The sequence below is a fragment of the Hemicordylus capensis genome, chromosome 2 (assembly GCF_027244095.1).
Source record: "Hemicordylus capensis ecotype Gifberg chromosome 2, rHemCap1.1.pri, whole genome shotgun sequence".
Classification (NCBI taxonomy): domain Eukaryota; kingdom Metazoa; phylum Chordata; class Lepidosauria; order Squamata; family Cordylidae; genus Hemicordylus; species Hemicordylus capensis.
In genome coordinates this window covers 387,419,751-387,876,348 of record NC_069658.1, presented here as the reverse complement: position 1 = coordinate 387,876,348, position 456,598 = coordinate 387,419,751, and the positions used below count along the sequence as shown (strand labels likewise).

Here is a 456,598-nt window from a genome sequence, read left to right as displayed (position 1 = left end):
TAGCTCCAGTATTTTCTAAGGGGAATTTAACCAATTTTCTGAATAAATCTGAAATGTCAAACAAGCTTCATTAAGGAGTTAAATAAAACAACAACATTAATTACCTTACTTTTATGGGTATTTAATTTATAGAAAAATCCTTGCTCCCCTAATCACATGCTTTGCCATCCCGTCACTTACCTAAACGAAATAGTTTAGTCTCACCCCTGGTCTAGGTCTAGCCAGTGCCTGCATGGGAAACCATTTAGGAACTCACATTGATTGATTGATTAGTTGCCGTCAAGTCGGTGTGTCCGAAGTATGATAGTTTGAGCCTGGTCATTTGCGCCTCGAGTGAAAATTCTGGATTGATTTGTTCTAGGATCCATGTGTTGTTGTTTTTCCTGGCTGTCCATGGTATCCTCAAAAGTCTTCTCCAGCACCAAAGTTCAAAAGCATCAATGCTTTTTCTATCTTGCTTCTTCCAAGTCCAGCTTTCTCATCCATAGAGTGTCTGGGGAAAGCCATGGTCCGAACGATTCTAATCTTTGTAGGTGTACAAAACTCACATATGCCACCTCATATTCGACATATTCATATATGTATCATATCAGTATCATATGTGACATTCAGAGCTGCCTCAGGAGTGGGCAAACCAGATGGCAATTCAAACCACCTGCCTGAAGGTGAGCATAGTGGTTTGCTGTTATCTGAGTGTAGTATCTGCAATGGGCTAAGCATTGGAGGAATGAAGTATCTTTAAACTTTTATTCAAAGTTCTACAGGTTGTTTGGGATCTAACTATAAAAATGAACTTCCATCAATTACCATTTATTTATTTATTTATTTATTTATTTAACATATTTTTATACCTCCCAAAACTTACCATTGGCGGCAGCCGGCGTGTTCACTGAAGACGCTCCTTGCCCAGGGAGCTATTTACCTTAGAGCCGGACCTGCTTGAGTTCCATGCTGGAAGAAAAACAGGATATCAATGTAATCAATAAATAAAAATGGCTGGCAGGCCCCCACTGCTCTAAATTACCTGAAGCACTAAAGCTGAAGCTGTTCTTCTAGAAGCAAAGGGGCCATCAGGGTTTAAATATAGAGTTGCAGGTGCAATGTTTAGTTGGGGCCTGAGTTAACTGCTACAAGAGTCTACTGTCAGCATCTCACACATGGAAAACCAGTCTTGGAAAACTGTTTATTATACTGCCCTTTGGGGCTCACAGATACTATTCATGAACTCATGCCAAGATGAATGACTTCTTAAAAGTGCAAGAAGCACATGGTAGTTAGTGCAGAACCCACCACAATTCAGTTTTGTATTTGTGGGCAATCACCCCATTGTATAGTGCCTATTCTGTTGTACTTGGTTACTCTGCTTTGATGCAAAGCTCATCAGTGACCAAATGAACTGCAGATCTGTGCCCATGCTAAAGGATCCCGAGTCTTTTTGTTTTTAAGATTTACACGAGAACAGCAGCAGCAATCAAAGTTGCAGTGCTGCAGTCCACAGGGTTATCTGTTATGAACTCAAATCCTTTTCTTTGTCATTGCTTTCCAGGATACAATGTATACTTCTACAGTGATCAAAAACTCCTCCTTTCTATTTAGTATATATCTGAGGTTATTCTTCTTGCTGCTGCATTCACTTCTTTCAACCAGGATGTTTAATCTCTTTCAAAACTGTTGGGACAAGCCAATTGTAAATAGTCAAATCTTGCCAGGGCATAGAAAAAGCTTCTCTGTTTCACTGGTGTGGTCACATACATCATTCAGCCCCAAAGGGAATGCAGAGTGGGAAGGTCTAATTTCCTCTTCCTCCATATTGCTGATACATTTCAAGTCTCTGTCCAGTGACATCTCAGGAGGGCATTGCTGAAGAAGAGTGCTCGGCTGTCTGCAGGTTGGCTTGGCAGCTGTCCTGCCAGTGGCCTCAATCTGTCAAGATTCCTGCAGAAATAGGCTTTCCACCTTCATGCTTGCTTCAGAGTTACCATTTTAGCAACTGTCTTCCAGATAAAGACTTCCAATGAAACAAGTCTCTTCCAGATCAGTGGCCATGAGAACAAAACTCCTGCTCTGAGTGCTGCATGATACTTTTCTGATTCCTCATTGGCTGAAAGGATTGGCAACAAAAAGCAGATGTGCTGTAAAGTTTACAGTAAATTCTCTCTGCCTTTTTTCTTTTTCTTTTTTTGCCTTCAACAGAGAAGGAAGAAGCAAAAGGAAACCCAATTCTACAAACTCTACAGGTTGGAGCAGATTTATGATCTGCTGTTCATGCTGAGATCCAGGAAAAATTCTAATTGGTAAAAGAGTCAGTGTTTGGAAGTTGAGATATTTTCAGAGAGCAGAGTGGATGCAGCCAAGATTGCTGAAGGAAATCATAAGCGAACGGGCTTGTAAGGATTGGTGACTTGCTTGAATATACAGTACAAGTTTGCCATTCTGGATTATACAGAAGACTCAGCACTCTTCTCTACCATGAAGCTGTACTCTGGGGCATGTCCTAAACTGGTCCTTACGATCGCAGTGCTGTTTCTAATAAAACAGGTAAGGAAGTATGTCATTTTAAGAGTGATCAGTTGTAAACCATGAATGCTCCTTTGGGCTATTTTACATATGCAAATAGTGTGACATTTTCACAAATAATAATTATTTAACAGTATATTGTACAATGCATAACCTGTTGACTTTATAATACTTTGCATGGTATGCAGTCCCTGATTCTTGACTTTTTCCAAGTCATTTTTTCCCTTTATAATTGCTGTAAGAAAGAGATTTAGGAACATAGGAACATAGGAAACTGCCATATACTGAGTCAGACCATTGGTCTATCTAGCTCAGTATTGTCTTCACAGACTGGCAGTGGCTTCTCCAAGGTTGCAGGCAGGAATCTCTGTCAGCCCTATCTTGGAGATGCTGCCAGGGAGGGAACTTGGAACCTCCTGCTCTTCCCAGAGCAGCTCCATCCCCTGAGGGGAATATCTTGCAGTGCTCACACATCAAATCTCCCATTCATATGCAACCAGGGCAGACCCTGCTTAGCTATGGGGACAAGTCATGCTTGCTACCACAAGACCAGCTCTCCTCTCCTAGACCAGCTCTCCTAAGACCAGCTCTCCTCTCCTAAAACCAGCTTTCAGATTTTGTATATGGGGCTAATTAGCACTTTTTAACATCTGCTTTTTAACATTATCTATTTGCACAAACCACAATGTGTTCTGTTAATTTTGTTTTCCCCCCAACACTTCTTTACATGTTTTACATACAAGGCTTCAACAATTCATTAGAAATGGCACGTACACAAGCTCACATTTGTTCATTTTGTGCTAACCACTAAAACCTTAATGGGCCTTTTCAAAGCCTGTTAAAAACCCAGCATGTTATCAAATGCATGCAGAACATTTAACCACTATTGCATTTTACTGATTAACCTGCCCACTGCCCTTCCGCAAGGCGTGTGTAGATTCAGGTTTCTGCAAAAGCTGCAAAGCTTAAACCACTTCCTTGCCAGTGGTCTCGTTCAGATAACATTTTTACTTCAATTTGTCAACTTTACAAAGTTCTTTTTGACTTTGGGAACAAATGAATTGATCATCACAGGTTGGCTTTTAAGACAGATTGCGAATCAGAGCTATGCCTAGCAAAGAGTTTTAGTTATAAGCATTTTTCATAGATCTTTTGATTCAGGCAAAGTGTTTCATTTAGACGATTTTTAAAAATGTATTCAAGTGAGGAAAAGGGTTAACACCCAGGCAGTAATATACTGTCTACAGATTAAAAGCATAATAATTGTAATGAATTAATTAATTTAAAGCACATACATATTGCTTTTCAAATAAGGATTTTCCAAGGCGGTTTATGATTAAAAATTTCAAGGCAGTTTACAGTTAATTGACTAATTTGCAGCCCAGTTTAGGAAATAACTAACATAGCAAATGAGTATCAAAATGGCTATGGTGTCAATCCAAGGCAATCTAGAGTTGCTCTAGATTGACCAAGAATATTGTTCTGGTGCAACAGAATGGTATATTAAATATACTGGTAAGAGCCAGTAATGTTGTATTGTTATAGGCGACATTATTCCATTATGTATTTTGTCTATTAAGGACAAAGGGCTTATTTCTATGTTCCTGTTGTAATACTCAGTATTTATTTATTTATTAAAACATTTTTATACCGCCCAAAACTTACATCTCTGGGCAGTTTACAAAGTATGACTGAGGTAACCCAGAGATCATTGCTATGATACAACAACTGGCTTATTACAAAGCATGAGAGCAATTAAGGCTTGGCCGACAATTTGAAGATCACTTCTCAGCCTAATAACATTTGCAAGCAGCTGGTTTTATAAAGACAGATCTTGTACAGTCTGCTGGTCAGCGATGAATGTTAGGTGGTTTCTTAATAGCCCATCATGCCAGTCTTCCAAAGTGGAAGAGACCTACATGATAGGAGTTAAAAGTGCCACCTAGTACAGCTTAAATTGGCCAGAAGCCAGGGGCTGCTCAATGTATTGTGCCTGAGGCAAGGTGCCAAATACTGGCTTGCCTCATGACCCTGAGTGGGGGTCAGCCTCCTTTCAAAACCTTGCAAGTTTTGAAAGTGGTGTGGGAGACCGAGAGGAGGGAGGGTGGCCAACAGCCTCCTCTTCCTCCCTCAAGTTTCTTGCGGACTTTGCAAGGAGTGTGAGGAGAGAGGTCCTCCGCAAACAAGCCAGATAACTCTGGCAGAGCTGCTCCAATGATGGCAACAGGGGGCGCCTTGCCACCCTACTGGCACCCAAATAATCCACGACCTGAGGTGAACCGCCGCCTGCTTGCATATTTGCTTCTCACCTGCTCAACCTGTATATTTGTAAAGAGACACACATTAAACACATCACAAGTTTCCAGTACTTGTTCTCACAAGGAAATGACAGGTGTTTAGCAGCCCTGGAACTTCTTACTGCTTAGGGAAGTGGCACAAAAATGGGCAAAAGAACTGATGAGAAATGATGTGCTAGGGATTTGGATGATGGCCCTGCAGAACATCCTAATACATGTTAGATTACTACAAAGGCAGTATATTTCCCCTTACTTCCCCACAACACTGCTATTATCATGCATCTATGGCCAATAGATGCCAGGCATGTTTCTAAGGGCCTGACCCCATGAAGGTTTATTCCCACTGAAGCAAGTCCCACTGATTGCAGGGACATATTCCCAAGTAAGTCTGCTCAGGATTACAGTGTAAGTCCTAAGCTTACATAGTGTACATGTGGACTTACACAGAAGCAAGTCCAGCTGAAATAAATTAGGCTTACTTTTCAGAAAATGCGTTCAAGGTTGTGCCGTAAGTCCAGAAGCAACGTCCACAATAGCTGTAGGTTCGATAGACCTAATGGCTGGTTTCCTGGAAGGCTACGCAGTGATATCATCTTCAGCTGCCACCAAGTGTATTTATTATTACTTATATCTATATAATCCCTTCAGAAGATGCAAACAGTCAAACTGGGTACAGTGTAAGCATGGAGGGAGAGGTCATGCCTGCTGCCCTGTCCCCAACCTCCACAAATTGATTGAAACTTCAATTTCAATGAAGAAAGAGAGGAGAGCTGGTCTTGTGGTAGCAAGCATGACTTGTCCCCATAGCTAAGCAGGGTCTTCTCTGGTTGCATATGATTGGGAGACTTGATGTGTGAGCACTGTAAGATATTCCCCTCAGGGGATGAAGCCGCTCTGGGAAGAGCAGAAGGTTTCAAGTTCCCTCCCTGGCTTCTCCAAGATAGGGCTGAGAGAGATTTCTGCCTGCAACCTTGGAGAAGCCACTGCCAGTCTGTGAAGACAATTGTGAAGACAATACTGAGCAAGACGGACCAACGGTCTGACTCAGTATATGGCAGTTTCCTATGTTCCTAAACTTCTGCACAGGGGGCCTGTACACATGGGCTTCAAATGCATGATCTGTACCATGTCAAGAATGAAGGTCACGGACCATGTGTTAATAACCTGCATATGTTGGAATTGACCCCTGCTAACTGAGCAAAGCATTAAGCAACCTCTTTCAAAGTAGTGGCTCTCTCATATTTAGCAGAGGGAGAGTAACTGCCTCAGTTCAACCCAACACAGCATCTCTACGGTGGCTGTTGCTAGTGTCTTCTTTCTGTGTATGTGTTTAGACTGTTTTGGGGGTCAGGACGCTCACTTTTGCACACTTTTTGCTATGCAAATGACTTTTGAGAACAGTTTTTGTTGGGAAAATAAAATAAAAATAAATAAATAAATATCCTACTTAGAAATGATCAGTATGTAAAGATTGAGGGCAAGGTCCCACAGTCCCTCTCCACATGTACATTAGCTCTGTGCAGACAGTCAAAATGGGATAATGTGTCTCCTGTTGCAGCTGAGAACCACCGACACAGATCTAAGTATGTTGCAGATGCAGAAGCAAATTATCAGAAGTTCTTGGGAAAATGGTTTTTTAAAAAAATGCAGTCATTTACCCCATCTCCAAAGTCCCTCCTATCCGCTGTGAATTCATTTACATGCTCACAAAAGAAACCATAGACTGAAGGGAATTAAACATTCCTGTTCCTTTTAACTTCAGGATAATTGCTAGAATACCCAAGTCAGTTTTCCAGGTGGACTTACATGCATAAAGTTCAAAAATCTCAGCAATTGTAGGATGATCTCAGCGTGTCCAAAGACAACCCTATTTCCGTAGATGTGCTCAGGTTACCTTTTATATTTTGGCGGGAAACACCAACCAGACTCCCACAACCACCTTCTGCAGCTTTACCCCTGTTTTTTCAGGAAACTTTTCTTCTTCTTCTTCATTTTAAAAATATAGTTGTAGGTGGTGCTAGAGTACACATATATTCTGAGCAAGCGGGGAGGGGTTTTGGGGGGTCAAAACTGGGAACAGGTAATCCCCTCACAGCAAGGCTATTCCATCCTACAGCAAGAGTATCCCAACCACATCCACTGCAACAGGACAGGGCAGTCCACTACTACTCTGGAAACGGCTAGTAGTAATAGCATGAACAGTATTATCTGTCACTTGGAAAGGTCCTTCAAATATTCTGAATTATAACATGAACTCATTTATTCCTCTTCACTTTGACTAAAAAAAACTGTGAAGCAAACAGACGGCAAAGAAGTGGTCACACAGGAGCCAAAGAAAACCAAGAGCAGCTTATAGGCAGGATGGCCTGTATAGCCAAAATACCTGCAAGTAAGATTCTGCAATCAGAAAACCTTGGCTTGTCATTTTATCCCTCTGGGTCAGGAAGGGTCAATTTACAAAAAAAAGAAAAAAGAAAAAAAAAAGCAGTGCTAGGTTTGTTCTGGAGCTGACCTCAAGAAATCACACCAGCATCAGCCTCCTAGCACCAAGAGCCAGCCCCAGGCAGAGGCTCAAGAGGGTTAATGGGAGTTCCAGAATCGGACCACTGTCTTGTGCCTGGAGACTGTGCTGTACGGAAAGTGGCTGATGGGTTGGGCACCTTGGATTCATGGGAACACAAACAAGAAAAGGCTAAGTAACCATTCTGTTTAGTGTTCTGATTGAATACTGTGCAATCTTTGACAATGTTTTGAAGGGTTTTTCCCCCCTTGATGTGTTTATTTTCCATTATTATGATAGGGGCTTGATAACACACCAGCACTCTTATCTTGAATCTGGCATTTCTGTCTAGGGTTGTCAGACTGGGACCTAGTGATTCCCCCTTTATTTTTAATCTGTTGCTGACTTGGGAGACAAAACAGACTCCTCCTCTCCAGACTCACCTCTGGGGCTGGTGTGTGTGTGTGTGTGTGTGTGTAGTAAGTGTTCCCTGTTGTTTGGTCCTGGGCAAACAACATTGGGCTCAACAGAGGAGCCAATAACATGTTTAGGCTTCACTTTTGATTTCTCCTTTGAAGGTTCTTCCTTATAGGCCATTAGCCCCCTCCTTATTTGAAACCCAAGTTGTCTCTGCTATGTTTAGTGAGTTTTTCAAAAAACAAACTGCGTCATCTCAATTCCTTGCCTCTTAAGCCAAGGTTCATTGACCAACAAGTCTCCTCTCATTGCTTACATCTGAGGAGGGGGAACTGGAGACGGGTGGGGGGCAAGAGTAGAAAGATCCATTTGGTTCCTGTCCCTAAAGATGAATTCCTTTCTCATGCCTCTTGTAAATAGCTTTAACTTGAATGAACAACAAGTGACTCGTCACACTCCCAGAGATGAAAGCATTCATTGATCCTCCATACTTTGTTTTCGTCTGATCAGTACTGGATTTTATAAGCTGCCAGAACTGATACAATTGGAGAGAAAGGCAGAGGGATCCAATAGGGAGGGATCCAATAGAGAAGGGATCCAATCCTTCCAATAGGGAAGTGCTGCTGAAGCTTCTGCCTGCCTCTGCTGACTCAGATGGGGTGGCTGATACCATCAAAACAATTGTAACAGTAGCAGCAAGTGTCTGGAGAGGGGCCTAAAGCCCCAACAGGGATGGATGTTTTAGTTCAGGAGAGGGGCCTAAAAGCCCTATGGACAGTTTTGGTTCAGGAAGTCTGGCTGAAGGGAGGGGAGAGTCAAAGAACCTTAGAGTCAGTTGTTATTTTAAGCACATCATTGCTCCTTAGTACATGCTTTTGAAAAAGCTAAATTGCAGCTGTAGGGAAGGGCTTTAATTCTTTCTTCCTGCCATGTCTCAATTCAGATTGGGCTCCTATTGCTGCTATTTAGCAGAGGGAAACCAAAGTATGCAAGGACCAATTGTAGTCTACACCTTAGGCAGTCACCTTGCCTTGCTTCAGAGAAAGAACAACTCTGGTTTAGAGACTACGGTGATTTGCCATCTAGTGCCAGAGAGGATTCATTTAAGAAGAACGTCCTGTATTGGTTAGGGGGTGGAGTTTCCCCTCTTGCTTGAAGCATTTGCAACATGCTTTGCTGAGCATACATGACAAATTTAAAAGGTAAGCAAAATATTAAAAATGAGGGGAAAACACCAGCTTTCCCCCTCTTATTTCCTGGCAGTCTATCAGAATATTAAAAACAGAAACAAATTGCCTCCCCCACTCCATAGGTTAACCAATCAAAGTAGGTAATCTTGTTTGCCCTCTATTCTTGATGCAGCTGGGTGAATTTCCGTTTTTAATGGGGGGGGGAGGGATTATCAGGTTGCAGACAGTTGGCCAAATAGGTTAGGAGCTCACAATGTGAAGCTCAGGGAATTCTTGGAAGGAAACCAGGAAAAGATAACTCTATTTGAATTCTGCACTAGAAGAATTTAGCAGCCAGTGTAGGAACAGAATTTTTGGCTCTCTGAAGCCAAGGCAGGCATATGTTCAGTGTTTCCCTGCCAGCACATGGACCTTTGCCAAGTTGCTAACAACTCAAGACACCACACATGTGGGAAGGGAATTAACTCAGCTAAATGACAAATGGTTTTTACCTTGGAATGCTTCTCTATATGGGCAGTCACTTTAGAGGAAACTCACAGCTTTGGCATTCATTCAAAAAGCTGACCCGACAATCTGGGAAACTGTCAAAAAGCAAGCATCTTCCATTTTTGGTTAAGGTAGTAGTGAAGGCTCCCAGGTACTTCCAGTGGTTATAAAAATGTCTTGTGTGTAATAATTAAAATGACACATGCTGTCAACACAGGCAGCACAATCTAGAACCCAGTTAAACCACAGTAGCACAATGTACGGTGCTGTAGCCTTTTTGAATTCAACAGAAAGTGTATGCCTGCCATATAAATTTGAATGTTTTAAGAGACACACAGCCCTAAGGAACGTATTTGTGGAAACAAAAACAGGCTTTTGTGGGGAGGGGAGAGAAGCAAAAAATGGTGCCTTCATCCCTCTCCTCAAACGCTGCACTGCAAGGCAAACCTTGAACTCAGCAAAAACATGTGCATGTGTACAGACACTTGTATGCATGTACAATGTAATGTCTATATAGGGCTTATGTTACAAAAACATGTCCTTTGCTTCAAAACAATTGACCACATAATCAACCTCCCAAATATTTGTAATCCTTGGGTTTACTGTGCTAGAAGGCTGACATCCTGAAACTAAGATTACTATGAGTTCTAGTGGAAACACATCATAAGTGGTATATCGCAGGAAAAAAATGTGGAGAAAGGGAAATTGATTTGCCTGAAGTCAGAGATAGTCTTCCTGGAAAGGACAGTGGAATTGCTCCTGGAGAAGAGCTTCTGTACATCTGCCACTTCTCTAGACAGTAACACCTCAGCCAGAAGATAAAACATGTCAGTGCACCAGCATTGCTTTGATTAGAAACAGAAGTTGTCAAGCATATAAAAGAAAACATTTTGTTCAAAGAAAACATCAACAGCTAGTTTGGTTTGATGCTGAAAAATAGAGGTATGTTGTGGGGTGGGGAAGAATGATTTGACACAAGAGGTCAAACACCAAGAGGACAGACATGGGACAGCAGGGCACCATGAGAAGGGAGGGTGGAGGTGAAAGAGAAAGCCTGAAGAAAAGGCAAGTGATAATACAGGAAAAAAGGACAAAAATGAAAGAGGAGTAGGTAAACAAAGTGGACCCTTTGGAGATCCTAGAAAAATGTATTTGTATTCAGGATTATTCTTATTATTTTAAATCAGCTTCTCTGCTCTTTAAAAGCACCCCAAAAGCCAACAGTCCTCTTCAGACAAACTGGAGAGCAGATAGTTTCCACATACCATACAGAAGCTCAGCTCAGCTGTGCAAGCCCCTTGGAAGGCAAAGCGGGATAAAAGGCGAAGACGTAACAACAAACCCTAACAGCAATAAAGAGGAGGAGGAATTTTTCAGAAAGAAAAAGTAAAAAGAGGGCATAGAGGTGGCACTAAGACAGTCTGCATCTTGTCTGGTTTGTTTGGCCACCAGTATTGGCAATGTGTCATCTCAAGTAGTAAGGCAGGGAAAGATGGTTATACTTGAATTGGAGCAAAATATTGCAGACACCCTTTCATTAAACTGAGCCTCTCCACTTTAGCTGTCTCAATCTGTCATACTGTAACACTTTGTTTCATGCCTGATGTCAAGAGTCAGCCATTTCACTGAGCTGCCACAGTGCCTAATGGGATACATAGGTCAGACATAAGTGAAGAATTCCACTGACAATTAACATGTTCCATTTACTTCCTTGAAGAAAATTTGCAGGAATAAATCTTTTTCACAAAGCTTGGAGAGAGAACCAAGAGTTGTGATTGTATGGGTTGGGGGGGGGGGCGGCGGGCGGGGTTGGCTACTCAGGCCATTGCCAGTTTCTGATGTGAAATACTGATTTTGTTCTCTTAAAATTTGTTTTGTAACCATGTCATGTTCAACTTGAAATGCTTAATATGAAACACTTTATTTAAATTGCAGGTCAAAGGATCTCTTGAAACAATACAAGTCAATTGGCTTAACTATAAAGCAGAATGTTTTAAAATGTTGCAGAAGTCTACAATAAAAACAGGTAAGAAGTCAGTCTTTAAATTCACCATCGCCATGTGCAAAGCCAAAGGAAAGGCACGGTGGGGAGGGGAAGAGCAGTAGCGTAGGGAGGCCTGCAGCGGCCATAGTTCAGCCTGCCGCCAGCGGTGGCAGGTGACTGACTATAAAACCAAGAATATTACCTGCAAAACTACATATTTTTAAAATAAATAAAATTGTAATAAAGTCATAGCTCTCTCTCTCTCGCTCTCTCTCTCTCTCAAGCTGCTTGGGCCTCACTCATTCGCTCACTTGCTGACATGAAATTCCCTGACCAAACCATGAAAGACAGAAGCATGCTGTATGGCAGATAGGTTCCAGACCTCACCCACACTACCAGGAAATTTTTTAACCCCTGCTAGCTTGGCAAAGAGGCACCTCTTAATGAGGTGATTCTCTTTATTTAGCAGGGGGAGAGTAACTGACCCTATTCACCCCCAGCACAGTACTTCCTGTGACTGTTGCTGGTGTCTATCTTGTGTTTCTTTTTAGATTGTGAGCCGTTTGGGGACAGGGATCCATCTTATTTATGTAGTATTTCTCTGCATAAACCGCCCTGAGCCATTTTTGGAAGGGCGGTATAGAAATAGAATAAATAAATAAAACCCGGAAAAATTCATTACTTTCCCAGAAAAATTGGGGAAAGTCTCCCATTGGAAAAGCATGGGAAATGATGCCTTCTGACAAACATTGGCAGTTTTCTCAAGTGCTTTTACAGACAAGAAGTCCGGACTCTCAAAGAATGAAGAAAGAAACAAGCCATATTGTGACAATTCACTGAATTTTTATCCATGACATATTGAATGAAACTTGAAAATTGAAAAACGTGGGAAAAGTTGCACTAGAGATCTTCGTTTGTTTATCTCATTCAGTCTCCTAGAATTCATCTTTTTAGGGGTTCTTGGCAGCAACACTATTACATTCTCAGAACAAAGCAGCTCTTTGGGTCATCAACTAACAAGGAGTGAAGGGAGAGTGCATGGCCATTTTGTGGTACAAAATGTTTGCAAACCGCAAGCTTATTTTACTAATGCACAATACAGCAACATCACTTACTTATGCATATCAGAGAGCCCACTGAAGTCAATGGCAAAGCTCCTAGTCTTTTGAATGGGCTCATGACTGTATTTATAAATGATACAACAGTTCCAATGACAACATCTATGCAAATCTGGCTCATTGCCTTAAATCAGGGGTTTGCCCCAGATATAATTAGATTACAAATTCCATGCCACAATGGCCTTCCGGCCTTTTTGGGGGTCTTGGCTTAAGTTTGAGAAACCCTGTGTTGGGCCTTCCCGCCAGTCGTGGGGTTGGGGAGGCGAGTCCTCACTTAGTCATGGGGCCAAGAAGACAGTAAAGCCAGCTGGGTCCTTAGATGGTTGTGAGGGAGAGCCAAGACACCCTGGAACCCATAGACCATGGATGGGCCAGCTGTGACAGAGGTGATAGTGGGAGCTCCTTCCATCTCCCCTCCTCCCTCCCAGATGACTGCATAACATCTGCAGTCTGTAATGGGCCTTTCTCCACATGCCTCCATTTGGGAGGGAGGAGAGGAGCTGGAAGGAGCTCTCCCTCACAGCTGTCACTGTGCATGCAGCAGCATTGCTAAATGGGGGAAATTTCCCCTCTGTCCACTATCATCGCTGCATCCGCTGTTGCCCCATCACCTGTGCGGCATTTTAAAGGTATGGGGGGGGACTTTCCCCTTACCCTCTTCCCTGCAGCCTCCACTGTGTGGTGGTTTTTAAAGAGAAAGGTGGTGGTGGGGGTTTCCCCTCGCCCCCAGAGAGGGGTGGCAAAATTTGAGGAGTGGCAAAATTTGCTGCCATAGGAAAGTGCCTACTCTGCCTCTGCTTAAATCAGCCACTGTAAAAAGCACAGCTACAGCTTGCTCCCATTTAGTCTGATATCATAGTGTTGTAGCTACCAATGAGCAATCCTGTAGCAACCAGGAGCAACCAATGATGAAGGGCAGGGGTAGGGAAACACACAGCACCATGATATCAGGACATTGGTAAGTCGTTCTAGATGTTTTGGAGTGGGGAGAGGGTGTTAAACTTGTTGTCATTTTTGGTGGCAACTACACATTTAATGTAGCATGTAATACAGGCCTCAAAGGATGGATATACCTCTCTAATGGGTATACGAGCTGGGATACGAGCCTCCCCATCTCTGGCAATTTCTAAAAAACTTCTGAAAACACATCTCTTCAACCAGGCTTTCTCAGCTTTTTAAAACTTGTTCTTAAATTGTTCTGACTATTTAATTGTTGTTTTATGATGTTTTTAATTGTTAATCATTGTTCTATGCTTTTATAATTTTTGTTTTAATTATTAACTGATTTTAATGGTGTTTTAATGTAAACCGTCCTGACCCTTTTGGAACGGCGGTATAAAAGTTTTAATAATAAATAAAATAAAAATAATAAAGAATTACTCAAAACCAGTCCCTAAAATATGAGAAAATTGCATTCCTTTAGCTTTACTTAACCTCCCTCAAATCATCCACTGACACTCAATTCGCAACTATTGCTGACTGAAGACTCTTCCAGACAGTGATACTGTCCAACTTCCATGCAAATTACAATGGTAAATAAAATGAAAAATCCACATGATATCACATCATATTCTTAGCACCATCTGCTGGCAATCTGTGAATAAGCTGTGTTTCCCCGCCCCAAGACAGAATAAAAGAAATTTGAAAAGGCACAGTTTATACACAGATGCCACCGATGGTGCTAAGAACATTACACAATATTCTTGTACATCCTGTGGATTTCTCATTTTACTTATTGTTGTGATTTGTATTGAAGTTGGGGTAATTAACTGTCTGAAAAAGCCCCAATGCCATCATATGAAAGGACCCCAAAAGACATTTTCTGGGCAAGTACAGCTCTACTATATTTTTGCCTGTTCACATCACACATTTATCTTATACTTTCAAAACACATCTACAAACTCCAATAACTCAGATAAATTCAGCTTCAATATCTTTCAACATGTCTTATTCACCAGCTAAAGCTGTCGTTACACTGGAACACGTCTGATATAAATGGCAGATCCACAGTTCCTGCTCTGTGCCATGCAGCTAAGCACTACTTGGTTACACATGAAAAATGAGTGTGATCTTGGTGTTGATGAGGTGCATCACTCTAGCAGAGTCAGTGTTAGTGCTCAGCTGCCCTGTGCTCCTACTTTGCCTTAATCATTTCAGGTGGGAGCATGACAAATTCTGACACTGTGACAGAACAGATAGAGCCTAAGGGTAGTTAACAAATGACAAAAGGTAGCATTTCTTAAATGTTCAGTTGGTTGGGTTGGTAACTTTCTCTCATGCCTAGCTTCAGCCCATCTCCATGTCCTCTGATTACTCAGTCTATTTTTTGCCCAGATCACTAATATGAATTAAAATTGTCCCACCAACCCAAAGTTCCCTTGACTGTCTATTCTCGTTCTTCCACTGCACAATCAGCCCCTCCTGTCCATGTGAGGTTTTCCCCCTATTTCTGCTTTCTCTTTGTCCCTTCCTTTCTTTGATTCTAAGCATCTTCCACTTCTCCTTTCAGACTCTGTTTTTCATTTTTTTTATACCTCTGCCTTTTTGAGGTTTCTCCAATATACATTTTTCACTTCACCCTCTTCACAGAGTTTCACTCTGTGTATCTTCCGTTCTGTTTCTCAGGCCTCTTGCTTCTATCCATATCTCAGGTTATTGTTCTATTGCTAATACTGCCATTATCTTTTAGCACCTTCCATTGGGCACCCTATTTCCTAGCCTTCTACACACGTAATATAGACTGTACTGATGACAGCTTTTTGGTTTTTTAAATTCATACAGGAGGTACACTGTTAAGTTTCTGTTGCTTACATATTCATCCTGTGAAGTAAGTAAGCTTGTGAATGTTCCATTATATCACAGAGGCTCAGCCAATGGTTGGGGATAGGATGTTATAAGCAGACAGGCAAAAAGAAACAGAGAGATTTATTGCAACTGGACACCATTTTTTGGGGTAGGGAACAGTAATGTCAGAACCAATATAGTGTTGGCTAGGAATATCAACCAGCAGCTGTTTGGTTCAAATGCAACCTTAGTCAAAAATGAACTAATGCTGCAATCCTATCTGCCCTTACCTGGGGATAAACCTCCTTGAACATAGTGAACTTGCTTCTGAGTAAATATGTATAAGATAGTGGTGTAAGGAGCCTTACTTAGGCAAGCCACTATTCTCTCAGCCTCAACCCCTTATACAGAATATGATTGTGAAAAATTGTACTTGTCTACTTTACATGGTTGTCGCAAATATTACTAAGGCAGTTTATAGGGGTATACAGTTGTCGCTCACCTATTGCGGTTTTCCCAATTGCAAATTTGAGTATCTATTTATTTATTTATTTATTTATGTAGTTGATTTTCATACCGCCCTTCCGAAATGGCTCAGGGTGGTTTACAATTAAAAACAGAAACCATTAAAACCAATAACAATTAAAACAAAATATAAATATGAACACCAATTAAAAAACATCTTAAAAACAATTAAACTATCAGAACAATTAAAACCCTGAAAACCAGTTTAGCATTAAAACAATTAAAACTAATTTAAAAACCCTGAAAGGCCAGACCAAACTGATGCTTTTAAAGGGTTCTCTTGAAGATCAGTAAGGAATTAAGATTGCGAATTTCTGCTGGGAGTGCATTCCACAGTCCGGGAGCAGCTACAGAGAAGGCCCACCTTTGAGTCACCACCAAATGAACCGGTGGTAACTGGAGACGGACCTCCTCAGATGACCTTAACATGTGATGGGGATCATGTAAAAGAAGGCACTCTCTAAGATATCTTGGACCCAAGCTGTTCAGGGCTTTAAAGGTAATAACCAGCACTTTGTATTTTGCCCGGAAACAGATCGGCAGCCAGTGTAACTGCTTCAAAACAGGCATAATATGGTCTCTCTGGGTTGCCCCAGAGACCAATCTGGCTGCCATGACTAGGAAATTGTAACCGCCCCTGCCGACCGCGACCTGAGTATCCAAGGTTTGGTGATTTTTTAAAAAAGGGGGTTTCTTTTTGTAATTTGAGGTGTCAGGGGTGATTTTTGAGGGTTTGGGGTGATTTTGGGGGGGCTGAGGCCCCATAATAATGCACCATAATAGGTTACCAAATAGGTTATCATTACCAAATAGGTCCCATAAAAATTAATAGGACAATTTACTGACTTGTCTTATTAATTTCAATGAGACTTTTGAGTAATTTAGTCAGGATTTCAGCCACTATATTGCTTGGTGAAGTGCTTGTCTAACAAGCAAAAGTTTGCCGGTTTGAATCCCCACTGATATGTTTCCCAGATTATGGGAAACACCTATATTGGGCAGCAGTGATATAGGAAGATGCTGAAAGGCATCATCTCATACTGCGCCGGAGGAGGCAATGGTAAACCCCTCCTGTATTCTACCAAAGAAAACTACAGGGCTCTGTGGATGCCAGGAGTTGAAATCGACTTGACGGCACACTTTCCCTTTCCCTTTCCCTTTATTTCTTGGTGATTAATTGCATGTAGCCTTCTGTAAAAGTTAAAAACATGATTTCTTTCTCTTTCTCTCTTAGGAATATATTGCAATGGAACTTTCGATCAAATTTTTTGCTGGCCTAATTCACCTCCAGGAAATATCTCAGTTCCATGTCCATCTTATTTACCTTGGTTAGAAAATGGTAATGCACAATTTTGTGAACATGTACAACACTGTAATACGATAATATTTTTCTTCCCACAGCACTGTGTTGAGTAGCCTTGCCGTGCAAAGGAGCTATTCACTGAGGCTCATCTGCAAGGATGACATATGGTGCTTCTTGGGAAAACATCTGACCCACATCTCTCCCGATTACTCACAGACATAATCCTGTCACACTTTGTACATACTGGGCATTATATATCAAGAACAACTGAGAATACATAACAGCAGTGATGGCAAGGTCTGGAAACTCGCCACCATCCCACATACTACAGTGCAATTCATCAAAATCTAAATACCTGAGATGACCCATCAGTTACCCAAATCTGCTTGGGTAGGATTGATCACTTTGTCAGTTAGAGACAACTAATCATCTGGAAATTGCCATTTCTATGAGTATACTGGCACAGCTATGCTTTTAAGTGTGCTGCCAATCACAGAAAGACCTTTTATACCTTCAGGCCCCCCAGTAGTAGAGCTCAGGCTTTATATGTATAAGAACTCTCTTTTTATTTCCAGTTGGGAGCACAGATAGCAGGACTGGTACAACTTCCACCCAAGTTTCTGGAAATCTTCAATCGTACTGCAAGTCACAGTTGGCCATATTGTGGCTAAATGGACTGGTCTGTTGAGTTCAAACATGCATACTTCGCACACAATCCCTGCAATATCAAGCGAAGACATACATGTGGGAAATAGCCAACAGAAATCAAGTCGAGAGAGACAAAGCTTTCGTATCACCTCAAATCTAGTACTTTTCAGTGGGAATAGTTCACATGTTCAGCTGTGTGTCATCAGATGTTGAATGGTGAGATAGATTGGCTACATGTAGGAGTAACCAGCTCTTTTTAACCATACTTCCCAGAAGATTTGTTGCCTTCTGTGATATCATCCATCAGAATCCCAGTGGGTGGCGGGGGCGGGGACTCTTGAGATTTATTAGTTTTTTTACCTCTTTCTCACATGCAAGTATGGGTCATCTGCCATGTTATCCTGCAGCCAAGGTAGGAAAATCATCCATCCAGTAGACTCCTCCACCAGTAGGGACAAGAGATTCTGGGGAGGGAGGGAAGTAAGTAAGCTTGCCTCAAAAGAGCCAATGAGATCACAGGAGTGAGAGAGGTCTGATGATGACATCCACTTAATCAGAATGCTATTTTAAAACTACAGGCCCAAATCAGTTAATATCAATTCCAACCCAAAGTCCAATTAATCTAAAGCATGGAGAAAGAATTAAATGAAATGCCATTTTATCCCTTGACTTTAAGCACATACGGCTTTTAAAACAGGGAATTAGGAGAATTTGACAGTGTTAATCCATTGATAAATATAAGGCTTTCCACAGTTACCTCCCAAATAAACAGACGTTACAAAGAACCACCTACCTTGAGCCAAGTCTCTTTTTTCTGGAAGTTTTCAGGCAAGCGATGAAAGGGTGACAGATTAAAGCATGTCTGAAAAATGAAATTTGTGGGTGACCTTTGAGCCTGTATCTGTTTACTTTTAGGAACAGCGGGAAATGCATACAGAGTCTGCTTGGATGACGGAAATTGGCAAAAGGATGAAAATTCCACCGAGGTTTGGCGCGACTATACAGAATGCGATAAGAAGAATGACATCCCGCCCAAAGTAAGAAGGGTTGCCTTTTTATGGTGTAATACACACGCTAACTGAAGCCTCTCTTGATCAGATTGTTTCCACTGATTACCTTACCTGTAGGGATGTGCGAAATGTTTCGGATACAAAATGTTTTGTTCCCAAAACAGCCTGTTTCGGGTGTTTTGTAGACAAGACAAAACACCCATTTTCCAGATCCAAAAGTTTTGTATACAAAACAAAACGTCCCTGTTTCGGCTACAAAACGTTTTGTTGTTTCGGACCTCCATTTTGTGGTGATCTCTGAGTCAGTCTCCATTTTGTGTTTGACATCTCTTTGAATTTCCCACCCTTCCAGCCTTCTGATCAGTGACCTAAATCATGGGCTGACCTGCTGACAATTCCCTCCTTGTTCCTCATTGGCTCTTTTGCTTCTTCCCACTCTTTACTGACCCCACATTGGCCAGGGGAAGGGTTGCTAACCTATGGGGTGCTGGGTTCTGCTGTTTCTGTGGTGTTCTGAGTGTAGATTCTCTGGTAGCATATGAGAGTGGATTCTTGTTTTTCACTGAAAATCTCATATGCTACCAGAGAATCTACAATGAACACCTCAGAAACAACAAAACCCAGTACCCCACAGGCTTGTGGGTGTGGGGGTGGTTGGCACCCTATGTGCACTACACAACCCCTCGCTCTGGGCAACCCCAGTGCCCCCCAAGTGGAATTATGGGGCTGCTGAAACCTCCATTATTCCTCATGGGAGAAATCTTAAAGACACGTAAACTTCAACAAATCACAAAAGATCAGCCCTTTGCCCAATTCCTTTGAAATAATTCTGGAGGTTTCCTTGCCCCCATTGGGCACTACCACCCACCACACTCTGCTCTGGATCATCCCTTTCCCCTTGATTTGAAGTAATACATTTGCTTGAATCCCCATTATTCCCTATGGGAAAATTCTTAAAGATGTGTAAACTTTAAAAAAATTCACACACAAAAAAAATCAGCCCTTTGCCTAATTCCTTTGAAATTTGGGTGGTAGCTTCCACCCATTGGACACTACCACCACCACTCACTCTTTTTGCCCTGTGACCCTTTTTTAAAATCCAAATTGATTTGGATTCGGATTAGGAAAATTTGGGTACAAAATAAAACAGGGCTGATTCGGATTCAGAAAATTTGGGTACAAAACAAAACAGGGATGTTTTGATTCAGATATAAATCCAAACAAGAAAATTCCAAAATGCACACCCCTACTTACCTGCTGGTGTGATTGTGATTCAGATGTGATGTAATCACTTATATCGCATGGAAATCTGTCATTTTTGTATTCATTTAGGAAAGAGGATTAGGTGGACTCAGGCTAGATGGTCAGGTCGAGCACAACCTCCCTGCATGTTGTTTTCCCTTTCTGCTTTTGCTGAGCTTGTTCAAAAAGAAACAGCGAGGACAAATCAAGCCAATAAAAGATGGGTCACCATGAATACACTGAGCAATGTCCTTTGTTTGCTTTTATCTTTCTTCCATGTGGTTCACATGACCTCATGGGAAACCCTGCCTATATGACTATTTTCTAAGCATGGCAATTGTCAGGGATCAGCCAACTCAGACACTGCCATCTAAGGGGTCATGGCCTTCCACTGAGGCCCTGATGAAGAAAGATGGCAGTGCCAGTTTGGCTGCCAAGAAGCACTCCGACTCTGCTACCACCAGAGTAAATGGGGCTTACCATGGCAGCTGTTCAGTGTTTGCTGGCAGCCACATTGGCAGCCTCCATCTTCCCTTATTATACTATATTACCATTGGGTCCAGTGATGCAATGACAAGGGCAAAGGCATTGCATTATTGATTTTTTTTTTTTTAAAGATGGCAGCCACCATCGCAGTTGCCCACCCACTCCATCACTGCTGAGGAGGCCTGCTAAAGTGCTTGGCTGAGGACTTTCATAAACCTGGCCCCGGCTCTGTTTTAGATAACATAACATAATCATTAAAAACCTTCCTCTGAGCTATAATAAACACTTGCAAGAGCAGCAGAGGAGTTTAATGCAAACCAATTCTCCTTCTGGCTACCAGTTGCAAATGAGTGCAAATGGAAGTTTTCAAAACACTTCCTCACAACCTCGAGTGCCTAGGGCACTTTCCCAAACAGCCCCAGAATGCAAGTGTGGCAGTCCTCTGGAAGGAGGGACTTTATTTATGAAACGAAATGGCCAAGCCAGCCACCACCACCACCACCACCACCTGCTGGTGCACAAGCAGAAAGCATGTCCATGTGTATACAGGGGAGGGGCAATATTTCCTTCTGGTGGCAGTACCTTGCGCCTCAAGAGGTACCACTCTGGAGGCTTCCATGAGTTTGGGGGATGGCCTGGGAGGATACTACTGGAGAAGGGACTTTCAAGGCTAATGTAATGTTAGGGGGAATATCTGTTGTGAGTTGTTGTGGATTTGATGTTGTTCCCTTACTGAATTGTATTGTTATTTTGACATAGGCACTTAGGGCAAAACAGGTCATCATAGTTTCACTTTCCATTATTTTTTGCTAGCAGTTGTTGTTAGTTATATCCTGGAAGGAACTGCTCTGGTTGTAAAGAATATTTGGGTGCTTGTAGAATTATTACAGCTAGTAGGGATGTGCACGGTTCAAAGGGGATATCTTTAAGGACCGGGGAGGGTGCTCTCCCTCACGGCTGCATTTCCTCCCACCGGCGCTGTGCTTTAAAACAGTCCTGTGTGGTGGCAGCATACCTCCTTGCTATGGTGCGTGGCGGACCGGAAGTACTCGGAAATGCACAGTGTGCCTGCAAACGTTGTGCTTGCATTCACGCATTTCGTGTGCGCACACCTTGTGCTCGCACATGATGTGCGCACATGCGCATGGGCACTTCTGGGTACTTCCGGTCCACCACACACTGGGGCAGCAAGGAGGTACACTGCTGTCCCGTGGGACTGTTTTAAAGCACAGCACCGGCAGGGGAAACACATATGTGTGTGTGGGGGGGCAGGTAAGAGCACCCTCCCCGGTCCTTAAAGCTATCCCCCGCTGGCCGAACTGCCAGACTTTCGAGCCTGTTTGGAGGTCCATAAAAGGGCCTCTGAAATGGTTCATGCACATCCCTAACAGCCAGCATTCTAACAACAATTGGTCAGATGCCTCTGTAGCTTATGAGCAGTGCCTGATGGAGAGAGTCCTGCCCTGTTTCTTGTCCCCAACATTAGATAATCAGATATTCCTCTGGACAAGTAGGTTCCATTCAGAAGTTATGGCTAATAACCGCTGATAAACCTCTATAAACACATCTGAATAAGTGCTGTGAAAATGCACTGTGAATCATGTACCAGAAGAATTTGCTACAGGTCTTTCTTTCCTAGTCTGTTTCCCATACTTTGAAGCAACCTAACTCCTTTCTTTCCCTGTTGTTCCTAGGTTGAAGAACATCCACTGTATACTGCCCTTCTAAAACTTTATACTGTGGGATATTCTTTTTCTCTTGCTACCCTTGTATTAGCACTGTTCATATTACTGCTGTTAAGGTCAGTGCAAACCCATATTTCACTAGCGTGTGGCGGGTCTGTAATTAAATTATTCATCTGGACATTTTCCTGTTCTCAGGATCTGGAATTTGAACTTGGGTTTGCACTCTAATCCAAAGTTCAGTAATGATTGGCATGAGATGAGGCAGAGAAGGAAGTTGTACTCTTCTCAAAGCAGTTGAAGGATGTGCCCACCCCTAGGACTGCTGAGGTTTCCCTAGTCATGCCACTTTTATTAGATCTACAAGTCTGCATTACTCTAATAGAATTGTGAATTATGGCAGGGTGGCTGGGATGGCGATTTATTAACCACAATAAAATATTATCAAATATCCCAGAAGCCAAGAATTCACTTGTATAAGAGCCAAGGTGCATGCATGAGATCTAGTATTTCCATTGCAAGGGTTGGGGGTGGGTGGGAAACCTGCTAGGGAGAATCAGTGGGCAGGACATGGCTATTTAACCCTTTCCTCCCACGAAGTGTCCTCCTCATATGCCCCCACAGGCAGATTTTCTCCAGCTGGATGCTGAACCCAGAAGTGAGCCCTATGGGGTGGAGGAGAAACAGTTTCAGGGGCACATTTGTAGGCAAGAACCAATGGACATGGTAGTTAAGCACCCTTCTCTGTTTATCCTTAACTGCAAGTGACCCTCTCTGTCTCAGCATCCCCATGACCATGGCAAATGCATTATTGGGACCACACACTTTACAAAACAGCATCTAAATTAGCTTTAAGTGCAGTCTACTTGCATTTATTTATATACTAGTAGATGAGGCCCGTTGTTGACCAGGCAAAGGCATTCTGTGTAGATTACACTTATAGGAAAGTCCAATAAATTAATATATAATTTAAAATATATATTAAACTATTTGCAAAAGGGTAGTAAAAGAACAGTTTGAAATCTATAAGATTTCAGTTTCATATAGTATCTATTTTATTGAATAATAACCCTATATGTTAAATGCAAATCATAATAAATTTAAATCTGAGGAAGATCTGCTTTTCTTGAGTATAATCTTGTTTTGGAATTATTGATCTGACTGTTGAGTATTAAAAATCTGTTGAGAACAATGACAGTTGGTGATTATATTCAGAATTTCTTTTAAAAAACAAACAAACACCCCACCTTTCCTGGAGCATATTCTGGTGTATAAGGTAGCACATTCAGCTATCAGATTTGTCCATGCAAAATCTGTTAACTATGGATAACTGGGAAGTATGATATTCAGAATTTTTTCAAAACACTACCTAAAAATTATTTAAGTTTTCCCAGAGTATATTTCAGTATAAAAAAAATTAGTGCATTCAGCTAATTTCAGTGGCAGGATTGTGTATGCAAAATTTGGTATCTGTGTGTCATAGGGAAGTATGACTTTATTTTGCACAAACAAACAAACTGTTCAAAATATATGAGAGATGTACAATATGTATATCCCACCCCTCCAGTGCATAATGCTCATATAGTGTCATCTCAAAGCAGGAGTGAGATCCCCTTGATCTCCACCCCGGCATGAGTCAGGGGCATGCACATGTGCACACATACATGAGTGCACACAAACATACACACGCATGTGCCCGCACACACGAAGAACAACCTGCCTTGCAAAGGATTGGAGATGGCTCCACAGCTTGCTGCCACTGACCTTTACTGTAGGTCTGGCTTCTAGAAACTGTCAACACTCTCACCCTGGCTAGCAACTATATGCCTGACCCTGTGGAGGCAGGACCAGCCCTGGACACAGCACCAGGCTCTGACACCAGATCAGAGGCTGAAAGAGCCTGAAGAAGGCTGCCTGTTTCCTCTTGAAAGGAGAGCTGCCTTCCTGTTCATAGAGGCTAATGGTCGCAAGGCTATGGGACAACTGGAAATGGAGAGGGCAGAAACTCTCTGGAGAGAGTTGCCATGCAGGGGGAGCCTGCTCCTAAATGAGCTGTGTGTGTTGGGCAGGGGGTGGGGTGGGCTTCTGGTCACATTTCATATGCGCAAGTCAATGCTCTTCTGCATGAACACACATTTATTCTGAAATGTTAGAATGGCTGCATTATCTTTTGAACCAATGTGGGACTGAAAGGGAAGCAGGATTGGCTTGCAGCTTTGTGCATCAGGCCCAAAAAAGACACTGGACACGCATAGGCCTCCTTGTATACAATTGTAAGGTGAAAAGCAGCCACCAGTGGGGTTTCTGTAATCAGGGCATAACTCCACAGAACCCTCACACACTTTAACTATATTCAGACATTATGCTGTACCTGTGTTCAGCTGTCTGTACACACATAGATGTTGTGAGAATGATTATACCTGCATTCATTTTATACAGATCTCTACTACTACTACTACTACTACTACTACTACTATGAACATTTATATATCACTCTTCAATCAAAGTTCCCAAAGCAGTTTACATAGAAAAATAAATAATACATAAATAAGATGCTCCCCTGTCCCCAAAGACATCAGCAACAGCCAATGGAGAGATGCTGTGCTTGGACTGGATAGGGCCAAAGGATACAAATGTATCCTCCTAAGGTGTGGAAGGACAGAAGCGGTGGGCAGCGGGGGGAGAAAAAATGCACCAGCAAATGCATAAACATAGAGGCATAGCAAAGTTGGGGTGGGCCTTGGGACAAAACTTAAGATGAGCCCCTGCCCCCTGAAGCCTTCTGTGTTTGCTCCAAAAGAACTATAGGGACATGGTGAAAAACAACATATTGTCGGCAAGCCCTTTCTTGCACTCTTATGCAAATAAAATAACATGCACATAGACACTCTCACACACACACTGGCATGTGTGCATTCCCCTGGTGCAGAAATGTTTAAATATATATACCTAGTACCTATATATATGCCCCTGGAGAGGGTCATCTTTTTTGAAGTGGAGATGAGTCCTCCAATCAGGAACCACCATCAAGCATTGGCCACATCACTTCAGATAGAAACACTCTGGTCCTTATCAGCACCAACTGCTATGCCTGTGTTTATCTGGTTAGTGAAGAAGGCACCAGGCAGAAGAACCTTGTTGTGGGGTGGGAGGGAGGAAGAAGAAGAGAAATCCACTGTCCTTTTCCTTTTCCTGCTCCACCCAGGAGAAGGAGCAGGGATGGGTGTGGTATCATGCTCTAGAAAGTCATATATGTCCAGTACTGCACTGAACAATGCTGCATAGAAGGACACGCAGTCGCTTGAAGTTTCACACTAGCAGGGCACAGCACCCTAATGCCTCTAGTGGCTAAGCTGCCAATGCCAAGAAAGGAGTCAGTCTTCAACACTATTTATGACAGGCAAAAAGATGTTGTTCTGGATAAAACCAACTCCAGTGGATTTATAATAGAAGGAATTGCCTTGGGATGTCTTATGTAAGGCAGTATAGAAATGGAACAACAAATACAATGAATGAATGAATGACTATTTCTCTTGTCCCACAGGAAACTGCATTGCACAAGAAACTACATCCATATGAATCTGTTTGCTTCATTCATCTTGCGAGCCACGGGAGTCCTCATAAAGGACGGCATAACACACAATTCTTACTTATTTATGTTAGGCCCCCAAAAGCCAAAAGTTGAAGAGGAATGGATTTCCTTCCTAAAACCAGAGGTATCATAGCAGATGTTAAATATGCAATGTTAATATTAAGTAGTATTAAGCAGCATCCATTGACACCTAGACTTTCCTCTGAACATGGAAACTTTCCCAGAAATATTATTGTTAATTCAGCTCATCCAGAGCATTACAGTTCTACACAAGGCATTATTTGGTCACCACTTTCCAAGGCCAATATATCTTCCTTTCTCTCTCTCTCTCTCTTTTTGAGAGAGTTTTTTTTAAAAAGCCAACAAATTCCACATAATAATTTACTTTTATTTATAAAATGTATAGATCGCATTTCTGTAAAATGTGGTGTACAAATTAAAAATAAGAAAGTTTAAAATATGTTTTAAAAAAACACTTAAGTAAAAAAAGAAATGGTGCGGCAACCTTCAGAACCCAGGTTCAGGAGTCTGAAATGCTGTTGTGCATTTTAAAACTGCCTCCAGTGGCAGCTGGTATGGGCAGGGCAGGGGAGGCATAAAAATTAGCTGCAGCTTATTCTCACTCCGCCTGCCATGCTCCAGCTGCCTTGCTCACTCTCTCATCACACCCTGCCACAGTGTTAGTCCGCTGGGATGGCGATTGCAGTCTCCAACTCGGTTAACAGGGCGGCGGGGCAAGACAAGAGAAAGTGCAACAGTTGGAGTAGAGCGGGAAGAATGAGAATCAGCCGCAGCTGCTGCTCATTTTTCACGCCTCCCAGCCACACCCATACCAGCCGCCACTGGATGTTGTTGTATTTGCTACTTACTAATATTTACAGCTTACTAATGCTGCTGGATAGAATCTATCTGTGTGGTTGCTAAGAGTTGACACCAACTTGACGGCACTTAATCAATCAATCAATCAATCAATGCTGTATAAGTGGCTTAGAATCTGGCTACTTGAAGAGCCACGTTCTTCTGCAAAAGTGTGCCTGAACCCTCCATTCTTCATCTGGGGCCCTTCCCTCGGTCATTCCACCATCTGATATTACATGGGTGGTGATCAGAGTGAGTCTTTTGGGTTATGGCACCTTGTATGTAAGTGAAGTGTTCGAGCCAGGAAAGCTCACCTAGTGCTGACCATGATGGCTCTGTGGCTGCTGTTCCTCTGAAACCTGCCGGCTCTTCAGATCACCTGACCCTGTTGGGCTGTAGTACACTCCCTGGCCATCTGCAGTTCAGCAGAGATCAGCCAACTCTTCTTTTGACTTAACAGCTGCCCCAGCAGTGCCTGGGCACTGCTGCCAGAGATTCCCATTCAAGGCTCCTGATGCCTTGTGTCATTCATTTCCAAAGATGCTTTCATAGAAAGGGGACTAGCCACATGTTCATTTTGATTGGTAAATACTGCATTTATAGCCTATGAAACTGAGAAATTATAGCAGTTTTAAAAAGCTTTGCATTCCACACAGTTAATTTCTCTTGGTTCCAAGTTTATCACTAATGAAAAGAAAACAGGAGTGTACAGTATTATTGTTTCTTCTAATTCTCTCATTTCTGCAGAAGTTAGCCCTTTGCAGGATTGGCCCAGTATTCATGCATTACGTCGTTGGGGCCAATTATTTCTTCTAATTCTCTCATTTCTGCAGAAGTTAGCCCTTTGCAGGATTGGCCCAGTATTCATGCATTACGTCGTTGGGGCCAATTATTTCTTCCAATTCTCTCATTTCTGCAGAAGTTGGCCGTTTGCAGGATTGGCCCAGTATTCATGCATTACGTCGTTGGGGCAAATTATTTCTGGCTTTTGGTGGAAGGAATTTACCTCCATAGGTTATTAGTGACCACGGTTTTGTCTGAGAAACACCTGCTGCAAAGATATGTCCTCATTGGATGGGGTAAATATATATATTTTTCACAGGAACTTGACTGACTTATGATTAACTGCTTCAGGGTAGCTTTATTTCAGTTTATTTCCAGTGTCATCATTACTGCTTCTACCATGAAAACCAGGGATCATCTGTTGAAGACAACAGATGAGCCAAAGGGGCCATTCACGTGACTGGGTGGGTGGGGTGGGGGAGGTTGGGTCTAACTCATCTTCCCCCCACAACCCGGACAATCACTGGAATGTTGCTGGGAGCACGGACCGCGCTCCCAGACTATCCACTATGCATGGCACAGCTTAGAACTCCGGAGGCTGGTGCAATGCGTCCTGGCCTCTAGATATCCCACAGTGCACTGCATGACATGGGGGGAATCCCTCCAGGGGACAGGTGCTCTAAGCACCCGCCTCTTTGTCTGCTGGGGCTGAACACAGCCTCCGTGAACACACAGTCCCAGAGCCCAGGTTAAGGTCTTGTTTGAGGCTTTAACCCCAATTAATAGCCGGGTTAAAAAGCTGAGCTAGGCAGCGCTGCTCTGCCAGGATCAGGTCAGATGGGCTAGGCAATTCTCACGTGCAGCCTAACCAGGCTGGGCTTCCCTAGCCTCAGTTAGGGTGCGTTTGAGAATAGCCTCAATGCCTACCTTCCATTTATCATAATGAGAGGACTTCAGTCACCAGTAGCCAAGGGAAGATCCAACACCTTTCCTCTGTTTCTCCATCAGATTTGTATGACTGCAGTCATCATACAATTCTTAAAGTTTACTGTTATTGCTATTACCTGCTCTGAGATGTTCAAGAGATAGAGGGGTGTGTGTGTGTGTGTGTGTTAACTATTCAATGAATTTTTATTTTTATTTATTTAATTAACTTATATACCGCCTTGACTCCAGGGCTCTAGGCGGTTCACAACAATAAAATGCAATAAAAACAAAATAAAACAAAAAAACAATGATTTAAAACAATTTATAACATTCAAAGATTACTAAAAGCCAGGCTAAAAAAATGCATCTTAAGGGATCTTTTAAAGGAGGATAAAGATCTTAAACCACGAATGCCTATTGGGAGTGCATTCCACAGTCCAGGAGTGACTACAGAGAAGGCCCACGCCCGAGTTGCCACCAGACGAGCTGGAGGCATCCGGAGACGGACCTCTCTCGATGACCTTCATGTGCAGTGGGGATCATTCAGAAGAAGGTGCTTTCCCAGGTAACCTGGTCCTAAGCTGTTTAGAGCTTTAAAGGTAATGATCAACACTTTGTATTTTGCCTGGAAACCTATTGGCAGACAATGCAATTGTTTTCAGACAGGCATAATATGGTCTCTCTGAGAAACCCCAGAGACCAGTCTACCTGCTGCATTTTGGACCAACTGAAGTTTCCGAATTACATACAAAAGCAGCCCCGCATAGAGCGCATTGCAGTAGTCAAGCCTAGAGGGTACCAGAGAGTGCACCACAGTTCTGAGATCAATATACCTAGTAATTTAAAAAGTCTCCTTTTGGCAAATAGAGGTCATGTCATGAGGAGAATAGACTTTCCCTTGTTCCAATTCCATCAACATCTTAAGGCTTTTAGACTGAGGCATTACATTGAATTTGACTGGCTGATTTAGTGTTTATGTTTTGATTGTCTGTTGAATCTATGTTCTCCAGTTCTGGGTTTGTGTTTTGAAAATTGTTTTAGATTGTTTTTAAATTGGTTGTTCATTTTGTTAGCTGTCTTGATCATTTGTATGAGCCAAAATATTAAATACAAATCATCTTATAAACAACCAAATATTTCCCCATCCCTTTTACCAGGTACCCTAGTATTATTTACTCTTCATGTAGAAATATACAATTTATTCATTTGTTTGTTTGTTTAACATATTTATATACTGCCCAAAACTGATGTTTCATTCAAGATGCAAGAGGATTGTTACATTTTAAGGATTGTCGTGCCTCAGTCCTCCATCTCAGTTTTTCCTTTCAGGTATTCCAGTTCTGTTTGTTGTCCCCTGGGGAATAATAAAATACCAATTGGAGAATGAAAGGTAAACTGTCTCAGAATGTCCTCCTGAACTGATTTGATTTTCTTTCTGCCTGCTCTATGTCAATATAAGGTTTTGGTGTACGTAGATATGGGCAACTGTTTGCACTATTGTGACCATTTGTAAACTTGTTGTGGAGCTAGTCAGCTATAGTATCTGGCTATGCAAGGAGAGGAATGTTGCTGCCCTCTGCCTGCCCCTGCAAATTGTCCCCCATTTCTGATCAGTTGTGGAGGCCTGTTGTGAATGGTGTGGAAGCATCCAGTGTGGTGGTATTGCAGGCGCTAAGCAGGTGTGGACCTGATCAGTAACCGGATGAGACACCACTGGGAGCCCATCACAAACTATTCTAAGCTTTCTAAGGAAGAATGGGATAAAAGTATAATAATAAATTAAACTATAATTTATTAATAATTTATAATTTATAATTTATTAACCAAGCTATAGCTGATTGGCTCCCCATGTTAAACTAACTCCTACTTAAAGAGTTATGAACCGGACATTAAGTGAGGTAATGTCCGGTTCAGACATGCCCAGTGGAACACAAATGGGTCATCATCATTTGCTTCTATATATCAGTTGCTTAAACTTCCATTAGCAGCCTCACTATACAAATAAGAAATTGCATTACAGTTTCCTGCAGCCAAGACCATTAGAGTAATAGTCTGTCGTTTGGAAAAATGCATGCCTTGGGATTACTTGCTTAGGAATGGATTGTTATCTAGGGCTGCTTTTGGAAAATATTAAGGTTGTTTACACAAAAATGGTAATGGGGCGGGGGGAGGGCTGGCAGGGAGTCAGGCTTCTACCTGCATTCCCACACACAATCAAATTGATCTCCAAGGCTCTGCCACTTGTGCGGCACACAGCCGGGCCGTAGCAAGTGGCAGAGCAGGTAGCCAGAGGTGGGAGTTCTCTGGCACCCCTAAATCCAGGAGCGCAGTGCAGTGAGTGATTCTCCCTCAGCTGGGCGCTCTTGCTTCCCGGCTCTGTGTGTGCGTGGGCTGTCTGCAGCCTACACACGCACGACAGGGTACCTTGGTCAAAGGGCACACTCGCTTCTAGGTAAAAACCTGGGGGGAAATTCCTGTGCTTCCTGGCAAAGTAGTGCTGGGATCAGCCATGATCCCACTGCTTCGCACAAGCAGCCCTACCCATGTAGGGCTGTCCACACCTGGGGAGGGCTGCTCATGTGAACAGCCTCATTATCTTGAATAACCTGATTAGATTATTCTAATCAACCACCCTGAGCCATTTTTGGAAGGGTGGTATATAAATCGAAGAAATAAATTAGTTCCTTTGACAAAAAGCCAGGACTTTCCTATCAGGCTTTGCTACTTTCCAGCAGAATGTGGTGCTGAGGGCCTGTCTGTACAGCAGGTTGTATAGTGCTGAACTAGAGCCTGAATGGGAAGAGGTCCTCCTGTAGCACCGTGGGAAAACACATGCCTTGCACTGCCAGTCTTGTTGACAATACTGAGCTGGCCGGTCGAGTGGTCGGACGGTAAAAGGAGACGCTTCATATTTTAAGAGGAGATCTCTTTCTAGAGGGAAAAAGATATATATGTTGAAAAAGCAATATTCTCCACTATATTGCTTTCTGTGGTGGAAAGCTGGTTGTGCAGGGATTGGAAAGCATTGGCTATGCTTTTGACTATTTTGGAAAATTCTATACAGATGTGCTCTAGGAGATTCCATACCTCCTCTCACTCTGCTGATCTTCTGATCAGGAGCACTCTACTACTACTTATATACGGTTTTTCAACAGAAGTTTCCAAAGCAGTGTACATAGAATGATAGATAGATAGATATGGTTCCCTGCAGGGTTGTTGTTAGGGTAGAGGGTGCCCGTGTTCATCCCTCTCCCTGGTGACCTCTCAGAGTGAGGGAGATAATGAAGAAAATAGGGAGGGGTGGAGCTGGGGGACCCACAGGAGCTGGTGGGGGGGCTGAGTTCTTTGAATCCATCCGCTCAATGATAGCTACACACCTGGTTCCCGGTCCCCAAAGGGCTCACATTCTAAAAAGAAACATAAGGTAGACACCACTGCAGCAGCCGCCACTGGAGGGATGCTGTGCTGGGGCTGAATAGGGGTAGTTGCACTCCCTCTGCTAAATATGAGAGACTCACCACTTTAAATGGTGCCTCTTTGCTCAGTTAGAAGAGGTTAGCATTCCCCCTTTATACCACAAGAACTGGGCCTGTTGTCAAGCTTCAGGGATCCAGGGCCATTTCTAAGCAACACAGTAGTCAAATCCTCTGTGAGTAAAGAATTAGTACTCTAGGACTTGTGAAAATCACTTTGTGTCGAGTGTGTTAAGATTCATTCTGTTTTGCTACGCAGGATGAGGGAGCCTAGAAAGGAAGGCCTAGATGAGGAAATTTCTATTTCTGGGATTCTTAATATTAAAAAAGGAAAGACGAAGCTCCTATGGCCACATATCAATCAAAATGTATTGGGGCCACTCCCCCTCACGACTGGGCGGGAGGGGGAGGGTGTGGACATGGGGAAGCCTGCACAAATCTTACCTTCCCCTCCTTCCAGATGATCCATTAAATGTTGCTGGGAGCATAGACCACACTCCCAGATGATCCACTGCTGCACAGAGCTCCAGAGGCCGGGATGATGCATCCCAGCCTCCAAGAATCCCACAATGTACTGCATGTCAAGCTCAGTGCATTAGGGGATTCCCCCAAGAGATGGGAGCTCTAGGCCCCTATCCTTGAATGCAGCCTGAGGAGATACATAATCCCAGAGCCTGGGTTATCAGTGTGCTGGCGCCATTAACCCAGGCTAAGAGCCAGGCTAGGCAGTGCTGCCCCGCCAGGATCAGGCCCAGTCCCGAAGGTTCTCACGTGCCTGGGTTAGGGTGCATGTGAGAATAGCCTCATTATCTTTGCCATGGGCTATTTCCCAAAAGAGAAAATTGCATGGTCAATACATGGGAACTCGATATCATAGGTCCAATTAAAAGCTTTTTTAAAAAAGTAGTTTGCCATTTGTGTTTATATGAACTGATGGAATGACCTATGACTTGCTTTCTAGATGCTGGACAACAATTCAGAACATGGCAATCTGGTGGATCATTCGAGGGCCCATTTTCTTTTCCATTGCTGTAAGGATAATTTTATCATCCCAATTAATATACTATACATTGAGATACATTGTTCTTTTATATTATTTATAAGGGAAGATATGTCCTGGTGTCACTGATTTGTATATGTGGAGATTTTTAAAAGACTGATTTGAATAGAAAATTATAATGAGTTTAACTTCCAAGAAAATGGGTTTAGTATAGCAGTATTGTTATGTATGTCTAGCTTTCTCATGGTAACCACTTTGCATGTGGCAATAATCTTGTCCTAGCTGCAGGATTTCCTATTGGCCCCACATTGATAAAGGCTCAAGCTATTTAAGGCTGTGATTCACAAATGACTTAAGCCGCCAAATTTATACTTATACAAACATAGTCCCATTGACAACGTATGTGGACCTGTGAGGTACCAATTGTACAACATAACGAAATTCAACATCTTTTTAAAATACTTTCTTAGACAACATGTCCATCTGCCTAAAAGCAGCTGCCTTTCTGCTTTGAGTGAAACATGGAGTTGTTTGCAACTGTCAGCTTCTTTTCTGGAGCACAATCACAACAGTTTGGGGGAAGCTCTTATTCCATTATATATTACACTGCATAAAAAGAGCATAGATGGCAAAGGTACAGAATTTATTTAATAATCAGCTTTACGGCATAAACTTAAAGAGCTAGGAAAGATAGCACATCACATAGACACTGTTCAACTTTCCACTGTCCAGCCATTAAGATCTGGGGCATTGGTGCTTAAAACACAGGGAAGTTCACATATGCCTGTTGTAACTCAGTATCAAATGATGACTTATCCACATGAAACAGCCATCATAATTGAACACAGAAGTTGGTTTCTCATCACCTCAGCCATGCAACTTTCATGGAGGAAGTTTGTTCATTGAGCTCCAGGTTTTCAAAGTACAAAACTCAGCTGCAAGGATGAGGCAAGACATCAACTAATATGTTGTCAGGTGATATATATACCAGTATGAATAAGTCTAAAGGCAAAACCTTTGCAGCTCACCCCTTCACTAAGCCCCTGAGCACCAGGGTGGGCACTTCTTATGCTGACAGTATACAGCTAATGGCGGAGTTACATCTTAAACACAAACACACTCAAAAAGCTGTCAACAGCTGCGGAAGGGAATGCAGAACAAAGAAATTGTGAGGAAAATGGTTACCTATGGCCTATTCTGCCAACTTCTTTACACCAACTTCCTTACTCCATAGTCCTCTTCCACACCACAGATGTCCTCTGGTGAAGTTCAACACACGTGTAAATATGCATTTGAAACCCCACTGGGTGTTGGGGTGGCAAGGAATGTTTGGAGAAAAGCAAGAAGTGAGGGAAGACTGAAGCACTTCTGTTGCTTTTCTGCTCTTCTCACTAGCAAGTGAGAGATAGATACAAGGTGGTCACATTCAGTGGTCTACTCTGTGTGTGAGAGAGCAGTACCTTCCCTATTCTGTTGGGCTGCAGAGGAAAGGCTACAAACCTTTCCCACCCACACCCACTCCCAATGCTCACTACACACACACACACACACACACACACACCACAGAATGTGACAGGGCAGTGGCAGCAAAAGTTGTCTTCCTTATGGATTTAAGAAACACACACCTTATAAAACCACTTCTGTATTCAGGGGCTAAATTGCTTCTTTAAGTGCATTGCTCATCATTGTTCCATTACTAGCACTTTCCTGTCAATAGTATTTACAGGTGGATAGGCTGAAAGACATTAATTGCATTTACTGTAACTAACCAAGCTGTGCTTTCTCTAAAGGTTAACTTCTGTATCTTCCTAAAACTTCTAAAACTGTTACTTTCAAAATTTAAAGCCTGGCAAATGAGCTTTCGTGATTACAAATTCAGGTAGGTATGAAATTCTCGGGTTTGTACTAATCTACTTAACCTTCTGCAGTAACAGTAGTTCTCTTGTAAACTGGCAACGGAATTTGATAATCATTTGCAGTCAAAACTGCAAGGAAGAAAATATTTTTTAAAAATCAAACTTGCAGAGAAGAAATTGCTTTAAAATGAATACCAGTCTTGAGGTTAAGGAAGGGACAGTATGCTCTGTTGATTGCATTCCAGTTCATTCTGAATAGCTGGTTGGAATGAGTTCTTATAACTTAGGGCTAACTCAAATGTCTGGATTTCTGCATGTAGGGAGAAACATAACAATTGTGCAATCATCACATGTGACATCATCAATTTTGCTACATGCACATACAGCATACACCCACTGGGGCCTAATGCTGAGTGAGATTATAACTCCTCTTTGGTCTGCAAGTGAGGACTTGCATATTGGACTGTTGCCCATGAAGAAACATTCTGATAAGGAACATTCCGTGAAAATAGAGACATAGAGATGGCGGAAGAAGAAGAGGAAAAGGGTAAACTGACAAGCTGGTATAGAGAAATTTTGTGGAGAAATGACTGAAGCTCAATCATTCATGCATGCTTAACCTGTGCTTTGGCTGCATTATCAGCCAAGAAGTCTGAAATGTTTAACAAAAATACAGCATTCATTAACATAAGAACAGTAATGCTGGATCAGAATCAGGGGCTATCTAATAGGGATGTGCACGGAACCGGTTACAGGCATTCCCTGGAGGATGGGGGGCAGTCACTTTAAGGGGCAGGGAAGATTCTTCCTACCATTCCCCACCACTTTTCCTTCTTTGGAGCTCGCTTAAATCATGTGGGCTTGGGACTACAGCTCCCTGCTTGCAGCCCTGTTCAGCATCACCAGCATTGCCACGCTCATGGCTGACACATGTGTGCCTGCATGCCATGTGCATGTGCATCAGCCATGAGCATGGCAACACTGAACAGGGCTGCAAGGAGGGAGCTGCAGTCCTGCGCCCACGTGGTTTAAGGAAGCACTGGGGTGGGGGGGGGAGCAGTAGGACAGGGAGGGACACGTAGGAAGAGCCTTCCCTGTCCCTTAAAGTGGCCCCCCACCTTTCGAACCAGCTTGAAAGCTGGCTGATCGGCTCAGTTCAGCACTCCAGGAAAGGAGTGCCAAAATGGTTCCATTCACAGCTCTACCATCTAGTTCAGCATCCTGTTTCAAACAGTGGCCCACCAGATGCCTCTGAGAAGCCCACAGCAGTAGGCGAGAGCATGCCCACTTACTTGCTGTTGCTCTCCTGCAACTGGTATTGAGAGGCTGTCTAAAAATCTTGTCTCTGAGGCCTATAGTCTGATAGACCTGTCCTCCATGACTTTCTATAAGCCCCTTTTAAAGCCATCCAAGCTAGTGGCTATCACCACGTCCCATGGCAGATAATTCCACAGGTTAATTATGTGCTGTGTGAAAAAGTACTTCTTTTTGTCAGTCCTAAATTTCTCGGCCTTCAGTTTCATGGGATGATTCCTGGTTCCAGTGTTGTGAGAAAGGGAGAAATTTTTCTCTCTGTCCACTCTCTCTACTCCATGCATAAGTTTTTACACCTCTAGCATTCCTCCCCGTAGTTTTTATTGTATTTATTTTATCTAGTACATTTATAAACCACTCAATACCAAAAGGTCCCTGGGCGGTTCACAGTATAAAACCAATTAAAACATTAAGATAATTTAAAAATTTAAAATACAATAAAAACTCTAAAACCAAAGCTTTAAAACTATAAACTAAAAGCCTGACTAAACGGTATGTTTTTAGGTCCTTCTTAATTGTAAGCCACTCAGAGACGCAAGTAGGGAAGAGAGCTGGTCTTGTGGTAGCAAGCATGACTTGTCCCCTTAAGCTAAGCAGGGTCTGCCCTGGTTGCATATGAAAGGGAGACTCGAAGTGTGGGCACTGTAAGATATTCCCCCTCAGGGGATGGAGCCGCAAATAAATAAATAAATAAATTTCAGAGACGGGGGAAATCTAATTTCATTAGGAAGTGCATTCCAGCAGCTTGGGGCAACTCTAGAAAAGGCCCGGCTTCGAGTTGCCACCAACTGAATTGTGGTGGCAACCGCGACCAGACCTCCCCAGATGATCTTAACAGGTGATGAAGTTGATGAAGAACAAGAAGGTGCTCTCTTAAATACCTCAGACCCAAGCTGTTTGGGGCTTTGTAGGTAATAACCAGTACTTTGTATTTCTCCCGGAAACCTATTGGCAGCCAGTGTAATTCTTTTAAAATGGGTGTAATATGATATCTTCAAGAGATAGGAGCGGAACCACTGCAGAGCTGTGCCACCCACTCCCAACCCCTTCAGGATACCATGGGTGATGGTATTGAAAGCCACCAAGAGATCCAAAAGGATCAATCAAGTCATGCTCCCACTGTCAATTCCTAATTGGAGATAATCCAACAGGGCAACCAAGGTAATCTCAGACCTATAGCCTGCCCAAAAGCCAGTTTGAAATGGGTCCAGATAATCCGCTTCCTCCAAGACAGCCTGGAGCTGAGACGCCACCACCCTCTTAATCACCTTGCCCAACCATGGGAGGTTGGAGACAGGACTATAATTGCTCAAAAGTTCCCTCTTTTTGAAACTAAAGAGCCCCAGATACTCTAGCCTTGTCTCATAATGAAGATGTTGCAGGCTCCTGATCATCCGGGTTGCCCTCTTCTACATGTCTACAATATCCTTCTTAAGATGCGATGACCCAAACTGTATGCAGTACTCCAAATATGGCTGCACCATATATTTGTGTAAGGGCATTATAATATTAGAATTTTTATTTCCAATACTCTTCCTAATTATCCCTAGCATGGAATTTGCCTTTTTCACAGTTGCCGCACACAGTGTCAACACTTTCAATGAGCTGCTCACCACGACTGCAAGAACTCTCTCCTGGTCAGTCACTGACAACTAAGATCCCATCCGTGTATATGTGAAGTTGGGTTTTTTTTGCCCCAATGTGCATCAATTAACACTTGCTTACATTGAACTGCATTTGCCATTTTGTCGCCCACTCACCCAGTTTGGAGAGATCCTTTTGGAGCTCCACACAATCTGTTTTACTGCCCAATTTTTTTTTACTATCCTAAATAATTTTACTACCCTAAATAGTTGAGTGTCATCTGCAAATTTGGCTGCTTCACTGGTTACCCCAACTTCTAGATCATTCATGAACAAGTTAAAGAGCACTGGGCCCTGGGGGACCGTACGTCTTACTTCCCTCCATTGTAAAAACTATCCATTTATTCCTAACCTCTGTTTCCTGTCCTTCAACCAGTTACCAATCCACACATGAACCTGGCCCCTTATCCCATGACTACTAAGATTACTCAAGAGCCTTTGGTGGGGAATTTTGTCAAAAGCTTTTTGGAAGTCCAAGTATACTGTGTCAACTGGATCACCTTTATCCACATGCCTGTTGACATGCCTCAAAGAACTCTAAAAGGTTAGTGAGGCAGGACTTGCTGTTGCAGAAGCCCTGCTGGTTCTTCTTCAGCAAGGTCTGTTCTTCTATCTGTTTAACAGTTTTGTCCTTAAGTATACATCCCATCAATTTGCCCAGCACAGAAGTTAAGCTAATTGGCCTGTAATTTTCCAGATTCTCCCTGGATCCCTTTTTGAAAATAGGAGTTACATTAGCTACTTTCCAGTCCTCTGGTACAGAGCCTAATTGTAGGGACAAGTTACATATTTTTTGCTAGGAGATCAGCAATTTAGCGTTGTGCATTCCTATAGAACTCTTGGGTGGTTACCATCTGGCCCTGTTAATTTGTTAATTTTTAGTTTTTCAAGACAGTTTAGAACATCTTCCCATATCACCTCAAATGGGCCCAGTTCTTCAGCCACTAAATCTTAAAAGCTCAATTCTGGAGAGGGTATAAGGCCAATTTCCTCCATTGTGAAGACAGATGCAAAGAACTCATTCAGCTTCTCTGAAATCTGCTTATCCTCCACAATAAGCACTTTCACGCCCTCATCATCTAAGGGTCCAGCAGGTTTTCTGCTTCCAATATATTTAAATAAATTTTTGTTATTCCCCTTGACACTTCTAGCTCAGTGTTCTCTCTAATTTTTTCATCTGTGTGCTGAATGAATTTTGTTCTGGGCAGCAGTATCAAAGCAGTGTGTGTGCACGTACATTCAGCGTGGTGCCTTCCTGATTAGATCCTGAGCGGAATCTAAAATTAACTGAGTGGACTTTAAAAAAAATAGCTATATGCTCCTCAGACACTCTTTTTGCATCCTTTATTGTCTGTTTTGCAAGAGTTTATGTTCCTTTCTGTTCTCCTCATTTGGGCAGGACTTCCATTTTCTGAAGGAAGACTTCCCTTTTATAGCTTCCCTGACTCTACTTGCTAGCCATGCTGGCATCCTCCTGAACTTGGTATACATTCCAACTGAACTGCTATTATTGTAGTTCTAAATAAGTTCCAGGCTTTCTGGAGTGATTCGACCATCCTGACTTTCCCTTTCAGCTTCCTTTTAACCAGAGCCCTCATTTCTGAGAAGTTTCTTCTTCTGAAGTCCAATGCATCTGTGTTGGACTTTCTTGGCAATACTTCACTCGCAAATAAATTTAATTGGATTTCAGTGACTAGGGTCACTGTTACCCAGTGGTTCTACAACTCTAACATCTCACACCAGGTCCTGGGCACCACTCAGGATTAAGTCCAAGGTCGGCTTCTCTCTGGTTGCTTCTGTGACCAACTGTTCTAAGGCACAGGCATTTAGCCATGTCTAGAAATCTGGCTTCTCTGTCAAGATCCACATGCAAATTTTCCCAGTCTATGTGAGGGTAATTGAAGTCACCTATAGTTACAGCTCTGTCTCCCTTTGATGCCTCTCTAATTTGTTTCTCCAACTCCAGGTCACTGTCAGCATTTTGATCTGGAGGGCAATAGCACGTCCTTCATAACACATTTCCTTTCAGTCTTCGTATTATCAACCATAATGATTCTGTGGAGGACTCTGGTCCTCCCAGGTTTTCTCACATGTTGGATTCTATCCCTTCTTTAATATACAGTGCTACTCTACCCCCAATCCTTCCCTACCTGTCCTTTCTGTATAATTTATATCCAGGAATAACAGGGTCCCACTGGTTCTCACCATTCCAGGTTTCCCTTATGCCCACTATATCTATGTTTTCATTAGCAACCAACCACTCCAGGTCTCCCATCTTGGCTCAGAGGCTTCTGGCATTGGCATATAAACACCTATGCCTGCAGCTCGCGCTGACACAGAGATGGGCGCCTAGACCACCTGTCCCTTGGGGGATTCACCTAGTGCATTGCACTCAGCACGCGGTGCTCTATGGGATACTCGGAGGCCAGGATAATGAGTCCTGGCCTTTGTTTACCCGTGCTGCTCCCGGCAGCTTGGGTGTGTGGGTGTGTGGCTTGGCTTGTGCCACAGGGGCTGCACACAATCATCTGGGGGAGGGTAGGTTGAACTCTGCCTTCCCCCCCGCCACGGCCGTGAGCATGGTCATGTGAACAGCCCCATTATATGTTAATAAGTTGTTTCTTTGATCAAAGAAACAACTTATTAACATATAGATAGTAAAAAGAAATAAGTAAGTTACACTGAATCTGTATGATGAATCCTAAAGAGGACGCTTAATGTTTTATGATGCTCCCATTAGCCATTTTTTAAAAAATTAACTAGAAGGGGTGAGCACTATGTACTGTAAATAATTAACAAGTGATATCATTACTAATAAAAATGCCTAAAGTTTTTAAAAAGAGTAACCAGTGCAAAGAAAAAACAAAATCATTGTAAGTAAAGACAGTTGTTATGAATATTTATATACCACTTTTCAGCAAGAACAATCCACAATGCAGTTTACATAGAAAAAGATATAAGATGGTTCTCTGTCCCAAAAGGGCACACAATCTAAAAAGAAGCACAGGGTAGACACCAGCACCAGCAGCCGGTGGATGAATGCTGTGTTTGGGCTGACTTAATTTCATGACCTAACTTGCCACAATACTTGCATTCATTATATATTTTTAGTGTATCTCAAAAATACATGGTAACGGAATCATTTTCCACAGTAATGAAATCAGCTTCCTGTGTAGCTTGAGCTTGCTCCATGCACAGTCAACAGAAAGTGGTTAGTCTTCTATATTTTCCCACCAATCACAAGACCATAGCCAGTATTCTGCATTGAACTACAGTAGGCCTATTTGTAAGTATAATTTATAGTTATTTATAGTTAGCAGTTACCCCTGCTAACTGGGCAAAGAGGCACCTTTTACCATGGTGATTCTCTTTATTTAGCAGGGGGAGAGTAACTGGCCCCATCCACCCCCAGCACAGTACTTCCAGTGACTGTTGCTGGTGTGTGTCTTATGTTTCTTTTTAGAATGTGAGCCCTTTGGGGACAGGGAGCCATCTTATTTGTTTGTTATTTCTCTGTGTAAACCGCCCTGAGCCATTTTTGGAAGGGCGGTATAGAAATCGAATTATTATTATTATTATTATTATTATTATTAGTGCGGCATAATAGCCTTGTGTTTCTAAATAGTTACACCCAGACTTCCAAATGAATTGTGCGGATTGTACAGATTAAAATTTGGGCCACAACTTTATTAATCAACTTTTTAATCATCTGCAATGTCAATTATCCTGGGTCAATTATCTATCCAGTGGGAGAAGATATCTATGACTAAGGCAGAATCTGCCTTGGCAATTGCTGCCACTCCCTTTCTTGGTCAAGTGAACAGGGCCCAAGAAGAGCAACAGTTTTCTGCCTGCTACCCACTCCTCAAGCCACAGAATTGGACATATTAAGGCAGGTTTGGGTGCTTCACCAGCCGCATGCCATATAACTCTGAGTGGGTGGGACAAGCAATCCCCAAAGGGAGATTGTTTATTCCCAGGCACTCCTGGTTAACAAAGCCCTGAGAGACTGTGCTATGAAGATCCCCTTTCACTATATCACCACCTCTGTTTGCTCATCAGTGATGATGATGTGGTGATTTTCCTGTTCCCATACTCACCTGCCTTTGTGACCATAGGCTACTCTAAAGGCATCTACAATTAAGATCACAATGCCCACAATAAACTCCTCAGCATGGAGTAGGTGAAAACAAATTCCCACCCAAGGCCAGTCACAGTGGATCTCCAACATGCCTATTCAGCCTTGATAGCAACTGGCTTTTCCACACTAACAAAGGAGGAGCCACCACCTTGGCAGCTGGATGTAATTCTGCATCCCCTTGAAGGCATTTTGGGAGCTGAGGGGAAGGAGTGGCTTTCCTGGGAGCATAAATATGAGTTTGTTAATGTAATGTAATAGTATGTATATGTATATGTGAAAACCATTATTCTTCATGGCCAGGAATAAATGAATGCAGTCGGATAAAGAGCTCTGCATAGGGTTAGCAGAAATATTATGAGGCCCGAGCAGGATAAATGTAATAACAAGGGAGGGCCACAAGAAAAGACAGCATTTGCCAGGAAGATTAATGACTGGTCCAGCTGCTTGACACCAGGGGCGTAGCTAGAGGAGAGGGGGCCTGTGTTCACCCCTCTCCCCAGAGACCCCTCAGAGTGAGGTAGTTAATGAAGAAAATAGGGAAGGGGTGGAGCTGGGGGGCCTGGGTTCTTTGAGCCCATCCACTCAGTTATAGCTGCACCCTTGCTTGACACTGGTCACATAGTTTTCATATCTAAGTCAGACATGGAAGTTTCTTTTCTTTGAAAATATGTCAGAAGTGGAATGATTTTTCCTTCACCCGTTGGAAAATCAGTGTCAGGTGGAGGAGCAGCAAGTTCAAAAATTGCAGACTTTGGCACTGATTTCAGAAACCATTACCATTTTATTTTTTTTTAATATCCATCATGTAAACTTGATCCAAACTGTGGTATAGTAATTTTCCAAATGCAGTATTCCAAGCTTTAACTAATATTTTAATGTTAAATAAATGTTAAACACTGAAGCAAATACATGTGCTTCAAAATTTACCTGCTTGTTTTTCTATTAATTATTTATCAAATGACTTCCATTACCACACACTGTGATTCCGTTACCTGTATATTTCCTTTCTTCTAATTAAGTTAAAATAAGCAGAGAAGTATGAATGAATGCAAAACTTTGAAAGGAGAGTGTAGTTTACAGGGGGGTAAATAGTCACCTGTCCTGTGGCTGTGCATGGGTTGAACTTGCATTTAATTGCATTGAATTTGTGTATAATTGTGAATAATTTTATAATTGCACAAAAGGGATGTCCAAAAATGATGATTAAATTACTTCAGTATTTTGAATGTTTCAGACACTGGCTCACAAGATGCACAGTGTTACACCTCCATGACACTGCATCCCAGGGCTGATGTGGACTCCTTAGCAGCCCCAACGCTGTTCTGAATGAGCAGTTGTGCAAGCAGTGCTATCACTGATTTCCTATTTCACAACAAAGAGAAACCAGTGGTATTGCTGTTTACACAGGCACTCATTCAGATCAACATTGGGGCTGCTCAGCTTAGTTACAGAGGCATAACAAGGTGCATCATGTGGGTCACTATCTATAATATTTAAGGTTTCTCCCCCACCCCCAATGGCCTTATAGCAGGAGATGTTTTCTTCTCTACGGTAATTGAAAAATCCTGGGTGATCCTGGGTAATGGGTGATCCTGTTATCCTTGGAACTGACTTATTCATCAAAGACTAGCATGTATGTCAGGGAGAAGGCTAGACTCAAATCCTTTTCTCCCACATGCCAGTTTTCTATGTTTGTATGAAACAGCATTTAATCATGTGATTCCCCACCTGTCCAATGCCATACAATAGTTAATCTCCATGAGGTCTGCATGCTTTTTCCATTAAGGAAGTGTTTTCTGTACAAATATGCATCCGTTCAAGCTGTGTTATGTGTAGAGGCAATGCCTACAATGCAGTTAGCAGAGATCCTCTTCTCTCCTGCCATCCCCCTCATTTTAGGCCCCTGGGACTTTAAAAACGATGTATAGACCATCAATTTAAAAATATACAAAGATTTTAGAAACGGATGTATAAATGGGAGTATGATACTTCTGAATACTAGCACCAAACATATTCCACAAGCAAGTGACCCAAAATTATAATGATTCCATTGGGTTTTAATAATGAGTTTCACCTCAGGGGTACAAGAATTACAGTTCTATTTGTTTTTTGTTTGTTTAAGATTGGCAAGATCAACCTGCTTGCTAATACTGTTGCTTGGAATTCAGGAAATTATTTTCACCTTCACCCCTGATGAACAAGTCGAAGGTCTTGCCAGGCATATAAAACAATTCATTCAGCTGCCAATCAACTCCTTTCATGTAAGTCTTCCAATGTAGAGAAAATTATGTGTTGTTTTGTCTTCCAGTATGTATCAGGGGCGTAACTATAATAGGGCAAGGGAAAACAGTTGTCTGGGGGCCCACTGCCTTGGGGGGGGAAGAGGCAAGTCACATGACTGACTCCCCCAGCCGCGCACCCGCCCGGGCTTCCGTCAGTTGTATTCATCCTCTGAAATTGATGTGAGTGTTAAGACCTGGAGCTACCAGAACAGCGTGTCTTTCTCTAGTACAATTAAATGACTTGCATCGTCCACAATTTACAAAAGCTTTTAAAAAATAATTTAGGATGATGTTCTATTGTGGCACATAGGAGAATATATATATACACACATACACACACACACACACACACACTCTCTTCAGTGATGAGGGGCCTATTTTAAAATCTTGTCTCTGGGCCCCCACTCCAACCTTTCTACGCCCCTGGTAAGTATATTATCAATTTCACAAAACACATTTGAAAAAAGGATAGAATTGTCATACCAAAACCACAGGAAAAGAAAAAACAATGGGGAAAAACCAACCTAGTATTTTCTAATAAAGAAAAGAGACTATATGGCTGAATATTATGAATATGACGAATATTTATATACCACATTTCAACCAAAATTCCTAAAGCAGTTCACAGAGTCATAAATAAAATAAAATGGCTCTCTGTCCTCAAAGGACTCACAATCTAAAAAAGAAACATAAGATATGTTATTGAATATGTTAAACATATTCAGCCACTGGAGGGATGTTGTGCTGGGAATGGATAGGGCTAGTATTAATGATAATTTAATATGATCATTAAACTTCTCATTCCATTGTTGAACAAACAGCACTCAGTGCTTCACAAAGTTATTATATATTTGGCATCCCTCATTAGTTAGTTCTAAAATAATTCGTCAATTTTGTCATTTCAACTATTTGCCAGATCTTTTCCAAACAACTTTCAACTTAGGAGCAGCAGTCTTTCCCCAATTTACTGCCAAGTTCATTCTGGCTGCATGCAAAGGATTTATAATAAATTAATGGTCACATATCTCTGCCTTTCCCTTCAAGTCACAAAGAAGAATGGTTAATGGGTCTAATGGTAATTAATAACCAGCAATGTCTTCAATGATTTGAATTATTGCCTTCCCATATATTTGTAATATTTGGCATTGCCACCAACAATGAATAAAATCCACTGAAGAGAAGCTACATCTGCAACACTTGGCTGAACCAGTCTTTAAATATATATTTGTAAATTCAGAAGGTGAAATAGAACTGGCATTTAAACATTTTGTTTACAAAAATATTTAAAGTGTATGCAAATTAATTTGGAAGGAACACTCAACCAGAAAAATTTCCACGCATTTTGTGAAATTATTATACTCAGTACTTTCTCCCATTTCCTTTGATATTCTACTACTGTTACTAATACTATGAATATTTATATAGTGCTTTTCAACAGAAGTTCCCAAAGTGATTTACATAAATATATTACATAAATAAATAAAATGGCTCCCTCTCCCCAAAGGGGTTAAAAATCTGAAAAAGAAATATAGGATAGACAGCAGCAACAGCCACTGGAGGGATGCTGTGCTGGGGATGGATAGGGCCAGTTGCTTCGCCCCTGCTAAATAAAGTGACTCTCCACTTTTAAAAGGTGCCCCTTTGCTCAGTCAGCAGGACTGAATTTCGTTTCATTTCATTCATTTTATAAATGTTCCTTATCAAATGTTTACAGTTAACCCTATACCATTAGGCTTTTTCTAATCTCTCCAAATCATTGGCTTAAAGCAGGGGTTTCCAAGCTTGGGTCCCAGATCTTTTTTGGACTACAATGCCCATAATCCTCAGATGAAGTGGCCATTATGACTAGGGGATGATGGGAGCTGTAGTCCAACAACTTCTGGGGACCCAAGATTGGGAATCCTTGCCTTAAGGTGTTTATCATATGTCAAGTTTAGAGATATTGAAAAAATAGGGGCAGTGCTCCAGCTATTCTTATCCTACTCCCTAAATTAAAACATGCCCATAATTCTACGTCTCTCAATGTTCCTAATTCAGGTGCCTCTTGGTATATTAAAATAGATTCAAGGTGAGATTAACAAAAATTACGGTTAGGAGAAAGAATAACTACCATAATGGTTAGTAGAAGTATGGTTTTCCATATGGTTAGTAGAAAGAAACTGTAGGCAGCTTCACACAACTAGCACCAAGTCAGTAAGTGATGTCATACATAGGCATGATGTCTGAACCCACTCAAGTTCCGTTTGCAGCCAGTTACTAACCTCTTAGCGACTTGTCAATTTCAGCCTGGGAATTGTAACAAAGGACTGAAGTTGGCTTGCTGACGTCGGTAGGAAGTTGGTAACTCTGGCTGCAAACAGGATGGGGTGGGTTGACATGTAACACTCAATGGGATGCAATGGACATGTGAAACTGCCCTATCTATTCTTTAAAGTGAGGTCAACACAATAAGCAATTCAAGAGAACTTTCATATGGTATTGTTTCCATTCTAAACTTTTGCTAAACCAGTCCTTCCCCATTATAATTCACCTAGAATGATAATGCAATACTAGATTTTGCAACACTGCACTGATACACCATACCTGCCAACATGCCCCTATTTTCCCATTCACCTGAATGGGATAATAGGGACATGTTGGAGGTATGCACTTACATACCATTTATTTTAGGAACATCAATTTCAAATGTGATTTCTTTCCAATCCCAATATATGGATTGGAGCATGTTGCTGCCATATCCTTAATTTAGCATTGCTAGCATCCCTTGGGAGAGTCATAAATAGAAACAAGGGCTGACACTGAGACTAAATATAAGTAGTCCCATTGAAATTAATGGGACAAGCTAACTATCCCCTGCTAACTGGGCAAAGAGGCACCTTTTAACGTGGTGATTCTCTTTATTTAGCAGGGGGAGAGTAACTGGCCCTATCGACCCCCAGCACAGTACCTCCAGTGACTATTGCTGGTGTCTATCTTGTGTGTTTGTTTGTTTTTAGAATGTGAGCCCTTTGGGGACAGGGAGCCATCTTATTTATTTATTATTTCTCTGTGTAAACCGCCCTGAGCCATTTTTGGAAGGGTGGTATAGAAATTGAATTAATAACAACAACAACAACTTGTCATTAGTTTTAGTGGGGCTACTCATGAGTAATTTAGTCTAGATGTAAATGAAGATCTTTTGGCAAAACCACCATCTTTACTGTGGATATAGTCTTCCTATGACACCTTGAGCTTTATTTTGAATGTTGGAATATAACTCTTCAAATGGCTTATTCAAGGAATCAGAAAAATATACTGTACATTTTTCTGTGGCAGAGTGGATTAGTAGTTGGGCTTATACTTATCTTGTACCCTTGGAAAAATATACTCTTAAATAATTCATTTCATTAGTTTTCCCAGGTATTCCAGTTCTTAGTGATTTAGTAATACATAAACTACATACAAGGCTTATCTAACAGAATGAGATCAGTTTATTAAGAAAATAAATAAATACCTTCCTATAAATGCAGGTAACGATATCTTGATGAGAATTCCAGTTGTAATCATCAGCTGTGCAGAAACCTTGGACCTTGGTCTTGGAAACCTGCTAAAGAGACCAGCTCCAACTCTGCTATGGCTCTTTTATGCAGGCCAGAGATACCTAGTCCACTCCCAAAAAGGACATGGGGGGAACCAAAAAGTCATAAAAAAGAGCCTCCAAACCTATGGAGGTGCTCAGGGCTTACTATCTACTGTAAGGGAAGACTGAAATGAATAAGGCGACCAAGGGCCTCCCAAATCTCCTGCAGTCTCTGTTTCTACATGCACCTGGCACTACTATGGATCTTATACTCAGGCCAGACAACCTGCCACTTTCCCAAAGCTGAGGGGGAAACAAAAACAAGAAGAGTGGAAAATGAGGAACCAAAACCAAAACTATTTTAAATATATATTTTATTAAATGTTCCAGTTCCATTTGATGAACAATTTAATGGATAAAACATATAATATACAACAAAATTAGCTAATGCTTCTATTCATATTTGCCTATAATAATATCCTTATAAGTTGTCTCTTAGGCACAGAACATACCCCAAACAGGATGAAAAACCTCTATAGTCCAAGTTTACCAGATACCATCCCATATTGTGAAATCTTTTTGAAAATGCTTGCCATTTCCCACTGACTCACATAACAAATTCCTGGCTAATGTACTAATCTAAAGCCCATATTTCATGACCTTCAGAAAACCCAGAGGGGTTTGGTAGCTGTGTGTGCTCCCAATCTTCAGTTGTGTGGAAGCAAGGTAAGAGGAAAACCTGGGTAAAGTGATTGTGTGGAAACAAGGTAGGAGATAAAACCGAGTAGCTTTCTCTCCTACTTTGCTTCCACACAATCACTGCTATCCAGGTTTTCCTCCTATCACCTTGCTTCCACAAAACCGAAAATTGGGAGCATACACAGCACCCAGGTAGAACACAGCTTTTGATTGTGTGAATGACCTCCTGGGGTATGCATCTTGGAAATATTTCATACATGTGGCACCCACATTTTTCAGCTTTTTTCACCAATCCTGAGGTCTAGTGCAAAAGTTGCAAATTATCTATGGATAACTTTTAGATATCTAGGGTCGCCCTGTCGCCCTGTCCCTGCTGCAAAACATCAAGGGTGCAGACAAAGGAAAAGGTTGAGAAGCAACCCTTCACTTAAATGTGGTGGCAGGGTTGGGGGCAGGGAATGAAAATACACTCTTGAGGGAGAGAAAAATATTTGGGTGATTGAAATGGGGGGAGAACTCTACAAATGCCTATAAGGAAAACTGCACCTCTGCCAGACATATTTGTGAGTAGGAGGCACTCTTGCGTATGTATTTCTCAAAGAGAGCTACATGGAAAAGTTTCTGGATTGTGCAAAGGTAGCAAGAATGTGCAAATAAGAACATAGGAAGCTGCCTTATACCGAGTCAGACCATTGGTCTATCTAGTTCAGTATTGTCTACACAGACTGGCAGCAGCTTCTCCAAGGTTGCAGGCAGGAGTCTCTCTCAGCCCTATTCTTGGCGATGCCAGGGAGGAAACTTGGAACCTTCTGCATGCAAGCAGGCAGATTCTATTCCTGGAGGGCCCCATCCTCTAAGGGGAATGCTTTACAGTGCTCACACATGTAGTCTCCTGTTCAAATGCAAACCAGGGTGGACCCTGCTTAGCAAAGGAGACACTTAATGCTTGCTACCACAGGACCAGCACTCCTGAATGAATGCTGGGAGATTCAGGGAACTGACGGTAGTAAGATTTGGCTGAGTTAGCAGCAATATAGGGGAAAACTCTCTGAACATTCAATATTTAGAAATTATTAACAGCCATTCCTCTCAATTTTTTTTATTCTATCTTCTGTACTAATTTGAATATACTTTAGTCAGTTGATTAACTACTGCTACAATGCAGTTTCAAATTTGCTTGGGGTGTGTTGGTCCCAAAGAACAAGTTATATGGAGTAAGCAGTAACTGACTGTATTTTTCATTGGAAACTATCAATACTTTTTAGGGACCTTGAGAGGGCTTGAGTTGAACATTCATTTGAGCCCCCACCCCTCTTCTTTTCACTTGGAGTATACTGTTTGTCAGGGACCCACAAATTTAGACTTGACTCACTTACTAGCCAGCCATTATTTGTGGTCGTCACCTCCAATCCCCTCTCTTCCCTCAGATCTTTTTTTCATAGCACACAGGCAGAGGGCTTAGGAGAAAAGCAGGTGGACTGGCATTTTCATCAGGATATGGAATAGAAGTGGTAAAATCAGGAGAGGCGAGACCCTCTCCTGTTGTTCAGAAAGTATTCCTGCTATTTCTTACTTTCTCAAAAATGGCAGTAGAAATGAGACCTCTGGTGAGGAGATCTGTGTGGGCCTGGGAGACACTTGCAACTGGTGAGCTGGCAAGTGGATTTGTAAATGCGTGCTGTTTGTCAAGGCTGATGTGGCCTCCCTCCATCTATGAGGCTTGGGGCAATGCCCTCTCCCCTTCAAAAGGGCCTGGATAATGATTCAGTCTTCCAAACTTCATGTATACATTTACATGGGAGGTCTCAGATGCACATCCCTTGGGCGGGGGGGTGGTGGTGGTGGAGTGGGGTGGAAACTTCACAGGCATTAATATACTGGCATGAATAGAATTTTGCCTTAAGCTTCAGACTACAATCTTCCTTGCGCAATCTAATGTAAAAAGTGCAGATTAGGTGAAAATGATGTATTTCATGGGACCAACTTTAGTGGTTTAAAATTGGAAGCCAGACACTTCCTCAAGCAAAATTGTCAAAGCAAAATAAAACCAGTTAATGGTACAGATACAGGTTTTATGCCTTGCCACCTGGTTGCTGTGAAACAAAGGCCATTCTGGAACAAGATAAAGTTGATTGCATTAATGTTCAATTTGACAGCATTGTGGTTTCAGATGTTTTTGTGATGGCATATGCTCAGAGTTGAATTGTACTTCAGCAAATTGCACTCAAATCTAATTTTACCTTATTTCTCTTTCAGGGTTTTTTGGTAGCATATTTATACTGTTTTTCTAATGGAGAGGTACGTTACCTTTTGATACCCTTATTGCTAATCATGTTACAAACAAAAGAACTGCACTGGCTGCTATGTTTCCGGATGAAATACAAAGTGCTGGTTATTACCTATAAAGCCCTTAACAGCTTGGGTCCAGGCTATTTGAGAGAGCACCTCCTCTGTCATAATCCCTGCCGCCTGTTATGATCTTCTGGAAAGGTCCAGTTACGGTTGCCACCAGCTCATTTGGTGGCAACTCAGGACCGGGCTTTCTCTATGGCTGCCCCAGGGCTTTGGAACGCGCTCCCTGCTGAAATAAGAGCGTCTCCTTCTCTGTTTGTTTTCAGGAAGACCCTCAAGACCCTCCTGTTCTCTCAGGATTTTAATTAGAATTAATTTTAATAATTATAAAAACTTGTTTTAATAATTTTATTATATTGTTTTTGTCATGTGTTTTAATTTGTTACTTTTAAATATTCTAAATTTTATACACCGCCCAGAGATATACATATCAGGCAGTATAAAAATATGATAAAGAAATAAATATTAATGGGGAAAACCCAGAACTTGCAGGGAAATTCCTCAAAGTAGTCATTGCTTAATTTGACATTAGACATTGCCTGATTTGACTTTTTAATTTCAATGGGACAACTTTGAGTAATTTTCCTGAATTATGTCAGCCAGTGAGCCTTAAGAATGTGTCTGACTCTGCTCCATAATATGCCCCAAGGCATTCTGGGATCAGCTAGTGCAACCTGCACTTTGTGCTGGGTGGTGTTCTGGTGGTCTGTAGAGTTTTGTTATGGGCAGGTTATTCCCCGGCTAAAGAAGTATTACATCTCCTACAACATTCCATAGGACAATTGGCAAGAGAATACTGGAACAGTATCTCCTTCAGCTTTCTGCTTGAAACAGCAAACTTCCATAGCGACTTGTGAAAAACTGGCCCGTTACTTGAAAACAGTGTGAACATTCACATCCATTCCAGTTGCAGCTGGATATTGTGTTATTTCAAATGGGTTGTGCATTTGTATGTACATCAACATCTATATCCTGCTCCAAAGAGTCATATGCAACTACACATAATTTATGCTGGATTTAGGTAAAAGTCTTATACACAGCACTAGCAGCCAGTGGAACTGCCTGTGCAAAAAGACAATGAACACTGACCCAATTGCCATTTGCCAGGATGATGGGGAGACATTCCCTCTCCCCTTCCATTCGCAGTGGGACCAGAGCAGCCCTTCTTGAGACACGTTGAGCCGGTTGTCTCAAGCAGTAGATTACTGAGGCACCAACAGAATGATGAGATGCTCCCTGCTGCCATTGCAGCAGCTCTTGGGAGTGAATCTGACCCTTGTAAGTTTACAAAGAGTGCCTCTCCTCACATTCTTTGCAAAGCTTGCAAGCAGCATGAGAGAAGAGGAAGCTGCTGGCAACTTTCCTCATCCCCTGAGCCACTTTCAAAGCTTGCAAGGATCAGTTTTTATTTATTTAGTCATCATCATATTTCTGTACCGCCAGATGTGTGTGTCTCTAGGCAGTGTACACAGTTTTGAAAGGGGCTGGCCCCCTCTAGTCTCATGAGGTAAGGCAGCATTTGGCACCTCGCCTCAGGGGCTGCAACGCTTTGGGCCACCTCTGGTGGGGGCAGTGGGAGGGCACTATGTGCCTTTGATGACACCATCACATCAACAGATCCAATATTCTACATGGTGTGATGACTTCACCATTTTCGCTACTTGACCTCTGATTGCCTGGGATCATTCATGCCCTTTAGTGGGTGAGGGGAATGGCATTGAAACAGATGCACAACTACACCAAAAATGGAGGGGAGGGGAGAGGATTGTCATGGATCCTTTCCACCCACTATAAACAGCAGCTGTTACATTGACATTCCAAACCATCAGTGAAGAGATGAACTTCTGGAAAAGGAAAGCAAATAGAAATTAGGTGCAGAAAGGAGACTTATAGGGGAGTGGGTAACCAGCAAAAATGGCAGGCAATGTACAATATGCATCTGTCACATTTCAAGTGTATTGTAGCAGATTAAAGTCTTTGTCTCAGAGCAAGCTCAAGTGAGGGAAAGAAATGCTGAATCATCCTTGCATGAGCTGCCTGGCTAGGCTCCTCCTAAAATTATCCTGTATTATTGCTAAGTTCAAAATGCTGCCGCTGCCACCACCCCTCTTAGCAACAGAGCTTGAGCCTCCCTGGACTTAGGGTGGAATCCCAGGGAAAACTCTTTATTTTGTTATTGCATAAGTACAAATATCTTCCACATGCAAGCCTACACATGGCGAGAAAACTGATAGGTGCTGAACATTTGAGGACATGTTTGCACCAGAGAAACCCCCCTTTGCCCCCTTTTTCCTGAGTTAAAACCCAACTCGGGGAAGCTTGTAAAAAGAAAAGAACTAAAACAAAGTTTTATTCAATTACTACAGATTGCTTCTATCTGAGGCTTTCTCAACATTTAAATACAGTTAAAAATACTTAGACAACAAAAATAGGTTGTCTTAACACACACTTAAATGTTTATAGAGTCCTTTGCAATGCCCTAGGTAGGATGGGTGTAAGCTAGTGTTTCTTATTTTACTTACATTACAGGTAAACAATAATAGACCAGTATCAGAAATATGCAAAAGCACACACACCAAGGAAATAGAGATTCTAATGCAAACTCTTACTAAACCACTTTCTCCTGCCCCAAACTTCCAAAGTCACTAGCCTTGGCTTCCTTTTCCCTTTAACTTAACAAGCTTGATTCTCCAGTTGAGAATCAAGCCCCTCTATGGCCACATGTCCTCCTATGCACCTCCTACCTAGCTTCTTTCTAACAAAGACCTCTCTTCTTCCTGGCAACGACTCTCTAGGTCCCACCCACCTGGTGTGCTGATTGCCTGGAGTTCACCAGCCTGTCAATCAGGATAGGGTTCACTTCCGGTTAACTCTTTAGAGGGAAGGGAGACTGGTCACTACATGTATAGATTCAGAGGCAGTTGCTTCAGGCCCTGAATATCAGTTGTGGGGAACGACATCAGGGAAGAGCTATTGTTCTCCTATTCTACTTGTGGGCTTCCCAGAGTCATCTCGTTGTGCACTGTGAGAAACAGGATGCTGGACTCAATAGACTTTGGCCTGATCAATAAACTGCAGCTGGCAATGAGGAGAGTTAACTTGTAATCCAGCAGCAGCTGGAGAGCCTCAGGCTGGCCACTTCTGTTTTATATCTAAGGTCTTTCAGATATAATTATGCATAAGTGTGTACGCTATCGAAATACCGAGTTGGGATTCTTCTTGATGCTGACTTCTGCACAGCACAATGAACTGTACAGGAATATAATATGGCAATAAGGGGGAAAGACACAGAGACAATCCACTGCAAGAAATGCCTGAAGTGTGGGCAACAATTGTGAATGTATTATGCTAAACACGTAATTGGGCAGAGACCTCCAAGACTGTGCTTCATGCCATGAACTACACAGTGCGGCATATTTCTGCTTCCCTGGCAGTCGGGACTTCTGCCTGCCTGTAGGGTAGGACAGCCCTCTAGCTGTTTTTGGATTGCAGCTCCCATCATCCTCAGCCTCTCAGTGGCCAATAGTTAGTGATGATGGAAGTTGTAGGCCAACATCCCCAGGAGGGCCAAAGTTGTGCAGTCCTGCTGTAGGGTGACCTAGCTCTTCATGGCGTGCCTGCACTTCTCCAGAGAATGTATAAGGGCACATTTCACTGGCTGCTCTGTTATGTATATACTGAATGCTGCAGCACAGTCAGTGCAGCATTTGCTTCACCTGCTGCAGTCTGTACCAAAAGCACCATTGCTCTCATTGCTTTCCTTCTTTTCCAGGTGAAAGCTGAACTGCGGAGGCAGTGGTCCCATTTTCAGCTGGCTTACCCCTTTATCTGCATACCGTGCTCTCTGGGGGAAGATCTCAAGTTTCTGGGGAGATGTCAGAAGAAGCTGCATTTGAGCAATAATTGTCTTTCCTTGGAGGTGATTCAGCCTCAGAGTGCGCAGAGAACAGACTGCAGTGTGGAGCTCAGCCCCACACAGAGGCACAATCCCCGAGTGAGCATCTCCAACAGCAGCGAAGGAGAGTTTACCACAGGGGTGACTATCGAGGAGACCTTTGAAGAAAGCGAGATTTAGGTTTGTAGCAAAACTAAAACCAGGGACACCATAATGGATCTGTGAGGGTTCATACATGACGCCTTGTGCGGAAGCCACGGAAATAAAAGATCCAGTAAAAGGGTGAAAACCATTTCCTAGCAGTCTCCTTCAGATCCAGTCTTCCCAGATATCCTGTAACGTTGTCAATGAAAAAACAGTTAAGCATAGCCTGGCGGGAAGTGCATTAAATGGTTTCTCTTTGGTCCTACAGAAGCTGAATGTGAAATCAGGACTACAAGAGAACTGACACCCCTTAACAGTTTACTGCCTTTCTTCTGGTTATCTGGAACATCCAGTATTGTACACTGCCAGAGACTAAATATTGGTGTAGCGGAACCATTGATCTTACGGGACAGCTCTTCTGCTTGCCATGAAAGACAGCAGCAGCAGCTGCTGCTTCTGCTGCTTTTGTGATGCTAGTAAATGAGAAGCTAAATTCCAGGAACAAATAAATTAAGCTGACTGATAGCTGAGTTGCACATAGCACATTTGGAAGCTTGCATGTATATATTTATAAGCACATTTTCAACTTTTCTTATAACAATTAAATTCAAGACTGCTTGTTTTTAGGACAGTTATTAGTGTATAGTCTACTTTTAAGGTGCAAAAATATTTTATTCCTACTTCTCCACCTAACAGACCAGGAAAGTCAGTCATCCTTACTTCATAGGAACTTGGTACTTACTTTAAAGGTTCTGATTTACCAGCAGAATATCTGAGAAATCAGAATCTCTGAAGGGAAAGTAAAGGGGAGAGTGAAATCAGATGAACTATTGCTGAAATGCATCTACTTGCCTGACTGCTGGACAAGGTACAGTAGCCCTATTCAGATATTACAGTATGTTGGACCTACATTCAGATATCTGTACTGTACACATGTACAGGTTTTTGTGTGAATGGCTGCACATGTGTTCACTTTAAAAATGAGCCTGGGAACAGACCTCCTAAAAGGCAGGGTAGAGACAGGAAGTATACTACTGTATGAGCATTGAATGTAGCATGTGAACATGTCCTTAAAGAACCATGCGTGTGTTGTACATGTGCTGAATGTAGCATGTGAACAGGGCTACAGTGATTTATAATTGCTAAATGTGTAAGCATTATGTGAAGGAATAAGCAAGTAAATAGGTATGCAAGTAGGTTAGGAACAAACTAGACCTTACATGCCCTAATAACCCTTACAATTCTTCCTGATCACTTACCAAACCTTGGTTAGGACTACTATTGTGTCTTCTAATGAGATTAACCTAAAATGATACCTGTATATTGTAAACATTGTGGATGCGATCCACAGAAAGATACATTCAAATTCTATTGGAATCAATGGAAATTGCTTCTGTATAACTGTGCTTATGATCACACAGGCGACATGCAAAAACATCTGTTCCTCCTCTGAGGCTAGTCTGAGCACTCAGAGTCATCTCCTTGTTGATATGCTGAAGTAATGTTTACACAAAAAGCCAGCTGGAAAACATCCAGTATGTCCCTGTTCCATATCATTATGCTGGACAGTCAACCCCTTCAACAATAAGTAAAAATGTTTTCCCTATAGTCAAGGAGTGAGTGAATGAGCGGTTTGTACACATAGCCCTTTGGCACAGAGCTTTGATAAGCCAGCTCTGAACAGGCAGGAAATCACCCAGCAGATGGGGAATGCTCTGCATGCTTGTTTGGCACAGATGAAGGAAGCAACATTATTTACCTATCAGCAGATAGACACAGAATAGGTAAATATGATGATACCTCTTGATTGCATCAACAGACACAGTCTCTGTTATCAGGCACACGTGTGTGTTGGGGGCAGGGGGTAAGAAATCCAAGCAAAAAAGTTTTTCAGAGAGTCTAATTACTAGAAATGTGCTTTTTAAAAAAATATTGAAAACTGAATGCCAAATTCCATATAATATATCACATTGCATGTTTGTATAACAGTCAGGAATATTTCCTGATAGGATTTTAGACTTTTCGCTACCTACTAGCAGTCCTGTAAGTCTTTGAAACTGTCTTTCTACTCTATTTACCCCAATAGAAAATGACTCTGAATTTAAGACAATTCCCTTAAAAAACAGAGGTTAGATACAGGTATTTATCCAAAAGATCGAGGATTTTGAATTTAAGTCGACCCCTCAATTTCTAACATCAAATAACTTGGATAAAACCTAGTATCTGGGTTCAGGTAAATATGGTAGTTCTTTCCCCTCTGTAGTTAAGCAGGATCTGGGCCTGACCTCACCTAGGTTAGGGCTCACATGACTGAATGTTCCTCTATACACAGTGATTCTCTGCTATTGGAAGCTCTCATGCCAGGAAAAGTTCTAGCCTAGCCTTCTGCCTGACTTGTTTCCTGTGCAAAGGACTGCATTTCCCCCCATGAATGAGCGCTCCAATATATGAACACCCACCTTTAGACTGAAGTGGCATGATCAAGACATAGGATTACCACCTCTGTGAGAACAAGCCCCTTGTAAATGGCATGGTTCAGGCAAAGTCAATTTAGTTTCCCCTTGTAAATATGCCCTGCCATCTATAAACCCTTGCCTTTGATAAATGCTTTATCGGGGGGGGGGGTGTCTCTCTCTACATGCATGTATAATCTCAGTAGGCAAGCATTTTTTAACAGTACCTGTAAGTACAATTAATATGTTCCTCAGTTCCTGAGCAACTAATGAGCTTGAGAAAGGGAATCCACTTGCTAGATATGCTTTTATGATGGAAGAGTAGCTATCTTCTGCTAATTTTGTTAGCTAAAACTAATGGGGGCTTTAGTAAATTGCAGGCATTACTAGCTTTTTATGTGCCATCTTGGAGACCATGGAGATGAAGGTGAAACAATGCCTTATCTCTATGATTATTATTATTTTTAAGTCTGTAAAAGGTTTAGTGCTCCAATTACAAGTTATATCACCAGATTATCATTTTGCAGAATATTGAAACATAATCCGTAGAAGGAAATAAGAACCAAAATCAGTGCCACTGACCTCAATGTCTCATTACAGGATTTTCTGTCTGGGCTCCCAAATCAATGTATAAATGTATTAGTGGGTGTGGAGCCTTTTAAAGGAAAGATAATTCTATGAAAATTAGATGTCTGATGAAGCAAGTGAAAAGGAAACCTGCACATGGTACCAGACTTGATTAAAATACAGATTATGTAAGTGCAAGAATTTGACAAAAGTCTCTCAAGGCTCCTGATTAAAATTAACAGTCAAGGGATAGAAAAGGAGGGATCCTCTTGTGGAACAGTAATTGGTTAGAGAACAGGGGTGAATTCTCACAATGCAGGGAAACAAACAAATGTGTCCCTATCTCCCAGAAGGATCTAGATTAAAATTAGGAGTGTGCATTAATTTTGTAATGAATGAACAAATGAAACAAATAGGACCCAATCAGTTAATTTTTCATCTGTTATCAAAGGAATGCCTTTCCATCCATTTTCATAAATGGAGGGGGTGGGGTTCCTACAGCGCAGCCGAGTGGCAGGCCTTCTTTCCAAAATGGCCTCTAAAGTGTACCAGGCACCACAAAACTCCCTTTAAGCCGTCACCATTGTCTTCACAAGGCCCCAGAATGACACCATGCTCATTGTGGGGGGCCGGGGTGGGAGGAATGGCAGCTGCCAGGAGGCATCCACCAAAAGCAATTCTGTTGCTCTTGTTAAACCCTACAGGTTTTTTTTTTAAAAAGGGGGAGAAGGCTACACTAGATAAGTACCCCCATCACAAAAGAGCCAGCAGAGTTCTGCTTGTTTTCTCTTCCTGTCAGTGACATAAAAAATAACCTCAGGCCACAGGTCATGGAATTGGTCATGGTGAGAGGTGCTCTTACCCCTGGACTTCAGGGCCACAGTCCAGGGCCTCCACATCCCTTGGGGGCACCCAAATCCTCTTTAGTCTGTCCTGGGTGGTGTGGTCGCCATGCTGTGCCGGGTGGCCAAGTGTGATTGTGACCTGTGCCGGGTGCTTTAGAAGCAGAGCGGGGAGTGGGGAAAGAAATATGTGGGATGGGAAGATGTTCAGTTGTGTGTTGAAATGTTTCCGCTCATGTATATTTGCATAAATATAACTGTTTTGTATTATTACATTCTTATGAGTTCAGTTGCTGTTTGTGCCCTCAAGAACACACGTTAAAAATATTTCCTGTGTCACGGGGTGTGCACACGCAGGGGGATGATGCTTAACTTGCAGTGGGTGGGGGGACCCCCAAAGCCTTTTGGTCCTGGCTCCAAAATTACCTAGGTGCACCACAGGTCATGCTTCAAGAAGCAAGAGGAGGAAACCCACAAGCTCCTTCGGCATCCAGCTTTCAAAGCGATGGAGTAATATGGAAAATGTGGAGAGATTCTGCTGAATGCCTTTTGAATAAATCTGTCAGTGGTGTGAGTCTTCTGCACTTCCACACTCCCTCGTTGCTTGCTTCCCATTGCTCCCAACTGCCGTCCCTTTTCCCTGTTCCATAAACTCAGAAACTACACCTCAGCCTTTGGCACAGGACAAATACTTGAACCAAGGAATTCCCAATCATCTCACATGCATTCTTTCCCTCAAAGTATGCAAAACAAATATACTGTATACAATTTTGACTCAACTAGGATTGTTCAGCCACCCACCTGCCCTAAATAAATGCTGCTAGTGGTATCAAAACTCTTTCAGCTTCCTTTGCAGTTGGCCAGATGAAGGAACAGTAGCCTCACTTCAAATTTTGCTTGAGGTGAAATGTTGGTGTTATTTATTCCAGTTGCAGAATTGAAGAAAAGGAAACACCAGACTCCCTGCTCCTTGCAGGCGGCTTTCCCTTTAACACTCAACTCTGCTCTTTTAGTGGGAGCAGAATGGCTGCCAGAGTGCTGGCCTGGCCCGCCACAGTCTCTGGCAAAGTGCATTTCTTCTTTCTTATGGATGCATAATCTTTCAGCCTGTTTCTGTTGGTGGGAGCAGGGAGAGAATAAACTAACCTTATATAATCAAATTCCAAGAGGCCAGGTGAAAATAATCCTTTGGGTTATTTCGATTAAATGTGGATTGTGGTAGGGGAAACATGTAACTGTATAGATCAGCAGTTCTAATCGCTGAAAGATAATACGGTTATTAATCTGTGAATCAGAGTGATGTCATTTATTTTGCCTGTAGGAGGACTACACCCATCTCAGTTATCCATCTCATTCATTTCACCCAGTTCTAAATAAAACCATACAAAAGCAACTCATTTCTTCAAAACAGATATTTCCTTGGTTCCTTTCTAGGAATCAAGGATAAGGTACAGCCTGCTTTATCTTTCTTCAACTCACAGCAGAGACTACCACAAAACTTGATTTTATTTCACACCACCTGGACACCATACAAGGAGAGTCTCCTACAGGCAGGGGCATAACTATCATAGGGCAAGGGGAGACAGTTGTCTGGGGCCCCACTGCCTTGGGGGGGGGCAGAGGCAAGTCACATGACTGACTCCCCCAGCCAGGCACCCGCCCGGGCTTCCTTCAGTTGTATTCATCCTCTGAAATTGATGTGAGTGTTAAGACCTGGAGCTACCAGAACAGCATGTCTTTCTCTAGTACCATGAAATGACTTGCATCGTCCACAATTTAATATAAATAAATAATAAATAATATAAATTTAATATAATAAATAAGTAATAAATTTACCAAACCTTTTAAAAAATAATTTAGGATGATGTTCTATTGTGGCACATAGGAGATATATAAATAGAATCTATCGAGCACATTCTATTATCCTGTAAAATACATAGGGAAGTGAGGGAGCACTTGATTTTACCTGTCTGTAAACAGACAGATCAATCTGCTGAACAACTTAAGTTTCTACTTTCTGATGAGGATGTTTCAAATTATAACTCTGTAGCTAAATTTTGTTATATTGTTTTTAAGATGTATAATGAGAATTCATAGAATTTCTTATACATTTGTTTTGCTTTTTGCATGGTCTAGGACCGTAAATAAAACTTGACTTGAAATATATAACACTATGCTTTTTGTTACCACTATTCAGCCTCATTTAAGATTTTTTTACTTCATGAGCTGAGCTTCAGTGACGGGGGGGAGTGCATTTTAAAATCTTGTCTCTGGGCCCACTCCAACCTTGCGACACCCCTGCCTACATGGCTTCTGCACAGGGAACTTCATAAATTCCGCTACACAGTATTACACATGACAAACTAAATATGGGATTCCCACAGTTCCCTTTATGAAAATAAATGTCATTTAGAACATTGGGTGTTCTATGATACAGTCCTAAGTAGGGGAGCAGCCACAGCTCAGTGGGAGTGCGCCTGCGGTACATGCAGAAGGTTTGAGGTTAAATCCCTGTCATCTCTGGGTATGTATGTAAGTATGTATTGTTAAATTTCTATGCCACCTTTCATTAAAACAATCGCAAGGTGGTTCACACACAAGTTAAAACAAAACTATTAAAAATACACAGTATACATTTTAAGCTAGCATATAAAAATACATATCTGATTTAAAAGAATTTAAAAAGAAGCACAATATAACCATAAAAAATACAAAGCATCAGCAATAGAAACAATCTTGGAAAAACCTGGGTTAAAAGCCAAGGTTTTGCACACTTTCTAAAAACTGTGTTGGAGACGAAGCAAATGCCCACCAGGAAAGCATTCCAAAGTCTGGGCGCAACAACGGAGAAAGCCCTGTCCCACATGCACAACAGCCGAGTCTCCCTCATTGTTGGCACCTGGAGCAGAGTTGCCCCAGATGACCTTGCCAAGTGGGCAGCAACCCTTGGAGCAGATGGTCCCTCAGGTATCCACGGCTCAAATTGTAGTGGGCTTTAAAGGCCAAAACCAGCACCTTGAATTGGATCCAGAAACAAATTGGCAGCCAGTGCAGCTCTTTCAAAATGGGCAGCTCCCGCTAAAATCCTAGTTGCTGCATATTGCACTAGCTGCAGTTTCCAAATATTCCTCAAGGTCAGCCCCACGTAGAGCATGTTACAGTAATCCAGCTGTGATGTGACTAAGGTGTGGGTAATTGTGGCCAGATCTTCCCACAGAGCCGAACAGTGGGTAGAGCTGAAACATTGTGACCCTAGTCCTGAGTAGCAGTATAGAGTTTGACTCTGAGGTGTGCACGTGTGTGTGTGGTGGTGGTGGGGGGGCAACCCCTGGCCCAGCCTCAAGCTCTAACATGAGACTGAAGCCTGAGCTTCCCATCTGGGATACCTTGAAACCAGAAACCCTGGAACCAGTATGCACTGAACCTGAGCTCCCACCCAGTGAATCAGTTTTTTCCATATTGCTGTACCTCCTGCTCCTCCTAGAGACTGAAGAACAAGCTGGAGCAGAATAAATGGTCTTAAAAGAGGAGTAGGGGAGTGACTGAAAGAGATATAGAGGAGGAAACAAAGGAAGGACCATTCATACTTATCACTGTGACTTTAAGCAATCATGTCTTGTCAAGAAATCATTACTTGTTCACCTGAATATTACAAGGCTGACTGCTGGAAGTGTAAGGTATGCTTCCGAAAGTCATTGCCTCATATGATCCTGCTTTAAACAGTATGAGGCGCTTCACACAATTGGTGTGAAGCGCCAGACAGGATTCGCTTGCTGCTGGGCAGCCCGATTGGGCGCCCAGATGAGTGGCTGCTCCAGTTGGGAGATCCAGGGGTTGGGGGAAGGAGAGCGCTGGTGTGTGGTGCCCCAAACCTCCAATCCCCAGGAAGGCACTGCATGAGTATGCGGTGCCTTCCTGGGGTCCCCCCTCCCCTCTCCCCCACATCTCAGTGTGTCAGCTGCGGCTGCAAGCAGCCACAGCTGACACATGATCAAATAAACAAGGTTAATGGAGCACTTGCTCCATTAACCTCGTTTAGGGTGAGGGGTAGTTAGGTGGGCTAGCCACCTTGAAACCACCGGGCTCGCCCACAAGCCCAGTGGTTCCGACGAGGACCAGAAAGGTTCCGACGAGGACCAGTTAGGCCCCCTTAGCCCACTTTCTGGTGATCATCAGAATAGCTTCATATGTATATATGTGCTGTGATGTCTAAGAGGTAGATAGAAGCAGATCCATCATAGTTCTCTGAGTGGAATGAAAAAGAGACACAGAAATGATATAATGGCATACTATGGGCCACCAAATCAGGGAGGGGGAGGGGGGAATCTGGATTTCAGACAGCAAGACTATTAAAACATGGAGATTCGGAGAATGATGCCCAGAGTTTTTTCTACCATAAATATACCAACTGAATCCATGTCAGCTATGATTCTTGCGGCAAAAAACCCCCATCGCTTGGGCTAGCACCACACCTAATAGTAACAATAATTAATATTTTAAAAATAACTTTCAAAACAAAGTGGTGTATATTAAGTAAGATTTTCACAAATTCATCATTTGGTACTAATTCAGAACTTCCCTGGGCCAATTCACTGCTCAAGAGTCCAGATATTATTTTGCAAATTATATTCCCATTTTTAAATCTTCTAGTCAGTTGCAGGAGTCAATGATAGTTTCATCTAGAGGAAGGGCTTAAAGGAATTGACTTCTGAACATGTGCCAACAGCAGCTGCTGGCTTTGAGTGCCTGATCTGATTAATGAAGACCATGCAGGAACAAAATCTGCACATACACTCGTAATAATCTCATTTTGCATTCCAAGTACAGTAAGAATTTTAGGGGAAGGAAGCTTACCTCAGAAGACATCTGGGCATGATGAGCTGGGGAAATCTGTATGCCAAAACCTCCTTTCTGAACCTTGGTAGCATCACTAACATTGACTAGAGATGTTTCCCTCTTCCCAGTTTATATATGCTTGGGTGTGCTTGTTTGAGGCACAACACAAATTATTGTGTTTAATTACATTAACTCTTTACTCTAGAGACATCTCAGAAAAGGTGTATGGGGAACTGAGCCATAGCTCAGAGGTATAGCACATGCTTTGCAAATAGAATATCAGTGGAAGTACCAGGGATTGAACTCCATACGTTCTATCACCAGGGAGTTCTTCATTCAGCAGGCTTTACTGAGGGTTTTCTGTGAGGCTTTTCGGCAAACTCAAAGTTGTCCCCAAAAATGGACACAAACAGTGGGGTATAAATCAGGCTGCACTCTAATGCAAAGTGAAAACCCCGAATTGTGTGTGGAATGCTCCCTGATAGCTTGCAGGGACTTTGGGGTAAATCTGCCAGATATGTGAATACACACCCTCCATTCTGGAGGAGATGAGAGCTAAAGGGCCTTAAAAGCCCTGTGTAAAAAACTCCCTGGGTAATTCAGTGATGAGTCTAAAGGGGCATACTTTAGTGGGCTTTTCAGTTGCAGGAGAGCAAAAGCAGGAGAGAGGGTATGCATATACCTCTTGCCTGTGGGCTTCCCAGAGGCATCTGGTGGGCCACTGTGTGAAACAGGATGCTCGACTAGATAGGCCTTGGGCCTGATCCAACAGGGCTGTTCTTATGATCCTTTTGGCACAACGAGTATATATCATTGCAGCAAGTCAATTCAGAGTTGATGTGAGGTCACCATGGAACAACAAGTAAACAAATTATGCCAGAAAGATGAGTTTAGGCTTCCTTCCACAAACATGTTCTACAAAATAAGAGACTTACTATATCTCAAAGGCCAAAAGCAATTCATGGATCTATAAACAAAGAAAGAAACAATTTATACTGAATCTTCAGAAGATGGAGGATTTGGTTTGCAGTGTTGAGAAACAGGACACAAATAGCCAAACTGAAGTTAGAAGTACATACCTTCAGTGACAGGCAAGGAAAAAAGGAAAATGATTACAAATGAAAAAAAAGGAGGCTGGACTAATTCCGCAGGAATCTGCAACTTTTAATACATGTAACAATGTATCAAATGGCCAAAGCGCCATTTGTAAAGAAATGTAAAATCTACTTAACTGTTCAAAGTAAACAGAGAAAAGTTTTCCTTTCTTTAGGGATGGGAGACAGGAGTATAATAATAATTTCTAATACCACCATATATCCATGTTGATTTGAAATGAGGAACATGAACACCCTGAGGGACAATAGCATGGCCACATTTTGTTCTTTTGTATATGGAACAACTTATGTTTTCCTCTGTAGTGCTCAAAATGGCACAAAGCGAGCCATTATTTCAAAATCCACATGTGTCAAGTACTAGAGGCTTCTGGAATTCGCTCTAAAGCAACTCTCTGCCAAGTCATCCTCAGTGTTCTCTGTTAAGCATAATGTTGATATGCTTTTCAAGTTTGTAACGATGAGTATGCCATGGAATGCTCCAGTAGGGTTTCCAGGAATAAAGTTGTCCAGGGCTGGCTCTTTCATGAGGCAAGGTGGTCACCTCACATGGCAGACTCTTGGGGCATCAAGCCGGGTAGCAAAGGGCCCCCCCCCGCCCTGTCCCCTCCAGCCACCCACCCACTCCCCACCGCTGCCAGAGCAGCTCTTTGGGACTATCTAACACTTGCAAGCCTTACAAAGAGTGCCTCTCCTCACACTCCTTGCAAAGCTTGCATGAAGCATGAGGGGAGAAGGGGAGGCCATGGCAACCTACTTCCTTCCCTTCCTTCCCACCCTCTGCACCATTTTCAAAACTCGCAGAGGTTGGTTTTAAAAGGCAGCTGGCCACACCAGGGTTATGAGACCAGGCAGTATTTGGCACCTTGCATCAAGCATCACGATACTGGGATGACCCTGAGGTAGTCCATTCAGTACGCCCTCTCTAATCTTTCTAGATCAGGGAGACAGCAAGCATAGGCTCCGATTTAACTCAATTTCATGCCATTGCACTTTTATACATTAGACATTGCACTCATATGCTAATGGGTCTCAGTTAGTGTCAATCAAAATTTGAAGTACTTATCCAAATGCAACTGTCTACCACACCCACATACTAGAGTGGACTCTCATGTATTGGTCCTGAGCAGTACAATCCTGTGCATGTTTATTCAAAAGTGAATCTCACTGAGTTTGATGGAGCTGACTTCCAAGTAAGTGTGAAAAGGAGTGCAGCCCAAGAATCTGGGAATATATTACCCTAATAGGATATTAAAACCAAGAGTTATTCTAATAGGTGTTTCTCAAATACAACTCCTTTGTCACCAGTCACTGAAGTGACCACTTCCTCATGGAGCAGAAACTAGGACAAAAGGGCCTGAACCATTGGTGCCTCGACCTGGGGTCTTCTAAAAATAAAAACCTCTTTTCCCTCTCTCTCTCTCTCTCTCTCTCTCTCTCTCTTTCTAGCCCTTTCACAGAGAATGTGGATTTTGTTTACAAAGAGAGAAAGGAGAGCGAGGGCTAGGACTTCCTATCATACAAAAAAGAAGGACTTTAATTCAGAATTCTGTGACAGACTTGGCCATTACTGAAGAGCATGGCACTGCTTCACCCTTCACAACCAAACTAGAATGGAACCTTATAGTTTTTCAGTTATTGACCTTCAGCTGTCCCTCATCTGGTCTTGCAAATTGTGGTTCTCCACCTCTCCTCACTTCCTTTCCAGCTGAGCAGTTCTTTAGCAAGTTCTGTCAGGAAACTGTGGGTGATTTCATTTGTCTTAGGGACTAGCACCCATAGAGAACCCCTCCCCCGTCTTGGCCATATAATCTGTTAGAACTCACTGCATGATACAGGGTCTTCGCAAAATGAGGTCTTCCTTCTCCACTGCTGAACACCATTTATGGGAATTGTAGTCACTACACAATGGCCCCTAAACCACCTGGTGACTTCTAATAGACAGTCTGGCCGCTGAGTAGAAAATTCACCACGAGATGCCAATTTCGAATAACATATCTTGAACAATTACTTCCAGTTTTTGAAGGGCAAAGCAATTCCTTCCTTACACTCTCCTGTCACAATCTTCCATATAACACAAGGAATCCACAGTGTCAGCAGACTATCAGTTAGTCTTAAAACTTCAACATACTTTGGTTTTGTTCAGAACTATTAGACTAGTGGCAGGGGTAGGGTGGGGGGAGAAGTGAAAAGGAGAATAAATTTAATCTTGCCTCCTCATACAGCCTTATTCTTTCACTCAATGCAGTCCCATAAGCCAATTCACTTAACTGCTTTAGAGGAATAAATCAACCATTGATGTAGAAGAAAGCTGGCCTTGTGGTAGCAAGCATGACTTGCCCCCTTATCTAAGCAAGTTCCACCCTGGTTGCATATGAATGAGAGACTAGAAGTGTGAGCACTGTAAGATATTCCCCTCTAGGGATGTGCAAAAAATTTCGGGCACAGATCAATCTGTGCCCGAAACGAGCAATTTCGGGTGATTCGGGTCCGAACCGAATCACTCCCGATGTCGCCCGATATTTTTTGGGGCCGAGCCGAATCACCCCTGATTCGTGCCTGAAAAATTCAGGTGATTCAGGATGACGTCTCTGAATTTCCCGCCTTTTTGCCTCCATTGATTTGAATGCAAAAAGGTCTGATGTGATGTCAGCTCGAATTTCGGGTCCCAGGGGCAAAATAGTGGGGTGGGGTGGTATTGCCTAATGGATGGAGGCTACCACCCAAATTTCAGGGGAATTGGGCAAAGGGCTGATTTTTGTGGAATTTTTGAAGTTTTAGTGTCTTGGGGGCAGTTCAGGGGCATAGCGTGGGATCTGGGCAAAAAGAGTGGGGTGGGGTGGTAGTGCCTAATGGGTGGAGGCTACCACCCCTATTTCAGAGTGATTGGGCAGAGGGATGATTTTTGGGGAATTTTTGAAGTTTACGCATCTTTAAGGTTTTTCCCCATAGAGAAGCATTGAGGTGTCAGCAAATGTATAGCTTCACACGGGGGGCAAAGGGGTGGCCTAGAGCAGTGTGGGGTTGGTGGTAGTGCCAGGTAGGGTCAAGGAAGCTACCTGAATTTTTTCAAAGGATTTGGGCACAGGGCTGATTTTTGGGGAATTGTTAAAGTTTACGCGTCTTTAAGGTTTTTCCTCATAGGGTATGCATGGAGCTTTCAGCAGCCCCATAAGTGCACTTGGGGGGTGCTGGGGTGGCCCAGAGCGAGTGGTAGTGTAGTGCACATAGGGTGCCAACCACCCCCATGGGTTTCTAACCCATGGGGTACAGGGTTCTGTTGTTTCAGAGGTATTCTGAGTGTGGATTCTATGATAGCAAATTAGAGTGGATTCATGGTGTTTTATTGAAAATCTCATTAGCTATGAAAAACCTTAAAGATGCAAAAACTTCAACAATTCCCCAAAAATCATCCCTCTGCCCAATCACTCTGAAATAGGGGTGGTAGCCTCCACCCATTAGGCACTACCACCCCACCCCACTCTTTTTGCCCAGATCCCACGCTATGCCCCTGAACTGCCCCCAAGACACTAAAACTTCAAAAATTCCACAAAAATCAGCCCTTTGCCCAATTTCCCTGAAATTTGGGTGGTAGCCTCCAACCATTGGGCACTACCACCCCACCCCACTATTTTGCCCCTGGGACCTGTGTTTCCTACCCGAATCGATTCAGATTCAGATTTAATCTGAACCCGATCATAATCAGGGGTGATTCGGGTAGCCCAGATTCAGGCACAGAACAGAACGGGGGTGATTCGGTTCAGGTCCCGAACCGAATCACCAAAAACCCAAATTGCACACCCCTATTCCCCTCAGGGGATGGAGCCACTCTGAGAAGAACAGAAGGTTCGAACTTCCCTCCCTGCCATCTCCAAAACAGGCCAAGAAAGATTGCTGCCTGCAACCTTGGAGAAGCTGCTGCCAGTCTGTGAAGACAAAACTGAGCTAGATAGACCAATGGTCTGACTCAGTATATGCCAGCTTTCTATGTTCCTGCCATGACTTCCCAGTACTCTCTCAGTGACTCTAGGCATATTCACAGTCCTTCACAGCTGAGATTTAAAAACAAAACAAAACAGGGTTCCTTCCTCCTCTCCTCTTGCAAAGAGGGGGGAAAAACCACAAAAGTTATTTTTCTACTCTACCATCAGCTAATGTTGCTGAGGAAAGCAGCCCACAGCTTCACCTACACAAGCAAAATGAAGAAAGCCTCTTTCCTCCCAATCTGCTCTTCTTGCTGCTGGGGTAGGAGAATTTTGCCAGAGGTCTGCTTTCCACAGCTAACAACTCCTGGTTGGGACCATGGCAGCAATAAAGCAGAAAAACCCTATTTTCCAGTTCATTTTCTTGCTCAAGACTTTTGCTGGTCACATTGCCACTAGCCCAAACAAGCCTTTAATTTTATTCACCCCTTTCTTCCACATTGTCACTGTAAGATATTCCCCTTAAGGGATGGGACTGCTCTGGGAAGAGCACCTGCATGCTTGCATGCAGAAGGTTCTAAGTTCCCTCCCTAGCATCTCCAAGATAGGGCTGAGACAAACTCCTGCCTGCAACCCTGGAGAAGCCGCTGCCAGTGTGTGTAGATGATACTGAGCTATACCGACCAATAGTCTGACTCGGCAGCAGGCAGCTTCTCCCGTAATTGCCCACATTAGTGTAAAGAAGAGCTCCACAGTCATTTCTATCCACATTTTCAAACGGATCGTAAAAACTCTAAAGTATACACAGCAGAATTATAAGAATCATTTGGAGGCTCAATACAGGACTTGAGGAAGGGCTGGATATTGTGGCACACAGAAAGCTGAGAAATTATTCTGTTCTGGGACATACTCTGAGGAGACATATAATCAACTCTCTGATTTAATGAAAACCATAACACATATCCATGTAGCTTATTTACATGGCAGCTCAAATCCACAGAAAGTTGCTTAGCCACATGTAGTCTCTGGAAGTCTGCTGATATGGTAAAGACAACTAGTGTTACCATGCTCCTGGAAGTTCACATTGGCTATAGATGTGGCAATTCTGGGCTTTCCATGTAGCTAGATGACCTCATCTCCAAATGGCCAGAGAGATGCCATGTTGTAAGTTTGACAGCCACTGCATGGTTAGCCATAAACTGTTTCCACTAATCTCTACTGCTGATATGGCTCAGGAGTGCAATGCCAATCAACCCAGCTTGTGTGTACCAAGCTTATTATGCTTTGTTAGGTGCTGTTCGGGCCCGCAGTGGATTTAGCCCAACTTCTTCCAAACATGTCTCTCTCTGATAAGAGATGGAGATGAGAAGTCACAGGTGCTGTCTGAGCAGAAGACTCAGAAGATTTTCATGAGGTGAAATCTGAGCAGAAAATTTCCATGAGGTCTGGGAATGCTGCAACCACTATGTATTAACCAAATGAGAAAAGCTGCCCTTATGCTTTGACAGTGACATGAAGATGGATTTTACTTCGAATCTCCTCTGGAATGAAGTGTGCCAGTCCACATATTAGCTGCATTTACCCCGAAGTCCCTGCAGGCTATCAGGGACCAGTACAGACATGACTGTTTCCCCCCGAAGCAAGCCTGCGCATTCTGGCTTAGCCCGAATTATGTCCAGCTTTAAAAAATCCTCTATTTCCAGTGGCTTAAAAAAACCCAACATCCCTGAGGCTTCTGTTATGCCCTGCTGCTTCTCCCTTGATGTGTGTAGTGACCATTGGCAGTAAGTTTTTCAAAACTCAATGAAGGAGAGTTTGACAGCTGTGTTTGGTATGGTCTGCTCTGAGTATTTGCAATTGCAAGCACTGGGGGCAGGGTTTTAGCAGATTGGTGAAATTCAATTCAATTCTGGAGGGAGTCCAGAAGGGGAGGGAGAAATTCCTGCATTAAACACAAGCGCAAACTGTAGGTCTTAACATAGGCTTTAGATATGCAGAATGGAGACTACAGCTTGATGTAAGCTACCTAAGACCTTTTTGTCTAAGCTGATTCACCTGGATTTTTCTTCATGACAGAGAAAGCAATGATTTCTACTTTGAACTTCCTTGCCTCTTAGATAGTCTGGGTTGGGGTGAGGGGAAACATGAGGTGATGAAGGCATTCACTCACAAAGGCAGGTTCATTATAAAAAACAGCAAAGATTTGGGTCAGATTTGGCAGGCTCGGGTTAAGCGTGGTGCTGTTTGATCCACCTGCTTGGCAACTAGTCATGCCATTCTTAGCTGTCAAACTAACAACAAAAAAGCTCACTCGCTGCTGCCTCCTCTCTGATGTGATTGGTTGAAAGAAAAACCCAGAGCAAGCCAGTGGGAACGCACAGGAAAAAGATCTGCCAGGGATTGTGGAGAGGAGCTGACCCTATGTGAACTATCCATTTAATTTCCCGAATTAAACATCTTGTGAACCTGCTAAAAAGCAGATTCAGATACCCTGTGGCATGAAGGCATGTGTGAAAAACCTCCTGAATGCAAGGGCAAAGAGATTAGGTATATATGACAGAGTAGCTCTGTCATTCTGTAGGATGCCAAGGCCATTCTCCTCCCATCGCTCAGGTAATCAGAGCACTCAGAACAAAACCCAGTTAGACTCATCTATTGAAACATAGGAAATGCTGCAGAGCAAAACTGAAAATCAGAATAGGGCAAGGAAAAAACACCTATCCACAGTTGACAAGCGGAGGGGATATCTTGAGCAGACTACTAGGGCTGAACCTCTTGAAATCTTTTTGGGGTAAGTTAGAAATTGTTTACACTGTCAGGTTCTTCCATGCAGCCATGTGAGTATATGACTGGTGAAAGGGCCATGTGAATTGGATTCTACAGCAGCCAAAGCCTTTGCATTAGAGCATACAATAAATCTAAGCCATCACAGCTGTGGGGGAAGCACAGTGGCAATTGCTGAAGTTGACTTGTGGCTGGTCTCTGAAACCAAGGAAGTGGCCAAGCAGGGAAGAGGAAGTAGGTTGTCCAATAGCTGCTCAGATTGAGAAGCCCAGGTCAGAGGCAGCACTTCAAACATGGGTACAACCCTGCATGGAAAGAGAGTAGTGTGAACTAGGAGACAGCAGTCACTTCTGAGGCACCAAGAATCTTGAACCACCAGGGACTCTTCACACCTTTGTATCACCAGAGCAGCTTAACAGAGGAAGGAGATGCTAGCTTGCTTTCTGCTGTGCTGCAGATGGCCAGGTACCAATACCTGGCCACCACTGCAGATGGCTAAGAATTACAGCTACCAAGAGATACAAGGGTCCAATAGGTTCCCACCTGGTCCTTTTTATTTATGTGTTTCCTTTCATGGACATCCGAAACTAATTTTTTTTCTACCCAGTGATGAAACCTTGTGCATGATCAAACTTCACCTTTTCCATGAACCTTTTGGCATTTGTAGCATTAACCACACTAAACTGTAACTAAGCCTAAGTTCGTTTACATGAAATAATTACTTATTCTTCCTCAGTTTATCCCCGTACCCACTTGCCTTCCTCTGTTGTCTTTCTTGTGTATTTTATTGGACAGTTTCACACAATGTGGAACCTATTTGCAAAGTTGACAACTCAGGTTCCCAAACGTCTTTTTGATACCATGACCCCCTAAAATAGTATATAGAGCTATGTGACCCACCCTCCCATGTTTAAAGCTACTGGCTGACATCCTGACTAATGATGTATAGACCAGAAACATATTGCTGGGAGTCAAGCAACCTGTTTCCAGTCTAGCGGAGGGATCCTGCAGTGCAGGCAAGCCCTGAGAAGTATCTGCACTCTTGTGCAAGAGTGGAAGAGTGTCCCTGCTTTGGGAGCACGGCAGTCCAGAACAGGGGCTAGTGCTTCATGGATGCTAAGAGCACACCCACTTTGTTAGTTAAGATGTCAGCCATTGATGGGGGTAGAGATAAATAAGGCACTTTTAAATGAGGGAGAGCTTGCTTGCTCCCTACTTAGTTTTTCAGACCTGGGTTTTATGTCTGAGACTTCCAATCCAATTTCAGGCTCCAAATTATTTTCCATAGGTATTTGCTCATTATAGCAGCAGCTACTGAAAACTCTGATTTACACAAGTAGGAATCAAGCAAAGGAAGTCAATATTTCCATGGCTTACTGACTTAATTGTACTCAGTTTGCACACAAATCCAAAATTCAGGAAGAAACAGTGTTGAGAACGTAAAGCTAAGAGCTGCTCCAGCATCTCTGAGACTTGGGGAGGTGAAAGCCACCTAGACCCTCCACTGCTCATAAAGCCAAGGATGGTGCAGCAATGGCACTTCTTTGGCCACTCACTAGATGAGCAATAGTGAGTGTCTCCTGAGAGGCAACTGAACCCTGGCCTGTGGCTCTCTGTGGCTTTGGGAGCGGCAGGGTGACTGGTCTTCTCACTCTCTGTCAAGTGCCAGGTACATGGATAGCTCAGTAAGAAAAATCAGTTAACACGAAATGTAATGGACTGTACATTTTATTTTACATGAGATGAGACAAAGCTTTTCAAGTGCATAATACAAACTCACTAAGAGAGGAAAATACAAAGTTTATGGGAATGTTTGTACATAAGACAGAAAAAAATGTATAGCAAATACCTCCAACATTTAAGGGCTAGATCTTTAGCTGGGATAAATCAGTGCAACTCCATTGACATAAACAGTTAGGAGACATACCTGAACTGACAACATGGCCCTTAAATCTTAACAAGCATTGACCTCTTCAGCCGCAGTGTTTTAGTCATATAATTGCATGGGACAAAAAAGCCATTATTAACAATTTCCACAATGAATAAGGGTTCACTGCTGTTATTCACACACAGAGCTTAACAGTATAATTAACTTTTTAAAGGTCAGCCAAAAATCCGCAGCAAAGTATTACAAAGTTCAAAGCCATTACTGTTGGCAGAAGACACATATTACTGTAAAAATTTAGAAAGTGTTTAGTAAAAGGTACAGGATAAAAAGACCAGATAGTCAATGTCATTTAAAAAGAAAAAGAAACATCTGCTTTGGAGGAGAGCTGGTGGCTGGCTAGAAATGCCATCCAAATCTATTACTTCTGCAGATTGCAGAACCCTATATCATGTGCTCTCCATTTGGCTCTCAGTTCATGAAAATGAATACAATCTGAATTCATTTACCTCTATAGGCTGAGATAAGTGTAAATGTTTGGATAAAAGGGAGTGCTGTTCTCAAAGACTTGCTCTGACATGGAAGACACACAGTGAATTCAGATTATCAGGAGAGATGGAAAACCAGGGTATGGGTATGTAGACCAATTTTGGAAAGGAACCTAAAGAACCTGTTTGTCAGATTTCAACTGCACTTAACACAGCCAGGCAAGCTTAAGGCTGCAATCCTGTCCACACTTGGATTTATTTGGGTGTAAATCCCATTGAACTCAGTGGGACAAACATGCATAGACAAGTTCCACTGATTGCAATGAGACTTATTTAACTTTGCTATGCATTAGATTGCAGCCATAGTCACTTGCTTATTCTGCAACAAATATTATTGCTACTAGACAGGCATGATGAAGGGAATTGTAACTAAGTACTCAAACACTGGAAGCAGTCTTGAATTTCTCTGCTAACAGCATCCAATGTACTTAAGATTCAGCAGATCTAAAAATACTGGCAAGGTAAAATGACTAGCATCACTCTCTGCAAATTCTAGATATCCAAAATAGTTAGGCTAATTTCCATCCAGAACATCTTTCACAGGCCTCACTTGGGAGACAAAGAACACAGAATTACTATTATTTCTGTAGAAGAGAACATGTGTTTAGATCCAATACTGAAATTTGAAAAATGTAGTTAATTATAATGAGCACCTCTCTCCATGTCAGTTTCATTATTTGTTTTAAAATATTTATATCCTGCCTCTCTTGCTGAGGTGTTTCAAAGCAGCCTACAACCAAACAGAAAGAGGTGAAAGTCCTCTGCCCCAGTCCAAAGGCAAGAGACAGACTCGACACCCTTTCCTCATGGAATGTTTGGTATTCCACTACTATTAAATCTGTTTTAATAATCCTATATGATGTTCATATAATAGATTTTGAGCTGAAAAATGCAAAATCAATAATTTGGGGAGGACTTTAATAGCTTATTTTGACACTGGTATTCCAATGGCATTGGAACGTCAATATGAAAACCTGAATGTAACTTGACTAGGCAATAGCCATATCGCAAGAGGGATTTAACCCCATTGCTAGGGTTTGCTTGCAAGAAGGGCAGAAGAAATGGAGGATAGCCCAGACTGCTTTAGGGAATGAACACAACAACAATGTTTTGCTACTTTGCATTCCTATCAGACTGTTTTTAATCTTACCCAAAGTACTTCAACTTAATATAAGTTGGGGAACATAATTTTAAAAATCTTTTTTTAAAATAGTTTCTTTATATTTTGGATTCTCTATATGTCTAAAATATACATTTTTCCAGATAATCTTTATAAGATTTTTCATTGTGCAAATGCTAGAACAAAGGTCTTTAGCGAGGCTTCCATAGCATCTGGCACTGAGAAAAGAATAAAGAGTTCTAAAGTATGCTGAAATCAATGCTACCCTCTCCATGGATTTTCTCGGTTGCACACTAAAATATATCACCTCTTGCCGAAAGGGTCACTCTAAATTAGATGCTTAAACATTTTTTCATTGTTTTGTTTTTACCAAATGGGCTTTCCCAGTGTGGACATTTGCAAGCCATGTTGCCTCAGATCTGCAAATGCCTGTCCAGATAGTGGGTTGAGAGTGTTCAGGAGGGCGGGGGTGGGTGGGACTCATTCTGGAAATTTTATGAAATCAGAATCAGGCCTTAGTGAAGTACTATGAAGCACATATAAGTGGAGAAAGAACTAATGTAATGCAGTACATTAGCTAGAGATAAAGCTTCACTATCTCAAATCAAAAACATGACACATGCACTAGGTTCCCCATGCATAGAGAAATGCCAAGCTTTTGGCTTGGGATACAGTGTGCAGTGATGGGACCAAAGAATTTCCTGTTTTTCATGTAGACTCTCAAAACACCACTTTAAAGATGTGCATAACGATTATGTTTAGAAACATTTTTTGTTGATTTGCTTAGATGAAAAGCAAAAGCAGAGTCACGGAGAAGTCAAGCAAGAAGCATCCATATAAATCCAGCATAATCCAATGTATGTGGGGACACCTGCTGGAACACAGTGTGATTGCACAATAATACATTTGAGCGAACCTTTTAAGCTTTTCCTTCCAGGTGCACCTGAATGCTATGCCTCTGAGCTTCAACATCTATCCCGAAATATCTGAGTTACTGGGTCTAGTGGATTTATATTCCCAGCAGACTGGATCCAAGGTTCTCTCTACCTTTTGGCTTCTCTCTCTTCCCTTTCAAATAAATCTTCAAAATACTTTAGCTACTAATCTACCTTTTTATATAGGAACACCCAATCCTCTTTGTGAGAATTTTACTCCCATAGCTTACACAGTGCTGCTCTTTGACCAAGCACCAGTCAGTTCTGAGTTCATGCCAGAAGAGTTGAACTGGAAGAGATTCACTTATTTACACTATTCACATATCTTTATCCACACTATATACATCTACTGATACTTTTAAAATCAAGTTCATATCTACATGATAGATTTAAACTGGTCTAACAGCCATTCCCGCCCTCCAGGGAACTGTAGTGGGAGGCCAAGCATCTCTAGCATAATTGGCAACCTCTTCAACAAACCACAATTCCCAGGATTCTTTAGAGGATGCTATGACAGTTCAGTATAAAACCAATATTGAGTGTGAAATTCCTCACTCAAATAACCAGGACAGCAGCCTCTGTTCCCTTTTTGCAAGTTTGCATCTGTCTATGCAAACACACTGAATTGTATTTTCAAGAAGAAAATTTGAAGAAAAGCATAGGAACTCCAGGAGATCCACCCCAAACAACCTATATAGGAATAGTATTTGAAATCTAAATAACCTAAAAGAATCATCTCTGATGTCTTCAACTCAACAGACAAGCCATGCACAAGACATGGAAAATGGGCTGACAAGGGATTAACCCAAGGTTACCATCTGACTATGGATCCACTAGGTTCCTTGCGTCATTGTTGAAATAGCTTTCTGCTTTAACTTCAACTCTCTACTCTGGCTGCTCTTTGAAGTCACTGGACTATAAAATCACTTCACAATAAGGGTTATTGAGGATGCTCTGTTCCTCCCCACAATGTCTTGTTGCAGTTATGAAAACTTGCCCTGCAAAATCTAAAATTTATTGTTTTCCTGCTTAACATATGTAGCATCAAGGATACATTTGCTTCCTAAACTATAAGTCCCCAAACCCCACAGCACTACAATATTCTCGCCAACTTTTCTTGCCAATTTCTCTCTGAATTCCAGTCCAATCCATCTGTAGAATGGGTTTGAAAGCAAAAGGGAAATAAAACTAAAAAAGGCGCTTTATATCAGCATCTATCAAATAAGTTTAGATCAGATACCCAAATCTTGGATCTGACAGGATCTGGACAATTAGGAGGAATTTTGCACAGAAGAGGACAATGAACACTGTCATTTACTACCAGCTGCTGAAGAAGGGGGTGGGAAACAGGCTTGGAAGAAAACAAGAGGATCCATAGCTGATTAGCTAACAATGACCATGAATCATGTATGAGTATCTAGTTTAATTTTTATGCCCACCTGGCCTTTAAAACACCTAATGCCAAGACCCGATTCTTCACAATGTTTGCAGAGTCCTTCATTTTTCTCCTTTATCACCATCAAAATGGTTGCCTCTTTATTTCACTGAATGTTTCTGGTATTCTCAGTTCACATACTTGTTATATCTGTAACATGCTCCTTAGAATGGAAATTGGTGTTTAAATGTAAACCATTTCATATTAATAACCAACCTTATTATTGCCCTTCTGTGGTCGTTTCCTAAACAGAGCCTGGCTAATAATAGAGCGCAGGGTCAGCATGTTAACAGAAAACAGCTGCAGAGGCTGTTTGAGTAGCATTGTCAAGCAAAGCCTCTAACAAGCTTGCATTCTCTTTCACAGAAAGTAGCAAAAGGTTTGTTTTCCCTTCCCATTTTACACTATCATAACGGGCCATTGGCAAAGACTTAGCTGCAGACGTATTGGAAGAAATTCCCAATTCCATCATGACTTCATCACTACTGTAGGGGGAAACAATCACATGCAAAAGGCAGCCTGTAAAGAACTTGAGCTGCCTCACAACTGATCAAAGCAGAGCTTTGTGAAGAAGATGTCCTGAAAGCATATGGAATGGTTCTGAGGGGTCTACAAGCTCCAGTGCTGGCACTGAAGAAGATTGTGTTTTACAGAACTAGTTTAGCAGGCCTGATTTGGAAAACCTTTCGTTTACAAAAATAGTGAATGTTTTATCAGCCTCTAAAAGAGCAGATCTAGCTGCTGTAGTAAAACTGTTCAAGAAAATGAACAGGCGGCAAGACAATGTGGGCATGTTTTTGAATAAAGTCAAGGCAGGCCAATGCAGACTTCAAGAAAGGTGTCCCAAAAGGAAAAACAGAAAGGGGTTTTGTTTTTTAAATGAAACACTGCAGCAGCTAGTTACACAGGGATGTCTGGCACAGAAGACTATGTGTTTCAGTTTATTGATGTTTACCTAGAAAAATAATTTTAAGAAACCTAAATGTTTTAGAATAAAATCAAAGTCACAACTCTTGAGCCTTCCCACTCCAAATGCACAATTAATCATGCAGCCTTAAGTCAGCCCAGATCTACTCACAACTGTACCTTGGTTTTCTAAGACAACAACAGGCAGGAATGTCATTAAGAGCTATATGCACACAAGGGAACAGAGTTAAGAGTTCACCACCACCACGACACAGGTTATACCAAATCTTCAGTTGCCTAACTCTACAATTGTACTTGGATCAAATGAGCAAGATAACAATCTTAATAGCTCACAAGATTAAGCATAAGGATTGCACAGTGGCACTAACTACAATGACCTAGCTTGAACACAGGCGATGATATCAATGGCCTGCGGGGACTAGTTTATGAAGCTAGTTAATCCAATGGCAGCCTTTAATTAATAGTCCAGGGCAATAGCTTACTACACGATATCCTTAGGCCAGCTTGAGTGCCCCCTGCACAAACATGGATGTAAAGATTTTAGACAGGCAAGATGGGCAGGAAGGGGAGGGGATGCCCATTGCCAAGCACAAGACACATTTTGCTATTACTCAAATAGACATCTGAGATAGGGAGTAAGTAATTGGATGTGACTTAAATAGACATCCCTTAAGGTCTTCAGGAACCAAGCTAAAATCTTACATATAAACACATTTCCATCATTCATCTGTATAATTTAGAGCAGGGATTCTCAACGTTGGGTCCCCAGATGTTATTCGACTTCAACTCCCATAATTCCAAGGCCCAGTGGCCTTTGACTGGGAATTATGGGAGCTGAAGTCCAATAACATCTGGGGACCCAACGCTGAGAATCCCTGGTTTAGAGAATATTCAGTGAGAGGGCAATGGCTATGTTAGGAACTAGGCACAAGGTTTGAGGTTGAAAATCACACCAATAGGTTTGCTGGCCGATACTACTTGTTGCGACTGGCCCTTGGCTCTCTTTGAGCACACCAGCCTGGAAGTGGCACACCCTAGCTTCAAACACTGCTCAGTCTGCAATGAGGAGGTGGGGGAATGGGAAGCTGTAACACAGTTAATGTCAAAGCAGAAAAGATGTGTGGCAGGCACCAGAAAGGCACTGTGTAAACCAAAGGGGGTGGCGTCTTTAAGTTTTTATAAAGCAAACCATGGTGTGAAAGCATCTCAGTAAGTAGTTGATGTTGCCAAACTCAAAGCAGAGAGTACTTTGCAAGCCCTGGACAGCTGCTGCCAGTCAGCACAAACAATACTATACTGAGCTAGACTGACTAATGGTGTGACTCAATATAAGGCAGTTTCCCATATAACCTGTGTAAAGAGAAACCAGGAAAATGATGTACAAACAAACTGGCGCATAGACTATGGGGATACTTGAATTGCTGCTTACTGTTGAAAGAATCAGGAGATGCCCTTGACATACCACATTTCACCACAAGACACTACACTATGAATGAGCTGAGCATACACAAGTCAACAGAGGTGGAACAATGGAAACCAGGCAGAGGGTCAAGGTAGAGCCCGGAAGATGAGCCAAATCAAAGGCAAGCATTCTGGCTATATGGTACAAGCACTATGTGAAAAGCATTAATCTATATTTTCATTCACCCACTGGCCAACATGGATTTTTGTTTTTATACAACCAGAGTTTCAATTACCACTCTGTCAAACATCCAACAGTTATTTTAAGTCATCAGAATGTATTTAGGAATTTTCTGTTAATAAGTCACTCCTGCAACACAGCTTTTCTCAGAACAGAAACTGGAGAGATAAAGAAATCTCTACCAAGCAACAAGACTATTCTTTGCATAATTGGAAAGTGCAAATACATCCATCAAGATTGCTTTCAAATGTTCAAGGTATTGCAGCAACAGGTACTGTGTAAAATGACAGAGATATTAAGTGACTAGAAACCAGATTTGACAAAGCCCAGCCATTAGTATCTGCCTAATCTAATGAAAATCCAAGTTAAATATAAACTGATATAAGAATTCTCTTGACGCAAAGAACATGAGCAACACTTGCACATCATCCCATCATTGTAAATAATATCACAAATGCCATCATCAAAAAATTCAAGCAATTTTAAGCTTTCTTCTTTTTAAGAAAGCAATTGCAAAGCAGGAATATCAAACGACAAATGCACTGAAATGACACAGGGGTTTAAGGGGCAGAGAAGTTGGCGGGGTGCAATGGGATTTTGAACTTCAAATAAAGAACAAGAGCAACACAGGGTAGGTGTGCTGAGTCTCCTGGTTTCTATTTGTCCAGCTCTTTCATTCAGAGTTTCTGAGCCAAATAAAGTTAGGTAGACACCTTACTAGACCAAAACACAAAATCAAAGCAACACATCAAGATGACAGTGGAAAGTTCCTGAGAACAAAAATGTGGAAGATGTAGGTACAAGTAAAACAAGTAGGGGTGGAAATATACCTTTTGTGTATTCCCCAAGAGCCTTCTTTCATCAAGATGGCTAGCAAAGGGGTTGTTCAATTCTTTCCTTGTCAGCCATCTGACCACTCAAAACTGCAGCTTCCCAGATGCATAAGCCACAAGTGGTTAGAAACATGGAGACCCATATCTTTTTTGTCTGGCAGAAAAAGATGGTAGGGTGACAGGGACCAGAAAGGAAAGGGTTAAACTCCAACACCACCCCGCCTTTCTGCTGGTCATCTGTACTGCCTGAAGCCACCTATGCATAGCTACTCTTCATAGGAAAAGCAGAGAAAACAGTCCCTCAGTGGTGGCGGAAGGGGGCAGGCGGTAGCAAAGATTCTACCATACTAAAAGATTCTTCCATTCTTACAGTATCATGAAAGAAACAAAAACAGGATAGAAGGTAGTGTTAATGGTATGAATCTGACGGAAACAGTAATACAAATTAAAAGATTGGTTAAGTTTCCGAAGTGGCTGGTGCTAAACAAATATTTTAATAAGTGCAAAAGGGCTGCACCAACTCCAAACAAAGATGAAATGAGTGCATATAGATGCTTTGTGCACTTCCCAATGTGTTTTGAGACAACATTTATCTTTATCAGGAGAACAAATGCTATTCAATATATAAATGTAGGAAGGAGAAAGATCTCCCTTTATTTCCGTGCTGTACAAATCCAGAGAAGATCATACAAGGAAATGCCCCACAAAACAAACAGCAATTTAAAAAAAAATCACAAAGGAATGTAGCAGAAAGGTTGATTTAGATAGTAAGAAACTATTCAGATAGGATTGTAGAATAATTTATAGATCTGAGATTGTCATAAGAAGACAGTCTGAAATTAATAATTAGCCTGCAATCCTGAATGTTTTGGGGAACTTATTTTTAACCAGATGGTTCATCCAAGTGAAAACGACCAGAAGATACGGTGATAAGACTAATACTCCCAGCTTCTGGAGCTCACAGTGAAAGAGAAAGCGAGAATGTACCAATAACAGAGAAGCTAATGACAAGGGATGTACATAAGTGATGTACAAGAAGGCAATCTGTATTTGGTAGCAGTCAGCAGATATAGGACAGCAAAGCTAGTTCGATGCAGCTCAATAAATGTACAGATAAGACACAGAGCTCTACAATATACATTCTGGAGGAGAAGATGTAATATATTTGGCAATTTGCATGGGCAGTATCATTTACACTGACAGACTTGTGAAAACTTCTGAAGGAAAATGAACTAGGAAGCGAATCCAACATTATCCAGGGAAAAACTGCTAAATGGAGACAAGCAAGAAAGCCAGGAAAGGCCTTGAAATCAAAGGGAAGCAACTGAAAGATGCTCTGGAGACTAGGAAGCTGGAGGAAAGGATGCCCAGAAGATAGAAATGTGGCTCTGGTTTCAAAACAGGAAAAAGAATGGAACAGCTGCCTTGAAAATCTTAATGCTGGTGTTTGTCCAAGCCTCAAATTCCCATACATACCAACAGGATAATTTTTTTTTTCAGCCTTGATGGTCAGCTTCTTGGGGAAAAGATAAAATATGTTTCCCATCATAAACCAGAAGTTACACTGGATGTGAAAAAGGGATATTTTATTGGTAGTAAAGCAAAGGGTAGGTAAAAATAATCAAATGATGTAAAGCAAATGTAATTGGAACAGATTGTCTGACAGCTTCCTCCACACTGAAAACTGCAAGTATCAAGGAACCCAAGCAAAACAAAGAACAAAACCTTCTTGAGTTCAAGAAGCTCAGGTTATCTGTAATACTACTCTTCATTTGAAAATTAAGCCAAAATCATTACTTTTACATAAACTGGAAAGGTTTATGACCATAGGTGGCAATGATAAGAAAACTGGCCATAGTACTGACAAATATGTTTTAGAGAAAGAATTCAGAAAATTCAAGAAATAAAGGGCTTCTTCACATATGCATATGACAGCTGATCTAACAAGACACTTGGCAGTACAAAGAATGAAAGGAGATCTGATAACACCACACAAATATTTGATTTATATAAATAGAAAAGCAAGATGAGGACAAAAACGGGAGACTAACAATGGTTTTCCTCCATTGGTTCTCAGCATCTGGGAGCTCACAATCCATTGGGTAAGGCTTTGAAGGCCCATCATAATTCAGTAAAACAGTTGCATCTCAGAATATATCTAGCTTTATAACACATCTTTGGCTGGATTCCCACAATCTAACTCACTATGTGGTGATTTTTTTAAAAAATCATTACCCGACATTGAGACTTGCATGAAATTTAGTCTTGTGAGATAATCTTACATCCACTGAGCTCAGTGAAGTTGCAAAATGAAAGGGCGTTTCCATCATCGTCAAATATGGTTGCTACAGTATGGGAGCAGAAGAGCCAAAGGCTCTTCAACTCCCTACTGTCCTGCCCTCTACTGCAGGGATAGTGTAAGTCATTTGGTGGAAAGTAAACATCAGGTTATGCTTTTATCAGTTTGATTTGGCAAGTTTTCCAGGAGAAGCATTCAAAGGTTCTTTGAATACCTGCTGTACAAAATCAGGGTCCTAGCTAGCATGGCCTTAACCTATTTAAGAGAAGGCATCCTTTTCTACCAGAGGGCATAATGATTACAATTCTCAGATCACTTTCTCAGAAGCAGTTGTCCAGGGAAGTCTGTAAGAGAAAGTGGCTGAAGCAGTGAAGCCAAGGAGTACCTGAGAGGGAGTATAAAAAAGGATGAACCCAAATGGGCATCCTGGGGGTATAGTGTCTCCTGACGCATTACCTTATTTCCTGTTTTACAGAAAAAGTAAACATTTCACTATAGCCTTCTGACAGCATTTTCAGTAATGGGAGCCATGTGGTTGTTGTTCTGACATATAGTACATGTCTTATGTTATCCTCACAACACCCCTGTGAGGTAGGTAAACATTATGAACGCCATTTTATAAAGCATGGGCAGAGAGAAGACGTGATTTTCATAACACTCTCCTCACTTCCATCTAATTAAGTAGCAATGTTCAGGAGGATCTCTCACTTTCCCAAGTCATGTTCAGATCCACCAGTCCATTTGTTTGGCAGAGGCTTGTTGTGTTTAACATTACTATACAAACACAGCATCATGCAAGGGAAGTAGCACAAAATAGTTAATCACAGAATAGCAAAACTCTCTTTGTACCAGAAAACAGGCCCCACAGTTCATCGTGAGAGCTGCACGTGCTTGGCTGCTGGCAGCCCATTTAGAAAGGAAGTCAAGAGTGGCTCTGGAATGCTTGATGTTTAAGGCATAGCACAATAGGAAATGAAATAATGATCAAACATGACAGAAATAGTCCCTACAGGCAATAATAAATATATAAGGAAGCCGATAGCAGAACTTCTTTCTTGTCCCTCCTCCTGAGGCTTAACAGCATTCCCTTGACCTTGGCTGGGCCAAGGAGTCTGCCACTTACAGACACTAACAGCAGTCTATATCTCCATATCCACAGGTCTGATATCGCCGGTTTTGTGTTCTTTTACCCACAGTTCCCTGTCTTTGGCTGGATCCACTTTCTGAAGCAACTGGTCCACGGGCTCTACTGTCTAAAATACACAAAACAACAACAGTATTATGATACCTCCTAGCAAAAAACTGAATCACCTCCTTATCTGCTTCTTCCCTTCTCCCTTTTCTTCAGACACATTTCCTCATTCCTAACCCTATGGAATTAACAACGTTTTAAATGTACATTTTACAATATGGCACTTCTCTTCTACCTGTGTGTGTCATTTCAAGAGAAAGGCAGCCTTGCAGACAACTGACATCAATTCAAGTAGGATAACACATTTCAGAAGCCTCTTTGTTGTTCAAGCTGCCCATGATAGTAACATCACCACCTCTACCAGACTGCAGCATTTTGTGGACTCTGTGCAATCCTTAAGGTTTTAGAGTCATATGGGGCCTCTTGCAATACTGCATTAGAAAGGTGTGGAGGACAAGCAGACTCACGCTTTGGTTGAACATGTCTGTCTCGTGCCGCAACTGTGTATACTGGCAAAGGTGCTGTCGAATCATCTCCACTCTCTCCACCTCTAGCCTCTCAAGCTCCTGGAAGGGAGGAATTATCAGAGATTTTGATGAATGGTTAAGGATAAGGTACCAGGCACTGCACTTGAGCCTACAGCGAAGGACATTACAAACATTCCCTGCCACTGCTCCTTCTGCAAACAGCCAATCGATATAGATTGGTGCTGCAGTTTTCCATCATGCACTTTTAGTTTAGATTAACCTTGCTGAAATACAAAGAGAGCTTAAGGAAGTGAGCTTTCCTGTCCTTTGCTTGCTCAATCGTATTTGAGTCAGTCCATACTATATGGGGAAGGAAACGAGGAATGATGGCCAGAGGGCATTATCCATCTTCCAGCACAACTCAGGAAACAGAATTCGATATTGAATAGGTAGGTTTTTAAAAAACAACAGCCATCACTAATAGTATGATGACACAGTCTTATTGAATACGATTTGCACCCACTATCTAATTTTTCAAAGCACACCGAGTTGCTTTCCACAAATTCTTTTTGAGACAGTCTATACATTGATTCCCCATAGTAAGAAAGAACGTAGCAATACATTCTTCTGTGCACCAATGCTGACTTAAAAAAAAAAAAAAGAGAGAGAGGTTAGGCTTCAGAAAAGCTTCACATATTTAAGAATTTTTAACTGGATAACAGAGAATCAAACCAGAGAGGTCCGCTGGATTTATTCTATCACACACTAAATTCTACGTATTAGACATTGTACCTTTATTTTAACTATGGCAACTGACATGGAAAAAGTTAATTCTCTTATAATGCTGACTACAAAATTAAGAGAGTGCCAATAAGAGGCCGTAGGTACAACAAATCTTCCCAGTTTCTGCTTTTTTCTTACTACTGTCCAGTTTCACAATAGACTCTGTATGCACCAGATGGCAGCACAAGGCTATAATGAGGAGGTCCATGCGATAGAGGCAGAATACTGCTTTAAACAACTGCGTTTTTTCAGGCTCTGCCTCTCTGGCAGGCTGATACACTTGAATTCAATATACTGCTCAGTTTTCCATGTGTCAGCAAAAAAAAAATGACACTGCTCTCTCTATAAGACATCAAGTCCTTCCATTAACACTTGAAAATGCCAGTTCTTTTCCATTTTTGCTCTAATTAACATTCACTCAAACTTGCATGATCCATATGATTTTTTGTTTAAAAAAAATCAGCATCTCTCAACTCAAATCACAAAACTAGAAGAAAATATTACTGGGGAAACTGTTTTTCATAAGCTTTCCCAAAGAAATTAGTGGAATTAATGCTTCTTGCACAAGGACACAGAGAAATGCTCTTCCAAAAGATGACAGAGCTGAGGGTGAAACTACATGTGTTAAGAAATACTGGATCACCAGTGAAAATGGCAGCAGTGAAGATCTCCCTGCAAGACATAGTACAATTTAACCTATTTGCTATTGTTGTGCTAAACATTCCCACACTCTCTACCAGCAACAGCTACCATTGTGGTGCTAGGTGGGAAAGGAAGCACACAGCATAATGAGGTCAACACATACACAAAACTGTTCCACATTTTTTGAGGAAGAACTCAGCATGAAGCTGCCATTTCCAGTAACAGCTCTGTTTCCTTATAACATGTAGTTCTGCCCTAAGATAACTAGAGGAAGTTGAATGTATCAAACTTAGAGAAGTGTTAAAAGATTTAGGCAAGAAAAGTTCAGGGTTGGAAGAATCCAGTGGGATTTCCCCCACTTCTTCAGTTATTCAGATACTGACAGGTACAAAACCATACCCTATAACTCCAAATATACTGAGCCTGTTCTCACAACCACAGGTTTCCTGGGTAGGATGGGGTTAACTCAGGAATCTGTGGTTGTCTGGGGAACCAGGAGGCCTCCCAACCCAGCAGCTCTGAACCTGGGTAGCACAGATCCACTATCCAGGTTAAAAGTGAGCTAGGAGACAAACAGCAATCCTAGCTTTCTGTCTGGGTTGTCTGCAGCATTGAGGCAATTTAAACTGTTCCCAGGCTGCTGGTGGCCATGTTTACCATATAGTTCTGTGGAAAGTCAGGCCAGGCAGAGCAGAGCTTCTGCAATACTGAGAGCTGCCTCTCCACTGCTCATGCAATGCACTGCGCAATGTGTGCAAGACCCAGCTCCCGATTTCAGCAATGGTGAATGCTGCTGCTGTGTTTGTGTGTGGGTGCGCAAGCTGCAGTTTGGGAGGCACGAGGTAGAAATATGATTTTCCTCCAGCCAATCTCCATATTTTATTTATTTGATTGATTGATTGATTTATATACCACCCTTCCAAAATGGCTCAGGGCATATGCTATGAGAATGAACCTACTGCCTATATTTTTTGTCCAAACAGCCAGGAATAATGACCATAAGAAGACGAGGAAAGGTATAAATCACCCACCCACTACTTTCCAGCCCCTTACATGGAGTTTTCTAACTTTTGACAACTGAACAGAGACCGAATGGTTCTAAGATTATAATATCTACTAAAAGGACAGCCATCACTCAACTCAAGAAAATAAATGTAATTTTGGAAACACAATATAGTGATGCAGCGTGACATACCAGAGAAGTGGTTACCATTTCTTCAAACCACTTTGACTGAGCTTGATTATAAAGATCCACACAGCGCATTAGGTCGTCTCCTGTAATGGTGGGGGGAAAAGTGAGCAATTTCTCTGAGGCCCAAAAATAGGACACTTAGAAGTGAAAGTGCAGTTACCCTGAAGTTTCTACATGCAAGGTGTTAAGACCAATGAGAACCACTGTGATCTTCTAGTGAAGCTATTCCAACTCATGAAGAAGTGAACAGTGATCTCTCCATAGTTATAAGGAGTGAAACAGAGTTGTCAAGAAACAAACATCATAGCCTCATCTAGTTGGACAGCATGCCTCTTAGCCAATAATATTAAGAGCCTTTAAAATAAACACTTCCAGGTCCATAGTTGCCTACCTCCCAAGAGTGTCCTCTCCCTTCAAGGGAATCTCCCAAAGTTTCCCTGGCCACAGAGGCTATGAGTCATGAAAACAGTCAGAAACTGTGTCAGGGAACAAAGGGAAAAATATTGTTCCCCACTTTTGGAAATTCCAAATTATATTTCACTGAGAAATAAAAGCAGTCAGAAATTAAGACAGAAAAGTGGAAGACTAATCCCCTTTCCCCGCAAACTGGGATATTTGACAATTATGTCAACTGGAAAAACTATGCTTGTTTTATGGCTTTTGTATATACTTCTTTTTGTTGTGGACAGTTTCTATGACTCTCTCCCAAATGCTCCAATTACATGAGCCCCAAACTATGTGCATGAGTAAAGCAAATGCAATGACAGGCTCATGCTAAAGCTGCTTAAATGCATATGATTTTAAAGCAAGGTTCTTGAATCTGGTGACACCTTGAATATCTTCTGTTATCTAGTTCTCAAAGTCAGACTAAATGCATTCTATGAAATTTCAAAGTCTGCTTAGTATCATGGACAGTCATATCATGAAGCTGGCTGACAAGCTTTAAGGGATGTTTCTAATTCAATGTCTGTCTCTGCCAGCATTACAAAGACCTGCATTTCTAGTCATTCTCTTTTAAATTCCCTACATACTAAATGGTGAGGGTAGAAAAAAGTAACAGTAATCCTCAGTGGAGGAAAAGTAGCTAAATCCTGGAATCCATTCATAGTACCTGAATGATTGGACTAATATGGTAAACCAGAAAGTAGAAAGAATTCAATAGGATACAAGTCCTAATCAACACCCAACAGTATATTTCCATGACCAAGTGAGTCACATCAGATGTTTGCCTTCTCTTCTTTATTCTTCCATGAAATGGGTTCCTAAGCCAACGCGACAGGGAATCTATTCCATCTCCTTTTATTCAATCATTCATCGTCTTCACATTATACCTTCTATATACGCACTACTCACCAGCTTGAGTAGACTTCCGCCTGGCCTTCTTAATTTCCTCTTCTGTCTTGTTAGTGAGTTTTATCTCCAACTGCTGCGTTTTCATCTCTAAATCCTTTTGCCTCTCTGTTAATGCTTTTCGGGCCTTGAAACAAACCAATAACCATAAATCCCTTCACAGAAAAAGAATGACCATTTGCACCCAGCCTTTGATAAGATTTATACTCTCTCTCTCTCTCTCAGAATAAATAGCTGCAATATTAAACATACACCCTTGTTGGGGGACATGCATCTGGAACAAGAACCATGAGAGGTAGGTTCTTCCTGTATGATAGTTCTAGAAGCACAGAAAAGATCAGAAATGCTCTGTGATCCAATAAATATTAATGATTAAAGTTGCTGGAGCAAACTACCCTCAGTGCCTGACAGGATGTTGTAAAAGGCAATAGTAGCTTCAGCACCAAACTGTTTTTGTTCTATATGCTACACACCAAATTAAGTTGCATACACCACATGCTTCATTTTTCTAGCCCAGAAAACTCTGGTTGGAGAAAAGAAAAATGAAGGATATAAAGTGTTCATTTATAAGGTGCCCATGTAAAACTATTTCTTAGCTGAATTCAATCTGACTGTATGACTCTTACCTTTTCTACTGCTGCATATCGACTGACCAACTGTTTCCGCAAATCAGCAATGTGATGGTCATATTTCTTCATGTCTTTCTTGAAGTTTTCACGGAAATTGAGCAAAGGTTTCTCCACTTCAGTTTGGAGCTGAAATGAAGAATAGAATAAACTTTATTTGGGAAAAGGCTAAGAGCTTGGAATTAATATTCCTTGGAGAATTGGAGTCAAACACATTTGGAGATGTGATGCGGGAGACCCGTAATTGGATATTCCAATTTCTTTTCCCCTTTACAGAAATCATGGATGGGGAGAAAAATTCCAGTTTGGATCAGAGACCTGTGATAGGGTATTCCAATTCCTCTTTCTCTTTAAAGAAACCATGGAGGGTGAGGGGGACACTAATTTTGATCAGAGGAGCAGCAATAGTGTAGAGAAACCTTTAAACCCGCCCCCAGCACTGTTTTCTTAGCTGAAATTGGCCCTATTTGCCAGAACTAATAGCAGGACATAAAAAGGTAGCTATATCATGCTTGTCTTTCCCCTCCAGTAACGTGACTTCCACTGGGAAAACAGTGTGGACAGAGAGAGTTAAAAGTCCCTTCTCAAGCACTGCTGTTCCAATCAAAATTTGGGAGCAGCCCACCCCAAGCTGCTTTAAAGGGGGGGAAAGACTGAAGACTGAATCACAGATCTCTTGTACTACATCTGATTTGGCCCTGACGTGCATATACATCAGTGCGAGACAAACTGTGGGGAGCTCATTGCCCTCTACAAAGCAGTCAGCCCCCTTCCCTTCAAGAAATGCCATTTTAGCGAACTGCAGGAGCACCAAAGAAGTCCTAGTTAGTAGGCTCTGCCAACCTAACTCATGATCGAGAAGTAGATAGGAAGAAAATGATGTTTTCACAGCAGTTGCTTTCCCTATTGGTGGCAGACACATGAACCAAATGGAGAATGCAACAGAATTTTCTGACCAAACAAGTCGACTTTGAGCACTGTTAATCTGACTCCTGCTGTTTAGCCCAGAACCTCAACATTTTGGTTAGGTTATTCTACCATTCAGCTATAGCAAAACACAGATGCAGTGTATATGAAGGTTAAATTCAATTGGAATGCTTGCAAGCCATGAAACAGGCACAGCCCTCTTGGTTATTTTTTTCCTCACAGCAAGTTGATCTTGGGCTGTGTATAAATATTCATCTGAAACACTGAACCAATTGTCTTGGAATTGCTGTGGATTCCACAAGAAGTGATGTTGAACTACCCTTCCAGAACAACAAACAAGCAAGCAAGCAAGCAAACAAAAAACAAACATTGGGATCACCGAAAATCACCCCTCTCGTGCACAGGCAGAGCATATCATGAGCACAGTGACAGTTTGGTTATAGGTCAGGTGTGTTTTTCTGCTTGATTCTCAAGCTATTTGTTCTTTTGAAAAAGAGGACACATCATACAGTCAACAATAAGCACTTTCAAGTCACTTTCATTTCAATGGGAGTTTGGCATGCCCTTAAATCTCTCCCACAAAAACAAATGGGATATGAATTTTTAATTTTAATTAAATTTGTTTATGGGTATTTTTAGCAGGAACCAGAATGAGGCGTCATAGAAGTTATTTGATTTGGGAAATAGCCTACTGGGTTCCTTCCGTTCCTCAGAAACCTATTCCATTTATCTATGAACATTCCCTTTGCAAGTAGTAGGTTACAAAGTAGCCTTTATTTAGCTAAGCATCCCCATTTCCAGAAAACCTATTTCGCCAATAACAGCCCTGCAAAGAAGATTCTTTATGAATGTGGTGAATACCTTGGAGGAAAACTTGAGGTGAACCTCTGCCTCATCAGTCAGGCTCTTCTTCAGCTGAGACCAAGCTTCTCCAAGCGTCCTGAAAAAAACCCCCAGTACAACATGCCTGACTGGTCGGAGATTACCAGGTTCTGAGTCTCATGAAGCACCATTATTGTAGAATACATTTTTATTAACAGCAACGTTCCACATACTACATATAATGGGAAGAAGTGCTCCACAGAGGGTGGAGCCCAAACACAAAATGTTGCATTAAATTACATAAGTTCTCTCTTCAGGCTCATATCCATATTCACTTCATGAAAGATATAATTATAGATATCTCCAGAAAAATCTCCCATCTTCCCCTCCATCACCCAGGAACTAAACTGCGTTCACAATCCCTTATTGCTATTTCAAGGTTAGAATTACCACACGTCACTGGAGATAAACCACTGAGTTTTCTACATGTGCTCTTGTTGCGGGTTGTGATCATTCAGTAGAGAAAAACAAATGACTTCTGAAACTGGTGCCTTGATAAAATGATGCTTTTGAAATACAAAAAGGGGCATCTAATCATGAACTGAAATATACTATGTGAACCAGCCATAAAACTTTCCTTCGTTTTCAAGAAACCTGTGGTTTCTTCATCAGGCCTGCATTACGTTTGAAGTTGAAGAACTTCACTGACAAGGAATACTGGTTTTAGTTAAAAGGGTTTTAGCCACATAATGCAGCACAGATAATTTAATTAATTTGCTCTGATGAGAGAAAAGGCACGAGGTGATTAAGGCAAATTACATTGCCTTAGTGCACTGTGAGCATATCCTCCCAGGAAAAACACATCCTAGGTGGTATAGCTGAATGGATAACAGTGTAAGCTATGAACTGGTTTCAAAAAAACCTTACCTCTGTCACAAATGCACTATGTATCTTAGGCAAAACTCTCCCTCTGTAAGCCCCAGCCTCCCACTTGTAATTGCTGAAATAATATTGATCTACTTTAGGGTTTCTTTAAGGATTACTAATATGCACCTAAAGCCCTCTGAACTTTCTAAAGGAGGTGTGTGTACACACCCAACTACCACAACAATGCCTACCCTCAGAAAACAATAGTGCACTATAGTGCTAGAGGAACAGTGAAAAAATAGGTATGGCCACCACAGACAAATTCTGTTGGCCTTTCACAAGATCTCGTAGACCCTGAAACATAGTAAATTCATGGGCAAGGATACAATACTTGGAAGTGTGACAAAATCAATAAGGCAACTTGGCAGTCAAACATTTTCCTACCATGGAAAGAGGCACTAAAATCCAAGATATTCATTCAAAACACTAACTCAGCATTATTTTACTTGTATCTCCCTCAGTACCAATACACTTTACTGAGCTATTTTCTATACAAACATAGCTCTTTAAAATTCCTCTTGCCCTCCAAAGTAGAAACTGTTGAATAAACATTACATTCCTGCAGTCAAGATACTCTCCTCTAGGACGACAAAAGAATTTTCACACACACAAAAGAATTTGCAAAAGCAAGCAGTTTAATTTATCAGGTAGCTCTTGCTCTCCATATCTAAGAGAGCCTGAGCTATAATATTTAAGATAACATGAAAAGACATCAAGGACCATGAAGTCAACCCCCTGTTCAGGACAAAATATGTTGGGCAGAATCACAGAGTAAGACTTGTGCAGTTATTCTCCCTTTACCACTGCAGCTTCCTGCGTCCCTCAAAATTATGTTGCTGAGGACCCTCTACCCTCCTTTGAGGGCAGGGGATCCTCAGGATGAGCAGAAGCATTCCACTTGCATAACTTTTACTTTGGATGCTATTCATTATATTTAAAGGTTGTTCAATTCATGCTCATTGTAAGGTAAGGTAAAGTGTGCCGTTGAGTCGATTTCGACTCCTGGCACCCACAGAGCCCTGTGGTTTTCTTTGGTAGAATACAGGATACAGGAGTGCAGTATGAGATGATGCCTTGGTACCAGCGGGGATTTGAACCGGCAATCTTCTGCTTGTTAGTCAAGCATTTCCCCACTGCACCACTTAAGGTGTATGCTCAATGCGCCCTGGTCCAATCTTTGAAAACAAGACAGGGTATCCAAGGAATGAGATAGAGTAGGCTTTCTAGAGAGGCTCCACATTTCAAATAAATCTCATAATTAGAAATATTTCCTAGCATTTGATACCTCCTTGACGTATACACATTACTTCCTTCTCCTTATCTATTGGGTAGATAAGCAACTAAGTCTTCTCCTTTCCCCCCTTAAGTACAAACATATTTCTACAAATAGAAACTGTCAACTATCAGTGTCCTCTTGGTTTCCTCCAAGATTTTCTGATTATTTCTTTCATATGTCTTCTAGAACATTTTTCATCCTCTTAACTTTTCTGTGGATCCTTTCCCATATCCTTACTGAACTATGGTGTCCTGAACGAAACACAGCAGTTCAGACAGGGGCTGAGCAGAGCAATACTAATACTTGCTGAGTCTTGGAAGAGACGTTCACATGACTGCAACCAAAATGACACTAGCCTCTTGTGTCATAGTATTTCATTGTATTCAGTTTGACGACTAAAATATTTAAATGCTCCTTGGACGTCCTGCTATGTCAGTAACTATCTGTCAAATAACTAACAGTGCAGCTGCGGCCACCGCAAGTTTTGTTCCTCTTTCCTATTTTTAGTGACATTTAAAAGTTGTTCTTATGTGTTCCTGTCCAACTTTCTATCCAATATCAAACTTTCTATCCGATGGTGCTTAAATGCTGTAAACAAGTGACCTATCCTTGAAATGAGTGACATCCAGTTTCTTCACACTGGTGGATCAGACCATCCCTGACGAGAGCCCTTCTTCAACTATAATGCAGCCCCCTCCATCCCCAACTCTCAGGCTGAAGTCCTCAGGCATCCCTTCAAGAGTGAAAAAAGAAAACATCACAGAAGCATCTGGAGCATCATCCTTTTGCACTGAAAGGGGCACCTGCTTGGTTGGAAGTATTCTCTTGCTCTGCCGTTGGACTGGGCACATTGCTGCCTGAGTAACTTGCTTGGGGCAGGGGTGGGGAGGGTGTTCAGGCAAAAAGCAGCATGAGGCACTGCTTCTAACCTTGCACCACTTCTCCCACCAATGCTACATGGAAAGGTGTGTCAGCGGCCTTATGGTTCTTATGTTGATTTCCAAAGCAGCCAGACAGGATGGTCCAATAACTCCAAAGGGGATCACAGGAGGAGGGAAGAAATTATTTCTAAATAAAAGGAAGAATTTTGTAGCAACATGGATCTCACTGGCTACCAAAACATCAAGAATATACACTTACCCTTCTTCTTGGGCAGCCAGGGAGTTTTGTGATAATTTGGACAGGTTCTTTGCATACTCTTCTTCAATCTTTATTCTGCAGAAAGCAAGAATATCAGCAGAAAATTTTTCATTTTGAAGAACTACACCTCACAACATATCTTCCTTAGGAATAGATTTTCTAAGACATTGTATAATTGTACCTCCAAAGGTTGAACATTGGCAAGGTAGAATTCTTACCAAGCCCATGGCAGATCCCTATTTCTGACTAGCTAGCACCCCAATCTTATCTCTCTATAGCAGTGGTGCAAAAGCAGCACCATCCCCTGGCAAGCAGGGCCAAGTAGAACAACTCTGTCTTACTGGTCAGACAGAGCTGGATTTTGTGCAATTCTTACCAGTACCCAACAGCTCCACAAAGGCCTTACGATAGCACTACAAGTCAACGGGTGGAGAACATGTTAACTTTGTCCTTATTTTCTTCATTGCTTCCACTTCATTGCCCTAATACTCCCCTAATGTAAAAATGCTGACAGACATTCAGGGATTCTACCGATGTAACACCACCTGTTTCAGTATTCCACTGGATTGAGCAACCCTAGGTATAATCGGTAATGGTCTGCTGGTTTATAAAATAGAAAGGAGCATTGGTTACTTACTGTGAAGGCACCTTCCTGATGCTAGAGTTGAGGACAGCTCATGAGTTTATCCTCCACTACGCTGCTCCAGAGGAGAGGGCTATGCAAATTAGTTAGAAGTCTTTAAGTACTCTGGGGAGGATAGCCTGCCCAGTTCTGAATAGCCAAGTCAAGAAAAACAGAGAAGCAAACTAGAAAAAATTGTATGAGTGCTATCCTGTTTTGTGCTAAAGAAGTAGTCCCCGCAGTAGACCCAGGCAGCCCTAGCGGGTGGGCCGAGATGTCCTCAACTCTAGCAGCAGGAAGAAGCCTTCATGGTAAGTAACCAAATACCCCTTTCCTTGCTGCTGGGTGACGACATCCCGTGGGACATGCCTCAGCTGATATTCCCGGGTAAGAACACCACAATCTACTGTGAAGCAAGTACCTGCTGCAAAACTCTCTTACCAAAAGCGGCCTCTGCTGAGTGATATATATCCATCTTATAGTGTCTGGTAAAGGTCGATGGATATGACAACGTTGCTGCTTTACAAATTTCAGCAAGAGGGGCATTAGTAGAGAAGGCTGCCATAGTTGCAGCTGCTCTGGTAGAATGAGCTGAAATATGCAGAGGTGTTGGAAGGTTTAGGGTGTCGTAAGCCAGAGAAATGCATGGTTTGATCCACTGGGCAATGGTGGAAATTACCTACCCATGGATGTAGGTAGATAGAACATGAACAGTGTATCAGATCCTTGAAAAGGCTCAGTACATCTAATGTAAATTTTTAAGCATCTCCAAACATCCAGTTTGTGCCAGGTGTGTGGGCTAGGGACAACATGCTGTGAACGGTGGACGACAGATGGCAAGTAATCAGCCTTATGGAGTCTGGGGGGAAATGCATAGATGTTTGTTGACCAATAGAGCCTGAAGTTCTGAGATCCACCAGGCAGAAGTTCTGAGATCCACCGGGTAATCTCCACCTAGAAATGCCAACGTAGGATAACAGGCAAAGAGGTATAGATTGGATGGGCTCAAATAGAGGGCCTTGTAAGGCTTGGAGTACTCTATGTAAGTTCCACGTATAGGGAAGCGGTATACAGCAGGTGAAGAAAGTAGAGTAGCCCCCACTAAGAAAACACTGCAAGACACACCCCTTTTGTACATTAGGGGCCAGAAACCCTAGAAGCACAGCTGCTTGCCTTTTTAGTGTGTTTGTCTAAACCATTCTGTAGGAAGCCTAGCAGATCCATGAGACCACAGATTTATTTCCTTGGGCCTGTACTGTTGCAAGAAGGCTTGCCAGGTAAATTGGTATATGCAGTTGGTAAATGCCTTTCTGTAGGCCAGAATCGTGTCCAGTACCTCCTCGGAATAGCTGTATTTCCTTAGGAGATTCCTCTCAGTTTTCAGGGAGGTAGCCTTAACCAGGCCAGGTAGTGATAGAAGACAGGGCCTTGGTATAATAGGTCTGTCGATACTGGAGGAAACCATGGATCTGAGACTATGAGGTGGAGGATCTCTGGAAATCAGGGTCTCCTTGGCCAGTATGGTAACAGGTGAATTTTGAGAAGGATGGAGCACTGGAAGGAATGCATAAAGTAATTCCTGAGGCCAGGGGGCTGGCAGAGCATTGATTGCTTCTGCTCCTTTACATGGGAAGTGTACAAAGAACCTTGGCAGTTTGGCATTGTCTGGTGCCATGAAGAGGCTGGCATGCAATTTTCCTAGGCGTACTGCGAGAAGACCGAAGACTTGGTGGCTGAGGCTCCATTCTGCCAGGTGGAGGTCCGTTCGACTGAGCCAGTCCACTTTGGTGTCAAGAACTCCACTCATGTGGTGAGCCCACAGAGATGCCAAGTGCATTTCCACCCACTGAAGGAGGAGTGTTGCTTCTTAGAGTAAGGAATGCAATCTGGTTCCTCCTTGGCGGTTGACATGGGCTTTTGTCATGATATTGTATGTGCGCACCATAGCATGTTTGTGTTCCAGCAGATGTTGAAAGGCTATCAGCACAAGTCGGGTGACTCTCAATTCCAGCCAACTGATGCTGTGCTCTTTTTTCTTGTGTAGTTCACCTGCCCTGCACCAAGAGCTGAAGGCAGTGAGCTCCCCACTCCTGGAGCTTGGCATTGGTCATTAGTATGATTCTGGGTGAATCCAAGAAGGCTTTCCCCTGGGAAAGGCAGTTGAGTGTAGTCCCTCAATTCAACACTTGACAGAGCTTGGAGGGTACTATGAGTCTCAGTAGGGATTTTGCTGCTATGGCTTTTTGATAAGGCAGCAGGAATCACTGCAGAGGGAGTAAATGTAACCTCGCCCAAGGTATGAGGTGGCAATCCTCCTGAAAGAACAAGTATATAGTTTGGGAGCACTTCTAGACCCAAACCTCTCCCTAGTATCTCAGGTTGAGGCAGTGGCCAGGAGTGCTTTCTATCAACTCTGGCTGATATATCAGCTTCATCCATTTCTGGAGATAAGCGACCTTAAAACAGCAGTGTATATGCTGGTAATGTCCAGGCTTGACTACTGCAATGTGCTCTATGTTGGGCTGCCTTTGTATGTAGTCTGGTAACTGCAATTGGTACAGAATGTGGCAGCCAGGGGCTATCAGCAGAGACCATACTGCTCGTATTTTAAAAGAACAACACTGGCTGCCAATATGTTTTTGGGCAAAATACAAAATGTTGGTTATTACCTATAAAGTCCTGAATGGCTTGGATCAAGGATATTTAAGAGAAAACCTTCTTCATGAACTCCACCATGTACTAAGATAATCAGGGAAGGCCTGGTTTCAATTACCACTGGCTCGTTTGGTGGTGACCCAAAACCAGGCCTTCTCTAGGGTTGCCCCAGGGCTCTGGAGCACACTCCCAATTGAAATCACAGCCTCTCTATCTCTGGCTGTTTTTAAGCAATATCTGAAAACACCTAAAAGCCTATTTTATCAGGCTTTTAATTCATAATTGTTTAAAAGGTTTATTGATAGTTATTTAAACTGTTTTAAATGATCTATCATTTTAATTGTTGTTTATATTTTAACCTCCAAACTGCCAAGAGATTTATGTATGGGGCAGTATATAAATAAAATAAAATAAAATAAAAAGTAAAATAATAAAATATATAATTGGGGAGCAGCCTCAGCTCAGCAGCAAATCATGTGGTCTGTATGCAAAAGGTCTCAGATTTAATTCCTGGTATATCCAGCCAAAAGGATCAGGAAACAGGTGATGCAAGAGACCCCAACTGAGACCATGGAGAACAAAGCTAGTCAAAACAGACAGAACAGGGATTGATGGATCATCAACAGTTTGATGCAGTATAGGCAGCTTCATATAAACTCAGAAACCCCAGTTCTATAGCTTGTGTAGTATATGCAGGTTATACATATTTATATACTTAACTGTAAGGATTATATCATGGTGGGAGATAGTAAAGAATTAAGAAGGTATTGTTCTGGTGTATGAAACATGGATAGTTGGAGAAGACTGAGCAACTTTAATAGTAAATGATGCACTGGGCCTCACTATGGACCTTCTGGGTCTCACTATGACCCTGAATGAAATAAGTGTGCCCTATGACACACCCAACACTCTCCTGTGGCTGCATCATGTGAAGGAAGATAAATAGTAAGCTGTCTTTGTGGGAAGGTTGTCCTCCAGTACCAATCTCTTTTTTGAGAAAATGCCCTAAGCTTCTGAGGAACCAGAGGATTTCCCAAAGCACAGTGTAAAAACCACGGCACTAAAAGCCTAACAATCTAACACACACACACCTTGATTAAAAATGTGTGTGTGAAAATAAGTTGTGGGGAGGAACTGTAGATGGCCCCGATCTCCATAACTTTTCCGGGGACATAAGGTTTTTGTTTTTGTTAATGTGCATATGCTTCAAATAGGAAGTGTCAAACATTGGCCTAATGTATGGCCATTTTGCTAGCACAGAACTTTGTGGTAATAGTAGTAATGAAATCAAATGTAAAAATATAAGATACACATAAAAATGAAATGTATGAATGACTAGTAGAAACTGCTCCCAAATCCTGTGCTTGCAACATGTGGGAGTGTCTTTTAAAAAGGAAAACTTCAGTTTATAGAATCCTTTGTCTATAACCAGATTTTGTGTTGAAGATCATTTTGTGTGTGAAAGAGGTATGCAAATGTGTAGATACCCCACCCTTTGCCAATCATTAGTCATTGGATTTATGAGCGTCCAGTGGGAATAGAGAGCATTTCCCCATTAATTCACCACTGCATCGTTATTATTGGTGGATTGTATCAGTGATTTTGCTTTACTCTGACCAAGCAGACAAAGTCCACTCCTGGAACACAATGTCCCAGTTCCCAGTTACAAGTTCTGGAGAAGCAAATTTCCCTCCTATTATTATTTGGAAACTATTTACAACAATGCTCTTTTTCTTCTAGGGTAGTTATAAATAATGAGCAGCTATAAATAATAGCTGTTTATCTTTCTCTCTCGCCTTCTCCTTTCATGTCCTGCAGATATTTTAAGTTATTTAAACTCTGTTCTAGCAGAGCTGCAGATATGATGGGGGTTGGTGGGTAGACAGGATATGTTGAAGAGATTTTTCAGATGTGCCACTGAGGAGCATGTGCCATTAGGAATCAAAAGAACTCAAGGGGATTTATGTTTCTAACTCTCTATAGCGAGTACTAAAAGCTGATCTTTGTTAATTAGAGAAACTATTCTCATACCAATCAACCAAACTGAAAACATTAATATTTGCTAGGTTGTAACCTACTTTTTTAAAAAATTCCATCATTCAGTCCTATGATTTCTGGAGACTATAGAACCAATAAATTGTGGAGTTAAAGGGGTAGACCCAAATCACATCTGATTAAGCCCAGAGGCACATCAAAGAGATTGCTTGAAAATCTTAGGTATAAATACAAAGTGTACATGGTTTCTCCAAATACAATATTGTACACTCAGTAGAATTTGGCATTGGTGGCATAAACTTACGGAAAGGTGCATTGGTCACTCACTGTGAAGGCTTCTTCTTGCTGTTGATGTTGAGGACATTTCGACCCACCCAGTGCATCCACGGCTACTGGTCTGTACCTTGTTTTACTTGTTGTTTCTACACTTACTGTTGTCTTTTATGGATCTCTTCCTTCTAGAAGATTGGCTTAACTAACTAAACTGGGAGGGATTATCTCTTAAAGGCTTCGACTAATTTGAATATGTCCTGCCCCCTGGAGCATGCTGGGAAGGATAACCCATGTGAGATGTCCTCAACACGAGCAGCAAGAAGAAGCGTTCCCGGTGAGTGACCAATGCACCTTTCCTGAAGGTTGATCTTCCATTCTGCTGGGTACAATTCTTGGCAGCTCAGCCAGTCTGCTTGAGTGTTGAGGGAACCACTGACATGATGTGCTGTGATGGAAGACAGGTACGTCTCTGCCCAATGCAATAGTAGGACCGATTCCTGGTGGAGGGAGTAGGATCGGGTTCTCTCCCTGGTGATTTTACATGGGTTTTCGCTGTCATGTTGTTGGTGCGAATCAGGACATCCTTGGAATGGACATGGTTGACGAAGGCCATGAGCACTAACCGTACGGCTCTCAGCTCTAGCCGGGTCATGCTGTGGCACTTTTCCTGTGGAGTCCATGTGCCTTGGGCTGAGTGTGATAAGCAATGTGCTACCCATTCGTAGAGGCTGGTGTCTGTCATGACAATTATCCTGGGATGGTCTAGAAAGGCTCTGCCCTGACTCAGGCGTGAGGGCTTCATCCACCAAAGTAAAGATTCCTTGATAGGAGGTGGCAGAGTGACCCTTTTGTGCGACTTCCAATTGGCGTGGTAGGAGAAACCATTGTAAAGGTCGGAGGTGAAAGCATGCCCAGGGGAGTGCTTCCAAGGTGGACACCATGAGACCCAGTAGTTGGACTAGGATCATGACCGACACCCTTTTGAGAGACAATATGGATCGAGTTAAGTGTAGTATCTCGTCTTTTTGGCCAGCCGGAAGGAAGAGATGGCTTGCATTGTGTCTATGTCCACCCCCAGGTGTTGGAGTTGTGTGGAGGAGGTTAAGTGACTCTTGGCAGTGTTTATTAGAAAACCGTGGGAAGATAGTGCAGCGAGGGTGGTGTTTATGTCTTGTGTTGTGGATTCTCTGGATTGTATGAGGATATCATCTAGACAAGCAAAGAATCTGATCCTTTGGAGTCTGAGGTGAGCCACTAGAGGGGCCATCACCTTGGTAAAGATCCTTGGGGCTGACAAGAGTCTGAATGGGAGTGCTGTGTACTGGTAATGGCATCCCTGGTAGGAAAAGTGGACGAGGTGGCGGGAGTGCGGGTCGATTGGTATATGTGGATATGCCTCCATGAGGTTGATTGATGCCAGGAGGACCCTGTGATGTAGAGTTTCCGCTATGGAGCGGAGTGTTTCCATTCAGAATTTTCTGCATCTGACCCACTTGTTGAGGTATTTGAGATACAATACGGCTCAGAAGCAGCTGTCTTTTTTTGGTATGGCAAACAAGATAGAGTAGATGCCTTGGAGTTGGTGTAGAGGAACTTATTCTATTGCTGAAATGGTGAGAAGGTGATTGATCGCTTGAGCAACATGATTCAGGTGGGACTTGGAGCGTGGTGTGGGCAAAAATTGGTCCCTTGGACAACTCTATCTTGCAATCAAGGAGGATCGTGTCTAGGATCCATTTGTTGGAAATGGAAGCCTCCCAGGTGTGGAAGAAGCAAGATAGGTGGCCTCCCACACCTGGCGAGTCAGGAGGACTGTCAGGGTTTGGATTTTTGTCCAAAGTGTTGTTTTGTAGCATTAGGCCTGAGGTTGAAGCGAGGCCTGTTCCAGTTGGTCTGCTGTGGTCTTGTCCCTGTCTCCGGGATGAAAAGTGGGTCGAAAAGGCTGAAAGGGCTGGTTGAATCTTCTATTAGGTCGCTTGTCGTCTTTGTGGGTGGATGAAGGGAGCGCTTTTTTCTTATCCTTTGTCTCCACCAAGATATCCTGTAAAGCCTCAACTCCAAAAAGCTTAGTAGCTGTAAAGGTGACTGATGAGAAGTTAGAATGGGAAGCTGTGTCGACCTGCCAACGTTTTAGCCATTAAGTGCATCTGGCTACCATGTTGTTGGCCATGGCACGTGCCCCGAAATCAAGAGTTGTGTCTGCTATGAATGCTTGGGCTCTTTGAATTTTTAAGAGAATCTGTCTCTGCCTGAGTGGATCAAGTGGCAGCGACTGAAGAAGTTCATCCGTCCAGAGTAGTGATGCCCTAGAAAAGACAGAGGCTGCTATAGATGTCTGTATGGTTAAGGAAATGCATTCATTGTTTTTCTTTAGTTGAAATACAAGCTTCTTTTCAGTGGGGTCCTTGAGTACGGATTCTCCATCTCAGGGCAGTATGGCATCAGTGCAGCCAACTGGAGGTGTTTGAAATAATGCTGCTGCTGCAGGGGCAAATCCAGTGTTTATTAGCTAGTGTAGTAGTCTTTTTCTGTACAGTAGGAGGCTGCCATTCCTGTCTTAGTACTTCTGCAAATGTTTCCGGCAGTGGAAACAATAGGTGTGGTGAAGAGGTGGTGGGAAGGACTAAAGACTCCCTGGAAAGAGCAGTAATCACCTGTAAGCCCTTAATTTTTAGGCCCAAAGTCTGTAAGGCATTTACAAACAGGTTAGAAAAGTCTTTGGATGGGAAGAGCTTACATGAATGGGGAGAGGGCTCCACCTGTTGGCCATCCAACCATTCCCTGTCTTCTTTGGAATCAAACTCTGGGTCTGGTTCCACAGGGGTCTTCCCTGAACCTGTGGCCCCTTCCTGGGGGGCCAGGGGGCCCTGAGGGGGGCAGGGGTTCCATGGGTCTGCCTGGGTGAGGGTCAGGGGAATCATAATCAGATATTTGTGATGAATGGTCAGAGGAAGATTGCCTATGCTTTCGGTTAGGCTTCTTGTAATTTCCCCCCTTTAATTTAGGGAATGCCTGTGCTTATGACTCTTTTTCTTTTTAGTAGGTGGTTTGGAAGACCTAGAAGAAGAATCCAAGTCGGGGGGGGGAGGAGGAGGGGGGGAGAGGAGGAGGACGACGACGACTTTTCCTTGCGCTTGGCATGCTTTATGTGGGTGAATTGGAAGGCATTTTTCCAGTGTCTGGTTAAGTAGAGAGGAAAACCAGAGGTGCCAGGGATCAGGTATTTCTCCAGAGGGAGGAGCGGGGACCAGGATGGTGGGGCCTGCAGGAGGTTGGGGATGCACTGGTCCACTAGGGGCAAATGGCCCAAAGGGTCCTGGACTCACCGGATCGGGCATTACTGGGTTGGGCGGCATCGCTGGTGTAGCTATCGGCTCGTGCTCTGGTTGAGTAGGCGGCAGCTGGAGCAGCATCTCATTTGGAGCTCCTCCACCCACGCTCTCCACCATGGGCTGAGAGGAAGGAGTTTCTCCCCACGGTGAAGAGCCCAGGGACCCAGCAAGGTCTGGTGGCAAGGGGGCGTCTGTGGAAATGTCGCCCTTCCCTTTTCCAGATATTGGCTTCTTTTTCAGAACGGGTACATCAGCATCTGTTCCTAGGAGCCCGAGTGGTTTGGCGGGAAGCGGCGTGGGCCATGATACCTCCGGAGCACTGGGGACAGCCTCCTCTAAAACCACAAGGTCAGGGCTCTCCGGCCTGTTGAGAGGGGTAGTTGAACGGTCTCGCTTTTGAGCGCGTTGAATCACTGTAAGCTGGGCCCCATGGTGACCCAAAACTGGGTTGTGGCCCTTACCCCCCCCCATTGCACCCGAAAACGCAGTGGTCCATGGCGGGGCATTTTGTGCGGCGTGCACCATCACGCTGTGGTGATGGGGCTTACCAGGCTGGAAGGAGTCCACTGCTTTCTTTCCCTTTGGCATCAATATGTACAGAATGCTGGATCTCTGAGGCTCCATTGGCAGGAGAAGAGAAGTGAGTGGGGAAAGGATGGAAATAGCAAAGGAAAGTGTTGGTGCTTTTTTTTTTTTTTAGGTTATGAAAGCGATGAGGCACAGATGGGTGAAAAAGGCAAAGAAAGGAGGAATGTAGTTAGAGTGGCAAAGGAAGCAAGGCAGCATCATCTGCTCTGGAGCTCTGCAGGGCAAATTAAACTGGGAGGGGTTATCCTCCCAGGCCCCTTAAAGACTTTGACTAATTTGAATATGTTCTGCCCTCTGGAGCATGCTGGGAAGGATAACCCACATGAGAGGTCCTCACCCAGCAGCTGAGAAAAGCATTGGGTAAAGGCACATATCTGAAAGCCATGAAAAAGGGGGAAGTTGATGCTGCAGGTATTAACTCCTCCCTGTAAAGCAAACGGTCTTGTGCAGACATCACCTGTCCACTTTCCAATTGTTTGAAGTCTAAATCTGACATCTGGTATATTTATTTATTTCAAACACTATGAATTCCAGGAATCCAAACATAGTATCAGATACTGTATTATATCCTCACAAATCATGCATGCATGGAGTTGGTAGACATGTCCCTGCTGCAGAGATCCTGACCTCTGCGATGTCCATTTCATGAGGGGATGGGATTTCAACTCATCTCTCTTTCCCTCCAAAATGCCCTGAGCCACCTGAAATATGTCCCTGAGGGCTGGCAGACCTTCATGGCTCATGAGGATGTTAGCCACTGAATTTTCTCAAAACATTGTACACAAGGAATTGCAAAATGTACAGCCTGTTGGTTTTGCTAAACATATCACTGCATTTTCTTGTCTGGATTTCTTACTCCAATGACTGAGGCTGATTAGGATATGAAAATGAGGAGAAGACATTGTAGGAAAGCTGCAGTAACATCATCATTATCAATTTTATTACGGACGTTGGCCAGCAGAAGCTGCAGTAACATAAGAATTACTGGAATGGAACAGGCTGAGGGACCTATCCACATTAGCATTTTGTTGGCCAATACTTCAAGGTAAGAGGAAGTGCACTGATGCTTAACTAATAGAAGCAAAGTCAATGAAACACAAGGAATCAATCGTGCCCAGCACTGACTGTTACCTTTCCCGAATAAATTCTGCCATTTCTTTCTGCATCTGCTTCCCTTTCAGTTGTTTCTGAAGAAGAATTTCAAAGCCTGTGACCGTACTGTTCCCCTGAGGATCCTTCTTATCAGTCTGAAAGAAACATGTACAGCATAAGAAGCATTACAAGATGCACCAAAGCAATAAACTTACCGTATACAGAGGTATGCAGATATGCTTGGAAATACCCTAACTGCTTCTCAGGCAAACCTATATCCCCAATATTCAAGGTCTTTTTGCCCAAGAGCATAAACACAACAGATGCCAGCATCCCTGCGAAGACTACTTCAGTAGAGATGCTGGGATTCCCAGAAAACAGCACATCACAGCCACTAGAGGCCACTGTGGCACACAGCAAATAGGCTGCTAGGCAGCTGCAGCAATCCTCCATTCTCAAGAATAGAGTCCCATTCAATTTGTGGCCTGGATTCTAGTGTAATAATAATTACTGGCGAGTTTGTCCAGTGTGAGCAGTGTGGCAATCTTGTTCCCAATACCACTCTCTTCTAAAATTATCATCAAGTTTGAAGTTGCAAGGAATTTCCTCATTTTTTAAATATTTTATTTTTATTTATCTACAAATGTGTACCCCGTCCTTATCCACAGTGACCTCAAGGCCTTATCCACAGTGACCACCACTTTAAAAATGAAACATAATAAAATAACAAATATAAAAACAGCAAAAATTTTAAGAGACCATCTGAAGACAGTCAAACCCAAATAAATCCCTTTCTTTAGTCCAATGGAGCAAGAAAAAGATTTTTTTAAAGACGCCAAAAGGCTTAAATAAATGTATTTAGAACACTATTTATCCCACCTTTCCCCACCCAGCTTCAGAATTATTCACAACCCAACATTAAAAAACAAACATGGACAATAAAGGCTATATCAAATTAGGAATAAAGAGCCCATTCCCAACTACCTACCTGTCAAAGCAGGCAAAAAACAACAACTAAATGTTGTTGATGGTTCAAAACTGTCTGAATACATGGCCTTATGTGTGATCACCCAAGGGGGAGGCATACAATTGCCTCACTGAAGATAGATCATTCCACAATCCTGGGGCCACTGATGAAAATCTCTCGCTCTTTATGACAAGCAAAATGAACGAAGGCCCCAACAAGAGAGATTTTGAGTGTGTAGGATTTATGCAAGTGAGGCAGGAGCTGTATGAATGAATACATGCTGCTCAACTTGGCTTTAGGGATTGCTGGCTTTAGGGATTTCTAGAGGAGAAACCCCAGCACATGATTCAATATAAGAGGAACCCCATTCCTGTCGTCTGGCCTTAAATAATATGGGTGTACTGGAATCAGGCTGTGGAATAACTTCCACAATATCTTACAGACCACCTTTCAAGCTTGAATTTTAACGTTTGCTAACACAGAGAGGAACAATATGGTACATTCTGTGTAAAGCTCAATTGCTACAATAAATAGCATATGGGTTGGCTGTTCACTTACCCAGAAATAATCGCAGTAGCTCCATTCAGAAGGTTTCAGCAACTGCTGTTCTGGCATTGCGTCAGGGTGGGGGAAAGTCACACAGTTTATCTAATAAAAAGGAAAGACGACAATGCTGGACAAGCAGAACAGTTCAAACACAGTGATGTGCAGAGTATATGAACATGAACAGTGCACAACAGCGGATGTAGGTGGTTGTTGAATGCAATGCTTTCTGTAGCCAGAAGGTGTCATAGAAAGCAGACAGAAGAGTTGCTCGGTACAAAGTCACTGTATTATCAAGGTAACAGACGTCAGGTAAGAAAGCAGCTCTGATCATCATACCCTATATACACCTGGTTGTTTCACTGCATGGCAGAAAGCAAAACTAAGGATGTGCAGAATCTAACTCTTTTTGCTTCCCTCAGAATTCCTTGGATGTTTCTTTGGAAATTTGCCTCCAATTTTCAGGTTGGCCAAATCACTCCAGACATGTCCAGACATGTCCCCCTCCCCACCCCCAATTCATCGCTTTAACATCAAGAATAGCTGCCTTTGGAATCTTACAGACAAGTAAATTTTACAAAAATGGGCCTATGTTATAAGCTGAATGCACAGGCGTATAGCCCAAGTGAAGCTTGGGCATATTAAGGAGAAATAATAATTAACTATGCATATGAACGAGCATAAAATGGGCACATTAAGGAGAAAGCAGTTGATCCACTAATGAATTTTAGCTGAGGTGTGCATACAGTCCTGGTCTTTTTCAAGATGTGTAAAACCTCACATTCCAGTCTGGCAAGGGTATTTCTGCAAGTGAAAATGACTGGAAGTTACCAATCTGTTCCATGTGAAGTTCCAAGATCACAGCATCTGAAGCATTAAACCCTAGAACACAACTACCAATGCACATCCTCTCCCAGGATGCTGAATACTAGAGTCTGACAGAGCAGATGATAGTTGCCTCAATCCAGAAATGTGCTCTCTTTCTCTCTCGCACATGCACACCACAGAGCCATTAAGTATCTATGGATCTCATCATACACAATGAACTTCCCACAGAAAGTCACCTCCATGTTGGAATTTTTGTGAGTGTGGCAATACTACATGCAATTCTCTAACATACACAAGTTGAATAATATGTGTAGGGTTAATCACATGTGATGACCTACCCATGGAATGCACTCATATCCCTACACAGATGTGACTTTTCTAAAAGAATGTTGTGTTCTTAACATTATGGTCCTCAAGTGACAGTGGCAGAGATATTTCAGATGTTGAACTTTTGTACACATTTTATTTAAAGCATAACTGAAAATGACCCCCTTTTTGGATCCTTAATTCGCTGAATAATTACATTCATGAAGCTTGCCAGAAAGCATTTATTTAAATTTATAATCCACACAATTTCCTTCTTGGAACTAGCAACAGCATACCGAAATGCACGCCTAAATTCTGAGGTCTCATCAGTTTTGAGAGATTAACAGGCGTGAGTTTTGATGAAACTTCCAAGCTAGAGTGTGATCAGAAAGGCCTCTTTCTGGGCCTTTTTGTTGTTGGCACCATACCCAATAGACAGGAGGCATTATCAAGAGACTGTAAGGAATACTCAGATGCAATTGCTACAAGTCTTCACAATGCCAAGCAGAAAGGAGAGGAGCAAGTTCTTGTGAAAAAATTTTCTAAGCTGCGAGTCTCTATCCTGGTAAGGGACTTCGAACACAAGTGTATGTTTTTAGGACATAAATTAAGAATGTTCAGAGAATTATTTCTGTATATTTTAAGTCTGCTAATCTAACTCTCTTTCTAATGCTGTACTTGTACTAAGCCCAATCCTGTTCTGGTAGCTTGATAACTTTACAAGTGTCTTACTTCAAGTGGGATAGGCTGTCTCCTAGGAGAGAGATGGAGTCTATTTCTCTCCTTCTAAAACCAAAGAGGTGTTTATTCTGGTGTTGGAGATGGATGGGGACAAAACATTGTTCAAAGAAAAATGTGTTTTTACTAAAATGCCCCTGAAATTGTCAAGTAGACAGGAAGAGAGCTGGTTTTGTGGTAGCAAGCATGACTTGTTCCCTTACCTAAGCAGGGTCCACCTTGGTTACATATGAATGGGAGACTAGATGTGTGAGCACTGTAAAATATTCCCTTTAGGGATGGAGCTGCTCTGGGAAGAGCATCTAGGTTCCAAGTTCCCTCCCTGGCATCTCCAAGATAGGGCTGAGAGAGATTCCTGACTGCAACCTTGGAGAAGCCGCTGTCGGCCTGTGTAGACAATACTAAGCTAGATGGACCTATGGTCTGACTCAGTATATGGCAGCTTCCTATGTTCCTAGCAGACAGGCTTGCATTCCCCCCCCCCCTTTGTACAGGGCTAAGGTGGATAAGTTCTCAGATGGATATTCCTAGTGATAACCTATTTTAAAAAACTTTTTTTAAAATTCCAGAATTGCTCTTGGCATGCAGCATTGGGGAGCTTGTTAACTCCAAGGAAGTATTTTTCAATTGAGTTCTTGAAGGAATAACTAAGCACTTGCCCACTGTAAAGATATATTGGAGGAGCACTCAAGATCTAAAATATTCAACAAAAGTGGGCATTATCCAGTAATGTGGCAATCATTTCTATTGCAGCTGCACTGCCCATTCTTCTGGGGCTGGTTTCATGGTCTGCAGGGTATAGTTAAAAGTGCTTTGAAAACTTGCAAGACTGGATTGACTAGAGCAGGATTAAAAAAAGAAAGAAAAGAACATGTGTCCAGCAGGCAATTATAACTCTACCATACAGAGCCTCTAGCTGTTGTCTCTACACAGTCTGATAAATGCCACAACAGAGAAATTAGCACTCTGAGTTTGAAGGAAATAGTATCAGGGGACATTGGAGTTGGGTTTGTTTTTTTAAGGGCATAATGTTGGTTTTGGGTGAAAGACGACTATGAACACATTCATGGCACCTGGAATGGTAGCATTTATTTTTTTAAAAAATCCTTCATCCAGTCCCAGAACAGACTCAGCCCAGGCACTAGGAAAAGTCAGCTGACCACAGAAGTTATTCAATCTTGCCTCACAGGACAACGCTGTAAGGCTGAGAGCCATCTCCAACAGAGCTCTCAGAAGTCTTCCAAAAAATCAAATTACATCAATTATAGCAGTGAGTTCTCCAACATTAACATTTGTTGGCTTTTGAAGGGTGCTGCTGTACAATGGATTGTCATTTGCCCACACTGCAGTGTTTACACCACCAACAGCAGTGGGCAAGAAAGAGAAGCCTTGTTTATGTTCACAGTATTTTTCAATTGCTTCCTTGAAGGAATAACTAAGCACTTGCCCACTGTAAAGATATATTGGAGGAGCACTCAAGAACTAAGATATTTTTAAAAAGTAACAACTTGTACAAAAAAAGTGACATCAGGCTTGGAATGAAGGAGCTATATCCTTGCTCACCAGTGATGACATGGACATAAACCAGCAGGTGCTTGTGACACTCATGTAATCATGTACCACTTGGCACCCATAAATGCAATGATTTTGCTTGCTGGGGGAAATAATTGCTCTCTCCTTCAACCCGGGTTTAGTAATGTTCATGTAGGGGAACTCCCCAATATTAGAAGTGCTTGTTGGGGGGGAATCTGGAATCTGTTCAGCAAATTAGTACTTGCTGCATATTCCCTATAAGGAAAACACAATGTCTGAAAACATTCTTGAAATTTTCCTATAATTCTGATGCCTTTTGATTTTCAAGAGAAAGAAACCGGGAGACACCTATAACAACACAATACAACAAACATGTATATACCGCTTTTCAGCAAAAAGTTCCCAAAGTGGTTTACATCAAGATAGGTAGATAGGTAGATAGATAGATAGATAGGCTCCCTGTCCCCAAAGAGTTCACAATCTAAAAAAGAAACATAAGATAGACAGCAGCAACAGCCACTGGAAGGATGCTGTGCTGGGGATGGATAGGACCATCCCTCTAACACCTTGCTTAAAAGGAAGATGCACATTTTTGAGACATCTGCTATAAATGTTGAATATTCTCAAAATCAATGTTGAATTTAAGGAAAAGAGCAGGAGAGAATGTAAGCATCTGAAGCACCAGAACATATTTCTATTCTGTCTCTTCGGGTCAACTCAATGGTTGCATCAGTAGTGTAAACCTTGCCTGAAAATCATTTCAGCTTGGCCAGGCCATCATGTAACATCTGAAGTTGCTTCTTCCCCACTTGGGGCAATTGGACTGGGTGAGAAGAATCTTCACCACTGTAACTGACCCCCAGAAAGGTGTGCCATTGGTGCAGATACTCAATACATAGTCCAACTGACCCGCGTGAGAGTTCAATACAGACATTACCACAGCCATGTAGAGCCCCAACCATGTTAAAGTTATTTTTGACAAGGATTAAGGCAGGGCTACACAAAATTGGTCCTCCAGCTGTTGTTGGACCACAACTCCCACCCCCATCCCCTAGTCTCAGTGGCCAATAGTCAGGGGTGATGGGAGTTGTAATTCAACAACAGCTGAAGGGCCAAAGTTCTGCAGCCCTGGATGAAGGGAATAACCCTGAAATAATTCACCATTTGCTTTTATCATTGTACTTATAACAGCTGAGTGGTAGCCAGGGGAAAAAAAGGGGGAGACTGGCAAGGCCTCTACCTCGCATTCCTCACCTGCTGTCCCGGACTGAACTGGGTAATCCTCACAGTTGAATCATCTTTACACACTCAGTTAGTCCAGGGTAACAAGCCCCAAACCCGCTTCAATCTCCAATTCTGCTTTATGCAGAAAGGAGGAACTAGTGAAAAGAGAGTCAAAAGATAACGGAACCCACTTCTCTTTCAATGCAGAGTAAGGGAAATTTGCTATTTCTTGTAGATTTTCACAATTCCATGGTGCAACACCGGAACATTTGATTCACTCAAGAGAGTGCAAACCATGACCACCACCCCAGTAACTGGACTCTTGATGCCTGAAAGCTCATTCCCACAATAAAAGTGTGTTCTCTGATCTCATTCAGCCGTCTTACCCCCCCCCCCCAATCTTTTTCAGAATCCAGAACAAACCAAGTCGGGGGAGCTTGGGAAACATTCATTTCAGACCTGGGAAAAACTGAATGGCAGCACTGAACATCAATCCCGTCACAAAAACAACACTGACACTAATAGTCTCTTCATCATATTCTAGTCCCCTGATGCCCCCTCCTCCCACTGATGCTCCAATTCACACTGAGGTATGTCATGTTTTTCCAATGAATTCCTTTCTGTTGCTGTAGCTAGCAAAACAGCAAACCTCACACTTCCACAGGGAAATGTTTCCTCCTCCTTAAATCATTGCAATCAGATCTGCTGTTAAGCATGGAGCCCAGATGAATGATCTAACTGGGCCAGGTTTCTATCAATAATGATGTGGAGGGATAAGTTTGGATTTAATGAAAGAACAAGAGGTTTGCCAAAATTCAAACCCTACATCTCATACTCTCTTACTGAGAAATATCTAGGTTAGTCACCTCAGTCAAAGTGTGTTCTGTGACAACTTGGTGGGGCATCATTTCAAAATAATAACAAACAAACAAACAAATAAATGTTGAATGGTTTTTCTTCAGTCATCCAGCAAATCTGTAAAGGAAGCCAGCCTTGAAAAGGGAGGTTTTAAAAAACCTCAGTGTCAACTTTTATCATTGTGTACACTGCCCACAGGAACACTCCATTCTTAAGATGACTTCATTGGCTATTAATGGCTTGATCTACCCAGAAGCAACTTTGAACAAAAGGAAACACTGCTGCAACTGTAATTTAAAAATCACAGCAGAAAGCAGTGCCTCCCACCCTCTCTTTTGCTTCCTGACATTTCTTCCCTGTCTCTCTGTAACAGGCTCTTTGCTAGCTTCAGCCTTTTAAAAATGGCTTCAATGCAGCTATTGCTGTGAAAAGCAAGCACCGTGTTTACATCTGGAAAACATGAGGCAGACCCCTGCACACGGATTCCCCCCTCCCACCCTGCTCTCCTGCCCTGCAATGCTACTTGCTCTGGTGACTTGATTGCTATGGCAACCGGATGGGTGATCATCACTGTGGGATTCTACTTACCGTGAAGGTGGTCTCCTTGTTCTGCTTTCGAGTAGGTGATGGGGACCCAGGACTCTGAGGAGAGAGGCAAGAGGCATCATCAAAACTGCACTCCACATCCGACATGGTATGTCTTTTGAGGGGCCGGAGTGGGGCTTTAGTGCTGTATGCAAGCCCAATTTGAGAAGGATTCCCCTTCTGCTTTGCTTCTAAGCTTAATCTCTTTCCATGTCCAGAGGTGTCACAGTCTGACAACTGAACTCTTGCATGGGAGACTCCTGCACTGTGCTCACGAAGCAGCACACGAGCTCTGTACAGCAAGATAATTCATCCGAAGCATGGTGACACCTCCCCTTCCAATCAGTTCTTAGCTTGGAAATTAACCCTTCAGCTGCATGCCAACTCTGGAACAGGGCTCTTTAGCCACTGTGTTGGAAGAGTTAGCAGAAACTCTACTTCTACTTTATGCGTGCATGCAATTCATTTACTGTACACAAAGGCTTTTTGCTGCACGTTCAGATTGCATCGAGACAACAGCTCATCCATCCCCTAGCTATAAAAGCCTGGGATAAGCAGCAAAGAAGAAGTTCCCTGTACATTTACTCTCTGCAGTAAGGTTGCTAACACACTGCAGGTGTCCCTAAGGCTTCCTTCCACTTTCATCATCAAATTACTCAAAGCATCACAAATGGCCATCTGCATCGGACTGACAGCAATGGAAAGATTCAAACCAAAACACACAGTGTGCAGTAGTTTATCAAGAGGTCAGCATGCACACTTGATCCAAGCATATATTTGATGTGCTATTCCATCTACTCTCTGAAGCAAGTGTAACAGGATAATGGAACATGTCCTGCTTCATCCGTAACTGTAACCTTCTCACCTTGTTAATGAAGTGTGGGTAATCCTTACCATGGTACCTCTCAAAACATACCAGACAGGTATGCATACCATATTGGTCAGCATTGCATCTCAAGCACCAATACCCAGTCTCCTTGCCTTCTAAATGTTCCATATACCAAACATTCTATATACAAAACCTAATTCATCTCAGACAGAAGTCATCCAAAGTGTCCCTTTAACAAGATACCCACAGATAAAGTGGATATATCTCCTTAGATACCCTGTTTGGCCAGTTCCCTCACTTAGGCCAGGGGTTCCCAGATGTAGGTCTTCAGATAATGATGGATTACAATCCTCAGCCTTTGACTACAGGTGGACCTCGCTATATGTGGTACCATTTTTCATGGTTCTGTGTAACCGAGGGTGTCCAATTGATAGCTGACCTCATTATCCGCGGATACAAAACAAGAATTAAAACTCAAGTATCCATGGTTCCTAGGTGGCCAAAAATGACCCCGGAGATAATTTCCATCCACCATTTTGTCAAGAGAAGCCATTTTGTGGCTCATTTGTTTAAAAAAACCCCACCATTTCCCCCATGATTTTTTCATGAGAAAATGGGGTGTTTGGGATGGGGGGGGGCATTCCTGGACAGCTGGAAACCCGCAGATCATGGTAGGACACTATTTGCCTTTTTTCATGTGTGTGTGGGGGGGGGGGGAGTTGGGGGTTGGGCCAGTTTACTAGCCTCCAGGAACCTACCTGCCCCTGACTTTAATGTCTCATTATCTGCAGTTCCATTATCCGCAGATCCCCTGTGGAATGGAAACCCCACAAATATTGGGGTTCACCTGTATTATGCTGGGGTGATGGGAATTGTAATTCAATAAAATCTGGGGCCCCAAGTTTGGGAATCTGACACAGACAATTCCTCCAGGATCCAGCCTGTATCTGCTATGCTGCCACTTGAACCCATAGCATCAAGCCTCTCTATGTCTCCTACAGTAGGTGATCATCACATTTTCTGAAGCAGCATCTCATGTCTCCACTCTTGATTTTGTCCTTAAATGACAAAATCTGAAAATCAACCCAATTCCATTAGGTGTCCTAAGCTCACCTGATGGGGCAAGTATTTAATTTTCATTAAAAATAATAATAATAATCACTGTTAACATCAGTTGCCCATGTACTGCATAAAACCCCACACCCCAAACACCAGCTTGGCACTGGTCCAGCAGTAAAATGAAAACCATTTGCCACCTTCCAATGGGAAGAACTGGGTAATGAAGAACTCTAATCACTATCCACTCTCTCTCTCTCTCTCTCTCTCTATATATATATATATCCTATTTGTGGTTCCCCCATGAGCCTGATCTCTAAGAAAAATTTACTTTAGAGCTTCCCCTCTGTGCAATGAACTTTCATGCTCCATAAACTGCTCTGTTTGGTAGCAAACCTCAAGTCTCTGAGCTTCAAACAATCATGTTTCACTGGGTAACACTGCTCAGCTACATCTCCAGTCTCCTGGAGGTTTTTCACACATGGCTCTATGCCTCAGGGAATCTGAAGAGCAAATCTGCTTTGCAGCAGATTTGAGGCATTTTAATTTGAGGGATTAGATGGACCATTCGCATAGCCACCAGCACCTCTTTTGCATAGCCATCAGCACCTCCATCAACACCTTTGGAGAAAGCAGAAGCCCCAGAGTCTTTTTCAAAAGCTGCTGGAAGTAGAGGATTTTTTTTAACCCAGTGGTAACTTGGGCTAAGCCAGAATTCGCAGCCTCCATTGGGAAGAATCAAAGACCTGTCTGTCCTGGTCCCTGATATCCCACAGGCAGGTCAGATTAAATCCAGTGAATATGTGGACTCGCACACTCCAATCAGGATTGGATTCGGGGGGGGGGAAAGCCCAGTCTGTAAAACTTCCAGGACAGTTTTCTTTATTTGCAGAATATATTGTATTATCTGGGTTGCCCAGCTCCATGCTTTACATGTGACCAATCAGATTGCCCCCTTTTCCTACTGTGCTCACCACAAATGCACACAACCAATACAAAGGTTCTCACCTGAAACTCACATGCAGCTGCTCTCATGACTGGCCTGTTGCCTGTCATCTGCTGAAGCAGCCCAAGCAAAATGAGTTCTACATACTAAGCAATGTGCTCAGAGGCAAGAGAACCAGTTTTATAGCTCATCAGTCATTCTCTCCAGTTGGGCTGGAAGCTACCAACAGGCTGATCTTTGTTCCAAGGCTAAGTTATTTTGACCCAATGTCCCCAAAAGATAATCATCCAGACTGCAACAAACAGAAAAGAGGAGGGACCAAGGCAGACACATGCAAGAGCTACCTAAAGGGTAAGGAATATAAGTAGTTTGTGCAAATGAGATGTTTCACATTACAAGAAACATTTGGCTAATCTGATTTAGAGAGGATGGGAACACCTTCCTCAACCAGTTTTCCTCCTCATATATGGTCAGTGGATGCATAAAATCACAATGAACTGAGGCAGAGGAGAACAATCCATTTTCTCCATGTCAATCAACTGGAACTTTTTAAAACAGAGAGAGAGAGAGAGAGAGAGAGACAGAGAGAGAGAGAGTAGGAGAGATCACAAAGATTCCTGATGAGCACTCTCTCCTTGGGTCCATTTCATTCAAACACTTATTTTAGAGCTCTGAAATGCTGCTACTCCTGTGAAATTCTCCAGAGCTACCACATTAGAAAAACTCTGTCAAATTTTGTCCTTTTAAAAATTTCTGATACGTTACAGAGATTCTTCACATGGGCCTATTTCAGCCAAAGGTCTCTCCACATGAAACCAAGGTTGTAAAGCCACCTTGTGGGAACGTTGCTACATCAAAAACAAGTACTGTGGTCCCACATCACTGCATTCTTCAGGGTCAAATTTTCTCTCAAGGATCAGGTTCTCATCATAACAGAGGGACACAAATGCCCTATCCCAAGAGCCACTGGGAAGAAAGAGAGAGGACTTTCCCCCACCTCTTCCCAAAGCAGAATCCTATATGCTATGATTAATCCCAATTCCTTCACCCTTATTGCTATTCCATTGCAATGGTGAACTGCAAACTTCAACTATTTCAACCTTAAAAACTCAAGGACAAAAACAGCAACACACTAGCAGATGAACAATGTTAAAGATTAAAATGGTGCCAAGTGCTTGAATCCAAATTTCTCAGCTGAGAGTGGGGCCTCTTTTTTGGCGGCACTGCTCTGAGCAGCAGAGAACTTGAGAAGAGACAAGACTAAGGGCTCACCCAGTGTACAAGGCCAGCGGTAGTTTCCCCCCTCCTTCTTTTAAACTAAGTTCTCCAAAATGATCTGCTGACCCAAACAGGGCTCAGTGGACTGCAGACAGCAACTCTTCACTAACCATAAACATACAGCAAGTGAGTGTGTATTAGCGCATGCTTGCTATTTCGAGTACGTTCACAACAGACTCTAAGAGTTTATTCACTCATGCATGTATACCACCTGGTAACTTGCTCAATGACTTAGAGGCAGTGTGACAGAGTGTTGGGTTTGGACAGAGGAAACTTGGGCTCAAAGCCCTCCACTCAACTGTGTACCTCACTTGATCATCTTGAACAATAATTGCTTATCAGCCTAACCTCCTGTGCAGTGCTGTTGTATTAAACTCTACTCAAATCCCTAGATGGAATGAGATAAAAACAACAACATGATGTCAAGTGATATGAAAGCTGTATATGACCTGTGATGTCTGTTGCATACATGCAAGAAAACACATGATGTTTCAGTCATCAAGTAACAAACATCCATGTGATAACTCCTTCTGAGAACATTTCTGATTGAAAATGCATCATTTTGAAATATTGTTACAGTGATAAAGAACACAGAAGAGAGTTGCTTTTGTTATTTTTAAAGAAAAGAATGCACATTCCAATCAATGTAGCTTTTTCACTGAATTGGCAGGCACAGGAAATACAAAACACAAATTAAGCATAATTTGTGAAATTGGCCTACGTGATGCCCTCAGAACACAGAGAAATGGGAAGAAGCAAAATAGAATGAGCAGCAACATACAAATATAACAGAAAGATTATATGCTATGAAGATGGGGGTTTATGATAACAACATCACTTGTAAAACACTTTTTAAAAAAATACAGAATGATTTATTTTATAAACCTGATGTCCTTCATCCTTACAGCCATACAGTTAAAGGGATAGCAATCTTTACAAGTAAGAAATTGAGGCCAAATCAGCAACTTGCTGACAGCTCTCCACAAGCTCAAGGCTTCAAACGACCAAACTTCTTTAACACAAGCATATGAACCAAGAGAGATTTGAGCCCCAGGTTCAAAACTATGTTCAGCCTAACCTCTCATGCAGGGTTGCTATATTAAACTCTACTCAAATCTCTAGATGAAGAATGAGATACATACATTCATGCATTGGCTCCTTAGTTATAGTCCATTGTCATAGTTTACATTTCAGACAGAGAGAGCACCTGAAGTCCAGCCAGAGGTTCTCTTACTCCTGGACTTCAGGACTGAAGTCCAGGGCCTCTACACCCCCTGGGGGCCCCCAAATCCTCTTTAGTCTATCCTGGGTGGTGTGGTTGCTGTGCCACTGACCCACACTGTACCAGGTGGCTGAGTGTAATTGTGACCCGTGCTGGGTGCTTTAGAGACAGAGGGGGAAGTGGGGGAAGAAATAGGCGGGATGGGAATATGTTGTTATATGTTGAAATGTTTCTGCTAATATACCTGTTGTATATTCTTACATTCTTGTCAGTTGCTGTTTGTACCTTCAAAAAACCACGTGTTAAAAATACTGTGTGTGTGTGTGTGTGTGTGTGTGTGTGTGTGTGTGTGTGTGTGTGTGTAGGGGGGGATAATGCTTAACATGGGGGGGGAGGGCTCCAAAAGGCCTTTAAAGATCAGGCTCCAAAATTACCTAGGTGTACCTCTGAGTCCAGCTAGGAATAGTATTGCTCTGTGCTAACTGAGCAAAAAGACACCTGTTAAAGTGGTGGTTCTCTTATATTTAGCAAGGGGAGAGCAACTGGTTCTATCCAACCCCAGCACAGCATCCCTCCAGTGGTTGCTGCTGGTGTCTAACTTTTGTTTCTTTTTAGATTGTGAGCCCTTTGGAGATCATCCAAAGGGCTCACTTATTCTTCCATCTTATTCATGCATTTATTTTTCTAAGTAAACCGCTTTGAGAACTTTGGTTGAAAAACAGTATATAAATATCTGTTGTAGTAGTGTTTAAAAACACAGCTATAATGTCCAGTGAACATTGAGATACAATTTAGAAATGCTGTTTGCCAAGATCAGGATGACTCTTAGGTTTGTAGATTAAGGAAAATCGGCAGCAACAAAGTTACCCCAAAGACTCCAGATATGGAAGACAGTTATAAATGTCTTACCATTGCTACCATATGGAATGAAACAATTACATAAAACACAACAAAAGAAAGTAAGAAAAAGTACCAGCACAAGAGAACATCAAGTCATTAATTTGTTAGAATTATTTTATCATATCTTAACCAGTAGATAAAGGAAACTTTTTCACACAAGCCATGGAAAAGTGCAGAATTAATTGCTCCACAACTTGAATGGGTGCTTGCATGACTCAAAAAAGAAAGTAAGCAATTGACCGGATAATGAAGACTACTTTGATGATAACATCCTATAGTGCACAAGCAAGAGGATGATTACTGTAATCATTACTAGAATTATGATTAACTCCAACTGAACACTGGAAAAAAGGAAAGAGTTTTGCCCATTGCATGACTAGACTGTAGCACCTCATGCTACAGAACAGGGTTGATAAAAATCAATGTTTAAAATTTAAAAAGGTTTTAAAAATTTAAATTAGTTTTTTAAATTCATAAAGAACCTAGGTCAAAGATATCATGAATATTAATTATAACTTCTAATTATATTCTTTGAACACGTTAACAGCAGTAAATGGGGATAAGAGATAACAGATCTGATCAGTCTACATGCAGTATTTATTTATTTAGTACCTTTTTATACCACCCTCTCCAGAGGTATACATGCCTTTCCATGTCCAGAGTTACACATACCTATCCATGCAGCACACACACAGTCAAGCCCTTGTTCCCGCCCTGCCCCAACCGCCAAAAAAGTGCAAAGACAAAGAAGGTCAATGAATGGAGGATCTGGGGGGATCGAGTAGATCTGAGCAAGGAGGAGGAGTCTGGATATAAACATGCGGGACAGGGGAGGGGAACAGAAAGTGAAACCAAAAGTGAATAGAACATATTTGTGCTGTCCTAAAGGAAACTTTTTCCGAGCGTATCCTCCATTGTAGAAGGGAAACACCAATCATGGCAGCCAGCAGGCCATAAGAGAGACCCCATTTGGGAATATTTTAATGAAGTTCCTGAACCTATGGGTAAGCAAGACATGCATGCAAAATGCAAACAGTGCAACAAAATGCAAGGCCTGGTTGCTCAAATAAAACAGCATTATGAGAAGTGTATATCTATTATAGTGTATACCTACCTTCTAAAATAGAAACCAACATCTATCTCTAAATATCTCTAACTCTAAATATGTACTAAGGTTATACGAGACAACAAGAATGTACCTTAATAGAAAATGACGATTAAATAATCTTCCTGACTAGTTATTTAAATTGTGATTTAAATAACACAAGGGTCTTGAGCTGCACAGCACAAGCTTGGACTCAGCTTCACAGCAATGATAATTTTTTAGGGAACAAAAGACAATGCCCAATGCTTCAACCAGTTGGGAAACTATGTCAACACTCTCCCAAAGCAAATCTAGAGAAGAAAAGCCTACCTCTGCAACCAAGAACATCTTCTGTGCTTACCTGGGGGTCACCGCTGACTTTCCGAAGACTCATGTGGTTTGGTTCTAACTGGGATACTAGTGTTCCTGGTATATGATATCCATTCACTGTAAAGAAGAAATACAAGGAATCAGCTGAAAACATGGTGCATCGAAAAGAGGAAGAATATGGCTTCACAAGTTTCCAAGGCCTTGCATCAAGATAAAGCAATTTATCCTGGTATACTGCAACATATGTTAATGCAAAATTCAAACTTCTCTGCCATAAATTCAGGAGATCTGAATTAAACATACAGTACCAAATGTACACATGCAAGCAAGCAGCAGCGTTAACAATCAGAGTGCACCAGTTGCAAAATGATTACTGGGACAGATCACCTGTTGAGCACAAGCCTGAGTGAACAAGGTAAACCAAGCCGATTTAAATGGAAGGTCTTAAAACTAAATACATCAAACTCAACATACATTCCTGCATCATTGGCTACGCTCTCACCTTTTCTCTGGTCACTCCCCAGATCCTCCTTTGCTTATGCTAGGACTCCATGCTAAGCCAGCCTATTCTGTTCTCATGTTTTCATGCAATTCAAAGAGATCTCAAAAATATATGCAATCACATGTCATAATGTTTGGCTCATAAAATATGCAATATAGATCTCTGGAATATATGGACTGAATTCTGCATTAACACCGGGTTGTGGTCTGCCTGAGTAAACCAAAGAACAAAAATTGTCCTTCTACACATCCATCTATTTGTGATTACGTTCTGTTGATTCTGGTTTATCAGAATCATTCCCTCTTGTGTATTGGCATTATCTTTCTTCTTGCTTTTCAGGATTCTTCTCATAAAGCCCCATGTCATTATGCTGTCTTTTTTTAAAAAATGAATTTTTTTAAAAATGAATCAGAACATAAACTGCATGCTAGACAGCAGAGGATGAATGGCATCATCAACACGGGATTAATCCCAAAGTCCCAGCTCAGTCCTCATGAATGGTATATGTTTTGCCCCATGGCCTTGTTCACAGATAGTTATTTTTTAACTCTGCAATCTGCAGGGCAGAGAGAGCTTGGGATATGCTCCAAGCATAATTTCAACTAACTGGTGCTCTCCATCATCATCTAGCCCCCTTTCCTGCTAAACACTCCTGTAGAATCTCAGAGAATTAACACTGTGCCTTTAAGCACACTGTTGACAGCCAGTATGGAAAAATTCAAGATGTATCTTTCACGAGTTACCACTGCTGAGGATATAACACAAACCAGTCAGCAAGACTGCTCTTTCATTACAAGGCAAACAAGATGTCACAGGTGAGTGTTCGTGTGCTATCTCACAGGAAATCTAAGGCACATGTCTTCCTACAGATATATCCCATACCTGTAGGCAAGGAGTTCTTCTGTGTCACAGGGCTCTTTGGGGTCCCAGGCACACTGCTTGGCCGGTCCCAAGTAGTCTCTGTTCAAAAAGAAAAGAACATTAATGTGGGCATAGCCAGCATCACCAACAGATATGAAATATATGTAAGACTTCTGCCCCCGGAATTGCCCATGGATCCCATTAAAGTCCATCATTATTAGATAACAGAGGGTTAAAGTCCTAACCTATCCTGCTTTATATATTGCTCAGAAATGTATGCCAGTCCTTTCAGGCAGAGTGGTATCAGTTAAGAGAGTGCACAGATGACAGCTTTTCCCTCAGGCAGTCTTCACACTCTTTGTAGGAAACAGCTCTATAGACTCAACAACCCACTGTGGTTCCTATCAGGTGTGTAAAAAGAGAAACATTCTGCTGAAGCACCCAAAGCATTAGACTGCAGTGGTCAGAAAACTGGATCTCTGTTACTGAAGCTTAGGTGTGCCTTTATGATCCTCTATAATCTCATTTTTGAAAAGGGCTTAATTTGAATAGTGGTTAATTTGAATAGCCTAGCACACCAGGGTCCTGAACCCATTCACAAGTGAGGGCTTAGTCCTGCAATATGTATGGCAAAGAGCACCTTGTTCATACACAGAGTGCTTTTCCATCACCGTTGATGAAGTACAAGTTGTTATGAACATGTATGAGATGAAAGAGAGAGGACTGTCAGGATACGGGGAGCAGGGGCTCCATGCAATGCACACAACACAGCCAGTTCCCTTTTCCACTGGAATGCCATTTAATTTTCCACCTTTGAATTGTATTAGTCAACAAGTGAATTTGCTTGGAATAAGATAAATTGTGCCATCAAGTCTATTTCAACTCCTGGTGCACACAGAGCCCTGTGATTTTCTTTGGTAGAATACAGGAGGGGTTTACCATTGCCTTCTCCCACGCAGTATGAGATGATGCCTTTCGGCATCTTCCTATATCGCTGCTGCCCAATATAGGTGTTTCCCATATTCTGGGAAACATACCAGCGGGAATTCAAACCGGCAACCTTCTGCTTGTTAGTCAAGCATTTTCCCGATGAATACTTTGAATAAAACCACCACCACACCACCCCTCTAATTTTCCTTTGTTATTTGACCTTTTAAATAATAATAAAAACAGTCTCCTTTAGATTTCACGTGTTTTACAGCTGAGCCATAAAAGCGCACACATGGACAGAATTTGGTGAGAAACAAGAGTTCAAAGAAGGGGAATCAGTGCAGTCACTTTCAAAAATAATAACTGAAGACAGCATCTCTGACAGTAGGTGGTGCTGTAACTTTGAATTAGCCTCAGACTGCAGCTCTGTTCAGAGGCATGAAAACCCAGACTGCGAATCCACTTGCTGGTCTACAAATGATGCGGTGTTTTCTTTTCTTTATATTATTGCAGATAGACTGTTTCAAGCACCTACCAGTTTTGTCCCGAAAAGCCATATTTTAACTCCATATAGTTCAAGACCACCAATGTTCAATGGAGAAACACTACAAGCCACACACTAGGCTATCCTAAAAGATACGTTGAGGAATGCTGCAGGAAACGTTACACAGCAAGGGAGCATGCAAAAGTCAAGGAAAGGGTGCATTCACAGGCAAATCTAATCTACCTCACAAGGACAGTTTAAAGGCTAGAAACATGGGGTGATGTTTTTCAAATAAAAGAACACCTGCAGCATTGGAGGGGGAATAAGGACTGGTGATAACATCTCATGCTACAAACCACGTGCCTGGAGCAGGTTGTCACCACATTCTACCAGTTAAATATCACTTTGTTTCTACCCTTATTTCGTTGCACAGCCCTTTCTAATGATTCTGCTTTGTATATGTTCTTTCCCTCACATGAGAATTTGTGCCAACGGCTGATCTGCAAAATCTGCACCACTCAGCGTAGACTGCACTGCAGCCTGTCTTATAAATGCAGGCCTTGACAAATTTGACTCATTTTTCAGTGGGCCTCTGAAAAAAAAATTTTCATCCAGGTTCAAATTACTGGGAAGATGTCAGGGAGAGTGCTGAGAGAAATGATAATGGGGATAATTTTGTGGGAAATGTTGGGAAGAGGCAATGAGATTCTGGAAAAGAAGCATGAGAAAGGGAGGAGAACTACAAAGTGCATCCTGAGGCGTGTGTGTCTCAATATACAGAGAACCAGATATCTCTGTTCTAAGTAGTAGTAAATCCTTCTGGCTTCACTATGTTTTGCTCCCAAGCAGAGTGTGCACAGGCTTGCAGCCTCTGCGAAAAATTCAGGGCACAACCTTGAGTGGTTAAGCATTCTGCAAGGTGCCTGGCAAGAATAAAGTTGCATCATGATGTGGGGGCAAGAACAGCAAAGCAAAGGAGGCTATTGGGGCACATAACTCCTTGGTTAAATGGCATTAGCATTCAGAATTCCAGAAAGGCTCTGTGTAGATTGTGAGCAGGAGGGTGGTGGGGTGAACAGAGTGATCTTGCTCAGGTGCGTGAGGAGGACTATGAAGAACACCAGTAGTGGGTAGGGAAGAGGGGAGCACATGAAGAGAAAGCAGCACAGCAGTCCAGTCTTCATGAGGTATGCACGTGTAAGCAGCATGCAAGAGGAGGCGGCATCAATGGGCAGGTGGCCAGAAGGCACTCCTGGGCTCTACAGTGAGCTGACTGGTTGGCTAGCTGGTACTGCGCATGTGCAGCATGGGCCTACTGAGGTGACCTAGCTGTGCTGGCAGCTGATTGGGCAGGGGCGTGCTGACTGCATGGCCGCACATGCGAGATGAGCAAGACCGTGCGTGCAGGAAGAGAGTGGAAAGGATCTGGGAGCTACCAATGCAGGCATGGAGTGTGGAGATCGACACTGTGGTAGAGCCCAACAAAAGCAGCCATTTGGCAGGTTGGATGCAAGACAGCTTTTAGGTGGTTGATCCAGGCAATGGATGGTTGCGAACATGAGGTGGAGAGACCAGCCCACTTCTTTCTTCTGCTGCCTCCTGCTTCTGTCCATCCACAGTCTGGCTCAAATGCCACTACTACATTTCTAGGCAACATGGCAAGCTGGTGCCCACATTTGTTAAGCCTTGTCATAACAGTACAATATTTTCATGTGTGCTTCAGTAAGGGTGGCCATGTGTCCCCTTTTGACCCTGACAGGCCTCTATTTGTCTAGGTTTTGGCCCATTACAGCATGGAGCTGCTTCAGGAGCAGAGGCTTCATACATTGTTTACAAATGGTGTGTAGGGAGGGATAAGAATAGAAATAACATTGTCATTTCTTGTCAGATTAGAACGAAAGTTCGGCAAGATCTCTCTTTTTTTGGCAATGTGCATCTGGCCACTCAAGTTCCAGTAGTTTTATGTAACAGTATTAAAATACACGAGAGTGCGCGCAAGTATATGAATGTGAGTGAGTGAGTGAGTGAGTGAGTGTGTGTGTGTGTGTGTGTGTGAGAGAGAGAGAGAGAGAGAGAGAGAGAGAGAGAGAGAGAGAGAGAGAGAGGTTGGCGAGCTATTAAGCAGCTTTCAAATAGAATTCAGTTGCCCTTCTCCAGAACAGTGCTTCTGTTGCAGCAATATCACACTTTCCTAGCACACAAATTGAAATATTTTGTAACTAGGAAGATGTGATTACTGCCCTAGCTATTGCATACCTTGCTATTATGAGAGATGTGTGTAATGTGGTTGTAAAAATATCACACATCGCTATGGAAACTGCTTGCAATGTCTCTTGCCCTACAATTTTAACAAAGGTGTGTGTATGTGTTTTAAAAGGAGGAGAACATTAGCAAGGCTACCCCATACCCCACCACCAGGGTTCCACATTTTTGCTCACCATGTTGGGTTTTCTAATACCCTCTGGCAAGGGAGATGTGGGCATTCACAGTATCTCTCTCCAGTTGTGGAAGGGGAAGAATAATCCCTGCAGCTGCACTGAGCTTCAGAGCACATGGTGCAACTATAATGACAACTCCCCCTTCAGGCTTGCTGGAGAATGTGCCATTTTGGAGTTGCGGGGGAAAAGAAAAGGGATTGTCCCTGTCCCGTGGTGCACGAGATTCCATGAACACAAGAATAACTATTATCTGTAGCAATGCTCTCCAGCCAGTTGTGTGTGGATGGAACATCACACTACTGCCACTGAATCGGGGCCGGCAAAAACAGTGGCGAAGAAAAATTCATCTACAAATTCGCTAAGGAATGATTCATACAAATCTACAGGATCAGGTGTGGTGGTTTCACCACCACCCCGACAAAATTACACCATATTTGTGGTGAATGGGTCAAACATTCATCATAAGTTGCAGTTGTTTTTGTTACCACCCTGCTGACATTAGGAAGGTTTGCGGTCGCACACAAAAATCAATAATTTTGCTTGAGCTCAATGATTTAGCCAACCAATTTGGCACAAGTATGGTGCAATTCATGTAGCAATGCACACTAATCACACATATAGGATCAATTTATATGACTTGCCCCACATCAAATTCCTTGAACAAATCATAGTATGTTACCCATGAAACAGAGTTTTGGTACTGGAAGGGACCTTGGAGGTCTTCAATCTAGACCAACCCCTTACCCAGTACAGGCCTCCCTCATCCCTTTAGCTGGAGATGCCAGGTACTGAACCTGGGATTTCCAACATATAAAGCATGTACTTTTTCCACTGAGCAATACCAATAATTCCAAACCTACTCCCCAAACTGATATTGCCTCTAGGGACAAGAGTAAGGAGGTGAGATAGGGAAGGCATGCATATATTTCCATTCCATGTGCTGAAACAATTCAGTGCCACCGTTATATTCACATTACCCACTTCAAGTTCTCATCAAAAATGTTGTTACTTGGGATGCTTTCAAAATATTAATAGGAAGGAAAGAAGAGCAGTGCAGTAGCAGTTGATTAAAGAGTAGATCCTGATGCATTTTGAGTAAAGCCTCTTCTTCAGGGGAAACGTCTTACAAAGTTCAGCTGCTTACAAATTGAGTGTAAATTTTGTGAACCACTTCCCTCGAAGAAGAGTCTTTACTCGAAACGAGTTGGGATCTACTCTTTAACAACTGCTACTGCACTGTTCCTGGTTCCTTCCTTCCTATTTGTGAGCATGGTGCTTTTCCCTCCTATGTGCTTCAAAATATTAATGCAATATTGGTTGGCTACACCCATTTTCCTCCTAATTTTTAGTCTGTGAGCCCTTTGGGGACAGTGAGCCATCTTATTTATGTATTATTTATTTTTCTATGTAAACCGCTTTGAGAATTTTGTTGAAGAGCGGTATATGAATATACGTCGTCGTCATAGTAAAAATATGATAGTTATTTTCTTTAGTACAGCCCATACCTCCTTTTGGAATTATACTGCCCAAGATCAAAAACAAGCTAAGTAAATGGCAGCTGCTTGGATTATTTCAGCTGTAGTATTAATTTTGTCCTAGCCTCTTGGAATTTCCTCAAGTGAATATTCACAATTTTAAAAACTGCCCCCAGTGGTAAGCACTCAAGTGCAAATTATCAGTCCCTGCAAGTTTAAAAATATAAGCTGCACTGAAGGCAGATAATTAGCAAGTGTAACATTATTAATGATGTAATTTACTTAGCATTCAATTTCCTATTTTCCTGCCTGAGTTACAGCTTTTATTTTAGGCTTGTTTAGAATGTCTGCACAGGGTTGAGATGGCAATAGTGAGTCATAAAGGACTGCAGCAGCACCCAGCACAGAGTACACAAGTGTTTGATTAAAGTGTGGAAATGTTAGCACTTTAGCATGTGTTTCATGAGGGGGAAACAGCACTGTAATGTTAACTCGTATTCAAGGAGATGGAAAACTCAAACACTGTTTCTCAGAAAAGTGTGAGCTTAGTGCTACACATTCTTTTTAGTACCAACAGCTGCCAGGCGTAATTGTAAAGTGCACAAAAATGCAATGGCACCAGCCCAGAGGGCTTAGGGTGTGCGTGTCTATTTATTTTGGAGAATGCTATCATGATCTATTGTTTATGACACCATTGATTACAAGGGTCACATCTCCACGTGATCCATACAGATAAACACATGTACATGAACACAATTTATGCTTTTGTTTAAAAAAAGGTTCATTTAAAATCAAATAAAATTCTTTGCTGGATATTATTTCTTAGGCAGACTTTACAACAAAAAGTGGTAAAAATAATATTCATCAAGAACCTCCAAATGCTGAGCAAAAAAAAGAATAAATCACATGATGAAGCAGGCATAGCTTTACCTACATGAACAACAGTCAAGCAGGACACACCCACAAAAGTGTGTTTGACTGCACCGTGAGTTAGAACATAAGAAGAGCCCTGTTGGATCAGGCCCAAGGCCCATCTAGTGGCCCACCAGATGCCGCTGGGAAACCCACAGGCAAAAGCTGAGGACATACCCTCTCTCCTGCTGTTACTCGCCTGCAACTGCTATTCAGAGGCATCCTGCCTCTGAGGCTGAAGGTGGCCTATAGAGCTCTTAGACTAGTAGCCATTGACAGACCTCTCCTCTATGAGGTTATCCAGACCTCTCTTAAAGCCATCCAGGTTGTTGGCTGTCACCACATCTTGTGGCAGAGAATTCCACAAGCTGATTATGCATTGTGTGAGAAAGTACTTCCTTTTGTTTTTCCTAAATCTGTTGGTCCTAAATCCTAAGGTTAGTCAATAGAACAAAGTGGAAGGACCAGAAACAATCTTTGCCATGGGCCTTGGGGCTCTGGTCCGTGGCCTCCTGTTGGGGGGCTCCAAATGATTTGGGGAGACGCCTCAGAAGCCTGCCACCACCCCGCACCTGCCCAGCCGCTGCCCATGCCCACCCCACTGCTCTTGCCATTTCCACCACTGTCATGTGAGTGGCTGGGGGGTGGGGTGAGCCAAGTAGGCCTCCCCTGTAGTGGCAGCAGCAGGCGCGGTGGCTGGTGGGCTTGTCCAACCGGCCCTGAATAGAGCTGCTGCTACCTTAGAGGCTGGGCGGAAATCGGGACCCTCCCTCCATGCTCATTTCCCAGAAGCACCTGCCTGCCTGCCAGCCCGGCCCCCCTCCCTGCTAGGCCTGGTGCCAGGCCCCCCCAAGCTGCTGCACACTGGACGGGGAAGTCCAGACTGAGAGGGGAAGAAGTTGGACTGTCTGGAAACACACAAGCAGGGGCCATCTGGGAGGGGAGAAAGAGCACAAGTCCCCCACTGTTGCCCCCTGGAGCAGGCCAGGCAGCCTCAGAAAGCGCCTCTCCCCCAGGAGGATCGGAGTGACAACCCGCTCGGCTTCCTGTGAGCCACCCACCCCTCCCACAGTGAGATCAGCCCTGGTGCCCCACAAACCCCATACAGCGCATGGCCAGCAGATGCTCGCAGCCCTGGTGTTGCACCTTGGCTCTGCCTGCAGCCCCAGCAAGGCAAGGATCTCTACCGCAGAAGCCCATCCGTGGCAGGAAGCCTTTTCTAGCCACCTGTGGCTAGAAACTAGATTCTAATAGCATACAATGCTGAACAAATTACAGCAATAAAGAGTGTAGTCCACTGTCTTGCATACCTAACAAAGCCAAAAGATGGCTGAAGCAAGTTCGTTGAAATAGGATTGTAATGAAAGCTCCCACCCGGGCTGGGTGCACAATTTAGGGCGCAGTCAGGTCAGTGTGTGGGGAGAATGTGCCTCCCCTCTGCTCAGAGCACAGGTTAAGCTTCTTGCTCTCAGCAGATGCCCTCCGTGGTGAACCCTCCCCTGTCCAGATGAGACCAGAGATCTCACAGCTCCCTTCCCCCGCCCCTGCCAGACCTGCCCCAAAAAAGAAAAAGGCGAACACTTTGCTGGGAGTGCCAGCAAGCTCCACTTGTCCCTACTGTCTCTGCACGCCTCTGCACCGTGGAAACTGCTGCTTTTCCAGCGAGAGGGAGAGGTGGGGATCAATCTGGAGAAGAGGGGAAAAAGGAGAGGGAGGCAGTAGACTTGACCTTCAGATCCAAACATGCCAAAGACCCTGGGTACCAAATATCATTGCCCAAAGGTCAGTAGTAACAAAGGAATCCCTCAGCTTTTTGGATCTGGTCAGCCTTGCTTCTGGTTCTCTGTGTTTTCCAACCTTGCCATCTCTCAGATTTCTTTATTCTGACATGCATAATTGGTGCTCTATTTGTGAAAGCCAAGAGCACAGGAAAGCCTAAATACCTCATAACTTAAGGTCCCAGGAATTGGCCAGCTTAGAACTCTTTTTGCAGCCCTGGGAGACAGAAGCAACCGAGTCCTTCAAAAGATACTAACACATGTTATATTTCACGGAAATGGAGCCTCTAAGTGGAAGAAAGCTCAAGTCAACCGTGAAACTTGTTTGGTTGAAGCTATCCCTTAACTGCATTTTGTTTATTACCAGGTTAGCCCTTTCCTACCATGGGCAACAAATGAGGTCAGTGCGCGAGTGCAGGGGCAGACACAGGCAGGCTCCTCTCCCTCCGCTGGATTCAGAAGAGGGGAGAGGCGAGCCAGTCTCAGGGGTGGGATGACACCGCATCATCGGGGGAGGTCAGTGGGGCACATGGGCAGGGAGATGGGGCAGTGGAAGAACCTGGCCGGGGATGCAGGTTTCCTTGGGAGGAGCGGGTTGCTGCATGTAGCAGCGTGCACCTCTTTGCCTGGATGCGCATTGCGGAGGATAAAATGAGGGTAACACATTGGGGCAGCAGTAGCAGGCTTCCGGGGAGGCCCCCTAGGATGGAGGCCCACCAAAATGCAGGTTTTATTTTTTTTAAAAAATGTAAGGGGGACCTTGTGGTGGGGGGGCTCCAAAGACCTTCAGGTCCTGGCTCCAAAATTACCTAGGTGCGCCACTGGGAAGGACAGGGAGAAGACTGTACTTGATAAATGGATAGTAAACAGGCACAGGCGTGGAGGGAGGCCAGCGGTGGCCTGGGTCCAGCCCACTGCCGCAGCCCCCTAGCCTGGCCCCCTGCATGAGCATCTGACGCATGGAGCAGTTAGCCACGCCCCCTGCAACTGACATCAGATGTGGGGGCGTGGTTTAGGTCCCAAATGGGGCTGTGTGGCCCCATTTGGGAGCTAGATCAGCCAGCGCTGCATTCGTGGTGTGGCCAGAGCAGCTCTCCCTGGCTTTTAAAGGCAGGGAGAGCCACTCCTGGCTGCACTGTGAATGCGGTGCTGGAGGATCTAGCTCCGAACGGGCCCTTTTGGAGACCTAAACCACACCCCGTGCCTGATGTCAGTCGCAGGGGGCGTGTCAGGGGGTGTGGCCCCTGAGGGGTGGCAGCCTGGATTCTTTGAACCCGTTCTCTCAATGGTGGCGCTGCCCCTGAATGGGCAAGCTGGGATTAAACTGCTAGCAGAAGAATAAGAAGTCATCCAGAAATGTCTTAGTAGAAGTAAAGGCATTTGCGGGAACATTTTGAAAGGCACAGGATTTTTGAATCCAAATGTTAATGAAGCTACCTGGCTCTCAGGCCTTCAGAATAAGCAACAATCTGGTGGGTGTTTAAGATGCCACTGCATGAAGGCTGTTCTTCATGGGTAATACAGTTCATCACACAGAGCTGCAAACTTTCTCCAAGTCATCATCATCATCATTATTATATACCGCTTTTCAACAAAAGTTCCCAAAGCAGTTTGCATGGAAATAAAATAAATAAATAAATAATATTATTATTGCCAAAAGTTCATAGATCCTGCAGTTGTTGTATGTAGCATCAACTACAGGGTGGTGTTTGAAGTAACTACTACGTTATACCATATTACTGTGTTCCCAGTACAGGTTCCAGCTTTTGTGGCTTCAGAGAAAGACAGAACCAAAAGCAACTATAAGCCCGGGGGTTGGAGTGGGGGTGAGAATCCTAACCAAAAGAAGTTTACAAATATGTATGCCAAGCCACAACTAAGGATAGAATTAAAATGTTCTGTACTGCCCTCTCTGATGGTTTTTTGTAGGATGCCCAGTTGTGAGCATCTGGAAGGGGGAAAAACACATAATATATTTTCAAAGTTTTCTTCTCCTGAGACCCAAAATTGAAAAACTGGAAATTAGGGGAAAGTCTGAAAGCCTTTTGTGAAATATTTCCTTTTTTCAGCATGGTAAGTGAAATGTTCTTTAAATCAGTGTTTTATATCACTGTCGCACATCTAATTCACAGTGCTGCAAATGAGATGCAAGATTCAAAGGCAGCAACAGTGGTGATGATGGCCCTGCTACTACATTTCACTGGAATACTGAACAAGCAATACTCTTAATACTTAAGTGTTGGAAAAGCACTTTCCAGTGTGGCAAAATACAGAGCATCTTCAAGTAATTGGTGCAGGTGTGTAGTCTTGGAGACTAACAAGCATATTGTTCCTGCAACAGGATGGCAAAGTTTTATACAATACAGTCTCCAACTCCTCCTATCCATATTCTCTCCTGCCTCAGATTCCTGCATCAACCAAAAGCCTGGAGAATGTACATGTGAACGTACACATACACACACACTTACTTGCAAGGAACAAATTATACATGAGAAGAGTTGAGAAAATTATTTGATTTGGTCAAACTCTCCATTTTCGGAAGCCTATTAAGTTCAGTGTTTGTTTTAAAACATTGTTTTAAAATTTTTAATTGTTGTAATGTTTTAACTTTTTGCTGTCATTTATTTTAACTAATGTCTTAATTTTTCTGTCATCATTTATTTTGTTTTGTTGTAAACTGCCCAGAGACATAAGTTTTGGGCAGTATAAAAATATGTTAAATAAATAAATAAATAAGATGTATTGCTAGTTCTTAATTGCATTATACGGATGTTTTCCGAGTTTGCTCTAAAAAACAGTTTCTTCTGTATATGTGAAATACTGCTGAAGCCTACATACTTTCTTAAGCCCAGATAATAAATCTTTCTTTTTGTTTGGTACCATGCTGATTATTTCTATTCCCATATGTTCTCCCCCACCCCAATTTTTCAACTGGCAAAAACGAAGATATACTTGAGTATTATACATTGCAATCCTAAACATGTTCACTGAGAAGTAACTTCTCTTACTTCTGTCGTTGACAGAAGTTTGTTCGTTGAACTCCACAGAGTTCAATAGAGTAAGAGTTTCTTAGTAAGCTTGCCCCCATCTCCCAAAGAGAATACTCGTAATTATTACTTTAATAAAATGAAGGAATTTAGACTTTCATATTTTGGTCACAACAACATGGGCAGATCTGCACCATCAACCTTATGTCATGAACATGAGGCTCAGGACAATTTAGTGTGCTAAATTATACATATTTCATGTTCCAAAAGTAGTAATGCTTACATTTCATAAGAAATAAGGTCTTGCAAATATGTTGATTCCTCCAAATTTCTCCCCCCCAACGTCTCTTCAATATTTCAAAAATTGTATTCCCTTGTCTTTTTATACAGCATGTTCTCTCTCGAATAGAAATGTATGCACCATAGTATAATCTTGAACTGATAAATAGTTTTCAATTCTGTTTGGGAGAGTGTACTCGTCGTTGCATGTATACTGTTGCCATGTCAGGTTAGAAAAATTAACAGGATTCCTCCTGTTAGAAGAATTAACAGGACGAGGTTTATGCAAGCAGGTAGTGAATGAATGATTACTCCCTTAAGAGGATACATCATATAGAGAGGATATTGGTGCAACCTAGTGAAGAAGACATTTCCTTCCCTCCAAGACTCCCCATGCATTAAGTCCCAGCTCTACGTGCCACAATTATATGATATTAGTTTGGCTGGAACAAGCAGTGGGGCATTTTCAGTAGTGGCACCTTCATTATTAATTATAATTATAATTATCATCCAGCGTGGTATAGTGGCTAGACTGCTGGACTAGGACTGGGGAGACCTGAGTTCAACTCCCCATTCAGCCATGATACTAGCTGGGTGACTCTGGGCCAGTCACTTCTCTCTCAGCCTAACCTACTTCACATGGTTGTTGTGAGGAGAAACTTAAGTATGTAGTACACCGCTCTGGGCTCCTTGGAGGAAGAGTGGGATATAAAATGTTAAAAATAATAGTAATAATAATAATAATAATAATAATAATAATAATAATAGAAAGGCTGTGGCAGAAAAAGCCCAAAATAATTCCAGTGGTAACTGGTGCCCTGGGTGCAGTCCCAAAAGACCTTGAAGAGCACCTCAACACCATAGGGGCCACAGAAATCACCATCAGCCAATTACAAAAAGCAGCTTTACTAGGAACAGCCTATATTTTGCGACGATATCTATAATAACCAACAGTATTGATGATAAAATTCAGCCATCCCAGGTCCTTGGGAAGGACTCGATGTCTGGATAAAACAAACCAGTCAATAACACCTGTCTGACTGTGTAAACAAGAAATAATGGAACTTCCTTTCTGGGGAGGAAGTTGCATCACAAACATATCGCAACTGAAAATACTCCATCTCCTATTCCAGTCAAACTAATTGTTCTATCAAGAACCTCCCTAGAAAAGTTCAGCAGATATACTTGGCTTGGGTTTTTAGGAAACCCATTAAGACCATATTTTTTCACCAACTATTTAGGGCAATATTTACTCCGGACTTAAGTGATGCTTTCTTTGAACCTGCTGCTATTGTACTGTGCTATTTTTGAATAGATGATGCATTGCACTGACTGGATATAATCTTTTTACTGTTGCAAATCACTCTGAGGCTTTTTTTTTTTTAAGCAACTGGTGTGACAGAAATTGAAAAAAACAAAAACAAAACAAATTCAGGATTCATAGCCAGGAAATCCTTCCGCCTAAGCAGTTTCATATACTGTTGGTGGATCATATCAATTATGTGAAGAAACCAGTGCAAACTGATGCTAAGAGCATGGTGAGTTATTGCTCATCTTATAGCCTATATATGAAGTTGCTGCCACATGAAAGCAATTCCAGATGCTTCATTAGGAAGGTGATAATATATGACATGGTCCTCAGAGGCATGGCTTGTAGGAGACTGCATTATCCGAGTCATATTTCCACCCAGAAGCCATGCTATGCTCACTTCACCATGCCCACCATGAATTAAGACCTACTGCAGTCCTTGGATGCCATCTGAATTGCCCTAAGCTCTCACCTTGCATGCTATTTAGCTGCTAAAACAATTTTTTCAGTGAAATCTGGGAGTTCGCTCATCTCCAGTTAATAACCTCCCCAACCCTGTGGCTAATTTGAGCTTTCTTGTTTGAAAAGGTGTGTTTGGGTTTCATTTGGCTATTGAAGGAAAACTCCTCCAAGAGGATTTCACCTCAAGGCCTAAAGTGACTCATGGTCCTGTTATGTCAGAATTCTAGCAATGGAGACTGCCTTCTCTCTGGAAAGAATGAACTATGGAAACATATTGCAGCACACACTTAACCAACTTGTCTTTCTGACACGAAATTGCTGACCTTTATTAAGAGTCAATTAAAATTTCAACTCATCTCCTACAAAAGCTATCAATTCTAATCTCAAACTAGGAACTGCAGCAATGGCATCACAGAAGCAGTGCAGTATGTCCATCAGCTGTGGACTGGTGTAATATTTCCAATATTTGTGAAAGTTAGCTGCATGTTATTAATATGCAAATCAGCCATGAGCATCCTGCTTTTAAGTTTTTTTTTAACCTCACTGCTAAACACTTATATTGCACATTATTCTCCTTTACAGCCAATGGGAAAAAAGAATGCTTCAAATTATACTTAAAAAACCAACACCCACCGATACTATTATGACTGATAGACAGCTGTTGATTTATGATGATTCTGAAGTATTTAATAAAAACAAAATATGTTGCTTTTCATTGGTCAGGTGGCCAAAAGTGAAATTATTGCAGAGAAACAAATCAGGGTTTTTTTTTCATCTCTGCAAAATAAGGCCTTGTATTTTCATGCTGTTAAAAAGAAATCATTCAGATGAACCAACCTTAATTCTTACACACAAAAAGATGAAATGTACTGGCATTCCTGACTAGGTGTTATGTAACACACGACTCTCTGCCAATCCCTGCAGTGTTACACTGCCATATACTGGTAGTTATGAAAACAACAAGGCAGTCCACAATTATAGGAGTTCTTAGAATAGAAGCAGCAGCCTCTCAGTCAGTCTGCTTTACAAAAAGAAAAAGAAAAAAAAAGGCTTATATACCACTGATACAAACACAGGTTTTTCATGAAGCCCACAAATTTTACATGAATTGCTCTATTTAACTGATCTGGTAGCACAACATGAGCTGGATTATGAAATCAGTGAATTGTTTTAGCTGCTGCTTAAATGTTAGTGAATTTAAAAGCAACACAGGATTGCACTGGGCCAAAAAGCTTGTTAAGTGAGAAAATTAGGAGAAAGGCAATAAACAAGATTCAGTGGGGGGAAATTGGATTCCAGAATGCATGACTCGAAATAGTTTTGCAGGCATAAAAAGCCCTATTCACACATTATGTTCAAGACTCATATGAGTATACAGTATACTAAGGTACAAATCTGTACCAAGGTACAGTTATCCACATTACATTCAACACAGGTACAAAAGTACATATCCTATTTGTACTATGCATTTGAGCAACTTTTAAAATTAACGCAGACACAACATAATGTCTGAATAAGGCTTAAGTGGCTCTTAAGCAGCAGGTATGTGAAAGTACAAAGGGAAATGCAGAACTTAGGGGCTGTCTTTTGGTTTCATTCTCCTAGTGCTTTATAGCAATAGCCACAGGAAGCCTAAGATAGCAAATAGCACTTATGGCCACTGCTGCCACCTGGGCATCCAGGAGCACCCTCAAGCTGTGAACCTGAGACTTCTGGCGGAGTGCAACCCCATTCAAAACAGGCTGAACATTCATCCACCTGCAGACTGATGATATTCCCAACCAAGATTCCTGTCTATCTTGACCAGATTAAGTTTCATTTTCTCCCATCCAATCCATCAATGACCTTTTCAGAACTTCCGCTACTCCTTCTGCAACTTTACCCAGCAGTTTCATGCAAATGTTAAAACAGCATGGTAAATTAGTGATGTGCAACTCTTTGCCCTCAAATTTATATATCAAAATTTATCAAAAACGACCAAGAGATCCAGAAGAACGACAGTGGAGCCTCCCTAATAGATCTATGGCAATTCCATGAGGTCTATCCTGGGTGTCTGAACAGCGTGTGAAATCTTGCTGGGAAAGAGGATGAGAAGTCTGCAGGTATGTATAGATGGTGAGCCAGATCTCGCTTAGAACCTGCATGCAAGATCTTCACAATGCACAATTTATTGTTGTCTGGAAATACCCCAAGGAGGTCTCTGTTCAAACACCAGGCTGAAATAGATCAAATCAAACAGTATCATCTAAGAACTCCTGGAGCTGAGTTACAACATGGTTGAATGACAAAGACTGAAGTCTGCCAGGTCAGGTAGGTTCCACCCACCCCTTTATAGAAGTTGTCTCATCACACCTTCCTTGAAGGCTATGGTAACCATTCCCCTCTCTCAGGAAAACATTTAATATCTATACCATCCAGCTAATCAGTCCCTTTCTGACAGATCTAATTAAGCAGGCTGGACATAGATCAAAACCACAAATTGTGAGCCTCACCTTTCCAAAGATTTTATCCAGATCCTCAGCTTGCACAAAGTGAAAGCCAACGAAACAGAAGTGAAAACTTCAATCAAATCTAGTTCAGTTTCAGTAATTAATGCTATGTCCAAGTCACAAGAAGTACAATCAGTTACAACCACAGAGTGCAAAGCAAATTAGTCATAGCGGGCCACCAACAATTCCCCGACTCTTGCTATGGGCCCAGTTGCAATAGGTCCCAGCCACTCAGGAAAGTACCACGGGATAACATTGCGTAGACATAGTGGTAATTCAGAATTATGCTTTCTTTGCGCAATCACCATCACCACCAAAACACACACTCCAAGATGAGCTCCAACACATATTTGATCAGTTTCTGCCATCACAGTCCAAACCATCATCCCTGTTGCTTCATCACCCTAAGCTCCTCAGAGAAGAGTTGACTGGGCTCTGACAGACAGGAGAGGGTGTGTAAAACAATCTCCCTGGGCAGTAATTTCTGATTGTGAATTACAGACTGCCAGGTGCTTGGTAAAAACTGGTTTGGAGCTGTGAAAGCTAAACTTTTATCAAGCACCTGGAGGGCTGCAATACGTGGTGGCTGTGGCCCAAGCCAGCGGCTGCATGTTTAACAAGCCTGCTCTATGCAACGCTGAGTATGATTAGTCCCATAATATCCTTAATGAAGATCAAGCAATTCTGCTTGCAGGCCTGTATCCTAAATCATGTGAAGCCATATAAAAAGTGACAAAAGCTGAATATGCCCTGTGAAGGGCTATTTTTAAAACTGCAGCTTACAGAACTGCTTCAGCAACACTTCTAAGGAACAACAGGAATAGCAAAGGCAGAATGCAGGATGCATTTTATGAGTAATGATTTTAATATGAGAAGACCGAGTCTGAAAGGGCACAAGTCCTTTAATTTGAAAAGCAGCTTTATTTCTGTGACCCACAGCAAAAAGGGGACCGGCTAGCGAAGCTGCTGGCCTGGAACAAGTCATGCAGATATCAAAGGTCTCCTCTCTCCTTCCTAGGAGGAGATTCAGCAACCCAGTAGAGTAACACATTACTGACAGCAGTAGCCGAAACAATTTGTACTGGAGCCCCACGTCCCTCATAGCAGAGAAAGAAGAACCAGGCCCATTGTCAGGGTAGACAGCCAAGTGCCTGTCCGAAGAGGGGCAGGCTGCCAACTCCACTTAAAGCAGCATGTGTACGCCCTGTACCAAATAGATCATCACTGGACTGTCACTCTCTCCACCTCTCTCCCCTCTTTAGACCGTCTGCTTTTAGTTAAGATGTAAAACTGTGTCAGGGCCATTCTCGTAGCTCAGCTCTGTCTCAGGAGACACTGCGAGCCAGCACAGCATACAGCTCTGGAGCATTACAGGGACAAAGACAAGAGAGAAAGCTTCATAATCTGACCCAAAGCAGCTCAACAAGGAGGAAGTCACTGACAATCTCTTTCCATTGGGCTGTCAAGGCTGGCTGTGGGCAGCCTCCATAGCATAGTTCAAAGATGGGATCAGGGGGACTAATCAGGGCACCAGGAATTGGTACGAAACAGACCAGCAACCAGGCCCAGAAATCAGCTGAAAGCCAAAAAGCCAGGAGTCAAAGCTGAGCAGACAAGCAAGGAAACAGGATCAGGAGCAAACAGAGAGTCAAAAACCAAAGCCGGGGATTGAAGCCAAGAATACAGACCAGGAATCACAGAAAATGTATCTGGACCAAGAAAACCTGTTCTGGTAGGATCAAATGGTCCACCCAGCTGGGTGGGGTCAGTCCAGGGCCTAGTAGCTCAATGGACCATTACAGTTCAACAGTCTTTCACATGGGGCAGCTGTATGCAACCTATGGCTCTCAGCTGCTTCTATCTAGCAGGGAAGTTGTTGGAGATGGCCTAGTGAATATCATTAACTCATGCAGCCTATATAAGAAACAAGAAGTAGAGGTGGGTTTTTTTTAATGAAAAAGAATAATCTTATAGATGTATAATGTGACGCCTGATGACATGGACAAGTTGCTTGGGGCGGTGTGGCCTACCACTTGTTCTCTGGATCCTTGCCCAACTTGGCTACTTCTATCTAGCAGGGAGATTGTTGGGGATGGCTTAGTTAATATCATTATCTCATCGCTGAGGGAGGGTAGGATGCCTCCTTGTTTGAAGGAGACAATGATTAGACTACTTCTTAAGAAGCCTTCCCAAGATCCCTCAGGGATGGATAGTTATAAGCCAGTCTCCAATCTCCCATGGTTGGACAAGGTGATCAAGAGAGTGGTGACTAACCAGCTCCAGGCAGTTTTTGAGGAAACTGATTATCTAGACCCATATAAAACTGGCTTTAGAGTGGACTATGGGGTTGAGTCTGCCTTGGTCGGCTAGATGGATGATTTTTACCAGGGAATGGACAGAGGGAGTGTGACACTGTTGGTTCTTCTGGATCTCTCGGCGGCGTCTGATCCCATCAACCATGGTATCCTTCTGGATCACATGGGGGAACTGGGGATAGGGGGCACTGCTTTGCAGTGGTTCTGCTCCTATCTCTCAGGCAAATTCCAGATGGTGGAGCTTGGTGACAGTTTCTCTTTAAAATGGGAGCTATTTTATGGAGTCCCTCAGGGCTCCATTCGGTCACCAACACTTTTTAAAATTTACAAGAAATCGCTGGGTGAGGTCATCAGGAGATTTGGTGCAGGGTGTTATCCGTATGCTGGTGACACCCAAATCAATTCCTCCTCCTCCTCAGGAAATGGCATTCATTCCTTAAACCCCTCCCTACAGGCAGTAATGGACTGAAAGAGGTATAACAAATTGAAGCTGAATACAAGCAAGAGGGAGCTGCTCATTTTTTGGGAATGGAATTTTAGGGATGAGTTAGATCTTCCTGTGCTGGATGGGGGCACACCCCCCCCACAAGGAACAGGTACGCAGCTTGGGAGTGCTCTTGGATCCAGGCCTCACGCTGATATCTCAGGTGGAGTCTATGGCCAGAAGTGCTTTTTATCAACTTTGGTTGATTCAACAGCTGCATCCATTCCTTGAAGAGAATGATCTCAAAATAGTGGTGCACCAGCTGGTAACCTCCAGGCTTGACTATTGCAATGCACTATACGTAGGGCTGCCTTTGTACGTAGTTTGGAAACCAATTAGTTCAAAATGCAGCATCCAGATTGGTCCCCGGGGTAACCCAGAGAGACTATATTACACCTGTCTTAAAACAGCTGCCAATATGTTTCCGGCTGAAATACAAAGTGCTGGTTATTACCTTTAAAGCTCTGAATGGCTTGGGTCCAGGTTACCTTAGAGAGCACCTTCTTTGATATGATCCCCATCGTTCATTGAGGTCATCTGGAGAGGTCCGTCTCCAGTTCCCACCAGTGCGTCTGGTGGCGAATTGGAACTGGGCCTTCTCTGTAGCTGCTCCTGGCCTATGGAATGCACTCCCAGAAGATATCCGCAGTTTAGGCTTGCTGTCAGTCTTTAAGAGAGCCCTAAAAACCTATTTATTGGCCTGGCCTTCCAAGGCTTGAAAAGTTTTGTTTGGGTTTTTTAAAAAAAGTATTTTAATTGGTTTTAAATAGTTTTGTTTTTGAATTGTTTTTATATTGTTTTTCACACTGTGTTTTGAATTGTGTGTTTTTATGTCTTTTTAAAAGTTGTACACTGCCCAGAGCCTCCGGATGGGGCGGTTTATAAATAAAATGAATGAATGAACGAACAAACTTTGAGAACTTTTGTTGAAAAGCAGTATATAAATATTCATAGTAGTAACCGCCCTGAGCCATTTTGGAAGGGCGGTATATCAATCAATCAATCAATCAATCAAATAAATAAATAGTAGTAGAATGTGGGCAAGCTTTCTTGTTTTCTTTGGCTAATGTGTGCTCGGGCTTCAGAATACAAATACAATGAATATTTATATACCACTTTACAACAAAAGTTCCCAAAGCGGTTTATATAGATATAAATAAACAAAATGGCTCTCTGTCCCCAAAGGGCTCACAATCTAAAAAAAGAAGCACGATAGACACCAGCAACAGCCATTGGAGGAATGCTGTGCTGGGGACTGATAGCACCAGTTATTCTCCCCCTACTAAATAAAGATAATCACCACTTTTAAAAGGTGCCTCTTTGCTCAGTTAGCATGTCCTCCATGTCAGAAGCCAGAGCAGAATGCCAGGAAAGATGGAAATAGACATTTAACTCTTAGAATCTAGTAAACTTACAGAAGTGTGCTCCTTGTTTCTTTATTTCATCCCAGAACAATGGAAGTTTGCTATACAACCAGATTTAGAAATGGGGGCATACATACCATGCAGTCCATCATCACTCCAAGAGAGATGCACAAATGTTGCTTCATTCTGCTAAAAAGCAGGTGGGCTCTGGTTGCCAAAGCAGGGTGTCTTCAGGCCTCGTAATCACTGTTCTGTCATTGCTCCCAGTATTCCCAATGGGAGCAGATGGAGCAGTGGTGACACTGTTCTTAGGAGGCATGAAGGCGTCTCACCTCTACAGCCAGCATCCACCTGCTTTTTAATAGAATGCAGCAGCCTTTGTCCATCTCCTTTAGCATGATGGTGGACTGCACTGTAGGTAAGCCATCTTCTTTTTTGTATTTAAATGCCTAGTGATCCCAATTTCTTTTCTTTTAAACCTGCTGCACAGAGTGCCTATGGATTGTCCCCTATGCCTGCATATGTGCTTAAAATATCTGCTGTGCTACCCTTTACTGTTTTCATCTTCTATGAAAGATTAGAACATGCCCAAATACCAGGTGGGCTAAAATAAATCCTACTTAGGGTGATGGTGAGCAATATCTGCAATTTTCGAGTTTGCATTATGTTAATGATCCATCCGAGGATGGCAGAACACGAAGGCTGGGTGGTGGAAAAGCCTACTTGATCCCAAGGATCAGGGGCGTATCTAGGGGTAGGGCAGGCAGGGCACGTGCCCTGGGTGCCACTTGGAGGGGGCGCCATTTTGTAAAATTAATTTTTTTTAAAAAAAATGACTGCCAAAAACAAAATGGCCACCGTGCATGCTCAAATGGCCTCTGTGAGGCCCTAGGTCATGCCAGGCCTTGCAGAGGCCATTTGAGCATGCGCGGTGGCCATTTTGTTTTCAGTGGCCATTTTAAAAAAGAGATTTTTAAAAATGGCCACCGCACATGCTCTAATGGTCCCTGTGAGGCCCTAGAGGCCAGTGGGGGAAGGAGGAACCTTTGCAAACCCCCTAGCCTTTAGGAAGCCCCCCAAAGGGGCTACAGGTAAAAAAATAATAATATATAATATGTCCCTGTACACATATTCAGATTGGCACTATGTACAGAGAATCAGGGCTTGTGAATACTGAGCTGATGCTTATGAGCTAGGATTGTATTCATTTGCTCTTACTTTGCTTCTTGTGATAAGTGAGTTAAATGTGATGTCTTGCTAATATGGCTATTAATGGTGAATTTGTCTTTGAATCAGTGTGAAATCCTTAATATTAAGGCCCACTGGGAGTTTCTTGCTCTCTTTCTCTCATTTTAACTGTCTTTCTGAAAGACTAGAATATATTCCAAGCAGTGACACAGTTTACTCTGCATATCCTTTAATTATTTTCAGAGTATCTGGGAAAAGTCAAATTCTCCATTTATTTTTAAAACTTATGTAATGGTGATGCTACAATACACAGTAGAGAATTAGACAGGCACTTCTGTTTAGTTTTCCAAGTACACCTCCACATAGTATTTCATGAGCCCCAGCATACTGAAATTTGTAGTTTTCTAGTATTTTTTGGTCTGGCTAAGTCCACTGCTAAAATAGTTTTTGAAATATTAAAAGATTAACGAGCCTGACTTGTATTTTTCAGCTGATATTATGGTAAAGTTATCTCAAAGATGGGTGTCAGATGCTTGGACAGGGGGCGCAATTTCAGTGTTTGCCCTAGGCGCTATTTTCCCTAGATACGCCTCTGCCAAGGATCTCTCATATATAATATTCCTTCTGTTCGAGAGCAGACAGCAGTACACACCTATGGACATCCGAGGGAGGGAGGGAGGGAGGGAGGGAGGGAGGGAGAGAGAGAGAGAGGGTAGGGAATGAATGTGTCTGTCTCTATTCCCTGTTAAAACTGTGACAATAGTATTGGTTTGGCCAGGACACTTATGGCAAGACCCATTGCTATTCTTTGATCAAAGGCATAACATCCACCTTTGACAATTACATTCTTGAACTTCTAATCAAATTGGTAAGCCATGCTACAAAAGAAAAGTTAGATTGCACTGAAGATATCCTTGCTGTTTTAGAAACATTTCAATTAAAAGTTACTCTCATTTGCCTTTGCAGTAAAACCACAGGAAAGCATAATTTGAAGAACCCCAGAAGGAGCTCCCAACTCAGAACTAACACACAATTGCCAACTTAGAAGCACTTCAAGAAAAATGAGCAGAATCGATCAAAGTAAGTTTTTATTCTCCAAGTGATTGAAAATTGCAGTAAGAGAACACTATTTTTTAAAATTACTATCTGTGTACTATACCTGCTCTGGTAGCATATGCTCATCTTCACTCACACAAGACTGTTCTAAGTACACATCAAGCTCAATTTTGAAAATGCCACAGGATCTCCAAGGACATTTTCACACATAGCTTAAAATAGACACAATATGAAGGTAAACTCTGCATTGGCGACTACAATATATATTTGGTTTCTCTCTCATGTTCTATCCCTCATTAGGAAGGTTCACATGGGCATAATAAATTTCCTGTGTGAAAATTTACTGAGCGACAGTGCAGACATCAACCCACTAAACACTTCTCTATGCTATTATATTCTAGACATTAAGATACCATCATCTTATTGCCATTTTCTGTTGAAAATCTGTACACCAGAATGGCTTCTCAGTGACCGAATAAGAGGCAATATAAAAATAGAAGTAATTTTTTCTCTCCATATCTCCAAATACAGAAAAGCCTTAGCTGGTAGAAGTAACAAACATTCAGTTGGGGGTTTGTTTAATCTTGACACTGCTCTGCACCATCCCAATAAGTGAATGTGAGGAACTGTGAGATGTAATAAGCAGACACACTTTATCAGTTTTGTCTTCTATTAAACACCAGTGACAAATGCTACTCCATCATAAGGAAATTTGTTACAGGCATAGGTTGGATAACTTGCCATCAATAAAATCCCTTTATTTTTTAATTCTAAGGTTTCCCAAGTCTGAATTGATCTAGAGCTGGGTCACACCATTCATTTTTATCATTATACCAGTAGTTCTGAGCTTACCCAGGTGCATAGTCTCTTGGAGAAATGGGAAGTGTGAATTTGCAGATCACTAATATAATAAGTAGTAATTTCTGTAAGAGCACCCTCCCAGTCCCTTAAAGGCAACTCTCCCCCACCGTGGAACTGTTGGACGGTTCGTGCACATCCCTATAAAGTTCTCTCTTTCTATCTATTTATTTATTTATTTAAATTTTCAAATCGAAAGCAGTGTTTTCTAGAATCAGAATTGAAAACATATCAGAGTTTATTTTGTGCAAGAGAGAAAGAAGTGTGCACACTTCGGTAGTAGGGGCAATGGAGGAAACATGTACAGGAATTTTGTGTTCTAAGGGAACAGGAAGGCATCTCCCAGCGATTCTGGTTCGTGGCCTGCTCTGCTGCAAACCTCAGTGCACTGCTTGTTCTCTAGTGTGGCAAAGACATTTATGCATGGTTGGCCCCAACCTGTTCGACAGAACCGTCGTTTCACTATAGTGTGGTTTAATGCACACTCGTGTGAATTTGGCTGTTCTAGGCAGCTTAGCGAATCAGCCCGGATGTTCTGTTTCCGCACAAGGTGAGCCGCTGAGGGCCAGATTTGATGGTAAAGGCACCATTCCCACATGGTAATGGCAATCTGGGACAGGGTTCAGGAACAGGTGCCCTCTTGGTAGTTTAGGTAGGATTTGGCAGTCACATTGTCCATGAGGATAAGTACTGACTTCCTGGAGAGGAGTGGTAGGAATGGTCACACGGCTTTCCAAATGGCCAAGAGCTCCAGATGATTGATGTGATAGGAGAGTTCAAGGGGGGGCCATCACCCTGCTATGCTTCATCTGTTGCAATATGTGCCCCAACTGGAGTTGGATGCATCTGTTGTCAGTGCCAGGTCTGGTGGAGTTTAAGTGAAGAGGTGGCCCTCCTGCGAGTTGGATTTTGTCCACCAGCAGACTGAGCATTGTATCTCGGTGATTATGTGAAACTTGTCTCGAGGGCCGTTCTCCTGTGGATGGAACACAGAGAGGAACCATTCCTGCAATGGATGCATCTGGAGTCGTGCCAGTGGTTAGATGGCCATAGTGGAAGCCATGGAGCCTAACGGTTTCTATATGGAGTGCACTGTCGGCGGGGGGGGGGGGGGGGGAGACTTGAAGAGAGAATCTGGTGTGCCATTGTTCTGATGTCTGTGATTCTGCATTAAGGCAATGTTGCTAGCATGGTTGGAGAGTCAAGAAGAGCTCTGATAAGTTATATGGATGTTCTGGGAGTAAGTTTTGATTTCTCTCAGTTGACACACCACACCCTAGTTTGTCCAATAAGCATTGTCTAGATGTACTGACATAGTTCTTGTTCTGTTTGTGCCACAAGGAGCCAATCATCTAAGCACAGGAAAGAGACAAATGGATTATTGACGTAGATGAGTGACCACCATGGCTACACACTTGGTGAATACATGTGAGGCCATTAAGAGGTCGAATGGTAAAACTTTGTATTGGTAGGTCTTGTTCCCTGTGCCAAATTGCAGGTATTTCCTGTGGGGTGGGCATCTTTGAGATCTATTGATGCAAACCAATCATCTTGGAACAACTATTGCAAGCTGCAAGTGAGCATAATCATACGGAAACAACGGTAGCAGATGAAGTGGCTGAGGTTGCGTACATCCAGAATGGGTCTCTCAGTCCTCCATCCCATTTGGGAATTGTAAAATATTGTGAATAAAACCCAAAGTTTATGATGTGGTGCACATCTTGGATGGGGCCTTACAAGTTGTACACTTCTTTAAGTAAATCTGTGTAGGGGCCCTACTTTGGATCGCAAAAAGGGTGGAGGGCTGTTGTATTCTATAGCATATCCCATACTTACTATGGTCAGAATCCACTGATCTCTAATTATGGCTTGCCATGCTTCTGCTTAGGGAAGGAGTTTGGAACCTGGTGATATTATGTTAGGCTTGTTTGGGGTAAGTGGGTTTGGTCATTTGTGTGGTCCTTGGAGTCTGAAGTGGAGCTTACAACCTGGAGCTGTAGGGTTGATACCGGCTCCTTCTCTGATCTTGTTGACGCACGGATTGTTATGGAGACTTTTGATGGTATTGTGAAGGCCGGGGGTGTTCCTGGATTGTCTTTGTTGGTAAGATCACAGACTCGGCCGTTTTCATTTTGTGGACCATCTCTAGGGTGTCATCTGTTTTTCCCCAAAGTGGTTGTCCCCATCAAAAGGGAAGGTGTTCCATTCTTAGCTTAGCCTCAGTTGTAGGCGATGTAGATTTCAACCAAGCATGTCTACGTAAGGCTACTGCTGTTGTCATGCCCTTTGACCCACAGTTTGCTTCAAGGCAGGCAGAATGCAGCTGCTCCTTAGTAATCTGAAGGTCTTCCGAGATAAATGTCATAGCCATCTCTAGTTGCTCAGTTTGCAGCTGACTGATGAAACGGTTCAAGCTTCTCTAATAGGAAGTGGGTGTACGTGCCATGCAGCCCTGGTAGTTGGAGATATGTAGCTGGAGGCTGGCTGTTGCATAAATCTTTCTGTAAGGGAGTCCAGCTTCCTTCCATCTTGGTCTGCTGGCATGGACAGAAGCTTCTGCTTAGTGCCTTGCTGTGAAGACTCCACCACATGGAATTCTGTTTCAGATGTTTAAACAAGTAAGGTTTGCTACTATGATGAACCCTGTATAAATATTCCAACCTTCTGAAAGTGAGGTGGATAGAAGCAGGTTCCCCATACACACCCTTTACCACTTCCATGACTGTGGGTAAGGGAGGAGTTGTGGTGACTGACTGAATAAGGCCCAATGCAGGGTCTGTTTCCTGTTTCGCTTGCTAGGATTCAAGACCTAAGGAAGAAGCCATTCTGTAGATTTGCTCTGAGCATGGACGATAGTCGTCAGCAGGGAGAGTAGTCTTCTCATCGCCCATCAAATCATCTGAGTGGGGAGAGTCTGGAGGGATTTCTAACTCCTTCTGTACCAAGAGAGTTTCATCATCTGTTTTGAATTCTGCTGCTGGGACTTCCAATGGTGTAGTGTTATTGTCTGAATGGGCTGGACCAGAGCCGCTTTCTTCTTGAACAGGGTATCTTTCTCTATTGACTTTGAGGTCAATTTGGGATCCCGGTTCACCCTGGCTTTGACTGGTACAGTTGTCAAAGATTTAGTAGCTCGGCTGGAGGATGGTGACTTTGACCTGGAATGGGATCAATAGTGTCAGGGGCTGTGTGTGAAATGAGGGTGTCTTTCCCAATCCTCCAGTCCCCAGTAACTGTGCCTTCTCAAGTGATATAGTTTGAAACTCACCTCAACTAGCATGTATTCTGTTCTAGGTCTGTGGAATTCATGTTATACTGATCAGGAGAGAATTATTATACTGATCATTGTACCTGTAAATCAGGCGAGTTCTTCTACCTTCTCCTTTCCCAGTATTTCAGGAGGAACCATCATAGCTTCTGTCCCTGCTCCCATCCTGGTTAGGGGAATCTAGTTCTTCCTTGGAGCACTGTGATTTCTGGTTGGGATCTGGCTCCCAGTCCAGTGGCAGAGCAGGGTTCCCTTCCCCTTCCGGGTCAGGTTCAAGGTTGGGTTGCACTTCCTCATCCAAATCTGAGTGGTTTGCCTTGGGAGATAGCCACCAATACCATTGCTGCTTTGGGATTCTGGGGAGCGGATGGCTGCTTCTGTTGCTGCTGCTTCTTCCTCTCTTGCCCCAGGTGTGAAGAAGATTTTGTTTTCTAGGGCTGGATAGGCTGGCCCTATCCAGCCCCAGCATAGTACCTCCAGTGACTGTTTTGCTGGTGTCTATCTTATGTTTCTTTTTAGATTGTGGGGAAAGGGATCCATCTTATTCATTCATTCATTCTCTATGTAAAGCACTTTCAAAACTTTTGTTGAAAAGTGGTATATAAATATGTTGTTTGTTGTTGTTATGGGGCTATAGACCTGAGGCTGATGGCCTGGCTTTTGGGATTGCTGGAGCTGTTTGCTCTTTTGGTGGAAGCGTCAGGCCCACTTTTGGTAATGACGGAGCTGCCCAAGATGCGTCGGGCATCAGAGAGTCTGACTCCTCCATGCTGTGCATGTCTATAGAGCTTGTAAGAGGTTCCTTAATGCTGGGATGGGCAGGCTTGTCTTGCAAGCCTTGGTTAGCATGCAGAGCACTTTCCCAGAAGAGAGCACAGAGTCTAGAGACACAGTTTCTGCAGGCCTGTCTAGTAAAGGACAGAAAGAATTTGCACAGATCCACCCTATGTGTCTCTCCCATGCAAGTGAGGCACTTGGCATGGCTGTCCAAAGAGGGGGTTTGCTGGAGCAAGATTTGCAGAGTTTGAATGTGACCAGCAGCCGTAAGTCATATCAGACGACCGGGGGGGGGGGTATACCAATTAAAAACATTAACCTCAAAGAGCAAAAGAACAAGATTATAGAAAGAAGTGAAAAAACTGAAATAATGAAGGGACAAAGTAACAGAGGTATACAATCTTCTGTTTTTTAAAGCCCTCTCACGTGTACTGGGGATAGAAGGTTCTCCGAGGTCGCTATCACAGTAGTCAAAAAATAACTGAGGGAGTTAGGCAGGTAAGTGTTTCAAATACAACTATAAGGGGGCAGGGTTACCACCAAAAATCATGTCTAAGCTCTGAAAGGTTCCAAGATGCGATCTGCATGTGTGCAGATGACAACTGGACAATTACAAAGAACTGGTGGTTGACCGAACAAGACTCAAGGGAGTTGCGGGCAAATGTGAGAGGGTCTAAAGATTGGGGGGGGGGGAAAGAGGGATGGCGGGGAGGGGAGTCAGGTATAAGCAAAGAGTGTTGGCTCTAAAACCTCTGCCACATGCCTGCAACTCAGACAGCCAGGGACCATGGTCACCTCAGGACAGGACAACACTATGCTGAACTGAGCCATTTCCAAACACATGCATCTGTGTGTGTGTGTGTGTGTACGCACGTGTGCACACACAAACACACACACTATCCAGGTCAATAATTTCTTTGTTAGGGTGATTCCTGTTAATAGTCCAGGATGCCAGCAAATGTTCCTTAATGAGAGTAAAAGGTTGGGGCACATGGAGTGTCTGGAACGTGGAAAAGTTGCCAGAGCTAGGAAGGTGTCCCACAGCTGAGGGAGGGGCTGCAGTGCAAGTGTGAGGAAACAGCAGTTCTGGGTGACACAGAGACAGACTGAACGAGAGACTGAGCTGGGAGATGACTGAAAGCCACCTTTGGGGTACAAGGGTTTCTCTCTAAGATCTAAAGATCTGAGATGAGATAGCAGACTTGCTGCTCAACAGGACTGCACATGGTGCTCAGCTTCTATTTGTAACTAAGTCAAATATTACAGGCACACCATAGGTCTCCAGCGATTACTCCTCCAAAGGAAGCCAAAACCCAAACAGTGTTGCCCTTGGAACTTCTCATTGCTCAGGGGAATGCATAATGTTATATAGGAGCTGCTCTGCCCTCCTTACAGATGAGGAGAGGGAGGCTCCTTTAGAGAGGGGGGGCACACAATGAGCATGTGCATCAAAAGCAGCAGCTCATGCCTACCATTCCTCTTACTCAGTTATGTGAAGAATAGCAACCACAGCCTGCACAAAATAAGGCAGTTAGTTGCTCCCTCTCCCCCTCCAACCCCACTAATGTTTGGAAGCCTCTTCTTTATCACAGAACTCCCTTTTACCATTTAGGGCTGTACAAATATTATGACAAATCCATGTAGAGGGAAGCCGGATTGTGCCTACTCACCTTGCCCCTACCCCATCGGCCTTTGCATAATTCCTGGAAGAAGTTGTGTGTATACACATTGCACACATGTACATTCTTGGGAGATGTTATGGTGAATGTATGTAGGGCTGGGGCTGAGTCCAGTGGGTCCAATCCATCCCCCACTCTGCACACCACGTTAAGTCTATGTATAGTCCTCTTCACAGTAAGGCAGTCACACTCCAGTGGTTGCCCTGTCCCAGTCCAAACATAAAACACAACGTTGTCTTTTGTTGGAGAGCATGTGGCTTTAAGTTAAAACAAAAACAAAAACCAAGTTGATGGCCAGTGAAAAAATGGGGCTGAAAGAAGGTTTCTTCTACACTGCGAAGGAACAGGAAGAGTTCCATGCGATTGACCAAAAAGTGAGGAGAGCACTCAAGGCAGGCTGAGAAACTCCAAGAGATACTCAGGAAGACTGAGGGAGGGAGGGGTTCAATTTCAGATATTAATGGGAACCTATCAGTCAAATAATGGTCTGCAGACCTTTGCAGATGACACAAACAAGCAAGCCTCCATTTGTAGCTGATTAAAGCAGGCAGAGATCTTTTCTTTGGTATTACCTTGTGAAAAAAACACAAAACTAATTGAACTTATGTAGAAGGTGGATATTTCATGACAATGGGTTGAAACTGGGAACCTCTAGTATGGACAGAAAGGGTTGGGGCAAGCCATATGAGGGGACAAAATGCAACAACATTCTGGACTTGCAAGACTTGAAGCAGAGCCTCAGGAAGCAACACATGCCAAACTAGCAATTCTAGGAAGAAGAAAATGCTTGGAAAGCAAAACCCACGCTCTAAAATTAAGAGAACGCTGGGGTGGGGTGGGAGAAATAAGAATGTAAATATTTTATTTCATATTTTATTAATTTTTAGAGCTATAAATGAAAAGACACTGGGCAGACACTAGTCAAGGTTAAGAGGTGCTTGCCATGCTCAGGCATGAAGTACCTCTTAACCTTGCCCAGCATCTGCTCATTTATAGCTAGATCTCATTTACTGACAGAGCTCCAAAGCAACCGAGTGGAAGAGGTAGGGCAGGTAGCATTATAGACACAAATGCTGATTGAACAGGTTTCCATGCACACATCACACACTGTGGGTCCAAAGGATGCTGGGTATGCAGTTCATTTTGCATGATTCCCACGGAGAGCACACAGGACTCTGCATGTGGTCCCTCTTTCCAGATTAAGTCACATAAGCAGAGTTCCTGACAGAGGATTAGCATAATCAGCTCTGACAATACTAATCATCTATTTAAAGGGGGGAGTTTTAATCTAGCTACCTCTCCCTGAAACAGGTGGCTGGTACTGTCAATCTTGGGATCAAGGCTATAGAAGCATATCAGGTAGGTGGGAACCACTGCAACAATAAGCAGCCTTTTACTGTAGCATTCTTCAACATTACTTAAAAAAAGAAGCCTGCATTTGAACACTGACATGTCGAGCACGGAAAACTGAACATTTAGCAGTATGTGCAGAAGTAGCTGACAGGTTACAACATCTGGAACATCACAAGTTTATGCAACAGTGTTGGTAAGGGAAACACCCCTGTTGTGTTCCTACTAGACAGCAGGGCCTCTTGCAATATGATTCTCCAGATTGAATCAGACCCAAATACAAACCATTAAACAAAAGCAGACACTCCCTAGAAGTATACAGTGCAAATACTAAGCAGTCAACAGGAAAAAGCAGTCTCATTTACAAACTCCCAAAACACCACACGGTACCCACTGATGTTTATGGAAACAGATGGGAATAGGGAGTGGACAGAAAAAGTCCTCAGAGGTCTCAGGGAAGGAGCAGCAGTATTCTGATTCTTTGCCAGTGAGAGCCTCTCTTACCTCTTCTGACTTCCCCCAGGGTCTAGCATGAAATGAGAAAGGCAGACCCCTTCCCTCCTTGAGGCCTCTGTGTTGAGTAAGGGACTCAGAAGAAAAGCAAAAGGCAATCACAAATAATGGCTGGCTACGATAGCGGAACTCTTAAAGTGGCCCAGTGGGGAAATGTTTGACTAACAAGCAGAAGGTTTCCAGTTTGAATCCCTGCTGGTATGTTTCCCAGACTATGGGAAACACTTATATTGGGCAGCAGCGATATAGGAAGATGCTGAAAGGCATCATTCTCACACTGCGTGGGAGGAGGCAATGGTAAACCCCTCCTGTATTCTACCAAAGACAACCACAGGGCTCCGTGGGTGCCAGGAGTTGACACCGACTTGATGGCACACTTTATCTTACTATAGCAGAATCCTCGGTACTCCCTGACTAGTTTCCAAGAAAAACCAGCCAAACATTGGAATGGTGACCAGATACTTATTTTAAAAAGATTTTTACCTCATTTATCACCATAGGCAACCCAAAGTGGAAAAAAATTAAACAGCACAATAATTGATACCAAACAGACACATCAGCAACAATAAAAGCAATCAGCAAAATAACTTCCAAGCCAATAATCAAATCAGCAATCAGAAAACAAAATGAAGCTCACCTCCCACCACAGCTCAGCCCACTCCAAAGACTTTACAAAAGAACCAAGTTTTGACTGGCTGTCTGAAGGCAGCATATAGGCTCATAGCTTGATGGCCCTCCAAGGGGAGAGAATTCAAGAATGCCAAGGCTACCACGGAAAAGGCTCTACTCCAAGTGAATGCCCACCTTACCTCAGAAAGCAAAGGCAGCCAGAACAACTCCTGCATGTCAAACAAAGAGTGCAGGGATAAGGACAGAGCCAGCATCAGGAACTGGCATCACTGGGCAGCTGCCAAGGGCTCAGGGCCCTCAAAAGGGGCCTCATTTCCGAGACTGCCTTCATGCGGGGATGGCAGAATGATTCTTTTGGCACTCACCCTAATAGGAAGGCAGTTTGCTCCCTGAAACCTGGAGCTAGCCCTCATATGAGGTGATAAGAAAGTGGCATCATTAAAAGAACCAGTGTGGTATAGTGGTTAGAGTGCTGGTCTAGGACCGGAGAGACCCAAGTTCAAATCTCCATTCAGCCATGAGACTTGCTGGGTGACTCTGGGCCAGTCTCTCTCAGCCTAACCTGCTTCACAGAGTTGGGTTCCTTGGAGGAAGAGCAGGATATAAAATGTAAAAAATGGAAAATGGAAAAAAAAATCAAGGAGAATTACTATAAAAGATCCACCTTGGGGTCTTTGGGACAAAAAGTGGGACAGAGCTGGAATGAATAAACAGACAGATAAACACATATGTGTGAGAAAATGGAGAAGTATCAAGCAGCTCCATCAAATCTAAGCAGGAGAGTTTTATTAATATTTCGGCCTTAGTTACTAAGGCTTAGTATTTCTTTACATAGCAATCAAGGCACTTGTTTTTGGATGGTACCAACAGGCAACTATTTAGTTGAGGAAACAGGCTGTGTGAGGTGCAGCGTGTGCAGTGCCAGGTACTTTGGGGGAAGGGGAGAAACTTAGCAGCCAAGGCAGAGGTACTGCAGACCTTTGCGGGAGTGTGAGAAGAAATGCAACTCTGGCATTTGGAGAATCCTTAAGGCAAGCAGGAACATGAGTTACTTAGTCACTCTTGATTCAGCAAAGTGAGTGGTCTCTTTTGCAAAAAAAAAAAGTTTACTTGAATGAGTTACTTCCTTCAGTCACATATTCTAGGAATACCAGTTTCCAGCTTTGAAAAGAGTTACAGATGCTTAATGAACAGCAAGAACACAACGTGTCATCCTGCTTGTCTGAGTCAAACCAAACTAAAGAAGGCATCCGGTAAACCAGACCTCAGACGGCAACATGAGACACTCTTGGCAGTGGCAGAAAAATGTAAATTTGTCTAAAGAGGCATGGATGAGGTCTCTGGAGGATTTATCCCTCGATAAAAAGAGAAAGGATCACAGCTGCATTACATCAGCAACATCAGCAGGAAAGCCCTTCACATGCTGACAAATACCTTCCAGCTGAATACACCACCCACACAATCGGAAACTGTAGCCAGCTTCCCCACACATTGGTCATAAAAAGTACACTTTAACCACTTAAGCTCCTAGATTGCATAAAAGTGTTTTTTAAACATGTCAGAAGCCGCTATTCAAAATTCCCCCCCCCCATCTCTGTTTCCATCTGAAATTCTGTGAATTACTTCAGCCAGTTCTGAACAGTTGATTGTGCTGTGGGTGCCTGAACAGGACTGAGAAGCGAAAGGGAGGAACTAGACAAGCCCTCCTACAAAGATCTGTATGTCTGGGGCACAGGTGTTGGGGCAGTTGGCGACAATTAGCAGGTCTGTGGCACCAGCAGACACCACTGCTAACAGGCACCCCTCACTTTCCACAAACAGGTTTCCATCCACTTCCAGGGTTGAAATAGGACCTCTTCCTGATAGGCGCACAGAGATAGCAAACAACAAAGCACCAAGCAGCCCCTCTAAGACTGCTTCAACTTATCCATCACTCACCAATGTTCCACAACAGTCTTAATTGATAAGTTCCCAGCTACCATGGAGACTGGTTAAATTGTAGTACACATACTCCTGTGTACAATGCACAAACATAAATCTATCTCCCAAAACTACTACAATGTGCTCACAATAGAAGATACTCTCACTGGAAGGAGCAGGGGAGAGAAAGCAACCCCTGACACCATCAGGAAGTGTATTTTAAACCCTTTTTTTAGTTCCTGGAGTGGTCAATGCCGGGCCGGTGCCCCCTAGGAATCAGACTGGCTGGAACAGCTTGATTCGCAGGCTGTTCCAGCCAATAAAACCAAGGAAGGAAACAACAGGCAAGGAGGAGAGGCTGGAAGAAGCTCCATCCTTTGGAGGATTTACTTCTTAAAAGCCTTTTGAAGCCAAACCGGCAAAGGGGCGGCAGGGAGTTATCCTGCCGCCCGTTTTCTATTGAGAACGGGATTGAAGGGGGCGGCAGGGGGATTGGGGGTGGCAGAGGGATTGAAGGGGGCAGCCGCCGGCCAAGCTGGGTTTGAAGGGGGCAGCAGGGTGGTATCCTGCCGCCCGATTTTTAGTTCTTAACGGAGCCAAGCGGGGATTGAAGCGGGCGGCAGGGAGGTATCCTGCCGCCTGATTGCTCAAGTAAATACGGCGCCATTGTTGGGAGGGGTAAGTAAAGCCCCCCCGCCCTTAATGGAATCCCCCACCCCAGTGCCGGACCGCAACTCTGCGGCTCCGTGCACACCCCTACCAAGAAGCGCTCTGAGGCAGCAGGCTCAAGGTAGTCCATAAAGTTGGGCGCTGGGCATGAACAGGAGGTCATCATCCACCAGATTTTGATCGCTGCCATGCAGAACCTGGCAACACTGTAAGTGGTGACGGGATTGATCTATCTTATTTTTCTTTTTTAGATTGTGAGCCTTTTGGGGACAGGGAGCCATTTTATTTATATCTATGTAAACTGCTTTGGGAACTTTTGTTTGAAAAAACAAAATAAATATTTATATACAAAACAGTATATATATATTTGTTGCATTCATATTCCATCCTGCTTTCTGCTCATGCCATGCTTGTGCTTGGAATGAAGCCACGCCCCATCACATGTTCACAGGAATGTCCCTTCTTTCAACTGTGAAATATTGACGGGTACATTAAGTCCTAGAACTTCCTATCTCCAAATGATACTGTAAATCCTGAGTAATAATAAAAAGAAAAAAATGGACCTTGACCTGATATAGCATTATATCATGTTTTGTTTCTCTTTTTTACTTATTTTTTTGTCTTTAAAGTTGACCGTGTTTAGAACAGTTTTCCCAGGTTATTTAAAGTAAATTTCTAAAGCTCCTCAACTCCAAAACAATTTTTTAACCTAGATAACAAGAAACACACACGTAAAAAGATTGTTTAATTTTCAAAGTTAGGAGGTGGAGTAGTTATAAATTATGTTTAAACTGACTAGTTCAAGGTAGTTATAAAAGTTGTTCCAATTACTTTTACCAAAATGTCATTTAGCTAGTAGTTAAATTGGTTGTTTAGATAATAACTAGACAACCCGAAGGAGCTTGTACGTGACTTGGGGATCCTTTTGGATTCGCACCTCCTGCTTGAATAGCAGGTGGAGGCTGCAGCCAGAAATGCCTTTGCCCAGCTCCATCTGATTCGTCAGTTACGCCTTTACCTTGATCGGCAAGCATTAATGACAGTGATCCATGCCCTTGTTATCTCCCGCCTAGATTACTGTAATGCCCTCTATCTAAGGCAGGGCTGCTCAACTTTGGCCCTGCAGATGTTGGCCTACAATTCCCATAATCCCTGGCTATTGGCCACTGTGTCTGGGGGTTATGGGAGTTGTAGTTCAAAAACAGCTGGGGGGCCTAAGTTGAGCAGGCCTGATCTAGGGTTACCTTTGAGGACGATCGGAAAGCTACAACGGGTCCAGAATGCAGCAGCTTGTTTACTTATGGGTACCAGAAAATATGACAGGGTAACACCTCTCCTGCAGTCATTGCACTGGTTGCCTATTCGCTACCGAGTTCAATTTAAGGTCCTAGTTTTGACCTTCAAAGCTTTGCAGGGTTTGGCACCTGCCCACCTACAGACCCGCCTCTCCCATCCAGTTACATCCCGTCCGGTCAGATCTGCTCAGATGGTCCTTTTGTCGGTCCCCAATTTCCGAAAGGTTCGGAGCGCGTGAAAGGGCCTTCTCGGTTGCCGCCCTACTTCTCCGGAATTCCCTTCCCCTGCAGATTCGTTTAGCTCCTTCCCTGACGATTTTAAAATCTTTATTGAAGACTTTTTCACCAGGCTTTTACCCTGTAGTTTATCTATCCCCCCACTCTGTTAGTTACTTTAGTTTTATTTAGAATGTAATTTTAATACTATCTTGTTTTGCATGTTTATAAATGTTTCAAATAAATAAATGAATAAATAAATAACTAGTATCTGTTTCTATTTTTTAAAAAAATAATTAGCGCCTATTAGTGGCAATATCTAACCCGTTACATCCTTTTAAACTGAATTCAAACATTCCTAAATTCTTGTAATTTGTAAACACAAACATGAATTGAAGGGCATTCAGATTAACTCAAAAAAGCAGCCATGATATTTGCTGCATACTGCTCAAATCTGTTTCCCCATAGCCTCTTTCATCCCCCGCTTTAGCACTAGGTGATCATGCACTAATCAACCTCATTTTTAATTGGTTATGCTATAGTGTGAGTGAGTGTGAATGGAGAAAGAGAGAGAGAGATGTACCATGTGGTAGGTATAAATAAGGGAAGAAAACAGAGAGACAAGCAGTTCTGATAAGAACTAATCTGCCTACTTTCCAGTCACTGTCCCTACAACTGAACCAAATTTGGTCCAGATCAGTTAGGCAGTCTACAAGTTAGCCCACTTGCACCTCAAACATTTATGCATCCTCCATCTTGAGCAGGAGTGGATGACATCACCACAAACTATGCCATTAAGGTGTCCCTATGAGTCATCACTCACAAGAACTGAACCAAATTTGGTTCATATTGGTCCAGACATTGTGAAGTTGACTGCTGGGGAACACATACACACGGGTGATCTCATAAACTTATTATCCTTAAGGAAAATAGGCTAAAAAGAGGGAAGAAACATTTTGACACAAGAAAACCAGTAAACAGGATTTATCTACAATTCAGTAGCAATATTAGCAGATTGCCAATACAATTCATTTACACTGCAGTCAGTGGCATTTAAGATACTTTCAAAACATTCAAGTGTCTTAATGGAAACATTTTCCATTTATAGCTTCCCTGTTTCTCCTCATCAGTGTGTTAACAAAATCCTCTTGAGCTAGACAAAGCAGATTCCCACAGGGCTACATAATATTGTAAAGAACTTATAGCATACCCTTAGATTCCCTCTTTGCAAATGTTATCTTAGTGGTCTGAAATATTTTGCTACCACTGGTGCAGCATTTTCTTGACTACAAATAGAAGCACAATTCACTCTTACACTCAAAATATACATACATACATACATAAACATACTCTCAAACAGTTCCCAGACCAAGGGACAAATATTCTTCTTACAACTGCAGGATAACCCAGTTAATATTGCCTCAAACATAAGAAGCAGCTTTGTACCGAGTCAGACCATTAGTCCATCTAGCTCAGTATTGTCTACACAGACTAGCAGCAGCTTCTCCAAGGTTGCAGGCAGGAATCTCTCAGGCCTATCTTGGAGATGCTAGGGAGGGAACTTGGAACCTCCTGCATGAAAGCATGCAGGTGCTCTTCCCAGAGCAGACCCATCCCCTAAGGGGAATATCTTACAGTGCCCACACTTTGTCTCCCTTTCATATGAAACCAGGGTGGACCCTGCTTAGCAAAGGGACAATTCATGCTTGCTACCAGGTGGGCTTCCTGGAGTCCCACCCTCCACTTTGCCCAGCTAATCAGGATCCAGGTTGGGGCAATGGGTGATGCTTTTGGAATTCCCTGCCAACTGTCTATCACAGGTTATATTAGGAAATCCCAGGAGATTATTACTCCCTGCCTTACGATGATATCACTATGGGTATGGAGAGCAAAGGCCTCCTTCCTGAAGGACATAGAATAGTGGGTGCATCCCATACAGTGCCTTAGCTTTTCAAGGCATACTTACAGCTCCTCACAATACATTAACATGTCCCAGAACACTGTTTGGGAATCACTGTGCTAACTCTTTCCTAGGATTTGCTAATTAGGTTTCCAAGCATTAGGTTCTAACAAACCCATTTATAGTGCACCTTAGGGGCTGGCCTTTCTTACTGTTTCTGTATTGCTGTCTTCTTGCCTCCCCATATATCTCCACACCCACTGCGTATATCAGGATTCCATATATACAGTACCACCATCAATGGCTGAAATACACTTGTAAATCCTGAGACATTAAACAAAGGATACTTCAAATTTCTCTAAGTGAAGAATGAAACATGCAATGAAACAATGTCGAATTGTTTCCCAACTTCACAGTGAATCATTAAGGCATGAGATAAAGCAGCAGAAAGAAGAAAGGGGTTGATCAGCAAAGGACTGGATTGTATGAACTTACCTTGCTTCTTCTCTCTTAAGCACCTTACTTATATTGAAATAGGTTGACTTTGAATCCAGACATCAGGACTGATCATCCAGCAGTCTCTTTCTGTCTCACACAGAGAAACTCTCCCTGTATTCATACTTGTCATCATGTTACGCACAGTCTATCTTGATTTGCTCATAACAGGACAGTTTTCGCAATCTGGACAAGCCCAGAGACATTTGTTTCCTGAAATTATGGTACAGATTCCAATGACAGATTCTACTTTATTCTCTCCCATATATTGTCATATTTTGGAAAATATAGAGAATACTTTGCCTAAACAAACTGGGCACTCCAGGACCTTTTAGGAGTCATTATGGCTCTGCAGATTTACAGAAAATGTAACAGCTACCTACACAGTCCAGAACAACTTCCAGAAAGATGCCACTCCCTGAGATTACATGCAGCACAGTTACTGCCAGACACCATGTGGAAATGACAGTGGAAAGAAATACTCTTTTAAGACAGAAGGAAGATTGTACATTTTCCACAACTAGATAAAGAAAAAAGGAATTATCACAACCAAGTAAATGGCTCCTTTTGAAATGGTTACATCCACTCAGTTTTAAACTACATGTTCCGTTAAATACTTTCTTGGTTCTGACTTGCTTAAATTTTCTTTACTAAACAACAGACAAGGATGGGTAGGGGAGCAGGGCAAGACTGACCAGATCAGGCTTGCAATGCCTGTGTTGGGGAAAATGGGGAGACTGACCGGATCAAGCCTACAGCATGTGTGTGTTGTGGAGTTGGGGTGTGCACAAACCATTCAATGCTGGTTCACCTCGAACCAGGCTGGTTTGGTAGTTCTATTGTGAACTGAACTAGAGGTGGTTTGGTTCACAACTGAACCGAACCAAACCCAGTTCAGGTGGGCCGATTTGACATCGATAGAGTGACAGCAAGAGAAGAGTTTAAAGCTCCTGGTTCTGTGGATCAGGACCACAGAAAGTGCAAAGGGCGAACCCTCCTCACCAACAGGGGTGTGCATGAACCTAAAATCATGGTTCAGTTTGCATTCAGACTGAATTCAAACTGAACTGCATGGCCCCGAACCTGACCGGTCGAACCGATCAGCCAATCCAGTCTGTTTGACCAAACCAGTTTGGTGGTTCAAGTGCCTATCCTCATAAAGGGGAATCTAGTGAGGATTTCCCTTTTACAAGCGAAGGGGTGGGGGAATCCTCTAAAGGCCGGCGGGGGGGGGGGGCAGCAGCACGAATACTTTAAAGCTCTTACCCCACCCTATGTGGCCAGCGGCACCACTGCTCGTCCCCCCTGGGACAGCCCAAGCAAGCGGTGATCCCCATTCAGCAAGCCACCTGTGCTACGGCAGCTGCACAGGCGACTTGCTGAACAGGGATTGCCACACACTTGGGCTGCGCCAAGGGGTGCGCAATTGCACCAGCAGCAAAATACAAAGTGCTGGTTTGGTTGCAGTTACCACCAGCTCATTCGGCAGTAACCCAGAAGAGGGCCTTCTCTAGACATGCTCCCAAATGAAATTGGGATCTTCCCATCTCTGGCTGTTTTTAAGAGACTCTTGAAAACACATCTATTTTATCAGGCTTTTAGTTTATAATTAGTTTATAATATTTATATTTATATTTAGTTTACAGTATTTATGGTTATTTTAATTTGTTTTATATGATTTAAGGTTTTAATTGCTGTGTTTTAATGTGTAAACCATCCAGAGATTTGTATATCGGGTGGTATATAAATGTGGAATAAATAAGTAAGCAAGATCCTGATTGGAGAAGGCAGCAACAGCTTGTCGTGTTCACCACTTGAGGAGGTCAGGACCCTGCGCCTTGCTGGTCCTGATGCCACCCCTGCCCCTTGCTGACCTGTGCCAAGGCTACCCCTCTTTCTCCTCCACACTTGCCTCTCCTTCCAGAGCACACCAGAGCTTGGTATTGAAGGCCAGTGAGGAGGCAGCATGAGTGGAGCTTGCATCTAGCAGCAACCTCTCCTCATCACTGATGCTGCTACTGTGCTAGTACCAGTAGCTCACAGATACAGCTTGTATTCAGGAGGCGACCAAGCAGAAAAATGTGTTGCTGGAGGAGAGAGGGAGAATGAGAGTGTGAACTGCTGGTGCAGCAGCAGGGCCAGAGAGGAGAAGAGGCTGCCACTGGATGCAAGCACCATCCATGCTGCCTTGCCACCAGTCTACAATACCAAGCAATGCCCCAGACAGTAAGGCGAGTGGCAAGGAGGGGCGTGTTGGGGCCAGTGAGGTGGGACCAGTGGCAGTGGAGCTGAGGTGGAAGCAACGCCCATTACAGGTGATAGGGTGCCAATACTCACTGCCCCGTGGAGCACTCAATACCCAAGGACATTGCCTCACCTTGCCTCATGGGGGAATTGCTCCTGGGTGGAGGAGTCCAATACTGCATAGTCATGGGTTCAACCCTAGATTTTCAATTATGTCCCCCCCCCCGGGGAAACAGGCTTTGCTAGCTTCTACAAAAGAGAAATGCTAGGTACTAAGTCACCCCTTGGGAAAGCTAGGTACTGCAAAAGAGAAATGGGAGACAAATATTTCACACTCAGATGATGTAGGTGAGCTTAGCCTTGCTCTTCACGAGGTCAGCTCACATAGGCTCTTATATACACTGCAGCAAAATGGCCCTTCCGGCCAGCAGCAAACAACCTCTTCAGCAAACACCTGGAGCCACCACCCTGCATATATTGCACAATCAGAATTCCATGGGTGTTTTGTCATCCTAACCTCTTGAAACAGAAGTGGGCTAATCCTGGGGGCATGAAATACTTCAAGAACTAGCACATTCCGGCTTTAGAGGGCTGATGTTGAGATCACAATACCTTTGTCTATGGAAGTTTCACCACAAGCTTTCGGCAGTTTTTCTATTTGCCCACAGAATTGCCTTTTAAAAAACTAATCAGGCGTTAATAATGCAGTTTTCCAACAAAAGAGCATGAGCCTCCTTTCTTGTCATATACATAGAAATTACAGGTAAGCTCACCAGAATGTGTGGTTAACAGGAAACAATTGAAGATATTACTAGGGCACTAAATATGAATGGGAGTGTATCAGGACTTTCTGTGTTAGGGACAGCTGACAGGATAGTATCTTTCCTCTGACACACATGCAAAATGGGCTGATTCTGCTGTGTTTTGAATACCACACAAAAGCAGTACTGTAATTTACCTAAAAAGCCACAATTACCCTCCTCCAAGAGTGACAACACATCACTGACAACTCTTCATTTTCTAAACAACTAAATGCAACCAGTAACAAGCTCAATGAGAGCACAAGAATCTACGGAGGACATGGAAAATACTCCATAGGGTGGATCCCTTCCAGAGAAAGTGTTTGCAAAGAGCCCACTCCTAGAGAGCACGATGGGGTGATAGTTCAGTGGTAGAGCATCTGCTTCCATGCAGAATGTCCTGGGTTCAATCCCTGGCATCTCCAGGATGGCTGGGAGGGATTTCTGCCTGAAATGTTGGAGAGCCACAGCCAGTCAATGTAGGGAGAAGAGCTGGTCTTGTGGTCCAAGCATGACTTGTCCCCATAGCTAAGCAGGGTCTGCCCTGGTTGCATATGAATGGGAGACTTGATGTGTGAGCACTGCAAGGTCTTCCCCTCAGGGGATGAAGCTGCTCTGGGAAGAGCAGAAGGTTTCAAGTTCCCTCCCTGGCTTCTCCAAGATAAGGCTGAGAGAGATTCCTGCCTGCAACCTTGGAGAAGCCGCTGCCAGTCTGTGAAGACAATACTGAGCTAGATAGACCAATGGTCTGACTCAGTATATGGCAGTTTCCTATGTTCCTATGACAATACTGAGCTAGAGGAACAATGGTCTAAAACCATTAAGGCAAGCTTCCTATGTGATATACCAGGAGCAATTTGGCACACATCATTTTGCTCACTCTTAGGCTTACAAGGACAGATTAGTAGAACCATGGTGCTCACAAACTGTATTCATTCATTCATGGCATGTATATGCCATGTATATTGCACAGGGTGCCATATCTGGGGATAGCCTATTATATACCTAAAATAACCTAACATAGACTGAGGACTACTTGCATCCAAGTCTACACACTGCATTGCCTTGCCTCTCACAAAATGGAAAAACAGACTCTCACTGTGAAGAAGCAACTATTTTTTAGCCCTCATCCAAATACAAGATGTAATACTTTACTAATCCAGCGTGAGGGACAAATGTACCCCAGAGTAACTCATAAGTTTAACAACCTGGGTGGGTTGCCTTGAGCATAACACCAGCTTCAAAAGGGCGGGTGGGGAGCAACCTTCATTAAGGATTCACCTTAGCAGGAAAGGAAAAGAACAGTGAAGATAATGGGGTAAATAGTGATATACAGAAATGACACACAGCAGCAGGTGCCGGACAATTTGTTTCCAATTCAATACAACTGGGGTACAAAATGATCCCAACACTGCAATTTACAAAAAATCACAGGGAGACACATGAAATACCACAGGGCAAGTGACCTCACAGTGGGGAAAAAAATACAAGCAGTATGAAGCTGTAAAAGATCAAAATCAAAGTGGGTTTTTTTTCACTTCTGCAGATCAATTTGAGCCCATTATCCAGGCAAAAGTTAAAGATAAGAGTATGTCCAGATGTGTACATTTCACAAAACAATTTCAAAGAGAGTTCAGCACTCCCACAGCATACACACACACACACACACCCGACTTGCACAACTGGGCAAAGCTATGGTATTTGGAATTCTTGTTTAGATTTACATCTTTTTTCATCAGGATAGCTTTGGAAGTTCCATGACTGTCCCTTAGTTACACCCTCCCCTGCCCCATGCTGGTCCACTATCACCACAAAGCTGATGCTGTGGGACAACAATGTTTCTGGAAAAGTAACATCAAATAAGTGGCAAGACTGAACCATAACCAAATTCATTTCTATCTACTCTTCAATGCTGTGTTATGATATTTCCAAAGAGTACGAGTGACTCTTTTTCAACAATGTATTAGAAAGAAAGGAACTTTGGATAGTTGACTTTTGTATATATGGGAAATGAAAGAAAAATACATCTTGTTGGAGAAGGTTTTATGGAACACAAACATTTCAGTACTTTTTATCCATTGAATTTATAACTTATGTCAAATGACATGCTTCACTGCCATGTCTGAAACAACCTTGGATTAACAAGGAACAAAAAGCACGTTAGATTATTTCCCTTTTAAAATCATTTTAAACATCAGTTGTCTTGCTGGGAGGGACAACTCCAACATTCTAACCCTCTGCCAAAAAATAAAAAATTCCTTTCAATGCTTTAGCAAAGAATTACAAGTGTGGGAAAACACCCTACACCAGCAGTAAGTTTTAAAACTTATAGCAGACCTCCCCAATGTGCTAGGGGTGTGCACGGACGGTTCGCAGCGAACCAGTCTGCCACAAACTGGGCCAGTTCGAGGGGCTCAACTGCAAACCATTCTGGCCTTCAGGAAGGCCAGCTGGTCTACAATTGAACAGGATCAGGTCTGGTCTGTGGCAGACCAGTTTGGTGGGTTGATGGACCATGTAAAGTGGCAGCCAAGGCACCTCTGAAAGTAATTGTGCTTACCGGTGCTGGCGCCGGCAGCAGCCGTGGTACTGCTGCTCATAATTGCCTGGGTCCAGTGTGGAGGAGCAGCAGCGTACCCCGCCCCAGCAGCCCACATACAGCCACACAGCTCCAGCACTGACGTGGCCTCATGAATTGCTGACCCCACAAACGCATGCTCGGAGACCAGCACCACATGCAAGTTCTTTGGGGAGAGGTGCCATCACAGTAGGAAGCCGCAAGGAGCAGCAGAGAACAGGTAAGGACCTGCTTTACTCATTTTTAAGAGGTCCCACTCACCGCTCCCCTTTACTCTCACTCAGTAAGCAACAGTCAGGTTGTTTAAGACTAGTTGTGGAGGGTTCATATCCATGCTGAGAGCACTGCACTTGCTCCCACTTCCTTTCCGGCTTAAATCAAAATGCAGGCATTAACCGCTTTAGGAAGGGGCCTCCACTGTGGCTCCTGAAGACATATGAAGCACCTATTCTCCTAAGCCTTCGTTATTCAGAGACGTTCAGATGAGGCCTTGCTCTGGGTGTTTTGCCATCTGAGGCATACTGGGTAACCAAAGGAAGCAGGATATTGGCTGTGGAACTTTCACAGGGAACTGAGTGTCCCATTTGTCACCAGAGGAGTCTTAGGTGGATGGTAAAGGCATACTTATTTTCTTTTTGCTAGTGGCTGTAAATCTGAACAATTAGATTTCTTTAGCCTACTTAATAGTAGCCTTATTTAATTAAAGTATTTATACCCCACCCCTCTAGCACATTACTGCTCGGGGTGGCTCACAACATAATACAAAGATACAACGTAAAATAAGACCAGTACAGTTTAAATTTAAACTAAACAAGTTAAAAGATCAAGCTAAAACCACACTTAAAATTACATTTTTTTTAAAAAAAGTTTCAAATTAGAAGTTATTTCAAAAGCTAAAAACTGAGAACTCTTTTAAAAAACTAAAGAACCTACCAGATATAAATAATATATATATTTAAAATTATATATATTAAAACAGTACAAATATTAAAAAGCCTCTTTTAAAAGATGTGTTTTCAATTATTTTTTAAAAACACTGAGGGAGGGAGCATGGCGAAGCTCTTCAGGCTTATGAAATCACCTGGCATTCCATATGCGTGCCCCCACCCCTGCCCCATCAACTTTGCAATGCCTGGACCAATATGAACCACATTGAGAACAACTGTAGGGACACCTCAACGACGTTGTTTGTGACTATGTCATTCACCCCAATTCAAGATGATAGATGCATACACATTTGAGGTGCAAAGAGGCTAACTTGTGGACCGCCTAACTGATTTGAACCAAATTTGCTACAGTCGACACATAGGGTTTAATTTGTAATGATGTCATCCACCCCAATTCAAGATGGCAGATGCATGAATGTTTGAGGAGCAAACAGGCTGACTTGTGAATTGCCTAATTGATTTGGCCCAAATTGAGTCCAGTTGTAGGGATAGTGAAAGGAAAGTAGCCAAATCAGTTAGGAACATAGGAAGCTGCCATATACTGAGTCAGACCATTGGTCCATCTAGCTCAGTATTGTCTTCACAGACTGGCAGCGGCTTCTTCAAGGCTGCAGGCAGGACTCTCTCTCAGCTCTATCTTGGAGAAGCCAGAGAGGAAACTTGGAACCTTCTGCTCTTCCCAGAGCAGCTCCATCCCCTGAGGCGAATATCTTACAATGCTCACAACATCAAGTCTCCCATTCATATGCAACAAGGGCAGACCCTGCTTAGCTAAGGGGAAAAATCATGTTTGCTACCACAAGACCAGTTCTCCTCTCATATAGTTCTTACTATAACAACTTGCTAATAGTTTTTAACCAACAAGCAGCTGGGTTCACTCTGGTTGCTTAGTATCACTGTTTACTATAACTTAACTGTTTTAATAGATTCTATTTTTAAAGCAGTATTTTAATTATTTTCAGTTAGCTTAAACACAGACTCTCTTGGCAGCTATGTAGTGGGATATTAATGTTAGGTTAAATAAATTACAACACATTTATTATCTAATATTGAAATACTTGTCTTGTTAGAATCAAACCCTATCCTGATTGGTTGTGCTAAAAAATGGGATTCTAGTTTCAGTTCTAGTGGTGATTAAATCAAGAGAGAATTTTTCAAGTTACCTCAAGTCCATCCAAAGAACTAGATTTTAAAAGGCCCTTTTTAAGCAAACACCCAACCTTCCAGTTCTACCAGTTTTCCTCTAATATTCAGATTTTCCAATACCTTTATGAGTGGGCTGTTCACATTAAAATTAGGTGTTGCCTTCAATATGCAAAAGGGAGGGGGAAATCCTAAGTACATACCCATAGGCACTCCTTTATAATATGCATATTTTTAGAATTTAAAAAAATCACAAAAATATTTATCACAGGGCAGCGCTAGCCACATGAAGGGCTAATTGTCTTTAGCCTCCAGCCAGGAGAATGCCATGTATTACCAAGCACCCAGCTTCGCAGGACTTCTGTGCAGTTGCTGAAGCTGCCCCTGCTAACTTGGCAAAGAGGCACCTTTTTAACGTGGTGATTCTCTTTATTTAGCAGGGCGGGGAGTAACTGGGTCTACCCACCCCCAGCACAGTACCTCCAGTGACTGTTGCTGGTGTCTATCTTGTTTCTTTTTAGATTGTGAGCCCTTTGGGACAGGATCATCTTATTTATTTATTATTTCTCTGTGTAAACTGCCCTGAGTCATTTTTGGAAGGGTGGTATAGAAACCAACCAACCAAACAAACAAACAATAAAATGAAATATAAATTAAATAAAAATAATAATTAATAAATGAAATTTAAATTAAATAATAATAATAAATGCTCTGCTCACTGTGGGACTAAAGGCTCTTTATGTGGTCATCACATGGTCAGTTTGCTACCATGCAGTTGATGTTGCTTGCAATTCCAGCCTTAGTTTGCAACATCTGCTGATTCATCTACAGGAGCACATAGAGGGGAAAACACAGGAATCCCACCCCTCTGGCAGGGGTGTGGGGTGGGATATATTTAAAACTGTAATAGCTAGAAAATGGAAACTTTTTTTCTTGTCAACATCCTTTAAAAAAAATTAAGCTTGACTAGAAAAAGTTTTTATTTAGAAATAATTTGCCCACTCTTGGATACTTCTTTCCAGTATCCACATTTTTGTTTCTATCAGATGTTCAATATAATTCTTAACCAAAGTGGCAAATGAAATGCTTATATGGCTATGGCTGAAAACTGGAATTCTGGGCCAAATATATACTGGCTGAAGTTCTCCACAGCTTAATGAAACTGTAAACTGCCCTGAGCCATTTTGGAAGGGTGGTATAGAAACTGAATGAATGAATGAATGAGGGAGCCAGGAATATGTCCCTAAGGGCTATATGACCCTCACAGGCATATCCTTGGCAGCAAAAGGGGACATATTCCTGTTCCTCCCCATACTCCTCCTGCTGGTTTTTCACACATGGCTCTATGCCTTGGGGTATTTGAAGAGCGCATCTGCTTCGCAGCAGATTCGAGGCATTTTAATTTGAGGGATTAGATGGACCATTCGCAGCATAGCCATCAGTACCTCCATCAACACCCACAGAGAAAGCAGGAGCCCCAGAGTTTTTTTCAAAAGCTGCTGGAAACAGGGGATTTTTTTACCCCGGACATAACTTTGGCTAAGCCAGAATTTGCAGCCTCCCTTTGGAGGGGGGAAAAATCCCTGTCTGTCCTGGTCCTTGATATCCCGCAGGGAGGTTGGGTTAAATCCAGTGAATATGTGGACTGGCACCCTCCAATCAGGAGTGGATGGGGGGGAGCCCTGTCTGTAAAACCTCCTGCAGGGAGGAGAGAGAGATAAGCAAAAATCACTTCCCTCTCCCTCTCCCTATGCACTGGGTTGCAGAGCAACACTACAATGCAGCAAGTGTCCCAGCTCCCTGCAAGAGTGAAGCTCTTGCTCCACCCTCGTAAAGTTGCAGAGAATGTGGGCCACTATATTCATTATGAAATGCACAGAGGTAAAACTCCAGATTTAAGAGCACAGCAAAAATTCAGCCTTATGCTACAACATACATTACTATCCAAGGATATGTGCAGTGCAGGTTTATTATGCACCTGCAGCAAATCCTTTTTTCTGTGAACCTCAATCAACAACTTTGTTTTGAAAGACAACATAACGATTTCAGAGTTTTTAAAAAGGGAATTTTGATGAACCACAAGAGTTTTATACATCAAAGTTTTTGGCTCCGGTTGTGCCTGTACATGACCATCAACAACAAACTCTAAATTAATGTAGGGATAAAATACCGCTTTTATTACAGATTGTAACCAAAGAAAATCTCAGGAATTGGCTTGTCTTCACAAGAATAAGAAGGGGGAAAACAAGATATACACCAACCTAATAAAACTCCAGTGCTGATGTAAAATATGAATTCTGGCCTTACATTTCTCGAGTTAACAGATAAGCCCATACAAAAGTGTTTTAAAATTAGATCTGCCAAATGTCTGAGGTTAAACTGAGGCAAGCAAGTTTGAAAAGAGGCATTTCACTTGCATTGTCAGTTAACAGAAATCTGTACAAGTCAGATGCATCCTTTCAGTGGTATACAGGAGAACCTCATTAATCGCAGACCTGGCATCCGTGGTTTCACATATTTGCAGTCGTGTAATTGCCACCCAACCCCGGTATACATACACAAAAAATAGGACGTGCATATTCCTCTGAGGTCATTTCCACTCACCATTTTGAAGACAGGACCCATTTTGTGCCCCTCCCCCCCCTTTTTTTTTTCAAGGAAACATTATTTTTTGCCACAAACACAAAAAAAACCCTGCAATGTTTTCTACTGGGGGGGCGGCATTGCTGGAAAGCTGGAGACACACAGAGCACGGTAGGTCACTCTTTCCACCCATTTCCCCCACTTCCAGTCATTTTTTCATTCCATTTTCAGCATCCCTTTTGCACCATTTCACCCTCGCTGCCTCAGGAACCTAACCCACCTCTCCCCTTCCCATTGCCAGTTATCCATGGTTTCATTGTCCGCAGCCCATCCCGCAGACGCGGAACAGGACCCTGCGTGAATAAAGGGGTTCTCCTGTACAACCCATTCTCCATTGCACTCAACACATGGGACCTCATTTGCCATATCTACACCTAAGGCAAGACCCCACTGCTTCTCTCTTGCCCCATGTACCGGCAGCATACAAATCCAAAATCATCATCTGGGGAAAGTGACAGAGATATGAAGTTTGGGGACATTTTGAAGAGATTAAGAATGTTTGAGGACTTTTAAGTGTATTGAGGATTCAAAATACCCACTGCTCAGATAGACTGCTCCTGCTCTGAAATTGTTCAAAAACCTGCTAGTTGCTGCTATCGGGTCTGCTGCAGGTGGTTAGAGTCCCCTGTCTCAATTTTTCTCCTTCTCAAAGGCTGAATGTGATTTACTGCATTTAGCTGGAAATGCAGGACTAATGACCGAGGCCTCATCCTGATGTCTCTGGTGGAGGCTATGGCCAGGAGTGCTTTCTATCCACTTCAGTTGATACAACAGCTGCATCCATTCCTTGAAGGTAATTATCTCAAAACTGTGGTGCTTTTTCTGGTAACATTTAGGCCTGACTACTGCAATGCACTCTACGTGGGGCTGCATTTGTATGTTGTGCAGAAACTTCAGCTAGTTCAAAATGCAGCAGCCAGATTGGTCTCCAGGATTACTCTGAGAGACCATATTATGCATGTTTTAAAACAGCTGCACTGGCTGCCGATATGTTTCTGGGCAAAATACAAAGTGCTGGTAATTCCCTTTAAAGCTCAAAATGGCTTAGAACAGGGTTACCTGACATAGCACCTTCTTCAGTATGATCCTTCCTGAACATTAAGGATATCAGGGAAGGTCTGTCTCCAGTTGTAGGTTTAAAATTATTAAACCATCAATTACATTACATGACCTTCAGCGCAAACTGTTCAGCCTCATCCTAGCTGTGCCTGGGGCTCCCACGGCTCCACTGGAGCTACACTGCAGACTGTGATGAGTAGCAGAACCTTCCATTTGCCCAGAATGGAATGTTTTACTTCTATTGGTGTTGGTTTAGCAGAACCAACACCTTAGCTCCATTCTCTACTATGTTTGAAAACAGAGAGGGACGAAAAGCGTAGAATTGCAGTTGTAACACCTTAATATCACCTAATGCTAGGCTAGGCTAGACATTCCAGAAGTTGTATTGCCATTGAACCCCAAATGTATAATTTTGCCATATGATTGAGAATAAAAGGAAACAGGAAACGTCACCTGGTATGGCAGGATTGATTGATTGATTGATTGATTGACTGATTGACTGAGTGAGAGTGCCATCAAGTCGGTGTAGATAGATTCTCTCCAGGATGATCCATCTTCAACTTGGTCTTTAAGCTCTCTCAGTGGTACATGCATTCTGTCGTAATTGAGTCCATTCACCTTGCTGCTGGTCATCCTCTTCTCTTTCCTTCAACTTTTCCCAGCATTATGGACTTCTCAAGGGAGCTGGGTTTTCACATAATGTGTCCGAAGTATGCTAGTTTGAGCCTGGTCATTTGTACGGTTAGCTTAACATCAGTTGCAGGCAAATTGATGGAAAGCATCCTCAAGGATAAAATTGTAAAGCACATAGAAAACAGGCCCTGCTGGGAGACAACCAGCATGGGTTCCACAAAGGTAAATCTTGCCTGACCAACCTTTTGGAGTCCTTTGAGAGTGTCAACAAGTGTATGGATCAAGGTGTTCCAGTTGACATAGTATACCTGGACTTCCAAAAAGCTTTTGACAAAGTTCCTCATCAACGACTCCTGAGGAAACTTAGCGGTCATGGGATAAGGGGACGAGTACATGTGTGGATTGCTAACTGGCTGAAAGACAGGTATAAATGGAGAGTTTTCGCAATGAAGGAAAGTAAGAAGTGGGTCCCCCGGGGATCTGTACTGGGGCCAGTGCTTTTTAATTTATTCATAAATGATCTAGAAGCAGGAGTAAGCAGCGAAGTGGCCAAAGTTGCAGATGATACCAAACTCTTTCGGGTAGTGAAATCCATAACTGACTGTGAAGAGCTCCAAAAGGATCTCTCCAAACTGGGTGAGAGGGCGACAAAGTGGCAAGTGCAGTTCAATGTTGGCAAGTGTAAAGTGATGCATATTGGGATGAAAACCTCCAACTTCAAGTATATGCTGATGGGATCTGAGCTGTCGGTGACGAACCAGGAGAGGGATCTTGGGGTTGTGGTGGACAGCTCATTGAAAGTATCGACTAAATGTGCGGCCGCTGTGAAAAAGGCATATTCCATGCTAGGGATGATTAGGAAGGGGATTGAAAATAAAACTGCTAATATTATAATGCCCTTATACAAAACTATGGTGCAGCCACACCTGGAGTACTGCGTACAATTCTGGTCACCACATCTAAAAAAAGACATTGTTGAACTGGAAAAGGTGCAGAAGAGGGCAACCAAGATGATCAAGGGCCTAGAGCACCTTTCTTATGAGACTAGGCTACAAACTTGGGGCTATTTAGTTTAGAAAAAAAGACAACTGCGGGGAGACATGATAGAGGTCTATAAAGTCATGCATGGTGTGGAGAAAGTGGACAGAGAGAAATTATTCTCCCTCTCCCATAACACTAGAACCATGAGTCATCCCATGAAATTAATTGCCAGGAAATCTAGGACCAGCAAACGGAAGTACTTTTTCACACAACGCATAATCAACTTGTGGAATTCTCTGCCACGAGATGTGGTAACAGCCAACAACCTGGATGGCTTTAAGAGCGGTTTGGATAAGTTCATGGAGAAGAGATCTATTGCTGGCTACTAGTCGGAGGACTGTAGGCCACCTCCAGCCTCGGGGGCGGGGTGCCTCTGGGTACCAGTTGCGGGGGAGTAACAGCAGGAGAGAGGGCATGCCCTCAACTCCTGCCTGTGGCTTCCAGAGGCATCTGGTGGGCCACTGTGTGAAACAGGATGCTGGGCTAGATGAGCCTTAGGCCTGATCCAGCAGGGCTGTTCTTATGTTCTTTGAATGAAAATTCTGGATCTATTTGATCTATGATCCATTCGTTTGTTTTCCTGGCTGGCCATGGTATCCTCAAAAGTTTTCTCCAGCACCAAACTTCAAAAGTGTCAATACTTTTTCTGTCCTGCTTCTTCAAAGTCCAGCTTTCGCATCCATAGAGTGTCATCGAAAAACCATTGTCCGAACTATTCTAATCTTTGTAGGTATAGATACGTCACAGCATTTAAATATCCTTTCCAAGGCCTTCCTTTCCAAGACCCTACCAAGTGCTAGTCTGCGCGTATTTCTTGACTGTTGGATCATTTACTGTTGACTGTTAATCCGAAAAGGCAGAAGCTATCCACCACTTCAATGTCTTCATTATCAATTCTGAGGCTGGTTGCTGTACCCATTGTAATTAGTGTAGCTTCTTTACATTTAGTTGTAGTCCCATGTTTTCACTGTGCTCCTTTACTTTCATTACTAGAGTTGCAGATCATCTGCATTCTCAGCTATCAGAGTGGTGTCATCAGCGTAGCACAGGTTACTGATGTTTCCTTCTCCAACTTTAAAACCACACTCATCTTCTTCTAATCCAGCTTCTCTCAGTATATGTTCAGCATATAAATCAAATAAAGAAGGAGAAAGTATACAGCCTTGTCTTACTCTTTTGCCAATATGGAACTAGTCTGTTTCACCATGTTCCGTCTGAACTGTGGCTTCCTGTCCTGTGTACAGGTTTCTCATGAGAACAATGAGATGTTCTGGGATGTCCATTTCATAAGGTTGTTCCACAACTTGACATGGTCGATGCAATCGAAGGCTTTTCTGTAGTCAATAAAGCACATATTGACATCTTTTTGGTATTCTTTGCCTTTCTCAATTATCCAGCGTGCATCAGCAATGATGTCTCTTGTTCCTCGGCCTTTTCTGCAACCACCTTGAACATTCGGCATTTTCCCTTCCACGTAGGATTCTAATCTGCGTTGAATGATCCTGAGCATTATTTTGCTAGCATGTGAAATTAAGGAGATTGTGAGATGGTTTGCACAATCTGTTGAGTCTCCTTTCTTTGGTATGGGTATGTAGACTGACCTCTTCCAATCTCCAAATTTGTGTCATTCTCCAATGACACTTTCTCCATACCATGCATGATTTTATAGACCTCTATCATGTCTCTCCGCAGTTGTCTTTTTTTCTAAACTGTGTCATTCTCCAAATTTGCTGGCATAGTTTGGTTGGAGCCTTGACTGATTCTTCTTCTGTTGCCTGCCATATTGCTGTAGCTATTCCATCAATTCCTGTAGCCTTCCAACTTGGTAATGACCAGAGTGCTGATCTAACTTCATCTTCCCGTACTAGAGGTTCTTGTAAGTAGGGAATATCTTCTAAAGTATCTTGGATGTTGACGTCCCTGCTGTGCAGATTTTCAGTATACTCCTCTCATCTCTGTTTGATCTACTCTGAATCAGTTACTATCTGTCCTTTGCCATCCCTTAACATACCATTCGAGGTTGGAACTTTTGAGTTCAGAGATCTTTTGGAAAGCTTTCCTTGTTTTTCCGTGTCTAATTCCATTCTCAAGGTCTTTACAGATGTCATTATAGTACTGCTCCTTGTCTCTTCTAACTGCTTTCTGAAATTCCCTATTAAGGTCCTTTCTGAGGTCTTTATCTTTCTTGACTTTGGTTTTTCTCCTCTTCTTGGAAATTTCCACTGTCTCTTCTGATATCCATTTTTCTTTCTTCTGTTCCTTGGTCTTTGGCAGTCTCTTTTCACATTCATCCTTAACAACTTCTTTGATTTCATTCCACAGTTCCTCTGGTTCCCTATCAATGAGGTTCAGAACTTCAAAGCGGTTCTTGATGTTCTCCTTGAAAATGGTGGGTATATTCTCAAGATCATATCATGGAAACTGGATAGCTTTATTTTTCTGCTTTAGCTTAACTTGGAACGTGCACATGAACAGTTCATGATCTGTTCCACAATCGGCCCCGGGGCATGTATCTACTGTTATAACAGAGCTCTTCCACCTCCTTGCATCTGGTGACATCCATATGCATAGGCACTGCTTTGGTTGTTTGAAGAATGTGTTAGTAATGAAGATATCATTGGATTGGCAGAAACTAAGAAGTCATTCTCCTGCTCCATTTCTGTTTCCTAGGCCATACAATTTCCAACTTTGGCATTCAAGTCTCCAACCACCAACAGTACATCTAACTTGCATGTTCTGGCAATTTCAGACTGAGCATGAACATAAAACTGATCAACTTCCTCTTCTTCTACATCAGTCATTGGGGCATAGACTTGAAAAACTGTCATGTTAGAGGGTTGCCCACAAAGTCTAATTGATATTAGCCAGTCACTTACAACATTATACCCAAGTACTGTCATTGCTATATCTTTCCCGACTATAAAAGCAACACCATTCCTCCTTTGTCTTTTGTGTCTTGAGTAGTAAACGGTATGATTTTCTGACTGAAAATGTCCAATTCTAGTCCATTTTAATTCGCTGATGCCCAAGATGTCAATCTGTAGTTGATTCATTTCATCTTTCACTGTGTCGAGCTTTCCTATATTCATGATTCTTATGTTCCACGTTACCATTGTAATTCTGTCTTTGAAGCATCAGATTTATTTTAAAATTTAATATCCCGCCTTTCTCTCAAAAGGACCCAAGGCAGCTTACAAAACAGAATGTACATTAGCCAACTGTGAAGGAATGAGGTGAGGGGCATGCTAGAATGCAATCTGAACTGCCAATTAGAATGGGAGATAACTTGCCATGAATGCCTATAAAATTCCAAACATGACTAATTTAGCTGTCATCTCCCTAGTTCTCTTCAAGGCGGGGATGTAGATTGGGCCACCATGCACACATTTAGAAAATGGGAGCAGCTGCTAAGGGCACAGCTCTAAGCAGAACTTTCCTCTGTTTGGGAGACATCAGCTCTTCACAGAATGTGTGACAGACAAGTGTAGCCAGAAATAGAAGGAAAAAACATTATGAGTTTGCGTCCTATTGCAACACAGTTAAAAATTCTGCTTGCGTGCAATGCACATTTCTACAAAGTCTGGATCAAGAGTCAGCTGTTTCTGGTCTGATTAAGCTTCACCTAAGCCATCATGATACATGCTTTGTAGGAAAAAAACTGAAAGAATGTGAGAGGTATTACAGATTTTCCACATTGGCAAGTGAGGGGAACTCAGAATTTCCAAATGTCCTTTATTTTAAATGACATGCCATATGTCAAAAGATGCCTCTATAGTTGTGCAACACCATCCTCCCATAAAATGAGCAGAATTTCTTTATTTCAGGCTGATACGTCACAGCATTTTTTACTTACCTAGCAACTCTAAAGCAGTTAAGCCTGTGTGTCCCTTTCAGTCTTCCTGGAGCTCCCTATCTATTCACACATGTTGGACACAGTCTGTCAGACACAAGCCACAGACACACCCACAGGCCAAAATACAGAGAAACAGCTATGACACAATACATGTTAACATACACAGAGTAACAGCAGTCTCTCAGCAATACCGGCTGCAACAATAAATCACTCAGATTTATCACAGAGGATTACGTAAGTAAGACACCTTACTAAGGCCAGGTATTTGGAAGGGGAGACATGAGCTCCCCCTAGTGCTTCAAAGTCCAAGCTTTTGATCAAGCAAAGTGAAAACTGTGGTTTAATTAGCCTGTTCGTTCAGCATTTTGTTTGTAACACAACTCTCCTGAATACTGAATTGGGTACATATACTCAGGACACAGTTCTACGTTTGAAACTCAAATATCAATCCAATCCCTGCACCTTTTTTCAAAGGGAAGGGGGAGAAAATGCAAAATACAGTGGAATGTGATATCTGCCTTGAAGACCAAGATGCTAGAATGAAAGTTTGTGTGCATATCCAGAACTTCACTCTATAACAACAGTATATAAATATTTGTTGTTGCTGCTGCTTCAGAGTCAAACACTAGCTCGTCCCCCACCCACCCCAGCATTTGTTTTCAGAAGGGCCAGGATGCTACACACCAAAAAATGGTATCTCCCTTGAGAACTGAGGCACAGGAATGAAATGTGGTATTTAACATATTTGTATTCCATCTTTAAAATAAGTTCTACACAGAGCAGCTCATTGTATGGACACTTATGATGTAACTTTCATTTGAAGTTCAAACACATACTTTATTCCTCCCCAACAGTTTTCAAAGGGGAAGGGGACAGAAGGTGCAAAGTAGATCATAATGTGGAATGAGGCTTCTGTCAAACACTGTGTTTTAATAGAATAACTACAAATCTAACAGTATTAAGTTGCCAAGTTGCAACCCAAGGATACTGTATTCCTTTAAAAGCACAGTACATCTGGGAGGTGATGTAACTACAGCTTCTCCAGTCACAATCCTCCTCCCCCTGCTCCTCACTTGGTGTGGAAAACAAACTCCAGTTTTGTCCTGCTTTTCCTCCCAACATTACACCATATGGCTACACTACCCCTTGTCCAGCATTTCAGAAATAAAGTTCCTCCAGTGCCTACAAAGAGCTAAGAAGGAATTCAAAACCCAAACAGATGAGAAAAAAGGCACCACTACCTAAACCAGGGAAGGTGCCCAGGGACTGCAAGCTTTTAAGCTCTGTCCATAATAGTTTTTTGTACTATGGAAATTATTTCAGTGATAAAACAGGAGCTATTCCAAGCCTATTTTCATGTGCTTCGAACTTTCTGAACTTTTAAAAACTCGCATTCCCCAGGGACATCCTCTCCAACAGAGTGAACTTCTTGTTCTGAAGAATACAAATGAAGCATATTTGATCATTTGAGAGCACAAAGGGAAATGCAAGAAATCCAAGCATGAAATGGGTCCGTGTCCGAATGAGAAACCGGAGACATGTCAAACCATTTCCATGGCTCTTGCAGCATAGAAGGCACGGCTGAGACAGGTCTACTGTGAACGTATTGCTCATGCTGTAAAGTGCTGTATGTATAACAATGGCACCATACCGATTGTTTTGTACCACACAATTTTGATTTTTTTAAAGGACAAAATACCCATTGATTTGAGTTTTTAAATGTTTCAATATAATCAAGTACTAGTTGAGTATAATTTGCTGCTAATGATCAACTATAATGGCCCACATTTCACACTGTAACGCGGGAGGTTCTGCGCTGCCTGCGTTGCTGCAAGCTCCTAAGGAAACAACAGCGTTCATACACAAGAGCACAAATATTTAAAGTAGCACAACTACTCTTCAGGAGCACTGTTTACATGATGCAAGTTATTGATCTTCACTACTGGTCAAGCTGGAGCCACTTTGGCAAAAAGCGGGGGGGAGTCTCCAATGCGAATTCCATTTCCCACTGGGCACAGTACTGTGAGGGCCCTTTAAAGAGATACAGAGGCCTCTCTTGGGAGCTCAAGGAGCAAAGTACTGGGAAGCGCTACACTTCTCTCAGCAATCTGTGCATGCCTTCCAAGATGGTGCAAGGGCTCAAGCAAAACCCAGCATTGCACAGTGAGAATGCTCATCGCTACATAGTGCCTGCTGGGGAACTGTGCCGAGTATTTCATTTTGGCTGAAGGTTCACACAGACCCAATAAACAATTATTCAGGGAACCACGCTTAAGGTTGAAGGGGACCTCCACTGGCCCCTAGGCTGTACAATGAAGAACACTGATGTAAGTAGTGGTCCCCAAGTGCAGGCACTCTACTTTAAGTATTTTTGCTCGTGTGGACGACTGCCGACACTTCCTTAGTAGTCCACCATGCAGGCAACTCATAACAGCCTGCCTTACACTGCAGAACATTTGAGACACTATTATTAAGTGTTTTTATTATTTAAGAGAAGGCAAAGAATACATTTCTAAATGAACCACATAAACACAACACAAGAATGAAGCTTACCATTGGTAAAGGTGTTCACATAGTACCTACGGCCCTGAGGAGACATATAACTCTGCCAGCCGGGTGGGAGATGGCCATTCTGAGAGTCTTCTCCTGCCTGAGGAATGACCTTCCTAGGTTTCTGTTGACACAAAGACAAAACAAGCCTGTGAAGCTGGCTTTCAGAAAATGCAAAAAAAAGAAAGAAAGAAAAAGAAAAAAAGAGTGACACACACACACAAGAACTCAACAACAGATATAGTATGAAGTTCTGAGGCATCCTTTAGAGTTCCTGGGGGCAGGATATAGGAATCAATGGGATAAACATTACTAAGAATCCATATACCCCAGTTATCTTACCATCTGCAGCCTGGGAAATGTATTCTGGCTATCATCTGTACGCACAGACATTCCCTTAAAGGCAGGGAAGACGGTGGAATGTTGCTGAGCCCGTATTGTAGCTTTGGCAATCCAACATACTATTGCATATAACTTCTGGAAGAGATAAACAGACTGTACTCTGTCTAATCAGGAATCAAACAGATGTGTGTCCATGCCACACACACATATGTAGATATATTTTGTTAGTTGTTATAAACAGAGTGTGCCACCAATGTGTTAAACACCTGTCAAAAATGCCACCATTTAGAAGTTAGAAGCAGGGGTGAAAGACGCAATGGCAAACAGGCAAGCATTTTCACAACCATTTCCACCTACAATAGTTGTCCAGTGAGGCTCACCACTGAAATATGTAATCCCCCCGAGGGTATTCATTTCTACAATGGTATAGCTACCTGTGGGAGTAGGAAAGGTCAACATCACTGTAAAATGACCTTTGGCCTTCACATGAGCTCAAGAAGAGAGACTTTCGGTTTTCTCATAGTGGGCCTCTCCAAATCAACCAAATTTTGGGGAAGAGAGCTGATCTTGTGGCAGCAAGCATAAACTATTCCCTTTGCTAAGCAGATCCACCCTTTTATTCAGATAAGTAACTACGTATGAATGCTGTCAGATATTCCCCTTGGAAGATGTGGCTGTAGCTCAGTGGTAGAGCATCCGCTTTGCATGCAGAAGGTCCCAGATCCATCACCTGGCACAGTGTCGGCTCAAGGGGTTGTTGTGCCCTTGGCCGAACTAGTCCCCTGCACCCTTGCAGGGGCAAGGCCAGTACTGGGGATGGGGCTGCCAGCCCCTCAGCGCTTCCCAGTCAGTGATTAGCGGAATCGCTGACAAGGAGCTGCTTTCTCTCCCTGCCTCCTGAGGAGTGGGTATTCCAGCACTTGCAAGGAAGCATACACAGCCTTAAATCCTCTATTTCTCAAAAATTAAGACTACACAAACACTCTGGAAAAGCATACAATTTCTCTCCCTTAAAAAAAAAAACAAAAAAACCAGAGTAAGATTTTAAAGAGTTCTATAAAGCAGCAGAAGCACTGAAAAAAAATTAGGAGGCAGGGTGCCTTGATAATCCCCCCCTCCCCCCGCCCCGGTGGCTCTGACTTGAAGAAACTCGTCATGCAGCCCGAGGAAACAACCGGACTGGGGAAATGGATGGAAAGCAACAACCACCGTTTGGGCACAGTGGGGAGTCTGCACTGAGAGCAACCAACCTCCCAGAAAAGAGAACGAGGAAGAGGAGAAAGAGCTTTCATGAAGTCACTTTTAAAAGACTCCTCACACAGGAATTGGGGAGAGGGGGAGAAACAGAGAGCCAGTTTCTGCGTGCTGGACCAGGTTAAGCTGCCTCAGGTGCTTCTGTTTTCTCTGCTTCTGCCCACCCCTGGCCAGGCTGCCCCCTTCACTGCAGAGGTTGCTGGGAAATATAGTCTGGCTGGCAGAAAAGCCCGTGCTGAAGAGGTGGCAATGAAGTTCTCCCTAGAATTGCGCAGGCACATGCTGCCTATGGCCAGGCGAGGAAGGCAGGGGAGGGAGGCAAGCCCCCGTCTACTTGCCCGTCCACGGTGACCCAAGGCTGAGTCAGGCAGAGAACCTGGTGGCAGGACAGAGGCGGCTCTCTCACCTGTTTGGCTGAGGAGAAAACTCAACTACTTCAGTTTAAAAATTTGTTTGAAAAGCTTCATGCCTTCTCTCCTCCACCTCCACTCCTTCTTCCCGCTTAATTTTACTAAAGCAAGATGTTCAGTACAGCAGGCCAAACCCTCAGTGTGTTGCTAATCTCCTGCCTCCTCTCCAACCACTCCCTCCTGCCTCCGCTCCGCACCTTCACATCACTCGCACTGCACAGGCGTGCTGCCTGCCTGGGCCAGGTGGGGGAGTGACTCGGGCTACTCCACCACCGCCTCCTCTCACTCGCCCCCGGCCAGACTGTACAAGCGGGGCTTACAGTGGGCAGCAGCAGGTGCCTGGCTTGGCCCTCAGCCACCGGCAGACATCCTTGGGTCTCGGGAATATGATGGCGGGCAGCACGGGTGCCCCTAGAGCAAGTTCACCCCTGGCTGGTGCCATTTTGGCCCCTGGCTTAAGCCAGCCCTGCTGTGGCATCTCGAGGGAGGACTGGGAAAGACTCCTGCTTGAAACCTTGGAGAGCCACTGCCAGTCAGTGTAGACCAGGGGTTCCCAACCAGCTGGGTACTCCAGCTGTTGATGAACTACAACTCCCATCATCTTCAAATACAATTTATAGTGGCTGAGGATGATGCAAGTTGTAGTTCAGTAACACCTGGAGTACCATAGGTTGGGAACCCCTGGTGTGGACAACACTGAGCCAGATGGACACTGGTCTGACTTACTATAAGGCAGCTTCCTTCCTATGTTAACCAAATATTTGTCCAAGCCTCCCTAAATGTAAAATCAGTGCAGAGATCACCTTGTAGCATTCAAGTTCTTGTGGAAACACCTGAACATGACTTTAAAATGCTAGAGCTCAAAGCTTTGGGAAAGATCAGTTAGCTTCTTCATTATCAAACCTGGAGGTCTTTAGGGTAGCCCTTTGCCTCATGGCCCAAGTGACATTCTAAAATCGGAGAGAACTTTAAAAGATTCCTATGTTAAGTGTCCTTCCCCAGGGCATAATTTCTCATAAGAGGTACCCAGGGACTTTTGGTTTGATAACCGAGGCATGGAAGAGGAAACAAAGGCAGACTTAGCAAAGACAGAGGCAGAGCAAAGCGAATGGAATAGTACAGCTACAGCAAGAGAACCATTTACAAGAAGTGCACAATGGAGCAGAACTCCATGGACCCAAACAGCAACTGCATCAATTGATTGTCCAACAGACAGATGCACATGCAACCTCAGCTATTGACCTGTTTGACACCAACGGCTTGAAGCCCATCCAAGTTTTGTAATTACACATTTGTTACCTTAACCAGACTACATGGGAACAGAGTGCCACGGGAAGCAAATCAGAGTATGGGCACTCATTGGCTAGTCTACTTTCCCTTCATTAGGAACCAAGTAAAGGCGGCAGCCTAATTAGGTCTCCATCTCACCATCATTCAGCTTCATTATGAAACTCCAATGGCTAAAAACAGCAAGGTGCAAAGCAGAAAGGCAGCTGGGCAATGCTCCAAGACTACGACTAGCAGCTGTGCACGAAGAGCTTTTGGCTGCGTACACACAGCTGGGAATCTTAGAGCTCGCTCTTCTGTGACCAGTCAGGGGTGACGTATGCTGTAGTGCAAGCCCTGCTCCAACATATGCCGCAGGGAAAGAAGCTAAACAAAAGTTGTAAGTCACCGTTGGGGTAGCAAAGCTGCAACATTAAGGCCCTTAAGTCTCATCATCATAGTAACATAACATGAGTACTCATTACAAAAGTATGCACCGCAAACAATCCAGTACTATTTCCGGGCACAATGCTGCTGTACAACTGCCAGGTATTCATCAAGCCTCTGCACCTGAGTCAGGCATTCAGTAAGCATTCCAGTAGGTCACTTTGGCCCAGGCTAAACTCCACCATCTGGGGCTCCTCTGCAGAAGCAAAAGTTTGGAGCAGTTTTGCAATTCTGGCTATCATCTGTAAGCACAGACATTCCCTTAATTTTGTAATGTCGGAGCAATTTGTAATGAACTTGAGCTGTCCTCTTCCCTCAGGCAAGACCGTGACTATAGCCCTTGTGTTACCAGCACAACTCTCAACTAGAATTTGCTAATGCTAGAAGCAGGGCTGCTCAATTTCAGCCCTCCTGCAGATGTTGTCCTACAACTCCCATAATCCCTGGCTATTGGCCACAGTGGCTGGGGATCATGGGAGTTGTAGTCCAAAAACAGCAGGGGAGGGGCCTAAGTTGAGCAGGCCTGTGCTAGAGGTTCATTCTCCTTCATCCCCGAGAACCAATCTACACATACAATTAATGCATAATTTGACCCTACATGTATGTTTGTTTTAAACTAAATAGCAGCTGTGGGGCACAACCACGATCAGGACCATGGCATGCAAAGAGGGATTTAGAATCCCCCACATGCACCTCTTCATTGGTTATGCAACAGGAAAGAGAAAAATAAAACCAACAGCTATTGTTCTTAGCAATATTTTGTCTGTGGCCTGGAGCCCACTGTAACAATATCACTGACTATGGCCCAGAACCAGAGAACTGTAGAAGCGGAGCAGACCCAGCTGCAAGATACCATGAAGTAGTAAAATCAACAAACACCCAAGAAGCAGAAAAGCTATGGTACTGGCCAGTTACAGTGCTGAAAATAAATCCTTGTCTATTTATTTAGCAATCGCAATTTTGCACCCTTGCTAGCACCCATCTGTGTACACCTGTCCATGTAAAAAAGTGAACAGTCCAGCTTCCTGCAAAATGCTTCTCGTCACACACACTCCATTCCAGATCTGTTCATATGCTGCATTTCACAGTGTGGGGGCTGCTGCATGCCAAATAGCTAAACTATACATCAAGCAGCTTGAAGAAAACAGTTGGTGCTTCAGAGATTGTGGAAGAAGTGGTGCGCAATTTGTAAATATGGATCTATGGGTGGTTTCTGATTCAGGATAAAAACTGAGTGTAGAATACTTGTACTGTTAGAACTACAAAGGGCAAAAGAAGAGAACGACCATGTCACAGCCCAAAAGAGAAGCTCTGTCCATAACACACTGGGCAATACAGTATGTTTTCTTCTCTGTACCTTGAGGTTTCCTCCCCTTTCCCCCCTTTATTTGGTGCCTTGCCTTGTTCCAGTGTTTGGCAGCAGTCACACTTCCTATAACCTGCAGCTCTGTCCCAATAATATTACTCTTATAGCCATGGTTAAAATTTAGGAGCTGAATTGTACCTGGTAACAACTCTAGTGTAAAAGCCACATCTTCCAATTCCACAAGCAAAGCTGACTGAGGTTACTCAGCATGTAGGGAGGGCATTCTGCGCATACTCAAACTCCTCTTTAATACATTATTTCAGAAGATCTGGAATTGAGCCCTGACTTTAGGAACAGGTTCTAGTGCTAAACTCTTGGGAGTTGAGTTACCAAGATGTGTATTCTCTGAGTATATGCAAAGCTTTGGACAATCTAAGTGCAGACACCAATACATTCATCTTCCTTAGGGATAATGTTTTTGCTTGAAATGTACTTGAAAAGGGTCATTCTGTTTTGGATGAAACTAGAAATAAAAAAACATTTCACAGGGATTTGTGAAGACTCAATATGAATTTACTGTGGAATTTGTACGTGCAGCTGTTAACCCAAATTTTTGGAAACACAGTGATACAGTCATGCACACAGATCTGTATAAATTATAGGCAGGGATACTTGAGGCTCACATATAGCACCTTAAAGACCTTGATCTCTATAGCTCATAATAATATTGTGTAAGCCCTGTCCCCTACCCTGCCCTAAAATTAGTCGTCCTCTTTGAGCTATGCAACAAATTCAGAAATATGTTTGTTACTAAGAATCTGAAAGTCAGTTTGAAATATTTGGGCAAAATCTAAACATTTTTTGTACAAAAACGGTGCTGCAAATAGTAATTTGAGACAGAAATGCAAGCATTAGAGATGCATACAGCCCATCTGGGAGGACAAACTAGTTGTCCGCTATGCATTACCATCATACTCAGGTCAACATGCACAATATCTTGCTTCATGCAGAAATGCATTCTAGATCCACTGTACAGTTCCACATCATAAAGGAATATGCATTTTGCATGCAGCGGATCCCATGCAGGCTTCTGCATGGAGAAGTCATCTCCCTCCAAAATCCTTGTTTTCCACTCATGGGATGCTGCAGAGGGTGGCTGCATATGTGAAATGGGTGCTCTGGATGCACAATGTCCCTATAACTCACAGAAGAGGCCTATGGGATCATGGCAACTAGCTTACTCTGACAGCAATAATTGATGAAACAAGCAATAAAACTTGCCTCCAATAATCAAAATTCCATTCTAGGCATCCAAACACATATTTTGCTTTAAAAACGTCCCTCAGCTTCTTGTCAATGAACACACATTTTACCCCAATGTTTTCCGCATTGTTCCAAACACAAAAAGAATTCACTCTCCCACACAGTCTCAACGGTCTTTCTGTCTCCAGTTACTAGGATTCTGTGTTTATAGTTTCTACTCCCCTCCCTCTTTCTTTCAGATGCCAGGGCTTGCCCTTGCTGTAATGCTTGGCCAGCTGCATTATAACAATTTAATAAATGTAGCACTAGGCACTCATTAAAGATGCTTTCAAACACGCCTTCTTTTTCTAAGTGTGCTTCTTTTTAACTATTAGCAAAATTAGCTGCATCCTGCCCCTTCAGGCTTTGGCCAAACCACTCACAATTATATAATGCTGAGCCTCACAACTTGATCAAGTTCTTCTGCCCTGCCCAGACTCCCACAGCATCAAAGGTGGCTCTGAGGATGGAGGTGACCAAAGATATAATTATGACAAAGCTTCAAGATGAAGGGTGTAAACCATCTCTAGGGACATAAAATCAAATATTTCTCAATGCATCTTGTGTCTCCTCTAAATAATGTCATCTTACCATGTCTGCTTTTACCAAGTCAGTTGTGGAAGTTAAGTCCAAAGCTGGTCAAAGGCTTGTTCCCCCTTTGCAAGATGAGCAGAGAACTACTCACGCCTGTTCCACAATCTTGTATGTGAACAAAGAGTCAATGCCAAGAGTCAAAACTCAGAGAAAGAACTACCACTGAGAGGGGCCTCTCTGTGTCAAACATTTCAGCACTTCCCTTCACTCAGTTTTATTCTTTTGAAATCTAAAGGACTCATTCTAGAGACTCTCCAGATGTGAAGCTTCTGGCAAGCTTTTCCCCTTGCAAATGTCTGCGTAGGTGATGGAGAGCACAAAGCCACAGTCTATGCCACTGACCGAGTGCTCCCCATGCACAGACAGGGACAAACAAGGATTGCTTTGTCCAGTTTTCCTTGATTCAGTCACAGCCTCTTTAACCTTCTCTGTCCCCTTTTTGTCTCTCTGAAGAACTTTTCCTGGGACTTATATCAAGTCAGTTCTTTGTATTCAGTGCTGCAAAGTGAAGCACAAGTTCACGTGATCAAATCAAAACTGGAAGAATGCGGAGTTTAGCATACATGAGACAAGATGTACTCACTAGCTAAAGTGCAACAAACATTTTGTGAATATTTTTATGCCCCTCAAAAGAGCACGCAACTCAATTTCAACAATTTTTCAGCAAAGAGCTGTGAAAAGAGGAAAAAGCATGTGCAGCATTATTCCCTCCCCAGCATCCAGACTGAAGATAATGCTTCCTAACCTCACTCTGAAATTGACTGTGTGGCATCAGTGGCCCCATACTCATAATCCCATAAAGCGTTAAGGAGGAAAAATTATGCAAGATCAGCAAAGTGGCTGTAGATATCACTTAACAAAAAGATAAACACTACAGAAAGGGGTAGGGAAGCAATCCCCCACCCTACCAAAGAACTACCTCCATTTCATGTCAAGAAATGTTGCTGGGAAAGATTCAGTACCTTTGACAAAGCAATTGCAAAATTGCTCACAAATCATCCACACTTAAGATACAGTCCCTCAATCCACTTTAATACTTCAAAGAGATTAGAAGTGCATTGCATCAAGAGTGAATGTCAACATTCCAGAACTGTTGACTATCCAGAGAAATGCTGACAATCTCCCACATTTCTGAAGAACATCCAAAGATTGGTATAGAGACCAAAGAATGGGAACGAGTAGAAGAGGCTTCTAGTGCAAAGTCATGATTTCAGCCATTCATGAGATGCACACAGGATTGATAATATTCCCTTGGAATTAGTGACCATCCTACACAGGGACAAGAGTGATTCCCCAGATTCGAATCAGCTGACAATGACTCTCCCCGCACTGGTTTTATTATGTTTCATGGTATGCTTTTAGTGAAGCTTTTTAAAATCTCCATCCTCTGCTCCGAGTGTTCAGACATCAGAACCAGAAAAACAACACAGAACATTTTTTTAAAAATCATTCAATTTAACTTTTGTCAGTGTGCCAGTAATGTCATGTGAACTGGTCCTAAACATGGCTCACACTTGCAGATAAACCAGTTTACATGTTACAGCTGCCATATAAAGACTTACTTATTTAATATCCCGCTCTTCCTCCAAGGAGCCCAGGGCAGTGTACTACATACTTAAGTTTCTCCTCACAACAACCCTGTGAAGTAGGTTAGGCTGAGAGAGAAGTGACTGGCCCAGAATCACCCAGCTAGTTTCATGGCTGAATGGGGATTTGAACTCGGGTCTCTCCGGTCCCAGTCCAGCACTCTAGCCACTACTATTTTAAAACTAATCCACCAGACTCACACTGGGCACTTTTAAAGGTGCATATAATGTATGCGACCACCATCCATTTCCAAGATGGGAAACTGTAAAGAAAATACTTCCATCAGGACACCCTAGGACCTTTCTTCTGGCAAGTAGCCTTAAAAAGGGAATATTCCAAAGTTGATCTAAAATGTTTAATACAAAATATTAAATATTACCCTTTGATTCATTTCAGACTCCGCCCAAGGCCCTTCCTCTGGAAACTAGAACTTCAAGTAAACCAGCTAGTTTTTACCCAAAATGCTGTTCTTGCTTGCAAACAGCCCTCCAGTCTGAAACAGCTACTCATCAGCAACAATGGGACACCAGACAAAGATGACCATGAACTAGGCCTTGTAACAAACTCTGGTGCCAATTGTGCCCCTATCCCAACTCAAGCAACACAACCACAGGCCCAAACACCAGCTGTATAATCAAAGGCTTGTGTACTTGCACATCTTTTAACTTGATATGCACTATCATTTGTCAACAATGCTCTTCTGCCATGGATACAGACCAAACAGATCAATCTCTATGAAAGAAAATATATGGACACAAATCAGCCATTTTAAATGGTGACACAAAAAAATGTCGAAGTACAAAAATCTGCAAAGGATGAATCCTACATGAAACTGCCAAATTGGAATTTATTTGCAAATCTGACACTTAAATTTGGATGAAAGAAACAGTGTGACTCAAGAGGGAAAGTTATAGTTCATCCTTAAGTAAATATTTACACTACTCATTTTGCTATGCCAACGTGTCACCAGTGGTCATTATGTGCGAGTGGGCCCTGTCCTTTATTACCAAGACATCCCCCCATCATCTGGAATTTGAGCTTCAATTTGGGGAAAGCAAGAATGTCACATAGACAGAAGCTTGTGTCTTGCAGTGAGTCTCATCTGCTTTATGCTCCTACCAGGTAGTACTGCCTCACCAGCTTCACTCCCACTTCGCTCGGTAACAATACAGAATATTAACATACATACTCCCTGACATATGAGGCTCTGGACATTCATCACTCAGAAGCCCCCTTGCCATTCTTCTCTTTCTTTGACCCCTCCTTTTTTCAGCCCCAGGCCCCAGAGCTCAATGGGCTCCAAGAAGTGGGCCTGCCAGTGGACCTTCCGCCCAGTATGTCTTGGAACTCTTGGCTGAGTGTATGCCCTTCTGCTTCCCCCTGCATCCTGAACCCAGTTCATGGCACATGCCCAACTTTTAATCCAGTGCCCAGGACCCCTATGGAATGGGTGACAGCTTGGCAGCCTTCCATCCCTAGTGAAGACTTTACAGTAGCACTGAAGCTTCATCTCTGACCGGATAATTTTTGCGGTTTTATTTCTCTCAGCAGAAAGAGAGATATATAAAATGGGCTCTTTTACTCCTTCATCCCTATCTTCACCACTCTACCTTAATTTCCCTTGCAGTGGGTTGACTTTGGTTATCCCTGGTCCCTCTCCTCACTGAAACAGCTGTCAGATCCACCGTTACACCTGTTCTAGCAGTCAATATTAAATACCTGATTATAGCATAATTATACCTGATTATTTTAATAAAGCTCATTTCTTTCTCTTGAAAAGCCCTAGCCTCCAGGCTGCACTAGCTATCCTGGGGTACCTTTATGGTAACACTGAACCTGATCTAAAATTGCTCTTTTTGATGCTAGTTAATCTGGGCCCACTCAACTAGATAGTCAGCTGCTTCATTAGCTGGCCCAGGCTGGCTGCAGAAAGGAAGAGTTCCCTTAGCACCTAAGGAACCCTCCCAGCTTCAGAAAGCAATTTCCCCAGAAATGATTTGGTGTCCCTGTTCCAGACCTGCAAAATAGTGGCCCACATGAATAAGGGACATGAACAAAAGTAACAACTATTCATAGTAATGTGGCCAGGGGCGTAACAAGGCTGGAGTGGGCCCAGAGACAAAATTTTAAAATGGGCCCCTCGCTGATACACACACACTTCACAATATATAGTCATGTGACTTGCCTCGGGGGGGGCAGGGCATGGGGGCCCCCAGGAAGCTGCCTCCCCTTGCCTAATAGTAGTTACACCTCTGAATTTGGCACACCTACTGTTACCTCTTGCATAGCTACACAATAGGCAGTAGTAGGTATGACACATTACTACTGTGTGCATTTGGGGCTTGCTTATTTTTTTTTTTTAAGGCATTTCTTTCCTTCTTTCTATATTCCTGGTACATATACTTGCCCATCTAAGGTACTAGTTCATGCATCTGACAAAGCAGGCTGTGGCCCACAAAAATTTGTGTCACATGCTATTTGGTAAGTTACAAAGCACTTGGTCATTTTTGTTGAATAGACTGACAAGGTGCTCTCTCGGGAATGTCACTCTCCTTGTACCAGCAAACTAAGCGCTAGGACTTTTCTCACTGTAGGACTGGAAATCAGTATGTTTAAAAATGTTGCTACACAACTAAAATCAAGACCCAGAGTGTTGGATTAGACAGTGTGTCTGATCTGGACAAGGCAGACTTAGGTTCCACTCCCTTAAAAGTAATACAAGATAAATTTTGTTTTGCAGTTAAAAACAAAAACAAACCAAAATGTATGCTGTATTCCAGACTCGAAGCTCCAATACTGACTTCAGGCCAGTTGCTCTCTTTCAGCCTAAATGACCCAACAGTCCTGCTAAGAATAACCTCTGCATATGCCCCAAGCTCCTTGGAGGAAGGGTGGATACAATATAAAAAAAGCAAAATGCAAATTTGAGGGAATCTTTACAATCTTCACTTTATTTCCTTCTTTCCCAAAAAGTGTTCCAAAAAACAGATGGGAGAGAAAAAGCTTGAAAACACATAGATTGTCTCAGCAACCTGAGTGATCAGAAATAGAATTCCAGCACTGAGAATTATACAACTTTTGGCCGCTCCTTCCATAATCTTCAATCCTTGTCCACCTTCTTCTAAGTACAGTATCCACTGTTCCCAGTGAGATAAGCATCCCCCCTTTCCCCCCTTCCTCATATCTACAAAAATAAATACAAACATCCACACCTTGAAGTGTAAAATATGGGCCCCCTCTCCCCTAGCTATGCCCCTGCCTTAGCCTGTGTGTTCAAAATACATAAAAAGCCTCCTATCATTAGGATTAAATATTCTTTTCCACTTAGCAATTACTTTGCTGAGTAAACTGAACATTATCAGTCCACAGACCCGTGCAGATACTGCATATGCTGAATCCTCAGATTAATGCTGCCCACGGAAACAGCTTCACATGACTTCCTGATCCATCCTGAAGAAGAGTGCCCTTCCATGATGAAAGTTCAGACTGACTCAGAGAAAAACCACTTCTCATTTACAAACTGCAGGAAACCCCCACAAGAAAAGAGGGATCCTAGAAAGGAAACATCTGTGCAATCAGGGCAATACTTTTTGCAAAGGGAATGCAGTTTGCACTATTTGCTGGGAAGTCCCAAGTCCTGCAAATTTGCTAAAATCTAGATCTAATTTTATAAATAAACTCTGGAGTATGGCAAGAGTCAACAGTCTCATGGTAAAGGTAAAGTGCGCCGTCAAGTCGATTTCAACTCCTGGCGTCCACAGAGCCCTGTGGATTTCTTTGGTAGAATACAGGAGGGGTTTACCATGGCCTCCTCCTGTGCAGTGTGAGATAATGGCCTTTCAGCATCTTCCTATATCGCTGCTGCCTGATAAGAGTACCAGCGGAGATTTGAACTGGCAACCTTCTGCTTGCACTAACCACAAAAACTTACTGTAGTGTAAGCTTTTGTAGACTAGCAGCCACTTCATCCGCTGCATGAATTGTTGTCCTCAGGTTGGCAGATGATTTACACACAGAATGCACACACCAGTATGGGGGTGAAGGAGGGGGCACCCTGTATACTGTGAGGCCAAATAGCCATGAAATGCAAAAGTTACAAGCCCTGCTCAGCCATCATCCAAGATGTGGAAAATGCAGAGCCAAATGTTGTCTTTTGTGGACAACTTAGTGGGTAGGGCTACAGAGCACATCAGTGTGGGAGTGAGGCTTTTGTGGATACAGCATCCACACTTTGAATAACGACTTAACAGGGATACAGTCTCTGACAATTGTATGCAAAAACTCAAATCAATATAAGTACAGTGACCATTCAGAAGAGCAATAGGTCTGGAAAGCACTTAATTCTCTTATTGCAACAGACCAACACAGCTTTGCAGTCCACCTGTGCACCGAAAAACACTATGCTGTGAACAGCTACCGCAACTGGCCATTACACACATTTATTTTTTGAGGTGTATGTCTAAGACCTTTTAAGGGCACACCACACCATGCAAAGTATAAATACAAACAAACAAGAATTTGAAAGATGTACATCATACAGTCAGAGAGCTGGGACAATCTGCAGCTCAATGGCAGACTCAGGGTTGATTCCTCTTAATGTGGAAAATGGCTCTCACAGATCACAAAATCATACATTATACTGGCACAGTCATGCCAATATAGTTAAGACAAAATCATTAATTTAAAAAAATCCTCCCGTTTAAGGTTCAGTTCAGTTCAAGGTTTATTACAGTCTATGACCAGCACAACAAGGAAATAGAATAGCCTGTTTAAGGTAAGAGTTAAGATGGGCTTACATTTTCACCCGTGTTCTAAAAAGCATGGCATTCCAAGTTTAAGATTCCCATCTTAATTTCCATGCCACAGAAGCTGTAAAAATATTGTACAGTCTTGTATATCATGCTGGCTTTAGAAATGAGGCTCCATGCACCCACACTTTGCCTTGGTCCTCAGTGGGACACTGGGCTGGGGAGTGATGCACTCAGGCAGAAATCAACAAGTATAGCTTCCCCTATCACTTCCTAGTGATGCCCCTGATTAATTTCTGCCTGGTGCATTTCTACAAGGCACAGTGCTACCCCAAAAGGCCACCTATTTACCTGCATTCCTAAAATAATCTACAATAGATTCAATCGGCCATTTCAGTCCTGGAGACGTGTCCTGGCTAACACCAGGCAAAGTCCTGGCAAAGTGTAGGTGCACGGAGCCTCATTTCTAAAGCTAGCATGATATTAGAGACTGGACCAAGTCATTACAGGTTCTATGCTGTAAAGCAAGCTACAATTGTGACAATGCCCAGATCTTTCCCCACCACCCTGAATTTTCATGTAGCTGAAATTTTGGTTCTTTCTTGCATCTTTATGGAACATTTTGTTTCCATGGCATCAGATATACTGTGTGAGATTGGGCTTATATTTAGAAACTGGAACAAGGATCATGTGAGCACCCAAATAGATATGCTGGCGTTGTTATAGCAACCAACAACTTCTATCTACGATTACTCAAATCAAGATTGTTCAGCTGTGAATTCTCCTACCAATGGAAAATAAAGACTTCCCCTTAGGAATATCATACTTTCAGTGAGTGGGTCCAACCTGGGACGGGTATTACTTATTTTTAATATTAAAGACTAGCAACAGACTGAAGCATAGCATCATTGCAGTAGTTATGACTGAGTGCCATTCAGTAGCTGTACTGTTGGAGAGAGCCCAGGAGGAGCAAACATGATGGTGCAACTTGGCCCCGATGACCCTTTCAAGAGTCACTCGCCCCATATGATTGGGGATGTACCAAGCCCAGCCTGCATGCACCATTCCCGCTGCAAACACATTCTATAGCATTAGCACAACCCTCTCTTAAGGGCATTGTTGCCTCTTCAGCTCTGGATAATAGGCCCTTTGTTTCTGAGCCATTCTTGAACTGACATAGTCACAAGGCAGAGACCAGGCCAGCTGCAAAGTGAAAGCTCTGTCCAGGACCTGCGTCACACTACCAGGGGATCCACAGCACAAACTATCAGGGGGCACATGCAACTTTCATAAGCCCAAGATGCTCAACTGAATATAGGCTTACAGAAATACGTTTAGCTGCATGTGGTCTTCTATCTGGCCTTCTTCAGCAGCTGGATGGAGAGCCCATGATGCCTTTGCAATGACATTCATGGGATAAGTTTGTCCTATTAATCTCAGAATATGTAGTGCTAATTTTCTGAAGCCTGTCAGTTAGGCTGAGGGGAGGGTATGCTGAGCTTCAGCATGTAGCCAACCAATCAGTAGTAGGGGGTGAGGGTCTTCAGCCTCCTCCCCCTTCTACAGTGGGTACATCACGAGGATGCATAGGCTTCAAATCCACAATCCTAATATGGGGAACAAATAAGTGCAGCTGTAGCAGGGGGAGGCAGGAGAGCTCCGAGAAGCCCCTGGGGACCCTTAGAGCTGAGAAACAAGACAAAGATTAGAGATTAGAGCTGAGAGACAAAACAAAAAGGGAACGTTCCAGGCAATTAGAAGAAGACAGCTATGAACTGTAAGAACAAAGTTATTTTGTATCCTTTCCTAGAACATGAGCTTCTCCACTCCTCTTAAAATTGTTCTTATATCTAAAATTATTAGAAACTGTGTTAAGAAACAGCAATGTAAAATCCACCCAGGGGAAAGAACCAGTTGCAGACCTGGTCAAGCAAGAGTTTCTGCATTAGCAAGATTTTAATGGTAAGTGACTACAAAATTAAAAGTCTGATTTTTTTTAAAAAAATGCACAAATTAAAAGGAATATGTTTTGAAATTCTTCATTCCCTTATTCATCTCAGAACAAAGACCTCTCAATTGTGCAAAAGTGCATACAAAAATGTAGTTTTAGGCATTTTAAAAAATCCACACAAAAACAGCAGGAGAGACTGGGGCATGCAACATAAAGGAAAGAGGACTTGTTTGCACAATTGAGACTGGTTATAATCTCAGTGTTACTCCAAGAGCTAAAATGGACATACAGAAGTCTTGTGTAATACATCTGTTGCTGGGCTGTAACATTTCAGACTGTAGGTAGGGAATAAGACAATTCAATTTCCTCCCACACATAAAAACCTATTGTATCAGTTACAAGGTAAAAACCTATCACTACCTTTTTAACAAGCGTGCTTTGTACTGTGTAAAGCGTATTTTATGCAGAGGGTGGTGAAATTCAATCCCTCACTGCTGTCTGAAACTGTTCTACAACAGATACGGGGGGGGGGCTTCCAATTGTGTATTTTGGCGATGACAGATGTTCAAGATTTGCTCGCATGTGTACAAACATCGAAGGCCTCTGTAGGAGGACTTTTAGCACCCTCCTTCACAACTATAGCAGGGTCTCTCAGATCTGGCTCTCACAAAACAGTAAAAGAGGTGGTAAACTTGTGTCTGAACTGTACCACTTCAGTTTGTAGGAGTGAGTTCACATGACTGAATGCTCACCCATACAAAAGAATGCCCTGTACATGGAAAACTCGTGGTTTGGGAGAAGAGTTCTAGCTTAACCTCCCTTTTGACATGCTAGGTTTCTGTACACCACATTGTTTTTTCTTGAGAGCACACTCAGTCATATGAACACCCTGCCCCCCACTTCAGTCTAAAGTGATACAGCCCAGTCATAAGTTTACCTCCCTATCCACTTGTGAGAATAAGGCTTCAGCGCTAACTTGGGCTATGTAATAATAATTCCTAGTATTGCCATCAAGTCTGGTGGCTGGAGAGCAAGTGTGCAGGTTCCTTCCACTTTAAAGCCATTGCATCCCCTACCGGATGGGTTTGCTGTGCAACTGGAACTTGTCTTTGCACATTTCCCACCACTCCAGAGTAGCAGCACCTACCATGGGTGGGGGCTTTTGCTTTCAGCAGGTGGCTTCCCTCTTTTGGCAGTGCAGCTTGGGAAGCGAAGTGGAGTGGGTAAAAGACGAGCGTTTTGTTTGCTTGCTTGCAGGAGAGCAGATGGGAGTGGGAAAGAGGAGATGAGAGAAGGGGGAATCGTGCCACATTTTAACTAGACTAGACACAGTTGGCAACTGCATACCCTCTGACATTTTACAGATGAAAACAGTGACATTGGCTTGGAGCAGTGTCCAGTGGTGTGGTCTGACAGAAACAGCAGGGCTAACACAAAGCAGATTCCAATATGCCATAAGTACAAAGCGGGAACTAAAAGTTCATGAAAGCAGATGGATCCAGATGACTTGAGCAGGGAGGTGAGTCACACTGCAGAAGGCAAATAAAGCATATAAAAGATGAATAAAAGCCCTATATAGCACTGAAACCATGCAGAAGACACTATTCCCGCTTTACAATTGGGGGACCCTGATGCACAGCAATAAGCAACTAGCCCAAGGTCAGTCAGTGTACCCAACTCAGAGAACTTGTCAGCAGAAAAATTAAAACTACTTCTGAACACGTGGAGTCGCTCACCAATGATTAAGTGCAGCCCCTCCTCACATACTCAGAATTAGAAAGTAGGTTTTACAAAGTGTTGGCATATGCATAGACATGTGTTGCAGCTTTCTTTAAATTAAGTATGGACATGTCACCCTGCCATCTCCATCTGCCAGGAAACAACTAGAGAACACATATTTTGTTCCAGACAGCAATCCACCGCACTCCTAGACCTCCACACATAAACGTTCCCACACAACCTTTTATCAAAAAAAGGGGAGGGGTACCTTTCAAGCTTCCCCACCCCACCCCCCCTGACTTTCCACACTCAGTTTGTCAAAACTCTCCAGGAGTAAGCAAAGGAGTTTGTTTTCAATATGAATTCTGGAGAATAATAATAATTATAATTATAATTATAAATTAATAGAAAAAGAACATTACAAATACTTGGGCATTCTCCAGGCTGATAACACTGCACACACTGAAGTTAGAAGAAAAATTGGAAGTGAATACATCAGGAGAGTTAGAAAAATACTCAAGTCCAAACTCAATGGCAGGAACAACCACCAGGGTTCGACTTCCAGCTCTAAAAACAGTTGCCAAAAACAATTTGCTCAGGTATTAAAAGATGTCAATGCTGCACTTGCAGAAATAATAACCAATAATTTGCAAGAAACAAACCAACTAATGTACAGTGCAGCAACAACAACACCACAAGAGCTCGGATATAAGATCAATGGACCTGTAAAAAAAGAAAGTAGTACATCACCTAAATGGAAGATTAGATTAGAAAATAAAATCTCCAGGCTGAGATCAGATGCTAGTAAATTGAAAGATACGAAAGACAAGAAGCTGAAGAATGAAAAGACTAAACAGTATCTGATCCAAAAATACCACCTAGATTCAAGGAGAATTAGAGAAGTCCTGGAAATAATAAAGCAGCAAATAACAGCAGTGTCAAAGAAGATTAGCAGATATGAAGCCAGAACTATACAACACAGGCAAAATCTCCAATTCCAGTCGAATCAGAGACGTTTCTACCAAAGCATAGAAGGAGAAACTTTAAGAAACCTAGAAACAGCAAATAAAGAAGAAACAGTGCAATTCTGGGGGAAATTATGGGACAATCCAATAGATTATAATAAAAAAGCAGGCTGGATGAAAGAGGTCAAAAAATGTAACCAACAAATGCAAGATCTAATAATAACACCAGAATTAATAAGTGAAAGAGCAAAGAAAATTAAAAATTGGACTGCTCCAGGCGACGATGAACTGCATGGCTTTTGGCTTAAACACCTAACAAGCCTTCATAGACAACTATCAAAACAGTTCAATCACATTTTGCAAGGAGGTGATATTGAACAATGGCTAACAACTGGGAAAACTCATCTCATCATGAAAGACCCAGCAAAAGGTGCAGTTCCAAGTAATTATAGACCGATAACCTGCCTGCCAACCATGTTCAAATTATTAACTGGAATAATAGCAGATGAAGTGATGCAACACTTATTAACTAACAAACAGCTTCCAGTTGAACAGAAAGGAAATTGCCCAAACACCAGAGGCACAAAAGACCAGCTGCTGATTGACAAAATGATTTTAGAAAATGGCAAGAGAAGAAAAACAAATCTAAGTGTTGCATGGATTGACTACAAGAAAGCTTTCGATTCATTGCCTCACACATGGATACTAGAATGTTTAGAAACAACTGGTGTCAGCAAAAACATTCAGATATTTATTTAAAAAGCAATGAGCATGTGGAGTACACAGTTAACAATCAATGGCGAGACACTTGGACAGGTTAGCATTAGAAGAGGCATTTTCCAAGGGGACTCACTATCCCCTCTGTTGTTTGTAATTGCCATGACCCCACTTTCACAAATACTAAATGAAACAGGCCTTGGATACCAAACATCTAAAACATCAAGTCAAATCAACCATCTGCTGTACATGGACGATCTGAAGTTGTATGGAAAGTCCCAGTCAGAAATCAAATCACTGCTAAACACTGTCCTTATATTCAGTAGCGATATAGCAATGGAGTTTGGAATAGACAAGTGTGCTGCATTAATAATGAACAGAGGGAAAATAACAAAAACAGAAGGAATAGAACTGCCCAATGGAAGCAAGATCAAGAACCTGGAAGAGAAAGAACCTTACAAATACTTGGGCATTCTCCAGGCTGATAACATCACACACACTGAAGTTAAAAGAAAAATTGGAAGTGAATACATCAGGAGAGTTAGAAAAATCCTCAAGTCCAAACTCAATGGCAGGAACACCAGACAAGCCATAAACACCTGGGCTATACCTGTTATCAGATACACTGAAGGAATAATAGACTGGACCCAGGCAGATCTAGAGACGCTAGATCGTAAGACCAGGAAAATAATGACCATCAATCATGCCCTGCACCCCCGCAGTGATGTAGATAGGCTAAACCTCCCTCACAGCTCAGGTGGAAGAGGAATGCTGCAAGTCCGTCAAACAGCAGAGGAGGAGAAAAGAGGCCTTGAAGAATATATAAAGGACAGTGAAGAAGATGCACTTCAAATGGTCAATAATGCGAAACTATTCAACACCAATGAAACAAAGCAGGCCTACAAGAAAGAACAAGTCAAGAACCGAGCAGAAAAATGGAAAAATAAGCCCCTGCATGGTCAATATTTGCACAATATAAGTGGAAAATCAGACATCACCAAGACCTGGCAATGGCTTAAGAATGGCAACTTGAAGAAAGAAACAGAGGGTTTAATATTGGCTTCACAAGAACAGGCACTAAGAACAAATGCAATAAGAGCCAAAGTCGAAAAATCCACCACAAACAGCAAGTGCCGCCTTTGTAAAGAAGCAGATGAAACCGTGGACCACCCAATCAGCTGCTGTAAAAAAATTGCACAGACTGACTACAAACAAAGGCATGACAAGGTAGAAGGGATGATACACTGGAACATCTGCAAAAAATACAAGCTACCTGTAGCCAAACATTGGTGGGACCATAAAATTGAAAAAGTTGTCGAAAATGAAGATGTAAAAATATTATGGGACTTCCGACTACAAACAGACAAACATCAGCCACACAATACACCAGATATAACTGTAGTCGAGAAGAAAGAAAAACAAGTCAAAATAATCGACATAGCAATACCAAGGGATAGCAGAATAGAAGAAAAAGAAATAAAAACAACAACAAAATACAAAGATCTACAAACTGAAATTGAAAGGCTGTGGCAGAAAAAGCCCAAAATAATCCCAGTGGTAATTGGCACCCTGGTTGCAGTTCCAAAAGACCTTGAAGAGCACCTCAATCACCATCAGCCAATTACAAAATAGCAATTTTACTGGAAACAGCCTATATTCTGCGACGATATCTATAACAACAGCAACAACATTGACAATAAAATTCAGCCATCCCAGGTCCTTGGGAAGGACTCGATGTCTGGATAAAACAAACCAGTCAATAACACCTCTCTGACTGTGTAAACAACAACAACAACAACAAGTGGTGAGAGGTACCTCTGAGCATGTGTTGATTGCAGTCCTTTAGTAATGAGAACAAAGCAATCTCCTGCTTCTGCACACACAATTAGAATTCAGCACCAAATTGCCTCTCAGGGCATTCTTAATCCAAGGTTTTCAATATAAGGACTAAACCCACAAACCTTCCCTTCTAGAAACAACAAAAAAGAAAACACTCTGTTTCTTCTCTCTTTCTTCCCCTGCCCCTCAACTCCCCAATTCCAGCAATAAAATTCACAACCCACAAACACTCCTCTCTTACCACCACAATGGAAGAAGTCACATCTTCATTTTTTAATGTTCATCTCTGACATGTAGTGATCAATAAGGGTGTTGGTGAAAGGCTGAAACAAGCACTTTCCTTTCCCAAACTCCTCTTACCCTCAGTTTTCCCCAAACTCAGTTGGCTCCAGGAGGCAGAGAGAAATAACCAACAGTAAAATTATCTACTTTGCATTTAGCATTGAGGCTTATGGGGAGAAAAAAGAACTAGCATTTGCATTTAAAAAAAAATCAACACTAACATTTAAGGAAATGACACCAGTTTCTTTGCTTGCTTGGTAACTTCTAGTTATATGATAAACAATTATAATTTTTGACATCACCATAAGGTAAAGATTGTCAAAAATCTAGGGGGTTATATACAACTTTGGTAGGCAGATTCACTGTGATGCCTACTATTCCTAGGTCTTCAGCTTTATAGTGGATGCATAATGTAAGAAAATAAGAACAAAACCACTTGCTTAAAAGCCAAACAATTGGAGGGTAGGCTTTTTCCTAAAGTGGTTGTGGGAATCAGAACAGTTGAAGAGTAAGCCATCTGTGGTGACCAGGGGAAACTGCTGAGAAGCATGGCAGCTATATTCCTCTAAGGCACTTTCAGCTTAAAGGAGGTGATGTGAAAGAAAGCAGTAGTAGTACAGGAGAAGACCAAAGTTGGAATCTTCCCTCCCTTGCCCCCAATATGAAAGACCTGACCCAAAACCAAGAATGGAGGTTCTGAGGTGTGGATTCTGACTAAATAATACAGTGATTTTAATCTGTTTAAGCTCTAGCACAAATATCCCAGTCTATACAGACAAAGACTTCAAAAGTATTACAGAAGCCCAGCCTTGCTATCTACTGTGAATCACTATGAAACTGAATTCTATGCCCATCCTGAAATACCTGTGGTGGTAACTCAAGCTTCACATGATTACTAACATTCTGGGAACTGAACTAAGAACTTCCTGATTTTTCCAGAGTTCATCACTTTTTTTCAGCTTGCTTCAACCTCTCATTTGACCCTTATAAACAAGGCCACAGGTTGGAGTCTAAGCAGGGATTATTGTTGGACAAGTGTGTTAATAGCCCAGACAGGTGGAAAAGGAAAAACAGAATCTCTGTCAGATTTCAGTGATTTTTGGCTTTGATTCAGCTTCCAGTACAATGATGACGTTTTCAAAAAGCCACAGCAGCAGCAAATTCACAGAAGTCAGCAAAAGTTCAGAAACTAGAGGCTATTTTTAGACCTTGATGAGAAACTTCAGATGCCAAAAATCATTCCTAGAGGATCAATGAATTCTATAATGTTTTTGCCACAGAGCCATAATTAAGAGGCCATGTGGGGTTGAGGCCACTACCTGTTCACTGGTCCCTTTGAAACAGGAGCAGTCACACTACATAATTAAGAGGAAGTTTCCTCACATTGTGGCTTTAAGAAACTTAACATTGCCTAATGCAAACATGTGAGTAGTCTCTCATTTTTAATGCATTTGTATACTTTTCACTCCACCCACAACATAATTAGAGACACATGAACTCCCCACAATCAGATTAGTAATTAACCCAGGAAAAAGGAATCAAATCCCAGGCCTCTAGGCCCCACAATGAAGCTGATGAAGTCATCCAGCAAATACCAGAAACCAGAGATGAACCAGACCCTTCTCAGCTCCCACTCACATTGCACCACTCATTAATGGCAGAGATTTTTCTGAGTATCCCTGACCTGGGCTGGGAGGGGCACTGGCTTCACAGAGCCCTTGGACAGTCACACAAATGCACATTACACTTAAGCAGGCAAGCCATCACAAAAGCTGTTCCCATCATTTTCTAGTATCCAAGGCCTCCATGAAGCCTGCATCCCCCCTGACACAAATCAGGTACTCTTTATTGCCCTGTCTCTGGTAAGTGATCCAAAGGGGCCTAAAACTTGGGAATTGCAGAAGAACCATGTCTGAAGTATCTTCCAATGGCTGTCTCAGGCCAGTACATGGAATAGTCTAAACTTCATGTTTGGCTACACCCTTCACTTCACTATGCTATTGCAGCTGCTGACCCATAACAAAGGAGGTGTACTAATGGATGTTTTGCACCCACTTACCCACTCCCGCTCTTGTGCTGCACTGAAATGGGAGTCTTACATCCAGGATATAGCACCAGCCTTCAGTTCCTCAAGAATAAGGTTGACAACATTGTCCCAGCACTTCAAGTGTCAATAAACTGCATGTCAATGCATGTGAACAATTCTAAAGGGGCACATGGCACAACCTGGAAGTATAAAAAACAATAGCCCTGTTCAGGTGTTCAAAGAGGACGCTGAATACACTTGCATGGCCGAAAGGGGGCCTATCACTCACTCTCCCACTCCACTTGTCACACTCAGAGTCGCAGTCGTCTGAAAAGATGAATACTGTACGTCTGCCTCCATTTCCATGATCAGAAGGTTGGGGCGTCCCACTCTCCCAATCATGGTCAAGAGGACAGTCATGCTTACAGAATTCCTCTCTTCAGAATGTGAAGAGTGAGTGACAGGCTGGGGGTGAGACTTCTGACCCTCTTTCAGTCTGGTAAGTGTGTTCACTGGCATTCTCTCTGAATGCCTAAACATGGCTAATATTTCATCTTTAACTTCCATTATCCCTCAATCTAGATTGATGTAGATCAAAGTAACTTCAATCACTGATTTAAGACACAAAAGCAGGGGACACACACAAACACACACACACTTAAATCAGTGACTTAAATGAAGTTTCCTATTTTGACATTCATATATATTCTGAACAAGCATTCATACTAACTGGTTGCTACAACAAATAAAACATATTGGTTTGCAACTAAATAGAATGTTTCTACAATCTAGGAACATAATTCAAAACCTTTGATCATGCAAGCCATGTGCCTTTTGCACTGTAGAATTATATCTGTTGAGACACAGATTTCTGCTTGACTTTCTTTTTACATGTGCAAAGACATTAAGCAAATTCACTTTCTTGAGGGCTAAGGCTGCAGTGCTATGCAAAAGTCAGTTCCATGAACAAAGTGGAATTAATTTCTGATTAAACATGCTTTGGATCTTGCTATAAACATCCAAAACCTTCCAGTTTGGACACAATAGCTGGTAGGTACTGGGCAAAATCATTTTTCTCCATGAAGTAGAAAGCAATTATCACGTAGCTGAAGGCATTACGAGGGACTATAAGATAACTCTGGAAATTCAGGTACAATAGGCATCTCTTGAATCCTCATGCCTCTAATGCCTTATTAGTCCCTGGGTCCAAGTAGGAAGCTCACAATAATAATTACAACAGATGACATGTAATTTGTAATGCTTAACTTCAGAAGTCAAATCCCACAATGGTTCCATCTTTTCAACAGAACAGCAGACTTTGACTCAATGTGTTTGATAGTCATTAAAAGGTTACATGTAGGCTTTAGATGTTTGCATTAAATGCAGGTTTGTTTGTTTAAAAGACACTAATTTCATTTCAAAAAAAACTCCTACATTCTGCCTGGAAAAAGTTAAGCCTCCGGGAAGAAAGCTAAGTGGCCCTGCATGGCTTGGGCCTTTATGTTACGGGAGGAGTCAGAGAAAAATCATCAATTGATCTCCTCCCTATGGTAATACTGTAAGATGTTTCACTGGAAGAGAAACACACAATTCAGCTGAGTGCTGAGGCTGGCTACATTTAGTCCTGGTTCAATACCAGGACTACAGCTGCCAAAGCTGAGCATATAAAACAACAGGATTCAAAGTATAAACATTGGTGTGCCATTGAGAAAATTCCCATTAGCAACTTGCAGCATTTCCAGGCCTTGAATCACCTCATTCCCATTGCTATTTGTCTTATGTATATTTTGACATGATTTAAGTCTTTGAAATGGCGTAAGTTATTAGAGCTACAGGACTACATGCTCTCAGAGATTGCACATCTTATTTCACAACCGTAGATGTAGTAAGATGTACTTTGTTCGGCTACTCCAGTGTTGCTTTCATAAGAACCATGAGGTAGGTTTAACTTCCTCCAGTTGCAAAAGACTAGAGGAAGACAAAACACAGTTTAAAATAATGCTGCAACACAAATCTACTAAGCAGAGCAGGGGGTCCAAACCTCGGGTCCTCAGATGTTGTTGGCCTACAATTTCCTTCAGCCACCGTGGCTGGGAATGATGGGATTTGTTGTCCAACATCTGGGTACCCAAGTTTAGGAACTCCTAAAACAGAAGATAGCATGGGGATGGAATAGAAGAGAAGAGAAGATACAGCAAGGGACTTGCCACTATCCAGCTCCCATGTCCCAGCTAAAGCGACCACTCTCTCTCCCAACTGCCACCACAGAGATACCTAAGAGCCATCTTACTCCAAGGGGAAAAGAGACAAACACAGTCTATCAGATGACTGAATTTAAGAGTGCAGCATGTAAAGATCCAGCTCTTAAGAGTATTTTCGTTGCTTTATAGGTTTTTATTGATGCTTACCATGCCAATGCTTCTATGAAAAGCACTTGGGGGGGGGGCGGTTTCACCTGAAAACTAGAATATACAGTATATGCCAACAAGTAGATAAATAGGCAAGTGAACAAAAAGGTTTGTCACTCAGGAGGGCAAAGAAAGCACTTTTCAAGGCAAAACAAATATTTCAGAGTTCTTCACGAACATGTGTCAGGATTCTGCACCTTCAAGGACCACCTCTCTCCATATGAACCCACCAGGTCTTTAAATTACTGCTGAAGCCATACTCCCAGTACTGCAGTTAACCAATATTTCTTTGGCAACTATGAGGGACAGGATCACTGTTCCCTCTAACAGGGATGCCCAGATGTTGTACACTACAAGGTTCAGACAGGAGTCTCTCTCAGCCCTATCTTAGGAGATGCCAGGGAGGGAACTTGGAACCTTCCACATGCAAACATGCAGGGGCTCTTCCCAGATGTGGCCCCAAGGGAATATCTTACTGTGCTCACATGTAGTCTCCAATTCAAATGCAAACCAGAGTGGACCCTGTTTAGCAAAGGAGACAAGTTCTGCTTGCTACCACAAGACCAGCTCTCCTCTATTATTTCTGAACAGGATTAACGTATCTTGCCATTTTGGATCTGGCCAATGCCCAGCCACAGCCTGTTAAGCTTAATAATTTCCCAACCTATGAGGCACCAAGGACTGCAAGAGAGTCAAAATTTTGGAGAGTTGTGTCACTGGCAATCTAGTATGTATGAACACGCAGTGGATGGGTTCTTTAATGCTCAGGATATTTTAAACCGGGAAATTTAAAATATCCCCCCTCACCTCATCTCCCCGCCTCACCTCGCTAAGTCAACCTGCCTATAGATCAGGAGTGGGACAAGAACACAACCTATTAGCTTGGATTGCTGGTGTTGTCTGGAGCCCTCTGCTTCACTGGCACCATTATAAGATACAGCAGATTTACAACTGTGGCTCACTGTGATCCTGCTTAATTATGTGGTTTTGATCTGAGAGGACTGGTATGTGAACAATCTACAACACAAAGGGTAAACAATACTAATGTGGCAAAGATAATGTCTGGAAAATGAATGTGGCATGCAAAAGTACTTAAATTTATAGATTTTATTGTCAATACATACTGTCCACTCAAGTTTAAATATGCTCTTTACACTTACATAAAATCCCTGATGGATTCTGTGTCTTATTCACCCATGAAAGAGGGTCATAAAAATTCAGAACACTTTATTCAGTGTTCATTCAGACTTCAACTTGCCTTCATTTCTGGACTGGTGTAAATAAACAATAAAGTCCACATAATTGTACGTAGACAGTGCTTCCTTACATCTAGGAACTGGACAAAATGACCTTTTTGTCCTTTCCATCTCTAAATCTATGAGAACACACTACACCATGAGCAAATGGTTGCACAAGAATGTTTTTGACTTGTGTAACTACTCTACAAGCACCATAGATAAATGTAGTGCATATTTCTATGCACGATAACCCTTTCAGTATATGATTTTAACATACATAGTAACAACAGCTTGTGAAACAGTCTTTACTTCCACAGGTCATTACAGCAGTCTTTTCTATGACTTAATTCAAAAGGAGCAAAGCTTGATTCAGTGGGCAACAGGCATGTGTTTTCCTGATGGTTCCAACTTGGTCTCCCAAAAAGCTATCATTCTAAAATGTCTGATCAGCAACTAATTTTTTTAATGGGGGCTTTTTAACTGAGCAAGGGCCAACAATATTGGTTCCGTGCACTCTCACTCAACACAAGGCAAAACACATGTTCTTTAATCCCCTCTCTCCAGTGTGGAACCCAGAAGCTTTGCCAGCGTCTTTTCCTCCAAGCACCTCAGCTGCTCACAGGGGCAGAAGCATTTTGAATATGCCTCCCTCCCAGCGGCCAGGCTGTAGAACTGGTTTTATAGTTGGAAAGCAAGAAGCCAAGGAACAGGTTAAAGACAGCCCCTGTGTGAATGCCCTCCCATCTCCTCATTAGCACTGCAAGACAAAGGTGGGATTGGGAGCCATGAGTTAGTCTTGCAAAATGTAGTCCCACCCTCAGTACTGTGTTTTGACTATCTAACCAAAGGAGATAACACATAAATGCTAATAGAAAATATGAGCCTTTTTTTTTTTAAAGCGGTAACCCTACCCTATGTACTTATTTAAATTCCATTTTTGCAATTTAAATCTCTTTAATATATCCAAGAGCAGTTCTTTGAACCTCCTTCAGTTGAAAATGGCATCCCAATGGCAACTCCTTATATGTTCCCATCGTTATCCTGTCTGCCTTTGGCCTAGTTCAGCACTAGTTTCTTCTTTCTTATAGGCAGATTTTCCTCTCGCTAAGGGTCAATTCAAACATTAAGTAATGCTTCAGGCAGCCTTGTTGATACTGAACCTTTGCCAGTATACATTCTCTAGGTAAAACCTGTTTTGTGATGGCTTAATTAATTTCACCTGTTCTAGTGGAGGAGCATCCCCTTTGTCTCATCTTAGGCAAGAGGAAGAGAGAAAGGCTTCCTTCCAGGCAAAAAAAAATAGGACCCTTCCCCCCTCCCCACTCTAGTTCCAAGCATTCTTTAAGCAAAAGAGTAGACAGTAAAAATCACCATTCACCTGAGTACACACCTAAACTAGTATTCCAGTGAATAAAGTGTTAGTTTGCCTGGAAACAACAATGCTCACTGGGTGGCCTTAAACTAGCCACTCTGTGTCCAAGTCAAATCTTATTTAGGGTTTTTATGAGGATGAAACCAGATCAGGATGTATTATAAACTGTCTTGAGCCTTTGTATTGGGCAGAAAGAACCCAAACTTTTTTTAAAAGCAAAACAAACTCTAACAAGCATTTCCTAAAACTCTGAAAATGACTGGATGGTTTTCAAAAGTTACCACATAAGACAGAAGTTGCATATTGCATTGAGGCCTTTCTTGCTTTAACTAGTTGAGGACCAGGGTTTGTGTGTAGAGGGCACAGGGTTCTTTATGCAAGAGATTTGCTTGTTTTCAACTACTAAAAAGCTCCATCCTGCCAGGTGGAAGGAATTACTTGCAGTATTTTATTAAAGCAAAACTTATACAGACATAATAACTGAATAGAAAAAGAAGAAAATGCCATTATATGATCTCAATAGCACTTTATAGGAGGTGACCCTTATTTTAAAAATATTTGTCAGACAACCCAATCGGAACTGGCTCCAACCCAAGACCTCAAGTTCATGCCTAACTTAAAAAAAGATATGCGGTATGGTCTGATTACCTTGAAAGAAACACTCACATACTTAAAGCTCAAAGTAAACTAATCAGCACAAACAGTATTTTTGCACTTAGTTACACACTGCAGATTTTGATAGCAAGATTTATTCAACTTTTCTTGCTTACAATAAAAATGCAATGCCAAATACAAAACTGATAGGCCATCAAAAGAAAAGGGAACCAATCCTCTGAAGAATCAGGGAAGAAAAGGCAACTAAGACATGACACTAAATGCTGCAGACATAAAGCTGCAGAATGGACAAGAGGCAAGCCACAAAAGGAAACTAAAGAGCTAAGAAGTATGTGCAGGAAATAACAAAATGAGATTCAGCTTGGAAAAATGCAGCTAGTGGGGCGTGGGATCAGCCAAACAGAACTGATTCAGTGGGAGGGAGGTCTTGAGGAAAAAAACAATTATAGCACTTATAATCCATCCCACCCTGCAGCTGGGAAGCATATTGTTGGTGGGGTGGGAGGAGTATGCACAATGTGTATGCACAATTAATATATATGAAAAGCACTGTATAAAAACTTGAATCCTGTTTTAGTGCTAATATTCACAATTGGTTGTAAAGTGGATTTCATTTACCAGGTCGGGGGTAGCAGGAGAGAGATATGAAATTATGGTTCTGAGCAGATGCAGAGTGACAACTTTCTCATCACATTCTTGTGGCAGAGGATTCCACAAGTTGATTATGCAGTGTGTGAAAAAGTACCTCCGTTTGCTGGTCCTAGATAGATACTTGCTGGTCCTAAATTTCCTGGCAATAATTTCATAGGATGACCCCTGGTTCTAGTGTTATGTGAGAGGGATAAAAAAAATCTCTCCGTCCACTTTCTCGGCATCATGCATGATTTTATAGATCTCTAGCATGTCTCCCCGTAGCTGTCTTGTTTCTAAACTAAATAGCCCCAGGTGTTGTAGCCTTGCCTCATAAGAAAGGTACTCTAGGACACTGATCATCTTGGTTGCCCTCTTCTACACCTTTTCCAGTTCTACAATGTCCTTTTTTAGATGTGGTGATCAGAATTGTACACAGTGGCCGCACCATAGTTTTGTATAAGGGCATTATAATATTAGCAGTTCTATTTTCAATCCCCTTCCTAATGATCCCTAGCATGGAATTGGCCTTTTTCACAGCTGCCCCACATTGAGTCAACACTTTCAACGAGCTGTCCACCACAACCCCAAGATCCCTCTCCTGGTCAGTCACCGACAGCTCAGATCCCATCAGCATATACTTGAAGTTGGGGTTCTTTGTCCCAATGTGCATCACTTTACACTTGCCAACATTGAACCGCACTTGCCATTTTGTTGCCCACTCACCCAGTTTGAAGAGATCTTTTTGGAGCTGCTCACAATCTGTTTTGGATTTCCCTACCCAAAAGAGCTTGGTATCATCTGGAACTTTGGCCACTTTGCTGCTTACTCCTGCTTCTAGATCATTTATGAATAAATTAAAAAGCACTGGCCCCAGTACAGAACCCTGGGTGACCCCACTTCTTACTTCCCTCCATTGTGAAAACTTTCCATTTATACCTACCCTCTGTTTCCTGTTCTTTAATCAGTTAGCAATCCACACATGTACTTGTCCCCATATCCCATGACAGCTAAGTTTCCTCAGGAGTCTTTGATGAGGAACTTTGTCAAAAGCTTTTTGGAAGTCCAGGTATACTATGTCAAGTGGGTCACTCTCATCCACACACTTGCTGCCACTCTCAAAGAACCCCTAAAGGTTTGTGAGGCAAGATTTCCCTTTGCAGAAGCCATGCTGGTTCTCTCCCAGCAGGGCCTGTTCTTCTATGTGCTTTACAATTTTATCCTTGAGGATGCTTTCCATCAATTTGCCTGGAGTGGACGTTAAGCTAACCAGCCTGTAATTTCCCAGATCGCCCCTGGATCCCTTCTTGAAAATTGGTGTTGCATTTGCTACTTTCCAGTCCTCCGGTACAGAGCCTGATTGCAGGGATAAGTTATATATTTTAGCAAGGCGGTTGGCAATTTCACATTTGAGTTCTTTGAGGACTCTTGGATGGATGCTATCTGGCCCTGGCAGATTTGCTAGTTTTCAGTTTTTCCAGACAGTTTAGAAAATCATCTCTTTTCACTTCTATCTGACTCAGGTCTTTAGCCTCCATCCCTAAAAAGCCTGGTTTAGGAACAGGTATATGCTCAGTATTCCCTGCCGTGAAGATGGACGCAAAGAACCCATTTAGATTCTCTGCAACCTCCATATCTTCCTTAATAATCCCTTTCACTCCCTCACTGTCTAATGGTCCAACCGCCTCCCTGGCAGGTTTCCCGCTTCTGATGTATTTAAAGAAGTTTTTGTTATTCCCCTTGATGCTTTTAGCTAAATGTTCCTCAAACTCTCTTTTTGCCTCCCTTATTGTCACCTTGCATTTCTATTGCCAGAATTTGTGTTCCTTTTTGTTCTCTTCATTTGGACAGGCCTTCCAATTTCAGAAGGAAGTCTACCTCCCTTTTATGGCTTCCTTGACGTTACCTGTTAGCCATGCTGGCATCCTCATAAGAACAGCCCTGCTGGATCAGGCACAAGGCCTATCTAGTCCAGGATCTTGTTTCACACAGTGGCCCACCAGATGCCGCTGGAAGCCTACATGCAGGAGTTGAGGGCATGCCCCTCAGTTACTCCCCTGCAACTGGTACTCAGAGGCATCCTCCTGGACTTAGTGGTACCTTTCCTCCTTTAGGGTATACAATCTAACTGGTATTAATCTAGTATTGTGGTTTTGAGTAAATCCCATGCATTCTGGAGTGAAGTGACTCTCCTGATTTTCCCTTTCAGCTTTCTTCACACCATACTCCTCAATTTAGCGAAGTTTCCTCTTCTGAAATTCAAAGTGTCTCTGTTAGACTTCCTTGATGATTCGCCCCCCACCATGTATGCTAAATTTGACATCACTATGTTCACTGTTCCCTAAAAGGTCAATGACACTGACATCATGCACCAGGTCCTGGGTGCCACTCAGTGTTCCCTCTAACAGGGGTTCCCAGTTGTTGTTGACTATAATTCCTATAAACCCCAAGAAAAGACTATTGAAGCTGGGGATGCTGGAAGTTGTAGTCAACATCTGGGAATCCCTATTAGAGGGAACTCTGGAAGGAAGTAGTTCCAGGTCAAAGATACAACTTCCAAGCAAAGCTGAATCGCAACAACCTCCCCCCCCGCCCCCCACAAAGAGATTTACCACTACTACTAAGAGCCCCTGGTGGCGCAGTGGTAAAAATGCCGCCCTGTAACCAGAAGGTTACAAGTTCGATCCTGACCAGGGGCTCAAGGTTGACTCAGCCTTCCATCCTTCCGAGGTCGGTAAAATGAGTACCCAGAATGATGGGGGCAATATGCTAAATCATTGTAAACCGCTTAGAGAGCTCCGGCTATAAAGCGGTATATAAATGTAAGTGCTATTGCTATTGCTACTGGTGAATTTAGCAAAACATTCCCTACGGATGGACAGTTAGCTATGTTGCCCCCATCCCAGCCAAGATCTGTTCTACATAGCCCAATTTTAAATTATTCTGGATGCATAATAGACTCAAAGGTCATTCACACAACCATCCATATGGGGGCGGGGAGGACAGGGCTACCCCAGGTAGGACCGGAGATGTAAAGTTCCGGGATTGCTCCCGATCCTGTTGCTTCTCCCCCTTTCAACCTGGGTTTAAGGTGAGGTAGGTGGACAAGCACATGCCTCCTGCTAGCTCCCCAGTCATGAGGGTACTCGCACTGCCAGCAGCTGCTCCTGGGCTGCTGGCAGCCATCTTGATCATAAAGGAAGAGGAAGGAGCAACAATTCATTCCAAGATATCGGGAGGTCTGGCTTCCTTCCCTTACCCTGATCACCACACCACTCGTATGGGTGCATGGGTAGCAGAGCCCTGGTTGTCTGGGGGAAGGCAGATAGGCTCCTTGTTTTTGGTCCTTATTTACTCATGCAGATGGGGTATGTATGGTTAATCCTACATAGCAACCCTCACACATGTAGAGCTGGCATTCCAGCATTCCACGATACTGGTGCACACTTTGCTGGCATGCTAGAAAGATGCCCTGATAGCATGCCGGAAACTCCTTTCGTTACCTATCAGTGTGCATCCCCACCCTCTTCACAATGCATAATCAACCTATGGAATTCTCTGCCACAAGATGTGGTGAAAGCCTAGATGGTTTTAAGAGGAGTTTAGATAAATTCATGGAGGACAGGTCTATCAATGGCTACTAGTCCAGCCTCAGAGGCAACATGTCTCTAAACAGTATTCCCTCTAAGGTGTGTGCGTGTGCCCGCGCTCACACGTTTTTTGATGTCCACTCAATTAATTTTAAATCCCACAAAGGTTTAATCAGGAAGTCCCCATTCTGAATACATGTGTGCACACACTGCCTTGATACTGCCACCCAAAACAAAACTCATGCTGCACACAGATGAAAAAAATTAGAGAGAACACTGCTGGTAACCTCCAGGCTGGACTACTGCAATGCGCTCTATGTGGGGCTGTCTTTGTACATAGTCCGGAAACTGCTGTTGGTACGGAATCCGGCAGCCAGGTTGGTCTCTGAGTCATCTTGGAGAGAACATATTACGCCTGTGTTGAAAGAGCTACACTGGCTGCCAATAAGTTTCCAGGTAAAATACAAGGTGCTGGCAAGCCCTACCCCATACAGTGCTTTACCAATTGGAGGTAACAGAGCAGAAGCACTGTGGTGATTGGGTAGTGGGGATTCCATATGCAGATAGGGAAGAGCAGCAGGTAGGAGGCAAGGGGGCGTTGGGTGGGGGTGGCTGTCAACGAGCAATAAAGCAGGGGCTGTGGTGGGAGGCAAGAAGGGCAGCAAAGTCCTAGCGCACAGATGCTCTGTGCAGGTTCAGCTAGTTACCTACAAAGCCCTGAACAGTTTAGGGCCTGGGTATATAAGAGTATATCTTCTTCGCCATGAACCCTATCACCCAATGAGATCATCTGAAGAGGTTTTTCTACGATTGCCACTGGCTCTAGGGATACCGATGCTGTCCCACTGCTATGCTAAATTTCACCTCCACCCCAAGAAAGGGGGAGAAAAAAGGTCTAACAGCTTGTTTTATTCTGGGGAGAGGGGTGCCTCTAAATACCAGTTGCAGGGGAGCAACAGCAGAAGGGAAGGAATGCCCTCACGTCTTGCCTGTGGGCTTCTCAGAGACATCTGAGATATGCCAGCAGTACCCATTTCTTATGGACAACCTCAGAATGGTGGTACATATGCTAGTAATGTGTGAGCACGTGCACGCTTTAGAGGGAACAGTGCTGGTAACCACTGTTCCCTCTAAGGCGTGCGCATGCTCACACATTTTCTGATGTCCGCTCAGTTAATTTTAAATCCTGCTCAGGTTGAATCAGGAAGGCCCATTATGAATGCATGTGTGCACACACTGCCTTGATACTGCCACCCAAAACAAATCTCATTCTGCACACAGAAGAAAAAAAATTAGAGAACACACTGCCTCTAAATACCAGTTGCCGGGGAGTAACAGTAGGAGACAGGGCATGCCCTCAGCTCTTGCCTGTGGACTTCCCAGAGGCATCTGGTGGGCCACTGTGTGAAACAGGATGCTTTGGGCATGATCCAGCAGGGCTTTTTTATGTTCTTATGCTATGTACTGAGGGCTGCTGGGGCCACCATCGTCAGAACCCTCCCTAAGTAATGCAGTATTAGGATGCATTAACAGAAGAATAGTACTCAGGTCACAAAAAGTAACTGATTCACTCTACTCTGGTCAGACCTCACTTGGAATACTGTGTCCAGTTCTGGACACTTCCATTTTAAGAACATGATAAACTGGAATAAATTCGGGGAGGGCAACCAAGATGGTGAGGCATCTGGAAACCAAGGTACAGGAGCCAGATATGTTTAGGCTGGAGAATGGAAGACTAAGCAAGGATATGACAGCCATCTTCAAGTATCTGAAGAAGGGTTGTGAAAGAGAAGGAGCAGACTTGATCTCCTCAATTTTTAGCTTTTAAAATAACTTTTAATTTGAAATTTAATACTGATTGTGGTTTTTAAGTTGACTTAACTTGTTTACTTAATTTGGTTAATTTTATTACTTGTAATGTATATTGTATCTATTTTATTGTTGTGAGCTGCCCTGAGCAGTAGTGTACTGGAGGGGCAGGGTATATTATAATTAATTATTAATTAATTAAATTAATTAAATTAATTTAATGAATAAATAAAGTGGCCCCTCTTCTCTGTCTATATGAGACTAGCTATCCATCAATCCCCACAACTAGAAATTAAAATAACAGTGTGTGCACTTGCAATTCCTTTTTGTTCACAGCCACAGTAAATTAGGCTTCCTGGTCAAAACAATTTTTTTTTAAATCCCTTTGTTTTCTCACTCTGCAGGTAAAAGGCAAGCAGAGAGAAAAAACGGGTATCCGGGGTGCTCCAGTGGCTGTTCAATCCCAACCCTGTCACCATGTAGTGGATTTAAAGCCTTTGTCTCAGAGTAAGGTCATGTGAGGTCCTTAACAAGAAGTGGTCAGTGGAGGAGAAGCAATAGCAACAGGGGGCTCCACACAACAAGAAGAAGAGGAATACTGTGACAGGTGCCTTGTCACAGGTACACTTTGAAGTCTCCACTGGGACCTAAGGATGCTTGGGGAGGGTGGAGGCAACAGGACAAGAGACTCCAAATGTTATTTTGACATGTTATTGTTTATTACTATTTTATATGACCAGATAGTCAAATTAGGAAATTAAGCTTTGTGTTCCCAACACTTTTGAAGCAGGAGCCATCAACTCCCGTTTCCAGCCACCTGTCTAAATTTAAGGAGGGGTTGTAGTGATCAGCTACCACTCCCACTAAAGACTTAACAGAGAGTGAACCTTTGTCTTGACTGACATGTTGGTGAACTGCAGGGCAGCCAATAAATACATCAGGTGGGTAGGACCTAGAGAGGGGTTTCAGGGAATTCTGGGAAGAAGGGAAATCTTTGTTCAAGAGAAGTGTGTGTGGAAAGGCTTAGTGAGGGGCAATGGAGTTTGCTCCCTCGTGGTCGAAGGCAGCATTGAGGTTTCTCTCACGGAATAGCTCTGCAGATCCTTAAAAGAAAGGATTGCAGAGAGCTTGTTTCTCATCAGGAAGTGGGTGAGTTCAAGGAAAAGGGAATTCAGCATACGGAACAGTTTGTTAGTCAGATTGCACGTTAGAAACTTATATTCCTTTGTTTGTGTGTTCTGCATATTCCTGATACTGTTTTATCATAGTTTATCTGCAACGTAACTGAAATAAGAAATACTAGCCTATGCCCATCCTACCTAGGGTACTGCAAAAAGCCTCTATAAACATTTAAGCATGCATTAAGACAACCTATTTTGTAATCTAACTAAGCTATCCAGCTTCCACAATATGATTTTGAGAATGTACCCACCATTTTCAAAGAGAACATCAGGAACCGCTTTGAAGTTCTGAACCTCATTAATAGGGAACCAGAAGAACTGTGGAATGAAATCAAAGAAGTTGTTAAGGAATCAGAGTCAAGTAAGATAAAGACCTCAGGAAGGAACTTAATAGGGCATTTCAGAAAGAAGAGACAAGGAGCAATACTACAATGACATCTGTAAAGACCTTGAGGATGGAAATAGACACGGAAAAACATGGCAAGTTTTCCAAAAGATCTCTGAACTCAGGAGGAGGTTCCAACCTCAAAATGGTATGTTAAGGGATGCCAAAGGACCGATAGTAACTGATTCAGAGAAGATCAAACAGAGATGAAGTATACTGAAAATCTGTACAGCATGGACATCAACATCCAAGATACTCTAGAAGATATTCCCTACTTACAAGAACCTCTAGTACGGGAAGATGAAGTTAGATCAGCACTCTGGTCATTACCAAGTTGGAAGGCTACAGGAATTAATGGAATAGCTACAGCAATATGGCAGGCAACAGAAGAAGAATCAGTCAAGGCTCTAACCAAACTATGCCAGCAAATTTGGAGAATGACACAGTGGCCAACAGATTGGAAGAGGTCAGTCTACATACCCATACCAAAGAAAGGAGACTCAACAGATTGTGCAAACCATCTCACAATCTCCTTAATTTCACATGCTAGCAAAATAATGCTCAGGATCATTCAATGCAGATTAGAACTCTATGTGGAAGGGAAAATGCCGAATGTTCAAGGTGGTTGCAGAAAAGGCCAAGGAACAAGAGACATCATTGCTGATGCACGCTGGATAATTGAGAAAGGCAAAGAATACCAAAAAGATGTCAATATGTGCTTTATTGACTACAGAAAAGCCTTCGATTGCATCGACCATGTCAAGTTGTGGAAAATCCTTAGGAAAATGGACATCCCAGAACATCTCATTGTTCTCATGAGAAACCTGTACACAGGACAGGAAGCCACAGTCCAGATGGAACATGGTGAAACAGACTAGTTCCATATTGGCAAAAGAGTAAGACAAGGCTGTATACTTTCTCCTTCTTTATTCAATTTATATGCTGAACATATACTGAGAGAAGCTGGATTAGAAGAAGATGAGTGTGGTTTTAAAGTTGGAGAAGGAAACATCAGTAACCTGCTCTACGCTGATGACACCACTCTGCTAGCTGAGAATGCGGATGATCTGCAAGCTCTAGTAATGAAAGTCAAGGAGCACAATGAAAAAATGTGAGTACAACTAACGTAAAGAAGACTAAACTAACGTCAACGGCTACAGCAACCAGCCTCAGAATCAATAATGAAGACACTGAAGTGGTGGATAGCTTCTACCTTTTAGGATTGACCGTCAACAGTAAAGGATCCAGCAATCAAGAAGTACGGCGCAGACTAGCCCTTGGTAGGGTTGCAATGAACTCCTTGGAAAGGATATTTAGATGCTGTGATGTATCTACAACCTACAAAGATTAGAATCGTTCAGACAATGGTTTTCCCCATGACACTCTATGGATGCAAAAGCTGGACTTTGAAGAAGCAGGACAGAAAAAGCATTGACACTTTTGAACTTGGGTGCTGGAGAAAACTTTTTAGGATACCATGGCCAGCCAGGAAAACAAATAAATGGATCATAGAACAAATCAATCCAGAATTTGCACTCGAGGCACAAATGACCAGGCTCAAACTATCATACTTCGGACACATTATGTGAAGACCCAGCTTCCTTGAGAAGTCCATAATGCTGGGATTAGTTGAAGGAAAGAGAAGAAGAGGATGACCAGCAGCAAGGTGGATGGACTCGATTATGACAGAATGAATACACCACTGAGAGACCTTAAAGGCCAAGTTGAAGACAGATCATCCTGGAGAGAATCTATCTAAGAGGTCACTAAGAGTCAACACTGACTTGATGGCACTTAATCAACTTAATCAATGCAATCAATCTGAAAGCTAGAAATCCTCAGACAGAAGCAGTCTACAGTAACTGAATAAAACTGGGGTTTTAAAAAGTTCTTTTCTTTTTTACAAGCCTCTCCGAGTTGGTTTTTAACTCAGGAAGGAGGTGGCAAGGGAGAGTTCTTTGGTGCAAGCATGTCCTCAGACGTTTAACAGCTATAAGTTTTCTCATCTCGTGTAAGCTTACACATGGAAGGGATTTTTTAAAAAAAAATTGCTGAGGGACCTTGGATTACAGCAACCAATCCACTGGTCCGGTTCAAGTTTTAGGGTGTTTGGGTGCAGAAAGTTGAACCTACCAATAATTACAGGCTAGTTTTAGGAGAAGCCTAGTCAGACAGCTCGGCAGGGATGATTCAGCATTTTCGTTCCCTCACGTGAGCTTGCTCTGAGACAAAGGTTTTAATCCACTACAGATGTCAACTAAGCCATTTCTAACAACCTCCCTGCTAGATGTTATAAGCCACTTTGGACATGGATCCAAAGGACAAGTGGTAGGCCAAACACCTCCAAGGAGTTTGTCCACATCCTCTGGAGTAACAAAATTAAAACTCATCCTTTCTGATTTAACCAGAGAAGATACTGGACACCTCTGCAGTTGACACTGCCAAAACTGTGGAGTACGTCGTCTTGAATGCGAAGGATTTTATCCACAAACAAGTTGTTTAAAGCATCACAGCGAGATAAAGAAAAATCCAGATCTACTTTCAGAAAAGAGGGGACCTGAGTCAATCCCCTCACAACTCTGAACTCCGCTGGACACAAATTTGCAGACACAATACGTGCAAAACAGAATCACTTCTTCACTGCATGTATTCTCACAGAATAAGCCTTCAATTGGGCTTTGTACCGTGTCTTATTGGATTCAAGTCAAGTCTTCCTGCACTTTTGCTCTAGTCAGCTCCCATAGCTGTTCAGTATACCATAGGGCTCATTTCGAAGCAGAACGGAGAAAGCGCTTAGGGGTGATAGTGTCTACTGCCCTTGTAAGCTCTCTATTCCAGGTCTCCACCAGGGCATCAACAGAATCACCAGCAGAACCAACCCTAAAACCCTCCAAGGCTTCTTGGCATCCTATAGGATCCAACAGCCTTCTTGGACAAACCATCCTAATAGGTCCTTCACCCCTGAAGAGGTGGGTTGTGGCCATGACACCAACCTTACCCAGGTCGTGGTCTGTCCATGACAATGGAGACACTCTAGGCATCTCCACCCACGCAACACCACCCTGATCTGATCAATCAATCATTTTTATTACGGTCCAATCACAGCATAAGAGAACAGAAGAGCATGATTCAAAATATGGAACCATAAACCAACATTACTTCTACTCTGATAGTATAAAACTATATTATAATACTATAAAGCTGCTATCCTTAGAAAAGAGAGTAGCTATGAGATTATTAAACAGCTGTATTTAGAAAATTATGAACATATAAAAAGTGAAATTTATAAAATGCAAAAAGCAGTCGCTAAATCAGGGTATATAAAATAAGGCATCTAAATAGGAACACTAAAAATGTCAGTGGTTTAAAACTATGCAGGGCTGATGCAAGGGAATGGCCTGGTAGTTACAATCCAGCGGATCCTAAACACTGTCACACAGAACTTGGCAATGTTAAACGTGAAGGACAGATAATCTGAAAGCAGCAACCAGGTGTAGACATGGTTTGGGTGGCCAGGGTACTTGCGAAGTAGTGGAAATATATGTTTGGCTTGAATGTCTCAACCTTTATCATGCCTGTTCAATTGGGCACCATAGAGGAGTTGCGCCAATGTCTTGGCCTCAAATAATTTGAGTGACACGTATTGGCTCCCAGAATCCTCAGCTGCAAATGGCTTTTGCTTGGGGATTATGGGAGTTGTAGTCAACAACATCTGGGAATCCCTGTTAGATGGAACACTGATTGGCCCTTTCTAGACCACAGGGATTTTAGAATGGTGGCAGAGCTCCTCTGAGCAGTGAGGGCGCCACCCTGATCTGAACAAAAGACCAAATTGAGAGTGTTACCAGCAGTGTGTGTTGGCCACACAACCAATTGGGATAGGCCCTTAGTTGTCATGGCCACTATGAACTCCCAAGCTGCACTAGACAATCCAGCCCCAAAGCGAACACTGAAGTCACCCAACACCCAAAGCCTGGGCGACTCCAACACCAACTCCGCAACCAGCTCCGTCAGCTCAATTAGGGACTCCACTGGGCAACAGAGTGCTCGGTACACCAATAGAATCCCCAGACCAAGATACACACACTCAATATGGTCCAATTGTCTCACAGGGATTCTGGTAAGGGAGATGTTATTCCAATGGATTACAGCCACTCCACCACCAACCCGCCACCTTACCGGTTCCCACCCCCTTCCCCTAACCTGCTCCACATCTGAGTAGAAGTAAGGTCAGGTTCTGAGGGTGGATGGAACTGCTCACCAAGGCCTGAGAGCTGACAGGACAGCCGAAAGGGGAAACAGCTATTAAATTTCTAGTCTCCCTTCCCCTGTAATGGCCTGCTGACCTGCCAATGCCAAATCTTCCATTCCCCACCGCTACTGTAATAGCCGCTCCAGAACTCCCAGAAGCACCGCCAAAACCAGAGCCCTGACACATAGCTGTAAATAACTGGGCAATACAGAGAAGCTGGCACTATAAGGAAGGAGTGCAAGGGGGTATGTATGTATGTATGTATGTATGTATTTGAATTTATATCCCACCCAAACTTATGTCTCTGGGCGGCTAACAATTAAAACACATATAAAAGCTAAAACAATACAATAATTTAAAAACTATAAAATTAAACAAACAGTATTTTTTAAATTTAAAACCTGAGAAAGCTTGGGTTTTAAAAAAAAGGGTTTTCAAATGTTTTTTAAAAATAGCCAAAGATGGGGAGGATCGTAACTCAGCAGGGAGCGCATTCCACCATCTAGGGGCAGCAGCTGAGAAGGCCCATCTCTGTGTGACCACCAAACGAGTTGGCGGTAACTGGAGATGGACCTCCTCAGATGACCTCAACAGGCAGTGGGGTTCATAGAGAAGAAGACACTCTCTTCAAGACCTAATCCATTTAGGGCTTTATAAGTTATAACTAGTACTTTGTATTTTGCCCGGAAACCTATCGGCAGCCAGTGTAACTCCATCAGCAAAGGAGTAATGTGATCTCTCAGAGGCCTCAGCCCTCAGTCCCACCCTCAAAGGCCAACCCAAAATGCTGGCCCCCTTTGGCAGCTGGCTTTGGTGGCCACCTGAAGTTAAGAAGTTAAACAACCAAGCAGTTAAACTTGAGCCCCCACAGCCTGAAAAACAGGAAGGTCCAAAACAGGTTTGGGCTGGTTTGGTATGTCTGCACTGGGAGGTAGTTCCATAACTGGGGGTGGGGGAGAATTTGTCCAAGCCCCTTTTTAAAGCCATCCAAGCTAGTGGCTATCACCACATCCCATGGCAGAGAATTCCATAGATTATGAGCTATATTAAAAAGTACTTCCTTTTGTCAGTCCTAAATTTCCTGGCCTTCAGTTTCATGGGATGATCCCTGGTTCTAGTGTTGTGAGAGAGGAAGAAAAAAATCATCTCTATCCATTCTCTCTGCTCCATACATAAGTTTATATACCTCTATCATGTCTCCCCATAGTCGCCTCTTTTCCAAACTAAAAAGCCCCAGATGCTGTAGCCTTGCCTCATAAGGAAGGTGCTCCAGGCCCCTGATCATCTTGATTGCCCTTTTCCAGTTCTGCAGTGCCATCCTTAAGATATAGTGAAATATCAAATAAAGAGCCTGTTCTGCGCTCAGAACAGAATGGCCTGTTTTGAGTTGGAATGTTTAGAGCATAATTTTTTAATCCAAAATGGCGCTTGGACCATTCTGAGTTGGAACAGGATCATTCCATCAGAACAATTGGCTCAGCTGTTCCAGAACAACCAGATTTAGGATTCTGTTCTGAGCTAAATCAGTTTCGTGGACATCCCTAATAGATTTGTAAAGGGTCATTATAATATTAGAATTTTTATTTTCAATCCCGTTCCTAATGATCCATAGCATGGAATTGGCCTTTTTCACAGCTGCCCCGCACTAAGTTGACACTTTCAACAGACTGTCCACCACGACCCCAAGATCTCTCTCCTGGTCAATCACTGACAGCTCAGACCCATCAGTGTATTGCAAACCTAGGGGCTTTTGCCCCAATATGCATCACTTAACACTTGCTTACTGTGAACTGCATTTGCTATTTTGTTGCCCACTCAGCCACATAATGGCGCAGCAGGGAAATGACTTGACTAGCAAGCCAGGATCCCCCTGGATCCCTTTTTGAAAATGGGAGTTACATTAGTTACTTTCCAGTTCTCTGGTACAGAGCCTGATTATAACAAGAAGTTACCTATTTTTGCTAGATCAACAATTTCTCATCTGGGTTCCTTCAGAACTCTTGGGTGGATGCCATGTGGGCCTGGTGATTTGTAGGGACACAAGTGAGGAGGCAGTCGCTCAGCATTGTTGAGCTTTAGCCACTTAAAGGATTTATTAGTTAACACACTGCCTTGAATTGTGCTCAGAAAAGAGTTAAAGTATGGATGTCAGATGAATGGTATACTAATGAGAACTGCAAGAACACAACAAGAAGAAAATAGGAACATAGGCATACCATTCATCTGACATCCACATCAGAAGCTCAAGTACGAAGATCACTTTGGGTGAAATCTCTCCACAGCCAATAACCTTTTCCAGCATTCAATCAATCTTATTTAACATATTAACGCATACAACAGAGTTTATTTTTTCAGTGCAAAATAAACATGACTGGGAAATAACAGGTTTTGTTGTGCAGCTATGACAGTTTTAACTTCACTGATAAGGGCAAATTATTTCAAAATGGTTAAAATACAGTTGTCACTCACCAACCGCGGATTTGCCAATCAATGACTTGAGTATCTATGACTAGCAAACTGTCACCCCCCCTTGCCAATACCCAATACACGACTTGGGTATTTGTAGTTGGCACCATTTATTTTAAATTTTCAGCTGGTTTTTTTTAACCAATTTCCAGGCTAACTGGGTCAATCTGAGGGTCAGGGGTCATTTAATGGGTGTCAGGGGCAATTTTGGGGGGAGTTGGGGTGATTTTGAGGGATTAGGCCAACTTTTGGGAATTTGGGGGGTCAGGGGGATTTTAAAAATCTTTTTTTGTGGATTTTAGGCACTTCAGCACTTGCAATTCCCCTAACCCCATCTCCCATTCATTTCAATGCCTTGTCAACCGTGAATTCACCCACTGTGAGCATTTCCAGGAATGGAACCCTTGCAGTTGGCAGGGGACAACTGTAACCCCAGTATGTAGAATGAGCCACAGTAAAAACAGCAGTGGAAGCTCCAAGCAGTCAGATTTTTCACAGGAAACTAGCAAATACTTTGAAAATGCCTTATGGGCCATTGTTTAGCCCTGATCCTAGCAGGCACTGGGTTAATACAAAGCAAAGGTGCGGTGGCGGGGAAGCACAGAATAGAATTAAAGGACAACAACTTTGATGCAACTACAAAGTGCAGTGGAAACTCAAACCATATGGTTTATCACCAGAAACTAGCAGTAACTACTTTGCAAACAGATCACCTCCCATTTGTTACAAGTGATCCCTTTTAAATATCCTCCATCCTCACCTGTCTGTCAGCTGAAGGAAGGACTCCAGGTCTACTTCTACAATGCAAACCAAAGACCAGAAAAGTGGCTTTTTGAAAAGAGGCTTGAGTGCAGGCACATACTATCTCTCCCTCTCCTCCTTTCTTTCAACTAAGAAAGAGTTAAAAGGGTTTCCAGCATGATAGCATGAGAAGACGTGGGAAGGTATGCAACTCCCACCCTGGCATGCAGAATCAGTACTAGCCCAAGCATTTATGAAATTCAAATTAATTATGCTACCCCCAGCTAGGAATGTTTCCTTCATCCATTAAGCTAATTGGCTTAGAGAAACCCAATGATGGATACCAAAAACCCACCTGGACACCCACCTGATCAAACCCCTGGAAGTCCAAATATGGATAAGACTGACCTATGTGTAACCCACTTTATAAACAGACCTATCAAAAGTCCCCTAGGCTTCCCCAGGAGAACAGGAACTATATAAATTTCTAAAATCAATTGACGTGCTGCCTCTCCCACAGTTAATTAATAGCCAAATTCCAAGAGAAAGCAAATTTCACCAATAACAGGATTAATGATTTAGTATAACTGGCAGAGTAAGGAAGAGCTATTGTCTTTGCTTTCCCTTTGCTCACCCTACTGAAAAGATCTGCATTTTCAGAACAATCATTTCTTTAGATATCTTTTGTTGCAGTCAATCCATTTCAGATGTACAGGGAAACCTCACTAATCACAGACTCACCATCCATGTTTTTGCATATCCGCAGGAGTCTAATTCATACCCGATTTCATTATCTGTGGATACTAAAGGGTTAAAACCCACATATTTGTAGTACCTAGAGGGATGCAAGAGACCATGGAGGTCACTTCCAGTCACCATTTTGTAAGCAGGATATAAGCAGAAGCCATTTTGCGGCTCATAAAAAAAAATTAGGTTTGGGGGGGCATTTCACAGTTTGGAGGCACTGCTGGGCACAAGGAAGTCACAAGGAGACCCCACAGAACACAATATAGTAGCTTCCCCCCATTGATCACCATCCCCCCTTTTCATGGTTTGGGGGGCCATTTAGCAGTTTGGAGGCATTAACTGGGCACAAGGAGACCCCCGGAACACAATAGATTTTTTCCATAATTTTTGTGGAGGACCGGGGGGGGGGGGGGGCGCTAAACCTTTTTGCCCTTTTCCCCCATCCAGGAATCTAACCCGTTTTCCATAGTCACAATGGATTTAGCTGTGATGTATATGGACAAAGAGCCCCCTTTTCTCTAGTCCAACTGTACTTAAAGAACTGTCATTTTATAAGCAGTTACTAACCAAAGTATATACTTAGTGCAGGTTTCTTTCATTTTCCATGTGCATTTATTTGTATTACTATAATACTTTCCATATTTGATTCTGTTTATTGGGGTGAAATGCTCCTAATGCTCTCCCATGCAAAGAGCGCTTCAGGGGGAAATGCGCAAAACAGCCATCAAGCTCCACTGTCAAGCACTCTTTCCAATTCTGGTCAAAGAGTTTTAAATTTTGCCTATAAGTGGGGGTGGCGGCAGGGAGACAGTTGTGTGCAGACGTTTTCTGACAAATGTGGAAACCCTACTGCCACTTCTCTAAGCTGCTAAATTACTTTTGCTATCTCTTTGCTGCTCCCCTTCCCATTCCTCGCAAGAGATGAAATCGAGGTGCAGTTAGTTGTCAGTACTCCACAAAGGCATTATAAGCGGCCATAGCAAAATGGCCCCACCCCCTAACTGCTGCCTATAGATCCTTCTTCACTTTTCTATTCTCCTAGGGCCACTTTGCGTGCATTTGGGACTGCTGGTCAGCTCAGCTGTTTCATCAGTCCCTGCTGTCTTCCATTTGCTGGGCAGGCTAACAGCCTGCAAGGCCAAGGCTAACACAAGCCCTTTGGAATCTCTGCCAGAAACAGGAGAACAGGTACATGGCGGTGGCCCATAATAGTTTTGAGAGGACAGCAAAAGATGTAGATTTGTGAATAAGCACTCTTTGACTGTATGGGCCATCAGTGAAATCTTGAGCTCCAAAATACTCCGCTCTTTCCTCATTGCTAATTTCCTATGTCTCCGTCAAATTCGCCTTTCTCTCCCTCACAAGCAACCATTCACTCTGAGAACAGCTTGCCTTGAATCTATCTCCCTCAAGCTCCATCCCTCCCCTTCTACCTCTTGCTCTGGCACTGCAGAATAATTACACCCATTATGGTAAAAAGCAGCTGTTCTGCAATCTAGGAGTTCCGTTCCCCAGAACTCTATGATTTCAATGCATTTCAGTTGCTCTGCCCCAATTATGGAGGGTAATATAATTATGATATGATTATATTATAATAGGGTATAATATTATAATTATGATTATATTATAATCATAATTATAATATATAATTATGATTTTGGATAATTCTCTCTGAAACTGTATTGGTAATTCCCTTTTTGATTCCTGTGAACTTTTTAAATTACATATTCTAATAAAATTACTACTGTTCATTAAAAGCTTGTCTCACCTTCCTTAATGTTGGTCTGATCCAACTGCAGATGTTCGCCTTTGGTTAAAAGATCCCATCATTTCGTGTTTTCCCTGAGTATGTGTTATAACACATTGCTCAGGCCTGACTCTGCCACGCACTGGGAGAATAAAGGAGAAACACAGATAGGAATTGTAAGATCAGACTATAGCTTTGATATAGGTACCATTACAGGGCTCTACTTGCAACTCCTGGATAGGACGACACTCTGCCTGACCAGCCTGTCCCATGAGAGAGAGAAATGTAAGCATGCTTCAAGTGCACTCCACAGAAAGCTGTTCCTTAATCGCACGAGAGGTGGTTCCAAACTGCTCCTCTACTTGTAATCCAATACTACTTGGCATCTGAACCACAGATTAACTATGCCATCATGCAATTCAAGTATGGCACACTGGCAAGATGACATGCGTTCTCATATTAATTATGGAAATCAATGTCAGTCATGCAAATCTGTTTATTTGCACAGTTTATTCTAGTTGAGAGTTTGGTCTCTTTTAGTAAAGAGTATTTCCAATTATGGCTATTCCAGTGATTCAGGCAGGACCAAAGAATATGTTCAAGCAGCATCATGAATGGATCAGACAACAACAGAAATCATTTGGGTTAAGAACAGAACAGAATCTGCTTCAGAGCTGACATTCAGGTTTGATCATCATCAACATTTCATATCCGATTGCTTTGGTCTTGCTGACAAGTCTCTTGATTATTGTTTATCAAAGTATCAAACAACAAAGACATATGCTGCAACTATCAGATACTGATGGAATTCCAAACAATAGTTGCCAGATACTAAATATTTTAGTACAGCAGCTGTTGAGAGGCTGGATGGCCCTCTGTCAGGGATGCTGCAGCAGTTTCCTTCTCAGAGCAGGGGGTTGGACTAGAAGCCCTCCAAGGTCCCTTCTAGCATCAAAATCCTATGAATACTAGGGAAGAGCAATTCAATTTGTGCCGAATCGGGGCAATTTGCAGATTCGACCATGAATTGAATCACCCCTTAAATGAAGGGGCTGATTTGAGGTCAAATTGAATCAGCCCTGATTTAGCCCAAATTGATTCATGCAGCCATTTTAGTGGGCTTCCCCCCCCCCCTTGCCCACTGGTTTTCTGGCACTGGCTTCCAATTGGCTTAAGATCTCCTTGCTTCTTGGTTGGCCTGCTATCATACAAATCAAGTATTGGCATGTGAAACTGTGCTGCCATTGGCCGGGAAGAGGGAACACTTTGGCTATGCTTGCTGGCTGCTAAGGGTGCTGCTGTACTGTGGTAGCTGTTGCAAGTAGGACAGAGTCATAATTGTGTGAGTGAGAGCAACTTGTGCCAATGATGTTACTGCAATGCACGCACTGTAGCTGGCTGTGGATTCTGGGCCAGTGATTCTTTTTTAGCCATCATTGGGCTGTGTATTTGGCAAAATATGTTATGTGTTAAGAGGGATTGTGTTCTGCAGTGTTCAAAATGTGTTCTGTGTCAGGAAGTCTGTGTTCTGCAGACTTCTGTTCTGCAGTGTTTTTCAAAGCACGGGTGCCGAATATGTGCACTCTGCTTGTTTCACCCATAGGGAACAATGGGGAACTTGAATCACCCCATTGTTCCCCATGTGTAGGTCCTAACAAAACCAAAGTGGGTTGGGTCGTAGGGCATGATGAGTGCTACCTACCACCAAACCCACTAAAAAAAATGGTCACATGGGCGATTGCCCGTTTCTTTTGTGTGGGTTTGGTGATAGGCAGCATGCACCATGCTCTACCACCCAACCCATTTTGGTGTCCCTATGAGGAACAATGGGGTAATTCAAAATCTGCATTGTTCCCTATGGGCTAATCAATTTTTTTCCCTTTTTTTTATTTTTTTATTTTTTGGCAAATTTTCAATTCGTCAAACCAATGGCTGGCTGATTCAATGAATTGACTCGCGGTAGTGTCAAACAGCAATCATAGATTCATGCACACCCTTAATGAATACTGCCCAATGAGAAGTAGCAACATGTCAGGTGCCACCAAATATCACCGAAATCAAATACTGTCTTGGAACATCATCAACTTTTTGGTTTGTATACCAAAATTAACAGATGAGAACATTTGGGAGCAAGTTTGCTCCAGATCCAGTGGGAAATCAACCTACCTAATTCAATGAAATGAATACCCTGCCCTATCTCATCACCATATGTTGGCCTTACGTTTTGAGGTTCCGTCCCCTTTCTTCAGTGCACCTGCTCCCTGCTTGTGGTGCAGTGTGGGGTCTGGATTATACAGGCTGACCTGTGGGGAGTGGAGGTGTAGATGGTCTTCTCTTTCTGTTGGGCTGGATGGCCCTTTGATCCTTCCCAGCTCTGTGAGTGCTTTTAAAGCAAGACACCTTTATCGCCTCCACTAACCTGCCTGTTTTTGAATTGCTAACATGGTTGTCATGGTATCTAAAGCAGGAAACAGCTCCTTTAAATGTGAACAATACTCTCTGCTTATCTGGCTATTTACCTGAAAAGATTCAACAGATGTGCATTCCACTGTTTCTGTGAACAGAAACAGACACATTAGCCCCATTGTTGAAAAATCAAACATCCAAAACCCCCACCTATAGCAGAGTACCTGCCAACTAAAAACATGGGCAGGAGGAAAGTTTAGTAATGGGGGGGGGAATCCCCCCCCTTTAGAGAATAGTTATAATGCTGGCATTTGGGAGATAAGCAGAGGGACTTTCAAAGGTTTCCTGTGAAAGACCACCACCACATTTGTATATCAAGGGTACGGTCATGTTCAGTTCTTTGCCACCACTTTAAAGCCCCATTTCTGCACAGTGCTCTTTGGGACAGTAGGCAAGCCTCGGAAAAATGAGCTGGGAAGACATCCAAAAGTTCAGATCAACGCAGAGTTTCACAGAAACTACCACCACAAAAACACAGTTCAGTAAGCCAATTGGAAAGGAAGCTTTTATTTACAACTTGCGTTTAACTCCAGATGACACCAGCATGAGCCCAAACGAGGCCTGCATCACATTATTCATAGATTTCACGAATCTACGACCTGTTCAGAGCACACTGGCCTGCTTAGTTATTGCCAACTCCTTTAAGGGGCTGAGGCAGACACATGCTTGCAGCATCCAACACTCTGCACATAATCTAATGATCAAGGCAGGCACATGTTCCTACAGCCATTATCCTTTATGTGACACACTTTTCCTTCCTATTGCCCATGTCTTGCTAAACATGCTCATTGATTTTTTCCATGGTTCTCAAGCAAGGCTGAGCACCCACTTCCATCAGGTGACTGGCATTCCCAAGCACCGGCATCCATAAACAGTGATCAATTAAGCCTTCAGCCTCTGTCCACCATACCCAACTTGAAGATCTTCCAGTTCCACAGCAATCAAGATCCAGCACATTGTTAGGACAGGACAGTAGCTGGCAAGCAGTATCATGCAAACTTTAAGCAAGGGTCCTTGTTGAGGCCCATACTTGGCAGCACACAACTCATTTTGCTCAGTCTCCATTGGTTATCAGTTCATTTCTGGGTTCAATTCAAGGTGCTGTTGATTGCTTTTAAAGTTCTTAACAAATGGATCATAGAACAAATCAATCCAGGATTTTCACTTGAGCCACAAACGACCAATCTCAAACTATCATACCTTGGAGACATTATGTGAAAACCCAGCTCCCTTGAGAAGTCCATAATGCTGGGGAAAGTTGAAGGAAAGAGACCTTAATATAATATAATCCAAGACATATAATCCTGGAGAGAATCTGCCTATGTGGTCGCTAAGAGTCAACACTGATTTGATGGCACTTAATCAATCAATCAATCAATCAATCAATCAAATGGTTTGGAACCAGGATACATAAAAGGACCTTGCCTTCCCAGATAAATTGCCCAGCCACTTAGCTCATCATTCAAGGCCCTGATTCATGGTTACCTATCCTATGGCTCTCTCTTTATTGTGTTTCTGACACCTGGTTAAAGCATTTTTATTTTTATACATATTTCAGTTGCTTTTATATCCCTGTGCTGTTTTTATCCTGCTGTTTCTCAGTTTTTCATTTTTATTCCCTTAATTGAATTTTTAATTATTTTGTTCTGTTCTTGTTTTATTGTATTTTAGTGTTGCTTTTTCAAATTATGTGAATTGCCTTAGGGACTCTTTAGGGGCCAAAAGGCAGGATATAAATTTCTAGATAAATAAATTTGTCCCATCTAACCTTGGAACAATTTTACACACTATTTTTCTTGAAGAAGGAGCAAAACACATATGGCCTTGATGTGATATACAGATGATTTTTCTATCTCAGTTTATCTTCAGGATCTCCAAAATCTCTTCAGTATTTAATGGTGTACTTTGATGATCAGGCTCATTTCTTTGTCTCTATGTATTTGATGCAACAGTCTGCTCAATCACAGTGCTTGCTTCTTTCAAGATGAGTACAGTCTACCTTCTTTATTCCCATCCTACCTGCAATGTTAATCATTCAAAATATCAATATTAGCACAGTGGTTTACATAACACTGTGCAAAGAATAAACCAGTTTGTTCTTCACAAACCAGCACAGAACCTTACTTCTAAGTGAGCAACCATGGATGTCAAATCTATTAACAAGAACATTTTGAGATCTTGCAGGAATGTAAGTTTTAAATCCTCATGGTGCAATTTCCAGTTCTACTCTTAAACAAGGCCAGGATGTTCATATTAAGTTTCGCACACTGCCTACTCAGGAACACCACATCATCCTGTGTGGTTTAATCTCTACCCCAATGGATAACTCCCATCTGAACTCAATAATTTGGTTCAGTTACATGCCATTATAGGCATTTAGAAAGGATATTAAAAAGTCTACGTTATTTCTACAGGTGGGGGGCGGGGTGTGTGTTATTTTAAGGCTTAAAAAACACAGTGCTAGCACAAGAAGAGTTCATGGAGATGGACTGGTTCTGTTTTAAGATGACAGAGCAGTACTGAACAATGCAAGTTTCAGATTCACAAAATATATATATAATGAATTTATGGTTTCAGGAGACAGCCTTGGGGGGTGGGGTTGGGAAGACCAGCTCTATAAACAATCCAGAAATAACAACTGAAAAATGGACTCACTTGTAGCTGAGCAATCCTGATATTATTTTCCCTCAAATACTGGGTCAATCTAACCCAGTATTAAAAACAACAGGGTTTTGTTGCACATTAAAGGCCAACAATTTTATTGCAGCACAAGCTTTCATGAGCTAGAGGCTACTTTCATAATAATGTGTGAAGTGTCATCTTCCGCTGTCATATTATTCTCATTCATTCTCTCCCCCCCTTCCCCTCTCCCTCTCACACACAGAGGTTAGGAAGAAAGCAATTACAAAGTGAGGCCAAAAGGACCAGCAATGGAAGAGATGGGGGTGTCATATAAGCATGACTTCTGTAAACTGAACAAAGAAGCACCTTTTAAAAGTGGCGATTCTCTTTATTTAGCAGAGGGAGCAACTGGCCCTATCCATCGCCAGCACAGCATCCCTCCAGTGGCTGTTGCTGGTGTCTATCTTATGTTTCTTTTTTAGATTGTGAGCCCTTTGGGGACAGGGTAACCATTTTATTTATTTATATGTATGTAAACCACTTTGGTAACTTTTGTAGAAAGCAGTATATAAATATTCATTGTATTCATATTACTCTGCAGAGCACAGATGAAAACAAGATCCATTCAAAAGAGTAGAAGAGAGAGAAGTGTACGAATCGCAAATTGCAATTCGTTTCGCAGTCAAATCAAAACCAACTGTTTTGATTCAACCACAAATGTGGCCATCTCGAAACCAGGTCAATTCGATTTGGCCTTGATTTCAAAAACCAAATCCGAAACAATTGAACTTGTGCTGTAGGGGTGGCGAGAGAAGAGCCTCTAAATTACTATAGGAAAATGGCGCCAAGATGCCCGGAAAGTGAATAATGAATTACCTTTGCAGAGCCTGCAGTGGTGACCCACAACCAGCCTCCACCACGCCCCCATACTTTTTTTTAACCCACTCCACTCCTCTGGCAGGAACATCCTCCAATATCCCATGAATATCCCCCGTTGTTTCTTCATTAGAACATCGGTGCTTTAGTCATGGGTGGAACTACCATTAGGCAAGGGGAGACAGTTGTCTGGGGAGACAGTTGTCTGGGGGGCCCAGTGCCTGGAGGGCCCCCCCAGAGATACCTCACATGACTCCCCATTGCCCACTGCCCAGCCCCAAGGCCCCTCAGCTACTTGCCCTGTTTGTCCTCTCTCCTGCTTGTCCTCCTGGCCGGCAATCTAAGCAGCAGACAAGCTGCCTGCAAAGAGCTCCTCTTCTCCCCGCCAATCAGCTGATCGGCGGGGCTTCTAGGGAGGCCTCCGTGTAGGCCTCCGTGAAGCCTGAGCTGGAGTAGACCTGCAGGCCCCAAGCAAGCAAGCAAGGAGGCAGGCAGGCAGAGTGGCCCCTACAGCTCTCTGCAGCAGACCCCCTGCCCAGCCCAGCCCAGCATTTGCCAGGTAGAATGTGAACTCCTTTTTGTGGTTCCCCCCCCCCCATATATAGGGATCTGCTTGCCATAGGGCTTTGATACAGAGTGGGGAGAGAGACTGAGAAGTCTCTGAATATTTAATATAAAACAGCTTGGAAAATTTAATGTCTTAAAAAAAAAAACTATCTAAAAAGTCCTATAAGTGGCTTGATTCATGGCAGAAAATTATAAAAAGTTCTGGAACAAACAATATTATATTTATTTTATTCATTCATTCATTCATTCATTCATTCATAAATGCACTTATGTTCAAGTTGCTTTGCAACCCAGAAGGTCTGAGTGAGAACTGTGAAGCATGTGTGGTTTTTGTTTTATTTTATTTTTCTTGTGTGTGAACTGCTCCCCAATAACTCACAGGGACTTCAGGGTAAATCTGGCCAACATGTGAATGCAGCACCTCCATTCCAGAGGAGATGTGTGTTAAAGGGCTTTAAAAGCCTCGTGTGAAAAAACCTCCTGGAAACAATCTTTACTGAACTTGTTCAGAATTCTGAGAAAACATACACAGGCTCACACTGCATGGTTGCAAGTCTCTGCTAATCTGAAGCGAGGGGGCCATTTTAATAATTAGTGTTTCTAGTGTGTTCTAGGCATTAAAAGTAGCACAAATATATAGTACTCAATGTCTATCACTATATATTGTGAAGAGAGAGAGAGAGAGAAAGAGTGTGTTCGTTCAGTGAAATGTATTTCCAGGCAGCACACTTATTTTAAAATATCAGACTTAAATCCTTGGGGGCCTGGGGTGTGTGGAGGTGCTGGACTTTGAGGGGGGGCCCCCATTTTAAAATCTCGTCACTGGGCCCACTCCAACCTTGCTACACCCCTGGCTTTAGTGCAAAAGCTTCAGTGTTCTGGTTAAAAGAACACCAAGCTACTCTATTAAGTGGCCTCCCTGCACCTACACAGAATCCATTTAAAAGGAGACTAGCCTGACCACGAGGAAGGATGATGGTCCAATCGCCGCCTCCCCACCACCACCACTGCACTGCTATCTCCCCGCAGCTGCCAGCCCTATGTCTCTGCTCCTGCCAGAGGAGTGGAGCAGGTTTAAAGAAGTATGAAGGCAGGTGTCTCTTCACAGGAGAGGCTGGTGGCCACGGGGGGGGGGGGGTAGTGGCCTGTCAAGGGTCACCACTGCAGGCTCTGCAAAGGTAATTCGTTATTCACTTTTGGGGCACCCCATTTTCTTTTTATTAAAGTAATTCAGAGACTCACACGTACACCCTACATTGAAGGCTGAATCACTTCAGCCAGATTCTGCTCAAATCCAGCTGATTTTGATTTGACCTCAAAATCTAACCACTCCTTCTTGGGGTGATTCGTTTTGAGGTAGAAACACTCAAATCAGCCAGATTCTAGCAGAATCAATTCACTGCTGAATCAATTTGCACATCTCTAGTAGAAGATCCAATCAGAGTGGGTGTGACCCACTCCCAAGTGGTAGTGGGTCACACTACCAGATGAATAGCAGACACAAACACCTAAAGATGAACAATTAGTTACTTTAGTGAGCTAACCATTCCCATTAGCTATAGAGCCCTAGTCCATAGTATGGAATCTATAAATTCCAAATCATGATGGAGTCTCCTTTTGAAACAAACTATAACCCAGGGCTGTGTACTTTGTCTGGCAGTGTGGGTTTCCAATGTCATAGGCAGTTGTCTTTTCCAATCCTGCTACTCGAAATCCTTTAACTAAGATTTCCACATTTGAACTGTGGACCCTCTGCATGTAAAGCAGGTGCTCTACCACTTAGCTATGGCCCCTGCCCTATAACAAGGATGTACCCAGTTTTGTTTTCTGTTTTACTTATACACACAAAAACTCTCTCCCCCACCCCTCCATATAGACTACTTACAAATACCAAAGAACAGAAAATATATTCTTGTCTCTCCATTTACAAGCACACACCAGAGCACATTCACTTGGAGTCAAAATACACGATAATGTGAATGGGAAGCTGGTTTTGGAGCCTGGATATAATTATTATTGTTAACCAATTAGTTACCTGAACTGACCTTTACAAGCACAGATCACAATTCAGTCCTCTGTTACTAAAGCTAATTTGGAAATTTAGTTTCAGTGGCAAAAGACATTAGGGCTATTCACAGAACTATCAAAATGAAGGTAGGAGCAGTGATGTAATTGCAAATTCAGAAGTGCAGGCACTCTCCATGACAGCCCGCATGGCCATGTCCACTCCAACAGCCAAAGAAGCTGAGAAGTACTAGCGTTCCAGCCCTGTGCATCCCCCTCCCCTGCACCCCAGGTAGGAGGTAAGGATGTGCAAACTGGTTTGGGGTTCGGTTCGATGGTTCAGGGTCAAACCAACCCCCTGCCCCGGTTCTGTCCGGACCAGGGCTGAACCCTACCCCACGCCAGTTCGTGATTTTTTAAAAAAGGATTTAAAAATATTTATTACCTCTAGCCCCTTCGGGAGGCTTTCTAAAGGCCACGGAGGTGTCCGCGAAGGATCCCCCTCCCCCCGCCAGCCTCATTTATCACTGCCGCGGCCTGTTTAAGTCTTTTTTCAACCCATTTGGGCCTTGGTAAGCTGGTGCAGTGGCCATTTTGCCCGCCGCTGCACATGCACAAATGGCCTTTACGAGGTCCTGGACCATGCCATTTGTGCATGCGTGGCAGCAGGGGAAATGGCCACCGCACCAGCTTACCAAGGCCCAAACAGGCCAAAAGAGAGACTTAAACGGGCCACGGTGGTAATAAACGAGGTCAGCGGGGGAACCTTCATGGACACAGAGACACACTGTGGCCTTTAGGAAACTCCCCGAAGGGGCTAAATCACAAACACACACACCCAGACCGGCCAGGGGGGTTTAAATAGGGGCTGGACTGGTCCGGTCAGGTTCAGTTGCAGTTTGCACTCAAACCGAACCAGGCCAGCTGGTTCTGTGCACACTCCTAGTAGGAGGCATGCAACCCTGGTTTGCAGGTTTATGAGAACCCACAGAAATCCCTCCAACCCAGCTCACTCAAATGGGGGTAGCCCAGATTCTGCATCCTGTTCTTTACCGAGGTAGGATGAAAATAGGAGCCAATCTATCTTGGTGTGCTGATCATGTGGGTGCATTTGCAGTTTCTAGAAGTCCCCAGGAGCAAGCAGCCATGTTTGCAAGAGAACACTGTGGCTACAGAGGCTGGCATCTATGAATGTGCTGCTCTGCACAACACACTAGCAATGCCTTCAGTAGGGCTGGACCCACCTCCAGCCCCTTCATGGCCAGAGAACAGCTGATGCAATGAGGCCTGACAGTCTACTGTCAGCAAAGCATGATGGGAAGGTTTTGCTGATACGTGGAGGACCTCCTCCCTTCCCCCACCCCCAGCTCCCATTTGCAGCAACGGAGACCGCAGCTGCGGTGATCAAACAGAGGGAAATGGTAGGAGTTCCTTACCCCCATAAACCAGCCCTATTTGATTGTGTGCAAGTTTCTATTGTGATCTGAATTTGAGTGAAGACTGGTTCTCTCTGAGATTCAGACACCCCCAACCACAAAGATCAAAACAGCCAGTCTCCCACCAAACATGCATACACATACCCACAGAGAGATCACACAAATTGGCCTTATCTCTGCCATAGCACTTGTTCTCCCTTTTTATCCACATTCTACAGAGTATCACTATAACAGGGCACCCTGACAAAAATTTACCTTTCCATTCGTAATCTATAAGTCTCTTTGTCATTGTCAGTGTGGAGGTTAAAGATCAAACCTCTCTTATTTACCAAAAGGTTCTTTTTCTTTTCTTTTCTGAGAGAGATAAATGAAATTCATATTAACAACACTGCCACATTTCATAATATGAGCAAAGACAAAAGCTATACTATCCAGGGAAAAAAGCATTTCAAGTTAGTGCCCCACCACCACTCACGCCTGATAGTTGCCATGGACACGAGACACCAAAAAAAACTTTGTATCTGTGTCTAATTAGCCACCCCCACACTGCACCATAGCAACACAGCTAATATTGTGCTCTAAAGATTACTGTTTTGTTTTGTTTTTAAAGCATATAGATTTCTAACTAGTTCTGTAAAATATTACAGATTTCTTAAAATGGGACACTCTAAAATGCATCCTACCACAAAAAGGTAAATATCAAGACTAATATCTTTTAGGCAGGCAGGCCTGGGTTATGGAGCAACTTTTCAATGACAGTTCTTAAGCTAGGATACTTTCCCCCTGAAATGATTAACTAAAGGGATCAAGACATCTGCATACTTCTCATCTCCTGTCCAATGCACAGGAGATGAAAAAAAAATGCCAGTGTAAATCAGTGAAGAGTCTTACAGGAGGCAGGTAAATATCTCCACTATGAAACCATTTGATGGAACTTTGGGCTTGTCTGAATAAGGAAAACTGCTCTTGTGGAAGGAGGGAACACAGAAAAGAGACAGGCCCTATTCAGACATTAAGTTTGTTTATTTATTGTTTTTAATTTACTGTTCAATGTATATACCACTTTTCATAACGCGAGCCATATAATAGTACAGCGGGGAAACAACCTGCCTAGAGAGCAGGAGGCTGTTGGTTCGAATCCCTGCTGGTGTGTTTCCTTGACTATGGGAAACACCTATATGGGGCAGCAGCTATATAGAAAGGTTCTGAAAAGGCATCATCTCATATTGCGTGGGACGAGGCAATGATAAACCTCTCCTGTATTCTACCAAGAAAACCACATGGCTTTGTGGTCACCAGGAATCAACACCGACTCAATGACACGATCTTTCCTTTCCTTTTTCATAACGCATCTCAAGGTGCTTTACAAAAGTAAAAATACAATGAAATTCCATATAAGGAGGGAGGGAGGGAGATGAAAGGTGCTCTCCCTCGCTGCTCTCGCCACGTGTTCAGCGGCATTACTAAAATGAAGCATTTCCCCCTTGGCCCACTACCACCCTCCCTGCTGCAGCCGCCCCATCACCTGTGTGGCATTTTAAAGGTAAAGGTGGGGGACTTTCCCCTCACCTCAGCCACCACTATATGGCCTTCGCTGACATTATCTTGCCACACAGAGCGACGTTTTTAAGGAGAAGGGGGGGGCTTTCTCCTTGTCCCCAGGAAGGGGTGGCAAAATTTGCCGCTCCTCAAATTTTGCTGCCGTAGGCAAGTGCCTACTCTGTCTCTGCTTAAAATCTGCCACTGTTTGTGAAGATAAAATAGCTATCAATTGTGATGCATGAAGTGACTCACTGGGGCTTATTTCCTGTCCAGGAAGAAAACCCTCGCTAATACCTTGCCACAAACACCATGTTCCAGCATCTACACTATCATTTCTTTCATTGAAAGAAAACTTCAGTTTACACACACACTCATGATGTATCCACTCTTATACAACACTGAATGAGCCCCAGGAGCCATTACTGAGTTACCAATTAAGCAGAGTTAATCCCATGGTCAGGGACTATTCTGCAGGGCAAGAGCAAAGAAATCAATTTACAATTGAATTCTCTCCTAAATGACAGAGGGAGGAAAGCTTTTATTTTCCATCACAAGTTCAAACCTCCCCTGCAGTGTTTAACCTGAACAATAGAGGGATCAGGGGGTGATTGAAGACAATAGGATGGTGAATCTCACACTCGGATCATGTGCCAGAGATGCAATGGCTCACTTCTCCCTGCCCACCAGTATAACTGTAGAGGCTTCTAAACCAGATTTACTCATTGAAAAGAAATGAATACTGTACACACTGGAACTTGGTTTTGTCACACTGATCACAAGCTATATTGGGGTGACAAGAGGGAGGGACACCACACGCAGTGTTAAGGTTGGAAGTGGGGTTGGTACCAATTGAAGCGCATGCTTGGGTTGCAAAGATCTCTTATTTGAAATTAAATCTTGGTCAAGCAGGCCTCACACTTCTGGTCCTGAAGGACAACTTTGGATCTGCATGGAAAGAGGGAGTTGAGAGGAAATTAGAAAGTTATGGACTAAGTTTCCCTATGTTGCTCTCCTTAAAGGTAAAGGTAAAGTGTGCTGTCAAGTCCATTTCAACTCCTGGCACTCACAGAGCCCTGTGGTTTTCTTTTGGTAGAATATAGGAGGGGTCTACCATTGCCTCCTCCTGCTCAGTGTGAGATGATGCCTTTCAGCATCTTCCTGTATCACTGCTGCCCGATATAGTACCAGCAGGGATTCGAACTGGCAACCTTTTGCTTGTTAGTCAAGCATTTCTCCGCTGCACCACTTAAGGTGACTTTGGTCTCCTTAGGGATCTTAAAAGCCAAGGAGATAATTAGGCAGCAGATTAGGGACATAGTGACCCAAGAAGACAGGGCCCCGAGTCAAACATTTACCTTTCTTAGGTAATGCAACTCACCCTTACAGACCAGCTAAATATTTATATGAGCTTGTTCTTGCCAAACCAAGAAGGGCATTTGCCTTGGCACGCTTGAATGTGATGCCCTCAACTCTCCTCAAGGGTCGCTATCTCGCTTTTCTTTTTGCCCAACCATTATGCCCATGTCAGTCAGGAGCAGTTGAGACAATTAATCATATGTTGCTTCACTGTTTATTTTATAGAGATATTCGACTAGCACTTTTGTCACCTATTTTGTCTAGATTCCCAGGTAGGCCATTGGCCTTTTATGTGTCTCTCGTTTTGTCCAACAGCAATATTAATGTTTCCACTGTTTAAATATTTAAAACTGTGCTACATTGCAAGCTGTGTAAGGAAGCAATTGGTAAAACCATGAGTGTTGATTGTAATATATATTGTTATATAGTGTTTTGTAAGAAAGTACTTGCAGAATCATGATTGCTGCAGGTTACTACTTCTCTATTGTGTTGTATTTCTGTTTAGTCAATGACCGGAATATAGTTTCTATTCCATTCCATCACAAGCTACAGAGACTGAAACATATTTAAAAAGACTAAGATCAAACTTATTTTACAAGTTTATAGATATTCCAAGTAATAGAAGTTTCTGAATACTATTATTTCCCCCTACTCAACCACTTTAGAAAATGTCATCTGTTATTTTCCCCTACAACCTAGCAACAGCCAGAGTCAGCCTTAATGAAGCATGTGCAATGGTCACTTTGGGAAGCAGTTTTGAGTTTTTCGCTTCAGGTGCAAAAATGTAAAAGAGCAGCAGCTAAATATTTCCAGCTCAATAAAATGATCATCTGGAAAGACCCAGTGTATTTGTGGCAGTGTCAGTGAGCCAGATGTTCAGAGCTCATCCGTCCTAGCCACTACAGAGGAAGATACATTAAGTCCCACACTGAATTATTTGCAGCTGCATTTACAGAACCTCAGCAAGTGTTATTTGAACAGCTCAGTCCTAACCAGAACTGCCAGCCAGCATCGAACTTTCCACGAGTAGAGTCATTAAAAAACATTTCCAAGCCAATTTAAAAAGTGTAGCACAGTCCATGAACTGAAATATTAGAAGCAGATTCAAAATTAAGGTTGCACACATTTTGCATGAATTAACTGCAAACTATTGCCCCTTCACTCTAGCTTTGATCTGCAATTCAGTTTTGTCAAGGCCAGCCTATTTTACCCAAATCTGTCAGTGTTAATAGGAAAAATTGATTGCATGTTTCATCTCACAGCCTATCTCAATTAGTATTCTACTTTCATTTTCTTTTCTGAGTTACTACCTATCTCTAGCCACCTAATGGCACAGCAGGGAAATGACCCGACTAGCAAGCCAGAGGTTGCTGGTTTGAATCCCCATTGGTATGTTTCCCAGACTATGGGAAACAGACTATGGGAAACAAACACAATATAGGTGTTTCCCATAGTTTCCCAGACTATGGGAAACACCTATATTGGGAGCAGTGATATAGGAAGATGCTGAAATGCATCATCTCATACTGCACGGGAGATGGCAATGGTAAACCCCTCCTGTATTCTACCAAAGACAACCACAGGGCTCTGTGGGTGCCAGGAGTCGATACTGACTTGGCGACACTTTTACCTATCTCTACAGTTTTCTCTCTAGCTATTTTTGCAAACTATAGGGAAGCTATTAGTAGATACTGTAGTGCATATTATATTAGTACGTATTTGCTCATATATAGAATTGCTTTTAAAATATCCCAGGTTTACAATCCCAAGAAAGCATACACATATGCAAACAGTAATACAGGACCAATAAGGGACAAACCAAACTATATCAAAACATAGTGCTACTAAGGAGATCATGATACATCAAGTGAAAGAGGTGGAAATGCAAAATCCTCTGCAAGTCCCAATTCAGTCTTGCATTCAGAAGTGACTTTTAGCAACATGTTTCTGAGATTCCATTGAAACATCCATGCATTCCCATCAGATAATACCAATGCTCCTTCCACAAAAGCACTCACTTGTACAGTCGATATTCTCATGCATATATTACAGAAAACACTAAGAACGTTACCACAATCCTATTGGAGGGGTTACAATTGTAAAATCCTGTCTCATATTATGCAAGAGGATAGAGCCTCAACTCTCTCCAGGATTTCACTGTGGAAAGTGATTACTTGGCTTAAGATAAAGAGTTAGTCCTATTATAAAGCAGGTGGTGTAGGACAGGAAGTTAGCAGCTGTTGCCACTGTAGACTGCACTGAGCGCTCTTCAGTTTTTAACCTGTTCCTGATTTGCCACCCTATGGTTATATTTTGCTATACTGTAAGCTATATATACTGTCACACGCATGCACAAACTGGGAGGAGATTCAGGAAACGCCTAATCGGACACCTTATGTTTTCACAGTGCCCAAGTGATGCCTGCCAAGTCTTAAAAATCTTCTAATCCTCTTGTAGAATTCTACAACTTGCTTAGACAACGTTTTTTTTTACTAATTGCTTGTATGATTAAGAACCTACCCAAGCCCGCCAAAAAAACCCCACAATGAGGCAGTTCCCACGATCAGTGGGAACCACCAGATAGGGTTATGCAGGGAGAGCGGGCTTAGCCTGCTCGCCCCACAAATAATCCTCCAGTGTGCCCAGGGCGGCTGGGTTGGCCGCCCACACGACTGCCAGCTCAATTACAGAGCCGGTAGGGGTTTGGGAGTTCGGGGGCCATGCAGCCCCCAGAAATTCCAGCTTGCTCTGAGCGAGCGTGCAGAGCATGCTGGAGAGACCCCCGAGCCAGGAGGCTGCTTTTTAGCAGTTTTCCATAGTGCGGAGTTGCCATAGTGCGGAGCCATGCCACGGCAGCACACAATCCATTAACCCCGGTTAGCAGAGCGCTCACTCCGCTAACCTGGGCTAAGGGGAGGGTACTTAGGGCGGTTGGCTGCCGGGAGACACTCAGCTCCCGTGGCAGCACACGACTGCCAAAAAGCAGGCTAGGCTCCCTTAGCCTGCTTTTTGGCGGTCATGAGAACCACCTCATTCTAATCTTGCCATCTAGCTGCTCAAAGGCAATCAATTCACAGTGGAAAGTCATGGTGACCATGGTTGCATGAATTGTTCAACATGCAATCATGGGTCAATACAGCTTCAAAAACCTCAAAGAACAGTTCTATCAAGTCCACTCCAAGTTCTGCACACAAAAAGCATTTTTAACAGTTCAAACAATCGAAATACACACGATCTCAACACACCTTGCAATGAAAATATCTGATCTAAATCTATCCTGGATGCACAACTTCTTGTGTTGTGCCTTATGATCAGGCAAGTTAATTACCTGTTCCATCCTTGTGGAAATAACTTTGGGTTGTAACCAAGTCACTCACTGATCAAAGAGCTGTACAACATCCAATGGATCATCTAGTCTAAACCCTTGATATTATCAGGGCCTTTATTCCATCCTACCTAAGTGTCCACCCTCAACACAAGTAGGACTTTGTCAAATGTTTGGAGTTTGTCACAGCCTGTCCTGCGCGAAGCCCAGGAAGGGTTCCGTTTGACCTCTTTGGTCAAGGGGCGGGGCTTCGGCCAGGATTGACCGATCCCGGCCCCATCCTCCATTTTCCATTCTCTCTTCAGTTGGGGTCAGGCAATCACAGGAGAAGCGGCTTTCCCCTCCCTCCCTCCCCGGTGCAGAGCGGGTCTAGCGACTGGCCGCCTGAGGGGGCCGAGTAGGAATTTTTTGCTCCCAACGCATTGGCCACTGTTGGGGTTTTTTTCGCCTACTCCGTTCTGTGTCCTGGGTGCGTATTTAGAGTTAGGTCAACCACAATGGCAGGAACAGTGCGGGCGGGGTGGCAATTTGAGGGTTAGAACATCGGTGAGCACCCTTGGATATGTAAAAGGGGTGATTGGTTAATCGCTCCTTTGTAGCCTGTGCGGCACGGGGAGAATGATTGCCATGAACCCTGCTTCAGGACTTCTCTAACCTTTGGGCTGTGCGGTCCGGGGTGGACGAATGCCTAGAAGTATCCAGACCCTCTCTTACAGAAGGGGGGGTTGGCTTTGAAGGAATTGGGTGGGATGTACCTGCCCATTCCCGAGCCAGGGTGTCTCCCCCCCAGTAGGGTGCTGGGTAGGATTTCAGAGTTCTGACCTGCTTCTATTGGCCCGCACTGTTCTTTAAGGGTGATTAATCACCTGGTGTTCCAGTCTGCCATGCTGTGTGTAATAGTTAACAAAGTTGTGGCCCTTTTCCTCTATACTGAGTCTACGTTTTCTTGAGCTGGGGTCTGGGGATAATGTTTTATTTTTGTTTTAAAATGTTTTAAATTGTTAGCTGTTGTTTTATTGTTTTAATTTGTTTTAGCTTTTTACTGTTTTATAAGTTGTTTTAATTGTGAACCGCCCTGAGCCATTTTGGAAGGGCGGTATATAAATCAAATAAATAAATAAATAATAAATAATAAATAAATGAAATGAGGCAGTGTGGTGTAGTGGTTAGAGTGCTGGACTAGAACCGGGGAGACCCGAGTTCAAATCCCCATTCAGCCATGATACTTGCTGGGTGACTCTGGGCCAGTCACTTCTCTCTCAGCCTAAGCTACTTCACAGGGTTGTTGTGAGGAGAAACCTAAGTATGTAGTACACTGCTCTGGGCTCCTTGGAGGAAGAGCAGGATATAAATGCTAATGCTAATAATAATAATAATAATAATGGGATGCTGGACTAGAAGAGTCAATTTGAATCAGAGTATGACATTGCTGCTTGAAATGTTTTTCTATTTATCACTGACAGAGTTGGTCATGATGCCTTCATTAACAAGAAGGTCTTTTGTTCTGCCATCACCATATACTGATACACAAAGCTGCACGATAAAGAGGGGTAACAAAGACGTATCACAGCAGCACAAATTTGTTATAGCTGCTCTAAGAAACAGAACTACTTTTAGTCACTATCTGCACTTGGAAATGTATCCAGTAAGTATGACAGCTAATAGCAAGGACCCCCACTCCAAAATTCAATTTTAATTCAGGGTGGTGGTGAGCACACACTATTCTGCAAAATGTAGTGAATGTCCTATATTTGATTTTACAAAATCATAAAAACCATCAGCTCTTACGGACAAGGTGACCTCAAGCAAATATTCCAAGATACCCATTCTAAGATGTTCATTGTGATGCTATACAACATCATTTTGAAGCAGAGGGAAACCCGCAGCACTGCAATTATCTTTCCACATTGCGATGGAGGGGTGCAATTATTTACATACTTTTATCCAGATTTGTGAGCTGGGCTGCATTATAGGTGCTGCGAGTTGGAACATACAAACTCATCAAGGCACCTCATGCCTTCCCATAACAATGTATCTCATGCCTGGGGTGATGCGACAATTACAGCAATCATTCTTTAGTTGTAGGAAACAGCCATGGAAATGCATTCTGTCGGTTGCATAGGCAAGCATCCACGCCAATCAAGAATACAACTCAGAGTGCATACACACCCTTGACTCACACGCTTGGTGTGTCTATCTTTCTAGACCTCTCACAAAAAGCTTTTCATGCAATACCCTATTAAGTAAAATATTAAAAGCTATGGTGAAGGGCAACCATAAAAAGCACAACATACGAAGTCCAACTTCATTTAACCATCAGCTTCTGTTCCATATAAACAGAGCTGCTGCACCATCTTCTTCAGATTCACAGTTTGTTCGAGTTACCAGCTGACAAACTATTAATCCCCCGTGTTCTGTTCTATAACCAGTTTGTGCAGTCATTTAGGCCCGTGCACATACAAGTTCCTGGGAAAGGATAATCAAAGCCAAGGACAAATTCATAATGCTGAGAAACTGCTGTACTTGTCGTTTTAGCTTCCACAGACTCATTGGTTAAGCATGTTTTTGTCTGCTGTAAAAAACACAAAACCACACACAAACAATTCTATTGCACAAGAACAGCATAGTATCTATGAGTTACAGGCCTAGTTACATTCCTACAGAGAAGAACAGCAAAATCCCAAAGCTGCCAATCAAAAGAAAGTATAAGCCCATGCTGCTCTTATGCATATTTATAATCAAAGTAAAATCCAAAGCAGTGCATCCTCATAAAAGCAAAGTGTTGTTAGAAAGCACGTAAAAGAACTTCTGCCCTAGAAAACATGCAGACACTAAATGAAATGAATGTAATGGTTGACCAACCAAATGTTCTATAACTATAGGATTTAAACCAATTATATAAATGCAATTACTCAATAAGCCTGATTAATTGAGCAGATTTTTCATTTATTCAGAGAATGAAACCCTCTCTCTGCCTTCCTCAAACTCCCCAGTGCATGGTCCAAGACATGCAGTTCTAGACCAATTGGTTAGGATTGTAACCAAGTCTCAAACTCTGATTAGGCCTTATTCACACTGAAGCACAATAACACTGTCATTTTGCAATCTGGACACTGGACATGCATCTTTAAATCTGCCAACACAGTGGGGCAGAAGGGCAGTCACTCATCCCACGGCTATTTCCATACCCAATCCTGTTTTCCTCTACTTCTCCTTAGCCTCTTTAGTTAGTTAAGTCTTTATTTCAGTCTTTGACCAGCATAACAACAAAGTAAACAAAAAACAGTTAAGATAACCTACTCCTACAAGGTAATGGAGGATCTCTATAAAATTACCTAAAACATAGTATGCGAGTAGAAGAAGCTAACGGTTAAGACTATGAACATAATACTATATATAAAAATTAAATCGACACCGATATCAGAATGATACTGAGTACAACGGTGGCAAGACAGCAAAATTATGTTAATACAGAACAGTGTTAAGTCTCACATCATATATCCAACAAGTGGACGCAACATACACACAGGCACTAAAATGTTCTTATTAAACTCTAAATGAATATTGCTAGCTATAAGGCAGAACTTGGCCACATTATAAGATCTAAATCATTCTGATCTGTCAAGAAGAAATTAAGATAAAAGGAATCAGTACAGCCTGGATATGAGCTAATATACGGGGAGATAAGCTTATGCTGGATGTCATGGTAGTACTGACAGTACAAGAGCTGTCATTTCAATCTCACCAGAGCCACGGGGCAAATATGCTCTCCGTAAGGAATTAGCCTCTTAAGTGAGTAGGAGCCCAGGTACACCACACAGCGGGGGGGGGGGGGGGGAGAGAGGATGACAGAATTGGGAAGGAAATGGGTAGGATGACAGATTATTTCATTTTCCCACGTTGCCTCATGAGTTTTAAAAGTGTGCATCTGGTGTCCAGGTTGCAAGGGGGACAGTCATGGTTCAATGGGTTAATATATGTCTTAATATAAAGGTACTCCCTAAATACTCTGTATAAGTAGCATCTTATTAGTGTTATTAAGAATATTTATATACTGCTTTTCAACAAAAATAAATCTCAAAGCAGTTTACATAGAAAAAGGAATACAATGGCTCCCTGTTCCACAAGGGCTCAGCTCCCACAGTAAATGCCAGTGTGTCATTAATTCCCATGCAGCATTACTTCTTATCTTCATTCAAATGTTATGATCAGCACAGTGCTGGCCTTAGACTTTTTTTTGTTGCCAAAAGTCAGATGCCATTTATCCTGTCTGTTCACCCGGACCTGACTGACAGAAACGGAGACTGAAAGCAGGATTATGGCAACTCCTAAGAATCCTCTGCCTCCTGTTTCACCTCACTTGCAGACTTGCATTACATAAAAGCAGGTTCTTCTACATTCATCAGGATTTACATGAAATTAATCATGTTTTAACTGAGCAAACTAGTGATTCTCCTGCATTTAGCAAGAGGAGAGCAACTGAGCTATCCAGGCCCAGCACAGCATCAACCATCTATCTATCTATCATACTTGCACACCGCTCCTTCTGGAGAAGTGTGATTCCATCCAGAACTGGCAGATTAAAATTGTCTCCTGAGTTCCAACCCCACACAATAAGGTAAAGTGTGTCGTCAAGTCGGTGTTGACTCATGGCGACCACAGAGCCCTGTGGTTGTCTACAGGAGGGGTTTACCACTGCCATCTCCCGTGAAGTATGAGATGATGCCTTTCAGCATCTTTTTATATCACTGTTGCCCAATATAGGTGTTTCCCATAGTCTGGGAAATATACCAGTGGGGATTCAAACTGGCAACCTCTGGCTTGCTAGTCAAGTCATTTCCCCACTGTGCCATTAAGTACTTCTGTCTTACTTGGATTCAGTCTCAGTCTGTTATCACTCATCCAGCCCATCACCATCTCCAGGCAGGCATTTAGGGAGGTTATGCTTTCTCCTGATGATGCTGACATAGAGAAATAGATTTGGGTGTTGTCAGCATACTGATAACACCTGGCACCAAATCTCCTGATGAGGTAGGAACAGAACTACTGCAGAACTAGTGCCCACTCCCAAACCTCTCAGATGGCCCGGAAGTATACTATGGTAGAGAGTATCAAAAGCCACCAAGACATCCAAAAGGACTGACAGAGTCACACTCCCTCTGTCAATTCCTGCTTGGAGATCACCCATCAGGGCAACCAAGGCAGTCTCCATTCCAAAGACCATCCAAAAGCCAGTTTGAAATGGGTCTAGATCAGGGGTGGATAACCTTGGCCCTCCAGCTGTTTTTGAACTACAACTCCCATCACCCCCAGCCACAATTACTGTGGCTGGGGATGGTGGGAGTTGTAGTTCAAAAACAGCTGGAGGGCCAAGGTTCCCCACCCCTGGTCTAGATAATCAGTTTCCTCCAAGAAGGCCTGGAGCTGGGAGGCCACCGCCCTCTCAGTTACCTTGCCCAGCCATGGAAGGTTGGAGACAGGCCTAGAGCTGCCTAACTCTGAGGATCCAATGCGAGCTTCTTCAGAAGAGGTCTAATGATTGTTTCCTTAAGACAGAAAGGCATCCTGTCCTCCCTCAGAGAAGTATTTATAATAGCTACCAGGCCTTCTACAATAACCTCCCTGCCAGACAGTATAAGCCATGTCAGACAAGAGTCAAGGGAACACATGGTAGGCCACACTGCTCCAAGCAGCTTATCCACTACATCAGGAATCACAAACCAAAACTGATCCAGCATAACCACATAAGAAGAGTTGCTGGGCACCTCCACATTAGACTCTGCAATAATTGTGGGGTCTGTCTCTAAGTCGGCACAAATAAAAGATATTTTATCCACACAAAAACTTGATGGTAATTAATTGATGGTTCCAAATTACAATTAAAGAGAGGAAGGGCACATAATAGCCCTCTCACAACCCTGAACAACTCCACTGGACATAAGAATAGCTTCTTTGCCGTATGTATAGCCTGGTCTTCAAATGTGCTCTATTTTGTAATCCGTTTGATTTGAGTCGAGTCATTCTCCACTTGCACTCCAGTCGTCTACCTTGCTGTTTTAGTTCCTGTATTTCTTCTGTATACCAAGGGGCCAATTTTAAAGTGTTTTGGAGAGGACGCTTAGGATCTATCATGTCGACTACCCTTGCCTGGACAAATTGGTCCCGAAGTGAACACTGAAGTCCCCCAGCACCATAATCCTGAGACACTCCAAGGCCAAGCCCGAGACCAAATCTGTCAGCTCAGTTAAGGACTCTGTGGGGTACACCAACAAAAGTCTATCCCTGGCCGCCAAACCTAAGTACACACATTTGATATAATCAGACACTTTGTCAGGGATCCTGGTAAGGGAGAAGTTGTTCTTATAGACCACAGCCACTCCACCTCCCCAACCACAACCCCTCCCCTTCTCTTCAACAGAGTACCCTGGAGAGAGAAGCTGGGACCAGAATGAGCCACTAGCTTCCCCCAGCCAAGTCTCTGTGATATATACCAGGTCGACCCCTTCATCCATAATCAGATCATGGATGATGGTTGTTGCTGGTGTCTACTTTGTGTTTCTTTTTAGATTATGGAGACAAGGAGGCAACTTAATTTTTTGTTTTTCTATGTAAATCACTTTGACTTTTGTTGAAAAGCAGTATAAAAATAACCTCTGAAAAATAATTCCACATTGTGTCCTCAAGAACCCACGTGTTAAAAATACTGCGTGTGTCATGGGGTGTGTGTGTGGGAGGGGATGATGCTTAACTTTCAGCGAGGTGGGGGGGGGGGGGCTTCCAAAGGCTTTTAGGTCCAGGCTCCAAAATTACCTAGGAGCACCTCTGCTCACACATGTCTCCAATTCAAATGCAAACCAGGGTGGATCCTGCTTAGCAAAGTAGACAATTCAAGTTTACTACCACAAGACTAGCTCTCCTATTCCTTGCAGAATGAATATGTGTCCACACATCTACATGGTAATGTTTAGTTAAAAGATGAAGTGTGAAACAATGGCCCCATAACACTAAACCAGACCCTGGCTTGATATCGTGGCTTGTTAGCTAACCATGATTTGAACAAACTAATTTCCCAAGTTTAGACAAAATAGGAACAGCAGTTTGTAACAAGTCAGAAACTGAAGTTTTAGATCTCCTCCTCTTGCACGCAAAGTGAAGAGGCAAGTGTGTGACCCCACGGTTCATGCCAGCTTGTACTCACAACACTAAACAATGGTTTAGAGTTGTGTCTGAACAAAACCAGGGTCATCACACTCTGCGTATTCTCACCTCACTTCACTGGCTGCCACTTATAGCTGCTGGCAGTGGGAAAGCCCCAAGCACTATGATATAATGTCACACAGCACAGCTTTTAAAACTAAACACTGCTGGGGAGACGTGGAGGCAGCAGCAGTTGCACATTTGGAACATGCAGTCTAGGCCTTAAGGAGGCAGGTCTCTTCTAAATCTTCCAAGTGTTCACCTATTTCTATTTGCAATCCCAGAATGAAACTTTCCCAGCAGACTAGAATTTATTGTGTATATTACAATAAAACTAAGTCCTAAGGGTTTATCAGGATCCAATTATATTTGATGTGGAACTTTTTTTAAAAAGCACCTTCTGTGCACATTTCTAGCGCATGATAAAGGTAGCAGGTGTATAATGCAAACAAAAGATGTAGTTCAAGGTAAAGTAAAGAACTTGTGCATGCTAGAATGAACAGCCAAGAGTGAGCCAGAACTGGTGCCTGCTAAGTAAACAACGCAAAGAAAGAAAAGACTGAAAAGACTTAATCATTTTCTATAGTAACTGGCAACTTGCTTGGCAAAGATAGCAACATTAAAAACATCATATAAGCAGGATAGTTGCAGCTGGTTCCACAAGAGATGCCAGGAGGCAAACAAGTACCATTTTACCAACCAAGGAATAGCCAATATCCATGCAATGGGATTTGTAACTACGCCTAATTTAAGAGTTCCTCGGAGCTCACCCCCCAAATCTGTAAAGAATAACATGGATCAACTCTGGGAAAATAAGAGAATGTCTAAGTACGTGATCACCCATAGCAAGCCTTGGCTTTCTGGGTAGGCTTCAGTCACAGCCCTTTTCTTTTCTTTTTTTAAAAGAAATTGGCTACTGCTTTAGAAATCACAAGATTGAAGAACAAAGTATATATGAAGCTCATCATTATTAGCTGCAGATGCTAAGATGGGTCTTGATCATATAAACACAGACTAAGAGTTTATCCTGGTATAACAAAATCAAATCTGATCATAAAAGGGCTATTTGCAAGAACTAATTTTTTTCTCCTATTAGACATGTGTTTACTCAGATTCAATTTCAAATGTTGCCTACAGAATACCTTATGAGAAGATTCCTTCAAAGGGCAATTAATATTTGCCTTTGTGCATATGGAGCAAATCAAACAGAGGACATTATTTACTATATGTCATACATCATCCTCTGTGTAATTCACCAAAGGAATGGTTTCTTATTTTCAAGCATTTTTAGAAGGATATTGAGATGACTTTAGGCTAGTTCTTGGCAGATATGGATAAATTTGTAACTTGGAAGTTGCACTGTTCACATTAGCAGCAAGAAAGTTAATAAGCTCTTTTTGTGTTTCAAAAATATATAGATTGTCAGGGGGGTTCTAACTTAATTGGGGAGATTTTTATTGTGGTTTATGCTTTAAGGGCAGGTATTTTATAATTTCAAGTTGTTAAATTTATCTCTGGACTGCTTGTATACATCTGTTTGTGTTGTAATGGCCACTGGCTATACAAATAAATTGACTAACATATTAGCCTGTATGAACTAAAAGCCCACTCAACTTCCAGCAATAAAGCATGAAAAGCAAGCACATGCCACTGAACCAGGAGTTATGCAAGACAGGAAGATGTGATCTGGCTTAGCTCCCCCAAATGTGGAGATTGTATTGTACCCCCTTTGCCTGACATCTTTCCAAATGAACAGACAGGGTACCACTATAAGTGGAAGGAGGACATCTTCAGATATTCATCTGACCTACGTAAGACAGCCCACATAGTTGTGCCATCTCACTCTGGCAAATGCACTGCCCGTGAATTCATCTCCACACCTCCAGGAAAAGGAATACATTCAGTTGCAGGAGAATCTTAATCCAAGCCAGGGTTATAAGAGCCATGATGCAAAAGAGGTGCTTTTGAGCAGCTTCAGCTGACACACCAACTGCGCCCATTTCTTGAGACAAACGACCTCAAAACAGTGGTACATCTGCTGGTAACCTCTAGGCTAGATTACTGCAATGCGCTCTGTGTGGGGCTGCCTTTGTATGTAGTCCGGAAACTGCAGTTGGTTCTGAATGAGGTGGCGAGGTTGCTCTCTGGGTCATCTAGGAAAGACCATATTACTCCTGTGTTGAAGGAACTACACTGGCTGCCGATACGTTTCTGGGCAAAATACAAGGTGCTTGTTATTACCTATAAAGCCCCTAACAGCTAAGGCCCTAGGTATTTAAGATAACGTCTTATTTGCCATGAGCCCCACCGCCTGTTAAGATCATCTGGAGAGGTTCATCTGCTGTTGCCACCAACTCGTCTGGCAGCTACTCAGGAATGGGCCTTCTCCATTGCTGCCTTTGGACTTTGGAATATGTGCTCCCTGTTGAAATAAGAGCGTCCCCATCTCCGGCAACTTTTTAAAAGGCACTAAAGAAACATTTAGTCACCCAAACTTTTAATTAGATTTATAGTTTTAATATTTTTAATATTGGGTTTTAAATGTTTTCAATGATTTTAATTGTGAAGCGCCCAGAGACAGAGGTTTTGGGCAGTATAGACATATTTTAAATAAATAAATAAAATAAAACACACGAGTACATGTATCATCTGCTGCTGCCCACACGACAGCCGGCTCCATCTCGGAGCCGGCAGGGGCTTGGGAGTTCAGGGGCCACACAGCCCCTGGTAGTTCTAGCATGCCCTGCACAAGTGTGCAGGGAATGCTGGAGAGACCCCCAAGCTGGGAGGCTGCTTTTCAGGCTCCCAGTCAGGGGTATCCTCGTGAGTTGCTGCGGCGTGGAGCCACATTGCAACAATTCACTATCTGTTAACCCCGGTTAGCGGAGCACTCGCTGGTTTACACGAGCAGCAAAATCGGGCTAGGCTCTCCTAGCCCAATCTTTGCTGGTTGTGAGAATAGCCTCAAGGTGGCTTTCAGGCAAGATTCTCTAGTAAGGAGGTTTGAGATCCAACCAAACACTTCCAATTGATGGAAAGAGGTCAAGCAGGCATGAAGTTTAGGATTGAACTCCAACAACTTTGAGCAATTTTCCTCATCACGTCATCATCCAGTATTTACTAATTCTGAATGTTATTCCCTAAATCCTATGCATTTTCTTTCTTTTCTGTAATGTTGTTATCATCAAATACCTACTTCAAAGCAGCACAGCAAAAACAAAGTGAAAAGTCTTCTTCCCACTGAGGATTTGCAATACCAGTCAAGTACCACAAGTGGAGTGTCTTGCAGCTTTGAAATTTGTCTTTTTTTTTACTGGCTAGACAAACACTACACAAGTTAAAACAAGCAGCATGAGTAAAAAATAAAGCACGGGGGAGGGCATTTCCATGTTGCATTATTTGGAGTACAAGATGTTTTAAGGATACACCCAAGACATACAGTGTGTCCATAACACACACCAGGCAGGGAGTCATAACTGGCTGCAGCTCCTGTTGAATGTTCACTCTGGGACAAGCCTAGGTTTACTTTAGGGGTGTGCACAAAACCGGCTGGCCCAGTTTGGTTTGAGTCTGAACTAGCCTCAGACCGGATAAGGCCAGTTTGCCCCCCCCCCCCCAAACCACCACCAAACCCAGTTTGGTACGGCTCGGGGTGGGTGTTTGCAAATATTTTTTAAATTATTTTTTATTTTGTGTTTACCCCCTCTGGGGGGCTTCTCCGAGGCCACGGGAGCATCCGTGGATGTTCCTTCTCCCCCCCGCCAGCCTCCATTATGCTTTAAATCACCCGGTTCAGATAGTCTTCGGCCCTTCCCCCCATGACGGCAGCCATTTTGGAGGCCACCATGCATGCGCAAACTGATCAATTTAAAGCATAAGAAAGGCCAGCGGGGGAGAGGGAACCTCCACAGGACACACACGCAGCATGGCCTCAGAGAAGCCCCCCAGAGGGAGTAAGGGGGAAAAAATTGCAATCCCCCCGAACGGCCGGCGGGGGGGGGGAGATTAAGTCCAATGTCAAGCCAAACCGGGGAGAGGGCTTGACATTGAGCCATCGAACCAAACTGGTTCAATTTCGAACCGGTTCGGATTCAAATCTGTTTGCACATACCTAGTTTGCTTTTGTGCAATCTGTGGAATGACTCTTAAAGGTGTACAACCCCATCACTCCTTCCTGGTAGCAGCTTCAGGTAGAACTTTACTAAAGCAATGATCACCAAGGATAACAAGCAGCAGTGCATTAGGTGAGGACATAAGAACAGCTCAGGTCGATCAGGCCCAAGGCCTATCTAGTCCAGCATCCTGTTTCACACAGTGGCCCACCAGATGCCTCTGGGAAGCCCACAGACAAGAGGCAAGAGTATACCTTTTCTCTTGCTGTTGCTCCCCTACAACTAGTATTCAGAGGCATCATGCCTCTAATGTTAGAGGTGGCCTATAGACACCAGACTAGTAGTCATTGATAGACCTGTCCTCCATGAATTGGTCTAAGCCCCTTTTAAAGCCATCCAGACTGGTGGCTTTCACATCTTGTGGCAGTGAATTCCATAGATTTTCTATGTGCTGTTTGAAAAAGTATGTACTTTTGTCAGTCCTAAATTTCCCAACCTTCAGCTTCATGGGATGCCCCCTAGTTCTAGTGTTATGAAAGAGAGAGAGAAATCTCTCTCTCTCTACACCATGAATAATTGTATAGGCCTCTATCATGTCTCCTGTTGCCACCTCTTTTCTAAGCTAAAGAGCCCCTGGTTGTAAGCCAAGTCTGCTCAACTTAGCCCCCCACCATCTGTTTTTGGACTAGAACTCGCATAATCCCCAGCCACAGTGGCCAATAGCCAGGGATTATGGGCCAAAGTTGAGCAGCCCTACTGTAAACCTTGCCTCATAAGGAAGATGCTCCAGGTCTCTGATCCTCTAGGTTGCCCTCTTCTGCACCTTTCCCAGTTCTACAATATCCTTTTTAACATACAGGAAGAGATAAGATAAGGACAGGGGCGGGGGAGGGGATATCGTTGTTGCTGGCCACCAGTGCTTCCTCGAAGGCATATGCACATGCTCACACGTTTTTTGGACAGCGCTCAGTTAATTTTAGATCCCGCTCAGATTGAATCAAGAAGGCCCCATTCCACATGCACACACACTGCCTTGGTACTGCCACTCAAAACAAAACGCATTCCGCACACAGATGAAAAAAATTAGAGAGAACACTGCTACCCACTGCACTCTTCTCCTGCAGGTCCCTGAGGCAGGCAAAATCCAAAGGATCAGCAGGGGGGCGGGGGCGTGGTCACAGCACACCATGCCAAAACATCAAGGGGCGCATGCAACTGTCCTACTTCTACAAGGGGTGCAACTCTCTCCTCCTCAGAGCAAGTGCATACTGCATTTAAAAGAATGCCAAGTACATAGCTGCACTCCCTTCGTAAGTCCTTACTGAATGTGAAAGGTGAGGGAAAGGTGGGAAGCCAAATACCTAGTGCCTTTTGGGAAACTACCCTGCTAATTGACAGGCTTAGGAAAAGGAGCAAATCCTAGTTGCAGACAGGCAGTAAGGGAACTGGTAAGAGGCAGTGTGGAGGGGATAGAAGAGACTTAAACTGAAATGTGCCCCACTGCTTATCAGTTTCCCTCACCCCATAGTGGTTGCTTGTTGAGAATAGGCTCCCATCTGTTTAGAGACAAAGTCAGAAGGAGTTGATGAACAGAAGTATTGCACTGGACACTGAATTCTGAGCACAAGCCACATTTCCACTATTCTGGAAAGCCATCAAAAACTAACCCTAACTCTTCCCAGACTGCCCATCTTTCACCCTTGACACAACACAACACAACACATATACTGTTCTCATTTGTGTGTGTATTGTCCCCTTTGGGTTGTTATTGGGTTTTCTGTGTAATTTGGGGTTCTCCTGAGTATGCAGAAACCTCCCTCTTGTTTGTGGATGGCCCAATTCTGCATACAGAGTGCTCAGCATAGGGCTGCCCACTTGTCTACTGAAAGGAATAATGGTTAGAGATGCAATCATTTCTAATGGCACTTCATACTGTATTCATTTCCCTTGCTAAATGAAGCAATCACATTGGGTACATCCCAATACCACAGCAGCACGTGAGACAGAGTCACAGAATAAGTGGGTGGGCTACTTCAGTTATGCTCAGATCTGAACAATCATCAGAGATGAGACATTTCCTATAAACCTATTCCAGAGGCCCAATTCACAGAGTTGTTTTCCTGGATTATTCTAGATTTATAGGCTTTAGCAAGTAAACCCTTTCAGTGCTAGGCATGCAAGGACAGGACAAAAAAACCAGTAAGTAACTTGTTTGGAGCTGCAATATTTCATTTCAAAAAAGCAGTGTGATTTTTAAAACCTCAAACAAGACACTCTGGGGGCCTTTCCAGATTTTTTATTTTAGCACAAAAATGCACAGCCTTTTTTCCTGAAAGGAACACCGTTGTTCCTCAGTTCTTGAAGATTTCTCAGACAACAGAGTAGCAGGAATTTGGAAACATCTTCCCAGCACTCAAACCATAGTAACGTGTTGCTGGAAGAACACTACTCTCCCCAGATGGCACTCCCATTGCAATTGTGAATGCTCTGTGAACAACTGTATCCGTAACATCACTAGTGAGAAACACAACAACTTTGCCATGCCCTGTCCTGCCCTGATCATTGTCTGTATCTTTTAAAGGGTTTATATTCTGTAATATTCAAGTACAGTAGAATTTTAAGCTCTACAGATTTTTTTTTTTAAAAAAAACCACACAGAAGTTCAGGCAAATAATGGACTACCTCCAACATCCCTCAATTGTGAGTTTATGGCTACCCACTATTGGACATGGAGTATTTATTTATTTCATATATTTATACCCCACCACTCCAGTACACTACTGCTCAGGGTGGCTCACAAAGTTTAAAAAATAGTTACAATGTAAAATCAGAATAAAATTAACCAAATTAAGGTAAATAAGTTAAAAATCCAAGCTTAAACCACAATCAGAATTACAGATTTTAAAATTTCAAATTAAAAGTTATATAAAACTAAAAACTAAGAATTGTAAAAACTAAATAACCTATCAGATATAAGCAACAGGTGAAACATTAAAAAGCCGCTTTAATGGGATTGTTTTTAGTTGTTTTTTAAAAAAAACACTGAGGGAGGGAGCATGGCTAAGCTCTACAGGGAAGGCTAGCCAGAGTTGAGAGGCCACAACTGAAAAGGCCCTGTCTCTAGTACCCACCAACCAGATCTCTGTCAGTAGTGGGGCCATGAGCAGGGCCTGAGACAATGAGTAGAGGGCCCGGGCAGGTTCATATGGGCAAATGCAGTCCAACAGATACCCCGGTCCCAAGCCATGTAGAGCTTTAAAGGTCAAAATAAGCACCTTGGATCTAGCTCAGAAGCGGACCAGTAGCAATGAAGCTGCCGCAGGATCGGTGTGATACTTGTGAAGTGACTTTCACCCACAAGCATCCTCGCAGCAGCATTCTGAACTAGCTGAAGCTTCTGAAGCATCTTGAAGGGCAGCACCATGTAGAGCACATTGCAGTAGTCCAATCTGGATGTTAACCAAAGCATGAGTGACTGAGGTCAAGTCCAACTTCTCCAAGTAGGATCACAGCTGGCATACCAGACATAGCTGGTAAAAGGCACTTCTGAACACTGCCGCCACCTGAGCCTCCAAGGACAGTGTCAGGTCCAGAAACACCCCCAAGCTGCAGACTTTGTCTTTCAGAGGGAGTGTGACCCTGTCCAAGACCAGATTTAACTCACGGATGATCAGTTTTTCCAACCCAGAGCACTTCTGTCTTATCTGGATTGATTTTCAGCTTCTCTGCTCGCATCCAGTCCAGAACAGCCTACAACAATAACAAATATTTATATACCTCTTTTCAACAAAAGTTTCCAAAGTGGTTTACATAGAGAAATAATAAATAAGATGGATCCCTGTCCCCAAAGGGCTCACAATCTAAAAAGAAATGTAAGATAAACACAAGCAACAGTAACCAGAAGTACTGTGCTGGAGATGGATAGGGCCAGTTACTCTCCCCCTGCTTAATAAAGAGAATCACTGCCTCCCTGGCAGTGTTCCTTCGAAGGTGTGCACGTGTGCATGTGCTCACACTTTTTTGATGTCCACTCAATTTTAGATCCCGCTGATATTGAATCAGAAGGCCACACTCTGGATGCATGTGCGCGCACGCTGCCTTGATAGTGCCACCCAGGACAAAAGTCATTCTGCACACATGAAAAAAATTAGAGAAAACACTGCTCCCTGGTGTCTGCTGACTTAAAAGATAGGTAGAGCTGAGTGTTGGGCACCTGGCCTCACAGAACAGAACAACAAATCTAATCTTGGCAAGCATCAATGTCACTCACTCACCCCAGAGTCAATTTATATAATGACCACTTTATTGGAAAAAAGTTGTTTGAATCATCTCTTTGAGTTATCCAAGTTGAGCATTCACATCTTCTGCCCCAGTTTTTACATCACCAGTACAACAGGGAACCACATCCCATGATGCTGCATTGTGTCATATGGCAGGAGAAACTCATAAGATGTCTGAACTCACCCTGGGACAGCCTCCATGCCCAATGACTCCCAGTCAGAGGAAGCAGATATGTACTTGGAAGATAATGCCATGTCTGAACCCCAAAAAAACTTTCTCCAGTCTCTCAAGGCCAGGAACTCCTGCTGAAGCTTCCCTTCCAGAACCACCACAGGAACTACCCCCATCACCCTTCCAGAAGTCCCTGAGAATGACTTACTTATCCTAGCAGAGCCTCAGGACCACCAGAGCCTTCTGCATCCACAGCCTCAATACTTCCTCTCAAGCACGATTCACACTTCAATCCTCCAAGAACCACCAGATGCACAGTCACCAAGAACAGGTTACTCACAGATATCCCAAAGAGTCCAATCCCACAGACTCAGAGGCACCACCAGGCTAGAGAAAGACCCCCAGAATAGGTGAAAGAATGCTCACCTTGCTACCAGAAATCTACAATCCAGTGGGCTTCTTGAGTAATCCTTCTGTAAAGCAGATACAGAAGTGTTACTCGAGATCAAAGCTTGTTTTTGCAGCAGACAGGCAGAAAGGGGTGTGGCATTTACCAGGCCTATATAAACTGCTTCCTGCACCTTGAGCCTTGCTGCCAACAATAGCTCATTCCAAGATCCTACTCCAGAGCCTCCCAAATGTCATGCCTCTGAGTACCAGTTGCAGGGGAGTAACAGCAGGAGAGAGGGCACGCCCTCAACTCCTGCCTGTAGGCTTCCAGCAGCATCTGGTGGGCCACTGTGCGAAACAGGATGCTGGACTAGATGGGCTTCCTTGGGCCTGATCCAGCAGGGCTATTATGTTCTTGTGCCAGCTCCAACAGAGTAGTCTGAGCTTGTTTGCTCCCTATACTCCAGCCTTCCAGAGAGCCCGTTGCAGTCCTCATTTTGGGCTGCTCCAGCTCACCTGTCCCTGACCTCAAACAAGGACTCCTTAGCCTCACAGTCTGCTACTTCATCCCCTTCTGGCCCACCGGTGAGCACCTGGTGCATGACAGAAGAGTGATTCTTTTATTATTATTATTATTATTATTATTATTATTATTGAAGTGTGGCACACTTTTTATCACCAGCAACATTCAGCCCCAAGACAAATTTTCTAATCCAGAATCAACAGTGGAAAATCTTAAGAAATAAAGAACTCGGGATGCCAACGTTTGACTCCAAACATATTGTTCCCTTAGGTGAGGCCAGGGACTGAGGGAAAACCTGGCAGATCAAGGCAGAGTCTGCAGGAATGTGACAGGGCAGGAACAGAGCTAGGGGAGATGCCCAGCAGGTCCTGGATAGAATCTAGCAAAGGCTGGAAACTTATTGGCTTTTCAGGCTCTAATAATGATGACCTGACAGAGCACTGTTTTAATGGCTGTATGAGCAAAATACTGACTGGTTGTAGAACTGCCAAGAGAACAGACTACCTCTGAACATGTTCAGTTGCCTTTCCCTCTCCATCCAGTAACTACAGCCTACCCTAAAGGGGTGGGCATTTCAGGTGAGGGAGATGGGAGCTTCAGCAAAAGCTTGAACCCTATCATCCGTGTTCCCTCTAACAGGGATTCCCAGATGTTGTTGACTACAACTCCCAGAATCCCCAAAGGCTACTGCCGCTGAGAATGCTGGGTGTTCTAGTCAACAATATCTGGGAATCCCTGTTAGAGAGAAGACTGCCTATCATCTTTTTTCATAATTAGTAAGCCAATACTAATTTTCATGATTATCTCAAGTGGAGCAAGCAGTCTTCATGAATCATGCAGTATAGAAATTGAACAAATAAATACATTAAATAATAAATACAATGCAGTTTTCAACACAGTTTAAAGCCTCTAGAGTCCCAATTGGCAACTTTTAAAAAAAATTAAGAACAGGGGCCATATTTTCAATTGTGCAAGGGCTAGTAGTATTCACTCTTCCAATTGACTCCCCACAAAATCTAGACCCCCAAAAATTGTACTTAACACACAACACACAGTATAAATAGCAATAGAAGCTCTGTCAGAGTTCTTTCCTTGTTAACTTAAAGGCTCACCCTTTGCAAGCCAATACACAGGCAAATAGGACTGATGGGTTACCAACTAGATAAGTGCAAAAGTGCTGAAGGTTTATCTGCACGATCATATGTCCTGTGGCAACAATCCCTTGGCTCTCTCCAATCCTGGCAGTGTTTGTACAATCAAGATGTACAGTAGATCCAAATGAAAGAGAGCCCCATGGTGCCAAAGTGAAAGAGACGCCCATCAGGACATGAGCCATACTGATTATATGCTTTCTTTCTTTCCCCTGTGCACCAAGGAGCCTGCTCAATCTGGACAGAGCAAAGAGTGTGCCTCTTCCATATTTGCTCACTGTGTAGGGATTTTCCATGCAACCAACTGAGCAAAAAGGGCACTAAGCTAACAGATAGTGTCTGCTATCACAGCGTCTCACAGTACATGAAAACCCCAGGAGTGTCCATCTTTCAATTTTAGTCAGCAACCTTGGTATAAGACTGTGTAAAGTAAAGTGTGCCGTCAAGTCGATTTCAACTCCTGGCACCCACAGAGCCCTGTGGTTTTCTTTGGTAGAATACAGGAGGGTCTACCATTGCCTCCTACCACGCAGAATGAGATGATGCCTTTCAGCATCTATCCCATATCTCTGCTGCCTGATATAGTACCAGCGAGGATTCGAACCGGCAACTGTCTGCTTATTAGTCAAGCATTTCCCCACTGCACCACTTAAGGTGACTATAAGAGCCTCAAATTAGTAACCCCAAATTAGTAACCCCAACAGCCTCAAATTAGTAACCCCAAGATCCCTCCAGTGGCATGGTAAGACAGACACACAGACTTTGCAAAGATGAGCGTGTCAGTAGGATGTAGGAGACAAATCTCTCAGAGAGCTGGCAAACGGATCTGTTTCTTAAAAAATCAGTTTTTTCAATCAACTTATAAAGCTGCTGCCCACTGAAGACAATAAAAATTCTCAGCAAGTGGATGGGTGCTGGCAGAAGATCCAATTCCCAGCCTGTCTCCATCACTACTGGAATGACACATTATGCTTCATAAGAGATGCACTGCTATAGGAGATGACAGTAGCTATAAAAAGTCCTGATAATTTTGAGTGGAGCAAAATTTACACTGGCTGTTGCTTCTTTACATAAGTGATTTCTCAACGCCTTCAGTCAAGAAAAAAGAGGGAAGAATGCTTTATAGTTATACACATCCAAATAATCTGCTGCAAGATATTAATGTTGTGAAAGTGTCACCATTTCAGGATGAAACTCTCATAAGGAAAAACACTGAGCCATGCTAGGGCAACTTGCTGTTCAGGTCTAAGCTTCGAAAGCAGGCAACTCTCAGCTGCCATGTCAAGATCAAGGCTTTTTGTGCAATCTATCAACACTCTGACAATTCTAGGAAGAAAGAAAGTGAGAATAAAAACTATAGGAAGTTAAGTACAAAAACCAACAAAATAAAGTTTTATGCTATTTTTGTGCCTTCTGCATTACAGGTGACTATAAAGGACTATAGCGTTCCTTAAGTGGCACAGCAGGGAAATGCTTGACTAACAAGCAGAAGGTTGTCAGTTTGAATCCCCGCTGCAGCAGCGATATAGGAAGCAATATAGGAGAGATATAGGCATCGTCTCATACTGCATGGGAGGAGGCAGTGGTAAACCCTTCCTGTATTCTACCAAAAGAAAACCACAGGGCTCTGTGAGCACCAGGAGTCAAAATTGACTTGACAGCACACTTTACTTTATATAAATGACTATAAAGGAGAAGGCCAAACCCACACAATGTCTCCTTTTTTATTTGTGCCTCTGCTCAAGTCGTAGCTTAAGGTCTTCACGAGAAAACTAATATTACTTACAGTGGTCATATTTAAGAGGCAGGGACTCTTGCCCATTATATAAGCATGGGTCTAGAACCCTGCACTCAGATGATGCAACAGCAGAGGCGTATCTAACCAGGGCAAGCACTGAATTTGCGCCCCCTGTCCAAACATCTGACATCATCTGATTCTCTGTACATAGTGCCAAACTGAATATGTGTACAGTGACATATATTATATTAATTTTAAAAAAATAACCTGTAGCCCCTTCAGGGGCTTCCTAAAGGCCGTGGGGGGTGTCTGCAAAGGTTTCCCCTCCCCCCTCTGGCCTCTAGGGCTTAGCAGGGACCATTTCAGCATGTGCGGTGGCCATTTATATATATATATATATATTTTAATGGCCGCTGAAAACAAAATGGCCACCGCGCATGCTCTAATGGCCTCTGCGAGGCCTGGCATGGCCTAGGGCCTCACAGAGGCCATTTGAGCATGCGCAGTGGCCATTTTGTTTTCAGCAGCCATTTTAATTTTTTTTTTAATTTTAGAAAAATGGCACCCCCCTTCAAGTGGTGCCTGGGGCACATGCCATGCCTGCCTTACCCTAGATACGCCCCTGCACAACAGAACATACATTCTGAAAATTGTTTTGCAAGCATCTTTGCATAATCTGGAATAGTGTTAGGGGATAGGAGGCTCACTTGAGTAATCTGGAATATCGACTTTTTTCCTTCCATTAGCATACTATACTTTGAATCATATAGGTTAAATCTTCAGAGTGCTAATGATGTAACTTTACAGCAGGTGGCTGGACCTGATCACCTTTTGGCCACTTCAAATTCATTTATTTTAATGCTCTTAACATTTTAAGACACCAGCACAATTGGGCATTATTTGAAAGGACTAGAGTGGCAGAGGAAAGGAGACAAACACTAAATTTATAGGTTAGAGAAGAAGAAAAAGGATGGCACCATAGAAAGGGACAGAGAAACAGAATAGTACTACTTTTCTCATACCCTTCCCTTTTGCAAGTGCCAAATTAATATTTTGCCAATGTGATTTACTAGATCTGTCATTCTTCAGCTCCCTCATGTATCTATGTGTTTCCATCTCTGAGTATAGAGTAGATCCACACCTAAATATACATGAGTAAATGCACATACAGCACGAAGGTACCTTGTGGAGCACTGTTACTGCAGTTGTTGAGTTTTATTTTAAACCGTTGATAATTTGTTCTATGTTATTTTTTCTAATGTATCTTTAAGTAAGCAACTCTCTGCTTTGCTTTTAAGTTAACACAGGACAAGGTTACAGCAGAGCACACAGAAAGGGATTTGAGCCTTTAGCAGCATGCAGTTGTGGAGTGCAGTGAAGGAGATCCCAGGCAGTGATCCAGGTTGTGAAAATGGGGTGTTATATGCATGTCACTGTTTCAATATGTAAAATGTTGGTGGGTATGCAAGGGCATTCAGCACTACCTCTTTGGTTACCAATCATTTATGTAAACACAAAGCCCTTGCTTTTATAAAGTCTTCTCTACTCTCATGAGAGCTAGGAATTTACTTCTTTGTAAAAAGAAAAAAAAATCCACTAAGATCATCATATTCTGCCAAAACCTCAACATTTTATTCCTCAAGTCAGACTCCAAGTTTTCATCACAACTGGTTTTCAACTTGTGGGTGCTGTGCACACCAACTTCAAGAGCGCAAGTCTCTAATCTCTCATTGAACCAAATGCAGGTACCCAATACTTGGTAGGGCTGAATGCCCCTTGCCCCCATAATTGTTTTATTGTGTGCTTTTGTCCAGTCCCCTAGTTTCTTATGTAATTTAATCACTCAACAGCATAATTTGAATTGGTAGGTCTTAGTGCATAAGCAGAGCTATGGTCATTAACCTATCTTCTCAAACAGGCCTAACAGGAACAAACTCATTGAGGACAATTACACTCTGATGGGGAAACAACAACCAACACACATGAATTACTTCAGATGAAACACAGTCATGGAGCAGTAGTAAGGAGATGTGGTATTACTTCTGCAGCAAAAGTGGTTTTGAGCTTCAAAAAACAGGGAAGCAAGTAAACTCCTGGGGAAAGTGCCCTTCACATGAGACAGAACCTATGTACCTACTAAGTATTCCTTACAGTTTAGCTCTCAAGAATATTACAGATTTGCTGTGGGGTTGGTTTTTGGTTTTTTTAAATACAAATATAAAGCTCCAACTATTTCAGCATCACCTACAACTGAGTTGAGGGAGAACTCTACTTCAAATACACAGATCTCTGCGAACTGTCAACAGCCAAAGGGTCTAAGTTTCCATTCCCAAAAGCACTCCAAGAGTTTGTAGAACACACTGATCATCTTTCTCGCATAGTATGTGTGCAGCAGGCATAATGTTCTCTAGCCTTATGGATACAAGCACAAAATTTAACAAAGAGAAATATATAAAGTTTCTTCAGTGAGGAAGCCACTTAACACCACAGTCAAAACACAATAGATTTTGAGAAAGTAGCTTACTACTATTCCCCTGCCTCCCCACTTTCAATATATATCAAAAGTCATAACAGAAGGCACATAACACAGCAACCTTCCTGAACTTAAGCATGTCTGGGTGTGGTCAATGCCCGGTGAAAGCCCACCCAGGACTCCTACATATACTGCTTTCATTACCATCATAGAAGAAGTTGCATTTATATTATACCTATGATCAACTGACAGATGTCTGCAAGAGAGAGCAAAGAAACAGCCTGCCAAGAGAGTGGGCACCTCAGGTTAATCTAAGGATTGCTTGGAAACCCCTCCTTTTAAAATGGCGGTGACAACAACTTTAATAGCACTTCCCCACATGGTCCATCCACGGCTCATTGCCATTCCCATCACAAACTAAAGCCAATAAGCACCAGTGGTACTTGCAGAAACACATTCTACACAGCAATCATAAGGACAATGAATATATTATATGCAGAAGAACAACATTTTCCCAAGAACAACATATTCTGATCGAAGTGCTAGGAAAATGCACTATCTCCACAAAAGAAGCACAGTCTTGAGGAAAGGCCAACCGACTGTATGCTGCAAATTCACAATCTGAGCCATTTACTGTGTGAAACAACCAAGTATGTAGAAAGAGACACATCAAATTCTTTGCAGGCCTATTAGCCCAGGAACTTTTATTAGCATTTACAGAGAGATAGGACTCAAGTCTTCAGAAGATAACTTGATCACCTGTGCGACAGCACAGAATTCCATGCTTACTGTGATGGCAGTATCCATGATTTAGGTGGCTTTTTGACTTGCCTAAGCCAACTTTTCAAATAAATCTATTAGCTCACCTGTTCTCATACATATATATTTTTTGGTCATTTGTTACACACTGACAATCTGAGGGAAAAGAACCAACTCTTTGCCCATTTAAGAACTTCCCTTGAGGCAATTGTAATTTGCCACAAGTGACCACACTAGAGACTCTATTCACTCTATTTTTTTCCATCTGTGCACAAATTTCATCTGTGCGAGTTTTGTTCTGGGTGGCAGTATAAGGGCAGTGTGTGAGGATTCAGATTGGGGCCTTCATGATTCAACCTGAGTGAGATCTAAAATTAACTGAGTGGACATCAAAAAACAAAACAGACCATAAAAACACACACATGTGCACACCTTAGAAAGTACACTGCAAGAGACTATTTTATAAGCCTATTCAAAAATCACATAATTGTTCCGATTGTGTCTGATGTTCAGAGACACACAGCAAAAGGGTTATAAAGACCCACTAGCATCTGCCCAACATCTGCATTTCACAAATACACACACATATCTGCTACCCGGAAAAATACTCCAAATAGCATGATGACCAGTTAATCTACGTTTTTCAGCCATAACATGTATATTCATGTGCCCCCCCCACATCTTTTGTTTTTGTTTTTACTAATCTAATCTGATTACAGAGGCCTCGCAGAAGTTACATTTCTTGGCAACAAAGTTTGGCATGTTCAACTGATATAGCCACACATTCCTTGAGTGCAAATTATGCAGGCGAAATCAGTAGTTCTGAGAGTCTGCTTCATAATTCCTACTTCTGAGTCTAAATACCACAATAACTCTATGTCAAAGTACAACCCCACCAGTTTGTTGGACCACAGACATCAAAGGTTGCACATAGACAACCTCTTGCAAGTCTCCTAACTGGAATCCAGGGTGTTGCTTTTTCCATTAGACTGTCCTGTACCAAGCCAGAAAGTATGCCAAAAGCCCTTCTGAGCAATCAGTGACAACACCAATTTAATAAACATGTAAATGATGTGACTGGCTCAAAGCTGCCATGGGACCATATTATATTAACACCACCCATCTGTACTCTTTGCAGCAGTGCAATCATAGAACTGACTCGCATGAGCTAATAAGTGCTGATTATTTAAGAAATAAATCCTTCTAAAGTACTGTAAAAGTTTGTGCATGTTCTAATTGGCATGTGTGTCACATGTGCTTAGCACAGCTTTAAATAGAGGGGGAGTGAAAAAGGAAGCACCCCTTCCGTCATCACTCCCCCTCAGCTCAACTGAGTGGTCTAGCAGAGCTTAGACATACTGTAAACACTGCTATCTTCCAATAGGAAGTCAGTGACAGTTATTTTATGATTAATATGGACAATGCTTTTTTTAAAGCGCATGTCACTTAGTAACACTGAAGTCATAACCACGGGAACATAATATGTGCAGGCAGCCCACAAATGCTGTCAGAAAGAAGTGTCCACATCTTCTGGGGCAATTTACAAAATCAGCCCCGAGTGCAGGGCATGGTCACTATGAATTGCAGCTGGCACTAGAGTGAAGCAGTCACCCAATGGCTCCGATGTGCAGTAAGGTCCTTTTCCACCCCACAATTACGGTGAGAGAGTTCATCACCTACTGAAATAGAGCTTACACGTTCCAAGCCGAAAGGCCCCTACATGGAAGGAACTCTTCATGCATGTTTGGAACAAAAAGGTCGCCGCCACCTACACACCTTGGAAAAACAAGGCTCAGGAATGTGGACGGCTCTTCTGAGGTACAAACCACTCAACGGAAGAAGCGCTGCTCAAGTCAGCCTCTTGTCTTCGCACTGCAGAACACGCAAGGATTCCATCCAGCAGCTTGCTGTTCTGTTCACATCTTGAAAGCTTGCCCACCACAGCCACGCTTCAGAAGAGTGCCGGCCACAGAAAAGTCACCGGAGGAGGCATCTGTGTTCGGACAAGCACGAAGTGCCTACAGAGCACTCCCCCACACCCCCGGGTGCATCATCCCACAGGGCAGCACCCCTCCTGCACATCACCATGTCTGCAGAAGCACGGCCCAGCCCACGCCGCCTCCCAGGAGATGCCTCTCCGCAGCCGAGCGCTTCAGATGAAGGATCCCACGCACGCACCCGCGCGTGCCGGTGCACCTCCGCCAACGCACCCCCTGCCATGACCCCCTGACAAGCCCGGCTCGAAAGCCCTGACGCAGAATGCCCATCCGCGCCTGCAGCACCGCGCGGAAGAACGAAGCCCCGCTGCAGCGCAGCACCACTCAGAAGGGAGAGAAGCAACCTCGGGCAGCGGAGCAAACTTCGCAAGCAGCCCCGCAAGCCCTCCGCCTCTTCCCTCGGGCCGTAACGCTTCAGACGGCCCCCTACTCCAGACTCTTCGCCGCCCCACGAGGCAGCCCCGCTCACGCCCACCAGAGCCGCGCCAAGGGCCCCCGGCTGGCCGCGGAGCCGCCCGCCCCTCCGCTGACCCGCCTCACCTCGAGCAACTGGACGTAGCTGGCCGGGAACCAGCCGCGGAGTCCTTCGGCGGTCTCCCCTTCCCACCAGCCGCCGTCCGGCCCCGCCTGCAGGACGGTGAGCAACTCCCCCGCGGCGAAGCGCAGCCCGTGCCGGTGCCGCTCCCCGGAGAAGGGGTAGAGGGTCCTGCAGCGCGCCCCAAGCGTCGGCCGCTCCTGCCCGGGCGGCGGCATCCCTCAGCCAGCGACTTGCCTAACAAACTCGGCTCAGCCTGGCCGCCACAGGTGCCGAGCCGCTCGCTTGCCCGCCCGCCTGGCTGCCTCTGGCTGCCGGGAGGCTGCCTGCTCTCCAGCCTCCTCGCGTCCCTCCCCGTCAGCGCGGCCGGCGGATTGGCCGCCTCGTTTCCCCGCACCGCCCCTGGGACAGGCAGAGCGCGGCTACGCGCCCGCCCTCCCACAGACACACACGGGAACCTGAGCCAAAGGCGCTCCTCCTCCTACTCGGCACTGCGGTCCGGGAGAGGGGGAAACAAGACGGCCGAGGCGGCGAGATGGGGACTAGCGTCGCCCTCCTCGAGAGTTCCATAGTCACTGTTGCCAGAACCTGAGGGGGTATACTCGTGTAATACATAGCTGTTCTTTCCTCCCTCGGCGCTCCGCGGCCAAATTCAGGCAGAATTATGATTTATGTTCTCCCTCCTCCCCTTACAGGTTGCCGATGCTTTAGAGATCCTTCATAGATGCGCGCATACACCTGCGGTGGTCAAACACCACGAGTGTCATACCGCGACACGTGCTCTTCTTCGGGGAGCAGCTTCTGCGTTACAGGCAGCTCCCTAGTGAGTGTGTTCCCTCTGTGGCAAAGCAGCCTGCCACTTCCATTTCTGGCTATTGTTATCGGTCATCGGCCATTACAAAAAGCAGCGATATTTGTTAGTTCTGACAATGTGCACCCCGCCTGTTGATCAAATGATCTTTGGTGGCTTTCAGTGGAATTACAACACTCCAAGTGCAATAATAGAATGATAAGAGGAAGCAGAAGAAACAAGTCCACATATAGGCCTGCTACTTTCTTGCCCACCCACTCCTCAAAACCACATAATTAAAACAGAGTCAATTTAGATAAAATATACAAACCATTGCAACAGCAGTTTAACAGCAAGACACCTTTGTAAAATTGTATTTCTCTGTGAGAGAAGAAAATGAAAAGGCTGGCATTAAAAGCAGGAAAGGATAATCCCCAAACTCTGACTGTATATTCTCTACAACAGAATGTACTGATGAGAAGGTTGCTGATTGTAAGGAGCATTATGCATTGAGCAGTATATTGGTTTATCAGTTCTGTTTTAACCTGCATGGCTTTTATTTGATGTATAGCTCATGGTTAAAGAAATACAGCTTAAATCACATTAAAATAAATGATGTTCATGAGATGTTATAGCTGCAAAAAATATTCTGAATAGACCTCTTTCAGGTTCTGGCTGCAGCTAAACATAAAGAGAGACACTGGAGACAGACATGCCTTGTAAGTGTTGGAAGTATGCTGCATTCTGAGGCATCATTCTCAAGGCAGAGAACCTGTGTTTTCAGATCACTTCCTCTACACCTGTGTCATTCTTCACTCTAATGCCAAGGATCATGCTACCCATATACTCTTCCTTCCTATTTGAATAACAGATAGGTTTGTGAACATCCCTAAAAAGTATTCTGCCAGGCAAAAAGAGGAGCAAATAAATATTATATCACCTTCTGATATATTAGGCGTGGTGCCAAAGATACAATTCTCCACTACTTCACCTCTGCAGATACAGAATCTTAGGGCCAAAACAGATGTCATTGGCGCTGGTATACTTACTTTTTCCTGTATAAAAAGCATGCATGGGGGGGCCTGCAGTCCGGACCATAGGCCTAACCGCCCTGAATCTGCATCACAGTCTCGATCTGGATTCCCACACACACTTATGCAGATGCATGCCATTTTCACAAGAAAAAATCAACTGTAGCAGCACTGATGATGTGAATCAAAGTCACATCTAATTTGGTCCTTAGACTTCCCACAAGCTACCATGGGCCAAAGAGGAAAACCGATTTTCTGAGCTATGAGTAGCCATACAATTATTTGTTTGTTTAGAAAATTTGTATACTGCCCACTACTGAAGTCTCTAGGCAGTTTACAGCATAAAACAAATCAAGAATTTAAAACATATAAAAGATCAAGTTAAAATACCCATAAAAACCCACCAACTAACTAAAAAGCTGGGCTGAAGAGATGGTGTGTCTTTAGTTGTTTCCTAAAAGCCAATAGGGATGCAGCAGCTCTAATCTCAGCAGGAAGTGCATTAATGAAGCTATGTGCAAAGGTTTTGAAATAGCCACATTAGGCTGAATTTCAGCGCCACTGAGACCTATCTGACAAAGCTTGGATTCTGCCCTTTTTAACATAAGAACAGCCCTGCTTGATCAGGCCTGAGGCCTAGCTAGTCCAGCATCCAGTTTCACACAGTGGCCCACTGGATGCCTCTGGGGAGCCCACAGGTGAGAGGTGTGGGCATGCCCTCTCTCCTGCTGTTGCACCCCTGCAACTACTATTGAGCGGCATTGTGCCTTTGAGTCTAGAGATGGCCCACAGCCAGCAGACTAGTAGCCATTGATAGACCTGTCCTCCATTAATTTGTCTAAGCCCCTCTTAAAGCCATCCATTTGTCTAAGCTCCTTTTATGGAATTATTTGCATATCCCATGGCAAATAATTCCATAGATTAATTATGCACTGTGTGAAAAGTAATTCCTCTTGTCTGTCCTAAATTTCCCAGCCTTCAGTTTCATGGGATGACCCCTGGTTCTCGTGTTGTGAGAGAGGGAGAAAAATTTCTCTCTGTCTCTCTGTTTACTTTAAGTCAGATATGCCCAATACAGGCCAGAGTCCTGTATCCAGGGGCGTAGCTATAATTGAGCGAAAGGGTTCAAAGAACACGGGCACCCAGCTCCTGAGGGCCCTCCAGCTACACCCCTCCCTATTTTCTTCATTATCTCCCTCACTTCGGGGGGCCGCCAGAGAGAGGGATGAACACGGGCCCCCTCTCCCCTAGCTACGCCCCTGCCTGTATCATTTCTTACTACAAACGAAGCCTTTCATATCAATGCATCTTTCCAGGAGACCACCACGTAGGAAACCTGGAGGCCATTGACCAATGGGAGATGACAAGGGCATATTCCTAACACTTTGTGGTCTGGAAGTCCTCCTTTTGAGCAAGATAATAACATGGGATATATACTTATGTGAATCCCATGTCTTGTTGAGGATACCAAGTCTGGCAGAGTGTGTGGATGAAGTTCTGTGCCAAGCAGTTCCTCCTCTATCACCACTGATACCTACAGTTCCCCTTCCCAGAATTCCTTTTCCTGAGATTAACCCTGCTACTGCTACTATTTCAAGGCAACGGTAACCAGCTCAAAATTTCAAATATACTTGGCACATGGAGTTCTGGTGTCTGAAGTAACAGGCATTCATCCATTAGAGCTCTTCTCACAATCTGTGAGAAGAGCTCCGGGGTGGTCTGCAGGGAAGGAGGGTTTAACTTCCCTTCCTCACAGATGATCTCCGTGGCCTCCCTGGGTGGGCAGATTGCCCGCCCAGACGACTGGAGGCTCGCCCAGCAGCAGCAGCTCCCGGGGTTAGGGTGCCAAGATGTGCCACTGCACGTCATCCTCCCCACCCCCAAGCCCCAATAATGCAGCATGCGAGTGTGCAGTGCATTTACTGGGATCCCCCCCAAGTGAGCCAGCACATGATCAGAAAAATGAGGGTAAGAGAGTGCTTGTTCCCATAACCCCATTTAACTGGGAGGCTACTTAGGCAGGTTTGCCACCATGTAGCTGCTGGGATTGGGCCCAATCCCAGCGGTTCACAGAAGCGTGCAAAACCGGGCTGTGAGGCACAAGATCCAGAACAATGTTCACAGAGGCTTGCTTGTCTTAACTTCCTTTGACATAATCTGACCCTGAGTAGTCAGTAGTACCCTTCTAGCACTGATGAGGAAACTAAATCAAAGGGAATCTCCCCCTTTTCCTGAAGCTTTTTCTTGAGTTAACTTGCTGCCACGCATTGCTATGGCATCTTATATATTAGTTTCCGTACACAGAGCTAACATGATAGGTAGCAAGCAGTTTGTGAATTACAGGAGGGGACAGAGAAGAAGCCCAATCCCTTTACATTTTGTGCCAGTCCCATTAGCTATTGAGTTTAGGCTAGAGGAGAGGGACACGATTTAGTTATCAGCCAGCAGGAATTCACTAAGGGCCCCCAACTGGTGTCCTCAACCGCATTGAGCATACGAAACTTGAGGTTTCCAAGCCTCAGCAGCCTGTATTTTCAAGATTATTGTGATTTAACACAGGACATCGCACTAAAAATAGGCTCAGTATGATTTACACATATGCACAACCATATAGATGCACAGAGGTTGCAGAAGAGGCATGGGGTCACTCAAACTCAATGTACTTTCTCTCTACAAGTCAAATCATCTTTGTCCCCACAAGTTGCTCTCTTGCTACACAAGAACATTGTTCCAACTGAGAGGATCAAGATTTATTTCCCCAGTTTTGGTTGCCGGGCGGGGGGCAGGGAGTGAATCATAGAGCAAAAGGCTGTTTCATGTGATTCATCCATTGAGTCTGTCCTTGATCTTATTTCTAAGATATTTCAGTCACAGTCCTTCCCATCATATTTTTCTCTTCATCTTTCCTCCTGTGTCCCCACTTCCTCTTGCCAGCCTTTTCCTACTCTTTTCTCACACTGTTAAGATTGTCATATATCCCTCTGATTTTAACATAGGGTCATCACTTGAAGACCCATAAAAATAATATTCCATATTTCAGACATCTGGCAACCCCACACTTCAGCCTTTTTGCACCCAAAAGCAGCCCCTTTTGTAGCATCATGCAAACATATTCCTCCTGCAGGTGGGGGGCATTATTGCTGTTCAGGGCAATGGTCATCCCAGAATGTTTCTCCCTGGCAGCTGAACTGTAGAATCTCCACCATGCCTCTTGGCATTCCATCCGCTAATAGGGATGTGCACAGAACTGCAGTGGGGCAGTTCGAAGGTGGCGTGGGCCTCCCTTTAAGAGCGGGGGAAGGGTGCACTTACCCCTCCCGTCACTTCTCCCCCCGCTGCGTCGGGTTTTTTAGCAGCCCATCGGGGCGGCAGCGTACCTCCCGGCCGCCCCATTGCTCTCGTCTTCCAGATATGACCGGAAGTTGCTGTGACACTCCTGAGCACACCGGCACGGGTGTGTGCGCACGTGACCTTTGCGTGCCCATGCCAGGGTGCGCAGGCATGTCAGCAACTTCCGGTCATATCCGGAAAAGGGGGGCAACGGGGTGGCTGGGAGGTACGCTGCCACCCCGGTGGGCTGCTAAAAAAACTGACGCCGGTGGGGGGGAAGGGGCAGAAGGAGTAAGTGTACCCTCCCCTCGCTCTTAAAGGGAGACCCCCACCACCTTCGAACCAGCAGAACCACCAGTTCTTCAAACCAGTTTGGAGGCCCATAAAGGGCCTCCGAACCAGTTCCATGCACATCCCTATCCGCTAAAGTGTGAAGGCTCTCCAGATGCAGCTGTCTAGATTCTTGTCATTCAGCAAGGATCTTGCTGAGATGGACAGCATGGAAAGTGGAAACAACTTTCTTGAAATCTTCGGGTCAAAGATCATGACTGTGACACAAAGATAAAAAACTCTCATGCGATCCTAAACTACGAATACGATGAATATTTATATACTACTTTTCAACAAAAGAGCCCAAAGCAGTTTACATCGATATAAATAATTAAATAAGATGGCTCCCTGTCCCCAAGGGCTCACAATCTAAAAAAAGAAACATAAGACAGATACCAGCAACAGCCACTGGAGGGATGCTGTGCTGAGGATGGACAGGGCCAGTTGATCTGCCCTAAATAAAATCATCACTTTTAAAAGGTGCCTCTTTGCTCAGTTAGCAGGCAAGAGAACAGTATGTTTCTGTCTATAGACTCATCAGAGTTCTTTTGGGCTTGCCACTAATGAAGGGCCATACCTTAGTGACAGAACATCTGTTTTGCATGCAGAAGGTCCCACATTCATTCTCTGGCCTCTCCAGGTAGGGCTGAGAAGGATTTCTGTCTGAAACCCAGGAGAGCTGCTGCAAGTCGGCATAGACAATACTGAGCTAGGGAGACTAATGGTCTGATGATAAAGCAGCCATATGTTCATAAGTAAAAGCAAGACAAACGGATTTCCGCCCTACTTCATCTGAAGTTTCTATCTGCCTTATCTAAAAAGCCCTACTTCCTCATGTGGTCAAGGCCAGTGGAGAAGGAGGATTTGCAGCTACAATAGCTGTTGAAACCACACTTGCTGGGTTGAGATTCACGTCCCCAGTGCTAGCCCTTTGACTGGACCAGATCAGACTAGGACCACAACGGGGAGGATGGACACTTGATGGTTTTGCGGGTAATGGAAACTGTTGAATTATTTTGTATATATCGTGCACAGAGGTATGTCACTTGCTTAGCAAAGTACTCGCTGCTAACACTGTTTTGTCTGTCCCCCCTAGCTAGCCTTGACATCCAGCTTGAGTCTGGGTGCACTGCAGTTGGCAAAGAGGTCTTCCACATGAACTTGAGGCTGCTGCTGGGTGTGCTCTGGGCAAGGCATGAACTTGCCTGCATTTCCTAGCAGATGAGCAGCAATCACCCTCCCCTCTGCCGTGTTTCCCACACACCCACACAAGTGGTGGCTGTAGGAGCTGGGAGCTGAACTTTCAGGACTTCCTCCCTCCCGCATCCCAAGGTGCCCTGGCACACAAGCATGGTGGCTGCTCTCGTTAGCAGCTTCCACATTCAGTGCAGCCACTCCTTCCCCTTGACTCGCTGCCAGAAATGGCGGCGGGCTGGGGGGAAGCCGTTTAACCCAGCTGCAATTGCCCAGACGATCACTGGATGAACGCTGGATTAAAAACGTGGGTTTGGCGTGGGGGCAGCACTGGGATTGGGCTTGCAGCCCAGGCTGGGCTGCACATGTGAACAGCTTCAAAGACACCCACTTGTGTCATCCCAGGGCACCAGATTTTCTGCATAGGGACCTCAGCTAAAGTTGATAAGGACCCAGCCGTTTTGCTGCCACTGATGTTGTCAGAAGGGCTCTATATTTGTCTATACATGCATAGCATAAAGCAGGGGTTTTCAGCTAATGGTGCTTGAACCCTTTGCAGATTTGAGGCCTCATAGGAGGTACATGGGGTACACATAATCCTCCTGACTTCCATTTCCATTCTATATTGTTGGCTCCCTCTCCAGGAGGCAGTAGTGGCTGCTGGGCATTGGAGCAGGGGAGAACCTGGTCACCGAGGAAGAAGCCTACCCCCACCCTTCCTCCATGCCAGAGGGCCATGCCAGTATTGAGGAAAACAAAAATGAGGAGAAAATCAGAAAAGCAAGGGCAAAAGTAGAAAACAACAAAGTTTGGTGGAGTGGGGAGGGTGAGAAGGCAGAAAGTTTAAAAGCCAGGGCAAAGAACAGGGAGAATGGCAGAAAAGAAGGGCAAAAAGAAGAAATAGGGACAGAAGGGAGACAACACAGATTGCATCCCCCCTCCCACCAAAATCTAGTAAAAGATTAGATCTACCAGCAGTCAGGGAATTCTCCAGAGCAGAGAGTTTTCTCCAGCTCCTCGTCCCCTGCCTACAACTTTCTCTTTTGGTCTTACTGGCTGGAACAAGAGGTGCTCTAACCAGTGGACCTTGGGGACCTGGCCCGTGTCCTCCAAGGTCCAGGGGGGCCTCCAGGGGACCAGGGGGCCTCTGGTGGGGCCTCCTGCCACCAACCCACTGCTACCCTGCTGTGCTGAACTGCCAAAAGTTACCTTATTTTTAGCCACCAATGGCGCGGTGGGGGTGGGGGGGTGAGTCCAGCAGGCCTCTACCCACCCCATGGTGGCAGTGGTGGGAAGAGCAGCCACTGGGACCGCTGGGCCAGACAGGCAGGCCCAGCTGCCGCTCCACCCATCTCCACCACAGGGTGGGATGAGAGACCGCTGGGTGGGATCATCAGGGGATTTGGTGCAGGGTGGTATCAATATGCTGATGACACCCAAATCTATTTCTCCATGTCAACATCATCAGGAGAAGGCATAACCTCCCTAAACACCTGCCTGGAGGCAGTGATAGGCTGGATGAGGGATAACAAACTGAGGCAGAATCCAGATAAGACAGAGGTACTTTTTGTGCGGTGCTGAAACTCAAGAGACTATTTTGATCTGCCGGTTCTGGATACGGTCACACTCCCCCAGAAGGAACAGGTACACAGTCTGGGGGGTGCTTCTGGATCTGAAACTCTCCCTGGTGTCCCAGGTTGAGGCGGTGACCAGCTCCGTCCATTTCTTGAGATGAACGACCTCAAAACTGTGGTACAGCTGCTGGTAATCTCTAGGCTGGATTACTGCAATGAGCTCTATGTGGGGCTGCCTTTGTACGTAGTCCAGAAACTGCAGTTGGTTCAGAAGATGCCAGCCAGGTTGGTCTCTCATCTAGGAGAGACCATATTACTCCTGTGTTGAAGGAATTGCACTGGCTGCCGATACGTTTCCCGGCAAAATACAAAGCGCTGGTCATTACCTATAAAGCCCTAAACAGCTTAGGCCTTGGTATTTAAGAGAACGTCTTCTTCGCCATGAGTCCCACAGCCTACTAAGATCATCTGGAGAGGTTCTCCTGCGGTTGCTGCCAACTCATCTGGTGGCTACTCGGGAACGGGCCTTCTCCATTGCAGCCCCTGGAGTTTGGAATGCTCTCCCTGTTGAAATAAGAGCCTCCCCATCTCTGGCAACTTTTTAAAAGGCACTGAAGACGTATTTATTCACCCAGGCTTTAAATTAGATTTATAGTATTATTTAATTTTAATACTGGGTTTTAAATGTTTTTAATCTTTTAAATGGTTTTAATTGTTAATTGATTTAATTGTAAACCACCCAGAGACACACATTTTGGACGGTATAGAAATATTTAAAATAAATAAAATAAGCCTGCTCGGCTTATCCCCCACCCCTACTTACCTCGGCCATGCACATTGGTGGCTAAAAATAAGGTAACTTTCAGTGGTTCAGCATGGTGGGGCAGTGGCGGGGTGGTGGCAGGAGCCCCCCCAACACAGAAAGGCCCTGTGGAGGGGGCCTCATGGCGGGTGTGGTCCAAGTACCATTTTACCTAGGTGTGTCACTAGCCAGAAATGTTGCTACTCAAGCTGTTCCAGCCAATCTGATTCCTAGGGGGCTCCTCCTGGCACTGCCCCCAGGAAGAAGGGGGAAATGTATTAAAAATATACTCCTTGAAGCAACCAGGAAGTGCATTTTAATCCATTATTTTAATTCTTCCGGGGGGCAGTGCCAGGAGGAGCCCCCTAGGAATCAGATTGGCTGGAGCAGATTGAGTAGCAGCCGTTCCAGCCAGTAAGATCAAAACAGGAAGTTACAGTCAGTGGATGGAGGGCTGGAAGAAGCTCCCTGCTCTGAAGGTTTCCCTGACTGCTGGTAAGTCTGATCCTTTATTAGCTCTTTTGTTTTTTTTGGAGGGGGGGCGCTACCCCTCCTGTCCTGACTGACCAGCCACTACTGCCAGGAGGAGAGAGGAGGAGTGTCAGACAACATTTTCCCCTCCACCTCTTCACATGACTGGTTGGCTATGTGCTCACGCTCAGCCTGCCCCTCCCTCAGCCTGACTGACAGGCTCAGCAGCAAGGGCATTCCCAAGTTGAGCACCAGCCAGCATTTGCTGCTGAGGCTGTCAGGCTGAGGGACAGTGGACTGAGCCTGACCACCTAGTCCACCACCTAGTCCCGGGGTACCTTGTAATGTCAGCAGGGGCGTAGCTAGGAGAGGAGGGGTCCGTGTTCACCCCTCTCCCCAGCGGCCCCTTTGAGTGAGGGAGATAATGAAGAAAATGGGGGGGGTGAAGCTGGAGGGCCCTCAGGAGCTGGGAGCCCCAAGTTCTTTGAACCTATCAGTTCAATTATAGCTACACCCCTGGATGTCAGTCATGTGGAGAGGAGAAGGGAGATGTGGGGTCAGATCAGGGATACGCTATGGGAGAAGGAAGAAAGTTAACAGCATAGAGTTAGAGGTTTAGAGGGGGGTCCCTGCCCCCTGCTTCCAGGGGAAATTAACTTAGCTTGTATTTTATTTCCCACCAGCTTTGGCAAGATTTACTTCTAGGAGTCACAATTCTTGGCTACTTATATGGGTTACCTAAACTGAAGATTTGAGACAGAAGGAGTATACTGGGTTATTGTTCTTTTAAGGTTGAAAACCCCTGATAGTGCACCACATGTGAGTGGCGGCATTCAGACTGGTGGCATCCAATCCACCCAAATCAACATAGGTTTAATAAAAGAAAGAAATTAAGCCAGGGATGAAGTAGGGTCCAGGGGGTGGACAGATGGGATTTAGGCTGGTTGAATAGAAACATATCATGAGTCAAACTCAAATATTCATGGAACATGGACATTTGGAGAGCCATACCTTACCAACTGCTTCACAAAAGGAACACATCACAGAATACAACATTATGCCAATATTACAGTAATGTTATGAAAGCATAAGATTGCCAGAGCAAATGTTTTGGGTTGGGGTGTAAGAGAGATAGATGAGGCAGGTCAGGAAGTTTCTGATGAAGACATATGGCTTTTGTCCTAAACAAAATTTCCCTGTAAGCAGAGATCCGTTTTACTAAAAACATCCCCCTTGGAATGTGTCCAAAAGGGAAAAAATCTGGCAGATCATAAACTGCCAAACGCAAAAATACTTGAGAATATTGCTGGGAATAAAAGCAATTGCTCAAAAGGAAGCGATGTATAAAGATTAAAATGTTTTATTTATTTCCTCTCCTTTTTATGTTCGTTGAAACAAGTGCAACAGCTGTAGGCATTTGAATGGTATTTGCTTCTTCTTACAAGGGCAGTCCCCATAATAAGTAATGCAGAGCTGTGGTTTAGTTAAAACTAAAAGTAAATGATTTCTCTCTCTTCAAGGACAAGAGGGATGTATGAAAGCTTGCATCTCTCCCAGGCTCATTCTCATTAAGGGGAACCATGGTTTATGGTTACTGTGTTACATCTGAACCTACCCCATGTCAAATAATTGGCCATAGACTATAAAACATATATGTGGAAGCCATATCACATATTAGCCCACCTGCAGACCAAGCCACCTGATCCTGGTGATGGTAGGCCACAAGCAAAGAATAGAAATTAAGCTGATGTCCTGGGTCAATACTGCTTATCTCATTCAGATAGATCAGTAAAACAATCCAGGTAATAACTGTGTCAAGGTGTGTGCTACAGGGGAAGAACAATCTCTATTCCAATTGCCACATAACCATTTGTTAGTCTTTGAGGTACCATAAGAACAGCCCTGCTGGATCAGGCCCAAGGCCTATCTAGTACAGCATCCTGTTTCTCACAGTGGCCCACCAGATGCCTCTGGGAAGCCCACAGACAAGAGGTATGTGCATGCCCTCTCTCCTGCTGTTGCTCCCCTGCAACTGGTATTGAGAGGCATCTTGCCTCTTAGACTGGAGGTGGCCTATAGCTACCAGACTAGTAGACCTGTCCTCCATGAATTGGTCTAAGCCCCTTTTAAAGCCATCCAAGCTGGTGGCCATCACAACATCTCGTGGTAGAGAATCCCGTTGGTTGATTGATTGATTGATTGATTATGTGCTGTGTGAAAAAGTACTTCCTTTTGGGGGTCCTAAATTTCTTGGCAATAAGTTTCATCAGATGTCCCCTGGTCCTAGTGTTATGAGAGAGTAAGAAAAATTTCTATCCACTTTCTCCACACTATGTATGATTTTATAGATCTCTATCATCTCTCCTCTCAGTCATCTTTTTTCTAAGCTACAAAGCCCCAGATGTTGTAGCCTTACATTGTAAGTGTTGGAGCTAGGACCTTGGCACCATCAGCAGTCAGCTACAATGTCTCATAGTGACCACTGGGGTGGGGGTTAGGGTCATGGGTAAAAGTGCTGGGCTCCTCCCCTCTTTGTTCTTCCAGTGTTAGTCTCCATTTTGTCTCTCCAGAAATGGCTGTGTGTTTCCCCCCACCTTTCCCCCTCTTTTCTTTTCTTTTTTCTTTTTTCTTTTTTGGTCTCTTCAGCAATGAGCTACAGCTGAAATTAAGCTGCAGGCTTTTTCACATTTGTTTGTAACCATTTCTTTAAATAAATCCTTGTAGTTCTTCAATACTAAATAACTGTCTCAAGACCTCTTGCTTTGCTGCTTTCTCACCAAACTGGTTTTGCTCTGCTATTTGGGGACTGAATTGCCATTCTTCTCCTACACCAGTCCCATGGGTGCTTTTAGCAAGGAGCAACATACGTCAGGAGAACCACTCACAGGTCTCCCATATCATTTCTAGTTATGCCCTGAGCAGTGGCGGTATCAGGGGGGAAAGGGTACAGAAGGGGCACAATGCATTTCTGGGTGGATGAGCTGTGTCCCACATCTTAGATTTCTGAAACAGAAATGAGGGGCAGCGGGGGGGGGAGACCTTTTCTGAGGGAGTACTTGCCTCCCCCTGCTAGGAGCCACCCTTGGCCCTGAGATGTGAAGTCAAGTCCTGCTATCTTCCTGCCCTTAGTAGAATAGCACAGGGATGGCACATACACCTGTACTGTGGTCTCTCTGCTCAATAGATTGTCTCTCCCACCCCCTGGATATCTGAAATTTGGTGAGTGGGGATGCAAGACAGGGCTTTGTTGAATGCAATACCTAGACTGTACCTAGTCTAGTTGAATGCAGTACCTAGATAGCCAGGGAGGCTATCTTCTTGTTCACCTTTCAGCAATTAGCTAAACATAGCTTTAGAAAACGCTTTTGGCTTGACAAATTGTATTTCTTTTGGCTTTTTCACTATTTTCTTGTTTTGTATCATTAACATTTTGTAAACCACCCAGAGAACTTGTGTTTTGGGTGGTATAGAAATGTATTAAATGAACAAACAAATAAACAAACACACATTTTTTAAATTGGATGAGCAGCATCCAGGCTAAGTTAGTCTCGACTAAGTCCCAGTGAAATTAATGGGACTTCAGTTAGCTAAGATTGACTTGGCTCAATGATTTCAATGATGCTTAGTCATGACTAACTAGTCTGGATGCTGTCCAGTGTTTTTATATTTTGGATTTTAACCTACTTTGAGGGTAAAGTAAAGTTGTGCCATCAAGTCGGTGTTGACTCCTGGCGACCACAGAGCCAAGTGGTTTTCTTTGGTAGAATACAGGAGAGCTTTACCATTGCCATCTCCCGTGCAGTATGAGATGATGCCTTTCAGCATCTGCGTTTCCCATAGTCTAGGAAACATACCAGCAGGGATTTGAACTGGCAACCTCTTGCTCTCTAAGCAAGTTACTTCCCTGCTGCGCCATTAGAGTAGTCTGATAGAAATACATGATATAAATTGGTGTTTTTGTTTTTGTTTTTGTCAATTCTGCTGATTTTCTATTATAGTTACTACAGTATTGGCAAGTCCCTTAGGCTAGAAGGCTGGTAGGTGAGCACAAACACTAACGCATACCTTTACAGCTGTTTCTCCTTTTATTCATTCATTCATTCATTCATTTTTACACTTATATCCCGCTCTTCCTCTGAGGAGCTCAGAGCAGGATATCTCCTTGAGATGGGGGAAACCAAATCTAGCTTGGGAGACAATTGCCGGCTGCTACATTGATCACTCAAGAAAGTCTAATTGCTCTGTTTCCTCGATTGGACTGCTTTATTCTCATAGCTGGATCCACTAGAGTAAGGCCTATTCCAGGAGGAAGGGGGAAGAATGATGTTGCTAGGGAATGACCTACTTCTCCATTTTTTCGGCGGAACTCAGACATGAGGGAACACACAAGACATGGATGCTTTTCTCACCTGCAGCCAAGACTGGTTTAAGACAGCCAAGCCTGGGCTGTCTCTGTGTGAGAACGGCAAGGATCGTACCTGATGCTGGCAGTGCTTTGATGCCAAATCCACCTGCAGAGCCAGCTTCTTAAATGAGGTTAAGGGAGCATGCACTCTCTTAGCCCCATTTTTTTAATCGTGTGCAGTGCCAGCTGCTTTTAGCCAGTGCTGCAGCAGTGACAGCACCTGCCTGTCACTGTGGGGATCCCCACAATGCACCACACATTTGCATGGTTCATTATCGGATTTCCAGGGGCCAGGATGATGTGTCCCAGCCCCTGACCCTCTGCACTGATAGGGGCGGTCTGTATCCGTCTGGGTGGGCAATCTGCACACCCAGCATGGACCCAACAATTGTTTGTGGGGGAGGTAAGCTTCAGCAGCCTTCCTCCCTGCACACCCTAAAACCCTTCCCACTGATCACGAGAAAGGTCATGTTTAGCCTTCTTGAAATAAGCTTCAAAACAGGTTGTAACAGCTAGGATGAAGCATTGTGGCTAACCACAAAGGAAACCAAATATCCCCACCTCAGGAGTAACTGGGGGAGTTTGCAGTGGTACAATCTTTGCAAAAGTATGTGCAGTAGTGCGTGGTAATGGTCTGCATCCTTTGTGCTTGGTTGTGGCTGCAGTCATTGTCCAGCCATATTACTGACTGGAGACATATCACTCTTAAAGCACGCTTTGAGCATCAAATGCACTGTATTCCTCCTCCCCACTAGACATTGTGGTTGCTCCAGCCTCTGCTCATTCATACGATTGCCAAGTCATACAACAGTTGTAAACTAATGCGGGCTATGTTGTCCAACATGGCTGACTTTCTAAAGTCAGTGCAAGAGCATCCTAGGAAAGGTGTCTGTCTTTCCCCAAGATGCTTCCAGTACATATTGGCTGCATGCTGCAGCACTACATTGGGGCATGGGACATTGTCTTTATCAGGACATGTTCTTTGTGTGTATTTACTGTTTATTAGTTCTTATAGCAAGTCTGCAGCAAGTTGATTATGACGGGGTGATTATTTCCCATTTTACATATAAATAACCATGGCATGAGATCTCCAATCTATACCTCAGCTGGGATTTAAGCCCAGGAATCTTAGGTTCAAGTATAGGTTCACCAAACCATTACATATATTTATAGATGAGAGCCATATGGTCAAGTATGTAAGCAGTACAGTATCAGCAACCAGAACAGAATATGCACCAGCTGAGGAGCTGCAAGAGCACCTCACTTGAGAACATCTTCAGCACCACCTGGTGGAGTGGGAATGCGGAGAGTGAAAACCAAAAAGGAATCCCACTGCTGAATCCGTACATCAAGTAAAAAGCTGTGTTCTGGATAGAATAAAGTCCAAGAGAAACAAAAGGAGTATTTGCATAACTCACTTATGGAATACCTTGCTACAAGATCTGATGCTGGATGCTGGCTGAGATGGCTTTTAGAAAGGATTTGGCAAATTCATGGAGGACATCATTGGTGGCTAATAGCCATTAAAGCTACACATGACATTTTTCTGTTCAGAGGTAGCATGTCACTGAATACCAACTACTGGAGGACAAACATTGCCATTAAATCATGCTATAAGATGCCTTGAGCTATGGGCAAGGCTGATTTTTATCCCACCCTTCTTTCAAGGACCTTGGAACAGCATTTAGCCTCACAACAGCCCCGTGAGGTAGGTTGAGGCTGAGAAGTGCTTCAAGACCACTTAGTGAGCATCCTAACTGAGAGGGGTGAGTTCATACTCTGTCTATCCAAGGCAGATATCTATCTCAGTCCGAAAACTGATGCAAGAAGACAAAAGATGAAGGGAGGGGAATCAGAGATAAACCGGGCAAGCATATTTTATTATTTCATGTACATGTACTTGTATAGGGACTAGAGGCTTGAACCAAAGACTTCAGAGAAAAGGTGGGTTTTGAGGAGGAGCTCAGACAGAAGTTTAATTGGTAAAAAATAACTGTGGCATCATCAACTGTAAGTGGCCCATGCATGTTTTAATGGTTAGGTTTTTCCTACATTAAACACAGAAGTAGATATCAGGAAATAATTGGGCCCACTTCCATGCTTAATGCTGGGAAATCTAGCTGTTTAAATGCATGGGCACCATTGATATTTGACAGCATTGCATGCTTATTTTGCTGCTTTAATTCAGTCATATTTTATACTCGAGTTTAAAAAGCAAAGTGTGAATCAGCTCTTTGGATTTACACTTTGGTTTCCATATCCTGGCCAGGGGTGTAACTATAATAGGGCAAGGGGAGACAGTTATCTGGGGGCCCACTGCCTTCCCCCCCCCCGAGGCAAGTCACATGACTGACTCCCCCAGCCACGCACCCGCCCGGGCTTCCTTCAGTTGTATTCATCCTCTGAAACTGATGTGTGTTAAGACCTAGAGCTACCAGAACAGCATGTCTTTCTCTAGTACCATTAAATGACTTGCATCATCCACAATTTACAAACCCTTTAAAAAAATAATTTAGGATGATGTTCTAAAAAATCATAGTAAAAATTTTACTATGCTTTTTGTTACTACTATTCAGCCCCATTTAAGATTTCTTTACTTCATAAGCTGAGCTTGGGAGGGGGGGGTGTATTCTAAAATCTTGTCTCTGGGTCCATTACAATCTTGCTACGCCCCTGATCCTGGCCAAACTCTTCAGCTTACTAAGAACATAAGAGCTGACTAAGCTTAAGCTTACTAAGAACATAAGAACATATTTCCCCTGCTAACTGGGCAAAGAGGCACCTTTTACCGTGGTGATTCTCTTTATTTAGCAGGGGGAGAGTAACTGGCCCTATCCCCCCCCACCCAGAACAGTACTTCCAATGGCTGTTGCTGGTGTGTGTCTTATGTTTCTTTTTAGAATGTGAGCCCTTTGGGGGACAGGGTTCCATCTTATTTGTTTGTTATTTCTCTTTGTGAACCGCCCTGAGCCATTTTTGGAAGGGCAGTATAGAAATCGAATTATTATTATTATTATTATTATTATTATTATTATTATTATTATTAATAATAATAATTCCCCCAGTGAGGCACTACCTTGGCGTGGTTGTGGGGCTTGTGTGCTCTGAGGAAGGTGAGAGCTATGCCAGAGGTCCAACCATACTGGACAGGTCTCACCAGAGGAGCCAGACAAAGAGTGCCTCTCCCATCAACAATATGGTGAGACAACTTTAATAAATCTATACCGGATCGGTCGTCGCCTGGGTCAACAAGGACCGTGCCAGGTGCTATAGTCCCTGGACATCTGGTGGCAAGTGGGCAACAGGACTCAGGATCTTCAGTTGAGCAACCAGGGCTGAAGACAGCAAAGTTACTGGAAGAAACGTTGCTTAACCGAAAAAAAATATGAAAAATGCCAACAAGGAAATAATGATCTGCTATTACAAGTTTAGTCCAACTAGAAGAGGTTATTTAAAAAGAATGTACCAAATCTGGAAAGAGAAGCATCCAGATACAGAAATCACAGAACAAAGGCTAGCAGACCAGAGAAGATACAAAATAAGAAATAAAGTATTCACAGGAGTTGAGCTGGAAGAACTGTAAAGAGCAACACAGGCTCAAGATATGGAAGAAGAATTACCACCAATTGAAGAAGTTGCTCAGGCGCAGGTGGAGGAGGTGTTGGAAATCGAGGATGCCACTGTTGCTGAACTGTTTCAAAATCAAAACCAGGCAACCACCCCTTTGCCTTCACCTCAAAAACCCTAATGCCATTTAACAGAAAAGCAAGAAGAACTAAAGCAAAAAATAACTGAGCACATGAAACAAACAACCACCAGGGTTCGACTTCCAGCTCTAAAAACAGTTGCCAAAAAAACAACTTGCTCAGGCATTAAAAGATGTCAATGCTACACTTGCAGAGATAACAACCAAGAATTTGCAAGAAACAAACCAAATAATGTACAGTGCTGCAACAATAACAACACAAGAGCTCGGATATAAGATCAGTGGACCTGTAAAAAAAAGAAAGCAGTACATCACCTAAATGGAAGATTAGATTAGAAAATAAAATCTCCAGGCTTAGATCAGATGCTAGTAAATTGAAAGATATGAAAGACAAGAAGCTGAAGAATGAAAACACCAAACAGTATCTGATCCAAAAATACCACCTAAATTCAAGGAAAATTAGAGAAGTCCTGGAAATCATAAAGCAGCAAATAACAGCAGTGTCAAAGAAGATTAGCAGGTATGAAGCCAGAATTACACAACACAGGCAGAATCTCCAATTCCAGTCGAATCAGAGATGTTTCTACCAAAGCATAGAAGGAGAAACTTTAAGAAACCTAGAAACAGCAAATAAAGAAGAAACAGTGCAATTCTGGGGAAAATTATGGGACAATCCAATAGATTATAATAAAAAAGCAGGCTAGATGAAAAAGGTCAAAAAATGTAACCAACAAATGCAAGATCTAATAATAACACCAGAATTAATAAGTGAAAGAGCACTGCGCCAGGAGACGATGAACTGCATGGCTTTTGGCTTAAACACCTAACAAGCCTTAATAAACAACTATCAAAACAGTTTAATCACATTATGAAAGGTGGTGATATTGAACAATGGCTAACAACTGGGAAAACTCATCTCATCATGAACGACCCAGCAAAAGGTGCAGTTCCAAGTAATTATAGACCGATAACCTGCCTGCCAACCATGTTTAAATTATTAACTGGAATAATAGCAGATGAAGTGATGCAACACTTATTAACTAACAAACAGCTCCCAGTTGAACAGAAAGGAAGTTGCCCGAACACCAGAGGCACAAAAGACCAGCTGCTGATTGACAAAATGTTTTTAAAAAACTGCAAGAGAAGAAAAACAAATCTAAGTGTTGCATGGATTGACTACAAGAAAGCCTTCGATTCATTGCCTCACGCATGGATACTAGAATGTTTAGAAACAACTGGTGTCAGTAAAAACATTCAGATATTTATTAAAAAAGCAATGAGCATGTGGAGTACACAGTTAACAATCAGTGGCGAGACACTTGGACAGGATAGCATTAGAAGAGGCATTTTCCAAGGGGACTCACTATCCCCTCTGTTGTTTGTAATCGCCATGACCCCACTTTCACAAATACTAAACAAAACAGGCCTCGGATACCAAACATCTAAAACATCAAGTAAAATCAACCATCTGCTGTACATGGACGATCTGAAGTTGTATGCAAAGTCCGAGTCAGAAATCAAATCACTGCTAAACACTGTCCTTATATTCAGTAGCGATATAGCAATGGAGTTTGGACTAGACAAGTGTGCTGCATTAATAATGAACAGAGGGAAAATAACAAAAACAGAAGGAATAGAACTGCCCAATGGAAGCAAGATCAAGAACCTGGAAGAGAAAGAACCTTACAAAAACTTGGGCATTCTCCAGGCTGGTAACATCGCACACACTGAAGTTAAAAGAAAAATTGGAAGTGAATACATCAGAAGAGTTAGAAAAATCCTCAAGTCCAAACTCAATGGCGGGAACACCATACAAGCCATAAACACCTGGGCTATACCTGTTATCAGATACACTGCAGGAATAATAGACTGGACCCAGGCAGAGCTAGAGATGCTAGATCGTAAGACCAGGAAAATCATGACCATCAATTATGCTCTGAACCCCCGCAGTGATGTCGATAGGCTATACCTCCCTCGCAGCTCAGGTGGAAGAGGAATGCTGCAAGTCCATCAAACAGTAGAGGAGGAGAAAAGAGGCCTTGAAGAATATATCAAGGACAGTGAAGAAGATGCACTTCAAATGGTCAATAACGCGAAACTATTCAACACCAATGAAAGAAAGCAGGCCTACAAGAAAGAACAAGTCAAGAACCGAGCAGAAAAATGGAAAAATAAGCCCCTGCTTGGTCAATATTTGCACAATATAAGTGGAAAATCAGACACCACCAAGACCTGGCAATGGCTTAAGAATGGCAACTTGAAGAAAGAAACAGAGGGTTTAATACTGGCTGCGCAAGAACAGGCACTAAGAACAAATGCAATAAGAGCAAAAGTCGAAAAATCCACAACAAACAGCAAGTGCCATCTTTGTAAAGAAGCAGATGAAACAGTGGACCACCTAATCAGCTGTTGTAAAAAGATTGCACAGACTGACTACAAACAAAGGCATGACAAGGTAGAAGGGATGATACACTGGAACATCTGCAAAAAATACAAGCTACCTGTAGCCAAAAATTGGTGGGACCATAAAATTGAAAAAGTTGAAGAAAATGAAGATGTAAAAATATTATGGGACTTCCGACTACAAACAGACAAACATCTGCCACACAGTACACCAGATATAACTGTAGTCGAGAAGAAAGAAAAACAAGTTAAAATAATCGACATAGCAATACCAGGGGGTAGCAGAATAGAAGAAAAAGAAAAAAATCACCAAATACAAAGATCTACAAATTGAAATTGAAAGGCTGTGGCAGAAGAAGACCAAAATAATCCCAGTGGTCATTGGCGCCCTTGAAGAGCACCTCAACACCATAGGGGCCACAGAAATCACCATCAGCCAATTACAAAAAGCAGCTTTACTGGGAACAGCCTATATTCTGCGACTATATCTATAACAATTGACAATAAAATTCAGCCATCCCAGGTCCTTGGGAAGGACTCGATGTCTGGATAAAACAAACCAGTCAATAACACCTGTCTGACTGTGTAAACAAGAAATAATAATAATAATAATAGGGCCTTGTTGAATCAGGCCCAAGGTCTATCTAGTCCAGCATCTTGTTCCCTACAGTAGGATGCTTCTGGGAAGTGCAGAAGCAGGAAAATAAGGAATCTCCTACTGTTGCTCCTTCGCAACTGATAGGAAGAGCCATTCTGTGTCTGAATCTGGAGGTAACCTTTAGCCATCAGGGAGTTCTTCACACAGCAGGCTTTACCACAAGTTTACTGAAAGGCTTTAATATGAACTCAAAAGTTGTCCCCAAAAAATGGTGCAAAAAGGGGATTTTTAAACCCCAGATATAAACCAGGCTACACTCTAACACACAGTGAAAAACCCAAATTGTGTGTGAAGTGCTCCCTGATAGCTCACAGGGACTTCGGGGTACATCTGCCTGATATGTGAACACACACACACACCCACACACCCATTCCAGAGGAGAAGCGAGCTAAAGGGATTAAAAAACCCTGTGTGAAAAACTAGTAGTAGCCAGCCACTGACAGACTTGTCTTCCATTGCACCACAGATGGACCTTTTGGTCAATGCTGCATCAAGACATTTCTTATATGATTACTAAAGACTGAACTAAGATGCAGCTAACAGGAAGGAAGGAAGGAAGGTATCTCATCAAAACTGAGTGAAACAATATTAAAGTAATCAAGTTCTGAACACTGGTCAACAATGGCTTCTTTTTGCATCTCAGAGGTGCAAAAGTAGGATGTTGTCTCAAAATACCTCCCTAATTATGAGTGGAGTAAGAGTTTCTGGACAAAAATCTCATAATAAAATTAGTATGACAGACAGCGGAAATTCATATTATGAGCTCTTCATTAGGAGATTTGTCAGAATGGTATTTCAGTTCTTCACAAGGAAGGAACCTGTGCCTGTGGGATTGCTTCCAGTCTTGTTTCTTAACATTTCCCAGAAGCCAGAGAGTTGAATGCATGTGAGCATTCATTTAATCTCAAATCTTTATTGTTTCGGTCATTCGACCAGCAAAGAGCATTCATTTGTGAACAGCCAGTTCCCAAATTATTTTCTCACACACATTTAGGCCACTTGCCAACGTATGCCATAAACCATGATTTGGGAAAAGTAATGTGAGAAGTGTTGACATATTATTGGATATACCGATGGGACTGTAAAGTCTCAGATAAGTATTTGGGGGGAAATGTTGGCACCACACTGAACTTGCCATCCTGTGTGTCAGATTATATTGATGTCACAAAGAACATGAAGCTACTTGTTGGATGCCTGAATATCATAGTATCGTTTCTCTTCTGTTTGTGCAATACTGAGCGTGGATGATTGGCTGATTTCTGTGGAGAGGCTGTAGTCAGTACATATATATGTGTGTGCCTGTATCTACATGACATAGCCATCTTAGTATTTGTCCCTCAATGGTGGCTCTGTTCTATGGCCATCTGTGTATAAAGCTTCTATTCTCTAAGAATGACTCATGAGTCAAAATATCTTACAATTAAATATAAAATGCCATGTTTGTAGAACAGTAAAGATGAGGCTCTAATCCCTTAAACCCCCAGGAATTCAGAATTAACATTCCCATGACAACTTTAATCCTTAGAAATGTGCAGAGGAGTGCAAGCATTTGGAAAGGAGTTAAAAATCTAGTTATAGCAGATCTGGTTATAAACTAGCATAGTACCTGGACTCATCATTAGTGTCCACAACTGCTGCCAAACTCACTTTCAGTTTCTTGATAGGAGCAGACACGGTACAGCTGTTTGCTGTTGTGCCTTTGGCTGCTCTCATTCGCCATCTGATGCCTGAGCATGATACTCAAGTTTCCTTTGGTGCATACCAGATTTGGTTTGTTGGTGAGATGACATCAGTCCAATTGCTTGTTCCTTAAGGACTGGAACACGTACTCTTACATGTACATACATATCTACACATTTCCAACATATCTTTACTAAAAATGAAATCTCTTTTCAAGCCTGTTTTGCTGTCATGGATCCCAGTCAAATAGCCCTGGGAATTATATTTCTATAAATTGCATCACTATGAATTTTAATTGTTTTAAACATTGTTTTAAACCACCCTGGAAGTTTTACTGAAGGGCAGGGCATTACATATTTATATAGGAAAGAAGGACTAGGGATCTTTAACAACCAGTTCTCAGCATTCTCCACAAAACTACAATTTTGGAGTAAGTCTTCAGCTACTCAGCTTTCCCTCCTATCTTGATTCCACACAATCACTTCTCCCTCTTCCTACCTAGTTGTTTGCAGTCTCACAACTGAAAACTGGGAGCACACACAGCTCCCAAAGCTGGGTAGGACACAGTTTTTGGTTGTGTGAATGATGTCAATGTGTAACCCAATATTATGATACAATATTATGAGATGATTCTCACAACCACAGGAAAGTGGGCTAAGGGAGCCCAGCCCACTTTCATGCGGTCGTGGGTACCATGCGTGGGAGCCATGTGACTCCCAGCAGTTAGGCCTCTTAAGCCCCTCCCCCTTAAATGAGGTTAGCGGAGCGAGCGCTCTGCTAACCCCGTTCTATCAATCGTGTGCCACCACGGTGTGGCTCCACACCATGGTGACACAAGAGTAGACCCCCCCCAAGTTTGGGAGGCTACAAGCAGTCTCTTGGCCTTGGGGGTCTCTCCAGAATGCCCCGCGCACTTGTGTGGGGCATCCTAGGACTTCCGGGGGCCAGGGGCCCCCCAATCCCCGCCACCTCTACCAGCTCTGTGACAAAGCCAGTAGTCATGTGGGCAGCCGATCTGGCCACCCAGGGATGGCTCCCTGCTCATCTGTGGGGAGAGCAGGCTAAGGCTATCCACACTGCTCATGTAGAGAGCCTCTATGTGTATCATAATATTGGGTTATACTGATATGCTGGAATTGTGGGTAATCCTGGGCAAATGAAAGGTGGATACATTTTTATTAACAACAGGTTTCCACAGCATCTGAAACAATAACTGAATGATGGCAAATATGTATGGCTGACATGCTTTTAATCACCCACCGTGTTCCACTTCCGTTGCTCTCCAAGCACCTGAAACAGTGGCAATATCTTCAATGTGATGCTCAGCCTTTGCTGTGATTCTATCTATCTATCTATCTATCTATCTATCTATCTATCTATCTATCTATCTATCTAATTTATTTGATTTATACCCTGCCCAAACTTACGTCTCTGGGCAAGAAACCATCTGAAATGTGCACCTGCTGACGTAAAAACATTAATAGTGGCTGTGTTTTATATATTTTGGAAAAGATAGAAGCCCTTGTCATAGAAACTGATTTGGCAGGGAAAGCCTTAAGTCATTTAATAGCTTTTGAGAAATATTAAGATAGTGCTCTTACTTAACAGCACCAGGTTCTAAAGCTGTAGGCCTCTTCACCCATTTTGACATGTCTTTTGGATCCTTGATGGGGCCGCTTTCTGCCTTCTTTATCAATAGTCATTGCTGCCAGTCGACTTCTGCTGGAGTAGCAGCCAGCTCACCCTTTCTCCTGTGCTCTCAAACTCATGAGCCAGCATGGTGTAGTGGTTAGAGTGCTGGATTAGGACCAGGGAGACCCAAGTTCAAATCCCCATTCAGCCATGATACTTGCTGGGTGACTCTGGGCCAGTCACTTCTTTCAGTCTAACCTGCTTCACAGGGTTGTTGTGAGGAGAAACTTAAGTATGTAGTACACCACTCCTGGCTCCTTGGAGGAAGAGCAGGATATAAATGTAAATAAATAAATAAATAAATAAATAAATAAAATAAGTCACCCTCAGTTCTGGACCAATTGCAGTATCTGTTCTCCTCTTCCTCCTGATGCTACATGATCCTCACTTGTAGCCCTAGATAATTAAGCCCTCTTTCTTTCATATCTCACGTCTCCTGATTCATCAAGAAAGCAAATGGAAAGTATTGCCCCCTACAAAGTGCTTTTCTAACAGTAACATGGGAGAGGCTTCTGGTAAGACTGGCCACAGATACCACTATGGAAATCTTGATGATAATAATTCTATACTGTTGAAGGAGTTCATTAGTCCCATCAGCAAGAGATGACAAATATCAGTCCATGTGTGCAAAAATAAAGTGAAAGCTAGCTGGCCTCCTGCCTGTAACTTTAGCTACATGAATGTCCATTTTGGTGTCCAAGTAATCCATAAGTTCGACACCAAAGAGCTGTCTGTCTATCCAGTGCCTATGTGGACACACAACCAAGGGTCCAGATCCCAATCAGTGTGATCCCCGATATGATTGCTGTGTGATTATTTCCATTGGTTTAGAAAAGGGGTGGGTGCTGGGCTGTTCTGTGCCACACATTTCATGGTTTTCAAGAGTACAGTATAGCATGTGAAATTTCCTTTTCTTTATACCATGTCAGAGCAACTGCAGTTGTGGATCCAGACACACCTCTTGTCATTGTTACCTGTGACAAGCCAGTTGTGGGTTTTTACCTAGTGTAACAAGCCCTTTCTGAAAAGTATATATAAGTGTGGGCATTGTTTGTCCCCACATTTTTTGTTTTGTTTTGCTTGTGGTCTGTGAATTTTCACTCAATTAGAATACATCTCCATTCCTGACCAATGAGAGGCATGAGGGCAGCTCTAGCTCCAGCTTCTAAATAGCTCCCTAAGCCTTTGTGAATCGAGAGCATATTAAATAACATTTCCTCCTACAGCTTTAGGTGGCTTTCATTCAGCTCTCTTTGCTCCTCTGTTCTTGTAGCTGAGATCTGTGGCAGCTCTACTGGGTTGTCAAGTGGGACTCAGTTTTACCCCTGCAAACTAGTACACGTATGAGGAGCCTTTTCAATCTAGAGAGTGTTTGAGGAAAGTTTCAATTTGGTGATTGCTCCTGCCTACACACATGCATTATTTGCAACTAAGAAAGCAATCAGCAGGCCTGGTATGAATGTCCAAATAAATCTACTGATTTGTGTCACTCTCATCAGCAATCACTGTTTGTTTACATATTCATGAAAATGAATGCAGAGGCGCTCTTCCCCCTGGACTTCCGAGCCTGAAGTCCAGGGCCTCCACAGTTCCTGGGCTCCCCCAAATCCTCTTTAGTCTGTCCCAGGTGATGTGGTCACCCGGCCAAGCATGATGATGCTTAATTTGCAGGAGAGGGGGCTCCAAAGGCCTTTACGTCCAGGCTCCAAAATTAGAATGTTCTTCATTCTGAATAGTAATTAATGGTTTTAGTCATGACAATGTTGCATTGCTACTTTTGTTTAGTTGTTGGAAGGGCGTTTTGTTTTTAGCAACCTGAGGAGTTAGAAAGTCCCCAAAGAATGATCAGCCTCTTTACATTAGATGTTTTTCATACATGGGTATACAGAAGGGTAGGGAAAAGGAGAAACACACATGTACAATGTCAAATCTGAAGACTGCGTATTATCTGTTTTACCAAAATTTCATGCACTGACAGAAGATTCCCAATGAAACATGTAGTAAAATACTTATCCACATAGCCTGTAGAACTGATAGTATATACAGATACTGTATATATTTTCCCCTACACCCAGTAGAAAAATGGTTTGTGTGTGAAATGACCTATAAGCTCAGGGAAAATGTCACATCTTAAGGCTTCTCTGCTGAAATAATAGTTCTCATGTTTGGCCTACTTGTGTGAAGACTGTAATATCAGAGGAGCTATGTACAGAAGATTGCAATGGCTGCCTTCATAAAAAGACAATTCTGCTTGATGAACATCTACTGCGTATGGAAGTAACCACTGTGGTTTTCTGTGAGCAGCTCTGTCAGTGGTACACTGTTCCTACAAGTAGACTGTTCATGTGAAGAGTTAATCCCTATTCATATAAGATGTTCAACACAAGTTCTACCTGTGTACATTGTATGCATGTACAGATCTGTATGCATGTACACTTACTCACATATTTATGTTCAACAAATGTACAGGAGTATACTTCTTATCTGTACTCTGCATTTGAGGGGGCCTGTTCCAGGTCCACTTTTAAAACAAATGTGTACAGTCATTCACACAAAAACATGTACAGGAAGGCCCCAACTTACAAATGGGTTGTGTTCCAAAGGAACTTGGAATGCATTTCATTTCCAAGAGGGCTGACTTGTTTGTACGTGAAGGTTGGTGTTTGCAAGTTGGGGACTTTCTTAATGTGATATGTTATGGAGCATATTGTAAGTATGAGTGTCTGTAAGTTGAGTGTTTGTAACTCAGGGGGTGCCTGTACAAGTGTATAGACATTTCTATGCAAGTACAATATAACGTCTGACTGGGATTTTAATCCCCAAAAATGTCTGTAGCAGTATCCAGAGTTCTTGAACTGGAGTACTTTCTCTCTGACATTTATTAGATGTATTTCCTACATTTCTTCCATGCTGGAACTTAAGGCAGTGTGCATGGGATTCCCAGGAGTCTCCCATCCAGGCATGGACCACACCAAGACCTGCTTAATTTCAGCAAAGTTGCTAACTCATGTGCTAACTCATGGTCATCAGATCAGACCCTGGAAGAAAGGATAGGATGAAGTTTTGGGAAATGTGAAGCTACAGATATGCAGGGCACCAAGATGTTCCCAAATATACATTATCATTCACTCAGCAATGTATCCCCACCCTGCTGATGTTATCTAGCTCATAGCTTTACTTCTGCAAACATGTCTGCTGACCACATTCTCACAAAATTAACTGCTATTTTTCACAGGTCTTTGATTTTTGAAGTAAGTTCAGTCAGAAGCACAATTTGTTGCACATACTTATATTTATTTAGGTCAGGTAATTTACTTGTTTGCTTACTGTGAAGAACTTCACATTGTGTGGAATCACAGCAGCTTTGGCCAGGTTAGACTCATTCTTCCGGTTTCTATACAAAAATAAATGCAAATGTTATAGAAGATAAGAAGGTAATAGAAATATTAATATGGGTAGTAGAGGCTGCTACGGGGAGACACACAGTCAAGAATGTTCCCTGTTATATTTTTTCTGGTGTGAGACTCAAGGAGGGAGGAGAGCTGGTCTTGTGGTAGCGGCTGCCAGTCTGTGAAGACAATACTGAGCTAGATAGAACAATGGTCTGACTCAGTATATGGCAGCTTCCTATATCCCTATGTCCCTAAGGAGGTTGATCACACATGCAGCCTAGCCAGGCTAGGGCAGCCCAGCCTGGGCCAGGCTGTGCATGTGAAACTCCAGGACCAATCCCAGGGCTGCCTTCAAGCCTAGCCCCGCTCTTTAACCCAGCATTTAGCCAAGGTTAAACAAACCTATGGTTCTCTTAATCTCAGCAGATGATTGTCTGGGTGATCACCGCCAGGTTAAGAGGCTCCCCCTGGGCCTGCTTGTGGGGGTGGGTGAGAAGTAGCCACGCCGAGTGTGGCGGCTGCTCTGAAAAGCAGTATGGGGCACCCTGGGATGCGGGAGGGGGAAAGTCCTCCTGCTCTCAGCTCCTGCCGTCGCCGGGCTGCCATTCAAGTGTGTGTGCAGCAAGGCAGAGTGGAGGCAGGTGAAGCCTCTTGAGGCAGGCCTCAGGGGAAGGCAGGTGAGCTCCTGCCTTCCCCGCAGCATGCCCAGCAGTGGCCATGAGGTTGTGTGAAAGACACACTGTGCCACAATGTGGGATGGTGACTGGAATTGCCTGTTTTTATTTCCCTGGCTTAGGTGGTCACATAGGGGAAGTCGTAAGTTAAGTGAACGAAATCAGAGTAAGCAGGGAAAAGAAAATCCTTGTCAGGCAGCAGCAGGACTACCCGAATCTACTCCAGACACAATGGTCGCATTCACACATAATGCGGAAGAGTTTAAGGAGCCAGAGGTTGCCAAACCTGCACGTCTAAACGCAGGAAACTCCAGTTCCACGAGGCAAGCGACACGGGGTTTTCTTTTTGGAATCCCAATTTGAGCCCTCAGGTTGTAGTGAGTTTTGTCTCCACAACCCAAAGTTGAACGCAGCCTGTGTTATGTCCAAATTCAGAACCGCAGGCTACATTCCCTGTGACTCAAGTTGATGGAGGAAGCTCCTCCCTCTCTCCGGTCATGATTGGCTATGCCTGCTGTCCTTGATGTAAGAAGGAAGCCCACACAGCCTGTTCCCCCGTCTCTCTGCAGTCTCGCTGACTGCAGGCTCCCTGCTCTGCGTTACATGCAAATTGGTACAGGAGAGTGGGCGGGGGGAGCGGAACCATGTGTCCATTGGAATGCCCATTGTTCCGTGTGAATGCAGCCAATTCCTGTTCCTTTAAGAGTTACAAAACAATGAAAGTCCTGTTCAGTCATTCATTCATACAGAATGAAAATGGGGCCAGGGGGAGGAATTATGGCAGGCTCCATCCCAAACTATGTGTTCATAGTTTGTGTTAGGGTTCATCTGTAGGAACCCACACAAGCACACTTGTATGCATGGGGGCTCCCTACAGATGTTCTAATGAGTCCCACCCTATTCATTCTGAACACATTGAGCTGCCTCATACTTAGTCAGACCATTGGTCCATGTAGATCAGTATTGTCTGCGCTGACAGGCAACAGCACTCCAGGGTCTTGGGCCAGGTCTTTCCCAGTCCTATCTAGAGAGACCAGGGGTTCAATCTGGAGCCCTTTGCATGCAAAACATATGCTCTGTCACAGAACTGTACCCCCGTCCCATTCATTCTACATGAATGAAGCAAGTTTTATGTGAAATGTTGCAGCATATACTCATAAGGAGATCAGAGTGCATGATCACAATAATTCTTTCTGGTTTGAAAGGTCTGTGAATATTTGTATTCTCCTGAGATTTATTGCAGGTTCAGGGACTGCTTTGTACCAGGTGCATGCTTTCTCTCTCTCACTCCCCCTCTCCATTTCAAAGACATTAGAGGATGGCTTATTAATGGAGTTAATAATATTTCTTTCCCCCACTCCTTTCCTGATTTTCTTTATGATCACATACGTCCTTATTTTTGAATGTCTATACATCAGTGTAAATAAATATGTACAACCAACATGCAAATATGCCTCCTTCTATAGGAGTTAGTAATATTTCTGTACAGATAGGTGGTGGGAAGGCTGCAAAGATTACTTGCAGGGCAGGGGGCAGCTGCTCAAAACTTGTACATTGGCAGCCTTGTCCATGGAGCTAAATAGTGGAAAGGTGGATAATGACTTTGGAGTGACTCTAAGGCCACGTTCACACATTAGGTTTAAGAAGTGACAATTGCTTTGTAATACAAATGTAAAATCTACAATAGCCACTATCCTCATTTGCATTGCAAACACCTCTCTTCACATACTCTTCTCCATTAACAATTATCAGATGTTAACATAAATGGCATGAGAGAGGCTCAGAGGCAATTGAAGATTCAGGTATCAAAACAGGCTTTCAGGCTTAAGCTAGAAACTGCTTCTTGGAGAGGGCAGGCAGGATTCTGAACACAAACCGATGAATACTACCAAATGAAAGACAGGAGGTATTCTACTACTTCTCCAGAGAATTCTCCCCCTTACCCCACCTGCCCTGCCCTGCCAAGGCACTTACTTTCCCCCCAATGTCACGACTCTTGGCCCTCAGCTTGTTGACCTGGGATTCAGCGATATCTGCTCGCTCTTCAGCTTCTTCAAGCTCATGCTGAGCTTTTCTGCACCTGGACAAGTTTGCATTGGCCTGTTCCTCCTAACACAACAAATAACACAAGAACAGCTACACAAGTAGAACCCTCTCACAGTAAGCTATATGGCATGTGAGTGACAGTGCAAATGTCCCGCTGTGTGCAAGGATGCTGGAATCGATACCGAATGTGGGATATTGGACGCTTCCCTTCCTCTCTCTTGGAAAGTATAGAAAGTGCACTGTGGGGGGATCTATGATATGGATTAGGGAGTCATTGCCAGGAAATGAAATACTCTCTCTTCTGATGCATTGTATTCAACAGTGTCATGTGAGAGGATTGGATATATTGCAGTGCTTGAGATGGGCAGCTGTTGAGAGGTGGGGAAGTTTTGAGTTAATAACATGAAGGCGAATCAGTGTCATGAGAGGCATGGAAACCCCTTGTTGTTAAATGTTATTATGTCTATGAGAGGAGTGGTGCCCTGTGGCACAGTGGTAAAAGAGCCCCTGGTGGCGCAGTGGTAAAACTGCCGCCCTGTAACCAGAAGGTTATAAGTTCGATCCTGACCAGGGGCTCAAGGTTGACTCAGCCTTCCATCCTTCCGAGGTCGGTAAAATGAGTACCCAGAATGTTGGGGGCAATATGCTAAATCACTGTAAACCGCTTAGAGAGCTTCAGCTATAGAGCGGTATATAAATGTAAGTGCTATTGCTATTGCTGTGAAGGGACATTGTAAAGAGGTTATCCCAGGCCTAGTAAAGTGGAATGCTGGCATCATAAAACACCATTATAACACCTTTAGATTTGTGGAGGTGGCAGTAGAAGGAATAGCTGGCTTTCCTTAAATATGACATGATGGACCCAGTCTCCCCCTGGGGGAATTATGGAGGAGTTCTTCCCAACTGTAGAGTGTGGCGGTGAGGATAGGGTATGATTTATGTTGGTGTAACCTCATAAATGACAACAAAACAAACTTCAGCTACACCTACAGTTTTGTGATAAATCTTAACTTTTTTTGAAGTTGCCATGTTCATTTGGATAGTTTTAAGTATGGCGAGAACCAGTTGAGATCTGTGTACTTACAGCCTCCTCAGCTTGTCTCTTGTATGCCTTCACCTTCAGCTGCAATTTGTCCACCAGATCTTGGAGCCTGAAAACATTTTTCTTGTCCTCTTCAGCCTACATGGAATGTAAACAGAACACCAACACTTCAAGAATCTGATAGTATCTGCCTCTCGATGATATCAGGCTGTGGCTATCCTCAGAAGGATGATAGGCAGCAAAAGGTAAACATTATATGTTTTGCTGGACCACTTCTGTACCTCTAACTATGGTGGTAAGAACGAGAAACCTCTAAGAATCGGGAAAATGGAAAAAGACAGCCTTACCTGGTAAGTGATTTCTTTGATTCTCCGTTCATACTTTCTCACTCCTTTGATGGCCTCAATTCCTCGCTTCTGTTCAGCATCAAGTTCATTTTCTAACTCATGGACCTAAAAGAGAAAATCCAAATGAAGAGACCAAATTCAAGAGAAGAATCAATGCACCTATGCACTTATTATAGTGACTAAAGACTGGGGAAGGGCACTGATTTTGGAGCTACATTATCATAATGATAAAGTCGCTGAAAGTATTACTATAAAAAGACACAAGTCACACAATCCCGATAAATGGACTCTGGGACTAATGCCCACACATACCTTGGCCTCCAGTTTCTGAAGTTGTTTCTTGCCACCTCTCAGGGCTAGCTGCTCTGCTTCATCCAATCGGTGCTGCAAGTCCTTCACTGTCTGCTCCACGTTCTTCTTCATCCTCTCCAGGTGAGCACTGGTGTCTTGCTCTTTCTTCAGCTCTTCTGCCATCATGGCTGCCTAATCAGTCAGATCAAGAATGGTAATAAGCGCTCATCTTGCAGCTCCCAAGTTTATTTTCTGCATCCTTTGCCCACCAGGATGAGTTTACACAATCTGTTTATTTGGTTTGTCTTTCTGTGGTTGGTTAGGTTCCACACTTCTACTTAAATGTGCATCCTCTCTTGACTGGAATATATGAGTAATTTTTGTTAGTTTTATTTTCCTTTTGTTTGGTCTAAAGAATATCTGTTGCATTTCTTCGTTTCATCACTTGCTGTTGCTATAGTGGCATCTGTACATTGTACAGCCAACCGCCCTGCAGCAGCACATGGTGGGGAAAAAAATACAAAGAGTAGTCCTTTCATAACAGTCCTTCATTCAAACTCCAAGGCAGAGAATGAGAAAACTCTTTAGTTGCATAGAGACTGAGAATGCTTTTCTTTTACACAAACAACTATAAGGGGGAACAAGAAGTATTTGAAGAAATGTGATTACTAAAGGAATAATCACTTCAAAGTGTGGTTGGAAGCATTCTAAACCCAAACAAAGAATGTTATAAATTGTTATAAGTTTGATAACAAATGATCAAAGCCCCAGATAGATTAGGAGTAGAGATGTGGTAAACAAACCAAGGTGGATTATACAAACTCTTCCTTTGAATAGTATTACCAAATACTCCTGTGAGAACATTTCCCTTCCCACATTATTTATATGCTGAGGAGAGGGGAGATCATTTGGAAGGACCAGTTGCAGCAGCCAACTGGGAAAATGGACAAGCAGTAGCCTTGTTGGGAGGAATCGTTCCCAGTTTCCTCAGACAGGAGAAACTACAGGTTTGCTAGAGCAAAGCCTAAAAAAAGACACCAACAGCTGGACAAAACTTGTTCAGTATCAATGTATTAACGCAAAAGGCTTCCAAGCACAGAAAGACCAACAACTCTGAAGACAGGAGAACTGAGGCGGAGTCATCTTTTCACACTGCACACCAGTGAAGCCCATGAAAGTAGCTGAATACATGATTGTTTGAGAAGTGAAATCTAATTTAATTGGAAAAAAAAACATTAATTGAATCTAAATTCTAATGTGTTTTTATTTATTGAGATTGTACCTGTTTTATGAATTTTAACTGTTTTATTTTGTTTTATAACAATAAGTTTGTACACCGCCTGGAGATTTCTATATCAGACAGTATAGAAAATGAATGAATGAATGATACAATAAGTGTACATGTGAAGGCTCTGGAAGCATGTCCCTGCATGACTGGCAATTTTCATCGCATGATCTCAGACCACAGAACACGAGGGTTTGAGCTGCCACATGGAACCACCAACATGTGGCTGCATTGCAAACAGCTATTCAAGTGGCTGCTTACAGGGGGGAGCACTTACATCTGTAATTGCCTTTTTGGCCTTCTCTTCAGCATTCCGGGCCTCTTGAATGGCATCATCAATCTCCCCCTGGAACTGAGCAAGATCTGTCTCCAACTTCTTCTTCGTGTTCAGGAGGCTTGTGTTCTGTGGGCACATTCGACAAACCACTTACTCGCCTTGATACCTAAAACCAACCCTATTTGCTAACCATAGCGGCATCAGCCCACACTGCCACAACTAGAGACAGGGACACTGCGCAGTATGGAGATGTGCTCTAGGGAGGCCCTTGCCTCCCTGCCCTCTCCAATCCCGGGATTTACTATCGTGTGTATAACCTCTCTGAGTCTATACCTGAGAATGCAGGAGCTGGACACGCTCACTGGCATCAGTCAGTTCTTGTTCAGACACTTTGCGAGCACGCTCAGTCTGCTCTAGAGCTGCTCGCATCTCTTCAAGCTCTGTTGTCATCAAATTGTTTCTGCGCTCCACCATAGCCAGCTGTTCCTTCAAGTCATCATTACCTCTCAGAGCATCATCCAAATGAAGCTGGGAATCCTGCAGTATAGAAAATATGGTGCATCTAAGAACATTTGAGAGTTGTTATACTGTGGCAGTTTGAAAGTAAGATTGAAACTGAAATTGCAGAAACTGCTTAACCAAATGGTTTATTTGGGGGTGGAGCGGAAAGGTCAAAGTCAGAGAGTTTATTATCCCATTATCATCACCCTTTTTCTAATCTTTTGACTACTTTTGTTCTAAGTATTATGGGGTTAACATCAACCTGGCACCATCATTTATGTTTACCAAATCCATTGAATTTGGGACTGTAGTACAGAAGGACCAGGCAGTAAAATAAAGTCAACACATCTGGAATTTAGTAAAGAATGTCCTTTTGTTTTCTACATAACAGAAAAATCCAGCCTGCTTCCCTATTCTTGGGCATATGCTTCCCTACTTCTTTTGCATATGCTCTACCCCACGCTACAGTACTAGACTAGGCTGTAAATGCATTCTTCAAAAGCTGGCCTGGATCAAGAAACTGATTTCTTAAACACCACTATATTTATTTGAGAGCAAATGAGGGGGAGTTTAGAAAAAAATGCTGGCTTCAGGTTGGGAAATGGAGGTTAAAAATTCCCAATCAGATATGAAACTCTTTGGGTGATCCGGGGTAAGTTGCCCTCTCTAAATCACAGAACTGTCACAAGGTTTTGCCACACTGAGCTCTTTGGATGAAGAGTAGAATTCAAATGCAAGAAATAAATGGATTTAATGCTTTTATTTAAACAACTACAAAGAAAGAAGAGTGTTCTATCACTCAAAAGCTGGTTTCCCACATTTTTTAGCTGGTTCAGTGCAGGTATTTGCCTCGCTTGTTCTTAGCAAAGGCATCTACTCTTGACAACGTGGATCAGCCCAACGTCAGCCACCTGCAAAGCTAATTTTACATTATCTGACTTAAATAACCACACACTGCACTGGAAAACAATTCAGTTTTCTGTAGCACTATCACTATGAAATTCTAGCTCCATTACCCAGTCGCCATTTGACTGCCATAGTTACTCCTAGCCTTGGTCAATGGTCTTTGATAAACTTGTTCCCTTTGAATCTGCTGGCTTTTTAAAACCTTGAACTTCATAACATCTTATGGCAATAAGTTCTAAAGACGAATGTTTTGTAGAAGCATATTTCTTTCTACAAGCTGCCTGTTTATTCCATTGGCTATCCCTCTTGTGATATATGAAAAGCAAAACAGTTCTTTATCAATTTTTAACATACAATTCATGATGTTGTCCCGTCAGCTCTCAGGCCTCGGTGAGTAGTTCCAACCACCCTTACCAGAATCCCTGTGAGACTTCCACATTGAGTGTGTGTATTTTGGCCTGGGGAACTTGGGATAGATTGGGGATTCTGTTTGGTGTACGGAGCACACTGTTGCCCAATGGAGTCCCTAACTGAGCTGACGGAGCTAGTCACCGAGCTGGTGCTGGAGTCGTCCAGGCTTTTGTTGTTGGGTGACTTCAATGTTCACTTTGGGGCTGGCTTGTCTGGTGCAGCTCACAAGTTCATAGCAGCCAAGACAACTATGCTCCTATCCCACCTGGTCACGGGGCCAACACACACTGCTGGTAACACTCTCGATTTGGTCTTTTGCTCAGATCAGGGTGGTGATCCATGGGTGAAGACTCCTATAGTGTCTCCATTGTCATGGACAGACCACCATCTGGTTAAGGTTTCTTTCATGGCCACAACCCACCTCTTCAGGAGTGGAGGACCTATCCGCCCAAGAAGGCTGTTGGATCCTATAGGATTCCAAGAGGCCTTGGAGGGTTTTAGGGTTTGTTCTGCTCAGAGGCGTATCTAGGGAAAATAGTGCCAAGGGAAATTGCGCCCCCTGTCCAAACATCTGACACCCATCTTTCAGATAACTTTACCATAATATCAGCTGAAAAATACAAGTCAAGCTCGTTAATCTTTTAATATTTCGAAAACTATTTAGCAGTGGACCTAGACAGACCAAAAAATGTTGGAAAACTACCAATTTCAGTATTCTGCGGCTCATGAAATACCCAAATACTATGTGGAGGTGTACTTGGAAAACTAAATAGAAGTGCCTGTCTAATTCTCTACTATGCATTGTAGCATCACTATTACATAAGTTTTAAAAATAAATGGAGAATTTGACTTTTCCCAGATACTCTGAAAATAATTAAAGGATATGCAGAGTAAACTGTGTCACTGCTTGGAATATATTCTAGTCTTTCAGAAAGACAGTTAAAATGAGAGAAAGAGAGCAAGAAACTCCCAGTGGGCCTTAATACTAAGGATTTCACACTGATTCAAAGACAAACTCACTATTAATAGCCATATTATTAAGACACCACATTTAACTCACTTATCACAAGAAGCAAAGTAAGAGCAGATGAATACAAACCTAGCTCATAAGCTTCAGCTCAGTATTCACAAGCCCTGATTCTCTGTACATAGTGCCAAACTGAATATGTGTACAGTAACCTATATTATATTAAATTAAATTTATTTTACCTGTAGCCACTTCGGGGGGCTTCCTAAAGTCCATGGGGGATCTGTAAGGTCCCCCCTCCCCCTGCCAGCCTCTTAATTCACCGCTGCAGCCTGTCCCAGGCTGAGGGCCTCGCAGGGACCATTAGAGCATGTGCGGTGGCCATTTTTAGAAATATTTTTTTTTTTAAATGGCTGCCAAAAACAAAATGGCCACCGCTCATGCTCAATTGGCCTCTGCAAGGCCTGGCATGGCCTAGGGCCTCACAGAGGCCATTTGAGCATGCACGGTGGCCATTTTGTTTTTAGCAGCCATTAAATTATTTTTTAATTTTAAAAAATGGTGCCCCCCCCTTCAAGTTGTGCCCAGGGAATGTGCCTTGCCTGCCCTACTCTAGATATGCCCCTGGTTCTTCTGGTGATTCTGTTGATGCCCTGGTGGAAATCTGGAATAGGGACACTATCACACCAAAGCACCTTCTCCACTCTGCTTCAAAACTAGCTCCATGGTATACTGAACAGCTTTGGAAGCTGAAATGATATAGAAGAAGGCTAGAGCGTAAGTGGAGGAAGACTTGCCTTGAATCTGATAAGACACTGCACAAAGCCCATTTGAACGCTGATTCTGTGACAATACATGCAGCAAAGGAGTGATTCTGTTCTGCATGTATTGTATCTGCAAGTTTGCATCCAGCAGAGTTCAGAGTTCTGAAGGGATTGACTCAGGTCCCCTCTTCTCTGAAACTAGATCTGTATTTTTCATTATCCCACTGTGATGCTTTAAACATTTTTGCAGATAAAATATCTTGCATTCAAGCCTACTTGAACTCCATGGTTATGGCAGGGTCAACTGCAGAGGTGTTCAGTATCTCCTCTGGTTCAGTTAGAATGGATCATTTTCAATTTGTGACTCCTGAGTATGTGGATAAACTCCTTGGAGGTGTTCGGCCTACCACATGTCCTTTGGATGCATACCCAATGTGGCTTATAACATCTAGCAGGGAGGTTGTTAGAGATGGCCTAGTTAATCATAAATGCCTCACTGAGATAGGGCAGGATGCCTCCATGTTTGAAAGAGGCAATTGCCTTTGCTTAAGAACCCTGCCCTAGTCTCCTCAGTGATGGATAATTATAGGCCAGTCTCCAATCTTCCTTGGGTGGGCAAGATAATTGAGAGGGTGGTGGCTGATCGACTTCAGGAAGTTTTAGATTATATTGATTAACTAGATCCATTTCAAACTGGCTTTAGACTGAGATATGTGGTGGAGACAGCCTTGGTCAGCCTGATGGATTATCTCTACCAAGGAGTGGACAGAGGGAGTGTGACTGTGTTGGTTCTTTTGGACCTTTCTGTGGCTTTCGATACTATTGACCATGGTATCTTTCTGGATCGTTTGGGAGATTTGGGAATAAGTGGCACTGCTTTGCAGTGGTTCAGTTCCTATCTCTCAAATATATTCCAGATGATGTCACTCGGAGATAGTTGCTCTGAAACAAGAGCTATTGTATGGTGTCCCTCAGGGCTCCATCGTATCTCTGATGCTTTTTAACATCTACATGAAACCGCTGGGTGAGCTCATCAGGAGATTTAGAGCAGGGTGTTATCAATATGCTGTTGACACCCAAATCTATTTCTCCATGACATCATCACCAGGAAATGGCATAACCCCCCTAAATAATAATAATAATAATAATAATAATAATAATAATAATAATTATTATTATTATTATTATTATTATTTCTGTGGCCCCTATGGTGTTGAGGTGCTCTTCAAGGTCTTTTGGAACAGCCTATATTCTGCAACGATATCTATAACAATTGACAATAAAATTCAGCCATCCCAGGTCCTTGGGAAGGACTCGATGTCTGGATAAAACAAACCAGTCAATAACACCTCTCTGACTGTGTAAACAAGAAATAATAATAATAATTCAATTTCTATACCGCCCTTCCAAAAATGGCTCAGGGTGGTTTACAAAGAGAAATAATAAGTAGATGGATCCCTGTCCCCATAGGGTGCACAATCTAAAAGAAAAATAAGATAGACATGAGCAACTGTCACTGGAGGTACTGTGCTGGGGGTGGGTAAATGCCAGCCTACAGGCAGTAATGGACTGAATGAGGGATAACAAATTAGCAAGACAGAGGTACTGGGTGTCATATTTAGAGGAATGAGATTGATCTTCCCATTCTGGATGGGGTTGTGCTCCCCACAAAGGAACATGTATGTAGCTTGGGAGTGCTTCTGGACCCAGGGCTCACTCTGGTTTCTCAGGCTGAGGCTATGGCCAGGAGCACTTTCTGTCAGCTTCAGGTGATACAACAGCTACTTCCATTCCTTGAAGATAATGATCTCAAAACTGTGGGGCACTCTCTGGTAACCTTTAGGGCTGACTACTGCAATGCACTCTACGTGGGGCTGCCTTTATATGTAGTTTGGAAACTTCAGTTGGTTCAAAATGCAGTGGCTAGACTGGTCTCCAGGGTGTCTCAAAGATAACATATTATGCCTGTTTTAAAGCAACTGTATTGGCTCCCAATACTCACTGGGCAAAATACCAAGTGCTGGGAATTACCTTTAAAGCCCTAAACTGCTTAGGACCTGGGAGAGCTCCTTCTTCTGCATGATCCCCACCACACATTCAGATCATCAAGAAAAGTCATCTGGTGGTAACTCGGGAGTGGGCCTTCTCCATGGTCACTCTTGGGTTGTGGAATGCGCTCCCTATAGACATTTGTGGCTTAACATCTTTACCAACATTTAAGAGAGCCCTTAAGACACACTTTTTAGCCAGGATTTTAGTGATCTCTGAATGTTTTGGATTTTTCAATTGTTGTTTAATAGTTGGTTTTATTCTGTTTCTATTGTGTTTATTTTTGTGAGCCACCTAGAGCCTTTGGAGTCAGGCGGTATATTAAATAAATAAATAAATAAACAAACAAACAAATAAATATTATTATTATTCTCCAGACTGGTCACATCACCCATCCATCCACTGCAGAATCAATACAAGCAAGTCATTACAAGGGTAGGTGCAAATGAATGTGATTTGGCTGACCTTGAGTTGTCCTTGAATATTCCTCAGGTGTTTCTGTGTCTCTACAGCTTGGCGGTTGGCATGGCTCAGCTGGATTTCCATTTCATTGAGATCTCCTTCCATCTTCTTCTTAAGTCTCAGAGCATCATTTCTGCTCCTGACTTCAGCATCCAGTGTAGTCTGCATGGACTCTGCCATTCTCTGGTAATTTCTCTTAAGTTGTTCGATTTCCTCATCCTTCTCTGCAACCTTCCTATCGATCTCTGACTTCACCTGGTTCAGCTCTAGTTGGACACGCAGGATTTTCCCCTCTTCATGTTCTAAAGAGCCCTTTCATCCATTAGACAAAATAATTCATTATGATTCTTCATACGACATTTTTACAAGAACAAATTGCTGAGCTGTAACTGATGTTCTATGAGTCTTATGGGATCTGTGCCTGTGCAGATCATCATTCAGAACTTTCTAGAGATTGGCTGGGTGCAGTAAGGGAGAGCACAGTGGGAATAAAAGGCAAGTAGTCCTCAATTGACCTTGAAGGGTAAAGAAGTGGAATCTAACTGTGTAGCCAATGAGAAAAATTGTGAGGTCCCAGTGATCAGAGGTGATATGCAGCCAAGCAAGGAAGAATCAGAGGATAATGGAACTGAATGGGGTAGTGATGGTTAGGAAGTCATGCTTGCTTGGTGTGGCTCAGGGGCTTAGATTGGAAGGGGATGTCCTTTGGCTTGGGTAGGAGAAGTGCTTTCACAGCACAGGAGTGAAAGAGGAATGAAAGTGGTGTGTAGCCAGGTAGATCAACTGAGCTATGCCTGCTTGGTAAAGTGTTAACAATACCCACAGGATTCAATCTTGTGTTCTTCACTGGGACATAAAAGGCAGTGCTTGTGACTCAGTGGTATGGAGCTTATGTCCTGTTGGCAATGCAAGGCAGGGAAACTTAGGTTGCAGAACTCCAAATGAGCAAAGACCTCATTCAAGCTTTGACCTCTGACAAAAGTCAACACAGATCCCTTAGGTGTGTCTGCACAGAGACCACAAAGAACCATATATACTATGAAAATGGATGAGCCACAGACTCCAGGGATTGCTCTAGTCAGAGACGACATTATTGTTTTATAGTTCTGATTTTAATTGTTAGCTGGTTTTAATTGTTTTTATCCTGTTGTAAACTGCCCTGAGCCATTTTGGAAGGGCAGTATATAAACTGAATAAATAAATAGTAAAATAAATAAATTATGTTTGCTGTGGGTAGGATACTGACAATTCGAGATCACCCTTCCAAATAACAGGAAAACACATTTTAAAAGGTCACTCCCTAATCATAACTCTTCTTAATAATAATAAAAAGGGGGGAAATATTACATATTACAAGGGTTTCATCTTGAAACCCAAGTTTTAAATCTTTTAAAAACAAACAAAAATTGATGTATATCAAAATAAAATGAAAGTTTGATACATCAGCATTAGAATAAACATGACTCTTGTGAGCTCCAGTTTCTTAGATGTCTGCCCAGCCCAGCCTCCCAGTCATGTGGGAAAAATGCAATTAGCTTTTCTAGTTTCCAAGATTTGACTTGTCTGCCTCCAGCACTTTGTAATATGGAGCTAATGGGCCTTCTCAATTTAATCATGCATTCTATTTCTAGTCAGCAGGTGGCACTAACTATCCTTCTAAGGCTTTTTGATGGCAAGTTATTTTCTTTTTAATTTTCTGTACTTTCCCCAAAGAAAGACATAATAATAATAATAATAATAATAATAATAATAATAATAATAATATAAATAAATAAATAAATAAATACAAATCCAAAGACCACAGGGAGGTGCAATACACATAACAAAACTAAAACTGAACATTGCCATCAATTAAGGAAATAAGTCCTTTCAAAAAGATCTGTGTTCATTAAACACCATTATTTTTGAAATAAGAAATAAACATAAACTATTTATCAAGAAATGGTTATGGTTGTCTATCAGATGCACATATTTGGTCAGTTAATTAGTCCATCAAGGCTAAGTTCCATGCCCTCGTGCATCACTGAAGAAGAACAACTTTTTGATAGTTATGAGCAATTTCTAAACATGTTGCCAACAGCAACAGCAACAGAAGACTAAGTCCTTGTAAGACAAGACTCTAAGAGCCTCATCAAAAATGTTGTCACCAGTATAACAAAACAATGAAAAAAACAGTTCAGACAATGGGCTGGAGAAGGGTTTTGTTGTTGTTTTTTTGTTTTTTTGAGCTGTGCTTCCTGACCTGCGGTTATCACTGAACTGCCTCTGGAGGGCAGAAACACACCACCTATAGTGAACCCCAATTCATATTGTCTCCCAAGTGTTGCTCTATTCACCTCTGCTTCTTCCAAGGCAGCTTGCAGGTCTGACTTTTCTTGCTCAATCTGTTTCTTTGCTTTCTCCAGTTCGTGGTTGCTTTTCCCAGCTTCAGCTATCTGCTCAGTCAGGTCAGAAATTTCCTCTGCAGACAGGCATAATCCAATTTACCATTATAATCACCATTATTACTATCATATATCTAACATTACAGTACAATTGAATCAAAGATTGAGTATCTGCAGTACAGTCTATTATTGACAAAAGATTTTCCAGTCAAAAGCAGACTTTGCATTTTACATAAATGTTCAGCTTATCATCACTTTATACAACACTTTTGTGCCAACTCAATGGTCACAATCCAGCCCAAATTAAGCATTTTAAAACCCTATTGATTTCAGTGAGAGAGTTAAACATATGCTTCAATCTTTCCCATTAAAATCAAAGGACGTTGAAAGGCTAAATTGTGGTTTGTTGAATTGTGCCCATCTTCTTTACTTATAACTGTTATGACTCAATTAACACTAATTAATCAATTACGATATATCAGGGACTGCCAACTCCCATACAAATCTGCCCAAGCCCAATGACACTGGCATCACAAGCCCAGCAATCTTGCTCACTTTGAGGCTGTTCTCACACGCAGGCAAACCAAGGAAGGAAACCAAGCCCAGTTTTGCCCGCATATAAGAACCAACCGGTTGATCCCAGTAGCTCCTTGGTGGCAAACCCACCAAGGCAGCCACCTGCTTAAACAAGGTTAAGGGAGTGGGCGCTCCCTTAGCCCCATTTTGTTAATCGTGTGGCAGCATCAGCTACTTTCAGCCAATGCTGTGACACTGACGGGCGGCTGGGGAAATCCCCATAATGCACCATGCACTCGAGTTCTGGAGGCCGGGGCAACGCATCCTGGCCCCCAACCCTCTGCACTGCCAGGGGCAGCCGGCGATCATCTGGGCAGGAGATCTGCCAGCCCCGCAAAGACCAGGGGATCATCTGCAAGGGAGGTAAGCTTTTCAGTGCTTCCTCCCCTCGCCCCTTCAATCCCTTTCTCACTGATTGTGAGAAAGGGCTCTTTGTCTGGGATTTCTTAGGCAGGTACCAAGGATGGGGCTTTTTCAGTGGCAATGCCCAACTTGTGGAATGTGCTTTTCAGGGAGGTGTGACTGACCTTTCCTTTCACCCCTTTCAAACAGACCTAAAGATATTTTTATTCCAAAATGCCTTTTTACAATTCTGGTTTAATTCAATGAAGGTTTTGAATTTTTCCTGCAACTTTAATATTGTTCTGAGATTATTTTATTTGGTATTTTAATTATGTTTTTGTTAGATTGCTGTCAGACATATTATGCCAACCACTGGTCGGGAAAGGAAAGATATATATCACTAAAATAAAACCAGACAATCATAAATGTATCATTAATAGACATGTATAGGTATTCATATCAATGCTTTTAAAAGTTTGACAATATGGAAATGTTTTGTGCTGGCAACCAAAATTGCTCAAGTAGTTGACTAGCAGACCTACTATCAAGAAAGCCCTGCATCTATAGATCTTAATTCCCAAACATATAATATCTAGAGTAGAACCTCTGCAACTCATGGGAGATGATGCTCCATGAAATGTGATGTTTTTAGGTCACTTTATAACTTTTAAGAGACAGAAGGCACAAGCAGTAACCACTGCCACTTACATCCATAGTTAACAATCAGTTCACATATGCATGGCCATCTCTTGATTTCTTTACTCTTCATCACTTGATTACTCCATCACTTGATGATACGTAAAGTGACTCAGTGGAAAAACATTGCACCCAAGTGGTATAAAAGTTCTGCCTGCAGTGCTTGATCAGTCATGGTTGAGTTACACCAGCAAATCTATGCTGGTGTAACGTAGAGACTGAGTGACAACCCAGAAACTCCCCATTTCAAACCTCGCCTATTCAATGAGCAAGCCACTGCCTCTGAACTTCAGCTGAAATATGGCATAATTATCTTACAGGATTGTTCTAAGGATTACAAGATAATGCATTCCAAAGGACTATACAATTGCTAAGTAGTATCATTACTATTAAATCATCACTTGATGCTGCTGCCATCAAGTGATGGACGTGTGTGTGCGAGAGAGGGGGGGGGAGGGAGGCGGGGGGGGAGGCAGGGAGGGGTGGCCTTCAGACTGCCACAATTCATCCTGAGACAGCTCCTAGAATTTTCTTCGATGGGGGGTGGGGCAGGAGAACAAAGCTCTACAGCAGTGGGGTTTGGAGTTACCATTCCTGAATGATTCCTCACTCTCTGAAGCTGTAAAAGCAACAGGCTTTTGTTGGGATCTAGAAAACCATGAGAGGTGCTTCACTTGTAGAATGGTGCTTTCCTGCTCCCTCCTCCATTCTACAGCTTCTGGCACTGGCATCACCACCACCACCCCACCACCCCATCCCCGGCCAACAAAAGTCACTCCTGGGAGTTGGGGAATCTCCGGAATAGCACCACTGAAGGGAGAGTTGACGGAAATCCCATCCCCTGCATGAGCAGAAGTGCCCTTCTGTTTGCACAGATCCTCCACAGGATCCCATCTATTGTTTCGGGATCAGGAGCTAGTAAATGGGGGCAAGTGGAAGCCCTAAGGGCTGAAGGGGAAAGCAGCTTACGTTGCAGGTTTTTGTTTTCTCGCCTGACAGTCTCAAGCTGGTCCAGCACCTCCTCATAAGCGTTTTTCATTTTGAAGATTTCAGTACTCAGAGATCGCGATTCTTTCTGGGCAGACTCCAGTTCAGCTTGGCATTCCTGATACTTTTGCTTCCATTCGGCTAGCACCTAGAGAATACATAGATATGTAGCATAGAAATATGCTGTCAGCCCTACACTTTGGGTTTAAAAAAATCTTTTTATTATTTTCCCAACAAGATAACAGAAATAGAAAAAGAAGAAAGATAAAAGTAACTTTGCAGTTAACCACTTTGCTTTATCCAGGTATTTGACTGAGAAGGAATGCTACTACTACAGATGCCCCTTTCATAAGTTCCATTTGCTCCTTAGTGGGCTGAAAAATCATCGCACCATGTGCTGTTCTATGTTCCTCCTCAGCTCCAGCTTGCAGAGCCAGCATCTGGGGTCTACATTGCCAGGCAGCTGCCAAGGGCCCACTGATGACCTCAGAGTTCACCTCTGTGCCCATAGCCGTCATAGAGTGGCAGTGGAGCAACACTCTTGACTACGGGAGCTTCTCCAGCATAGGTTTGTTTCTTCTAGAGAGTGCCTGTTTTAAACAATCTCAGTTTATGACCACCATCACTACTGCTAGTACCCCTGCTAATTGAGCAAAGAGGCACCTTTTCAAGTGGTAAATCTCTCATATTAAGCAGAGGGAGAGCAACTGGCCCTACCCAAGCCCAGCACAGCATCCAGTGGCTGTTGCTAGTGTCTACTTTATGTTTCTTTTTAGACTGTGAGTCCTGTGGGGACAGGGAGCCACCTTTATTTATTATATATTTTTCTTTGTAAACCACTTTGAGAACTTGAAAAGTAGCATAGAAGTAGCAGCTTAGGCCCTGGGTATTTAAGAGAGCATCTTCTTCACTACGAGCCCCACCACCCATTGAGATCATCTGAGGAGGTCCGTCTCCAGTTACCACCAACTCGTTTGGTGGCTACACAGAGACAGGCCTTCTCGGTTGCTGTCCCAAGATTGTGGCATGTGCTCCCTGCTGAGATACGATCCTCCCCATCTCTGGCAATTTAAAAAAACCACTTGAAAACCCATCTTTTTGCCCATGCTTTCTCAGCTTCCTAAATTTTTAGGTTTAAATTCTTGGTTTATTTTTAAATTGTTAAATTGTTTTTAGTTTTTGTATATGTTTTTAACTTGTGCTATGCTATTGCTAACCACCCAGAGATGAAAGTTCGAAGCGGTGTACAAATTTGATAAATAAATAAATAAATAAATAAATGTAGTAGTAGTAGTAGTAGTACCACCACCACTACAGGGACTCGTGCTGCTTTTTAGGTGCAAGCTAGAATGACACCAAATAAATATACAAGTAAAGAGGGAATTAAGCTACTGGCACATAAACATTGTGCTGAATTCACAGAACTGCCAAAAGAAGCTCTGCAAATTCTCAGGGTTTAAGCTGCAAACTGGCACGGACTGCATCTTCCTTCCTATACATGTCTCTAACTGTCTGCTACCCAGTAAGAATATGAGACCTTATCAAAGTTCCTCTGCCTTTTGTCCAGTGCTGCACAGGCTGCATTTGACCTCTCCACGTCAATCATGAGATCATCAACTTCTCCCTGCAACCTTTGCTTGGTCTTCTCCAGAGAAGCACATTTGGAATTGACGGCTTCAATCTGTTCCTCTGATTCTTGGAGGCGTTGAGCCAGTTTCTTCCTAAAAGGCAAAGAACCCCATGATGCATACCAAACGCAGTTTCCTAACAGCCTTTTGGAGGAAGAGGGGAATTGACACAAAGCCTGAAGTGGCTGGATGGAAGAGTTTGGAAAGATGTAGAAGGGAAACACATTGAAAGGAGTGTCTGTGAAACAGCCTGGATGACAGGATGAAGGTTTTGACTCTTGGGCAAGGCAAGAGCTGCCTGGGGATGGGGTTAGTATAAAAAGAAAGAAATAAGGTAAGCAGAGGTAAGACAACTGCACCGAGAAGGCTTTTGAACAATGCAGCTATTATATAACACTAGTTTTTTAAGCCCGTTAAAATAACGGGCGCTAGTTGGGTTACGTTTTTCCCCTCTCCTCAACCCGGCTGGGCCCACTCCTCCTCTGGCCCCACACTCTTGCCTCTCTTCCCCTCCCACCCACCCCAATCTCTTGCCCTCCCTCCCCCTCCCAGCCCTCTCTCTCAACCTCCCCTGCCTCTCACCCTCCTGTCCCAGTCCCTCTTGCCCCTTTCCCCTGCTGCACTCCCAATTGCCCTTCCCCCTTGCCCACTCCCTCTTGCCCCTTGCCCCTGCCCCACTCCCTGTTGCCGTCCCCCCTCCCCCCTTTCTCACTCCCTCTTGCCCTCACCCCTCCCCCTGCCCCACTCCCTCTTGCCCTTGCCCCTCCCTATTGCCCTTGCCCCTCCCCCTGCCCCACCCCCTCTTACCCTTGCCCCTCCCCCCTGCCCCACTCCCTCTTACCCTTGCCCCTCCCCCCTGCCCTACTCCCTCTTGCCCCTCCCCCTGCCCTTCCCCCCCCTGAATTTTTTTTCTTTCTTACCGGCCCGCCGCTCCTTCTCCAGGGCGGCAAACAGTTTACTCTGGAAGCAGCGGCGAAGCAGCAGCAGGAGGCGGCGACTGGGTCCGATGCTGGCCGCGGCCTGCTGTGGCCACCCCCGTCGTTGCGGGCGGCTGCCAGACAGCCACCGCTCCCCCCATTCCCACTTCAGCCCCTGGTATCGGGGCCCACTGCGGGCTGCCCATCTGCTGCCGGGCCGGCCCCGCAATCACCAACCATCGCTTCCGCCAGCAGTAGAGCTGCAAGAGGATAAGGCTGGGGGGGGGGAGTGCTGGTCTACTTCTACTGGTCCCGTCGCCGCTCCCTTTTCCTTCTCCGCGGCTGGGCTGGAGCTGCTATTGGCGCCATTTTGTTTCCGCCACTGTGGTCAGGCCGGTCTCTTCTCCCCGCTCTCATCTCCCTGCCGCTGCTGTTTTTTATTCCCACCGCTGCCGTCTCTGCCCTCCCGGTTCTCCCGCTGCCGCCTCTGCCCTCCTGGACCCCCCGCTGCTGCCTCTGCCCTCCCGGACCCCCCGCTGCCGCCTCTGCCCTCCCCATAGGCAGCATGGCCGCCGTGTCCCTGTGGCCGTATCTTTCTTGGACGTTCTGGGCATGCGCTCCGCTCCGCGCATGCCCAGAACGGCCGAGAAAGACACGGGCAGGGACATGGGATCACACTCAAGCTCTTTATTATAGAGGATGACCAGAAACAGGTTGTGACTGCAGTTGAAACTAGGAATAACATAGGATTTGGTGTCTCAAAGCATGGAGTCCCCATACTGGAAAAGACACAAATCCTCCTCTGCCAAGTGCTTCCATGACTTCTTCCCCAGTACATACTTGGCTTCTTCTAATTCCTCTGTGCGTTGAATGGCATCCGTTTCATACTTGGTTCTCCACTGGGCCACTTCACTGTTGGCCTTGGACAGGGCTCTCTGTAGTTCACTCTTGGCTTCCTGCTCCTCTTCAAACTGCTCTCGGAGCAAGTCGCAGTCATGGCGAGCAGACTGCAAGCCATGAGCCAGCGCGTTCTTTGCCTAAGGGAGCATAATTGGATGGGAGTGGTGGTGACTACAGGGGCAGCTTGTTTTCATCAGGAGGTTTACACCTGTCAGCTGCTAGTAAGGTCTTATATGAGATCTGGGACTGGATATTTGTTTAGTGAGCTTCAAGGATGCTTTTTCCTATATATACTAGAAGCCAATTGGACACTCCATATTGATTTTTACAAGAAGGCCTATTGATCTATACCCAAAAAGAAATGTTTCTGTGGCTGGCGTGATGCGCACACCAACACTGGTATTTCTAACACACACACACACACACATATACACACCTGGGTTGCTATGCATATGAAAGGCAGAACTAGGGGTGTTGTGGAGGCAGACAGTCATGCAACTATTTAAAACAGCACGTGGGCACTTGTGCAGCACTACTTCCACTGGAAATGATGGAAGTAGCCCAACAGAAGTGCCCACGTGTTGTTGCATCGCGATGTGCCAACATCGCAGAGCACATCACATCAGCCAGTTTCTATTGCTCTTTATACCGAATGAAAGTTTTTCAATATTGCTTTCTAAGTATTAATCATCTTTTTATTCCATTATTTTGCACTCTGTAGCCTCCATCAAGCTGTGACTGCAGTGACTTCTATGAGCTAATCTTATTGTGTGGAAAAAGTGATTTTACAGTTTATAGTTATCACACCTTTTTCCATTGCAATGAAAGAGTTGGCAAAAGCATCTGTTTTACTGTTCCTTGTTGCATGTGTTGCTGTATTCATATTTGTAACTTGCCCTTGAATTTTCATCAGTCTATGCCAGCTGGAAATCAGTTTTGATCATGTTATTGCTTCTTTCTGCTGTTCCCTGTCGCTTCTACCTCTTTATACCTGGATGATTCATCCCTCAATTTTCTGAGATGTGACACAGCAGATTAAACTATTAAGAGAAAAATCACCTTGTTTTCTTCCTCCAGCTGCCTCTTGAGCTCCTCTGTCTGCTGGGTGAAGGCCTGTTTACCTCTGATCAACTGAGAAATCAAAGATTCTTTCTCTTCTAGTTGTCGAGTAAATTCACCTAATGGAAAAATATTTGTATAGTCACAGGCTGCATTGTTGAAAATACTAATCCTAAATAGACTCTCTGATGTCAGTCTTCACATTGGCCTCAGCCTCTTATGCCCTATATGTCACTTGATACGTCATTCTTATGTCACTCCTATGTCATGTCACTGTTATGCCCTTTATGTCACTTGAGGCACTGCCACTTGATATCAGGATAATTTTTACACCCACCTGATGTCCTTTGAAAATAGATGTTCCTATGATCTTATATGATTTATAAATTTCTAAATAATGATGCCCCAAACTTAGATGTATGCTAGTCTTCTCTCAGTACCCTGCTCAAGTATACTTATTTTATTTTATTTTATTTATTTACTTATTAAACATATTTGTATACCACCAAAACATGTCTCTTGGCAGTTTATACAATACAACAAACAAAAAGGATAAAACATTACAGGAATGTAAGATGTAAAACATCAAAACTATTAAAAACCATCAAACTATCAAAACAGTATCTAATTAAAAGCCTGGGAGAACAAATGTGTCTTGACTGCCTTTTAAAAAATTGTAAGAGATGACAATTTTTTATTTCAGCAGGGAGTGCATTCCAAAGCCTTGGGGCAGCAAATAAATAAAGACAAGCCAGTGGCAACTGCAGACGAACCAGTGTTTTAGGGTTATTCTTGCTTCTTCCACATCCTGGAAAAATTGGCACAATCTAGAACAAGCTCAATCAATGGGATTTAAGTCCTTATCTGTGTGCTTAACTACCACAGATCTGAGTTACATTTAAGCATATCAAACTCTCTCTAAACTGCACCCAAAGACTATAAATAGATTCCATGAAGCGTCATGCTCAACTATGGTGTTCAGAAATTAATTGAGGCCAAAGGTTTGTTGGGTGGCCTGTGGTTATGTATGTTGATTCAGGTGGGGGTGGGGGGTGTTTGTATCTTCTCACAAGGCTTTTATGTTGCCTACTTGTCTTTTGTTTCAATGCATAGTAGCAGTATTAGCACAAACTGGTATAGGGGCTGGAAAGAGAAGGCAGCAGGGGCCAGTTTCTGATGTTTGCATTTGTAATTTTGTATCTGGGAATTATTTTGATGAGTCCCATCCCTGCAAATAAAATCCTCACTCTCAAACTGAATACTTAATACCCCAAATTTCCAGGACAAGGAGGTCGTACACATGACCTCCTTTCCCGGGGCTGGGGAAGGCTGGGGTGGGGGTGAGGAGACAGGATTGCTCCTGCCTTCCCCCACATGATTGCCACTCCTTTAAGGCTAGCATGATAAGACAGAGACAATATAAGTACAAGTAACATGACTAGGATGCCAAGATAAATGCTCACCATTCTCGGTGTGCAGTCGTGCTTTGTGGGTGTTCAGATCATTGATCAGCCGTACATGCTCTTCATCTTTTGTCTTGATTTCACTGAACTGGTCTTCAAGAGCACGGCACAGCTTTTCCAGATTACTCTTTGTAAATGTTTTTAAAAATGAAAAGATGTGTTTCAATACATCAGAAACTATAGGGGAACAAGCAGCCGCACAATGGCAATGGAAATATGGAATATACAGTACACATACACACACTCACTCACTCTACCTTGGCTTTGGAGACAGACTCCATGTTGCTAGCAAGGTCGTCAATCTCCATCTTCAGCTCACTCTTCTCCTTCTCCAATTTCTGCTTCACGCGTTGCAGGTTATCAATTTGTTCCCCAAGTTCAGCTGCACTGTCTGCATGCTTCTTACGTAAGGCAGCAGTTGTAGCTTCGTGATGCAGAGTGGCCTCTTCAAGGTCCCGACGCATCTTCTGGAATTCTGCCTCACGTTTCTTGTTCATCTCAACTTGAGCTGCGGTTGCCCCACCAGCTTCCTCCAGCCGCTCACTGATCTCTTCAAGTTCTCTGGAGAGGTCAGCCCGCTGCTTCTCTGCTTTGGCTCGAGATGCACGCTCAGCCTCAATCTCCTCCTCAAGTTCTTCCATACGGGCCTTTAGGGAATAAGATGAACAGGTTTTAGGTTTGAGATGCACATGTCTAGGGATAACAGCCCATATGTTATTATTTTCCTTACAAAAAGTGAATTTAATATGGTTTTGAACATTGATCTTTTTTCATTGCATGAGGCAATAGTCAATTGGTTGAAGAAGCTACACAGTTAAGATCTGTGGGCACAATCCTCTGAAGTTAAGCTTTTTAAAGATGTGTGGACTTTAGTGAGAGAATATAACTGCATTTTTTTTAAATGCCAAAATTATGTATGGATAAGGAAGAGAGGGAAGACTAGGAAAACCAGGTGCTTAATTAGTTCTTCCACTGAAATGAGATGAATTTAAAAGTACCTAATTTTAACTGGACCATGCCATGTGATTTTATAATCTAAACAATGCTAAAAGTTAGAATAGCCTTAATGATAGCTAACCTCCAGTAGGAGTTAGCACCTGAAGAAGTGTTAAAATATTATTTTAGTACAGCTAAAATGTGTTTAAGAGTATTCAACATTAAAAACAGTGCAAATATATATATATTTTTAAACATTCATATATTTCAGAATGTTCTGTCCAGTTTCTTTGTGCAACTTGGTGTGTGCATACTCATTCTTGAGTAGGAGTATAATTTTAGAATCATAATGAAGATACAGCCACTGAACGTGTACATGACCTTAAATTGAGATGTCCTAGTCACAAAATATACACAAAAGTATCTCTGTTTTACTGTACCTGTAACTCCTTAATCTTTTTCTGTAGCTGAGAGCTTTGAGCCTGTTCATCCTCTATTTTGCCTTGTAACTGACTGATTTCAAAATCTTTCCTAAAGAAGGAGAAACAGGAAAAGTAAGTTTTCAGTAGGAAAGGTCAAATTTTAGACCCAAATACACATCAGAAACTTAGCAGTGTACTTCTTCAGTTTGTCATCCATTTGCTGCTTATCGTTCTCCAGATCCATGATGGATTCCTGAGACATCTTCAGATCCCCCTCTAACTTCCTCTTAGATCTCTCCAGATCCATGCGAAGCTTCTTCTCTTGCTCCAGTGACCCTTCAAGCTAAAATAATACAGGGATGTCTGAACAGCAGGCAAGGAAAAGATAAGCATGTAGAGGAAAAAAGGTGTCTTGAAGGTTCAGAGGCGTACACATGTCTCTTTGGGCCTCCAAATTGATTCTTCTAAGTCTTGGGTCTCCTAAAACCATGTGAGGACTATAGTGCCACAATCAGAATTCAGTCTCTGGGTTTTCTATTACTCCCAAAGACCAAGAGGTATTGGCCAAGTGTTGTGTGTGTGTGTGTGTGTGTGTGTGTGTAGATGGCCTTAAAGTTTGATAATACCCTGCTCATAATATGAATGTACTACCTTGTAATGTGCAAGTGAGCTCTCTTGCCCCTAATAACATTTGAACTGAGAATATTATGGGTATATGTGCCTATTCTGGATCTGTATGGTCGGCATTTCTCAGATTAGGTGCTCCAGAAGACAATTGCTGTGTTGGTGACTGTGTGGACCATTTTTCAGTGCTGATATTGGTTTGAATTTTAATTGATGTGTACTTTACAGATCAATACTGTGACTCCTCCAAACACCCCAAGTGCATGCAGGGCAAGCACAATAGAAATGTGACTTCTGCAAGAGCAAATCACACAGGTCCAACTGCCAAGAAAACAAATCCTTTAGATCCCTTTTAGGGGAAAGCCTTGCTTTCTTTTTTTGTCCTGCTAGTTTATGCAGGATGAATGCCTTAAATCTTGATCTTGCATTTGATAAGAAGGCGCAGAATCAGGCAGGATCTGTCCAATCCCCTCAGCTCCCTCTTACACCCTGGGGAGGCATTCTTTTGTGTCTTTAATGGTTCATTTGCTTTATTTGCATGTTGGGTGGGTAGGATGGGCCCCTAAATCCTTACACTACAATTGCCAAGCAGCAGTATGAGAATGCACATGTGCAAAACAAACAAAAAAGTGAGCAAGATTTGGACTCCTGAAAAAAGTTATCTCCCCACCACCACACCACACCCAAACATTCATACATGACTCTTGCAATTTATGACACAATTACAGTTCAGCCTGGGGTGGGTTCCAGTTTTTCCCCCCTAATAGCAAAATATAATTCATTAGTAGTGTTAAATGAACATATTTCATCCAGTCTCTAAACATTTGTGCAATTGCAACAAGAAGAAAGGGAAGGACAAAAAAATGCTTAAAGTGACTACTGGTGTTGATTTGGGCCAAACAAACAGGCAAAACTCCCAGAGAAGATGACAGTGGAAAATATGCTTCTTTTAAATCCATTAAATGGAACATCACATTGCCTCATAGGTCTGCATCGCAGGCCCTGTGGTGACACTGGATCTGCAATGAAGCCAAGCACACACAGAGGAGATTACTGTTCCAGTGCAGACTGGCAGGTTAACAATGGATAACGATCAGCACTGATACTATTTATACATATTACTATTATTTATAAATCACTTTTCAATGACATAACATCAGAATATGTCTTGAAGTAGACTTCATTTCTCTGCATCGATATCTTTCCTGCCCTCCCAAGCAATTTGTCTGAAACATTCATTTATTCTAAAACATCCTCTTACATCATCTACTTGTTGTTCAAGTTTTGATTTTGTTTTGGACAGAGTATTGACTTTGTCTTCCTCAGCCTGGAGGTCATCTAAGGCTTGCTGGTGAGCCTCTTGGAGGGTTTTCTTCTCCTTAGACAGCTTGGAGATGTTTTCATCTAAAGCTGCCATCTCCTCGGTAAGATTCTTAACCTAAAAACAAAAATCATCTCCATTTTAGAGGAATTTCCTGACCACAACAACTGGCTACATAGACCTCATAGCTTAATTGTGAGGAAATCACAAAGGCTGGTGTTTGTTAAGATCATAATGATGAACAACACTATAGTTACAGATGAGCCTAATCTTAATAGCAGGGTTAATAATAATAACCCTTAATAACCCACCTTCGCAACAGTCCCAGGGCTGCTACATGAACAGCAGTTCCGGTGGCTTCTTACCACCATGGTTAGACTAGACAGAATGTTGGCTAATGAGATCATACTCAGAAATTCCTTCTGAGCTTTGATCTATGGCTGGTTTACACAATCACAAGGATCCTGGTTAAAAAGCTAACCAGGATTCATGAACCCAGCGGAACTGTGTGAAACCTGAATGTTAGGGCAATCATGGTCAAGTCACTTCAATTAGTCAGCATTTAACAAGGATAGATAACCAGGATTCATTATCGAAAAAGCATAATTTAGTATTACTTTCCTCCTCACTATATGCAAAGAAATCTAAGCATTATCTAGCAGGACCACTAGGAATCATGGTGTCAAATGGAACAGACTACATCTATTCTATAACAACAAAAGTTTCAAGAATGACTCCAAGAAGCTGAAACAAGAGGACTTCATTTTTAAGCGGGGAGTCAGAGAGGCATGAGCTTTGGGGGCCCAGCTGGACAGAAACCATGGCTGAATGAATACATTAACAAATTAATATGCCGAAACAGCAAACACACAATCCTCAATATTAAACAAAAGCTTAAATATTAATCTATGTTTGTTGGCTAACTAATTTCTAAAATTGCAATAGACTATTTAGATCTAGTTTCTACCTAAGCCTGAACACTATCCTTTTTCATGGTACCACAGAGATATGGATCTGGGTGCCCCATATCCAAACCAAATAAGCTCCAGCTGCTGCAACATGCTGAATGAAAGAATGAGCCAATAGCCACCCATCACCACTACTTTCTTGAGTTTAATAAAGGTTTGTTCACTTCTCTTGCATTCCTGTTTCTCCTGATTTGATTGACATTTTAATATTTACTATTATGGGGTGGGGTAAAGAACTGGGAGGTATCATAAGATCAGGATGATTCTTTAGTCTCTTTTCACCTTGTTTTCTGTTGCATGCTTCTCCTTCTCCACTTTGGCCAATGTTAACTCTAGGTCATCAATGTCTTTCTTCAGCTCTGAGCACTCATCTTCCAGTTTCCTCTTCTTTGCAGTCAACTCAGCATTCATCTCTTCTTCATCTTCCAGCCTTTCAGTCAGCTCTTTGATTTTCGCTTCAAGCTGAATCTTGCTTTTGATGAGCCCTTCACACCTTTCCTCAGCATCTGCTAAACTTTCACTCTCCTGTAGAAACAAAAGGGAAGTTCAGAAGCATTTGGTTGTTCACAACTATCAGAAGGACCATCACTGTTACACTGCCAGTAAATTATCTACCAAGCAGGAAAGGGTCCCAGGATGCTCTTTCCAAAGGCTCATTCACAAATACCAACAAGCATGTCAGGAACCTATTCACATCTTCTCTTACAGCTAATTCACAGTCAAAGAGACTCTCAGGGTCAAACTCATTATGTTGAGTGCATAGTTTGGCCCTTGCAGTTTGTGTTTTCTTGTTCAAAATCAGTGACTCCTGAGGAAATATCTGAGAAGGGGGACAGATCTTGAATGAGACCATAGTGGAGGGAGAAGGTTAAAGCCTCTTTAGGAGCAAATGTCCTGTCTCTTTAAACATCCCTTGTTTAGCTACTAGCTTACATCTGTCATTAGCTGGCATGTAACCCTCATAAGGCATCTGTGATGCATGATGACGTGGACAAGCTGCTTGGGGCGGTGCGGCCTACCACTTGTTCTCTGGATCCTTGCCCGACCTGGCTGCTTTTATCTAGCAGGGAGATTGTTGGGGATGGCTTAGTTAATACCATTAACTTACCACTGAGGGAGGGTAGGATGCCTCCTTGTTTGAAGGAGGCAACTTCTTAAGAAGCCTTCCCAAGATCCCTCAGTGTTGGACAGTTATAGGCCGGTCTCCAATCTCCCATGGTTGGGTAAGATGATTGAGAGAGTGGTGGCTAACCAGCTCCAGGCGGTTTTGGAGGAAACTGATTATCTAGACCCATTTCAAACTGGCTTTAAAGTGGGATATGGGGTTGAGTCTGCCTTGGTTGGCCTGATGCATGACCTTTACCGGTGAATCGACAGAGGGAGTGTGACTCTGTTGGTTCTTTTGGATCTCTCGGCAGCATTCAATACCATCGACCATGGTATCCTTCTAGATCACCTGGGGGAATTGGGGATAGGAGGCACTGCTTTGCAGTGGTTCTGCTCCTATGTCACAGGCAGATTCCAGATAGTGGAGCTTGGTGACAGTTTCTCTTTAAAATGGGAGCTATTATATGGAGTCCCTCAGGGCTCCATTTTGTCACCAATGCTTTTTAATATTTACATGAAACCACTGGGTGAGGTCATCAGGAGATTTGGTGCAGGGTGTTATCAGTATGCTGATGACACCCAAATCTATTTATCCTTATCATCATCTTCTTCATAATCAGGAAATGGCATTCACTCCCTAAATGCCTGCCTACAGGCAGTAATGGGCTGGATGAGGGATAACAAATTGAAGCTGAATCCAAGTAAGACGGAAGTGCTCATTGTGGGGGATCAGAATTTAAGGGATGAGTTAGATCTTCCTGTGTTGGATGGGGTTACACTCCCGCCAAAGGAACAGGTACGCAGCTTGGGAGTGCTGTTGGATCCAGACCTCACCATGGTATCTCAGGTGGAGGCTATGGCCAGGAGCACTTTCTATCAGCTTTGGCTGATTCGACAGCTGCGTTTATTCCTTGAAGAGAACAATCTCAAAACATTGGTGCCTCAGCTAGTAACCTCCAGGCTCGACTACTGCAATGCGCTCTACATGGGGCTGCCTTTGTACATAGTTCAGAAACTTCAGTTAGTTCAAAATGCGGCAGCCAGATTGGTCTCTGGGGTAACCCGGAGAGACCATATTATGTCTGTCTTAAAACAGCTGCACTGGCTGCCGATACGTTTCTGGGCAAAATACAAAGTGCTCGTTATTACCTTTAAAGCTCTGAATGGCTTGGGTCTGGGTTACCTAAGAGTGCCTTCTTCGGTATGATCCCCATCGCTCGTTGAGGTCATCAGGAGAGGTCCGTCTCCAGTTACCACTGGTACATCTGGTGGCAACTTGGAACCGGGCCTTTTCTGTAGCTGCTCCTGGCCTATGGAATGCACTCCCGGCAGATATCCGCACTTTAGGCTCGCTCTTGGCCTTTAAGAGAGCCCTAAAAACCTATTTATTTGGCCTGGCCTTCCAAGGCTTGTAAAGTGTTGTTGTTTTTAAAAGTATTTTAATTGGTTTTAAATAGTTTTAATCATTTTTGAATTGTTTTTATATTGTTTTAGCATTGTGTTTGAATTGTGGGTTTTATGTCTTTAAAAAAAGTTGTTGTACACTGCCCAGAGCCTGTGGATGGGGCGGTTTATAAATGTAATTAATTAATTAATTAATTAATTAATTAATTAATTAATAAGCGAGCATCTCTCTAAACAGGAAACTTCCCTGTTGATTGTCACAGTCTGTCAAAAACCCTCCCATTCTCTCCTGTCAGTGGCCCACCATGTGTGAAGAGTGTATGTGCAGAACACCTGTCACCAAACTCCACCTGTGGGGGTTCTCTCCCCCACAGATGAGAGAATGTGGGAGAATTGCTTTCCATTGCACAGGGGCTAGATACTCCCTGCGTGTCTACCCACTCCTAATTGGTGATCCAAACTCCCCCTCACCCCACTGTCCTGAGCCTGCAGAGTTCAACATAAGAACTCTATGAATTTTAGCTCTACCAACTTGGGTTGCTCTTGCATGACTGGGTCTGAGTATAAATCTTGGACTTAAAGATGCTTTGGACTTTAAAATGCTTAGACTTTGTGCCATGTTTAGACTAGTTAGTACTTTAAGCAATGCTTATTTTCTTTTTGCTACTTACCTGATTTCTTCTACCCGAATGCTTTCCCCTTTCCCATATCCTAATAAGAATTATTTTTAAATTGGACCAATGGGAGTCAACCGAGTACTTTGGCAACCAAAGGATCTCCCCCCCATGTGTTTTTCCACACTTCACTCTTAGGCCATAGAAAAGAAAGGGGAGAATAGATTCAACTCACTTCATGGTGAGGAGGAGATATCTGCAGGCAGTTGTTCCCACCCTAGTCAAAAGTTAATTTGGATCTCCTGTGAGGATCCCTGCCTGCAGAGTCTCCTAGGAGGTGGTAGCAGCTCTTCCAAAATAATTTCTAAAACCCTTTGATTCATGATAGCATCACCATCTACCCCTTCCATAATCCTAATCCAGACCACACAATCTCCAAGGCTGATTATTAACATCAAAAACACTCAAAAGCTAATCTACATGCTTAATGTAATATGTAATTTGGTCTTGATATATCAAATATATTGGCAAAAGGGGGAAAAACCAAGAGGTACACAGTCTAGGAAAATCAATAGGCCTGAACAAGCTGCCTAGAAAGTATCAAACCATATTTACTGGACTCTAACCAGAAAAGGGAGGAGAAAGATCAGTATAAAACCGTTATATTCAGAGGTGCACTTGGGAAATTTTGGAGCCTGGACGTAATGGACCTTTGGAGGCCACCCACTGCTGGATGCCCCCCTCCCACTGCAAGTTAAGCATCTTCTCCCTACACACACACACACACACACACACACACACACACACACACACACACCGTGACAAACACAGTTTTTTTTAACATGTGGGGTATATTTATGCAAATATGCAATAGCAGAAACATTTCAACACGCAACTTAACATATTCCCATCCCATATTTTTCTTTCCCCACTCCCCACTCTGTCTCTAAAGCACCCGGCATAGGTCATAATCACACTTGGCTGCCTGGCGCAGTGCAGGCCAGCTGAGACCACACCACCCAGCGCAGTCTAAAGAGGATTTGGGGGGCCCCAAGGGGGTGGAGGACCTGGACTTTGGCCCCAAACTCCAGGGGTAAGAGTACCACTGGTTACATTAGGAACATTTACATCTGGTTCTGCAGGTGTACACATGACTCCACACATATGGTTCTCAGGAAGATGAAGACTTCTCTACCCCCACCCTCCACATTGCATGAATTCGTGCAGCTTTTCCCCACCACCTGCACTAGTCAGTTGAGTGAAGTAGTGGGTATCAATAGCAGCCATGTACCTTATGGGGATCATGCCCACTGAATCAGTGCTCCTGAATCTCAGCAAAAAACCCTAACAACAATGCAAACATGCCATTATATTCCCATTTGTACACATGGATAACTGTAACTGAAAGTAATCTGCTTTTGTGAACCATGCTGTTATGTTAGAGAAAAATCTTGATATATTTCAGGTTGTCCAATGATGAGACTCCAATATGTATTCTTTCCAAAGGAGAAAATAGCAAGAGGTGCAGTAAGTTACTTACAGATTGAACCTGAAGCTGAAGGTCATTCTTCTCTTGCACCAGTGTCACCATTTTTTCCTCAAGCTCTTTTCGTTTTGCTTCAGATTTTGCAAGATCGTCTTTAGTTTTCTCAAATTCTTCCTTCATATTGGCCATTTCCTTCTCTGATTCAGCACTCTTCAACAAGGGCTTGATCTTGAAATACAGTTTCATCCAGGGCCAGTGCTTGACATTCATGAACGAACGGACATTGTACTGAATTATGTAAATTGATTCCCTGTAAATGTATTGAAAAGTGGCTTAAGATGAAAGTGGCTTCAGATGTTCCAGTACTAAGTGAATATTCATCTATGTCAATACGAATCTGTGATAGCTGGCATTTGCCAAATAAAAACAGGGGTGTAGAAGAAGTCACAAAATATCTGGATTGTATTAATCACGTGAAGAAGTGTTGAAACCTGGTTATTTTGAACCCTGACCCCAGAGTTCAAATTCATCTGTTCATATTGGTGATGAGAAAGTAATAATTCAAGAGTTTGCACTGAAAATACATACTCTTGTTCAAATTAAAAGTTTGGGCCTGTTCCAGGGAATAGAGTATGATGTTCTATGGCCTATGTACTACAGAAGGCCATACTACTGTTAGTCATTTTCCGGAGGTAACATGCCAGTGATTTTAATGAGGTGCATTCAGAGGCTTAAGGAGGAAATCACTAATTACCTTCTTGCGTTCATTTTTTGGAATTCAAGCCTCATGAGATATCCTCTGCACATGGCCTGTGTGTGGGTGATGAGGGCTACCAATTTTTCATCTCTCATCTCTTCCAACAATCCCAGGAGGCCAGCTTTGAAGAACACCTACAACATTTTAGGAAGGTTAAAGAATTAGAAGTAACATTAATTACTAAACAAGCTCATAGTTATAACAAGTGGAGAGAATGTTGTTGTTCATGGTACATATAAGAGGTGATGGACCTCCCTCCTTTGTCAGAAAGGATACAGCAGCCACAGTGACAAGGCTGCTCAGTTTAACATCGCCTCAGGCTTGCAGTTAGTCCCTCTGTGAACCACCCTGTATAGGTAACTCACAGAATGACCCAAGGGTCACTACTGCTGTGCCAGTTCAGAAGTTCCCTAAGCTAAGCTGAGCAGGCTTGTGATAGTGAGAAAAGAGTGGGAACATTCAAGTGATGCAGAGCTGCTGCTGGTATCTGGAACTCTCTGGGTATCACAAACCTAGCTGAAAGTATATAAATGATTGTGGCAAGCAGTGCAATTTAAAAATGGAAAGCAGGCAATATGGCAAGATGCTTTCTTTGTGGTAGGTTTTCATACTTTTGGTAGCAAAAGGCATTCACATAGGCAGATCTCTAGAAAGGGCATTGGCAAAAAAAAAGGGCAGGGGGATCTCAAGTATAAAACAATTAATATGACTGTTGGGACTTAATGCTTCATGTAATTATAGCAGTCATGGGATAAGGGGACAGGTTCATGTGTAGATTGGTGACTGGATGAAGGACAGGAAACAGAAGGTGGGAATAAATGGACAGTTTCACAATGGAGGAAAGTAAGAAGTGGGGTCCCCCAGGCATCTGTACTGGGACCACTGCTCTTTAACTTTCTCATAAATGATCTAGAAGTTAGGGTAAGCAGCAAAGTGGCCAAATTCGCAGATGACACAACTATTTAGGGTAGTGAAATCCAAAACAGATTGTGAGGAGCTCCAAAAGTATGTCTCCATGGCAAATGCAGTTCAATGTGAGCAAGTGTAAAGTGATGCATATTGGAGCAAACAACACCAACTTCACATATACACTCATGAGGTCTGAGCTGTCAGTGACTGACCAGGAGAGAGATCTTGAGTTGTGGTGGACAACTCATTGGAAGTGTCAGTTCAGTGCATGGCAGCTGTGAAAAAGGCAAATTCCATGCTAGGGATCATTAGGAAGGGGATTGAAAATACAAATGTTAATATTATAATGCCCTTATACAAAACTATGGTACGGCCACATTTAGAGTACTGTGTACAGTTCTGATCACTGTATCTTAAGAACAACATTGTAGAACTGGAAAAGGTGCAGAAGAGGGCAACCAAGATGGTCAGGAGGCTGGAGCACCTTTCTTATGAGGTAAGGCTACTGCATATGAGGATTTTTAGTTTGGAAACTAAACTATGGGGAGACATGAAGTGTATAAAATTATGCATGGAGTAGAGAGAGTGGACAGAGCTAAACGTTTCTTCCTCTCTCACAACACTAGAACCAGGGGGTCATCCCACAGAACTGAAGGCCGGGAAATTTAGGACCAACAAAAGGAAGTATTTTTTTCCAACAGTGCATAATTGATCTATGGAATTCTCTGCCACAGGATGTGTTGATGGCCACTAGCTTGGATGGCTTTAAAAGTGGCTTAGACAAATTCATGGAGGACAGGTCTATCAATGGCTACTAGTCTGGTGTCTATAGCCCACCTCCAGCTCAGAGAGGCAAGATGCCTCTCAATAGCAGTTGCAGAGGGGAGCAACAGCAGGAGAGCGGGCATGCCCTCACCTCTTGCCTGTGGATGTCTCAGAGTCATCTGGTGGGCCACTGTGTGAATGAAACGGGATACTGGATAAGATAGGCCTTGGGCATGATCCAGCAGGGCTGTTCTTATGTTCTTATGTCTAGTAGAATGGTCCTGGTGTGTAGGCAAGCTCCAAAATGTATTTGTGTTCTTGCACAAGAATGATAGAGTACCCAAGCCTTGGAAGCATAGCAGATGAACACAGGGCTGTTCTTTTGCTATCCCCACCCAGTGATACAAGAGAGGAACATCCCCAAAGGGGGCACGCATTGCTGATAAGCAGTAATCATGTGGAAACAAGCAGTCATATTTTGACGCTGGGTTGTCGGATCACAACCTAGTTGCTTGCCCACTGTCCAAAAGGAAACACAGAACTTAGGATAACATTATCCTCCATTTTCCTTCAAGCAGCAACAGGGATAAATCAAAGAAAGGTTGGCAAGCAGCCCAGCAATGAAGATAATGGACCAGGTCTCACGATCAGTGAGACCCGGTTTTTACCGGTGAGCGAGCAGAGTGGGCTAAGCCCACTCTCCCCACTCACGAGCAAGCAGGGAGCCCTGGGCGGCCAGATTGGCTGCCCACACGATGGCTGGCTCCGTGACAGAGCCGGTGGGGGTGGGGGGGGCGGGGGCCGCGCAGCCCTCGCAAGCCCCAGTATGCCCTGCGTGAGCACGCAGGGCATACTGGGGAGACCCCTGAGCCAGGAGGCGGCTTTTCGCCTCCCAGTTGGGGGTCTACTCATGACTAGGCGCAGCGCGAAGCCGCGCTGCGGCTACTCATGAGCCTAAAAAGCAGGTTTGCTGTAGCGCTCGCTCCGCAAACCTGCTTTTTAGCAGGGGTTCTCGAAGCCCGGTGCAAGCCCGGTGGTTCTTATAACCAACAAAAATCGGGCTAGGCTCTCCTAGCCCGATTTTTGTTGGTCGTGAGAATTGCCCCAATGTCATGCTAATATGTTGCGGCAGCAGAACAGAATGGCAGGGGCTTGGCTGTGTCATGGCCCGGGGTGTCAGCCCTCACTCATTCTGTGTCAGATACTGAGGAAGAAGTCCCAGCCCCAGTCCTGGATCTTAACACCAGACCAGAACCTAAGGAGGCAGTACTAGCACTACCCCCAGACCTGGATCTTGACACCAGACTAGAACTGGAGGCAGCTGCAGTTCTTCAAAGTAGCTCCCTCGGGGCCTGAGCTCCCTGAGACAGCAACCCTGGAACCAAGCCCACTGCAGAATCTGCCTCTCCCACTCCATCGTGCCTCCCCGTATCTGCACGCCAGCGCCGGCAACAAGCTGTCCAGGTGCAGACAGAGTGGAGGAAGAGTGCCAGACTCCAGGAGGCTGTCCCTTAAAGGTGTCCACTCTCCAAGCAGGGAGGAAGAGCCCGGGAAGGATAGTTTGAGCTCAGAGGTACTTAACAGCTCAATCTATCTCTGTTTGGTGTCAAGCCAACCTGCTCCTTTTTGGACCTCTCTGAGGTCCTGTGGACATTTCTTGCCCCATCCTGCCTAGCCTTGTGGGCAAGCAGAACAAGACAGTTGATCCTCCTAGCTATCCTCACAGGGGCATTGTCTCTTGAGAGGGCTGTGTCCTCTTGCGGGAGGCTAGTGCCCACTATCCTCCAGACTGCAGCGACTGTACTTGGTCATTTAAGTCAGAGGAAGGGAGCACCAAGGAGGAAAAGCAAAAGGTGGCTTCTGTAACAGCTAGGTTTCTCAGAGAAGAATGTAGTTGGAGGAGTGAAGTCCTACAGCTGGGTGACTGAAAATCCCCTTCCTGAGAATCTGACACATATCAGCAGAAACCTCAGGGGATCCTGAGAGATTAGCAGGATGTGCAGATCCCTTCTCTGTTTTGCCATCCCCTTCTCATAAACTTTTAATTTTCACCAGCTGGAAAACAATGCCAAAACCCATGCTTGCTTTTACCTTAGTGTGACCAAATCGGTACTGATTGTGATCAACATCAATGGAGGAGAGAAGCTTCTCAGAAGCCTTCTTGCTGTCAATAAATTGGCCTTCAGGGATTGCAGAGGCATTAAGGATTTTGTATCTGTGGTAAGGGTCAGAAAGGAACAGAGAGGCAAGAGAACATAGGTCTGCAGCACAAGGCAGTCTGGTCTTAATGAGGCAATAAGATTTAAGGAGGGAGACAATAAAACAGTAAGGTGGGAGCACTGTCTTGTGCTCCCTTTACATATGAACAGACTTCTCCACAGTCATTCCACACTGCTGAACTGAGTGAATATGAGCTGGAATGAACCAACAATTGCAATTGGCCTTCTAACAGATGTCCCACTGAGAACAAATGGGCAAAGAGAAATTAAATGACAGCCAATGTAAACAGATTAACAGGAAGAATCCCTCACATGAATTTTAGTCTAACAGTTACGCAGGCTTATGCTGGTGTTTCTAATCAGTCCCTGCCACTGTAGGCATCTAAGGAAGTTCCAGAGGTCTTGTGCAAAGCTGCAAAAGTTGTGTACTCACACTTCAGAAGCGCAGCTTACTTTGGAAACATAACTTTCTTTGGAAACTCTCAAAGTGCTATGTGCGACTTTAGTTATTTGTGGACTTGTGCCGTTGCACAAGACTGCCAACTCTTGCTTAAGCAACCCCAACAGCATGAGATGATTGGAAAACACCAGTGTAAGTCTGTGTAACGTGGGCCAGTCTCTATAAGACCACTCAGGAACATAATTGGATAGTGATTTTAAATGTCTCTGAATTAAATAGTTCATTTTGGAGTGGTTCCCCCCACCCTTTAGCATGGTACACAAACAACCAGCTTGATTGCATCTTACACATGAAGGAACTGGATACTTCGTGAAAGTACAAATCTTGAAAGCATTTGCCCATTTATAGTATTATATAATGAATTAACAGTGTTCAAAAGAGTTAAATAGAAGTGTACCGTTGCTTAAAGTCAGCATAGAGAATTCTGCTGGGGAAGCCCTTCCTACAGATCCGAATACCTTCCAGCACCCCATTACACCGCAGCTGGTGCATCACCAGGTGATGGTCCATTTCACCTTTTTATCCAGAAGGAAAGCAAGAAGGAAAGAGAGGAAAGGATGCAAAATGTGCAGGTACAGTCATTGCCCTCCACCAGTAAAGAAAAGGCATCAGCTTGGGTTCAAAATGAGCTAAAACTTTATTCAATACATTACAGTCTGCAACAGGTTAATCATACTCTGTCAATATCTGCCCCCTCTACAGTGCACAAAAGTTACATAACTAATGTCAGGAAGAGATACATCCTTCCCTCAACTTTACCAGGCAACACCACCCTGGATTCAAGCAATAGATCAATCCCAATCTGATTCCTGCTCTATGATCCCTCCCAGCTGACTCTACTGAGTTAAGGAATCTCCAGACACCATCAATTCCCCTAAGCCATACAACATTTGAAGTCAGTGCTGTAGCTAGGGCTTAAAAGAGATCCCATTCCTACTTTCCTTGAGACTCCCTCAAGGAGTGGATTTGGGAACCTACTCTTCACTTTAAGAGTGCCTTAGGGTGCTCACCAGTCTTCTCCCACAATTTCTTTCCCAACTTGTACATTGACTGTCAGCTGCGACCACTGGATTAATGCACCTACATCCTTTCTATAACTGTACGGATTAGGGAAGAAGAACAGTCACAGCCAATCAAACACAGAGGCAAAAAAAGTTCCTATCTGGCCCACTGAAAGCATCAACACTGAGACAATAACTGCTATTCAGGGTTAGGCAGGTGAAAATCAGAGAGAGAGAGCGCGCGCACGCAAACTTTTCTGGCAATGGCACCTCAGTTACAGAATGTTCTCCATACATAGATTCACCTGGATCCAAACTTCCCATCTTTTTGGCAACCAGTGAAAACTCCCCCCTCCTCCTTTTTAACTTAATAATCTTTATTTGGTTATTTATGTTGTTATTTTGTCCCTGCTGTATATGCTTTTTAAATGATTTTTGTTTAAATTGTTTATATAGCTTACATTATTTTAAGTTAGGTTATTGTTGTGTTAATGTATAACTTGGAGGCCACTTAGAGGGCTGAGAGGTGGGATATTAAGTATGTTAATAAATAACTCACCAGGTGTCTTGGTCTCATTAGGAATTAAACAACGCACAAAGTGAGGATGGGTGCTTCTCAGATTGGTCATCAGCTTGTTTAAATTCTCCTGTATTAGAGGGAAAGGGAAGAGCCTTAAACACGGCAACATGCAGAATGGTTTTCCATATGGATCTATAGCAGGAATGGCCAACCTGAGGTTCTCTCGCTGTTGTTGGAATACAGCCCCCATTATCCCCAGCTACAATGCACTGCAGCTGGGGATGATTGCAGTAGTAGTGCAACAAGTAGCTGGTGGCAACTCGGGAACGGGCCTCCTCCGTTGCAGCCCCTGGACTCTGGAATGTGCTCCCTGTCGAAATAAGAGCCTCCCCGTCTCTGGCAATTTCTAAAAAGGCACTGAAGACACACATTCACCCAGGCTTTTAATTAGATTTATAGTTTTAAATAAATTTAATACTGGGTTTTAAATGTTTTTAATCTTTCAAATGGTTTTAATTGTTAATTGATTTAATGTTTTAAATGATTTTAATGGTAAAGCACCAAGAGACACAAGTTTGGGGCAGTATAGACATATTTTAAATAAAACAAACAAACAACAGTCGGAGAGCCTCAGATTGGCCACCCCAATCAATACTATGAAGAACAGAGCTGAAATAAGGGCCACATACTCTGAACACTGCAGACACTGTCTGGAAGGAGCCGCCCTTCTTCTTGCCACCCTTCTTGCTGCCTCCACCTTCTCCTTGGAACAAAACAGTAATTACTAGGCATGTCAGATGTTGAACTCTGCACACCAAACTCTTTGTCTCATAAAGGGAACAGACTGATATGTACAGCTAGATGTAAACTGTGGCAGGATAATCCAATCAACCACTAGTGCTTAAATCCACATTTTATTGGTGTTGGTTTGAGAAGCTGTTGCTTATCTCATGTCCCAGATCAAAAACAAAAATCATGTCATTGGGATCTTATGTGGGGTGGGATTATGATTCAACCAGGAGAAGAGAGGGTATAGGAAAGCCTGCTCATACTATGAAAACCAAATGAAGGATAATCTTTTGTGTTTAACTTTCAAAACTTTGCTCCTTAACTAGAGTCCGCCCCCTTGATCTATTAAATAGCTGCAAACACATACGAGTACTAAGGAAGTCCACACAATTGCTAACTGGGTAGGACAAGTGTCCTATGTCTATTCAGCTTTGAGAGTGGTGCACACTCCTGGTTTCCAATTGTATGCTAGCAAAAACCTAGGTAGGAGGAAGCGGGAGTGATTGTCTGTGAGATAGGAGCTGGGAAGGACAGCTTTCCCTCCTACCTCTTTAAAATGCTGGGTGCAAGTGCACCATCCTACCCAACTCCCGTCTCACAGACGATCACTTCCCCCTTCTCCAACCAAGTTGTTTGCTAACAGAAGATTGAAAATTGAAGGTGCACACAGCTCCTGAAACTGGGCAGGACACTTGCCCTACCTTCTTAGCAATTGTGTGAACTGTCTTACTCCATGATGGACATATATTCCTTGGAGAAAAGGACCAAATCAAGATCACTTCATATGAGAGAAATATGATCCATGTATTCACAATAAACAGAGTTGCTTAGTCAGATAATTTCTTCTTCTAAAGTTACTGGTGAAAATCCAAAGAAAAAGTGTTGCACTTAGGTCTCAATGAAATCAATTGAACTAGTTATGCACAACTAACTTAGGCCTCAATGATATCATTGCAACTTAGACATAACAGGTTCCTTTGGATTTGAGTTGCCATCCATGAGAACTGCATTCAAAGACTCAACAAATAATGGTAGCAAACCAGACTGGCAGTGTGAGTAGAGATCCAGTTTAGCTTGCACCATTTCTTAAACAAGCATCATATTTGCAAGGGAGCCATCCACATGTCTGTTTTGGTGCGTTAGTGTTTTTGAACAGAGCTTCGGGAATCAATACCCCCTTTCCTAAGCAAGTACAATGAGTTTCAGAGTTTCTCTTCCTCCTGCATAGACTCTGCTGACTTGGTAGTTCCACACATCTGTAGTATGGGTGCGTGCTTGAAGGGGTTGGGTGCTTGTGCTATGGGAAGACAAGAACCCAAGCCAAGAATCACTTCTAATTGCCCCTCAGAATGGTTGAGTCAAAAATAGCTTAATAGAGGTGAATGAGAAGGAGCAAACCTTTCATCTTCAGATTTGGTGCTTACCTGCTTCTGTAGCTGCGTAGTTGGAATATAGGAAAGACACCAATTTCAGCGATGATTTCTGATACAGCCCTACAACACTTTCATTCAGAGGGTCCTTGTTCTTGTCCAGCCAGCCAGTGATGTTGTAGTCCACAGTGCCAGCGTAGTGCACCAGGGAGAAATGAGCCTCAGCCTTGCCTTTCACAGGCTTGGGCTTCTGGAAGTTGTTGCTCTTGCCAAGATGCTGGTCATAGAGCTTATTCTTGAAAGAAGTGTCAGTTGCCTTGGGAAACATGCACTCCTCTTCTAGGATGGAGAAGATGCCCATTGGCTGGGAAGTCCAACAGCAGCATACAGAGAGAAATGACACATGATTAAATAGCCTCCAGAATGCAACAATGGGATGGTTACAAAGGATTTTGCTAGAGCAGTTGCAGCACTAACACCATTCTGGAGCATCTGCTTTTGCTTCTGACACATGAAGTTACTAATTGTGTACTTAAGCTAATGACAACAAATTAATTTCTTTCCCCTTAACAATGGCTCCTGATCCAGAGCAGTTTTTGCTGGTCATCAAAGAAAAAAGGCACGTGTGATGCAACACTTAGAAGGTTGGGTTTCAAATCCCTGCTCAGATGTGGCTCAATGGATGGTCAGGTTACTATTGTTCAACTTGACCTCCCTAAGATGGTAGAAAAACATGAGATTGATGATGGCAAGTGAGCCTGAAGCTTTTTCCAACTTCCAGCAGCAAAGATGAACATGAAACATGGACCTTCCAAGAGATAAGCTAGCCTTACTGCTGATGCCCCTGTTTCTCTGCTAGATTAAGTTATCTTTTTGGACCCAATAAGTTTAACCAGCTTTTTTCATCACTAATTCCTGCCCCTTTCTGTCATTATTCCATTCTGTTCCTACCTCTGTGGTAGATTCCAGATGGTGTAACTTGGAGACTGCTGTTCTGCAAAGTGAGAACAAGGAGTTCCACAAGGCTCAATAATGTCTCCAATACTTTTTAACATCTATATGAAACTGCTGTGAGAGAACAGGAGATCAGGAGATTTAGTGCAGGGTGTTATCAACATGATGGTGACACCCAGATCTATTTCTCCATATCAACCTCATCAGAGAATGGCAGAACTTCCCTAAATGCCTGCCTATGTGGGGCTGCCTTTGTACCTAGCCTGAAACCAACCATTGTTACAGAATGCGGCAGCCAGACTGGTCTCTGGGACAACCTGAAGGGACCATATAACACTGATTTTAAGGAACCGCACTGGCTACCGATATGTTTCTGAGAGAAATACAAAGTGCTGGTTGTTACATATAAAGAACTTAACGGTTTGGGACCAGGGTACTTAAGAGAGTGCCTTCTTCATCAGGAACTCTGTTGCTCATGATCATCTGAAGAGGTCTAGTTATGGTTGCCACTGGCTCGTTTGGTGGTGACTTGGTACTGGGCCTTCTCTGTGACTGCCCTGGGGCTTTGGAATATGCTCCCTGTCAAAATAAGAGCATCTCCATCTCGGATTGCTTTTAGGAAGGCCCCCAACACACTGTTTTCTCAGGCTTTTAACTGAAATTAATTTTAAACTGTTTAAGTGTTTTTATTACATGAAATAGTTTTAACTTTTTAATTCTGTGGAATTGCCCCTCAGTGGAAAAGATACATACCCTCCAGCACATGACAAGAGCACCACAAAGGACCAAACATCTGAATGTTAAGCTATACCAATAGTCTGAAATGCTCAGGTGCTGGCACTTATTTGCCAAAAAGTTTTTTGCCAAGCAACAGTGAGAATTAAAAGAAGAATTGCCACTATAAATAAATGACTCTTGAGGAAGCATCTTTCACCTTCTCAATGAGCTCAATGCAGGCAGCCAAGTCCATTCCAAAGTCAATGAACTCCCAATCAATCCCTTCCTTCTTGTACTCCTCCTGCTCCAGCACAAACATGTGGTGGTTGAAAAACTGTTGCAGTTTCTCGTTGGTGAAGTTGATGCACAGCTGCTCCAGGCTGTTGTACTTTACATGCAAAATAAAACTTTTGTAAGTTTAATGAGCGTGGGCATCTCAGAATTTTGTTGAATAGCATTAAAGTTGCCTATACTGACATCAAAGATTTCAAAGCCAGCAATATCCAGCACCCCAATGAAATGCTGCCTTGGCTGTCTGGTGTCCAGCTGCTGGTTGATGCGTGCTACCATCCACAGGAACATCTTCTCATAGACAGATTTTGCGAGTGCACCCACTGAATTGTATACCTACCACAGCAAAAACCAACAGCAAGAATCAATAAGAAAGAACTGCATGCACTTCCAATTAATCCCCACTTCCCAATTAAGGTGTTGTCTTTGACCTTTACAGTCTGAAGAGGCCTTGGGTCCAGGGTAGCTCGGAGAACACCAACCATAGGACCATCCCCAAGCATTTTTGTCAGTGAATGGGCCCCCACATTTCCAGTGGCAGCATTGTCTGATGTTAGGTTGGCTGGCATGGGAGGGGGAGACATGAAGGTCTAGTCTGGGGTTATGAAAACCTGATCTGGTAGAAGGGAAATGTCTGTGCTGTAGGGATGTGCATGGAACTGTGGAGCTGCAGTCCGACACCGGTAGGGGTGGCTCTTTAACGGTGGGGGAGGGTGCACTTACTCCTCCTGCCACTTTTCCCCCACTGGCGCTCCATTAAATTTCCAAAATCCATGGGGTGGCAGCATACCTCCCTGCCGCCCCTTCCCCCATTGTTGGCTGGAAAAAAGGAAGTACTATCTGCACGTGCACCCGCTGTTGCGCATGCGCACCCACTGCACACATCACGCACGCACATTGCGTGCACCCTCCCCAGCCCTTAAAGAACTACCCCCACTGGCATCGGACCAGCTGAACCGGTTCGGAGGTCCATAAAGGGCCTCCGGACCGGTTCCATCCACATCTCTCCTGTGCTGCAGTTGGGCGGAAGAAATGGCTGCATGCCGTGGAAGAAACTGAGGTGGTAGGTGTGTGGAAATGCTGTTGTAATGTGTCCAGCCAATAGGTGGCACTAGCATTTGATAGTAGTGATCCTAATTGGAGGCAGCATCCCTTCCTGCATGTAGCAGACTATAAATAGGAAAGATATATAATTAGATAAGCACAAATGCTATAGGACAATATCCCCAGATGAATGAAAATATCTCTTCTAGTCCTAGGGCTGATGTTACCTGCTGAACATTTTGTCCTTTAGTCACATATTCATTTCCAACTTTTACTCGTGGGTAGCACAAGCCTTTGAGCAAATCTGCAGAGTTCAGGCCCATTAAGTAGCCGGCTTTGTCAGCCACTAGACACAAGACGGAGAGAGGGAAATGTTAGTGGCATTATATCACAGCTCTGGGCATTCAGAAATCATGAACCAACTCCATGATCTCTCATTCAAAACGAAGAGATTGATTGTAGCAATAATGGCCACAGAAGAAACACATAGCTTTAATATTGCACTGCTTATTTTTCGCTTTGCCTTCAATACTAACTTGTCCTGTTTGCTGCCTGCTCCAGCCTCACTTTAGGGAGAAAATAAAGACATGAATACAGTTACACCAGTGTTCCCTCTAAGGCGTGTGCATGTGTGCGCACTCACAAAAATTTTTTTTAATGTCCACTCAGTTAATTTTAGATCCTGCTCAGGTTGAATCAGGAAGGCACAACTCTGAATGCATGTGTGCACACACTGCCTTGATATTGCCACCCAGAACAAACTTCATTCCCCACACAAATGCAAAAAATTAGAGAGAACACTGAGTGACACCATTGGCAAGGGAGCTAAATCTCTTCCCTGCTCATGGTGATCCCAGCCATTACTACCCAAGCCATGGCCTTATTTGCATACTCCGGTCCTCAGTTTAGTTCCTTGAGCATACTAAAGTGAGTAGAAAGCTGGAAATGTGGGACACAATGCTGGGTACTGGCTTTTATAATTATTCATCCTGGTACCATAGAAAGCTGATAGCAAAACAGATAACATTTTGTAGGCATGTGCATATGCTGAGGATGATGCACTATGAAACATTTACCTTCTGTGCCATCTGGTTCTGCCTGCTCCTCCCGCTGCTTCTGCTTGAATTTCATGTTCCCGTAATGCATTACTGCTCCTGTCAACTTGTAGATTCCTACCTTCTCTTCTGCACTGAAACCCAAGATGTCAATGGCACTCTGTAAAGATGATAAACAGGTTGGTTACCTGTAATAGGTGATCTTTTTGGTGATCCATGTTCACTCACATAATGGGTTCTGTGCAATAGCCCCCAAGGAAGAATTCCAAGCTCCATGAAACACTCTTCAGTTCCATCAAATCACGCATGTGACGCTACTGTTATTTTAGGCAAGAGAGCACCTTTTCCTCAATTCACTCATCGCAGCAGCCAATCAGGAAGAATGTTGATGGGCTAAGTCAGGTAAGCCATTATTACTGTGGAAGTATCCTAGCAGCAGGGTAGGCTGGGAGGATGTTGTGAGTGAACATAATCACCTGTTTATCTTTGAGATGATCCATATACCCTCACAAAATGGGCAATTAGCAAACTCATCTAGATGGTGGAGGGTGCTAGGATACAGTTAGAGCACCTTTTAAAGAACTACCCGACCAAAGTTGGCCACTAGTGGTGTGCAAACAGGTTCGATTCAACCATTCAGGGTCGAACTGAACCACCCCCTGTCCGGTCTGACTTTGGACCAAACCCCACTGGGGGTTTGCGGTGGTTGTTTTTTTTTTAATCACTTACCCCCTCCGGGAGACTTCCCCTAGGAGGCCTGCACAATGGGATGCGTGGCCTGAGATGACCCAGGGCCAGCCGGTTCCATGCACACCCCTATTGGCCACAGCATAAAGCTTCACAAAGGGCAGATCAGGTGACCACGTGGCTACTTTGCAGATGTTATAACAGACAGGTTGGCCGCTGACATGGTCATAGCCCTGGTAGAATGTCCTCACCCCTTGCTGGTTGTAACACATGAAGATAAGCTCTATGAGCCAGTGGGACAGTCTGTCTTGATATAGGTTGTCCTTTTTCTCTCCCCCTTATAGGAGATGAATAGCTTATTGGTCTATCTGAACAGTTTTGTCCTGACAATGTAGTATAGAAGAGACTTCCTGACATCCAAGGAGTGCATGGATTGTTCCAGAGAAGTAAAAGGGTTTAAGAAGAAGGTAGGTGATACAATGTATCGCCTTTTTTTAGCAAGGTGATAGAGCATGTGGTGGCGTCCCACCTGCAGAGGGTCTTGGATGATACAGATTATCTAGACCCTTTTCAATCTGGCTTCCGCCCCAGATATGGGACTGAAACTGCCTTGGTCACTCTAGTGAATGACTTACACCAGGAACTAGACAGGGGGACTGCGTCCCTGTTGGTTCTGCTGGACTTCTCAGTGGCATTCGATACCATTAACCATGGTATCCTTCTGGACCACCTCTCAAGTATGGGAATCGGAGGTACTACTTTGGAGTGACTCCAGTCCTTTCTTGGGGGGAGGGGCCAGAAAGTGGTGGTGGGTTACTATTGCTCGGCTCCGTGGCCATTGACCTATGGAGTCCCACAGGGTTCGGTTTTATCCCCCATGCTGTTTAACATCTATATGAAACTGCTGGTAGAGGTCACCCGGGAACTTGGACGGAGTTGTCAGCAATATGCAAATGACACTCAGCTCTATTTCACCTTGTCACCTGATCCTAGGGAGACGGTGGATGTCCTGAATCGGGGGCTAGAGGCTGTGATGGGTTGGATGTGGGCTAATAAACTGAGAATGAATCTGGAGAAGATGGAGGTAATGTTGGTCAGTAGGAGAGCCAGTCTGGATGAGGAGATTCTACCGGTTCTGGATGGTGTGGCACTCCCCTTGAAGGAGTAAGTATGCAACTTGGGGGTATTGCTGGACCCAGCTTTGTTTTTGGAAGCTCAGGTGGAGGTGGTGGCCAGGGCTAACTTTGCACGGCTTCAGCTAGTGCGCCAGCTGCTCAAGAAGTTATCCACACCTTAGTCACATCACGGCTGGATTACTGTAATGTGCTTTACATGGGGCTGCCCTTGAAGAATATTCAGAAGATTTACATGGGGCTGCCCTTGAAGAATATTCAGAATATTCAGAATATTCATTTTGCAGCTAGTGCAAAATCAGGCAGCTAGGATTTTATCTGGAGCTGCCCGCTGGAATCACATCACACCCATTTTGAAAGAGCTGCGCTGGTTGCCAGTTTGTTTCCAGGTCCAATTCAAGGTAATGGTTTTGACCTTTAAAGCCCTTAAAGGTTTGGGCCCTAGATACCTGAGGGACCGCCTGCTCCCAAGGGTTGCTCCCTGCTTGAAGAGGTCATCTGAGGGAGCCCTGCTCTGGGTGTCAACAATAAGGGAGGCTTGGCTGTCATGCATGGGGGGCGGGGCCTTCTCTGTTGCTGCCCCCAGAATCCGGAATGCTCTCCCAGTGGCTATTCGCTCCTCTGTCTCCATTACAGTTTTTACAAAGTGTGTGAAATCTTGGCATTTTACCCAGGCTTTTATATGATTTTCTCTACTGCTGCTTCTTTGTATTTTGTATGGTTATTTTATGCTTGTATTTTAAATCTTGTTAGTCAGATCTATGTTTTTATATTATAGCTTAATATTTTAATGGTGTAATTTTTATAGTCTTGTGTTAATTTTTCTGTGTGAATCGCCTTGAGATTATTGTTTTAATGAAAGGCGGTATACAAATTTAACAAACAAATAAATAAATAAATGTTCTGGTTTAGCTCAAATTCAGACTATTTTAGTATGAAGGATGGATCTGCCCTTAAAATGGCTTTGTCCAGATAGAATTGAGTGTAAGCTGAGTCAGCTTGAAGAGCTGTTAGCTTGTTGACTCTCCTTGCTGATATAATGGCAATCAAGAACACAGTCTTTAGAGAGAGAGTCTTCAGGGAAGTGGAGGCAAGAGGTTCGAACGTGCCTCCATAATTGTGGATAAGACTAAGGAAAGACCCCATGGTTCAATGGGCTCTCTGACTGGTGGTTACTTATTCCTTTAAGGAATCTCTTCAAGTCTGGATGGGAGAACCCAGTGTGTCCATCCCAGTCCGGATGTCTTGCAGAGAATGCTGCCATGTGAACCTTGATAGAAGGATTTGAAAGTCTTGATTGTTTTAGGTTGGTCAAGTATAAAAGGATTTGACAGACAGAAGTGTTGTAAGGAGCAAAGCCTTTGAAGTTAGCATATTGTGTGAGCCTCTTCCATTTGCACATATAGTTCCTCATGGTTGACTCTTTTCTTTCATTCAGGAGGATAACGTCTAATAGTTAAGCCTCCAGGTCATTAGATTCAGTACCTGGAGGTCGTGATGGAAGACATGGCCTGATCTAACAGAAGATTTTGGTGGTGCAACCAAAATCTTTTTTGTTGCACTTTTGCTTTGTTTTTGTGCAACAACAGAAGATGTTGGTGTTGATCCTGAGACAGATGCAGAAGGATAGCTGTCTGGGCCACCATGGGGTGAGTAGAATGCACTGAGTCCTTTCCTGTAGTATTTTTCCTGTGATCTTGGAGAGCAGGGGAAAGAGAGGAAACAAGTAGTACTAGTGTTTTGTCCAGGGCATCTGGAAGGCATCTCCTATGGGGTTCTTCCCTATGCCTTCCCTGGAGCAGTAGAATTTGCATTTTTTGTTGTCCCATGTTGCAAACAGGTCCATTGTTAGCATTCCCCAGATCTGAAAGATGTTCCAAAGAACCTCCGGATTTATCTCCCACTTGTGCTGCTGAATGATGTTTAAGTTCCTGCTCAAGGCATCCACCAAGGTATTGTCCATGCCCTTGATGGGTAGGGCAGTTAGGTGCACATGGTGGTTTATGCTCCATTCCCACAACTGTAGTGCTGGGTTGCAAAGGAACTGGGAAACTATCCCCGCTTGGCAGCTGATGTAGGCAATCACCATTGCGTTGTCTAGCACAACCTGCACTACTTGATTTTTCAATAGGTGTAGAAAGGATTTTAGGGTGTGTAAAACTGCTAGCAATTCCAGAAGATTTATGTGCATGGATTGCTGTTGCAGGGTCCATTTGCCTTGGGCATAGAACCCTCCACAGTGGGCTCCCAAGCCCTTCAGGGAGGCATCTGTTGTCACTGTGAGAGATGGGGTTAGAAGCTCGAAGGGTACACCCATGGAGAGGGAGCCTATTCTTGTCCACTACAGCAGATATCATAGCACAGGTGGTGGAAGAGTCAGCCACATGTTCTGGCTGTCAGAATTTGGTCTGAAAATCAATAGAAACCAGCTTTGGAGCCAGCGCATTTGGAGTCTTGCATGAGTCATGGTAGCTGTGCAGTCTCTGAGTCCAAAACTACTCTGATGAACTGAATTCATTTTTAGGACTGATTTCTTCCAGTTGGCCTTGATTCCTACTGTTACTAGAAGATCTAGGTACTGGACATGAAAAATTAGGCGTCCTTGCAATTTGACATCATTAACCAGTCATTTAGATAAATATTGATATGCCCTGTGTCCTCAGGTGTGCTATGATGGAGTTTACACACTTTGTGAAGACATGGGGTGCTTTTGAGAGTCCAAATGGTAGTACTGGAAGACTCTTGAACCCAGAGCAAATCGCAAATATTTACTGTGCTTCGGCCACATAGAAGTAGGTGTCTTTTAGGTCAAGAGTCACAAACCATTCTTCCCTTGCTAGTAGGGGAAGGATGCCGTGCAAGGAGATCATCCTGAATTTCCTTATATTAACATACTTGTTCAGTTGTCTCAAGTCCATAATGGGATGGAGGCCTCCATCCTGTTTGGGAATTTGGAAATATCTTGAGTAGATGCCTCTCTCCCTGTCCACCGGAGGAACAAATTTGGTTGCTCCTTCCTGAAGTAAAGAATGAATCTCTTCCTCTAAGGTAGGAGTTGAATGGGTGTGTTTTATCCCTGAAAAAACAGGGAGGGTGGTAAACTCTATGGCATAGCCAGTTGTAATTATGCTCAATACATCACAGGCATCCAATGTGATGTGACACCAATTGTTAGAAAAGGGAGCAAGGTGGATGGGAGAAGGGGGTAGCACTCGAGATATTTCCTGAATCAGAGCATCAAAGAGTCTGCTTCAGTTGGTCTTGTGGTTTTGCTCTTTGTTGAGGTCTTTGTCTTGGGTGATATGTGCTTTTTAGATTATATGTAAAAGACTTATTGTAGTCTCTCCTGTCTGACTGCTTAAATTGGTACCTTTGCCTGCTATATGATATACTTTTGAAAATAGGTCTGCTGCTGAGGGGTGAAAGTTCAAGTCCTCACTGTGTATTGGGATTTTTCCATTATTTTAATTGTTTCATCGGTCAGTGTGCTAAACAGACCTTCACCCTCAAATGGCAGGTTTTTTATTTCTTCACAATATGTTGAAGGGACGTAGAGCATAGCCAAGCATGTCTCCAAAGAGACACAGCTCCTGCAAACATTCAAGACTCTGTATCTGTGAACTGCTTTACTATACTGAGATGTTTCCTAGTTGTGCCTGCAGACTTGTTCAAGGCAGTATTAAATTTCTCACGGAACTCCTCTGGCATGTCTTTGAGGTCTGCTTTCAGATCATTCCAGATAGAGTAGTGGTACTTTGCCATGCAAGCCATGTAGTTGGCAATTTTTATGGTCAGGCATGAAGAAGAATATAATTCCCACCCTATGGAATTTAGTTTCTTCCCTTTCTTATCTACTGGGGCTGAATGCATCTTGCCTGACTTGCTGCTAACAGTATAGTCACAGATTGGGTCAGGGATGCTTAAAGAGGAAAGGGCAGGAGTCCTCTTGGATTCTATATACTGTAGGTTTTCTAGTCTTTTAGCTGTTGATGTTGAGGCCAACAGTGTGTCCCAAGATACTTTTGCAGACTTGGCTAGGACTGGTATTGGTTGAGATGATGATGAATTGGCCATGAAGTCATAAACCGGATCCTTGACTTCTTGTGTTGGCGTTTTCAATCCTAATTTCATGTCTGCCACTTGTAACTGGCATGACTTGGTCTCTTCCACAGGCAAGTTCGATGGTGGGTTTGCTACTGTCTCATCCAGGGAAGGGACTGATGGATTTACCATTTGAACAGAATCTCCCTCAGAAGAGGAGCTGGAATTGTATTCACCCTCAGAGTGTTCTTTTTGTCTGTCGGGTGATTCCCCGATGCTGGGAAATCATCTGGTACTGTTGGCTTTTTGAAAGGCGAGTCAGCTGTGAGATTAGGTGTGAGTCCTGTTTCCTTAGCAGGTCACTTTTCCAGATCTCCACTGAGTTTCATAGATTTCCATAATCTATCATCAGCAAAGTCGCACAGCAACCCAGGTGATGGTAAATAGTAAGGGTCTCTGTAATGCCAGAGACCTCTTATGTAGCCTGGGTCCAGCGTCCCTGGAGAGTTCCAGTAGACCAGTGGCTGCGTGAAGGATTAATAGTGTGGAGCAGAGTGGTCGTACCTTTACCTCCAGGTAAAGCTCATCCTTACGGGGGACACTGAAGGAGTTTTGGGAACTGAACTGGTTTCAGAATCCTCATCACCATCCAGTCCATGTAAAGCAAAGCCTCTAAAGGTAGAGCCTGATGCAGTAGTGGCTGTGGATCCCACCAAAGACTCTAGATTTCTTGAGGTTGTCTTCTCCTGCAAAGTTGGGGGGATGTATCTTTAGAAAATATTTGTCTTCCCCTGCTGGAGCCAGAATGGGTGGAATGAGCTGGAGACATGTCTGGTGAGATGTCTATTGTGATTGGTGACATTGTAGGGACTCCGCTTTTGTTAGGGGTTTTGTGTGGTTTGGTTCTTGGCATCATTAATGTCGATAAAGTCAGTACTGTGATCGAAGCTGGTAGTTGGTATGTCTTCTATGTCAGAGTCAACATTGGTTATCTGCCCAACGTTGAGGGTTTTGTAGCTTATGCAGTGCTTTGGAGACTCTGACACTCCCCTTGTGCCATTGATAGAGATGGAGTATGTGGGGATGTCTTCGATGCTCACATCAAACACGTCCTTGACATGGACGATGTCAATTTCTTCCCTGACATGGTTGATGGTTATGCCGTCCATGTCAGCCATGCTTGGAGCCTGATGGGCCTGGCAAGTCTGCCCTTTGATGTTTACATTTTGTGTATGTCACCTTGCAATGCCTCTGGTTTCTTAAACATCAAGTCTCCTTGTTCTCCATTAGGAAGAGGAGCTCAAGTTCCATAGTTAGACGAACTCTCTGAAGTCACCCTCAAGCCAGAGGGGCAATGGTCGGTCGACATCAAAGTCAATGGAAGCAACAACCTCAGCATGTCAGTCAGGGGTCAAAGTGTGGTTTCATACAGCTCTGCCCATAGATGGAGTTCCCTGCTCTTTCAAGTTTGCTTTGAGAAAGCCAAACAGATTTTGCAGGACGTCATGTTATGATTTTCTCCAAGGCAGATCAAACACTTGTCATGCCTGTTAGAGGAGGGTAGTGTTCCTCTACAAGTGGTACACTTTAAAAAAGTGTCCGTCGTGTCCATGAGAACAATAGCCAATGCTGAATGCGAAAGAGAAACTAGAAACAGTCCATTCTCAAAGCCAAAAAAGTCACTGATAAAAGAACAAAGTAAAGAAGAAATTAAAAGGGGAAACCGTAAAACTGTAGTCAAAACCAGAATAATTGGTCAAAATGTTTTTCTCATAGGAACCAGGATGCGAATGGAGCAAATCCTTCATGATGCGAGCAGTGCGGCAGTCAAGGAGGAACTGAGGAGAAGGCACTCACACCGAAAATAATGGTCGTGCCGTGCACACCATTTGGCAGAACCAAAGAGAGCTTCATTCTGCCATGGAAGCTACTGTGCAAGTGCAGAACTCGTTTTTTGAGAGAACATGCATCAACTTAAAGACCATGTTTAAGAAGAGCACACAAAGGTCAAATCTGAACCAGCCTCCAAGAATAAGGAGATCTGACTGGCCTTTTCTTAACTATCTGGCACCTTTTTGAAACTTATTTGTTTCAGCAGGCCTTTCCCAAACATCTGTTAAGTGGAGAATGGATTTTAGATTGTATCAAGTCCTTCAGATCATTTGGTGAATATTTATTGCCATATGCTGTTTTATTATTGTTTTACTGGCTAGTGTGTTTTAAACTGCCTTGGAACATTTAGTGAAAGGCAGGATATATACTTTTAAAAATTAGTAAGTGGAATACTGCTAGGGCCAGAAATTCAGGGTTTCCAAACCTATTGAAAGAAGATAGAAACAGTCTTGCCTGAAAACCAGAATTGGTAAACCAGCACTGGCAAACCTATTGTAGATTAGGCTCCTCAACTAGCCAAGCATATCTGAGATCTGTTATTCTACTAACAATAACAATGCAATATCTGCATCCTTTTTATGAGTGTTCAAGAATCTTGTACTCTGAATTAAATTTGAGTTTTTTTAAAATGGCTTAAATCATCTAAAATTCTTCCTTCTTGCATCAATGACCAGAACTCAGATAGTTACTTGCAAACATTAATTGCATTTATTAAGAGTTTCATCTAGCTGTAGGGTGGTGCCTTGTGATTTTTTATGATTCTGCACTCACAAAATGTTTTGTAGAAACAGCTTTCTCTAACTTGCATAATAGATGTAAGTTTTGGGTGGTAAGCAAATATAATAAATAAATAAATAATGTCTTGCTATGAAATTTTGATCCTACCCAAGGCAAATTTGGAATCCTGTCATATGTAATTCAGAAGTCCTTCATTTTGGGTGCTTAGTCTTTCCAGGAAATTAGGTAATACGAAAACCACTGGTAAACAGTTACCCCTGCTAACTGGGCAAAGAGGCACCTTTTACTGTGGTGATTCTCTTTATTTAGCAGGGGGAGAGTAACTGGCCCTATCCACCCCCAGCACAGTACTTCCAGTGACTGTTGCTGGTGTGTGTCTGATGTTTCTTTTTAGAATGTGAGCCCTTTGGGGACAGGGAGCCATCTTATTTGTTTTATTTGTTTTATTTCTCTTTGTAAACCGCCCTGAGCCATTTTTGGAAGGGTGGTATAGAAATTGAATTAATAATAATAATAATAATAATAATAATAATAATAATAATAACAACAACAACAACAACAACAACAACAACAACAACAACATCCTCATGCGGAGGCAGTGTGTGCAAACTACTTTTGCATCTTGTAATCCAATTGAAAGCAATGTGTGGAGAGGAGGAGATTTTTGCCTATCTTCCAATCCCCCAGAAGCACTCTTTATCACATGAAAATATGTCCCTGATATCTGAGTGACCCTCAAGGTCTTATTTTTGGGTGTTAAAGAGCACTTCTGGTGGAAGAAGAGATAGGCAAAAATCCCTCCCATTTGCAGCAGGACTTGGATTACTAATGCCACAGAAGCCATTTGCACTCACTGTCTCTATGCAGTTAATGAGGATGCTGGCCACTGATTAGAAGAACCTTACCTCAGTGATAAAAATATAATATAATTCCTGTCTCCAACACGTGGATATGCAGGTAGATATGCACAGTGGAAACAGCCAATTGGTGCACATTCACAACCACATTTCACACAGCATTCACTAATTCAGTGTATGAGCTCAGAGATGAATAGCATTTTTTCCATATTGTGACTTGGCTGCTAGGCAAATGCAGTAACTCTCCATTAGGAGCATTTCTGAAGGGGAAAATATCTGGGCTCCTTCATCAGCTGCAAAACAAATGTGCACTTAGTCTGCAATAAAACGTTCTTCTTGAAGCACACTCAGAGATACTTACATCAGTTGCTAACAGCTCCTCAGCATCATTTATGCTGGCCACAGTAAGCTCTCCCTGACTCACAAAGGGGAAATCATATGGATTGGTGGAAATGAGGAGCAGATCTATAAATAAGTAACAATAGCAACCATGATGGTTTCTTGTTCACAGTCAGGGTTGAATAACTTGATCGAGCAAACCAGATTTAGCATGGCCTCCACTTACCAATCAACTCTGGTTTCTTGTTTGACATTATCTGGTAAAAAATATGGTAGCTCCTTTCAGCTGAGAGCTGAAATGTTACTCTGGATTTTTCCAGAAGATCTGAAAAGATTTGAACATAAAACCAAATAAGAGAACACCATGGTGCTTTCTTGAGTATTGTGCTTAATTTAGCATGCAGAGATGTGGGTGCCACTCACAAGTTTCAATGTCTGCAGAAGACAGCTTTCCCGTGGTTCCAAAATGAATTCTGATAAATTTGCCCTGATAAATTGGGCAAACAACCTATTAGTATAATCCGTCCCTTATGCATTGTCCATATCTAATTTGTGACATGCAGATTTTCTACATGATGAAGCAAGTAATGCACTAAACTTACAAAACGCGAGGAGTTGTCATTCCTCACAGTCTTGGCATTGCCAAAAGCCTCCAGAAGAGGGTTGGCCTGGATGATTTGATCCTCCAGGGTCCCCTAATTACAACATAAGAATGCTCCTATTAAATTGTGTTTTGTATGTGTAGAAGAGCATAAAAGGTCATGGACAGCCTTAGGCATTCTGTTAAACTAGACAAAATATTCAGATAGTTCCACCACTGTATCCTTTCCCCCCGCCAGTGCAGCCTACTCTAGTCTGACACAGAAGATACGTAGTAAACATCGAGCAAAAGAAGGCTTACCCCTTCATCCTGTCTCCAACTGTATCAGTTTCCACATCTGCTGCATTTTGAACAGATTAATTATTTTTCCAGAAAAAGAACACTATGAGACAGCACTTGAAAACTGGATGTGAAGCGTCACATACCTGCATTTTGCCAGGCTGTGGTTCCTTCTTTTTATCTCCTCCAGTAACTGCAATTGTTGCAAAGTACTGGATGACACGCTTGGTGTTCACCGTCTTTCCTGCCCCAGATTCTCCACTATGAGAACAAAAGAATACAAAGTGAGAGATTTTTAAAGGCAAAGATCATACTGTCCTATTTTACAATGTTAGTTTAATTATTCTGAAAAATACTCACGTGATCAGAACTGACTGGTTTTCGCGATCTGAAAGGTAAGAGCGAGATACCAATCAGTTCTATGGTTATAACCACTCTATATGGATTGATTCACGGATTATGCTGCTTGCAAAATCCCAGAAACATTTTATGAATGACTCGTTCCATGTGCATGAATGCCAAGGTTCCCTTCAAATGGTCATTGTGTGACCTTTTGCCAACCAAATACTGTAATTCATATTATTTACTTATAGCCCTTGGAAACATTCATATGGAGATATATTTAACTGAGTTTTACATTTGACAATTAGGGATCTTAATTTTTGTCATGGCTTTTCATGACAATTCCGTGTAGAAAGCAAAACCACACTTTCCAAATTGATTGGCTAAACTTGTAACAACCATAGATGGGGGCCTGATTTTAGCTATCCCGTCACTAATCCCATGCTTGGCAGCTCTCGCAAGAGGGGAGAGGAAAGTGGTGGAGACTATAAGGCCAACAGGTGGGTGGGGGGAGAGAGGCCGGGGGGGTGCAGAGAAAAGGTGGCACCCGGGGAGGGGGAGAGGAAAGCGGTGGAGAAGATAAGGCCAGTGGACGGGTGGGGAGACAAAGCGGCTGGGGGATGGAGAAAAAGCGACGCACGGGGGAGGGGGAGAGGAAAGCATCAGCGGCGGGGGAGAGAAAGCAGCCGAGAACGAGGGAGAACTAGAGGCACAGATGCCCTGTGCCCGGGCCAGATAGTGTATAATAGAAGGCCTATTCACACATCATGTTCAATGTGCATATAATTTGTGTACAGTGTACTCATGTACAGATCTGTATGTACAATTATTCACACATTATGTTTAATGTGTACAGTCAACATCCTATCTGTATCCTACATTTGAGTGGAACTCTATCCACATTTACTTTTACAATTAAGGCATGCAAGTTGATTCACACAAAAACACGTACATGTACAGACTCCAGTGCACACATAGAAAGTAATGTTTGAATAGGGCTATAGACTACATTGTGCTAACAGTGAATGTTTTAAATCAGAAAAAAGGATGAAAATACAACAAATGAACAGATTATTATTTTTTGGCACAGCATCCAGCTGTTAGGCTTGAATGCTATAGATACTAGTAGCACAATGGTGGGCTTAAGTGTGTCACAAGTGAAGCCCCATGTATAAGACTGTCACTGTAATATGCACTGCTATACAATACATATACATCTCCCTGGGCCTTGGAGTGGTTTTGCCTCTACCGAGATAGGGACCAGGTTAACATTTCAGTGCTGGAGTAGCAGGCAAGCCTATAGACCCTCCTGCTCCTATCCAGGAATGCCACAAATCTTCTGTGCCAGTTTATTTATTCATTCATTTATTTATTTATTTTTACATTTATATCCCACTTTTCCTCCAAGGAGCCCAGAGCGGTGTACTACATACTTGAGTTTCTCTTTCACAACAACCCTGTGAAGTAGGTTAGGCTGAGAGAGAAGTGACTGGCCCAGAGTCACCCAGCTAGTTTCATGGCTGAATGGGGATTTGAACTCGGGTCTCCCCGGTCCTAGTCCAGCACTCTAACCACTACAACACTCTAACCACTACACCACGCAGTTATGATACCTATGTCACAGGCTGGCCACCCATGTGGAATTCTTCCTTCTAGAACATTGATTTTTAATCAAAATCATGTAATCACTTCCATACAGACCATGGAAGTGATATAATCCCTGTCTAGAGTCTACATTAGGCAGATATTATAACAATGATCTTGGTGAGGGGTAGAATTAAATCCCCATTCCCTGCTGCAGTTCTGACCCATGGCAGTCTGATCCAGCTTCATTTACCAAAGAAACTGAAGCATGTTAGGGCTAGTGACCCATTTAACATGGCATGTAGATTAGCCCTTAGAGCTGACAAGCAATAAGTCTACCCACTCATACTCAAAAGAGTGCATGAATAATATTTTTCCCATGAAAAATGGTAAGGGACATTGTGAAAGTAATAGATTTAACTTACATGCCACAAACATTTCTGTGGCATATCGGTTTGAATATTTTCAGTTTAGTTGTATGCTGATTACTCACCAGTTAGCATGAATTGGTAGGCGTTGTCAGAGATGGAAAAGATATGAGGAGGGGCTTCTTGTCGCTTTTTGCCCCTATAGCCAGATACCACTTCTGGATTGTATACTGGTAGCCATTTGTATGGGTTGACAGTAACACAGAAGAGACCTGAGTACGTCTGTGGAAAAAAGAAGACAATACGTTGGCTTAAGTTTCATATAATGTTGTGCAGCTGTTGGATTGAAAATGTCACAGCTAAGCTTCAGCCCATACTCACATAGATCATCCAAGATGCATAACGCTCTTTGAGGTTATACAGAACTGCAGGTTCATGAAGGTGGGTCATCATAACCATGTCCTCAATTTTGTCAAATTTAGGAGGATTCATGGAAAAGACTTCATCTTCCTTAACTGTTACAGTCTGGGGGGTGGGGCGGGGGGGGAAGAAGTGTAGAAAAAAAGGTGTTGAACAAATCTAAGCAAGGATTCATTTTGAGGTAGGCCAATGTCGAACTGGAAGATCATGAACTGAATGCTGCTATTTTCTGATCACCAATGGCTTCTCAGATTGTAAGAAGCAGAGATGTCATGCTTTAAAGTTTAGTGGTACATCACCAGCAAACTCTAGGGAATGATTGGGGTGTTTGTGTGCATGTGTGCAAAAATGCACTCTTCCAAACCCAAAGACACCTTTTCCATTTGTGTTCAAGACTGTTCGCAACCACACTATTCTTGTCTCTTCTGCTCTAGCCAGCTTGTTTCTTTTTCTTCACTGTGATCCCAGTCACATATGGATCATGTCATGAACGTATTGACATCATGACCATTCATAGCCAAATCTGCTTACATGACAATATCAATGAAGCCAATATTTGTCCTCACTTTAAATGATTGAGGGAGAGCTGCATTAGCCCATTGTTGAGGCAAGCAGTATTTTATTATTAATATTTATTTATTTTATTTATTTTATTTATATACCACCTTCCAAAAAATGCTCAGAGCAGTTTACATCAAAACAAAAACAATTAAAATCAATTAACAATTAAAATCAAAACTAAATTAAACAATTAAAACCATTTAAAAGATTAGAACATTTAAAACCAACATTAAAAATTTAAAACCATAAATCTAATTCAAAGCCTGGGTGAATAAATGTGTCTTCAGTGCCTTTTAAAAAGTTGCCAGAAATGGGGAGGCTCTTATTTAAACAGGGAGCACATTCCAAAGTCCAAGGGCAGCAACGGAGAAGGCTCGTTCCCGAGTAGCCTCCAAACAAGTTGGCGGCAACAGCAGACGAACTTCTCCAGATGATCTTAACAGGTGGTGGGGATCATGGTGAAGAAGACCCTCTCTAAAATACCCAGGGCCTAAGCTGTTTAGGGTTTATAGGTAATAACCAGCACCTTGTATTTTGCCCAGAAACTTATCGGCAGCCATCGTAGTCTTTCAACAGGAGTAATATGGACTCTCCTAGATGACCCAGAGACCAACCTGGCTGCTGCCTTTTTATTTATTTATTTATTTGCTTGCTTGCTTGCCCCTGTTTATTCTGAACCATGTAGTTTCAAACTATGGGAGCAGCAGAATCAAAACTATTATCAATAATGTGCTGATATTCTATAATAAGGCCAGGCTTGACACTATGATAAGTGATGCCCTTGGCAAGTAGTGCCTTTGGTCCTCCACCCCGCCATAGTTAATTTATCAATGGCTGACATACTGCGCAATGGTATGTCAGTACATCTAGTAACTTTGTATTAATAAAAGCTGCACAAATGATGTTACAAAGAATAAGTCCATTATTTCCAATGGGCTTATTCTCATGTAACATTTGCACAAATTTTTCATATGCTCAACTTGCATGCACCTCAGGTTACTAGGCTGACATATTGTTGTACAGTGTATCAGCCACAATTCCCAAGTTGTGTGGCTTGTGCAGGATTTCAAAACCTAGTTGTGTATCAAGCCCTGTCCCCAGCGTGTCTCAGCACAGCCCATGAAAAGGATGCAGATCTAGATCTATAATGTGCTTCTTTGCTGCCAGTGCTCTCTTATGCCAGTTATAGGATCCCACTGAGATCTGACAGACCTTCAGTTTCTTCTTCAGGCTTACAGCATTCCCTCTTTCTCCCTAGTGCATAGCAGACAATACACTCAACAAACCATCAAACTCACTTGGTGCCCACTCACCTCGTATTTATTTATTTTTAATTAGCCTTATTCAGGGTTGACTCCTAAGTGGTCATTATAAGCCCCATTGCCCATTGAGATCATCCAAAGAGGTTCGTCTCCAGTTTTCACCGGCTCATCTGGTGGCCTTATGGGGACAGGCCTTCTCTGTTGCTGCCCCGAGACTGTGGAATGCGCTCCCTACCGAAATACAAGCCTCCCCTTCTCTGACAACTTTTTAAAAGCACTGTAAGACTTACCTCTTCACCCAAGCTATTCAATCTGACTCCAGTTTTAAATTGTTTTAAGGTTTTTATTTTCTGTATTTTAACCTGTTTTATGTCACTATAAACTGCCCAGAGACGAAAGTTTGGGGCAGTGTACAGATTAGATAGATAGATAGATAGATAGATAGATAGATAGATAGATAGATAGATAGATAGATAATTCAGTGTAGTGTGTAGATTAATTTCTACTTACACGATCATCTAGGGTTTTGACAGTGATTTTACCAGTCTCCCTACTCTGGATCATGCCTTTGACATACATTTCTTTATCATCGACCACAAAGCAGGCTGATTTAGCATCAAATGGACGATTCTGGGCCTCAATTCTCTCTTTCTCGGGTTTTCGGAGAAATGGAGCTGCCTCTCCAAACACAGCCATTTCAGCGTCTGAGGTCATGATTACAGTTGGCTGAAGGAATTAAAAGTATTAGCTGTAATTACACTGGCAATATTTCTCTGGACAATTCATGCGACTGTGGTAGCACCAACGTCTCTGGTACTGGTCATGTCCCAACATTTATGTTCTTCCTGTTATAGTCACACACTAAGACAACATGCATGCCTGAATTTTCAAAGATTAAGACAAATGAAGAACTATGACCATCTTTTTTTACTCTTTCTAGGACAACACAGTCCTCCTTACTGCATTCTGTGAACAAGCCCTAACCTTTGGGCAAAATTTTTGTATAGCTTTGTGGCATAAGTATAAATAGAGCTGACATACAGCGAAGTTCTGTGATTTGATATTATGTCTGCTGTTTAATCTCTTCAAAATGATTGTCAAATAGTTCCTCTGGGAAGGCCGAGACTTACCATTTAAAATTCTTGCAAAGTATTCTTAAAATTGACTTAGATGTTCAACAAAAGTATATGGTAGATTCTCTAGCTGGACTGCAACAGTGCAGGTAGGGAATCACATTTTAAACTGATATTTAGTTTCTTTTAATATCACACAGACTCTCCAAGTAAAATAAAGGTCTATACTTCAAAAGGTAATAACCTGTTGACCTTTCTTTATTCATACCAGCTTTTCAATAACTGGTTTGTATGACACAGATGGTGCAGGTATGACCACAGGACAAACTTGCCACAATGCATTCCAAGAGATTTCTATAAATAGTGAACGCCAAAACAAAAACAAAAATCCACCCCATTTTCCATGAATGACAATGGGGAAGGCTGCTTCCTATACCAAGTCTCTTGTATATCAGATACAATGAATTCATGCTTATATGGCCTGTTTAATACAAGTTTGCTACTTGGAATGTGATAAAATTCTTTTGGGAGTCTCTTTAAGAGGAATGGAATATACCTCCCATAGAAATATGACTTAAATAGATCTAATTGCTCCAAAGGAAGTTTGTCATGGCATCTGGGAAATAAAGATGGGAAATAAGAGACCACTACATACATATACATATACATATACATATACATATACATATACATATACATATACATGAAACTGCCTTACACCCAGTCTGACCATTGGTCCAGTCCAATAAACCCTGGTACCTGAGATTCATTTTTAAATAGGGCTGAACATGGGACATTCTGCATGCAAGGCATGCATTCTGCCACTAAACTAGAGGAACAATTTAACTATTCTGCCCTTGCTTGGAGTTGACCTTGTTCATGGAAATATTCCTAGTTTTCCTCGGGACATGAAAGCGAAAAACTAGCCATATGAAACAAAAGGTATTGCAGAACAGAAAATGATTTCAATTTGCAACAATACATACATGCTGAACTTAAACTAAAATGATTCTTACCTTCAATCACCAAGAAGGCAGACTAAGATCTGTATCTTTTAAAGGTGGGGTGGGGGTGGGGAGAAGCAAAGAGATTAATTAGAACGACAGCATTGTCTTGGCTGTACTGTTGACTTTGGGTGATATTACAATCAGATTCGCAGTAAGTGTCATGAGAGTTCTCATGACAGTAAGGGTGGAACATAACCAATAATGTTATAGAGCATGTTCCTTTTATTATTTGTAATTTTAAATCAATATTTCTATTTAGATGATAGCTTTGAACTATGAAATCAAATCCAAATGTAGACTATTTCCATGAAATCCTATTATGTATCTCTCTACAACTTGTGAATATGCTTTTCAAAATGTAACTCAGGAAACATTATACATTCAATAAAAAGTATCTGCATTCCCCCTGGCTTTATGGAAATTAATTTATTGTGCCTTTAACAAATGTTGAAAGATAATAAAGCTGAAAACCAGCAATGATCAAATGGTCCCTAGCATGCATGCCAAGATGTTTCTGTTTCTGTCATTACAAGCACATCTTCCTAGTTTGTGCCAAGAACTATTGGCACTTAGCATTATTTAACCAATGCTGCTAACCCATGTAAAACATATCACAGCAGGACTGGGAAACAGTGGAGGACATGGACAGCCTAGAGCAATGGCAAAAGTCCAGGTTCCCTGAGAACACAGCAGACTGTGACTTACCTTGAGATGCTGAGCTACTGAAGAATCAAGAGCCTTGGGCCTTGGGGCATTTATACACAGCCATCTGCCAACGCAGCATTCTAGCCCTCTATTTTTGGTGAATTAATCATTTATTCTTTAGTTGCAAATGTGTTGAAGCCCTGATCTTTCTGTCAATTAGGGAGATACATGATTAGCTGAAGGTTACAAGGAGTCAGCTGGCCTGAGACTTCTTTTCCTCCTCTGCCATACATATGATATCACCCTCTCTGCCAGCTTTGAGACATAATGCAGAAAGCTAGAGGTTGGCAATAAAATCTTTAAAAATCTGCACATTTCTATGGAATAGAACTCAAGCAAGAGGCAAATCGTTCATTGATGCAGGGGTATGTATTTTAATAATTCAGACATAATTAATAGTGTATAAAGCAAGAGAGAAATCAAATAATTTAAACTGAAAGTCTCACCTGCTTAGGCACTAGAAGGCATGTTAATATTCCAAGCTAGAAATGGTGCCTGAGGCTTATGGAAGAACAAGACCACGTTTCCTTTTGTGTGTATGTGTGCATGCAATAGCAGGTGCAGATGTGTGCTTCATGCAGGGATGGTATTAACTGAGCAACTATTCCTTGAAAAACTAAAAAAGTAATAATGCTTACCAATCTAAATCAGTAAGACTTTGGAATTCAATCTTACACTGATTGCAGGGTATTTTCCTATTGCTGTAGGCAATGGTCTTGCACAAATGTAAAACCAAGGTAAGTTCAGCAAACCCTTTAAGTACATTACTAAGCTTAGTTTAATCAGCAAGAAATGCTTGTGTTCTCCTGTATATATGTCTCCTAGGTTTTTGACAGAATTGAACTCCAGTGTGACTTCAAAGTGAGATGCACACTATCAGTGGAATCAACAGCCACATTCTTCTACGGACAAGTGTTAGTACCTCTCTATTACCATCAGCTGTCAGTTCAGTCTCTACGGTTCCTCAAGGTTAAATCATTTCTTAAAGATTCCTCATACTGATCCCTTCAGAACTATACAAGATAAATTGGAGAGGAGAGGAGAGCTGGTCTTGTGGTAGCAAGCATGACTTGTCCCCATAGCTAAGCAGGGTCTGCCCTGGTTGCCTATGAATGGGAGACTTGATGTGTGAGCACTGCAAGATATTCCCCTCAGGGGATGAAGCCACTCTGGGAAGAGCAGAAGGTTTCAAGTTCCCTCCCTGGCTTCTCCAAGACAGGGCTGAGAATGATTCCTGCCTGCAACCTTGGAAAAGCCGCTGCCAGTCTGTGAAGACAATACTGAGCTAGATAGACCAATGGTCTGACTCAGTATATGGCAGTTTCCTATGTTCCTAAATTTGCCTCATTTATTATAAGAAAAACGCTTCTGGACTTTATTGTAGAGTGGCTGAATTCTCAAATGTTCTTGCAACAGCACAAGCAGGACTAGCCCAACACCTACAACGATGCTGTATAAGTGATGGCTGCAAATAGAACTGAGTGCCAAAAACATAGTACCCAGGATGAGGCTGAGAAGGACTGCGGCTGAGAATAGGTTGGAAGTTGGGGAGTGAGCAACAGCTTTGCAAGTTCTGACAGCCTGGGTGCTGTAGTCTTTGCAACCAGATATACGATGACGACAACAAATACAAGGGATATTTTTATGCCACTTTCCCACAAAAGTCCCCAAATAAATAAATAAATAAATAAATAAATAAATAAATAAATAAATAAATAAATAAAATGGCTACCCTGTCCCCAAAGGGCTCACAATAGAAAAAAGAAACAGAAGATAGCCAGCAACAGACACTGGAGGGATGCTGTGCTGGGGATGGATAGGGCCAGTTGCTCTCCCCCTGCTAAATAAAGAGTATCACCACATTTAAAAGGTGCCTCTTTGCTCCTTTGGCAGGGTAGATACAGGAAGAAATAGCATGGTGAAGAGAGGCAGAGGTTGCAATAGCTTGATTAGAGGAATACAATTCACAAGTCTAACCCTCTGCTAAATACAGGAATGTAGAATTAGGTTAAGTACTAAGCAAAATGTACCAGCTATGAAACAGCTCTGCAATCAAATAAACCATCTGGGGAAGTAGAATCTCCACTGTTGGAGGTTTTGAACAAAAAGTCTGAGAGGCAATTGTCGGGGCTATTTTAGATAAGGAATATCGAGTGTAGTGATCTAGTGTTCTATATCTTCATCAGTGCAGAGGAGCAGTTCCACAAACAATCTAGTCTATATACATAGCAAGGCACTCCTAATAACATGCTTAGTATTTTGAAATGCTCTGCGGGGCAAAGATCCATTTTTCAGATACATTTCTCATTCTTGAGCAGAGGATTATGCAGAAAATCTGACTGCCGATTCAAAAATTGGCAGCTGTTTGTTACAAACCAATTCATTCAATATTGTCAGTTCATTTCCTTCCTATTAAGTAAGGGCTGCATATATATTTATGCATATGTTTTATGCATATACAGTAGGCTTTTGCCTGTGATTGTACTGCATATTGGGTGTTGTAGTTTCAAAGCTGCATGAACTGTTAGGTTTTTCCCCCCCATTTGTATGCTTCTCTTGTAAAAAGGATATAAACATACAGCTGTTTTGATGTGAACATTTAAATGATAATAATCTAAGCCTGAGTGCATTTGTTGAAAGCATGGCATATTTTGGAATAGCTTCCAGAATCTTCTGATTTTCTGAAGTTTTAATTTTAGCAGCGCTATTATCTAGCAGTACTCTGGGTTGCCATATTCAAGCTCTCCAAATCCGGGCACCCTAATGTGCATATTATGCAAATTAGCCTGCAAATAATTTGCACATTATGCACATTATGAAAATTAACTGATGCACTGTCCAGATGACTTATATTTGCTTTGGATATCTACCAACAATAGTTGGGGAGGATTTCTTTACCTGGCTGTTTACCTGAGCATTAGACATTCAGACGTTATATCCCAACACTTTGTGATATTCAAGTCCAGTTTTTAACCTTGTCTAATAAGCTGTATGTAGTGCTGTTACAGATTCCTCACCAATTGTAGACTACCACCACACTCCATTTTCCCAATACCTAAATATGCTATTTATTGGTGGATAAAATCATGTATTGGTGAATAAATATGCTATTTATTGATTTAAATATACAAATTTAAATGTGCTATTTATTGGTGAAGACACCAAATCAAAGCTCATACTGAGGAGCAGTGCTGAGTGCATTTGCATTACCACTAAAATCTACAATTGACCCTACAAAACAGGCATTAGAGATCAAGGCTTTCATGTTTGAGCCTTGTCACACTCACCATTTACATTCTGAGATAAGAAGTTAAACTGAAACTCCAAAATGACTGCTTTTAATTTAGAATACTAATACAGGCTGGAAAAGAGCAGGAGGCAGGGATAATTCATGGAGGCTTAAAGCGAAATTTAATAAAACCACAAAAACAAAATAATATCTATAGAAAATAAATGAAGACTACACTGGCTGCATTTGCACGTAACGTGAAACCGGAGTTTGCCGAACCAGTGGTTAATTTTTGCAACTGTGAATTGTATCACAGACGTTTGTCCAACCGTGGCCCAGCAACCTCAAGTTTCAGGGTAGGGGAGCCCTTCCCTCTTCCTTGTCCACCAAGGCTGTATCCCAGCAAGCTCTGTAGTGCTCCTGTCACCAGACTGTGGGCAAGGCGTCAGAATGTCTGTAGGGTGGCAGCCATTGGCCACGATCTTCAAAGGGGTGTGCTGAGTATGATCGTGCCTTTTCAGAATGAATGGGCTGCATGCCCTCAGCAGGGAAAGAGCATTTAAATCCCTTCAAATGGGCTGCAAGCCCTTCTTCAGACAGCAATTGCTCCACTGCCCATGTAAGAGCCCTGCACCAAAACGCACAAGCACAATTGCTGGCATTGGGGGCTGCCAAGGGGCACTATTTTTCTGCTACTCTGGGAAGGGATAATGATGACTTCCCAGGAGGGAGGATATATATGAGGGAAGGCAAAGTATCCTGGGGTCTGGTCCACTGTGACCAAGCCTACTGTAGCAATGGCCTACCCCAGCTAAGCAGTCCAGGAACAACAAACCACACCCTCACCCCCATGTTGGCTTGTCACCCAGGGATTAGCCCTCTCATGAGAGGGCCGGTCCACTGGGGAGGACCAGAGGCTGCAAGGCCGTCGGACTGTGTTCTCATGAGGTAGGCCTTATATATAAAAGGGGCCCTGCTTGTGTGGGGCCTCAATTCTCTCTGGTTAATAATGGAACTTCAACACAGTGACCCCCTCCTCTCCAGGCAACTCTTTCATGCTCCAAAAGGAGAATTTGCCACTCCATATGCCCAGGCAGTACTGGGTGGGCAGAATAGAGAAACACCGGGACTGGGGATCGATCATGACTCTTGTTCAAGTTTCCCGGGTTCAGACCTGTGTTGTGGCATATGCAGATTGGCTGCTGTGGGGAATCACAGGAGAGGGGAGCCCTGATTATCAGCGATCCCTAGGGAGTAGGACCATCATGTCAGTCAAGAATAAAAATGGGTGGCTGGACTGGCAGAGGACCTGCTTGGCCTGCTTTTTTTGTGGCAGTTAGCAATCCAGGGAGAGGTGTTGCTGGGATACCCTTTCCCACAGCTTGTGTTAAGCAACCAGGCTGGGCAGCATCTGCCATCTGGCCCACATGCATGTCTCCATAGCCTTTCACTCTCACAAGAGAGCGGTCCTTGGGAGAAGGGCTATCATTGCACATTATTAGCAATTCTGCCCAATCCCTGTGTACCCCGATGGTTCTTCTCATGAGTGGTTAATGAGTTTCGCCATGGCCTTCCACTCTCATGAGAGAGTTGTCTGCTCTGGAGAAGCATCCATCTTCATCACATAGAAGGAACCTCTCCTTTCACTGGAGGCAATGCTGCTCCTGCTGGACGGTTCTTCTCATGAGTAAAGCTAGGGACTGCTCAGGGCTGAGCCCCTCTTCTCCAACTTCATTGTACAAAAAATAGAGCAGAGCCATTCAAGAATGCCTGGGTGCAGCTGCCTTTTAAACCTGAGCCTGGGTATTACTGCCCTGCCATATGTTCTCTTTGCAGCAATCCCATCAGATTGTCCAGTTTATGGTGCCAATGTGACTACATGTGCTGGTGACGATCCTTCTTCATTTTTAGACAGAAAAACAGAGTGCCCATCTTCCCACCCCATTCCCTTTCTCTTCATATTGCCAAAAGGGAGAAACAAAGGACTCAGTGGAGAACGAGCATCCCCACGTGACTTTTCCATTTGATAGGCTCAGAAGTTTGGGATGAGACATGGCAGTGTCCCTGTTGCCAGGCAATGATTTGAGTAGTTTGGAGAGGCAGCCATCGAGAAGCACAGCAGGCATGGAGTGGCCATGTACCTGGGCAGGTCTGGGCCACCCTCTCTATGATTTCGGTTCCAGAAACAGCACAAAACTGTGGTTATGGAGGGATCTGCATTAGGACATAATGCTGCTGCCTCCAAACCTCAGGCTGGAGTGGCAAAACTCACTGCAAACCAAAGGTTCAATTTGGAGTTTGGCAAGAGAAATCGCAGGTTGGGGAAATCTGACTGAAACCAGTAATACTTACTTCTAAGTAGGCATGCACAGAATGGACTGCACTATAAAGCCAAAAACCTTAAATGTCACAATACACAAATGGGCAGTGATTCACATCAAAATCAGGCTCAAATGACTACAGAGATCCCCTGCTGACAAAAAACAAAGGCAACGTTCCTCAAGGGGATTACTTATTGTCTGAACGTCTCCCAGCCAGCCTCATGTGCTTTACCTGCTTTTCTCTAAATCAGACCTGCACAACATAAGCCCCAGGGGCCGGATTCGGCTCTCAGGGACTATTTTACTGGCCCCCAGTTATCCTGCGCCAACACAAGAGCTAGAAACTGCCTTATAGTGTCATCCTAGGCATGTTTTCTCAGAAATATGTTCTGTACACCCAGTGTACACTGTACACAGGGTGTACCCAGTGAGGCTTACTCCCCTGTAAGCATGCCTAGGACTGCAGCCTGAAAGCAATGACAATTTAGGGAGAGGACTTGGCATTTGTTTGTGGCTGGCATCTACTCCAGGGCCCCCACTGATTGAGCAGTGACAGGACCTATTTTCTGGCCACTATCCTCGGTTAAAACTATGGGTCGGAATAGATCCACAGGCGGAATAGATCCACAAGTAACTAACAATGTTTTTAATTTTAATGTAATAATGTGGGAAGAATTTATCTTGGCCCCTGCACGCCAAGTTGTGGATCGTTCTGGCCCACCAGGGCATTTGAGTTGTGCAACCCTGCTCTAAATCCAGTGGTTGAACAGAATAGTGACCACAGGTTTTGCTCCCTAACTCCACTTCTACAAGGGCTAGAGGTTCGCTTTTTAAAAAAGTGGAAGTTGAGAATCCGGGCAAGCTAATGGGCTAACCAGGAGCTAGTAATAACCTGGAAATCCATGGGAGATGGCAACCTTAGCAGTTCTTGATCAAATAAATATTTCCTAAAAAAGAAACTACCTGAATAATCTCATTCTGAATTGTTACTGTAATTTAAGTGAGTTTGTATATTACTAAACTAGTGAAACAATTTTCTTATAATATTCATTAAAAACATTGTGCTGGATAGTTTTGCTATGCAGCACAGTGCCCAATTTCCTTGTGGGAAATTTCAATAAAATATTCTATGGCATCATTCCTGGGATTTCAAAAAATAATTATATGGCATTTCTTGTATATGAGCTATAGTCACATTTGAAAGGGGGTGGGGAGTGCACCCTGTGAGCTGTTTGAAATTTGCTGGTTTGTACTTAGTTGAATGTTTTTATAAAGAGGATGCCTTTTCTAAAGTGTATATCATTTAATACAGTTTGAATATGCCCTGTCTGTTCTATCTCTTGCTCTCATGGATTTCCTCCACACAACGAAACTGATTTCCAGTTAAGATTTTTGCCTTTTGCCCTTCTGTGACCCATCCAGACATTGTTTTTTGGAATTCTAATTTTTGTTGACATACTATGACCAATACATAGTAGGGAAATGAATAGCATATTACTACAGAGGTAGTATGCAGGCAAATAATAAGCTGAGATCATTAGAGTTTTGAGAGGATTTTATTTTCCTTCCCATTGTTAGTACTCCCTAAATAGCTATATGCTTCCAAGTCAAAAGTAACACAACACAATCAACCATCAAGATTTTTTGTTTCGTATGCAATATCTAACAGGACTCATAATAATATAGTGAGCTCCATGCTGACTGAGATGACTGCATACGGATGCAGAAGGGGGTCTTCCTCAGATCTTTCTCTGTTCTCCATCACAATCCTTTGCCAGTTTCTCAGTGGGTAATTGGTTGTTTGGGGCAATGATGTGTCATCCTATTGGGGTGCAATAACATCTACTTGAACTGCCATTATACTGGTGAGAAAAAATGTTCACTCGTTCACAATACCAGCCAAATGCTGCAAGTAATAATGTGCATTGACATACTGATCACTGTACTTTATTCCACTGTCATGTTGCTAGTACAGTAATTCAAAGGGTTGGGTCAATTTAAGTGGTAGGACACTCAGCTGAAAATGTCCCATGCATTATCTATATTGTAATCCCCACATGCAATAAAGCCTATGGAATCAATTGGCTGAGTTGCTCTGATGACAGAGATGAACAGAGCAAGGCACACATCACAAACATGCACATATACACCACATCCACACATTTTTGGCAATGGCCTGCTCTTTATTACAAGATCACTGTTTAGGTGGAACTGCTGTGATACCACAAAAGGACCAGAGAAGAAGGGACAGAGGAAACAGAGTACTAAGACAACTTGGGCATTATCTGCACAAGAAAAGAAAATATTGGGGCGGGGGGGACAGAGACACAGAAGCAGCAAAGCACTAGTGGGGAGGTATAAGTTTTGGGTCACATATTAGATTTCTAAAAGTGAAATACCAGAATATCTCATACAAATGCTCCTATCCTAAATGTGTTTCTTCTACTGATTCTGATGGTGTTAAAAAAAAAAATCTCTTCCCCACTGAGTTGCCCACCAACCAATGAAAATGAGCCAATGGGGAACTGCTTTTTATTTGATGATGATGATGATGATGATGATGATTGAAAATAATTCTGAATATGTGAAAAGTGCCTTTAAGTAATCACAGGGATATCATGGTGGGGAGTAAGCTACTTGTCTGGGTGGCACTTGCCACTTTGCCTCCTCCCTCTGGTGCCATCAATGGGCAGGAGCCCTTTCAAGGTCAGCAATCAACCAAATGAAGGGAAGCAAAAAGACTACCAGGGAGATAGGATGACCAGATCAAAAAGAGGAGATGGCTATTTTAACTTTAATATTTTCTGCAAAATTTTGGCAAGTGCATTTTGTCATGAATAGATGATAAAAGCTGAATTATGAATACTGTTCTCTGCATCCAATCACCCTAGCCTAAGTGAGACAGAAGAAGCAAGAGGCTTTGCAAAGGAAGAGGCAAGAATCCAAGAAGGTGGTAGGTCAAGACAAGTCAGAACTTCAAGAAAATTAGCAGGAGGAAGAGCACAGCCACAAGAATGAGTGGATGAACAGAGGCAGGAATCTGAAGGATGGCATTTTTATCAGCTGCAATTGCCAACTTCTACGTATTCTTTTAATTCCACAGCCAACTAGCTATATCTTCTACATTAAATTATTTTGCTTACTCTCCACAATTAGACAGAACTATAGCTCTACATAATTCTCAACACATTCACATATAGAATTTCAAAGTGGTTGTTGTGTATATTCCACATTAAACTTCTAGAGGGCTTCTGTTGTCTCTCTGTGTGTTAGTTCAGACCAGAGCAAGCAAGCAAGCAAGCAACACAACCAGCTAAAAATAACCAGTTACTTAAGTGCTGTGTGTAACTCCATAAATTATTGCTGTTTGGCGCCTCAGCATAACACTAACTATGGTCTTTGTAACGCAATTAACAAGTAATGCAATGCTTGCTTCCTATTTTCTTCAGCTTCTTTTTTGCTATTGCAAGTGGCCTAAGTAACCATAAGGTGGCAGCCAAACACCTTGTGGTAATACTTCACAAGAAGTCTGTTTTATAGCCATTTTCCTCATAAACATGAAGCAATATTATGTTTGTTTAACTAAGCTTTATTCAGAAAGAACTCAATTTTCCTCCCCCACCTTTTTCCTTTCTGATTCCACCCCCACACTTTCTACAGAATCCCCACTGGGATAAATTTGTAATTAACAAAACATAAAAGATTGCTAGATAGAATACAACACAGCCCTTCCCTTTAAGAGAACCAGAACTGAATTCATTTAAAATCTGGTGAAAAAATCTTGAGGTTTTTTTAGGTGGTCTCCTATCATGCACACTTCTGTTTCTTGAGGTCTCTGGCACAGGAACTGTTAGTGATTTGTTTCTGGTACAGCAAATTATCCATCACTTTCATCAGCCTCATCTGTGAGGTCAAAACTAGAGGCAAGATCAAATTCTTCTCTAGTTCCTCTCCTGAAATCAGACTCCATTGCCTCTTTTCTCATGGTACTCATGCTTGAAAGAATTGAACTCTTCAATTTCTTTCCATCACCCAATAGGACAGAATCTCCTCGGATTTAAATGATTTCAGTTACTGCTTGCCCCCTACCGAAATGTTTCAGCTGCGGCTACCCAAATCATTTTGGCGCCTCTCTAATGAGGCACCAAAACATTTACTGAGCATCCCTATTTCTGATATACATACAATTTATATTTTTGTTGCTTCTCTCTTACCCGATCATGAATCTCTGCATCCCATGGTGAGATGGCACAGAAAGCCTATCAGTTGTTGCAATTGGGTAAGTTTGGTAGTAGCTTTCCATCTTCTCAGTAGTTCAAAAGATTATTTTCCTGTAGTAGAATGAGGAGTAGTTGGATAACCAAATAGAGTTTAAGGGATTGCCTCCTTCCAGGGTTGTTGTTGCATAATAGCCAATTGTAAATTTTCTTTCACTAATCTGTTCATTCTTTCCACTAAGCCATTCCCTCCAGGATGGTACCAGGAAATAGTCCTGTGTTTCATCCCACGGTTATGCAAATATTTCTCTGTTTCAAATTAGGTAAACTGTGTCCCATTGTCAGTTCTTTAGGAAGACCTTCCCTCATAAAAACTGCAACCATGAATTAGATCACCTTGTTTGTAGTAATGTTGTCAGGCAACGAAAGCTCTGGCCACCTGGAGTGGTAATCCACCATCATTAGAACAAATCTTTATTTTGCAGGTTGGTTATCAAAAGGCCCCGTTATGTCCAGAGCTAGTTTTTCCCAGGGACCATTGGGATACTCTACTGGAGTCAAAAGTCTTCTGCAATTTGTCACATATAGCACAAGCCATACAGTGCTGTATTACATTTTCAATGTGTTTGTCCACACTTGGCCAAATAAAATGTTCTCTGATTCACCTTTTAGTCAAGCTTATGCTCAGGCCACCTTCACTGGCAATTTTAATCACTTTTGCTTGTAAGGAGGTTGGCACCACCAAACGATCTGTCCTCAGCACCAACTCATTGAGAAGGGAAGCTTACTTGCTACATGCATATGTGGTTTTTGCATGGCCATCCATTAGTTATATGGCTTAGTTATATTTAAATTCAGTAAGCACTTAATCAGCCCTGAGGGCTGATTTCCACTCAGAAGACTTGAGCACTCCATGAGTGGATGAAGCTATTTGCAAAATTACTACTCCTTCATCCTCTTCTTCTGGGATCTCCTCTTGCCTTAGAAATGGAAGTTGAGATAAACCTGGAAGATATTTCACCTGGAAATCAGTCCATAAGTCTGGCAATCAATTTGGCTATTCTTGGGGTTGCTCAACTTGATCCTCAAGTGGTAAATAAAGCAGATATAGGGTTTACGATCTGACCATAGAGTGAATTTTCTGCCCCACAAGAGACCCCAAGGCTGTTAGTCTTGGGGGACTTAACGTCCATGCTGAGGCCGCCTTGTCTGGTGCAGCTCATGACTTCATGTCCTCCATGACAACCATGGGCTTGTCTCAGCTGTTTTATGGTCCCACACATGCGGCAGGCCTTATGTTCAACTTTGTCTTTGGGTCAATGTTGAGCAGTGGTGCTATCTGGATAGTCCAGGAGGCCTTAATACCGTTGTCATGGATGGATCACTATCTGGTGAAGACTGGATTGAGGGTGGACCCAATACAACTCTGCAGGAGTGTGGGACCAGTTAGGATGGTCTGCCCTCAGAGGCTTATGGATAAACGGATTCCTGCTGGCTCTGTGGGATTTTCCTGTCATGGTGCAGACTTCTGACTCAGAAGAGTCAGAGGAGGAATGGGAGGATTCGCCTGCTAGTGAGGGCTCAGAGGCACAGCAACAGGATTTGGCAGGGAGACCAGACTCTGGAGCTGAGGAATCGGAACAGGTGTCAGGCATGAACCCTGGTCAGGAGCAGGCTGATCAGGAGGAGGCTGGGATTTCACCTGTCTTGAGAAGACGTCTGACAGCTTTTAAAAAGTCTTTAAAAACATATTTCTTCACCCAGGCTTTTAATTAATGTTGTTTTAATGGTTTTAATGCTGTTTTAAAATATTATTTTAAAATTTTAAAATTGTTGTAATGTGTGTCCCCCCCCCCATTTTTGTCTTAAAAAATGTTTTTCTTTGTTTTTATTCTGTTGTAAGCCGCCCAGAGACATAAGTTTTGGATGGTATAAAAATGTTTAAATAAATAAATAAATAAATAAATGGAAAGCTCAGTGGGAGACACGCAGGCGCAGGAGAGCACAAGAGAGGAAGCAGAAGTGCTGACTCAGGGAAGCCTGATTGGCTGCTGGTTCTCTTGAGCCATATATCAAGCAATCTGTGATTTCCACCGATGCTGTTAGCAACTTTCGCTGACCGCGGACCGTGTTCTATTTTGAATTTCTCAACTTTTCCGAGTTCCAGTTTGCCCTTGTTCTGTTCTTTCCTGCTCTGTGTTCTTGTTCCATTAATTCCTTGCTCTGGTGTCCTTTGTTCTTTTTTTATTCCTTGCTCTGTTGTGTTCTTTTCAGTTATTACTCAGTTATTGTTAGAGGGGGGTATGTAATTCAGTTCAGGGGACTTGATTCATTTACTATTTTCTTTGTAAGCCTTTTGTTTTCCATCGTGCAGCTTCGCTGCTACTTTCTGTTAACTCACAGAGGGAGTGCTGAATGGGGTTGTAAATCCTGTTGGGTTAGCCAAGCTAACAGATTTATAACATTTCTTGCTGAAAGAGTGGATGTTCCTGTTGATGCCCTGGTCTCTCTCTGGTATGAGGTGGGTCGGGTGATCAACAAGGTTGTGCCTAAGTGACCTCTCCCGACCCATTGAGTCCAAGCATCTCCCTGGCGGGTTGCAGACAATGAAGCAGGATGATAGACGGCTCAAGCATCATTGGCGGAAAACTCAGAATGAATGTGACTGAACACAGGCTAGAGCCCATATTAGGGCCTGTTCTCTGGCGGTGATGGTGGCGAAGAAATCCTAGTTTTCCGCTGCCATTGAATTTGCTCAGTGTGGTCCAGCAAAGCCTTTTTCAAGTGGTCCAGGGACTCCTATGTGAGGGCCCCAAAGATCAACAAACAGAACCCTCTGGAGCCCACTATGATCAATTTTCATTACAATCTGTGGATAAAATCACGCGTATCCATTCTGACTCTGATGGTAAGCTTTTTGCATCACCAGAACTGGATGTTACCAATGCCCCAACAGGTCTTGACATATCGGATCGTTTTCAGATTATGTTGCCTGAGGAGGTGGTCAGCCTGCTTGGAAGGCTGATGTTTACCACATATGTGCTTGACTCTTGCCCTTCATGGTTGGTGAAGGCTGCTAAGGAAGGACTGGGTCCATGAGTGGTGGGGGTGGTGAATGCCTTTCTGAAGCAGAGAGTGATGCCCCCTAGCTGAAGGAGGCAGTCATTAGGCCCCTCCTTTAAAAGCCCTCATTGGAACCAGATGATTTGAATAACTTTCGACTAGTTTCTAACCTCCTCTGGTTGGCCAAAGTGTTGTAGAGCATGGTGGTGTCTCAGCTCCAGGCAGCCCTGAATGAACTTGATTACTTAAATTCTTTCCAGTCTGGCTTCGGGACTGGATATGGGATGGAAACTTCCTTGGTTGCCCTGGTGGATGGATGACCTACGGCAGGAGATAGAGGGACTGCAAATCTGTTGATTCTAGTTGACCTCTCAGCGGTTTGCAATACCATCCACCATGGTATCCATGGGTCATCTCCATGGGTTGTCTCTCTGGATTGGGACTTGGGAACATAGTTATATGGTGGCTCTGCTCCTACCTGGTGGGTAGTACTCAGAAAGTGGTGCTGGGGGATGCCTGCTCCACCCCTTGGCCCAAAGGCCAAGGGTACCACAGGGATATATTCTCTCACCTATGCTGTTTAACATCTACATGAAGCCTCTGGGAGAAGTCATCTGTGGGTGTGGGCTGTGGTGCCATCAATATGCTGACGACGCTCAGCTCTACCTATCTTTTAAGTGAGCAGACACCAAGGAGGTAGTGGATGCTCTGAAATGGAGTTTGGAGGCGGTTCTGGACTGGATGGGGGCAAACAAGCTGAAACTTAATCCAGATGAGTTGGAAGTGCTCTGGGTTGGTAAAACTGATCATTCAATTGAGATATAGGTTCTATGATGTCAGCACGCTGTAGTCTTAAAAGCTCCTCTAAGTGGTTGTCACAATGCTATAGGTACATTCCTCACTTTGTGCTGAATAGGCATTTCATTTGCCTTCATCTGAATTTTATGTTTGAAATGTATGGCATTCCATCCGAGGAATCAGCAGCCATATCAGCATATGGATGCTCCATCATCTGTAATACTGATTCTGTGCAATTTGGGTCTAACGCAATCTATAGATCTTTCTGATGTTTCCAGCCCAATATTGAGACTCCTTTTTGTGACACATACACTTTCCCTTCTGCAATACTTCCTTTGTATTCCAGGACAGCCGTGAAGTATCCATTTGTGACAATAGGAGAATCTCCATATCCCCATTGGTAGATGTCTGAAGGCTGTAGGCACAGAACTGATATAGTAAGGAGTTTCTTGTAAAGTGGATGGGAAATGATAGTGTACAGAGAACCAGATTCAGCCATCATCTGCATTTCATGGCCATTAGGTTTAACTTGACAATGTGGAGAAGCAGGCACGGACTTTGTCACACTTAAAATGCTGTCAGGAAGCCATTCAGCTGCCTCATCCTCCTCATATGGTGAATCAGTAATGGAGTGGACAGGAGACTTGCAAACCTTAGCAACCCCCACCCCATTCCGCTTTTGCACCTGTTGCAAGTGACCTTCTGGGCAGAACAATGAGCAAAAATGGCTTTGTGGGCAGAGTCTCCACATCGCTAGCATTGGTAGCTCCTCCTCCTTTCTTGTGCTGCCACTGTCTGGGGCAATGCCATTGGGATTGGAAGGATTTAGATTGAACAGCTTAGATTTCAGGAAGTTGGTTTTGGAAAGAGAGCAATCTGGTACAGTGAAGAACACTTTTTACCCTCCTAGCCCTCACTGTCTTTATCCAAGGTAAGTTTCTGCTCCAATAGCAGTTTTTCACACAGTTTGGAGTTGTTTGTTTTCATTACCATCTGATCCCTGACCATTTCATCAGTAAAGCTGGCAAACGCAGAGGTTACATTAAGGCACGCAATACTGTGACATATTGATTGATAAATTGACCAGGCAGTTGGGATCTAGAACAGAACTTGTAACATTCAGGAATCACATTCAAAGTAGCGTTGAAATAATCATCTAAGACTCGAAGAGCAGCTTCATACGGGTTGGCATCCCCTTCCAAGTTGGTAGGAAATAGCAAATGATTATATATTATTTGACCAGTGAAGCAATATTGCCTTCCGATTTGCTGGAGTAGATCAGGGGTCTGTATAGTGAGGAGATAATTGCAGAAATAGGACTTCCATTGTTTCCAGGGAAGAACAGGTACTCCTGGGGTGGACAAGAAAAATGGTGGTGGTTGTGGGATATGAGCCATGCTGCAGTGGGCATCCAGTGAACAACAGAGTCTAGAATTGATAAGGGGGAAAAGTACCTTGAGGCTCTGATGCCAGATTTGGCTTTTTTAAAGTCAAATTTTGGGTTACGGCCCATTTGACTCACGAGTATACCCCTGAGGTTCTGGCCACCCTGCCTTGAGGGGGTGAACAGGTCAGGAAGCTGGAGAAACAAGCAGTAGGAATAATAGAATGCAGCAGCTCAGGAATGTAGGCCCAGTAATGCAATGAAATGAAAATTCAGGAACGTTCACAAGCTTTGCAGGTACACACGCATAGCTGGTTCAAAATCTCATCACCAAATGTTCTATAGCTGCTTCCTGCATAAACACAAAGCAATCTTATGTTTATTTAACTATTTTTTTTCAGAAACAATTCCATTTTTCTCCTTTCCCTCCCTTTCCCTTTCTGACTCCACCCCCACACTCTATCTACAGGATCCCCACAGGGACAAACTTCTAATTAACAAAACGTAAAAGATTGCTTGATAGAATGCACCATCCCTCAGCCAGAGGCGGATTAATGTAGTAGCAAATGTAGCATTTGCTACGGGCCCCGCATTTTTTGAGGGCCCCGCATGCCCGGCTTCCAACTGGGAATTAAAGTTAAAACTTTACTTGTTTTATTTGGTCCATGTTAGATCAAGTATCCCTTTTCTGCTAATGTGCATTTTAAGAGAAGGCCCAGCTCAGCATCTGTCCAGTGGCTGTTGCTGGTGCCTACCACATCTTTCTTTTTTGAGTGTGAGCCCTTTGGAGACAGAGAATCATCTATCCACTCTTTATTTTTCTATATAAACCACTTTGAGAATTTTGATGGGGGAAACGGTATATAAATGTTCACTGTTGTTGTAGTAAGTGTGAATTTGTGGCTTGGTCTCCCATACTCCAAAATATAGCAAATGAAAAAATTGAATTACTTTACTATGCAAGTAAATAATTTACATTTTAATATTTATGTGCATTTTTTTTTAACATTTAGGGCCCCTTTATAACATATGCTACAGGCCCCACACTAGCTTAATCCGGCCCTGCCCTCAGCCTTGTGCTGGGGGGGGGGCTCTTCGCCCCACCCCCACCTTTTCCTGCCACACACTGTAGCCCTGACTGGGCAAAAAGTGCAGAGGGGGGCGGGCATTGGCAGACTGTTGGTCCATTGCTCATCTCCAGTCTTCCCTCTAACAGGCATTCCCAGATGTTGTTGACTACAGTTCCCAGAATCCCCAGTTGCAATGACTTTGGCTTCTGGGAGTTGTAGTCCACAACAGTTGGGAATCCCTGCTCCTCTCCCCTCTCAGTTCTCCTCTGTCCAGGCCTTGGGAAGAGAGCGGGGCAGCGTCTCTCTTTCCAAAACTGGTTGGTCCTGCATGTAGAGGCCGGGTGGAGGCAGCAGGGGAGTGGCAGGGGGCAGGGCATGCTCTGCTCGGCGAGCCCGCTTGTGGCATGCAGCAGCAGAGCAACAGCAAGAGGAGCACTCTGCATGTTTGGGTGGTGGTTTGCTTTCCTGGGCTACAGCCCACTAGTGGGGAAGTGGGGTTTTTTTGAGGGATGGCTGGGGTGGGGGGAACTCAGGGAGATTAGGCAGTGCCCTCCTCCCACACAGTTGGAGAGTCCCAGGGGATCCACACTGTGGGGGTGTGTGTGTCTTGTCTGGGGTAGCCCCCCTTTTGTTCTCCTCCCAACCCAGCTGCACTCTTCCCATTGGTGCCTGGGTTATTTGTCCCCCACCCCACCCTAGCATGTTTACTTGGCCACTGGCTACTTCATGGGGGGTGCATCTAGAGCCAGTGGGTGGTGGCTGCCACTGCAACTGGAGACCTTTGCTTTGAAGCTTGCAAAGATGCTTTGGAAAGGGTCCCCCCCCCCCGCTTTGGACCCAGCACTATCTGTAACGGCCAACTGGCTTTCAGGTTTTAGAATTTACATGGGGGTGGTCCTCCAAATCCAGCTGGCCAGGGGCTTGGGCCTGATGAAATACATTTACATTATCCACCACGTGTTCATGAACGTTGTGGGCAAGCCCTGATCCCACTATCTATTATATTAATTATCATAGACGTGCCTCTGTGGGGATGCATCCCAGCAACCCAGAGGATTGGCTGGGCGGTGGAGGTGCCAGATTGGCTGAGCAGCAGTTGGCCATGTAGGGAAGTGGCCACTTGGGTAGGGAAGAAAAGGAAGGAAAGCGGGCAAGTGGAGAGGGGAACTGAAGGGACTGGGGCAGTAGGGAGTGGGGAAGCTGAGGGGAGAGAAAGGAGTGGAGCCTGGCTGGGCAGAGACAAACAGCTGGGCTGGCCACTATGGAAGATGCTCTCTAGAGGGAGGGCCGTGCAGGAAGGAGCCGGCCGAACACTTGGCCGCCTGACACCAGGGACTGGAGGAAGGAGGCGGCGGCAACGGCCAGCAGGGAAAACACAAGCAGGCTAAAAAGCGGAGGCAGGGGGAGCACGAATGAGAGAGAGAGAAAGAGAGAGAGAGAGAAAGAGGGGGAAATGGAGGAGGGAGCAAGCTGGGGCAGAAGGCTTGGAGGGGAAGGGAATGGGGCAGAGGGCTTGGCGGGAGGGGAATAGGGCAGAAGGTGGGGGAAGTGTACTGCCGCACAGATGCTCTGTGCGGGATCAGCTAGTGATGAGAATTTCAGGTTGAGGGCTGCGTTAGACCCTCCCCTCCCCTGGGACACCCTACTCAATGAGCTGTGGCTCCTCATTATGTTCCCTTCATGTCCAGTGAATGGTGATAGGGTCTGCCCTATCTATAGTGGTCACCTGCTGTCTAAGCCTTCCAGCTCTCCAAATGCTCCTGGATCAGGCCAGCTGTTGGTTCAACCCCACCGAGTATACAACAGCGGGGGGCACTGTTCCAGGAAGCCGTGCCAGTTCCAGCATACATGAGGGCTCTGCAGGGCCAAACATCCCAGCTCCACCTGCAGTAGAGCAAGGGCTGGGGCACCAGCACCAGGGACCTGCAATCCAATTAGCAGAAAGGCTCACCACCACCACCACCGCCTGGAAAAGGGTTCCAGTGCAATCAGTCTTAGGGTCCTCTCTGGTCTCCTGGTCGATTATCCCAATTGACAGGCCACCAGTTATTTGTTAATATGTTTTGGGGAGGGCTTTAAGATACCTTCATCTTCCCTCTGGGAGATGTATCATGCCCCCAACTTACATTCTATTGTGGGAATGGAGGATATGGTGAGGAGCAGGGGCGTAACTAGGCAGGGGGAGGCAGTCTTCTTGGGGCCCCACTGCCTTGAGGGGCCCCCCAGAGACACCTCACATGACTCCCCATTGCCCCCTGCCCAGCCCCAAGACCCTTCAGCCACTTGCCCTGTTTGCCCTCTCTCCTGCTTGTCGTCCTGGTCGGAAATCAAAGCAGCAGGCAAGCTGCTTTTCTCCCCGCCTCTCAGCTGATTGGTGGGTGGGCGGGGCTTCCAGGGAGGCCTCCCTGTAGGCCTCAGTGAAGCCTGAATTCCAATAGGCTGGCAAGCCCCATGAAGAAGGCTTGCAGTCAGAGTGGCCACTACAGCTCTCTGCAGCAGACCCTCTTCCCAGGCCAGACAGCTCAGCCTTTGCCAGGTAGAATATGAATTCCTTTTTGTGGTTACACTACCCCCACCCCCTATATAGGGATCTGCTTGCCATAGGGCTTTGATGGAGGCGGGGGGGGAGACTGAGAAGTCTCTGAATATTTAATTTAAAACTGATTGGAAAATTTGCTGGCTTAAAAAAAACCCTCTAAAAAGTCCTATAAGTGGCTTGTTTCATGGCAGGAAATTACAAAAACTTCTGGAACAAATTTATGTAATTAATTAATTCATTCATAAATACACTTATGTTCAAGTTGTTTTGCAACCCAGGTCTGAGTGAGAACTGAGACATGAGTGAGAACTGTGATGCATGTGTTGTGCTTTTATATTTTTTTCCCTTAGGGTAAATCTGGCCAACATGTGAATGCAGCACCTCCATTCCAGAGGAGATGTGTGTTAAAGGGCTTTAAAAGCCTGGTGTGAAAAGACTCCTGCAATCAAACTTTACTGAATTGGTTCAGAATTCTGAGAAAACAAATATAGGCTCACCCTGCATGGTTGAAAGTCTCCTTTGCTAATCTGCAGCAAGGGGCCCATTTTAATAATTAGTGTTTCTAGTGTCTTCTCATTTGCTCAATTTTGTACATCTGTTTTTTGTATGTTTTGAGTGAGGACAGAAATGTGAGAATAAAAGTCCCCTGCTAACTGGGCAAAGAGGCATCTTTTTCTCTTTGTAAACCGCCCTGAGCCATTTTTGGAAGTGCGGTATAGAAATTGAATTTTTTATTATTATTATTATTTAAAAAATTTTGGCGGGGGGGCCCATTTAAGAATCTTGTCTCAGGGCCCACTCCAACCTAGTTACGCTCCTGGTGAGGAGGAAGATTGCCAAGGAGGTGGCTGCCGGTAGGGTGCTGGGTCCTTTTGACTCATCTCCTCTTCTGCACCTGTGCATTTCCCCCAGGGGGTTGTGCCAAAAGACACTGGGCAAATTTTGCCTGGTTCATGTGGTGTGCATTGTGCAGGCATGTGGTCCTGGGGCCCTTTTTGTGGATTGCAATTCCACAAAGCACTCTTTAGACAACTTCCTCTTCATAGGTCCTCACACCAGCAGCAGTTGGCACTGGCTGTTGGACCAGTTTTTTCCCCCTGTTGACTAAGGAATTGGGGTTTCCCCTGGCTGATGGTAAGAGAGGGGGAACCTCTACCCAACTGACCTTCTTGGGCATTGAGCTGGACACTGTCAGTGGGTACAGCTGCCTCCCTGAGGATAAATTGAGAGCCCTCTGAGACCTTGTTGGGGTATCGGGGTTGGCTAAGAAAACCACCCTCCGGGAAATTCAAGTAGTTCTGGAATATCTCAACTTTGCATGCCGGGTAGTAGCTCCAGGGCAGGCATTTCTGAGGCGACTCTGCGACACCACATTCAGTATTCGAGAGCCGCGTCACAGGTTGCATGGCAATGAGGACATGTGGGCCAACCTAGTGGTATGTGACTCCTTTGTGAGGGAATTTAATGGTGTGTCATTCTGGCGATCAGAGCAGCTCCTCTAGACTGAGCTACAGGTACATTCCAAAGCATCAGAAAGGTTTGGTTTCAGAGTTTATTTCAGGGATTGCTGGTGCTCTTCATGGTGATCTGCCCCATGGGTGGTTGAGGGGGTTATGAGAGATCTCACATTCTTGAGTAATCCCTTGAGGGACTTTGTGTTGACTTCCTTAGATGTCTGAAAATATGGGTGCTAAGAGGAACTTGCCTATTCGTCATCCACAGAGCAGGATGAAGTACTGTTCCCCCAGAGGAGATCTCTTCTCCAATCTGCTCCAATCTGGAGCTGTTTCCTGGAGTTATTTCCAATAGTAGTGGCCATTCACTTGTGGGTGGAGGAGTTTTGCAACTCCACCACCATTCAATTCAGTCCAGGTGGTGAACTCACAGACCTCCCGTTCTCCGGGGGTCATGGGGCTCTTGTGTGTGTTCATTCTTTATTGGCCCATCACATGCCTGGGCTCCAGAATGACATCGCCAGCGCCCTACCTCATTTCCAGGTAGGGAGTTAGCTCCAAAGGTCTTGTTGGAGCCAGAAGGCCCTCTGGAGGTTTGGCGACTAGAAGCCCACAGAGCTATTGATGTGTCCCTGGCTCCAAGTACCAGGGCTAGTTATGCCAGTAAGGTAGCCTCTTTCAGTATGTTCAGACAGCTGCTGGGTCTGCAGGAACTCTGGCCTATTCCCATTGACCATCTGATGCATTACCTGGTGCACTTGTGATCCTTGGGGCAGGTGGTCCCTACACTGGCTGGCTATTCAGCTGCCATGTCCTTTGAATCTCAGGCTCGGGGTGGGGTGGGGTGAGGGACTACTCCAGGGGTTGTAGGACACATCACATGCTTGAGGGGTGGACCAGAGAGTACCACCAGTTCCCAAACAGAGGTGGCCGATTACCCTTGAGCTGCTGGAGGCCCTCCTGGGATTTTTGCCCTCCTCATGCACCTCCTCTTTGGGGGCCGTCCTTTTTCAAGCAGCAGTGACTGTCATTTGGGGGAGGGGGCTATTAGGCCCACAGAGGTACTGCTATGCAACGGTCGCTCTTCTTGTTATTGGTGCCTGCAACTCAGGGACTTTTCCTTTTCAGACGAGGGGGTGACATTAATATTAAAGAAGTCCAAAACTGACCAGAGGGGCAGGGGCCAGAGTATTTGCCTGTCTTCTTCCGGGAATAGCTCCATCTGCTCAGTTCAGGCACTGCATGTGTATCTGGCGTTATATCCTGCTAGTAGGGGATGCCTATTCATGAGTTCTGACAGCTTGCCATTGACTCAGTACCAGCTGAGTCGTGCTTTTGAGATTGGGTGAGCCTGCCCACCTCCTGGGTCTGCACTCCTTCCAGATTGGAGCAGCTTCGGCAGCCCACCAGCTGGGTTTTACTGATGGGGAAATTAAGTGCATTGGACAGTGTAAACCCAAGGTTTTCGTGTGATATGTTCGTTAATTGGCATTAGCTTTATCCCATGCTTTTTGCAGGGTATTCACTTTTCTTGCTTTTCTTGGCAAGTGCCGGTGGAGTGGCAGCTCCGGTGAGCGTATTGATCTGCAGCCATTCTATTGTGTTCTGGGCCTACACCAGAGAGATGAGCCAGCACCTCCCAGATTGGTATCCAACTCAGTTTGGGGAGCAAGCCAGAGTTTGCTGGTTGGGTATTCTGGGGATGCTGTGGAGCCAGTTGCTGCTGGCATTTGGGGAGTTTGTATCATTTAGTGTCCCTCACAGGGTTTGGATTTTTCATTTGAGGGAAATGATTTGGCCAAGCAAACTGGCCTTTCATTGATTCAGAAAACCATGGTGGATTTTGCCACTTTCCGTGATTGGATTCCTGGGGTGGTCAAATTTGGGGCAGATTTGCTGCAGTGTACAGTTTGGAGACTTGCAAGGGGGTGGAGAGAGTAAGGAGACAGATTAATGTGCCCATGGGACGGCATATGGTAGACCACTGGGGTGGCTTCTTCCCACAACTGGGGATTGTGCACTTCTACCCTTACCTCTTCCAGCTAGATGGGGTCCATTTGTCCGTGAAGGGTTGTGACCTGTATTTGGCCAACCTGCATCAGGGGCTTGATTAATATCTGGAGCGGGGGTGAGGCCAATCTAGGCTGACCTCCCCCTGTGGCAGGTGTAATGCGGACTGGGTGGATGTTTAGAAGGGTAGGTATCGATGAGCAACCTTGGGCATTTTGAAAGGGTGGAGTGCTCCATCGGTCCTTAGAGGCTTTGTGGCTCAGGGGCTATGATTGGCCATTTCACCTACTTCAGGGCTCCACAGACCTTAAAAGCTGCAGGGCTGGAGTGGGGGGGGGCGCGTTTAAAGCTCTAGAAGTTGCCCTGACTTTCTGGGTTGGCAAGGAAGCAGGCTTGCACTGCTTCTACCTTTGAGCCAGGGTTTGTTGCCTATAGGCGGCTCAGGGAAAAACATTAAAGTCTGACCCCCACAGCCTTGGTAGGCCCGCAATGCAGCAGGTGGAGTCTTCCACATCCAGTTCGCTAAGTGGTTATCAAATAAAGTTGTGGCCCTTTCTATCCAAGTGTGTGTGTGTGATTTCCTTGTGGCTGGGGTGTGTGGGGGCAATGCAACAAAACCTTGTATATGTAATCAGATAGCCTTCTCTTCTTGTATCCTATCATATAGATTGTGTGTGTGTGTGTGTATGTGTGTATAAACAGACACATATATAATTACTAATAAGTTGTGCCTTATTGTCGTTGTGTTAGCCCCATTGCTACACTTTGCATTCCAGTAACCGTTGCTGCAGGCCGCTGTACATACCAAGGTTTGCAACTTTATTTTTCTGTCAGGGCATTTTCTGCTACTACATTTATTTTGGGAAACACTGCACCTGCTGAGTTTTTCTCTGTAAGCCGCTAGGCATTTTGAAATGCTGGTGAGGAGCTGCACATGATGGACAGGCGGGCGCATTCCAAGGCAGTTAGTTAAAGGCAGTTAGGAGAGTCAGCGTGATTAAAGTCTGAGTAGTTAGAATAGGGTGAGAAAGAAAGAGAGAGTGCTAATGGAAATACAGGCTTTAGTTGTCTCACAATGTATGATTGGTTATTATTAACATATTATAGGGGCTATTCACAAATAAGATATGTGTTTATTGTTCATTTCTTCAAAAATTGTTTGCAAGTTATTTGATAAGTGCAGTCCCTGCCACTTCCATGTGTCTGAAGTAAAATATCTCCCTGAACCCCTTGTGAATCTTAATACATACGAGTTATTATAGTCATAAGGCCTCTGTCAAAAACCTTACGGATATCATTTTGGGCAGACACACACTACACAATTATATACATTTTATCCCAACTTAACTGACATGGCTATCCACACTCCAAAGAATCTTGGAACTGTTGTATATAAAAGTGCAAAATATTGTATATATCTGTAAGTGTTAGATGCCAATAATTCCATCAGAGATTCCTCTACAGAGACTACAGTTCCCAAGAAAATGAAAATGATTTAGTAAACTTGGATATTTTCCAGTAAAAATTCACTTAATATTTTCTGGATATAATGTTTGCCTTTCTTTTAACAAATGCTTAAGTCTGAATTTTCTGTGCTTATTATAATGTTTGTTTCAGGGAGATTTCATTTATGAGGAATTATCTAGATGTTTCTTGCTTTGAAATAGATCAGGTGGCATCCACAGTTCGGACAAAATATGCCAAAGAATACTTCTGTGACAAAAAGAACCAAGAAGGCCTGTCTGAAAAGGGGCTAATGTTCTAGAATGAAGCTAACGGGCAAATGCCTGTCATAAATGATTAAAACTGGATGATTGGCTAACTTGAGAAGAGATCTCCTCTGAGGGAACAGTACTTCATCCTGCTCTGTGGATGACGAATAGGCAAGTCCCTCTTAGCACCCATATTTTCAGACATCTAAGGAAGTCAACACAAAGTCCCTCAAGGGATTACTCAAGTATGTGAGTAGCATCCTCCTTTTAACATTTCTTTGTTGACTGTGATTCCTCTGCTTGTGTGGCAGGAGTGCACAACTTCAGCTCTCCAGCTGTTGTTGGTCTACCATCATCCCCAGACAGAGTGGCCAATAGAGAGCCCTGGTGAGAGGGAATAATTTAATCCCACCCCACCACCCCAGTAAACCAATATTCTATTTATTGGTTCTGCCCCGTACTTAATTAAACCCAAGTATCCTGGTTGCAACTAATAGCTTTTGAATTAGTTATTACTGTTCTGTCTAATCCAGGGGGCTCAAGGTGAACTATGTATTTAAAACTGAACCACATATTATAATATAATATCTAAAAGTGAAACTTATTAAAATAGACAAAAACCACAATACTCTGTAAGGTTAATCATCCATACTGACACTGATAAATGACACAAAAAAGTTGTGACTGGCATATTTACTGTTATATTTATTCTTAATTTTCCTTTTAAAATATTTTTGCCTACAGCTGCCTGTTGTATAGACTCTGAAGTAACAGGCTTAGGAGAATTTGAACCAAGTGCCACTAAGACCTGAGAATGGAAGTTCTCAAGATTACAAGTTCTGTTGTCTCCACTAGTGAAGGTTCGAAGACTCAACCATTCCTTTGGGGTAAGTGTTAGATTATTTTTTGTGCCCCTTAATTTTTTTCAGGCCAGTTTTCTAATGAATCTGACCACCTAGACTTTTTGCTAGCAAAACAGGAAAAACAAAAACAAAAACCTACCACTGAACTTTACTCTTTGAGAGTAATGAATCTTCCTAATTGCCCAGATAATTTGCACACCAGGATGTATGGTGTTAATGTGGAAACTCTCCAAGTATTTGGGGAACCATCTTACAAACTGATCAAGAGTTTATGGCAAAGAAGTGGAACAGTTTTCTTTTCCTGGGGGTTAAGCCTTTAATAAGTCTGCTGTAAATGGAGTCTGCAAAACTACAGGGGTAAAGCAGACGTTCCACTAGGTAGTCGTAAAGCCCGGGACGGCTTAGAGAGGTTTAAAAGAATAACTTTTCCCTCTCCTTTTTGCTAATACCAAAACTTGGCTTTGCTTTTTGAATGATGTACTGGCAAAGATCTCTTTATTTCTGGCACATTTGTTTAGTATCAATGTGATATTACTGGATTCTTCAACCACCACCACCTTACATAATTTAACATCAGATGGTTGCATTTACCTTTCGGTGATTCATTGTTTTAATCCAATGTGAAGGTTAGTTTAATTGATTGGTTCCTTAGTTGACTGATTAGTTGGTATATATTGATTCATTGTTTGTAAAAGATTAATGCATTTATTAGATATATTGATGTTTTATATATTTGGGGACATGGAGAGTACGATTCAAAAGTATGCTCTGTCCTGACTGCAAAGAAGAGGCAGGGGCAGGGGGATCCTGCTGTAGTCAGTCAAGGTAACAGGTTGGTCAGACTAGAGTTGCAAGACTTCAGATAGCTCAAACATGTCTTGGAGCTCAACTCAGCTCTTATGTAATTCAGAGTAAGGCTACCCTTCTCAGGCTCCACCCCCTTACTAAGGAGTGAAGAACTTTAAAAGGGTAGACCACTGGCCTGGAGCTAGCACTTCATCACTTCTCTGTTAATTCCTGCTTGGAATGTTGCCTGTGGTGGCAATCAGACATTGGGGAGCAGGATGCCTGTGGTGGAGCTGATCTCTCAGACTTAAGGAGTGCTGCTGCTGGGGGTCCCATTTCAGGGGTTTCTGACTCAAAGGGCTCCTGGCTGATAGGCTCTGGCTCAGTGCTGGATTCAGGTCCCATACCTACACAGCTAGTGTTACTGGCCTTTCTGATCAGGGTAGCTCCTCCTCCTTTGTGTCTGAGTCCTGGCTGCCACTTGAGGCCAAACATTGTAGATCTGCCTCTAAAGACAGCAATGAGTCTAGTTCAGTACTTGAAGACCTAAAATACGTTTTGTCTAAGACCAAGAACAATAGCTTCACTATACTGTTTAACAAGACTTTCTGATCGAAAACGAGAATGAAGATTGAGCGCAGAATTAATTGGAGTTAAAATTATTGATTATGACTAAGTGCAAAATAACCGAAGGATAACAATTGGATATGGATCTCTTCTTGAACTTTAAAAAAATATATTTAAAAAGTGGTGTAGTTGCTCCTTAGAAGCAGCCTCCACATGGAGATTCTGTCTTAAGTTAATGAGAGTTACATTGGAAGAGGGTCTTTCTAATACAAAAAGCCTTCTGCCCCAAACTGCCAACAATCTATGTCTCCTTTAAAAGAATATCTCTGATTTAACATCCATGATTGTATTATTGTAACATCTACTATGGGTCATCCTTTCCTATGGAAGAAAATTAGAAAATTTCATAGAGGACAGGACTATTAATGGCTATGAGTCATGAGAGTGAAATGAAAACTCCAGGTTTAGAGCCAGAGGTTCTCAAACAGCAGGGAAGAGCTATTGCCTTCATGCCTGCTTGTGGGCTTCCAAGGAGCCATTGCTGGCCACTCTAGGAAGCAGGATGCAGGAGCAAGGCTCTTCTTATGTACTTTTGATGATCTGAAAACCCTCTTTAGTATATTAAGCTTATATTTATTGATGTAGTATTTGGGCCATGAGTTATAAAAGAAATGAATATACAGGAAGTGTACCTATTACATTCATAAATATTTGCAATGCTCCCTTTTTTGTATCCATCAGTTTGTAGACTGAATTGCCATCACGTATAAAGAACAGTTAAAGAAAACATGCGGAGGGGGTCAGGGTTTACAAAAAGAGTACACATGTTTATGTATGCAAAGGTTTCTACAGTCTTTATTTCTAGACACTGAAGAAGAATAAACAATAATTACAAACCAAAGTGACAGAGAACTTCACATTTTGTGCATTTCTTCAGTCATCTTGAAACATCCAAGCAAGCTCATTCTTCACTTTTGACCGGCTTTCCAGCATCACGGGACTTCACCCGCAGTTTGTTGACCTGTGACTCTGCCATGTCAGCCCGCTCTTCAGCCTCTTCCAGCTCATGCTGAATCTTGCGGAACTTGGAAAGGTTCACATTGGATAGTTCCTCCTGAGAATGGAAAGAGAATTGTGAAAATCACAGTATAAAAAAGTTCTCCATTGGTTTTGTTTGGAATGCAACAAGTTCATAGGATTCAAGGTAGTAAGCTGAATAAAGATTTTGAATCTTAAGCAATATGTACAGGTGTTAATTTTGCCTGTAGCTACATTTGCAGTCGTCTGATCCACTGAAGAGCCATGCTTCTGAAGTATTTTAATTCATACATATTCATAATTCATTTATTTAATTCATACATATTCATAATTCATATATGATTCAGTAATGAGATTGGGCAGGTTTTAACTGAAATACCCCACTGTAAGTGCTTCTTAAAGGAACACAAGTTTAAGTGCTTCTTAAAGGAACACAAAGGCATGAAAGGAGTCCATGAGGTACTTGAGGAACATCGGAACATGAGATTCAATATTAGGAAGAGGTTTTTTTAAAGTCCAGAGCAAAACACCTTTATTGTGTAATCAAAAATAGATTACTTATTGCAATAGAAGAAGGGAAATTATAGCACAGTTACGTTCCCACGTCTTATCCTAATTATTTATAAGGGCGAAACCTTTTTTTCTGTCAGGGCTTCTGTGCCTTTTGTTATCTCTATTCTTCCATGCTAGGAAAATGCCCATTCCACTTTGGCAACTCATGGCTTTTCTGATGGATGGATAATATCCATCCAAGAATGCAGAAGTGCTGCATTCATGATTCAATTAATCGTTCGACTTTGAACATCTCATTTTATTCTCTCTGTCCTCATTCATAGCACCACATATGCTATCCATATTCAGGGCTTTAGCTCACAGGCATATCAACCAAATCACGCCGAAATGTAACTACTGCCTCGCCTCCCATGTAAATTCAGTGGAATACTTACCGCTTCTTCAGATTGTCTCTTGTATGCCTTCACTTTCATCTGCAGTTTGTCCACCAGATCCTGAAGTCTCAAGACATTTTTCCGATCTTCCTCAGACTGAACAAAGTTTGGACAATAGGGAAGAAGGTAAGTTTATATTATTTAAAGCCTTTTCCTAAGGCTGACTTTCCTCAATAACATATAGTTTTTTTAAAAAATGAAAAGTGAATGAAGCAAAATTATAGAATAGGGACTAGGAAAACATATGGATTATGGTGATTAAGAGCTTGATTAGAGGAAATGATGAATAACCATTTTTGTTTGGGTGAGGGACTGTGCATTGGAATAGTTTTGGTTGGGCAGAATTGGAACGATTATGGTGCAGGAATGAGGGTGGTGTTCTATGTTGCATTGCAAAGAGATGCTATTGTGGGTGGCTGTGATGGTTGGTTGGTCACATTGTAACGAGGGGAAAGGAACAAAATAAATGGATGTGTTAGGGTTTATAAACTTAGAAGTATAAGTCTTCAGGACTTATTGTTATGGAAATTAACCCTCAGGAAATGGTAGGCTGTAAATATACACATACGTATATAACCAGCACAATTATTTCAAGGATATTTTCTATTTTTATAGTATTATAGTTCCTACTATGACTGATCAATAATTTCTTTAGAATTTATTTCACAGTATCACAGGCAATGTTTGCCACCCTCACCTGATAGGTCAGCTCCTTTACTCTTCTCTCATATTTGCGCACACCCTTGACAGCATCAGCACTGCGCTTCTGCTCATTCTCAACTTCAGCTTCCAACTCACGCACCTGAGGAAACAAAGGGAGAATCAGTGTTCAAGTCTACCTTTTATTTTTAAAAAGGATAAGGACTACCCATATACTAAAGATACAGACTCTGTGCTCCAGTTTTTGGAGTTGCTTCTTTCCACCCTTCATTGCCAGCTGTTCTGCCTCATCAAGACGGTGCTGCAGATCCTTCACTGTCTGCTCCAGATTCTTCTTCATCCTCTCTAGGTGGGCACTGGTGTCCTGTTCCTTCTTAAGTTCCTCTGCCATCATGGCTGCCTATTGATTTTAAAAAATCCAGTTCAAGGAACCAGTCATGCCAGATATACACAGATCATAGTTGAAAAGGATATTTGAACCAGCTTACATCAGTTATCGCCTTTTTGGCTTTGTCGTCTGCATTGCGTGCTTCCTGAATAGTTTCTTCCACTTCGCTCTGGATTTGGGAAATGTCTGTCTCCAGCTTCTTCTTGGTATTGATCAAACTGGTGTTCTGTTTGGAGGGAAAGGATTTCAAGTTTTTCAGTTTAGCTTAAATATAAAATGATTACCTAAACTGTCAAATCTGATTAAGCAAGATAGATTTTTTAAAAATGAAATATATAGAAGACAATAGCAACTACTTAGAAGTAAGCTTGTCAATTGAAATGAATAAAGCTCTGCCCCAAATATTTTCTTAGGATTCTTCATCTAGTCTTACTTATAAGCTCCCTTCAGAGTTTGAAAGGAGACTAAAAACCATAGCATACATATCTGAATCTAATAATATAGAAATAACCATCATCGTTATCTACACACATATTAAGCAAATGTTGTTCATTAGCTTTCTTTCAAGCAAAATCACAATTGGTCAAATATTGTCAAAACAGAAAAGAGAATATTCATCAAGGTCAAATTTTGTTCTCTAGAACAGTGCCTATATATGGGTTACCCCTTTCTACTGACAGTGTAAACCCATTGCATATTAGGAGCTGACCTGTGTGTGGAGGAGTTGCACACGTTCACTGGCATCCAGAAGCTCTTGTTCAGCCACTTTCCTGCCCCTCTCTGTCTGTTCCAGTGCTGCCCGGAGTTCCTCAATTTCAGCCTGCATCAGATTAGCTCTGCGCTCAGCCATGGCCACCTGCTCCTTCAGGTCATCCTGGCTCCTCAAAGCATCATCCAAATGTAGTTGTGTATCCTATTAAAAAAAAAATTGTGAGACACAAAATCCTTGACACCATTACAATTTCAATGTTTCTCTACCAATTGCTTGAAAAATTCCTGGACATACCTTGAGCTGTCCTTGTGTGTTCCTGAGGTTCTTTTGTGCCTCAGCAGCTTGGCGGTTAGCATGGCTCAGCTGGATTTCCATTTCATTCAGATCTCCTTCCATCTTCTTCTTTACCCTCAAGGCATCATTTCTGCTCCTGACTTCAGCATCCAATGTGCTCTGCATAGACTCCACTACTCTCAGGTGATTCCTCTTCAGCTGATCAATTTCCTCATCTTTCTCTGCAATTCTTCTGTCAATGTCAGACTTCACCTGGTTGAGCTCAAGTTGAATGCGAAGGATTTTGCCTTCTTCATGTTCTAGTGAAGCCTTAAGGAAAGCCATTTATATCATCTGTTAATAATGGACTAAAATTGGCAGCCATCTTTCCATTAGGTTAAATGTATTTGGTATTATCCTTGATATTGAATGTGCTGTACATTCTTTCCTCCAGCAATCAACACAGTAGCCTTATGTTAATCACATTTTTGTTCATATTCTTTCAGCTTGCTTTTAAAAATTATTTCAGAGTGCTTTAAACTATTACAGACTGGTAGTGAGGTTGGAATGGGCCCAGGTAGTGAATATGGGCCCCTGCTCTCACAAGACCTTCTACCTTCTCCTCCTCCGCCTACCTCCTGATGTCTTTGCTACATAAGAACTATAAGGAGATGGTGAAAAACAAAACATTCTTGGCATGCCCCTTCTGTCACTTCTATGCAAATAATATCACAGAACAATTTGTTATGGGGTGGCTAACAAATAAACTTGTTTACTACTACTACTACTACGACGACGACGACGATGGTGATTATCACACACTCCCCATGTACAAGAATCAAGAGTGAGCTGTTGCCCAGCCACCGGACCCCATCTCAGGGGCACAGGGGCACTGTCCCCACCTTGTTCAATTATAGTTACCCCCCTGGTTACAGAACAAGAGGAAGGATTTCCCTGATGGTTGTTTTTGTTGTTGTTGCTGAAGAGCAATGATATGTTTACCTCAGCTTCCTCTAGAGAAGCCTGGAGTTCAGATTTCTCTTGCTCAACCTGCTTCTTCACTTTCTCCAGTTCATGCATAGCCTTTCCTCCCTCAGCAAGCTGCTCCGTGAGGTCAGAAATCTCCTCTGTTGATTTTCAAAGAAAGATGCCAGACAAATAAAGAGAAAAAAAATATAATCTTAACATGAATGTAAATTTAAAAAATGCAAAATGGGTTTGGGATGGGGAAACAAGTGTTTTGTTGATTCACTCATGCTCTTCTCTGTGGGATGGATTAGCTACTACTGTATTTACCTGAATCCAAGAATAGGTTTTTTCTACGTTCCTTGATGCTAGAAATTAGGGTGTTGTCTTAAATTCCGAGTCCTCTTCCATTCAGGTAAGGATGTGCATGTGCTGCGGTGAGGGGAGCAAGGAGCGGGATCTTTTTTTTAAAAAGGAGAGCAGGTCCTTACATGCTCTCTGCTGCCACATGCAGCTTCCTGCTGTGGTGGCACTTGGCCCAAGAACCCGCGTACGGCACCAGAACACCATGCTAACCTTGCAGATGGTGCCCGTGCATGCATCAGTGCCATGTGCATACTGGCACCGCACATGGATTCTTGGGCCAAGCGCCCCCGCCGCAGGAAGCTGCATGTGGCAGTGGAGAACAGGTAAGGACCTGCTCTCCTTTTTAAAAAAAGATCCTTTTAAAAGATTCCGCTCTCCTCCCCATGGTGCTGAACCAGTTTGGATCTCATCTGAACCAGTTTGGCACTGAACCTGTGCATGAACCTCTGAAGCTGCATGCAGCAGCGGAGAGCAGGTAAGGACATCCTCTCCTTTTAGAAAAGATCCCACTCCCCGTTCAGCTCCTGTGGCGCCGAGTTGTTTCAGACCGCATGCAAACTAGGTTGACACTGAACCTGTTCATGGACCTGCTCTCCTTAAAAAAAAAAAAAAAAAAAAATCCCACTCCCCTCCCCATGGTGTGGATCCAGTCCATGAATGCACAGCTCTACCTCAAAATACGGTATTGTATTTTACCAAGAATCATATAGATACCCACAGTCTTTGTTTACCTAAGTATAGATCTCAAAATTGGGGAGGACAACAGTAAGAGGATATTTCATTCAACTGGTCCCCTGGGAACAGGCCTGTAACCAGCCTCAAAAATAAATTTGGGGCGGGGTTTGCAGAAGTCAGGGGAGGCAGGTTATAAAATGTTCAGTGAAAACAGTCAGTGAGGTTGGGGAGGAAAGAGAATTTTTTGGTATGGCAGGTACACACCATGCCACCTACGGGCCTGCTTGGGAACAAGGTATGATCACATATTTGCTTCAGCAATAGCTGGTGGCTTCTCAGTGTTGTCCATATAGTGTTATAAACCTACTTGTTAGAAGAAAAAATAATGGTCTTACGTTGAAGATTCTTGTTCTCACGCTTCAGGGTTTCCAGCTGATCCAATGATTCCTCATAAGCATTCTTCATCTTAAAGAGTTCTGTGCTTAGAGAACGAGATTCCTTCTGAGAAGCTTCCAGTTCAGACTGAGCTTCTTCAAATTTCTGTTTCCATTCTGCCAGAACCTGCAAAACACAACCAATAACAAACAATGAGTTCATTGGACTTGAGACTTCTGTGCAATTTGCTCAAAGTTTTTTATTGTTGCCAAAAAAACCCTGCTAACTTGGCAAAGAGGCACCTTTTAATGTGGTGATTCTCCTTATTGAGCAGGGGGAGAGTAACTGGCCCTATCCACCCCCAGCACAGTACTTCCAGTGACTGTTGCTGGTGTGTATCTTATGTTTCTTTTAGATTGTGAGCCCTTTGGGGACAGGGATCCATCTTATTTATTTATTATTTCTCTGTGTAAACCGCCATGAGCCATTTTTGGAAGGGTGTTATAGAAATCGAAGATATAATAATAATAAAATACCTTATCAAAATTTTTCTGTTTCTTATCTAGAGCTGCACAAGCTGCATTGGATCTTTCCACATCAATCATCAGGTCTTCAACTTCATTCTGCAATCTTTGCTTTGTCTTCTCAAGAGAAGCACATTTAGAATTAACTGCTTCTACATGTTCTTCAGCATCCTGCAGACGCTGGGCAAGCTTTTTCCTGAAAGAATAAACATATTGGTGGCATGTATCTACTTTGGAAACCTGGAGTGAAAAGGGGGCCCACCATTAAACATGTCTTATTTTCTCTTTCAGTTGTTATAGTGTCAATTTTTATTCATGGCTGATATCCAGACTAGCATTGCACTGATGCAACAGTTGGCTTACATTCAGACTGCATTCACACATAATGCAGAACCGCAGGTCCAACGGATGCACAGTTTTGCTCCCTATCCCAACCCCATCCCTACTGTCCAAATTTCGATGTAATGGAGAGCAGGCTTTCTGAAGTCGGGGAGACTACAGAGAGGAGGGTGGACTGGCTGTGTGGGCTTCCTTCTTGCATGAAGGACAGCCTGCACAGCCAATCACAACTGGAGCTTCTTCTTGGGTTGGAGCAACGAAACTTACTACAACTTGAAGGTTCAAACTAGAGTTTAGAGAGCGAAATCTTGGGTCGCTCTCCATGCGGAGCTGGCATTTCGGTGGGATGTCCTGCATTAGGAACATAGGAAACTGCCATATACTGAGTCAGACCATTGGTCTATCTAGCTCTGTATTGTGTACACAGACTGGCAGCGGCTTCTCTAAAGTCTCAGGCAGGAATCTCTCTCAGCCCTATCTTGGAGATGCCAGGGAGGGAACTTGGAACTTTCTGCTCTTCCCAGAGCGGCTCCATCCCCTGAGGGGAATATCTTACAGTGTTCACACATCAAGTCTCCCATTCATATGCAACCAGGGCAGACCCTGCTTAGCTAGGGGGACAAGTCATGCTTGCTACCACAAGAGCAGCTCTCCTCTCCTGAAGGGAGAGGTACATTCTGATTCCGGAATGGTACATTCCGATTTACTGGTTTGGCATCTGTCTGCCATTATAGAACATTGGGAATACAAATAATATTTTCATTAGCCATGAAGAGAAATTGTTTTTTGCAAAAGGCCAGGGAATTAATACATACATTCTGTATTTTATATAGAGTTGTTCTTTTTGTATGCATTCACTTTTCTCTTCTGAATACAATGCTTACAAAAATGGGAAATGATATACAGGACATATGAGGTTATATCCAAAGAAAGTTAGTCATTGCGACATCCACTGAAGTCATTGCAACGAGTTAATTGTGATTAATATAAGTCCCATTAATTTAAATGGGGCATAGTCATGGCTTGCTTACTTTGGATACAGTCCATAAGCTAAAAAATGTTGACTTCTGAAACTTAACCTAAAACCTTTTATTAAAAAAGTGATAATAGTTTTCTATCAAAGAGATTGTTGTAGGTAAGATTTCAAAAGCTGAAAACACATTCATAAATTCATATAGGATCTTTATATCACAAATGCACGTGTTATCTCCAGTTCCCCCCTCCCCGCACACACATACTTGGCCTCCTCTAGTTCCTCAGTACGTTGAATGGCATCAGTCTCATATTTGGTCCTCCACTGGGCAACCTCACTGTTGGCCTTAGACATTGCACGTTGGAGTTCAGCCTTGGCTTCCTGCTCCTCCTCAAACTGCTCCCGGAGCAAGTCACAGTCATGACGAGTAGATTGCAAGGCATGGGCCAGTGCATTCTTAGCCTGGAAAAAGGAAACTATTTGTTTCGTAATTTCCCTAAATCTGTTTGCCAAGCTTTTTCATTTCCTATCATAAGATTTCCCTTTACCTTTATTACATTCTTTAGATTATAAACCTTCAGACAGGAACATTTGTGTTTTAGTAATTGTAAAGTGCCTAGTTGCAGGCACTAGATGAATACATAATAATATTTGGGAAATTTCCCTTTATATGATAATTTATTAGTTGTTTTGCTGATCAAATATCAATTCATTTGATATTTGTGCAATGTTGTTATAGTTTGAGACATTCTCAGACATTTTAGTCCTTTACAGCTGCATGCAGGGTTGCAATCCAGCACTGAAAAGATCCATCTATTAGATTTAGACATAATGCACACCTTTGTTTCCTCTTCAAGTTGCCTCTTCAGTTCTTCAATCTGTTGGGTAAAGCCTTGCTTGCCTCTTGAGAGTTGGGAAATCAAAGAATCTTTTTCATCTACTTGGCGTGCAAATTCACCTAAGAGGAACAAAACAGAAGATAATTTAAGATGACGGGGCTAAAAATCACTGAATAAATTGTACTGAATAAAATTCTCCTGTTATACTAGGAGATAACAGGAGAGTTTGCACATCTAACCACAGAGGGAGATATGAAATTTTCACTTCACATATTTTAGAAAAGTGGTATCAGCTGAATGCAGAAGTAACTGTACATTGGGCTGGGAGCACTTGCTTATGACAGCCAATGCCACTATCAGAACTATGGAGTGACTACCCAAATCATGTAGTGAAAGATAATATTTTATTGTTCACATTTCTAATTGCTATAGGTTATGTTGTGTTATTCTGGAATAAAAATCATATGGCAGTTCCAACTGAGAACTTTCAAAGCATTTCAGCTTTCTAAACGTTTACAAACAACTCACCTGTAGGGGTGTGCATGGAACCGTGGAGCTGCGGTCTGGCACTGGCATGGGGGCTTCCTTTAAGGGCGGGGGAGGGTTTACTTACCCCTCCCGCCGCTTTCCCTCCTCCAGTGCACGTATTCTCTTTAGTAATTGGGGCGGCAGGATACCTCCCTGCCACCCCTTCCCTCGATTGACTGCAAAAGGCTGCAAAAAGTCTTTTGTGCATGCACGTCATGCGTGCGCTTCACGTCTCAGCGACGTGTGTGTGTGTGTGGCCGCGCATGTGCACGCGACGTGCGCATGCGCAAAAGGCTTTTTGCAGCCTTTTGCAGTCAAGCAGGGGAAGGGGCGGCAGGGAGGTATCCTGCCGCCTCAATTACTAAAGAGAATACGCATTCTGGAGGGTGGAAAGTGGCGAGAGAGGTAAGTAAACCCTCCCCCACACTTAAAGGAGCCCCCCACCCCAATCCCTCCGAACCCCAAACCACCCATGTCCGGACTGGTTCGGAGGCCAGTATAATGGCCTCCGGACTGGTCCGGGCACATCACTACTCACCTGGGCATGCAGAGGCCTATTGGGCACGTACGGCAGCCTCCAAAATGGCCACCATGACGAAGGGCAGGCCTGGAACAGGCCAAAGACCACCCAAACTATGTGATTTCTGGTAATAATGGAGGCCAGCAGGGGAGGGAGAACCTCCAAAGACACACACATCCCATGGCCGCAGCAGCGTCCCACAAAAAGTGATGTTGTTTTAAATTGGGGAAGGGGGGACTTTGAACCCCCTGAACGGGCTCGGGGGTTCAGCTCTATGCTGAACCGATCTGGGGAGGGTTCTGCTCAACTTCGAGCCATCAAACCAAACTAGTTTGATGTCAAACTGGTTCGATTCCAATCCGGTTTGCACATCCCTAATGAAAATCACATTTGAAACCTTAAAATCAGTTAAACAGTAAAAACCATAAAACACCTGCAAAAAATAACCATAAAAAAGATAAACAGAAGCCGGGAAGCTGATAAACCCGGCAGCCTCTAAAGGGTAAAAGCCTGGACAAAGAAAAAGGTCTTTAGTTGTTTTTTAAAAGCAGTCACAGATGTCAAAGAGTGGACATTCACTGGAGTTAGCAATAAAGTTAATTCTAGAACACTCACTATATTAAAAAGTATCTGCATTACTTTTTTAATTTATAAGCAGGTAGGTGTTTTACCTGATTCTGTTTGCAGACGAGCTCTCTGAGCACTCAGATCATTAATTGTGCGCTGGTGTTCTTCCTCCTTTGCTTTAACCTCACTGAGTTGGTCCTCCAAGGAACGGGATAATTTCTCAAGAGTTGACTGAAATAGGCAATGCAATGAAATACAATCATTCTTCGAACTAGAATAATAATAGTGAGAAAAGGTACACATTCCAAACACTGAAAAGATTAAAATGTGGGCAGCTATGAAAAATAATACAGGAAATCAATTTGTAAATTGGGATGATTTCCAAATATATGTTTCATTGAAACCAAAATCAAGGGCTACATATAGGATAAAATCAAATATTTTCTGGTACAGTCTGGCACAATCTGTTCCATGACTGATACCATCTGTGCAGATACCTAGATTATAAAACCCTCCAGCAGAAATGTCTTCTCATTTTCTCTATACCACCATATACAAGGATGATGCTATATAAATAATCAATCATCATCATCATCATCATCATCATCATCGACTACAAACAAAGGCATGACTGACTGCAAAAAAAAGCATGACAAGGTAGCAGGGATGATACACTGGAACATCTGCAAAAAATACAAGCTAACTGGAACCAAACATTGGTGGGACCATAAAATTGAAAAAGTTGTAGAAAATGAAGATGCAAAAATATTATGGGACTTCCGACTAAGAACCGACAAACATCTGCCACACAATACACCAGATATAACTGTAGTCGAGAAGAAAGAAAAACATGTTACAATAATCAACATAGCAATACCAGGGGATAGCAGAACAGAAGAAAAAGAAATAGAAAAAATCACCAAATACAAAGATCTACAAATTGAAATTGAAAGGCTGTGGCAGAAAAAGACCAAAGTAATCCCAGTGGTAATTGGCACCCTAGGTGCAATTCCAAAACAACTTGAAGAGCACCTTAACACCATAGGGGCCACAGAAATCACCATCAGCCAATTACAAAAAGCAACTTTACTGGGAACAGCCTATATTTTGCGATGATATCTATAATAACCAACAGTACTGATGATAAAATTCAGCCATCCCAGGTCCTTGGGAAGGACTCGATGTCTGGATAAAACAAACCAGTCAATAACACCCGTCTGACTGTGTAAACAAGAAATAATAAATCATAAGCAATTATTACACAAAGTGCAGGTCTCATATAATCAAATACTTTTTAAAAAATGCTTATTTTGCGTAAGCTTTACTTAAAGTGTCATTCCTAGCAACCAGACGAGAGCATTTCCACTGCTTCATTTGCACATGTTACCCAATGAAACATTGCTGTAATCCTGGCATAATATCAAGTTTGGAGATGTTTTCCTAGCATAGCTGTTCCTAAACCACATATCTGACACTTAAAGAGATAAAGGCAGTTATTCTCACAAATCTCTGGTTTACTGAAGTGTAATACCTTGGCTTTGGAGACAGACTCCATGTTGCTAGCAAGGTCATCGATCTCCATCTTCAGCTCACTCTTCTCCTTCTCCAATTTCTGCTTCACACGCTGCAGGTTATCAATTTGTTCCCCAAGTTCAGCTGCACTGTCTGCATGCTTCTTGCGGAGGGCAGCTGCCGTTGCTTCATGCTGCAGAGTGGCCTCTTCAAGGTCCCGACGCATCTTCTGGAATTCTGCCTCACGTTTCTTGTTCATCTCAATCTGAGCTGCAGTTGCCCCACCAGCTTCCTCCAGCCGCTCACTGATCTCTTCAAGTTCTCTGGAGAGGTCAGCCCGCTGCTTCTCTGCTTTGGCCCGAGATGCACGCTCAGCCTCAATCTCTTCTTCAAGTTCCTCAATACGGGCCTAGAGAGCGACATCCTGATATTAGAAATCTACACTTTCCCCCCAGATAAATTCATTCCCCCAGCAGGAAGGGAGCCACGTGTAACTTGCCTGTAACTCCTTGATCTTCTTCTGAAGCTGGGAGCCCAAGGCCTGCTCATCTTCAATTTTGCTTTGGAGCTGGCTGATTTCAAAGTCTTTCCTTTTCACAACAAAACACATTGTATTAGACTACAAAACACAAAGCTATGAGAGCTGTGTGGGACAAAGACCTCCCACATGAGAACATGCTTACTTCTTAAGCTTTTCATCCAGCTGCTGCTTATCATTCTCCAAATCCATTAGGGATTCCTGAGACAGCTTCAGATCCCCTTCAAGCTTCCTCTTGGCCCTTTCAAGGTCCATGCGGAGCTTCTTTTCTTGCTCCAGAGACCCTTCAAGCTGAAGAGAAAAAGGTCATAAGGACTCTGCCCCAAGAGCAACATCTTCACCTGAGAGCTGCTTTTCTCCATGTTGTTTTGCTTACATCATCCACTTGCTGCTCTAGCTTGGTCTTTGCTTTGGTCAGAGTATTCACTTTGTCCTCCTCTGCCTGCAGGTCATCCAAGGTCTGTTGATGGGCCTCTTGGAGGGCTTTCTTTTCCTTGGTCAGTTTGGCAATGTTCTCATCCAAGACTGCCATCTCTTCAGTGAGGTTTTTCACCTTTTAGAAACAAACCAAAGTTTCAAATATCATGATACCCTCCAGTGACAGCACACCATTCTATTTCTTGCAGGTTTAGACCTATTCTCTCCCTACGAAATAAGAGCATCTCCTTCTATGGTTTTTTCCAGGAAGAACTTTGACTATCCTGCTTTTGCAGAATTTTAATTAGAATTAATTTTAATACTTGTTTTAATATCTATTTTATTATATTGTCTTTTTATGTATTTTAATTTGTAACTTTTAAATATTTTAAATTTTGTACACCGCCTCGAGATGTACATATCAGGTGGTATAGAAATATGACAAATAAGTAAATAGATATTCTGGTCAGTACCTTGTTTTCTGTGGCATGTTTCTCCTTTTCAACCTTGGCCAGTGTTAACTCCAGGTCATCGATGTCTTTCTTCAGCTCTGAGCATTCGTCTTCCAGTTTCCTCTTTTTGGCTGTCAACTCAGCATTCATTTCTTCCTCATCTTCTGCTCGTTCAGTCAGCTCCTTAATTTTCGCTTCCAGCTGGATTTTGGTTTTGATCAGCTGGTCGCATCTCTCCTCAGCATCTGCCAAGCCATCAGATTCCTATGAACAGAAAACATCTTTTAAAATGCTGCTTTTGTCCCAACTTGATAATGACATATATCACATAAGACTATGATATCTTTCCTATGCCAGGATTTATAAACATGATGGCACACACAGATGTATTGCATTAAATCATTAATATCCGTGGATGGAGAGGGGCCATGTATACAAGGAATGTGCTTGGGATAGCCTTACTCCATTTAAATTAATGGGGAAGCTATTCCAAGCTTAGTAGCTCCTATATGCAGAATAAATGCTAGGATTGGGGCAATGTATACAGTAACTGATTTTATGTGTTGATAGATCACCTGTACATCTATTTATAACCTTCAGCGGACACTAAGGGTACAATATGCAGACAATGAGGGTACAAATCTGTGGGCTAGTGGTGTGCACAGACCGGTCCGGGGCCACAGAAAAGGCCTCCGGCCCGGTCCTGAATTCCGGCGGTTTGGCAGGGCGGGGGAGTGTGTCTTTAAGGGGGTGGTAGTAGTACTTACCCCCCCCCCGCCGCCACTCTTCCCCCTCCGGTGCTGGAGTTGCCAAAAACGTTCTTGGGGCGGCAGAGTTCCTCCCTGCCGCCCCTGCCCCCGTCGTTGTCTGTAAGGATTAAACTAGAAAGAGCTGGCCGCACGCATGCGCCCTTCGCGGTGTGCGCACTTGTCTCCACCAGTCTCGCGCATGCCAGCGGCGAAGACAAGCGTGTGCGCCGCGAAGGGCACATCCGCGCCGCCAGCTCTTTCTAGTTTAACCCTTACAGACAACGATGGGGGCAGGGGCGGCAGGGAGGAACTCTGCCACCCCAAGAACATTTTTGGCAACTCCAGCGCCGGAGGGGGAAGAGCGGGGGGGGGAGTACTACCGCCTTCCCTTAAAGACACACTCCCCCCAGTGCCGGACCACGCTTCTGTGGTTCCATGCACATCCCTACTGTGGGCTGGGCAGGGTAGGACAGGGTCTGCCTTTGGTTAAACCTGTTGGAGCTAGGGCCCTGGCAGCATCAGCTCTCAGCTGCAATGTCTCATAGTGACCACTGCAGGGTGGCAGGGGGGTTAGGGTCATGGATAAAAGTTCTGGACTCCTCCCCTCTTTGTTCTTCCAGTGTTAGTGTCCATTTTGTCTCTCCAGAGATGGGGGGGTCTCTTTCTTCAGCCATGAGCTACAGCTGAAATAAGCTGCAGGCTTTTTTTTACATTTGTTTGTAACCTTTTCTTTAAACAAAATCCTTGTAATTCTCCAATACTAAAGAACTGTCTCAAGACATCTTGCTTTGCTGCTTTCTCACCAAACTGGTTTTGCTTTGTTATTTGGGGACTGAACAGCCATTCTTACCCTACAAAACCTACCTTGCATAAAAATGCAAAGGTGTCATTTTGACCCTATGCTCCCCAAATTCTCCAAACCAGCATGGACAAGGAGTATCCAGAGCTGCAGAGTGGGCCATGCAGATACCTGTTCAGCCTGCCAGGGCAAAGGATTTTGCTGACTGAGGAGAGCCAGATTCTTGTTTTCTCTTAGCCCAGAACATAGCCTCCTGGGACTCGTTTGAGAGCCTAAATTTGTTGGACACACTCAGACACCATTCCCCCTGGATTCATGGTTTGTCATTGAAAATCTTATACGCTACCAAAGAATCTACACTCAGAACACTTCAGAAACAACAAAACCCAGTACCCTATGGGTTAGCAACCCATGGAGGTGGTTGGCACCCTCGCTCTAGGCCACCCCAGCACCCCCCAAGTGCAGTTATGGGGCTGCTGAAACCTCCATTCTTCCCTATGGAGAAAAACCTTAAAGCCACTTGTGGGGTACTGGGGTGGCCCAGAGTGAGTGGTGGTCTAGTGCAAAGAGGGTGCCAACCACCTCCACGAGTTGCTAACCCATGGGGTACTGGGTTTTGTTGTTTCTGAAGTGTTCTGAGTGTAGATTCTTTGGTAGCATATAAGATTTTCAATGACAAACCATGAATCCACTCTCATCTGCTAACCTTAAAGACACATAAACTTCAAAAATCACTTAAAAATCAGCCCTTTGCCCAATTCCTTCCAAATAATTCTGACAGCTACCTGGCCCCCCTTGGGCACTACCACCCACCACACTCTGCTCTAGGCCACCCCTTTGCCCCCGACGTGAAGCTACACATTTGCTGACACCTCCATGCTTCTTTATGGAGAAAAACCTTAAAGACGCATAAACTTCAAAAATCAGTTAAAAATCAGCCTTTTGCCCCATTCCTTTCAAATAATTCTGATAGCTTCCTTGCCCACCTTGGGAACTACCACCTGCCACACTCCACTCTAGGACACCCCTTTCTCCCCGATGTGAAGCTATACATTTGCTGCAATCCTCATTATTCTCTATGAGGAATTCCAAAATACTTTTAAAATTCACCAATTATCAGAGGAGTGTCCGATTGCCTTGGAACTTTGTGGATAGTAGGCACCCCTGGTTGTCTGCCACCCACCCCACCTTTGTGCCCCTAGGTGCTCCATAATAGGGGATATGGGCTGGTTCTTGTCCCATTATACACTATGAGAAAAATAATTAAAAATATTTCAAATATTCTTAAAAAATCATAGGGGTGTCCAATTGCTTCAGGGTTTGCATGGTTGTTGGAACCCATGGGTGCTCCACAATAAGGAATAATGGGCTGGTTCGAGTCCCATTATACCCTATGAGGAAAAAAAATAATTTCCATAAATTCATAAAAAATCGTACGAGTGTCTGATTGCTTTGGGGTTTGGGTGGCAGGTACCCATGGGTGTCAGCTACCATCCTACCAATTTTTGGATGTCCTAACCAGTTCAAACCAGTTCGAATCGAACCACCCCCTGGTTCGGTTTGAATTCGAACCTGCAGCTCGAACCTGATGGCTGGTTCAGTTCAAATTCGAACCTTCGAACCACCCTGGTTTGAATTTGAACCAGTTCAAATTCAAACTGGTTCGCACATCCCTAACTTTCACCATGTAAATGAACTGAGGCGATGTTGTCTATAGGAGAATAATAAACTAAAATCTACCATTGGTACACCATTGTGTGTGGAGTGGGAGGGGAAGCTTCCCTGTTCCTGATGCTGGGTGCTCCAGCCTTCACTACCAGTCCATGGAATAAAACGAGGGTGGGTGGGGTTGAGTAAGGGGAAGAAAAAGGTAGGATGATGTGTGCAGGTTTGCTGAGTGTGGGGAGGAGGGAGGTAAAGGGTGAAAGTGAGCTGTGGGATTGTCTGGAGAGAAGGAAGAGGTGGATGGGGTGTTGAACAGGGGGTGGGAGGGAGAGAAGAAGCTGAGCAAGAGGTTGAGGGTGGGAGGGAGGAAAGAAGATGAGTGGAGATGGAGGGATAATTGGGGTAGGTCAAAAGCAGGAGAAGGGACAAGGTGAGAAGCAAAAGACCTTCCTTCTTTCCTTCCTACAAAGTCTGTTCTCTACATTCCCTTGAGAGTCCTCACTTGTACAGTACTTATTATGTATATCGTATATTTAATGAAGTATAATTAGCTTCAAATATTTGCAGCAGATATTGGTCAGAAGTTTTTCAATTTTTATTTGTTGTATTGTTTTATGCCTGTTTTTATATGTTTTTATACTCTTAGCATGTTGTTTTTATTGTGTTTTTATTGTATGTTTTTAACTTTTGTAAACCGCCTTGGGGCTATATTTTAACGAAAGGCGGTATATAAATAAATAAATAAATAAATAAATAAATAAATAAATAAATAAATAAATAAATAAATAAATAAGTTCCTGTACCCAACCTAGATTGCTCAGTCAACAGCACAGATGTTATCAGGACATAATGTGTCAAAGATTCTTACAGACTGGACTTGGAGCTGCAAGTCATTTTTCTCTTGCATCAGAGACACCATTTTTTCTTCCAGTTCCTTGCGTTTAGCCTCGGATTTGGTCAGTTCTTCCTTGGTTTTCTCAAAATCTTCCTTCATGTTAGCCATCTCCTTCTCTGACTCAGCACTCTTCAGCAGAGGCTTGATCTTGAAGTACAGCTTCATCCAAGCCCAGGTCTTGACATTCATGAATGAGCGGACATTGTATTGAATTGTAAAGATGGATTCTCTGTAAGGAAGGCAAAGTAGAATGTAAAGGACCATACCAAATAAATACAATGTGGCTGACATCCAGCCAATATAAAACTCATATAACTCAAAAGTACTACTCAGGAGTTACTCTAAAGGTCTATTTAATTTTAGCAGGACTACTCAAAAGTAATTTCGTCTGCCTGTCAGCCAGAATAATCAAAGTTTGTTTCTGGTGTGTTAAACCTATGGAATCATGATAAATGTCAACACTCTACCTCCTTTCCATCATTTTTTTGAACTCAATTCTCATCAGGAAGCCTCGGCACATAGCTTGAGTACGTGTAATCAGTTGAGCCAGCTTATCATCTCTCATCTCCTCTAGAGTACCCAGAAGGCCAGCTTTAAAGAACACCTGGAGAAAGAAAATATTTTGCTCACTGTTCCAATGAAGGCAAATGTTACACTCTCATGTCAAAGAGTATTTTTACCTTGGTGTGGCCAAATTTATACTGGCTGTGGTCAATATCAATGGATCCAAGAAGCTTCTCAGAAGCCTTCTTGCTATCAATGAACTGTCCTTCTGGGATGGCACTTGCATTTAATATCCTATACCTGTTGGGGAAAAATTGTCATTTTTATTTTGCTAAATCATATTAACAGATGACACTAACTTCCCCCCACCCCACTGTTGTTTCTTATAAACATCAGCAAGAACAAAATGGGAATTTGAGTGTGGAGTGTGAGCCTCCTCATATCTAGGGCATCCTCTAACTATGATGTACATTTGATGTAGTAGTAACTATATCATATTGCAGGTAGTTTCTTCTGGTTCCCTATTGTTGTGCAGCTACAAGCTGATTTAATTCAAGGAAAAATCCACCATAGTACACAACTGGTTATGTAGCTGATTAGGGTATTGTAGAGTTCCTAGTATCTCTTCCCCCCCACCCTCATTCCTTAACCCCATGCAATATAAACATGGCACTTCCTCCCTCCACTCTGGTTGCTGAAGAGTGAGACTGCACTGTGGCATTCGGATGTAAAGCTGGCACTGAAGAACCAGAGGTACAGGTGACAAAACTTACTACAAACTGAATGTACAAATCGTAGTCTGGGGGGCGAAACCGCGGGTCCCTTACAATCCAAACTGCAGTGGCACACATTCATACACAAGTTTCAACCAGAGGCCCCTTCAGCTCTGGTTTTGTGTTAAATGTTGAATAATGTAGGGCATACTGACCTCTGTTTGAAGTCACCGTAAATGAGCCTGCTGGGGAATCCCTTTCTACAAATTCTGATACCTTCCAGCACTCCATTACACCTCAGCTGATGCAATACAAGTTCATGCTCCATGGCACCTTAAAGAATATTAGAGATTAATATATAGGGTAAAACTTAGAGGGCAGTATAGCCTTATATGTCTCTTTGATCAGAGTACACCAGAATGTCTTACCAGGAGTTTTAGTTTCATTGGGGATGAGGCAGCGCACAAAATGAGGATGAGTACTCTTCAGATTGCTCATCAGCTTGTTTAAGTTTTCCTGTGGGGCCAGAAGCAGTTGTTACATTGCATGTTGATGAAGTTCAATTTACATGGCTGTTACTGCCAAAGAGACAAGCCAATTTTAAACTAAGTGATTGGGTAACTTTGACTGTTCCAGAATGTGGTCTATCTATCTATCTATCTATCTATCTATCTATCTATCTATCTATCTATCTATCTATCTATCTCCTGAGAAACTAAAGCTCCATGAAGCATGCTCCCTGTTCTAGAACCAGGTAGTCTTGGACCCTTTAAACGCTTTATAGGACAATCCCAAGCTGGTTTGCATACAGGCACACTGATACATTCTGACAATGAAATCAGAATTGTCTTCCCCTTAAAGATAAGATATCTTAAATAAAGATTTTACTGTACCCTGAAAAGAGCGGAGACAGTCTGGAAGGAAGAACCCTTCTTCTTACCAGCCTTCTTGCCACCAGTCTCTGAGAATAATAATTTAAAAAAAAAAACATTTGGGGTTTTATGTATTGCTCTCCCACATAAACTACTTTTGCAAATACTCCTCCATATTGTCAAGAGCTTTTTCACACATTTACAGAGCCTGTTGGGAAATGATGGTGCTTGTGGAATAATATGAATTGAAGTCTTATGGATGAATGTGAAAGAGAAGTTATTAAGTAAGACATTAACAGTGTTTGGGACAGAGATATGCTAAAATTTGTGCTGAGGGGTACTGAGTGATTTTCAGAAAAAGCCAGTGGAGCTACAAAATCTGACATAATGACATAGAAGTTGTTTTATTTGCTAACCAAGCCTTACACATTACCTGATGTTACAGAACTACAGAAGGCATGTGATGGTTTAGTTTAGGTGGGCTTATGAGCAGTGAGCCCTTCTCCCTAACTCATTTCTGGAATGAGAACCCTTCTTGAACCTCCCCCATCCAATGTAGAGAATGTCCTCCAAACATCACCTATAGTATCTCTCTTCCATTCATAAAAGAATACTTGTCTGAGTTGACTCAGCAATCCAGTACAAGGAGCTGCAGATTCTGATGAGATGTCCTGCCTTTCCTATAGGGCATGTGTGAGTGCCATGCTGGACAAAGCTCACTTAATGAATGACAAAAGAGAAAGGCTGACTAATTTTCAACCAGACTGACTGAATTTTGCCATCTGCTGGGGGTGCCTCAGCAGTCCCAATTAAGAACTGCTGCTGAACTGAGAATCTGATTGTTCATAAATCTATTTGAAGATATAGGAATGATCACCTTCTGCAGAACGGTCTTGAAACAGTAAGGCCAAGGTCTTCATAGAAGACTTCTGGTACAGCCCCACAACAGTTTCATTCAAGGGGTCCTTGTTCTTGTCCAGCCAGCCAGAGATGTTGTAGTCCACAGTGCCAGCATAGTGAACCAAGGCAAAGTGGGCCTCTGCTTTTCCTTTGCCAGGCTTGGGCTTTTCAAAGTTCTTGCACTTGCCAAGATGCTGATCATAGAGCTTGTTCTTGAAAGAAGTGTCTGTTGCCTTGGGGAACATGCACTCCTCTTCCAGGATGGAGAAGATGCCCATTGGCTGGAAGACAAAGCAACAGCAGACAGAGGTAACATTACGGGTGGCCCTCGTTAACCCCAGTCCCAGCAACCATAGTTTTGTGTATCTGTGACTGGGTGATAGAGACCCATTTTCTTTATTTGCAGGGCAAAAATAGGGTTATTTTCAGCCATCCATAGTTCTTGAGTGGCCGGAAATAAATTCTGACATCATTTCCTGCTTATAATTTGTATTGCTGAGACAGTTTATGGCACATTTCTATTTTTAAAAAACCTCTTAAAAGGGAACAAAAATAGGAGGATTTGGAAGTTTGGGGGGCATTGCTGGAGAGCTGCAGAGCAAGGTACTATGCTTATTTCTACTCACCCCTGCTTTTTCATGTGATTTTCAACACACTTCAGTGTGCTTAGAAACCTAACACACACACACACCCAATCCTCATAGGATTAAAGTTTCTTTATCCGCGGTTTCATTTGCAGCAGAAATTGGCAGGAACTGAACCCCTGCGCATAACGAGGGCCACCTTTTCTCAATTCAATTAATCTCATTAATGTTTAATTCATGAAACTGAACTATTCATATTTAACATTCAACAAACTTGCTTTCAACAGAATGAAATTAATTAATGCTACTGTCCCATATCAGACTCAGGCAAAGTATATTTGTATTAATTATTATTACTATTTGTACAGTATTATGGAGCTATTCATATATAGAATTTAAATAAACAAATTCATATGAACTCATCAGCAACAGTTTGTAGTTACAAGCATGTTTAGCCATTTTTTTTTTTAAAAGAGACCTTCTCAATGAGCTCAATGCAGGCAGCCAAGTCCATTCCAAAGTCAATGAACTCCCACTCAATCCCTTCTTTCTTGTACTCTTCCTGCTCCAGCACAAACATGTGGTGGTTGAAAAACTGTTGCAGTTTCTCGTTGGTGAAGTTGATGCACAGCTGCTCCAGGCTGTTGTACTAGACAAAGCAAAGATATGTTATTGTTTATTCCAGGTGATCTATCTATCTCTTTAGCGTTATTATTCATCCTAAGATCCTAACCACTAATAGTATATACTTTCTTCCTGGTTAGGTTTGTGTAAATATTATAGATATGCATAAATTGGCAAATGGCTGATCTACTACTTGCTTCACAGTTATTAGCGTAGCATCTAAATAAGTGCCCCCCCCCCCGCCGTTATTGAACTGAAGATGCTCATCTTATCTGAAATCACTGTTTCTTGTACTTTCAAAGGCATTGCTTACACTCTGTCCTAGACAGGCATTTGGATTTATGAGCCACACTTTTCATGCCAAATAATGTCTACAATTTCAAATCTGTGCCAGCTATTTCTAAGTCAGTCATTCCCCCAAGCCAACAGCTCGGAAACAATTTCATTCCTTCAGTGCCTTGGCATTCAGAACATTACTGAGCTATACTCTTAATTGCTTAAAGATTTTACCCTGACAGTCAGAATTCCCATATTTTCCTCCCAACACTCTTTTACCAAGGCCCTGTTTCCTTACATCAAAGATCTCAAAGCCAGCAATGTCCAACACTCCTATGAAGTGCTGCCTAGATTGCTTGGTATCCAGCTGCTGGTTGATACGAATGACCATCCACAAGAACATCTTCTCAAAGACAGCCTTCGCCAGAGCACCCACATTATTGTACACCTACAAAAATGGGATAAGAGAGACTGCAGTCAGCATACAAGCAGAGCAACAAATTTCTGGGAAGTTCAATCTGCTATGAACTTTGTACTGCAGATCATTACCTGTTGGACAGTTTGGCCTTTGGTGACAAATTCATTGCCGACCTTGACTCGGGGGTAGCACAGAGCTTTCAGCAGGTCTGCTGAATTGAGGTTCATGAGGTAGGCAGCCTTGTCAGCAACTGAGCACCAAGACAAAAGGAAGGTTTATGAGCATACAGATGAGCACTAAAGCGCTGAGAGAATAAATAGCATTTATCTTATATTTAAAATAATATCCAGTTTACTTAACAGCAGGATTTAAAAGCCAGCTTGGGCATGTTAGATCACATTTTCCAAAAATGAAGTCACCTACTTTTTGGCAATATCAAAGATAGCCCATTTCTTTGCTCTCAAGAATAACTTATGAAGATCTACTGAGTGTCCTTAGTGCTGAGTTACTTTTTAGCTACACATATCTATTAGATATCAAAAATTCTACCAAAAAAAATGTATATTTAGTCTGATATATCATATTGGTGGAAATGAGTGGAGTGTTATTCAACTCATGATGAACAAAGTGTCAATCATAATATAAGAAGCACAGGAAAGATATTTGTTGAAGGAGCTTTGACATATGGGACATAGTTCCAGAAACTATGAATTCTGGAACCCTATATACCATCGTCCAGACTTCTAGAATATATCTGCTTTAAAACAGTTCTTGTTGTGTACCAGATAGGGACATGAATATATAATTTAGAGGCTCATACTTATGTATTCAACTTCAGCTGCTCTTAGAACTAGCTGAGGATTACGAGGGGTAGGGTGGGAGGTGCCTGATGGTTCCATTGCAATTGTGCAAATACCTTCAGTGCCATCTGGCTCCGCCTGCTCCTCACGCTGCTTCTGCTTGAACTTCATGTTACCATAGTGCATCACAGCCCCAGTTAGCTTGTAAATGGCTGTCTTTTCCTCAGAAACGAAGCCCAGGATGTCAATGGCACTCTGTCAATTGTATTACACATGAGATGTTTAAGTAAATACTCTTTATATTAGGCCCATTCACACATTATGTTAAACACTCGTATAACTACTATACAGTGTACACAGGTACAGATCTGTACACAGGTACGGTCATTCACATGTTATGCTGAACACAGCTTCAGAAGTACACTTCCTGTCTGTTCCATGCATTTGAAAGGACTGTATCCAGGTTCACTTTTTAAATGTACAGTAATTCACACAAAGACATGTGTGGGTGTACAGACATCTGTACAATTGTACAACATAATGTTGGAATCAGGCTGTTCTGTTAAGCTGATATGTCAGAATCTCACTTGTGCATGTTACTTACATCTGTAGCCATCAGCTCTTCCTGATCATCTATACTGGGAACAGTGATTTCCCCTTGACTGACAAAGTGGAAGTCATAAGGGTTGGTGGTGATCAGAAGCATCTCTGAATGAAGAAAAGAACATATATAGGTCTTGTTTCATTCAATATGTAAACAATCTATGACAATGTAAACATACCACAACTGTAGAAGATGGCTCTTACCAATCAGCTCTGGCTTCTTGTTGGACATGATCTGATAAAAGATGTGATAGCTTCTTTCAGCTTTTAGCTGGAAAGTAACTCTGGACTTCTCCAGTAGATCTGGCAAGCAAGGGAAAACAAAAACAACCAAATAAGTAACCAGTGAGGGGGGAAAGAGAACAATAGCCCATTAAAAGAGAGGCCCCTTACATGTCTCAATGTCAGCAGAAGCCAGTTTGCCTGTGGCACCAAAATGGATCCTGATGAATTTACCCTTAAAGAGGAAAAGGCTTATTGTTATTGTTATAAATCTTGGGGGGAGATTCTGCATATACTTAACAAAGCAAATAAACACACAAGGCACAACACTCAAAAGTGAAGGCCAACAACCGCCTACAGATTCTGTACTAGTCTTACAAAGCGTGAAGAGTTGTCATTCCTCACGGTCTTGGCATTTCCAAAAGCCTCCAGCAAGGGGTTGGCACTGATGATTTGATCTTCAAGGGTCCCCTGCAAATGTAAACATTATCATCAGATTATCTATGTTCATTCATCTAGTAGTTGCACAAAAACACATTTCATCCCCCCCCCCACCCTCCCCGCCGACCACCACATTTTTCTTTCTTTCTTTTTTGGCATCTTCCTGACCTGCAGTTTGCCCTGTTGGGCTGGCTCTTCCTTTTTCTTGTCACCGGCAGCTGCAATTGTTGCAAAGTATTGGATGACACGTTTCGTGTTCACAGTCTTTCCAGCACCAGATTCTCCACTGTCAACCATAGACATAGAAAGGGGTTATTTGCAGCCTGTGTATCTAAGGAAGAAGAGCCAGAACCTGTTCTTCAAAGCCAAACAATGTCCTTCCCTCTTGAGAAATAAGTTGTCCATAGCAATTGAAATTAACTTTCTTAGCAGTAGTAGTAACAGTAGCTGACATCCAGACAACCGGGGAGGGGTATATTTAACTATCTCTTCTTCTTTCTGAAGCCCACTCTGTCTCCTGAAAATGTGTTCCTTTAAGCCGAGGCAAAACAGCTGCAGGGGGCGACTGGGGAAAAACCCTACTCCCCACTTGCACATGAAAAACGTTTTTACACAGTGTTCGTCTAGATGTCAGCCAGTTCTCTCCCTTTCTCTCTCCATATCCATATTCAAATATAAAACATATTTTATCATGTTATATGAAGCTTTGAGTTTAATTATATTCCCATATAAATTATTAATCTTTGCAACTGAAGTTCATCAGCAACCCAACAGTAGAATTTTCAGAAAACTAGAAAAGTCCAGATCACTGGGTGTTTATTGGTTAGCATTTAAAAGGAGCAGGCATGCAAGTGCACATTGCTTCCTTCCTCCCAAGAAGAGAATGGGAGTATTGACAAAATGATTTACTATCTACTGCACAGTATCACAAAACAGCAGAAGTTCAAATGGAAAAATAAACTTACGTGATCAAGACTGACTGATTCTCACGATCTGGAATGACATATAATCAAAGAGATTTGTTATTAACTTATTTAGGCTGGAGTCATATGAGAACTTCCTTGAGGGTGGTAAGAGCCATTGAGTAAGAGGATGCCAACATGTCCCTATGTTTCCCATTCAAGTGAATGGGGAGAATAGGAACATATTGGCAGGTATGTAAAAGTGCTTAAAATTTCACTGCATGTGGTTATTTTAAAAAATTGCAGTCCCTCACATATAAAGAGAACATAATGGTTACTGTGTGTCTGAGATAAAGCCAGAGTTGTTTGTGTGTCATAATTACTTGGGAGCTCAGGAAAAAAAAATTCAAATGTAGTAATCCAGACAATATTTATTTTCCTGAAAATTTCAGCTTGGTTTTTTAAAAGCAAGTTTCTAGTCCTTATTGATACAAAGGTATGCTTGGCAGTGTTGCTGAAATATCAGAAAGCAAAGAAGGATGAACAACATTTCCAGTGCCTGAGTGGAGTTTCAGTGCCCTGCACAGTTCTTTATTTCTCCCTATTACCAGGAAATTATGTAAAATAAGAGAAAATATACAAATGTCATTTTCCATATTTTATATGGATTATAAGATTTGGCTTTTTCATTTTTTTATTTTATAATACAAATTAAATACTTACATTTCCTTATATTACCTATGATCACAATGTCACTATATCCACATCACATTAAATCTGTTACATTTATCTGATGCAATAAAATTTAATTTATCCATCATTTTATTACACCAAATCCATTACACCTAATCCATTCCATTATTTTATCTCTCTCTTGCCAGTATTAAAAAAATTATCTACTACCTTTATCTTCTAAACAAATTTTATTTTACTAACTTTTTGCAAGATTATCTTTTACAATAATTGAATGAAATAATTGTAACTGTGCATAGCACATGATTAAAGATAGTGATAATCCAGTAAATAATCTGAGCAGATTAGAATCCATCTATAACTCATCTGATTTCTTTGACGCTGCCACAATTCCAGAGTTGCAAGCTCATGCTATTTTAATGTACACTTTTTAAAAAGCAACAATAGCCCAGGAAAATCTGAATTTTAATAATAACGGTGTAATTATTACGGTATTAGACAACAGATTTACAGTATATATAAAACCTTATGAATGAAAGGTAATTATATATGTCTCAAGATGAACAAACATGCTGCAAGGGAAGAAAGCAGGGAGTGGACTTGGGACAAGGATGCCTCTGGGTACCAGTTGCAGGGGAGTAACAGCAGGAAAGAGGGCATGACCTCAACTCCTGCTGTAGGCTTCCAGTGGCATCTGATGGGCCACTGTGTGAAACAGGATGCTGGACTAGATGGGCCTTGGGTCTGATCCAGCAGGGCTGTTCTTATGTTCTTATGACGACGGAACCAGGGGAGAAATGTCCCAGGTGGGCAATGAGGGGGATGAGATGTGTGCAGCCTTCTGAAATAAGTAAGATAATAAGTAAGTTTTGACTGCATGTTTAAAAGCAGCAAAATTGGGAATCTGTGAGCAAGTGAGCTGAGGTGTTTTGTTTTTTGTTTTTGTTACGGTGTGGTGTTCGGATTTTGGAGCATTCCGGATTTCGGATGTCCAGATAAGGGATACTAAACCTGTACATCTTTAGTCTGCCAATTCACGCATTTCAGCATGTAAATATGTACCCAAGATATTTTAGTATTGCCCTCATGTGTCAACTAACTCTCAGACTCTAAGAACTGCATACTATGTTACATTTTACACTCAGAAATTGATTGCTGTGTGCAAGATCTATGTGCATAATGCCTTTTCGGAATGGTGGGCACAAGTATACATGGCAACTTTTGACTACAAAATACATGAAATGAGGGCCAGATTCTTTCCCAGCTGCAACTCACATGTCTTTTACAGGTAGAAAATGCAATGTATATGTCTGTATGAATAAAAACTCATGCATGTATTTATTTCCAGGAATCATTTTGCAAGTAGAATGTAAACTATGAAACTGCCCCTAATTATTTTTAGTGGCTGACACTCAGTTTAACAAAGTACACATACTTTAATGCAGTGTGCATGTTACATGTCCCCTTTTGGGAGGCACAGGCAGCTTTCAAGGAACAGAGAGATCAGTGAACATCTCCACTTCTCTGGAGTGCATGCACTGTGTTGAAGCATGTGTGCATCATTAGGAAACTTTGTGAAAGTTAATCACAAAGCAATTCAGTGCTTTGTTAGCCACTGAAAAGTGGACTCTGCTTTAATTTATGAGAGGAAATTCGAGTACTGTACAGATGAAATTGCAAAGCTGAAGAAATAACATTTGTTTTTGAGTCAGTTCTCTAACATTGATCATGTTGGGGTCTACATTTCCTAGAATGGATATTGAGGCTCTCCCTGAGAAAAGGTTAATTCTTTCAAAAATATCCATATACTCACCAGTTAACATGAACTGATAGGCATTGTCAGAGATGGAGAAGATGTGAGGAGGGGCCTCTTGACGCTTTTTGCCCCTGTAGCCAGCTACCACCTCAGGGTTGTACACTGGCAACCACTTATAAGGGTTGACAGTAACACAGAAGAGACCTGAATAGGTCTAAAGAAATAGAAGAACAGAATTAGTTTAATTTATCTTCTTTGTTGTAGATTCTTACAACATCACCTCTTGTAGCATAAACACTCATTTGCAAACTAAGGAAGCTGTAGTTGAGCAGGAAGTATGGGGATAAGGTTAGGTTATGTTTTGCAGGCAGACTACTCATATGAAAACATGTCAATGGACATACAAATTAATTAAGCCACTTGAGTAGCTACTTGCCATTTTCCTCTCTGATCCAAAACACTAGGCAGATGGGATAAGTTATATTAGTTAATAAATTGGTTGGTTGGTTGGTTGATTAAGTGTCAGTAAGTTGGTGCCAACTCTTAGCTACCACAATTAATAGATACCACACCCATAATAAAGAACATGGAAAATCTGTTAATGGAAACAAACTAGAAATTTATAATGGCTGTGTGGTATGAGGGAGCAAAAAGGATACTGAGGAAGTACTAAAGCCTAGTTCTACCACAAGGCAAAAGAAATGCACGTTCGGAGTATACTCACGTAGATCATCCAGGCTGCATAACGCTCTTTGAGGTTATAGAGGACAGCAGGTTCATGAAGATGGGTCATCATGGCCATGTCCTCAATTTTGTCATATTTGGGAGGATTCATGGAAAAGCATTGGTCCTCCTTAACAGTCACAGACTGGCAAGAAAAGAGAAATCTAGTTTATATCATCTTAGAAAGTAAGGAGGGGACCATTTTAACAACAATGCATTATTTGTTTTCTACTCACTTCTCCTTTCTCAGTCTTGACTGTGACTTTCCCTCCTTCCCTGCTCTGAACAGAGCCTTTGACATAGGCGATCTTAGGATCCACCACAAACACCGAGTTCTTAGCATCAAAGGGCTTATTCTGTGCCTCAATTCTCTCCTTTTCTGGTTTCCGGAGAAAAGGGGCAGCCGGCCCAAAGACTGCCATCTCAGCGTCTGAAGACATGGCTGCGATTTATAGTGTGCAGCTCAAAGAGGAAAATGCTGAAGGAAAGAAAAATATGGAGTCTCTGGTGAAATAGTGGGAATACTTTCTTACTTCCTCTACATGGCTTTCCCTTAGTATTTCATCAAGTATTTCTTTCACAAAACATGCTCCTCCTTCCTCGGACCAAGGTTCTTCTTTTTCACTGGAAGACCATGAACTTTGCCCACTTTGAGTGAATGCCTTTGTAAGTATTATGACTTCAAAGGGATTTAGGTCCTCTGGTGTCCAAGAGATGTATTCTGATATTTGTGGAATTGGTTGATATAAACAGCAGAATCAGAAGAGCAGCCAGGGCCAAACCAACATACTAAGAAATGTAAATAATTGTTTTTAATCTGTTTTGTGTCCAGCTGCAAAGATCAAAGTGAGTTTATTATACTCGGAGTGAGCCTAATGTCATCTTTCTCTTGATGCAGATTAAGATAGAAGATAATATTTTGATTAAAAATGGAATACAATGTCCTAGTTTTCATGGGTTTTTAAAAGTTGCTCCTTTTTGTCTATCATATTTAGAACCAAGTAGATATAATCATTTTTGTTTCAGTATATTTTCTTTCTGCAGATTCTTCATCTGGCTCTATGCATGTAATTAATTAATATATTATATTATTAGATTCCTTTTTCTGTGGCCTCATCCAGATTGAGCTACTTTAGCCTGATGTGCTAGGAATGTGAATGCTAGCATTGTATGGGTTTGCTGTGATTTGTTGGGTCCCTCTGAATACCCAACAACAAGTGAGAAGCTTCTTAGGACAATTCTACACTGTCATGCTTGTCCTACAAACAGCAGTAATGCTTATTTCAGCAGGAATTGTGTGCTTCCTGCTCAGAAGAACCCCATGTTTAAATTATTCATGCCATCATGTAGACCATGCCCTTTCTGCATTCATTATGGCTGCACCTATTAAGTGCTTAGCATGATGTCAGAGTGTGGTTTTTTACCATAGAGCATCTTTTGTGGATGTGACCCATGGATTTATGTCAGTGCAGACATTCCATTAAAAGGGCTGGTAAGGGTATCAGTAGCCTTAAGGTCAGTACCTCAGTTGACTTTCTCCTGCTAGGTGGGATGCAACTTCAGCACAAATTATGATATAGCAATGCACAGTCCATAAACATTGAGAGGAAGCAATTTGCCCACTGAGCAACATGCAGTTCTCTCCCTAGAGTGTATCCACTTGTCCCCAGGGAATTAATAAATTGGGGTCTTACCTTCTGTGGTATCAGATGGACAGAAATGCAGGGCTGACCTGGCCAATACTGCAACATAAAAATGACAAATCCTTTACTGCTTTACCAAAGTTTCAGTGATAAATTATTAGAGTAGAAATGGATGCAGAAAGATTTTAAATCCCTGTTGATACTGGCAGTCCCTGCACAAGAGTGTCAAAGGCAGCAGGAATAAACGGGGATATGAAGAATTCAGGATGAGAGCCCACTCCTTTTAAACTCAGAGCTCCTTGCACTCTTACCTTTAAGCCGTCGATGCAAGGACGTGAGAGGCTGGTCCCAGGGCTACTTATATAGGGAGTGATTTGCATACACAGCAGCCTCCTCTTCTTTCTTAGGTCAAAAGCCTTTTGGCAGTCTTGACTCCTAGCAGGATTCCCATTCACATTTGATGTGAATAGATATAATTAGACATATAAGCCCCATTCATCAATCTATAAATAATTTAAAAGGAGGGGGGAGTGGGTAAGTAGCAGCTTATATATTGTACTCTGGGGCTTCTGAAATCAAGTTGAAGCAGAGAGATTAGAAAGAATCATATTCTTTATAGGACTAAAGAGCAACAGAGTGGGTGAAAATAGCGCACCAGAGCTGAACTGAAAGTGTCCACCCCAAGAATAGGAACAGCCAGGTTGCTAGCAGGTGGGGAAAACTTTAGGGGAAGGAGGGTACTATGGTCAGTACAATTAGAGGAAACATAGATTTCTTAGGAGCAAGAACCCAGGGAGGGCTGACAGTGGGAAAGCAAAGGGCTGTGGGAAATGTGTATAAGGGAAGCAGTGAATTAATAGGGCTTAGGGCAGAGGCATAGCTCACAGATTTAGTGTTACTGCACTAGGACTAGATGTGAGAGTCCTATGAAAGCATGAAAAAAAGGTCAATGGGTGACCAGGAAAAGACCTAGAGGGAAGGAAGATGCCGAATGACTACCAAATCACACTTTGAAATACAAATGGGTGCAAAATGTCCCCTTATCCTGCTAGGATTATGGTGGAGAAGGAGAAGAGAGAAATATTGTGCCTTTTGCTGTTACAGGTGTGGAAATGCATCATATTTCTAATGGGAGACACTATGTTTATAGGGAGATACTATAGATCAAATGCCAGTAAAGATGGTTTAACAGGGAAGGGGATGCACCTCACATTTCAGAGAAGGCTGGTGAGTGCGCAGTAGAGCTAAAATGGATATTTATAAATTTCTGAATTTTCCAGTTAAATCCATCACATTCTGAACATGAAAACTCAAAATTCAAATTTGCATTTTGAATGAAATTTTATATTACAAGTTTGAAATTTGAATATTTTAGACTTGTGGGCGTCTTTTGTTTATTTTGACAGGCATCAGATATGGAGCTTCATAAGCTATGAGCTGTCAATCATAATCAAATAAACAATATTGCATGTCATCTATTGGGTGCTATCAGATACTATTGCATGCAAACCACCAAATACAGATGTAAAATGTCATTGAATGTCAGCTATCAAATGCGGACACCCTTGTAGGTCAGCAACCAAATCCTGTCAAATACTCTGAAGATGCAATCCTATGAACACTTGCTTGGGAGTAAATCATATTTGGAGCAATGGGTCTTACTCTTCCAAGTAATAATGGATAAGATTGGGCTGTAACTGGCAAATACAGTCAAGTACTAAACAGTATGTTATCTATCAGATACTAACCACAGCATGCCAGCTATTAAATGCTGCGTTACATGCCAACCATTAAATATAAATGGTTATATATTTATAAATATCAAATATAATATCAAATATAATAGTGGCTGAAATGATGTGCAGCAATATGGTGCTGCTGTGTACCACTGAGGGTCTTGTAGACTCATAAGGCAGCCCCAACACTGTAGGGAATGAATGGTTGCTCAGTCAGCCCTACTGCAATTACTGCCATTGTAAAGAATGGGAGTAAGTGTGGTACAATTGCACAACTGGCACAATTGCTTGTTCCCTGCAGCATTGGGACTGCCTTACGAGTCCCCAAGAGCCCTGATGCAATGCGCAGCATCTCGGTAATGCTTTATATCATGTCGATCAATATGTCAAATGCATATATCAGTTGGAACATATTCTAATACATATATCTGGGAAATTTCAAAAGTCGACATTTGTAGAGGAGAAATTTGAGAAGAATTGTTGAGAGGAAATTCATTGGAGCTCTAATGCACAGCCCATTAGTAGGGGGAGATGAGTTCTGTCTAAGTAGAATATCTGGTCTAATTAACATGCTCTACTGCTGTGTGTTTGTTTGTTGTTTGTTTGTTTGCTTGTTCGATTTCTATACCGCCCTTCCAAAAAATGGCTCAGGGCAGTTTACACAGAGAAATAATAAATAAATAAGATGGATCCCTGTCCCCAAAGGGCTCACAATCTAAAAAGAAACATAGGATAGACACCAGCAACAGTCACTGGAGGTACTGTGCTGAGGGTGGATAGGGCCAGTTACTCTCCCCCTGCTCAATAAAGAGAATCACCACGTTACAAAGGTGCCTCTTTGCCAAGTTAGCAGGGGTTTTTGCTGCTTTCAAGTCTCATGTACACACTGAAGCATTAACATCTGCTATTAGGAACAAGGTGGAATAGGTAGGTTATATGGGAGGTGCCTACACTAGTGTCATCAGGGGTGCTGCAATGGCAGGGGATGCTACTGCATGATCTCTTCATCCCATGTGCTCCTGGTTGTTTTGTGGAGCCTGGAATGGCAACACTAGTCACTCAGAAATATTTTGAATGAATCAGGTCTGTGAGAGGGCAAGGCTAGTCACGTGACAATCGGCAAACAGCATATCCGAGGACTGGGGGGAAGTCACAACTGACTACATGCCACTTGTCTTCCTGGAAGTATTAGTTATGAGTCAGATATAGAAAACTTTAAGGATAATGTTTTATGAAAAGGTGCGTGACTATGTAAAGAAACTGTTGCTTTTTGGCAGACGAATGGGGCCCAAATATTGTATACTCCAACTCCAAAGTTTCTCTTTGAGCCATAGTGTCAAGTGTCATATTGTTGAGAAGGAATGTGCACCAAAACCTCTGTGGACCTCCAAGATTGTTCATGGACACCCAGTTATCCTCTAAATGCAACAATCTTGCACCTCCTTTAATAAGAGTCCATTTCTTCAATAAACACAGCCAAATGGGAAAGTCACAATTCCTAGGAACAACCCAGTGTTACATTTCCTTCACAATGGACCTCTTCTTCATTCGTTTTGGGCTTAGATGCATTCTGTGCTAATATTGCCTTTACAAGAGGGGATAAGAGGGCTTGTCTTCTCAAGTGGCTGCTGTTTTGGACACAGTAGCTCTGAATGTGAAAGATGGGGCCTTAGGGAGAATTTGGGAGGTCTAATTTCATGCTTGGCACACATCTATCTCGCTGAAGCTCTTAGCATTCCAAGAATGTAAAAGCAAAGAATCAAAAACTCAAGTGGTGCAAGTCAGTATTACTCGAGTGACCTTTTCAAGATTTATGCCTGTTTAGGTCTAATAACTGTGGTGGTTTTGGTTAATCCATTCCTTGATCCAGGCTAGCTTTTGAATGGGGCTTTAGTTACTTGTATTCCAGTCCTGCAGGACAGGCGGGGCTAACAAACAGCCAGCAGCAGGAGCACTGAAAAGCAGTCTGCACTTGCCTCTCTGTACATAATATCTATTTCATTAAACTATTAATATTCCTGATTCCACCCCACTGTATTGTCCTTGCATACCACAATGCTTTCCCTTGGATTCTACAATAACAAAGGAGTTTTCTGATTATTTGGTATTATAGACTGTGGTTCATAGGAGTGGGGCACACATATATTTTCATTTTACTTTGCCACGGGAAAAACAGCCATTGTTTAATTTTGTGTGCCTGTTTAAATTTGAAATTGTTCGTTGTGTAACACTGAAGCTGTGCCGAAGAAAGCATTCACATTGCACCAAAAATACTTCCATCTTCAGATGGCAATGTAATTTCAGCTCCTCCCTGAAGTTTTGAATTTTGGTGACAAGAGAGAGAATGGGACGTTCATGTGATGAGCAACCATATCTTGTCACTGCAATTTGGGACCTAAGGTGAATAGAAATTGCTGCTGCTCCCTTTCCATGCCTTTCTCACCCATAACACAATCACTTAAAAGGGCATACTGCTTTTCTGAAGTGCTCAAAGCCTTTCAGTTAAATTAGATATACTTATTACCACTAGCCTGGATGTTTGATTGATTGATTAAGTGCTGCCAAGTTGGTGTCAACGCTTAGCGATCACATGTGTATATGTTAGGCCAGTATTATTATCTTCATATTACAGATTGGAGTAAGGAAGACCTGAGAGATTGTGCTTGACCAAAGCTATCAAGTGAATTCATGGCTGAGCACATTTGAATCAGGGGCTCTCCTCTCATAATCAATGTGTACTTCAGCTTGTCTCAGGACAGTCTAAAGCTATCCTAGTATATTTTTATGTTATGTTTACAGTTATATCCCACTCTTCCTCCAAAGAGCCCACAGTGGTATACATACTGTAGTTATGTTTGTCCTCACAACAACCCTATGAGGTAGGTTACGCTGAGGTATACGTGACTAGCCAAGAGTCACCCAGTGAGTTTCATGGCTGAATGGGGGTCTTAACTCAGGTCTTCCCAGGCCTAGTCCAACACTCTAACCACTACACGAAGCTGGCTATGATTTGGCTGACTTCCAAATGTTCGTTCAATTATTTGTTCAATTATTTGTTCAATTATTTCCCCCCCAAACAGAGCTTTTTATTTCTTCTTATGTGTGGAGTATAGGTGTGTTCATACAAACTGTATTGCCCCATATCTGCAAGCTAAATTTCTGTGTCCTGCTAGCTTCTGGTAAAATCATGTTAGTGCCATTTCAGAATGCTTCAGGCAATACTCTTGAAAGCTCAAAGAAACTCCCAGGAACATGGCCAATGCTGCTGCAATAGACCTGTCTATTTAGGAATATGACTGTTGATGGGCAGTCTTAGACAGTGCTGTGTAAGAGCAGAAACATGTTATTGCCCCTCAATGATGTGTTCCCGCTATTACAGAGTGCTTCTGAAGCACGGGCAGTGTATTGGTGCTCTTGCACAATAGCACACATGTCTGCCCTACAGACCCTCCTATTGTGCATGCTTTGTTAGAATATCGACCACTACCTTCTAATAGTGTCCCAAGAGTCACAGATCACCGAACTTTATAAGGAGTGGCACAGATTTATTAGACTGGGCAATGCTTACAGAGCTGCATCTCTTTCTGCTTCCACTGTTCTTTAACACATGGCTGCAGTCATTTCCTCGTAGTTTCAAATGCTCATCTACTCAGATCTGCTGGTGCCCCTGCTATTGTTCCCGTTTTTCTTTTTGTTTGTTTTTTTGGCAGTGAATGAGAAACTGCCACAATATGTCTCTCTCTCTGCAAAGGGGAAGTCATAAGAGTTCTCAATCATCTTAATATGGCCCTGGGAACAAGAAAGGTTGCGATGGGGAAAACAGTGGCCCAGTTCAGATATAATGTGGAACCACGGGTCCAGTGGACCCACAGTTCTTCACCCTCCTCTCCACCCCTACTCGCCTGTCTGCTTTCAGACAATAGGGAGAGCTGCCTCCTTGCCTCCCTGCAGTCAGCAAGACTGCAGAGAGGTGGGGGAACCGGCTGTGCAGGCTTCCTTCTTGACAGGACATCCTGCACAGCCAATGGGGCCAGAGTGAGGGAGGAGCTTCCTCCCTCAACTCTGGTTCCATGGGGCCCAAACTGTGGTGCCAGCATTCAGATGTAACACTGGCATCACAAAACCAGAGCTAAGGGTGGCGAAACTCCACTCTGACTGAAGGTTCAGAGTGGAATTTGGCAAGGGAAACCGCAGGTCCCTTTTCGCCCATAACTCTAGTTTGCCAAATTCAGACATGCGGCTTTGGAAACTAGAGGTGAAGGGAGCTATTTCACCGGAATTTGGCCAGTTTGTTTTGTATGGGTGCAGCTGAAATCAGTCAAATGCTTAAGGAAATGAGAAGAGTTATATGGAATAACTGGAGCAAAAATCTAGAGGTTTCATTCCAAGGTTGAAAAGGCAGGTGAAATCTATTTCTTTGTATTATATGATGTATGAAAATTAGTTGTACAGCTGATTAACAGCTCTCCTCACAACAAATTTATTTCATCATGTTATTGCATTGTGTCACCTGTGAACATAGCAGTTTCTGTAGGAAATGACTTTACATCCTCTATATTTGAAAAATACATGCTCAGTTGACTATCAGAATTGAGAATAATCTGGGGTTGGTTGAGCCTGGTTGGGCTGAGTGGTTAGGTACACATTTCAAAATAAATAAATTATACCAAGTCCTTCACCCTTACATTGCTTGTTCTTGAATAAGATTTGCTTTTGACTTGACTGTTGTTGAATTGTCAGTGATCGAATACATCCATCATGTGTTCTTGGAATGGAGGCAGAATTGCTTTAGTTATCGCTAGGAACTGCAGGATCCTATTTAGTCAAACATGACTAATGACCTTTGTACCATAGTAACCCAACCTGTGTGCCTTAGCTTTAGTGAGTATCATTGGTGTCACAGGGTGCAGCAAGGTTGGAGTAGATCCTGGGATTAGAAGTGAAGATAGGCCACTGGGCACCCTGCCTTCTACTTCTCCCCTCCCCAAGCCTTTGCTGCAGAAGAACAGTAAAGACATGGTGAGAAACAAAATGGTTTTTGCATGCCCTTTCCCTAGCTTCTTTGCAAATAATATCACCCAGTCCCCACTCATGCACTTTCATATGTTTCAAGCCTCTCTTCCCCTCTCCTTGCAGCTGCCCATGCCAAGTCCACATCATTGCCAAGGGTCCCTCAATCCTTAACATGTTTTCAGGAGTCTCTCAGGGGGCTGACCAGGGATGAAGCAATCGTAGTGCTAATACTGCCTTCCACGAGCACCACTCTGGATGATAGCAGCATGCCTTCAAGTTTTTCCTTTCACATGATGTTTTGCTGCCGGGGCAAATGGTACCCCCACCCTTTCCTCTTCTTTCTCCTTTTTAAAAATATTAAAATCACACCCCAGCTGTTTCCTTCTGTCAAATCTCTTCCCCTTACTTCCTTTGCTATTAGGAAGGGAAGAGGGAAAGCATCATTGTGCCATTTTGCCAGCCTTCCTCTGCAGGTTAACGGTGGGGGGTGCTGCTGGGGGGCTTCCATGCTGCTCTGAGGACCTGTCTACACTACAGTCTGCCACCTGAAGTAACCTGCATCATAGTAGAGCCAGCCCTGCACATCTCCCTGTAAATCAGTGAAGATGGTGAAATATCCTAGGATTAGACTAGAGACTGATAACTTGGTTTACCTATAATTGCTTTTTGTATGTAAATAAATAAGAGAGAAGAAGGAACCAGTCATGGTCTCATCACAGGAGTTCTTAAATTTCAGGAACACTTAGTTATCAGGCCCTAGCTACTTACAATAAATGCAAGCAGCATATAACACTTACTCAAATTGTGATGTAGTGATCATCTTCTAAGACAAAGAAACAGTGTTTCCTAGTAACTGTCTTGTAACTGTTTCCTAGTAACTGTCCATGTTCTTTTTTTTACCATTCTAACCTGATATATGCAAGGAAATATAGTGTGGAAAGGAACAGAGTACCAATCTAGGCAGCCACTCTAATGTTACAGTCACGCAGCACCTGATGTGGCTTTGTTACTTAAGCATCCTTAAGGCTTTTCCAAGCTGCGCAGTGCAATTGTGAGGGGGGATTTTGATAATCTCTCCACAATGCTCTCTTTCCCACCAAAATATGTCCCAGGGAATCATGCAGTCCTTAGTGACATTTTTGGGGGGGAGGGGGGGAATAGTGTGTTGTGGGAGGAGGGGAGATCAGGTAAATTTGCCTCCACTGTGCAATTATGCCAAGCAGCTCAGAAAACCCTTGGGAATGCCTTAGTAACGTGGATGTCTCAGGCACTGCATGACCACAGCATTAGTCCTGATTTTGGCCAGTGTGTTTTGCTTCTATAGCAAGACTTATGAAGCACGTATTTCTCTCTTTCAACTGTATTAGGAAGTGCATTTTTAAAGGGACAGAATTAAGGTTTCAAAGAAGAAGAAGAAGAAGTAGTAAGAATACCAGACAACTAAGCAAAACACAAATGCCACTTTGTTTTTCAGTTTGCTAAGGAATCTACCAATCTTTATTTTCTAGAAACTGAGGACAAAATAGACAATAATTACAGAAGTGATGAAGAGCTTCACATTTTGTGCTTCTCTTCAGCCACTTTGCAGCTCCCAGGTGAGCTTACTCTTCACTCACAACCTTCTTGTGCACCTCTCTGCTCCTCACCCGGAGTTTGTTAACCTGGGACTCTGCAATGTCAGCTCGCTCCTCAGCCTGCTCCATCTCATGCTGAATCTTGCGGAACTTGGAAAGGTTCGTGTTGGCTAGTTCCTCCTGAAAATTGATTTTTAAAAATTATTAAATTTAACAACAGCCTTTAACAGATGAGACATTTGAATCATGTACATGATATTTTTGAGGGAAGGGAGAAATGCAAGCCTCATTGTCCTCTATTTGCTTCTTCCCATCTGAATATTAAGTACAGAATTTCTCTCTTACTATTTTTGAAAAGGTAAGTTTTTTTGTTTTTTTAAAAATGCTATTAGAAACAAAATTTCAAAAAACCTGTTCTGAAGACCAGGTCACAAAATCTAAAACTGACCCTGAATATAAATCCAAAGCATATTACAGGTGGACATATCCAATGACAATTCACCTCCTCCAAACTACTACATTTAAAGAGAATTGCAATGAGAAATACTTCCTAATGGCATATGAAAGGCTTAATGGCACCATAATGGCTTAAAGGCACTCTTTTGCACAGTGTAATCTGGCTCTAAATGCTATAATGCAAAGTTTCCAAAGCCAGCCATCAGAATGCAAATATGCTTGTACCACACTGAGGCTCAAAATAGAATCTGCCCAAGCAACAGTTGCTCCAGTCCAGAGGTTTCCACACATAGATTCCCCAGCTGGATCAGAAATCACATGTGCAGACTAGACATATAGATGCATGACTGCATTGTGATGTATATGCAGATATAAAGTGAGGAGGCATCTAATGCAATCCCCATTCATATTACATGGTGTGCATGGGGGTGCACATTTCCTCCTGAATTGTCTTGCAGATGGAAATGCATGTCTCTAGCCACTATATTGGACTGTGCATTTCTTACACATAGCTCTATCAAAAAACCAAAAAAAAACAAAACAAAAAAAAAAACCACCAATCAAGTCAAATAAATGCCCTTACACCAACCCAAATAGGTGTTCTGCCATCTGAATATAATCAAAATTAGGCTTCTTATTAGTGAGGCAATCCACACATATAGATATCACATCAGCTCCACAAAATGAACATTCATGTGTTTCTGCACTTTAGGCAAAGCAAATTCACTGAGGTAGTGCACACTACCGTTTTGGGAAGGGCAGGCAGGGAGGTAGGCTCCTGCCTGCCTCCCCGCACATGATCACCCTCCCCAGTTTGCTCTGCCCCTTTCCACAGCACCCAGGCACTGTACTGCTGCAAGCGGGAGAGCAGGGAGTCAGAGAAGGAGGTCCTCTGGCATCCCTCAGTGCACTGCGCCAGGAGCACAGTGCATGGAGGGATCCTCCCTGAGCTGGGCGCTCTTGCCGCCTGCTTCTGTGTGTACCCAGGCTGCATGCAGCCCAAGCACACACACACAACCCCAGCACTGGGGTTACCATGCCCTAAACCCTGGCTAAAGGCTGGGGTCAAAAGTAGGGCTACCCACGAGGGCGGCACCAGGATCGGGTTCAATCCCAGCACTCCACACGAGCAGCCCAACCCAGGCTGGGCTGCCCTAGCCTGGGTTGGGCTGCTCATGAGAACAGCATTTCTCATAGCTATTGATTCCAATAAAATCTCTCTCTTTATAGTAGATTCACCTTCACAATTTCTATTGCCCCAACTTCAGCATAATACTTACCGCTTCTTCAGATTGTCTCTTGTATGCTTTCACTTTCATCTGCAACTTGTCCACCAGATCCTGGAGCCTAAGAACATTCTTCCGGTCTTCCTCAGACTGAACAAAGTAGATAAAAATAGAGAACAGTGTGAGTGCTTTTTATATCAAAATGCTTCTCAAGTTTCATCTGCATATATTGAAATCTACGCAAAGACACAGAAAAGAAAGCCTGTTACCTGGTAGCTCAGTTCCTTTACTCGCCTCTCATATTTGCGAACACCTTTGATGGCATCGGCACTGCGCTTCTGCTCATTCTCAACTTCAGCTTCCAACTCACGCACCTGAAATACAAAATGAACACTTAGCATTTCTGCTGGTAATCTATATATTAGGATTAGAAATACATGAAGTTGTTTACAAGGTTTACACACTCTCTGCTCCAGTTTCTGAAGCTGCTTCTTGCCACCCTTCATCGCCAGCTGTTCTGCCTCATCAAGACGGTGCTGCAGGTCCTTCACAGTCTGGTCCAAGTTCTTCTTCATCCTCTCCAAGTGGGCACTGGTATCTTGTTCCTTTTTAAGTTCCTCAGCCATCATGGCTGCCTGTACAAAAATAAAGAAATCACCCCAGTTCCAGAAGTCAGGCATGGGAGCTGCAAACACGATAATAGTTTGAAAGGAAACTCTTTCCAACTCACATCAGTGATGGCCTTCTTGGCTTTCTCTTCTGCATTGCGTGCTTCCTGAATAGTCTCTTCAACTTCACTCTGAATTTGGGAAATGTCTGTTTCCAGCTTCTTTTTTGTGTTGATCAAGCTGGTGTTCTATATGGGGGGAGGAATTCAGAGTATTTGAACTTATTTGTAAAATACAAAGATGAAAATATCATCTGGATTTCTTTTGTTTTGTAAAAGATGCTGCTGCTCAACACAGTCGTAGATTGATTAGGTGCCGTCAAGCAGAAATGGTGTTTAAATGGAAATGTCTCATAAACATTTCCCCAACTAAACCTATAGTGTCTTAAGAATCTTAAAGAGTACCAAGATATTTAATTTCATGACTATTTGATCTCATGGTTTACCTTGTCTGTCTTCATTTATGTGCAACAGCCAACTAACAATAACATTTCATGTTCCTGATGAAGTAAACTGAAGACCACAGATGCTTATGCTACAATAATATTGTGGTCTTTTAAAAGTACCACAAGACTGTTGTTTTTGCTGCAACAGACTACCCCTCTAGATCTTGGACACAGGCCATCTTCATAATGTGCATAGTGATTTTGCTAACAACAATGAAGAGGGAAGCATTATTATCCTTCCTTTCATGAACACAAAGCTCCAACTCACCTATTAAAAATGTCCATTTCAAGAAAAGAAGCCGTCGTTGCCTATGTTCATATCATGCCTATGTACACATCATCCACAATCTATGATTCTAGAATAATACCTATACTAATTGATAGCCCCACTCCCCATGTGCCTGGAGAGCCCACTGCATGTTAGGAGCTGACCTGTGTGTGGAGGAGTTGCACGCGTTCACTGGCATCCATCAGCTCTTGTTCAGCCACTTTCCTGCCCCTCTCTGTCTGTTCCAGCGCTGCCCGGAGCTCCTCAATCTCAGCCTGCATCAGATTAGCTCTGCGCTCAACCATGGCCACTTGTTCCTTCAGGTCTTCCTGGCTCCTCAGAGCATCATCTAAATGTATCTGGGTATCCTGAAATAATAAATAGGAGGAAAATTGTGAGGCAGAAGGAATTTTTCATCATGACCATGTCAACCTTATTGAGACATGGACAGAGACAATTCTCTGTAATAGCCTGGAATTTTCTTGTACATACCTTGAGCAAACCTTGTGTGTTCCTGAGGTTCTTTTGTGCCTCAGCAGCTTGGCGGTTAGCATGGCTCAACTGGATTTCCATTTCATTCAGATCTCCCTCCATCTTCTTCTTAAGCCTCAGGGCATCATTCCTGCTCCTAATCTCAGCATCCAGTGTGCTCTGCATGGACTCCACTACTCTCAGGTGATTCCTCTTCAGCTGATCAATTTCCTCATCTTTCTCTGCAATCCTCCTGTCAATGTCAGACTTCACCTGGTTGAGCTCAAGTTGAATGCGAAGGATTTTGCCTTCTTCATGTTCCAGTGAGGCCTTAAGAGAATCATTTATAGCAGCTGTTAATGATGAGCTAAAATTGGCAGCTACTTCCTCACTAGAGTGTTATATTTAACACTGAATATTCTATGCAGTAGTATATTCATCACATCACTGTTGCCTCTTGAAGTATTTCACAGTGTTACAGATCAAGAGTCTTCATCTTTTCTCTATGAATAATGGCATGTTTACCTCAGCTTCCTCTAGAGCAGACTGGATTTCAGATTTCTCTTGCTCAATCTGCTTCTTCACTTTCTCCAGTTCATGGATAGCCTTTCCTCCCTCAGCAATCTGTTCTGTGAGGTCAGATATCTCCTCTGTCGTTTTCACACAAAGATGTCAGACAAATAAAAAGAAAAGAATGAATGATCCCATTATTCATAATATCATACTATTACTTAGCAGCCAAACAAAGAAACAAAGCATTTTGCCAAGAATCGTACAGTCACTCAAGGGGGCTGTTCACATGAGCAGTCCTACCCAGGCTTGCACAGCCATACTTGGGCAGAAATCCTCATGTGGAGCACCAGGATCGGTCCTGATCCTGGCACTACCCCACCGGATAGCCCAGGTCTTTTCATGCCCTCTTAGTACCCAGTCATGTGGCAGCACAGATTGCCTGCAGTCCCGTTCGGACTGCCAGCAGCCTATCCTACCATAGAGGCCGGGCGAAGGAGCATCCTGGCCTCTAGCACATTCCTAATGTGCCATGCTGCTTTATGGGATGTCCAGCGGCTAGATTTCCTTCCCTCGCTTAAGAATCGTGCCAATTGTGTAGGCACACAAGCGATGGTGCCTGCAGACAACCAGCAGTCATGTGGGAAGAAAGTAGGTAGGATCCTGCCTTTAGGGATGTACATGATCCAAGTTGCATGTGCACGAGGGATGTACACAAACCAAGGTAGACATGCACAGATACTATGTGCGTGCTGGTGCCACGTGCAGGTTCTTGGGACGAGCACCGCAGCAGCAGGAAGCCACATGGGGTAGTGGGGAGCAGGTAAGGACCTGCTCCTCTCCTTTTTAAAGATCCCATTTACAGCTCCCCACCACCACCCGGCAGCACCAAACCCCCCGGCAGGACCAGGCCCTCCCTGACCCTGGTATTATGGTTATGTGAACAACCTTAATGTGTTCCTATCCTAGCCATGGGGAGATTGCTTGCTTCAACTATATTTGGGAGCTGCTATCTTCTCGGTTTTGTGTTATGTTTAGGAAAAATAATAATGGACTTACGTTGGAGATTCTTGTTTTCACGCTTCAGAGTTTCTAGCTGATCCAAAGATTCCTCATATGCATTCTTCATCTTAAAGAGCTCTGTGCTGAGAGAACGAGTTTCCTTCTGTGAAGCCTCCAATTCAGACAGGGTTTCCTCATATTTCTGTTTCCATTCTGCCAGAACCTACAAAACACCACCCAAAATATAAGCAGTGAAATCAACAGTTAGAAGTCTTTGTGTAGTGTTACCTCTAGTTATAAAAGCCAGAAATACCTTATCAAAGTTCTTTTGCTTTTTATCAAGAGCTGCACAGGCTGCATTGGACCTTTCCACATCAATCATCAGGTCTTCCACTTCATTCTGTAACCTCTGCTTTGTCTTCTCAAGGGAAGCACATTTTGAATTCACAGCTTCTACATGTTCCTCAGCATCCTGCAGACGCTGGGCAAGCTTCTTCCTGGAGGAATGTAATTACAGCCTACACTGAGCATCTTTCATTGTAAGGAAATGCTGTGGAGGCTCTTAGGGAGTCCTGAGAACACAATCCCTCCAACACCAGCACATGTTTCCTTTCAATCATAGTCCTTTCAGTCATAGACTCTGATACATACTACTGGCTTTTCTCCACTCCATAAAGATATATTACTTTCTTCCTGTCACATTTGGAACATAGATCTTTGCTACATCAATGTTTTCACAGTTACATTTTCCAGTCTTCCCTTCTGCTTTCTCACTTGCCACTTCTATCACTTACTTGGCCTCCTCCAACTCTTCTGTGCGTTGAATGGCATCAGTCTCATATTTGGTCCTCCACTGGGCAACCTCACTGTTGGCCTTAGACATTGCACGTTGGAGTTCAGCCTTGGCTTCCTGCTCCTCCTCATACTGCTCCCGGAGCAAGTCACAGTCATGGCGAGCAGATTGCAAGCCATGGGCCAATGCATTCTTTGCCTGAAATAAGGGGAGAGTTATATTGTTTAATAGTGACAAATTGTGGCGGGTTAGCCATGGCAATGTAATGTAGCAAAAATTGGGGGGAAAGCCCTGTGACCCCTTACAGATAAACAAATATATAAGCTTTCATGCGGCAGAGCCCACTTTGTTAAATGCAGTGTTCAGTAGTCTATATAAATATATAGGACAACTTCCTGTTCATTATTCTATGAATACTAATGCACTGGAAACTTAACTAGAAGGTTAGAGTACTAAGATAGCTGAGCAAATGCCATCTTTAGTCTAAAAGAATGAAAGAGACCGCTATAACTCAATAACTTTCCATCCACAGGACCTCTTACGTGAGAATGGTGGGTATTTCACCAAATTGCACATGGGAAGAGAGATAGATAAAAGGTCAGTGCCTATAGGAGATGCCCTGCATTGCTTGGAGCACTGATAAAGAGCTTAGAAATCCAGTTTATTCTGAAGATTCTACAGAATGAGGACTTTTCCTAACGCTGTATCAGTCCCATAACTGTATTCAGTCACATAATCAGTAGATAGAGAAACAAGAATCATTGTTGTAATGCATTATTTTCAAGAAAATATACTTTAAAATTAGTCTAGCAACAGCGGAGACTGAAAACGCACCTCATTGGCTGATGCAATTATGACATCACTAACCAGAGCAATACAGCAATATTTTGAAAGACAAAATACCACCATTAACTGCAGGAGAGGAGAGCTGGTCTTGTGGTAGCAAGCATGACTTGTCCCCTTAGCTAAGCAAGGTCTGCCCTGGTTGCATATGAATGGGAGACTAGAAGTGTGAGCACTATAAGATATTCCCCTCAGGGGATGGAGCTGCTCTGGGAAGAGAAGAATGTTTCAAGTTCCCTCCCTGGCTTCTCCAAGATAGGGCTAAGAGAGATTCCTGCCTGCAACCTTGGAGAAGCCGCTGCCAGTCTGTGAAGAATACTGAGCTAGATAGACCAATGGTCTGACTCAGTATATGGCAGCTTCCTATGTTGCTATGAAAAGAAGCCAGAATATCAATATAGCCCTCTAGAAAGTCTTTCTGGGCCCCAGGAAATGATAGTCTGGTATGAGAGCAGAGTGGTGCTTGAAAACTAGACGTCCATTTGTGGAAGAGATCTGCCTGGAATTTGCTGTCAGGCCAGCCCAAGAATAACTAATAATGGTGCCAACACATGTGCAGACTGCAGAGTGCCTTTTTCTTTCCACCACCATTAACTGCAGAGTGTGTTTCTTGTGTTCCTGTTAACTGCAGAGTGTCCTCTCTCCACACCCAGGATTAAAGAGCAGGGATTCCAAGGCAGATGGAATCTTTTTTGGCAGGGGTGGTAGTATCCTTACCTTAATTTAAGTGGTGCTGCAGGTCTGCCTGATACCTCTTGAGCCCCAGGTGAAGTACCATAATATCAAGGTTTCTCCCCCCACACCCCCACAAGCAAGTAAAAGGCACTTTACGCTCCTCACACTTCTTAGCCAGCCCCCTCCGGCTCTGCTCCTATCTTCCTCCTCCTGTCTTCCTCATCTTGGCCCTCCCAGCTCAGGGTATTTTCCCTTTAGGAACATGGAGAGACTCAATAAATACAGCTTCCATGGTCTTTCAGTGTAACTTAGTAAATGGCCTCTTGCACGGATGCTGTAGCTTGACTTCTGCTCCCCAGCTTTCCAACCCAGGATCACTAGAGATGGTTGGTGGCAGAGAAAGAGTTCCTTAGTTCTGCCCTTCCGTTTCCCCTCAAATCAGAGGTGCAACTTCCTCATACAGCAAAGGGCTGCAGTATCAGAGAAAGAGAGAATTTCCCAGTTCCCCCACCCCAATATCCCACCCAAATCAGAGCTGCAACCACCTCCTTAGTTGACAGCAAAGTTAGAAGAATCCCCCACATTCTCCCACCCCATGTAGCTTGTTCACCTTAATAATGTTGGGGCCTGTTGGTTGGCAGCAAAGAAAAAGGCAGAGAAAAGCCAGCAGAATAAGCTGCAATATATCTGCCCCAGAGAAGCTCTGAATAGTGATGTCATAATTGCATAAGCCAATGGGGTGCATTTTCAGTCTCCAGCATTGGTGTTTTCAGCCAACTTTAAAGTACCTTTTAAGGGAAATTATAATAGGTACAGGACTGCCTTTTTTCTATAAATATTGTATGAGTAATAGTTGAAAATACCCTGAATTCTAAAATTTAGGAAAAACCGCCATAACGAACTCAAATCAGGTTGCATCAAATTGTACTGGACAAAAAATCAGTGACCAAAAATGGTGCTTAAGATTCAGATCCATGCAACATTTTGGACAAAATCCACACCTTTGTCTCTTCCTCAAGCTGTCTCTTCAGTTCCTCAATCTGCTGGGTAAAGGCTTGCTTTCCTCTTGTGAGCTGAGAAATCAATGCATCTTTTTCCTCCACCTGGCGTGCATATTCACCTAAAGAAGAAAGAATTGATGAAATTACACTTTATTCTTAACATCATTTGTTTCTGAGTAACCACAAATAATAATTTACTGTGTAAGGCTACAACCCAATGCATGCTAAGTTAAAATCAAGCTGCATGATGAAAGGGTCATAGGAAAATGTTCTCAATTCACAGACCGTTAAGGAGATTCAGTCAGGTCGTATGGAAACAGTGGGTTGGTTGTCATTCCAAGGATGGCAAGGTGCCTAGTAATGTTATGTTATATTTCTTACCTGATTCTGTCATCAGACGAGCTCTTTGAGCATTCAGGTCATTGATAGTACGCTGGTGCTCTTCCTCCTTTGCTTTAACCTCACTGAGTTGGTCTTCTAAGGTGCGGCTTATCTTTTCAAGATTTGCCTGAAAGGGAAGTATCCAAAAGGAAGGAGACTGAATATGTTGAACTGAACAAATTCAAACTCACCAAGGAATATTTACTATCAAATGCAAATGAAATATTTTGGGAAGAATGTTTGGCCTCAAGAAAATGATAACTGACAATCTCTTCTTTATCTGACTTGCGTAAAACCTCAAATGGCTCTCAATTTCTGGCTTATATTTGAGTTTTTCATATAATAAATTATAATTAATAATAATAAATAATAAAATTCTTTCATATGTTTTAAAATGCAAAAGTATACTTCTTGTATATTTGGTTGTTGTGAGGATAAAAATTACTGTCTACACTGCCTTGGGATCCTTGGAGGAAGAGTGGGATATAAATGTAAATGAATTAATAAGTAAAATGGCCAGATCCCAATGCTATCTCTCTTTGTTACGGTCTAGCAATGTCACACTGAATAGAAAACAGAAATTGGGATGCAAACCAAGAAAAGAGACAGGAAAGCAATGTACAAAGTGTACAAAGCACTTATCTGATTTATCACAACATCCCTGATGTACTCTGTAGTTAGGGTGAACATACATTACACAATAGAAAGGATGTTTTTGCAACTACTCATATACATGTGGAACCACCATCAATCACAGCTCATTGTTGGTTGTAACTGAATGCTACACACCTATGGATATATGATTTCTTGTATGCAACATCTTATAGTTTTAAGATACAGATGTAGCTATAGTATACCTTGGCTTTGGAGACAGACTCCATGTTGCTAGCAAGGTCATCAATCTCCATCTTCAGCTCACTCTTCTCCTTCTCCAATTTCTGCTTCACACGCTGCAGGTTATCAATTTGTTCCCCAAGTTCAGCTGCACTGTCTGCATGCTTCTTGCGGAGGGCAGATGAAGTGGCCTCATGCTGCAGAGTGGCCTCTTCAAGGTCCCGACGCATCTTCTGGAATTCTGCCTCACGTTTCTTGTTCATCTCAATCTGAGCTGCGGTTGCCCCACCAGCTTCCTCCAGCCGCTCACTGATCTCTTCAAGTTCTCTGGAGAGGTCAGCCCGCTGCTTCTCTGCTTTGGCCCGAGATGCACGCTCCGCCTCAATCTCTTCTTCAAGTTCCTCAATACGGGCCTAGAGAGCGACATCCTGATATTAGAAATCTACACTTTCCCCCCAGATAAATTCATTCCCCCAGCAGGAAGGGAGCCACGTGTAACTTGCCTGTAACTCCTTGATCTTCTTCTGAAGCTGGGAGCCCAAGGCCTGCTCATCTTCAATTTTGCTTTGGAGCTGGCTGATTTCAAAGTCTTTCCTTTTCACAACAAAACACATTGTATTAGACTACAAAACACAAAGTTATGAGAGCTGTGTAGGACAAAGACCTCCCACATGAGAACATGCTTACTTCTTAAGCTTTTCATCCAGCTGCTGCTTATCATTCTCCAAATCCATTAGGGATTCCTGAGACAGCTTCAGATCCCCTTCAAGCTTCCTCTTGGCCCTTTCAAGGTCCATGCGGAGCTTCTTTTCTTGCTCCAGGGACCCTTCAAGCTGAAGAGAAAAAGGTCATAAGGACTCTGCCCCAAGAGCACCATCTTCACCTGAGAGCTGCTTTTCTCCATGTTGTTTTGCTTACATCATCCACTTGCTGCTCTAGCTTGGTCTTTGCTTTGGTCAGAGTATTCACTTTGTCCTCCTCTGCCTGCAGGTCATCCAAGGTCTGTTGATGGGCCTCTTGGAGGGCTTTCTTTTCCTTGGTCAGTTTGGCAATGTTCTCATCCAAGACTGCCATCTCTTCAGTGAGGTTTTTCACCTTTTAGAAGCAAACCAAAGATTCAAATATCATGATACCCTCCAGTGACAGCACACCATTCTATTTCTTGCAGGTTTGGACCTATTCTCTCCCTACAAAATAAGAGCATCTCCTTCTATGGTTTTTTCCAGGAAGAACTTTGACTGTCCTGCTTTTGCAGAATTTTAATTAGAATTAATTTTAATACTTGTTTTAATATCTATTTTATTCTATTGTCTTTTTATGTATTTTAATTTGTAACTTTTAAATATTTTAAATTTTGTACACCGCCTCGAGATGTACATATCAGGTGATATAGAAATATGACAAATAAGTAAATAGATATTCTGGTCAGTACCTTGTTTTCTGTGGCATGTTTCTCCTTTTCAACCTTGGCCAGTGTTAATTCCAGGTCATCAATGTCTTTCTTCAGCTCTGAGCACTCGTCTTCCAGTTTCCTCTTTTTGGCTGTCAACTCAGCATTCATTTCTTCCTCATCTTCTGCTCGTTCAGTCAGCTCCTTAATTTTCGCTTCCAGCTGGATTTTGGTTTTGATCAGCTGGTCGCATCTCTCCTCAGCATCTGCCAAGCCATCAGATTCCTATAGATGGGGAAAATATCCCATATAATACTAAGATTATCTGACTGATTGAGAAATTCATGCACACAGAGATATCTCATGTGCAGTCATTCCTTTCATTGAAGGGGGCCAGTATTTTCACACTAGGAAACATGCACAAGGATCAGTTACCACCACTGAATTTAACAGAGAGGATATTCAAAACATGGTAGCTCTTATGCCTAGAGCAAGTCTACGTTTCAGTTAAAGTGTATTTAATTCATACAAATTACTTATGTTAGCTCATCTAATAGGAAAGAAAAACTGGTACGTGCATCAGTGTGTGCTGTGTTTATGTAGAACAGTATATGTTTCATATAATTAGGATACCCACACTAAAGGGAAAGTCTAACCATTTTTCCTCTTATCCTCCACCTTCGCTTTTCTTTTGTTTCATGATTTTTACATTGTGGGCCTGCAGGCAGGGAGACGTATTTTTATTATTCAGGGGTGTAGCAAAGTTGAAGTGAGCCTTGAGACAAGAAGTGAAGATGGGCCCCTGGGCCCCTTCCTTTCTTCTCCCTCCTCCCCATGTCTTTGCTGCAGAAGAACTATAGGGACATGGTAAGAAACCCAACATTCTCGGAATGCCCTTTCTCACGCTCTTGTGCAAATTGTGTCACACACTCCTCATGCTCCAGTCGGGAGCCAGCAGCTTGCCAATGAGTCGGGGAGGAAGGAGGGGAGAGCGAAGAGCAGGCTGTTGCCCAGCCAGTTGGGCCCTATCCTTTATGGGCCCTGGAACAACTGTCTCCCTCTTAGTTTAATTATAGCCATGCCCCTGTGATTAGTATTATTTATTTCTGTACAGTGTCCAGCATATATTAGCCACTTTCTAAATAAGAAATGATTATGATGATTATGGCGATCATGGTGATGACAACGACAAATATTCTTAGTGAAATTTCCACTGAAGTGTTTGAATGCCATTGTTCAAACTGTAAAAGGATAGGACAAATAGAACAAATATGTCATTGGTGTTACTTACAGACTGGACTTGGAGCTGCAAGTCATTTTTCTCTTGCATCAGAGACACCATTTTTTCTTCCAGTTCCTTGCGTTTAGCCTCGGATTTGGCCAGCTCTTCCTTGGTTTTCTCAAAATCTTCCTTCATGTTAGCCATCTCCTTCTCTGACTCAGCACTCTTCAGCAGAGGCTTGATCTTGAAGTACAGCTTCATCCAAGCCCAGGTCTTGACATTCATGAATGAGCGGACATTGTATTGAATTGTAAAGATGGATTCTCTGTAAGGAAGGCAAAGTAAAATGTTAAAGATAATACTAAATTGTGATCAGAGTGTGTTTATTCTGGTCTACATTTCTATTTAGCTCCTAAATTGAATCCTTTTTGGGGCACTTGTAGTCAGTTATCTGAGTTCTTTGATAAAGTAATTGCTCTTATCCAGTTACAAAATCAGATTTTGGGTGAGCATTTTGGTTTTCACATGAGCACTAGTTTGACCAGCTATTAAAACACAGATGCCCGAGTCTTTGCTGCAAGTGAGAACTAGGTTTATATCTTAAGAAGAGACTAAGAAAAATGAGATACTCCGTTATTGAGGGGGAAAGGGGGTGATGTCGTTTTGGGGTGAGGAGATATCTGAAGAAATCTAGCAAATAAAGCATCCAAAAGTTTGACTACATTCTGCACTAGCTCAATCTCCTTGGCACAGAAGTCATGGTATATGCACAAACTGAATGAGGAGATCTATGAGAATCAGATGCCGTATTTACATGTTTACGTGTGAATGTGGTTTACGTGTGAATACAATTTGCACATAATTTCATTTGCACGTAATGAATTATGTGTGAATGAAAGGCTCCATTTACTCTTGGTTTGGAGCAGCGAATCTCACTACAAACTGAGGGTTCATACTGGAGTTTCCATAGTGAAACCTTGGGTCATGCTACAGAAAGGACCAGAGTTGCAAGTGTTCTGACATAACGGTAAGGAAACAGCGGATACCTGCAACTCCGGTCCTCCGTTACGTGCAGATGTAGCCTTGGTGTGAGTTCGCACAGCCTATTTTTAAGGTGCATTTCTCAAACATTTAATATGTATACCTAAAACATAATGGCCAACAACCATTATGGTTGTTGATAGACCAATGATCTGACTCAGTATATGGCAGCTTCCTATGTTCCTATGTCCCTAACCCACTGGGGCTGCTGTGCAACATGAAATGGATTGGGGAAATGGACGCAGTGCTGCGCAACTGCCTGGAAGCTGCTTTAAGTAGTTCTGCAGCTGCCCTGTTGTGCAACACCATCGAGGCTGCCTTTTACATTGCACAGCATCCCTGGCTGATCCCTGATGCCAGCATCCCACAGTGTAGAAAGTCAGCCACTGTGGGTGTGTGTGCGCATGAGTGACAAATGCATATTTTCTACCTATCCCTGGGAGCTGGAACTGGCTGTGACTGCTCAGCACATGCACACATTATGAGAAACACATATACTTGCTGTCACATAATTTGTGGAGTAGCTCTAACAGTATCTTAGACTATTATCACCTTGTATTCATATGAACCCACTAAGTCAATGTGATCATGTCCAATGATAGATGGCAAAACTCTACCTCCTTTCCATCATTTTCTGGAACTCTACTCTCATCAGGTAGCCTCGGCACATAGCTTGAGTACGTGTGATCAGTTGAGCCAGCTTATCATCTCTCATCTCCTCTAGAGTACCCAGAAGGCCAGCTTTAAAGAACACCTGGAGAAAGAAAACATTATAGAGGATTGCTCACTATTATTATTATTATTATTATTATTATTATTATTATTCATTCAATTTCTATACTGCCCTTCCATTATGGCTCAGGGCAGTTTACACAGAGAAATAATAAATAAATAAGATGGATCCCTGTCCCCAAAGGGCTCACAATCTAAAATCTGTGATCACAAAATCACAATCTGTTCCAATGAAGGCAAATGTTACACTCTCATGTCAAAGAGTAATTTTACCTTGGTGTGGCCAAATTTATACTGCGTGTGGTCAATATCAATGGATCCAAGAAGCTTCTCAGAAGCTTTCTTGCTATCAATGAACTGTCCCTCTGGGATGGCACTGGCATTCAAAACTTTGTATCTGTTAGAGAAAGTAGAAGGTGATGGGGCTTATTATTCAAATAATAATACGAATCATACGAATATAAGGAAAGCTCTAGTAGGGCACACCAAATGCCCATCTAATCTAACATCAGTTAATGAATGCCAATGGAAAAGCTAACACCAACTGGTTATTTTCTAAAACAGGAAAATTCATAAAATTTAACTCAGACTGCTGAGAGAGTCATTAAGCTGCAGCCTTCTGTTGTGACTTTAAACAGAGCTATGTGCCATTGTGCATGCTGCAGATTGGTGTATGATAGCTACTACTGTCTCAAACTTCTGAATTTAGCTCAGGTCTGTAGCAGTAAAAATACTATAATACATTGGTTCTGACCCAACTCCGTAATTCTTCATCTTTCTCAATGGGAATAATACAATTTACCAACAAATAGAGTTTTTCCCCTAAGCCTTTGCTCCGTATGACTTAAGTGGTATGATTACAATACCAGAAAACCCAAAGCAACTATTATTGATGGGGCAAATGCAAAGCAGCTAAAGATAACCAGAATGGAATGGTGTCATATGGGACAATCTGACCTCTGCTTGAAGTCACCATAAATAATCCTGCTGGGGAATCCCTTTCTGCAAATTCGGATGCCTTCCAGTACACCATTACATCTCAGCTGGTGCAATACAAGCTCATGCTCCATGGCACCTGCGATTAAAAAAACAGATAAAGTACTAGTACCACAAAATATACTATGGGTGCATCTTTTCTCTTATGAAATCACAGTACAGCACTTTATCTTACCAGGAGTTTTCGTTTCATTGGGGATAAGGCAGCGTACAAAATGTGGGTGAGTACTCCTCAAATTACTCATCAACTTGTTTAAGTTCTCCTGTAGGATCAGAAGTCAAGTTCTGGTTAATATATTATGCATCTATATATAATATCAAGAAAAGACAACATAGTGTAAGTTTCTACATTTGTCATATGTAGGAGGAACACACAAATTTTTTGATGATAAGTTTACTGAAACATACTTTTACTATGAAAAACTACTACTTTCCTCATTTGGACTCACACTTCACTTTAAGGTCTAGATTTACAGTATATGGCTACTCATAAATATTTAGGTGGGATCTGTGGCCAGGAATGTTTTTACCAGCTTCATCTGGTTCATCAGCAGTGCCCTATCTTGGTAACAGAGACTTGGCCATTTTTATGTCTGCCTTGGTAACCTTCAGATCATATTTCTGCTATGTGCTCTATGGTGTGCCCTTAAATGCGATTGGGAGACTTCAGCTGTTCCAGAATATGGTGTGTGTCTGTCTGTCTATCTATCTATCTATCTATCTATCTATCTATCTTCTGCCTGTCCCCTGAAAAGCTTGAGCCCCATGTGGCATGCTCCCTGTTCTAGAACCAGGTAGACTTGGACTCTTTATAGGTAAATCCTAGGTAAACAAAGTTTGTGTAAAGGCACACTGAAACACAGTGACTATAGAATTAGAATTGTCTTCCCCTTACAGATAAGATATCTTAAATAAAGATTTTACTGTACCCTGAAAAGAGCGGAGACAGTCTGGAAGGAAGAACCCTTCTTCTTACCAGCCTTCTTGCCAGCAGTCTCTGATGATAATAATAATAATAATAATAATAATAATAATAATAATAATAATAATAATAATAATACCAGGGGATAGCAGAATAGAAGAAAAAGAAATAGAAAAAATCACCAAATACAAAGATCTACAAATTGAAATTGAAAGGCTGTGGCAGAAAAAGACCCAAATAATCCCAGTGGTAATTGGCGCCCTGGGTGCAGTTCCAAAAGACCTTGAAGAGCACCTCAACACCATAGGGGCCACAGAGATCACTGTCGGCCAGTTACAAAGGGCAGCTTTACTGGGAACAGCCTATATTCTGTGACGATATCTATAACAATTGACAATAAAATTCTGGTATCCCAGGTCCTTGGGAAGGACTCGATGTCTGGATAAAACAAACCAGTCAATAACACCTGTCTGACTGTGTAAACAAGAAATAATAATAAATAATAATAAATATTAAAAATACATTTAGGGTTTTACGTATTGCTCTCCTACATAAACTGCTTTTCCAAAATACTCCTCCATATTGTCAAGAGCTTTTTCACACATTTATACAGCCTGTTGGGAGACGATGGTGCTTGTGGAAGAATATGAAATGAAGTCTTATGGGTGAATGTGAAAGAGAAGTTATTAAGTAGGACAGTTACAGTATTTGGGACAGAGATATGCTGAAATTTGTGCTAAGTGGTGCTGAGTGGTTCTCCAAAAAAATCAGCGGAGATGCAAAATCTGACATAATGATATAGAAGTTGTTTTATTTGCTAACCAAGACTTACACATTATCTGATGTAAACTACAGAAGGCATGTGATGGTTTAGCTTAGGTGGGCTTATGAGCGAGCAGGAGCCCTTCTCTCTAACTCATTTCTGGAATGAGAACCATTCCTGAACCTCCCCCATCCAATGTAGAGAATGTCCTCCAAACATCACCTATAGTATCTCTCTTCCACTCATAAAAGAATACTTTTCTGAGTTAACTCAGTAATCCAGTACAAGGAGCTGCAGATTCTGATGAGGTGTCCTGCCTTTCCTATAGGGCATGTGTGAGTGCCATGCTGGACAATGCTTTGGCTGAGGAGAAGAGAGCTGGTATTGTGGTAGCAAGCGTAACTTGTCCCCTTAGCTAAGCAGGGTCCACCCTGGTTGCATATGAATGGAAGACTAGAAGTGTGAGCACTGTGACATATTCCCCTCAGGGGATGGAGCTTCTCTGGGAAGAGCAGAAGATTTCAAGTTCCCTCACTGTCTTCTCCGAGACAGGACTGGGAGAGATTCCTGCCTGCAACCTTGGAGAAGTTGCTGCCAGTCTGTGAAGACAATACTGAGCTAGATAGACCAATGGTCTGACTCAGTATATGTCAGCTGCTTAGTATGAATAATATGACTGTTGGCTTCTCTGACTTGGTTTCTGCTTCCCTGGTTCTTGTTGTATTTCCCATTAAAGGAAGGAGGCAGAAAAGTGAGAAAGAAATTGGTCCTCAAGGCTGAGAACTAATATTTCCAGTCCATCTTACCTAGCCCAGCTACCTTGGAGATAACTTTAGGGTCCTCAGTGTACTGGAGTAGGGAGGGACAGGCAATGTCAATAAACTGTGTGAATGACTGAGTGAGTCTCTCACTAATGAATGACAAAGGAGAAAGGCTGACTAAATTTCAACCAGACTGGCTGAATTTGCCATCTGCTGGGGGTGCCTCAGCAATTCCAGTTAAGAACTGCTGCTGAACTGAGAATCTGATTGTTGATAAATCTATTTGAAGATGTAGAAATGATCACCTTCTGCAGGACGCTCTTGAAACAGTAAGGCCAAGGTCTTCATAGAAGACTTCTGGTACAGCCCCACAACAGTTTCATTCAAGGGGTCCTTGTTCTTGTCCAGCCAGCCAGAGATGTTGTAGTCCACAGTGCCAGCGTAGTGAACCAGGGCGAAGTGGGCCTCTGCTTTTCCTTTGCCAGGCTTGGGCTTTTCAAAGTTCTTGCACTTGCCAAGATGCTGATCATAGAGCTTGTTCTTGAAAGAAACGTCTGTTGCCTTGGGGAACATGCACTCCTCTTCCAGGATGGAGAAGATGCCCATTGGCTATAAGAAGATGAAAGAGAGCACTTACCACTAACAAGCTGTGTGCATTTACACTTGAATGACTGACGTATTATTTCAAATATTTCAGTCAAGCATCTTTCATTATGATTTCCCCTCATTTTTTATTTAGGGGAAATAGTGAAAAAGTGATGATTATTGCAATTATAGGACAACTAATGGAAAAACTTTTATTTCACAGCAAGACAAGGATGGCTCTCTGTGGAAAGAGACTCTGCATAAAGGAAAACTACTGGTTGAGCAACTGTTAAAAACAGTTTTGTTAGGGAAGCCTTTCTACAAGTTTTACACCTATATTGCAAAGGCTTGTAGAAAAGGAAAGGAAAGCACCACACCCTGTTGAGGGTGTGGGGGAGACTTTCCATTTATCCTGACATTCTGGGAGTTGGGGGAAAAGGAGAGAATACATATGAGCCCATGATGGGCCTCCTGAATGTGCACTATTAATAATTTTTTCAATGGTTCATATAGTCAGGATGTCAGACACTGAGGTTGTGCACACAAGCAGCCCTACACAGGTTATGGCAGCCTACCTGGGTAGGGCTGCTTGTGTGCAGCACTAGGATCAAGGCCGATCCTGGCACCACCTCCCCCAGTAGCCCAAAATTTTTAACTGGGCTTTTACCTGGGTTAAATGGTGTGAGCATGCCCTTTACCCCACAGGGTCATGTGTGTGCTCAGGCTGCATGGAGCCTGAGTATATACCATCACATGGTCTATTGTAGGATTCCTGGAGGCCAGGAAAATAGGTTCTGGCCTCCAGAGATCCACATGGCACGGAGCAGCATGGATTGTGTGGGCGTGCAACAGTGTGCCGAAGAGGACATTACCGATCATCTGGGGGTAAGATAGGACCATCCCTCCCTTCCACCCTGCCCTCCCTCCCCACCTCTATTTTGGTTGTGAGAATGACCTTACTGTGTGTCTCCCATGAACAAAACTGCTTCATTGTTTAAAACATCAGCACAGCTTTCCTAGTTTAAGTATCATTGGATGAAGTTGTATGCAAGATTAATTTTTTTTTTAGAAATACCTTCTCAATGAGCTCAATGCAGGCAGCCAAGTCCATTCCAAAGTCAATGAACTCCCACTCAATCCCTTCCTTCTTGTACTCCTCTTGCTCCAGCACAAACATGTGGTGGTTGAAAAACTGTTGCAGTTTCTCATTAGTGAAGTTGATGCAAAGCTGCTCCAGGCTGTTGTACTAGAAAAATAAAGTAAGAACTTCTTTTAAGAAACACACCTCAGTGCTGCCCACTCTTCATTCTAGATTCTAAATACTTCATGATAATTCCACCACCCACCCCCATCTGTATGTTTGTGTGTTTAATCTGAATGGTAGGAATATATCTGCATGTAATTGGATCAAGTGAATTTCATCGAACATGAATAATCCTAAATGGCAAATAAAAGTGCTGTTATATTAAACCTTGAGCGGGGAACAGTACTCTATATCCATCCCTAGATCCTGTCAGCTTCACTTAGACCTTTCTTCAGCTGGCCTGTCCTAGAGCTGCTAATTTCCTCCTCATGTTCTATATCTGAATCCAATAGTATCTTATCAAGTTATCAAGACTTTTCTAGATGCTAGCTAATTTTTGCAGTTCTGGATAATATCCAGACTTTTTCAGTCAGTTCATTGCAGCGTTTTTGCTGCGGAAGCTTGAGAGGACTATGAGCTGACCAGGATGTTTCAGAAGATCCAAGGAGAGAACTAACTAAAAAGACCAGGGTGGGGTGGGGGAGGGACCTCTCCAGTGCCAAGGTTCCATTTCCTTACATCAAAGATCTCAAAGCCAGCAATGTCCAGCACACCAATGAAGTACTGTCTTGACTGCTTAGTATCCAGTTGCTGGTTTATACGGACGACCATCCACAGGAACATCTTCTCAAAAACAGCCTTAGCTAGAGCACCCACATTATTGTACACCTAGAATAACAGGGATACAAACTGGAATTATCATACAAAGCACAGGAGCAAACCTCTGAAAAAGAGTAGGTCATGATGTGATGAATTCAAGCAGCAAATTTTAGTTCCTAATTTGTTACCTGCTGGACAGTTTGGCCTTTGGTGACAAATTCATTGCCGACCTTGACTCGGGGGTAGCACAGAGCTTTCAGCAGGTCTGCTGAATTGAGGTTCATGAGATAGGCAGCCTTGTCAGCAACTGTACACAGAAGTGAGAGGAAAGGATTATAGGCAAATAACAGCGGAAAGACACTGGCCAACAACATCAAGACTAAGGAAGCACTGCTTCCTTTTGTGGCAAAGGAAAAACCATGGCAACATGCTAAAGCCAGTCCAGACTAAAACTGCACAGGCACAAGAGAAGAGGGGCAATTTTCAACAATCTCCCCTTCCCTCTGAAACCCTCTGTGCCACCCAAATATATGTCCCTGATGGCAGCACAGGGGGCACAATGGGCTTCAGGAGGCAGGGGAGATTGTTGAAAATAGCCTCTCCCCTCTCCCTCTCCCCTCCCCAGTGCAGCTTTAGTCTGGAACTCAGTGTGCCACACTGGTGCTCCCTTAGTCCTGATGTTCACCAGTATTTATCAGCTTTATAGAAAATCAGAATGCTATCTTGCTTGTTTCCATGTAGAACATTAAAAAACAACAACCAGGAAACAGGAAAACTATAAATAAATAAATAGATCCTAAACTATTTTTTTCTTATTTGTGTACATATTTGCTTCTAGGAATTGTGTTATGTTTTGTTGTTGTTTTACACAGAACAGTGATGTTGAATGGATGGGCTAATGGTATGGCCACCCCATAATATCTATGTTACCCAGAGAGGAAAATAAATTACCGTTTATAATCAGACTATATAAAAGGTCATTTAAATAGTTATGTAAATTAAATGTTTTAATACATCTCCATATCATATTAAAGGTCCTAGTACAATATTCAACATGATATAACTGAACATTCTGTACTGGATTGTGTGAATACCTTCAGTGCCATCTGGTTCTGCCTGCTCCTCACGCTGCTTCTGCTTGAACTTCATGTTACCATAGTGCATAACAGCTCCTGTTAGTTTGTAAATGGCTGTCCTTTCTTCAGGATTGAAGCCCAGGATCTCAATGGCTTCCTGTCAATTGAATCAATAGTGAACATTCTGTCTAATCAAGTTAATACTCAATGAAATCAGTTCGGTAAGTTACTTACATCAGTTGCCATCAGTTCTTCCTGATCATTAATACTGGCGACAGTGATCTCACCCTGACTCACAAAATGAAAATCGTATGGGTTGGTAGTAATCAGAAGCATCTCTGAATGAAGAAAAGAACAGATATAGGTCTTGTTTCATTCAATATGTAAACTATATATGACAATATTTTAATTTGCAGTCAAATACATTACTCAGCAGCTGCCACCAAAACTGTAGAAGATGGCTCTTACCAATCAGCTCTGGCTTCTTGTTGGACATGATCTGATAAAAGATGTGATAGCTTCTTTCTGCTTTTAGCTGGAAAGTAACTCTGGACTTCTCCAGCAGATCTGGCAAGCAAGGGGAAACAGAAGCAACCAAATAAGAAATCAGTGACGAGGAGAGGAAAGAGAACAAGAACTCATTAAAAGAGAGGCCCCTTACATGTCTCAATGTCAGCAGAAGCCAGTTTGCCTGTGGCACCAAAATGGATTCTGATGAATTTACCCTTTAAAGAGAAAAAGGCATGTTGTTATAAATTCTGCATGTGCTTTACTAAAGACTTACTATATGAGCACAGAAGGCTCTACATTTAACAAAGGTAAATGCCCTCAGGCTGTATACAGGGCTTACAAAGCGTGAAGAGTTGTCATTCCTCACAGTCTTGGCATTTCCAAAAGCTTCCAGCAAGGGGTTGGCACTGATGATTTGATCTTCAAGAGTCCCCTGCAATGTAAACATTATTATTATATTATCTATGTACAATCATACAGCAGTGGCACAAAATCACATTTCATCCCTTTTTTTGGCATCTTGCTTACCTTTATTTTGCCCTGTTGGGCTGGCTCTTCCTTTTTCTTGTCACCGGAAGCTGCAATTGTTGCAAAGTATTGGATGACACGTTTCGTGTTCACAGTCTTTCCAGCACCAGATTCTCCACTGTTGATCAAAACAAGGAAAACTGAACCAATAGTTGAGCTGTCCATACTTGAATCAGAGCTCATATGATTGAGATTTTAAGATAATTTTACATCATTCTATAGATTGCAATAGTAGATATTATGGGCCTACAATTTACATTGGTTTTACATCAGTTCAACTCTCATGCCTTACCCCAAGGAAAACTAGGAATTGTGCTTAAGTGAAGCTGGTGATAATTCTTTGTTAGCCATTTCTATGCTGCCCCCACCCCACTCAGGCTACAGTTGCCAAGGTTCCTAGGGCTAGGGAATGACTATTAAGTCTTCTTAAATCTTTAATGTAGTTATGCCCTATGCCACACAAGGGTGTTATGATTCTTTCCCAATACAATTACTAATCCAGACAATGACTAATCCTCCACTGATACACCATGGTTTTCCATGCCATGAGGGAAGAGGGGCGATTTTTGGCATGAAATGAAAATATATCTCTGAGGTTTGGGAGACACTCAAGGAGATAGTTTCAGGAGCATAGGTGGCTACAGAGGGAAGGGCGGGGGATGGGACAGGACTGAAAAGAATGTATACCAACAAGAAAATACTTACGTGATCAGAATTGACTGATTCTCCCGATCTGGCGGGGGGAAATTAAAGTTATTTTTAATGAAGCCACATTTTAACTCATTGGGATGCAAAGGAAAGAATAAAAAACATACTTGTAGCCCTACAACATTCCCAAGATATACAACTAACAGAGCTCTGTAATCTAAGCTATGATAATCAGAACGTATCGTCATCCTAGGGTGTAATCTCAGGTCTGTTTAATCTTGTAAAAATAACATTTGTCTTCTACTTCTTTGTTAACCCTAACTTCTCATTGGCCAAATGTTTTGGATACTGGATGATGAGGCAACCTACATTTGGTTGACAGTCTGGAAAATCTGGCATAGGGCTTATGGAGGAGGGGTAGGAAAGAACGATAAACACAAAGAGGTTAGCTCTTTAGGTAACAATTTCTAATGTGTTGCTCTTTATATGGCATTTTCACATGGGGCAGGTCTGGTTCAGCTGACTGCCAAAAAGTAAGTTGGTGAGACCTACTGGTTCCCAGGGAGTGCATGCTCCTGGCATGAGTGGCAAGTTCAGCTTACTTTGTGAGAGTGAACCTGCCACTGTCCAGTTTCTTAGCTGGACTTCCCTCTGTCATCCAACATTCGCGCAACATTTGTACCCGAGATTTGAAGTTGGGCAGCAAATGTTAAATGGCAGAGGAAAGTCTGGCTCAGGAACTGGACATTAATGGGTTCACACATGTCACAAAATCAGCCAAACTTGCAGCTTGTGTTGCAGGTGTGCACACTCCCCAGGATCTGGCAGTTCTCACCAACTTTCTTTCTGGAAGACCTGCCCTAAGGAAAAGTGCTTTATTGTTCTTATATCCTTTATGCTTACACCAGCCACATCATGAATTTTAAGCTGGGGGTGGTGGCTTAAGTGAGCATGTAGGGAGTTTCATTAATGTAGGGGGGCGGAGTATGAGATGCAGGCACATTTGCCTAATAATCATGTTTATAAGCTGCCTTAGCCATCAGCAGGAAGCCCACATTTCACTGTCTTTCAAATGACATTGAGGTTCTCTGGAAGAAACCGTAATTTTTCCAAGGTGTTAATCCACTCACCAGTTAACATAGCCTGATAGGCATTGTCAGAGATGGAGAAGATGTGGGGAGGAGCCTCTTGACGCTTTTTGCCTCTGTAGGCTGCCACCACTTCTGGGTTGTACACTGGCAGCCACTTGTAGGGGTTGACAGTGACACAGAAGAGACCTGAGTAGGTCTGTAAGAAGCAGAACAACAGAACTCACTTAATTTATCAGTTTGTTATATTCATATTGTACACTCAAATACTGAAAAAGCATTCTCTCATACATAGGTAACTACTTTATGGTAAAGGAAGAGAAGGGGAAACAGAAAATGGATGAGATACAGGAGAAAATAACAGCTACTTCTAAAGATTTCATTCAGATCTTACTCCTGGGGAAAAAATATGAAGTTTACCCAAATAATAGTCATGAATGCTAGAGCAGCCATAGAATTCTTCACAGATGTGTTGATTTCTTTCCTATATTATAGGGCTGCATCATATTTGTTTCATTTTTAAAGGGTTCAGTATTAATGTTGGTATTAGAAATTCTTTTCCATTTGCCCCACTGTTACTAATGGTCCTGGATAGTAATATCCATTAAAAGAATCATTCTTGATTCTGACATGATACTAAGATCACTTCAAGGAGCAAGGACCATAGCCATATATGGAAAGGCAGGCCTATTCCTGCCTTTTGCTAATGAAAGGGTAGGGAGGTGGAAGTTGAACTCTCCGACCTCCATTCTTATTGCCCCACCCAATACTGCAACTGCAGAGGACAGCTGGCAGAACAAGAGGTTGCTGAAAATCTGGCTTTCCCCATACTTCATTACCATGACGAGCCAGCATGAGGGTAATATGAGAGAGAGAGACACTGAGGACAGAGCATCATAAGAGGAGGAGGGGTAAAGGTGGGGAGAGTTGAAGAAGTTGGAAAAAGATAATGGGGAGGGGAAATCTGGGCAATGGATAGTGGGAGTGATGGATTATTTTATTTAATTAATGAAATAATTTTACTTATTTATTATCTATATATATAATTTCCTAAGGCATACCCATTGCTAATCCCATGCATGGCAGCTCTCATGAGAGTTTACGAGCAGAAGCACTGTGGTGATTGGGCAGTAGAGATTCTATATGCAGATAGGGAGGAGGAGTGTGTGACAGCAGAAGCACCTTGGTGATTGGGCAGTGGGGATTCCATATGCAGATAGGGAGGAGGAGGCTCTGATGGTTAAGGTCAGTTGGCATGCAACTGTTACTGGTCGGAAGATGTTCTTGATTGTAGAGGAGAGGAATCGATATATATAAAAAGATAGTGGGCAGGGTTCTGCTAAGAGAGGGGTCGTGAGGGAGGAAGGAGCTCCTTCAGGGGAAGAATTAGATGAGGAAACAAGAAGAACACGCTCAACTCAGGAAGGGTGGGGAGAAAGACAGAGGGGAAGAGCAAGTGGAGGAAAGAGAAAGAGAGAAAAAGAAGAGAGGGAAAGAGAGAAAGAAGGAATGGCAAGGGTTGGGACTGAGCCTGTCAGCAGCCTGAAGGGAACAAGCAGTCATGGCAGTGCCTATTGGCAGCAAGGGAGGCCCCAGTCAACCAATGCTGCTGTTTGCGGTAACCAAGGCCATAGGCAGAGGAAGGCAGGCAGGAAAGGGATGGGCCTAGGCCTGTCAGCAGCCTGAGGGGAATGAGTGGCCATGGCAGTGTTGGCAGCAAGGAAGGGCCTGGTCAACCGCTGCTGCTCCTGTGGAGAGAATGAGGGTGAGGAGGGCTCTGGGGATAGGGGGCTGCAGCTTGGCCAGTGTGTGCCAGCAATGCTGTAGTTGCAACCAAGAGGGGTGAGGGGGTGGAGTAAATGGATGGAGGAGTGACCAAGAGGGGTGAGAGGGGAGGAAGCAATGGGATGGAGGAGGAGGAGCAAGAGTGCAGCTCAGGTGAGGGTGGTGAGATCTCTGAGGTGACTGGGGCTGTGTCAGGGGGCGAGGGGAGAAATCAAGTACTAGTGTGCAGATGCTCTGCATGGGTTTAGCTAGTTTGAACTATTTCTGTCCTGCCATCCAGTACAACACTGCTCAGGGCGGCACACAACAGTAAAACAATAAAAGTGATATAAAATTTAACACAATAAAGCCCAATGTTGAATAACAACCAATTAAAACAAACTGAATTAAGATTTTTAAAAACCCCATCAGGCTATAGTAAAACACATTAAAAAGCCTCTTTAAACAAATAAGTTTTACTATCTTTTTTAAAAACCCTAAACAAGGGAGCATGGCAAAGCTCTTTTGGGAGGGCATTCCAGAGCCAAGGGGCACAACCAAAAAGGCCTTGTCCCTGCCAGCCCAATCTTAGTCAATGGTGGGGCTGAAACCAGGACCTGATATGATGAACAATGGGCCCTGGCAGATTCATATGAGTAAATATGGTCCAACAGATATCCCGGCCCCAAGCCGTGTAGAGCTTTAAAGGTGAAAAGCAGCACTTTGAATCTAGCTCGTAAGCAAACTGGCAACCAGTCAAGCTGCCACAGGATAGGTATAATACTCCAGAAATGACTAGTGCCCACTGTAGCAGGGGAGAATTAAAGGGGAGAAGTTGTGAAGTAGAGCTGTCAGAGCTGAGAGCTGGAAGAAGTCCAGTCTGAGTTGGACTTCAGTAGTATTGTAGAACTGTTTATTTAATTCAGGCATGGTAAGAAAAGAAAGAAAGAAAAACCCTGGCCATGGCAGGAGTAGCATGTGTATGTGAAGTCCTCAGCAGCATGACTTGTATGCATAGATTCCTGCCCCCAGCTGGGAGGGCTTTGCTGAGGGGAGCCCTTGCTGTTGGACATTCCAGGCTCTTTGTGGGCACAGATGTTCAGTCTTCGAGCTGCATCTTAGTCTTCGCTGATATATTAGAGCAGTTCCCAGAGTTTCTTCCCAGACATTCTAGATGCAAGATGGAGGTGTCAAGATTTTGGAGGGTGTGTTTTACGGCTATTGTTTTAGAGAACCTCCTGAATATTGTTCTCATCTAGGCATTATTCATCCCCCAGACACGAGTAAATCATAAAAGTTCCAGCTTTTCCATCATGATCCAAATGCATGCATGAGTATAGCTTTGAGTATCTGTTTTCAAACCTTCTTGTGAGCAGAAGGAGTGCCCAATTGCTGCTGACATGAATAGTACTTTCTTCCATTTGGAGTGTGAAAAGGGAGTGACAACATGTGATCCACAGAGCCTTTGATATGGTTCTGGCACACCAATCTTTCTTATCTTAAACCACAACATTGCATTTCCAGATGCCAAAAATCAGATGAAGTTTGCACTTACATAGATCATCCAGGCTGCATAACGCTCTTTGAGGTTATACAGGACAGCAGGTTCATGAAGATGGGTCATCATGGCCATGTCTTCAATTTTGTCATATTTGGGAGGGTTCATAGAAAAGCATTGGTCCTCCTTAACAGTCACAGACTGCAAGTAAACAAAATGTACATTAGATATGCTTAGGGAGAAGAGAGGAGACCATTCTGACAATTTATTTCTTGATTTTACTCACTTCTCCTTTTTCAGTCTTAGCTGTGACTTTCCCTCCTTCTCTGCTCTGAACACTGGCCTTGACATAGGATTCCTTGGCATCCACCACAAAGACTGAGTTCTTTGCATCAAAGGGCTTATTCTGTGCCTCAATTCTCTCCTTTTCTGGCTTCCGGAGGAAAGGGGCAGCCGGCCCAAAGACCGCCATTTCAGCATCTGAAGACATGGCTGCAGTGTATAGGAAGCACCTCACCAGTTAACACTAAATGGAGAGAGAGAAAAATGATACGATACTAATAATGACACTTTATGACACCTACTCTTTGCATATTCAATGCCAGTCTATAGAGCTCATCATTCTACCATATCAACATCCTACATTCTACAGTCAGTGGCATTTATTAAGTATGAACAATACAAGCAGGACCTGGTCGTTTACTGAGAATTTGGGAGAGGGGACAAATTTAGACTGATTTTATTATTAATTAAAGAAAAAAGAAGAGCAGAGAAAGAAAAGATTAGATATTACTGTGGAAGTCAAGAATCCAGTTACTTGAACTATGTGGCGTGGGTACAGCAGTCCCGCCCTTGTGCATCACCTAGCCACATCTTATAATGCTTGTCTTGATTTTCTCTCAATGCTGTTTTGATATTTAACCAAAAGCAGATGGGACATGATGGGATGTTAGTATAGTAGTAGGGGAAACCTGAAGTTTAAATAGTGACTGCAAAGCATCCAGGTTGCTTTTCTCTAGAACAGGGCTGCACAACTTCGCCCCTCCAGCTGTTGTTGGACTACAATTTCCATCATCCCCTGCCACAGTGGCCAATAGTCATGGATGATGGGAGTCGTAGTCCTACAACAGCTGGAGGGCCAAAATTGTGCATCCCCTTCTCGAGAAAGAGTTGCACATTGTATTCTTTTGTGCTCTACTGTTTTGAAGAAAGAAATATTATAAAAGAATTTAAATACAAAGAGTCGTATCAATGAAAGTAAATGCTACTACTGTATTCCCTTTAGCTTTGGGTGTCTATCCTAGGTTGTCCTATCAGAAGCTTTAAAATGGAAATATAGGAGCTTGCTGTATGTTGTGTTCCACTGCATGTCTCAAGGGAAGGAACCATTAAGAAGACATGACAGGGATGCAGTAGCTTCAAGGCCAGCAAACAGACAGATCTTCATTTGGAGTGACAGAGGTCCAGCGCAAGATATGAGCACTGTCCCTCAGCACTGGGAGATACATTCGACTGTTCAGATTCATTTAAAGTCCTGTAATATCAAATTTCTTTTCCAAATAAAATTCTGTGCTATACGTTTCTAAATAATTATTGTTTGCTATTTACCATTTGTTATTTGATATGTAACAATTTAACATTATTTTTCCTTAGCTCAAACTTTCTTTTTGACGATTAATTCCATGGATCCTGATATCCAGTTTCCAAATTATACATTCTATATTTAATTAATGTTAAATATTGAACATAGAAATTAAGAATTAACCAAAAAATACATTTCAAACATAAATTTCCAAGAATATTAATATTTCACGCTTTAGCTTTGCTGTGGGAATTAGTATATTTGGCGCATAACTCACCTTGTGCAAGGAGTCCTATGCAGACTTGAGGTTGGCCAACCCTGCAGAATGTGAGAGAGAGAGAAGTGGGGGGGGGAGAAAAAACCTCTTTTTATTGTTGCCCCAAAGTTCCAAGGATGAGAGCGATAAAATAGATAGAAGCATTCAAGAACGGTTTTGAATATCCACATAGAAATGAATTCCAGGGGAAGAGGATTGCCCGGGAGCGAGTGGAATTCCAGGCCTCTGGGCCTTCCCTGCAACCCTTTGATTCTTTCTCCACACATGACTTACCTTGGAGCAGTGTGCAAAGACTGGGCAGATCAAAGACAAGACAGGTCTCGGAAACTCTTTTATAAGATCTGCTCAGCACAGGGAATAGCCACTCCTCTGCCACAGGTCAAATATTTCTGGCAAAGTATTGTTTGGCAAAGTGAACTGCAAACATCATTCTTACTCATATTATCACATGGATATATTTAGAGTAGAAATATTCTAGTCACTGCATTCCTGCAAGTGCCTGTATCATTGCTAAATATATTTTATAGAGCTCATTAACATTTTTACATTTTCTGTAAAATTATTCAAATATGAAACTACTCCCCCTACACACAAAATGCAAGAGAGAGAAAATGCCAGAAAATATGTTGCAACAGTTTGATGTGTCAAAAGGAGATTTGGTTTGCAGTAAAACATCTCTTTGGTAGAAATATGAAAACCTGTCTACTGTTTCAGACAGGGTCTGACAAATAGCCATGATGACGGGTGAGCAATAGGAGACTTTGGACTCTTGGCATACCTTCTATGATTTCCACTTTGGACATCTACTGTACTCATAAACCCTTTGGACCATGATTAGAATTTTAGTTATAACGAGCATGTGCTCTGCAACAGAGTCCAAGTGAAGAGGCTGTGAAGGAATAGCCCTGACGTTTCGAGCAGCAAGCCACAAGCTGTTGAGAAAGAGATGAAGTGGTGGGAGAATGAATGAACTTCCAGTTAGGTGCACAACCCCTAGGACTGTCATGTGCAAAAGGAGGGATTCATTAATTTTTGTCAAGCTCCTTTACAGATCAAAGCCTTCCATTAACTTTCCCCTCCTCAGACACAAACCTGGGAAAACCCTTCATCAGTCAGGCATGCTCTGCCTTAGGGATGTGCCTGAACCAGTTCAGTGAATACTTAGGGAAGCTTCGAATCGGTTTGGTGGGGCGGGGATCAGCTCCTTTAAAAACCAGGTAAGCAGGTCCTTATCTGCTCTTCCACTGCCCCACTGCTTTTCTGGGCATGGCTGCAGCTCTGCTCCTAGAAGCTGGCGCGCAGCGGCCAAGTGTGTACCGATGCCGCGTGCAGGGAGCAGCACTGCAGCCACTTACAGCCTTTTGGAAAGCAGACGGCATGTCCAGGAAAGTGGTGGGGTGGCAGAAGAGCAAGTAAGGACCTGCTTACCTGGTTTTTAAAGGAACTGATCCCTGCCCCGCTGGTTTGGGCACATCCCTACTCTGCCTATCCAATTCAGGAGCTAGGCAGTTATTCTCTCCCCACCCCACACACACACCTTTCTGTAGTCACTAGGAATGTTCATGAACCAAGGTTTTTGCACAGGTTTGGCACTCCGAGGCATCACTGGGGGGTGGGGGGCACGAAGCAAGCAGGACTTTTTAAGGGGAGTACAGCAGGTCCTTACCTACTCTCTGCTGCCCCATGCAGCTTCCTGCAGTGATGGTGCTCCTCTCTAACAGCCCATGTGCAGTGCTGGCATGCACATGACCTCCGTGCATGCACGGACACCACTTGCGTGGTCAGCAACACCATGCTGACCACACAAATAGGGTATGCGCATGCGTGGAGGCTGTGCATGCCAGCACCACGCATGGGCTGTTGGGGGAGCACTGTCGCAACAGGAAGCTACATGGGGTGGCAGAGAGGAGAGAAGGACCTGCTGTACTACCTTTTAAAGGTCAAGCTCACCGCTCACCGCCACACACCCCTGGGTGGCACCTCGGAGTACTGAACAGGTTTGGGCCTCGCCGGAACCAGTTTGGTGCATGAACCTCAGTGGTCACTGCCTATCCACTTTCAGACAGGCCTGTATTGTTGCAGGAAAGCCCGAATGCTATTTGCAATATCCCCCAGTGAGTCTTCATAATTCTTCACCTGCCTAAAGGGCCAGCTGTTCTACTAGGAGCTGTGCTCAGAGCAGCTCTTCCATGGGCTGAGGCAGCAGATTGTTGGGATGCCAGCAAGACAGCAAGGTGTCCTGCTGCCCCCAAGGGAAAGGGAGGGTGCATGGAGGGGTAGAACTTATTGTCCTGGCTCAGGCATGTGGATGCCTTGAGGGACCGCTGGCTGTGCTGTTGAGTCATGGGTGGCATATTGGCCGTTGTAAGGACAGGTATTGGAGGGATTTCATACTATTCCTTCATCCCAGTCTCAGCCTAATACAAAGCTACACATCATACCCCACTGATGATCTGAAGCAATTCCCAAAGCGTCTCAAGTGTGCTTCATAGGACAAACAATTTGAAGTGGGGTGTATGCGCCACAAATTGTGGTAAATGTGCTTCTTGGTTATTGCTTATGATTGTTTTCCACTTCTGGCAGACCCAAAGATTGCCCATTCGTCTGGGATTAAGTAAATTATATAGCAACTTCATATTCTCAGATATGGATAAAAGTAACACATTTGTCTTTATAACATTGTGAATTTCATTTCAAGTATATATGCATGCAGAACAAATTCCACTTTCTCTTGTGCTGATCTAATTTGGAGTAAAATCGAAAATTATTAAAATGTACAGCTGGGTGGAAAGCAACAGGGTGAAATGAACTATATTTGATGGGAAATGTGGAACTATAATTGAAAATGGCATAACCTCACATCCATTCTCCCCCTGTTGTAATGTATTGATGTTGGCTGATATCCCCACTGGCTCTGCACTGACACAGCAGTGCTAAGTTTCACACTAATGGTGCACTGTCGTGCAAGCAGAAAAAGGGGTGGTTTTTGTCTATCTCCCCTTCACTCAGATCCTAAAAATATGTCCCTATGGGTGGTACAAAAATTTTTTAATGATGCACCACGGGCTTCAGAGGGAAGGGGAGATTGCCATAAATTGACCCTTCCTCTGCTTGTGCCGGGACTCACTGTCAGTCTGGTACTCAGCTGCACCAATGCAGTTCTAGTCTCAATGTCAGGTGTGCATTTTGTGGTCCCCACCAGTAATAGCCAAACATATGGAGAGGGGACAAGGAAAGACAAAACATAACAACACAATCTAAGTGTTACTATGGGTAGGTTCAGATGACCTCTGGAAAGTAACGACAGAGGGAACCGGAGATTCCTAACCAACGTTTGAAGCTGGCCTGAGAATGTTGGGAGGTGGAGGGAACCTGACATTCACCACCCAACACTGGCGGCTTCACACAACATGAAATGTGTGCAAATTCCAGTTCCCTAATGATTTACCTTCTGGTGGTTCTCTGAGCTCACCCTACTTGTTACAGAAGGGAAAGGGGAAACCTGACATGGCAGTGGCATTTTTTGTGGCAATTCTATGAGGCTGTTCTTATGACCAGCCTAACCCAGCCTGGGGCAGCTCAGGTTGGGTTAGGCTGCTCGTGAAAAGCGGCAGGATCCCTGCAGATCCCTCCGCTCCCCGCCCACCTAACCCTCTAAACCAACCTGGCTGTTAGCTGATGTTAAGAGTGTGCTTGCATCCTTAACCCGGCTGCCAGGTATGATGTGTCTTCTCGGGCCGAGTCATCTCCCACTGCACTGTGGGATGCCGGAGGAGGAAGTCCTTTGGATGCTGCACAAGTGGCAGAGCTTTCAGATTCATGGCAATCATTTGTAGGAAGGCAGGCAAGTATGAGAATGCCTCCCCACCCGCCCACCTCAGTGGGGATGTGCATGAGCTGGTTTGGCACATCCTCTGGGAAGCATCGAACCAGCTCAGGTGTCAGCAGTCAAGCCAGTTGGGCAGGGTGGCAAGCAGTTCCCTTAAAAAGCAGGTAAGCAGCTGTTTACATGCGCGCCAGATATGTGCATGCTAAAGTCGCACAGAGGTTGCAAAGAACAGTGCCATAGCCATTGGTGACCTTTTGGAGAGCGGGTACTACTGCCAGAAAAGTGGTGGGGCAGGGACAAGCAGGTAAGGAACACTAACTGCTGTAGGCTACCCTCACCCCTTCACTGTTGTGTTTTTGTTGCCATCCCTGCACAAGGCAGTTTTAAAAAGAAATAGTTCTGCTCCATAGGTGGGGATACAACACTTCTTCAAGGACTAATATTATCCAACCACACTTTTCTGAAATTTCTCTGTGAATTTATGGACATGTCCATTAAATTAGCAAGCACTTGGGTTGCTTTACCCAATTATCTAGTTTCTTTAACTGCTTCTTATACAATATAAGAGGTTATCTATAAGCCAGTCTTCAGACTGAAGTCTGAAGCCAGACTTCAGTCTATAGTGAAAGCACTATAAGCCAGTGCTTTCAGTAGGGGAGTGCATTTTGGAATTTTCTTGTTTCGATTTGTATCCGAATCGAAACACCCCCGTTTTGTTTTGTACCCATATTTTCTGAATCCGAATCAGCCCTGTTTTGTTTTGTAGCTGAATTTTCCAAATCTGAATCGATTTGGATTTTTAAAAAGGGTCCCAGGGCAAAAAGAGTGGGTGGTGGTGGTAGTGTCCAATGGGTGGACGCTACCACCCAAATTTCAAAGGAATTAGGCAAAGGGCTGATTTTTCTGTGAATTTTTAAAGTTTACACATCTTTAAGAATTTTCCCATAGGGAATAATGGGGATTCCAGCAAATGTACCGCTTCAAATCAAGGGGAAAGGGATGACCCAGAGCGGAGTGTGGTGGGTGGTAGTGCCCAATGGGGGCAAGGAAACTTCCAGAATTATCTCAAAAGAATTAGGAACATAGGAAACTGCCATATACTGAGTCAGACCATTGGTCTATCTAGCTCAGTATTGTCTTCACAGACTGGCAGCGGCTTCTCCAAGGTTGCAGGCAGGAATCTCTCTCAGCCCTATCTTGGAGAAGCCAGGGAGGGAACTTGAAACCTTCTGCTCTTCCCAGAGCGGCTTCATCCCCTGAGGGGAATATCTTGCAGTGCTCACACATCAAGTCTCCCATTCATATGCAACCAGGGTAGATCCTGCTTAGCTATGGAGAGAAGTCATGCTCAGCCACAAGACCAGTTCTCCTCTCCATTGGGCAAAGGGCTGATCTTTTGTGAATTGTTGAAGTTTACGTCTCTTTTAATCTTTTAAGATTTCTCCCATAGGGAATAATGGAGGTTTCAGCAGCCCCATAATGGAGGTTTCAGCAGCCCCATAATTCCACTTGGGGGGCACTGGGGTTTCCCAGAGCTGGGGGTTGTGTAGTGCACATAGGGTGCCAACCACCTCCATACCCACAAGCCCTTGCGGACTGGGTTTTGTGTTTCTGAGGTGTTCATTGTAGATTCTCTGGTAGCATATGAGATTTTCAGTGAAAAACAAAAATCCACTCTCATATGCTACCAGAGAATCTACATTCAGAACACCACAGAAACAGCAGCACCCAGCACCCCATGGGTTAGCAACCCTTCCCCTGGCCAATGTGGGGTCAGTAAAGAGTGGGAAGAAGCAAAAGAGCCAATGAGGAACAAGGAGGGAATTGTCAGCAGGTCAGCCCATGATTTAGGTCACCGATCAGAAGGCTGGAAGGGTGGGAAATTCAAAGAGATGTCAAACACAAAATGGAGACTGACTCAGAGATCACTACAAAATGGAGATCTGAAACAACAAAACGTTTTGTAGCCGAAACAGGGACATTTTGTTCTGTATACAAAATTTTTGGATTTGGAAAATTGGTGTTTTGTTTGGTCTACAAAACACCCGAAACAGGCTGTTTTGGGTACAAAACATTTTGTATCCGAAACGTTTCGCACATCCCTAGCTTTCAGTTATTCACACCATTTGAATAACTGAAAGCACAAATTAAAGCAAATCAAATCCCACAGCAACAAACCAAAAATGTATTTTGCCCTTTTCAAAACAGGAGTAACTGTTTTATTGCCCAGAGGGATGAGGATATGTTTAAGGGGGGAGTATGCAAAACATTTTGAGGCTATTCTCACAACCGCGGGAAAGTGGGCTAAGGGAGCCCAGCCCACTTTTCAGTGGCCATGTGCTGTAACAAGAACCACGCGGCTCCTGGCAGCAAACCTCACTAAATACCCCACCCCATTAAACAAGGTTAGCAGAGCAAGCGCTCCGCTAACCCCGTCCCCCTGATCGTGAGTCACCGCAGTGCGGCTCTGCGCCATGGCAAGTCATGAGGAGACCCCCGACCGGGAGGCTCCAACAAGCCTCCCAGCATGGGGGGGTCTCCCCAGAAGACTTGTGTGGGGCATGCTGGGACTTCCGGGGGCTGGGAAGCCCCTGATCCCTGCCCCCCAAACAGCTCCATGATGGAGCCGTTTATTGTGGGGGGTGCTGATCCAGCCACCCAGGGAGGGCGGAGTTCTTGTGTGCGGAAAGAGCGGGCCAAGCCCGCTCTTCCCACCAAACCATATCTGGCTCTCCACACTGTTTGTGTGGAGAACCTCAATAATAACCAGGGTCAGTAATGGGTGTTAACTCTTTTGATTCATCTACAAAGTGATCTTGTCCTTTTTTTGTCACACTGCAGAAAATATTATCTATTTATGGTTTAATCTTAATTAGACTTCTCTCTGTAATGCTTATTGTACTTCCTTCCAGTTGTTCTGGCAAATCTTTCCTTACCACTTCCCAGTCTCCCAGGCATTGTTTTTTAAAGCAAGGGGCCTCTAGCCTGGAATGCATGTGCCAGTAGCAGGCTCGCCACTGTACCAACATCTATAACATCAAGGTGTTTGGGCCTCACTGGCCGACATGCAACTCCCAGACTACACCATGACCTATTTTTGCAGGTAGGTTCCAGTCCAGAACTCCCTCAGACTAGCAAAAAAATTCAAAACACCTTAACAATTAATTATGTTCTTGGAAAATGCAGGAAAACTAACCTATTGGAAAAGTATGGGTTAGGGTTCGTGTGAGGGCTAGGGTTAGCATGAGGGTGAGGGTGAGGGTTGGGGTTAGTTTTGGGGTTAGGGTTTGGGTTAGTAGGAGTTAGCGTTAGCATTAGAAT

General features: G+C 43.0%; 5 protein-coding genes and 2 long non-coding RNA genes across 13 annotated transcripts; 3 read left to right on the top strand and 4 right to left on the bottom strand.

Annotated features, from left to right (window-relative positions):
• Nucleotides 1-2,135: 2,135 nt before the first annotated feature.
• On the top strand, nt 2,136-58,844 carry GLP2R (glucagon like peptide 2 receptor). 2 transcript variants are annotated; one of them, XM_053289067.1, is made up of 14 exons: nt 2,136-2,538; nt 11,343-11,433; nt 17,053-17,157; nt 18,685-18,806; nt 22,202-22,308; nt 25,734-25,905; nt 27,559-27,718; nt 29,679-29,739; nt 32,784-32,853; nt 34,613-34,701; nt 43,899-44,037; nt 50,573-50,614; nt 54,441-54,743; nt 54,976-58,844. In XM_053289067.1, exons 1-13 carry the CDS (start codon nt 2,470-2,472, stop codon nt 54,741-54,743), a joined length of 1,530 nt encoding a protein of 509 aa, XP_053145042.1. In that variant the 5' UTR covers nt 2,136-2,469; the 3' UTR covers nt 54,976-58,844. The 2 variants fall into 2 exon arrangements, with proteins under 2 accessions (XP_053145042.1, XP_053145043.1); XM_053289068.1 differs by lacking the exons at nt 22,202-22,308; nt 25,734-25,905.
• Nucleotides 58,845-72,936: 14,092 nt separating this feature from the next.
• On the bottom strand, nt 72,937-266,178 carry GAS7 (growth arrest specific 7). 2 transcript variants are annotated; one of them, XM_053292617.1, is made up of 14 exons: nt 265,813-266,178; nt 178,354-178,474; nt 121,361-121,438; nt 120,008-120,093; nt 112,335-112,388; nt 106,275-106,364; nt 104,789-104,904; nt 94,193-94,267; nt 90,889-90,967; nt 89,101-89,229; nt 88,478-88,601; nt 87,128-87,207; nt 84,508-84,606; nt 72,937-84,101 (listed from the first exon to the last, which is right to left on the bottom strand). In XM_053292617.1, the coding sequence occupies exons 1-14, from the start codon at nt 266,023-266,025 to the stop codon at nt 83,988-83,990; spliced, it is 1,458 nt and encodes a 485-aa protein (XP_053148592.1). In that variant the 5' UTR covers nt 266,026-266,178; the 3' UTR covers nt 72,937-83,987. The 2 variants fall into 2 exon arrangements, with proteins under 2 accessions (XP_053148592.1, XP_053148593.1); XM_053292618.1 differs by lacking the exon at nt 265,813-266,178 and adding an exon at nt 178,693-178,758.
• LOC128343491 (uncharacterized) lies at nt 127,662-132,235 on the top strand. 2 transcript variants are annotated; one of them, XR_008315565.1, is made up of 2 exons: nt 127,662-128,015; nt 131,489-132,235. It is a non-coding gene; the product is annotated as an uncharacterized LOC128343491 (long non-coding RNA). The 2 variants fall into 2 exon arrangements; XR_008315566.1 differs by lacking the exon at nt 127,662-128,015 and adding an exon at nt 128,036-129,360.
• A 26,979-nt stretch (nt 266,179-293,157) lies between the features above and the next one.
• On the bottom strand, nt 293,158-353,791 carry LOC128343485 (myosin-4-like). The gene is made up of 39 exons (XM_053292615.1): nt 353,588-353,791; nt 351,216-351,359; nt 350,960-351,116; nt 348,901-348,928; nt 348,687-348,801; nt 348,263-348,355; nt 348,084-348,147; nt 347,887-347,985; nt 347,683-347,786; nt 337,994-338,132; nt 337,145-337,263; nt 336,060-336,209; nt 335,800-335,970; nt 333,966-334,275; nt 332,442-332,515; nt 331,792-331,879; nt 330,629-330,746; nt 329,644-329,767; nt 325,876-326,012; nt 325,176-325,431; nt 320,793-321,035; nt 319,483-319,659; nt 317,795-317,940; nt 317,616-317,706; nt 316,497-316,886; nt 316,240-316,366; nt 314,777-314,895; nt 313,658-313,854; nt 311,810-311,993; nt 310,255-310,420; nt 307,624-307,748; nt 305,291-305,599; nt 299,561-299,764; nt 299,228-299,353; nt 297,687-297,857; nt 297,375-297,479; nt 297,070-297,165; nt 295,914-296,048; nt 293,158-293,267 (listed from the first exon to the last, which is right to left on the bottom strand). The coding sequence occupies exons 1-39, from the start codon at nt 353,789-353,791 to the stop codon at nt 293,253-293,255; spliced, it is 5,820 nt and encodes a 1,939-aa protein (XP_053148590.1). The 3' UTR covers nt 293,158-293,252.
• Nucleotides 353,792-374,349: 20,558 nt separating this feature from the next.
• Nucleotides 374,350-389,089, top strand: LOC128343489 (uncharacterized). Of its 4 annotated transcripts, none has more exons than XR_008315558.1 (5): nt 374,350-374,480; nt 379,615-379,908; nt 380,404-380,546; nt 382,813-383,986; nt 388,842-389,089. It is a non-coding gene; the product is annotated as an uncharacterized LOC128343489 (long non-coding RNA). The 4 variants fall into 4 exon arrangements; XR_008315560.1 differs by having other exon boundaries at nt 374,356-374,480; nt 379,620-379,908; XR_008315561.1 differs by lacking the exon at nt 374,350-374,480 and adding an exon at nt 378,930-379,024 and having other exon boundaries at nt 379,620-379,908.
• Nucleotides 382,703-412,596, bottom strand: LOC128343484 (myosin-1B-like). Its single transcript, XM_053292614.1, has 40 exons — nt 412,578-412,596; nt 412,318-412,365; nt 410,860-411,101; nt 410,625-410,768; nt 409,958-410,114; nt 407,515-407,542; nt 406,718-406,835; nt 406,487-406,579; nt 406,280-406,343; nt 406,091-406,189; nt 405,888-405,991; nt 405,400-405,538; nt 404,615-404,733; nt 404,364-404,513; nt 403,644-403,814; nt 402,559-402,862; nt 401,703-401,770; nt 401,238-401,325; nt 401,025-401,142; nt 400,273-400,396; nt 400,060-400,196; nt 399,566-399,821; nt 395,506-395,748; nt 394,992-395,168; nt 394,761-394,906; nt 394,577-394,667; nt 394,097-394,486; nt 392,670-392,796; nt 390,951-391,069; nt 390,377-390,573; nt 388,812-388,995; nt 388,296-388,461; nt 386,896-387,020; nt 385,915-386,223; nt 385,618-385,821; nt 385,009-385,134; nt 384,750-384,920; nt 384,558-384,662; nt 383,861-383,956; nt 382,703-382,989 (listed from the first exon to the last, which is right to left on the bottom strand). The coding sequence occupies exons 3-40, from the start codon at nt 411,061-411,063 to the stop codon at nt 382,837-382,839; spliced, it is 5,814 nt and encodes a 1,937-aa protein (XP_053148589.1). The 5' UTR covers nt 411,064-411,101; nt 412,318-412,365; nt 412,578-412,596; the 3' UTR covers nt 382,703-382,836.
• Nucleotides 412,597-420,477: 7,881 nt separating this feature from the next.
• LOC128343483 (myosin-1B-like) lies at nt 420,478-449,819 on the bottom strand. The gene is made up of 40 exons (XM_053292613.1): nt 449,722-449,819; nt 449,449-449,489; nt 447,876-448,115; nt 447,647-447,790; nt 444,370-444,526; nt 443,297-443,324; nt 442,592-442,709; nt 442,404-442,496; nt 442,215-442,278; nt 442,022-442,120; nt 441,788-441,891; nt 441,572-441,710; nt 440,666-440,784; nt 440,397-440,546; nt 439,650-439,820; nt 438,295-438,598; nt 436,473-436,540; nt 435,719-435,806; nt 435,505-435,622; nt 434,821-434,944; nt 434,433-434,569; nt 432,844-433,099; nt 431,595-431,837; nt 431,081-431,257; nt 430,850-430,995; nt 430,666-430,756; nt 430,186-430,575; nt 429,329-429,455; nt 428,948-429,066; nt 426,430-426,626; nt 425,949-426,132; nt 425,693-425,858; nt 424,649-424,773; nt 424,145-424,453; nt 423,817-424,020; nt 423,002-423,127; nt 422,736-422,906; nt 422,541-422,645; nt 422,326-422,421; nt 420,478-420,769 (listed from the first exon to the last, which is right to left on the bottom strand). Exons 3-40 carry the CDS (start codon nt 448,077-448,079, stop codon nt 420,617-420,619), a joined length of 5,814 nt encoding a protein of 1,937 aa, XP_053148588.1. The 5' UTR covers nt 448,080-448,115; nt 449,449-449,489; nt 449,722-449,819; the 3' UTR covers nt 420,478-420,616.
• Nucleotides 449,820-456,598: the final 6,779 nt, after the last annotated feature.

Bases quoted from the DNA above. Each gene is read 5' to 3' on its own strand.
- LOC128343483 (XM_053292613.1), bottom strand. From the start codon at position 448,079: ATGTCTTCAGATGCTGAAATGGCGGTCTTTGGGCCGGCTGCCCCTTTC. The intron at 433,100-434,432 runs GTAGAGTTTTGC...CCTTCCTTACAG, and splicing joins CAGAAAATGATGGAAAGGAG to AGAATCCATCTTTACAATTC. The intron at 424,454-424,648 runs GTAAACATGCCA...GATTCTCTTAAG, and splicing joins CTGCTCTAGAGGAAGCTGAG to GCCTCACTGGAACATGAAGA.
- GLP2R (XM_053289067.1), top strand. From the start codon at position 2,470: ATGAAGCTGTACTCTGGGGCATGTCCTAAACTGGTCCTTACGATCGCA. The intron at 17,158-18,684 runs GTAATGCACAAT...GTTTACTTTTAG, and splicing joins TTTACCTTGGTTAGAAAATG to GAACAGCGGGAAATGCATAC. The intron at 25,906-27,558 runs GTATCATAGCAG...TCATTTCTGCAG, and splicing joins TTTCCTTCCTAAAACCAGAG to AAGTTGGCCGTTTGCAGGAT.
- LOC128343485 (XM_053292615.1), bottom strand. From the start codon at position 353,791: ATGACCTCAGACGCTGAAATGGCTGTGTTTGGAGAGGCAGCTCCATTT. The intron at 334,276-335,799 runs GTGAAAGATGCT...TGGACTTCCCAG, and splicing joins GCATTGAGCTCATTGAGAAG to CCAATGGGCATCTTCTCCAT. The intron at 321,036-325,175 runs GTAAGTAACTTA...TTGTTTCTACAG, and splicing joins TTCAGCTTCAGGTTCAATCT to GAGAGTGAAAGTTTAGCAGA.
- LOC128343484 (XM_053292614.1), bottom strand. From the start codon at position 411,063: ATGTCTTCAGACGCTGAGATGGCAGTCTTTGGGCCGGCTGCCCCTTTT. The intron at 401,326-401,702 runs GTACAGTAAAAT...CTGGCCCCACAG, and splicing joins CTGTCTCCGCTCTTTTCAGG to GAAAACTTAAACAAGCTGAT. The intron at 384,663-384,749 runs GTCTGTATCTTT...TTGTTTCCTCAG, and splicing joins TCCAAAAACTGGAGCACAGA to GTGCGTGAGTTGGAAGCTGA.
- GAS7 (XM_053292617.1), bottom strand. From the start codon at position 266,025: ATGCCGCCGCCCGGGCAGGAGCGGCCGACGCTTGGGGCGCGCTGCAGG. The intron at 112,389-120,007 runs GTAAGCACAGAA...CTCTCTCCTCAG, and splicing joins AAGTCAGCGGTGACCCCCAG to AGTCCTGGGTCCCCATCACC. The intron at 84,102-84,507 runs GTGAGTCTGCTT...TGTGTATTTTAG, and splicing joins CAGACATGTTCAACCAAAGC to ACAGTAGAGCCCGTGGACCA.